At 41.1% G+C, this 576716-nt stretch overlaps 16 protein-coding genes and 1 pseudogene across 36 annotated transcripts; 8 read left to right on the top strand and 9 right to left on the bottom strand.

Annotated features, from left to right (window-relative positions):
- The first annotated feature begins 53173 nt into the window (after positions 1-53173).
- On the top strand, positions 53174-67336 carry serpinh2 (serine (or cysteine) peptidase inhibitor, clade H, member 2). The gene is made up of 5 exons (XM_026353457.1): positions 53174-53264; positions 53928-54580; positions 58892-58984; positions 59405-59637; positions 66704-67336. The coding sequence occupies exons 2-5, from the start codon at positions 53935-53937 to the stop codon at positions 67001-67003; spliced, it is 1272 nt and encodes a 423-aa protein (XP_026209242.1). The 5' UTR covers positions 53174-53264; positions 53928-53934; the 3' UTR covers positions 67004-67336.
- A 125035-nt stretch (positions 67337-192371) lies between these two features.
- Positions 192372-255347, top strand: dnah2 (dynein, axonemal, heavy chain 2). Of its 3 annotated transcripts, none has more exons than XM_026353379.1 (88): positions 192372-192461; positions 192886-192974; positions 193100-193264; positions 193454-193688; positions 194744-194854; positions 195284-195522; positions 195736-195927; positions 197143-197300; positions 197500-197587; positions 198675-198880; positions 198957-199086; positions 199951-200133; positions 200259-200473; positions 200668-200814; positions 201316-201472; positions 201752-201861; positions 202099-202228; positions 202447-202635; positions 203466-203610; positions 204532-204724; positions 205132-205332; positions 206172-206328; positions 206667-206841; positions 207810-207973; positions 208444-208605; positions 208917-209020; positions 209877-210033; positions 210620-210702; positions 210861-211041; positions 211436-211574; positions 212016-212233; positions 214046-214138; positions 214292-214417; positions 216299-216409; positions 216635-216823; positions 217359-217462; positions 217883-218072; positions 218390-218570; positions 218746-218873; positions 219884-220036; positions 221651-221776; positions 222195-222413; positions 223621-223738; positions 223968-224104; positions 225607-225744; positions 225874-226032; positions 226183-226335; positions 226866-226957; positions 227142-227337; positions 228477-228701; positions 228878-228982; positions 229162-229350; positions 229555-229640; positions 230112-230242; positions 230405-230554; positions 231252-231419; positions 231665-231825; positions 232266-232405; positions 233748-233880; positions 234893-235032; positions 235370-235580; positions 235784-235900; positions 236123-236264; positions 236667-236836; positions 237054-237170; positions 237332-237496; positions 237809-237931; positions 238145-238293; positions 238443-238509; positions 239961-240111; positions 240351-240499; positions 240620-240753; positions 241158-241302; positions 241461-241660; positions 242188-242314; positions 242561-242747; positions 243203-243351; positions 244587-244770; positions 245103-245293; positions 245479-245670; positions 246109-246293; positions 246909-247143; positions 248592-248743; positions 249773-249887; positions 252932-253108; positions 253347-253421; positions 254750-254900; positions 255028-255182. In XM_026353379.1, exons 2-88 carry the CDS (start codon positions 192942-192944, stop codon positions 255180-255182), a joined length of 13323 nt encoding a protein of 4440 aa, XP_026209164.1. In that variant the 5' UTR covers positions 192372-192461; positions 192886-192941. The 3 variants fall into 3 exon arrangements, with proteins under 3 accessions (XP_026209164.1, XP_026209163.1, XP_026209165.1); XM_026353378.1 differs by having other exon boundaries at positions 192378-192543; positions 255028-255347; XM_026353380.1 differs by having other exon boundaries at positions 192378-192461; positions 192895-192974.
- Positions 255348-257941: 2594 nt separating this feature from the next.
- Positions 257942-346285, top strand: kdm6ba (lysine (K)-specific demethylase 6B, a). Of its 8 annotated transcripts, XM_026352557.1 has the most exons (27): positions 257942-258454; positions 260167-260371; positions 260556-260596; positions 317635-317689; positions 332572-332658; positions 333936-333981; positions 334315-334436; positions 334801-334924; positions 335093-335188; positions 335336-335618; positions 335731-335808; positions 336017-336190; positions 336311-336487; positions 336791-337360; positions 337569-341104; positions 341259-341385; positions 341645-341750; positions 341948-342153; positions 342343-342449; positions 342543-342611; positions 342762-342910; positions 343004-343118; positions 343219-343406; positions 343492-343633; positions 344058-344184; positions 344409-344579; positions 344719-346285. In XM_026352557.1, exons 8-27 carry the CDS (start codon positions 334806-334808, stop codon positions 344737-344739), a joined length of 6561 nt encoding a protein of 2186 aa, XP_026208342.1. In that variant the 5' UTR covers positions 257942-258454; positions 260167-260371; positions 260556-260596; positions 317635-317689; positions 332572-332658; positions 333936-333981; positions 334315-334436; positions 334801-334805; the 3' UTR covers positions 344740-346285. The 8 variants fall into 8 exon arrangements, with proteins under 8 accessions (XP_026208342.1, XP_026208340.1, XP_026208344.1 ...); XM_026352555.1 differs by lacking the exon at positions 333936-333981; XM_026352559.1 differs by lacking the exons at positions 332572-332658; positions 333936-333981.
- Positions 346286-350788: 4503 nt separating this feature from the next.
- tmem88b (transmembrane protein 88 b) lies at positions 350789-356980 on the top strand. Its single transcript, XM_026352348.1, has 3 exons — positions 350789-351273; positions 353542-353937; positions 356150-356980. Exons 2-3 carry the CDS (start codon positions 353548-353550, stop codon positions 356432-356434), a joined length of 675 nt encoding a protein of 224 aa, XP_026208133.1. The 5' UTR covers positions 350789-351273; positions 353542-353547; the 3' UTR covers positions 356435-356980.
- A 1567-nt stretch (positions 356981-358547) lies between these two features.
- On the bottom strand, positions 358548-358678 carry LOC113157932 (annotated as a pseudogene).
- Positions 358679-360261: 1583 nt separating this feature from the next.
- On the top strand, positions 360262-362394 carry si:cabz01076231.1 (calcium-binding protein 2). Its single transcript, XM_026353239.1, has 7 exons — positions 360262-360323; positions 360477-360624; positions 361325-361355; positions 361587-361730; positions 361828-361937; positions 362066-362213; positions 362366-362394. The coding sequence occupies exons 1-7, from the start codon at positions 360262-360264 to the stop codon at positions 362392-362394; spliced, it is 672 nt and encodes a 223-aa protein (XP_026209024.1).
- A 431-nt stretch (positions 362395-362825) lies between these two features.
- Positions 362826-379579, bottom strand: tdrd7b (tudor domain containing 7 b). Its single transcript, XM_026353591.1, has 20 exons — positions 379491-379579; positions 377701-377907; positions 377080-377224; positions 373771-373972; positions 372097-372179; positions 371143-371351; positions 370555-370923; positions 370148-370452; positions 369335-369527; positions 368963-369074; positions 368603-368805; positions 368393-368527; positions 367479-367562; positions 367084-367218; positions 366809-366919; positions 366302-366450; positions 365954-366186; positions 365613-365796; positions 365229-365389; positions 362826-364391 (listed from the first exon to the last, which is right to left on the bottom strand). The coding sequence occupies exons 2-20, from the start codon at positions 377905-377907 to the stop codon at positions 364171-364173; spliced, it is 3441 nt and encodes a 1146-aa protein (XP_026209376.1). The 5' UTR covers positions 379491-379579; the 3' UTR covers positions 362826-364170.
- Positions 379580-381250: 1671 nt separating this feature from the next.
- LOC113157384 (dynactin subunit 1-like) lies at positions 381251-394302 on the top strand. Of its 5 annotated transcripts, XM_026352869.1 has the most exons (32): positions 381251-381390; positions 383999-384064; positions 384188-384382; positions 384637-384718; positions 384813-384844; positions 385202-385222; positions 385830-385853; positions 386389-386472; positions 386844-386996; positions 387287-387310; positions 387747-387944; positions 388096-388300; positions 388412-388490; positions 388671-388830; positions 389060-389164; positions 389309-389500; positions 389584-389700; positions 389797-389949; positions 390052-390212; positions 390373-390541; positions 390861-390929; positions 391024-391236; positions 391340-391501; positions 391697-391828; positions 391932-392057; positions 392165-392307; positions 392389-392555; positions 392797-392918; positions 393127-393322; positions 393415-393488; positions 393576-393665; positions 393780-394302. In XM_026352869.1, exons 2-32 carry the CDS (start codon positions 384023-384025, stop codon positions 393915-393917), a joined length of 3828 nt encoding a protein of 1275 aa, XP_026208654.1. In that variant the 5' UTR covers positions 381251-381390; positions 383999-384022; the 3' UTR covers positions 393918-394302. The 5 variants fall into 5 exon arrangements, with proteins under 5 accessions (XP_026208654.1, XP_026208650.1, XP_026208651.1 ...); XM_026352865.1 differs by lacking the exons at positions 385830-385853; positions 386389-386472; XM_026352866.1 differs by lacking the exons at positions 385202-385222; positions 385830-385853; positions 386389-386472.
- A 340-nt stretch (positions 394303-394642) lies between these two features.
- On the bottom strand, positions 394643-400169 carry LOC113157603 (PC-esterase domain-containing protein 1A-like). 2 transcript variants are annotated; one of them, XM_026353181.1, is made up of 10 exons: positions 399912-400169; positions 398487-398568; positions 398170-398249; positions 397702-397934; positions 397312-397462; positions 396351-396597; positions 396164-396223; positions 395843-395911; positions 395292-395483; positions 394643-395140 (listed from the first exon to the last, which is right to left on the bottom strand). In XM_026353181.1, the coding sequence occupies exons 1-10, from the start codon at positions 399912-399914 to the stop codon at positions 394947-394949; spliced, it is 1311 nt and encodes a 436-aa protein (XP_026208966.1). In that variant the 5' UTR covers positions 399915-400169; the 3' UTR covers positions 394643-394946. The 2 variants fall into 2 exon arrangements, with proteins under 2 accessions (XP_026208966.1, XP_026208967.1); XM_026353182.1 differs by having other exon boundaries at positions 394643-395104.
- A 1282-nt stretch (positions 400170-401451) lies between these two features.
- On the bottom strand, positions 401452-411216 carry rpgrip1 (RPGR interacting protein 1). The gene is made up of 30 exons (XM_026353394.1): positions 411044-411216; positions 409503-409556; positions 409292-409412; positions 408950-409155; positions 408755-408857; positions 408377-408517; positions 408094-408199; positions 407926-407949; positions 407688-407834; positions 407508-407581; positions 407148-407368; positions 406945-407051; positions 406771-406821; positions 406493-406672; positions 406292-406409; positions 405899-406062; positions 405463-405808; positions 405194-405351; positions 404724-404956; positions 404455-404570; positions 404089-404303; positions 403863-403919; positions 403576-403772; positions 403268-403346; positions 403055-403121; positions 402806-402900; positions 402482-402671; positions 402307-402391; positions 402096-402223; positions 401452-401818 (listed from the first exon to the last, which is right to left on the bottom strand). The coding sequence occupies exons 1-30, from the start codon at positions 411129-411131 to the stop codon at positions 401598-401600; spliced, it is 4092 nt and encodes a 1363-aa protein (XP_026209179.1). The 5' UTR covers positions 411132-411216; the 3' UTR covers positions 401452-401597.
- Positions 411217-411933: 717 nt separating this feature from the next.
- Positions 411934-415445, bottom strand: LOC113157770 (E3 ubiquitin-protein ligase TRIM39-like). 2 transcript variants are annotated; one of them, XM_026353395.1, is made up of 9 exons: positions 415263-415445; positions 414858-415030; positions 414191-414766; positions 413997-414092; positions 413553-413786; positions 413156-413303; positions 413036-413062; positions 412790-412935; positions 411934-412684 (listed from the first exon to the last, which is right to left on the bottom strand). In XM_026353395.1, the coding sequence occupies exons 2-9, from the start codon at positions 414957-414959 to the stop codon at positions 412253-412255; spliced, it is 1761 nt and encodes a 586-aa protein (XP_026209180.1). In that variant the 5' UTR covers positions 414960-415030; positions 415263-415445; the 3' UTR covers positions 411934-412252. The 2 variants fall into 2 exon arrangements, with proteins under 2 accessions (XP_026209180.1, XP_026209181.1); XM_026353396.1 differs by lacking the exon at positions 414858-415030.
- Positions 415446-416519: 1074 nt separating this feature from the next.
- On the bottom strand, positions 416520-439319 carry LOC113157498 (tenascin-like). 6 transcript variants are annotated; one of them, XM_026353037.1, is made up of 36 exons: positions 439238-439317; positions 439028-439070; positions 438068-438238; positions 434544-434771; positions 434220-434322; positions 433691-433926; positions 433184-433441; positions 432268-432525; positions 431786-432046; positions 431189-431446; positions 430664-430921; positions 430146-430403; positions 429553-429810; positions 429024-429281; positions 428429-428686; positions 427836-428093; positions 427311-427568; positions 426711-426968; positions 426193-426450; positions 425592-425849; positions 425067-425324; positions 424467-424724; positions 423942-424199; positions 423342-423599; positions 422741-422998; positions 422141-422398; positions 421623-421880; positions 421022-421279; positions 420497-420754; positions 419897-420154; positions 419372-419629; positions 418771-419028; positions 418246-418503; positions 417659-417670; positions 417297-417376; positions 416520-417185 (listed from the first exon to the last, which is right to left on the bottom strand). In XM_026353037.1, the coding sequence occupies exons 2-36, from the start codon at positions 439059-439061 to the stop codon at positions 417126-417128; spliced, it is 7893 nt and encodes a 2630-aa protein (XP_026208822.1). In that variant the 5' UTR covers positions 439062-439070; positions 439238-439317; the 3' UTR covers positions 416520-417125. The 6 variants fall into 6 exon arrangements, with proteins under 6 accessions (XP_026208822.1, XP_026208823.1, XP_026208826.1 ...); XM_026353038.1 differs by having other exon boundaries at positions 438068-438235; XM_026353041.1 differs by lacking the exon at positions 418771-419028 and having other exon boundaries at positions 439238-439319.
- Positions 439320-442160: 2841 nt separating this feature from the next.
- Positions 442161-459057, top strand: si:dkey-183c6.8 (protein O-GlcNAcase). Its single transcript, XM_026353043.1, has 17 exons — positions 442161-442315; positions 444367-444418; positions 446830-446927; positions 448089-448219; positions 448320-448491; positions 448610-448708; positions 450256-450525; positions 451602-451688; positions 451965-452434; positions 452546-452720; positions 453225-453281; positions 453660-453745; positions 453904-454008; positions 454388-454479; positions 454553-454730; positions 455794-455953; positions 456411-459057. Exons 1-17 carry the CDS (start codon positions 442276-442278, stop codon positions 456545-456547), a joined length of 2409 nt encoding a protein of 802 aa, XP_026208828.1. The 5' UTR covers positions 442161-442275; the 3' UTR covers positions 456548-459057.
- A 439-nt stretch (positions 459058-459496) lies between these two features.
- On the bottom strand, positions 459497-472981 carry si:dkey-183c6.7 (urea transporter 1). The gene is made up of 8 exons (XM_026353432.1): positions 472852-472981; positions 472418-472607; positions 471757-471885; positions 471170-471359; positions 467801-467948; positions 461685-461819; positions 460664-460713; positions 459497-460112 (listed from the first exon to the last, which is right to left on the bottom strand). The coding sequence occupies exons 1-8, from the start codon at positions 472979-472981 to the stop codon at positions 459930-459932; spliced, it is 1155 nt and encodes a 384-aa protein (XP_026209217.1). The 3' UTR covers positions 459497-459929.
- Positions 472982-494210: 21229 nt separating this feature from the next.
- On the bottom strand, positions 494211-502294 carry syt4 (synaptotagmin IV). The gene is made up of 5 exons (XM_026353152.1): positions 502049-502294; positions 499040-499653; positions 498629-498952; positions 495957-496077; positions 494211-495539 (listed from the first exon to the last, which is right to left on the bottom strand). Exons 1-5 carry the CDS (start codon positions 502080-502082, stop codon positions 495220-495222), a joined length of 1413 nt encoding a protein of 470 aa, XP_026208937.1. The 5' UTR covers positions 502083-502294; the 3' UTR covers positions 494211-495219.
- A 21139-nt stretch (positions 502295-523433) lies between these two features.
- On the top strand, positions 523434-528801 carry LOC113157488 (carbohydrate sulfotransferase 12-like). The gene is made up of 6 exons (XM_026353010.1): positions 523434-525139; positions 525418-525525; positions 525909-526081; positions 526268-526411; positions 526542-526846; positions 526921-528801. Exons 2-6 carry the CDS (start codon positions 525438-525440, stop codon positions 527159-527161), a joined length of 951 nt encoding a protein of 316 aa, XP_026208795.1. The 5' UTR covers positions 523434-525139; positions 525418-525437; the 3' UTR covers positions 527162-528801.
- Positions 528802-528898: 97 nt separating this feature from the next.
- sema4f (sema domain, immunoglobulin domain (Ig), transmembrane domain (TM) and short cytoplasmic domain, (semaphorin) 4F) lies at positions 528899-573976 on the bottom strand. Its single transcript, XM_026353008.1, has 15 exons — positions 573148-573976; positions 538200-538339; positions 537786-537845; positions 534360-534458; positions 533719-533830; positions 533430-533549; positions 533165-533319; positions 532899-533080; positions 532643-532784; positions 532308-532521; positions 532024-532133; positions 531791-531942; positions 531476-531531; positions 531098-531288; positions 528899-530584 (listed from the first exon to the last, which is right to left on the bottom strand). The coding sequence occupies exons 1-15, from the start codon at positions 573260-573262 to the stop codon at positions 529895-529897; spliced, it is 2538 nt and encodes an 845-aa protein (XP_026208793.1). The 5' UTR covers positions 573263-573976; the 3' UTR covers positions 528899-529894.
- Between the last annotated feature and the right edge of the window lie 2740 nt (positions 573977-576716).

Here is a 576716-nt window from a genome sequence, read left to right as displayed (position 1 = left end):
AGTGAAACAATCTCCTCCGAACATTAGATGACCTTTAGAGCCTGACATTTTTGTGGTGAGAAATCAAAAAGGAAAAACATGTTTATTAAAGTTGCTCTCTGTCTCCTGTGGTATTTATTTTTTTATGCTTGTCTACTTGTTGATGCAGTGTTGTTAGCGGTGATCTATGCTGCCTTCAGCGGAGTCTGTGATTTACTATAAGCTCTGAATCTGACATGGGCCTGGGAGGGGAGGGGTGGGTCACGTTTAATAGCTGTCTGACCACCATCCATCTTTCCAACTAATCAATGACGCCATTCAGGCAGATTTCGTCCAATCAAGGCCGGCGTGTGTGCGTCATGTTGGGATGTGAATGATGTTGAAAGCCTGGTTTGAATAGGCAAGTCCAAACTTCTTAACAAACTGGTTAGATGCAAGTTTTAAGACCATCTGGACAACACGTACAGTAGTGTGCAACAGTGCAATAATCAGTAATTCAAAACATGCAGAACTCTGAAGCAACTCCAAGACAATGACATACACCTGGATACTGTATCGCTGCAGTCCACATTTGTTGTTTAACTGTTATTTACATCATTTTCTCCAATGAATTCCTTTCTAAAGCTCTTTTAAGACATGCCATAACATTGGTGTCTGGTAAGGTGATTACTTTTTAATGCTGGCACTGGTGTTTTAAGTCTTTCTGCTCTTGTATTAATCCTTGTGATGTTGCAACATGCCTATTAATGTGAGTTCATGTCAGTTTACTATTTCCAACCCCTCAACTGTGCCATTATGAGTCTTACATGTTTATTCAGACACAAGACCAACACAGATCTTAAATTCTCTTATACTGGGTGAAAGCCATTAGTGAATGACTTTTGAGACAGGCTGCATTGCATGAGCAACTGTTATGCTGCTGTGATGAATATAGACACATGGGTTTAGAGGGACTTTGGAAAATCACTGCCACTTAACACAGTCTGCTACTGTATCCAGAAATGCACCCTGAAACTCTATTAATGATATTAATATTCAATTATATTCTAATAATAATAATTATTAGAATATAATGGAATTTAATATAGGCCAGGAGATAGCCATACATCGATTCTGTGCAGAAACACAGCCGAGTTCTGTCAGTCGACAAGTCAACATTTCTTGTTTCTGTGCCAAAGATAGAAGACCACCCAGAGCATTATCATTGGGATTAGTAAGTTTCACATATGTGAAGGCTCCATCAAAACAGAGATACTTGTCTCTCATTATAAAGGAGAGACAGACAGTCTGTATAGCAGGCATCAAACTTTAAATTAGCTAATATCTACAAAATATAATTAGTTAAGCTAAACACTGAACACTAAAAGTATTTTCTTTATATTTCTGTCAGAAAAATAAAGATAAAAGTGAAATAACAAATCACATAGTTTTTTTTTTTTTTTTTTTTGCATTTAAGAAAAATCTAAACTTGCCAAACATTGTTTCCCTGAATGCACTAACAGGGAAGAGGTATAAAGCAAACCTGCTCACTGTAGCATTAGTAGAGAGGTGGGGAAATCAATCTTCAGACTGAGATTGTGCATTGGAAAATGGTCAGCACTGAAGTTAAATATATGTGATTTGTGCTTAATGGACTGAAATGTGCAAAACTGCCAGTACGGTCTTTTAAGCTAATAACCCCGCTGAGAGGCATCCTTGTCAATCTCAAGCCCATAATCCATCTGTGTGCTCTGAATGGCTTCTATATTATTCATGGAAAAGTTTCCCTGCTCCTTTAATGTAATTTATTTTTGTCATTTGCTGTGAGTTTCTGCATGGGTTTGTTTCAGTGGCTTCAGTGGAAAGAACTTGTGTCAACATTGTTTTTGGATGCTTTTAGATCCAGTCTAACAACTTGTGCTTCTTTCAAGTGATTCTGAGGAAGAAATGTTTTTGGTTTGAAGGCATATTGAAAATAATCATTTAAAAAGCGACAAATATCAAGTTCAAGAAAAACATTTTCCGACCACATCCAAGTAACGTGCTTCATATTACTTCACTATTATTTTGAGCCATATATGTTGACTATTTGTCAAAGCAACTAGTAATAAAGATTAAATGGCACTTTCTCCATCACGGTTTGCACTCCACAACGACTTCTAACATTTGCTAAGTCACACCCAGGCTTGCTGCCCAGTGCCCTTGCATCAGAAAGTAATCCTTCCCTTCAAAGTCAAGCATTTACCAGAGCACATGGTCAGAATTGTAAATAAATCATCAAGTTGGGCCCAGACGTCCCACTTGGAGGAAGCCACACACATCTAGCAGTAAATGATTGGTGTGTGTCTAAGTCGGGCTCCTAAAGAGGATGTAAGCAGGCTACTGATGAATGAGAGTCTGTGGTGTAATGAACTGTGTTTATTACTGGATGATCATTGGTTAACAGACACACCTCCCCTGGCAATAGACTAAGAGCACATTACCACAGACAGACAGACAGACGGAAAAGGTGGTGGAGGGAGAGAGGGAGGGAGGAAAAATGTAACTGCAGATAAGGTGAAAAAAATGTCAAAGAATAAAATGTAAAAAGAGGAAGAAAGCAAAGTAGAGATATAATTATCCTGTTTCGGCTGCACACACACACACGCACACACACACACACATAAATTTGTGTATAATTTTTGTGGTTTTCTGCATTAATTTGTCATAAAACAATCTTCAAGAGTATTACCAAATGCGATGTGCCAGTAAATAAGTAATAACACAAAAAAATTCGGATCTTTCATGTCTTTTTTGAGGCCATAAAAACCTCACAGTGTGAGTGGAAAAAGTATGTGAACCCTTTAAATAATGACCTCAAAAACTCTAATTGGAGTCAGGTGTCAGCATAAGGTAAGAAAATGAGTTTAAATATTTATATTATATATTTGAATGACCCCAAGAGCGCAATGAACGCTCATCAATGAGGTAAAAAAACAACTCAGAGAAAAAGGCAAAGATTTGAGAGCATCATTGAAACTGGCTAACATCATGAGCCTATAGTAGGTAAAACACTGAATAAGCAGGATGTCTATGGCAGGACGAAGCTGCTGCTTACTAGAAAGAACATTGCTGGACGTCTGAAGTTTGTTCATTATATTTGTTAATACTCGTGTTTTATGACAAATTAAGAAAACCACGAAATTCCAATATATATATAATAATATATATATATATATATATATATATATATATATATATATATATATATATATATATATATATATATTGTATATAAATGTCTAAAATGCAGCAGTAATATTGAAAGTTTTCATGTCACTGCAGTAATATGAAGTATTGCAATGCTCAGAATATAATATAACTTAGTAATACATCTTGCCCGACATTACACACTTGCAAATACACACATAAACACGCTCTGTCAGCTCGTCACTTTTAGTTTTCATTGTTGGTTTATGTACAAGCAGTTCTGGGAGTTCCTCTCAAGGTCATCTTAATAGACTTTTGCTTTCTCACACATACTCACTCACACAACCATATATTACCCCCAGTACCATAAATCATGATCACACACATGCACATCCATCACTGTGAGCGAGTCAGAATGACAAATAATACCTCCAACAATAGGTCCTATTCATCAATATGGCCATATGTTTTTCCAACTGTGAAAAATGCTGAAATAATGGAGCAAAACGTATTCAAAACAAATATGCATGACAAATGTTTGAAAAACTTCATCACAGCCCTAATTGAGGCTGAATGTTTCTGGCAGGGGGAAACCATAAAATGTGTATTTCATATAGCTACAATATGTTCAGTGATATATACAAACAAATACAAGAGATCTGCATTGGGAGTTGCAGGACGTTATGTAAGATGCAGAGAGCTGCTTCACATCAGTGCTCCTCTAAAGTGAATGCAGGGTTTGTGGAGGACATGCTTTGTGGAGGATAGTTTATTGCAAAAAGGATTTCAGTTTTGTAGTTTTTATCGTCCTTCCCAATTAAGATAATAGCCTTGGTCTTCATTGCTGAAATCTGGACAGGCAGCCACATTTCTATAAAGATCATTGAGATAAAAAATAAGATAACTTGCTGTTCTGGGACAGAATTTAAAAATATCTATACATATGTGAACCTGAAACCAAATATTCCTTAAGTCGTTACCACTGATGTGGTCTGAGCACATTCAAGAAAAGTCATACAATAAGCAAACGTCACAAATACGCCTAAACATGACACCGTCTGTCCTTAAGCTTGCAACAAACCAAGCCGCCTGTCAGCTAATGTCTATCTTCCCTTTTTTTTGTGGCTACGGCACCAAATGATGTGACAACAGTAAGCAAACGCTGCTTTGTTTGTGGTTTGCAAATCACTTTCACTTACTGAACCACGAATACCAACTCCTGACACCAGCTGGTACGGAGGGTTGTTTCCTGTCACGCAGGATCAGAAGTCGTCCTTTGTCTCTCTGAGTTTTTCTGATGTCAGCTTGGTGTGTCTCTGTCCTTAGACTCTCAAGTCAGTTTGTATGGAGGGGTGGGGGACAGAAAAAGAGAGGGAGAGGATTGTTCATGCAGAATTGACACTTTGATTTCAACTGATACTACTGTGCGGTCTATACATAAAGTGCTAGACACATATGACCATAGTAAGATTACTTATTTTCATTGATTTCTACTTCCAGTCATGATTGCTATGATTAATCAAAATCTTTTCAATCTCAATTTTCTTTTAAACATGTATTGTCACAGGGACGTGGTGATGGAGATGGTTTTGGTATCCCTTGACCAACCATGTGACCTCCTGTTCGACTCTATTTGAATACTGTGAAGCAGGAATTCATGAGGCCAAATAAAGGCTAGATTGGGGCTCTGATGAGGTCCATAGTGTTAAGGCCACCTCGACATCCAGCCCTGTTAACAATCTGCATTCAAGCACAATGCTGACTGATTACTAATCAGAGACTGAGGAAACAGCCAGCTGCTCAGCCTATCACAGCTCTCTGCAGATACACTCACGCACACACGAGTGGAGCAGAATACATACAGAGAGGCAAAAGACTGTGATTACATCGAGGTAAGGAAGCAAGTGTAACGCACGCCGCATGCGTTGCATATGATATGCGTCACACGTGCACACACAAAAGACATCGGCACACATATTCCTTACTTTGTGTGCTTCTCACACACACTTAGAAACACAGGCACACACACACACACACCACACACACTCTAACACAGACCTCTGACAGCCTCCAATCAGCAGCAGTGCCATGCAGAGATGAGAGGACCACACCACATTCTGAAAACAACCGAAATCAGTTTAAGAACACGTATTGCCACAGTGCTCCCCGTTTGCCTCCCTCCTCTTCCTCACCCCTTCTCCCCATTTCTTCCCCTCTCTCATTCACTCTCTCTCTCTCTCTCTCTATCTCTCTCTAAGTCCTGCTTTTTATTTTTCATCATGTACCACCTGAGCTCTTCAAGGTTGCCGCCACAATTTGGGTCATTCGGCTCGGCCCCATTTCAGCCATCCCGCTCAGACACACACATACACACAGTCGCACACGCACACACACACACACACACACACACACACACACACACACACACACAGTCGCACACCTCCCCCCTCTGTGTATTACCTGACACTGCCAGGTGGGAGAGACTCCATTACCGAGTTGAACTCTGACCCTGCTTCGACTGCCTGGCCAGAGAACAGAGATGTGTGGTGTGTATGTGTGAGGTGAGTGGGAGAGAGAGAGAGAGAGAGAGAGAGAGACAGAGGATGACGAGAGAACGAGGCGAGCAGCTGAAATGAGGCCAGCCTAAATGTTTGTGTGTGAATCAGCATACATATTTGTTTGTGAGTGTGTGTAGGCATGAGCAGAGGGTTGGAGGGTTGTGTGTGTCTCAAATGACACCTCTGGCCATTATTAAGTCCACTTTATTCTCAGGTCTGTGGCATGTTTTCCACTCTCCATATGTTCACATTTTCCTCCTGAACCCACTTCCATAACAATGCTCAATGAGTTTGCACACACACCAACACATTATTAATATTCAAGAAATCCAAGTAGTGTCTAACTTTGGGAGTTGTCTCACGTACGGATCAGGTTTTGCTCACAGCAGCGTGGAAAGGCCTTTATTTTGATCGTGTAAAACCACAGTATATCAGGTTGGTTGCTGAAACTGGTTCATACTTCTCCCTCATCTATTTATTTTGTTGTGATAAGCGCTGTATCAAGCATGCAGACATACAGACAGCTAGGCAGTTGAAAAATATAATTTCACATTTTAATACTAGCCATGCCAAGTTAGGCAGGTTGTTTTCTGTTAACTGTCCAAATTTTGAGCTCAGTCTCTGAAATGCCTGCATCATCCAAATGCAACAAAGGTGAATCAATTTTTCTCAAACGGTCCCAGTAAAAAACATTTTTTATGGATTATACAGAGTGATAGGAGCGCCGTGTGAACACGTTGAATGTTAGTTTCTTAATGCCAAAATGCAATTGTTGTTTTTAGAACAGTATTTGTATGTAAGGATCACCTGCCGACTCAATCAACAGCCTCTTTAGGGTTCTTCAAGCTTCGTACCATGTAGCAGCACTCAAATTGGGATAAACATGAAAAGCAGCAGAACAGCAAAGAAGCAAAGAAACGTCCTCTACAGAAACTCCGCGAACAAAAACTCGAGGGGAAAAACACATGGCAGCAGCCTGCTGCCAACACAGTTTGACTGATGGATAGGAAATCTAGCACCAAATCGAACTGTTTGTTTCAGTGGCAAAGAGAGAGAAAATGGTAAAACAGCAACAACAAAAACAATCACATAAAAAATACATAAACAGACATATCATGTATTACCAATCTAATCAGGACAGGAGCTGCTAGCCAAAGAGTTGGGCCCTTCTTTGCATCACAGCGCTCCTCAGCTCTGTTTACAATAGAAACTCTCTAAGCAGCACACTGTGATAGGAAAGAGAGAAGAAGAGGAATTCTGGCTAATGTGTACTGAGGAGTGTGGGAGAGTTTCTGCTCCTCTTTCATCCTGCCTTTTGCACTGAAGCTGCAGGCGCCTCCTGGTGTGAGCTTACCATCGAAGCAGAGCAACAGCCCCCCTTCTGTTTTCTAAGTGTGGCCTCATGCCTCTCTCTATGGCATGCTAAGGCTGCTGTGGTGGGCGGCAAGAGGGAGAAGGGTTTCCTCTCTGTGAGTGTGTGTCTGCCAGGAAGAGAGAAATAAGGAGATATCTGCTGCATAGGGGTGTATCTTTGCATGTGTTTCATTATGCGAGCAGCATCTCTGGGTGTGTGTGTGTATGTATGTGTGTGTTTCAAGTCGGGGGAGGCGGCTGTGTGACAGAGCGCATTTGATAGAGGCAGGCAAAATGGTAGTCAGATCAGTCGCCGTGGTAATTGGGAGCTCTTGACGTTGTCATTTGCTGCGCCTAGAGCTGCCATTAGAGCGCATGTGTTTGTCACTCTGCATCTGTGTGTGTGTGTGCTATATGTCTTGACTGACACTTCACATTAGGCATGTCCCATAACTCATATATGACTTCTGTGTGTAGCTTAACGTATGGTGTGTGTGTGTGTGTGTGTGTGTACATTTCCATGCACGTTTATGCAGATGTGTTAAATAGTGTAGATAACGAAACACATCCAACCATGAATATTTAATGATGACATGTGTCCCATATGGAGCACCCGCACACCCCGCTGCACACACTTACATGTCCTCCTACTTCATATAATCATGGCACAAATCCCATGTCTGCCTTTAAAACCTTAGTGAAGTTTTTTTTTTTGGCTACACCCTACATACAGTCTATATTTCTGGTGAATTGCGTGTTTGACTCACATCCATTACATTTTTTTTTTCCTGCATTGATCCTTACCTCCAGATCCTTTTCCTTCCTTATGCGTGATGACTGCTCTGCTGTTTGGGCCTCACAGTACACACAGTACTGTCACAGCGACCTGTACGTTCCCTAACATTAGCATATGTGCTCGCATACAAACTCAGACGCACAGGCTTTTCTCATTCCCCACCTCTCTGGCTCTCACTTCTCTCTCCTACCTCCCTCTATCTGTGCGTTTCATAATGTGTGTGTTGAGTTGACATTTTACTGTTCTCTCAGTGCCGGCCGGCATCTCCCGCTCTGCACCCCTCAGTAATTTCCCCACTGACTGTCTGCTATCTGCCTGTCTGTGCCTTCCCCCGCTCTCTCCTTCTATCTCGGTTCTCCTATATGAGATGGTATGCCTCAATCTCCTCCATTCTGTCACCCTGACCTCAATATAGTTTGTCCACCACCCATATTTCTGCCATCTGTACCTCTGCTGGTCTTCCTGTTTATACAGTAATGCCTGTCTCTCACTTTGGCAGGCTGTCTTCTCTTTCGGCCTCTAATAATGAGCCCTGATCAATTCAATACTTATACTGACCTTTACAGACACAGACTGTTAGTCTGGCGTCACTGCATGAAAAAGAATCAATAGTTCTCCATTAATGACTGACTATAAAATAAAATGGAGAGCAGGGTTCAACTGCTGTCTTTAATAGCCAATACCGACACAGCCAACAGCTGATATTTCCTATATTCACGACTTTAAATCCAGTCATTATTCAATGTTTCCCTCGCAAATGGTAGTAGAATAGAAATGCCTCTGAAGCAGGATTAGACATGGTCCACTGAAACCTCCTGCACCGGTACGGAGGATGATAATCATAATGATATTAAATTCTTTCACACTCAAGAATACCTGATTAAAATGTTATGTTACATCTCAATTGAAGGAATAAGGTCATCGCTTTAAATTTCCTCTCTAGAGCTTTATGTTTAAGTTTTTTTTCATCTTAAACTGACATTTTACCTGGATTTGTTTAACATTGTACACTATTTAGACCTATGTCAACCTGAATCATTCCCACCCATCCTGGGTTAAGCATGGGAATAAAACTTTAGCCATAATTTAATAACCTCCCTTAAGGGAGAGATTTAGTAGTATTTACTTCTTATATAATATGACAATTCTTCTGACAGTAGTACAGTTACATGCACAGCACTGTACAGTACAGTATCGCATTATAAACTGGGTCTGTTGATCATTAATATGTATGATGGTGCACAGGGTTGGACTGCAGGAAAGACCCTCACAAATAAAGCAGAGATGCAATATGCTCTGTATACTTTTCCCTTCTTCTGTTGAATAATATTGAGAAGTAAATGGAATAAAAATATCCAGACTGGAGCCTGAATTTGAACAAAGAGTTACCTCTGACAGCGGCCTCATGCAGCACAAAGGGGTCAAACACTCTTTCAGTAGACCTGCGTCATACTGCTGTATGAAAGAGCCTTCAAAGGGCTTGAGCCACATCTGTAAAGTCCATCAAAACACTGAATGAGCTGTACGGCTATGGAAATAATCCTAACTTAACAATGTTGTTCTCTTCAATAAAAATGCGTAATCAATTATTCAAATATGTATTTAATCTAACCGCGCCAGCCTTCGACAAAGATGTCACCGAAGGACTGACTCACACATCAGCAAACCAATAATCAGTCTGACCTTATTAGAGAGGGAAGTTGTTTGTGATGCTGGCTGCTCCTGTTACTGTTTCTGTGTTGGTTTTCCGATCAGCTCCTGTTGCAGGATTTTGTGATTTATAATAAGTTTCTTTAGTTTCAATCTAGTTTAGCTGCCCTCTGTTTGTCTTCATCTGTTTGCATTCTGACAATCTTACTCTCTGTTTATTGACCTTTGCTTTCTGTCTGCTCATCTGTCTTCCATGTTGTCCTCTTCCCTCTCCTCCTGTGTGTCTGAGTCCAATTTACTTTCTGTATCTGTACCACCCAATCACACGCCATCACATTCACACACACCTTCCTTAAACCTACACCTAGTCTCCGAAGGGGGTGAACCAACACACAGGCCTTCTGCAATGATTTGAAGGTGTGTAGATGCATAGGTGTCTGTCAGTGAGTGTAGCCATTGTTAATTAACCCCCTTCACCCCAACCAAACCCCCTTAGGAGTCGCTTTGTTCTGAGCTGGCTCCCTCAGTCCCAGCGTGCTAATCCACATCTGAGTCTCCCCCACACACACATACACAACCAGACACAATGACACTCACATAGATCGCATAGTGAATGATTTAAGGTGTGAAAAATATGTAGCTTGTATAAATCTGTCCTTGTGTGAGAACACAAAAGTATATCAGTACTGCAGCACCTGTGTAACAGTGTTTTTGTGTGTATCTGTGTGTGATATCACACAGTCTGAGCTGGAACACATTATACACACCTGGGAGGATTCAGACTCATATAGTAGTTAAGCCACATTGGTGCACATCGAATCACATGAAAAGCACACACACACACCACAACTATGCAGACACACACATACATACTCAGATAGTCCCGGCCAGGCGCACATCTCCAGGGCCTAAGCGCTAGTTGTCTGGCTGTCATTGTGGTATGCTGTGCCAGAGAAGGAGGAAAGCAAGGCTGAAGCGTGCTGTTACGCAACACACTAAGGACGACAACTGTGTCTCTTGATGACACACACACACATTCACGAACCCACAAACTCACCAAGGGCTGGGTCTGGATTACAGCTCTCTGCCTCTTTGTGTGGATACCAGACACAAGTGCCCTACTGCCAATGCAAATGCCAACCCAGATGCCAACCAATGTGTGTGTGTGTGTGTGTGTGTGTGTGTGTGTGTGTGTGTGTGTGTGTGTGTGTGTGTGTGTGCGCGTGTGTGTTTTGGGCAGGAGAAGAGTGACGGCTACAATGCACACACAAGTGGCGTGTGTTTGATTAGTGACCAAACAAGTAGACTGGCATGCATACATACAGCCGGCTGCAATGCATGCACAGTCCTACACACACACACACACACACACACACACACAGTTTGGCACATGTATGCACACTTACACAAACTGCCACATAGGCACACAAGCACACATATTCCATCGTGACTTTATATGCAAGAGCTAATTGTCTCTCTGGTGCTTTTTGTTTTGCCATTATGTGCTTTCTCCCTCCACTCCCCTGTTTAAATGGAGATACCGTCCAACTGTGTGTGTGTGTGTGTTTCTGTGTGTGTGGGTGTGTGAGCGTGAATGCGAGCGTGTGTGCCATTTCAATCCCCTCACTTGGACGCCCACAAAAACGCTTGTCCTGAAAGAGTCCTGCTGTTGATGTGATTGTTGTATGGCTGTTTCCATATTTGGGCAGATTCAATATTCTATTCTACTGTCTGGCTTGCCAGCAGCTTTGACCACACTATTTGCCTTTCCCTGTCATTCAGGAATGCTCAGGCCCATTCAAACCTAAACACAGCTTGTGTTTATACCACCGGCCTCGTGAAACACTGGGCCTGTTAATACACTTGAGAATTATCCTAAAACAAATAACTTTCAATCGTCAAGGTCAGGGTGCTATGAAAATATGTGATCCCTGCGTTCCTCGCTCCTCCCGGTGGTGACATCGAACGTTATGAGCTGGGCTGGCACTGGGGCATTTTATGGAGCCCATATTAGGGTTGGACGGTGATCAGGATGTTATTGAATGTGTTGGCCGGCTAAATCCGTTGACTGGATGACAGAGCCAACACCATCAGAGAGGGCTAAACACTGCTCAAAAGTAGATCTTGCTGAGCTATAGCTCTCTCTACACTCAATTTCACTTCATTTTAGAGCCGCGCCAGCAGCAAGTGAAAAGTCACTGTCAAGCGGGAATAAAGGAGTGTATTTTCGCGGCCAATCACAGTCCAGTGAGGTGTCCAAAACTGCCTAGTTTTTATGAGCACGGTCTCTGGGAAACTATCCTCTGTTGAACCTGCACTGACCAGGCGCAGGTGGCCAGGATTTAATGAAGGGGCTGTGAATGTGGTGGCCAGAAAAATACAGAAAAGTAGTGTGCAGAGAGAGTGTCTTTCAAAATCATAAAATACAACAGAAGAGCTCCAGGATTTGTCCGTACACGAACAACAGCACAAAACTCCAGCAGTGACAGAAAACAGTCCACCAGCTGTTTGCTGCGGCAATTCCTGAATTGCCATTATCTTTTTCGAAGCTGCTTTTCTTTACTTACTTTGATTTTTCTTTCTAAACAAGCAGTGCGCAGGATGAAGTGTATTAGGAAGCACTTAGCAGTAATAGCCGCGCCACTCTAGAGCTGGTCTTTACCATATTTACAGAATATTGGACAATGCATTACAGAGAAGGAGCTGCTGTCATGCAAGCAGCTGTGACTGTTAGACGCAAGTAGGTTTTCTTCAAAATGGCAGCAGCTTGTCTTCAGTGTCTGCAAATAGTGTGTGGACTTTCTCTTTTCTTACACATGCACGTTCATACTTCTCTATTTGTGCAACTGCAATATCTGCGATCGCGAGCACATGTGTTTTCCTCTCATGCTAAATGCAGGTTAGCTTTTCTTTTTTTCGTGATGACCTCCTCCATCCACCTATGGAAGTGCTGTCAGCCCTATAGTGTGACCCTGTCATTACATACGTGTGTGACTCTGACTTGTGGGTTAACATAATAACTGCTATGATAATGAAGCAGCAATTTCCCCCAGACCTCATGCTGCTCTCAGGTAATTGGGGTGTTTACAGACAGAAATGTTATGATGTGTGCTTGTGAGGGGGACGCGGTTGCATCTGTCTCGGTGGGAGTATGTGTGCAGGTTTTGGGTGTGTGTATGAATGTGTGTGAGCGTCTGGACAGGTGGGCGGCTGTGTTTGGACAGTTGACAGTTGAGTGTGACAGATGACGTCTCTATCCTACCATTATAGAGAGATGAGAGCGAAGGACGAATGTGTGTTTGTCCATGTGATTCACTGGAGGTGGGAGTGTGGCTTTTAACCAGCACACACACACACACACACACATTTTAGCCGGGGTGTGCTTGGGGGAGGGGGGTGCCTGTGCACACGCTGGCATACATGTGCATTTTGGTGTTGTTGTTGAGAAGCAAGGGGCGTAAGCTGACAACCATGACAGATGATGTCTTCATCCAGCTGTTTCAGAAGACTTTGTGCTCATTGTGTGTATGTGTGTGTGCATATGTGTAAGTTTCAGGGTCATAGCTGCCTCCAGGCATTTTGGACTTCATTCTATTAGGGCGGGATAAAAGGGAGCGGTTGTAACAATTCACACCCCAGGAATGTCTGTACTCCTGTCTCCTCTTGTGGGAATTTCCTCTCCTCTTTTTCTCCCTTTCTCTCGCACTCACTCACTCATTCCTTCATCCCTGAGGTGATAGGTAGAGGGAGGAGGGAACAGCAGATGCACACCTGGTTTACTCTTGTGAAGAGAGAGAGAGAGAGAGGGGGAAACAGAGACAGGACGATAGACAAAGGCGAGAGAGAGAGAGAGAAAGAGATAGTCCTTGAGTTAGTCCTCTGCTTCACTGGTTTATTCATTCAGGATCTGCTGCATTAATGTGTGTTAGTGAGTGTGTGTGCGCTCTTTGGCGTCCTTGTTGGTTTGTGCATCACTGCACTTACTTATGTGTCCTCTATCTTGCATGCATACACAGCATATGCATAATATGCTATTTGGCGGGGCCCTTCCTTCCAAAGTGCTTTGCAGCAGTGTGAGCGCATACAATTTCACAACAATTTAAGCGGAAGGTTGATAGCGGCGCTTTAAAGCAATACAGTGCACATTTAAGTTTTGCTGGATTGGATTGGATCAATTTGCTCTGAAATGATGAGAACACTGTCTTTGTTTATTTCAAAGCACTAGTGCAGTAATATTAGGCTATTATCATCAGCTAAAAGGGGTGGCTGTGATGCTCATTCAGCCAAATATGTGGAAAGGTTTTATTCATTTGTAAAAAGACTAGTTACTGTTAGTTACTCCTCACTCTCTTTGGGCTGCCCACAGCTATAAAGGGGCTTTCAAATAATTTATTTCCCCCTTGTGGGGAAACTCCAATCAGAGCTTACAGGTGGGCAGCGTTGTTCAGTAAGGCATTGCTAGTACAGTGATATTATCTCTTTTCTCTATAACTAGGGAAGTTAAGTTGATGTTATTTGCAGTTGCAGTTCAGCTGTATTGAAATGTAATTTTAAGGAGACATGGATGACAGCTGACTTCTAATCAGGTTACATTAAAAGGGGTTTGGATGTTGACTGCATCAACATATCCACTTTGGAGTGCAACAAGGTTGACGTGCTACTGGTTGACATGGATAATGTTCATTCCCCCTATGAACAGCTTGGCAAAATCATAGCTACTCTGTCAGTCAGTTTATTTTTCATAAAGCTGCTGTAAAAAGGTCTGCAAATGTAAAGAGGAGACATGAAACAACCAGTAACCAGACATTTTATATAGGCAATTTAGAATCTGCTTTTTTATTATTATTACTCGTGCTGAAATTATGTGACGGTGAGCTGCTTCCTATTTTATTATGTACTCTTATTGAAGGGATTGGAAAGGGGAACATTCTTTGGAGACTACCCACTTATAGCTCTCATTGGATAATTGATAACGACCAAGCCTTCGTGTGCACACGACGCTATGCTTTCAACACGTTTTCAATATCATCCTAATGAAGTTGGTGAATCAAGCATTCTTCCATGTTCAAGTGTTTTTTCATTTCTGTATTAATACCACTTGAGCACCTTGTGGACTGATGAAGTAGGAAGTAGGAACAATCACTCCTTTTATAAATGCAAAAGTATGTGAACCTTTTCGAATGTCATGGTTTTCTGCATGAATTTTTTATAAACTGCGATCTGATCTTCATCTAAGATAACGTATTAACAAATATAATGGTCCTTAAATAATAGCACAAAAAAAATCGGATCTTTCACGTCTTCATTAAAAATAACCAAAAAATCAGTGCTAGTGAAAAAAATATGTGAACCCTTCAAATTAATAACTGATTAACTGATTTTGTTGTATTATGTATAAGTTTTTTGTTGTTGTTGTTACTTTAGGGACATTATATTTGTTATTGCTGTTGACTTAGATGAAGATCACAATGCATGTTATGACATACTAATGCAGAAAACTATGAAATTCCTAAAGGTTCACATACTTTTTCTTGTATATAGTTGAAATTTATGTGTCTGTACCATTTATTATAATCTATAATTCATGTAATCTTAAACAGTCACTTTCTATTTAAACTATAGAATGACAGTGGACAGCTATTTCAAATATCTGGACTCTAGCCAGGTACTGAGGGATCATGTTATTGTATGATTTACATTTGTCCATGTGGAAGTACAGCTTCAGTGTGAAATGTGTTGCTTCCAGCATACTGACTAAATAGTCAGCCATGACTAATGTGACCCACCAAACTAGTTAACATTTCTACAGGACTTCTACACTCAGGGTTAATGTGCTCTTTTTTTTCATTTTACAATCCTCCAGCATACTGGTGAATATATTACAATATACAATGCTTCTGCCAGAAAATATGGAAAAGAGGAGAGCAGCGAAGGTCCCCAGTCAGTTTCAGCTAGCTCCAGTCCTATATTAGATTGTATTAATCATGAATACCAGCTTTAATCGCTTTCCTGTGTCCATATTCTGCCACCCTGTCTCTGTTTTCTGTTGGCAGTCGAACAGCCAAACAAAGCTGGAATTTAAACAAACTCATCGACTCTACGCAGAGATGTTATATTACGGCAGCAACCTGGGTGACTGCAGTCAAAGCCAATCTATTTTAAAATATCTAACCAAATAAGTCAGCTTCCAATTTGCGGTGGCAATCAATTCCCTGCTTCCTTTAAATGGTTTGTTGAACATTTTAACCACCGCTTAACGCATATCTGTCAACAGAGCTGCAGTGGAAAGCAGGCTGATGTAAAACCTATAGGAATTAGTGTAACCTGTGATCAGACGACTCTCGGCTCTGCTGCAAAACACTTTTGAGGTCAGCTGTGTCATGCCTGAAACGCAGCAGACAATGGAAATTACCCCGCAACACTGATTCCCACTCTGGGTTCCACCTCTCTTGAGAACACTAAAGCCAGGAACCTTGCTCCATCACTGAACCAGGATCATGACATATATATTGTTTTCTATTAAGTTTGGTAGCATGATGATCCAGAGCACAGCCCTGAGATGTCAGCTGAGACGCAGACAGGGAGTTTCATAGGTAAAAACAGAGCTGACATGTATGTTAACAGATGGGGAATGCTTTGTAGAGTACTGAGTCTGTCTTTGTATGTACTGTACAGAGGAAGCTGCTGCTACTGGACTCGCATGCAAAAGTAGAACAAGGGATAGATGTTCATTTGGGGGAAAGGTGCAGGTGTACTTCGGGCTTTCCTGTTTGCCCTGTGTGAGCAGTCTGCATCCGATAAACAGTGTTACCACAAGATCAGCCTTCTTGCTTTCCACCAGGCTGCTATATTGCAACAACTTATGCTAAAGTGGCTCAGGTAGCACAGGAGCTAATGATTTACTGGTGACACAGAAATGAGTTTTCTCTTTATGTATTCATCTCTTAATAGAGTAGCTGACCTTGAGGAAATCTGAAAAATATATATTCATACATCAGGTTCGACTGTGCCACATGATGTGCATTGTGAACATATTTGTAGCAGAGCGCCTCACATTTGAACACGTCTGGCTGCATTGATGTGGAGTGGCTGAGAAGAGTCCCTGTGTTTTCTTTGTGCTGATAAGTGGCCAGGCCTTGGGCACTTGTATTTTAATTAGCATCAGGTTGTATGAACTCGAAATGCATGAAACGACGGTGTAAGATCTGTCCTTTTGCTGAAAGCCTCATGAAGAGGTTTTGTCAGAGACGGCAAAATGGCCAGGGCAGCTGAAAGAGAAAGCGCTTTGAGCAGGAGAAAACAACCTGAAATGGTAGCGGCTGCTGGGTTCATGGCCAGAGCAGGAGCGTGTGTGTGTTTAGCGAGAGAGATACAGAGAAAGAATAGTCGGAGGGGGGGGACTAAACACGAGGCTGCAGAAAAATACAACCTGACAAACACAAGTATTGATTTGAATGTCCTCCCTCTGTGTCTCTTTCTTCTCTCTTCCCTCTCTTCCTTTTCTCTCCTTTGCCCTCACATCCCCTCAGCTTTTATTTCCTTTTCTCTCTCCCTCTCTCCGCTTTTTTTTTTTTTTTTTCCATCTAGAGAGCAATTGGAGGACTTTATTTTATATCCATCTTGAAGTACTATAAGGATGGATGGAGGACAGGATGGGGGAGGTGGAGAAGAGGACGAGGCTTAAAGAGGAAGACAAAAATGGATCGGAGAAGAAAAGTGGAGATGGAGAGACGGCGAGCAAGAGGGGAGAGAAATGGGGCCGGTAGTTGTTGAAATGAGTGCAACCGGTGCAGCTGAAATGGAAAGAGATGGTTAAAGTGGAGTAGCTGGAAAAAAAAAGAGGAGAATAAGAAATAAGGGGAGTATGAGACGGACTAGGGAAGAAAGAGGAGGAGAAAGGGGGCATGAGACGGGGTCTAAAGCAAAGGAGGAAGAGGAGACAGCAGCAAAGGATGCTGGGAGAGGTAAAGTGGTGCAAAGGGGGTTTCTGGTCTCGCCTGCTCCCCCCTCGACACCCCCTCGTTATCTCTATTAGCACCTGCTGGGCTAACGAGGGCCTTGCTCCCCGTTGCCAAGGCAACGCCTCGCCAACCTTTGCTCATTCTTTCTTCCCTTCCCTTCTCTCCTCAACCGCCCCCCCCCCACCCCCAACCAAACACACACACACACCTCTAACTTCAGCAACCACTAACTACCTTCAATCTCAACCCCTTCCTCCTTCCTCCTCCTCCTCTCCGCCGCTTCCTCTCCAGGTAATGAAAGGAAGATATGAAGCAGAGGGAGGGGGGGGGGGGGGGGGGGGGGGGAGGCAGAGGGAGGGGGGGGGGATGCTAAAAGGGAAAGAAAGAAGATTTGAAGTGTACATGCATTATACCCTGTTTCCCTTCCTTCTGCCACATAATCTGCTGGATCCTGTTGACTGTGCAGTGAGGTGATGCCCTCACTAATGTAGTGTTTGGATGTAGAGTGGACAAAGGTCTGCTGCAGGAAACTGATCAGAGGAACCCAGGAACACAGACACGGAGCTAATAGAGTGCCACATCTTTCTGTCCTCTCAGTACTCATCTGTAGACCTTTTACTACATATCACAAATTTGGTTCAGCCGTTATTGTTATTAATCACATACATACATACAGAGAGCTACATCGCGAGCACAAGGCATCTTCTTTAGTTTAAGTGTTACATTGGTTGCAACTAACAATTGGCCTTTTTCCATGAAAGACATGCTGACATGTCACGGTAGGAAAAGCACAGTTACAAATAAGAAAATGAATCATGGCCAAGTTTAATGTAGCTGCACTGGGCTTCTACTGTGCATGCTGGCTCACTGTTAGGGTTTACCGAGACCCTTGAAAAGAACAGAGGTTTGTTAATGTTGGTAGTGATGGATGTGCCCTTTCTACGATGCCAAAATGTGTGCTGTGGAAAAAACCTATTACTTTCATTATCTATTATCCTGCTGAATTTTTTGGGGATTAATTATTTAGTCTGGAAACACAGGAGTGTAAAATGCTTTTAACAGGTTTTCAGAGCCCATCTTGTTGTGTTTTTTTGTGTATTTTGTCAGATTAATGGTCTAAAACTCAAAAGATCAATGATTAAAAAGATAAAATGTAGAAAAGCATCACATTATCACATTTGAGAAGATGTGCTCTTTTTTATTTTTGCTAAATGACATAAATAATTAATTTATTAATAATTAATAAATAATTCTATTTATAATGTTATTGAATAACATTGAATAACAGCTAAATGTTTTAGCATTTGGTAAAATACTACTTTTATCAGCCAAATGTACTTAATGATCCTATTGGTGTTAAACTACTAAGTTGTGAAATAATTGTATTGACATTTACAAATTATCTGAATACAACAGTTCTTTGTAGGCTAATGAAACTGGTGAAGGGGCGCTCATTTTTATAAACTGAGAATGGCACTAAATCACAGTTCATTTCATATGTTCATTATGGTATTTATTTATGGTTTCAAAGACATTTTGGTTTAGAAAGTAAGATGAGCAGATCCATGACATCGCCATGTTTGTAGAGTAAAGACTGGAAAGCGATGGAACAACTAACCCGACATTGTCCTTGGTTAAACTTGTTACATCTTTTTTGGGTGTCGCGTCCAATCCATGGGTTGGCTTGGTGTCATCGTCTGTGGTTTTTGCATGTTCTCCACGTTGGTTTCTCCAGGTACTCCAGCTTCCTCCCACAGTACAAAGGCATACAGCTACAGTAGGTGACTGCATGTGACTGGTGAATCTTAATTGCTAATAGGTGTTAATGTGAGTGTGAATGGTCTGTCTCTGTATGTCCACCCTGTGATAGACTGGCAACCTGTTCAGGATTTACCCCGCCTCTCACCCAGTGACAGCTGGGACATGCTGCAACACTCCTGCAACCCTTAAAAGGACGAGCAGTTAGGATAGTGGCTGAATGGATGGATGGATGGATATCTCCTTTGTTTAGTTCATGACTCCTAGAAATTAGTTTCAGTCTTAATGCTTATCTAACTGGCCTTTGGCTACAATTTAATTTTGACCTTACTGAATGGTTTGTCTGCTCTTAAGACTCTTGGAAAGAAATACAACAAAGTTATCCAGTTTATCTATCTATCATGCTGTCAATTATTTACTATCACCAGTATAAAATTGTAGTTAATCAAATGTGTCACTTCACAATATCAATGACATAGTCATATGACAATGTATGGTGCATTTGTGCTCCCTAGCATGCAGAACAACGACATAAACCAAACGTCACTCTCTGTTCCCTAACTACTCAGAAATGTCCTATCTCTGAGTAACCTGGGGGGGAGGAAAAAGTAGTCAAAGCACACAACTCACTGAAAGAGAAGGATGGAAAAAGCCCTGCATTTTGTTTGCACTAACAAATGCTGATGCCTGCAATCATCAATAATATGTTAATTTGTTTTTATAGCTTCACAAATATCATTATTGCAAGTTTCCATGAAATACTGTGATATAACTGTGGGGCTATACTGCCCACCCCTACATGTGATGTTTTTACAGAGCATGTACCTAAAAATAAAACTTAGGACTAAATCCATGTTATGCATTATTTTTGGATTACTGTTTATATTCTGGGACTAAATCAGTTTGGGATGGTTCACATTTCGGCCTTTATACAGTACCTTTTCAATCTCGGTCTGAAACATCTGTCTTATTAAGGCCCTTAGCACCATCCTGTTTTTCATACGCCACTTAAACAAATTGTCACATTAAACTTTCACGTAGTTTTACTCATTTATCATTTGAAATGTCAAGTTTGGACGTAGAAATAGATGTTTGAGACTTAATCTGATCTGGAATATGACCATAAACAAAACAAACAGTAGCATTTTTCAGTTTGGTAAATCCTGTAATTATAACAGCAAATGTTTTGTTTTAACTTATAATTTGAGCATTTAAGACCAAAAGTCCTTATTATATTTCATAGGCTATGAAACATTAGTTGTGTTGAGCTATTTTAATAGCAATTGTTTTATTTGTTCATTGCAAACAGTTGAAAGTTTGTCAATGGGGCCAATGCACCTAACCTGCATTGGGTGTTTAATCATTTTCAGTAATTGTACGAAGGGTAACGTTATGTCACTGTTGACAGATATAATCAACCTGTCTCATCTATGTCGCTTTTGTATGCAAACAAATAACAGCTTAGCGTGACTGTTATTATATATTTAGTACACCTAACATCCTAACAGTGAAATTAGAGTACAACCGAAAATACAGAAAGGCATAATGATCACTTTAAGTAAAGCACCTACAGTAAATATACTAGTTTTTACTGTGCATCATCTCTTTGCATCTTTCTAGTTTAAATGTTGAATTAAAAAGAAATTTGATATGGAAAAATATATTTTCTGCGCTCATGTTGACACTGGTCTTCAAAAACTGCAATAGTAGCAAAATCAACACATGGAGGCCTAGCGTCTCAATTGCTCACAAAACACCATTTAGCTTTTTGTTCATCTCTTCCTCTTTTCATTCTCTCAGTCCTCCTTTATTCTTCAAAATGTTCTCAAGCTTTCAGAGAGATGTCTCAGCAGCCAATGTCATTAATTCATGAATTTACTGCCGGTGAAAGGGCACACTAACTGTTGTAGAAGACTGCAGGGATACATAAGGTGAACACAGGCATACTGTAGTACATATCATCATAGGAACACAAAATAAGCAGGGTTAGGACAAAAATTCAGTTAAAGGGGGTTACAAGTTTAAAAATAGTGCCTTCATTCAGTAGTTTTCTCATTTACCTAAGTTGTTCCTTGTCTAGACAGTGGATTTTCAAGGCATAGACATGTACGCTCTCAAGTGCACTTACACACAGACACCCACACTCAGGAGGAAGTGGTTGTGAATTCACCACGTGTCCAGTAAGTGCTGATAATGAAGCTGTCTGTGGTGATCAATAGAGATCAACTCTCGTCAGTTCTCGTTGCAGTGGCCTTCTCTGCTTTCCTCAGCACTCTTATCTCAGTCCTCCCTCTCCATTCCCCTCTGCACCTCCTCACTCCTTCACTGATTTGTGTTTGCTCCATCATTGCTCACCCTCTTCCATCTTCACCAGCACTGTCAGCTTAGAAATTTTTAGGCTGAAAAGTAAAAATCCTGTCTGAAGGGTATTGGTTTTTGGTGCTGCCCACAATTGGCCAATATGAGTGAAATACCAAAAAGGTTTTAAGATGATTTCAGCAATGCTTTAATAATGACAGTATTTCTGATAAATTTAGATTTGGACTGACACTATTAGGGTTACAATAACAAAAATAAAAAACAGGTGGTGTAAATTTATTACTGCTCTAATCAACATTTTTATATCAACACGTGAAATGAGGCATTTTCGGTGACTAAAACCCACTATAGTAGCAAAGTCTAATAATTAGCTACTGAGGTGTTTGTACTTGGACTAACCTGGCTGACACGTTTTTCTTACTGTGATATTGTTTGTTCCATCAATTTCCAACACATGAGAAGACAGTTTTTCTTGCTTTGATGACAAGGTAATTTATTGTTTCCATGAAGTCTGGTTCCTTAATCTTCCAATGAAGTTAATCATAAATTAAACAAGCAAACAATGTACAATTCACAGCTTGGCACTAGTACGGTGAAAACACGTCCAGGTCAAACCCCCTGATGACCCTGGTGTGCAGGTTACCTTACCTTACCTTAGACCTTAAATACAAGGTCTATTTAATTAACACAGCCTAAAACCCAACAATCTAATCAGTCCATTTGGCTCCTGCACCCACAGAAAATCATTCCCCCCGGCTCTACAACATGTTTAGTGTCTGTCAACAGCCTTGTTTCTAGGCACAGCAGGCAGATATTTTTCACTGTCAACATCTGATAAATCACTACCTGCACAACACCAAAGTGCACAATGGAGCATTTAGCAAATGATCTTTGTGTGATCTGGTGGAGACCAAAGCTGAGCTACAACATCTATGAATACTGGGCTTGGAATCATGATTCCAAATAAAGGGGAACATTGTGCCCACCTTTAATGTTAAATCAGCAAACAGAGAATCTGCTGTTAACTGTGAATATTGCTATTTCAGGAATGTTGCAGATTAACAGTGTTATCAAACTTACAGTGAGTGTGACCTGTAAATGTGAAATAAGATTCAATCAAATCACTGCTGATGCCTTCAGTACCCAGAAAGTCCAGTCAATTCTCGCCTTAAATGCCAAGCAGCTGCACTCTTCCATCTGTTTCCTTAATCTTCCTCCCTCTCTCCTCCTCCTCCTCTTTATGCTCTCTGCACCCTCCCTCTCTGGGCTCACTGAAGATCTTGGTTGATTGCTGGTGTTTGATGGCTGTGTGGAGAGAAGGAAAGAGGCGAGATGGAGAGGGAAGATGAGCGGGTGCAGCAGAGAAATGATGGGGTGCTGTTTGCCCCCTTGTACAAATTTTGGATTTAGGGTTTTCAGATGTTCACACCATCACAGCTGCAAAATGGATGAGAGAGAAAGATTTGGGAGAGAAATGAAGGAGCAGAATGGAAAGTGAGAAAACAAAAATAACAAAGTGACATAAAGAGCAGAGTGACAGCAAAAATAAGAACTGTTGCAGCAGACACTGCAATTGTTGGAGGTGGTGGTGAAGGTTGGAGATGGTTTTCTTGCTGCGGTTGTTTCTGTGGTTGTAGTTGTGTGTTATTTTTTTGTCTGTATTTTCCTGCTAGCATTTCTATTGTGTAGATGGTTGTTATTGTTGATGTCTTAGGAGAAGGTTTAGTTGTCACAGCAGGTGTGATTCTTCCTCTTGTTGGATGCTTTTATTGCTGTGATTTGCCAGCCTTGATGTTGCATGCATCTATTGGTGGACTTTGCTTTTTTGCAGATGTCTTGGTTGTTTATATTTGTCATTTCTTTCTTTCTTTCTTTCTCTTTTTTTTTTTTTTTTTTTTTTGGAGCAACTGTTGTCATAGCTGTTACTGCGCTGGTTGTTGTTCCTTCTCTGGCTACTATTTTTCATCCATGTTGATCCAGCCAGCTGGCTGCTCATTCAGTGGCCCTGTGTCAACAGATAGGCCTGAGATGGATGCCCACTGGTCTTTTGTTGCTGTTTGAGACCCCCATCAACGCCTCCCCAGCCTTTAACATTTTCAGTTTCTCTCTTTTTCACCATCTCCCTCTGTCCATTCAGTCTTTCTGCTGCTGTGATTTGTGGCAGCAGGCAGCGACAGGGGAGGAGGTGTAACTGCAGGGTAGGCTTGTATTAAAAGAGAGGAAGAAAAAGACAGGATGGAAAGAGGTGGAGGGACACAGGGCACAACACTGGGTAAATAAAGGGATGTGAGGTGGGTGGTAGCAGTTTGTCAGGCAGACACACTGTGCTAACGTTTGTGTGTGTTTGTGTGTGTATGCTTGTGCCTCTGTATGGATGTGTACATGTGCACAAATGTGGGCTAAGTCAATCTGCATGATGTGTGTTTGTGTGCAAGACTTCTGTGAATCTTCTCACAGATGGACTGCAGCAAACACACAGCAGACCTCATTCATATTAATGAGCCAAATCTATATAATGAAAATTTAATGCCAGCTATTTCTGACTGGGTGCTCAATGTATATCAATAGGCACAATTAGTAGCGTATGTGCAGGTGGGTGACATATTTAAGGCACATTCAACATTAAATAAAAAAAAAATCTTAGTAAGGTGTTCAGTTCAGCTTCAGTGTGGAGCTGGAATGAAGAACTATATGTTTTTCTAAAGATATTCTCACATTCGCAGAGGGGACTGTCAAAGTCATGCCAAAATCTCCAGTGTGTTGAGTTGGCTTGAGATGTAGTGGATGAATCATAGCATATGATTAACATATGCCACAAACAGCCTCTCTATTTTGCAGGTAAGGATTTCAGATACAGTATATTTTGTATAAACTTAAAAATCAAATGTGAAGGATACTACTCTTTTACTTTTAATACTTTAGGTATATTTTGCTCAAGACAATTGATACTTTTGTTCTTATACATACGCAGAATATTTTCTCTTATTTTATTTGTTATTTATTCATTAGTATGCTTTCTTGTAACATTGGATTTTTCAGAGTGACGATGCAAAGTCAATACTCAATAAGTCAACAAAAGTCAATAGTAGTTCTGTGCTTACTTTTAAAAAGTACTCCGCCACTGAAGTTTGCTCTAGCTCAAGTTAAACGTACACACTCTACATCCAATGTAAGAAGTACTCTATTAAGATAATAGACTGTTTTCTAAACAGTATCCAGCTTGATGCCATGAATACATGAATGTACAAGCCAGTCCACATTTGTTCCACATGTGCTTTATAAATAAGGTTTCTGCAGAACTCCAAAATCTCCAGGCCTTGTTGAGTTTAAATCATGTACAGATTCAAGCAGAGCATCACAAAAACCTTATTTCTGGGAATTTCATTTAAAATCTTTCAACATAAATTCAATTTCTTCTATTCAGAATTGGACCCTTTAGTTAGATAAAACAACAATACTGGAGGCTACACAGCCAGTGAAACTAAACTCATTTCACATTTGTGCTGTAAAAAAAAAAAAAAAATCCAAGGTGGAAAAGTGGAGCTGACTTTAACTACTTCATGTACTGACAGGTGGCTGATCCATAATAATAAGTCAATTGCAATCATATTTTGTAATGAGAAGGTGAATCTGCAAAGTAACTAGTAACTAAACACAAATACATGTGCAGTAGTGAGTAAAAGCAAAAGGCATAAACGTGACATACTGTATAGCATCAGTACTCCAGTAACAGACCTGAATTGTCATCAGTGGCATAAACTGTTCATGGTCAGGAGGCAAAATACAATCAACTGTCTATCGTGTTAAAGTCCAGTACATTCAAAACGAATTAAACTCATCTTTAAACAAATACAACGGATCACTGCAGCGTGAGTCTCGGTTTCAAAACCGTTCTACCCCTAATGTTCAGTCCAGTTTTTCCAAAATAGCAAAGCTGTTTTCACCGATTTATTGTAAGCAATGAATAGCCGTGCAGTCGGGCACTTTACCATTTAAAATAGTCTCCCATTATGTTAAGACCTTCAAAATAAACTGTGCTATAGTTACCTTGAGAAATAATTACTCAGGACAGAACTGGAGCAGCAACAAAAATGTCACAGGATCATGTGGAAATGGGAAGGCATAAAAAAACAACACAGGCATTTCACTTTTGTCGTAATAGATGCTGGTAATGGAATTTGTGGAAAGTGGGCTACCACTATGTCGTAAGAAAGTGTTTCTTAGACATAGTTTATATATGTGACTCATTAAAATTGCCTAAAGTTCCCGTCCTCAACATATATCCTCAACATTCTTTATTTCTAAAGTCTACATAACCATGACTTTCTGGCTTTCGTTAGTTTGTTCAGGGCCAGTTGGAAAGTGTTAAATGATATATACTCACGATTTGAAAATGCTGACGTCAAGCAGCCCTAGTGTGTGTTTGTTTGTAGGTTGTGCATCTATCTCAAGTGTGTGTGTGTCTATGGGAATATGTGGGATTTTATTACATTTTCCCATTCTTTCCCTTAAAGCTCCAGCCACAGTATGTGTCACTGAATCACCATCTTTCTCCCCTTCTCTGTGCAACAATATCACCCAAAATAAACTGTCAAGAGTTGCTCAGATGAAGAAATATGAACTGAAAATATTGTGCATGAGAGTCTGCATGTATTTATGTGTGTGTGTGTGTGTGAGAGAGAGAGAGAGAGAGAGAGAGAGAGAGAGGGTGAGTGTGTAAGCATCCCACCTGCGTTTGTTCTTACCGATGTGTCACACCACGGTACTCTTATGCAGTTATTTGGCAGTGATGGTCGCTCCCATGTCAAAACACACTCGCACGCACATGCGCGCACGCACACATGCACACACGTGCACACACACGCGTGCACACATATACATACCTGATTCCCAGTCCAATATCAGTGTAAATGAGACAGGAGGACCACTCTTGCACAGGGTGCACACAGCACTCAGTGTCACTGTCACAGGAATAGAGAGGGTGAGGAAGCACAGTCAACAATATAGAAAAAGGGGGGAAAAGGAAAGGAGAGACAGGAAGGGGAGGGCAGACGAGTGGTGGATACTGCTCATTGCCATTGTTATTCCCCCCCGCAGAAAATGGCTACCTCCATTAAGTCACTAATGATCCCTGCACTGTGCCATGGCAGCGTTGGAAAAGGGACCGAAAGGTCTGAGCAAAAGAGAGCCAGGAAGTGATTCACAGCAGAGGTAAAATTACGGTGTGAGTGATGGAGAAGAGAAAGAAAGAGGGAAAGACAGAGGAAGGGGAAAGAGAAAAGAGAGGGAAAAGGAGGAAGGAGTGGGAAAGTAAGTGACAAAAGAGTAGGGGGAGAATAAAGGAAAGAAGCAGTGCGGTAAAGTGAAGGATGGCTCTGCAGGGAGACTGGGCGAACATGGATGTGACGTGCGTCCTCCATACAGCGCGGCTTCCTAATCTGGCTTCTTTTCCAGCATCTGATCCGTCATGTCACACACTCCCTGCCACTGGAGCACGACATTAACAGACATGCACGGTACTGAGTCTTTTCACACATCCAGTCAGAACCACCGAGGCGCTGGAGACATGCAAATGCATTTTTTCAGACAGAGCACAGACAGATGATTGCTCACATGTTTTTTGCACATGACACACGGAGTAGGATCACATGCATCTTGATCTTGGGAGACCCATACTCTAGAAACACAGGAGACACAAATTTTAAGGTTGACTTACTTGAACTTAGCCAAGTTTCGTGCACACGCAGACTCACCTGAGTGTGTCTGCAACCCCCCACCCCCAAAATATCCTCAAATTAATCTCTTGCCTCCATGCCTCAATGAACACTGTAGTCACGCAGCCCTGTCCTTCAGCCAATCACTGGAAATATCTGCTTATTGAAGAGCGGGCGAATGCCACGGCTAGTTGTTTGATTTGAATTAGAATTTTAAAACATCTTCCTCATTACATTTTCCATTATTTAATCAATTATTCATGAAATCCACAATCGAGCAAGGGTGCTTCGATGCTGAGCAAACACTTGGACAGCCTCGAACTTGATTCACTGTTTCTCCTTCATAACCTCCAAGTATATGAGCCCCTGCCCCGTCCACAAGTGTCTCCTAAGGACACTCAGAGGGACCCGGGAAGGAGGGAGGAGAGAGGGATGTCTCATAAGAGAGAGAGAACTGCTGTAGACAAAGAGAGAGAGTTAGTTAGGGATGGAAGCAGGAGCAGAAGGAGGTGCAGAGAGGGGTGGCAGATGGAGAAAGACGAGGAGTGGGGCGCTTGGGAAAGGCAGAAGGATGAAGGGGAGAAGAAATGGAGAGGACGGGAGACGCAGACACAATGAGGAAGCAAGGCAGAAGGCAAGACAGAGGGCAAGCTGAGTTAAAGCAACCAAGGCAACGAGCAGCATCTGTGATCAATAATATGTGTCCAATGTGTGATAGGCAGAGCCGAGCACCAGCCGGGCCCAGGCCTCGGATGTGTTACATCACTGCCGCCCACAGCAACAGTGTACGCCTGCTGGAACAGGATATTGTGCTTAAATAATAAAAGAAATCACTTATTTTCCCTTCATTTCGCATCACTCTCTGTCTTTTTTGTCTCCTCGTCCCTCTGTCTGTGTCTATGTGCTGGCAAGATAAATAAAGAGATGTAATGAGAAATCTTACAACCTTGTGAGAAGCAGCCATTGTGTTCTTATATTACAAGTCGTGAATGGTAAAAGGCCCTCGCTGTCTCGCTGTAGTCAAGACACAATTCGGGCAAAGACAAATAGGCACTAGGATAAAATAAAAGGTAGGACAGGGGGGCTTGAGGATATTGAAAAAGCAACAAATGACCTTCTCCAAGTTTCATCTCTTCCCCCTGTCTTTCTCACTCTGTGTGTTTCATTCTCCTGCCCTTGCCATCTCCCTCTTTCCCACTCACTCACCCGCTAATGGTTATTTACCTTGTTGGAAAGGGCTTCGCTTTCTCACCGGAGAGATCGACAACAGGACGTGAGCAAAAGCCCGGGCAGCCTCGCAAAAAAGAAAGAGCACGGACGGGAGAGTAGGAGCGGGCAGAAACGGAAGAAAGGAACAAAAAAATATATCATTCACGTCGGTCTCCCCGGTGACACCGACTCTCCCTCCCACTCTCCCTCACAGCTGTAATGCAAGTGAAGGTTTGGACACAGACAGAGAGGGGAGAGGAAAAAAAAAATTACATGTCAATATTTGTTCCCACTGGCTGCCTTGGTAGAAACAGATACATTACATTCTCTTTGTGTTTTACCCCCAAAGCCAGTTCAAGAGCTATACCTTTGTGTGGGATCGGGAGGGGTCGCCTGGGAGAACACAGACATGCTGAGATAGTGAACGAGAGGACCCAGGGAAGGTATGAGTGGAGGGGAGAGGGCGCGAGAGGATGACTAATGCTGACAAACAAGGATTTTAAGGCCACAGAATGAGAAGGAGCAGAGAGTGGACATTTCCCATAGCAAGTCTTTGGAATACAAACACTGAGTCAAATATTGTCCACGGTGGCCACAGCTCCATCTCACTGACTACAGGCTGTATCACCGGTACGAGCAGCTATTGCTCTTGAGCCACGAGCCACACCTTACTTGGAATTTGCATTAGCTACACTAATAAATATTTCTTCCATTGTGTTCGGTGTGGAAAGTCCCCAGAAGAGAAGTGTTTGCTGTTAGAGTACAGTGGCAAGAAAAAGCATGTGAACGTTTCTGGTTTTCTGTATTAATTTGTGATGAAATGTGATCTGATCTTCATCTAAGTTGAAGCTGTTAAAAAACACAATGTGCCTAAAGTAATAACACTTTTGTGATCTTTCATGTCTTTATTGAGAACAACCATAAAAACCTGATGGCGCGAGTTGAAAAAGTATGTGAACCCTTTCAATAATGACCTCGAAAAAGCTAATTGGTGTCAGGTATTAGCATAAGTTAGGAAAATAAGTTTGGAGGTGTGGACTAATGTGCTTTGGGGAATAAACTGTGAAGATGATCTCACTCCTACAGTTTGCTGTCTGCTTGCCAAACCGCAGTAGGAAAGTTTGCTTTGTTTGTCGACAATACCTCATTATCAGTAAGCCTGCTTGAAAACAGACGTTGAACACCTCTGCCTTTTTTTTTTAAAACCATTATTCATTGCTTTCAACCAACGCACCACCAAACCCACAGACTGTTGTCCTTTGCTAAGGAACAGCAAGAAGCCCTTTCTTCCAGTAAAGGACAGGTGGGTATCTTCTTTATTGGACAGCTTTACTGCTGTCATCCTAATAAATCACTTCTGTTGACGGCCTTTCCTCTGCTTGTTGCCAAAGTGTTCTTATTTGGCAGTGATACAGGTATGAAAACATAAATGAACAGCTTGATAAGAGTTCACAGACAGGCTAGTAGCGTTGCAAGGCAAACACATTCAGTGCTTTGAGGCAAACGTTAAGGTCAGCATGCAACAATGGCAATGCATGCTGATGTTAGTGTTCACAACTATATGATATCTGACTCAGAGCCCCCAGAACTAGTGTGTTACAAAAATTTACATTTGAATTGGTTGAAATAGATAAATAAACTCTGCACACAGATTTTCAAACTCAGTGCACAGACTGACCAATAATATTTGAGTTAAGGCTGCCCACCCAGAATTGTATGTCCCCTGCAGGAGTACAGTGTGATTTTAGAGAGGTACAGTACCTGATCACGCGTCTTCATCAGCTAAAGCCACACAGACTGTGTTTTTTGAGCTCATTCGACACGCTCTAACTTTATTTCTGGCGATCTCTTAATCAAATGGTTTTATCAGTGCATGTTCAACTGTGGAATAATAGAAATGTTGAAATAATAGAGAATGAATTACTCTGCACCCACCGTCAGTTCTGCCAAATAATGCATTCGGCCCTCAGCAAAGTAGCAATGCATTTTTTCATATTTAAACCTCATATTGGTGTGTGTCCAAATGCTATGCATAAAAACACACTAATGTAGAACACTAAAGACCTGCTTTCAGAGAAATTGAGATATTAATCAAGAGAACCTTTGAGAATTCAGACCAATCTAATCAAGGAAATGCTACTTTTAAAACATTGATGACTCTAACTGTTCATATACTGTAGATTTCAGATCATTTATCATCACTAATGAACGCAACAAAGAAAATTTGGAAATCATTACAATGTCTAGTAGTTTGTGCTTTAGCCGTGCATGCTCCTGCAGGGGGCATTTTCTGTGCACCGAGGGGCCCAAAAAACGCATGGGCACAAATAAATGGAAGCAAAGCAATAAACTCAATTGCTTTAGGCTTGTTGAATCCCAAAGTGTCATGCATACCAGATCGCCTACCACAAAGGATGCATGTAGGCTACAGCTGGCTAATGCCCCTCTGTGAGCAACAAATTGATAGCCTCGCTGTGTTACATTCAGTCTCTCATTAGTTAATATTACATGGGGCCCTCGAGTTTGTTAGCCAGCTTGTGTGTTACGACTGATGACATGTGTGACACCAACTAATTAATTGGCCAGAGGCAGTGAGCCGTTCGTAAGTGATTTCTGTGCTTACAAACAGCATTTAGAAATCGATTCAGCGCTATCTAACAGTGCTTGCAGCCCCTGGACTATTGAGTGACATATGTTGTTGAGGTCATCCAAAGTTGTACAGCGGCAGCATCGCCATCGCCTGTTTTAAACGTGTGTCCCTCTCACACCCAGCAATAGGGAAAGAGGTACGAGTTATCTTAATCAAAACAAACAAGTAATAAAACCCGCAGAAGTTCTTTTACTACACGTCAAATTTAGTCAGTTATTAACCTCATTACCGTCTTTCAGTCATCATTTCATTTCCAAACAGTCTTCTAACCTTTTCATCATTCAGACGTTTCCTCAAAGTCAAGTCTTTAGATCTAAATCAGACCACATGAAACAATGATGTTGATTGTTGCAAAGGCAACCATTTTCTTGCAGCACCAGAGGCGTTTGATTGTGAGATTAGAGTTGCAGTCATTTAGCACAACCTGAATAACAGTTAATTATGGCCGTAGATAAAAAAATAGCATGGCATTCCAACTAATTTGTTTGGAATACGTCGCCTGTTTAGCATCATGATAACATGTTTTTTGCACAGGATTAGTTTCACCACAGGTCATCGTGGGATTTGTAATAATTGAACAAGTTGTCTGGGTTCTTAATCCTGGGTGAATCTGCCATGTCCCAAATCTGTAAAAGTCCATCATGAATTATCATATTTTGCAATCTGACAATTTGAACAATGTGAATCTGCATTCATTTAAGGACATTGCATTTTACATTTTACAATTTCTAATGGATGAAAGCTTGACCTTCTCAGCACAAAGACCTGTTATGTTTCTGTCCTCTACCAGAGATAATCCCCGGGATTGAATTAGAGTGAAACACTGATTTAATATGAAAACTAGACATAGATGACATTCCTAAATCATATCTCCTAGTTCACAAGTGCAAATGAGGCAACATAATAAAATAATCAGATTATGCTGCAGATGTGAACTTATTTTAAGACCAGTTTATATGGTAAACTAGTGAAAATATGAGAGAAACTAATTTCTCTAATGAGATAAATTGCCCACTGTATGCTAATGAGCTCATTTTTGTCATAAAATCAAGAGTCTGTGAAAGGTTCCTGGTAGCTCCAGTGGCATCCAAACAGCATGTTATAGTCAGACTGGAGGCACTTTTTTGTTTCTTACATTTGCATTTCACATTTTGAGGAATCTGTTGACTTCTAATGAGTCGAAAATGTGCGGTGAATTAGTTGCTGATATTAAAATGTAAAGGTCAACACCAAAGTGTACCTGTGGAAGGGCATCCTGAAACAACACCTGCAGGTTGAGCCAGAGCCGCCAGTTGTGGTCTTGCACTTTGGTTAAATGCGGAGGTACTGTACAGAATGTGACATGTAGCCCTAAAAGCCCTTCATTCAGGGACAGAGTGCCCTTTTTAAATAATGTAACCTTCCGAATGTGAGAGATGACTGCTTGTGCTATTCACTGTACTCATTTTAAACGCTCACTTCAAAACACGGCCCCAGGGGCCTCATTTGAGTAGGGACAGTGCTTCACAGGCAACATTTGACCTTTGAAGCCCCAAATGGTTTTTTCCTCAGTTATTTCACTGTTGCATATGCACATTTTCCCAAAGGATATGGATTGCAGATGGCAAATAGCTTTTTGGATTGTTTTCATTTAGATTTCCCTCAGTGCTCTCAGTCCAGTTCAAGACTAGATTTGTAACCTATGTTTTTGAAAATAAGGCAAATCGAAAACAGACTTTTCTAACTTCAAAAAAACAGAAATGGCTTCAGATCTTGTTTTCATTGTCTGTGACATGGCCATACATTTGCTGCTTCCCACACACTATATGCCACTTGCATATTGTCTTATCTTGTCTGCTCATGTTCATTTCTGTGTTTCTTTCCTCTAATGTTGTCGCATCTGGACGAGATAATGAAGCAACAGCCAGTGCCCCAAACATACACAAGTGCTAGAAATTGCCACATTTAAAATGTGCGCTTTTGTAAAGGATTGAAACTGTAATGTCTTTCTGAGAAGTCAGAGATAATCACTTTTCTCTGTTAGAGCAGCAGATTGACCTCTTCAACCCTCGTTGGCATTTGGAGGAAATAACATTTTTGGCTTATCACCTCTGCCCTAAAGAGATTTGCAAGCCAGTGGGTCCATGCCACCATATGATTTCAGTCTTACTTGATACACTGATAAGTATCATCCCCCAACAAAAAAAAAACACATTGCACTTAATATTGCAGCATGCTGTACCAATCATATAATACTCAAAGATGTATTTCCCACACTGGGGAAAAAGCAATCATCACAAGGGAAAAAAACTAGTTCTCATAAGCAAAGAAGGTGCTTATTACAGATCTGCAAGGAGAAAAATGGATTTACAACAGCCGCGACTGAATTTGTATGCTAATTTGTCTCCGAGCCTTAGCGTGAGGCAATCCCTCAGATTCTATGAGACAAACATCCACCGCCTCCTGATGGCCTTGATGCGCACCTCATACTTTACACTACAAAAATAGCAACCCTTCACACCCCAGCAAGAGTTCACAAGACGGATACATGGAGATCACATGGAGAAAATAAAAAAATGCAGAGATGAATACATTGTCACAGAGACTTACACTGACAAGGTGAAATCCCTCCCTCTGATTAAAATGTGTTTATGTTTGGTAGAAGCTACCGTAAGGTGCCTTCATACTACATAGCCATGTTGTGAGCCTGTGGAAGAAGGTGTTAGAAGGCAGTGTTTAGCTTATGGTTTAAATAGTCATTTCATGTAAACCACACTTTAAAATAACTTGTTTGCTGGTTGTTTTTAGGTTTTGCAGATATACAGTATATATATCTCAAACAAGTCTGACTTTAATACAAAAGAGGTGAAAAAAACTTCATTCATGGTGTTCACAGAAACGAAATTTGACAAGAGCAACTTTCTTTCCAAATGTAGTGTCTGGTTTACTCTGGACAATCTAGAGACAATTTCACCATTTCACCATTCATTGAATAAACAGACCCTGTGAAACTGTTGACAGGTTGGTCTGTGGATTATGCTACTGAGACAATATTTCTGGAGAAACATTTTAAAATGTCTTTTTCTTTCCCAGTGCTGTGAGCGATACAATCAGGATGCACTCTTATGGTGTTGAAATGGTGACAGAAACGTCAGAGACGGAGCAAATAAAGCTAAAGTGATCAGCGCGGCTCAATAACACTTGAGGTAAGAGAAACAAAAGTGTTCTGTTTTTGTTTTTTTGTAATTTGGGTGAATCGACCCTTTAACCACAGGTCATTGGCTTTCCATTGCCAAATGCATTGAATGTCAGCATTATTATAACGCTCAGGTGCCACATGACAAATGGCTGATTCTACCCGTCTGATAAAGAAGCAGAGTTATTGAAATGTGTTGCCTATAGAACAACACTGATTGGCAGAGTTATTAAGAAGCTCAGGTGCGTGGTGCTCGGGGTCCTAATGAATGGGCCCGAGTGGTGTCAGATGCCCATCAGGGTACAATAGAGGGGGGTTACAGGGCTGGGCTGTCCCATCAGTCACAGTGAGGTGGGGGGTCAGAGGTGACCCTGGCACCCCATCTGGTTCAGAACACACTGACAGGAGAGAGGGGGGCTGGGTGTTGAAAGGAAACTGGTGATTCTAGTGGCTGGGGGTCGGGCACACACACAGACGCACGGGAACACACGCTACATCTGTAGTGTGTAACTAGAGAAACTCTCTCACACACATACACACACACACACATATTCTCTCCCAGAGGGGTGGGATCAGGGGTGATCTGTCACACAACGCACCTCGATTGTAACAGATGGACACACACATCCACTCTCTCACACACTTCCACACACACACAGTCTTGTGTCACTATGAGGCTGGCAGGGCCCTGACCTGTGTGACCAGGCTTGCAGACCAGGCACACATATGGGCCAGGATCCTGGGGGCAGTGAGATAGACTAAAAGCTGATTGGCACTGTTAGAGGATAAACACACATAGTTTACCCAGCTTTTAAGTCCGGAAATTTAGTTTACACACCTTATTTTTCTCCAGCAAATTGTTTTTACGATTAGTTCTTTGCAATTCCTATCAGCCTTGTGTTTGCTGTATGCAATTATTGCTGTCTTTAAAAGAGAAAGTCAAGCACACAATGATGCTGATATGAAAGTGTTTTTGTTTGCTCAGGCAGGAGCTGGGAGGAAGCAGGTGCTGGTGGTAGTTTGCATTGCAAGCTTGGACGAGGGGGGACATACATGGCTAGGCATGACTAGGTTCAAATTAACATGGATTGGCTCACCTGCTGCAAACTGTGTAATTTATATCCCACATCACTGAGTCTAATTACGTCGTACTTATTTCATGTACAGTCATTTGATTTTACTGTGGGGCTGTGAACGTAGCAGGTGGCTAAAAACAATTCGTGCTTCTTTCTCCGTTTGTGTGTCTCACTTGAAGATGAATATGGACACACATGCAGCAGTACAAGGGCAGTTACAACCATGTCAGTGCTACACGAAACGTCATAGTAATGTAACCTGTCCTTCAAAGAGCAGCTCTGTAGTGCAATTCTAACTTTACAGTCGAGTCTTGACATTTTAAAGGCATGTGCCCTATTGTAGAGTTTGTTTTATCAGGTTTCATTAGTTAGTTGCATTTCCAAGTGTCTCCTGCCTAATTTGTTTTTTAGGAAACCGAGCTGGTCGGTATTCTATTGATCAATTCTACATCAGCAACCTTCACCTGTGATCTTTCTTCTTTTATCAATAGAGATTAGCCTTCTCCTCCCATTTACCATCTATCAATCCATCTATTTTCTGCTGCTCTTACACACAAACACATGCAAAGAGACTCACCTATCACTACATGTGATATACACACAGTCGATCGGCTTGATTCGAAATCTCTTCACTCCCCATTTACCCCCGAATGAGTGTGTACACATGCATGCATGCAGACACACATAGTCTGTCTCACTCGCACAAACACCTACGAGATGCGCAAAGGAACAAATCACCAGATGCCAGCTGTAAATGATGATATAACCACTCCTGGCTGCTGTGTACCTTTAACAGTGCCACTTAATCCTACCATAGGATCTAATGTGGATGGACGTTCAGTGATGGAGAAAGACAAGCACCAACAAACAGATCCACTCTAGCTAACGGTGATTGACACAAGCCTGCACAAAACTCACTTTGTCTTTTGCAAAGAGCCAACTATGGCAAATGGTTAAAAAGACACATTGTTAACTGCTACCAAATGTTTTACCCTGGTGTACATTTTGCCCAGATTCCAAGTTCATAATTTACCTCAATTTTTGGGTCTAAAATCAATGTGATAAGTGTGTGACTTGTGTAAAATCAAAGCAACTTTGTTATCACAGCTTTTCTTCAGTTCCATCTGGTGAATGTACTGTAGTAGTAGTAATATCATAAATCTAAGTCATTATGTATGGATGGCTTAGGGGTAAGTTAATAACTTTAACGTTGTGCCTTAAGGATCTTAAATGTTCTAAAATAGGGACCTCTAACACATTAGTAAATATTTATTCTCACAAATGTAATGTAGCAATCCAGTAGATTTGACTTGAGAAGATAAAACACTGCTGATGAAACTATAAGAAAATACACATCAACAAAATCAATAAGTCAGTAATTTATCCCCTGGAGACCACGACTGCACAGAAATGTAGTCAATCCAATCCAATAGTTGGTGTTATATATTACTCAGGGCCAAAGTGTTTTACTGTCAGACATCCCTAAAGCCACGCCGCTACAATGTCCCCTCGCTCTCCCTCTCTCCCTGCCTCCCTCTCTCCCCCCCTCTGTCAGTCTCCTTTGTTCCTGTCCTCCCTCTGTCAGGGTCTGTCACCGTTGCCTCCGTCTGCAGAGAGCAGTGATCATTGTTAATGACAGGCGGGCTCTAATTAGCCCACAGTAAACAATTAACACAACAGGAAAAAAAAAAGCATTTCAATGCAAATCACATCCTCCGATGATAAAGTGCTGCAACAATATCAATGAATACATTTGCTTGTAATTAGGAATACCTTCCAGGTTATTTCTGTGTGAATATGTGTGTGTGTACTCATGCAAATGACTGCATATGTGTGTTGTCTTAATAAATTCATTTAAAACAGCTTTTCTTTCCACTTTGGTGGCCTTTTGTGTGACTTGCTCATTAATGCTCATAGAATTGCTATTTCAGTAATGGATGTCTGAAAGTAAAGCCATAGAAACCACAATCAAATGAGGCTGAATGTGCTGCAGATGAATAGAGAAACAGGATACACTGAAATAGCTTTCTCTGTATGTCTCCCTCGCTGTACTTGACAAGTTTTTAACACATCATGTTTATTATTTCCAATGTAAAGAAGATCAGAATCAGCGCTGAATCAACTCGACTTGAAAGCTGCGCGACAGAGAGCATGGAATAGAAATGTGGCAGATTGCCAAAAATAGCACACAATGACACCAGTTGCATTGTTTATGAAAATACATCCCTCCTTGAATCGCAATTACATCGTTAAGAACAGGACAAAGAATTACAAGGGGAAGGAATTAAGTCGTATTAGTCCATCTGTCATTTATGGGTTGTCAGACTCTAGAGAATATCTTCTTTCTGTTGGCGATTTGGTATGGTGAGCCTCTCCATATGCATCACACTCCCCATATCCCTCAGTCACGGATGAAATACTGGACGCCTGCATCCCAACAGCGTTATATGATGCCTGGCTAACAAATTAAAGACAGACAAATGGCATCGATCCTTGAAGGCACTAGCTTTGTGTTAATTGCCACAGAGTAAGTAGTGGGTCTTGGCTAAATCTCTGCTAAAGGCTGTTTGCACGTAAATGATCAAAGTCCCCTCTTGGAATGAAACTGTCTTTAGTGGCATTTTTCACTTTCACTCTTGATTTTGTACAATGGCAGGCAGGGGAAACGGCGCTGGCGACACACAAAATAATTTGTCATCTTCGAGCAGTGATAGTGTGCGTTTTACTGAGAGTAAATTGAAATACTTTCTCTGTTGTAACAATATACCAGCTGATAGGCCTGTTATAAACCAGTCAAACAGCAGAAATGTCATTTCCAGCAAACGCTTCTGTACTTATCTGGGTCGATCACTAGCGTATATGTCACCTTTCTCTGACCTGCAATTGTAGATCCTCCCTGTGGGCCAGTCACTGCAATATAAAAAACAGCACGGGCCAGATGTATAAGTGATGTATCTGGACAAAAGAAAAACACTTTTCCACACAGGCTATTATTTACTGTTAAAATGTGCATACCTTCACGCATGCTTCACACCATGTGTGACACTTCATTTGAAATGTAACTTTTCATGACATCATAGCTTTCAACAGCCGTTTCAATAACATTTATAGCTGTGTGAATAAATATCTCTTTCTATGAGCTTGAAATGCAGCCAGTGTGTGTAAATTATGTTACATTGTCCCCTATCCAAATTATGAAGTACCCAGAGAATAAGGAAAACCATACTGTAAATTTGACCTACTTATGTATCATTATTCTTATTAGTAGGCTGTTATGGTTCACAGTACACTGTATACTGATACATGCGCCAGTGTGCAACCCCATCAACACCGCCAGCGTCAGATCAGGAATGGAATGAGGCTGGGTTATGTTCAAACAAGATTAAACATAGGAGTGTTGACATACACTTATGAATAATTTTGGAAACGGGTGTTCGGCTTGCACACATGCAAGCACTTTCACTATGACTCAGACGAATCCGCTGTGGACATTTGTGCATATGCAGATGTTCAGTCATTTATCTGTGTAGCATGTTAAGCACCTGACCCCAGAAGAAACAGCAGTGGGGTGCGTAACTTTACAAAAGCTCAACTCTTGATTGTGATACAGAAAAATAAATATGTAGATGAAGTCTGAAAAATGAAGCTCATTTTTAATACGAGGAGCCAAACCTGTGTTGTTTCCATCTGGATCCCTGAGCCTCCAAATGGATTTTGCATTGTCAAAATTACCACTTTGATTTTAGCCCACATTGACTTCATCAGTTTAAGGGCTTACTCTCCCCTTCTCTCTCTCTCTCTCTCTCTCCATCTTTTTATTCCATGCTTTTCATGGCATCTCCATTTTGGCCCTGTATTCCCATTTTATTTCCCCCTCTCTCTCCTCATTCTCCCTTTCTCCATTCTCTGGAGTAATTGCATTGATAGTGAACAGTGCTGCTAATTAATTATGCAACAGCCGAAAATTGAGGTGAGAGCGAGGGATGAGAGGAGGAGAGATGAGGTTTGTGCCAAATGGTCTACTGTAGAGAGAGAGGAGAGAGAGAAAGCGAGAGGGGTAGACAGAGTGTATGAAGTACTTTGAGTAAAAAAAAAAGCCAGATGGGAAGCAGAACAAAGGAAAAGCACAAGAAAATGAAGAAAGGAGGAAGATGAGAGAAGAAGAATGTATCAACTCAGAGGTTATGTCTGTATGAAGATCTGTCAAAATGTGGAGATCAACTGCGCAGAGGCAAATCAGGGCTCTCCTGCATAGGAAGATCAGACGGGTGGCTGCAAACAGTGGTGGAAAAGTCATAGGGAAAAATCAGCACTTCTTGCCATTACCTGGCACAGATGCGTTTTTCTTACTTAACACATGTCGCTGCACTCCACAGAGAAACTCCCGTGAGACCACCAGATCTGATAGGCTTGGAGGGTCAGATTCAAAAGTACTAATGCTGATTAAAAATCTGAGAGAGGATTGTCTTTTATGAAAATATGTTTCTATTCCCCGTTGGGAGGATTTGCAGAGTTGCTTGTAGTTTAGCTGCAATTTCCTGTAGCATGCAGTGGTTTATTATTAATTATTAATTTACACAGACCCAGGAGCAGAAATAGACTTTTGTATTAATTTACTTTTAATACAACTCACACAAGAAAAGGCACCCATGTCAGGACTGCTCAGCTGGTCTGTTCAGTATGGGCATAAAAGCTGCAGGTTCCTGACTTGAGGAAAGGTCCATCAAAATATGAAGTGTGAGTTTACACAGCACACAAGATTAATAAAATAAAGTGTCGGCCAACTTTGCACCAGCAGAAGGAGAGCTGCAGCTGCTCTCTACTTTCAGAGCTGCCACTTGCTGATCGGTTCAGTTGCTGCTGGTTTTACATAGGAAACAATTTAACATAGAATTAGCAAATTCAGTTCAAAATTTTTGTTCTATATGCACAACAAGTACTGCCTTCTTTTAAAAGCACGCATTGCCCAATCAATAAACGAGAATGAATGAATATGCAACAGAGGAATGAATATGCAGAAGCAGATTAGACACTATAATTGGAAAAATGCTGGATGAAGGTGATAAGGCTGTTTGCTGACTTGCACTAACGTTAACTTGTCACTCAAGCGGGGCCAACAGAGATACCGAGCGGGAGCAGAACAATGCTAAATCTACAACTTCTTTTAAAATAGTGTACATGTGAGGCTTTTATTAAAGAATTGAATGTTAGTTTGAATTTGCGACGAATCATAGAATAGATTGAATAGCATAGGTAGAAAGCTTACTGACTCACGCTGTTCCAAATAGTTAACGAAACAAGTTTAAGCTTAAGGTTACTTTAAAGGTTTCCATAAAATTGCTGTACCATGATATCATATTTTGCATAAATTTGGGTTGACATTGAACCGAGACACATCTTCCACACACCCCCATCCAGTAATTGCCTGCTGAGTATTACTGAAAAAGATTGCAATCTTTCATAAGTCAATGTCAACTATTTTAAAATGGAGTTGAAGCTCACATTACTTTAGTAAATCAATTTTGGCTTAGACTGACGTGTTTTGTGTCAGATCAAGTCGACTCCCGCCCGACCTATTTTCCCTTTTTCTGCCTCCTACATCACTCATTCTGTTGAATATTATAAAAAGTACTATTCAACATTGTCTATATTATATTCATATTCCAGTAGGGTTTAGTCTTTTACGTTCTCTCACTTCACGGCTCACCTCGGTCCTCTGCGCAGACGCTTCCTCTTCCACTTGCCTTCAAATCTCCCACCCTCCCCTCCTCAAACCCCCCCCCCCCCCCCCCCCCACTCCCCCACCCCCACCCCCTTCTCTCTAACTGTCTTCTCCATCTCTGCCGCCCTCTCCAGCTGAAGTGCTGGCTCGACTAATTAAAAGCCTTAATCAGGATTCATAATTAGGTCTAATCAGTGCCTTGTACATCATTCCCTTGCATTCTTCCTTCGCTGGTGGTGAAGGCCGAGATGCTTATGAAATAATTTAGGCAACTTAATGTGTCCAAATGCAGAGCTGGGAGCAGGGCTTCAGTGAAAAGGAAAGAGAGAAGAACATGATTAGGAACAGGCGGCTGATTGCTTCCCCTTCCTCCCTCCCTCGCCCTCTGGTTCTCTACTTCACACTTTCAGATTTGTTCTCTCACTTTTCCTTTTCCCTTTCTGTTTCTCTGCTCTTTTTTTCCACATGTGTGTGTGTGTGTGTGTGTGAGTGTGTTGCCCTCATGGCAAGACAGTGGTGTAATAAAGCAGACAGCCTTCCAGATTACAGCTCCCTCCTGTACCTCCGCTGCATGCACCTGCTTCATTACAGCTGAGGCCACAGCACACTAAACCCTGCAACAGTCTCTCTGCTCTTTACCGCCTTCTGTCCACCTGAGCTCTCATCTGTTCGGATTAACACCCAACCCAATACAGAGCGGGCGCCGACAATAATTATTCATTATGCAAAAGGCCTCAGCATACTTAAGACTACAGCCTCCTGGTTTATTGCCATGTCTCCGTGCTGCTCTCATCACTCCCACAAAGCAGGAATATGATCCCACTGGAAAGGAGACATTCCTTTTGAATTTCACTAGTCTGCATTGTATCACCGCAGCTCAGTCCTGGCCACACAGAACGTTTCTCTTGTGCCTCTGTGTCAGCCTCCTGCTGTCTGAATAAGAAATTGTTAAAGAAAAAAAGAATTAAAGAGCCTTCAAAAAGAAAACAGCAAACAGTAGGAGTCTGCAGAGAACAGATTTCAGTATGGTGCTTATTCTGCGCCCTTTGTCAGTGCTGTCAGAGCCAGACAATTTACAAAATATATACCAGGTGCCCAGGTACGCGCTCATGCTGTGGTACACACATGTAACGGCAATTAAGATGACAATGATTTTCCAGCAAGCCGTACAAAAATTTGTCAAAATTGTGACATGCATTGTTCTGTGTGAGCTATTAGGCTTATAATGGAGTGGTTACCTTGACGACCGTAAATCAAGCCAGGGAGTGCAACAGGATGAGGGTTATTGAGGGCAAAGAAAAACTAGAAGTGGTGTCATTTTCTGAAAAGGTAGCTTTTATATCAGAGGGCGTCATGCAATGCCCTGCAAGGTGGTCTCAGGCTCTGCATACATCTTTAAAACCATACTTCTCTACAGTAAAGAAAGAAATCACAGTTGCCAAAAAGCACTTTCGACAAGCGAGCAGTGTAATTTTACATAACCCGTGACGAAAATGCATTTTATCTTACTGTTAGTTTGTTATAAAGTCAGCCATAACCCAAGAAGTTTGCTTTTCATTCAACCATACTTTGGAGCTTTTGTGCATCCATTTCAAAATAAATACATTTTAACAAAAGCTTGACATGTCTTCAAGTCACAGGAAGCTCGTCTACCATCGGCTAACCATGCTAAAGAAAGAGAGGACAGGAAAGAAGCAGTTGCATATCACATCATTTGTCAAAGCAATAGGAGACACTGCTGCGGGGACACGAGGGAACCTGGAGCTAATGAACAACTGAAACGGATAACATCAGTTGTCTGTTCCCCGGTTGGAAATTGGTCACAGAATTGAGTGGGAGACAGTCAAGGTCATCAACCCGGAGACTGTGTGTGTCTGTGGAAAGATCAAAGAGGTTGAGACCGTTCTTGAACCAAGATAAGGGGTACCATCAGCCGGGCTCTCTACGGCCACCTTTTATCATGTGACCACATGAAAGGGCAGGTTCTTGCTTTTATCATTCCCCCCCTGTCCATGCTGGCCATTAAAAAAAAAAAACCCTGGTTAATGTAAAGTCAGTTAGTGTTGGACTGTATCCTTGCATGAAACCAGGCTGTGAACTTTCAGCATTGGACTCATTAACAGCAAACTAAAGCTGTTCAGTGCACATACGAGGGGTTAATGACATAACGTAGTATGAGTATTTCTTAAGATGTCCTTTAATATCATACGATGAAGCGTGAGCGTCATGATGCTAAATCAAGGAAGTAGACATTTGATGTCAGGTTTTGTTTTTTGCATGCTTTACTTATAGTACCTTTAACTACTAGTTGGTCCAGGCTACCTACTTATTTGTACTGTATGAAACTCACTGTCTCGTAGCTCGTTGTAGCTTTGAGAGTGTAAAATAAAGGTATAGCTCCACCTTGGCTACCTATCATTAAAATGCAGCTCATCTTTTACACTTTAATGAACTGATAATTTAATGTCTTAAAAGTGGCCATTCTTCAAATGGAGTACTTGTTATACTAAATGAAATTATTTTGCTAATACATCAATCATTTTACTAAAGTAAAATTTAAAATGCATGACTTGCACTTTGAGTATTTTTGCATTGTCGTATTACTTTTACTTACAGGACTTGAATATTTCTTTCCCACCGCTGTTCTCTCCTCTACTTTTATTAATAAAATGAAAAACAGAACTTGTGAAATTAGATCTGGACGGCGCACAATGCAAGGCCACTTCAGACAAAATAAATGAACCAGACCCAATCAGATACTCTTCTTGACATCTGTTATAGCTTGCTTGAAAAATGTCATCCAGAAACTCTAAAATATACTTTCTTAAAAACAACGTTGTACAGATTTTAAAAGCTGCTTTGTGTAGAATTCTTAATCAATGACCTTAATCAATTTATCCAAAAACGAATCCAGCATTTTAGCATAAATACTGGAAACTGCGACGATAGAAGAGGTAGGAATACGGTACCAACCTTATTGCGTAAGTATTTTTAGCACATGTCCTTGTAGACTATGTATTGTGCAGCACAGAGGCCATTAAAGGTTTCCGTTATACGCGGCTAAGGTCTTCTTTCATTTATTGTAATTATTTATATGTCTAAATTAATGCAACGCTGAATAATTGATGTTTAAATGTTCCACGAGGCACCAATAACCTTGCAACATTGGTCTCACCAGTACTGTTAAGTACTGCTTTGACCACAGTATATACAGTAAGGTTTGCTCTTAAACTCGCCCTGCTGGAATTCTCAACAATGTGGATGTGGTGGACAGTGCCCCTGTTTTAAAATTAAGTGTGTGAGTCGTTTATTGCTGCAGGAGGGTAGCCGCATGAACTGAATCGGCAGATCGGCACAATGCAATTCACCAGTTTAAAAATTCAAATGTGCTTTTAATAAATGCATGAGGGCTGCACCTGTGGCCACTTTGGAATTACAGCGAAGCAATATTTACAAGCCTCTCGGTGTACATCTTTTGACTTCACACTGGGTAAGGCTGAAACTAATGTAATTTTGATGAATGCAAACTGAATTAATGCATGCCCGCATTTTCCCCGAGCACATCCCACACTTTGACTAAATGCCATTAAATGCCTTTTTTTTGTTTTTTTTTTGCTGTGTTTTCAGTGCTTTAGAGAAAATAAAGTGCAAACGTGGGACTGTGAACTTAAAGTCAGGACTGTACAAAGGCTGCAAATAGTCAGAAGTGTCTGTTTGTTTGTGTGTCTGTGTGCGCAGCTGTATGTTTGTCCCTGGATGTGGATTCCACAGACAAAGTCGTTTTATTGAGTTTGAATTCAGCTTACAATTTGAAAGAGCATTAGCCATGTGACAGACTGCAAGGTGGTCGCACAGCCTCATGATGTGACACGCACACACACCACGCTGCTGTCTGAGCAGTCATTTCCTGGGGAATTAGAGGCCTTAGAACACGGTGGGCCATTAACAGCAGAATAATATCACAAGTTGACCCTTAACATTCATAGCAGCTTATATCTCATTGCTGATAGATGCAGGCTCTGCATATAGCACGTGCTGGAAATGAACTGACACGGAGGGAGAAGAGGGTAAAATCCCTCCATCTTAAGCCTCACTGGAGAAAATAGCAGAGCGGCTTATAGGGGAGGTGGGGGGGGGGGCGAGCGAGAGAGAGACAGAGAAGCTTTGATGCAAACCGGAGAGAGAGGGAGAGATGATGGGATAATGAGAAAGGAGAGACCAGATTTTTTCCTCTCTTTTACGAGGTTGCAGTTACACCCTCTCTCCCATCTTAACTCTGTCGCCCTAAACCCAGCGTGACAGTGTTGAATTTAACCATATGACATCACCTGTTGATTTGGCAGCAGAGCCGTGGTGATATATTACATCTCTCTCTCTCTCTCTCTCTCTCTCTCTCTCTCTCTCTCTCTTTATTTAATTATTTATTTTTATCTGTGTCTTTCATTGTGTCATTGGCACTGGAATGCAGCATTACTCATCTGCTTCATCTTGCTATTGCTTGTTGCTTACCAGAATTTCCCTGTTTTAATATGTGTCTTTACAGTATGTGTGCTAACATACCCCCCCACCTTTTATGAGTCTTTAACAAATCAGTGACTATTCATTTGCATGTTCCAGTTACAGTTCAAATCTCATCCTGTGGACCTTATTTTGACCTGTAACCCTTTCCTCTTCTGCCTTGCTACCCATTCCTCCATGATCTCAGTTCCTTCCCTGCATCAGTGTACCCTTTAGTGACGCTGGATCCAGTTTCCCACGAGGCTGAGTGGCAGCGTGAGTGACAGTCTGCCTCTACCTAACTTCATCTCCTCTTCCTGCCCCCAAATTTTCCACCTATCCCCATCTCTTCACCTCCCAGGACCAGCAGATGACTCAGTGCCCACCTGCCCTGCAGCCATCATCTATCAGTCAATGTGAATCAGACACGCACACGCAGACAATGGATCTCTTTGTGTGCTCCATGGGATACACGCGTACAGTAACCGCTGTGAAAGACTAAAATGACAGCTTCGGCCCTCAGGGTTAGGCTGAACTTCTGTGTGTGGGTGTGTGTGTGTGCACGCTCAGGGGGTGTCCATGTACATGTAAATGCAGTTATCTCTATAAATATGTATGGTAATGCACGGAGAAAGGTTGTGAATAAAACATGGGACCAGGTGATGGTAGCTCTACAAATACTCTTTATGGATGTTAATCTCCGAGGCCGTTACCTGGCTGTGATTGTGAGGACTTCACAATATCCTGTTTAAATGTCACCACATTCTGCAGGTGAAAGGGAATATGTGTTACATGACTGTTCTTTATGTTGGGGATTAGATTACAATCACAATGACTTTTGAATAGATGCACTTCTGTCTGTATAAAGGAGAAAGTTCTGCAATATAATTAAAAAAGTTCTTTTTCATCTGAAGTTTTACTAGAATAAAAGGGCAACCATAAGTTTTAATGAAACTTTAAAACCCAGCTATTTATGGATATCGTAAGTCATTTTGATGGACAAGTTGTTTTTTTATTTTGTATTATTTTTTTTAAAGAGGGGGGGAGTTGATGCCTGTAAACATCATAACCTGCTTTTAATCACCCAAATCAACTCCTTTTCTACTTATGAAAAATCTAATTAACATATCTTGGTATATATCTTCAATAGTGAGGTAAATATGGATATACTTCATGACATTTTCTGGTAACATTTAGAGTGTCTTTCCTTATTTAGTGGTGGGCTCATGGATATTTGCACAAAGAAAATGAAGGTAAAAGTCTGCCCCTAATAAGACCTGAAACTGAGCGTGACAGTAGGTCCAATAGCAACTTCTCCTGATTCCTTTCATCGGTTTGTTTCACTCTATAAAATAATATAATCTGAAGACTTAAGACACATAAATAAAAAACAAATATTCCAAAGATTTGACATACGCACAGTGGAGCTCAGCCAGTTGTGAATGCTTCAGAATTTTCTCTATTAATGCATAAAAATGAGTTAATTCAATATATATAGAACTCAGTTAGAAAGTGAGACAAAAAATAGTATTAAAAGACTATTTGTGTAGGACAGCAACTTTTGAGACCTTTAGTTCTCTATATGTTACCCAGGGGTTCTCGTGCCTATCGCCCTGCCGTGTGTGGTCTTTGTTGGTTGATCACTCCATTCGTACACAGGCTGCCTGACAGTCGACTGATAGAGTCCAAACTCTTTCGAAATTCTTTTGTAACCTTTTCCAGCCTGACCAGCATCAACAACTCTCCTTCTTCTGAGCTTTTCAGAAATCTCCTTTGTTCCAGCCACGGCACACTTCAACAAGTGTGTCATGACAACAGCATGTGTTGTCAAGGTCAGACTTTGATAGTCTTCTTTGTAAGAAACTCCCAGAATCGCGCCTGATGTTTAATCATTTTCTACAAGAACTAAATAATAAAGTGGATTGTTTTTTGTCTCATTTGGATTTCCATTGGTAAATTTAAAGATTTGCTTGATGATCATATGACATCGTAGGTCATATTCATGTAGAAATAGAAACAGTTCACAAATCTTCATGCACACTGTAAGCGCAGCCTCGCAGAGGCGTGAGCATGGCTGCAAACTCAAACTCTTGGTTTGTTTTCTTTTCTTTTCTTCTGTGAACTATTACAATACCAATAATCTCTAGTTCTGGATAAAATAAGAACAAAATTTAACCAAATTGGACCCGATTTCCCTGGAGAGAAGCAGTTACATTTTGGCTGTTTGACCTTCGTTACTTAAACACTGCACATTATATGTTTTTCTCACTGCACTGCGTAGGAGTGTTTTCACTTTATTTATGAGACTCTGTGCATCATTCCCCATGACATCTGTCTCCATGACTTAATGATGTACGGGGCATTTCTTTTTGACTTTCTAAAGAAAGCCAAACTAATAGCACATGTTGCTAGGCACTTTTATACCACCATTAATTTGTACACTTACCTAAAGACCCTACAGATGTCGTTAGGTTTGAAGTTTTGCTAAATAAGTCCAGGGTCTCTTTAAAACTTGCAGTATAACTCAAATATAGCACTTTGGAATGCGAGTGTTTCAAGGATTATTTATCTTCAGAGGCAATTGGGTTTTAAGAAGACCGTGACCTTTATGATCTTTGATCTGTGCTTCCTTTACTTCTCACAAACAACAAATTCACATTTTCACATTACCAACCAACAATGTCTGGGCTGGAGGCAAATTCAGACACTACAAAATGCTGGAATAATAACCCTGCTTTGTCTTAAGCTTTCCTGTGTTTTTGAAGTCTGAGCTTATTTTTTTGAAAGCCAGAAATCACATCACCGAATCGCTGCTGAGTGATTCGTCTTGCTCAACGATATTTTAATTATGGTTGTTTTGTCTTGCAGGGCAGCAAAAATCGGACTTCTTTCCCTTTTATTAAAAACAACATTGTTTACACATAATTAGATGAACTAATACAAAAATGTGATCCTTCGCTGATACAAAGTGTCAACGCACATTCATCACTGTCATCATCATGTTTAGTTTACTCAAATGTTACAAAGGTCTTTAAAATTGAAAACAGGAGTTCAATTAGGAAAAGAAAAGAGCCGAAGACAAACAAAAACGTCCTGGAGTTGAGAGGACCGGGATGCAGGATGGAGGAAAACTCCCTATGGACTGACATGAGACAATATAATGAGTTGCCAGGGTTTGAAACAGTTTTCCCAATCGGTAACACGCTCATCCAGACAGACAGGGGTCTTACTAATGCATTCTGCTGTAGACCCTTTTCCCAGCTTGCCTCCCTCCTTCCTCTTTCCCTCTCCCGGCCTCATCTCCGTCTCTGTCTCTGTTCCAGCCTATCAGACATGACAGTACCAGCTGGCTGCTGGCAAACTCACAGCCAGAGGATATAAGCTGTGCGTGTTTGTGAGTGTGTGTGTGTGTGTGTGTGTGTGTGTGTGGCCGGGTGGGGGTGGATGAGGGTGTCGACATATCTCTCTTTTCAATCTGTGTGCCCTATTCCCAACCGTCTTAGGTGTGCAGGTGGTTGTATGTGAGGCACACTCTAAATGAGATTGTGTTCGTTCTGTGCGACACGTCAAAACGCGGACATGTTGATTTAATGTCATGTAGTCAGAGCCAGAGAGATCTGAGTCATAGGTGCGGCGGTTACTTGGGGTGGAGTTAGGAGCAATATTTAATTCCTATAAAGATAGCTGTCAACACTTGCTTGAAGCAGCTGTGTACTCTCGTGGGTGCTTGGCATTTGCTTTTCTGTCTGACTCACTGAGCACATTAAAAGCCACTTATTTGCCTTTCTTGTTGCGCCTGTGGAGATGTGTACCCCTGCTTTTGTCACTTCTGTGCATTTCATTGAAGTTTGGGTAATTTATAGATACATCTAATGAAAAAAAAAGGTGAGAGACCACCTATTTCCTCAACACACACACTCACACACAAAGCAAATCAAACACCAAGCCCCCGTCTTTCTTGGCAGCTCTGTACACTTTCCCAGGACTGCAGGAAACATTTAAAGCTCATTGGAAACGTTCGAGATGAACAGCAGATGTGTCTGTGATTTTGGCACTGTTCAACATGTTCACCCCGACCCCGACCACCACTGCCCCTCATCACCTTTCCCCCGCTGCCCCCTCTCTCTTTCCCTCCATCGATTAAATACACATATTCCCGTCTTTTCCATCTGTCCATCTATACCTTCTGCTGCCTTGTAAAGTTTTGCCCTAGATTCAAAGTGGGGAAAAAAACATCCCAGTTAGGGGACATGCTCTTCTCCAAATCCCCAAACCCCATCTAAAAAGTGTATTTTTAGACCTAAACATCACTTTTAGCTGTTGTCTTCTGATTCAATTCTTGAGAAAACCTTGCTTTATATGTGTCCATAGACATGGCTTTATTTTTTTATAAAAAATCTTTTTTTAAATCCCCATGACTAAGAATACTACTGCTAACAAAAACTTATAAAGGTCAAGGTTCTGGTGAACCTTAAATAATCCTGATGGAAGAATGTGTGTTTCCCTAATATTTATGTCTAAGGTCTGGCATAGGATGACCAGCCAGGATAAAGTTGGGGTTGTTGTTACAGTGGTTGCAGTATAGCAGCTCTACCAGACATTAAGTAAGAGCTTTAATTTGAAAGGGACACAATGGAACCTGATAGAAACCAACAGGACCCCGAGGACCTGTCCAGACAGGGTCTAAACCAGCTCTTTACTGGTTGAAATGGACCAGAGCTGATGACAGACAGGCAGAGCAGAACTGATGAGAACAGGGGCTCACATGTTACACACTGTTTGTTCTGTAAAGACTCCAAAAACGGAGACACGGAGGGACGAGGAGAGATTTACATGGCACTGGAAAAGGAGGGAAAGCAGTGGAGATGGGAAAAGAGTTGGAGTTGGGGCAAAGGAATGAGAGGAGGTGTAAGGTGGAGAGGAAATGGGTTGACTGTGAGTAAGAGGAGGTGGGACATGTTGCAGAGACGTGGACATTTTCACATATTCATTAGTTTTTGTTTCGGGTTCATTTTCTAGTAGAGAGGCTCTGTCTGTTCTACATCCTGCCTTAAGTGTCACTTTTCAAATAGGAAATGAAAGGTGTGTGTAGCTACTCAAACGCACCACAAGGAAAAAGAAAACAAAGTTACAGTAACATTACAGAGTAAAAAGTAATCTAAAGAAGTTAAGCTACTGTAGTATGAAGGAAAACTTTTTATTCTGGAAAGAGCAAAGGGGAAGAGGAGGATAGCGTAAAATAAACGCTCCAACACATGTGAACCAGTGAAATGTGTCTTGAAGAGAAACAGAAAGAGGATGAGATCGAGAGCAGGGCATGGGGTGGGTGGATGTAGCGTTGCCCTAGGGCAGATGACCGTAATGGCTTTCGTTGCAAGGTTTTGATTCTGTTGCCAGGCTCTTGAGCCACAGGAGTTTAACCTCGACAACAGTCGAGAACGATGGCTAAGAGTAAAATAACGGATAACAAGTGAGGTGAAATCCAACTTTTACTGCCTAAGACAATGACACCAGAAACTGAATCAGGTCCAGAGGTGAGAGCAAGCAAGGCAGGGTGCAAGTGAGCCCCCTCAGGGTTGTGGTAAATTGTAGGATGTGGAGGTGCATTGTGGGTAAAGTGCATCCTTTTACAAATCCCCAGATGCACAATCTGCTGACTGAGGAGCTTCATGGGTTCCCAAGCAGTTCCTCTGGGACTCGTTTAACTGCGGCACGAGCCCAGCTTTTTCCTGAATCACCTGCACTGTACGACGTGTCACTGCTCATTAGCCGTGGTACTGACTGTGATGTGGTGCCGGGAGTCCCAGGAACTGCCGCTGACTGATTTGGTGAGGGTTACGACCTTTGAGGTTGCACACATCGGCTCCTCGCCACCATCCTCAGCCAGTCGCCATAGCTTCAGCATCATTAACAGACATATAGTGTACGTGTGCCCGTGTGTGTGTGTGTGTGTTTATGCCTGTGTGTCCGTGATGTGATTTCATTTTCGCCGTAGTTTAACATATTCTGGTTTCATGTTTCTCTTTTCTGTGTCGACGTCCAATAATTAAGTAATGCGTGTCTTATTTACAAGAAGGTCTGCGAGGGAAGCGTGCGCGTGTGCATGTGTGAGTTTGCAAAAGAGACAGAGAGCGAGAGTGGCAGAGAGCTCAGTGTGTGTTTGCGCTTTCTGCTGTGAATGTGTTCCAGATAGTGCTGCTGATGGCTATCTTTCAGAGAGAGCTCTATTGATTTGGCTGGGGTAAATAATTGGTTGGGTCTACAAGCTGTTATGTTCGGCCTGATTGCTGAGCATTGGTGGTCTCGAGCAGTTATCTTCCTCCATATCCCTCTCTGATCCTTCTCTAGCTTCCTTAGTCTATCTCTACATTTATTGATTGGGACCCTATATGACCATTCTCCATGCTTCAATTTGGCCAATAATCCCTGTCCCGAAGCCGTGTGTTACAAGTTATCAGCTCTCAGCTCCGTGTTGTGCTGTAGGGAGAGAGCCGGTACAGTTTAGGCAGGTGAAGAACAAAGAAATGGGGAGAATACAGAATGAGGACATTTGGAGGGGTCACACATAACACAGACATCCACCGTCTGTCCTACTTTTCCTTGACAGGTCTGCATGTCTGCATTACCGCAGCTACTGCAAAGGGAGGTGAGTGTTAGGTGGGCTGGAAATGGCTCGGTGGTCTCCTGTGCAATTTAACAAACTAGAACTAAAAACATTAAAAGACTATAACAGAGGCCATTTTGAACATAAATGTTAGGGAAGGAGCAGCAATGCAGGCAGCTTTTATACTAAATCATAACTAAAAGAGGATAAAAACAGACGCACCAATCCGCACACTGGCTCTGTGGTCTGGATCCAAACCGCTGGGAGCGCTGGGTGTCAGGTTTGGGAGGCCCTGGCCCACATGCAGCAGCCTTTCACAGGGTCACTGAGCTGAGGCGATGAGAAGACCATCAGCGACCCCGCTTGAATGGCTTTGGGAACTACAACCCCCACTGAGCCGGGAACAAGAGGGGTTCTCATCCAGGCAAAGCCACAAGGCTTTCTTTTAATGTATGGAGAAACGCCTCATTTACTGCAACCGGTGGGTTTTTGTTACCCTAAACCAGGAGCAACATTACATCTATTTAATCCCTGCCAAACACCCAGGGAACAGACATAATATAGCCCTACGGGGACTCAGTGATTTGTAATTATGTGTTTTTTTATGCGTAAATTCTATCTACACAAACCGGTTGGATACAGTTGTAAAGCGATCTAAGGGTTTTTTATTTTCTCCCGTGGCAAATACATACAGTAAATACACCATCTATTTAGCTGTCATAACTACAGTAAAAGTGGATTACATCTAAACCTTTTTTTTTTAATTTCTTGTACCGTAGCTACGCGTCACTCTGCTTATACGGTTATTTAGCGGGGATGATATGTATTTTAATTTCATCTGATCACTTTGAATCAGCCTTTTTCTCATACACACTTCCCACTGAAGCCTGGAAGCTTCAGGAAAACAAAAAACGCAAAGCAGAGCTTTCTGTCCGGGGGATGAAGTTGAGGGGAGACGGTGAACTTCCTCTGCGCGCTGCCACGTCTGCGTCCAGTCCCGGCGCCACTTCCTCTGGAGCGCGCACAGCTGAGGGGACAGCAGCGGAGCACGGGAAGAAACTTGAATAAACTCACGGTAAAATTGAACAAACATGCCTTTTCCTTCTTTGCTTTTTTTTTTGTTTGTTTGTTTTGTCTTGTGACATGCGAACAGAGTAGGCTGAGCCAGACAGCAGATGTTTCCAGTCACTCCTGTCACCGGCTCCCGCAAAATCAATGAGTCAGGGTGTGAGTAAGACAGGATAGGACAAATAAAAAAAAAAAAAGAAAAAGTGCGTATTGTATTTGCTTCTTTTCATCCTCTTGTTCAGTCCTCGACTAAAAGCTTCCTTTGAAACTCCATCAAAGTTAATTGTCACACTCTGCTTTTTGCGCAGCGGGTGAGATAATAACCATATTGGCAAGTGGGGAAGAATTTAGAAAATCTAGTTTACTGCTGTGGCACTGCTGGAGAAGGGGGGAGTGGGGGGGGGGTTATTTGCAGGAGGAGTTTTACAGCAAAGGAAACCCTGTATTATCTTATCTCAAATAGGAACGGTGCAATAACAACATGAGTAGCTGGTCCATTTAAAAAACAAAACAAAACAAGTCATTTCATAAAAGTGGCTGTAATGAATATAGTGCTTTAAGATAAAGATGAATGGTCGGGCTGTTTAAGATGGATGCTTTCTCTTACGCAAATAGTTTATCTTGTGCAAGCAAACCCGTTAACTGGCTCTCCTCCTGTGTCTTTCTGCAGATCCACCATGCTTCCCAGGCTTTCTGTGTGTCTGCACGTTTTTTTGCCAGTTCTCCTGGTGCAGGGCAGCAAAACCACTTCGCCCAAGAAGGTCCCTGCTGCCCCAGCCAGCCCTCCACCTCGCCCACCTCCTCCTCTAGGTGACCTGACCTGGGCTCTGGGTCTGCGTCTGTACAAGGCTGTCCGATCTGAGTCGACCCCGGTCAACACCCTGTTCTCCCCTCTCCTTGTGGCCTCCTCACTCGGAGCGATGGGTGGTGGTTCTGCTGGCACCACTGCCAGCCAGGTTGAAGACCTCCTCAAGACACCATCCTCCTCCTCCTCTTCCAAGGCCGGAGCCCAGGTTAGGGAGCTCCTGTCTGGGGCGTTGAAGAGCTTCACTCAAGCCAACGGGACCACCTTTCACCTGCACACATCCTCAGCTGTGTTTTCCAAGCAAGCGCCTTCAGTGAGCCAGACATTTGTGAAGGACAGCCAAGCCAAGTTCAAGCTGCAACACAAACCACTGGGCAAAGGAGACTCTAAGGCTGACCTGAAGCTGCTCCGTGGCTGGGTTAAAGCTGGGCTTGGTGGGCTGGAAGGAGCTCCTCTGGAGACAGAAATCCAGGCCAGGTCTGGAGCCCTAATACTGGCCAATGCCCTGCGCTTTAAAGGTGAGCAGAAACGGTGCACAGTAAACACAAGTCTTTAACGTTTGGTTGGCTTCTGTGAGGTTATGTTAATGATCGGTCAATGAGAAAACCTAAAAAGACTAGAGGAACACATCATGACTTGTCATAAACAGTTATATTAGTAAAAATGAAGAGCTGACTAAATATTCATTCAGGTGATGATTAGCGTAGCTGGTTGAATATTAGACACATAATGTAACAGAGTGAGTGCAGCTGAACTACAGTGGTGTAGACTATGTGGAGCCTCTGAATATTAATTTGAATGAACGTGACTCTCACATGCACCATTTTCACTGTTCAGACAGCACACAGAGCTTATACGCCAGTTTGCCCACCACACTGAGAGTGCCAGCATGCCCACCTGTGTGCTGTGTGCTGTGTATGTGTGTGTGTGTGTGTGTGTGTGTGTGTGTGTGTGTGTGTGTGTGTGTGTGTGTGTGTGTGTTTTGGTGTGCGTGCATGCGGCGGACTCCAGCTGGTGGACACAGCAGATAAAGGATGATTCTGGGGTCTATCACTGAGAGCTTATTCATCTTCCATTGGTGGGTGATGTGTCATCTTAAATAATTGAGTAACAAGTGTCCAGACTCTCTCCCTCGGTGTCGTGCCTAACATCTGTGCTCGGTGGGCTCCAAGTCTGCGGCAGCACAGCTTGGCTCAGATCAGTTCTTTGTGATGGGATGCAGGAGTGGAAACTAGTGAGTGTTTTGATACAGGTTCAGTCCGTTAGAAGCCCAATCTGTGATTTAGCAGGTACATCCAAAGGAGCACATCTATCTAATTCAAGGAGAAGTTGATAACTGTCAAAGGTGTAGATGAATTTCGCTTCTAGAAACGAACGGCAGTGTTTGCACAGCTGGATTTTAGTTTATCATGAGTCACAGAACTGACAAATAGCTTATTATTCAACCACAGTTCACATAAGGAATAAGGAATGTAATCTACTGTCCGCCTCCTTCTTGCCTGCTGACGTAGATCCTCGTTTTGTTTGCGGCCTCCATCAGCGATGATGATGTGTTAAATGGATGTTCCTATTGTGGCCTTTGTCTGTTTTTGTGCTTTTGTCATTGTTTATCGCTTGTCTAATCTACCTCTGTCTCCTCTGTTCCCCTGTCCCGTATGTCTCCCGTTCACATCCTTATCTGCGCCTATCTGCCTCCACTCCCTCTGCTTCGTCCTGCAGGCTTTTTATTAGGTGCAAAGAAGGCAAGGCTGCTGTGGTGAAAACAGGTTGCTAACAGATAGACAGCGCTCTGAAAATAACATTCCCTGACAGACTATACATTGATAAGCAATTTAATTAATTCTCTTTGTTTGATGTTTTGACTTCATTACGAAATGAGTTTTTTTCTGTGAACCAACCCTCATTGGCCGGTTCATTAATTTTGTGCAGGAAATATACAAATTAGATTACGCAGCAGATTGCAGCACACAAATTAGATTACAGAAAATTGGATTCCTTTAGTTTTGATTCATAATTTAAAAGTGGTCGATAGTTTTCTTTTTTTGCTCTTTCTAGCCACCAGTGATTTGTTGTAAGTTTTTTAAAATTTGATTTAAGGGACCCGAATCACTTCATATTGTCTGATAATGTAGTGGTTTCAGAGACGGTGCCGGAATTTCTTTTGGCACAGAGGAGGCCTCTGCATCCGTGCCCGTTTTGTTTGTTTCACTTTCATTCCCTTTAGTTAATTATTGAAGGCCAGAATTAAAAAGCTCTTTGCTGTCCCTCCTTCCCTGGGCTGAACACAGCATCCACAAAAAGGGAAGGTCAGGGCCAATTAGCAGTGGAGCATGTTTATAGTCAAGACATGGTAAAAGCAAAGAGAACGGAAAGAGGACTGCAGAGAAGGAACAGTGTATGAAGAGATTTCTGGGTGGGAAGGGGACAAAGAGACGCTGAGTAAAAGAGATGGGAGAAAAGTGAAGAGCGAAAACTGCGAAAAGTAAAGACAGAGAGGGTGGCCTGCTGAGAGAGCCAAAGAGATTGACAGACGTAGTGAAGGGATGTAAAGAGGTCTACCTTGGGAGTTCCAGTCCACACCAGTTAATTAATTCAGGCTTTCTTCCTAGTTTAGACAAACACTGGAGACGGAAGAAGAAAAATAACATTATTAGGACAAAAACAGAAGAGAGAAACTTATACAAGAGATAACGCAGCAATATAGAGAAGCAGGAGAGGAGGTGGTGGTCGGGGGGAACAACAACTCCCAACATATTTAACCTCAAATAATAGTTTCTGAAATAGCAGAAACGGCTTGTAATTAAACGTTGATGAGGGAGTAGAGGGAGCCGGTCCGTCTCATTGATTCTCCTCCGGTTTTTGTCTGAAGTTTACAGTATGAGTATGTTCTGTGAGTCTGTGAGTGATTGGATTTCTTAGCTGTGCCATTGTCCCATTGTTTATTGTCGATGTATATTAACGGACTCCGGTTTCAAGTGATCTCTCTGCCGCAGCGGGGGAAAAAAAAAAAAAAAAGATTCAGTGCAAACCCCTGAAGCGGGCCCGCTCGTCTAGACGAGAGCCCACAAAGCCACACACGGAGATCAACGAAGTCTGCGCTGCAGGCCGGTGAGGTCATTAATTTAATCCCTGCTCGATATGACTGTGTACTATTTGGACATACTGTGGAGAAATTGTTCATCATTATGACATCATTTAAACAACACGCCTGCCACTTCAGGTAGCTCTCAGCCAGTTGTTTTTGAATTCCAGCGCGATCACATTTCCCCCCTCTCTGATGTTACAGGAAGCGGAGCGAATGCCTGTGACTTGTGCGAGCACGCCTGGCAGGAAGATTCATATGTCGTTTTGCCGTGACTTTTGATTGGCTGGGCTCCAACTGGGCCTGTGTGCTTTTTTTTTGGGAATGCCTCTTTTCTAATATATTTGTCATCCCCAGGTCAAAACTGTAATTTATCCAGTACAAATTAGGTTTATTGGATTAATGGGAGAGAAAAAAACACAATACATCACCGTGTGCAGTGGGGACAGAGATAGTCTCTGTATGGGAACTGCTGAAAATAATAGAAACGGAGAGAGTGACCATCCTCATCCCATAGTGCTAATTAAAAAGTGTTAGCAGATGCTGACACGCTGAACTAACACGTTGAACGCGGTAAACCTTATACCTGCTTAGCATTAACGTGTTTTGACAAGTATTGTTATTGTGGAGCATGTGAGCGTGCTGATGTTAGCATTTAACTAAAAGCACCCGCTGTGTCTAAGTACAGCCTCACTCGTTTTTATCTCTCCAACAAGGCTCTCCTAAGAACCACCATGGAAATAAGCTTTTAGCTTTATTGTGTTTTTATCCTCGACAATTTAATTGTACGGCAGGACGGGGTAAATGTAGTCCTGTATTCAGTTTTATTGTTGTCAAATAAATGTATCTATCTATCTAATCTCGAGTTCTTTTTAAAGTCATTTCATCAAGGAAGAATGCCAAACATTCGCTGTCAAATGTGACAATTTGCTTCTTTACACTGTCTTTTATCATTGGAAATCGAGTTTTAGACGGTTGTTCAGACAATAGGAGCAATTTGAAGATGTCACCTTGGGTTCTGGCAGCTTGACATGGGGGATTTTTTTGCTATTTTCTGACACATTGATAATCAAAAATAAAAAAAAATGTCATGATAAAACCGAGAAGTTGGTCTCTGAACTTTCATTAGAGCAAATGAGCCATTAAATTTTATTTTTTTATTATTTTAGCCTGCTGGCACCTCAGCATTGTGGAGTGAATGATCTTTTCAAACGATTAATCAATAATGAAACCGCCATTAATCAGACCCTTGCCAGCCCCAGGTGTCATTCACAAAGCGTGACATAAGTTATAATCTGTCAGCCTCCTCGCTCCAGCCACTGTCCTTTGCTCTATTGAATGGACCGCTGGCTTTGGGAATGTGTTGTGAGGTTATTACAACAGTAATTCCACTTCTCTTATCCCCTCCTAAGTTGACAGCTGTCAGGGGGTTAGCGAGGCCAAGTGGGATGTGGTGAAGGCTGAATGGGATGCTGTGGCCTTAAGGACCTCATAAATGCCTCAGTGTTGTACTCAGACTCCATAGCTTTGAGGAGAGGGGCCGTTTTTTTAATGAGCAAGATACCAGTGATTCTTGGGGAGTGTCATCCAGTTTATGAGGCCTATCTGTATTTTATGAACCTATTGACTACCCTGTCACCTCTTTCAATCATTCAGTATTTCCTTACATCTTTTCTATAGTATGTCAAGTGCTCTGGATTCAAATGGCTCTGCCCTTTGTCTTTGTTTGGCTGTTTGTTTTTTTCAGGCTTGTGGAAGAAACAGTTCAGCGTGAAGAGCACAGATCGTCGTACCTTCTTGGGGAAGAAATACACCAAAGTGGAAATGATGCACAGGGCAGGTAAAAAAAAAAAAAAGAACAGAAAGGAAGGCAGTCTGTCGCTGCTGTACTCCTGCCAGCAAATAAGTGCAGTGAAAAGCAATCGAGCTCTAAAATGCCTTGAACATCTGTAAGCTCCAATCTGCTTCCCTCCTATTTATCACTGTGTACCTTATGATTAATTTAACACACTTTTCATATTTTATGTATTGTCATAAAACAACAACAAAGCAGAGTGGATTTCTGCTATGACAGCAGTAAAAGATGTTGCAGATATACACTGGATTCTGTTTAATCTTATATCACAATGCCGTTTCCTATTCATGAAAAAGATGATTTCACTAATCCTTAGTCATGCTGTCTAAGGCTGCTTTCACGTTATGTTTGAACGCAGCTGCTATGTAGGATTTTCTCCCTCTGTTTAAAACTCCTCTCCCTCAGGTTTGTACCGTTTCCACGAAGACATGGAAAACATGGTGCAGGTTCTGGAGGCGCCGCTGTCGGAAGGCAAGGCCAGTCTGGTGCTCCTGCTGCCCTTCCACGTCGAGAACCTGGACAGGCTGGAGAAGCTGCTGACCCTGGAGCTGCTGTCCAAGTGGTTGGAGAAGACCAGTGCTATGAGTGTGGCCCTCTCGCTGCCCAGGGCGAACATCAGCAGTACACTGAGCCTGCAGGTTAGTACAGCATTACACATGCAGCCACTTTTCGCAATGACCTGTTAGCCTGGTTCAATTTTAGTTCATATCTCTTTTTAGTTTATATGAGCCTCCTTTCCCACCTAATGTAACTCTCTCGAATTACTCTTATTTGTACTCAGATGAGCTATCCCAGCACTGGGGTTTGCAGTGCCTAGGGGAGATCTACAGGTGTCTCTGGGAGCGTAACGCTGGCTGATTCTTTTTAGTTCGCCTTTTGATGTTTGTTCCCTGTGCTCATCACAGAGGGCCGAGGTGATTTTCTTATGCAGTACCATAAATGTGCAGCCGAGAGGCGGTTGCACGGCTTTTTAATTCTGCACTGGAATTTGACAGAGAAGATCCACTGCGTGCAGCCACTATTGTACGTTCTTTGTTTAGTTTCTATCTTCCATTCATTTCCTGTATCCACACACGGCATCATTTTTCACTTTACCTGATACGGTTCTCATATCTGCGTGAAATGCTGTTGTCACACTCGTCTTTTCTTTGTTTTCTTCATCCTCCTCTTTGGTTTTTCCATGTCACGTCGTCTTTGTTCCGTGCTTCAGCATCGGCTACCTCCTGTTCCAGATTGCACTCTGCTTATCTTGGTTTTCTTTTTCTTTCTCTTCAGAAATATTTCATTCTCTATTCATGTCTTTCCTCTTCTTCCTCACTTGGCTGTTGCCTCCTCTCTGTGTACTTGCCGCTGTGCCTCCATGTTGTGCTGTGTTTCTCACTTGTCATTTCTTCCTCTTTCTTTTCCTTCCTCCATATATTATTCACCTGTGACCTTTCTTTCCTGACTACATATCTGTCTTCTTCTTCCTGTGCTTTTGTAGTGCTTTTAGTAACTGAAGCAGTGGCCTGGGTTGACCCTTCCAGCTCAGTGCAGACTCTGACTCAGTTGAGGTCAAATGTCACTCCTTCCCACTGTTCTCCTCTCTCTCTTGGAGGTTGATAGGCATCCAGCTGCACACACAGCATCAGGCTGTAACAGCATTCAGCTGCGACTCAGACCCTGGCTGCTAGAAGGCTAAGAGGGGCCTATGGACCTGTAGCTCCTCAGAGGAATTCTGATGTCTCCCACAGACCTCCTTTTTCAGTAGCACAAAAGTCATGCCACTGCCCAGCTGGTAGTTTAGATCTCTGCTTCTGTTACACTCAGAGCCAGCAAATAGCAGGCTTGAGTCAGGACAGGAGAAACTACACGGAGCACCAGGCAGACAGGCAGGCTGCAGCTCGGCGGCCGCTGCAGCTAATGTGCGTGCAGGGGGTTGTTAAGATTCATACAGGCCAAACTGAAAGCTGTGTCGAGCTGCTGACTGGGAGGTTAGAGAGTTGTCAGGCTGGTGGAAGAGCACATTTTAGAGCAGGCCACAGGGTCCATAGCAGGGGCAAGGGCACAGACAGGTTGCAAGGATCACACACTTTTGAGAATATCCCGCAGATGTAGGTCATGGTGGGAGGACAGGTTCAAGCTAATTGTACAGACATTAGTTTCTCTCATAGTTCTACACATTTTTCATTTTAAATAATGTAGTCACATAGAAAACAACTGAGTTTAATTGTATTCTGTAGTTAATGTGAATTAGCAATATCTGATGTGACCTTCAAAGGTGATGTTTGCTGTTTAAACTGACAAACATTAGAGAGCAGGTTCACCTGGCTGTCATATGGTAAAGTAGGCTGAGGAGGATAAAACACAGTAAAGTGGATTGCCGGGATGTGGCTCTGGTCATCTGTAGTCCATGAAATGTGATGGAACTCCAGATTCTCCATTTTTACCTCAGTTTTCATCTTTTCTCTGTGTGATTAAGTAAAACATTAAACCTCAGCACAGTATTTTTGGTTTTAGTCATAACATTTACAACTTGTATGAATTAATCTAGTTCTTGCTGAATTAGAGAGGAATTGGCACCTGCCCGTATTTAACTTCTCACATTTCTCACTGTATGTGTTCTGCAATCAGTTTGAACACACTATTGCACTGTGGCAGAATCAAGAAATGACACAGTAGTTGATAGTGCAATAGTTGTAGATGAGGAAGAAAATATAAAGATACAGAGGGCATGCCAGTAAAACCCATTTCCCTTGGGCAGGGTACACTGACTGGGACCTATAACCATGTCTACTTCAGATGTGCATTGTAACCTCATCATGGGCTGATGAAATCCACTTTGCCCTTTGTATAGTTTTACAAACATCTCTGTAGAGTCGTGCTGCCATGTTATTCTGCTAGCCATGCCCTGAAGAACAAGCTTTTGACATTAACATTGCCACGACACCCTGGGGAGGAGGCTGCTATCTAGAACTTAAGCTTGATGTGACTTCTTCTGACACGACTATGACTTTGTCTGAGAAAGAGTGGAAAACCTACTGTTGATCGAATCCTCTTTTGTCTCTACGACAGAATTTGCCAGACAGAAGACAGAAAAAAAAAAACATTTACTATTGTAAATAACTAAAATGTGCCTTACAGCGCTCTCATTATGCAGCCTAATTATGGTTAAGCACTTGAATGTTCTGGAGTCTGTCAGAGTTTCTCTGACTCGTCATGAGTTGTCTCCCTCTCTTTGCATTTGAAGAATCATTATGGAAGGGCTAAAGCTCTGAACAAAGCTTCATCCCACTCCAATCTCATGTTGTCTGTCTGTCCAAACCCACTGGCCAGCGACAGCGTGCCATGTCTCCTCTTACGATCATTTTTCCAATTGGGTCGGGCAGATAATTGCTCATCATCGTGCATTAAGACTGTTTACCACACTATCTGTCAGAGCTCAGGACGACCATGGACTCCTGTTAGGGAAGCATCTGAACAAACACAAGATCATAGTAGTGTGTGGGTATGTCAGTCGTTCCGTTCGTGTTCGTTGTGTGACTCATTTTGCACAGATTCTCCACATCCAAATGCACCCTCACCTCTGTCCTTTCTGCCGTATCCTTCCTGGGGATCTAATTCCTTTTTGTAGCTCTCACATTTGCCACCACTCTATAGCCACACCTTGGCTCTGCTGACCTGAATAGGAGTGACATTCAAGAGGCCTGTGAGCAGAAGAGGTGGAGGAGGACGAGAAGGGTCAATGATTGCTTGGGGACAAGGTAGAAAGCATCACGGAAACCTATCAATAGCTGCAGATCTCTGCCTTTTTTCTTTCCGTCTGTCTCCCTATTTGTGGTGAAGGGCAGACTGTGTCGGACCCTGTAGCCGGAGATGGAGAACCCTCTTAACAAGCCTGGCCCAGAGGTCACTGACTAAACCAGCCTCATTGCTCTCTCCCTCTGTCTCTGATCTACTGCTGACCAGGCCACACACACATACACACTAATGGCTGTGATTGAGCTCCATTCTGGCTGTATCTCCAGTCAGTGACTAAGACATATGAGTGTGCACTGGAGAGCTTACTCAATCATGGCTAATGAGGTCAAAAGGCCATCAAATATTTACAAGAGCACACTTCGCAGTATACAGTGTTGAGGGGCAGCTGTTTTACCACAGTTACCTTAGGTCTGCATCATATGAATTAATCAGATGTGTTTCATGGCCATCATTAAAAGCTAAGGTTTCTTTTTTCTTTTCCATTTGTGGTGAAATGGCCTTGTGGGATATAACGCAGTTCATGTGTATGTGAGTGAAAGAGGTGCAGAAAGTGTATTGACCACGCAACAGAAAAAAGCCCATGTAAATAAGATACCAATAGGAGGACTGCTGATGAGATTCAATAAAGAGATTGAGAGGCTTTGAAGCCTCAAGAGAGCTGGTGGCGAGAGAGAAATTGAGTTGTTGTTGTTTTGTTTTTTTGAAACCCTGAATCAAATGTGTCCGTGAAATGGAGCTGTGATGATGCCAGTGCCACGTAGTGCATACTCGAAACCACACACACACGATGGTAATGGCCGTATTGAACTGGGCTGAACACGTCTGCAGCCTGTAGTGGCGTCAGCTTACAGGAATAACAAATAGAGATGAAATCTTACGGTACGTGGCGTTTAAATGTATCCTGTGGACTTCTTCACTGTTCACTATGACTCACCAAAATACTAACAAATGCATGAAGAAGATGCCCTTCCTCATAAAACACTATTTTCAGTGTTCTAGTATAAATAAAACAGTATTTGACAATTTTAAAAAGTGTTTTTGTTTAAATCAGTATTTGCTTGTTAATAGTTTTTTTTCTTTATCTGTTTATCTGTGTCTCTTGGTGCACCACTGCCACCAATTATCAAACTGTAGAACAGCATTAGAGCACTGGCACTGACCCTAAATCTCCAGTTTTTAACCTTTTTAGGACTTTATTTAATTGGTTAATTGAGGAATGAGGATATGTTGACAATCACAGCTTTGCTGAAGTTCATTTTCGTTCCGACCTCCAGCTCACTGTGGCTGGTCGGGGCTATTGGGACTTAAGAGTCCTTCAGTTTCCATCCACCATCTGAAATGTAGTGTTTCTTTTCAGTTTTCTTCTGTGGAGTTTGCTTTTGGTATAATTTCAGCTCTTGTGGGATAGAAGAGAAAAGAACATATTTGATTGTACCATACCCTTGAGAAAATTGGTCTTGGCTCCACAGCAGTTCCTAAAACAATACATGCAAGACAAAGTTACAATACATGAAATGTCAAGAATGGACAATAAAAATGATAGTTTTCTGTAACAAAGTATTATCCTATTATCACAGGGTTTGGGGGTGAATGTCCGCTTGTTTTGCTCTTTACTCAGTTGTTCAGCATGTGCTCCTTCTTGACTGTCAGACCATCTCTGCATAAGCGATGTGTGTGTAGTCTTTCCTAGGCTTTAATAAGGGCAGTTTAAATTGCATAGTTTGCAAGCAGCAGGTGAACGAGTAAAGAGAACTGCTTAACAACGTTCCCTCTGCTTAATCTCTGATTTTCTTCATTTACCTTCGTTTCTCATTGTCTTTTAACATCAGCTGCAGTGAGTCCTCACAGATAGAGCTGTGACATGCCCTGCCTGCCACACCTATCCCCTTAAAACCCCCACAGGTACATCCAACAAGCTACTTAGTGGGCTCAACCGTTAAGGCTGAAATAATGTGATGTGGAGTGCTGCTCGCCTGAGGGTTGATGCCATGCTACCTCAGGCCTGGTTAGACTGCATCGCTGTAGGCCAAGTAAGCCCTGCATACACACACACACACACACACACACACAAAAAAAAGGAAACCACCAGCTGACAATGCCTGTGGCTCTCACTCGCAGACAAATAGCTCGTTGATGTGGTGCAGGAGGCATCAGCAGTCCACGCAGTGCTGTTCCATCTAAGATTCATGTAGTGCTTCAGTGAGAAAGGGCAGCCAAAGAGCACCTCCCAAAGGTTTCTCTCCCTATATAATGCAGCACCACATCTCTGCAGTGCACTGGGACTCCATGGTCTCCTCTGACACTGCTGGCCTCTTTCCCAACATGCTGCCATGGGGTGCCTTAATTTTTAAAGACTTTATAGCTTCAGAAAAATTAACCATGTGTTTATCCTTGACAAGCACAATAAGAGAGTCAGAAAGGAAGGCTAGGTCACGTTGGGGTTGTTTGGAACTATTTATATCTTTAAGGTGGAGCAACACTGTAGGCCAAGGGAACTGGGTCACCACAGAATACTTGTGATCCGAATGCAGAATGATGGAGGTGAGTGGCACAGACAGAGACAGAAACAGCTGCTTTTCCTCACACTGGCATTTGTCTGCAGCAGTTTGAGGACTCCTGCAGCCTAAGTCTGTCTGTTTCCTTGTTAGATAAGGAGCGAAAAATGAATGAAATGATCGCCGATAGAGATCTAGGAGTTGAGAGTGCGATGTACACTGAGGCGAGCTGGCCTGTCAAAGGAAGAGAAGGATGAGGCGGGAAGGAAGTTAGGAGCTGAGAGAGAGAGAGAGAGACAGAGTGGAATAAAATAGAGGTACACAGGGCAGATGAGAGATGGGGATGCCAGGCGAGGTAGAGCAGCAGAGGAAGCTAATGATATAGTGGCAGCGGGTGGAAGAAGAGAGGAAGAGTGGAGGAATAATAGATGAGGACAATAGAAGTGCATTAGAGCAGGGGGTCATGTGTGTGACTGTGAGGAGGGAGAGTGTTGCCTGAAACGCCAGCATGGAGGTGACATGTGCCTTAAGCTAGATTCCTTCGACTTGATTTCATGTTTAGGCATGTGCTGACATGAACTTCCTCTTCCGTGCACATCTCAGCTTTCAAGCAGAAAACCAGATATTCTACATGGATTATTACAATTGTCCATTAGCAGGTGGCTTTGCTATTAAAATGTGGCTCTGAAAAGAGAGCCAAAGTCAGCGAGGCGGCACCCACAGAGCATTTACATTTACCCAGACAACCCATCCAAATGATCTAGTGTTTTTGTCTGCCTGTGAGATGTTTCCAATACAAAGTTTAATCAGCTAAAGTTTAAACAATGCTACAGTAAACAATGTTGCCTCCCACTCATCTTTCTGTGCAACTTTTCTTTTAGCTGTGGCCTTCCACACATCCGCACACTCACACCCACACATGCTCTCATCTGGCCCCAGGAGAAGCCTGTCACTGTGAGTGGCCCTCTGCCATGAGAGGATAAACTACCTGTCATGACGACGACTTTCTGTGGAATTCATATCAGAGGCAAAACAAAGGAGGTGCTGAGGTCACGGGGCATCACTCTTAAATTATTCATCCTCTGCTTCCTCCTTCCGTCTCCTCTCTGCCTGTCGCCCACTTTGTTCTGCCAGCTCACAACAAGGGCAACTGTCAGCCTCCCTTCCCATCTCAAATTTTTGGGACGGAAAGTAAATAAACATGGCGACAAACTCCCCCAGAAAAGTTAATGATTGACTGTTTAGGAGTGTGTGTTTACGTTAATCATGTGGAGCTTTGGGAAGGGCAGCGCATGTCTCCCACTTCTGAATGTCACAGCATCATGAAAATTTTAAACTGTTCCATTCCCTCCCACTTGTTTGGTGTCTCTGTGTGCATAATTGATCAGTGTCCTAGCAGCTGATTGTTCACATGCAATTTCCTTCAAGACACTCCATAAATGCCATGACTCTCGTTTTTCGATTCCAGAAGCCGCTGTCCGCTCTGGGCCTGACCGATGCCTGGGACCAGAAGGTGGCTGATTTTTCTGGCGTGTCGGAGAAGAGTAAAGGGAAGCTTCATCTGGGCGGTGTCCTCCACTGGGCTTCCATGGAGCTGGACGCTCAAGCCGGGAAAGAAGATGTGGAGGAGGAGATGCTGGATAAGCCCAAGTTGTTTTACGCAGATCACCCCTTTATTATCTTCGTTAGAGACAATGCTACGGGAGCCCTGCTGCTGATGGGTGCTCTGGACCATGCAGAGGGAGAGCCCCTCCACGATGAACTCTAGCACCCTCCGACATCCATATTGTTTTTTTTTTTTTGTCTGTTTCGTACACACTTCCCTCTCAAAGACTACACACTGGTTTCTCAGTCGAAACATTGTCATTCAATGTGGCACACTATCACATCAGACTATGGCTGGCTGTCATACATTGACACCGCATAGTCTCACGCTGACTGACACTCACGCTGCCATACCCGACACTTACACACGTCTCACACACAGACACACACACACACACACAGACACACACAGACATAGCAACACCTACATGGCATACATAAATCAAAATAATGTACAAGACAATATTAAAGTTGACGTCTACAGCAGAAACACTAACTTTGAGCGACTCCTTGCTTTTTCCCTCTCCTACGCATGTGCATCCAGACACACACACACATTCAAGGCCTTAGTGATCAAGTCACAAAAGAAGATGACAAGAGTGCAGTGACAAACACTAGCATGCTTGACAGGCAGAAGCGGCTACACTGACCCAACATTTACAACAGAATCAACAGAGAACTTTAACCACCAGATGCTCGCGGTGTCACTTGAATCCTGCCTGTCAGGCAAATAGGACAGGTGACCGACAGATGAAGAGTGGCCGCGCGGCCTCTCCCAGAGCTGACGGGGACCTATTGCGTGGTCCCCTGGGATACATCTGAGGAAGACTGATTGATGAGCCAACTGCTCATTGATGAGCCAGCTTAATGCTAATGGCCATAATGAGTCACAACGCTTGTCAGCAACACGGACAGGACGGGGGAACCTTTTAATCTCTTAATACCATCAGGGATCAATTACACCGGTATGCTGTTGGAAACAAACATGACTGACGTTGCTTGACATAAACCGATTTAGGATCATTACAGCAATTCACAGAGGTGATTGTCATTTGTGTATTTGTTTCTCTTATTTAGCGTAACTGAGTTAAGTGGAATGCATTTTTAATAAGGTGCATTTTGTTAATTTTCACTTTACCTATGTTTCTATCTGATTTTGATAGAAACCAGTCAATCAAACGGGCACTATTAATAATACATATAATGGACCACAGCTCCATCTTTCTTGACTACAACAGCAGGCTTTTATGTATCTTTTTTTTGTTTTGTTACTTTAATACTGAATTAAATCAGTAGACAGTGAGCTTCAAGCATGTGTGGAAGCAGATATGGTCCTCTTAAAACAACCATTTAGGCATTTCCAATGTAAATACTTGAACATTTCAGTCCCAGTACATGAAATGATTTTGTGTCCTCAGGTCTGCAAAAACAAACAAACAAACAAACAAACAAACAAAACATCTATATGCCTACTTGTATGACGGCTGCTGTGAAGGTCTGGTCTCAAACAGACAAAAAGATGTTAAGATTGAATGTCAATGTTTGCTCCATGTGTCCTGTTATGGTAAGCTACAGTAGGTAACAGCGTCTAGACACACAGCTGGTCTGTCTGATGCACAGCATTCAACGAATCTGTTCCAGTAACACCCCAGTAGTGCAGCGGTGTTCCCAATTTAGCCCTCTGCACAGGTCTGCTCAGCAACAGTGTGTGTCGTGCATGCGTGCGTGTGTGTGCGAGTGAGTTTGTGTGTCCGCGTCCATGGACTGTTCACGAGTGCATTCATGGATGAATAAAGCTACTACAATGACCTCTCTGCAGTGGCCTCCTGCACAGCAGAGACTTGTAAAGGGCGGTATACTGCAGGTATACTCCACACTGAATAAGCCCAGGAGCTCAATTTAGACAAGCCGATGATGGATCCGAGGCCGTCTGCTGTGAGCACATCAATCCATCCTGCTCGTTCCAACACCAGCTCCCCGCTGACTCACCTTCACATTTTATTCAGTTCAGAACACTGACAAACACATGCATGTCCACATCTGCTCAGAGGTAGTCCGATACATTCTGACTTACAAGGAAAAGGTTAGAAAACCACCCTTGAGTGATCTCAGCAGCTACATGTACAGTGTTTGTGTAATTGTAATAGAGTATTAATCATAAAATTGAAGAGTCATCAATGTTTATGCTGTTCTCTTTTAAAGGTTGCACCCTTCAATTTGTCTTCTCACCATGCATAGAATATAGAAACTATGTTTCCAGAAGGAAATAAAGTTGTACATTTTTAGCCCCCTCTTTTAAATTTATAGGCTGTTTGTGTGTTTTTCCTGTCGTCAGCACAGTCTGGGAGCACTCTCTGGCGATAGCAAGCAGTAACATTTTGGACAGGTAATTGAGGTGAAATGCATTACAAGCTCTCTGTGATGAGTTGACACTATCACCAACAGTAGAGCTTCTCGTCTGGCTTTCACATGGAAAAGGGTTTTGAAGGCAGTTTAATGTTTAATCTCTGTTTTTAAATAAAACATGATGTAAAAGTGGGACCGTGAACTTCCTGTCTTCTCTGCTGCCTTGCTTGATGGGTTCAACTCTTGGACAATCTGAGCGGCAGAAAGTAAAAAAAAAAAGGGTGAGACAGCGAAAGAGCACTCAGAGCGGAGTCATCACAGTTACAGTACAGTACTTACCCTTTAGAGGTAATCGTAGAAGTGGCTCTGCTCAACTGTGGGTCAACCGGCTGATAGAGATGCTACAGGGGCCCCTCCATTTTCACCTTCATCTTGTTAAAAGCTTGCGATAGGTCAAAAGTAAAAGGCAGGCATGTGATAAATGGAAAACAGCGGTGTTTCATACTTGTGTTCGACCGCAGGGACAGCTAACTGACATTTTGAAAAACCACACAAATACCCAACAGCTTCATGCCATTTTCATTGGGTTGTGGGTTTTAAACCTACAAGGGGGATGTGGCAATAGGAGAGATGCCGCATTTGACTTTGCTTTAATGAAGATAACTCTTTTAAGTTAATATTGGACTGTCTCAAAGGCTGAGAGATGCCTCCCTGGAAATGCTGACGACTCATGGTAATATTTGCATGAATTAGTGTAATTTTACTAAAACATGTATTAATGAGCAAATGAAAATATAACAAAGGAGAACCAATGTTGAGTGAGACAGAAACGCAAAAACTACAGCGTTTACTGATTAAACAGAGACAGAGCTGAAAATATGCTCTGATAGGGCACTGTAAAAGTTCTGATGTTTAAATAAATACGATGTTCAAGCTATTTACCTGAGTCCTGCTCTGTAATCCTGCTCTTTCTGACGAGTACAGGTGCCTATCTGAAGAGAGAAACACCACTTAAAGACCTTGTACCACGTTCAGTTTTGTCTTCCCTTCAGGTAAAAATGTGTTTCTCAGTATCTGTTATAGTTCCACTCCAACGTGTAGCTAATGTTACTGACTGCATTGTGTTGCATGTTAATTTGGTGGGAAACCACAATGCTGCCATTGAATCCGCACCTGCCAATCAAGGTTTTCCACAAACAATTGAACTACACAGTTTTAAACCCACAATTGATAAGTGGGATCACTCTTGGTAAGCCACACGCCTACAAAACCTTTGAAGGCTAAACATCTTCTCTTTGTGTCACTATTGTCTGCTTTGTCTTCTTCAGAAGCAGATGCAGTAGTTAATCTGCCTGAAACAGACTGTCTAGCTGCAGCAGCCCATATTAATGTTATTGATCATTGTCAACTTCTGTGCTTCCTTCAACCTCAGATCACACTGTAGTGTGAGGTTTCTGGGCTTTTTCTCCTTCCAGTATAGGTTTTGTTTTTCATTAGTCCCTTTCTCTGTTCTTCTCTCCAATAAGTTGTCTCCTTTATTGCTCACAGTCTTTGGAAAGTGACAACTTGGGAAACTGAATCAAAGTTTCAATAAAGGCTGGACTGCTGTGGGCTTTGACAAGTGAGGTAGCTGAAGTGGAACAGTACAGCGAGAGACTGAAGGACATATCGGTTCCAGAAAGATAAATAGTTCATGAAGCTGTTGACTTCACCATTTTATTACTTTTGTCTCAGAATTTTCCGCCTGCCTGCAGCTCTTTCTGCCCACAAATTATTCATCATGCTCCCCAAAGGCCCCAGCTATCAATCCCAAGACTTGGAGTTGGTAGAGAAGATGGGAGTTGTTTGTCATGGGCACAGGTGCTTCCTAGTTGCCAGTACCATGATGAAACTACTAAGATTATATGATAGCATACGCTATAATCATTTCAGCTTAGAAATAAACAGATGTGTGGCAAGACTACTTCCTACTTCCTTTTAACCTTTTCTGCTTCTTTCTACTCGTTTCTGTTTCCCAGATGGTCGGGATAATGTGTGCTACAGCATTACTGACAGTGACCAGTGGTCCAGAAAGCCCAACTTGAAAGCTACTCTCGGGCTCATACAGTACATACTCAGTGTGTGCAAACATGACAGGTATCTTTTATGTAGATCCAGAGGATTATTTGTGTGTAAATATTACACTTTGGTGATATATTTTATTTGCAGTGATTCATGTAATGGTTTTCATTAAATAACTGGGAGCATGTGATGTGATTTGATATAAGTACATGAGAAGTTTGATTGTATGATCGTGTAAATACAAGTCGAAATCCATGTATTTCCTTCACTTCTTCGCTTCTTCTCTATTTGAAGCAGTGAATGTTTTTTTCTTTTGATGTGGTGTCCAGCACATCTTTAAAATGACAAGGCATCACGTAATTATCCCGTATCGTTATCCTCAAATACATCATTATGCAATTATGTGATTACCTCTGGGAGGAAGAAATTGTGTGATTTTTTTCTTCCCTCAGGATTTTGGATTTTCCTATGTTCATTTATACAATAGTAAGTCTCAGCACAATTACATCAACCCTGAAGTCCAGACTGCTGTCCAAAGTAATAACGGTGTTCAAAATAACAAAAGGGAGAATAGTAAGGCTAGATTATTCTGACAATTTGAACCACATGTAATTATGAAAATCGGTGTCCTTCAGTATATTTCTGCATTTGAACGATCTTTAAAATGCTCTGTGTGTATGTCACTGCTTATACCGCACTATATGTCAATGTGTACTATCTGTGCTCACTTACTGTAAACCACAAACCCAGCGAGTGAAGCTTTGGTGGACCAAGAAATGTCAGACTCTTTCTATGCACCAGTGACCTGGTAAAGCCATCAACTTGTTAATGGAAACATTGTCAGCAGTGAAGAATCGATGGTCATGGTCTCCCAACCACCCACAGCGGCACTCTGCAGGGTTACTACATTATCTACTTTGCAGATGGACATCGAACTGGAATATGCCTCAATTCAAGACATATGTTATTCTTGAATTCCATAATCCTGTTTTCAGTTCTGTAATATTCCTGCTGAACCAGAACCAGAACGATATTCTTTTAAAGAAAATCATTCCCACCCTCTAACACAATTCCTTCCTATGTTTTTCCAATTGATTTTCACATGTATTGAACACTACACCACTTAACACTACCACGTTCCACTTCACAGACTAAAAACTTTCCCTGTTCTCTCACTGTCATCGAACAATTCAGCACTATAAACTCAACTATTCTGTTGGAGCACAACAATGTGTTTGGTTCTTGACACTAAGCTTATTCCTCCATTAGCGATTCATTTTGGATCTCTCCCCCGGTTGTGTGTGTACATTGTACATTATATAACTGTATACATTGTTTTCCACTATAGCTGTATTCGTTCTTTTTTTTAGTGGCCAATTAGGTTTCTGTTCCAGCTGTGCTAACTGGGTTTCCCTTAACCTTTATCCCATGAAGAAAAATACACATGGCATCTTAGAAATTGGGTGGCATCTGAAAGCCAAAATAAATCTAATGACTGAAGAATGTGTAAATGCAGTGTTGTCAGACAATGTAGACATCAGAATCCATCATTTTCCTCTCACCTCCCCTAACTTCCTTTATCCATCTACATATGTATTTACAGCCTACATGTATTTTAAACTTTTTTTTAACTCGCAGTAGGCATCAATTGTACAAACAACCTTCACTGCAGAAAAATGCAGATAGCAGTGTATGGGGATTGTTAGTGTGTGATCAGTGAACCTGCACAGTCACTGTCTTTCTCATCAGTTGAATTAATGGAATTAATTACCACTCTCTGCCTGGGAACACGCTGCTGGCATTTACATGTGGTGACCCGTACTCCATTCTCTGCAGTGTTTATGCATGCGTTTGTGTGCATGTTGTGTGTGTCTACACGCAGCTTCCCCTTGAAAGTAACATCTGCTGAGTGTGGGCAGTGATCTCAACACGCACGAACACACGCTCTCACATCATGCACATTTTTCTGTACCTGCCTGTTAGAATTATTCGACAAGACAGCTCCCTGTATAATCTGCATAGCGATGTCAGTCGGCTAATATTGGGGGAAGCTCAAGCACCACCTGCTTGTGTGTATAAGCAATGGGGCCAGGTGGGTTGGAGAGCATGGGGACTTCATCGAGTTAGAACACAGCCTTCTCCAATTATGATATACATCGTTATAATTGGGAGATACATGTCATCGGGTGTAATTGCACACATTTTTATTGCCATTGCTCTGGGGTGTGTACAGTTCAGTGGTGACATCATCACACTGAATACCCTTCTTTCTCTGGACCCATTGTCCAGCAGAGTTTCACTGTATAATTCCTGGTGTAAGAAAAGACTTGTGAATGATGAAGTAGCTATGTAATTCCACTGAGGACACACCACCGAGTCCACCTCCATGACCTCGCAGGTATAGTCAACAACATCCTTCCCTCCCCCTTCAGCCAAATGGAGTTGCAGTGGAGAGCCGTACAGCACTAACAGATAACAACTGAATCCCACTGAGACATGTGTTATGGAGCCCTTAATGAAAGAGTTGTGCCCCATTGAGCCCTATAATGAATCTTCTGACATTGAAAGTCCTGGGGGGGGCGCTTAATTCCTATGAGTAGGTTCAAGTAGCATTTCGATAGAGGAACTAGTCAGTGGATGTAGTGATGGATGAGTTGATGTTTAGCTTTTTTTAATTGGCCAAGTGTAGTTAGTTTGTACCTTCATGGCCCCGTCAAAGAACGGCATTCAAAAGTCTTTGTTCACACTCTTTGTGCAGCCTCGTCCAGCTTTTGATACCTGTTTAGCTTTCATCCTGACTAATGGAAATGTCAAAAACACTGTAGAAACGCTGGACTGCCCATTCTCCTCAGAAGCCAAAAGATGTGAAGCAGAGATTGCTGCCAAGCCTTGTCAGAGACACACACAGACGCACACAGACACACACACACACCTCTACAAACAGGCGTAGTGCAATGCAAGTATTATAACTGATAAGAGCTTTTGTAGATTTTGGTAATGATGTCCCTGAATACCAAGTGAGCTGCGTCTAAAGAGACCCACAGGAATTAATAAAAATGTCTCCCGTTTCATGGCCGCAGTGGTTTCCTGCTTTCGAGAGATCACAAAAGAGAACCACTGAATGCCACGGTTTAATTATGTATTTCAGGATGTCTCCACATATACTGCGCCTTTTGGAATTTTTGCATCCCCATTATAGTCCTTCTTTTTGTCTTTTCTGTCTCCCTTTCTGCTTCGCTCTTTTATTTCACCCCAGCTTTCTCCTTTTCTCAGCACTCGTTTCTGTCCCTTTTCTCATTTCCAGTTCCTCTCTTTTTTTTTTTTTCTCTGTCCTTTCTGTCTTGTCTGTGATTCTTTAACCCCGCCCTTTCCTTTTATCCCCATGTTCTCTTTTATATCTCTTGCTCTCCTCTCCACCACTCTGATTAATTTCTCCTCTGCTTCACTCTTTTACATGGACAGGTGGCAGAGCAGCTGGTGCGCTACGTCCATGTGTCAGAGACAGTAATCACAGAGGAGACGTTTGATGCGGCCGTGCAGCTTGGCACCGTGAGCGCTGTCCCCACCCAAAGCTGTGCAGGATGACCTGTTTGCATGCCCCCTTGGTTGCCCTCAACACCTACTGGGAACAGAGCATCAAGGACAACTACACCACCAACATGTACTATTACTACGCCGGCCTCACAGGTGGGTAGAGAAAGAGACAGTTCACTGTCAAATGACGCTGCACAAGGCAGGAGGATGTTTTTATGGCCTCATGTGTACAACATTAACAAGCCTTGGATGCTCTTCTCTTCCGTTAACACGGGTTCACCTCTTCTAAAAGTTCATTCTGATCCACTAGAAGCTGTTCTGCACTAAAGCTCCTTAAGAATTAATGTTTCATGCACCAAGCTTTTGCTCTTCAAGCGAGTGCATCACAATAACGGTTATGATGCTATGCTCTCTGACAAAATATCAGTTTGACAGCCAACCATTGATCTGCTTCATGTGGCGCGACAAACAACTACATTTGGACTCATTCTTTCATGTTGCAGCCAAAGAGATGCTCTCTGTTGTTCACAAAGCCAGAGAGGTAAAAGCCTACGGACTATATGAATTGAAAGACATACAGGGGTGAGCGTACAGCATACTGGGGCGTTGTGATGGTTCAATTCTCATGCTAATTATGTCAATCAGTGTACAAAACGCCACTGCTTTTTCAAAGAAGCAACACACACTCGTTCTCAGGCACACCTACGCACGTGCACACGCCCACGCTGTAAGTAAACAGAAACTACACACCCGCAATTACAACCTCTCCGCCTGACACAGCTTCATGTTTCCTGGATAATCAGACAAAGATTGGATAATCCTGACAGAAATCCTTTTCATTCCCTCAGCCCCCTGCAAATTCTCATTTTGCAGTATCATTTTCAGTCCATACACCAACAATCAAATGCATTTCAAGGATTTAAAATTCCTGACTGTCAAGTCTGGCTGAGAAGAAAACGTGTCCACCAGTTGGAAAACTAACACATAGTATACTCTCAAACACAGATTTCCGCTATGCGCTCCACTGTTTTGCTCAGCTTGTGTACTCTGAGTTGGCTCGTGTCCTCGTCTTGTGTAGTTCTTCTGTTGAAAGGCTAATAGAGGGCTACGTGTTGCTGCCATTATAGAAGTGTGTTCCGATGATGCACACACTCTGTCTTCATTAGAAAGCTGTAGTCTCACCAATAAATTGGCATTCAAAAGTCCCTCATTATTCATTGTGACCTTGCATGGTGGCCCCTCTGTTTTCCGTTGTGTACTTATTCTTCTTTTATGACTAACAGTTTAATTCATTTTACCATATGATGTTACATTTCACCTTGTACACTTTCATTCCCAAGTGGTACATACTGCATGTGCAGAGTGCTTTGGAGTAGAAGAAGGTTTTTTTTATGTTTTTTTTTTTCTTGGCTTTCTCTTGTCCATCGCCGGATTTGAAGTTGTTTTCCCTTACTGAGGGTTTCAGATTGAAATCCATTTGAACTCAGTGCAAAGAGCGTATTGCATTTTTCATTCCATGTATCTTAACAGCTGCTTTCCTTGTGTTTTGCAGACAGAGAACAAACCCAAAAGAGTGCCACTGTCTTGACAGCCTCTTCTCTTTTAGGCTGTGATGACATGTCACATGTCTGTGTAATGCAGTGAAATACTTGGTGCGACTGTGTGACGTGTAATCGTTTAAATTACATCATTTTGGAGTATATGTATAACGACAAAGTCCATCCCAAAGGAAGGCCTATAGCGCAGCCCTGAGGAGGCCAGCAAGGACAAGAAGCCACTGCAGAGACTGGCGAGTAAGCCTAAGGGGCTCTGTGTATGTGTGTTTGTGTGGGTGCCTTTGTCTCTCCATTTGTCTCTCTAGGGATGCTGTCTGAAAGGTCACACAGACTTTATCTTTTGATCTGCGATTCTCTGTTCAAAACGCCATTGAAGCTGCAGCATCTGCTTCCTGAATCTTTAGAGTTTTTATTTAATGAGGCACTGGGCTCGCCACCTCTCAACTTCACCTTTTCCACATTCTTCATCATTTTTTTTTGTCTTCACCTCTTTGTACCTCCATCATCTCTCCCCTTCCATTTCTAAACAATCTCTTGCAGGCCATGCTTTTATTTCAGCCTTTCATTGTGCCCTGCTCCCAACACCATTTCACTCTCCCACTCTTCTTGGCTGCCTTTTTTTCTACTGTACCTTGATTTCTTTCCATCTTTATCTTCACTTTTCTTCATCACTTCAGACCATAGAGGCAGTGTTCAGCAAATGATGAGAATGAGGGATAGCTGTCATCCCCTTCAAGGAATGGCTTTCTGGAAGAGCCGCTGTGCCAATCATTTGGGCACATCAGCCAGCACCTGCAAAAGGGAAAGTTCATATGGAAGCTAGAGGTCAAACTAAATGAAAGTCTGATTCAGATACTACATTATTATGGAGATATATTTTGTTTCGGTGTGGAAGGTGAACGGTTATTTCCTGTAGCTGGTGCCGTCTGCATTGGGCTGCTTTCTTTAAAGCAGAAAAGTGTGGCTCGTAGCATTATGCAGTTTAACAGAGTTTGTAGCTTAGTCCAGCACAGCATATTGGCTGGAATAAAGACACCATAGAGGCACAGTGTGATGAATTATGGGCAAACAGCGAATATTGAGGCTTTACAGCTCTGTGTTGGCTTAACCAGCTAAATAATCCATTTAACACTGTGAGGCCAATTCTGCCCAACAGCACCTGCTTGGATGTGGTATTTGGGCACTCTATGACTGAAGCAAGTGGCTAGTGCTAACCTTTACTATGCTGTATACGAGTGCATGAAACCTTCCCATGAGCTTTGATGTATTTAGATAGCAAACTGTAAAGGCAAGGCTTCAGTATTTGAAGAGAAAGAAGGAAACACAGGCTGTGGGGTGCAAGCACAGCACAGTCTATCAGTGTTTCTCTTTTATGTGAAGTGCGGAGCAGAGCTTGACGTTTGCCATTTATCACCTGAGATACTGCTCAAAATATTTGTGGATTACTATACACACTCCATGAGAAAGAGAGAACTCAAAGGGAAGATGAATAGACATGGATAAATCACCAGCGATTTGGCCCACACTCTAATTTTAACGCTCTTCTTGGTGCATATTTGTTGGCCAGCATTGCCTTCTGCAGGTGCACACTCAGTCCATCAGTCCACACCGAAGGAGCCCTGTAAAGACTGAGTCCTGCACAGGCGCAGCCAAGCTGCTCCTAAGCTGTTAGTGAGAGGCTCACAGATCTCCCCCATCTCTCTAACGCCGAAGTTGGTGCTCACGCACTACATACAGACAGCCTCGTCCAACAACCTCGCTGTAATATTTCAGGCATGTCTCTGTCGATTAATAGATGTGCTAGAACAAGGTCATTTACACAAGCAATCATGTATTCTATGGATAAGTCTGTGGAGCAACATTACAGATAACCTTCCTCTGTCAGACTGTCTTTCCACTAGTTGATCAGCTCTCCAGTTGAATTAGTTTTTTGTCTTCTTCTGATAAGGCATCATCACCACTGAAGCCCACTCCTACTCAACCAGGGTGCCCAGACATCAGTTACAATACCCTGAGACTGAACACGCTGAATAAAAGGCCCCATCACCGTTTTCATTACCCCAACTCCTTTCATTTAAACTGACAGCTCCATAGACCAAGGGAAAAATGTTTAACCTAAAATAATTATGTTCGGAACCCTCATTGTTATGATCATTTGCCGCCTCGTTGCATGACTTTTCTTTCTCCCCTTTCTTTTATGTGTGCCTCCATTTCGACATCTTCCTCATCTTCTTCCTCTCTGCTCTCTCTCTCTCTGATTCCTTTGATAATTCATCAAGGCATGCTTGCTCAAACAAAACATTTGGTGTAATTATTTTGTGTGTGTGTGTGTGTGTGTGTGTGTGTGTGTGTGTGTGTGTGTGTGTGTGTGTGTGTGTGTGATCTGACACCCCAAGCACTGTTAGGATAAGGCTTTGGAAACCTAAATGTCTACTTTTAAATAATCAATCAGCAATTAGATCAACAATTATCAATTTAGGAAACAAAAGCTGATTTGTTGTTTGTTCTCTTTCATTTTCATTTTGCAATCACTGTTAGTGGCTCCAAGTGAAGTGTGTGCCATCATTTAAAGCTTGTGCTGCGCAGTATTCATATGTCTGCCACAATCAGTTAATTCAAACCGGAGTCCACGGAGTCTGTGACCATGGCGCTTATCTCTGCTTTGAAATTTCTTCCAGGACCACTTGTCTCTATGTCCAACTTGATGCTGGGACAGTGACTTAGATTCTCGTTTAGTTTGCAGGACTTGTTGGACTGTGTGCATATGCAGATGATTATCCTTCTGACAGCTTTGAAATGATTTTTCTGCTATGCGGTGCTGTTGCCGTGTGTTTGCCACCACTGACTTTGTAGCTGTGACTCTGAGTTAAGTGATGCCATGTGCCGGCTTTGTAACCTTCATCATAGCCTCAGGCTGGTGTTCTTTTACTCATTTATTATTTCACATACCTGAGCTGAGGGAAAGCCATTACAAAGCCAATGTGGCACTTTGCCCATTGTGCTCTCAGGTACAGTAAAGTCATCTGGCCTGTGCTGAGGAGGCCAGCAGTCTGCAGGCCCCACTGCTGACCGCTGGCCTGGTCAGACTGTGTAGTGTTCATGTCTATTTACGTATATTATTTGACTGTATGTATGTATGTATGTGTGTGTTTGTGCAAAACAGAAAAACAGATGTGTATGTGTGTCTTAGTGTGTCTTTTTTCCCAGCCTGTACTCTCTGCAGTGCTGCACGTTGTCATCGGTCATGGAAGTACTCAGAAACCTGTGGCTCACTATGCTTAGATGGCCACGGCCTCTCCTGCGGCACTGCGCACTTTTTGTTGCCATCTTTTCTCATGGTTGGGAGGCTTCCTTCCCCCTCTCGCTGTAGAAAATAATAGAGATGGAAAATCTCTTGTTTATTTTCTGCTGAAAAAGTATTCCATCAGGCAGCACGGCCTTTTCCTTCTTTCTGGAGCAGAACCAGATCACTGATGTGGTTTCCATTTGTGTCTGATGTTTTTTGGCTAATACTTTCTAATCAAGCTCCATTTATGTCATGGTAGCTGCCTCTTTTTATGTGTGTGTGATGTATAATGCATGCACTTAGTGTGTCCCGTTGTGTGTTCGGTGACTGTGTGAGTCTGCCTTGCCTTCCAAGTTTGTGTGTGTGTGTGTGTGTGTGTGTGACTTGTCACTGCCCCCTTTCTTTCCTGTAGGGCCTCAACCATTTTCTTCATTTGTTGCAGCTTTGTGTTTCTCTTTCTTTTTTTTCCCCTCGTCTTTTCTTTTTGCACTGGGGAACACAATGTCTGGTTTAATATCATTTTCCAATCATTGCCGGCTGCAGGGCAAGGACTTTTGACTGGGTTGTTTCGTTCCAGCTTATACCAAAGAGAAGGGAGAGAAAATAATAATCCTAGTGGTTGATAATAGCTGCAGTGATAATTCTGCAGTCATTTGCCTCTGGTGCTCTCTGTAGCTTCAGTTGATGTTGTCTTTGTTTTGTTACTTCCCACTACACAGAGCTACACCACTATTACAAGCTGTCCGACACCCTTCGTCTCCTCCATGTCCATCTGAGATATATTCTAAACCATCTGTTTGCTTTTACAGCGGGGGGAAAACACAAAGTGGAGAGATGTGTAGTTAAAAGAGAGGCGAGAACAAAAATCCAGCCGATATGTACTTAAAATCAAGACTGGCCTGTTGAAATGCAAGTCTTTTTGAAGAAGTCCAGATTGTGAGGAAGCTGATTATACAAGAGCTTAAGGGGAAATCTCTGGATAGTTAAGATTCAGGGACATATATTGTCTTCATCATCATCCTTCTCTCTCTCTCTCACCCGCTTCTCCCATCCTTTTTCTCTGGCATAGAGGGAGGGAGAGAGGGAGTTAGAGGGGAGGAAAAAATCATTATTAACTCATAAGCTGGTTAATGCTGTAGCACTCTCAACCTTCAGCTCAAATGAGAATTTCCGTCATTTACATATCAATTTAATTTCCTGTGTTTCCCTCTCCTCTCTCCCCCTCCTTCATTAAAAGCAGCATTTGCTTGCCACTGCAGTCAGCCTGTACAACACATTTTCCTGGGCGGTGAGCACTTACACACACTTGCACACACTGGTTGTCACGTGCGCATACACAGACATAAACAAAAACACACACAACGACATTCAGTGACATTCTGACACAAGCAAATGCAGAGATGGGCACACCTGCACAGAGCTTGTGTCGTCCGGTCCTACTTGCACAGACAGATGTGCACGTACATACACACACAAACAGACAGACGGAGTGTGTTGGAGCGCAGGCAGGCAGACAGAGCAGCTCCGTGGCCCGCTGTAGCTCTGTCAGGATTAAACCAGTGATCAGAGAAATGAAAGGGAAGCTGTCATTCCACATAGGCCTCTATACACATCATCCTCAATAATTACACCCTCTCCTTCCTTCGCCTCACTTGCTCCTCTTACAACCTCCTACCTCTGTCTCTGTGTGTGTGTGTGTGTGTGTGTGTGTGTGTCACGGGTGGCATGCTTGACTGACACCCAGCACATCAAATAGAGGCTTTTATGAAATGTGTGCCCGCTTGAATTACACTCGCTTTAAGCCTTTTTTTCCACTGTGGTATTAAGTCGCACCTGTGTACGTGTGTGTAGGATTTGTGTATTTATATGTCGTGAATGTGCGTGTGTGCCCACATGAGCACGCATCTGCGAGCGTCCGTTTTTTGAACTGATACAGATGTGCCTAGCCTTGCTCAGCCCACATCTGGCAGGCAGGCTGAACCTGCAGGGAATATATGCAACTAACTGCTTCAATCTGGGGCTTTAAGTTTATGAATGTGATCAAATATTCAGTTCAAGCAAAGTGTTACACAGCAAGGCCTCAAGTGTAAAGTAAGTTTAAGGTCTGCCAATTTAAGTCAATGCCATATGTGACCTTTGATGTGAAAGTCAAGAGGTACCAGATTCAAGCTGTCATAGAGTGATCCTTTTCATATTTTATGACTGTTTTTTATGGAAATTCCATTTTCACTGGACTTAACAGAGAATGCGCTTTGGCCAAAGGTCGAAGTCGACCTGTAACACTTCAGATCTGCTAAACTCGGTAAATGATTTCATTTAGATGTTTGTTCCATTTTAACTTTATGGTTTAAGGGATGTTTTCAGTAGTTGATAATTAGATCTAAGTGTTCCAGTATCAAACTCTAACAACTGTGGTACATTGCGATTTAATGTTTCTTTGTTAATTTATATATATTTTTGCTTTGCTTCCTTCATGTAGGTTGTACACTCCTTTTTTTTTCTCCTAATTTTAGCAAACTCTAATTACTTTATTAAGCTGAGTCTCTCAGTGAACCTTACCAGACCCAAACCCAGAAGTCACACTAAACCAGTCCACTTCAACCAGTGTAACACTTCTGTCTGTTCAGCTGAGCGTTATAAAAACCAAAGCGTGTCCTCTGAAGCGAGTAATGAATAAGCTAATACCTTGGTTTTGCTTGCTGTTTGTCCCCTTTTTGTAGCTAATGACTTTGTACTGTAAGACTTCTTCATATCCAGGGTTTTGTATAACAGTGACTTGTTATTATAGCTCAGCACTTGAGCGTGTAATAAATGTAAATCTCAGTGTCTGTAACTTGGTCCCCCGAAGCTCATTATTTGTGACAAGTGTGTGAGACAGTGTTTGTTTTCTGCTGTGTTGCAGATGAGTAATGAGATCATTCGCCTGTGCCTCCAAAGCATCTCTCTGGACAAGATCTGTAAGGGCTATGTGATTTCCAGCAAGCAAAAACCCATCGTAGACGCAGGAACATTTACCTGTGCAGCTCACAGATTTACCACGAGCGAGAAAAAAGTCACATTTAGAATCATATACAGTAGAGCATTACTGAATAAATGCAGTAATTAGATGTTTTACATTATCACAGTGTCGTGTGGATTTATCTTTAATTCAATTACATTTTCACATAACTGTCAAATTAAATAGATATTTGGAGAATAGTTGGGAAATGTGCAAAATATAAACCCTGTGTAAATCGCTGGGTTTAGCCGTCCGCTTTCTCATCCTTTGTTAGGCTGGAAATGGGACAAAAGGCTTTTAAAATACTAATCAACTATGAACATCACAATTAATGGCTGACCTTTTGCAAATTCCAGTCATAGACAAACTAGATAACTACACAGTCACATTCAAATAGTCCATTTGAAGCTTTTTAAAATCTGCAACTTTTGTGATATTAGCAAGTACAGTAGTAAGTGTGAGGACTCAGATTCATCTGACACCCACTCATCATCATCAGCAGCAGTAGCAGTACTATTTCCACAGTGGATACATGTCAGGATTACAGTATACGGTAGTAAAGTAATCCAGAATACACTAAGTAAACTACAGCAGCTATTCAATCATGTACAAGAATTAATAAGATGATGAGTTGATGATGAATTGTTATACTTGTACAACTGAAAGTGTATGTGGTCACGAGACAGACAGGGCTTCAGAACAAAAACAGCGTGAGTGGGGGAGTTTGACCTTGAGCCTTATTTGGAAGGCAAGAGATCTTCACTTGAATCTTCAATCAGAGTTAATGTGGGCTGACTGTCCTTGGCCCCATTTTGTGCAGACCGCTACAGACTATATAATCTAGAAAATCATAACAGCCGAATTGGGGTTACAGTGGGATTTTAAATAGTTTAGTGTGTTCCCAGCTGCTCTACATTTTCACTTGATCATGTTAACTTTAACATGCACATCTAATCCACAAGGTCAGGTTTGAAATCAGTTCAGACAAGGTAACCTGCTTTGTGCTGTTGATTTATGTTTTCGACACAATCCTCAGTTCTTTTTATTCATGAGTAATATAATAATGCTCGGCTTTTTTGTAGTGTTTCGATGAACATTTGGAATCAATCCGATCATCCATGAGATCAGTTTACCATCAGTACACAAGGTGCCACGGGGAGTAAACTTGTGTCGCATTAGCCAGCTTCAACTCATTGTGTAGAACAAATTCTAATTTAATTTGCTTCATAAAACACAGCCATGCTTCCCTTATTAGTAGAGCGGAATATTTCCCTGCATGTAGAAAATGCAAGGCAAAGTGTTAAGTGGTAGTTTTGATAATAGGAACCCAATTTACAGCAGATAAAAGTACTACTTATTGCAGTAGATGAGGGAAAGCAAAGCTGCGAGCAACACGCAGTGTTTGGATAGAGTGGAGACCTAAGTGGTGTTAATTTAACACACACTTTTATGAATTTGGTCTTTGTTCTGCACTAATAAATACTGTCACCACAATAATTGATTGAAACATTTTTCTCATCTGAGTTCAATCCAGAAGCAGTTGTGTTTACTCAGCTTGTTTGCAGTTACCTTCTTAAATGCATCACCTGTGTGGAAAAAGCTCGAGGTGGCAGCTATCACAGCACTGCTCTGATGCTGTTGCTAACAATGACACATTCTTGTCACTTGATGATAGCATAGTCGAACAGTTGGTAATAATAACAAAACAAAGCCTGCTGACTTCCAGCTGACATCAAATGCTTTTTCTTCCACAGTATCTTCTACTTTGCTCATTTTGTCAGACAGACATGTAGTCCCAGGCTATTCTAGTAATGAAGTATGCAACCTGTGAACGCAGATTTAACCATTATCATAGTTATTGCCATTAAAAGGTGAAGAAATGTATAACGCAGAAAACACAGTGTGGGGTCAGTGCCAGGGACGATGGAGAAACTCTGCTTCCAGCTGTTTCCTTCACTTGTCAGTTAATCAGTGGGTCAATGGTTTTCTGAAGTGCAGATTTTCACTTCATTACTATGATTGTCCTAAGAGAGAGTCTAAAGGGCTCCCAGTGTTTTCACTGGCTGACACACACACACACACACACACACACACACACACACACACACACACACACACACACACACACACACACACACACACACACACACATTCCAGACTGTCCAATACCCCTTCGGGCCTCTCGCTGTCTGCACAGGCATTCGACCTCATCCAACCAATTAAAGACAGCGCTTAGTTCCTGATCGATGGCTGAGGTTGGAGTGGGGCGGGATGAGGACAGCAGGAGTGGAGGAGAGCTATTCAGAGAGGTCCGCTTTGTGACCCAATGAGAGTTTTTATTTGGTGTCTCTATCTAAAGCTCTTCATCCTAACATCACACTCGGTGTGCCAAATCCACCGATGATGCTCACTCGTGTAATTCACTTGTAGTGAGAATGAGAAGTTCTTGTCGGTGAACCAACATGCTGTATTACAGTTCATAATGATGCATCATTACGTTATCACAAGGTGTCTGACTCACTGAATTCTGCAGATGTTTTTAGCAGCATTACTGAGCCCAACATTTATTTTGTACTAGCTCAAGCAGAAGAATGCAGAGTATGTCACGTGTGAGAAATGCTGCTAGATAGAGTTTGTAATAGTAAAGTGGGAGAGAGGCATATGTTTTAAAGAGGGAGAGCGCGTCATAACTTAAACCAACAATCACAATCAAATCCTTTCCTCAGTAAACTCCTCAGTTTCCTTTATTTATGGAATTTCCAGGAAACCTTGAACTCAAAAAGCCTCTTGTAGAAAGATAGCCACCTTCTGAAAAATAAATGATGCATCCTGTGCTATCACCAGTCAGTCCCTCCTTCATCAGTGACTGGTGAAGGAGGGAGGGTGTTAAGTAAAGAGACACTGATCTGTTTTTCTCCCCCTCAGATATCACACCAGTGAGCCTGTCACCCACACAGCCAATATCACAGTCAGTCCACACACTGGGTTCAGTCACAGGGCAGGGAGAGAAAGCAAAAAGGGGAGGGGGGGGCGAAATGAGAAGTAAGATGAAGGGACAAGTCAACAAGGCTAAAATGTATGACTGTGGCTCTGTCCTGGTGGCTCAGACGAATAGGCTACATGGCATGGCGGACATAAGTGCTGCTTTCCCAGATTTCCCAGCTTTCCCGCCTCTCGCATTTATACGACGCGGTAAATAAATGCAAAGCAATAGACGAGGAGCTCACACCACATTTCTGACACAGAGGAGAAACGAGTTAGGAAATGAGACGTGCTAAATAGGAGAAGAGTGAATAAGAGGGGGGGGGGGGGCGAAATGGAGCACAAGAGGTGTGGAGTAGTGCTGCATAGGCCATAGAAGATGGCATCAAATGGGATGCAGCATGAATAAGCAAAAGAGGACTTTTACATCAGAATGCTCCTCACTTGGTCTGACACGGCTGAACCCGTACATATTTGCTAGCTGTGAAAAAGCACGATCCAGGGAAATTGGTGAAGTGCTGTGAGATGCAGTGTCAACACAACAATACTGACAGCTTGGAAACCCATTTATTAGTCCCCCAAGGATTCCACCATCTCTGAATTTGTCACAGAATTAGGTATCAGCCAGGGAACGCAGGCTCCTCTGTGGCAAATGGAATAAGCAGTGGAATATAGTCATAAATTGAAAGTCTACTGGCAAATTGTCACCGGTACCACAGTAGCCAGCCTGTAACATTTGCGTCCTTCTCACCCTCCTGCTCTTAAAGCACAGCTCAGACTCATGCACACCTCATTTTTCACATGTTTCAGCGGCGATAAATTGGTCACTCCCACGCAGTATTAAGTGCAATAAAGTGATTCCAGGGCACATTAACAGCGCAGAACAGGCTGTAATTGCAGTTAAGTAACTGATTTTGCTGTACTGTGTGAATGCCCATTTCTTAAAAACTGACATTTTAACTCTCTTTAGTCTACAAATCCTACTGCGTGATCACGGATAGAATATTAGATTACTGTGTGGAAATTGGTGCTAATGTGCGGGTAATTTCTTCCAACTATTATAAACCATCTAGGACGGGGACACTCAGGAGCTGTGTTGATGTTTTCCTCTCCAGCCATGTTCCTGTTACACAGGCTGTCAGAGCTGCAGAGACAGCAGCTTTCAGCCTCATCACGCAACACCTCGCCTTCATAAGGTAATAAACCAGGTGCTGAGCCCTCCATCTGGCTCCAGCTATTTCTTCCCTTCATTTCCTCACTTGGCCTCCCTTCTTGTCCCTCTTTTCCTTTGTGTCTTTCTTTGCCTTCTCCACCTTCTTTCCCCTCTCTCCTCGTCTCCGCCACCTTCCTCTCCGCGCGCCGCTGCTCTCTGTCCCTCACTCAGCAGCCAATTTAACAACGAGAGTTTAAAATGCATTCGCAGATCAATCTGAGTTGACTTCGCCATGAGCGCAGCCATGAATCACAGTTTCTCCGCTCCTCCTTTACTCTTTGAACGTGAATCATATGTTTATGTCAGGCTTTACGGTATTTGCATGGAGACACACACTGAGCAGTTTGTTTAGTTGATATGACCCTGGAGGGTGTTAGATGATACGGTTCGTCACTGTGCCCTGAATGTGTGTGTGTGTGTGTGTGTGTGTGATACTAGATTTATCTTGTATTTGAATTCAAGTGTTGTGTGAGCATGGCGTGGAGACACATGATGAATGTGAGGTTGGCCGCAGTCTGCCCTCCCTCCTCTCTGTCCTCCTGGTGGCCCCCGTTGCTGTTTCTCTTTATCTCCTCCTCCCTCTGTTGTTCTCTCTGTCACTCTCTCGCATTTTTCATCACCCTTCTCTTTTCTTGTGTCTTTGAGACCACTTCAAGCACTCACTGTGTTCTTCACATGTGCATCCATGCAAGACACACACACACACACACACACCTCTGTCTTTATTTAATCTCTGGCTCTATTACAGGGAATATTTTCCCAGACAATGCCTCTGAAGGCGGTGAGCCAGGCAGGCCAAAAGAGAGAGGGGGCGATCTCTCCATCCCTCATCACATAGAAGCCACGGTTCTGGCACTCCCACTGACTGAGATGAATGAATTTAATATATCTCCGTTTTGAAGCACAGATGACCTCCCGATATGGCTTTCTGTCTCTCAGTGGCAGGAGGTCTTTATTTTTTTTGCTCTGCCTGTGAAATCTGGAAATGCACAGGAAGACATCTGAAGGGATTCTGACAGAGACTAATTTGTTTTGTGGCCTGACGTGTATATCTTTGTCAATATGGAAGCAGCCACATTTTTTGCTCGCTCCTTTTTATGATCAGGAGATACCGCTTATCATGGGAGTTTATGTTTGTGTGCGAGACCATTGCCTGTTTATAAAAGAAGCAACAAGCTGAGCTATTATGCCTATGAGAAATATTTCATCAAAAGTCAGTTTAATAGGCCCTGTAGTTTATGATGTGATAATACAGAGTGATATAAAAATAAGGAGGATCGTCTGTTTCTTAATGTTAACAGATATTATTTTTTTTTTCATTTTTTAACTTTTTTATGGGCTTTTTAAAAGTATTTTGTTTTCACCCTCCACTCGACCAAGTCAGCCAGCTGCTGTGATGCATGTTGAGCGGGGCAAAAATTACCTGCGCCTTTGATTCACGCTGAGATCTGGCAAAATTTTTTCTTTCTTTAGCTGTAGCGCACAGTGTCACACAGTGTCTATCTCTGTGCTGGAGCATATGCATGCTTACCGTGCCTGCGCACGTGTGTGCGTGTTTGTGTGTCCTGATGACGTGCTTCCATGCCAATATAAACCACAGTGGCCTCGTCTTATTTCCATCCTTATTGGATCTAGTGTTCTCCTGAGATAGCAGAGACACTGATGCCTCTGGTCATTTTTCTGTCCTTATAACCAGCTATCCCAGTGTGCTGTGTAAGTCCCACTTAATTAGGCTCCAAATTGGATGGATTTACGCTTATCCAGACGGCAAAATGTCTTTTATTGGATATTTATCCCAGGAGGTTGGGGCCACACTGATCAAATTACAAATTATGCCTATTCAGACTTCTCCATAGCTAAGTAACTACCCTGCATACAACTGTGTGTTCTATATGCAGGGGCATTAAAAGTGCACTCACAGTACCACACATAAATACTGAAACCCCTACAAGACGGGCTGCTGTTTTATTTGGAGATGACCAGCTGTATTAAAAATGGTTTGATTTAAAGTAGCATAAACATGATACAGTGATATATTCTGTCAGTGTAGCTGGCAGAGAAAAAAGGTCAATTATGATGGTTTATGATGGATTAATGCAATTAAAAACAAGCAGATACCCCAGATTACAGTAGTCCACCCTCTGAGCAAACACAAGTCAGCATTTCCATCTTTTTGATGGAAACTCATGCAGGCAGCTATTGTCTTTTACCATTAATGAACAAGCATTTCCCCATCTACTGTTTCGCCTGCGGGACACTTGACAGTCTGTTACTATGAAAAGTTACGTAAATTATCTATTTGGTTGTTCTGGTTAAATTTCCGTGTTGTGATCAAGGTGTTGTTATGTCTTTCCTCCTTGTACAAATCAGTCGCTACTCAAACCTGTTTCTCCCTCTGTGGTTCAGCTTCCAAACTCTCTCTGTAGCATATTGCTGGTGGTGTATGGTATTAGTCCTTTCTTTTATATAGCTCCTTGATTTTTTTTTATTTTTTATTTGTCTGTTGTATCTTATTGTGTTGTGTGCATAATGAGCTGCTTCAAACAAATTGCCCTAGTGGGTTTAATAAACCTGTTTGCTATGTATTGTGTTGTATTAAAGAAAGATGCTTTATTGTAAAAAATAATCTACCCAACAGTGTATACAAGCAAAACCTTAAAAATATACTGTCTCCCTCCGTTTAGAGCAGTCTAATCATCCAGCAATGTAATAAATAGTTCAAATGAGAGTGGGTGTTAAAGAGTCACATTTTTCACAAGCATCATCTGCCATTTAAATTATAATCAACCTGGTAAATCAATGAGTCATCATAATGTTTTAATAGGATATTTTAAGAGTCTCCAACTCCTCAGGTTAATGAGTCAGATGAGTAAAGAGGCCTCCGGAAAAAAAATGCACCTTCATCTTATGTCGCAGCGTTTGAAAAAGAGTGGAAGACAAATGAGGGCTTTACATACCCAAATAACCTGCTTCTAATTGGGCCTGAGCAAAAGTGGGCATGCTTATTTGTGTGCGTGGATATGTGAGTTAGAGAGCAGGTTTTGCACAAACACACACTCACGCACACACACACGCACACACACACAGGGCACCGGAGTGCTGTTAATTTCTGCCTGAGCAGAGGAGCGACCACTAAGAGTATCATTGAATTGATGAATGTGCTGCTCGGCATGGGCATTAGTGGTTAATCTGAGTCATTGGAGAAATAGCATCACATCAAACTTCAAACTGTTTTCTTTCATCTGCAGTCAGAGAGGGACACATGTGGACACCCTCTCCTTCTCTCATTTCACTTGTTCCTGCACATTTTCTGTTACCACATGTACTGTATATCGTCTAATGGGTGGGACTCAATGGTTTTATCCAATGATATGCTTATCATGTGTTGATAAACTACTTCAGTAGAAACATTTGTCTTACGTTGATCTAAAGTTGTTGTACAGACAAGCCCATTGAGGCAAATTGATGATTGTTTGTTTGAGTGGATGAAGTACTGAATATCATTTATTATTCCTTTAATTTGTATACAGTGTGTATATACAAATACGTAATTTGTTCTCAGGTCTCACTTACAAAATAAATCTTGATCTCAGTGAGATTTTCTCATTAAATAAATAACCAATTATACAGTCCGATTACACACAGCAACTCCAACACTACTTGTATTACATCGTTCTGAAGTCATGTTCTGTGTATGTTAGGTGTGCTGACATCTGATTACAACATAGACTCCAATGCAATTATGTGTATTGCATGTTTTTTTTCTTTACACTGGATCACATATATTTTGTATATGAGTTAGGATGAAGCACTAGAATCATCCGATACGGGGACCTGGGGCAAAAAATAGCTATTTGGGCCAAAGTCCTTCCTTGCTCTGTAAACAGTATATGTATCCTGCCTCCTCTGAATACCAAGTACTGTGAACATAGTGAGCACATATGGAAAATTAAATGTTGCCCAGAGACGCAAAGACAAATCTGACCCCACTGCTGTCTGCTCTGAGAATCTGCTGCATAAATATATGCATAAGAATGAAGGAACAGATTTTGATTTCTATCTACACTACATCAGAGCTATTTGTTTGTTTGTGAGTGCTAGGAATGTTTTAATTAATGTATTTATTTTTGTATCAAGGTCAAAGAGAGAAAACAAATTAGTCATATACATACAGCAGCAATTGCTTATTTTATATAAATCTAAATCATATGATTAAAGACGTCTATCACAAGCAGAGGCATGAGCTGTGGTCGAACAGGGGTCAGGACTACAGCCAGAGGAGCGCGGCCGTCCATCACAGAGCTGGATAATAAGAAATAAATGACAACAATAATGATTCAAATGGTCATAACCAAACAACAGTCACGGTCTGAGGTGTGTGTCCCATGATCACAGCAGCTAGAGAGGTGAGACTGTGACGATAATGTACAGTGTGACCAGAATAGCCGTTGATTGCTGGTTAATGGCTAATGGGATCCTGAGGAGACACCAATAGTATAGAGTATTAGTTCTGTGTAGCTGAGATTTCTTGACACATGCCTTATCAACCCTGTAATTGCCTTACACATCATTTATCAGTGAGCAGACCACTTAATTTTATTAAATCGGGGCATGTATTTAGTCTTTATCGTTCATTTCTGGTATTTAATTTCCTTTTTCTTTTCTTTGTTTTACATATCCGCATCCCATGATTCCCTATTGTTCTTTCCTTTCTGAAGGAAACAATCCCGCATTGTTGATACAGTATTTAGCAATAGAACGTCCCCAGTAATCTGACATGCTGTGTTATAATATGAGCTCGAGTAATGTGGGTCTTCAAAGTAGATCTGTACGCCTGGCTTCTTCAGTTAATGTGGTGCTCCACTCATGTATGACCCCAAACATATACTGTATACTCTATGATTAATAAAATCATCACAAATGAACTAAGTCTTCTAGAGCCCTGCAGGGCAGGGGCACGTTCCTGCCTTAGCAGTTTGGCAAATCCAGCCTTGCTGGTAAATCCAGTGTGTGCTGTGCCTGTGAGTTTTATACATGCTGACACTGGGGACTACTGTATGTGTGATGGAACAGCCAGGATACAACATATCCTTGTGTCAGCTGTAAAATGTAATGTTTCTCTAAGTGTGTGTGGAACACAAGCTGTTTAGTTCACAGACAGTTTGAGCTGTCACATTAATTAGAAGTTCCTGTATCTTGCACAGTGACAGAGTATAGCGATTACCCACTTTCTTGCATGCCAGGATCCTTTCTTTTCTTGGATATGCTGTCTTGCTACAAAGCTGGTTCAACCCTGTGCTCAAGTCCCTCCAGGTTAAACAGCACACACTCTAGTGAGTCTTCACACACACACACACACACTCTTGATTTGTAAAGAAAGCCTGTTGGGGCCAAATGGGAGAACATGGGTTGCAGTTACATTATATAATCATGTAGATTGGCTGCATGAGCGACTGTTAGCACAGTAAAGGAATATAGTTATAATAAAACTATATTTCAGAAGTGCTTTGCAAATGATGAGTTACATGTAGTTTTTCACTTTTTATTCTGAAGTCAGACACCATTCCAGTTCACCTGGGGTCACCTTGGCCTCACCTGAAGTCCATTTCTCCCTCTTTCTGCTTCCTATTTCCACTGTGAGCAGCAACTCTAAACTTTTTTTTATATATGTCCTGAGGATTACCTTTCCATCAAGAGAAGAATGAAGTGTGACAAGCAATCTGAGAAATGCCAGGCCACTGATACACAACTTCAGCGGATGCAATTATGCCAATGACAGATATTTTCTGACCTTTATCCCTCAGCCTGTATGGATGGCGGTTTGCCACTGTGACAGACGCGTTTTGTTTTCCTGCACTTTACAATTTGGTGACAGCTGCAGGCCCGGCTCTAAAATGCTGAGGTGCTCATCTGTTTGAAAGACAGTCTGACTTTTCCTGCTGCTCTTTCTCGAGAACTTCACTCTTTATTTACTTTTGTTGCGTTTGTCTCTGTCAGTGGAACATTCTCATTATTTATCGGCCTCTCTGCTCCCGCTTGTGTTCTCAGTTCTTCTCTGTATCTCTTGTTTTGTCTCTCTCTTTCTATTATCTGTATTTCTAGCAGGTATTTTCCAGAGAGTGGGCCGTGGACTAAACCAGCATTTTTTGTTCTGGTTGATGCCTTTGTTCAAGGGTTCAGAGACCTGCTTGAGGTGAATTGTCCTCTCACACAAACAGAGCTATAAACACACACAGACACACACCTGCACACAGCACTGTGGCATTCTCAACTCTACACGCTCACGCGGTTGAAATAGGTGTCAGACGCGTTCAGTGCCATCCACTTCTCATGTTTTCATGCTGCTTCTGCCACTTGTGTCATACAGCTGAATGTATCTGAAACACTGTCTGAATGCTTGATTTTTCTCCTTTTATCTCCTTCGCAGCTCGCTCCTGTCCATACTTTTTCATCATATAAACTGTGGGTGTCTGCCGCTTCTCTCATATTGTATTTGTCCTTCTGCTCTCCTTTTGTTAGCCATCACATTGCTGTGACGCTGTCTCCTTCTGCTCTGAAATGGCTAACCTGCAGGCATTCACTGCACCAGCTCCTACAAAAAAACTACGCTATCTCTTCATCTCTTCATTTGGACATCAGACTGTGAATGTTATACATCAAACATGGCATTTTAACAAGTAAAAGCTTGCATATAATTTGAAATGAGATACAATATCACACTACTGTTTGCCTCGAGCAAAAAAAAGAAAAAAGAAAAACTCTTGATTTAATTGATTGCAGGGTTATGATGCAGCTCCATTCACCACCGCCTTCACAAATTGGCATGTCTGTGACCTTTTAGCTTTCGTGACCTTAGTTTCAGCTTAACCTTTGGTTGCTTATTCTTATTTTATTTTCCCATTCTATTCATTTATTGCACATATCTTCTCTATCCCAGCTATTGTTGACTAAGGCTCTCTGTATACTCTGACTGAAGATATCCTTGAATGCAGATATCCTCCTTTAGAAATCCTTGGGGTGTGACCTTGAATAAATTTAGGCCTCAGACCTTACGGTATTTTCTCAGTTCTTATCACACACATACATAAAACATGCATATACGTACTCCCTTCTGTTCTACTCGGCCTTTTCTTCATCACAGAGATGAAGTAGGAAGCTGTTTTACATAGATTATACTACATTATGCAATGCAGTGCTAGTGTTGCTACTTTAAATCTTATTCATACTTGTCCTTATCTTAACCCGTCTCCATAACAGCTTTGTCATGGCCGACATCACTTTTTTCTTGGCCACGTGGCTGCCAGTAGCTGCTTGCCCATTGGGAGGTGGGTCAGCAGAGGGCCCTGCTGTGCTTCGACGTGTGCCAGGGGCCTGAGGTCATCCACTACAGGCTGGAGATACAGAGAAAGCTCTACCTCTGCCTACAGATTCTGCACTTTGTTGGCACAGGCATCCTGGGTGTCAAAACACCACCTGGCACAATGATCACAACAGGTAGCGCTGCTTATCTTTAAAGGACAATGACACTTTTTGTTCTGTTTTGTGTTTCTTCCTTGTTTCTCCACATATGGGCTCCAGTGACCTCCGTGGCCCTGTTCGTGTCAGTATTATTATTAGACTGGTAGGAGTTGTCAAAGCTCATATAGAAGTTTCCTGAGTCTTAACAATGGTGTTGCTACAATACTGATAATATAATCAGAGTTAACGCTGAGCTAAGTTGACTGAAACTGTGTGTCTGCAGAATGTAGGTGTGCGAGTGTGAAACTTAAGGTTTATGAAGCATACAGTATGTGCTTAGTTTCCATAGTGTATATACTTCTCAAAGTACCTTGCAGCAGTAAGCTCACTTTGCTATGCTACCAAACATCATTATAGGAAGACAGTGGCCTTAAGCATGACTTCTTATTAAAGCAGGACAGATGGAAAAGCCTTCTGCGGGGCCAACTTAAAGTGTTAAACAAGACCATGAGTTCTCAGTAGGCCGATGGCAACGTGTAATTAGCTGAAAAATGAAACGCAATGGTTAGAACTGAGCTGCAGCGATGAGGTGCACAAACAGACGTGAACAGGTTTGTTGGAAGAAACCACAATTAATGTGTGAAATAACTCGAAACGGACCAAAAAAAAACTAAGAAAGAGAAAACAATCTCACAGCCTCACAGCTCGGAGAGCCTGGGCTGGCCAGGTGTCCTTCTGTGTGGAGTTTCCATGTTCTCCTGTGTCTGTGTGGCTTTTCTGCAGGTTCTCCAGCTTTCCCTTACAGTCAAAGACATGTTGGTTAGGTTAGCTGGAGTCTCTAAATTGTCGATACATGGGATTTTGTTTCTTCTGTTTTTGTGGAAGGGTACCAACAAAGTTTGACCGCGTCTGTACAGTGGCCATAAAAAACGTCCCCCCCTTTTATTTCTTTATTTTTTTCAACATAAACATATTCTTTCACATCAAAGTCAAAGCTGATATCTACCCGTAAATAGTCGAAATGAATTAAAACTACAGAACAATACGAAATTATTGGCTGCATATGTATTCAAATATTTGGCAGAGATTCCAGCGTCGAGCCCGTGTGGCCAGGTCTGAGTCAGCGTTCCCCATTGTTCTCTACAAAACTGTTCAAGTTCTGTCAGGTTGCGTACGGATCATGAGCGAACAACCCTTTTCAAGTCCGGCCGCAAATTCTCAGCTGGTTTGAGGTCTGGGCTCTGACCGAAAAATCTACATTTTTAAATCAGTTGTGTGCAACGAGTCAGGAGACTCAAATGTTCATCAGGAGAAATAGGGACGCCTCGTCTGCAGTTTCTAAAGTGCAGGTTTCTCCTACTTTTAGTTTATCCTGTCATGAGCAAGAAGAGCGCGATACATTTGATATGAAAGGGTCATACTGATAACTGGTATAAAATCCCTGGGCTGTCATCAGAATTTAGATGCTTGGTGTTGCTAGAAGTAATGGAGATAAATGCGCTGTGGCTGAAAATCTATCTTGTTTCTTCCCTGTGAGTCAGTGCCGTGCCCCGTAAGCCACGATAAAACATCTTGTCTGTTATGCTAGTTCACACACACACACACACACACACACACACACACACACATTCAGAGAAGGCTGTTTTTTTTTTGTTTTGTTTTTTTTTTTTTTTTTGGGGGGGGGGGTCATTTTTCAAGTAATAATGGTTTGACAGACAGGACAAGAATCAGTTTCCTTCCGTGTCACACAGTCATAAGTAGGCAAAACATTACAGTCTGTTTGTTTTTTGTCTGTTGTTTTCATAAATATACTTTCACCTTTATCTGACAGTCTATTGCAATCCAGGAAACAAACCATAAATGTTTTGGTTGCATGGTATGCACATTAAACATTACACCACCGGACAATAAAGATTAAATAAATGAAGCACCAATAGGTATAGTGGGCTGTAGTATTATTGCTTCAGATTTGCAATAATTTGCAAATCTGAAGCGAATAAAAGTAACACATGCACATTCTTATGTACTATGTATTCTTATATACATCCTTGCACAAGTTGAAGAATAAAAAAAAAACAACAACAAAGAAATAGTAAAAGCAATTTAATTATTAAGGGTAATTAATAGGTTTAGCAGTGCGCATTATGCACTAATGGGTGCTGCATCAAATTAGTATTGTGTCTAGACAGCTTGTCCACATGGATAAGTGTGTCCATAAAATTGACATTAAATGCATCGTATGTGTCTTTCAGATAAATGATCTTGCACTTAAACGTGTTTTGTGTGTGTGTGTGTGTGTGCACATGTGTAATTTATCTGTGTCATCTGAGCCTTTAGTTTCCTGCTGGAGCATGATGTGAAGACGCACTCCTTCATTCTCATTCAGAGCTGCCTTGACAGCAGGTCACTTGACTTCTGATCTGAATTACATGATCAAAGATGGATGAGTTGCCTGTGTGACATTCATGTGTGTTTGTGCATGTGTATGTACATATCTGCATAGGCCTATTTGTGTGTGTGTGTGTGTGTGTGATCTGAACCTCCAGAGACTTGCTCACCCTTCCACTCATCTGATATATCACTAAAGGTTTTGCGAAAGCAGTATGTGTACGTACATGTGTGTGTTTTGTGTGTGCACGTGTGTGTATGCAATGTGGATGATGGATTGGGGTCGTTGGTTGGTTGGGGGGGGGGGGGTTTGCAGGGTTGCAATGTGGTTGCCAAGACAAACAGCTGCGCTTGTGTCTGGGGCAGGTGTTTCATAGCGACTCAGCACATTGAAATTAGTCAAATCAATACACCCTTTCTGCTTGTCTGATTATTTGTGTGTGTGAGTATGTATGTATTCCTGCTGTAGATGTGTGCTTTTGATCTATTTAATCATGTCCTCTATTCAGCTAGTCTTTATGTATCTGTATTTTCATCATGTGAATCATAGCTTTTGTGCATTAGTAATGTCCAGACTCCTGAGTTTCACATTTTCATACCTTATACCACCTCTCTCCCTCCTATTAGATTTACAATTACCTGCCTATAAATTGTAAAATGCCTGTTGTCTCTGTAGTTTGCTATGGCCAAACCAAAGTCCATTTTCCTCCCCTAAATGGACCATCGAGATCTGCCCATTCTATCACTTTAATACACAGAGAGCAAAGGCACTTTTCCCACAATAGTCTTGGTGTGTAGATTATCCACCCTTCGTTGATTTCTGAGCTTTCTGAGAGCCCTGAGGTCTGTCTCAGCTTCCCAGTGTGTGCAGCATTCACTGTGAGCCTCTTTCTCACGCTCAACCAACTTTATGTATTCACCCATAGATATAAACACCACTCTCCTGAGTAAAGACTCTCTTTCCATTGTCTTGTCTTTTTTTTTTTCCTCTGTATTTTCCTCCCTAACACTCATGCTCTCTCATTCTCTATTTTGTTTGCCATTTCACGTTTTACCTGCTCTATCTCATGTCTTTCCTACACAGTAAACTGTTTTTTGACCTTTTCTATTTACGTCTTCATTCGTGCCAACATCACAGCGGTAGAGTCCTAACACCTCTGCTCGTGTCCTCACTGGTTCAGTGGTCGACCAAACCAACCAAAGGACTAAGATTTTAGTATTCTGAGACTGTGGAGCAATTCATTTTGTCTGCCAATCTAACAACATCAGGAAACAACAAGAATACTGTGTATCAGTGAGAATATTCGTAGAGAATATTGACTATAATAAAAAACACATCAAGCTATCATGGAAAGTAGAAAGAGGGTGAACTGATGTACTCCGTATTAGCATCACGTTTGAAGAAAATGAAGTACATTTATGATAGAAGGAGAATCAGAAGGTCATCGGAACAGAAGTTAATCAATACATGAACTTTTTATATCACTTTTCATTTATATGGAAAAAGCTAAAGTTCATTATAAATTGTGGATTATTTTGATTAAAATGAGATGTCGTCACGTTTCCTCTAAAGCAGAGGAAACTGCACATGCTCAGACATGTGGTTCTTATCACCTTACTTTCCTAGCTCATTTGCCTGTTGCTGTAGCTAAACTGGACTTTGACAAACGCGTGGGACGCGGGGCGACATGCTCAGTGAAATGAAATCAGCATAGTTCACACTGACTTTGTGTCATATGTGCGGGGATGTTTCTATTAGATACTGATAAAATCAGAACCATGTGAATAACCTCAGTGTTAACAAATCCACATAATTGAGGTTGCCATGGCAACATTTAAACTACATGGTGTAGAGTTTTTCACAGCCATAAGAAGCCATGTGTACTGTTACATACCGTGTTTCTATATGCGTTGTGGCTTATATGAATCATTTAAACAGTTTATGTCTAGTCTAGTTTTTTAACTTTAAAGTTGATTCATAGTTGAACCATAAACGGCGACAAAAAGCACAGTACAGAACAATTCAAAAACTGCTGAAAACCCAGTCATACAACAGGTGAAGTAATAGCCTGTAGTTACAAATAAAAAGTTTTTGGTAAAAATTGTATTCAACAACAACAACAGAGAACTTAAACTGACACAGTTGCACTGCGAACTGCACTTGATCCAAAACTAAACATTGTTGTGATGAACTCGCGTCCAACTTTGAAAACTATTGGATGCACATGTTTCTCACCCTCTCCTTCCTTCTGTTCTCCTTTTCTGTCTCTCACGTTTTCTTGCTGCACACACTTTTGCTTATAAACTGAATAAACAGTGAGAGACGGGTCAGTGTAAGAAAGCGTCCTTCCATGCCAGCAGACAATAAGACTCTTGAACGTGAACTTTTAACTTGAAAAGTAGATTAAAACCACACCACTGTACTTAGAAACAGAGAACATGCCTTTACTGACACAACGTAGCTGAATGTGGTTTCTCTTTAGACATTATGCTGCGAATGGAATGATGGTCTGTTGTAAGTCCGGCTCTTGCTCTGGCTCTTTGTGTGCCAGGTCAGCACCAAGACCATCACAGAGCTGTTGGTTTTTGTTTTTGGGTTCAAACCTTGTATCCACCCAAACTAAACCAGACTAACCGAGGCCAGAACAAACCCCCCCTCCCGATCCTCTTGCAGGCTTTAGTCCAGCTGTGGCCTTGGCGGCTTGGTCACTATTAAACACAGCTGTTGTTGCCTTGCCTCTGGTAACTCCCTCACACACACGAACAAAAACAGTAAGAGCTCAAACTCAATTCAACATTATCTCCATCCGGATGCACAACAAAAATTAACAACAGCAGGGGAGCTTGAATTGTTCACAGATACGATTGTATTAACCTTCATTTTACTCATATTCCCTTTGGAATAACAGACACTTGTGTTAAAGTTGAAGGGTGAGACAGGACTGCAGTTCAGGCCGAGCACCAATCTCTTCTGATTCATTGATTCAGATAATAAACGCATCCTGTTGAGTTCTCAGATTGTACTTCTGCAGTGAATTAACAAATGAGTTAAATATTATATTATCTGAAGGAATAACAGTGAAACACACTTCAGTAGAGTGACGTGTTTGTAACGTGATATGATAACACGTCTGTGAACAAGTGACTTGATAACAAACGATTAGTGTGTACACAGCAGCTAACATTTCGATCAACGAGCATGAGTTGTCATTTGCGTTGAACCTTACCGTCAATTATTTCCTCCACAATACAGTCAAAATATAGTGCGTTCTTTCCCTATTATCAAAATTAAGACACATTTAAATTTCACTGTCAGTGCTGACAGAACATTCCCTTTCATGAGGATAAAATAAATTCTCCTGCTACGGTTTTTACTTTACTTGAGCTGCATATATTTAGCTCCATGCTTGTTAACCCGCAGCCAACTGCACACTGCTAAATGTCATACGCAGGGCTGATAAGGCCAAGGAGACAGATTCATGATGGTCTTGGTTTGTTTTTTATGCTCCCATTTAGAGGGAAAAAATAACAGGAATTCCAACTAGATCAAGCCTGAGGCATTTAAACCACGTGGCTGCGCCCCTGGCATTGGGTTAGTGTCATTCAGGTGTTGGCCACAAATCAAAGCTCTAGTGTGTCATTCTAAAACAAGCAACCTAAAAGCACAGGGCGCTGAAAAAAACGAAGCCAGGCTCCAATGTTTGTTCTGAAGCACCTGCTTTTGATTGACTTTGCGGCTTCTTCATATTTATTTTATTGTAATTGACAGTGGTTTGGTGAAATCCCAATCCTCTAAACATGCTTTGTTTCCAGAGCTAGAATAGTTACCGTTCAGGATCTTAAAGCAACAGTATGCAAAACATCCTTTTACTCCACATTTCTTTTAAGTTAATAAATATTACACGCTCCAAACCATATCTTAATGGGCTGTCAAAGACTTGTGTGACCCAGCATGAGCATCTCTGCCTCAGAGATATGCCCTCCTAAGGTTTATGAGCCGGCCTCACCCTTCCAGCCAATAACTGAGGACCGGGGTGAAAGGTCAAGGCTGTCAATCAGAAATAGGAAGACGCTTCAGGGCTACTGCTGTTTCAAGTCTTTAAGATAGTACTAAAAGCTGGAAAATATTGGAACGGTATGGATGACTCGCCAGCTAGCATGATCACACACACACACACACGCACACGCTGTATATATAAACAGTTTTTATTTGTGATTTAGATAAATAGCTTCAGTAGCAGGTGTTTTTTATATCTATAAGTAGTGTCAGAACATTAGCTGCTGTATATGTTGAACTACATTTATCTTTATATCACTTGACTTATATATATTAGTTGAATATTTCTTACTTTGTCAACTCCTGGTGGAGGCATCCGCAGGAATCTTCAGACTTGATTTTTCACTAACACCCTCATCATTTGAAGATAATAGTGTCGTCTGACAGCACAATGCAAGTGACAGCAGTGCACTCACTCTGTATGTGTACAATGCTGGGACATTTCAGTCCATGTGTGTCTCCGTCTGAGTGAGTCAGCGCAAATCTAGCAGCCATGCATGGCGTGAATGTTCATAACCCAAGAGGAACCACAGTCTGAGGTCAAGTGGATGCACCAACCTGGCTGATCTCAAACTCTACAGGCTAGTGGAAATGTATCACAGTCGTCCTCGTAGGTATAGCAAAACACAGCTGTCTCTGCAGCAATGCCTGCATGGGCTTGTGCTCAATAAACAAGCGTCACAACTTGATTAAATCTGGTTTATTGTGAAGGCGTGGGCCTAATGAGGGATATTGGTTTCAATACGCTAAACAAAAACAATGGCATCATAATAAAAGGGGAGCCAAGAGTTAGATTCAAGGTAAGCTCATTTGAAGACTATCACAATGAATTATACATTAAGCATATTGCATTAAGCATTTATCATCTTAGCTGTCAAGTTGGGACTGCAGGTAGTGTAAAAATGCCCAGATACAAAACACACTCAACCCCAGTAGACTGCAAAGCAGAAAATATATGAGAGCTGATGAATATAGTTGAAGTCATCATGCATTTAACTGTATGTGTTTTATGGATTCATCAAGCAATATCCTCTCTGACCACGCTGTGCTGTGTTTCTCAGCACAGCTGGGGACATGAGTACCCATTACTCGATTTCACATAATATTTCTCTCTTCCCCACCTGTATTTATATTCTTGTTCTGCGGTCTCCTCTCCGCTTCTTCTTCCTTAATTATCTCTTTCATTCAGGTGCTCGTTCACCCACACTCTCCCGTGTTTTTCTGGCTGCTTAGTTGCCATCATTCTGTCATCTGCATTTTTGGGCCTGTGTCGGAAATAATTGCTGCAGAGCAGCAGTGGAGGCAGGCTGGCTGCCGTCCAAGCTGTGATGCATAGGCTGTTTGAGGGGAATCTGGTGTCAGACCCCACACAGGTCATAAAATGCAAAGATGAATGCAATTCCGACTTAGCACAACAGTCAGTTGTGACCAGAGGGAAAAGTGTGTGCGTAGTACGTGTGTGTGTGTGTCAGTTCAAGCCTGTGTTCTCAATTGTTAAGCATGTGAATATGTTTGTCTTTTCATCTGTCCTCATTTTACGGTTCATGAGGGAGCAATAGACATGAACTGTTAGAAGGGCATTTGATTGAAGATGACAGACACACAAACACATGTAGATACAGTACATGCGTGCACACACGCCTGCAGAGCTTCCGTACATGGGTTGCTGTTGGCCTGCAGTTCAAAAACAATAATAAAAGCCTTGGGATGAGTTGCCAGGGGGCAACTGGAGCCACGGCAGGTTGAGCATGCCTAATGAAAATTTAATGCTCATTGGCAGGGATCGTCGTTGCACTCCTCTCCAAGGATTTAAGATCAGGCCGACATCAAGCCAATGTCAAGATCTGTGGAACCCAAAGTCAAAAGCTTGGCAGTGTTTCTTTGCATTTCTAGGTACACAGACAGAGAGCGTGAGAGAGACTGAAAATCTGCAAAAGAGATCTAAACTGGCTCGGAATAGTCACCCTCCTTCCCCACCAGTGAAATTCCTCTCGGAGGCTTATTGTGCGCACCGTGCCTTATCCTCATGAAAGCCATAAAACCCAGAGATTGGCGCTTGGATCTGGAATTCTGAGTGAGAGCAAAATTACTCTCCTTAGGAATTAGGTCCAGCAGAGCAGAGAGCAAGTGAGAGAGAGAGAGAGAGAGAGAGAGAGAGGGGAGTGATACATGTACTGTATAGAGAATTTGTACAGGAAGAGTTGGGGAGAGGAGGCAGCAGCACGTTGAGTCGCGGTGGGAACGTGCTCCCCGCTCCCACAGTTTGAATAGGAAAGTGTTGGATGTGTGTTGGTCTGATGCTGTCTGGATAAGGCCTGTCTGCACTAATTCAAACCAGAGAGTAAGACAGAAGATATGAGGTTCTCTTGTTGTATTTCAGATGCTAGAGTCATGATATCCCCGTGTAATGAGCTCCCCTCTGATCTGCAGAATGGCAAAATAGACGTGGGGGGTTGGAGGAGTGAGAGACAGAGAAGTAGATGGATGTTGGAAAGGGACTGGGAGGGAGGCCTGTGAAGGGTGGAAGATAAGATGCAGCAGTGTTGAAGTCTGTGGAATTCTTTTGTGATTCCCCCAATCCTCTCCTTTCCTCGCGACCTCATATAACTCACGCATGAGGATCATTTGCATTATTTTTCTGCTTGTCGTTCGATGGATAATAAGATAGGGTTGAGTTATTTACTGACATACAATGTTCGTCTAACTACAACAACAGCGTAGTGTGCTTGTGTCGATTTTACAGTTCACTGTATATTGTTACTTAATTTCTAAAATGATTTAATGAGACACATTCTTTGGACCCAAGAGCAGGATAATTCATTCTGTTTCCCCCTTTTCTGGCTGCTGTTTATGTCTAGTCATATATATTTTATGTAACTTTTTTAGCATTAAAGTTGATTCATGGTTGCACCGTAAATGGCTGCAAAAAGCACAGTACAGTGAACTAAGTGTGACAGATAAGATATTAAAGCATTATTACTAATCAGTGTGGTTTTCTGGTTTTCTTTCGCCCTCTTTCCGTTGCCTTGTTGTGGGAGTGCTGTAGATGCCTAACAAGCTGACAGACCTTTTATTGGTGTGGATTGATGCTGGTATTAGTTACAGATCTGCTCTAAGTGAGCTGTCTCTCGATTTAGAAAATTAGTCAGAGACAATGCATGCTCCACTTCACACTCACTTTAGTTGCACGAAGCGGTTTCATTAGTTTATTACATCTTGAGCGTTTTGTCTGTTCTCATTCGTGAGGGTTTGGAGCTTGAGGACGACCAGAAGGCTCGCCAGCATAACTGCCTCCAAACGGTTCACTCAGCGGAGTTGTTCTAGCTGTGAAACTCCTTCTTGCTCCACTGTCTGCAGAACTTTTACGACAAACACTTTGTGTGCGCGCCTGTGTGTATTCTGGATATAATGGTCACACTCCACTGAACAATCTGACTGTTTTGAGAAATGACACGTTAGAGCAGTGCCACAAATGTATGCCAAGAACGAGGGTGCTACCAGCTGTTTGGAGTGCGGTCCAAAAGAAATGAGGCTAATGCCGATAATACATTTTGCTAGTGTTATTAAGAATTGTGGGTCTTTTCTGTGCCACTCCAAGAGGACTGTAAGAGGTTTAGCCAACTAAGTCTGTAGCTGCATCTAATGAGTTGGCTTTCTGCGCTTTCTCTTAGTGTGTGTTTAATCTGCAGAAGTGTCACACTGAGAAAGAGGACTGCATGTCCACAGGGTTGTAGTGGAACTGTACCAGCGACACTGTTTGTTCCACCAAGGTCAGGAGATCATCAAGCTCTATACATTTGTGCTGTATTAATGTGCAGGTGCTGTATATCACATGTGTTGTTTACATAACACAGTATGTGCTGCTAAGCAGGCTTAACAGAAATTTAAAAGCACACAGTGTGTTTCATAGTCACATAGTCTCTATTTTTACTATTTCTAGTTTAAATAATTGTTTTGTTGTGTTCAGCAATCATTTGTCTACCCATCATGCAATATTGCATCTTCTACCTTTTTCTTATTTAGACTAACTCATTTTCCAAAGCAGCAGTTTCCCATCAAACTGTTGCATCACTGTATTAACTTTGCTGAAAGCAATGTAAGATTTGGAAATACAGCAGAGTGTGTGTGGACTTGATGTAAAACTTGGCTAATAAGCCGAACCCTCTATTGATTCTGGAACAGTTAAGATAAGCAGAGTTACTGTGAACCTTGGTGTCCTAGAGTTAGTGTACAGCTTAATTAGCTTTGACACATGGCCTTGTCTTTGAGAGGAAATTATATGAGTCACATTTAACACATAATTGGATGTTATTTCCACCCCAAAAAAGGCCATGATTTAAAGAGACATCTCATACTATCCAGGAGACGTGAAAAGGAGATGAAAGAGGAAGTGTTCGTGCATCTGACCATCTGTCCTCTAGGAGGGGTTTGAGTCCTGGAAAATATTAAACCGCTTGGCTCCAGATTCCTAAGATAATTGTACAGACAGATGTGATAACACACATAGATAAGCTTACACAACATACACAGTGCTGTATTATGGAGAGGAAATATGATGCCAGACATGCTGACACATTATCATACACATATACTCCCCGCAGCAGGAATGTTTTGCATAAGGAATGCAAAATAACAATAGGCAATAAAGTCATGTGGAGAGATCTTTATTTATCTTGCTCTGACATTTACTTCAGACGGGGGAGTTCTACCAATATTAGTCTTTCTCAGACACAAACACGCACACGTATACAAAGGGGAAGAAATTCATATTTCGGAGCCGAACAAAGTCATCCATCTTCGCTGTGTTGATGCCCCAGCTTTGTTCTAGTTCCGAGGTCTGAGTCACATTGAGAATCCCATGCAGACAGGACAACACCTTGTATACAGCATGCTAGGATAGGAGAATAACCATTTGTCCTTGTCAAATAGCTCAAAACACGCACGGATAAAAATGCGCACACAATAGTTTTATCCGTATGAAAAATATCTTGTAAGGTAAAACATGTAAACAGGGCCCCTCACTCACACAGTAATACTTTACAAAGTCAGAGAGTACAGCGAGAGCCCTTCTGTCTAGGCTGCTGCTGTGGGTATAAATCAGGACTGACACGTGAGCCGTACCGTATGCATTCTGGTTGACTGTAACCTGTATTGAAGAGACAAGCTATAGCACAGATCACAACGTCTTAACTCGGCTTGGTGTTCAGTGTTCTAGACAGGCCAGTCCTAAAAGAACAGCATCAGCTCAGAGGAGAAGGGACCTGATGAATCTTTATGTCACAAAAATCGATGATGTCAGAAACAGGAGCTGGAGTTTGAAATTTGCTTTGTTTTGTTCCCCGTGTATGAAACAGGAACAGGAGACTTGTAGGAGTAAGTCTGCCTCAGGGCTGCCAACATGGATTCCATTGAGGTTAATGTTAATGTCAATGGGGCAAATGGTTGCCTGCAGTGGAAGAAATCAGTATGGATGTTGGTGTGTGTCCACAGGTCCTGTTACTCCTGACATGCCAGAAGCTACTAACACCATCGCACACTGAATCACATCCAAATATCAACTTACGTCAAAGTTTTGGGAGCCTGAATCCAGAAAGCAGATATACTGTAGTTCTACGTATTATCATCACATTAAGAATGTTATTTTTATTTATTTTATTTTTTTTCCTCTACTAAACACTCAAATTTACTCTGGTGTTAAAAGCAAACTCGCCATAATCAAACCTTCTCTGCCTTTACTAGCTTTCATATGGTAATGTGGAAGGTGTGTATTGAAACAAGACGTCGCTCTGATCTGTCAGCACCAGTTTTCCCTGATTCACTTGGGGATCTTTTAGGACTTTTATACACCTTCAAATAGAATACAAACAGGGAAATATCTGTTTGTTATCCAATCTAAGTGCCTTCACATTACCATTTCCACCACATGTTTTATCTTGAATGAGATTTTAATGATATATCACATGACAACTTGAGGCAAAGAAACAACAAAAGATATATAAAAAAACAAAACCAAAGGAAAATCTGATTAAAGCCAACTGGATTCAGCATTATCAGTAGATTTGCAACACATATCTGACCAATCATCCATTTACAGTGGTCACTACAGTATTTCTCTTTTCTACTTTAGTGCTCCCTAGTTTGCTCAGACCTCTGCATGTTTTATTTCTTTCCATATCATCCTGTTTTTCATTTCTGTTTGTAGAACAGATCCTATGATTAAACATTCCTATTTAACCATATCGCCACCTATTGCACGTAATGTGTTTTACTACTGTAAAAGTTGTGATTCTGTTGGATTAGATGATGAGTATCTGTATTTGTTTCACTGCTACCTCTGTCCTTGACAATAAAAATGCACTAAACAATCGGGCCTGCTCTGGTTTGACTGCGTTTACTGTGCAATAAGCACACTGAAATCAAACAACTATTTTCTGTTGCTCGCGAACAGCATTAGAGGTTAAATCAGGTTTTTTTTTTTTTTTTATGTTTTATCAAACCTGACAGAAATTTTTTAAGAGAGCAAGCAAATGTTCCAGACATAAAACTGTCAAAGTTAAAATCAGGTTGCAGTACAAAAGTGTGAAAATATAGTTGGAAAGATTCATGAGGCAGGATCCAGGCAATCTCATCTTCAGTCACTTCTCCCCTCCTTTCAATCCAAAATATTCACTCCGTGACCTCTGTAACCCCAGCCAGACAGTTTTTCCTTCCACTGATCCTCACCTTTTTATCCCCTTCACCTCCAGCCTGAGCATTACCCCCCCTTCCTCACGACACTCGTTCTTTATCTCTCCTCGCATTTCTCATTTGTCCATCCACATATCCCTGTAAACCAAGGCAGCAGATGTGTCGGAGTGTGAGAGAGTAGATACATATATAATCATGCTGCGTGCTGTATGTCTGACAGGCAGCGGGGGCTCCCGGCTCCCACTGCTCGGCCTTAATGAAAGTGCAGGGAAATGTTTGAGCTGCGCAAAAAGGAGTGGTATATACCGCATATAGAGCGCTGTTCAGACAGGCTTGATCACATTTTTGTTGTTATATGAATAATTTAACTTTTATTCTTATTATTTTTGTTTTTATCTTTTTGTAGTTGCAGTGTACAGTATATTTCCTGGCTCATTACAGTATTACCATGACATTTCTTTTCAACAGACATGCACATAATAAAAATTATATTTATATTCTCTTTGCATGTTTCCAGCTGTTTGTCTTTCCGTGCTTCCACTTTGTTATCTTTTGTTCCCGTTTTCACCGTGATCCTCTTTAATCCATCAGAGCACAATGAGAAGATAAAAGACTGCAGTGGCCACAGGGATGACAGCTTGTGCTGGACGCCTGCTTGTATAATAAAGACCTTAAGCGTGAGCGAGGAGAATTCCTGGAAGATCAACAGGTCCTCTTGGTACTGGACCTTTCCTCTCTTCCACTGCTGCAAAGTCAGGTTGTGTTTTTTGTGATTAGGTCTTAAGATTTGATTACATTGCGTGGTATAGGTAAGATAAGTAAACACAGCTCGTGTTGTAAACTCAGGTATCATGTGTCTCACCAACATTAACGTCCTAATTATAAACGTGATTAACTCGATAAGCGTCTTAAACGGAGCACATTGTTCATTTTGGTCCCTGTGAGGTTAGATGGTCTAATTTAGGGAGGGCGAGCATGCTTGCAGCTTGGTTTCCAGTCCTCTGAAGGGCACTCCATTGTGGGCCATTTCAGAGCACATTGACCCTAAAATGGGACACAGACGTACAGCACAGTGGCTCAGAAAGCCAAACTAATATATTTACTTAAAATAATGAAAGTAGCTGGGTGGTAGGAACCCAGGTGGTCAGAATACTAAATACTAAAATGCTATAAACATACAAAATATCCCATCACATTTTAACTGTTCAGTTTGAATATTTATTATTGATTATATATGATAATTGTGCAAAAATATAGATTTGAGGTAGGAAAAGTAATTTCCCAGCATTCCCTGTGATTCATTCTGAGTGGTAAACACCTGCAGTGTGAGTTTAGAAACAAATTCAAATAAAAGAAGACCACGGTCACTGTTTGGATGCAGAGCAAATTGTGGAAAGCAGCTGAGCAGCCAACGTGAATGCAGAAGTGGATTTGTGAAGATTGGAAGGAAACAGTACTTGTGATCACTTTACACTCCGACTGCATTCACACATACATAAACACGTAATTGGCGAGTCTCAAGTACAGTCAATTGGTGTGCTGTGAATCTCAGGATATACATTTCAGGAAATTACACAGGTTTTTCTACAGCTCTGTAGGTCTGCCATCACAGAAATACTGTTTGAAGCACGTAGTAGCCTTAATGATTCAGAGAGGAGAGAAAGTGAGAGTCAGTGATAAAAAGTCAAGACAAAATGATGAGTCTGGCAGCAGCTAAAGCAAACAGCGCTGTCCTTGTGACCTCAGCTGAATCTATACACTCAAGTCACACTAGCTCTGCAAACATTACACTGAGCACAACGCTCACACAGTCACACACACACACACACCTATGCATACTGTACGTCCACAGTGCAGACGCATTATTGCCTTATGGATCTGTAGAAGACATTGGTATGTAAATCAGCGCTGCGCTGTCTGTGTACACTCCGTGGTCTGTCTCAGCACTTTGGGTTTCACATCCATGTCAATAACACTCCTCCATCGATAAAACTAATTTGATTTCTCCCGTTGCACAAATGAAATTTGCACTGTATTGCTCCGTGTTGTGTTTTGTTGTATTGATACCATTCTTTATTATTGGACGATAGCACAGGCAGTTGTGTTTATTGCTTTGTTCTTTTTTAAATTTTCCATCAACAATCAACAGACTTACGCAGTAGGTGAATGTTTTTTTGATGAAGAGCGTGTGCACAAACTGATGTTTGTCCAATCAGCTACGTAACTACATTTGTTGTGCACTGCTCCAAGTCTCTGTCTTGCTACTGAAAAGGTCACAACATCTGAAGTCCGGGTCTTAAAAATGCCTTAAGAGAGCTTTAATTAGATTTTAGTTCCAGATGTAAAAGGCTTGTTGGTCTGTTTGGTTTTGTTGCATGATTTTACAGTTGAATAGAGGCATTCCTTTGGCTCTCTGACCTAGATACAGTGGAACGAGAGGTCTGTTCTTGCTGTATTCCTATCAGCTGTGTTGTCGTACTACTGTATATACTCTCTTAACAGTTTGAAAGCTTTGGGTAGATTACATGAATTCATGTTTTGTTTGCAATAATCAGGGATTCGATAAGCTATGGTTTATAATGAGACAGTGACACAGTAGTTGGCATCCTGTTTGTTTAAACTGAAAGGACTCCAACAAAAGAAGCCAACATGCAACATGAGAAGCCAGCCCTTTTCTGGACATATCTAAAACAATCAAACTGAAGACAAAAATGGAGAGTGTCACTGTCTCTGGGCCATGGTACATGTTAAAAGATCAGTTCTCAGATGCAGGCGGGCAAGCCACTCCGTGCTAGCTCAGTCAGTAGCGTGAGCCACCCCTCCAGACACTAGTGGAGCTCGGTGAGAGCCTGAAGCTCTTGGAGACTGTCCAGAGAGATTTGGCTTAGACACAGGCTCAAATTCCTCTTATCCATGAACAGTTTGCCATTCTGCATAAATATGACTTTGTGCCTTTTTCTAAGTTTGAAGCAGCTAAATGGTAAAAAAATACAAACATATGCAGTGTAAACAGCAAAAAGTATACAGGTAGTAGTGTGTATGGATATGAGACTGCTGAATTGTACTGAATGTTGACATCTTCTGTGAACATCATCATATATTATGTCATATGTCTTTGAAACGTTTCACAGTCAGCGGGAGAAGACAGCTTCCATCACTACGTTAGATTACTTACTGAGTGCAAATTAAAATGCTTGTCATTCTTTGTGCGGCTGATCATAATAACTGTGCAGGGATGCACGGAGGTAATTTGCTCATTTGCTCTTTGATAAAGAAGAAAGATGTGACCCAAACATTTGTTGTGTAAACATAGCATCATTTCACCTTCACAGCAATCACGGATGACTTTTTGCCTCCTCTGAAGTGAAATAATGAAATCTATTTGTACTCTAGCATCACTGAAACACCCACATCATGGATGCTGTTGTTATATATTAACATAGGCACTCATAGAAACTCTGTGGTCAGGATTTCAATCCTACAGCGTGTTTCCCAGGCAGCAACAGGACCACAGGGGTGACTCCAGCAGGTGTGGACTGACAGCCACATCATGCCAGGCAACACAAGAAGTTCAAGAACAACTTCAGATCACAGGTTACACGCTGTAACTATGTCTTCTTCTCCGTTCCTCAGGCACACACATCTTTAGTTCATCACCTGTCTGCGTATTATCTCTACGTGTTTTTAGACTGGAGTCTTTTCTGATTGCTCGATATATGCACTGATATATTTTGCCTTTGTGTGTGTGTGTGTGAGGGATTTTTTTTTTTTGTATTTGTATTAATTTAACTAGGGTGGTGGTCTGCATCATTAATCAACATTAATGTGCACAGGTAAAATTAGCTAAGATTGACTCATTTTCACCCTGTGGTTCTTTACTGAATGTTCAATCAGCGCTACCTGCAGGGATGAGACAAACTTTAAGTAGCGCTGTCCTGAGTTGATCCTCATGTTCGGGGCCTATCGATGCATATTTAAAAGAATAGTATCAGCTTGAATAAAGCTAATACAATGTGATACTTTCTTGTTGTACTCTCATGTGTTTTGTTGTTTGTAACCTGCTTGTGTTGTAGCTCTTCACAACCTGGGCTCTAAAGTGCAGCATTCAGCTGATTCGAAGAGAGAAAAATGAACGGTGAGTGACTTTGAACCCAGAGACACTGATTTTTGGATAAGTGTATGTTTTGTGTCTGTCCATCTGTCCCATCTCTCAACCAGATGACTTAGCTGAGTGTCTGTGTGAGTATCTGACATAACACACACGTTACAAGGCCTCAGTCTTGACTGGCCCAGCAGGTAGTCACGTCCCTGTATGACAGCGCAGCAGACTGAGGCATTTCTCTCCACCTCCAACCCTCCTTTCTTCCTTTATCTCTTCTCTTGTCCCTCTGTTTTACAGTGTCTGTATTATATTGTGAAGTGGATTACGATGGAAAGGGGGCGCTACATATTACACATCTCACTACCGCACATGGAAGTGGACGTTCTAGAAACTTCTTTTTGCCATATAGTGAGATTTCCACTGTGAATCTACGTCAGTGGCACCACACTGCCGCTCTGACTGGTTCCCCTGCTCTCTTTTCCTCTATCCCTACTGAGCCATTACTGATCTATACGAGGCTTCATCAGAACCAATAGTCTGTATCTAATCTGTTCCTTCTCCTGATGATTTCTCACTACACGGCTGCTCCCCCTGCACAGTATAAGTGACGTCTCTGACTGGAAGACACACCGTGACTGATCCTCAGTCCCGCCATCGTTCCTCACTTCCTCTCTTTCTTTACCTTACTGCTGCCACCATTCGTCCGCTTTTCCTCACCTCCTGCAAGCTCCTTTTTCTTCTCCACACTGCTCATCTCAGCTCCCCCTGTGTTGTCTGCCTCTGCCTTCCCCATCCTCATATCCAGCTTGTTTTGCGAACAGCTGAATGTTTACTTCATGTCGGCCTCATCATCCATTCCGACTGGGCCTCTGCTGTGAGGATTTGCTCTTCTCTTTCGCATTTTATTTGTTCCCCCATTCGCTGTTTCCATTAAAGATGAAATTGAAATCTCCTGTGCTAAGACACACACACACACACACACACACACACTGCACACTGCCACATGTGTTGACTAACAAAACAACGACGTGCAGCGCCAAGGCATATGAAAGCTCACAAACCTCTCGTCCTAGTTTCGCTTTACCTTCTTCTCATCCGTTCGCTCCACTTCCTCACTCTCTCAGCTCGCCTCCACCTCCTCTCCTCCATCTTTAGTTGTTGTAAAGTGCGACGGGAGACAGTGTGATCCATGTTTTGTTTCTGTGTTGTATTTTGTTTTATTTTGTTTTCTCCTTCATCACAAAAGAACTCACTTTCCCCCTTTTTCTCCATCTGCCACTTTTCAACATATTTAAAACCTCCTCACAACAGTTTTTCCCCACATATTCAACATCTTTAACTTTCTAACACTTGCTTTTTAAACAAAATTTCGCACTAAGCAGTCAAACTGCTCGACTTTTCCCCCAATTTTCTATTTCCAATGCCTTCTATGTTGCTGCTCCTCTTCTTTTTTAAGACTGCCTCCTTTCCATCCACGGTGTGACTTGTGGAAACCCCTTCGGGCAAAATGGAGGGAGTGTTTGGAGCTTTGCTGAGGAAAACAAAGACAGTCTTGGGCAGGTTAATGAGGCCAGGAGGCAGCTTTGTGCTGTGCTTCGACAGTATTCAACAAAGGCCCCCATCTCTTGCTCGCCCAGTAATATCCCAGTCATCCGGGTCAGCTACATCCATGTGCCTCTGTGAAGGATGCACACACAAATAGAACAGAAGAAGAGAGATTCACTTTGACAGTTTAATAGAAATAGAGTCTCATCTCCTGATTCTCTCTAGTCATTAACCATGTCTCCCCAAAGTCTCTCTTTGTCTTTCTCTAATTTTTCTCACTCTATCCATCTCTTTCACCTCGACCCTACCCTCTCTCTTTGACACATACAGCTCCTCCAATTAAGATAAAGTGGCTAATCATATATGAATTACATTAACTTCTCTAATAGCTACTGTAATCTATTGGTTCCTCATTAGGACTCCACTCACTCCTGTGTAGACCAGCTTCCAATAACGGAAAGAACCATAAGGAGCCAAACTTAAAGAAGATATGAGCAGCAGGTGTGTGTGTGTGTGTGTGTGTGTGTGTGTGTGTGTGTGTGTGTGTGTGTGTGTGTGTGTGTGTGTGTGTCACCAGGTCTGGGACATTGCCACCAATGCAAGGACTCTAGTTAAAGACTGTCAGTAGATGGCAAGATCAAATATTCCATAAATCAAAGCTGTCGCACAAGTGAGCAGTGCTGCAGGGGTCCACACTGTGTGTGGAGCAAAGGCCCTGGAGAAGACCTGGGCCCCACGCCAAGGCCTACTGTCCTGGCCTGTCTCTCTTCTCCCCTTGCCACTCCTTTTATTTTCCCTACATCTCCTCTTGTGTTTTGACCCCTGACCTTCTCTCCTTCTGTCTCTCTGCTTCGCCACCATTCCTCCTGTATCCTCACCACTCCCATTTTTGTCAATTGTCCCTTTTCCCTTTTTGTTTCCTCTTCTCCTTCGGCTCCTTTCCACTCCCCCCACACGCGACTGCCGTTTAAACTAAACATCACATAGATAACCATCTCCACTCACAATGTTTTCCGCCTCCAACTCTGTCTAATTACGTCGTAGTTCTCACTAAGCACGTTGTCACAGAGGTCTTAAATTAGCAGCTTGGCTTATTGTCCCAATGTGTCAGATCTGTTGAGTTTGTCTGTGTGTGTGTGTGTGTGTGTGTGTGTGTGTGTGTGTGTGTGTGTGTGTGTGTGTGTGTGGATGAAGTAGGGGTGTTACTTTATTAAGATGAGTCATAATATAAGTTATTTATTCACTGTCTCTACCCTCTCAGTGAGGATTTTATTATTTAAATAGACACATGCTAAACTACGTGTTATTCTTGCTGACTGTATTAGTTATTTTAACACCACATCTGTGTTTGTTGATGTGTCTGCATGTGTGCGCACCTGGTTACATGTGGTGCATGTGCATGTTCATGAGCATGCTGAGCAGCCTCAGATAGTGCGCCTCGTTAGAGAACTAGATTCTCTGAAACAGGAGGAGAGTGCTTCCTCTATAGCCTGGTCTTCTTCCAGATCGGACTGCTCCTCTTCCAAACCAACGCATATGCTGGAGAAGCTCTGGTTCACCATCACTCTCATGGCCTTAATGTAATTTGTCGTTGTAGTTGTTCTTGTGGGTTTGACCTGGCCTCATTCACACTCAGACCTCCAACTGAACAAGCCGTTAAACAGCTGATGAAACTGTCACAAATGTCTGACCGAGATGACAGCAAGTGAAGCATTCTTTTAATTATATTTTCCCTGTGTGTTCTGCCTTCGATTTGCCAGGTTTCAACTTTGACTGCAGGTATAATTATTGTCTGTGAACAGATGTCATCCACCGTGAGCAGACAGTGCGACTGTTTGCTTATTAAAGCCTCATCCTGCCCATTACACTATGTTCCCATCAGTTCTTTGCGTCACAACACAAAACAACTTTTATGATATCAGTCATCAAAGTTTTAGCACTGTGGAGATCAGGATGTCAAGCAAACACTGACATGGCTTTCTTTTACAAGCCTGACCCATGTATATGTAGTGTAAAAAAGATGGTTTCTGTCATGATTCCAGCCTCGTTGCTGCTGGTGTTTCCCCCCCGTGCTTTTATTTTGGCAACTTCCTGTTTCCTCTTCCCAGTCTACTCACACACTCACCTAATTGACTACACCTGGTTTCCCCCACACTATAAATACCGGCCTGCTCACCTGTCTCCTCTGCCAGGTAGTCTGTTCTTTTTGGACTCTGCCTGCGCTGGACCCCGTCTCTTGCCTGATCCCCTGGTGCTGTGAGTTCTGTTTATTCCCTGTTATTCCCCGTTATTCCCCCTGCTCACAGTACCAGACCTGGACCTGTATCTCCCTGATTCGCCCTCCTGGACCTGCACCCCTTTGGACCTGTTTGTGTGATTCCTCTCACCAGACCAGAACCTGCCTTTGTGTGAGTGCTTTTCCCTAATCTGTTCCCCTCCTCGTTGTTCCTACCATGTCTCTACTCTGTGTGGACCTCCTAATGTTTTCAACCTGGACTGTCTGTTCTGTTGTGGATTTTGCCTTCCGGACTTGTCCCTGAACTGACTGTGTATGACCTGGTTTACCCCTGACCTCCGAGTTTGGCCTTGTGGGTTTACTGTTTGGACTGCCTTGTTCATCACCTTAGACTGTTTTCCTACACTGTGTTTTGGACATTTGGACTCTGTCACATTCTGTGACTTTGTCATTGTGCTTCTGTGATACTCTGTGATACTCTGTGATGCTCTGATACTGGTTACACTCCTGGACACTCCCCACCGTTTCAGTCGCCACCATTCACCATCTCCATTATCCTCCATTTTGTTCCATGTGCTCCCCGTTGGTCGGCCATCTTGGTTGTGATGTGACTTCCGGTTTCCACCCAGACTTCCACACTCACCCTACACTAATAAATTGCCTACAAGAACTCATCTGACTGATTCCCCTGTACCTTTGTTATTAATAAAAGCCCTGAAAACCTTCTCCTGTACCTTGTGTTGTCTCTGGCCATGGAGCCCTTCATCCAGCTCGTGACAGTTTCTAAAAGCTGTGCAGGGTCGGCCATTTATTAGTAGTCCTGTCCTGATCATGATTCCTTATTACTTGGGATCAGTCACATACCTGCAGATTATTCCACCTACAGTGTGGCAGTCACTGTTCTTTGACTGTGATTACTGTATTGGACACAAGGTTTGCAGTCTCAAAGGGAACTTGATTAGAAATATTTTCAGTTGGAGACCCACAGACTCAACCTCTGTCACAGCTCAAACATTTTCAACATGTCCAAACATTTGGTAGTAACATTACAAAATGCACAGTTGCCACAAAATAAACACCTCAGCAGTTCTGACAGAAATATTACCGAATAGTGAAGAGCTGACCTTTCGGGTCCCTGGCATGGAGCACAGTGGATTTCTTCAAGAGCAAGACCAGCCAGTTGAAGATCAACTTTTGCAGCCATGAGACACAGGTGTTGATCTGTTTAACTGTCATGATGATCAGTATTAGTCCAGGTAATTTACTCTGCCTTGCATTTGACTGTCTTTGTGGTGATGGAACAACTGAAAAACTTGTTTTAATGTTCTCCATTTAAGGGTGGGGGTGTATATGTCTACACAGATCTACATCATAACTGCAGGCAAGTCTATTAAGGGATAATAACAATCAGGCAAACGACCAAACTTCAAAGAATGAGTCTGTCTGCTCTGCCAAACTTCACTCTGCTTTCTGTTTTCCGGCGTTTACCTTATCAGTGTCTGTAGAGCATTATTCCCAGAGGGCCATGCACACATTTGCTGGACTGTGTCCTCACTCTGGAAAAAGTAGCATCACATTGGAATGCATACACACTGCATCTAAACCCCCACCACCACTACCACCCCAGCTTTTTATTTTATTTTATTTTTTTTGTATCAGCATCCCTGTCCTGAGTCATCCAGTCTATTTTGACGGAATTGGCACCGACATTGCTGAAAATACGGTTTGGTCTGACTCAGCACAACTTGTTTTATCAAAAAGCCAAAGGCAAAAACATAGGAACAGTAGATGCCAATGGGTCTTATCTTCAGTGATGTAACTTCCTGAAAGAGCCTTTATTGGCTCACTATACTTGGGGAATAAATAAAAATAAACAGAGGATTAGAGGTTACACCACAAAACAGCAAGAGAAGGGAAATACATAGTCCTTTGCTCGGTATGTTCCCTGGTTGCTATAGTAGTTAGTGGGGGTAATGGAAAAGAAAGAAACACACTGAGGAAGATGGCAAGGAGTCTTGTCTGCATTAAACATGGGTGTATTCGCCTTGTGGTTAATGTCAAGTGTGGCTAAGGTACCTGGGTCTCCAAGGGGTTGCAGAGTGAGAGCACTGTTGCTGTGATTAAAACGGAGGAGAACAGCCAGAGGGTGATAGTTGGCACAGATTCTTCTCGGTCTCCTCCCCCTCTATTTCACCCTCCATTCCTCTCCTCTCAGTGCCAGCTGTCAGTTACTGTATGTCAGTCAGTGTGCTAATGATGCACCCTCACAGAGCTCGGAGAACAGCGATACATCTGTCATGCCCAAATATCGCTTTATTCATATGTAAGCTGTCCGCAAATGGTCTACTTTTGTAGCATTTCGTTTTCACACGAGATAAGCAATTCATGATCCATAAGCATTCCAATTTAAGTACATTACTGCTGCCTCTGTGTCTTGCTGTGGTCAGTAATGCCACCTCCATGCAGACGCCATCTCTGACGCAGGATAATGAACCCGTAGTCACCCACATTTGACCCATTTCCTGTCAGGCTGCTGACACAGATGAATCCTCGACTGTCACTGTCCAAATCAGAGCCAGACATGCTATTTTAGTTCCAAATCCAGCTCTAGTAGAGAGTGTATATTTACCGTGTTGCTGCGCTCAGTTCATTAACACTGGTTTCTGCAACACTTACACTTATGATACAACACGTCTGTCACCTTTTCACCTGTTTACTATTTTTTTCTTTATTTGGATGCTGTCAAACCTGTCAAATGTGTAAAAAACGCATGTTCACAGTCGTGTTCAGAGTCTAATGAACACAAAGCAGGTCAAAGTGCTAAAATCATAAACATCACACCTCAACAGCAAGTTTTCACACAAATCCTTGGTCAGCTTTCATATCATCTTTTTGTATGAAATTTAAACTGTTACTTCCAGCACTTACTGTTTTTTCTAGATAATTAGTCTCTTAATATTTGAAGTATTATTCAAATTGTCATGACTCATACATAGAACTGTTACTGTAAACTGCTCTGTAAGTGGAAAATGCACGTGTTCATGTTGCGTGTTTATCATTAATCTGGGAGTTGCTAACAGCATTTCAGACAGCAGAGGTCCAGTCTCTGCCCAGTACTCCACACTGTGTGGGCTTCGTCTTGCTTCTCTTGCTTCCATTCCTTATGATACTGACTTTTCTTCTGAGAGACATTCATGGAAAGCGCTGCTATAATGCAGACATGTAAATGACATATAATGCACAAAATGTGCAGCTTCTATTTTTGTATTTTGCTTGCTGCAGTCTGAAGCTTGTGTTTTCCCACAGGCTCTCAGATTTACTCACCTTTCCACTCATATATTTTCTCCTTTATTCTTTTCCCATTTGTCTTCATCCCACTCCTCACCCCTCTCGAAAGGTCACCAGTATTAGTATTTGAATTCTCCATGGCTAAGTTATTCATTTGACCTTGCCATCTGTCAGTACAGTGCGTCCTCCTGGGTCAGCCACATGAGGCACTTGTTATGATTCCAGGGGTCAAAGTTCAAAATGGATATTCTTTCAAATTGTATTTATCCCACAACCCTGAATTTTGTTTGCATATATGTGTATGTGAGCCCTGTACCTTTTGCATATCAGGGTATCAAAGGCTACAGTGCTGCTGGGAATGATGAATGACTGCCAGGTGCCGAGGTCCATGTGGTAATCACCTCAGGTAAGGGTTTTTGGCCCTGTTGGCAGAGGAACAGAAAGGGTTAAGTAGCTGTGGCGGCTCATAGTTGTAGCCTCATAGATTTCCATAGCCTCTGGCACCGACTCATCAGCTTATTCCCCAACATCTCCCAGAGCCCATGTGGATGAGGTCTAGAGCTCAGCCAGGCAAGCGGTCGAGGAAATAGAGACAAGGCTTAATTTCCTCCAGACCAGAAGTGGGACTGGGGAGATGAGGGGGAATGCACTGGCAGGCTCTTTAGTTCCCTTCCTCTTTGCCTCCAGACTGGTCCTAAACAGCCCTGTCTGCCTGTCAACCTGTGTCAACATCAGCGCTGCCCTTTGCCCTTTTCCACTTCCCTGCCATGCAACTCAGCACTTACAGAGGTTACAGGAGTGTCGATTTAGTGTAGGAATAACTGTGGCCTGGAGACGTGTCAAAGGTGTCTTAATTCAGACCTCCCAGTAACCCCCACTCTCTCTCTTCTAGGCCTTGCCACAGTTCACTGACAAGTCATGTTGTGCAGAGGGAGGAAAGATGGGAAGAGACAAACGAACACATAAAAGAGACGCCGCTACATGCTGTCACCATCAGGGCTGTTTCGAGAAAGCTTTTCAGTCTCTGATGTACACAAGCTGCAGCGCTCAGTAGTTGGTAAGATCAATTGTTTAATGCCTCTAGTGCTGCCTCATATCACCATAAAAAGTTGCTGTTGGTCTCGTGAAAACAAAAGACAAATCTCTGTCACTTCTTTTGCCTTTTCTCTGTGGAAACGGTTTGCACTGGAGATGTTTTTTGTCTGTTCAAATTAACATTTTGCCTGTGATTTTAAAACATGGATATTATCATGACAGGACAGGAAACGCTGTTGGGCTTTGCACCGTACAGAAATTAGGGCCACCACGGGCTGAGGTGAGAAGAAAGCCTCGAAGGCATGACTGGATGGAGGGTCAGGGGGCGTCAGAGGTCAATCAGCTTTAAAGCTCAAGTTCCCTGATAGAGGAGGTCAGTGTTTGAAAGAATGTGTTGAAAATCAGGTGATTGGTTTTATGTTAATCTACTCTCTCTGGGATTCTGTGAAAATATTTATCAGTGTGCTGATTGGAAAGTTATTCACAGTAATTATCCCCTTCAAGTTTTTTCTTAAAATTAGTAATCTATAAATATTTGAAAAACACTGGGGTTTTGCCAGAATTGGCCTTGATAAAAATCAGGCAGTACAAAGCTTCTACATCTACTGTATTCAGACTGACACAGCATCTATAAATAGTCATGCAAACACAAAGTCTCTCATTCTCCCTCCCTTATTTATTTATTTAATTTTTTTTTTGCTCTGTTTTTCTCTCACTCTATCTCCTCCTTCCTCTTGTGACCAGACATGGGCTTGGTTCCCACAAAATTCAATTTACAATCTAATTCCATGTCACAAACACGGGCAAAGCTCTGTGTTTGTTCAGGGTGACACAAACAAAGCAAGGACACAGTCTCAGCGTGGCTCCTCCTGCAACCTCATTACAGCTGTGCCCTCAGGTAACAGATACATGTCCTTAATTGGTGAGCTGCCCTAATTGACGTTAGCTAATTTATGGATTTGATTATTTTTACCCAGTTTCCTACAGTAATTGAACTACTACTTTCTCGCGTTTCCCTGGCTGACTGGGTCGTGGGTAATTGGTACTGAGTGCTTTGAGTTTTGTGCGACTGTGGAAGCTGGTCACATTCACTTATGCGCAGCATCCATACAGAAAATGAATCCAACAAGTGCAATGTGGAGCGAAACCCAGGAGCAATACCTGTGCAGGCGTAAATAGCAGGACATTTCTCAAGCTAATGGAGTGTAGCGTCTTGGGTTGCTAGTCCATCTATTGGTTCTTTGGAGTGTTTCTGTTGGTGCCACTGCAGATCTCACTGGCTCTGATGTAGTCCTGGTAAAGGAAACAGAACACAAGAGACAGTATTTACCTCTCTCTGATAGTTAACTGTGTCAACAGAGCGCTTCTTTGGGTTACGTGCTGATTGTCTGCACAGACCTTCCCCTTCTGTGGTAATGACACAATAACTGAGGTTTGACAATAGCACTATTAAAGAATGTGCTGCCTCTAGACACATGTGAGATGCAGAAATATCATCACAAAACTTCTTCAACATTATGTTCAACACTGCAATATGACCAACTCTCATGGTTGGGAGGAATCATCACAGTATGCGATATGATATCTCACAGCCCTAGTTTGACGTAATGATGAATGTTGGGGCATAGAAAATTCTTTGTAAGTGATATTCGTCGGAGACGTTGCTGTATCCTGTCACCTGCTTCAGCGTATGCTCTACGTGCATGCTTTTTTTTGGCGTGTGCGCGGGTGTGTGAGCATTACAGCATACAGCATGTGTGTGTGCGGGTGTGTCAGACAACGTGTGTCTAAAAGTTCATGACGGTGACGAGAGGAGGTTGAGACATGTCAGGGATGAAAGTGGTGCATCTCTCCTTGGGACTGTCAGCCTGTTACCAGGTGACACTTCAACTCCTCTCACCCACCTGCTTTTCAGCCTCCACCAGGCCGCTACCACACACACACACACACACACACACACACACATACACATACACACACGAAAGCTGGAAACAAGAGCGTGATGAGTATAAAGAAAAAAGCTGGGCAAGAAAGTAGGAGAGATTTACAGTAGGGCCAGAGAGGAGAATGATTGTATCGTAATTTCTCCATGAAATGTTGGTTCTTCAATTACAGCTCAATACCTGTGCACACTTCACCAGTATGAGATGCCTTCACGCCAGACTATGAGTTTCCCTCCGTGACAAAAATAATCTCCTCTCACTGAAATTAATTTCATTCCGTCATGTGTTCTCATACACATAAGCTGCTGTAATTCCAACTCAACACTTCCTGCTGGCGTTTTACAATGTAGTCTCATGATCATCTTCCCTGAATGCATAAGGTCAGAGTTCTCTAAACTACTAAAAGTATCGTCATTCGAAACAGATGGAGGAAGTGCTGAATTTGCATTAAAAGCAAACTGCAGGGACAATCAATTTAACAGTGCAAACATGGTCAAAACCACTATCGGGGAGGCTTCTTACATAAACATGATCAGATTTGCAGGAATTAGGAATAAAACCCTGTCTGTAATAAATAGCCTGTGTGCCTGTTCTGTCGAGGTGGAGAATTGTCTCAGTCTCCGGCTGGATTGACAATAGGCTGCTCCTCTGTGGATGTGCCTGCTGCTATTGCAGAATAATCTTTTCTGCTCAATTTAGGTCTGTTCATAGTTCAGGCAGCTGATTTTGAGGTGCAGCAAGCAGCAACATCAGTTAGCTAACATCCAAACAGATGTTAAGGTTTAGGTTACCCTGAAAATATACAGTGTATGTTTGCATGGTCTAGGGAACTAATTTATAATAGTATGCTAGAATTGATAGGCGCCAACACTATTATACACAATCAGCAGTGTGCTTGATAGAACTATCAAAGGTCTCTCTGCATGTCAGTCGATTTCTATTTATAGAGGTTTACCAGTGTGCTCCTCAGCTTGGTGCCCTCTCTCGTCTCTCATTGTCTCTTTCTAACCATCTCTCAAGGATTCTGTTCACTGTCTCTCTCATGCTGTCTCTCCTAAATCTGTATCCTTGTTAACACAAGGGGTTTTGCGTAGGAGGAGAGAGATTCCGTCCATCAGGTTGCCTCTCTCTTCCTCCTCCTCTCCCGAACTGACTCACAAACAAGTAAGCACCGACAACAGGAACAATTTTCCTACAGTCTCGCGTCTCAGTTGTTCTATCGACAAAAAGAAGCAGACAGAAATAGACAATAAGAGAAAGCGCAAGAGAAGGAAAGAGACACCTCTTGCAGCTATTTGCAGAATTATAGAGCCTCAGATGCTGACAGTCCTTTATGATTAGCTTTCATTCTTCTGTCTTGCCAAAGGAGCATTTTATATTTTGAGCCAGGCTCCGCGTGGGGGGGACTAAATCAATTCCAAATTATTGCACCTCTCAATAACTGATGACCATGTCTAGGCGGAGGAGAAATGATTAATGATGATACTATGGACAATGTGAGTAAGACACATACTGAGACATTATCACTGCATGCCAACAGACACACACAGACCCAGGATATAAGTGTGTGTGCGTGCGTAGTAACTGGTGGTGATTACCAAGGGGAAAGAGACTTCACTGCTCATTTCTGTGCTGAGGAGCAGAGGCTGCACTGCATGTGTATCTGGGAGCACAAAATGGAATCAGCAGACAAGTGTGGAAATCACAGGTTAGCTCACAGTACAATACTATCAAGATGGGATGTGTACCCCACGGTAACTACGCCATCACAGAACAGGTAATTGAGTGCCACTCAAAACACCAGATCTAACATGTGTAACCTGAGAGCAAAACATCTCTCTAATATTGCAGCAATCCATTGTAGTCCATATTTTAGAGAAAGTATTTCGGTGTAGTAGTTATTATGTTCATCATGTTCCACATCTTGCTAATTAGCACTGCAGCTGTATTTCACAAGTTATTACTTATATGCGTGTTTGACCTGATCGTGGCAATAGATGAACATTTTTATGTTTTTTTTTTTTTTTTTTCATAATTTGGCTTCTGGGAAATATAAATGTCTGTGCCAAATTTCATGGCAGTCCATCCAATAGTTGTTGAGACAGTTTATGCTTCTGAGACAGTTTATGCTTCATTCACATTTCAGAGCTAAACATCTGTTTCTCTTAAAGTATACAGTATACTGTATGTGGCTTTGTTTGAAGCACCCAGAAGGTCATTTACCAACATTTGTTATGAAGGTTTTTCCAAAATCCTCAGGCTCTTCTAATCAGCTGGATGAAAAATTATTGAAAACGTTTTATAACACATTTCTCAAGTTGCAACTGTTGCACGGGTGCATTTTTTCAGCAAAGTGAAGGCTGACCTGGGTTACGTCTTAGCCAGCGTGGTGGACCAACCTGACCAGTTGACACTAAAACCACCTGTAGCCCCGCCACTAATGACTTATATTGAATGATTATGATGGTTAATCGTGGTATCATGAAGTATATCCAGTTCCCTGACGTTAGTGTCCTGTACCTGCAGAACGCACAGACTTGAACTTGTTTGCCACTAATTTAGACTGGCCTGTGTTACATAAGACTGCGTTCAGTGCTAATATGCCCTTTGTTATTGGTCTCATCTTCAACATCTGTGCAGTGGCTCGGCAGAAAGAGCCCAACGCTGATGCGACCACAGGTTTTATTGATAAAATTGCATAATGGGTCACTGTGTTACTGTACTAATGGCAGACTGTAAATGCTGAATCTGTGGGCGGATTTCAGACAGGAGCTTGAGAAACAAGCTCTCACAATACATTGCAAGAGAATATGCTGCAGTGACTTGCTGTTCCAATTATTCATGTACTGGTTTTAGGCTTCAAACTGTGTCTGTCTATAATTAGCTACATTGAAACTGCATTGCCTCATTCTGTCTATAATAGGAGAAAGGCAGGATGCACTGCGCACAAACTAAATCACCTGCAATTACCACCCATAGTCTCAGCCATTTATCTCTGACGTGCAAACACACAGAACATCCATACAGATGCATCTAAATAACCACTTGTGCTCATACATTGGGGCAAAAATGTATAAACACACTTGCTTACAAATCTAAGATCTTTGTACAAAGAGCTACTGTTACACCCGCAGCCCAAATGGCTGTTTTGTGTTGTCAGTCATACACTCCCAAAACATACACTTACCCGCTCTGACAAAGAGTTCCATCTTTTATTATCTTGCCGCGCAACAAAGCCCAAATTCATGTGTGCTTTCTATCTTACTCATAATCTTCCTCACAGCACTCAGGCTGCACTCTGGGGAGCCATCTCAAAACAGTAAGCGCAGCCCCGCACAAGCATAAAGTGCGCTGTGTCTGCTCGTGCACACACGCAGACACACACACGCGCTGTGGCAAACACACACGCGCACTCCCCGATGCCTCGTCCCTGATGCACTTCATAGATGGTGATAGTAGCCATTGTGAGAAGCAATGTTCCCCATCTCTGTGTTGTGCTGTTATTACATTAGCAGCTTTGATTTTATCCGCTTCTCGCTTTCTTCATTTCTCCACCTCTGCCTTCTATCACTCTGTTTTTTCCTCTTTCTCTTCACCTCCCTCGGTTCCTTCCTGCTCTGTCTGTTGTGATTTAATGCTTACAGTGTTTACTCTCCAATGCAACTGCAGAAACCAGGGAAATTATAACTCTAACCCAGGCTGAGTCTCTCTCCAAATTATGGCCATTGATTTGTGTCTTTATTATGTCTTCAGTGGAACCTTGTTCACCAGCATCACCAGACCCCAGCGTTCAGTGCAGCTCAACACTGCCACCCAGTGATGGCGTGATCTACTGATGCGTCACAGAGAGAGTGAGGTTTTAGCTGTGGATTTGTAGATAGATGCCTGGTTATGCAGTTTATGTGACACATGAACGGTTGCACATGATAGTAGCACAGTTGTCTCTGTGCATGTCTGTTTCAATAGGAGGTTATATCAGAGGTCATGCTGTATATGAAGCTGCAATATCTCAGCTGTAGTCAACTCTTGAATGCAGCTGAGAGTTCACATAATAAGTATAGAGTTGGTCCATTTGTGTGGAAGCTCAAGGTGACTGAGTGAAGGGTCTCTCTCTTTCTGCCTCTCTTCCTCCCCCTTTCTCCGGGGTGGTTTACATTAACACTGGGCAGAGCAGAGTGGAGCAGAGTGGTGGCCCACGGCTGGTTGAATGTAGGAATGCCCCGGCCATCTGCTGCACATTAGAATTAGACCTCCAGCCCAATTCAATTAGCAGCCCAAGCCAGTGCCACTGATTGGGCAGAGGAGGGAAGACTACAGTCAGCAACGAGCCCACGGTAAACATGAGTGTGGAGGCGGAGAGGGTGAAAGTAAGAGAGGAAAGGGAGCTTTACTAAAGGAAGACTATGAAACTAATCAATCAATTCTAAAGTAAACTCTCATGAGGAATTCATGGAAAATATGTGAAAAGTAAATATAAACAATCAGTAAATGACTCGTCAGTGACTTGTAGTAGATACAGTACGCCTGAGGTCACATCGCATTTTGTTCCGAAATGCATCACCCTGTGGCTCAGCCCACCAGGGATCATGATTTTTTTTTTTTTCAAAAATAGTCCCACATTGTCTGGGATTTGGAAGCACATTGTCTCTTGCGCTTGCAAATTATGCCAACACAGATTTAACAACTGTGATGAAAGATGGAAAAAAGCCTCCCAAAACAAGACTTCTGCCAGCTTTTGAGCAAAACAAGCGAAATATACAAAGCTGATTGAATAAAGGGAAAAAGGCCCTAAAGATAGGCATCTTATTCGCCTTTGTATTATTCGAAGTAAGACATATGGAAACAAACCTGTCATCGTGCAAAAGCAAAACTTGAGGGGCGCAATTACTTTCCCAACTTTGATGAACAAATTAAACATCTGAAATGCTCTAATAGTTAGAACATGTGTCAGGATACGTCAGACTAAATAGGTAGTGCTTCCAAAACGCTGTTTTTAAAAAATGACTTCCTAATGGCTCAGATTCATCAGTAATCAGTTGATCATACTGTAAGTCAGCAGCGGGTTTAATCAAAAACAGCATCTTGGAAGCTCCAAAAAAGTCATTCAAGCAGATGTTTCTTTGTCTGACCTTACACAAATGAGTACAAGGGCATGTTGGCCAAAAAAGAGCATGTGCATGTGAGGAAGAGAGAGAGAGTGGGAGAGAGAGAGAGTGCGGATAATCTGCAGGGACAAACCTCTGTCTAAGTAGAAAACAGGCCCGGGGTTGTACACGATTTTCAGAGCACAGGGAGATGTTCATACACACCTACATGTGGTGATAACAGTTACTCGCCCCCAAAACACTGATATATAAAAACACAGCTGTACACAAACCTACCTGTGTAATCGGCCTAATCTCCAGAACACACGTGTACACATATTGACTTATTGGCAGCAGGATGCATACATCCAGTGGAACACACGTTCTCATATGTTCTTGATGCTGTCAAGTATGCTTGGAGCCCTTGGAGACATAATGCACAAAAACATTGGCTCATATAAACAGTGTGCTGTGGGGATATGTTCCCAATTATCTGCTGCATATTTCTGTGATTTTTAACTTAGGCCAGACTGGCATCTTTGCAAAAGAGAGTCTTTCAAACAATTGCGGGATTGTGTATTATGCTCTAGTGAATGTTCTGCACAGCTATATATATTTTTTCTTGTGCTAGAATAACATTTTTTAAATATATTTGCACTACCTTGTTTTCCCCCACATGCAGGGGTGTGTAGGTTTGTGTGCAGCAGGATGAGACTCTGTTCAGTGTGTGTGCATGTGCAAGGGGAGGGCTTGTCGACTCCCTCCTCTCATCTCTCACCTGTTCCTCACACCACAAAAACCCCACACTGGATCAGCACGCCATGCTGTGCAAACATGCCCTCAGGCAGGCGCCACACGCACAAATACAAACTCTCTCTCACACACACACACACACACACACACACACACAGACGCACAACAATATTTCAAAAGTAACAAATACACAAAGGGCAGGAAACCTCAAAAAAATATATATCATTACTCTTTAAGAAACCTAAAAGACCACTAAAAAAAAACAACAGAAGGGAAATGAAGCCAAAGGAATGCTGCAGACAAAGAAGCGTTTGCCTCGGTGATAGATACAAAGACGTTCTCATCAACGGGAGACGTTCACCACATAATGCTGCAATGCTAATGTGAAGCATTTCCGTGTGAAGGGAAATACACACACACCATGGGCTAAACACCATGGCTGTAATGACTCATCGGACATCTGTGTGTGTGTGTGTGTGTGTGTGTGTAATCTCCATTTCCTCTTCGCTCTGCCTCTTGGTGGAATTCAGCCACGAAACCTGTATCACTGGCCAACAGGCTAAACCTCGGCCGGCGTGCTTAAGTACCCAGATCGATAAGTGCATTACCAAACGTGGCACTTTGCGTGTGTGATTTTAAAGCGGGACAGACGAAGCTAACCTCATGTGCAGAGAAAGTTCTGGATCAATAGGTTTGTGGTTTCAGCGTCTCAAGCACTGCTGCTGTAATAATTGCTCCAGCTTTTGTGTTCTTGTGTTCTTTTGTAGTTCATTGTGCACCTGCTCATTAGGCCATGAGTGCATGTCAACCTTTAATAATAACTAGATGATCATACAGTGTAACTTTAGCGTTAATGTGGGTAGATGGATTGCATGCTCATAATGTGGGTCACAGCTCATCACCGCTGCTGCGTACAGTAGAAGCAGTGAGTCACTGCGTTGAGTCAGCATCTCATTACCACAAATCTGCTATCTGTGTGTGAGTGTCAAGCTGGGTTAGTGGTTATGTTTACAGAGCTACACCTAAGGTCGGAGCAAATGCTCCCAAAGGCTACAGAGTCAGAACATGCCGCGTGTAACAGCGTATAAGCATAATGTTGCTTCTGGTGCTCATTTCAGTTTTAACACAGGATAAAAAAAATGAAAGTGGGCACTCAGTAAAATGACAATAAACAAGCACGGGCGGTCAAACCACAAAGTCTGTGGTGATGAGTGTTTTAATTACAATTTGTCTTAATAATTAGGTTTGTTTTATGGCTTATTAAAAGTTTGAAAAGTTAAAAGTTTGACTTTGTCAACAGGAGACTGTGAGACTGTTTTCCTGTTAAATCCCGCTCACTGAATTGTGTGTACCAGCAGCAGAAAACAACCACCAGAGACATGTTGCAGGTAGTTTGCACCTAGTGGCTGCTGTAATTATGAAGTGATCATATAGTATTTAAAGGCACAGAGTTTCCTAGAGAGGAGGTCAGGGTGGACGCAGGACTTACACGCAGCAGGATGGATTTGGAGTCTATAGGGGGTCACTTGTGCTTCTGTCAGTGATAGTGGAGCATAGGGACAAACAACATACTGCATATGGTTGTTTGAGTTGGAGGACTTCCTTTCTGTTGTGCTTTTGTTTGCAGGCTGCATTATGTGTAGACAGCACACATGTACAAGTCTGTGTGGTGTTAACGTAGGTACTGTGAGAGACTGGGTGAACACAGGAAGGTCGAGCTAGAAAAAGATTTCCGTGTCCTCCAGTGTCCTTCCTTCATACCTAGCACACACCGGAGGTCAAGTACCACATTTCTCAACCTCCATCTCGCTCAAGTACCTTTCTTTTCTTCCCCTTGCTCTTTTTTCTTCCGTTTGCCTTTTTATGTCTTGCTCTCTATCAGCAGCAGACTGAAGGTGTTCACTAGCACAGCAAAGCTTGGCTACAAACAGTCCTCTGAGTCACTGACCACATCTTTTCCTTTAGTCTAACATTCATATAGTAGATATATACAGTATATATTCATATATAGTGCATGCAGAACTTTTTTTCTCTCACCCACAGAATTCACACACATTTTAGAGAACACAAAAGGGCGATAGCAGGCCATCACTCACCCTCAAACACATACACACTCCCCCAGCTGTAGCTCGGTGTCCTCTTTGCCCTGTCTGAAATGTATTGTTTAGGTAAATGAGTCTGTGCACCCAGTGGGGGAATCAGCATGAATAAGAACCTGAATGCATTACCCCATTACTCTTCCATCTCTCTCTCTCTTTCTCTTTCTCTCTCTTTCTCTCTGAGTGGCCTCTGCCTCTTTCAGCACCCACAGTCCTTGAGAGCTCAAATTGACATTGGAGACCTGGTTATTAATATGTGGGTAGTGGGTGTGTGTGTGTGTGTGTGTGTGTGTGTGTGTGTGTGTGTGTGTGTGTGTGTGTGTGTGTGTGCTTCTGTGAGTCTTTCTCAGTGTGTATGTGTGTGTGTGCGTGGAGAGTGATAGAGTGCACTTGTCATTTGTGCGCACTAGATGTTGTGTGACTTGTGTTGAGAAAAAGATGAAGATGTGTTTGGGAGTGTGTGTGTGTGTGTGTGTGTGTATGCATGGGTGTGTTCTCCCACACACACAGTGAGGCTCAGACAGGCTCCCTAATTAGATAGACAGAGTTGAACACTCAGACTGAGAACAGGAGAGGGATAAAAGAAAGGTTGCCTTCCTGTGTGTGTGTGTTTGTGTGTGTGTCCCACCGCCTGTTTGTACTCTCATGTACTTGCCCTTGTGTGCATCTCAGCAAGTATTTTTACCTATCTGTGTGTAGCTCACCTGCATGTTCTTCTTTGTTCCTTTTTGCCCTTTTTTTTTTTTTTTTTTTTTTTTTTGCTTGTGTTTATGTGTGTGTGTATCTTACTAGGCTCGTGAGGACATTTTGTGCAGTTCAAACTTGGTTTTGGGGTTAAGTTTGTAATTAGTTGATGTTGGGGTGTTTGGAAAGGACGTAGGTAATGCACTGTGTCAATAAGTGTCCTTAAAACTATCATAAGACTAGTGTGCATGTGTGTGCATGTGTGTGCATTCGTCAGGTGTCACCCAGCCTGTCTGATCCCCACCGAAAGCTGCCACCACTGTTGGCATGGTGACGGCTGCAGTAGCGTGAGCTACTGCTGCCATGGTTTCCAGGCACGCCGAGCAGGGGGGAGAGGACCTGTGCTACATCACTCTATTCCCTGTCCTTCCCTCCACTGTGTGTGTGTGTGTGTGTGTGTGTGTGTGTGTGTGAGGGCGCCCCCCCTCCCCTCCAGTTTTTAAAGCCCATATTCCCTCTCCCAGCATTTCACAGACCTCTTTGTTAGGATGTGCTCTTACAATGTGCAGAAAGAGGTGTTGTGTACGTTATGTGTTTGGGTGTAAGGAGGTATATATTTGAGGGATATATTTATATTGTCAGGCCTCTGTTGCAAAGCATACTGTATACTCTGTGTGTGTGTGTGTGTGTGTGTGTGTGTGTGTGTGTGTGTGTGTGTGTGTGTGTGTGTGTGTGTGTGTGTGTGTGTGTGTGTGTGTGTGTGTGTGCGTGTACTGTGTTTGCTCTTAGGCTTTATCTCGCCACCTAAAAATGGATCAGACAGCCATACTGTCTGTGAGTCTATGAGTTCTACTCAGGGCCATGGTAATGTTTATACAATGGATATTCCTCTGAAACCTCTATGTAGAAAGATGTTTTGAGTGTGGAGTGTAAGAGTGTGCAAGTGTGTGTGTGTTTAAGGCTGTATTTGCATATGCATATACATATTCTGTATTCCATCTGAAATATTTTTTAGAGTAGATTCTGCAGGGTATTCATTTTTAAATCATTTTTCTGCTGTTAACAGTCAGAAATACAGCACTCTGTTCATAATCAGTAACAGACCTAATGTTTTTAGACATCAAAGAGAAATATTGCTTTACAAATCACTCAGCTGAATGGCCTGTGTGTGGCTACACTGTATTACCTCTCTTTCACATTTGTTATTCTGTTGTTTACATCACTGTGATGTCCTGTTGACCCTTGTCCATCAACAAGCAGTAATGCTGATTCATCGTTCAGTCATGCTTTCCACCCTTGTTGGAAGTCGGTCTGAATATGAGCGTCACCCAATAACATTCACGTAAGATGGAAATGTAATGCTTATAACATTTACTATGTCTGTTCATTTTCTGTCTAAGAATTTAAGAATTAACAAGTGAAATGAGAATTTTCAACCAATTAGACACAGAAACGCGAGTGCCATGACATTCAGTGTGAACACTGGTGCCAAACTAGCGAGACGCCGCTTGTGCTCGTGGGGGTGCTGAGAGCCCCCGCCTGCAGCTATGGCAGCAGGCTCGAGGTCATCTGAGCAAGCCCACTATGATGGTGGCTGATGAATGTGTCTGTCTGTCACTCCCTCTGGTTTGCTACTCCCTGTTTGCACTACACACGATGCACTGCTGCTGCTACTGTTTGTTTGAGTTCAGGTTATACTCTATCACGTTACAGGCTCAGCAGTCACAAATGCGACACTCTTCTATTCTTACCCCTGTCGTTTCTACTAAAACTTTTTTTTTGTATAAACACCCGTATACTGTACCACATATACAGACCTTTTTCTAAAAAAAGTTGCGTGGTGTAAAAAATATAAATAATAATAATAATGATGATGTGAGACCTATATTTGATTTGCAAATAATGCAAAAACAACATATCAAATCTATGATCATTTGGAATTTGCATAATGTTTAAAAAAACAGGCAAACAGTATGTTTACCACTGTGTTGCATCACCTCTTCTTTTTTTAACTCTCTGTATACGTTTGGGAACTGAAGAGACCAATAAGTAAAATGTTCTCTTCCTGCTTAACACAGGTTTTCAGCTACTCAACAGTTTGGGGCCCCCTTTGTCATACAAAAGCACCAAATGTTTTCAGTGGGTGACACGTCCTGACTGCAGGAGGATCATTTTAGCATCTAGACTCATTTATGACAGAAACATGCTGTAATACAGCCCCGCTGTGTAAAATCTACATAAAAACAGAAAGCAGTAATCTTCAAATCTTATGAACCTGTATTTGATTCACAATGACACAAAGAAAACACAACAAATGTATCGTATTTTTAAAAAAGGTTGTTTTGAAATTGATGGAAGTAACACATCACAAAATTTGGGACAGAACCATTTTTACCATAGTGTAGCATCCCCTCTTCTTTTGACAGGATTATTACTGCCCACCAGTCGTCATTCTTCTATTTTCTAATTAGTGTTTAAAGATCCTCCAAATACTTTGAATTGATGAAAGGTCTGAACTGCAGGCAGTCCAGTTCAGCACCTGGACTCTTCTTCTATGAAACCATGCTGTTGTCATACAGTAAATGCCGTATGTGGCTCAGCATTCAGTCCTGATGAGTTCAAAGAAGACGTCTGGATATTTCAGCCCTTCCAGATGTGTAAGATGCCCAACTTATAGGTACTAATGAACCCCCACAACATCAGAGATGCAGGCTTTTGAACCAATGTAGCCCAGAGGACACGGTGCCCATGATTTCCAAAAAGAATGTCACATTTTGATTGATCCCTCCACAGAACATCCATCCATTTCGCAGCACAACAGTATTAAATGAGCTTTGTCCCAGAGAAGATGGCAGCATTTCTGGATCATGTTCATATGTGGCTTCCTTTTTGTATGACAGAGCTTCAACTTGCATTTTTGGATTTCACTTAAACTGTGTTCAGACAGGGATTCCTGGAAGTATTCCTGAGCCCATACAATGACATGTGAGGGCCAGGAGATCACAGGCAACTAATGTTGGGTTTCAGCCTTGTCCCTTGCTCACAGATTTTTCCAGATTCTCTGAATCTTTTGATGACATAATGTACTGTAGATGATGGTACATTTAAGTCTTTTCTTAATTTTACATTGAGGAATATTATTATTAAATTGTTTGACAATTTGTAGATGCAGCTTTTCATAAAGTGGTGAACCTCTGCCCATCTTTACTTCTGAGAGACTGTTTAAAACTCGACTCTGACATGTTGACCATAAACTAAATTTGTTGCAGAGTTTTCTTCCAGTTCTTATTGTTAGTACCATTTTTCCAGCTTTTTGTTGCTCCTAACTTTTGAGATACAAAGTGAGGTTTTTACCCCGGCTTGGTTCACAGGAGGATACAACAAGCTATGACTGGTTAAAAGAAACATTTTAAGAGGCTCAGGTTGAGATGAGGGAAACAGGAAGCAGAGGTTGGAGGGGTGAGTCTGGGCCAAAGTAGTTCCAGTACTAGAGGTTAGCAACTGGGGAACAGGGTAAAAAGAGTAACATTAACCAAGTCAAATGAATTTCCAACACAGAATAAGCAGGAGGGGGGGTGGAGAGGTAAAGAGCCCACTGGGCACAAGTAGGGTGACACTGAGACATATGGGGTCAGAGAGCTGAGGATTCTGGGAGCTGCTCCTGCATCCCACTGCAGGTGAGGGGAATCCACAGGAGGTGAACGCAGCCAAATACGGTCAAAGCAGGAAGTCAGGCAGCAGACTAACACATGTTGCTGACATGAATTTCAAAGTTACCTAATTATTTTTGTTCATTTATTTTGTCAGATATGATTTCTTTGTCCTGTTATGAATAAAATATGAGTTTATGAGATCAGCAAATTACTGTATTCTGTTTTTCTGTATATTTTACACAGTGTCCCAATTTTTTTGAAACCGGGGTTGCACGTTCAGAATGTGGTTAGTTAATTAAACGTGTGTTGATCGTACAACATTAATGGTGGAGTTTTTCCCATTTTATTTGTTATCTATTTTTTCCTTTTGAAAATGGTTGTACTGCAATATCTGTACTTTTTATTTGTCACCTGCAGGAACACATGCAGTATTTGCTGAGGCACTAGGGGACATTGTGCTGTATTTTGTTATTGTCGTGTGTATGTGTTCATTTATGAATCTGCAGAGGACAACAGAGTCTGACTTTCATTGTCAAGTTGATATTAAAAATGTATATTTAAACATTGCTCATTAATAACTGATTACATTTAGTCTGCAACTGATTACCTTCACCACTATCACATTTTAGCACAGTAATCCTGATGAGCACAAAGCCTTGGTGGGCATACTGTTCTAAGACTGTATTCATAACAAGGAAACAGTGTTTGTCTATTTATTAGTGTGAGGATTAGTGCGGGGATTGATTGAGGTAAGTGAAGTAATCAGTTATAAATTGTCACATTACCCAGCATTGCACAAAATATTTACACATATTACAAACAAGTTGACTGAGTTAATTCCCTGAGCATACGCGCAGCCCCTCTGTTTTCTGCCCAGCAGTGTCCTGAAGCACATTTCTTTCACTCCAGTTCAAACGTATAAACAGGACAATGGTTTTTCAGTAACTCCATGTGTGCCTGTCCTGTGAAACACCAGCACACACTGAACTCAGGTTTTCCAGCGTTATCTCTGTGACAGCCATCTGGTTTTAGTTCTCTTACCTCCATTTTCCTCCTGTCATCCTTTAATAATTTGCTTTTCCTTTTCTTTCTGTCATTATTTCCACTACCCTATCTCAATCTCTGTCTGTCATTTCGCCTCCTTTTCTTCTTCATCCTTCCAGAACATTATAGGAAAGGACGTCAGGGAGCAGCTGCTCTTATCACAAGATAAGACTTTGATAACATTACCTATGCTTGGAAAACCACCATGGCTCGACTCTTGTGAAGTCTACAGAAATCATACTTCATCCATTTTTTTAAAACACATAGGACATACACAGACTGATATTTAGTTCACTTTTAAACTGGATTTAAGACAAATTAAATGCTATCCCCTTGACATTTTATTACTCAGTTTAAGAAAAATCATCTTTTCATACTCAACCCTGCACTAAATGACTCTTTTTTTTTTACAGGGTTTAAAAATCTCATATGCCATGATTTATCTGATTTTCCACCTGAAGGCTACATTTATTGAGTGTGTCAGAGGAGCAGATCTGCTAGTGTAGCCCTATTTCAGCATTTTACATGATGATGAATCAGGTGTTCAGGATGAACTGGCTCGTGATACTAGATCAGCAGGAGGACTCCGACTATCCGTAAGTACATGACATTCACCTCATGGATGCTATTTATTAAGACATAATCAAGTATCTCGGAAAAAGGACCTTTGATGCACTGGCACGGACAGATTTGCAGAAGATCCTTTGGGCCAGATGTGACCCTTGTTTAACCCACATCCACCCACCTTCTGCTTATCAACAGTACACCTGAATGATAAACCTCAAGACATTAACACCTGCATACATTTTTTTAACCATCAGCCATCTGGTGATGGTTTTAAGATGTGTGGGATCATAAGGAGGAGACGGGGGTGGGATCAGTAAGTTAAGATCAACTGCCCTTAATCTGTTAGAAGCCTGAACTAAATGGGACAAAAGACAAAGATGCGAGTGAATGCATATGCATCGATGATAACACCGATAAGGGCAGTGTTAGGAAGACAGAGAGGGATCATGATGACACTGGGAGTAATGAAGACAGTTATGGTGGGAAATATCAGCACCATTTTATTTGGTGCTGCTTGTAGCTGACAGGACAAAAAGATGAACGAGTCACATGTTTGTTTATTTGTTTGTTTTTTATGCTTTTAATCTTTTGGACACTTTGACAACAGTCAGTGAAACTGATTCAGTGACATGCCTGTGTTTTAGTGTCATTGAAGGTCCACTGAGGTGCATTTTTAAAGCAACTGAAACCCATTCTGAAACAGCTATGAAAGTCGTTCTTCGTGTGTTTATGCTGCATGCTGAATCTGTAGCACAGGGAAGGCACGATGACGTCAATGCCTCTGAGTGAAGAAGAAGGTGGAAGTATATTGGGAAAATGTATGCAGTGAGGGAGCAAAATAAAAGAAATTAAAAGGCAAAACGTACAGAGACCAGGAGGAAAAAGGATGAACTGGAGAACCGATGCCTTAAATTGATACGTCTTTAGCTGAAAGTGGTTGTTAATGTTCATTTGGAGGTTTGTTCAGTGGGATGACAGCTATAGGCCATGCAGAGGAAACTAATCTTAAAACATCTCTGTGACTTTCCACTGCTGCTGTTTAATGAAATTTAAAAGCTCAAATCAATGGTGTGATGGAACAAGAGCGTGCAGATGAATCGCTTTTGGACATTCAACAGTTTGTGGCAGTGAAAGAAACACTTTAAAGGAATACGGAGCACTAACACTCTCTCTCTGATTCATATTTGTTCCCCATGTCATCAGCATTTCTCGCTCTCCACCAACACTCATTACATCGCTGGCCTGTATAATGGCAGCAACAGATGAGCCTGTGATTTGGGAAGAGGCCCAAAAAAACATGCAGTAAACATTTCTGTTTCCAACTTGTTTGTCCAACAGGATGGTGTGGAAGATTCTCAGACGGATGCAGTGCTCGAGACTAAAATGTTGCTGCCACTTTATATATTCAGTTCTTAAAGGGGCCATTTTCTGCTTTAGCTTATTCTTTTTTTTTTTTTTTTTGTGATTATGGGTTTTCAATAGTGAAAAGTTCTAGCATTCAAATGAGTGACAGACAGGAGAATGGTTATGGTTATGTCTGTCAACAGTCAAGTGGTGCTACCCTGTCAAATGGTGACGTTGTTGTTTCTCCGCTACCACATTTCACATCTGATTCCAGCTCTAACATGTATGACTGGATTCCAAAAGTTTACATTTGAATGATAAATGAGTAAAACTAAGTGAAACTAAGAGTCTCTGTTTCAGCTATAACACAGGCCACCAGTAGGGGCATGCTATGTCTCAGGTTAAATACTGATATAGAGAAATAATAAAATAGAAAAGCTGTGATGAGAGATTGTAGTTCCAAGGGGGAACTGCTAAAATTTTCATTTCTTCATAAAAATCTTTAGTGGAAAATCTGTAAAATGTTATAAAATTATTACAAAAGATATGTCGGTGAAGATTTTCAGTGAGCCGAGTAAAGTTACTGCAGTGAACATCCAACGTCTTTTATAATCTGGAAGTTAAGTCATGGCAACTAGATTATAAAAGAATGTTTGTGTTTAGAAAAGGTGAAAAAAAGCCAAATGCATCAAACTGAAGTGGAAATAACACACACTTCATAATGCATATGGCTCTAATTAACCGTGCCAATAGAAAACTCTGAACAGCTTGTCACTTCTCTATTTACTGAAGAAGTAGAACAACCAGCACATACAGACGTCAATGCATCAATTAATTTGTCACAAATCATTGAATTATTTCATTCACTTACTTTACCCAGTACAGTTTGCCAGGTGAATACATGGTGTCTGGGTTGCTTTCATGTCCAGTTGTGCATTTGGCTGTCGCTAATTTGGAGGATCAAGGACATTTCTGCACTGTGATTAGTATCATGTATAATTAACTATTTCATTTTGAGCAGAGAAAACCAATGTTGTTGGTGTGTCACCAGCGGTGCGAGCAAAGAATTACATGCGTTTAAGTAAATGTGTTGTTGCACTAGATACAGTTGGATACACAGTGTTTTTTATAAAACTGACTGTGTTCATACCTGTTCACAATGATGCAGTTGGGACAGGAAATCATTAATTTAGAACATAAATAATGATATAATGATTGTGAGAGGGTTTGAATGATATCAGTTTTAGTAATAAAAACCCAATTTTTCCATTTTCTGTATTTTTTACAGCAATTGTGCTACAGATTGCTGGATGAAGCTTCTGAACATAAACTGCTTTGCATTTATTTTAGAACAAGATGAAGATTAGTGAGCAGAGATTTGAAGATTCACCAAGATTCAACTGTGTATTCCAATGCGATGTATCACAAAGTTTTTGTCAAAGTTCCCTTATCAGTTATTAAGCTTAATGTAGGCTTTATATTTTACCATGGTGCACCACTGATACAAGATTATATGATTTTCAATTTTAAAATGTGCATATAACAGCTCCCTTGGCCTTGAGACTAAATTGGCTCATTTGAGCTGCTGTGTCTTTAACAAACAAACAAATAAACTTAATTATGTTTCTAAAAACTTTTCATCTAAAGCCGAAAAAACACTTTGTGCGAAACATACAGTGTGAATCTCTGCGAAACAGAACAGAAACCATGATATGATGCCTTTGATGCAGTTTAAAGTGCTGAATAATTTGAAAGGTTTGCCGCTGACTTGCGGTATAACCATGTGGTCAATGCTTTGCTTGAAACAACTGTTGTTCTATTATAAGTTGTTGGACAAACACGGATATGGTGCCATGATAATTGTGTGCAACAAAGCCCTGATTTGGCTTCTCATTCATTCTGCTGGCACGGTGCTCAGAGAGTATAGACTTGTTTAGCCAGGATTGGTCTGCTGGTTGTCGGCCAATGACAGAGTCATCATTTGTTCATAAACACAGAAAGATTGCATTACTCCATGTAACGTCTCTATAAGGAAACCTCACTTTGGCTACTGTATGTCTGTGTCACTTCTCAGTAACAAGGCCTTGCATGTATTCGTTTAATGAATTCTGTCTGGCTGCTATTTTTACCCCGTACACAGTTCTGAATACGCGCTGATTTCTAAAGTATATCTTGTTGAATTATCACAACCTTAATGAAATATTCCCGCTTCCTTTATGTGAAGAGCGCTGGCAATCAGCAGATGAGATTGAGTTCTTCCACACTGATAGAGATGCAATATCATCAAATCAATCTGATGGATTCAATTAGAAATACCATGCTTGCCTTTTTTATGTCAACTTGTGACTTGGAGACTCGTTTTTTTATAGTTCCACAGACTTTTAAAATAGATTTCTGACAGTGTTTTACCAGGCTCACACTTCTGCATTGTCATTTTCCCAACCCAAATCACTGTCATTAAAGTGATTCTGAGCAGTAAATGTGTCTCTGCAATATGTGGAATGGCTGGAGCCTCGGCTGGGCCCAGATCAGCAGCGGCTGTTGATCCTGCCTGTATTGCTACTGATTCTCAGCTGCTTTAAGGTGTAAGCACTGATCTCTAAACTGTGTCAGTGAGGTGGGGGTGCAGCCGTGTGTTTATGTGTATGTGTGCGTACATGTGATAATTACCACATCCACATGATTTTCTGGCACCTGAGCTGCAGCAGGATTCACCTGGAAGCTCTTGCTGCTCTGTGCGTGTGTGTGTGTGTGTGTGTGTGTGTGTGTGTGTGTGCACGTGTGTGTTTGTGTAGGTGAGAGAGAGAGCGCGCACTAGTTGACTTTATCTGCTTACTGCATAGCGATGAGAAGAGGTGATGCTAGTATGTGTACTTCCAAATCAGCATGTGTTAAATATCCTAATTCTGTCTCACACCTGAACATGAACACATCTTTTGCTCCCTGGAGACTTCAGCGAAATCCAACAATAACACACCAGCACACACTCAGCATTGTTTCTCCCCCAACTTTTGCAGAACTTTAGCGAAAGACCAGCCTCTCTGTTACTCACAGACGCAATCGCATGCACACACAGACACAGACGCAGAATACTTTAGGCTGAATGCTAGCATGGCACCGGTCTTGCCATGCTGCATCCTGTTGGGAGTTGTAATCATGTGCCAGATAGAGAATTAGGAGTGTTAACCAAGCAGCAGTGTAAACAACAACAGATTAAGACTGAAACAACAGAGCCACTCAATACCCGATGTTAGCTGAATGCTGTGGTGTGTGAGCTTGATTGTTTTATGGGCGCTTCCAAAAGGTCCCTCTGTCATAGGCCCAAATATTATTCCTTATAACTGCAACCTTAATTTTTTACCTAAAGCAAAGCTTTGTCCTAATTTTAACCTCAGCTTTAAACTCAAATTCATACTTAAAACATAAAAATGAATAAAACCTTTAAAAAATAAATGTAAAAATGCTGGTACTCCAGGGTGTAACCCACTAGGATTGGCTTACACTTATGCCCATTTTTAATCGACATCCACAACTTTGACTAGTTGCCAGCTGCCGGCAGGACCAGGACTTTACTCCTGTTGAGAAAAAAAATCCTACCTGTCACTGCAGGTGATGTTGGTCCCAGGACTGGCCTACTTCAGCGTGCGCTGGCCTGGTTTGGGAGTTCTCTGACTACTCTTTGAGCAGGAACAGAACGGAGGTGGATTTGCCTCCCACAAGCCCATCATCTGCGCTGCCTAGTATGACAGCCGTGTTGTGTATGTGTGCATCTGCGTTCATGTATTCTGTGTCTGTGCACATTGCGCTGTCTTATGAGCTGTGTGGGGAAGGTCTGATGAGAACAAACTGACATAGTAGCCCAGGAGTCGTGAATACTGATTGAAATATGTGTGAGAGAAAGTTTGTTTTTTTTCACCCTCACATGCTGCAGCTGCTCTGTTTCTTCACACTCGGGTAAAAACACAAATAAACTGTGTATACGAGCAAAGTATGTAAGGATAGCATAATGGCAAAGGAGTAGGTACAAAATATATATAACAGGACCATTAACTGTTAGTAGTGCTTTCCTAGATGTGGAACATAATGATGCATCTTAACCCAGTGTATTACTCCACTATGTGTGCCAGGAAAAGTATATTGTAAGTAGAGCATGTACATGCATCCCGAGCAAGTATCCACATCCTACATAAACACACTCACATGTCACACGCACATTAGACTCTTCATGGTGCAATGCAAGCTGGCAGTACGGCTGAAGGGATCAATGAGACCTGTCATTGAAGTCCACTGAGGCAGGGAATGGGAAGTGATGGATTCATGTTTTATGATATGCTTTACAGACACACTGCTCTCCTCAGTCACCCCAGCTCATCTTCGGTTTGCACTGCAAATTGTTGCCAAGGCCGACAAGCTCGTATAAATCACCCTTCTCTTTCTGTACTCCTTTTTTGTCGTTGGTTGTTTTTCTGCCTCTGATTTTATGGGCACTGTTTGTTTACTTCTTTATCTCTTGCCTTGTCTTGTCGGTATATGTCTTCTTTCCCTAACTTTCTCCCTTGTCTGTTTCTCTACTCCACAGCCCCTGGGTGTTCGCCCCTTTACTCCCTGGCAGTGTGGTAGCTGTCTAAACTGCACAGGGATAATGTTGGCCTGCATGCCCTGACCTCCTTGCTCAGCTATGCTGGAAGAAAACTGGGCTCTTTCCTCATTGCTCCTGATGAAGAGGTCATTCTCGAGGGGACAGCATGTTTGAACAGCTGTGGGCGCATTACAACATTTATCAGTGCACTTAAGGCTAACAAAGGTTGTTCAGAGAGAGAGAGAGACATTTAAAAATATATCAAATAAAACTCTTATCATATTTGACATGATGTAAAAATGATGGTCAGCCTTCGATAATCTGGGAATGCTGTTGTTGCCAGTATTAACAACTGTAAGTAATATTCCTACAATGTACAATTTGGACACTAAAGAACTAAATTGAGAGCCCTATATAGTCCTATAATAAGCTTTCCTGTATCCTCTAACCCTTAGTGTAAAGGCTTATCATTCACTGTGCTAAGAACGTGAAGAGTTGGGATTGATGCAGCCTCCCTTCATACAGTAACTGTCTTTTCCTGTCCGTGCCAGCAACAATGCTTCTTCCTCCACACACAATCACATTTTATTCATGTGGATAGGAGGAGCTATTCACAGGCAGGTTCATTGTGAATTTTGTGAGAAAGAGAGAGCGAGCAGGGCAAGGAGAGGATGAGTGAATCCATGCGGTGCACACAGCTCTGCAATGAAGTAAGACTTTAAATATTTAAATATTAAAAATATAAAATAAATCCAAGTTGATACTGTGGCTGGCCACCGCACGAGTCAATATATAGAAACACGGTATAACAAGGTATTTAAAGCCAAATTACACCATCTTGCTTTATGCATCACAAAAACAAGGCACAGTTGTGACTGGACTTTTGAGATGAACCATCTGTAGGGGGATGCAGATCCTGAACAGCACCAGAGTCTGTATTGATGAATGCACGCTGGTGAGACCATGAAGAATAATCCAGAAAATTCATCAATTGGAGTTGCATAAAATATATTAAGTAGATTAGGTACATATTTTATAAATCATAAGGTGAACTGAAGAAATACAGCAGTCACATTATATACTTATCTACCAGGAATTCATTTGACTGGCCAATCAAGTCTCTGGCCAGTTTCCTTTGTGTTGTGTTCCAGTCAAGCTGGGTTCAGCTTCTTTCTGGATGACCCTTCGATACCATTTATCCTCAGAAGGGTGATACAACAGGAGACGTGTCAGCTGTTGTGAAAGAGTGAACAGAAGTGCATCCTGTTCTACGACACCTCACTGTCACAGATGATGTCCCTCAAGTTTAAATCTAAAGCTGACAGTGTGGCTCATGCTAAAGGTTTTGGCTTGACCACTGAGGAATGGAACAACAGCATAATCAAGTTGGAGCAAGTCTTTGCATAGTTCAGACTTTCTGTGTTTGGGAATTTCTGTTGGTAATGTTTTAGCCTGAAGGGTATGTCCAGACATCCTGTACCGAAAACAAATTACAGCTGCTTTTAGCCATGATCTTATTCTTTTGGTTACTACCCAGATTTTGCTGCCAGATGTTAGAGACTGATAGATGGGGAGTTTGACATTGAGGCTCGGCTCCTCCTTCGCCAGAGCAGCGCAGCACAACATGTGCATGACTGCAGGTAATTCAAAAGACTGATCTCATGCTTTATCCATCTAATAAGTAAGCAAATCCTTGAGATTTGTAAAGTTAATTTCACGCACATCACATTGGTGGTCACAGCCTGACAAATCCAGCATCATGAGCTCGGGGCAGAGTTGCAGCACTGAGGTCACAGACTGGACACTACACAAAGAGAACTGGTGAACAGACACAGCCTTGCCAAAGCCCAGTAGCCATGGAGAATGAACTCGACCTACTGCAGAGGACACCGCTTTTCCTTCAGTTCAAGGACCAGGTGGCTTGGAGCACAGCTTTAGAACCTCTTATTTCCTCATCCACAAAGTGGCCGATCTCCATGTTGTTTCAAAGGTTGCCAGTCATTTTAAATACTGTGGGGGATGTATTTCCCCCCATAGAAGTTAGCTCGTGGTGCTGTAGCTGAGCAAATATGAAGGAAACATCTTCCAGGCTTACCAAAAACATAAAGAAGCATGAAGACGTGTCATCAGCTGTTGTTCATACCCACCTTTTAATTTGTCTCTAGGCTCAAGCTAACCCTGTTCTGTCATTCAGATTACATGCCACTATCTCACAGACAGAGGAAAGGTCTCACAAGCAATTGGCACCAACAGAATGCAGGGTACATCTCTCCTCACCTCTTACCTGACCTCAAATTCTCATCTCAGTCAGATGCTCTGGAACAGGATTACAGTCCTTGCTCTCCACTTCTGCTTGTCTCCCCGGCCCTGTTAGGAAAGTGGTCTGCCTCCACACACACACACACACACACACACACACACACACACACACACACACACACACACACACACACACACATATACTAACATACACACACATACAATTGTGTGCACTGACTCGTACTGGAAGTTGATAAGGCACTGACTGTAGATGAAGGCTTGACACCAGGAAAATGTGTGTCTACAGGGGATCTGGCTATGATCAAAAATGTATCAAAGAGGGGATAAAACTTGAAACAGCAAACTTGAAAAGATCTCCTCAATTTGTACCTGTTCACAAAGTCTTTACTTCAGGTCTTTTTGGGGGGGAGGGGGCAATTTCAGCCGATCATTCTAATAGCAGACACTGGTTGGCTCGATTATGACCCCAAAATATCACCATTGTTTAAAAGCCTATTAGCTTGCATTTCAAAGTAATAGTAGTCATGCAAGCTGCTGTCAGCTTTCTCTCTGTGGGGTTGCCCTGATGGCTGAGTGGTCTAAGACAAACTTGCATGGGAATAGCAGACAGTTGCTGTGAGTGCATTAGATGGAATGTGAACCCACGCTGTGCTGTCATCTCTTTTCTGGTGCCCTGTCTGTCTGCACTGCCAAATGCAAATATAGTTGAACCGGCAGCTTTACCAGAGGCTTCACTAACCAGTGTCCTGATCTTACAAATGAGTTGATTCAAACCGTGGAAAGACTAATGATGTTTGACCCTTTTTTTTTCTCTGCTGCTTACGAAAGGACATGACCATTGCCCAGCTGACCTACTGACTTGAACTGTTCAGTGAGATCACTCAGGATCTACTCCCTGCTGTTGAAACAACTGTTATAGACTATGGCAAAGTAAGTTGACCTAGGTCAGCATTCCTGCAGAGAACTAGTGTTTTGTTGTGCTCTGACAGCATGCCAGGGCTCTTTCCTCTTTGACTGCAGACTGTGGACTATTTTCTGAGTGGGGAAATAGTGGATGAAGCAATGTTCAGCTTTGTCCCCCAGAGGTTTCCTGAGACCTGTTGGCTCCTCTTGATGCTCATTGTAGCACTAAAACATAGATAAATATCTTATCTTATCTCGTGTCTGTAAATTTCACTGGGGTTATACAGTATTTAAACAGTACTGCTGTCGCTGTAACTTCTTTAACTTGCACGTCTGCATGGCCATATAAGCATGTGCTGAATGTGTTTATTGACATAGGTGATAACAGACAGATGAATGAATAGTTGTGCATTATCACATGCAGAGCACACACAAGCCAAATTATTTATGCAGCTGTGATATTGCTTTTTTTCATCTCTGCCTCGTTCCTCATCTCTCTGTGCAATGAAAAGCAGATGGCATATATTGAGGTGGCAGTCATGTGTGCAGAAGGATGGATAGATGGATGGGATAGTCTCTCAGTCCACACAGTTGTTGCCTTTCTCTCTCTCTCGCTCTCTCTTGCTCTCTCTCTCTGCAGGCATACATCACATTACTGCTGTGTATGCCTGCGCTCATGCACTCCTTGGAGTGTGTAATAGGACACTGATTTTTGTGCAGATGTATGCTTATGCACATCTTAGTGTATATGTTCCTATAACACGTGTGTGTGTGTGTCTGTCTGCATGCCTGTATGTAGATGCATCCCAGCCCAGACAAAGGCCCAGCCAGAGACCATTGGCTGGGCGGGAGCGCATGCAGCGTAGTAATGAGGGCGTCATTAGTTTGGCTGGGAGGCTCCTCCACTATTAGCTAATGGATTCTCAGCCATCTGCTCTGACAGGCTCCACTGGTTACTCATTTCCACCTCGATCAGAGTGTGCTACTGGAGACGTCTTTCTTCTCTCCATGTGGAGGCTCTGGGAGTGGCTGAACCCCTCCTGCAGTGTGGTTCAGCTCCTCCTGTCTGTTTGTCTGGCTCGCTGTCAGGCAGCTGCCTGTCCGTCGCTGTGGTTGCTTTTGTAGCTCAGTCAGCATCTGTACCATCTCTTTGTTCACTTTTTTTCAGTGTTTCTTTATCCCTTAATTGGTCTATTGTGTAAGTTCTTATTCGTGTAATTCTTCAGATTCAGATGTCTACATTATGTGTTGATCTGTCTTTAATGCATGTAGCTTCACTAAAGACACAATATATTAGTAGTATTATCATATTACTGCAACCAAAAAAATTAAAAAGCCTGGATTTCTGCTTTAGGGAAAAACAACAAGTTCAATGTGTGACCTATCTTGTCAGCATCACTGGGATCTGACCTCTTTCTTCCACTCAGGCTTGAACCAGAAATAGGTTGTGGGCCCATTGCTGATGGGTCTCCACAGGACAAAAGCTGTAATAGATTTTAAACAGACTGGCTCCCAGGGCTAGAGAATAAACTTACCACCTGGGATCCTTTTGGAAAGTGTGTATAAAAACCTGCTCTATTTACCTGCTGTGTGCCACTTTTTTATGTGTGTTATTTTACGTCATATTCTCCCTGTCTTGCTGCTTCAGTGCTTTCACTCAGTTGTCAAGTGGCTTTTATGCAACTTTTTGAAATGGATCAAAAAGCATGAAATGCCAACCAGGAGCATTTCCATCAGGGCAGTTAAACCGAATTAATCATGTTCCTAAAAAGGATGTCAAACTAAAATGAAAGTCAGCTTTTTTCTTTTTTAGCCATTGAAGCTCACAGATTTGTGACCACGGGAGAGCAGAAAAGGCCGGACTAGGGACTCCTATCATCGAATCAAAATCGTACGTGTAATCACTTTCTTACAAATGCAGCACAAACGGAGCGACACGGGCATCTCAGTGAGCTCATTTAAAGGTCTTACTGCATATGAAATGGAAGTTCAGTACTTTTAGTCCTGGTTTGGTTTGCCGTGGTTAGCTTCCTGTGGGAGCAGTGCAGTGATGGAGTAGTTAGCGCCTCACAACTTGAAGGTCAGAGGGTTCGAACTTGCAGGCTGCCTGTGGCTCTTCTGTGTTGAGTATGCATGTTCTCCCTGTGCCTGTGTGGGCTTCCTCCCACAGTCCAAAGATGCACAGACAGGTTAATTGCTGACTCTAAATTGTCTGTAGGTGTGAATGTGGGCGTGAATGGTCTGTCTGTCTTAGCCCTGAGAAAGACTGGAAAACTGGCAAGGGTGAACAGAAATAGTATTTACACGCTTTAATTGACAGAGACCAGGTTTTGATGCAATTTGTATTACTTGTCAAAACTATAGAACACAGCAAGGGAACATACACATTATGAAAGAGTTTGTGAAAATATGCTAGAGGGCTCTAAATGATTTCAATTTTTGTAAATACCATCCTTGCCTCAAGAAAAACTCCATCCCTGCAATTACCCTAATGCCTATTGTTATTCCACTGAATTCTTATCTTTATACCATGTCTGTATTTGGACCCAGTGCTTAACATGGATTCATGTTTAGTTCAGTGAAGTTTCTGAGGGCAGTCACATGAATGTGGGTGTTGGATATTTTGTGTAAAAATAGCTCGGTAATTATTGAAACAAGCTCAACACGATCCCATTCAAACAGTGGAACACTACATCAGATGATACACACCATAAAAACAATGTGCATATGGGTTGAATGTTTGATCTGCATGTGCTTTGCTACATGTCTGCAGATTGGCTGTAGATTACAACTTCCTGCTCCAAGTAAGTGTCTGTCTGTTTGATTAATAGTCTCTATTTGTTTTTATCTGCCTGTATTCCCAATTCCCCATCACCCTCTGTCTCTTTATTTCCCTCTCACACTGTCCGTCCATTTCTCATTTACTATGAATATCACAACATCCATCCCTGAGGGGCCCTTCCAAGAAATTACACATTATCACCCTTCGCTTTGACACAGACGTGTTGGAGCATTTATCACAACTATCAGGATGCGTCAACAACATATGATCGCATCCGCTGTCTCTGGAGGGCTGTAGCTCACCCGGCACACATATACACATACACACATCATACACAGGCTGCCAAACATCCAGATGTATCTGTCAGCTCTAATGCTCATCTCACGTACACACATCGACACCATCCGCACCCCATATCCTACAGACATTACAGATCTCCTCTCACTCATGATTTTCTCTTCCTACTGGTTTAGCATGGCTCCCTCGAGCACAGTAGAACCCTATCCTGTGTAATTGAGTGTATCTCATCATCTACAGTACAGTGGGCCTCCCCCCTCTAATCAGTTTTAAGAGCTCCTTTGCTTTCTACCACCCTTTACGCTTCAAGGGAGTCTCGCACTACGTATGTCTGAGTATTTGGGAGTGTTTTAAAGGGATCGGGTGTACTGAGCGAGGAGGATTAAAGCACCAGTGTGAATCATCTTGTTGACATGGAGTCTAAGAAAGTGAGCGAAACAAATGAGAAAGTGGCACACCCTGGCATACTGCGAGTGACTAAACGCACTCGAGTGTCATGACATACACCGTGTGGTGCTCAAGGTCTAAATGTATAGGCTTCACACTGTTTTAATGTTTATCGTTTTTACATCTTCGTCAAATGAACCCTGTATCATAGTCATTTAGGTCTCCAATTTACATATAAGGTGTAAACCTAAACCTAAACGATGTAATTATACCTGATATTTCCCCTGCAGGCATGTAGTTTCTTCATTTACTTGAAGATCCAGGACCCACAAAACAACAGCAGACACTTCTCTTGCAGGTTTGTGCCTCAGTAGCTTTAGCTCCTTTCTAGTTTTAGTGGTGGTTTAGGCTTCAATGTGGTCTACAGCAGGTAAAACACATGCTCAGTTAGACTGAGGTCACTGAGCAATATCTCACTGGACTAGAAACTTCTTCTTGAATGACTTCCCAGTGTGTTCAGGGCGACTGTCCTGCTCTTCTGTGCTAAATCTGACAGACTATAAAGGGGACTGTGTGTCCTTCACAAGCACATAACCACTGTTTAGTTTCTAATGAAACACTAATGCAGTACTTCCTGGCAGTTTCTGTTTCAGTCTTCCATGTCTTTTTTATCTTCCCCTCCTTGCCGTCATATTCTCATGCATTTTTATACCCTTTTGTGATCCAGCTTTATCTGGATGTTTTGTCTCCGTGGGCTCACAGACAATCAAGTCACACATAGATACACCCGGCTGGATGATGGTTACGCCTTGCAGTGCTTTAAATGCACCCCAGAGATATTGTATAGTTATACACTAGTCATATGCAAAGTCAGATACACACGGATAGACAAATAAACAGATAAACAAACGAGTGTAGTCGAAAAAAATCTTCCAGCCTGGGTCACTCAAAGGCACACACTGAATACTGCCATTTATTACTCCCACACACACACACACACACACAAACCGTCACGCTCGCGTGGACAGAGCAGAATCATCTCAGTGACAGTGAAGGCCGTGCTAATTGCAGCTGCTTACTTGCTTTTCAGGAACAGTATTTTTGTGACAGTGTGTCAGACTGCTGTTTGATATCACCCCAGCTGGCTGCTGGCACTAACTGATGTTTCTCTTAGGCACCGCACACACGGTGCTCTAACTCTCCCTCTCATACCTTCGTGTCCATCACTATCCCCTCCTCTTTTTCACTCTCTCTGTCACTCTTGTCTCCAACGCCAGATGCCGTTATAAATAGGGAATGGAGTTCACGACGAGGGTAGGTGGGGAGGAATAAGGAAAGGAGTGTGTGTGTGTGTGTGTTTGTATACATCTGGTATGCATACCAAGCTAAGTGCTCATCTCTCTAAGCATGTTGTGTTTCACCTTCTTAGCCTCTGCTTAGCCTTCTGTGTCTCTTCTCATTCCTTTCTCTTATCTTTCAACTTTTTATACGCACTCTTTTGCCCTTGCTTCCTCACTCCAGACTTGAGGAGTGCATCACTACATAACACATGCAAAGACATTAGGTGTGTGTGTGTGTGTGTGTGTGTGTGTGTGTGTGTGTGTGTGTGTGTGTGTGTGTGTGGCTCCCTGTGGTTCCTTCTGTAATTCTGTATGCTTTCAGCTTGTTCTAGGTTCCCAGTGTGACTCAACCTCACATGTCTATTTGTGTCTCTTTCTCCTTCTCTCTCCGTCTTTCTCACTCCCTTCATCTTGCTCTTAGTAACTCTTCCTTTCTTTCATTCCCTAACAATTTATTCCCATTTTCTCTCTCCCCCCTCTCACCTTCCTGCTTTATTTCCCACTCTTCATATCTCTTTTTTTTCCATTTCATTTCATGGTTTCTCCTCTTCCTTCTCTCTCTGTCTTTCCATCTTTCTTAGGCATCTTGCCTCCTCCTCTCACTTTCCTCCCGCTTTATTCTGTCTCTCCCCTCCTCATCCTCCTCTTCCTCCTCCTCCTCTTCTCCTCTTTCATTTTCTGACTCAACACCTTGCTCTTTGCATGTCTATTTCTGGTCTCTATCTTCCTCTCCCCATGCCAGCATCACCTCCCCCTGGTTCTCATTATCTGTCTCTCTCTCTTCCTCTCTCCTGCCTCTGTCTCTGCATAGATGCCTTCTATTCCCGAATCTGTCCCACCCACATGTGCATGCGTGCACACGTGCACCCACACAGAGATACACCTGCACACACACACACACACACACACACAGACAGAGATGCACTGTTTAAAAGGCACTGCATCCTCACAGCGGTCATTTTGTTCTGCATTTTCTTTTTACCTCTGGGAACATGAGATACATGCTAAAACTCCTTGTTAAAGGCATGTGTACCTGCAGGATCATAACAAGCCTTAAACCTCCCTTAAACCTTTTTCTAGGATTTGACTTAATAGAGCTGGAAATTATACACTGAGCATCAAAAGATGTTTTTTTCAACTTGCCTCGCCTTAGTGATTAGAGAAATTAAACTTGTAGCTTTTAATGTTTCCATTCTTTCACAGCAGTCACATCACTTGTCTGCTGTAGGTTTCACATCCTAGCTTACAATAGTATCTGCTGCAATAACCGCAGACATCAGAGAACCTTCTACAGGAGCAGACAGCAGCCTGTAAAACATCTGCTCCTGGAAAGTCTTTTTTTTTTTTTTAAACTTTGGTAGCAGACTGCCAAGCGAGTAATCAGCGATATGATCTGAAAAAGACAATGTGTTGTTGTAAATCTGGCTAAACCTTTAATAGTTTTTCTCTCTGTCTTGATGCTTTCCATTCTACCGCAACTTTTTTTAAAACCGTAAACCCATGTTTTGTCACTAATGAGCACCCCTCAGTGCAACTTCCAGACAAAGCAGAGCAGATGTTCCTCAGATAACTGCTGTTAAATTATAGCACATTATAGTTTTTGTCATTCAAACCCTGGTAGCTAACAAACAAGCCAGTTATCAGTGACATGATCAGATCATAACAAGCATTTGTGTAAATGTTGCAACACCTTTAACTTTTTCTTTTTTTTATTTTTTATTTTTTGCACTGCTTTTGTTTTGCTTATTGTGAGTGTGCCCTAATTTTTTTGTCACTTTTGTCAAGTGGAGGATGCACAACCCATGCCACCGTCTGATAAAATGGAGCAGATGTTCATTGAAAAGAATTATAATAATAAAACATGTTATTTTTTGTCATGCAAACCTTGATAGCTGATAAACAAGACATTTTGTTATATGATGTGTCGGTAATGAGCATTATGTCTACAATTAGAATTTCCTCGTCATCTGTTTCTAGACTATGGCAATTTTATATCTGCCCTCCTTCCTTTTCACACCGTTTCACCATGTATTGTTGTTTCCTCAGTAATATGCTTGCTAAGGTCCCCTGTGAGGCAATAGAAGGATTCTCTGAACTCCGGGAAAGTGCATCTTGGAATGGTGTATTAAATGGAGGAAAAGACTTCTTCATAAACCAGCCTGAGACAAGCGAGTGCCTTCTTCCCTCATGAGATCAGCCTGCTCAGGTACAGATACTAGAAACTTACTTCAGTGGCTGCACATATTTATATTTACAGACTAACTCACACTTCATTGCATAAAACAATGATTAGTTGTAGTTGTGGCAGTCACCTCGTGCTCACACACATTTATACATCTTTCATTGCACACATTAGCCACAGCCTTTCACTGTATAATCAGTGCATCACAAATGATCATCCGCAGCAGCTAATTTTCTTTGTTTGACTATACACACCAGCATGTCAGTTTGTTTTTTTTGGCAAATAAACTACTGCGCTTGCATTGCCATTCCCATTATCTTACTTTCAGAATCGGAGTAGAAAAGGTCCTAATGGAAATGTGGACTACTGGTTCAGTAGAATTTCTTTGTCAGGCTCGTAGGCTGTCTCAGTAAAGCTGCTGTGAAAACGGATTGATTTGATCCAGCACACAATATTGAAGCTCTAATGTGTTTTTTATACTGTGCACGATTAACATTGAATACTCACATTGCTGCACAAAAAAAACCTGAAATTTTATGCTTTCTTGTAGATGGCTCTACATCAGCTGAACAGGCTTAGAGATGATGGGATTTTCAATAGGTCTCTGCTGATGTGTGTAAGTGTGAAATGCCTGTGGTACAGCGGTAGCCCTTACAGGCCAGCTTAGAGCCCACTTGTGAAAAATTCAATAAACTGGTTCAGATATTTAAAAAAAAATAGTAAGGAATACAACCTCCATTATGAGCAGTTCACACAGAAATGAAAGCTCCCCACCTACATCACTGTTTTACAGTCAGCTGCATCAGGCAGTTTTCAGATCTGACTCACCGGGAGCAACTATCCTGTCCATGGACAGTTTGGCATGTGACAGGAGGAAGCTGGAATGATAAGGAGTCACATCTGGAAAAAAACATAAAGCTAGCATCAACTTAGCTCTAGTTTTTTCTGGTGCCCACTTTTTTCTAAAAAAAAAGTTTACACCTGCCACTTGCTTGATGGAACCCTCTACCTGAGAAATGGATGGACGCTGCAGTGGACATGAACACGCCGCGCTCTTTGTGTGTGTTGAAGATAACTACAGTACAAACGTCTTGACCCGAAGCTAAGAAGAAAGAGGTCACAGTGCCATTGTGTCGGAGAGAAACCAGACTTCAAATAGAGATGTGTTCATACTTGTTTATAGCGAATAATGCTGTAGGGAACATGGAGTGACATTTGAGAGAGAAACATCTAGGAACTCTTAGTGAAAGGTGGAAAGAGGCACAGAGAGGTAGATTGAGATAGAAGTGGCGTGTCGACTGAAATTGGAAGTGAAGTATCTGCAGTACTTTGGACACATACACACTGCCGCCATCAGACAATCATGTTGAGTGTGTGCGGTGGGGAGGCCTCTCTCGTAGCGCAATGTCCTGTTGCCCATCAGAGCTATCTACCCCCTCCTGCTCTCTTTCTCTCTAAAACCGTGTCTCTGTTTAGCCCTCACACATCATTACCTGGAAACCCCATTGCTTTCTCCTGAGTCTTTTCTTTCTTAACAGCCTCTCCTACAGCTCAAACTCATTCCTCCCCACTGGACAGAGAGCGGGAGAGTCACAGGAGGTTGGTGAGACAGAGGCAGGTGCCTGACATCCAGCCAGCCAGCCAAAGAAATTTTTCATCCACTACCTCCCGTGTTTCTTCCCCATCCACCCCTGCGTCTCTCTGCGGTCTGCTGAGGGCCAGTGCTGTTCACTGGAGATACCGGGACCCACAGAGGAGGGCCAAATCTCCCTTCTCACTTCGTCTTCTGCTCTTACTATCATTGTTGCCCTTGTTCACCACTTCTTTCTCCCCCCACTCTCATTCTCCATCACGCAGACACTCCTTTTATGCACTTAAACCCTTTTCTTTCATTTAGACCTCCCTCCCAGCCAGAGTTCCCCCTGCAGGCCCTTACCCAGGCTCCTCATCCAGCCCAAAGCTGGCACACAGTATTGTCCACTCCCAAACACATATTTTTCCATGACCAAATATTCACTCACACAGTCATGCGTTCATATACAGACGCACACCCACTCATGAATACGTGAGCCCACTGAGAATGAACAGTGTTTGTTTGTGTGCCCTGCTCTTGTTTCATGTGCCTTTGAGCAAACACAGTGAAAACACGCACATACATCAGAGTTGGAAAACACCATAAACAGCAGGAAAATACAAAGTGTGGGCTAGGGCAAAGCCAACTGATAGCAGCTCAAAGAATCTCCACCAAACACACCAAAACAAGAGAGAACAGAGAGACTGGAGCAGATTTCCCAAAGGTGAACTAGCAGGATGAATGCTTGATTTAAAAAAAAAAAAGAAAGAAAAGCACCACCTGTGTCGAATGTTATCATCCTATTACATGGCTGTTATCAGTAAGTCATCCTGACTGTAGATGTTTGTAGTTAAGTAGTAGCTGAACACCTTCTTATTGTCAGCTCAGTAGGTCCTTATCATGTGGCAGACATTTGTCGTCATGGTTGCAATAATCATAAACAGAACATATCAGGATTAGACACAAAAACAGCTTCAATAGGTGTAGACACAAAAAATACCTGCTTAGTTTTAGTTCAAATGTTTCTGCAAACGCACTATTTTTACATACTGTGCACAGTGTGTCCTTTGGATTACAGGTGTTATTATACTTAATCTATGGATATTCCTTTTTTTTTTTTTTTTTTGTACTCTTCTAGTAAGATTGGATATAAATGAGAAGAGTAAAGCTTTTTTTGAGATTTGGAAACTTTGGTCCAGTGTGGGCTCAACTCACTCCTTGGGGGAATAAAGGGTACTTCAATCAGATCATAGCCCTCCAGAAATGCTGCCAGACTCAAGACAATCATGTACTCTGCGCTATATGAGATAATGTAAGTGAAGACAATATTTGGCAATGATATGTTTTTCCTAAATTGGAATAACTAGTTTTCATGTGTGCTCTGATGTGTGTCACTGTGAATGTACTGTACTGAGTGGTGCTTGACAGTTATTATGTCTGCATGAATATGAGCTAAAACATGATCAGATTTTGGTCAGAGTTGGTGGAAGGACACGACTCTCAGATGGTTATGTCCTGTATTTTCTTTCCTTCTGACTCAGAGCTACACATAAGCATGAAAAGTGACTTGACTGATATGTTTATTCTCTCTGTACTCTTGAGGCTAACAATGATTGCCCCGATGACTGCCATTTCACACAAGTTCTTGGTTCCCTGGATCTCTACAATTAAGATAGTGACAGCACAATTAACACAAACTCTACAGTCACTATAACCACATTTCGGGAAAATACAGCAGGTTAATCAGTGGCGTCAGTGGATCTTCATTATTATTTGATCTCGACATCATAAGTTTGACATGCATGTAAGCCAGAAGCCTACTGCAGGATTAGTCTGTGGGCAGGTGAGACCAAACTAGAACCTTTTGGTTTAAATGAGAAGCATTTGCAATGAACAAACGCTGTGATCCAGCGTAAGATCAGTATGGCATCTGTGAAACACAGCGGAGACAGTATCATGATTTGAACCTGCTTTGCCGCTTCTGGACCAGGATGGCTTGCCATTAATAAATCTTTAACAATGAATAATTTACAATAAATACTCCACATTTACGTGTATTTCTTGTCTTTTATCTGCCTATCCAATCTGTACCTTCATGTGGGTGACTATTTCCACAATTGAATATGTAACACAGTGAGGTATCCTGTGCCTAGAGCAACGGGGACACTCAGCTCGTATTACAAATACTCCACCAGGACACTAACTCTATGGCTTTGAGCAGGCATAGACACATGCACATAAAGGCATTCATTTTCACTGCATCCATTCATCGTATTCATTCCCTTAACACCCCTTATTTCCTCCCTCCTTTCCTCTGTTCCATTTCCCCACCTCTAATTGCTCCGCCGCTTTCTCTTCCTTCAAATTCATTGCCTTTCATGCCTTCCACCTCTTATCACAGTGACTCGATATTTATCTCTGCACTGTTCTCGCTCTGATCACCTGTTCCCCTCTGCCTGCTCCCAGCTGTGTTTGTGCATTGCAGTCCACGCACTAGATGGAGATAAGATGTTTCTAACAGCTGAGACACAACCAGCAATCTATCTATAAATCAATCATGCTATCACCTGCTGGCACTTCTCTACGTATGCCTATGAGTGTGTGTGCACTGGTATTCACGGGCCTTTCATTTGCCTCAATTTTTTCTCAATCAGTTCAAACTCTGTTAGGGTTTGTGGAGTAGTTTGGTCTCCTTAGTGTACCATCTGCTTTGTTTTTGCGTCCGTCCTTGTGTGAACATGCGTGCAGGTGCACCAGCGGACACATGGGCGTGTGTGAATATATGCAAGCGGCTGCATGATTGTGTAAGCCTGCTCGAGCGCTTGACTGCTTCTCTGTTCAGCTCGACTTGTTTATCTCTTCCACCTACCTTTATTTGCCAAAAGGCTCAATCCCAGAAGGCTTGTGACAGTTTTACTTGTCAAGTGTGTGTTTGCGTTTCCTCCTCCTCTGTGTGTCTGCCTGCCTCTTCCTATTGTTGATTTGGTTCATTCACATTTGAAAGTTACTCTGACTCGTCTTTCTCGTTCTCGAAAAAGCTGGTGTGAGAGGACAAACAAGCAAGAAGAGGTCAAATAATGGACTCATGGATGAGGAGGGAAGTGTTGTTAATCTGACCATTATATGCTGCAGCAGGTTTCAGCCTAAATGCTAAAATGCAAGTTTGTTTACAGGGACTAAAATGTGTTCTGTTCAGGCAATCAACTAGAGGTTTACCATTGGAAACAAACTGTCACAGTTTTGGCTTCTGTCTTGTAAATCCAACGAGGCAAAAGCACAAAGACAGGGGAAGATTAATAGCTTAAAACTGAGAAGGAGCCGGAACATCCAAGTGGCTTGATCCATTTAGCTGACAGTCTCATTCACATCTGAAATGGAATGAAGTGACAGCCAACAAATCACCAGCGTGTTTGTGTGTTTTATATGATTAACTGAGGGAGGGAGTATTAAATCAAACTTAGCTCGCCTTACAAACTCGCTGGCATTAAGCCACTCTTTTCTCGATACAATAACAATTTATCCACGAGCGAGTGCTCTTTGTTTAAAACGTTAATCCATCCCGTGTTAACCACACATTACTAATATGTTTGTAGTTTCTGTGAAAGTGATCTCAGAGTCCTACCTGTGTTGTTGAACAGCTGCTCTCCTCCCATTGTGCAGATATGATATGGTGCTTGCTTGTTTGTGTGAGATAGACACTTATTTCTTTTGCTTACACGTGAGGCCAACTAGTGGGACTGCCAACAGTTCAAACATCAACCAGACTTACTTTCTCATAAACGGAAAACATTGGGAACCACTGAATTAAACTATAGTTGATATCAAGGGTGCATCTAACATCATTATTATAAAGTAGTTCTGTTTGCAGAATTTCAATTTCCTTGCATGTAAATCAATCACGACAGTCAACGTTCAAGTAATCTGATGAGTCAGTGAAATAAGAGTTCATGTGAGACAGTGGAGATGTCTGTGGAATACAACACCTTAATATACTTCTACTTTCTGTCTGTAGCATTTATTAATTCAGTGTTTGAGTCTCTTGAACCTACACGTCAGTGACCAGAATCACCTTGACTAACCACACATATATAAATGATCACACCACAACACAACACAGTAATCATGACGATGTGTGTTTGCTGTCAGTGTGTTTTCCTGGACAAGGCCACATAGCATGACTTCATAGACATAGAGTGTGTGTGCTTGATTAGTCTGCATGCACTGCAATCCAGATGCACCTTTTATTGAAAATGCATGGTGCACTGTGAAAAGAGGAAGCAGACAATGGCAACTATGGACTATTGAGCAGCTGAATTCTTGTATCCAGCATGAATAGGCAAATATTACACTTGTCAAACTGCAACAATATGATCTTCAGTTTCCAAGCAATTAAAAAATGTCTCAATAAAAGGAAAGGTGCAGTAACACTTAGAAAAGAGTGTGTTATAGGCATGAAAATGTTTGCTTTTGTTTATTAAATACAATTGATTTACGATTTCTGAATTGATTTATTGTTTATGTCTTTACTCTTTTGTCAGTTAAATACATTTTTAAAAAACAAATTAACAAATCACAGATTTTAGTTTTTATTGCATTTTTCGCAAATTTTTTTTTTTTGGAGTTTTATCTGAAAATACTGATCAAGTTATACATTATACATTTAGTATCCTTGCTCCCACTCTATCAGTTCATCTCTCATTTGACAAATATTCAGAAACTTGAACTTTAGTTTGAGCTCCCTCACTGAGCCTCTATGGTGTCGTCTCTGCCTGCTGCACAGATGACATTTCATGTAACTGAATCATGGACATAATGTGTTGACACTGACTCCCTCCAACTCAGTCCCACTAGTTTTGCATCATGGTGAATAAATTCCCCTTGTTCCTATCGGTGAAGTGCTGTAGATATAACCTGAACATCAAGTGTTTTAATCCAGCTCTTATGTGATTACTGTCACTCATACATCATCATCTCTGTACAAGTTGGAAACTTGGAGGGAACTCTTCTTCCCACATTTCACTGCTCTTTCTACATCAGGTGCTGCAACCTGATGATGCAACTGATTTTGCCGCAGGTAACAGATCACAAAAGGGAACGTGATGGCCAGACACAGCTGCCAAGTGTAACGTTGTCATCACAGGTATTGCCTTTATTACTGGGCCATCTGCTTATTTATAGGACTGGCTGCTATTCCTGCCAAGATGACGGTACGGTGTTGCTCCTATGCTGCACAAACATTAGTGGACTTAATTCCTCTGGATATTTGCAGTTGCCCTCCTTTAATTGGGAAGGTTGAAGTTACCTACTGCTGCAAAATCAGATAGCAGCTGTAAACACACCACAAGCTGAGAATAGTATAGAACTGTCTGTTTGGCTATTTGTCCAACAAACTTCAGTCAGGCACCAGCACTGTCTCAGCTTTTTACACATTGAACTCTTTCGTTGCGAGCTCGTTCAGCATATAGTTTTACCTGCTCTATGTGGACACTAAGAACACTTTTGAAGTTAAGCTGCCAAAGGACTGGTGCTGTGCTGCCAAGTGAGAAACCGTCTGGCCTTGTGTACCTGACCCCAGGTACGCGTATATGTGAGTTTCTGTTTTTGGGCACCTGACACTACAGTATATACAACCTTGCCAGACACCTGATGCCAGATTTGCTCACTAAACTTTCCTTCACAGTTTTACTTCTGTGAGTATGTATGTGTGTACTATATGTCAAACCACTTCCAAATACTGTTATAGTATCATTTCATCCACACTTTATTTTATCTACTATTTAATCTTTTTGACTTTTTGGGCATGTATTATTGTTCTGATGTCTGCTTTTTAAATAGCAGTGTTTTATCGGTGAGGTGAGATTGATTTGACTATCTTCCCTTGTTTAGGTATTTTCTGTCTGCCAGGGTTGTGCAGATTGTAATCCCCTGCTCTTGTCTTCCTACACTCTTTACCCCAGGTTTACTCATTTCTCTCTTATCTCCACATGCATCACTCTCCCCTCGCTCCTGTCTCTTCTCCCCGTTCCTTTTTTCTCACTCCACCTTTCCTCTCTCACTTCATCCTGTCATCCCTGCTACCCCCTCATCCTTTCATCTGCCTCTCTCTATTCTTACCCTTCATGCCTTATCTCTCCTGTCTTTCTGTCTGCTGTCATGCTTTCATCCCTCCCCTCTTATCCTCCCTGTCTCATCTCATCCCACTTTCCGCTCATCCTTTCATCCATTCCCCCCTCTGTCACTTTAGTTACTTTAGTGATGACTTATCAGAGACTGTTTTGCCTAAACAGTGTACAAAATGTCGCTTTCAAAAAGCTGCAAACAACAGTTGCTGCAGCACAGCCTCACTGAGTTTGCTAAATTGAAATGGATCATGTACATACAACATGATGACATCTAATCACTAATATCTACAGCGCATCTGTTTCTCTACATCCTCTGTTATTTTGTGGCCTGCTCTATTTAAAACAAACGTGCATAAACTGTAATCAATTAAACCACAGTGGACAACTTCCTGTCTTAAGCTAAGCTTATGAGACATTTTTAATAGTGGTCCCCATTTTGTTTGTGTGGTGCACACATGTACGCACACAGATGGCACGGCTCACGTCTTGTTATTGAGTTCATGTTATACCAATGATCAACTGTTGGTGGCAGTAGTTTGTCAAAAAAATGTCAATAAAGGCAGCGTAAAACACGTCCACTAGGACTAATGTAAAGGATGAAGGGTTCACAGAGTGATGACATTGTTTTTACATGTACCTAGTGGGGAAGATTAGTCCACAGATCGTCTAGAAGGAGTAAGATAGTGGTGATGATTGAGGTTAGGTGAGAGACCAGTATCGCTACAAGCCTGTGAAATATGTTTTATAATGTAGAAACTGTGTAGGACTCTATAGGGAGTGCTCTAGACCATAATGACATCATCAGGGTTATTTGGATAACGAGGTAGTTGTCACTATAAATATATAGCAGAGCACCAGTGTTACAACCTTGGGGAATGGGGTTTGAAAGACACTTACTGGCAAGAGCAAAATGATGCAACAAATTATTACATTGTGGGATTTTAACTACTGGGAATTTAATCATCCTTCAGACTAAATGTAAGTAAAGTCTTAGTGACTTTTGCTTCCGTTTCAACCATATTTCTTTAAATTGGCAACTTGGCAAAGTCCCCCAATTGTACTGTGTAGATGTTCAGTGCTGAATTATAGGAGTTAGAAGTTAGTCCAAACAGAGGACATAGCACAATAGCTGTTTTGATTTTTTGTGTAAATTGTTCAGTGTTAAATTGCTGGAGCAAACATTAAAGCTTATTTTGGTAAGTAGATAATTAATACTAGCATATAAATATCTACTAATATGTACACATCCCCCACACATTCAGAGGATACACGTGCCTGTCAGATGAATATGACTTTGGACAGACTTCCCTCACTCACAGCATGAGATGCAGCCATGCAAAGGTGGATGAATACAGATGTTGTGTGTGTGTGTGTGTGTGTGTGTGTGTTGTGAGTGTGTGAGTGTGTGTGTGTGTGTGTGTGTGTGTGTGTGTGTGTGTGTGTATCAGAGAGAGTGAGCATCTGCCTCCATGTGGCGGCTCTGAATAGCCTCCATCTCGGCTTCACTACAATTACAGTAAAAGTGACGCGTTGCTCCAAGGCGCCGCAATTAGGGCTGAGTCACGTCAGTGCTGGACAGCTCTGATGAAGGGCTATTAGAGAGCCAGGGATGATGGAGGCACTCATCACCCCCCCACACACCTTTACCACCATCACCACCATCACCATCCGTCACCACAACCCACACTGCATTGCCTCCCTCCCCAACTCCCCAGCCCCCACCTTCTCTCCCACATCAATCACCATTACCACCAAACTTTCCCAGGCAACTACTCGGAGAAAGAGTCATTCTACCCTGCCATTTTTCCCTCCTCTCTCTTCTGCATCTGTCTAATTTCCTGCCACTGGTTTATATATATTTCGGGATAAGTGCTCTCCATGAATCTTACACCTGCTTTCTCTCTCTCTCTCTCTCTCTTTGCCTTTTCCAACTTTCTATCCTACATCCACGTTCCTTCCTGCTGTTCATCTGCACATGTATTCATCTTCCTCCCTATAGTCTCTGTGAGCGCCTCACTCTCTCTCTCTTCCTTCAGTCTTTTTTTCCCGGAGTCATGCACCTCTTTTAATAGCTCAATTTCTCTTATTCTCCCCTTATCTTCTCCAATTTGATGCATTTCACCTGGCTTGAATCATTTTGCCTGTATCAATCCATCTCCTCTTCCCTCACTCTTTTACTCTCACACCCATTTTAATACCTCACTCCAAAGCCCCCATTTGTCTCTGTAAATGAATATTTCTGAGGAACTCTGACTCCCAGAGTCCCCGGGTATTATTTCAAATAGAGAATTTACAGACATAGTATGGTAGAAATTGCTTTCTTTCACAAAATTTGCCTTAAGTCCATGAAAAATATATTTACTATAGTACCGTATATATAGTTCTGGTCTACTGAAGTGAATTACTTTCAGCTGGTGACATTTAAGTGGAATTACACCATTTAATGTTTTGTGAACCAAACTTTCTTCAGATGTTATCTAGTTTCAATATTAACTACAGTGGCAAGAATAAGTATGTGAGTAGTCCAGAGTATTAACCAATATAATGTGCCTAAAATAATAACAACAAAAAAATCACAACTCACTTTTTCTGACTGATTAATGCAGAAAACCAAAAGGTTCACATAGTTTTTCTTGCCACTGTATGTGCTGCAGTTAGTATTGGTTTTAAATTGAGGATCTAGTGGAGAACTGGTAACTGAATTATTAGACATTTAGCGAGTTACAAACTTAATTACATGTTAAATGCAACACACACAGAACAGGAATGTTTATGTGTTATTCTTCAGTAGTAGTAACAAAGGGCATTCACAAAGTGGTTTTGTAAAGACATTTCTCCCTACAACCCACTTTTCCACACCCAGGTTTCCCAAAGGTTGGATACTAATCGGAATCCATGGGCAGGTACTCTGGTTTCCTTCCACCATTCACAGACATGCAGTTATGTTAATCGATGACTCTAAATTGCCACAGGGGTGAATGGTTGTCTGTCCTGTGACTTACAACCTGTCCAGGGTGTACTTCGTCTCTCACCCTATGAGAGCTGGGAGAGACTCAAGCATTGTGCGATTTGTAAGAGGACAAGCCGTTAGGGTTAGGATGATAGATGGTTATTACATCTTGCTTGCTTTGTGCCGGATGTAATGAAATTCCCTTTAAGTGTAGCTATTGTGCTCAGGTAAACTCTCAGGTATGGGTTCAGGGTCACACTAACCTTGACCTTTGACCACCAAAATCTAATCAGTTCATATGTGAGTGCCAAATCAGAAATTCCATTCATAAGAACCAGAAGGAAGGACAGCTTGGAAACATGATTCCTCTGGCCGTGGCTGTTCCCAGCGCAGCAGCGCAAACATTTTTTTCATACAGCCATTGAAAAAATGATGTCAGAGACCAAGTGAATACATAACTTTTTGATATCCTAGTACACCTAGTAATGGGTATGTATCCTGACCAGTTTCACTCTTTAACTCAGTGATGTATAAATCTTATCTTACTGTATCATGTTCATCATACTTAAAACTGTAAAACCTTGATTACACAGTGAGACTAACTGTCTCTATCTCTCTGAATCTCCCCATCTCTCTCTCCCTTTTATGTCTCCAGCACTGTCCAGACCAAATATAACAACGTCCAGGCCATCACGGAGAGCCGAACGGAGAAGAGAGGTAAAGATGTGTTTGTGCGAGCATGAAACACATGCACCGCTTCCTGGATGACCTCACTCGACCACTTTGGATCCTATCCAGTGCTGTCTGCAGCTACTGGACCACCAGAGACAGACCTTTCCTTTGTCAAAGTGACGAAGTATTTTAGTTAGGGGGCAAATGAGGTCTGTGTGTAGGTGGATGTATGCAGACTTACATCAAGACATTATCACTTTTTCTGCCTCCTTTGTGTCACCGCCATAATTACTGCTTAATTACATCCTAAATTGCTTTTTCTTTTCATTGTGTGGGACTAATTACATACAAAAGCTATAGGTTACGAAAGCTATTCATTTTCTTAGGTGCCTGTCAAAGATATAACAATTAGATTAACAATTGTAATCTTACGTATGTCCACATTTGCCTAAACATCATTGTTTGTTTCTGCTAATTTATCCAGTGTTAGGACACATTTCAGGAAGCATCCGTGGTGCCTGTGGCTACAACAAGGACACGTGAGTCCATTCAACTTTATCAGTAGTACTCTCTCAAATGAGTCCCCTCATTGCTGTGGTAACTCAACATACTCTATATTGCTAATGTTTGCACTTTGGCTATTTAACCACGTTCACCACTCCACTTTTTCCACATCATTGAATATAATATACAGTATATAATATTAATTATATCTTATTTTGTATATAAAGCTCTCACCTTGTGTTTGTTTTGTTTTTGTTTAGTGTTCAGTTGCACTGAGGAATGTTTTGACATATACAAACATGAACTTCGCTCCACACTTATGTTAAAGATATGATTTGAAATCCCCTTTGACTGTACACATTAACCAGAGCTTTTAGGTCTAATCAGAATGATGATCAGAATTATGATTATGATAAGTAGTAGTGGTATCTTAACAGCAGGCATACACACTTTTGTGAATATAATTGGGTAATAAGTGGGTTGTTCGTTTTTTAAAAAAGGTTTCAGACCTCTCTCTCTGCTCTAGCCCAACAAAGATCCCTAATATATTATTCCTTCATTATGTTGTCGTTCCTCTGTTGTGTCCAAAAAATGAACATTGTTCAGCACAACACACAGCACACACTGAGTAATTGGGACTGTCTGATTTAATTAAAAGAGGCTCATGTTCATTTTAGCGATCTCTTTATTTTCTGCACTCCTTCTCCCTATGTTACTCTCATGCACATACTGTATCACTGCCTCTGTGCATTTCACCATGGTTACTCCCAGTAATGTCCTTGTTCCTCCTCTCTGACATTTTATCCTCCTCCATCACCCTTTGCCATCCGCCTTTCCATCTCGCCACACTGGAATTACCCTGATTATGATTATGGCTGTGATGATAATGATAACCACTGCAAAATTGCACTCTCTCTCTCATATCCAACACCCAGGAGATTATGATTGACTGAAAGGCTGCCTGCAAATGTTTCCCCCATCTAATTTTTCTGCTCTCCTCAATCTCTCTCTCTCTTCTTTTTTTTTTTTTTTTGTTTTATTTTGCTTTTTCGTGCTTTCCTTGCTCTCTGCACTCATTGTTCACTCACTCTCCAGCTCACCTCTTGTCTCTTTTCAGTCTTTTTCAATTTTCTGCCAGTCTTTCATCTCCGTTGTTGTGCTCCTTTCAACCTTTTCTGGTGCATCTTACCTCCGCCACTTGTCCCCATTTCTCTCCTTTCTCATTCCTGGTTTTCAGCCCTTATTTCCTCTCTTCTCTGATTCTCTTTTCTCCTCTCCAGTCTGCTTATTCTGGTCTCGCAAAGAAACAAAATACATTAGATTTTTCGCCATATTGCATTCAGGAAGTAATTATGGACTTGCCTTCTTTCTTGAAGACTGTATCATGTGAGGTGGACATGGCTGTATCTTTTACAAGATGCACAAAACCTGAACGTCTTCTTCCCAAATCACAGTAGCACATGCACAGTAGCACAATCACCTAAATGCTGCATGGTATACTATTACAGCATAATGCTTCCAACTCACGCCAAGACACAATACTTCCTCAACCTCAGGAAACTGTAAGTACTGTCTATCTCAAAAGGATCGGTTTACTTGGATACACACATATTTTACACATACGTAGTCCATACAATACCTCAGATGTGTTTAAGAAATTGAAAATACATCTGGTTATAGTGATCTTGAAAGAAAAAATTCAATCCACTTTGTCCAAACAAAATCATCTGGATGTTTTTGCCATCCTGAACTTCAACAGAAATTGCTGGGAAATTATACCATTTCAGTAATCACAGTATTTTTCAAAATGATTTTTGAACTCAAGTCTGCCCTGGCTTGTAAATAACGTTCTTTCTTGCTTGGCTTAGGTCTTTTATTTTTAGGTTTGAACTTCTCAAACTGTTCACTCCTGCTGCAGAGTCAGGAAGCAACTGGCAATTTACCTCATTAAACTAAAAGTCACAAGACATGTCTCTGCTTTTAACTCTTCAAAATCCATGATTATGTCTTCTTATTCATCATGTTGTGTTGTTTTGCATAATTAGCTTATATTTCCTTTGTTAGTGTAAAAGGTCTTGAGGAGCTAAAAGCAGCAACATTTCATTTAATAACATCTGTTACATTGTAAGGCAAATAAGCAAGTGATTTCTTTAGGCTGTGTTAGCAGTGTATTGTTAACACAGGGACAGTATATTTACATGCAGCTGTAAGTCTAGTCAAAGCTGAGTCTCTCACACTACGCTACTACTACACATCATGTTTTACCTTTTAGTTCATTCCATATGGAGTAGCATGAAAAAGTAAGTGAATTCTGCATTTATGTATGGATTTGTCTTAAAATTATATCAGACTTACAATACAACGAACAAACACAACTTATTTGATCTAATAAACGCAAATGATTGCATTGCTCTGCTCGCCTAGTGCCATTTTTACCATGTTAAGTCTGACCCAGATGTTTCTATGCCTAATCCTAACCAAATGACTTTGCTTGCACACTTGTTGTTTGGCGTTATGGACCATTTAGGGCAAAACCATTTTAGCACCATTGTACAAGACATCAGCATCCATTTTAGCACTTGACGTCAAAATGGGTGCAAATTCAAAGAACGCTAATGAAGGCCTGTCTCCATATGTGGGCGCACTTTTACCAGCTTTGGTCATATGAGAGGGTTGTGAAAAATGACTTTTACGTGTGTTAACATTGGAGGACTCGTTGGTCAGTAAGTGGAGTCCATACATATGGTTTTATGACTACTCTGCCTAAAAGTGGTCACCAAGCAAAGATGACTTCAAAGGTACAACACATAAAGCTTGGGTGATGCAGTAGGACAATGACCCTGAACATCAAAGTGAAAAAAAACTTCAGCTTCAACTGAAGAAATTCTGCCTTTTGGAGTGCAGCAGACAGAGCCCAGACCTTCTCCCAGTAGAGATGTTGTGAAATGAACTCAAGTGTTCACGTCAGACTCTCTAAAAAAATATGTCTGAGGTGGTGCAGTTCTCTGAGGAAGAATGAGCTAAAATTCCTCCTAAATCCTCAACTGCAGCAAAGGCTCGTTGGAGGTCACAGCTGCCCAATGAAGTTTGACCAGTTATTAAATCCAAGGGTTCGTGTACTTTTTCCAACTGGACTCTACACAGAGTTTGTTCTGTTACAGTGTTATAATAATATAATAATAATAATAATCAATTCATCAATCAATACATTCCATCACCATACATTTCATTGCAGAGATTTCTGTCTTTCTTTACTGTGGTTATATGTAAAACAAAAACAAAAACAAAAACGAAATACTATATTATGCTAGAAAATAGACAACTCTTTCTGGGAATGTCAGGGTCTGCTGAAAGCTTATACAAACTTCCCTGATAGCAAAACCACCATCGCCAGACTGGCTCCAAGAGGACCTCAGGTAACCCGCTTCTCTCTCTCTGTCTCTCTCCTATGTCTCTATTAAGTTGTCCTACTCCTCTTTCCACTTGTCCCTCCAGATGTGATATTATCACTTAGATATTTGAATATCAACAATTGCAGCACTCCAGTCCCCTTTATCTTTTCATGTTATCTCCAATGTATTATCCACTCTTTAAGCACAGATTATAGCACTACAAGAACACGTAGCTGATACCAGCATGATGTTCATTGCAGGATCGTCATGTATAGCAGCTCTGCTGATCAATATGTAGAAAATACATAATACAACCTGCATTCCCATTTTTATGGAAAATCTTTCAGCTAAATCTAACTACGCAACTGAAATCCATCACAAAGTTATTACATTTTAATTAAAGCTTACACTTTCAAGACCAACTCAATGCTAATAAAGAGGCAGAGAATTGTATATATTGATATTGATCTGCTTCTTTTATTTATTTCTTTGCCCACCAATGAAAAAAAATGAAACATAAAGAGCATGTACACCATTAGATTCACTGAACATTAAGCAGACTTTAGCTCATGTTGCTCTAACCCTAGTGTCCAGCTGGATAATGTTGTATCTGGTGAGTGGTCATTTAAAAGTACTAAATATACTGTATATATTGTGTTTTATAATAGTGTTTTTGCTGCATTCAATTTAGAATTGAGTGTCATTCTCACAGAAACAGTACTTGTGAAAGTAGCATCTTGTTTACAGCTAGACAGATGCTAATCATCAGTCTTTGTAAATGTCAGATTGTTTTGAAGAGGAAATGTTTGAAATGTTTCCCTTCCATATGTGTGCTATTCTGGTTTATTAAGATCTCAAATCATCAAATGGTGAGTAAGTCAAATTAGTTGAGTTGTTTTTATGGATTCTCATGTTTTTGATTGTCATTTAAGTATGATTGTCTGTGATAGTAGCAATATCGCTTTTCATTTTATTGTTTGTCTTGTGAAATTGATCTAAGCTTCTTTTAATCTCAGCCCAATATTGACTGCAGGGATTTTTTTTATTATTACAATTAAGTGTTAATGTTGTGCAGATAAACTTCAAACTGCACTTGGCAGCATCTTTAATGAAAAAACAAGTCCACTTTATCAGCTTAAATCAGAAACAGGCTTGCAACAGGAAAGAACATCCCATTCTCCAATTGAAATGTCAAGTGTTCACCCTGATTGCCCAGATGACGTTCTGCTGTCCAGTAAAGATTTTTTACTGGTGTTGAAAGTAAAACACAAGATTTTATTTTAAACTGTTTAACTTAGTAGTAGCTGAGATATCACCATATTGTACCAATCTCAACATTAATTAAAAGCCTAAGCCCTCACTACTGTACAACATCACTAGGGATGTTAATCTTTGTTAGCATGTTAATGGGGAATTCCATTACGTATTAACATCAAGGCAGTAGGCTACTTTTTAGCACATCATGGGACGCCTTCATTGTTATTTGGCTAGAATGAGACACGTGTCATGCTGTTGTAGATATTTAAATGTGCTGTCAATTTTGATATGTTTGATTTATACATCTTTTCTTTTGTATGTTTCAGTTTTCCAATGTGCCAAACAGGACGCCCACATTCAGGAAAGGCAGAGTATGCAGAACAGCAAAGAGCATTAAAAAAAAAGATCCGATTTTTTTATAATCAACATGTCCTGCATTTCCTAGTTATTTTCATTTTTATTTTGGAAAAGTAAAAATAAATGTTGATAGTTTGATAGCTAATCATTTTATATGGGCTGATACCAACCACCCCTGGTTGTTGTATATATTTACCAGGATGATTCTTGTTTTTGTTGTTGACTTCAGGGTTTTTTAACACTGAGCTCTCTTACAACAGCCCCAACAGACGTGCCAATCTCTACATTTATTACTGAACACACAGCAGTGTTATGGTGTAAAGATAAGATGATGGATTACAGGATAGACTCTGATCGATTGTAATATCTTAACTGACAGATTGATGAATACGGAGAGAGGTGTGTGTGTGTGTGTGTGTGTGTGTGTGTGTGTGTGTGTGTGTGTGTGTGTGTGTGTGTGTGTGTGTGTGTGTGTGTGAGGTGATTTCCTGAGTGGCTCTCCTGCATATGAAGACTTATTGGAAATGAAATGAACTTCATGAAAACCCACCTGGAAGGACTGTGAGGACCTGAGACAATACCTGTGAGCCTGGTGTTTTTCAAGACATTATTGAGCCCAGTGCATCTGAGAACACATGCGCCTTTGTGCACATTCAAACAGACACACACTGCACACTGGTCCCCTGATACATCATCCCATAGCATCAACTCCACCCATCAATTTCTGTCCAGTCAATTCAGTACATTACCACAATCAATACAAGAGGTCCTCATCTGCTGCACTCTCATGTGTCTTTGCTGTGTTCACTGTTGGCCAGTTCTGTGATTCAGGCCCAGATTGAAACTCCTTTGAAAAACACAGCATGACGTGCAGCTAAAAGCTACCCTGTAGCTGAAAGACAGAAGGCCTGTCAGCAACAGGCTGTGTTCTCTGCACACTGCTGTCAATGTGCCACTTTACGACACGCCACTGCAAATCAATGGCAGTACATTACTATAGAAACAACATGGATCAACACTTCACTGATGCCTTTTGTGTACAGCACTTTGGTGTTGTCGTACATTTAACTTGCACATGGCTTTTGTGGGTTTGTGTAGGTGAGAATGGATTTCCATTACCCTCTTCTAAAAAATAAGAAACCCGAATGAAAACTCAATGACAATGCTAATCACAGCTGATTAGGGAGAAGTTAAGCGATTTGGCAGTTAATCAAAACTAAATGAGCACAATCTAGCGGATTCTTTTCACATGCCAAACGTTGATTTTTTAGCATCTATGACAATACTAAGTAATAGTAATAGTAACTTGTTTGCTGTGTTGTGCATGAACAAGAGTTATAAATAAGCTATGGTACTATTTATCCCCTAAACGCAGCATGTAATAAGAAGGGGACTCACTAACACACACACATTAAGTGTGTTTTCAGTGGCATTCTTGATGTTTCTTTGTCCAAGTTTGTTTATCAGTGTTTTGGAGCCTATCAGTGATGGCTTCCTCTATCTAAGTCTGCAGTATTACAGGTAGAAGTCAGCAAGTAGTACAATGTGCAGGAGTTCATAGTAGGTGAGATCACGTACATACTGTACACCACTACATCAGTGTTGCACAATATCTGATGCTTTCCACTGAGGAAATCACCCCATCCTCTATGAAATTAAAACAAGGAAAACTGAACCCAAAGGCGGAAATGAAACAAGATTAGATCAAACCACAGGCTCATATAGCTTCCATCAGTCTTCCTGCTGCAGGACCAGGAGCCTTTCACACACTCTTTGTGCTACTGTATTTACTGCAGTGGTTCTCTCAAAGACGAGTGAAGTTAGTGAAATCGCAGTACAGCAGAGGGATACAGACTGTTGTGTCTGCAGATTGTGGAAGTGAAGTTGGTTTTGCACATAATTGCAGCAAATTATGTCTCTGTGACTATCTGAACGTTAAATTTTAATTGTCTCAGGCTGCTGCCCTTATGTTGCTGATCTCCTCTAAATGGAACACTTTACACAGACACCATTTGTCACAGTTATTTGCTGTCATCTTGTACTTGGTCCCCTGCTAAAAGTAGCTCCCTCCTATCTGCATCTTTGTTTAAGACTTCAATATCAGCAAAGTGACATTTTGAATATGAAGGCAGAGGTAATTCTTATTTATTACTCTCTTTGAGGTAATCGACCTTTCTGTTTTCCTTCCGTTTCTATTTATCCAGGAACGGTTGAGTGAGCACGCTCCTTTCTGTGGACCAGCAAATGGCTAGACTTTCAAACTCTTCTTCAGCAGAGAACTACCTCTCACAACCAAACTCTTGTGCTATTGTCAGTGACAAGCTCTGCTAGAGCAGTTGGAGTATCTTAAGCAAAGCACTGTAGTAGTGTAGCATCAGTAAGAGAGTCTTATTCAGAGTTTCCCAGCTGATTCAAGGTGCAGGCCCCCAAAAAAGTTTTTTTTTCTCCAGTTTGAAAGATCCTTGAAAGACCTGCTCAATAGACAATGGACACAATCTGTACTGTAGTTAATGACTTCCTCAATGATTCAGTGATTTGAAAAACAGAATAAAGAAGTTTGGCTCCTGACTTAATGACCTTAATTACCATTTTGATGAATTACCTCTGCCTTTTGTACAGTTAGTTCCTCTCATCCTTCTCAGCCAGCTCATTTTTAAACCATTCCTTTAGGAGTCAAGAAGCAGTTTTGTCTTTTTTGTCTTCTTCATTACCATACTTACATAATCAATATTTACATACAACATAACAAAAGTGGATTTTTTTCTAAAAGTCACAAAGTTTTGTAAAGTTAATACTGTGTCCTCTAATTTTGACTTTTTCCATTTTTCCATTCAAATGATGTCATCTGGGTGCTCATATTGCACAGCTTGCAATCTTGGTTAATGTCATCGTGAAGCAATCTGGAGCAGCAGATCAACCTGCTGATGTCATCATCTGATGATGTCATCAGGAGGGATTTTTCCACTCAAAGACATTTTAACATTAGGAAGGTTTAGGGAAGTGCAATATCATTTATATACACATCATCTCCAAACTATATTTATTTATTTCTATTAAACTAGGCTCTTCTAGCCTTAAACTTAAATTCACGTGGCTCTGTATTGTTTATATTGATTTAGATCTACAGGTTCTTACCATGTGAATAAACAGAAATTGTTCATTCTTAAAGATTTAAAATCAGAATAGTGTGGTTGGCACTCGGCAGCAACAATATTATTATTGTGTTCACTTTCATGTTAGGATGAACAGAATAATTAAATCCAGGGAGTAAAACACACAAATACTGTAGAGGAATAACTAATTGCTATGAGTTGAGGCATTTTTCTTCAGACAGTCTGTCAAGATTGTGGAGGCTGCTGCTGTCCAAACTTTCATTTAGTTTTTTACAGCCTTCATTTAACAGTAAATGATTTCCCATCTTTAAATTAAGTGATAAAAATTAATAGTCAGACTCATCTTGATGTGGTGAGCTGGTGATTAGTGTAATAGTGTTATAGCTTAGTTTTATACACAGCAGGCACTGCATTTTTCTGCCGTTATCTCCATCAGTGCTAACTGGACTGATCAGTCTAATCGCTGGGATCAGTTTAACTTATTGGCTGACTGAAGCTAAGGAGGAGCTATTGTTGGAGAATACATGCCTTATTAATTCACACAGCGTGAACAGTTTTCTGTCTGCCTATAGGTATGCAGTGTTCTGTCAGATGTGCAGGGGGAGACATGGTGGTGGAGACTCCTGACACCTTGTTCAGCTACCTGATAGAGCGAGTCAGGAACAGCCTATATAGTGCTGTGTGTGATCCCAGTGGGAGAGCCCTTCAGGTACATTGTGACATTGTCTCTTGCAGCACACTGTGTCCCATATCAGCTGGTACACAATATTTTCCTAACTCCCTTTTTTTTCTGCTCTCTTCTCTTATCATCTCCTCCCTTTGACAATCCTGTTCTCTCTTGTTTCACACTGTTCTGACCTGTAGTCCTCAATGAGTACATTAACACAGATGAATAGCTCTGCTTGTGCAACCATAATTAGAGCAGAAAATTTCATCTGCTAATGTGTTTGGCTAGGTACTCACTGTGCACACACACCAACCTCTAAGCTGTCGATACAGAGGTTTGTGAAAAGGAGCACAGTATGAATCACACTGGCGCACAGGCTGGAGAGCCTCGGCTCTTAATGGCACTCTTCAGCTTCTCTCTAGCCTTAACAACAAGGGATTACATGCAGGTATTGTATATTTCGAATACACTTTTATAATCTCGTAAAAGAAAATCTGCTTAAAGCAAACAGGTTCCTTCCATTTTGCCCTTTGCACATGTTTAGGTATTTTCAGCACTTCTCTATTCACAGCACTGTTCCTTAATGTTTGTGATCTTGCTCTGCATTTCTTTCTCTGGGGTCAAGATAATAATGCCCCTTTAATGTGTTTTTAAAAATATTAAATTGAAATACATCCCTCACATACATGTAATTACTCTCTGCAGTGCCTCTCAGCAGCTCCTCAATATCACATGGAGGACAGTAGGTCGAGTTTCACCATGAATCAGCGTGTTAATGGCTGATTGACGCTTGGTGTTGAGCAAATGAGGTCTAGTAATCTGGGTGATACTGTAGCAAAGACCTGAGGCTCGCTGTAATTGGAAATGACAGGGTGGATGCTGCAGCAGAGAGGGTCAGCATGCATTTTTCATTCTTAATGCTCTGGCTTTCTGGTGCCACAATCACACACGTGCAGTACATATGCACGCATTCTTCCTCACAAAACACCTTTTTCCCTCTGTCCTCTTCTGATTCTTCTCACACACACACACACACACGCACACTGCTGAGTTGTAATTAGTGGCACAGGGTAGTGGTCACACATAATGCCACTAATTGGGCTGGCAGGCACCATTAGCCAGAGCTAATCACCATTCTCAGGGTGACGAGGCGTCCTGGCCCTCTAACCACTAGCTGCTAGCAGGATCCATATCACACTGCCAGTGCCAGAGAACAGTACTATACCAATTAACCAGCAAAACTCACCGACTCATGCTGTAGGTCTCAGGGAGCCTTATTTAGTGGTAGTGCTTTTGAATTGGGTCATACTGCACAAGAGCAGCCAAAGTTCTTACTTAGCTGTGACATCTGAAGAGCCGCAGCAGGGCTGACTGTCGGACTTTGAAAAGTACATTATCCTTGAATAAGACACTCGTCCCATTCCTGCCTATGCTGGGGATTGTTAGGTGTTAAATAACAGGAACCACCACCTCAAGGAGCCAGTGCTGGTCAACTGCATGTGAGTGGCTGACTTCCTGAGGTTTTAGTGGTTGGTATTTCCTGTGTCACTAAACTAGATTCTCCCCATCCTTTTCCTGACACAATGACACCTATGAAATCCCTATAAAATGCATCTGGCTCATCAGAGCCTCCAGGCTTGTGAGTGCAGCAGCCTTTGAATGAGACATAGATGAGAATTGCTAATGAACGCAGTAGCCTAAACCTGGCTGACCAGGAACAGGGAGCTTTTTTCAGTTTTCCACATCAGGGGGCTTTCATTTTCGTGCCCATTAAACATGACCTGGCTTTAATTGCATTTGCAAGCCTCTCGACCAGACCTCATTTTAAATTAGGGTTCTGTAGCCGTTTTCCACAATGCTTGATTTAGCTTTGGTGGTCAGAGAGCAGTAGCTCCCTAGTAACCATCAATGATAATACAATTTTAGTTGCAAAAAGGTTTATTCGTACAAACATGTTCGTAAAAAAAGGAATGTGCTGTGTAGTTTTTACTGTCCATTATATTTTTACTTATTATTATCAACCAAGTGATCGCTCAATGTCCCTCAGATACCAAGTTTCCTGGGTTGTTTACCTTTACCTTAGTATTTGTACAACCCTGATATATATTTTTATTTACATCATAATACTATTAGTGCACATGAGGCTGTAGAGAATAATGGTTTTATGTAGAATAAACCAGGCTAATTTATCTTTCTATTAAATGTGTTAAAAAGTATCCTGCAGCGAAGTTAAAGAAATGAACAAACTTAAAATGAATCATTGTTTTGTTTCAGTTTAGTATTTTTTATTTTTTACTTATTTATTTATTTTTTTTTTGGATGTGAATCATAAAAAGACCAAATTGTGATTTTCAAACAAACACGACATACCGTGTGCGTTAGAGATTTTATCGTGTGCGGGTAGACAGATTGAGTCAGCTGTGGACAGAACAAGGTCAGCTGTTTCTCCATGAAAAACCTTGTGCAAATGTACAGCTTTACATTTATTGTGCAGATATAAGTGTGGTCTCAATGTGCAAATTCTCAGCATGAGTGCAAAGAAGCATATCTCCCAAAGTGTTGAAATATTCCATTTAAAGTTTAAAGATCTATCCATCCATAGTCATCTGCTTTTCCATCAGGTCACGGTGGTAGCAGGTTCAGTAAGTTGACCTGGATGTCCCTCTCCCCTGGTACCTTCTCTAGTTCCTCCTGGGGGATTCCAAGGCGTTCCCAGACCAGATGAGATATATATATATATATATATGTCTCCAGTGTGTTCTGGCTCTGCCCCGGGGTCTCCTCCCAATCGGACTTGCTCAGAACACCTCCAGTAGATTTCACCCAGGTGGCATCTTGATTAAAGATTCTTATCATGATTTCATTTGAATTCAGCATGTGAGCATGTGATTACTGTGCTAAATAACATTTTCAACATTTATTCGTGCATTGGAGTGGTATATTAAGACAAACTCCTTGTGTTCATTAAAACACTCTAATCTTTTAATATGAGGTACAGTGAAATGCACTGCTTTCTGGAAACAACCACCAAATATAAGGCGATTTTGTTTAAATGAGCATCTTCTTTGAAGAACTTAGCCTTGTTCTGTGTTCATTTTGGCTTTTAGCTATATGAGACTAGCACCTAACCCCCACAGGCAAAAGCATGTAGATTAGCAATTGTGGAGTGGGTGTTAATCATCATTTGTAGATAATGGGATGACCTTTTGTCAAACTCTGGAGACTTTGAATAAAGAATGGTGACAAATCACAGAAAATCTCTTCGTAAAGTCTCTGCACCTTTAGCAGTTTAAATTCCCTCTCCAGTCACTTCACAGTTGCCACCTGACTGACTTCTAACTAATCTTACTCTGTGGATAAATGGCTCTGTCTAACTCTATTTAATTCACTAAACACCTGTCTCTGTTAAAATCACTCTGTCACTCATCTGGTTTTGGATGTGTGTGTGTTTGTGTATCTGTGTGTGTCTACAGAGAGTCCATTCAGGCTCCTGGCAGGAACATGCAATGAGTTAGGAATAAGTGAACAAGCGGCATTGCGGCTGATAAATGGGAGTGATACGTGAGAAAGGGTGGAGGTCAAGTCTGCAGAGGTGGAGGGAGCCAAGGGGGAAGTGGTAACGAGTACCAGAAGCAGATTTACGAATGCATGTCTGTCACCAGCAGAAGAAAGAGACTGACATGAAGGTGAGCTTTGGATAGTACTTACCACATTAGCTCCAACAGTAAATCTTTTTCATGTTGCATCTGAAACACATTTTTCTTCTCTGCCGCCTTTGGCAGCCCTACATTTTATTTAACCCATACTGGTAGACATTCAGTTTATCCTTTGACCTTTGTGGTCAAATAAAAAAGGCTTTTTATACAATATGATAGGGCTATACAGAGACATGTGCAGTTTGGTTTAGCCAGGGAAATTCAATATTCATGTTCTCCAGAGGATGAATGACTTGATGATCCCCTGACACACTAAATATTCATGTTCTCTTAGTATAAAAAACCATAACTTTCTTTAAATAAATCTAATCCTAGGGCTTGGTGGGAGCTGAAGTCAACCTTGACACTGGTAATGTCAAACATGTTGCAACACATTTTCCATACTTCACCCATTCTGATCATTTAAAGGGAATCATACTCACTTAAAATAAACAGTTCTAAAAATTCCCAACTCTGGATAAAAAGTAAATAATGAAATGTTTTTCTGCTTTGACAAAGAGTTTGACAGAGCAAGTCTGTATCTGTCATATCTTGAAGGAGAATCGTTTCAGCATTCAGAGAGATAAGTCTCACAGACATCATCATGAATGACAAAATAATTCCCCTGCAGTTGTTGTTTCTGACAAGTGGAAATAAAATCCAGAGGTCACAAAAGCAGAAATGTAAAGAATACCCTGCAAAAAAATGTTTGTTTGTCTTTAAATGCCTGGCTCTTCTTCTAGAAACTAAAATGTGTCTCAGCAACAATTACTGTATACACTGTCATCATCTATCTATCTATTTCTGACCTTTCTCATTTGCTCTGAAGTCTCTGAATAAAAAGAACATGACAGAGATCAAGTGCCATGGCTGTCCCCCAGCACTGCTGGAGACAGAAATGCAGGCCATCATGATCCTTCAGGGCAAAGAGCCCACCTGGGTGGAGGCCAAGAGCCAGCTGTGAGAGAGACAGCAGCAGCGCAGGATGAAGGGATGAATAAGGGAAGGAAATTGAAAGGAGGAATGCAGTGAGACAAAGCCATTTGGACATGACAGAGAGGAGATTGGGAGTGTGGCAAAGAAACACGGGGAAAATGGGAGAACTAAAGTGCCAGAAAAATGAGCAGAGTAAAACGTGACAAATCCAGATTGTGTACAGTCACACAGTGCATAGGGAGAATCAGTGAGGAAAGGTAGGACCATTTTCTTGCACGTCGGCAGTATTTACAAGCTGGATTTTATTTTGTGCCATCTTTATTTGCCTATGATGGCCAACTAGTCAAATTGATTCAATTATCTCTGTAGGATTAGAAAGAAAAATGGCAGCCGAATGATGGGCTAAAATTAGGTTTGAACTTCTCTTAACCCAAGCGAACGGCGATAAAAAGCAATTTGTTGGTAAACGGCAAGGTTTGAGAGTTGCAGGTCATGTTGAGCTGTGGAATAGTGGTGCGATTGTGTTGACTGCAAAATGTGCTTTGCATAGATTTATCAATGTGCTAATTTTCAGTAGAATACAAATCAATTAGCTAAGACAACAAATGTTGGTGCCTGTGCATTTTTTATGTGTAGATACATGTCCTGTGCATCTGTATTTGGCAGTTTTGAACCCTTTAATTTTTTCTTCTCCTTGATTGTGGATTGCAACTGCAATTGTGTATAATTTGTGAGATTTGTTTATTTAGTTTGTTACCTATTTATTTTACTCTCCAAAGAGGGCCACAGCAGGTGAAAATTCATTGTAAAGATGTTCAAAAAGTCAGACATTTACAACAATATCCTCTTAAAGTTCCTTTTTTGTTAATTAGATGCAGCTTACAAAAGAAGAAGACATGATTTGTGAAAAATAATTTTCTCAAGTGCTGTAAAGGATAATGAAGTTCGCTAGTGTACGAGTGCAACGACTCCCCTCTGACTCACAGAGATAAATTTTCCTCTGGATGATCACAATCCTTTAACAGTGGAACTGTTGGAAAAAGAAGAAATATATATATATATATATATAATGCGCAGCAATGCGGTGATTTGGGAAGATCACCAAGAAGGTCACAAAACGAGAAAAACATGTCTGTCCTCGTGAGATCGCCTCACAGTAATCAAACGGAGGGTTATAAAATAAAACTGTTTACTGCAACTGGCCCTCGGTCTCTGTCTGTTCTCTCTGCACGTTCATCAGCGTTCACCTTTGCAGCTTTCCTGCACATCCTCAACAGTCAACAGCGAGTCCATTACAAGCTGTTATTAAAGGTTTATTGACTGAGATTAACTGTAGCCCAGTATCCACAATAAGGCAAACACCATTTCAAATTAAACAAACACTGCTTTCACTGTTGTACACTGGGGAACTTTGATCCTCTTGCCTTTCTTCTCGACAATAAGAGTTAAGTGATGCCAAGCGGAGGAAGAACCTCACAGTCGTAAGCATCAGAGTCACTGAAAGATAATACGCATCAGCCTGAATGAGAAAGTAGGAGAAGCTAGCAGAACAGAGGAAGTGCACAAAATGTGTGACGCTTTTATTTTGAAGAAAGTTTAATTTAAACATGTCTTTTCTAAATGTGTGACTTCCAGAGTGCACAGATCATTCCCTGCTTTCTAATATGTTTGTTCTCTGATACAATATGTTTGCCTTTTTTGCAGTGGGATTGCTCTTGAATGAGTTTTCTTTTCATTTCTTGCTGTTGTGTATTAGAGTGCGTCGCTTTCTCCTCCTTCAGGATGACAGCTGATGGTGGACCCTCGAGGCCATGCTCTGAAGTGGATCAGAAATGCATAGATGAAAAGACCTGAATTAATATTCATTAGACCAGTCTAGACGTTATTATTGTTCTTTCTTCACTCTCTCACAGTTAGATTTGAGATTTTAGTTGCAGATATGGAATACAATGGAACTGTACCGGTGGTAGCCTATAGACAGCAGCTTGTTTCCATTGACTTACTGTATGTGGTTTCTGTCACCACACTTATTTGGCATTTTAGGGTGTAACTGAATGGCATTTTGGTATGTTACAACGTCAGAGTAGTGTTTTTTTTTTTTTTTTTCTTCTTCCTTCTGCATGTGGGGAGCAACAACGACAAAACCTGTAGCATTAGAGAGTTTTCACAGAGTGCCTTGAGCACGGAGCTGAAAGTGCTGGAGCTCCAATCCCTTCATGTAATATCTACCCGACGCCCATTTGCCTCTGGAGGCCTGGTTCCACTATGTCTCGTTAAAGCAATTTAGCCCTAAACATTAACAGTTTGAGGAATGTAATCGGTGTATTGAAAACATGTTGCCAAACATGAGATGCGAGCTCATGTGCAGGGCTTTATACTGTAATGGAAACCAGACGGTCGTGAACTGCTATCAAGCAGAGAAGTGCATTATGGTCGTATCTGAGGAAAGCTTTAGATTTTTGATGGGACTTCCTTTGACAGGCTATCAGATAAGACATCAGTAGTGGAAAGTCAGGCAAAGCTATAAAGCACATTTTCTGGAGTTAATATATCCTTCCTGTATTCTAAAACTACGGCTACTTCTGTTCCACTTTCTAAACGTAACTTTTTTCATGTGTGTATAAGGTTTGTCTGCCATTTTGTGTCCTCTCTTCTTATAGCAGTTTATTTTAGTAATGATGGAACGAGAGCTCAAGCTAAACTAAAGCTCATGTTGAAAATTGTGGTTTGTTTACAGATTGAATAACGGATGAAAATGTGTAACTTCCTGTTACACTTCATTATCCCTGAAGATATTATAGCTAGCGTTGCACAGCCTTAAAGCCTTGTGCAAAAGTAATTCTAAAAATCAACAGGATGTTTCGAAGATACAAACGACAATGTCATTTAAAGAAAGTGTTCATCACACCACCAAAATTAAAACTTTCTGTCACCAGAAAACTCAATCTAAATGAAACAGTTCAATGATTCATGTATTTAGTGATCCCCAACACACTCAGTCAAATTCAGATCGTCTGGGAGAGATGGCTGCAAAGATTTCCAGACTATCAAAAAGGGAATGTGAGGCCTTCAGACAAAGAACAATGAGAGGGTAAGTCACCTCGCCGTTCTCCCATCCCGATCTTTAGGTCACCGTTGTTCTCATCCTCCACAGGACCTCTCTTCTCTCTGCTTTCTTTTCTCTGGCCAATTTCGTCCCAGTGTGTGCCATTCAGACAGTTTCTTCCTATTTGGTCTTTCTGACCTTTCATTCTGTCTCTCCTTCTCTTTCTAGGTCTTTGCTCTGCTTCATTGCCCTCACTTCATTCAGCTGCCACTTCACAATGTAGCCACAGCGTGACATTTAGGGACAATTGAGTTGTGGCAGTTATAGATTGCGACTGCAGCGTTTCAGAGTGACGTATTTGTCTAATAGCCGAGTCGTCTGTCTCTCCTGACTTGCTCGTAATCAATAACCCTCTCTGTTTCTTTGTCCATCCATCCACATCTATTGTGGCATGTATTACTACTGTACACCCTTCATAAGATACAACAAAGTTCATTGAAAAAGCATGTTTACCCAAAACAAGCCAAACAGCCTGTGCACTTTGTTTTGTTTTTAACATAAATTAAATTTCAAATCCAATAAACTGAACTATTTCAGTATTCAAACTAAATCAAATAGTAGCAAATAGAAGTTTTCAAATTATTCTTTTTAACCGGTGTTGCAGAGAGGTGAGGCTCTGATGGTCTGAAGGAGGAGGAACAGGATGCAGAAGGAAAATGAGGAGTACAGAGAGGGTTGAGAGGATGGAGTGTGGGGAAGGAAAGAGCGCAGTGTAGAAAGAAAGCAGGGAGAGTTCATCAAAAATGTGTTTAGAAAGATGTTTAAGTGTAACCTGAGGGAAACCGTAGAGTATAGGGACTGAGACGATATTTTTTCTTCTTTAAAAAAGAATGGAAGCATGATTTCTCTGGACAATTAAGTGTTTTCTTTGTTGAGTTCATGTTAAGTGATAATTAGCTGCAAGGAGGATACAGCTCTGAAAGTACTCATTATATTTGTATTTTGAGTGGGACAGTGGACTTTGTGAAAGATGCCAGAAGTGACAAACCTACTGTACCCAAACTGTGCAGTTCCACTCAGCTACAAGATGCAGCGGTTTTGGAGTTGACTGATCCTAAAAAGGGGTAATTGACAGTAATGCTGTAGCATTAATGTAATATGAATTGTGAATTCTTAATATTAATTATCTTTATGTGACTCAAGGTAATGGTATATGGTGGTGGTTGAGGTGAGGATTTTGGCCAGTAGTAGGAGGAAAGCTAAATGTGATGGGGACAAAAGAGGAGCTGACAGAGAGATGGAGATGGAGATATATATTCCAAACTCCACTATAAAACTATCTATTATTTTACTTGTGAATCGTTAAACAGACAGAAAATGCATTAAAGCAGGAGAAAATAAAAGTCATATCAGAATCAGAAATGGTTTATTGTCAGGTACAATAAAGGACACTTTACAGTACTAGGAATGTGTCTTGATGTCAGGTGCACACAAAGATTCAAAGATATGAAGTCAAAGGGGGGTAGAGAGATAAAGACAACAAAAATGTGACACAATAACAAGGTTAAAACAAATACTGGTGTATGGTGCATGGTGTACAGTACAATATACTACCCAAGAATACAGAGCAAAGATTCAGCCTAGAATGACTGGTTAGTGCATTGTGGTGGTGGTGATGGAGAGTAGACAGGAGCAGAGACTAATGTCCACTGCAGCGATGCTGACAGATGGATTAAAGGAACCTTATTTTACCCTATAAATGTTTTATTTTAAGATCCTTCAGTCTATTAGCTGCTTTTCCTTTGTTCCTTTCCTCTGCTTCTCTACCTTTCTTTCCCTCCTCTCAGTCTACCCTGAGCTCTCTGCTGGGATCAAACTTCTACAGTAGCTCTGACTTTGTTCTAAGTCTGCTTGTTTGTAAAATTACAGCAAAGGCTTTGGCACACCACCAAGACAGCCTTGCACACACGTGATTGATGATGAACACCTGGGCAACACTAATAAACCACACTGCGTGAGCACCAACTGCACGAGGAAGATTTTATCTATACATGTCCAGTCAGTACCATCATTTCTGCTACAGTATGACAGTATGAAGATTTGGTTGATTAGTTTTGATTTGGTCATTTTAGGTTTGTTCAGTGCTGACAAATCTTTGGGAAAATAACATTAAAAATGTTCTGATGAAAAGAGTAGTCTGTGTTACCAATAATATAGTAATGTCTTTGTTGAAGATGTTTTACATCCTCTATTACATACTCACTCAGCCACAATCTTAAATCTACATGCTGTTTTTAATACTGTGGTCAACAGAGGTCAGTCTGGGAAAATGTAACACTGCAGCACGGAGCTGAAGTCAAGTTAAGAAATTACATTTGATCTTGGAGCTGTGGAACATACCTTTAATATAATGTGTCTCTACACTTACAGAACATGCAGTCTTTTTGGAGCGAAGATAAAATAAAAAGCATGATTCTGGTAGACGTGCGTGTCATTCAGGTTGAGCTGAAAATGAAGAAATGCCTACTTGTGCCTCCTCATTACTCGTTACTTATCCTGCATGTTAGTGAGCAGTGAGCAGTTCATCCAGAATTCAGGACGTTTGAATAATGTTTAGAGACTGTTTATAATGATTCTGGGGACTGTACTGCAGGTAGTTCTCTGTGAGTATTTTTCTTTTGCAGACACATGTGCCATGGTCTGTTTGTCCGCAAGCTGCTCCTCAGCTTCCAGACGCGTGCCAGCCCAACATAGACGAATCCAGTTTGTTCCTCTAAGGAGGACTTGTGAGAAAACACGGAGCACATACAAACAGTGTGTTTTCATTCTATTAGGTTTTATATAATCCAGGCGGACAGGTGTTTTTTTTAATTGTATTTTCAAAGGCTTGGAACACAGTTAATACCCCAAATGACCTTGTACTGTGATTTAAAACGTGAACGTGTGTAGAAACTATGTTTTCCCCCATCAAAGATGGCCCCTATGTTCACATCCTTTTCAGAGTAAGTCTGTTGTAGAAATTAGCTGCGACAACATCATCGAACTTTTCCACATGTTCTATATCCTCTTTCTATGACAGTACTGTACCCTGAGACAGACACCTCTGCTTTACCATCATGTTCGTATGTGCTGTTGGAGGTGTTTATTGTTTTAGTGCTGAAGTGAGACTATTCCTTCCACTACTAAGAAGAAAGTTGCGGTGTGAGTCTTGTTTGAAAAAGGCAGTGTTCATCATGCTTTTCCCAATCTATACAGAAGACTTTCAAGGTTTTTGCTTAAGCATGACACTGACAACTGAGAACAACTCTATGCTTTTTGTATTTGATTAAGAAAACAGTACCCTGCAGTGTGTATATACTATACCCCGGTGATGATGAACACGTCTTTTCCTCTGCTTTTTCTGACAACTGAGGATCTATTCATGGCTGTGCCAGTGAGGAGAGAAGAGAGTGTGTGGGTTTGTGGATATCTGTCACTCACTTCCATTGCTTTATTCCATCAGTGGGAATTAGATTTGACAAAGTTGAGCTCAATATTAATGTGATCACAGGAGGATTTTGCTGCTGCCAAGATTCTTTCTCCCCTCAGCTTGGAGCAGAGTGTAGTGTTTATTTAGCTCAGTTAATGATGTAGGGCCACGATACCTTCTTTATATTAGTGTATTCTCTGCACATTTGTTTCTTGTAAGCAGTTTCTCATGTGCCATGTTTTTCTTTACATTACCCCATGCATCCTTTTGTCATCTCTGCTCCCCCACCCCTGAGTTTCCTGTATTGTTTCGGCTGTACAGCAAAGACGGTTTGGGTGAGGAATGTCTTAAAAAAAGAAAGAAAGAAACCACTGGTGTACTGAGCAACATGCACAGAATGGGTCAGTCAAGCAAAACAATGAAAGCTTATAACAGAAGTATCATGAGAGCTGTGATGAAAGGCCTGAAAGTTTGGGAGAAGAAAGGATCTGCTAATGATCCAAACCATACGAGCTCATTCAAGAAGCAAGATGAAGGGTCATTGCTTGGGCGAGCATTTTTGCTTCTGGAACAGATTCATTAATCTTTAGTGATGCAACAGTTCATTGGGATAACAGCAGGGTGATTTCAGACGTTTACAGAAACATTTAATTTTTAGACAATCCTTTAAACAGGAAAAGCAGTTAGGATGGATGGATGGATGGATGGAGCTTCATCATGCAGTAAGATGTTGATCCACAACACACAGGAAACAGCAGAAGGTTTTAGACTGGCTAAGTCAATCACAGTATCTTAACCCTACTGAAAACACATTTTACCTGCTGGAGACAGAATTAAAGGGAGAAGATGTAAGAAGATCTTTAAAGATGATGTCAGTGAGTCACAGGTTTTATTATTATTAAGTTTGGGTCATCTGATACGAATGGTGCCATTCTCTATGTTGTTTTATGAATCATCAAATAAAAGCTGAAATCCTGAACTTTCATTTGCATCTTTTAACCTCAAATCTAACCATCTCCCGTGTACAACTACAACAAATGAATTAGCCTTCTTGCTCCAGTACTTTCAGAGGAGACTGTAGCTGAAGAGTGTTGCTGAATATGTTGCTGATCCTCTCTCTATGTCATCTCCTTGTGCATGACCTCCTTCTTGTTAACAACCTTGGCTTGCTTTGTGAAGCCGCCCGCTCTCTGCTACTCAACAATCTGTGAGTGTCAGCTGTTATCCCATCAGTCCCTGTTGCATCTTCTGTCTTGTTCTTCTTCCCTGTGCATGTAGCTGTCTATCTTTGCCTGTCTTTCTCTGTCGGGCTTTCTGGCTGAGCCCTCCCACCCACACACACTCCACCGTAAGCCTCTGTTTGATTGACTCTGATGGCTAAAATGGCCACAGGAGACTTAGGCAATGCCACAACGCTGTAATAATAATCTGTTGCTGAGATTAAGCTAAGAACTGTATCAGTGTTAAATTGCATAAATGTTTCATGCATCTCACTTGTGCAATTCTATGTGATTGTTTTGTTGGCTCACTGATTATCACCTTTTTCTCCTTCTTTGCTGACTCTTTCATCTCTTTTCACTTATCCTAAGTTGTGGAGGAATCCACCCTCAGGACCTCAGTGATCTTTGTCCTGTCTCTAGGGATGAACCTCACAGGTGCCCTGCTGTAGCTGACCTCTCTCTCTAGGTTAGACACTATCCTCCATCACCAAGCGTGTGATAGAGGAGGATGTGGAAATGGTGAAACACTATCTTTACTGTCTTCCTTCTTCCTCTTTTGTCTCTAATATGTTTGGCTGCTTTTTCCTACAAGTGTTTCTTTGAGACTCCAATGTCATTTGTGCTTGTCATAGTGCACAAAATACTGGATAAATATTTGATTGATTTGGTCTATTCAGATGAATCTTTCACTCCCCGTATCGACCTACTGTTTCCCTGCTCTCTCATGCTCATCAGCATGATTTGCAGCTATTTATTATACCAGTGGAGGCCTGACTGTCAGTTTCTCTGGTTTGTTGCTTTTCAGACACGCCTCTCTGTAACTACAGAAATGTCACCATTATACATCAAGTCATTTGTTTGTTTGTGAAAGTCGATTTTTATTGTATTTCCTTTGATTCATTTTCCGCTGTCTATTTCCTCCCTCTTCTTTGCCTTAGATGCATAACAGTCATAACTACCTTCAAGTACAAGTGGCATGCAACCTACTGCTGACTTCAGTCAATGTATTAATTGTCCATTTCCTTCTCTTAATGTACCCAGACAGAACCATAATACTAAAGAAAAGTGTTAATAATATAAACAAAAACAACATTGGGTCATACAACTAAAACCTAACCCACGTTATATCTCATTAGTTCATTCCTGTTTGTAAGGCAAACAGTCCATTGCATGTTTGATTGAATTATCAAGTCTTTCTATAGGTTTTGATAAAGTCAGTACCAACATCTACGTAAGTTAAAGCAGCTCATGACTCTCACGCAGGATCATGTGGCATGTGTCTCCAGAACGTCTGAACTGAACAAGTTGATGCATCAGCTACTGGAAAAGTGTAAAAGCTGTACTCAAATCTCAGACTCAACCGCAGTTCTGTGCCTGGGGACATCAAGTGTCTACATTATAGTTATATGTGTATAATCCCAAACACACAGTGGTGCTCAAAAGTTTGTGAACTGTTTAAAATTATTTCTATATCCACATAAATCTGTTCTAAAATGTTTGAAATTTAACAATGCTCCTTTAACCGTTCTTTGTTAGAACAACTTGGGAGTTGCTGTCTTGCTGCATTTTCCATTTTCTGTTTAGCTTCATTTCACAGATGAATAACTTGACGTTTTACTATAGAAACTTATTGTACAACTCAGAATTCATAGCTCCATCAATGATAGTGAGCTGTCCTCTCCTCTGTCGAGAGGCAGCAAAGGCCTGTGATACTGCCATCACCTTATTAGAGATGGGAAAAGGTTCTCATCTTAAATTTCCTGTATGTTACCCTGGGGTTCCTAGTTATCTCCCAGACTATTACTACACACCTTGCTCTTAGTAGGTTAACACTGGTGTTAAATGTACAACATCTGCCTGATAGACAGCTGGTGTCTTAACTCATTAGAACTTTGTTTGTAACCCATTTCCAGCCTGATGAGCATCAACAACTCTTCTTCTAAGGAGTTCAGAAATCACCTTTGTTCCAGCCATGATTAACTTCTACAATCCTGTATTGATGTGTAAAGTTTAGATTTTAAAGACCCAGATTTGTCTTTTTTCTAAGAGAGGCAGCTCCTCCCAGATTCACACCTGAGTGATTTTCCCATCAGTCATATTGATAATATTGGAGGTTCACATGATTTCATCACACACAAATATGTGAGATTGGAGAATTTTCTTTGTAAATGTTTGAACACGTTTAATTTTTTGTCTTATTTGTTTTGTTGGGTGCCCTTTATCTAGTTTTAGGACTTGACAATCAGCGTGAAAATCTGATCAGTTCCACTGTTCACCCATAGTGTTAACAATGTCCCCCCATTGCCCTTTGGTGTGAAAGCTGACAATGCATGACCTTTTCCCTGGGCGTTCTTTTCACAGCAGCCTGCTGGAAAGGAAGCCGTTTCTATAGCTGGACTGGAACATTGCCTATGGCTTTAATGATGCTGACTTTGAGGTCAGGATTTCATCTGATATTACAGGAAACTATTCAGCATTGACAGCTACTGGCATATCTTCCAACAGATTGACTGCCATGCTTCCACACTTTCCATCAGTCCATTGAAGATGTTGGTGAACACTACTAAATGGTGCAGTGACAATGATCTTGATGTGGTGGCGACTGATGTAAATTAATGCATGGCTGATATTTTCTTTGTCAGTAATCCGCTCTAAATCGCAAACATAGGCGTAAGTCAAGCAGGAAGGCCATTTATACCCTGTCAGAGTAAAGGCCAATTACACTAATGGATAATAATAATCTAATTCAAATGCATGTGACTGAACCCTACTAATGGTCTTTGGTATAATGTCCTTCACTTCATCCTGTGTTTACTGATTCTGCCTGCTTTCTGCAGAAGTATTATTTCACTTGCCCTCAGTGTGCTGTGTCAAGATTATGTTCTTGATGCCCCCATTGATGAGTCTGCCAGGTGTGGATCTGGATGAGATTTCCACAAATACAATACATTCATTGCAGTAAAGCATTTCACAGAAAATTAGGAGATATATGTTTTTTAATCATCATTTCTATAATGCTGCCATAAACCAGCCCTTTGTAAAATGTAGAACTGTGAAAAGATTTTTAAGTATGTGGGCATTGTGTAATTTGTATATTTATGTGATACTACAGTCCCTGTCTCTTCAAGACTTCAAATATGAGCACATATATAGAAATATATCCAGTAGTCACCTTAAAAACTATTCTGCAACATGAATACACAATATGAAGGTACTCTAAATGTACATTGCTTTACTTTAACTAAATTAAAGTACGTATTTGTGTCGAAATACATACACAATGTATTGAATGAGTTTTAAATGCAAAAACATAATTTATTTATTTATTGTTGAGGAAACGCACTGCGGCTGCACTCAGCTGATAGGCCACTTCAATTCCCTGCTGAAACTCATCATTGGTGCGGTGTGTCAGCACCACCACCTGGAGAATTAGGTTCCTGCAGCCTGGTAAATATAGACACAGTGGCACCCTGATGAACACTGACAGGAACACTTAGTCCTTGCTTTTTTTTCATGTAATCACTTACATGAATGCACACAGGCACCCGTGTCCACTCACTTCATTTCTAACCAGCCACTCTCAAAAGATTTGAGGCAGGGGCATGCTGGTGGTAGAGTAGATAAATGCTATTTCGTATTTACACAAAGCTGGATGAATAAGAGTCTTTGGGATTTTCTGTTGCCACTTTAACCAGCTGTCGTGGCACGATTAAGGTGTGTATATAAATAAATAAAAATACATAAATGATTGAGCAGCTAAGAAAATAAAAATACCTCATAACGCACAACGCAGTATTTGGATGCAACCATGGCAACTGATTGTTGTTAATTTTGCCTTACATGTCATTATTTTAAACATTTTCATTCTACTGCATTTTTACTGTGATAAAATAAATAATAAAAGGGAAGATTCTTAGTCACCCAGGCGAAAGAACAATAAAAAACAGACCAAGTACTACAAATTCATCGTTTAGCACATGTTTGCTGCTGACTTGCTCTATTCACCCAGGATAAGCTGTGTGCTGCAGGCACACAAACTCAGGCAGAGTTTGTGTGTTTGTTTGTTTTTTTTACCTGAAGAGTATAACATACACAGTACACAATTTTAGACAAACAGCTGCTCTTTTTAGCTGCAACAAGTGTGTGTCTCCAAATGACTGGATTGGTACGTGCATGATGCTCTGAGAGGGATTGTGACCATCTGTGTGTTATGCGTACTGAAGAGGCTGTGACTAATATTAAATTGCAATTGTATACTATATGTGGTATATTTGGTAAGTATACTAGTTATAGTGAAGGTTGTTGCCGGTTGTGTGTGTGGCACATGCTGAAAAGTGAGGTAAGAAACCTTAAAATTGACAAGACATTCAAAGACCTGCTTCCATAAATAGAAGTAAACAACATTAATAATCCAGGATATGTGGCGAAATGCCTCATATGTGAACAAGTTACCATAGTAATCTCATGGCCTGTTTGTTCTGCAACTTTCTGAATGAAATTGAATCAATATGTGTGTTACTGTAGTTTACTCCAGAGCCAGAGAAAGTGATCATGGGCCTAATTCCGATGTCATCCAGTTTGGACAGGGCCTTTTAAATGATACCCATAGAGATGCCACACACTCTCTCACTCACAGTGTTCTGGCTCTGGCAGCTTTCCAGCTGTAAAACTCTGGCTTCATTATCACTGGACCCCCTCTTTACAGTGGGAGGAGAACACAGGGTGCTGTCAGCCTGGGTCAAGAGGCCAGAAAAGATTCTAGTGTGCATGTGTGTGTGTGTGTGTGTGTGTGTGTGTGTGTGTGTGTGTGTGTGTGTGTGTGTGTGTGTGTGTGTGTGTGTGTGTGTGTGTGTGTGTGTGTGTGTGTCTGTATTCATCCACTGAGCAGGGGTCATTCAGGGCATTTCATGTTCATATTCAGCTGTCTGATTCTGTCCTTGTCATGGGCTGTGCATGCATGCTGATGAGTCTCAGTGTTTGTGTTTGTGCATGTTTATATTAGTGAGTGGTAGAGCATACCCCTTGGCCTCAGTGGCCGAGCAAAACCAGCATCTGTGGATTAATAGCAGTGTAATAAGCAGAGTAAACCATCCAAGCCTGCTCCACTTTCCTAAAAGGACCCTGAGCTCATTGTGCTGCAGCAAGCGGCTTATTATTGCTGGATGTACTGAATGTGCATTTGTGTGTGTGTGTGTGTGTGTGTGTGTATGTGTATACACTATCTATGTCCTTATATTGGAGTACTGGACAGCTATTAAGGCTGCTGTCTGCAGCTGAGCTTGTCCATTCTACTCACCCCTTGTAAATTACACTCCTCACTGTTTCTCTCTCTCTCTCACTTTCTCTCTCTCTCTTTCTTTATCTGTCCCTTCATATAATGCCCTCTTGTTTGGGGCTCTCAGCCATCCTTTCATCTTTTCTCATTTTACTAAGTGACGCTGTACAGTATATCTTCTGCCTCAACTGGTCCAAAGAGCAACAACAGCCCCTCATAGACTCTCTGTCCCGCTTATTTATCCCTCCATCCTTGCATCCTTCTCTTTTTTGCTCCTCCTCGGCATGGCAGCCTATCATTAGTTCTGAGCTCACAGAATCATTGCCTTAATTTTGGCCTGCCTGCTTTTCAATCTCAAGCTATTTTGTATCTGGTTTCTGCACAGGGCTTTGCTGTATATGTGCATGTTCAGAGTTTATACACATACATACCTAGAGATTTTAGGTACTCTTATTTATCTAGATCATGCTTGTTAGCACATCCTATACCTCTATTCTACTATCACCCCATCATTTTTTTTACCATGTGGCCGGCATCACTGACCAGGAAAACAGCTCACTCGCTTGGCAGGCAATTCACTGTTGATTGATGTGAACAAAAGTGATTCTTTCCTGGTAATTTTAAATATCTGAGCCACTGAGTAATGGTTTCATTTGCTGAAAATCACATCCACCCTTGATTTGACTCACTTGGATAGGAAGACACTTGAAGACACACACAGTGCAGCGAGACACACATCTTCAAACAATGCAGTTAATCAAGGCGAGGTAAATAATATTTCATGCTAATATGCATTATTCCCAAGCTGGAAAAGAGGACAGAAAAAGAGTGAGTGACTGAACGAGAAATGAACCTATTCAAACAAATGAATTATAATGAAGCTTCACAGACAAGTTGTTTGGAGTTTGTCATGGTTGTGAGAGAGAAGGCCCGGATTTCCCCAGTGGGACGGACTTAACCCAAACTGCTTGAAGGAAGGGAGAGAAAAACAAGAGAAGGACCCTGGAGAAAGTGAGCCTGGGGGTAAGAATGGTCCAGTAATGATAGAGGGGAACCAGAGAGGTGGGGCCTAAATTCAAGGTTGCATTGAGACTTAAATGATTTCCCAGGAACAGACTTCCTCGGGGTTAAAGAGGCCCTTTGTCAGACCCAGGTCTATGAGTGCATGTACGTGTGTCTACTGTATGTGTACACTGGTGGTCCTGAGTTGAGTGGGACATGGTAATGTGTACTCTTAGCAATACACCAAATTCAAATTGGCTTATTCTGGTTGCAACTACAATAACTTGGAATTTGAAATGAACAAAAATTTTAATGTGGTATAGAAACATTTTAGAAGTTTTTTTTAATATTAATATTAGCTTTCATTTCCAACAGAAAAGAATAGAGAAAAGTCTCAACAAAAAAACTCTTAGTAAGATTAGAATTATTTAACTTGTTCATAAAACCTAGATTTTTTTGCAGATGCGCAGAAGTAACAGAAGTGTTTTCTGTTATTTGTTTTCTGTTAACAGAAGTGTTTTCTGTTATTTCAGTGGAAAAATACAATAGAAATATGAATGATTCTAACTGAAGTTAAGCCAACCTGCAGTTTTCTAGTGGATGCCCTGACATCAGCCAAATAAATCTGTGTCTTGTGCTTTTATTTTTGAACCGATCCAAATTGACCACCATGCTCTGGCCCCAGACCCGACAAGATTTCCTTGAAGACAGCTTCACAGAACAGCTGTTGAATCTCAGTTACCACCTTCTTCACCCCTAAACTAAAGGGAGAAGCATTTGATGTCAAAGATCAAACATGTACATGCATGAGCAGAGCTGAAGAGTCGTCCAGAAGATGTAACAGAGTTTGCTTCAGCTGAATAAAAAGTGTATCATACGTTTCTGTGGTCTGTTGGCTTAGATTAGGGTGGACCAAATCTCTTTGTCTAATACTAAGAATATTGACATCGACCTGCAGCTGGAGGGAGATGTTAGACCAGCTACTTCTGTCTCTGCTCTCTGAGTTTGTGATAATGTAGCCTACATGATGGAGTGTTAGATTTCCAAAAGCTCTCATTGGGCTATAAATGAGCGAAATGTTAAATATTTAACATTTAACAGAACTGTTTTTTTCTTCACACTTTTGTCCCATCCTGTCCCTGTAGCACTTCAGTTGTTCAACCACTGGGTGGCGACTCAGGACAGATGTTGAGCTCATAAGAGGCGAGAGTAAAATGTATTTGTATATTCTTAACATGTTGGACGTTTGCTCTCTGCAGAACAAAATCTTTTAAAGCCTATTATGCAAAGCATCATGCAATCTTACACTGAACTGTGTCTAATGTTATATGATAGCAGTGGGCACATCTTTATTCATCTCTGTATCGACAGTGATACAGCTCGATCGTAGCTGGTAAATGGAGCTTGTTTGTTCAGGATCTAATTTGTCATCAGCTCACATTAACAAACAGCTTCACCACCTCTCCATCACTGATTCCTCAAGGGATGTGACGTGTCTGTCACGTATCAGGTCCCGCCCCTCCACTCCGGGGTTGCCCAGGCAACCAAACGTTTCCATGGAGATGCGTCCACTCGGCCGCAGCTTGTGCGAAGATTTGGTGCAGGAGTTTATCCAAATACATGAACTTCACCATCTCATGACAGGACTCCTCTGTGCTCCGAGTCGCACACAGTCGAGGTAACGTCAGCGGGAGTGTAAAGAGTAAAAAGAGATCGTTTTTAGGCTCATGAAGCCGTAACGGCCGGGAGCTGTTGCCCGAGTAAGTAACACTGAGTCAGCTGCTAGAAGTTTGCTAGTAAGTGCTCAGCTAACGTTAATGTTAGCTAACGGTTCATGTTTAACTAGTTAGTTAGTTACAAATAATAAGTAACAAATCTGAAAATAAGTCATAACTTGCGTCCTGTTTTAGCCTTCAGTAGCAAATATCAGACCACTGAGAGTTAGCCTTAATGCTAAAAACTACAGTAAATAGACAGTGTTGTCGTTAGCTCATTATGTATGCATGCTGTGCGTTTCATAGTGTTTGTCTGCAAGTGCCCTGTTAGCAACTGGTGTGACCGTATGTCACTGCATCACTGTTCATTGTGTGTGTTTGGATAAGCTACTTTAGTAAACCCAGGGAAAGAAGCAAGCTCTGTGGTGGAAGCTTTGAAAGAAATGGAAGAGGAATACTTAAAGACAATTCGTCTGGTAAAGCCACCTCATTGATAAAAATGATGCATATGCACATTCATCATCCAAGAAAATAATAGTCATACCTTCTCTCACTTTGCGTTCCCTTGACCTCTTTATTCTTCTCTTCATTCTCAATAAAGTTGTTTATCCGTTGTGCGGCTATTTCTGGAGAAACAGAAGAATTGTGGACAGAGGAAAATGAGAAGGCTGTGGATCAATTTATTGTTGATACATCTATCACAGTCATGGTGATCTACAAGGACACATGCAAGTGGCTGCGGGTGGAGTACTCCATGCCCTTATGGGTAAAATATATTTTTCCACTATTTATTTTTACCTTTAACTACTTTGTTAGAATTTAAGCAGCTTTGTCCACCTTGCCTGACAAGCAGGAGTGCTTCCTTTTTCCTTTCTTTGATTTTTAAAACTGTACTTACCCTGCATTATTTCTCTATCTCTCTTCACCATGGTTTTCACCAATGTTTCTTTTATAGGGACAGGTGGCAGAGCAGCTTTCCTATTTTAGCCGCCCGCCAGGAGCCATAATCACAGCAGAGACGTTTAATACTGTCATACAGTTTGGCACAGTGCGGGGCAATGCCACCCATAGACTGCTTCATGACATGACCTGTTTGCATGCCCCTCCACTTGCCCTCAGCACCTTCAGGGAGAAGAGCATCAAGGACAACTATATCAATAGCATGCACTGCTACCTTGCTGCCCTCACAGGTGGGTACCACGGGGAAAAAAAGAGAAAAAGTTGACAGTTGCAGACAGACAGCAATGGGTTAAAAATGTCTTGACTCCTATGAAGATGTTGTCTTTGCAGTGAATTACTCTGAGGCTCTTTGGAGACTCTATACAGTACACCATTAAATCATTGAAGGGCAGTCTACACTGGCAGTGTTTGCAAGGTGCCTTTGAGGCATTTTGATGTCCCTCATTATACCTCTCTCATAATTGAAATACTTTTATTTCTACAAATTGTCCAATGTTAAACAGTGAAAATTGAGGCAGTTACTATATTGCAAGTCAGTATAGGGCCGCCTATGTTGGTTTATATATTTTTTTCATGTTGTAGTGAAGTGCATTCCCTATAGACACCAATTGAAAGTAATACAAATCTCCCAAATGAACTTTGCTAACTTTGTCCAGTGTAGACTTTGACTTTGAGGTTTCCAGTGTCACTGTAAGCTGTTATAGCCTCTGCTGCCCAGTAGGCAGCAGAGATAAATAAATCCATAAATAAAAACAACAACAGGATTTCCCTTTTTAGGCTAGAAAATACCAATACCATCTGTGCTGCTGAGTGGGCAGATGGTTCTGAGGAAAGTGACTTTAAAATGTTGGACGTTTGCCCTCTGTGTAGAGTGAATGGGTGGATTTCTGGATGCTGGGTTCCTTTTTACTAGGTTAACTAAATTATGACAAAGATACAATATTCCTGACATTCTATAATACAATTTTAGCATATCAAAGACAGTTTAAAGATAAGGATAAGGTTCATACCCACACTCCCTTGTCACATAGCCAAAATATTTCATTCAGTAGCTGTGAAGCTCCTCTACGCAAATCATACAGTATACAGCACATGTATGTAAATCAAAGACAAATGTATTTTTAAAGGATTTATACTGTACAGTATGGTTTCAGAATGGTAGTGTTATATTGTATTCCAGAAAACACATTAATGAAGCAATCAATCAACCAGTTTGAAATATGTATATATCTCTCTCTCTACCAATATTTTATGGAGTATTATATACCATTTTATTTTTGAACAGATGACTTGTATAAGAAGGTGGGCAAAACAGTTCTTTACATCCCAATGGAAGGGCTACAATTCAGCCCTGAGGAGGCCAGCAGGGACAAGAAGTTGGTGCAGAGAATGGAGAGTAGGTCTGAGGAGCTCTGTCTGTTTGGGGGTGGGGTTGCCTTTCCTTTTCCATCTGTCTCTGTGGCGTCTGTGTCTAAAAGGTCCCACTCACAGACCTCTGTGGCGTCTGTGAGATAGTGTTTAAAACTATAACAATATTTTAGCACTGACCTTTTCACTTTTAGAGATATATTTTTTCAGGCAACCTTTTACCTGGATTAGTCTGACTTTATTGTTTTTTGCTTTCTGTTGTTATTTCACCAAACACTTTTTTTGTCCTTTCCCTCACAACTCCTTTCTCTTCTCAAACCATTGTTTTTACATTCTTTTTATTCATTTCTTTAGTCATCAATTTGTCCATTGCTTTTCATTGCTCCTGTAATTTTTATTTCTCCCTACAGTATGTCAGTTTACTTTTTCTTCTACTCATTATTCTTCTCTTTTGTAGCTGTTGTCATTAACTGGACAGATCAGATCAAGGAGCTACTGAATGCACAAGAAATAATGAACTTGATGGACAACTGTGGTCCACTGGAGGAGATAGCCTTCTGGAAAAGACGCTCTACCAAACTGTTGAATATCAGCCAGCAGCTGCAAAACCCAGGGGTTAGGCACATCCAGAAGATTCTGCAGTTGTCCAAGTCTCTGTATGAACAGCGTTTCAGCAGACAGTCCAAGGATATACAGGTACAGGAAGTCTACATGTCTCAAGTGTGAAATAATGTCATTAAGTAAAATCATTGCATCTGTGCTAACCAGTAGTTATCTATAAAGGTGGAACACAGTGACACAAAATATTATGTTAACATAACTGAAGCTAAGTAATGATGATAATAATAGCAATAATAATAATAATAATAATGAGAGATGTCATATTTCCTTTCTGTGTGTGTTCCTCAGGATTGCTCTCTGGAAGCCCAGTCAAACCTGCAATTCCTGTCTATACTGAAGGAACCTTGTGAAGAGCTTGCCCGGCTCAAACCTAACCAAGTTGCTCCTAAACTACAACACATTGTCAGTCTCATTCGTATCATCTGGGTCAACTCAAGCTACTACAACACTAGTGAGAGGATCACTGGTCTTTTCCGCAAGGTATGCATTTAGATACAAAAGAGAAATGCAAGCCATACAGTTAGGAATGAGCCTTTCAGATGACAGGTGAAATGTCTTCAAGAACTTAAAGCAGGTCCAGTTGCACCTTAGGGATATCCATGACTTGGACAACTGACAATGTTCACAGATGTTCACTAGTAGTCGGCAACCATTCATCAATGGTGATCAGATATCAGAGTTACACACACCGTGAGATGAAATGCACTGAATAATAGACTGCATAATTGTTTTCATAAACCTATCATTTCAACTGACAACAGCAGAGACAAGGGTATCCTAATATAATTATGTTCTGACCTACCACAGTTTGCATTACTTTTTCATACCCCTATATGCTTTCCTTCATTTTGTTATTTTCCTCATTTTATTCTCCCTTTTTCTCTCCCTCACACACACACACACACACACACACACACACACACTCACCCCTGTATTATGTATTTATATTATATAAAACATTACTGACTCAGACAAAACATTGGGGTTGAATTATTTTGTGTTTGTGCATATGGCTGCTGTGATCTGACAGCACAAGCCCAGTGTTCCCACTCAGACTCAGACTTCAAATCTGTGTGGTACTGGATCTGATGCTGGACCTTTAACCCACCTTATAGTTCAATATAGAGAACTGGGGAGCACAGTGCCCTTCTATCATCTTTTAATATCATTTTGCAATCACTGAAGGCTGCAGGGTAAAAACCTTTGACTGAGATGCTCTAGCTAATACCTTAGAGAATGTAAAGAGAGAAAATAATAACCTTTATGGGTGAGAATAACTATAGTAACCATAGTCTAGTCAGTTGTCTGTGTGATATTCTTAGATGCCTCTAATGTTTTTTTCTTGTTGATTTTACAACCACAGTATTACAATAAGCCAAATAGTGTGCCTCCTCTAAATATGTTGAAGATAAATGTAACTTTGTCTGGTTGTGTCAAGAATGAGTGGAAAAAATATCAAGTATCTATGTAGCTACCTACAGAGCTATATCTTTCTTATTATTATTATACACACAGATGACACATTCAGTGTGAACATATTTGAAAGCTGCTGAAAGGGAATTAAGAAGCTAATCAAAGTGCAGACTCGATAGAACCGATATTTTCAATGAATTTGTGTTGGTATTGTGTTAACATGATTGTACCTCGTCAATGTAAATGTCTATAACTCTCTACCTTTATTCTTCTGTGTTGCAGATGAGTAATGAGGTTATTCATCTGTGCCTTCAAAGCTTCTCTCTGGACAGAATCTTTGGGGGATATGTGTTGTCCAGCAAGAAAATCCTCAACGACTGTATCCAATGTTGCCTGTTATGGAAAAAAATATACCAACATGCATCACAGATTCACCACAAGTAGGCAAAATCCCACCTTTGTAGGGACACATCACAGCTTGTTAAGTCCTTTGGGGACTTGACAAAGGACTCTTGTACTCTTTAAAACATCAAAAGTCAGCATGTTTTAGTTTAATTATCAGCATTCATAGCTTAAATATTAATATATTGCTGACTCTATATACCCTCTTCCCTTTCTCATCTTCGCTTCTGTTTTCAGGTATTCTTCAAAAGGCTGGGTGCTGGATGAAACCAGCTTTTTTGTGGTGGTTGATTCTAACATTCAGAGGTTCCGAGACCTGCTTGAGGTGAGGATGTTTCCCTCACTCACACATTTAGAGACATAAACACTTAGAGAAACACACCACCATACTACAACTCTGTGAATTCATGCTGTTGAATCTCATGTCAGGTAAAATATTGTTCAATATTGATACAAGTTTATTGGGCTAATTTGGTTTTGCTCTGCTGTGGAATTCATTTGAATTTCAAGATGTATATTACTCTAATTAACTTTGAAATAATAATTTTTAATAATCTCTGCAACCAACATTGTATAATATTTGTATTTGTTAGGCTCATGTATAACTCCATTGCAGTATTTGTGGTAGTGTAAATTGGCTCCTCTACCTTTCCCCTGCATTCTGCATAAAGCTGAGGCAGCACTGTTTCTGAAAAATGTTTGTGTCATGGGACTTTTTAGCTGCAGTCAACCACTTTCATTTGCTTTCTATGAATATTAAATTGCTCTCACTGTGAATCTACTTCTTTTTGAGATCTTATACTGGGCAATAATTGAAAAGGCTGATGGGGGTGCTGATGGACTCAGGAGGGTTGTTTGCCAGCCTGGGTTGTAGTTCTGGAGGTATGGAATGCAGATGCATTTCAGTTTCATTGCATCGCATTCTATAAAAACAAGGTTAACGTCAGGTCACTGTAAGTTTGACATTTGCCAGTTAAAGCCACTTCAATGATGCTTCAGTCACTGTTTTTTTAATTGAACAACTCCTTTACAGCATCTTTCCACAAATGCTGAGTCATGTTAAAAGCTGTGTTGAACTACGTAAAAATATAGTTTTTCAGGCAATTTATTTCTATGTGAATAACTGGGTTTGTGTTTTCATAGATCACACTCCAAAACAGTGAAAGGGCTAGCTTCGGTTGTTTTGTTTTTTTTCCACTCCATGTATTCATATGTACATGTATTCCCCATCCCCTTTTTCTCTTGACCAAGTCTCTTTGTAAATATTATCCAGTATAGATCTGTGGGTATAATCTCAAATAGATTTAATTAATTACTGCAAATCAATTATTGCACAACCAATTGTTTAGTAATTTTCTTTGTTTTATGTGAAGACAACGCATATTAAATGATTTGCTTTGGCCTTTTCTCAGGTATGTGACTGTCAGCAGCAGTTTGCCCGTTGGGAAGATGGTCAGCAGAGGGCCCTGCCATGCTTCACTGGTTGCCAGGGACCAGAGTTCACCCGGTCCCTCCTGGAGATAGAGGCAAACTTTCACCATGGCCTTAAAAATCTGCACTCTGTTGGCAAGGCCATCCTTGATGTCAAGACCACCACATGGAGCAATGAATTTAACAAGTACGTCTATTCTTTTTTGATAGTTATTTGGTGAGTGTGTATGTATGTTTATGTTCCTGTTTGTGTGGATACACAGGTTCCAAGCATTGGTAAAGGATCTGGAAATGATGATGCAAAACCTGATCCATTCTGTGTTTAAGACAGTGAACACAGTGGAGGAAGGAGTTCGGCTTCTGGATGATTTTAGGCCTATGTCTACTCGAGAGGTGTCAGTTTCACAAGCACAAACACAAACACAAATACAGTAAATTTAAGTTAGGGATGGACATGATTGCCAAAAACTCTTTTTTCCAGTGTCATGGATGATTTATGGTTTAATATTTTATTCTGTCTACATGTGAAGGAAAACAAACATTCAAAAGCAGTTTAGTCATTATAGCTATACATTTACCAGTGTAGGGCCATATGTTCAGTATCAACAAAAAAGGCATCACTAGCAAGGCTGTTTTTCTCTGATATACTGTAAACATTGTACGTAAATTGTAAACCCAGAGGTAGCTGCACAGCAAAAAGAAAAAGTACTGACTCAAAACATGGTTGACCCACACTCTGCATTACCCTTCCAGTCTACCCAGAGCACTGTAAGTGATTGGGCCAGTTAAAGAGGAGAACAATTTCGAGGATAGTGCATATTATTTGTGGCAGTCAAAATGTAGAAGAATCCTTGAAGTTTTGTGAGAGGTGTAATGTCTGCCATTTCTATGTCACATTATACATCATTATTTCACTATTCAGCAGCTGTAGCCACCATTACTCAAGCTTGCTCACTGGCAAAACTCACACATGAAGGTATCCCCAATGAGACAGCTTAAAATACTCTCATAACTTCAGAGAATTGCTGGTGCTGGAATCAGAAAAAGCTCTAATGTTGATATTGTGACAGTTTTTCTTTTCCACATTTTTTCAATGGCTCAAATGAATTCAATATATTGCCTAGCTAATCAAGTCACGACAAGACATTATATTTTTGCTACTTAACATTGTCTGTCACCACTGCATTTTTTTCCTCCCTTACCACCGTACAACTTATCAACAACTCATTCCTTTCCATTACATTTTCTAAATCTCAGGCCATTAAACGCACCACAGAAAAGAAAATGGATGAAGTGTACAACATCTTTAACAGGGAGCTCAAAATGGTCAACAAGGAACTGAATAAGAGGGCAAGATATTCTCCTGACCATATGCCCCGTATAGCAGGACAGGCCCACTGGGCAAGGGCTCTCAGACATCGCTTAGACAAACCCATGGAGGTAAATTCAATAGATTTTACAATTACTTACATGTATCTCCTTTATTAAACACTAGAAATACTACTAGTGTGCAGAACCCCCCGCCCCCCCTCTTTCTTGACTATTTTCTCTTGTCTCATGTCCAGGTGCTTCAGAGGGCCTACTTCATGCCTGAGTCATACAGTTGCAAGCAGGTAGTTTTCACCTATAACCAGCTTGTTCAGGTTTTGGATGAGATAGTAAGGAACAGCTTTAGCATGTGGAGCCAGAACCTGGACGGACAGTACCTCAAGAGACTAGAGCAGCCTCTCATGGTGCGCTGCAAGGACAAGACAGCCAAGCTGAACATTAACTTTGACAAGTGGGTCACAAAAACACAACTTACACTTTACAAGCCTTCACATTTAACTAAACAATCACAAACCCATTGTTTATGTTTTCATTAGGCATCCGTGGTCACACTGGAGAGACTCGCATTTGACATTTGTTCTATACAAAGATACAGCATGTTGCTAACAAAGTATATGAGTGTTTTTTTGTTGTTTTTCCATGCAGCAACCTGTTGAACCTGTGCACTGAGATCCACTATTGGGATCGACTAAAGTTTGAGATCCCCCAGGCTGTGTCTGACATTTATCAGGACAGAGAAGACCTCAGGGGCCTGAGAGAGAGAGTACTGCTGCTGATAAGGCACTATAACAGGTCTGACATATATGGGGGAGAGCAAACATGCATATGACATTCAACGTGTTTGGAAGGTGCTGTGATTTAACTTCCTTATGTACTCATAATAACATGGTTGTGTGAGCTACAGTTACAGTAAGTTGGTCTGTGGGTGTCTGTGAACATTACGGCACTTCATTGTAATGACAGGTGGTAATAAATATCACTTGTGCATTTCCCTACATAACTTTATGGTATGGAGTGTTTGTAGAGAGCTCTTATTTTCCACTAGCTGCTTTTGCCATTTAATCCATGTAGCCCTTTTTGCAGCGTTGTAACTGACTGAACAGCTTGGACTGTTTTATTACGAAGCCAAGTCTATAAAACATTTTTCAATCCTGCGTTAAAATGTTTGCTTCCCTTAGTTTTCAATATAAGAGAGGTAATTTAAAAGCATGCATGTATACATACAGTAGAGTCATTAAATGAATCACAGTAATCTTTATTAAATGCTTTTCTGATGTGTGCGTGTGTATTCAGGATCATTGGAATGCTGTCTCCCAGTGAGTTGGGTCTGTTTCGGGAGCGAATTCGTTTGATTGATAAGAAGATTCAGCCAGGGCTGAACAAGCTCCTGTGGTTGACTAAAGGAGCTTCTAATGTCTTCATACGTGACTGTCTTCAGCATGTTGACAAGGTTATAACAAACACTTCATCACTAACCTATGTGGACATTTATACAGTTTTATTATAACTGAGTAACATTTTTTCTTACGGATTTTTGTGATTTAGACAGCCTGGTGACTTGTTGTGTGAATTGAAAGTTGTAAGAGCAAAATCTTTTGACTGGCTGAATATGGCAAAAGTTATTTTCAGTTCACTTTAGAACATGGAAGTAATTTTGATTTAGTTCAAAAGCCAGTATGTTCTAGACAACTGAGTGCTGAACATCCCTCTCCTCCATTTCATTCTCCAGGTGCAGTTGATTGTTGATAGCTACAAAGTATCCAATTTATCAATCTCCAGCCTCTGTCGCCAGATCAGTGAAACGTTGCTGGTTAGATTGGATGGAAAGACTGTATACAGGTAATGCATGATATGTGATGAATGAATAAGCCACTTCTTATGTCGTAATACATAAAGAACCATGAAGTATGTGTGTGAAGTAGGTTTTAATTTCATTTAAACCACCACACACCACTTCTTGACCTTGTCTGCAAGTAAACAGATCAGTTGTGTTTTAATTCCACTATGTATCCAAGTCGATTCTAATTAGTTTTGTTGGTTGCACTGTGGACATGATTTTTTGGTTGTTATTTTCAGAAATCTGGAGTTTGAGAATGACCAGGAGGCTCACCAGCAGAACCAACTCCGAATACTACGATCAGCACACCAGGATATTGTTGATACGATGAACCACATTTATAGCACCTTTGCTGATGATGGACATGAGGTCTGTTCTGTTTTTTTGTCATTTATTTAGTAATGGCAGCACTTCATCAGAAATATTCCTTTACTTTTGCAATTGTATTCTGGAACATGTGTAAAATTATAATTTTAGAAAACAGGAGAGAAATGAGATTCTTGACTCACAACTGTTGAACTACTGATCACACTTCCTAGTCTTCCTTAGTGCTTTGTCACGTGTGCATTTTTATACTGGTGTGTAAGGTTCAGGAGCACTGGGTGACCTACACAAAGAAGGTGGACCACATGATAGAGGAAGCTTTTAGGAGCAACATCAAATGCTCCATGAAGAAGCTATCCAGGGCCATCAATGGGGACAGTAAGACATCGCCCAATCCCTTATTCAAAGTCCTCATAGCACTACGCCAGACAACTCCTCAAGCCACACCAAAGGTATCTGAAAACCCTCATAGGTAAATTAGATCATGTGATAATGACTTATTTGCATTATGGCTGGATAAGTACACTGTGGTATTTTGGTTACCTACATACAAGACAAAATAGCATCTTGTTAACTACAAGATGCTAATACACATCATTCGAAATATTATACTAGTCTTACTATAACAATTGCCTGTTAAAGTAACTGCTGTTCTTTCATATACACACATATACACAGTCACCACACAATCCACTGCATACCCACCCAATCTAACCTATGCATACACAAGAGAACAGCTTTTGAATAGCTCTCCATTGTAGTGACCACTGTGAATGAAAGGGTAAACACAAAAAAAGAGAATATTACTCATTATGAATAAAAGTCTCACCCGACATCTGTACTCTAAAAGACTCATGTTAGATAAGACCTGCCCGCTTAACACTGAACAACCAATGAGCAGGACAAATTACAACTTTTGTCCATGCACTGAAAGTGCACCTGCTGTACTCTGAAGCATGGTGCTATGCAGTAATCACAATGTGTAGACTGTTTTGCCAACAGATGGGGTGTGAAGTTGAATAGTTGCCATTTCTTTTTTATTTTTATGTATTTTTGGCAGTAAAGGTGCTAAATGACTGGTAAGACTTGTTGTGCTCACATCCTTGAACACACTCACCCACGTGCAGGTACTCTATGTAAATTGCCCTAGCAGCAGCTCAGTTCAATACACAATTGATCGCCTGGCAATTTGTTATTATTAGATAAAAGTTAATGCCTATGTTGTTGTGTGCTTGTTAATGTGTCGTGACCTGTTTTTTTGTTTGTGGTTCTGCTATTACAGGTGGAGTTCTCCCCAACACTCAGTAAACTTGCTGAGATGGTGAACATTATGCCTCAGATTATCAAAACCATCTCAGAATTTAAGCGACTTCCTGAACTTCTTGCCTGCAAACAGTCAGAGGACAATCCCATACACATCAACATAGGTTAGAACTATTTAAAATAATGTTGTTTCATATTATTAATTTTTAAGGATTTACAATTTTCTGAGAAAGAAAACCTGTCAGCAGTATTAAAATCAGATCACGATCACAATTGTGTCTGGAAGCAAATGTAGACCTGCTGCTTTAATTATACAATAAAACCTGACTTACAGTAACTGTGCTCAGTCTTACGTCTAGTTAAAAAGGCAATTAATAGACTCTTTTGAAATTGTGGTCTATCTGAATGTTAAAAAACAGATCTTGAAATACTGTATGTCCTCAGTTCATCAAAAGTGAGCACTTAGTTATTCAAATTGCATGAGCAAGTATCTAAAAGTACTTGTGAACACCACAGTTTTGTCATTTATAACGTATGTTTGTAATTAAAATATTTTGAAAACAAGTCACAAGCAGAATTCTATGCTGATCCAGTTTGCAGACCTGTACCCACTTTTGATCAGCATACACTCCCAGTCTATAGCAAAACTTTCTTTTACCAATACTTTTGGAGGGAAGTGTAGCTCAACATCTGACCTAATCTGTTACCTATAATTATCTCAAATTAATCTTGGACATGACTTGATCCATTAATACAATATTGTATTGCTGTCCAGCTCCAGCTGCTGGGCAGCGAAGGATAAAGCTTAGGGCACAGGATATTGTCAGGATGCTCAATAGCAAGAATTATGAATTATAAAAAAAATAAATTATTAAAAAGAAAATGTGATAATGAATGCAGATTCAAAAAACTTTATTAATCCCAGGGGGAAATTGTTTTCCCTCCTTATAGTTGATCTTTGTAAGTTACAGAGATTTCTAAGCAGTTGTATATAGTGTATTAAAGTACACTATATTGGAGTTAGACTTACTGTGCTTCTACTTTTGTCTCCATCATCATCGTCATTGTGTTCTTTAATGCTTTAGGGCAAGATGAGGAGATAAGGAAGATTCAGGCTGCAGTTGCCACAGGGATGACAGCCAATGCCAGCCAACTGCAGGCCTATCTGAAGAGTTGGGACAAATACAGGGACATCTGGCATATTGACAAGGACTCCTTCATACAACGCTACCAGAGATTAAACCCACCAGTCGCTTCATTTGATGCAGATATACACAGGTACTGCAAAATAAACACTTTCTTAACATTGTTCTTCACTAAATCTATGTGTCTCTGAACCTTTGGATATGACTTTTTTGCTGCTAAAGCATTGGCGTGTGTAGTAAGTGGCTGAAATTAAAGTTCATTATAGCTGCTGTTCTCTTTAAAGGAGGAAACTAGCATTTCTCACATCATGTTTAAAATTACAAAATGTCACCCTTTGACTGAAGTCTGTTTAAAAATGCCCTTTCAAATAAACCTGAGTTTTAATTGTATTTGTTTTATACTTACTTACTTATATTTGACTTCCCTCATTTTATTATAAAACATTCTTTAAAGGTCAACCATAAGGAAGCCTGCAGCTGCATTAGTGTCCCTCTTCTGCATTTCTCATGTGTCTTGTGCATTCTTTTGTTCACCTGCAGATATACAGAAAAAGCCAACAGTGTTCAACAAGAAGAGACGGTATTAAACATCCAGTTTGTCATGCTGGACTGTTCACCACTCAAGTCGTCCTTGGTGCAGCACTGCAGTGAGTGGCAAACCAAGTTCACTCAGCTGCTCAGCCACATGGCCAGCACTCGCCTGAAAGAACTTCATGCCTCACTGCAAGATAATGCTAAAAGGTGAATCAGTCTAGAGGACTTTGTTTTTACGGTTTGTTTATTACAGACGCTAGAGACCATATGCATTGAGAAAGAAAGAGTTTTAACTTGGGGACATTACTGTTTTAGTCATCTAAGATGAGTGATCGGATCACCCACATAACATCCACACAGCATCCTAGATTTGAGTCCAGCTCGGAGCTTTCCCGCATGTCATACTTCTTGTTGTTTATCTACCTATTCTTCTAGAGTTTGTCAAATAAAACCAAAAAAGCCCCAAAACAAAATGTTAAAAAAGAATGAAGGAAAGAATGGAAAAAAATACTTCACAAAGTAAAAAGGCATCAATTATGAACATTTAATATACAGTATTACATATAATAATAATTTGGTGTGAGTCTTTGTGACATGCTATGTTTAATGAACTGTGGGCCATCCAGCCCACACCTTAGCTTAAATTAATGTGATTGTCAGTGCTGCTCACAGCCCATGCCAACAACATCTGCTGCAGATGTAAGACTAGAGGACATGTCAAACACGCTGCCTTCACACAGACTATACACAGTAGTTTGGGCTCCTGCTCTTTCCATGAAACTAAAAAGTGAATTCAGTAGAAAAATATAATAGATTTAACCTATTAATTCCAGATCTGTCCATTTAGTGAAAAGAAGAGATGAGAAAAGAAAGGGCAAAACTTTTAACCCAGTAAACATTTGAGACACTAGTATGGTAGTACAGTATAACAATATATTTAAATATGTGTGAATATTGTCAGTCATTCATGTCCTTGTTATACACTGTATGTTTTGGGTTAAGGATGGTATACTTTGTATTACTTTTTCTTTTATGTGAAAATTTAGGCTGACTCATCCGCCCCAGACACTGGTTGAGCTTGGTGATAGCCTGAAGCTGTTGGAGACTCTGCAGGTCAATTTGGCCAAGACAGAAGCTCAGATTCCTCTCATCCACGAACAGTTTGCAATTCTTGACAAATATGAAGTCCCAGTGGAACAGGCTGTAAGTACCTCCAACAATAGCATGCAAACACATAAACATATACAGCAAACACAATACACAAAACACTATACGACACTAGACGTTCTCTATGAATTTATATATTATATATATATTATATATTTTTGTTGTTCTTTGTTGTAAAATGTCTTGTTCTGCAAGTATTCAAATAGAACATTTCAATTACATTTTTACTTAATATATATTTTTTAATTGTACATTGTTAGGGTTTCAACAAAATAAAGTACTGTCAAAACTTGAATTTACCTGTTAATCAAACGAGCTGTTTAACTACACACAACCATCTTCATCAAAAAATAAAATCCTGCAACTTGATTCAGGAGCAGGACATGCGGGAGGTGTTGAACGGCCAGTGGGTGTGGTTCCAGCAGGTGTTGATTGACAGTGACATCATGCTACAGATGCACAAGGAGAAGTTTAAGAACGGCTTCATCCTCTCATCTGAGGAGTTCAAGAAGAAGACCCAGGCCACTGTGCAGGAGTTCAGCAGCACAGGTTACACATTTTGGGCCCTGTTTTCCTGCAAGCGCAATGCCAGCATTTGTGCAAATGCAGCTCTCACCTAATTTTCTAATTGGTTGGTTTTTTAGGCTGTGCCAGCTTTTTTGGCATTGGGAATATTTGATTTCTATTAGTACGGGAAAAGAGGCACGCTTTGGGCTTTTTATGTACATTAGGTGGAGTAATGCAAATTTAAAAATTTCTGTTATTGGAGACACAGTACAATTATGGTGCCTGCTGCAGAAATATAAATCAAGTTCTTGTTAATATTATTTTTGTCAACATTTGTATGGCAATTTATATCAATTGTTGTAACGTTGTGTATTTCTGTTGATTTTGCTACTTCATAGAATTGACCACAGCCTCTCTCCCTCACTTGCTAGGCCATTAATGATTCACATCCACCTACTCATAGCATTTCTGTCATTAATAATGTATTCCACCTGTCCTCCACATTGCACCTGGATGCACCTGGTTGTGCCCTGAAATACCAATGTCGGAGGCCATGGAAATTGTGAAAAGATTGCTGAACAAACCCACAATGCCTTTGCCTTTTATTCCTGTTGAACCTTTTCTAATTTGTACAAAATCTCTCTAGTCAGTAGCCTGCATTGAATTTTTTTCTGCCCCTGATTTTTTTTTTTTACTGAAGGAGTGCTCTCCCCCACAGCACAAGTCTGATCCTGGAAGACACATCATGAACGATTTACTGTCCCATCATTACCCTTCACTCCCCCTCCTAGTGTCTTCCTTTTAATCTCTGTCAGAGTTGTCAGTTTATAATTAATACAAATCTATGTGTATTCTTTCTGGCCAGTAAGATACACTAACATATTATGTGCCAGTTGTTTGCCTGTTCCTTTGTGTGTGTTTGTTGGTTAATATGAATGTAATGTAATTATATGATTTGTTTTGTGAAAGTACCTGTATAACTCTTCACATATTTACATCTGCATATCCAGGTCCATTTGACAGTGCACTGAGCACTGAGTTGGCTTTAAAACAAATAGCAGAGCATCGCAACCAGTTGGAGACTCTGAAACAGGAAGAGAGCACGATCCTTCATGGGCTGGGCTTTTTCAAATTAGATCAACCCCCCTCCAAAAGCATCCGGGCACTGGAGAAGGTCTGACGAGCACAAGGCTCACTGTCCTAATATACTTTCATAACATTATACAGTCCAGTATTTAAAGCAGTTAATTCTAAGAAAGTCAATAAAGAAATAACTGTATAATCTAGATATGTTCTTTGTTTTGATGAACTGGCTCATCATGTGTGAAGGAAGTTTTTAATTATTTGAGGAGGGGTCGAAAGGTCCCAGGCTGAATTCCAACCCAGAATGTATCAATGTAATGAAAAGAATAGCTTTTTGTTTTTTGAATAGCTTTTGTTGTAAATACTAGCCTTGTAATAGTAAAGTCTGGCTGTGACCTACCTCCGGAAGGGGTCCTTAGGAAAGTCCTATTTATGCTTACCCTGCCTTTGTCTTGATAAAAGCGTCAAGCAAATGACTAAATGTCAATATAAATGTAAAGCATAAGATGTAGTGACTGAGCTTTTGTTGTATTGATGTTTGTGTCTGTATGCTTTATACAGGACATAGACCATCTGCAGGAAGTTTGGGAGATCACACAAGAGTGGAATGCCAAGTGGAACAAATGGAAGACTGGTCAGTTTGCAACATTGCAGACAGAGAATATGGAAAGCATAGCACAAGACATGTTCAAAAAACTTCACAAGCTCCAGAGAGAACTAAAGGTCTGTTCTGCCACAGTCAATTTTCGCTTCCTGATATGGTGTAATATTCATGGTTTAGCTAAATGATTTTATATTACCTGTTTACTTCAGTTACGGTGTCTGTAGAAATTTATACCATGTGTGCATTTATAATGGATATAGAGTCAGCAAACTCCTAAGGAACTCAGTATTTACTGCATTCACAGTGACAGCTAAATTGAGAGCTTTTCCCAGGATGCTCATGCTTCCTGATCTTGTTGATAATATCAAAAAATGTGAAGGTCTCACTTCTACAATACAAAGTAGTAAGGACTTGATCTCTCTGATTGCAGGACAAGGAGTGGGACATAGTAGATTTCTCTAAAAACAAGATTGACCAGTTCAAGCGGATCATTCCTCTCATTGCTGATATGAGGAATCCAGCCATGAGAGACAGGTACTGACTGAAACTAAAGAATCCATTTATATTTGAGATATCCTTAATAGATCCTAACGATTGGCATCAGGGACGATCCAGGCATATTTTCACGAAATGGTATCTTTAAAATAAAGCAGATCAAACCCTTCTTCTATACTTTTTTTAAAGAAACCTTCTATTTTATTGCTACCCTCTAGAGTGCCCCCTTCCCTGCCCTCTGTATAGAGCAGAGCCCTCAGTAATGATCAAAATGGCAGCAGGCTACCCAAGTTTCAAATAGGAGCACAGTTACAACAGTATAACCAGAAAATGTTTCTGTCTGTCCTCCCCCTCTGTTTCACCCTTCATTCCACTCCTGTCAATACCAGCTGTCAGTTATGTCTGTCCAAATGCTCATCCTGCTCCTGTACAGGTGTCAGAGTACAGTGATGCATCTGTCATGCCCAGTTAAGCATTCTACATATATGTTTAGTTTTGATATTTTAGTTATGCAGAAAAGCACATACTACACTGTTATTGCTATGGACATTAAGAGAGATATGTCATTCAATCCTTCAGTTGGTTAAATTGTTAAAGTTGTTTTTGTCTAAATGTATTAGCATGTCTTAAACCTCCGGGTAGTTGGTGGTCATGGCCACGCCTCCAAATCAGATAACCAATTTAAGATGCCGCACCAGCAAAAAGAAGCCTAGCTCACAAGTTAAAACTATTCAAAAAGAGTTAACTATATCCTTGACTTCAAATGGTTAATTATGTTATTACCCATGTTTGCTAATGATTAACAGTTGGAAGTTTACTTGTACTGATTTGGTAATAGTGCCCAGTGCCCGTAAGACTAGGACTAGCTATACTCTCAATGTCAATTTCCTTACAGGCACTGGAAGCAGATCTGCAAAGACCTGCAGTGCTCTTTTGACCACACCAGTGCTGAATTCACCCTAGAGAAGATGATATCCCTGGGCCTTGACAGGTTTGCTGACAAGATCTGTGACATCTCTGGAGCTGCCAGCAAGGAACTCTCCATAGAGCAGGTTCAGTCTTTTTGCCACACTATGTGGACCTTTTTTATACCCCATGTTGCTATACATACTTCATACTTACCATTATTTCAAAAAGTAGGAAGGGTTAAGATATACTGGCTCTCTTCCAGTGTGTTTTTAAGGCCAGGTCAGAGTGCAGCTGTGTTTGCTTCCCAACATCAGTCCTACCTCTGGCCCCATCACAAATTATCAGTGCTCCAACATTAGTGCAATTTGTTGACCATATTTATGTAAATTCAATCCTTTAATCTAGTTTGCACTTGCAACGCAGATGTAATCAGCTCCAAATTTACTAAAACAGCAGAGTGGGACTACGTTCCAGATGCATTTTATAAGTAAAATAAGTAAACTGAAATTTATAGGAACAAATTGGAATGCTCCACAGGTTTCACAAAATGACTTCTCTTCAGAGTTGTCTAGCCATGCCTTTGAAGAATTACAAAATAACAAAGTATACTGCAAGTAGACAGTAGAATACAGTACTAGAGATTCATGGTGAAGATTCATGGTTTTGGACCCTCAGTGGTGTCATCTGTCTGTTAACATTTCCCTTTGTGTTTTTATTTTTATTTTTAAGGGTTTAGAGAGCATTACCAAAACGTGGGAGGAAACATTCCTTGACATTGCACCTTACAAAGATCAAGGCCATTACCGGTTGAGGTGAAAAAGCAAGCTTTGATGACGGGGTTGGGAGGAAGGTTTAAGTAGTTATAATTTACATCCAGACTAAAACAAATGAAAACTGCAATCAGTAATTTATCAATTTGTTTTTTAAGCAATCATCAACATGTTTAATTCTCCTTTTGTCTCTCTTTTAGAGGTACAGAGGATGTTTTCCAGGCCCTGGAGGACAACCAGGTTATTCTGTCCACAATGAAGGCCTCTCGGTTTGTGAAAGCCTTTGAGCAGGAGGTGGACTGCTGGGAACGCCGTCTGTCCCAGGTGCTAGAGGTCATTGAAATGATCCTCACCGTGCAGCGCCAATGGATTTATCTGGAGGTTTGTATTTATTATTTTTATCTTATTTTTCTATGGTCATACTTAATCAGAGAACATATGATGATTTTTGGAGCATATTTAGCACACGATAAATGTTGCTGCTATTCATAATCAACAAACTTGGCTGCAGTATTGTCAGCAGTAAGCATTGTAAAGACGACCTTCAGACTGAAAAGACCACACAGTGATTACAGTATTGTTTCATTTGAAAGCAGACCAGCTGATGTTTTTTTCTTCATCTTCACAGCTCTCTGGTTTTGGTTTTGGGTTTCTCTTGTTTCAAATTCATTGTATCATTACTTAATTTGTTCGGTCTATAAAATTGATCTCTTTCCTCAACTGTACCCTGGTCTGTCCCTGCCACTCCATGTGCTTTGGTGTTTATCCCCTCTAGAACATTTTCCAAGGAAAAGACATCAGGGAGCAGCTGCCTCAGGAGTGCAAAGAGTTTGAAGATATTAGTTCAAGTTGGAAAATCATCATGGGTCGACTTCATAAAGATAACAATGCCTTGCATGGAACACACCACCCTGGTATGACCTCATTCCCCATTGTTTTCTAAAATGAGAGGAGTCACATGCCAGTTTTTCTGTACTCTTAAGGTGTACAAATAAAAAGATTAACTAAAAGCCCATACATAATTTAACATAGGCACCAATAGGTAGCTGGTTGGGGGCTTTGACTGTTTCTATGGGGTATTAATTACACTAGCTGTTTATTTGAAGATTATTTCTCATCTGGCAACATGTTATTTAACCCTTACTTACATGTTACTTAACTGATGCAGTCAGTCAAAATAAACCTGCCCTTTCAGAGAAAATGAATATTAATAATAATGTTGTGGTTCTAATACCTAGTTGTGCTTTTCCACGTCTTGAGAAGGTTTTGTCCCAGTCATGATTAAATGATCACACCTGTGGTAAAAGTAAAAGACTATTTTCCCTTCCCTCTTCCCTTTCTTATCACACAAAAAGGCTTGCCAGAGAAGTTGTCAGAGATGAGTGCCAAGCTGGAGGAGATCCAGAAGGCCTTGGATATGTATCTAGAAACCAAGAGGCAGCTATTCCCAAGATTCTACTTCCTGTCCAATGATGATGTGCTGGAGATTCTGGGGCAGTCACAGAACCCAGAAGCTCTGCAACCACACCTGAAGAAGTGTTTTGACAACATCAAGAGCCTGCGCATTGAAAAGGCACAGAAATTACATAATCACCAGCATACATACACTTTGTTCTTCTGAGGAAGAGGAATTTAAGGCCATTTTATTTACAACTAGATGTACACACCTGACATGTACATTGGTTGGATTGGTTTAATTACAATAGGCAGTACTTTAGTGTTATATACAGTGGCAAGAAAAAGTATGGGCACCCTTTGGGATTACGTGGAGTTTTGCATGAATTGGTCATAAAGTGTGCTCCGATCTTCATCTAACTCACAACAATACAAAAACACAGTCTGCTTAAAATAATAGTACACAAACATTATATGTTTTCATGTTTTTATTGAACATAACATGTAAAGATTCACGGTGCAGGGTGGAAAAAGTATGTGAACCTATGGACTTAATAACTGGTTGACCCTTCTTTGGCAGCAATAACCTCAACCAAACGTTTCCTGTAGTTGCAGATCAGACCAGCACAACGATCTGGAGTAATTTTGGACCACTCCTCTTCATAAAACTCTTTCAGTGCAGCAATATTCTTGGGATGTCTGGTGTGAATGGCTCTCATAAGGTCATGCCACAGCATTTCAATCAGGTTGAGGTCAAGACTCTGACTGGGCCACTCCAGAAGGTTTATTGTGTTGTGTTTTAAGCTATTCTTTTGTTGAATTACTTTGGGTCATTGTCCTGTTGCATCACCCATCCTCTGCGGAGCTTCAGTTGGGGACAGATGGTCTTACGTTTTCCTGCAAAATGTCTCGATGAACTTTGGAATTCATTTTTCCATCAATGACAACAATCCCTCTAGGCCCTGACACAGCAAAGCAGCCCCAAACCATGATGCTCCCTCCGCCATGTTTTACAGTGGGGATGAGGTTTTGATGTTGGTGTGCTGTGCCTTTTTTTCTCCACACGTAGTGTTGTGTGTTTTTTCCAAACAACTCCATTTTGGTTTCATCTGTCACAGAATATTTAGCCAGTAGCGCTGAGGAACATCCAGGTGCTCTTTTGCAAACTTCAAATGGCTCCTCCGTGGTGTCCTCCCATGTACTCCATTCTTCTTTAATGTTTTCCTTATTGTAGGTGTGTCAACAAAAATGTTAGCATGTGCCAGAGATGTCTTTAGCTGACACTCTAGGATGCTGCTTTACCTCATTCAGCATTCTGTGCTGTGCTCTTGCAGTCATCTTTATAGGACGACCACGCCTAGGGAGTGTAGCAACAGTGCTGAACTTACCGTGGACACGTCAACATCAAGGCTTTTGGAGATACTTTTGTAACCATTTCCAGCTTAATGCAAGTCAACAGTTCTTGATCGTAGGTCGTCTGAGAGCTCTTTTCTGTGAGGCATGGTTCACATCAGGCGGTGCTTCTTGAGACCAGTAAACCCAAGACTGGTGTGTGTTTTTAAAGGGCAGGACAGCTTTCAGCAACACATCCAATATCATCACACTGATTAGACTCAAGGTTGGCTCCCTCTTGGCTTCAATTAGCTCTTGGAGAAGTCAGGGGTTCACATACTTTTTTCCACCCTGCACTGTGAAGGTTTACATGTTATGTTCAATAAAAACATGAAAGAATGTGTTTTTGTATTGTTGTGAGTTAGATGATGATCGGAGCACATTTTATGACCAGTTCATGCAAAACTCCACACAATCCCAAAGGGTGCCCATACTTTTTCTTGCCACTGTAACTGCTCTGTGGATGTGGAGACACTTTTTTAGAGTGAACCCTGTGCTGAGTAAAAACTGTTTATTGTGTACACATATTTGAATGAAGCTGTGCATATAACACACTTATAGAAAACTGCTTTGTGCTTGTGTATGTTTATATACATAGGTCGGAAATAAAACAGATGCTGTCGGGATGTCTTCTGCTGATGGAGAGTATGTTGAGTTCATCCAGTCAGTGCAAGTGGACAGACCTGTGGAGGTACAGCACTAATGATGATGGTGATGATGATGACCATGGTGACAATGGGTGTTAAGTCTTGAAGTCATAATAATGTTGGTGATAATACATACAGTAAAGGGAGCAATGGTGGAGAATGAAGGAATGTGATCATTTTGTTTTGTGTTCTACTAGGTTTGGTTGTGTGATGTTGAGAAGATCATGCGTATTACACTGAAGGATTGTCTGAGCAGCTGCCTTGTAGCTCTGAAGAAGATGACAGGACAGAGAGAAAAATGGGTCAAAGACTGGCAGGGACAGGTACGTTTTTCATTCGCTTTTCTGTCTTTAGTTGCCTTCATTGCTTTTTTTTGTGTTGACTGACATTGATGCAAAAATAAACTAAATTTAGAGCCATGCAAATAGATTTATCTTTCATAGTGATATCGTACATCCTTTTGCTCTTCTCTTCCTGTAAGCCTAATGTGTTGTACTTACTAATTGTACCCATTTTAATTTACCCAATTTGTAAATATAAAATTCAGGTGATCTCAAAATTACCCCACCTTCTTGTCTAGGGTTTTTATTCATGGACTGTGGTTATACAGTGAGGGAAAAAATTATTTGAACCCCAGCTGATTTTGCAAGTTTGCCCACTAACAAAGAAATGATCAGTCTATAATTTCAATGGTAGGTGTATTTGAACAGTGAGACACAACAATGACAAAAAAAATCCAGAAAAATGCGTTTCAAAAAGAGTTATAAATTAATTTGCATTTCCACAAAGGAAATAAGTATTTGATCCCTTCGAAAAACGTGCTTTAGTACTTGGTGGCAAAACCTTTGTTGGCAATCACAGAGGTCAGCCGTTTCTTGTAGTTGGCCACAAGGTTTGCACACATCTCAGGGGGGATTTTGGCCCACTCCTCTTTGCAGATCCTCTCCAATGTTTGGCAACTCGAACCTTCAGCTCCCTCCACAGATTTTCTATGGGATTAAGGTCTGGAGACTGACTAGGCCACTCCATGACCTTAATATGCTTCTTCTTGAGCCAGTGATTTGTTGCCTTAGCCGTGTGTTTTGGATCATTGTCATGCTGGAGTACCCAACCACGACCCTTTTCAATGCCCTGACTGAGGGAAGGAGGTTCTCACCCAACATTTGACGGTACATGGCCCCATCCATCCTCCCTTTGATGCGGTGCAATTGTCCTGTCCCCTTGGCAGAAAAACACCCCCAAAGCATAATGTTTCCACCTCCATATTTGACAGTGGGATGGTGTTTTTGGAGTCATAGGCAGCCTTCCTCCTCCTCCAAACACAGCGAGTTGAGTTGATGCCAAAGAGCTCGATTTTGGTCTTATCTGACCACAACACTTTCACCCAGTCTTCCTCTGAATCAGTCAGATGTGCAGTGGCAAACTTCAAACGGGCCTGTAGATGGGCTTTCTTGAGCAGGGGGACCTCGCGGGCACAGCAGGATTTCAGTCCTTCACGGCGTAGTGTGTTACCAACTGTTTTTTTGGTGACTATGGTCCCAGCTGCCTTGAGATCATTGACAAGTTCCTCCCGAGTGGTTCTTGGCTGATTCCTCACCGTTCTCATTATCATTGAAACTCCACGAGGTGAGATCTTGCATCCAGACCAAGGGAGATTGGCAGTTAATTTATGTTTCTTCCATTTGCGAATAATTGCACCAACTGTTGTCACCTTCTCACCCAGCTGCTTGGCGATGGTCTTGTAGCCCATTCCAGCCTTATGTAGGTCCACAATCTTGTCCCTGACATCCTTGGAAAGCTCTTTGGTCTTGGCCATGGTGAAGAGTTTGGAATCTGGATTGATTGATTGCTTCTGTGGACAGGTCTCTTTTATACAGGTAACGAGCTGAGAGGGCTGCCAATGTCAGCTCGTTACCTGTATAAGATCCACCTGGGAGCTAGAGATCTTGCTGACGGATAGGGGATCAAATACTTATTTCCTTTGTGGAAATGCAAATAAATTTATAACTCTTTTTGAAACGCATTTTTCTGGATTTTTTTTGTCATTGTTGTACCTCATTGTTCAAATAAACCTACCATTGAAATTATAGCCTGATCATTTCTTTGTTAGTGGGCAAACTTACAAAATCAGCTGGGGTTCAAATAATTTTTTCCCTCACTGTATATATAAATAAGATGTACAATCTGTATACTTTCTGTTTTAGATGCTGATCACAGCCAGTCAGATCCAGTGGACCACTGATGTCACTAAAGCTCTCATTATCAGCAAGGAGAGAGGTGACAAGTCTGCCCTTAAGTCCATGAAAAAGAAACAGGTTTGACTGAGTGTTTTCCATTCAGTATGATCTTTTCATTCATGTAAATGATACCCGTTGTTTCATGTATGTATGATATAACATACATATATGTATATTATATGTTTAAATCAGTGAATGAGCCTTTTTATCAACATGAATAGCTGGAATAATGATGTTAAGAATTAACGCTCCTGACTCCTAATGAAATCTTGACCATTTGCCTTAATAACCTCTGTTTATCAGGTCTCCATGCTTCAATGCTATTCTGACATTATCCGCGGTAACCTTCCCAAAGTTCTACGTCTAAAGATTGTAGCACTGGTCACAGTGGAGGTTCATGCCCGGGATGTTATTGACAAGCTGGCCAAGGCAGGCTGCCATGATGTCAATGCCTTTGAGTGGCTCTGCCAGTTACGACTATACTGGGAGAAGGTATGCTCTGAGAGAGGCAAATAAGACACAACATAGCATTGAGGAAAAGGGAGAGAGAGTATAGAAAAAAGGACACATTGATTAACTTTTATCAAGAAGTAAGTTCAGCAAAGGTTTAGTGGCTGTTCTTCATAGATTTGCATATAGTTTGGATAATAAGGACCAGGATACCTGTAGAGAAACCTTTCCTAATTACATATTGTTCTGTGTTTGAGAGTTTTTCTATCATGGATATTTAATGAAACTGAATATGAAGAGACAACTGACTGCGGTCTATGGCAGTTATAGAAACACTTTAAAAGATCCCTGCATTTCATACACATCCTTTTCGTTTTACACTTACTCGATTTTTTAAACACGTAACTGACAAGTGCTATAAAAATTAGGTTTAATATTATTATTATTAATAAATTATGAGTATTCCACTCAGTTTTACTGACTTGTTTAATGGCATTAAGTGATCAATTGTGCTGACTTGAGGTGACCTAGAAAACATTTACTTAACATGTTAGTTTTCTTCTTCTTCTCTCAACAGGATGTGAATGATTGCATAATCCGACAGACCAACACATGGTTCAACTATGGCTATGAGTACTTGGGTAACTCTGGACGACTCGTCATTACTCCACTTACTGACAGGTTAAAATGATGTCTTAGTCCATCAGTGCACCAATTAACAAATGCATGAGTCATCAGTATGACATCAGTCTGTTAATCACCCACATTATTTTTATTTTAATCTATCTTTCTAATTTTATTTTTTTTCTATTTTTTTTTACTTTGAATGGAGATTTACACTGTCATTAGTATTTTGCACAACTAAATGTGAAGTGACATTAAAGCAAACAGAAGCTGTCTTTAGCCCTTTATTATTTCTGTATTTTAAGCATTAGTAGACATTCATTGAAATAGTTTATAGTTAGTTTAATATCATGACATTTTGATATGATTATCATGTATATTATGAATAAAACTGATGACCCATAAACTTTATGACTACAGTCATTTGATAATTTAGCTGGGATTCATTTTCTTCACTGACACTGTATGACTGTGCAGGTGTTACATGACCCTGACCACAGCACTACATCTCCATCGAGGAGGCTCTCCTAAAGGCCCAGCTGGCACTGGGAAAACAGAGACAGTAAAGGACTTAGGCAAAGCCTTAGGAATGTACGTCATTGTAGTCAACTGCTCTGAAGGTCTGGACTACAAATCCATGGGACGCATGTACTCTGGTCTGGCACAGGTATGGAAGGTGGGGTTATGATAACATGAATGACAAGGGTGATGATAAAAATGACTATAGTTTAAATTGTATGAATCATAATGACAATTTTAAAAAAAAAAGTCAATTTCCCCACTGTGAGACGAATAATAACACCATTAGTTCACCTAGTTTTGAGTGGTTGAATGTGTTTTTCCATTATGTCCAGACACAGGTCTGGGTACCAACCAGTTAATAAAACACTGTCACTCAAGTAGAGGTTATAAACATTAACTTTTTATTAAAATATTTGTTCTGAGATGACAGGTATGTTTTTTTCTTGCATCTACCCTGAACAGACAGGAGCTTGGGGGTGCTTTGATGAGTTCAACCGTATCAACATTGAGGTGTTGTCAGTAGTCGCCCAGCAGATTCTCTCCATCCTGTCTGCGCTCTCAGCTGGACAGTCCAAGTTTCATTTTGATGGGCAGCACATACGTCTGGTTTGGTCATGTGGCATCTTTATCACCATGAATCCTGGTACGTCAAAAATTATATTGTATATAATTATATATACTTAAAATAACTTCATATAGTGCATTTCATTTAGGTGTATCTTTAATCTTATATATGTTAAATATCCGTGGATCTCCTGTGTTTCAGAACCGGTTTTGTCTGTCTTTTAATGTTTCTCTCCATATGCATTATTCCCTAGGTTACGCTGGTCGTACTGAGCTTCCAGACAACCTGAAGTCCATGTTCAGACCAATCTCCATGGTGGTTCCAGACTCTACACTAATTGCTGAGATCATACTGTTTGGAGAGGGCTTCAACAACTGTAAGGTACTACTAGTCAAAAGAAATTCTTATACCAATAGTGTGCTGAATAAAAGAGGGCATAAGCATATTTTTTCTAAATGTGCATTCGTAGACATTTTCTGATACAGGTAATAAATAATTATCCCGTTGAAAACAGGATGCTGCCATGGTTTTTGTTTGGTGCACTGGGATCTGCACTTTATGTAAAATTTGAGGATGATGATGTGCTCTGTTTATTTGTACAACAGGAGTTATATTGTTGTTATTTTACTATGGTGCCATGGTTGTTATGTTTAATACAACCTGGAGTAACCAGGTATATATTCTGTTATTGTTATTGATATTCTATTGCCAGAACTGGTCTGCTGGTTGCTGAGTTGCAATTAATATAAGAAACTGGTCATGCATTACTCTCTGTAACTACTATATAAGGAAACTTCACTTTAGCTCTGTCACTTCTCAGTAACAAGGCTTCATATAGTAGTAATATCAGTTTCATGAATTCTGTTTCTACACAGTCCTGAACACAGTGAAGACTATTGTGATAATTGTGCTCATCCTTGATGAAACATCTTTCAGTTAAAGAGCTCAAGCAGTCAGCAGGGATAGAGTAATGGATTGAGGAGTTCTGAATCAAATACATTTTATATTGTCTTTTAAACATTTTATAACAAAATAAAAACAACATTTTAAAAATATTTTCTGATCATTCTTTTGTTAACTAGGTGTCTATGCAGGAGGATGACTACAAACCAGACAGATAGGTTTAAAATGAAGGGTGGGTTAGTTCATTTAGGTTTAGGATTGAAGCTGGCTGTAACATTGAACATATGGTTTGAGATGTGTCCACTAAGGCAGAAAATTAGAAGTGGGGAAAATATGTTCTATGCATTACTGGCCACACATTGCCATCCTATGAGTTGCTTAATCCATTTTAAGCTGACATTTGCCCTTCTCTTGTGCTCTCCTCCTTTCCTCGTTTTCTGTTCTCACTTTATGGTAATTTTCCTCTGTCTCTGTCTTTGTTTTATTAGCTCCTGGCTAAGAAGGTGTTCACCTTGTATTCCCTGGCAGTACAGCAGCTGTCTAAACAGGACCACTATGATTTTGGCCTCCGTGCTCTCACATCCTTGCTTCGCTATGCTGGAAAAAAGCGCCGCTCTTGCCCCAATGTTGCTGATGAAGAAGTAAGTATTTCTCTTCCTGTCTATTTCTTTCTCTCTCTCACACAGTAGTCAAGGGTTTGAAGACCTGCTTAGTTAAGTATAGTAATGTCTTATCAAACCCCATTAGTGGGAAATACAGGTACCGCAGCAGTGGAATAGAGGTTACATCAAAAATCTAATCAGAACAGGATAAATCTATAGGACAAAAATACAAAAAAGAGCTTTTTCCTCAGTGAGCTTATTAGTGGCTCATGGCCTGCACATTTATTTGGCAGTTTAAAAAAAAAAAACACGATTCTCTTTCTGATGCACCCCTAGACAACGTGGGGGTTCAGTGTTTTGTCCAGGGACACTTCAACTAACTGGCAACTACTCTATGAACTGATCCATTGCCACCCCCAAAATGCAAAACAGAGCAATATTAGTGAATATTGATACCTAATTACAGAGGTTTGATACAGTAAATAACAAAGAGTGTTCTCTGTGAGAGACAGCAGCAAAACCAGACTGGCTGGGAAGTCCTGCAATCAGGTAAATCAGCCTGTAGTCATTTGATTCACTTGAGTTTGCTTTGTCACAGCAAACACTAAGGACCTGTGGCAGTGGTCCATTACACACCATAGGTGAAACAGCTTTGTTTTCTGTTGGACCTCACCAGCTGGAAAACATCTAAGTTAGCTGGGATTGAGTTTATTCAGCCATGTCCTGTTCTGGTCCATTTATCATCATCACTCTAATTCTGCACCTCTGCCTCTTCAGCTTCTCATGGATTTCATATTTCATGTCCCCCGGTAAACTTCAGGTCTCCATCCTTGGAGCATTCTTTTTTGCAGGGTTAATATCAGGCTAGCTGTTGCCATGTGTAAAATGGTAACTTGTGCCTCCCAATCATACACAGTCCTCACACGAATGAACACAGGGATCAGAATGGTCCCAGTATGTCCACATTCTGTCACCTCATGAAAACGCAGAGTGAGTTGGCAAAACTTACCAAAACCTACAAACATAGTGTCCTTACATTTTCTAGTGTCTCGACATTTTCTTTTATCTGTTGGTTTCACTCTATTGGAAGCAGCTATTCAACCAAGTACAGTCAATCAACAAGCAAGAACCAATAGATACAAACACTAGTATCAAGTATTTTATATTGACTGTGTCTGTTTTCTCTGTGTCATGTGTTACTGTGCTGCTACACAAATAATTGCCCCCCAGGGACAATAAAGGTGCTTTTGATCAATTAATTGATTGATTGACACCCACAATACCCAAACATTATTCAAGTCAGTCAACAAGAAAAATATATATAACTTTTATAAAAGGATAGGATTATATTTTTTCAAGTATGTAGTGAGGCATCGCTGTTAACACTAAATCAGCTTTACTTACTGTAATCACTCATATCGTATCAATCGTTCATACTAGCAAAGGCCTTCTTTTTAACTTATGTAATATTCATATTTTATATATACGGAGTTACACATCTGCTGTTCACTGGTCTAATAAAGCCCGCACCATTGAGAACTAAAACCTATAGTTGTTTACTCACCTAACAATGGTTCCTATATTAAGTAAGATTCAAGATCTACACTAATCTACAAGTAGTGCTCTGGCTGATTCTTGTCTCTCCATCCTCAGATCCTGTTAATGGCTATGAAGGACATGAACATTGCTAAACTGACCTCTAGTGATCTACCACTGTTCAATGGCATCACTCAGGACTTGTTCCCTGCTGTGGAAACACCTAATATAGACTATGGCAAGGTAAGTTGAACTAGGTTAACAGTCACACATTCGGGCAGAAAACAAGTGTTTTTGCTCTCACTGCATGACAGTGTACCTATTCTATTCTACCTGTCTGACAAATGCCAATAAGGTCAGTCTTGTTTGAACAAGTAGATGCAATAATAAGTACAGACAGGGTGAAGAAATAGAGCCACCTGCAATCAGAATAAAACAACTATACAGACTTTTTCACACCTATGTGAGTTTGTGCTGTCTCAGTGTTTTCTGTCATATAATATAATCCCAGACTGACATCAGGGCTCAGTTGCACTAAATACATTGTCATGACACTAACTGTAAGTGTATCAGAAAGTGCCTAAATCCTTTACTCAGTACTGTATGTATTCAACTAGTCCTGACTCGTGGTCATTTTCATGATCTTTTCTGTTTTGTGCAGTTGAAAGAAGCCATAGAGGTGCAGCTTCAGCAGAGTGGTTTGCAGGTGACGCCTTTTATTATGACTAAAGTCATCCAACTTTATGAGACCAAAAATTCTCGACACTCTTCAATGCTGGTAGGAAAGACAGGCAGCGCTAAGAGTGTTACTTGGAGGACCCTGCAGAGTGCTCTCACTGCCCTGCACCATAAGGGGGTGCCTGGCTTTCAGCTGGTTCAGGTGGGTATGGATAGAAAATAGTTTATTTAATTAGCTAATGCTGCTGCTTCAATCAAATAGAACATTCAGTGCCTCAAAGTGCTTTTGAGGTGTGTATTCCAGATATTCCAATTTACACAAACTGACTAATAACACACCTCTAAAATAAGTTTTCAATTATTCACATTATCTTTATATTAGCAGTTCTTTTTTTTATTCTTCTCTGTTAATAATTATTTTTTTATGTCAGGAAATGAGCTATATTGATATGTGTACAGTGCAGACAGTTTTCATGTGGCACTTTTTGAGAGTAACACCACCAGTAAAACAGCCAGTATATATATATATATATATATTTTTTTTTTTTTATTTTTTTTTTTTTATTCGTACGGCTCTGGTTGTCTTTTCTTTTTTATTTTTCATCTCGCAAAATTCTTTATACTTTGTCTCTATTTTTACCTCTTGCTCACTCTTCTTCCTTTGCACTCTTTGCATTTCTATTTCTGGTGTCTCTCTTTATGTCAGCCTCACCACTGCCAGATTGTCATTATCTGTCTCTGTGTTCTTCTCTATTGACTGTCTTTAATCATGAGATAGGAGATACTCATGTACCTGTTATTTTTTGTTGGGTTTTTTTTTGTCCTACCCTTTTTGTGCCCATTCATTAACATGGGACATGAAAAACATTTATAAACATGTATAAACTACTTGAGAGGAAAGATTACATCTCCTTCCTCTTTAAAACCCATTTTCAGGATTTCATTAGATAGCACTGGAAACTGTCTGTACTGTGCTTTTATAAATTTGAATGATAGAGATACATAAAAATTTCACTTATGTTCAAGGAAAACAAACCTTTTGACTCTTTGTCAATTTTCTTAATATCACTAACAGATTTTAGACATAAAATACAGATTTTTATTAGGTAATTCTGCTTGTAATAGTTCCTATTCCACCAGTTATGATGTCACAGTGAAAACTACTAACAACATTAAAAGGTAACAACAATATATAACCTGTTAACCAAAACTATTATTAAATGTGTTATTGTTTTAAGGACAATAAAAGAAAATGAAAAAGCATATCAGCAACAAAGAAGTTACCTGCACTGTTCTCATCATTTTAATTTGTGCAAATTTTCAACCTTCAGCAGCTATGATTTTCCATTATAATGCACTCTGTGTCATCTTTCTATTATGTTCTCTTTCATGTTCTGGTGGTATAACAGGAGTATCCTCTGAACCCCAAGGCAATGAGTCTGGGAGAGCTGTATGGAGAAAATGATCTCTCCACCAATGAGTGGAGTGATGGAGTGCTATCTTGCCTCATGAGATTAGCATGTGCAGGTGCTGACACTACATTACATGGCTTTCCACACATTCCTTATAGATCATTTATCTAGCACTGTAGTTTCAAATATTAGTGTTATATTAATACACTGGCACACGATTAATACAGCACAGTGTCTCACTCAGGCTGTATTAATTATTAACTAAAACCATTTCAGTCTAACCATCCTCTATATTTATATCACTTAAATGTTTCTGTCACACCCTGCATCTCCTCATTCTGTAGATGAGAAACCAGATGAGAAGTGGATTGTGTTTGATGGGCCTGTTGACACACTGTGGATAGAGAGTATGAACTCTGTTATGGATGACAACAAGGTGCTCACTCTCATCAATGGAGAGAGAATCTCCATGCCTGAACAGGTGAGAACAGAACTGCAGACATGGAATGGAACCAATTGACAGGCAACAAATTACTTTCATATTTGTGTGCTTTACACAATTAAACATGAAGTAGTTTTAATCAAAATGTACCGTACAAACTAATGAGTTTAAAAACACAACCATCGTATTTAGACATAACTATCAAACATTTTTGAAAAATCAAAAAGTCATTGTTTTACGTTAATTAACCTTACTTTGTCTTTAAAATGAATGTCCACATTCTTTAGGCCCTGTTCTCCTGAAATCAGACATAGTCAAAACACAAGCCTAAATTCTCTAGGCAGAGGTGTTATGGGCATGTCCAAAGATCTTTTTGCAGTTTTCATTATCACAGTTATTTGCATTACATCCTGTAAACCAGGTGCAATTTAGAAGACAGACAAGACACGAGTACTTTATGAGCAGGTATAGTCCGTTCAATCACATCATTTCCTCTCATCCACTTCAGAAATAGAGAGGGAGAGACTCAGGAAAGTTCATCTTGAAAAGCATGAAAAAACTTTCAAGAGTTTCAAAGTTAACAAAACTACCACAGCCTCACAAATATGAATATAAAAAGAATACGATTAGCAGGCAGGTGATACAATACTGGTGCAGCTGGAATATTTGCAGGCTGGCAGTGCACTTAGTTAGGTTACAGGAAAATTAATTTTCACTCATCTGCTCCCCTGCATATGTGAAAACAGCCGTTTGTGTCTCTAAATCACAATAAACAGATGAGTGTAACTGAGTCAGACATGGCCTGTGCCAGCAGTGCATTAATCAGCAGGACCATGAGTTGATTCTGACTGGAAGGAAAAACAAAAGAACTTTATCCGCTGAAATTATTCATTTGTTTCTGCCTCTGCACTACCAGCCTATATTTGTTTCTTTTTTCCTGATTTATTACCTCATGCACATTCTGACAGTATCCCCTGCTCTGAGCTTTATCGTTTACTGCCCCACAAATGGCCTGACAAGTCACTCTGGGCAGCTCAGTCACCACATAGAAAGGCTGTAATACAGTTTCTGCAGAACTCCAGCCCATAGGACCAAATTCATAACTGTGATATTGTTGGTAGTTTTTTTATGTTTGTTTGTAAGTATTTTTATACTTATATTGATTAAAAGTTGAGGAAAAGTGCAGAAAATTGTAACTGCAAGGTCTCTGTATGTGCATGGCAGTGACAAGTAAAGACACTAAAATTGCACCACGTCTGCATCTTTTTGGTCCAAAAAGAGAACCAAAATTTCTCTACACCACCCAATCTCCAAAATCACAGCCTGCTGGCATTGCATCTGCAGAGAAATTGGGCCCTTTATGTCTAAAGTAAAGAATATAGCAACATGTTCAATTTACAGTAGCAATATTGCAGAAGAATACAATATTTTTGTGGCGCCAGATACATACAATGATTCAAAAAAATCATGAAACTGCTTATGAAAGCAACCATGTACAGTAAGATGATCAGCAAAACTACATGTAAAACATTTTGGCATAGGTGTCCCTGCTGTTCGAAGTAGAGAACCTAGCAATGGCCTCTCCAGCTACAGTGTCTCGCTGTGGGATGGTCTACAACGATTACTCTGATCTGGGATGGAAACCTTTCATTCAGTCTTGGCTGGACCGGCGACACAAGGTACAGTGCACATTTTTTAGAGGAACATAAACATTTATGAACGATGACCATTTTATCTTCCCTTTTTTCTGGTGCCTTTTCTCCTCCCTTTTGCTATGTTGTTCTCTTAATTATTCAATTTTTTCACAGGCTGAAGTGGACCATTTAAAGTGTTTGTTTGACAAATATATAGAAAGCACACTAAACTTTAAGAAAAACAACTGTAAGGAACTAATCCCCATCACTGAGCTTAATGGAGTAACATCTCTCTGCCGCCTATATGACTCTCTGGCCACCTCCAGCAATGGGGTATGAGAAATACAGTGCTTCTCTGAAAGTGTAATTTGTGTTGGTTAAACTGTAGTAATGCTTGTGACTTAATAAGCTTTAAATTATAAATTTCATTAGTGAGTTAATTTCAAAGCAAATATTGACATGCTTCTTTTTGCCTTTTTCCAGATAAATACCTCAGACACAGAAAACTTGGGAAGGATGGTGGCGCTCTGGTTCGTCTTCAGCCTTATCTGGTCTATTTGTGCCTCCGTTGATGAGGATGGACGCAAGAAGATGGACAACTTCCTAAGAGAGATGGAGGGCACCTTCCCTATCAAGGTCCTCAGTGAAATATAGGTTTTGTGTACACACTTATGAGCAAGTCTGTCAAACAGGGCTCTCTCTTCACTTGCTTTCTTGACCACTGTTGAATGTACCATACCGTATGTTGCAACTGCTGTAGCTAAACAATGTCCGGAAAAAAGTACTGTACTGTAGTTCTTCCAGAGCAGTTTATGCGTGAATAGCTTTGGCAAAATAAAAGCCTATTATGATAGTAAAAGATGTTTTTAATTATTATATATGACTACACAATTAGAGATACAGAAATTTAGCTTGAAAACATGATAGTAATTGTATCATGATTACTATTCCCATTTTTGCAAAATGATATCCTAAGACAAACACAGTAACATTTTTAGTACAATTATTACACGTCATTATGATCTGTACATTGATGTAGAATTTAAAGCCTTGGTAAGCAATTTAAATAGACCCCAGAATTAAAACTACTGTATATAGCCCTATTTTCCATCAGCAAACTAAATTAATCTGTTCATTCTCTGAATGTTTGACATACACTCTTTCAGGACACAGTTTATGAGTACTTTGTGGACACTAAAAACAGAAATTGGGCTTCTTTTGAAGACAAGCTGCAAAAGGGCTGGCGCTACAATGCCAGGTAAAAAACCACCTGCTCTCGCTCTAAGTGCAGACAGTTAACTATTGTAAATATTTGAGTGTGAATATGTGAATGTTTTATCCATTTCCCTCTTTGCCAATTCAGTTCACTTTTCTTGTAAAGCTAAATTAGTATAGTGCTAAGTGATAAGATCTGTCTCTGTCTCTGCCACTACCCTCTGCAGTGCTCCATTCTATAAGATTATGGTTCCTACTGTGGACACAGTTCGATACAACTTCCTGGTCAAGGCTCTGGTGCTGAGTCAGTACCCAGTGCTTCTCACAGGGCCTGTGGGAACTGGTAAAACCTCGGTGGCCCAGAATGTCCTACAGGGCTTGGACAGCAAATGGACTGCCCTCACCATTAACATGTCTTCGCAGGTTGGTGACTTTGCATGGTCTCTATGTGTCCATTTCCTTGTTTTGCCATCTTTGCAATAATCACTTTGAATGAAAGCATTATGTTATTAATAGGTAATTTTCTTTCTTGGTTTTATCAAAGTTTCAATTTATGACTTATTGTAAGAGTTGAAGTTTATTATTACATTTAATCAGTAATGTTGTTAATATAGTTAAAATATACAGCAGTAAGTAAATGTGTGTATTTTGTAACAGGGAAACTATAGCTGATTTAATTGGGTCTTTAATCTTTTATTTGTGTTTCATGTTTTGCCCATGTCTCTGCTGCCTTGTGTTTCCTCAGTGCTTAAGATTATAATTGTAAAGTAGACATCCTAGCCTTTGGATTTCTCATTTAACAGAAAGACTGCATGCACACTAGGCTTCACACACAACTGTCACACAGTATGACTGTACAAAATTTACCCAGATATGCACAGACTAACACACACATTCTACCTATATAACTTTTATATGACGACTGACCCTTATAGCATAAGATGTAGTCACATAGAAGAGCAGGTAGGACAGGTGTGTGTGTGTGTGTGTGTGTGCGTGTGTGTGTTTGTGTGAGAGAGAGAGAGAGAGCAAGACATCTGCCTCCATCCAACCATGTTGTCGCACTTAATGGTCTCCATCTCGACTTCAATTAGTGTAAAAATGATGCGTTACTCCAAGACAGTGCAATTAGGCTGAGTTACGTTAGTGCTGGGCAGCTCTGATGAGAGCGGGGAATGACTCATCACTCTCCTCCCACACCTAGTCCTCCACATCCATCAACATTATCGCCAAACTTTCCCAGGCAGCTACTCTGAGCAACTAAAATCTCTTTCTGCCAAATATGTTAGTGTTTTAAAGTATGTTGAACAGATATGTACAGTGGCTGTAACTTTTTCAAATGAACATGCCACAGTACAGTCTATTTTGGTCGATAAGATGTAGCCACGTTTTTAATACACACATTCACTCAACTTTTAAATATATTTTTATCAGTATTATTTTCAATGTGATACTTTATTGCTCATATTGTTTCAGATTGCATCTGCATCTGAAGGTACACAGTGAAATAAATGCTTTGGTTTTAAAGTTGTTGTTTTTCCCCTGTTTCCACCACTGTCCAGACCACCTCTAATAACATCCAGGCCATCGTGGAGAGCCGATTAGAAAAGAGAACCAAAGGTGTGTTTGTGCCAGCAGGTGGGAAGCGCCTGCTGTGCTTCCTGGATGACCTCAACATGCCGGCCCATGACCTTTTTGGCTCGCAGCCACCACTGGAGTTGCTGCGCCTCTGGATCGACTACAGCTTCTGGTATGACCGCCAGAAACAGACCCTAAAATTTGTTAAGGTGAGAAGGGCATTTGAACAAGAGTGGGGCTGAGGGTAAGGTGTTATGATTTGTCTGCTTCTTAATGTCTGCCTCTTAGTTGTCTCTTACCTAAATCTTCCTTTTAAATATGTGGGATAAGTACATACATAATTAGTTTTCGCTTAGTTTGTGTTCACTTGTGTCTTCCTTATTAGGATATGTTCTTGCTTGGATCCATGGGTCCCCCTGGTGGAGGGAGGACTCACATCTCTGGCCGCTTACAAAGTAGATTCAACCTCATCAATGTGACCTTTCCCAATGTAAGTCACCTTATTTCCTTTGTCCTTAGATGGCCTATCCTTGTTTGTTATATTTACGCCATATTTTGACAGTTTACACCTTGCTGTTTCCGCATTGTTCACTCCCTCTCTAGATCACTTCTCTATTTGACAGTTCTTAGCATTAATTTGTTGTTTATCCCTTTACTCATCTCTTGCAGGAGTCCCAGATCAGACAGATCTACAGTACAATGATTGACCAAAAACTACAAGGATTTAAGGAAGAGGTGAAGCCAATTGGACAGATTCTGTCTCAAGCCACTTTAGAACTCTATTTTGCAGTTGCAGCTCGTTTTCTTCCCACTCCTGCCAAGATACACTACCTCTTCAACCTCAGAGATATCTCCAAGGTACAAAAGAACACATGTGCTGGACATCAGTCAGAAATCCATATCGCGCAGCATTTGTACATATACAGTAACTTTGATATGTTAACAGTTAGTTACGTTTTATTTTAATTACCATAGTAATTACTTATTAATTAGGTAATTAAATTTGAGATGACACTAAAATTTAGATTTTACTGTTTCTGGCCTTTCCTCCATTCCTTGTAGGTTTTTCAGGGTCTGCTAAGGGCTCACCCAGACTTCCACGACAGCAAAAGCAACATTACTAGGCTGTGGATTCATGAGTGCTTTAGGTAAACACAGGTTTCCACTAAATCCTAAATATAACAGTCCTTAAAACCTTATAACAGTCATGTAGTGGGATGGAGGTAGTATCATCATCAATCATGGGATTAGTGGTTTGATTCCCAGCTCCTCCTGTCACATGCGGAAGTGTTCTTGGGTAAGATACTAAACTCCAAGTTGCCCCTGGTGAGTCATGTCAGCTGCATGGCAGCTCTGCCATCGGTGTATGCTTAAGTGTGCAAAGGGGTGAATGAGAAGCAGTATAAAAGCGCTTTGAGTACCATTAAGGTGGAAAAGTGCTATAAAAGTGCAAACCATTTACCATTTTAGTATATTTAATATCACTCTAGCCTCATTTTAACATTTTAACATTTTAACTCACTATCCCTTATCTAATATTAATACATACAAATGTAAAAAGATTTTGCTGTGTATACTCTGGGTAATATTTGTTGTTTATGTTTTGTTGTCAATTTTAGGGTTTTCTCAGACCGGCTTGTACATCACAGTGATAAGGAGGCCTTTGTTACTTTGTTGGGGGAGAAACTGGGCTCCCTTTTTGACCTCACATTCCACAGCATCTGCCCTAACAAACAACCGCCAATATTTGGTATATTCATTGTTGTGCACACATACACAAGCATCTATGTTAGTTTCACCTTAAAGAATGTAAAAAAATATTCTCACAGATAAGATTGATGTGGATTGATAACGGTCAGTAACCACTCAAGAAGATACAAATGGTGTTTGTTTCACTGTGTGTGTTTGTCAGGTGATTTCCTGAGTGAGTCTCGAGTGTATGAGGACCTACTGGACATAAAGGTTCTCAAGAAGTTTATGGAGACCCATCTGGAAGACTACAACCTGACACCGGGTGTAGTGCCCATGAGCCTTGTGCTTTTTCGAGATGCCATTGAACACAGTGGGTCTGAGAACATACACATCCAAACACACCCTTACACATGTTTGAATGGGCACACATTTCAAACTATTTCTCTGACACATCATCCTTTAGTTCCACTCACCACTTTCTGTCCAGTCAATTCAGTCCATTGCCACAGTCAATATAAAAGGCCATCATCGGCTGCACTTCAATGTGTCTTTGCTATGTTCACTGTTGACCAGTTCTACAATTTACAATTTACAATTGAAACTCCTTTGAAAAACACAGCATGAGGTGTAGCTAAAAGCTTCCCTGTAGCAGAAAGTGAGAAAGGCTGTGAGTACCAGGCTGTTCTTTCTGCACATTGCTTTCAGTGTGCCACTTTACCACACACCATTGCAAATGTATAGCAGTGCATTAGTGCAGAAACACCATGGATCAGGTTTGATCCATTGTTGGATAATTTGTGTTGTTAGTCTGTGTGCAGAGCTTTTCAGGCACACAGAAGCTCCATTAATCTGTTTGTCAGTATTAGAACTTATTGCACTGTGTTATAAACTGCACACTGTAGATTTTGTGACAAGCAGAATATAAATGTTTTAGCAGCATATGCTGATATAAAATATCTGAATATACAGTATGTAAGAAGGCTGTCATTTGTAAAAACTACAAGGGAAAATAAAGGTTTTCAGATTAAGTTTCTGATATGGATAATATTTGTATCTTCTTTTCACAGTAACCCGGGTAGTACGTGTCATCAGTCAACTTAGGGGCAACATGTTGCTAGTTGGCGTTGGGGGCTCTGGTAGACAGAGCTTGTGCAAAATGGCTGCCTCCATCTGTGAGTATCAGGTGTTCCAGGTGGAAGTGACTAAGCAGTACCGCAAACAGGAATTTAGAGAAGGTGAGGTCAAACACACAACTATTACACTAACATGACATTCCAACTGCATCTAAATCCTTACTCTCTGAAAGACATTAAAACAAGGAAAGTTAAACCAATGATGGAAAGTTTACCATATGTTCTTAATACTTAATGTAAAGCATGATAAAGTTTAGTGTTTGGTGAATTGACCTGAAGTTAGTTTGTCACATTCCTTCTTCTATCAGGTAAATTAAAATTTGTCTTTTTTCTTTCCTTGCTTGTAGACATCAAGAAGCTGTATCGTTTGACTGGTGTGGACAACAAGCCCACAGTCTTCTTGTTCAATGACACTCAGATCACAGACAAATCGTTCCTAGAGGACATCAATAACATCCTGAGCTCTGGAGAGGTGCCTAACCTCTACAAGCAGGATGAGTTTGTTGAGGTCTGTGTGATTCTCACTTTGTTTGTTTGTTTTTTCCCATCTATTTTCATGTCGGTTTACATACTTACACCAAGGAAAACACAGGTGGTTTATGAGAACTCACTTTCAACCTTAAAGTAATGAGGTAAATAATGCACAGTTTAACTCAGGAACTATATAGTTTTTGTGTAAACCTCTTGGGCAGCATTGATTCCATTAAAACGCCAGTATAACTGTTCTCTATACTGTGTTTCAATATTTAAGCTGTGAATATGAATTGTGTGTAAAGATTGATTTAATCATTTCAACACGTTTTGCTACTTGTGAAAATGTCTAAATGCTAACTCTGTTTTCAGTTGCTCAAATTCTGAATATAGCATTTTACGTATTATCCTTACTACAACATGTGATGTTCTAGTAAGATGTTCTGTGTGTATTCTACCTCTCTCTTTCTACCATAGATATGCAATGCTCTGTCAGAGTCTGCCAGGAAGGACAAGGTCGTGGAGACTCCTGACTCCTTGTTCAGTTACCTGATAGAGCGTGTCAGGAACAACCTCCACATAGTACTCTGCATGAGCCCAGTGGGAGAGCCCTTCAGGTACAATCTGATAGTGTTTTCTGCACAACACAGTGTTCCATAATATATCCAGGTTCCCTGTATGTGAATCCTATTTGCTCTGGTTTTGGACACAGTTGTTTAGGTAAATTAGTACAGTAAAAGTTACATATGTAATTTAGGGTGAAGAGGCCCTGCACTTTTTTGTATGTGCATTGTTGACTTGTTGTTGTTGTTCACTGCATCTCACCGCCAGTATTGCATCATCAACTTTCACTTCACTTACTTAGCTGTTGCCTTCTCCTCATTAATCTCCACATTGTCACTTTAGATACTTTCACGATTACATTGTACCTACCAGCGTGACATGCAAAACTGTACTAGGGCTTAATTCATATACCTCATACTTCTTTATTTCGAGGACATACTCAATTAAAATGTCATGGTAAGGTAAAATACCTAGAAGCCACATGTTACATAAGTTGCCTTGTTAAGAGACAAGGCAACTTATGTAACATTGTCTCTAAAATCTCAATGTACACCTCTGTATTGATGGTACCTTCTGGAAATGTGGCTTTTAAACACTGGCCTTCACAGTAGTGTAAATACAATTTACACATACTGGTGGTCCACTACAGGGCAACAGTGCCCTACAGTATTTCTCAGCAGCTCATCAAAGTTACACTGGGGACATTGAGTCATGCCTCACCATGAGACAGTTTGTTAATTTCAAATTGACACTTGGTCTTGAGAAAATAAGGTCAACTATCTTGGGAGATTCGGAAGCAAGGACCTGAGACTTGGTGTAATTAACTGTGTGAGACACAGAGGACCAGCTGTCACACATACAGATGCAGTACTGTGCACACAGATTTCTGGTATTCATTCTCCTTGTCATTTCTTCTCACAAAAACATGTTTTCAAGCCCTGATGGCCTGGTTGCAATATGTGGCACAGGGTATTGGTCACACATAGTATCGCTAATTGGGCTGGCATCACCCAGAGCTAATCACCGTTCTCTGTGTGATGAGGCCTTCTGGCCCTCTAACCACTAGCTGCTGTCTCATAGTGAGGCAGGATCCATATCACATTGCCAGAGCTTGGCAAGCCTTACACTTCACCAATTAACAAAATAAATTCACTGATTCTAACTGTCTTGGGCATATACTACTATACCGTATAGTAGAAGGTTCTTTCAGAATAGGTCTATTAATAACTTTTGTGTGATACAGGATACTACTAGCCAGTGGTATTTACACATCCATTTTAATGTTTGTATTGGCAAAAACAACATTAATTTGAATGAGTAAGTTTAAAGTCTGTAAACTAGGGAGTAAAATGAAGCTCATTTTAATAGAATTCATAAATAGCTTTTTACCAACAGGAACCGCATCCTCCAATACCCAGCACTTGTCAACTGTACTACCATTGATTGGTTCTGTGATTGGCCCAAAGATGCTCTGCTGGAGGTAGCTGAGAGGTACTTAGATGGACTGGAGCTGGGATCCCTGGAGGGGGTGAGGCACACACACACAAACTTTATTGTGTGCCTAAAGTAATAACAGAAAAATTCTGATCTTTCATGTCTTTATTGAGAACAACCAAAAAAAAGCAGGCCCAAATCATGATATTTCCTCCACCATACTGGCTGCCCACTTCTTGTTAGAGAAGCCACAGTCCCAGTGTCTTCATTTTTAGATAGTTTGCCTAACTGTAGACTGGTGAATTTCTATAGTCTTTAACATCACTTTGTAACACAATTCTTGATGGTAGACCCTCTGAAAGCTCCTTTTGGCGAGACATGGCTCACATAAGCGTATTCTTCTTGAGTGGAGAAAACTCAAAAAGTTTTGTCAGTCGAAGTAGATCTAGTCCACACCTCCAAACACCTGACTCCATTATTCAAAGAGTTCACATAGTTTTTCTACTCGCACTGTGAGGTTTTTATGGTTGTTCTAAATAAAGACATGAAAGATCAGAATTCTTTTTGTGCTATTACTTTAGGCACATTGTATTTGTATCTTGACTTAGATGAAGATCAGATCATATTTTAAAACCATGAAATTCCAAAAGGTTCACATACTTTTTCTTGCCACTGTATATATACACATATGTTTACTGTTCATACAATAATCATTGTAATAGAACACACCTGGACAACAAACCCAGCTGTCAGTCACATTTTCCTCATTTTGCTCACATAAAAAGTGGGTGAGTTCAAACAAAAGGCGCTATCTTCTAAGTTGTGTATCAGATCCAACAAAAACATCTTGAATAAAAACCTAAAATGTTGAAATTTTTCCTCATATTCATCTTTTGATGTCCAACCCAAATGTTTTTAGTCTACAGCAAAAATGAAAGAAATTGACTTTACTGTTCTCCAATACTTTTGGAGGGGAGCGTACACCTATCCTATCACATGTCAATCCCCACATCAGTAAATAAATTGTAAATACTTTTGTTTCTCAAGTTGCAACCTATTGCTTGAATGGCAGAGCAACAATTTTAAGTATGCTACATAATTTGCAGATCCAGACAAAAGTTGCAAGTATCTTTGTGACCACTCACCAGTCCGTAGAAGAGGTATCCCAAAGGATGAAGTTGGAGCTGAAGAGACATAATTATGTGACACCCACAAACTACCTGGAACTTGTGTCTGGATACAAGAAGTAGGCACATTAAAACTTACGGCCTGTTCATTATGGCTTCTCTTCTCTCTTTTCACACCACCCTTCAATGCTTCCTGTGTGTTTGATTGTTGTCAGTAAAAATTCACTAAGCTGTACTTATACATGAAGACTTTACATGCATTGGGTGTGGGTTCTACTGGTGTTGTTGTGTATGTATCATCTTAGAGCCAAACGAAAACAAGCAGGAGTGCTGTCTGACAAACCCATCCTCTTCTGTGGATAAATAAACTAATCAGTTCTCTAAATACCTGTTTCTGTTAGAACCTCATCAGTCATCAGATTGCGTTTACGTTTGTGTCTATGGTTTCTCATCCAGGCTCATAGCAGAGAAACGCAGTGAGTTGGGGGAGCAGGTGAGCAAGCTGCGAAATGGCCTTTTCAAGATCAGTGACACACGAGAGAAGGTGGAGGCCATGTCTGTAGAGCTTGAGGAGGCTAAGAAGCAGGTAGCTGAGTTCCAGAAGCAGTGTGATGAGTACCTGACTGTCATTGTGCAGCAGAAGATAGAGGCTGACAAGCAGCAGAAGGTGACTACCACAAACATGCACGCAAAGGACTATATTGATTGAGTTTAGGTTGAGTTATAGCTGAGAGAAATTTGACTCTATCATCCTGTTGTCTCAGAAAAGTGTGAAATTAGTGGTTTATTATTTAATATGAGTGTGTTAGTTGGCTAATAGGAAGTAGGCAGATAATAGTGGGTAACACATTGACTTATGTTTGTGTTCAGGCGGTGAGTGCTAACAGTGAGAAAATTGGGGCTGAAGAGTTGCAGTGTAAAGCCATGGCTGACAATGCACAGAGAGACCTGGATGAGGCCCTGCCAGCCTTGGAAGAGGCCATGAAGGTAGATCTCTGTCTTGTTGGCTTTATTAATGCAGCCATTTTCTATGTTGATTGTAAATGAATGTGGTCACTGTGTTTACTATTATGTAAGGTTAATTAATTTTCTCATTTGATTCATGGGTGTTATGTTAGCATGTTGTTATTTGAGTGTCTGTGTAAATTTGAATTTCATTTCAGGAGGACATTTATACATTCTTAAATTCTCCCTTTTTTTTCCACTTAGGCTCTGGAGTCTCTGAATAAGAAAGACATGACAGAGATTAAGTCATATGGCCGTCCCCCAGCACTGGTGGAGACAGTAATGCAGGCTGTCATGACCCTTCAGGGCAAAGAGCCTACATGGGCAGAGGCCAAGAGACAGCTGGGTGAGAGAACAAACGCTGCAGATGGATTAGACATTCACTTCCAATTTTGCTGTAGACAAAATTTACTCTCCTCTCGTGGTGAATCTCATCTCTTTTTACAGACTGGGTTCTAGATTTATAGAATAGTCTTCATTTTATGATCTGCAATCCTCCACGAAACATTTGAAACATACTGCCAAATAGAATACATAAAACAAAAACCAAGTTTGAGTTTTACAAACTGTAGTAACAGGTCTTGAATATAACTTGTCACACAGGTAACTGCAGTACATGTCTATTCTAAGCAGTCAGTTGATCGTTTTTGGCACACTTTATTTCATTGTTTCATCCCAGTTTCTCTGCACCCAGAGAAACTGGGCAAGATTTCTTCAGACCTATGTAACCTTGAAATGTTTTTAACAGGTGAGGCCAACTTTATCAAAACATTAGTCAACTTTGACAAGGACAATATATCAGACCGAGTGTTGAAGAAGATTGGTCAGTACTGCAAACAAGCAGATTTCCATCCAGAGATTATTGGCAAAGTGTCACTGGCTGCCAAGTCCCTCTGCATGTGGGTCAGAGCCATGGAGGTAAGGAAGTTTCAAGATCACAGAAGCACACACACACAATATCACAGACATGTCACTGTAAACCCAGAAGTGCATGTACTAGTACTAGTAATAGTCAAATTTGCACATGCATTACTACATCTCAGCAGTAGAAATCAGGTACCCAAAAAAGCACAGCAAAAGAGCAATCAAGCAGGAAAAAACACTAAATCTATGGACATGTACACTGTTCCTTCAGGTTTATGGACGTATCTACAGAGTGGTGGAGCCAAAGCGAGCCCAACTGAACACTGCTATGGCCCAGCTAACAGAGAAACAAGCTGCACTGGCTGAGGCCCAGAACAAATTACGAGAGGTAAGAAGGCCGGTATTTGTAGCAGCCAGCCTGGTTGATGTTTAGACACTAGCTTATGTTATGTCAAGTTTCTATATACATTTAACTGAAGTATTTTGTCAAATGTACACATGATCAATATAATCGATATCATTTTTGTTCATGTATTTGTGTGTGAGCAGGTGGCAGAGAAGCTAGATGAGCTGAAAAAGCAGCATGCTGAGAAGCTGGCCATGAAAGAGAGTTTGAGGAAGAAATCAGACGAGATGGAGGTGAAACTGGACCGAGCGGACAAACTGGTGACGGGACTTGCTGGAGAGAGGATCCGCTGGGAGGAGAGAGTCGCTGTAGGCCAAATACTCGCGCACACACATACTAAAAATAATACGCCTTTCTCGTGTCCCTATGCTCACATTGTTTTTAATCTCTTCTAAGTGTACCATCATTTTTGTTCAGGCCAGTTTCATTCGTTTGTTTGTTTTTTTAATTCTATAGAGCCACAACTCACTTTCATGAGTACATTTTTGATTTGTTTTCTTTTATTTATTACTTCCAAGTTTATTTCAGTGAACTTTATGGGTTTTTCTTTCTTTAATGTAAGGGTACCAACAATTTTGTCCACGTCTGTATGTTGTATATATGTATGTATGTATGTTCAGGGTCTTGAAGAGAACATGGGATACCTTGTAGGAGACTGTTTGCTAGCTGCATCCTTCCTGTCCTACATGGGGCCTTTCCTTTCCAACTATAGAGATGAGCTGCTTGCAGTTTGGATGAAGGAGGTGAGACAGACACCCACATAACACTTCTACAGTATATCTTGATTTAGTAAAGGGCTTGACCTGTACTTTTACCTCCTGTACCGTTACTAGCTAATTATGATCTTTTAAACTTTAACTTTTTAAACTGAATCAACTTCTGGTTGTAACAAACCCCACCCATTTTTTCTCTTTCTTCTTTGTCTTTTTCTTTTTTCCTGTTTGCCCTGTACCCAGGTAAGGGACTTACAGATCCCATGCACACCAGGGTTCAGTTTTGCAATTTTTCTGTCCAAACCTACTGCAGTAAGGGAGTGGAACATTCAGGGCCTGCCTTCTGATGCATTCTCTACTGAGAATGGTGTTATCGTCACTCGTGGAAACCGGTCAGTACATGTAGTCAAATTGTCAATAGAGGGTTCTAGCAACAATGAATAGCTGTAATCCCACAATATGAATGCTTTTGGACTTGTTTTTGTGAGATTTTACTTTAATGAAAGTTTACTTTAATGAAAATGTTTTTGCCTCTTTTAAGATGGCCACTGATGGTGGATCCTCAAGGCCAAGCTCTGAAGTGGATCAAGAATATGGAGATGGAAAGTGTAAGTTTTTACTATTTGAGAGATTTCTAGAGCAATAGTTGGTATCTGAGTGTCCCTCCATAGGCAGCACTGACTTTTAAGACAGTTGATAATGTCATACATTTCTGTACATTTAGTTGTAAATGCAATGCTTTTTCAACAGCAGCTACAGATAAGATTAGATACATTATGGGGTAATTTACTACATTAACATAAATATTTGTATTAATGTTTATCCAGTATTATGTTAAAAAAAAAAACAAGTTAAACAACATGCGTAAGACATCCAGGAAGAATTATTTAGCAGGATTTTCAGTGGATGATGTAAAACTGCATCTTGGAATCAATTGAATTCATAATCAGTTCATATTTGTACAGTCTTGTACAGCATTTCAATGTTTCACTGCCTAAAACTACAAAGCTTCGCTGTCAGAAAAAAACTAACACACATCACTCTACTTTTTGGGGTGTTGCAGTCACATCACATGCTTTCTTACAAGTAACCCTACTCCTCACTGAAAATAAGAGTAGACAACTTCATAAATAACCTTTACTGTATGTCCTACTCTGAAGTAGGTGTATTTTTAGTCAACTCTGAGCATAATACCCAGGAGAGATTCCTGAGACACTTGATAAATACAGGCTCCACTTATTATTAGTGAGTGCTTTTCGGTCTCTCTGTCCTTTCACTTTCTTTTTTCGTTCAGATTTGTTACCCCCCAATTTTTAGCTGACTATTTAAGTAACCACAGTGTGCCAGTTATGGATAATTGGACTAAAGCTGTAAATTATTAGATTGCAACTTCATTGGTTTTGATTGGTAATGTTTTTGCATTGAAGTTGAATCCTTAAAGTCAAAATAAGTGTCATATTTTTAAAATGATGTTTAAAATGGTAATGTGCTTGACTATTGAGAAATCCTGTTTTTCATGCTCCTCATTCCACCTGAAAACATCTTGATTCAGTTTACCACTCTAACCTATTCCATTACAGGAGATAAATATCATTGTCATTATCATACATAAAAAGTTGGCTGGTACTATTGTACTAATAGCACTGAGAAGAGAACTACACTCTTGTTTATAAATGTCTCCTGCTATAGCTTTCTGAGATTTTCGAGAACTACTGTTCCACAGACTAGACTCCAACTGTAGATTAACCATGACTACATGCTGGACTTCAGACTGAGTTTGTACATTAAAAATAAATGAAGGAAGACAATGAATGAAACAAATTTTAAATGCCACTGACAATTTGATTTCTCATGTGATTGAATTAACTTTCATTGTGAGCATTTTTAGAGATGACAGGCTGTGTTTTGTTTTGTGTCTTATCTATGTTCTGTCCACCATTGTGATGCACCAAAGATCTTTATTGACTAGCTACATGTACATGTTTTTGTTGAAACAAATGTTTGCATTTCTCTCACTATCTCTGTCCTGTGTGTGTATGTGTGTGTTCTACATGAGCAGGGTCTGAAAGTAATAGATTTTCAAATGCCAGACTATCTGCGGGTGCTGGAGAATGCCATTCAGTTTGGGAGTCCTGTTTTGCTGCAGAACGTGCAGGAGGAGTTGGATCCCTCTCTCAACCCAGTTCTCAACAAGTCCTTGACACGGATAGGTGAGACACGCAAATTTAAGCTTTACATTTAACTTAAACCAGAATCACCTGTATTTTAAGTAGCTGCTGAAAATTATGGTATGTCATATTAGGTAGGATTTATGTTTAAATGTAGGATCAGACTCTGTATTTGGAGATACCTAATATTAAATGAGTGGCATCTGATTGGTTCATTGGTTCGAATATTTCTTAAGTAAATCTGCAGCTACTTTTTATACTTTTATATGTGCATTTTTCAGGCGGCAGGCTGCTGTTGAAGTTGGGTGATAAGGAGGTGGAGTATAATCCAGAATTCCGTTTCTATATCACCACCAAGCTGTCTAACCCCCACTACACTCCAGAGATTTCTACAAAGACCACCATAGTCAACTTTGCTGTCAAGGAACAGGTTTGACTGTTTGTGTGTGTTCGTGCGTGCGTGTGTGTGTCTTCTTTTTGTTTTCGTTTCGAATAATGAGAAAGCATGTTGCCTCAAATTGTTTATGTATGGGCTTTTGTGTGCATGCAGGGACTGGAAGCCCAACTACTAGGAATTGTGGTTCGTAAAGAGCGTCCAGAACTAGAAGAACAGAAGGACTCCCTGGTTATCAGTATTGCTTCTGGCAAGAAAAGTCTGCAGGAGCTGGAGGATGAGATTCTCAGGTTGTTTAGCTGATTGTATTCGACACTGTTCACTTATAATTTATTTCCTCCTAAAATAATAAATTGGTATTTTAATTATTTTCAACTTCCTTTAAGTCTAACTCAAAGCAGTGTACCGAGCCATTCCAATATGAATAGGTACTAGGTAGCTAGAGTAGCTAGAGAGGTAGCTACAAAAGTACATCATGTTTGGTAAAATAACAATGTTTAATATCACATATGCAACTTTAAACTTTAAACCACTGGCTAAGGTATTTTCCAAAACACATTATATTTATTATTATTGACTACTTCAAGAATTATTATTTCTAAAACTTGCTGTTTTATACTTTATACTATAAGGCAGTGGCAGTATTTTGTTGGATCTATATGTAAAGATATTGTATGTTGTGTTTACTCTACAGGCTGCTGAATGAAGCGACTGGATCACTGCTGGATGATGTGCAACTGGTGAACACTCTGCAAACATCCAAAGAGACAGCCACTAAGGTTTCAGAGCAGCTGGAGAGCAGTGAACAGACCGAGAGGAAAATCGACTCTGCTAGAGAGGTCAGGCGTATGGATCAAACGATATGGCCGATGGAGATTTGCTTCTTGTTGCTGGGATCATGTGACAAATTGCAGCCTTAATTTTTATATACTACCCTCAATTTGTGCATGTGTATGTGTATAATGTTAATAATAATAAATTTGCCTTCTCTCAACAGGCCTACCGCCCGTGTGCCCAGCGAGCCTCTATTCTCTTTTTCATCCTAAACGACATGGGTCGCATTGACCCCATGTATCAGTTTTCACTGGATGCCTACATTAACTTGTTCAATCTCAGCATTGAGAAGAGTAAGCGCAGCCAAAAGCTGGAGGAAAGGATTACCAACCTCAATGACTACCACACCTATGCAGTATATAGGTAAGCAGAGGTGCATCAAGAAAGACCCTTTTCATCCTTTGGTGCCCCTGAGGGATCTGAGTTGTTTATTAGAATATTTAACCACAGTTAAAAAAATAATAATAATTAGACAAGATTCTGTCTTATGTGAATTCCTCAACATCATTTGTCAGCTAATATCTTTAGATTCATACGTATTCATGTTTTCAGCATACAATTTAATTCATGTGTTTTTGATATCAAATTATATTTTGATTTTATTTTCTTTACCTAATTTTCAGTGCACACTTTAGGCTTTTATCAAGAGAGAGCATGTCATTGTTAACTGTTTGTAGCAGGTGCAAAACAACTGTTATGTTAAGTTATGTACAGTGTTATACTGAGATTTAAAATGTAAGGTCTAAAAGTGACTGTGAACTGAGAAATGTGTTGCAACTGTGTCTTAAATTAAAAACATTAATTTATAGTCATAACTTTTTACTTGAGAGTGAGAAACAAACGCTGTCTATGTAGTTACTCTTGCTAACTCAGTGTGTTTCCCTTTGCAGGTACACATGTCGTGGCCTGTTTGAGGTACACAAGCTGCTGTTTAGTTTTCAGATGTGTGCTAAAATCCTGGAAGTGGCTGGCAAACTCAACATGGATGAGTACAGCTTCTTCCTCCGAGGAGGGCTTGTAAGAAAATGCAGGACACACACAAACATCTTGTTTTTGCTTTATCAGGTTTAACATAATATAACTGGGCAAACATTTTATTTTTAAAGGATTGAAAGCCTTTACATTTAAAATGTGTTATTCCAAGATTATTGTGGTTTTTAATAACTACTTTTCTTCAACAATGAATTTCCTAATATTAAAATTGATTTGATACTTTGATGGAAAGTTAGTTTGCATACTGATTGATAGATGGTGTGTTTTTAGGTACTTGATAAAGAGGACCAGATGGACAACCCCTGTTCGAGTTGGCTGGTAGACTCTAGCTGGGACAACATCACAGAGCTGGACAAGCTGCCAAACTTCCATGGCATCATGGCCTCCTTTGAACAGTACCCTCGAGACTGGCACCTTTGGTTCACCAGCGCCGAGCCAGAGCGTGCCACACTACCAGGTCTGCATGTGTTAGTGAAGGCACTTTGTTACTGAATAAAAAGTCTTCCTGCCAGGAATAATGAAGTGTTCTACTGAGATGATGGGTGTGTTGGTGTTGAGAAAGGGAGCTTGTTTGTGATGTTCAGCAGTGACACATTATCACTTTTAGCTGAAGTATGACACTAGTACCTTTAAGCACTGTGTCTTTTTGATTAAGACGACAGTCTTTGCTGCGTTTAAATACAGCACAGCATGTTATACCCCACTGCTTTTTCTGACAGCTGATCTATTAATTGTTAATTCAGTGAAGGGAGCACAAGAGTGTGTATGTTTGTCTGTGTGTGTTTCTGCATATTTCCTGTGGTTCATTTCATTAGTAAGACAAGATTTGGCTTAGTATGAAAATGATTTACTAATCTCTCTTATTTCACATCTTGTTATTCACCACTGTGTCTCCTTCCTCTTTTTTTATAGGTGATTGGGAAAACAACTGTAATGAGCTACAGAAGATGTTGATAGTGCGCTCTCTGCGTCAGGACCGCGTTTCCTTCTGTGTCACTTCCTTCATAGTTAACAACCTCGGCTCTTGCTTTGTGGAGCCACCTGTTCTCGATATGAAGGCTGTGAGTGTCATCTTTTATCCATTTAATTCCTGTTGCTTCTTCAATTCAATTCAATTCAATTCAATTCAATTTTATTTGTATAGCGCCAATTTACAACAGAAGTTATCTCAAGGCACTTTACAGTGTAAGGTTTAAGACCTTACAGAAAATATTTATACAAAAAAGTATAGAGAAAACCCAACAATCCCATTTGAGCAAGCTTTAGGCAACAGTGGAGAGGAAAAACTCCCTTTAGAGGAAGAAACCTCCAGCAGAACCAGGCTCATAGTGGGCGGCCATCTGCCTCGACCGGTTGGGGTGAGTGTAAAGAGAAGAGAGAAAAGAACAGCAGGCAATAAAGACAACAACAAGCATCAAGAACATTGGGCAGATGAACTGGATTCTGGAGATGTACAGCTCCAGGCCGAGGATACCTGCAGAAAAGTACAGAGAGAGGGAGACAGAGAGGAGGAAACACAACTAAAAGAGAGAGAAGACACAAAGTTAATGACATGCAATGGTGGCATTTGCATTGATACAGGAGAAAGGAGAGAGGAGAGGAGCTCAGTTTATCAGTAGAGGTCCCCCAGCAGAATAACCTATATCAGCATAACTAAGAGATGGTTCAGAGTCACCTGATCCATCTCTAACTATAAGCTTTATAAAAAGGAAAGTTTTAAGTCTAGTCTTAAATGTAGAGACGGTGTCTGCCTCCCGAACCTGAACTGGGAGCTGGTTCCACAGGAGAGGGGCTTGGTAGCTAAAGGCTCTGCCTCCCATTCTACATTTGGAAACTCTAGGAACCACAAGTAAACCTGCAGTCTGAGAACGGAGAGTTCTGCTTGGAAGATAAGGAACTATGAGGTCTTTAAGATAAGATGGAGCCTGATTATTAAGGGATTTATAAGTTAGGAGAAGAATTTTAAATTCAATTCTGGATTTAACAGGGAGCCAATGGAGAGAAGCTAACGTTGGAGAAATATGATCTCTCTTGCTAATTCCAGTCAGAACTCTGGCTGCAGCATTTTGGATTAACTGGAGGCTCTTTAATGAGTTATTGGGACATCCTATTAATAATGAATTACAATAGTCCAGCCTTCTGTGTTGCGTATTAGCTTTGACACTTTGAATTTGAATAAAACAAGTGTTTCATACATCTCATTTATGTAATTCCTGCTAACCTTGTTGCCTTATCCAGTCTCACTTTCTCTTCCCCTCTTCTTTCTGACTGTGCTGTCTCTGTCATTTCTCTCTAGGTTGTGGAGGAATCCACCTGCAGGACTCCACTGATCTTTGTTCTGTCTCCTGGGGTGGACCCAACTGGAGCCCTGCTGCAACTGGCTGAGGCCTCTGGCATGAGCAAGAACTTCAATGCTCTTTCTCTGGGGCAGGGACAAGCCCCCATTGCCAAGAGCATGATTGAAGAGGGTGTCAAAAATGGTACAACACCAACCATATTTCTTTGTGTTCTTCTCGTCTCACATTATTAATGTTGCTCCGCACTGTTGTCCTTTCTCACCTAAATGCTTTGTGTAGGTATCTTAGGCTAGGGATAAAGAATTATATCACTTTCATTTGGAACCAGCACATTTGTGATGCCATTGCCTGACAACCACTGAGGAGCAAAACTATAGATCAAAATGCTGCATTATTTAACATGCATTCTGGATTTCCACAGGGATACACACAATACAATTGAAATCATACCGAACAAACAAATACAGCTGATATAAGGTAAATCAGCTTTATCTCAAACACATTTTCCTTAACAGGTCACTGGGTGTTCCTGGCCAACTGCCACCTCTCTCTGTCCTGGATGCCAGACCTGGACAAGCTGGTGGAGCAGCTCCAGGTGCAGAAGCCCCACTCAAACTTCAGACTGTGGCTTAGCTCCTCACCACACCCTGAATTTCCCATTACAATCCTGCAGGCTGGCATCAAGATGACCACTGAACCACCAAAGGTGCATCTGCTCACACACACAGATTTGCAGATTATATTGCTCTGCAGACTAGAATCTAGAAATCTAGACAAATGTTCTCTGTGTATTACCTTTTATTTGTCTGTATATATTTTATAGTAAGATAAGATGCACATCCTACCTTCAAAAGCCTTTACAATATTAACGCTGCCTCCTGTTCTCCTCAGGGTGTGAAAGCCAACATGAAACGTCTATACCAGCTGGTCACTGAAGCTCAGTTCAACCGCTGCTCAAAACCCATCTTCTACAGGAAGTTGCTCTTCTCTCTCTGCTTTTTTCACAGCATCCTGCTTGAAAGGAAGAAGTTTCTACAGCTGGGTTGGAACATTGTGTATGGCTTCAACGATTCTGACTTTGAGGTCAGGATCTCATCTGACACCAAAACAGTGACAGCTAATGGCAATAGCAGCTCAAAAAATCTAATATTCAGTGAAGTGAAGATGTGGGTGGTGAAAACTGCTGAATGATGCCATGAAGATTTGGTTGTAATTACGGTGATTGAGTGAAATTAATGAATGTCTGATATTGTCTTTGTCAGTAATCTGCACCATACAGTAAGCATAGGCTTAAGTGGAACGGAATAGGGCTATTTTATACGTAGATTAAATACCAATTACACTAATGGGTAATGATAATCTAGTTTGAATGCATGGAAGCTTACCTATTGCCTTTGTTAAATGTCTTTCTAACCATTGTCTTTTTAGTATTTCTGCTCTGTAGAAGAACCATTTAAAATATCCTGGTGTTTTCCTCTTCAACGTTATTCTGATCAGACCATCTTCTTGATGCTCCCACAGGTGAGTGAGAATCTGTTGAGTCTGTACCTGGAGGAGTATGAGGAGATTCCCTGGGATGCACTGAAGTACCTTATAGCTGGGGTCAACTATGGAGGTCATGTGACCGATGACTGGGACAGGCGTCTTTTAACTACATACATCAATGACTACTTCTGTGATGCTGCCATCAGCCAGCCATTCTTCAAGTAAGACTTGACATTGCACACACACATACACACATAAAATATTTAATCGGCTACATGTTATTGCAATAAAATACAAATACACCAGTATAAGCACTATAGATTAAAATACATGCTGCAAAAATGTATTACATTTTTAAAAAATGTATGTATTGTAAATCCTCATGTACTGAGACAAGGCAGATTATAGCTTCACTAAGGAGACAGAGACCTTCACTTCACTTCACTAGTTCACTGTTGAAGATTCCTGCAGGTCATAGAGTGCCAGCACCACCATGTGGACGTTCTGATTAATATAACCTCTGAGAGAAATGTAACTATAAAAGGAAAGATTTACCATTACATACACATGCTACATCTTTGTAGCAATGCTAATGAAACAAGTTTTACAGCATCATAGCTTTGATGCTACAACATTGTGTATTCCTGATGTAGGATATAGAGATGGGAGATCATTCATCTCTATATGTGTGGTAATCTTCATAAATATTGTCAAGTATTCAAACTGTGTGGTTTAGTTAATCTGATAAAGTCCAGAGCATGCAGATGATTTTCTTCTTTGTTGTATGCTTGTTCATAAATTACTGACTTGTGTTTTATTACCTCTTTCTCTGTCAGGTTGTCCCCCTTATCCTTTTACTATATTCCTCGTGATGGTCCTAAGTCCTCATACAAGGACTATATCAGCACGCTTCCACCAACAGAGCACCCTGAGGTGTTTGGCCAGCACCCTAATGCTGACATTGCTAGTCAGATAGCTGAGACCAGAACGCTGTTCGATACCCTGCTCTCCTTGCAGCCCCAGGTCACCAGCACCGCTGCTGTGGGGGCAAGGCCTAGTAGAGAAGAAAAGGTGAGGGCAAAGATAAAGATGAATGAAAACACACAACTTATATACACAACTGGCAAAACATGTAAGATACACTTAGTAAGTATCATGTTCTTTAAATAGAATGTGGAGTATATTATTACACATTTCTTCAACATACTGTAACTGCTCACAGCTGTGGTTTAAAATTAACCAAATGTTTTCATGTTTAGTCATGAAGCCCAGCGTATCTTTCAGATATACACATAGTGTACTCAATTAGAAAATCTATTGGCTAAAATAAACAGGGTTTAAATCTTAACTGCAGATGTACTTCTCACATCCCTCTCCCTAGTAGCTTGGTTGTCCTCCTCTATCTTGGGGGTGGGCTTGTGTGACTCAGACATTTACTTGCTCTGCAGCTTGCACATATGCTGATCTCTCTTTTCAACCACTGCAACCACTGCATATACAGTAATGTGCCACAGATATATTTGGCACTGCTTTAGACGTAGCTGTAGCGTAGTGACTGTTGTTTCAGTTCCAAGCTTTAGTGCTTCACAACAATTCATAGTTATTAGGCTTGAAAAATCTCTGTTCATGAAGCAGTTTCCATATTTGACAGATGTTTCCAAGCGGTGCTTAGACATAGTTATGGTTACATAACAGTGGCAGACCAAGTAATAAGCAACAGATCTAGGAATCTATGCTTTTTTTAAATTTAAGACGGGCCTCAAGGACTACCTTTGGATACTCCAAAACTGAATCTTGCAGACACAGTACTCTTATGATTTCATCCTGTGCTATCAGTTCAGGTCTGAACCCAACTTTATATACCATAAAATTTAATTAAAATGGTATGCTATAATACTATAAATAGCCTTAACCTGTAATATATATTAAGTCCTCCAGTTTATACAGGTTGATGAGTCTACTATACATAAAAAACTAACATGTGTGATAGGTTAGTTCAAGTGCTAACAAAATCCCTGACTCAAAAAAAGCTGACATTAGGTTTTTCATGTCTAAAAAGGTCCAAAAAAGAACAAACTGTTATAAGTGAAAGGTGCAAATGCACCCATGTGTGATCGCCTGGAGGTGGCAAGGGTTGCAAGTTGTTAAAGGTGGAACTTTAGACCGACATATGCTGCTATCATGCAAAGTCTTTTCCCAGGAAATCAGTGGATGTTTTAGCTTCACTGATGCCTGCCTGTTTTCTGTTAAAAATAAATGGCTCATCATGAAGAGGAAAATCAAACAGTGGCAACCATGGACTGTTGAGTAGCTAAAGTCTGACATCAAAACAATCAAACAAAACACTGTAAGTCTTTTCTTCAGATAAATAAAGGGTCAAGTAAATAAACAAATCACAAATGTTGGTTTTATTGTATTTTAGAAAAAGCTCATCATTTCTGGAAATAGGGTTTGTACTTCGAAGCAATGACTTTTTAAGTTAACACATCTCTTCATCTGCATTCTGTCTTTGCTTCCAGGTATTAGAGCTGTTGGCAGATGTTCGCGGAAAGATTCCAGCTCTAGTTGATTACGAGCAGACCAGGTCCCTCCTCCAGGAAAACCCTTCACCTCTTAATGTGGTCCTACTACAAGAAATCCACAGATATAACTCTCTGCTGGACACCATCATGTATGAACTTTATATGTTGCAATCAGTCATTTGTAGTCAAATAGGAATGGTACAAAGAAAGAGATTTCTACAGTGTTTTATGACTGAAGGGCAATTAATTCAATTCAATTAAATTTTATTCGTACCCAGTTGGGGTGAGTGGAAAGAGGAGAGCGAAAAGAACAGCAGGCAACAAAAGACAACAACAACAAGCAGCAAAAACACTGGGCAGGTTGGTAGGGCCAGCAACTACACTCTGGAGATATATAGCTCCAGGGCAGAGGATACCTGCAACATAGATAACATAAATAAAAGTAAAGAAAATTAATAATAATGTAGAATACAGGGAGGAACACAGAGTCAAGTGGAACCAGACCCATTGGGCATGGTTTATAAGCTAAATTTCTTAATTTTTTTCTTCAGAAAATATGAATCAAAACATTTGCAATTATTCATCATTGAATAATTTCTTACACGAAGTAGCTCTTTCTCAAGTGTGTATACCAGTCTAAATAGTGAACATAGAGACAGAGCAGGAAAAAAGTAAAAAATGTGGACTGCATGTACAGTGTATACCATTTTGGTGTATCAGTATTGGGTAGGAACCTAAAATTAGTTGTTGTTATCCGTTTCCTGGGAAAATTAAAAGGTGTCAATTCATATATAACAAGGTTTAACAATGACTCAAAACAGTCTGGTTAAACCGAGCTAAATTACAAATACTGTTTTCTGTGCTAATAGGGTTGTCAGATTGGGATTTTTAAACCAATGTTTTTAAACCATACAAAGGGAAGGGATTTTCCTTTGGGATTTCCAAAAGAAAACCTGCGACACAAAGAGGCACTAGCATCAAAAATACAAATTAGCAACAAGCGGTGCAACAACAGCTAGTTGAGAAGATTTTACTTTATACAAATGTCCTGACGTCCGCTGTATGTACGCTAGAAAACTGAGACTACTACTGAACATCTACAATAAAAGTGAGGTGAAAGGAGAAATTTGTTGCTGTAACAGTGTTTCCTATTTGTCATATTTTATTTTGTGTGTTAGTTCGTCCCTGGTGGAGCTGGAGAAAGGGATCAAAGGCTTAGTGGTGATGTCATCCAATCTGGAGGAGACCTTCAACTGCATCTATGACGCCCGGGTACCACCCTTGTGGGAGAAGGTGCCAGACACACACACATAACAACGCATGCACTTGGAAATTCCCCTTCACATGCTCTTTTAATGTTGCGTACAATATATTAACACAAATATGCTTCATTGCATTACCTTGATTACCTTCTCTCCTGCTGGAGTCCTTCTTAGTTATGGCTTTAACAATATGCAGTAGATGATGTTCACACTCTGTGGGTGATGCACATTCTCATACTGCTATAAATACTCACATATTTGGTTCGAAAGGTGAAGAATTCTGAGGAGAGAAATAAGACTACATTTTACCTTAATAAAGTGTGCAGACACAATTTAGAATGAAGGGTAGCTGCTAGGATCAATAAGATTAGGACAACCTCTCTTCAGAGAAGTACAGAGTCTTAAATACCAAGACTATGCTGGTTCTAAAAAGAATGATTTTAAAAATAGTAGCAAAGTATGACAACATTTAAGCTAAAAATAGCTGTTACTGGTTTTACTTAACTTAATTGTATGGTTAAGTATTGACAATGTGAAGGTCACAGACAATGTTTCATTACCGACAGCTTTGTTTATTTTTCCAGTGGTTGTTCCGATTTCATCTGCAGTAAAGGCCTTCTGTCTATAACTAGAACAACAGGAGTCTATGATTCCATTTAATAGTAACCATTCAGATTTCCAACCTGGACTCTTGTGCAATGATCTGTAATCTCATTTGTGATCTGACACTATTCTGCTAACTTCAGCCAGTCAAACAGCTGCAGGCCTGTCTGTAGTGACTCACTGGTCTGTTATTAAAGGTGTATTTATCCATCACTCTGCCTGGCTGCACAGACTGCGTGGACACACACTTATTGTTCTCCTCTGTCCAACCACAGACACAAGCACACATGCCCAGACTTACACACACTCACAGCGTTGGATCTCTGGCAGTATTCCAGCTGTAATTCAGTCTGAACACTCCATTCTGGCTTCATTATCACTGGACCCCTCTTTACGGTGGGCAGAGAACACAGGGTGCTGTCAGCCTGGGTCAAGAGGCTAGAAAAGATTCTGTGTGTGTGAGAGTGTGTGTGTGTAGTATATGAGTCAGTGGAATGTGTGTGTGTGTGTGTCCAGAGGTCATTTGGGGCATTTCATGTTTATCTTCAAGAGTTCTCATTATAAGCTGCGCATGAAAGCACGTATGCAGATGCGTGTGTATAATTGTGTGTGTATTTGTGTACATATGCACTCATGAGTGACTGTTGGAGCATACCTTGGCCCGTGTTGGCCGAACAAAACCAGCATCTGTGGATTAATCTTAGTGTATTAAGCAAAGTAAACCATCCAAGGCCTGATCTACTTTCCTAAAAAGATCCTGAGCTCATTGTGCTGTAGCCAGCGGCTTATTACTGCTGGATGTACTAAAGGTGCATCTGTGTGTGTGTGTGTGTCTGTGTGTGTATCTCTTTCCTTTTATAGGAGTATTGGACAGCTATTAGGGCTGCTGCCTCCAGTTGAGCTTCTTTATTCCACTGACCACTTGTGAACTACACAACTCTGTTATTCTCTTTCTTTTTTTTTTTTTTCTATTTCTGGCTCTTAACCACCTCTTTTCTCATTTGCTGTATCTTGTTCTGTTTCTCTTCTGTGTACCTTGGTTTACCCGCTGTCTGTGTTGCTCTCCTTTTTCTGCCTTGTATAGAGCTCCCATGTACTGTTCTCTCCATTCTGCTCTCTTTTTTTCTCTCTATCTCTCTGTGTCTAATCTGATCTCATGTTGTCCAAGCAGCAACAACAGCCCCTCACAGACTCCCTGTCCTTCTCATTTTATCCCTCCATCACTGCATCCCTCTCTTCTCCACCCCTCCTTGGCATGGCAGCCTGTCATTAGTTCTCATGGTTTTAATTTTGGCCTGCCTGCCCCTCCGTCTCTCTCCATTTTGTCTGCTTTCTTCACAAGAGTGTGTGTGTTTTCATGTAAGTAAGTTTTGTGTTTTTGCTTAGGGCTTTTACAGCATATGTGCATGGATTTCAGTTACATAGGCTTTAAATGTGTTCTTATGTGTCAGTCTTTCTTCGTGTTAAAATTTTATGTCGATGACTCTCTTAGCTCAGGCTGTGCATCAGTTTAAATTTTACCTATTTAAAGGGGTTAAACAGATTATGGAAACAACCAAAAGTCTAATATATGTACAGAAAATTAGACATAAAATTGAGGAAGGTGTCACAAAAAAGGTAAATGTAAAAAGTAATAAAAAGAAAATAAAACACTCTGTCTGCCAGATCCTGTCTGTGCACAGACAAGACATGAGACCCAAACAGCAAAGGTGTACTCACCTAAACCTTTATAACTGTGCTTAATCACCTCCCATGGACTAGCTCAGAGAGGGTCAAAAGTTCAGACAGAAAGATAGATACCAGGTCAAAATGACCTGAAGAAAGTTAACAGTAACATCTTCAGTGTGCCAGAGCAAAAGTGCTTAAATGGCAATGACATAAGCTGAGTTGTTCTTTTAATTGGTTTATAAAAGCTCAGTCTTACAGTTTAAGGTCTGTTCCCTTTTTTCAAATGGCAAGACTCTGGTGATAGCCAGCAAGATGTGATAAAACCAAGGTACGGAAAATAAAATATAACACACATAAACTTTATTTATCACAGTTTATCAATACAAAGTTAAATAGAAAAAAATATAACACTGATTTGACAACAACCTGCTCTCCACACTGACATATTTATTGTCATATCTTTTTATTTTTCTGCATTACCACTAATTGTTAGAGTCATGATTACACTGTGGTAAATTATTTGTAAATGTCTATGGATCGCATGTAGTTCTCTCCATAGAATGTTTGTTCCTAAGAAATATCACATCAGTCGAAGGAAGTAGTAGATTTGTGTTTACATGAGAGTTCTCCCTCATCACTCCTGCATCCTTTTGTGTGTTATGTGAGTTACATGGCACTGAACTTCTACTGCTACTGAACTTCCTCCTCATTATGTGCCAACAGCTGGAAGCATGAAATTACAGTAGATTTGCCATGCCCCCCCCTCCTTCTCTTTCTCTCTCTGCCACTCTCTCTGTCTACAAGGCGTACCCCTCACTAAAGCCACTGGCAGCGTGGACCAGGGATCTTTGCCAGCGAGTTGATCAGTTTGCACGCTGGGCAGAGACGGCCCAGCCCCCCATCTTGTTCTGGCTCTCTGGCTTCACCTTTCCCAACGGCTTCCTCACCGCGGTGCTGCAGTCCTCTGCTCGACAGCACAACGTGAGTGTTCATACAGTGACTGTATGTTTTTGAATTTTATTCAGTAGCTTTTTGAAAGGATTTATAAGCCAAACCCAGCTTGCTATGTCATTCTAGACCTGTAAGTCAATTGTTCTCACTTTAATTTATGTTGTTTAATTTTTAAAAATGCAGTGAATGGAAACATCCTTGATGGACTTTTGAATAGTATCAGTGTTGTCCAGCCTAGAGTTAACATTGTGTGAAACTGTTCTTGTAGATCTCAGTGGATACGCTGTCCTGGGAGTTCATAGTGTCCACTGTAGATGACAGCAACCTTCTTTACCCCCCCAAGGTGACTGGTTCACACACATTTTCATTTCCATGAAGAGCCCCACAAATCTGCCATCACCACCACCATTACCTCTTAGATGTTATCACCAGTTTCCATCATATTTTTCACTTCTTCTCAAACACTGGATTCGTCCTGTAAAACGTAGCAGCACCATTTGTGCCTCCTTCCACAGTCTTCTTTCACACTTTTGCAGTTCACATTTTGACAGTTCCAATTCTTTGTTATTGTCACTCCCTCTCCAGAATATCTTTCTCTGCCTCCTTGTACTTCATTTTAGCTCGCTATGGTACTGTGAAACCGAAGCACACTTTCAGCTCCTCTTGTCTTTTGTGCTACTGTTTAAGCTCTAAATCTATTATTTTCTGTCAAAACTTGTACAGTGCTGTGAAAAAATGTCACCTCCTCCAGATCTCTTTTTATTTGCATCTCATATGAAACTGTAAACTGTGTTTATCAAACAAAATCTAACATAAAACGAAGTGAACCAAAGACATAAAGGCTGTCCTGTAGCTAATCACCAATGTGAAGTCATCACTATTTGAACTAGCTCAACTAACAGACCACTCCAAGCTCAAAACGCTATGTCTGATTTTAGTTATTTTAAGTCTTTATTTATTTTTACTTTTATTTTTGTGAGTTTCAAGCATTTTTAGTGACTTTTGTGGGTTTTTCTTTCTTTAACAGAAGGATACCAACAATTTTGTCCACATCTGTACATGTAGTAACTAAGGGGGTAAATACTTAAGTACTTTTTTCCAAAGGCATAGTTGGTATTATTATTTGAAACCTGTTTTAAACCTGTTACTTCATGTTGCCTTTGCTTTATGTTAGATTTGGGTTGAACATTTGCCACCGTTTGCGATGAGATGTACGTAAAAGAGAAGAAGTCAGGAGGGGGTGAAATCTTTTTTCACACGTCTGTATTTCTTTTCTTGATTCTCTCCTTCTCTGCCATGCTCTTTCATCCTTCCCTCTTATCCCTCTAGCTATCTTTTCCTCCTAAAAGGTTATGTTCCTTCTATTTCCTTACTCTCTCCTTCCTTTCTTATGGCCTCCCATTCCCCATTCTGTGCCACTCCTGTTTTTCATTTCCCCTTTCTTATGGCACTTGTTTTTTCTGTCCTCCTCTTTGCCCTGTCCCTATCTTCTCCCTCCTTTTTTCCTCTGCAGTTCATTACTTAATCACCAAAGCTATTAGAAACACTTATTCAAAGCGGTGTATCACTAATAAGTGTTTATGTCTCTTGCCCTACCTTGACCTCACTGCCCCTTTTTCTTTCCATGTTGCTCTGTTCATCATTTGCACTCTGTACCTCTCCTTCCTCAAGGATGGAGTATTTGTCCGAGGTCTGTACCTGGAGGGGGCTGGTTGGGACAAGAAGAACTCCTGCCTGATAGAAGCTGAACCCATGCAAATGGTCTGTCCCATCCCCACCATCCACTTCAGACCTGTGGAAAACCGCAAGAAGATGGCCAAAAGTAGGTTGTCGGAGAGTTTCTTTCAGGAATTCCCTTCCTGTCCCCTCTTCACTGTACAAATGTATTCTCCTTGTTCTGTACACTTTCTGATTTTCTTATATTCTTTTTGATTCTTCTGTGTGTGTAGGTATGTACCTGTGTCCGTGTTACTACTTCCCGGTGCGTTCCGGCAAGGGAGACCGAGCGTCTTTTGTAGTCGGTGTAGAACTCAAATCTGGAGCTGTGACTCCAGACCACTGGATCAAGAGAGGGACTGCTCTTCTTCTGAGCCTGGACAACTGAAGGCCTTCAATCACACACACTCACACATTCTGACACTTTGTTCCTACTGATGTTTATGTTTTAGCTGTTTGTTACTTTATTTTTTTTATTTGTTAATTTAAGGACTATGGTATGGTACCTCTCTAACATTTATAGTCAATAAAGCCGGATTTTACATCTGAGGTTTACCAGTAACTGGACTGAGTTATTATTTAAGGCCTCTGGACTCCTCTCTTTTCTCTTCTTCCATCTTCTCTGCTGTCAGCTGACTGATTATTCGCTCATCTTCACAAACCTGAATCAGTCTTGCTGACCCTTTTTTAACACACCTACTCACCTATGTCCACACACACAAAGGTAATATGTCTTGTACTATAAAATAGTATATTTTACTAGAACCATTCATCTTTCTAACATCTGGATGAATTGGGCTGGTCATGTATACATACTGAATTTGTGGTAATCCGTGATGAATTGGCATTGAATTTAGTTTTAACATAACACAATGGACAAAACATTTGGTGAAGACACCCTTAGGCTGTGGAACATTAGTTACATTGATCGACATTGGAAATGAACGCATTGTTTTTACACATGCCATAATACATTACTTCCTAGTTCTATGCACTGAACATACAGTCTGGGAAAAACAGATGAGCTTTATTTTAATTACTCGTTGTTAAACCTCGTTAAAAACAAAGAATATTTTAATTTTGTAAAAAAAAGAGGACATGTTGTGCTTGGTTCTCTCAGGTACATGGATACTTTCACACAGCAAGAACACACACGGAGGCACATATGCAAACAACGCAATTAATCAAGGTGAGGTAAAGGATATTTTTATGCTAATACGCCTTTCCCCCGAGCTGAAAAAGAGGGCAGAAAGAGGGAGCAACTGAAGGAGAAATGAACCTATTCAAACAAATGAATTCAAATGAAGCTTCACAGACAAGACGTTTGGAGTCGCTCAGAGTTGTGAAAGAGAAGGCCCGGATTTCCCCACTGGAAAAGACTCAGCCCAAACTCCTGAAAAGGGAGGGAGAGAAAAACAAGAGAAGGACCCTGGAGAAAGTGAGCCGGGGGGGAAGAATGGTCCAGTAATGAGAGAGGGGAACCAGAGGGGGGGGGACCTGTGTTCAAGGTTGTATTCAGACTTAGGGATTGTCCCCCTGAAAGACCGAACACAGACTTCCTCAGGGTTTAAGAGCCTCTTTATCAGACCCAGGTCTGTGTGTGTGTGTGTGTGTGTGTCTGTGTGTCTGTGTGTACACTGGTGGTCTCTAGTTGGGTGGGAGATGGAGGGGCGCGCTCATAGCAACACATGGAATTCAAATTCAGATCGGCTTATTGTAACAAAGATATCAGAACAGGGAGGTGTTTTTATAGGTAAAAGCTTTGTCTCATATGAACTAGAATGTAAACGTGGTATGAAAACACATGTATGGATTTCCTCACGTATGTTGTGTAGTCATCATTCACTGGATTTCTATACTCTTGCCCCATCTTCTTTTTTTTTCCACTGCCATGCTGTGATATAAATGTTCATGTTCAACTATTATGTAAGAGGTGCTGCTTCTGTGTTCAAACACCACATATCTTATTAGTGAAGCCAAGGTTCTCGAGGGCTCGGTCCACTGAGAAATTCATTTCTTGAGGGTACTGGAAACCAGCTCCCTCCATCTGTTTCTCCACTCACATACAGCCGCTTCTAAAATCCCTGTGTTCTGAAGAAACGCGTGTGATGAGGAAATCCATACTTTGTCATGTGAAGATTTTCTGTAGTGCCCCTGTTGCAGGTTGGCACCCTGTGACACCACCTCAGATACCCCTGGGGGACCAACTGAATCTGTTTTGGAGCCATATTGGCCCCCGATGGGTTTGCTTTGTGTTTTAAATTGATTTCCCAGTGTGCTCATGTCCTACTTTTAAGTTCCTTGGCAAGGACCTGACAAGATTAGCAGACATCTCCAGCAACTTTTGATTCCTCAAGTGGCTCTTGGCCCCTTTTGTACAGTGTCTATACTCACCACTGAGAGCCTGACTCTACAATCCAATAGTTATATGGGGGGGGGGTCCAGTTGTTCTCCATTGAATAGTAGTTAATAATGGAATTTGGGCAAGTTGTACAGTATGTTTGCCAGTGACTGTGGAGGCGGGGCAGTTAATGTCCAAGAGTCTTCCACCGAAAATAAACCTGCGTGAGGGAAGAGAGAAGGAGAGAGAGAGGAGGGAGGAGGAGGAAGGGAAAGAGGTTTTCAGCGGGGACAGAAGGACACAGTCTCCGTTTCAATGGAATAGAAACTGCGCAATTTCTTGAAGGATCGCCGTGGAGCCTCCGGCTCAGTGAAACCGAGAGTAGTTGCTGTTTTTGGGGGGAGTGATTAGGAATCTGTGCCCAATGCAACGCTCGCTTCCCTGGATCCCAGAGAAGCTGGCGATTTTTTAGCAGATGGTCTTCAGGGGAGGAAAGAAGAAAAAAAAAACAGAGAGAGAGGAGCTGAGCAGTCCTTTAGTAAGGCGATATGACTGTGCAGAGATGCAGGAGCAGGGATGAGTGTATCCGTCATGCCTTGCCCATGGGCGAAACACAGCCACATTTTGTGATCGTCCTGCGTGGACGGAGCTCCCCGAGTCGACGTCTGCACCTCCAGCCGTCACGGACCTTCAATGGGCTGCTCGTTTTGTGGTTTCTTGTTTTTTTTTTGTTTTTTTGCTTTTTTTGGAGGGGGTGTGTGTGTGTGTGTGGGGGGGGGGGGGCTGTTAGTGGGCTGCGTCATTCCTTGCTGGGAACAGAGATGGGCTGCCTGTGCAGATCCTCTCTACTAGTCCACTGCTTCATCGCGGCACCTCCCCAGCAGATTTTGGGATCGCACAGGGGAAAAAGGTAAACACGATGCAGACTCGGTCAGGTGATGCAGGTGATGTGTGCGGACATGTGAAGCTGTGCGTTGCCTCACTGTAGCACGGGAACCAGCGAGACTCCATTGAAAACAACCTGAACTAGTGGGGCTCTCATGCTGTAACGAGGACACGGGCAGCAGCACAGCAGACCCGGGCTGCAAGCTGGATCATCGCGGTGGTCGGACGCACCTTCACGACCACTCGAGGCCACCTGAGTGTGAGGTGATGTTATGTAAGGACTGCTGCAGTGTCACCGACTGGAACTTTGCACGGATCAGCTCGAGAAGTTTCCATCCAGCTGCAGTTTCATCCAGCTGCCCCCACCACCAGCACCACCAGCAGCACCAGCACCACCACCAGCAGCAGCAGCAGCAGCTCGTGTTCAAACTCAGGTCAGTGATGTCATGTTTTCTGACGGTAAGGAGCGAAGAGTTTACGGGAAGGTAGAGTTTACTGATGTCGCAATCGCCTCTCCTCCAACTCAGCCCCACGTTTAGAAAGGCGCAAAGCCCGCCGCGGCTCGTGTCCGCGGGCCGCACACGCCACGCGTGACCGTCACATTTGTGCTTAGAGTGGGTTAAATAGCGGCTATTTGAATGAAATCGGGTGTCCTGCCAAAAAGTGACTCTCCGCCAGAAAGTGATTGCCGTCCGCGGGAGCGCGCACAGACGGATCGCCCAGTGCTTATTTCAGTATCGAACCGTCACAAAGTGGGAAAACTGTGTGAAATGTGACATTTTGATTAAAGAGCCACAGTCAAAAGAAGCCGCGTTCACGTAAAATGCTGCAAAGACTCCGAGTGGTCTTATTTTATATGAAGTCCACAGCAGCACAGTAGTTTCAGGCACACAGGCAGAAAATAAAGAGTCCAATATATGTGTAAATACACATACACATACATGACATCGGCCTCTTAAGACTGTTATCACCGTGATGTGGTCAAAATGTCCTCAAAGTTTTGCAGAGACATTAACATTATTATAATCACAGGAACACATGTGGTGTACCGTGTTTGCACTTTCCGACAGTTTGACACTGAAATAATACTAAATGAACACTAAATAATCAGCTGGAGTCGCAGACGAACTGGGGGGATACGTCTTTAACTGGCTGCGCGCGCTCCCGCGTAACCCCTTTCTGGCTGGAGAGCCACTTTTTGGCAGCACACCTCGCTCGCTGCTGTGTCGCATTTCCCTTCTGACATGTCATGTGGTGAAGTTGTGGCGGGTTCTCCTCTATTTCCAGGAAGAGCGTTTGAATTTGCTTCCTCGCATTTTGTCGGACTCCACCCCTCTCCTCCTGCTGGAGCACTTCCGGGGTTTCGCCACTAGGTGGCGACACAGGACCGACAGTGCCCGGGGGCCGCTTCAGGTTCCTTTAGGGTTCTGTGGGTCTGAGCACGGTTCTCCTGCCGCAGTCCGGGGTTCTCTGTGTAGCTGGGTCCACCCAGAGAAGTATGAGTGCTGCAGAGGCTCAGCACCAAATAGCTGCTGTCTTTGTTTGTTGAGATGTTTGAATTCAGTTCACAAACCAACACACAAATCACACAAACAACATGTAAACAACCCGCATTGTGCACTTCCTGATATCCCACAATGCACCACACCACAAGGTCATGCCCACAGACACAGCTGAAAATAATAAAATAAAAAATAAAATAATAAGACTGAACGTTGACTGTTCTGTTTCAAGAAAACCAAATCAAAACGACACCTTTCTAGTTTAATGTATAGCTTACTGAACAAACCTCACCGATTTAATGAAGTTTACCACCTCTTTCAGCTCCACTCTTAGCTGGGAAAGTGGCTTGCTTACATACAGTACATTAGCTGTGTGTAAGAGTGTGTTTTCTCCTCTAGATGGTGACACGTGTGCGATCGAGCCGTGCTCTGCTGATATTTCTCACAGTACAGTGCTGAAAGGCACATTGTGCTCTCTGATTATATTGTTAAATTGTTAACTTTGCACTAGATAAAACCACCAGATTCAGCACTATTGTGGTTATTCCCTAAATGGCCACTGACATACCGTGAGCACTCCCTACTTGATTACTGTTTCCTGTGTTTTGTTTTTTTAAGTTTAATTCATACTTTCTCATTCACAGAGGTGCCGTGAGGAACATGGCTGAGTGTTGCTGTGTCGTCTTTGAGGAACCTCCAGCACCTGACTGAATCCACTAATGAAAACGCCGGACTTGGCGTCTGACCTGTTGTAGGCAGAACTGGCAAATCTAAACTCACCAGCACAGCCTGTCGAGATGGAGCGCACAGTCTGGGAATGGAGAATCCTGTTGGCAGTCCTCAGTTATGGTAAGGTGGACACAGACCATCGGACAGGCCAGTGTGCCACCTGTCCCACCACGGTGGTTTATTTTTTATATCTATTCTAAGATTTATTTTAATTAGATATAAACCATTTCACATAGTAACTACAGTACAACAAATAGTTGGACTTATTCATATTAAACCTACTGTTTACACATTTTTCTTGCAGGTGAGCTTTGTGCATGTGGCTACCATCATCTATCTGCTCAGGTAAGACCTTTGACCTTTGACCCAGACTTTAACATGCCTGCACCTGGCCTGCAGGGACACATGGTGCAGTGACTTGACTGTTTAGTCTTCCTGGTATTCTCTGTCATCCCTGTTTTGTCTGTCCTGTAGAAAACAATGAAGTGTTTACTTGCACCAATGTGTTGAACTATTAAAGTGGTACAATATGTTCACATGTACATCGTGGTATCATCAGTAAAGATCGGTGAGCCTGTTTCAGAAGCAGAAATGCTAGCCCAAGCCATGGCGATACTGCCTTGTGTATGGTTTGGATCATGGGCAGATCATTTCTTCTTCCACACTTTGGCCTTTCCATCACCTTAGTAGAAGTTTATCTTGGTCTCATGGTTCATAAAACTGTTCATCTCTGCACTTTTTGCTAATTGAAACCTGGCTTTCTGATTCTGAGTGCTGATGAGAGGTTTGCATATTGTGGTATGGCCCTTGAATTGCTGCTGAGGAAGTGTTCTTTGAATGGTGGATTGTAACACCTTCGTGACTGTTGTTTCTGGGGTTTCTTCTTCACAACTCTCACAGTACCGTCATTGGCTGTTTATTATTATTATGTTTGTTGTGGCCAACCCATTCTGTGTATGTTGCTCAGTACACTAGTGGTTTTCTTCAACATAAATTGTTGTATTTTCTCTTCTCTTTCTCTTGTTTTTCTCTCCATCTGTTTTTTAATCATGCTGATCTGGGATCGATTCACTGTAGAAAGTCCTTTTATTCTGTTTCCATCTTAACCTTTCTTACTGTTTTCAGAAAAGAAAACATACTTGGAGGATTATTGTCCTTAGTCTGCTTTAATTGCAACCGCTAGAAAGGAAATTCCAATAATTTTGCAACGTATTACACTAGTGTTTCACCCACTCTGGGATATAGGCTGCTAGTTTGACTTGGTTGCATTGATCTCTGTGACACAGTGCTCTATTTTGAACCAGAGTCACTGTGTGAATGATGCTTGTTTATGCATACAACTCATTTTGGTAATCTCCCTTCTTCTAAAGCCCCTGTAGTGTTGGGTGACACGTATCACTTCTAAATGGTAGGGTTTTGACCCTTGATTATTCCAAATGTACCTCAGCCTCTTATAGATGAGTTTTGTTCTGATTTTTGTAGATGTCGTCTCTGCAGCTACTACATTGATACATTGATTGAGTAGGTCCAGAGTCAAGAACAGACACACACACATACATGTGCACTTCACTTGAGTTTCACACATCAAATAACCTTACTTAGGCATACACACACCTACCATAACACCAACTCTCTCTCATTTCCACACCCACAGTCCTCAAACACTCTGTGACACACATCTCAAAACACCTTCAACCCTCTCTGCACTGGTTTCGTCTCCCTCTTGGGGACAAAGACACACTTACTTTTATTGTGACTTATATTGAGCTGCATACGATGAGCCACTCTGACTCACCTGAAGACTGGCACAGTCACAGTTAAATCACTAGTGGCCTGACTGTGGTAACAGGTTTGTTTGCTAAAGACAGTGCTACAGTACATTTTCTGGTGCGAGTGCTGGCACCAGTCGGCACGACAGCATCAGTCTGTCTCTGTCTTTGACATTCACAAGTGTGGACACTCACCTTTTAGACTTAGTGCCTTGCACCCTATTCCCTTTGGATTTAGAGCTCCATAGACTACTGTTATTTGTAAATGGTAGATGAGTGGTATACGTATGTATATTAGATGCATAAGTTTGCTTCGTAGAGGTGTAGGAGAACACAGTAAAGCCCCAGTCCTGCAAAGACAAATGGGAGAATAGAGCTCAGATATGTACAAAAAAAGTAGTTTAAAAGTGGCGTGACGTTACTATTTTTCTAATACCTAAAGTGAACATTCCAGTAAATTAACTTTCAAATGAGCCTTGCTTTTCTGGCCCCAGAATTGGCAGTGATTTGATGTATTTTCATCTGGTTTTCTGTAAACAGGTGGCATCCGTGTGAGTGTTCAGCACAGGGTGTAGGACAGGACATTAAGAATTGGCATGTGTTTTTCCCATCTGCTTTCCTTTCTTCTAAACTCCACTCCATTTGCCATCCACATGTGACACACTCTGTGGAGGCAGCACAGAAAATGATTTTGCTGTCAGAATATTGAGTGGAGTTTTATCCGTTCTAAAAACCTCTAACTTATTTAATGTTAACTTAAGTGAAGCATCCACACTTCTTCATTACTCCTGTGGCAGAGTTATCATAACAATAATTATCTTCTAGTCTCCTCCAGAAGATAATTATTATATTATGTGTTGCTGTTACCTTAATATAAAAAAACTAAGACCATGTATTTGCACTTGTGTAAAACCATCTCATACCCTGGCAGTCAAAGAAAGCAAGGAAGTAACTAGGACAAAATGCCTTTGGTTTAAGTAAGAACAGATTTGAAGGAAGGATGTAGAAGGAGAGACAGGAAGAGAGGTGGTTAGAACTGAGTCAGGATGCCCAGGGGGGAGGATGGCAGGAAGCAGTGGGTGAGGAGGAGGACAGGAAAGAGACGAGGGGGAGAGAATCTTCATCGTCCTCCTCTGTCATCATCAGTGGTGTCATTGAGGGAGGAGTGGTGTAGGGAGGCAACGAGGAGAGGTGGAGCTGACATCATCCACCTCCTGGAGGTCTGTGAGAGTGTATTACCACATTGTCCATATTAAAGCTTTGAACAGTGATGCAGTTTGTCATCAAAGGGCATTTAAAGCTTTTCATAAAAGAGATAGTAGAAAAGAAGTAACGCTGACTCCGTCTAAAGAAAACTGTATGTGACTACAAGTGAACAGAGGGAAATGCAGCAATGAAATAAAATTTAAAAAAAAAACAAGCTGAAGATAGAGAAGAGGAATGGAGATGAAAAAAGAGGTGTGCAAAAAGAGAGCTCCTCTGCCTATCTGGTTATATAACTTGCCTGTAAAAGAGGGCATCGGGTTTGTGTGTGTGCGTACTTGTTCTCCTGTGAGCTCTCTTTGTAGGATCTGTGTGTTTGTGTTTGTGTGTAGAGGTGACAGAGTTTGCAAAGAGGAAGATGTCCAACATGCCTCCTGTCCTCTGCTGTGCTTGTTGTTTGGCCTGCATTACCCAACTGTCACAGGCCTTTGTTGGTATGCTGTGTATTTGTGTGTATGTGAAGGGTGGGTGTGTATTGGCACATCCACCTGTGTGTGCATAACTATGTGCTTAATACTGCAGCTATGTGTGTACTTCTACTCCCATTACTGCAAAGTATTTCACTGTTGACATGTGCACCTGTGTCTGAGTGGTTTTGAGGCCGTTGAGGAAGGTAAGATGGTGCAAGATTAGTGTGAGATTGTGGTAATTTAAGCAAGTGGAAAGAGTGTGTGTGTCTGTGTTTGTTGGGTAGGGGGTGTATGACTTAAAAAAAAAAAAAAAAAAAGAGAGGTTAGGCTAGGTTTGCTTTTTTCACTTAGCTTTTTATTGTTTTGGGAATTCTTCAACAGATCCAATATAAAAAGATAAATAGTTCATTGCCACTTCTATTTAAGCTGTAATGTTGTTCATTTGACACATTTCTTTCTTCTCAGGTGGATTTCTTTAACTGTCCATCTCCACTGAACCACAGTTCAGGACTTAACTTTCACACATTTACATCTTATTGCTCTTTTTCCAGCTACTATAACATATTTCGGCATCTTTCAGTCGAATGGTGCCATTTCCAAAATAACAGAAATAAAGCAGTAGGATCATTACGAACAACATGTAACATTATATCCCAGGATTTTGTCATTACTTTACATAATCAATTCCCAGAATTGAATTATTTTTGGGCATCTCCAAATTTATATCCATAATTATAATATAATAATAAATTCCCTTACATGCCTGTGAACTTGTAGGTTGATGTTACTTAAATATATTTTTCCAGGCCCTGTTAAATATTGCTGTGTTAAGTTCCTTCTCATTTCATTTCTAAACAGAATTAAGCTGTATTCACATATGTAATCCAGTGACCATGAGTGAGCGTGTCCTTTAGTCAATCTGCTCAGCACAACACCAGAAAGCATAGGAGATAAATACCATGCTTTCTGTTAGTATTGTGTTTCTCTCCTTCAGGAATCATCATCAGCATCATTTCTAATCATGTAGCTGGTGCTTCGATGTGCGTTTAAACAAAACTGTGATTTACATATAATGTAAAAGGGGCTACTAAGTGTTCCTTAAACAATCAAATGTAGGAGGTTTCCTACAGTTTTGGGGACCAGATTTACACCTGTTTGCTGAGTAATAGAGATCCTGTTGTCTTCTCTTTAGCCTTTCACCGGCTATAATAAACCAAACACATACAAACATTTGCTGAGTGTGCTCTCAGGATGACTTCCACATAGTGGAACCAAACCATCTACATGTTCATCTGAGTTGAGGATACTGCTGTGGCCTTTAGTGTTTTTGTGTGATCCTTTTTTTTGTATTGCTGCAGAAATACCTGAGGTCACCACTCATAGAACAGGTTTCACCTGTTAACAGAAAGGAGGTACTGAGAGTTGTATCCAAAATCATTTGGCCAACACATTTGGAACCAATGAACCCCATTCACTGTGAGAGATGTTGAAACACTCATGTGAACACATATCCTAAAAACAGAGATGAGGCTAAAAGGCTTAAACGGGCTGTGGTAGATAGTGGATGTGCATTTCTGTAAAAGAAAAAGTATAAATCTCATCAAGTCCTAGCTTCTTCTAGCTCATCCAAATCAAATCCCTTTCTTGAACAATTCTTCTGCCAACCTCACTTCAAAGTGGAGACAAAAAAATCACTTCAGCTCTAAGCTGTCTTGTGTTGTGCTCCCTCACCCTCGGACCCTCCCTTCCCACCAATTCTCCTCATCTTTCTCCCAGCTCCTGTTTTGCCTTTCTGCCTCTCAGGTTTCTCCCCACCCCCCAATCCTCTAGACCCACATGGACCCCCCTTTTGACCCCCTGTTACCCCCCATCCACCCCCTTACCCTTGCTCCCTCTGCAGCTCCCAGCCCTTTGTGCCTTCCTTCCCCTCCTTCATCCTCCACCACCTCTACCTCCCCCTTCCTTTGTGTGTGAGAGGCCAGCAAAGGGAGAGAGGAGAAGGAGGCTGCAGACAAGTTAGTGAGAGACAGGAGCTGGAAAAGAGGGATCCTATAGATCAGATATGAAACCATAGCTTGAACCCTTTCATTTTTATTTGTCTTGTTTGACTGTATTTGCACATCAAGTCAAAGCTGAAGTGTTGGGAATGTCCCTTTGTTCCTGTTACATAAACATTTGATCAGTAATGACATGAACAATAATGTGTTGTGTAGTGATGAACATAGGTGTTTGTCACTTTATAGTTTCTTTACTTACTGACCACACATCCAGCGTGAGATGCAATATGTGACTGTGTGAAATCCTCATGCAAGGACAGAACAAACCAGATAAGATGCAAAAATCCTCACAGTCTGTAGTATAGTACATGGTTTTCAACATTTCTCACCCTATAATATTGTGTTTACCTGTGTGTGCTATGGCAGTTTTATAGAAAAGGGGGTAAAGTTTTAAACTAGCAACAGAAAAAGTTTTCATTGACTTGCATGTGGAGTTTCTGTTGGGATGGTATAGTAATCGATGACAGCAGAATACTTAAATTAAATTGAGGCAGAATTTGCAGTTGGTGTTTACACACTGTTTTAACCCATCGCATATTTTTACTTGATCATTTAGAAACAAACAACACGTGCACAGAAGAAAGGTTGTTAGTCATACACTGTGCAGAGTGGGATTGGCCATAATGAAACTATAGACAAGCTGTAATAAAGATTAAAGATTCAGTGTATTTAGGTGTGTGTACAGTATGTCCAAGAGGGACTCAACAGAGCGTCTTGCAGATCACTACAGACTATCATACAGTGTAAATAACATGCAGTATATAATTTTGGGCACTTATAAGTGTGTTAATATGTGATAAAGATCCACATTTACAAGCAAACACATTTGCTCATATAACCCTTTTTTATTTATTTATTTAGCAGCAGAAATATTTTACATAAAACCTTATCCAAAATCACACTGAGGTCACTGAGTACAAACCCGCTAAGAGGGCTTTAAGATTAACCAAACAAGGTGATTAGACACTGAACGTGTCACTTACCTACCTACTGACCTACCTAAATGTCTCACAGAGCTGCTAGCAGTTAAATAATATACACTAATGTGACAAGAGAGTGACGTGCAAGTGCATTAGTGACAGAAACTGATTATGCCTATCAGTGTATAAGAGAGGAAATGAGTGAGGCTGGCATGTGAATCTACAGATGAATGTGTTGATAAGATGGTCTCAGAATGTGTACATACATTATGTATTTACTGTCCAAAGACCAATACCAGCTCCACCCATGCATTTTTAAAATCCAAAGCAAAGTTGGTCATGTGCATTTACGTGTATACGTACATGTATATCTGAGTCTGTGTTTGTGTGTGTGTGTGTATGTGTGAAATCCATTTCCAGCAGAGACAGCATGCTCAGGAGGAGAGTATATTCCTGGAAAGCCAGCTGCCACCCCTGTTATCGCAGCTAACTCGATTAGAGGAGCTTCTGCTGCTGAGCCCTCTGCTCTGAGAGCTGCAACATGGGTGTACACACAGTGGAAAAACTCTACTCTAAATTTAATTGAAGCTACCAATATAAAGTACATCAAATTTCCAACAAATGTAATGTTGTAACCATTGCACCACTGAGATCTCTGCACTGGCTTCCTGTAGCCACCCGCATCAGGTTCAAAGCCCTGACTGTTGCCTACAAAGTGGTCAACTCAACTGCACCAGCTTACCTGACCTCCATCATCCAGGTCTACACTCCCTCTTGCTCACTGCGCTCTGCAAGTGAATGACGTCTTGTGGTCCCCTCACCTCACCTCAAAAGATCCCAGGCAAACGTGGAACGACCTTAGCTCCTTGGCTTAGATGTTTTCTTACTTTGTACCTCACTTGTAAGTTGCTTTGGATAAAAGCTTCTGACAAATAACTAAATGTAAATGTGAATGCACTCACAGCTTGTGCCCATAAAGCTCTACCAGTAACATGTATACCTTCCAGTCATAATATAAAAGCTGCCTGAGACAAATTCATAAAAGCCAACCCAGCAGTACTCAGATTGATTTAGTTAAAAGAATCAAGTTCAGGTTGCCAAATTGGTCATAAAACATGGGTTGACTGTTTACATTTTAGAAACATTAAACTATAAAAATATGACCAAGTCTTTAGGAATGTCTGCTGCGTATGCTTTAAAATTCATTGTTCTACAGTGGAGCCCTGAGGATGGCATCCTAATATGTACTTTTGCAAACCGTTAATAGAAAACAGCACTTTGCTACTGTTCTACCAATTAACCGCAGCAAAATGTCAGTTAGGCAGCCAGCCTTTTATCTGAGGTGCTGACCTTTCCCAGTGATCATGCTAATCATTGATCACTTAGATAAACACAGACTACCATAAGAGCCCATTATTGTCCCTCCCAAATCCTTCCTATGGACAGCAGTTATAATTAGGCCCCAGGGTAATTGGTCGACTAATTGCTGTTGGTGGGATACATACATAGTCGACAGTCAGACCCAAAGGGAAGCTCTGCTATTACTTTTAATTACCTGCTGTTAAGTTTGACAGCTGACCCCGGGCGCTGTTTCTGGAGCTGATGGTTGTATTCCGTCTTGTGGCGGGTTAGGCGTACTGGATATCCACCTCCTCTCGGTGTGGTCACAATGGCCCAGATGGATTGCTTCTGTAGTTACGCTGGGTGGGGTGAACAGACACACTTCTTGTTGTCCTCTGTGTGCTGGCTTTTTACGCAGCAGACCCATTCATCATGTGTCTGTCTGTAGAGGAGCTGCTATTCATTGTCTCTCCTCCTGCTTATTCTCCAGGAGCCAGCCTGTCTCATGCTCCTTCTCTCTACTTCACTACTTCTCTCTTTTCTTCCTGCCCCCTCCATCTCTCGTCTCCTGTCTTTATATCTTTTATTCCCTCCCTCTCTCACACACCCTTTATATGTCTCACCTCACTAAGAGAACAAAGAGGACGTAGCCAGTTACTGTGTGTGTGTGTGTGTGTGTGTGTGTGTGTGTGTGTGTGTGTGTGTGTGTGTGTGTGTGTGTGTGTGTGAGTGTGTGTGAGTGTGTGACATTAAGGAGTCATCTCACAAAGCTAGTTTTTCCAGTGACACAGAAATTATTTGAACAATTATTAAGGTTTTATGGATAGTGGAGATGTAAGACGCCAGACAACATCTGTGTAGTCTGCTCTAACCATTCAGTCAGCTATTATAAGAACAATGAAAAATAATTTTAGAGAAGTTGAGCACAAATCAGATAAACTGATACATCCTAGGGTTAAACTGTAATTTTGTAGGAGAATGTATTAAATGTTAACTGAAAATGTCTTTTCACCATGCAACTTATAAGATTAGCATCAATCTATCCATTAAAAAAGGAGGAATACTCTTGACAGTTAAATCTAAAGCTGCAATATTAAACTAACACTAAAATAGTGCTACCATGAGCTTCGAAACTGCTCCCTTCTGCTCTGCCCATCCCTCTGTCCTTCTGCAGTTTTCTTCTTTTTGACTAAATATTTGATAATTGTTAAATAAATAATTGCACCGTGAAAAAAGTTATGTTGTTGTATTTATCCAATGTGATTAGATTCATTTTTGTTTTAATTAAGAGAGTGTGCTAACTTTTGACACTTTTGCACGACAGTATTAGTCATGCATTATAATAACATTAATTATAATAAATCTGAAGCTGTAAAACTTTCTAATCAAGTAGAAAATTGGTGAAATGTTCTGGTTTAAAGTCCAAGCCTTCCTCAAAACCTGTAGAAGTGGGCAGACGTCAGACCAGACTTCATAGGAGTCTTCAACAGCACAGTGAGATAAGTTTTGGATCATATTTCTACTAATAATCATTGAATCTAATTAATTATTTGATTAATGGTAGCTACAAATGTTTTACTTAACCCCTAAATGTCTAAAGCTTTTGCTTTCCACTGAGTCTTATTGATCAAAAGGGGCACGTAAATAATTTACGCAAGAAAGAGTTTTGAAATTGCATAGTTGGTCTTTACATAGTTAAGCCTTTCATTGCATGCACAAAACCATATAACTTAGTATGACTTACTTCATTTAGTATAGTGTTTGATTATTTACGTGCTTCCTATGTTTATGGGATGGGAATTGCCCACTGACTGCTTTCAAACAGGCCTTAAGATTTGGCGTATACACAGCAAAGTGTGAGAATTTTATTCCGACACACACGTTTCGGCTGTAGGCTCACAATGAGGCACAAAAGAAAGTCTCATATGCTTCAGCTAGCACTTGAAAGGGACTTGACACAAAAATGCACAACTCAGCTGAAGAAGAAGGTTCCTAGGATGTTGTGTAACCACACATAATTCCTGCAGCTCACATAAAAGTAAGCCATATGTTAATGCACTTTATGATCTTCTAATGATTTGCACACAGACAGTGAGAGAGGATATGTATAGCCTTTATTTGTGTGTGCCCCCTGCGGTTAACTTATGCCCCCTGGATGTGATTTGCCAGTTCAGCTGTGGCCGAGTGATTCACATACTGGAATCCAGATCTTTGTGCAGAGAAACAACTCTTCTTCTAAGATCTTCACATCTCCTTTGTTTGTTTGTCAAGATCACACGTTGATAATGAAGACTTAAATAAGCCGGGGCTTCCCTTTATCTAGTTTTAGGACTTACAACAAACTTTAAAGCTCCACTGAACGTCTATTGTTGTCCTGTGCTGAACGTGAAAATGACACCATAGGTATGTATGGTGGGGGCCATTAACCTCAAGGTCAAGTTAAAAATCTAACTCTATCACCACTCAGTAAAACTTCCCATAGGTCATTTTTTATTTTTACAGTGTAGGAAGTATGGCATGGCAGAAGTTTAAACGATATTTAAAGATGTCTGATGCCAGCAGGTGGACCCATGTATGCTCCCACAAATAAGGGGGGGCAGTCAGACAAATACAGAGACAGACAGATACAGAGCAAAACAGAGGAAAAATAAAAGAAATTCTAAAATAAATTGACACCTTTGTATCACACATCTCGGTAGGATTTACAACACATCACAATCATCTTTTTAGCTGCTGTTGCTGATTCAATACACATGTTTAAAGTGGTGTAACAAATCATTCAGTAACATGACTGGCCCAGTTGCTGGCACTGACCGCAACACCAAATCTGACGGTCGGGGCACATCATCCCAGAAGAGCACAACTGGTGGACAGTCCTACAGCATATGAAGGAAAGGTCCAGGAGACCTTAGAGTAGAGAAACTGCTTAAGGGAGAGTTTATCAGGTTCTTATTGTAAAGTCTGTCAAGTGTTAAATGTGTTCAGTGTATGACATTGAAATCAATCAGCTGATGGTCAGGGTTGCCCGAAAACCTAGTTTGTTAGCCCAAACATTGTTCCAGTGAAATTCTGGATCCAGAGTAGGATAGTCTCCACGCTCTGTCCACTTGTAAGTCAGAATAGGAGGACTGTATGATACACTTACATAGTGTGAATAACAAACCTTTTGTTTTGTCTTTGTTTAGCAATCAATCCATAAATGGGGCAAGTGGTTAAGTTTTGTTGCCAAGGAACACCATATGCTGTAAGGGCTGATCTGATCTGTAAATAAAAGGAGGAGGAACTGGGAGGATTGGATTTTTACTAAATGCATTTGAGATTTTCCCATGAAATTACATGCTGTTTTTTTGTTTTTTAAATGTCACCAGGCTCCACGAAGGCCAACTGATGGAGCAACCTTAAGAGACAAACTGGAAGCTCTTTGCAAACGTGACAGTAACCTATATCATTGCACCTCCAGATTATATGTAAATGTGTGAAAGAAGCTTTAGGTTCCCACTTCCCCTTCCAACCTTGACAGTGAATGTGAGAGGACTGTGAGGATGGCTTAGTTTAACGTGAGTACGCAGACTGACTGACAGATGGAGAAACGCAGAATGTGATGGTGTGTTTCTTCTGCTCATTAGGAGTGCCAGTGGGTACGGATCAAAGTATTTTCCTGCGCTGTGTTGGATGAACTCCTGTTCCAGCTCTCGTGCGTGCTTCACTATTTGTAACAGTTAGACCCATTCAATTACACAGATGTGGAAACAGCAGATTTAGCAAAGTTAGCTCATCAGGGGTTGGTCAACTTTGTTATGTGTCTAGTGTGTTTGTGTACACTACAGAGGCCACATTCAGGGCCAAGAACGGGGTTGTGTTGCCATGGTGAAAATGAAATCCAAAATGCAGAGTTGCAAGGAAACCCCTGATTGGCTGAGGACCCATGCATGGGATTGTGATGCATGCTGTCAGCTGGCCAATGGGACACAGGCTGAGCCAGAGCTGTTGCTAAGGAAGGTAGCTCAGAACGGAGTCAGCTGGGTTTTCTCTCGCTCTCTCTCCTCTCTCTGCGTCTCCCAGTCAGTTTCTGCCTCACTCTTTCCTTCTCTCCTGCTGCTCGCTCTGCCTTTGCCCTCATTGACTCCGTCTCCCCCTCCTTCCTGTCTCCCCATCTCTCTCCCCTACATTTTTTTTTTTTGCACTTCTACACGTGCGAAAGGGGAAAGAGCACATGTTGAAAAAATTCACTGAATATTTCATGCAGCTTGTTGTGCGAGGCCGGGGCTGTATCCAGAGAAGCACTGCACAGAAGTGGTGTGTGTGTGTGTGTGTGCGTGTGTGTGTGTGTGTGTGTTTGTCTGTATGCATTGATGTTTGCATGTTTGTCTATTTATTTCATGTGTCATTTCTGGGTATGTGCAGTGACTTTATTCAGGGCTTTTGCTTGGTGTAATTGTATCTGTAAATATTATCTGTATATGTTTTCTTGAATTTCTTTGTTCCTTGTTTCGTTGTTTTGTTGTTCAGCGTGTAATTAAGTTGTGCAGTGTTTGTATTTTTCCGGTCTTTTAGGTGTGTAAAGGGTTAATATGTTTGTGTGTGTTTAATGTCTGTGTGTTCATGTGGGGGAGCTCTCCAGGGATTTGGGGCTCTCCAGCTGAAGTGGGGTGTGTTTGAACATGAGCCAGGTAGTGTTGGGTACGCGTCTAGCATCACGTATGGCTGAACTCCCTTCACCACCGCCCCTTCGCCCACTCAGTACCCTAAACCCAACTGCTGGTTGTTAACACTATTCATTTCACACTCTAGCTTTACTCGACTGGACCCCGCTGCTGTATGCAATTGACCTCAGCTAAGTGTTAACTTGAGTCAACGTGCACCAAGATGGAGTGACAATTGAATAAATTGTAACTGTATTATGAGAAAGTACGACACCAAACAGAATAAAAACAAATATAAACATATATAAGTGTGGCTCCCAGGATGTGTAAGAGTCTTTAATCTGTAGTACAATAATAGCTTGTCTCAAACCCATGTTGCTGCTGATTTCCATTATGTATGTCTCTATATGCTGTAGTGGTTGCCATACCAACTGTTGAACAAACAAGGTGTAAGATAATTGTCTTTGTTAAATTCTTAGGTTTTATATTTTCATGGAGCAAGGACAGCAGCGTAACTTATATACTGTACATAAAGAGTACATAAGCTCAGGCCTGTTCCAGTACTGCTTTCTAAGTTAATGACACATACTGTGCATAGAAGTAAGCTGAGGTATTGAATGTGCATCCACTCATGCCCTTTGGATTAGCATCAGTCACATAGTCATCATCAATTATTTAATGATGACAGAGTTTCTGGAGGAGTTGTGGATTATTTGTGCATCATCTGATTGTGGTCGTTGGTCTCCTGGCAGAGGTTAATATGAAGATCAAGCTGAATTAAGACAGAGAGCTGAGGTATTGTACTGAGTCATGTTATACTGCTATAGTCAATGATCAAACCCAAGAATGACCTTTTTGTTTTTCAAAGATAGGAATGTTGTACGTCAGCACACCAGTGGACAGAAGCAGAGACAAAGCGTCCGTTCTCTGTGCACATTTTTCATAATTTTTCTGTTTACCCCCACCCCTGTTTCCTTCCTCCTCTCATTTCCGCTTCCACACTTCCTGTTTCCAGGCTCTCCACCTCTCTTTGTTCAGCCTTTTCTCTCGCAAGACTTTTTTTTTCTTTCCACTGTCATTTCTTGGATTTTTTTTCTTTTGTATATGTAATGGATCTATTGTGCCGATGGCTGCCAGGGGAATCACTGTGAGACTTCCTACTGTATGAATGAAACTCTAATAGAGCATGGCTGCCTTTTGAGATGACATAACACACACAGACCATAGCTATTCCATAGCCCCAATGACCCATTCATAATACCTCACAATACCCTCACAATCACTTATGTAGAATGAGAGATGTAGGGGGAAGAGGGATGAAACTGGTAAAACATACTGGAGCGGGAGGGAAGGAGTGGCACTCACTTCAAGTGAAAACAAAGCAATTACAGGCATTATTGGCCATGTTAGAGGTGTGTGTGCGTGCATGTGTGTGTGCATGTGTGTGTGTGCACGCGCACACTCAACATGAGATCAAAAGCAGGAGCCTCAGCTGGCTCTCAGCTCCCCCACTGGTTTCATTTGGGTTATCACCATGGTACTCTTATTGATACTGTGTGAGTGCTTGTGTGTGGTTATAAGCTTTACAGTTGCATCAGAAAGTATTCAGAACCGGTCACCTTTGGCACAGCTTTTTTGTCTTATTTATTTGAATTGGATAAAAATTTTCAGTCAGTCCTTTTGCAACCTGAAAGACTGACAAAGTGAAAAGATGCAACTTGTTCTGAAGTCTCTCCAGCGTTCTTTTGAAGAAGTGTCTCCAGCATAATGCTGCCCCCACTGTGCTTCACTGCAGGGATGAGCAGTGCCCAGTGTATATGACTTGGTTTTTGTCCTGACACACAGTGTGAATTGTGGGACCTTCTAGATATAAGTCTTTTTTAAGCGATGTCCAATCAGTTCCACAGGGAAACTTCAGTCAAGTTTTACTAATTTCAAAACAGAAATAAGGCAAACATGATGATCCAGCTTGCAGTTTTGAATTTCATTTTGCAAACCATACCCTTCAAACGAGTTACTGTGCTCCCAATCATGCCTTGACATCAATATTATTTTCACTTTAAAATGTGCACTTTCAGACCAGTGACGTGCAGAGTTCCACAGATGTGCAGATTTGACTTTTATGCAGTTGCTGCAGCTAATAAAAGTGATTATATCTCCTACTAACAGCTTTAATTCCTCATGTTTACTCTTGTCTCTTTCTGTCTATGACAGACATAATGAAATACACAAATCCTTCACTCTGTCTGCACCTGTCAATCACACAGTTCTTTTTAGTAGATCACCTAAAATACAGCTACAAATGAAATGCACAATTTTAAGATTGCGCACTCAATTTAGTACTCAGTATTGGGGATCTTAGTAAATCAGCACCAATGTGTGCAAAGGTGTTTGTGTGTCTGTGTAAAAAGCATTTGTATTGCCTTAACAAGTTGAAGCTATCAAAAGTAAAGACAAGCTCTAGTATTTTGAAGAACATAAACATGTAAATGTCTACCTCTAACAATGGAAAACATTATACACACAAACACAAAGTTTCCTAGTGTGCACTTGCTCAGTCAGTGGAACTTTTTGGAAGACAAGCGAAGCAGTCAGCCATTGTTGAAGATTAAGATTAGAAATAACACGCATACATTTATACACACATGGCTTGCAGCTCAGCTACAGAGAAGTGAAAAAACATTTCAGTGGTCTAACCCAGTCTCAACTGTTCTTATCTGACTCTTTGCTTCTCTGTTTGTGCCTGCTGTGCAGTCTGCCTCAGACAAAAAACAGCTAAGGAGGATGATGAGATAGGAGCAAGAATGTCTGACTGTGAGCAAGAAAAAGGGAGAAGTGTTAAATGAATGTGAGCATCTGTCCATCAGTGGGATTTACACGTACTAAGGGTGCACGTTTGAGTCGGGCATATGTATCTAAGTTAGTTAATCAGCATGTTACTAAGAAAACTTTCAAGTCTGCGTATATTCATATGTCTGTAGATAGAAATGTTGATACTTCAGATGATGGGACTTTGGTTATCTCTCTTTCTGTCACAGAATAATATTTAGATGGATACAGAAAAAATGAAATGCTAGAAACTAGAGAGAAAGAGAGTAAGTGTGTGGAGGTGGAGCAGGTGTCATGGTGAATAATAAAACACACGGTTGCTAATATTTATCTGTTTACAGTGAGACGTTTCCTTCACTACTCCTGTTTGCGCGTGTTTTCCATGCAGCACAGTAGTATTTATTGTCCCTGTGATCACTGCTGGCTGCCCCTCCACACACAGAAAGAGTGAGAGGTGGAGGATTGATGAAGAAGAAATGTGATGTCAGAGACGATAAGAGAGATTGGGGGAGGCGAAAGATGAAAGCGAAGGGGAGAGAGAGAGAAGAGATGATTATGCAGTTTAAGATAATGCTGGCTTTGAAGAGAGAAGAGAGCTGCAGTGAGATAAAGGAAAGAAGGAAAGGAACAAAGATAAATATTTCTCTCTCTAGTTCTTCACCTGCCCTCTCTCTCTCTGTCTCACTCTTCTTTACCTTGCTCTCCAGCTGTGTCTCTTTGTTATGGAGTTATTTTTATCCATGACTTTCTGTCTGAATGTGGAGCTACGTTTCTTTTTTTTTCTTTTTTTTTTTTGTCAATAAGGATGTAGATGGCAATTCTTCTCTCTCTGCCAAACGAGTCACACTAAAGGGAAATTGAAGTGCAGGCAAATTAAACTGGATGAAATGCTCGGGCTGACTGGCTCACTGCCTTTGATGTGCTGCTGAAAATATTACAAGTTGAACTGCACGTGGAAGAGATTGCAAGTACAAGAAGTACACAGCTCTGGAGCTAGAGGCATTTCTGTGACATCTGAGTTGCTGAGAAGTGATGGTTAGTGTATCAAAAGCAACACTGTGCCCTATTCACACACCTGACCACATTTAGTTTTCACACTGTACAGATGGAAAGAGTAGTCAGCTTAGTCTTACAACAACAAAACAGTAAAACAGCAGAAGAGAGATTATCTAAGCTGAAGTATGAATGTATTAAATAATAATTTGGGAAATATTTTATCTGTGGTTAAGGTAATACATTTGTGAATTAACAACAGCATGTGTGCTTTTTGCAGTAAAAGTTAAATCATGAGGTTTGAATTGGATTTTTACACTTATAAAATAAATAGTCTAATAAACAGTCTCACCACAAGATCTAATGGCTTTTTATCACATCATATCTGAGATAAAAGATTTTCTGAATCTGGTCTAAAGTTCCATTAAAAACACCCTGAACCCTGTTGTGATTTTTTTCTTAAGCACAAAAACATCACTTGCTCACAATTTCTCTCTTTTCCAAGGCAATAAGTCTTTTTAAAAGGCAGGCTCATTAAATTAAGTTTCCATCCCTAGTGGAGACAGTTGGTTACAGGCGCCTGCTCTGTCTGACCACTGTTTTGTCTTAGGTGGGAGGAGGATTGTTAGGGAGGGCCGGTTTGTGTTAATCAGTTAAAATGCACTTCTGATGTTGGCTTGACCGCTGTGTTGGTCTGAGCACTATGACTGTGAAGCTACACAAAGCCTGCTATTTTTACTTTTAGCAAACATTTTGTTGCTCTAGCTTCACACTCCAAACGTGTTCTATTCAAGTCTTGGACATTCACAGCCAGGTCACTCTTTTTTCTTCTTTAAAAACTTGGGATTTTCTTTAGTCACCTTTTCATTCAGAATTTGACTTGCATTCATCAGCCCATCTATAAATGTCATATCCACACCAAACATGCTTGGACCCTATGTGAGCCAAACAAATACACTTTACTTTGAGCTTTTCATCCTACACCTCCACACAAGTGTTTCAGGTTACATTCAGTAGTGTCGTGGTGCTCCTGTACCTTCTCCAGTGTGTTTGAAGTATCGCAGCCTGGTTTCTTCTTGTTTAGACCAAACTGATAAAGCTCTGGTTTTTGCAATTAGCATCAATTAGAAATCATGGATCTACGCACTTTTGATGCGAAGCAGTTACATTTGGTAGAGCCACATTTTTCATGTAGTCTATTTAACCTGTTTTTACTTATACATTATATTTAATAAACCATACTTGAACGTACTTATTATACTTTAACAGTTGTAAAGTAGTACAATATTTATTAAATTTTTTGTGCACTTATTACTTTGACAAAAGCTGTTTCTGCAGACCTCTTTCCCTCTTCTCCCCTAATACTCCACCTTTTCAGTCACTGGGATTTGACCTCGTGGCCAGTGATCTCATTAATAAAGGGCACATTTGGGGGATGGGTGGGGTCAGGGGTATGTGTTTGTGTGTATTTGTGTGTGCATGACCCCAGTTGGGCCTGGCATAGTTTGAGTGGGGGCTGGAATGGAACGGGGTTGGGCTGTAAGGATTTGTATGGCCCCCTATCTTGCAGCATCTTAGGTTTCGGCCTATAGACTGCTGTGGTTTTCCCATATCTGATGCCTCCTCATGTGTGCAGTGTCTGGATCTCCTGTCAATTCTCCTTTCTTGCAGGTGGACAACACAGTCACAAAGTCTCATCTCTCTTTCTGCCTCTATATACATTTCTGCCTGTCTGTGTGTGTCTGCCATCCCTGTCCCCCACTCAGCTTCTTCCCCCCCCTCCAATCTTATCCTTTTATTCCATCCTACACTCCCTGCCTTCCTGTCTTCCTCCCATTCTCCGGTCAGGTGAGAGGGAGGTGAGGGAAAAAGAGGAGTATTAGCCTCACTGTCTGGAGCCAGTTGTAACCTTATAGCTCGACAGCCAGAGGAAGGGTTGGTAGTAACTTGAGCTTTAGTGATTGTACATTCAACCCAGAGGTCATTTTTGTAGACACTGGATATGAGTCCATACACACAAATCCACACAGTCTCCAGCCCTGTGTCGAAACGTTAAGATACATCATCAAACACATATTTGAAAAGAATGTTTACTTCCCCGAATCAGTGATGTAATCCCAATGCAATATCGTCCTAGTGACTGTCCTCTCCCATCCTTCGCAAGCAGAGGCTCATGGCTGATTGGCTTGTCCAGGCAGCTGGAAAATGGAGTTTAGTCAGTTCTGTGCCCTCAGGCTGCTACATGTTCTAACACATACACAAGCACACGCGCGCACACACACATACATTTCATATATGAGTTGTAGGAAGGGTGAGAGAAATAGAAAAAGATGGAGAAATGGAATAATTAGTGGTTGAATTATGCAAAGCAGTAGATATGTGCATGTCAACATGCTTAGAAGAAATTCAAAGCAGCAAGCATCAATGTCCAGTGCTCATAAATACTGTATATCTGTATCTGGTTCACACATTGTCAGGTCCATAGTGATTTATAAAGCACGTTTGCATGAATTCACGCTGACAGTTTATATTTGTTGGCATATGACATTTGTGTCCTTTGTGTGTACACACATTCTTTGTTTGGATTCTATTTGCATTTTTCTAAATGAGGCCCCTGGTCTTTTGAGCTGGTTTGACTTGAATCTATTGAAAGTAAAAGCCAAATTCTATGACCTAGGAAACATTTAGAACTAAGTTGATCAAATTACTTTGCAGCTATTCAATATCCATGTACTGAACACCTACAATTCAATCAGAGCAGGTAAATTATTTTGCAATGATACACTGTAACGTAAAACACACACCTAATGTGCTCACAGCTGACTGCATAAAGGATTGGCTTCTTCTTCAGTGCTAGTAAGGCACACACGTGGAAAACAGCTATTATGCATTACAAGCACAATAAATCATTAGTGTTTCAAGTGACATGTTTTATTATGCTTAGCTGCTCATGCTATTACCATTGGGCTGATCTCAAAATAACGACTTGTTGCAGCCCTTGTACACTGTGCAGACTCTGACCAATGGTGGCACCATGAAGCAATGTTTTGATAAACAGTTCAGTTTTGTGTGTGTGTTGCATCACCTGCACACATCTGATGCAATTCCCATTTTACATATTTCAGTGTCAGTGGGCGATGGTAACATGTCAGTAATAGTACCAGAGAAGAGGTGAACCATGAAAAACTGCAAGCAGACATGACAGTGTTAGATGGTATGTTCACTGAAGTTTATTTAACTTAGCCCAGGAATCACTCATATTTCAAAGACTTCAAAGATATTTTTCTGTAGGTTATTTTTGTCCCAGTATTTGCTCTTGTGTCTGTATAGTCACCCTCAGGCCACAACCCCGCTCAGGTTTGACACCAGACAGGTTTGTAGCCTCACGGCACAGTACTGGTCAACAATTCCTCACCGGGCTGAAGGGACCAGATGTGTGAAGTAGCAAAGCTGGAGGGCATAGTGGGCCTGTTGAAGGGCCTTGGGGAGGTCTTTGGATCCCTCTCCCATCCCACCCCCAACTCTCTGTCCCTGTCAGGCCAGGGCTTTTCCTGGGCAGCGTGGCACAGTGTGTGGCCTGGCACTGGGCCAGGGCAGCCAGCCTGCTTGCCTCTGCCAGCCTCACTCCCCTGAGACCAAAGACAAAGCTGGGACACAGCCAGACACCCCACACTCTTTGTTTATCTCACCATCGTCTCCCTCCTTCACCTGTACACTCGTTCTTTTTCTTTTCACTCATTAGCGGTCAATGTGTGCCTCCTTTGTTTCTTTTTCTTTGACATAACTATATATTCTCTGTGTATGTGCAATCTTTGTTTTTCTTTTTTGTTCTACTCTTCATGATATGTCAGCTTTCACCCTTAAATAACGTCACTCTCATCTGCACATCTTTTAATCTCTTGTCAGTGTTTAAGGATTCCATTTCTCTTTCTTTCACACACACAAACACACACACACACATTCAGGGTGTTTACGTGCACTCAACTAGATTACAGCCGACTCTCTCGAGTAAGCTGATTTCTTAACTGTCACGCAAATGGGAAACCTGGTTACTGTAATCGGGGTAGGGGATTGGAGAAACCTGATTTCCCTAGGTAGATTTCTCCCAGAGAACTCAGATTACTCTATCATGTATACACATAACCATTTCTAATCAGCTGACAGGCTGACGACAGGTCACCACTTCTTTAATTCAGTTTGCACTGTGAAAAGAAGCTTAATTGTCTCTCTCACAAACCGCTGTCAGTCAGCTCCCCCAACACACCTATTAAAAAAGGTCATCAGGAAGCAGTCTTGTCTCTATACAGTTAAAATATGTGAACCATGCTTCCAAAATCAGCCCCAGGTAGAGGAGAAATCAGATTACTAATTTGCTTTATGTCGGTGAAGATTCTCAGTCATCCAGGTGAAGTTATCTAGAAGGATAGTTGGTTAGACCACAACTATCTTCAGACTGAAGAAGCTACTTTGATGGGAAGTAAAACGTTTCGACCTAGTAAGAAGGAAGTCCAGTTGCCATCACTCAACTTCCAGATAATTTGCTTCATGTATACCCAGCTTTTCCAATAACCAGGTTACCTAAGTGCATGTAAACCTTCACTGAGTAACCTGGCTAATTGAGTGCATGCAAATGTAGTCCAGGTATAAGGATAAGGCATCCAGCTATAAACACACTCACACATTCTCCTATACAAATCCAACCCACATTACATTCACACAAGGCTTTTCTCAAGACTGTTGCAGGGTTCACATATACATAAACATAAACAGATCCCTCTCCCACATGCACACAGTGGGTGTGTTATAGCGTGTCTGTCCTGTCGATGTGTGTGGGCTCCACATCAAACTACCTGCCTAACCAATAAAGGCTATCGCTAGCCACCGGGCTCAGACCAGCTAGCATGCATCACTCATTGAGGGTGTGTGTGTGTGTGTGTGTGTAAGTGTGAGTGAGAGAGAGAGAGTGCTCCATCCTCCACAGCCACCCACGATGCTGCTGCTAACAGCTCTGGTTGACTCTAACACTATGGGGAGATGAGTGGTGCTTTCTTAACTCTGTCTTTTTCTGTCACTGTCCCTTTAATTTACCCTAATTTAATATTTTAATTTAACTATTTGACTTTCTCCCTCTCCTTCTTTCCTCAACACCTATTTTTCATCTTCTTTTTAGTTGCTCTTTGATTTTCATTACTTATTTTTCTCCCACACAACTTTCTAATTGCCTCTGTCTGTCACTCTTCTTGTCTCGTAATGATTCTGAGGTTCACACCTTGCATAAAAGAACAATATGCACATACGAGCTGGTAAACATATTGTATATTCATGTTCTCTAGGCCTAGCATGGGCTGAGCAATATGGGAAATGTTAAATTGGGGAAACAAATAAATAATAATTATTATATATTATCAGGTAAGGGGTAGGGGTGTAATGGTTCAGAAACCAACAACACAAATGCCCATGGTCTGAACTCCCCTCGTCATCACCATCAACACCACCACCACCACCAACATCCTACCTCCCACATAGTAATAGCGGCTTCCTGACACAACAGTATCCTGGAAATCTGATATTTCTTGTCATCAATTGCTTTGTCTGTTGACTCCACATTAGAAATCTAAGATGTGTCTATATAGAAGGCCTAGCATGGGCTATCATAGTTAAATGGGTCAAAATGCACAGACATTGTACATAGTCACATAGACACTCACTCAGGTACAAAACACAAAAACAGCATCACAGCTGTTGTTAAGACCACACAGCTTAGAAAAATGCAATACATCAAAGTTGTATCAGGGAATTGGTCTATAAACAGTGATGGATGTTCACAGACAGTTTAGAAACATCACATTTGCCACATTTTTCCACTCCAAATAAGTTTAGTTAACATGGGGATGTGTTTAATTCTTGATCGTCTGACAGCTGTGTTTGTTGTGCAGCTGGGCATCTTCATAGCAACATCAGTGTTTTCCCTAATGTCACCGCTGGACTTAACGAGTGCAATTTCAATATTACAGAGAGTAAACACCACGCAGAATGTGACTAATAGGAGAATCGAAATGTAAGGTTATTGTTTGAAAAGAACACAGGAAATTGAAAGCAGTGTTTGAAAACATTTGACTTTAATAAAAACTGAAGTTGTTTGCTGGTGATAGTTCCACATGAACAAGTAATTGTAAGTGAACCTATAGTCATTTTGTTGCATATGTCAAAATAATATAGCACAATTAACAGCCGCCATGCTGAATTTAATCTCTTACATTGCTACTGTACTTGATACAATTTACAAAATATCTTCCTACTAAAACAACAATGTAAATAACAATTTAACACACAGCCTCACATCGTTGTGCTGTACTTCTGTAAAATTACATTATAGTTAAAAAGAATTGAATTTTCTGGTTCTGTACCACAGGCGTCAGTTGGATCCTGTTGAGGCTAATGTAGCGTGTCATATTACATTATTCTGACATCGTCAGACTTACTTGAGATCCTTTTCTCTACCTTTACGTCCGTTTTTCTTTAGAAACCAAACTAAGGCCCTTGGGATACATTTTTGAAATGTTGTCATTATTGTTGCTTTTCTTTCTCTGTTTTTGTTTGTTTGTTTTCTGTTCCTCACTCAGGGCATACTGACCTGTTGTGAACTGATAGTTGCTCTGTACTGTATGTGTGCGTATGAGATAATCTGAACACAGGGAAAGTAATCTATGCAGTGTTTGACGTTTTCCCTTGGTCAGCACCAAAACTTAATATCAAATGCTCAAGTCACTCACCCTTGTTTTATCTCTCGTCACGTCCCGTCCCCTTTCACTCGTCTTGATCTGGTGAGACTGTACAGCAGATTAATTGGGTAAGTAAGATTATACACCATGACTCCCTCCACACATGCACACATGAGAGACATCAGAGAGACCACAGGCAAGTAATTTTAGCTTAGACAATAACTTTTTGGAGATGTTTGCATCCAAAACTGTTTCGTCATTACTCTAACCATGTTTGACACACAGGGCTATTTTTACCTCACAGTCAGACCACCACCAAATGAGTCACTACGAGCCGAACACACTTGGTCACACAGTCACACAACCTGAGGATTTCCACTAAGATGGATGTGGTGGTGAAAAAGTCTCACATACTTGTCCAGTGCCCAAGTTACTATGTTACATGTTTGTTTGTGTGTATGGACTGCTGTGTGTGTGGGTGTGTGTCACGTGCCTCTCCGGCAGATGCTGAACAGCTGCATGTGGTTTACATTTGTGTATCTGACAGCGACTGGCCCTTCTCTTTCTCCTGTTTGGAGTCATGGGTAAACCTCCTCCTCATTTGCCAGCTATCAAAGCACTGACCAAGTCTTACACACACGCACACACACACACACAAGCACGCACGCACGCTCCCACATTCACTACACACACTGCTTCTTTTGTTTCTTGGTCTAAGAGGAGCCAGATGCACACGTGTGCGTGTGTCCTTATGTCTTGGATTTAATGCGATGTGTGCTTGCCTGCTCCTTTTTGTTGGCAACTTTCCTTTGTTCCTGGGTGTTGCTATAATTGTATGCACGTTTCTGAACTTGTAGATGTACAGTATGTCAACATATTGTACATGATCATGAGTAAAGATTATAGTGAGTGTGTGTGCTTTGTCCCCTGGTTACGGGGCTTGTTGTTTTGTCTAAACCTTTTCACTTTAGGCATGCTGACTCAGCTGATCTGAGCAGTTACTGGTGTGTGTGTCGCAGATCTAGCCACATTTGAGAAGTTCTACGATGATTCACATAGTATAGTGTATTACAATTTATAATATATAAGTCATTACACTATATGTGCCGCAAGACATACAGTATACTAGAAAAATGTTTATGTGGTCATTCTGTAGGTGGTTTGTTTGTGTGCACATGCTTGTACATGTGTGCAATAATGACCTTGTCTCTCACTGCCAGTTCCCACAAGGTTGATGCATAAATAAAGGTGTGATGCCTTGTCAGTATAAGCCTGTGTCTGATGCTATCAAGACAGAATGACACCACATACACATCACTCTATCTCTCACTCTCTTTGCAAATCTGTACCCACAGAGTGGAATTATGTTGGCTTTCCCTTATACACTAACCCAGAATTGTACCTTTTCTGTGCCCCTGCATTCATGTGCATTACTAGGTGTGTGTGTGTGTGTGTGTGTGTGTGTGTGTGTGTGTGTGTGTGTGTGTGTGTGTGTGTGTGTGTGTGTGTGTGTGTGTGTGTGTGTGTGTGTGTGTGTGTGTGTGTGTGTGTAAAAGTGGGCAACTATCCAGGTGCCTGCCCTTTCCCAGTGCCCCTTTTGTGTTTCATAGCCTACCTGGTTGTATCAAACTACATTCAAGACTCCTGGTGCAGACTTAATTTCAGAGCTCAGTCTACTTATATATACTGTATATTTGTATACATATCAGTTTACAGCAATACCAACAACAAGTGGTCTCTCTGCACAAGTGTTGCTCCTGACTTTGTAAGCCTTTACTGGCATTCAGTCCTGGTTCAACACAGACACACTGTGTTTTACAGTTTTGACTGTTGTTAAAACTTAACGTAGGCTGGTTATGGTCGCTGTTAAGTTTAGCCTTTAAACAGCTAATTAGCATTAACTACATTTTCATGATGTATTACCATATAAACAAATCTAATGGTCTCAATAATCATACCTCAGGATCCTCTGGTAAAACCCCTACCTCTGGTTGGTAACTTAGACTGCCTAACGGTCAACAATATGTTTGAGAGTGGCATAACATACAAAAGTGAATCAGATCATTCCAGCTGTTTTTACTGTGCACTCTTTTACCACCAAGACAATTTCAAATACTGCTTCAATACAGATTTTATTTAAGCTCCTTTATATTGGAGAGAATTTTGTGCATGAACTGATGTAAACTCGAGTTTTAGTTAGCAACATCTGGCATAAAATATGGACAGAGGCCCAGTGTGTATGAATGTTGTTCTGTGGTTGTGTGCAGATGTCTCTGTGACGCTTTCACTGCCAACTCAGCAAAAACACACTTGTATCAAAGCTTTACCATCCATAAAAATGACTTTAATGCAAAAGCTGTAGATCAAATTGGAAGCACACACGGTGTCCCACATACCCCCTGTGTGTGCATGCATACATACCAGTGAAATGGGAGTGGTTACTAAGATGTAGTGCCAGACTACCACTAAGGTCATTAGGGTTAGAGCTATGTAAGGTCAAGGGTCAGGCCAGACAGTCAAGCCTTTGCACAGGCACAAAGCAGGTGTCCTAGCAACCCGGCCGGGCAGAGGGAGAGGAGGCTTAAATTTAGAAGCACTATGCAACACATCCTTTAACAAATTTAACACAGTTGTGGGTTTTTCCTTGCTTTGTTTTTGTTATTTTGCTTCATTCGGTTGTTTCCACCCACTGAATTTCATTTCATGTTACCCTTAGAACAAGAAAAAGCTTCAGCCACTGTATAGTCATCCACTCACATGACAATTCATGATGTCAACTATGGCAACAGTTACAAAAGTAACTTTTAGGCACTGAAACATGCATTTATTTACCATTTGTTTCTTTGTAGAATCCAAGTTTGTGTTACAGTGTTTTTATTTAGGCAGTGTAAAGTTGTATCTTTTGTGTGAAGGTTGTCTGTTTCAGAGAGACTCTGTGTCTATGTCTGATTTACTCTTCTTGGGCTCTATCTGTATCTTAATTTATGTCTGGTCATGTTTTGATTTCTTGCCTTTCTTTATTTCCTTTTTCTGGTCTGTTTCACTGTTACTGTCTGAGCAATGAGTAAGGACAACCATACAGCCATCAGTAGGTCTATGTAACTCATAATAATGGCTGTCATGAACCTAGGTGAGCTGAGGCCTTATTAAGAGTCATAAATCACATGGTGGTTGGTGTGTTTATAGCATCTATATATCTTCATATTCCACACTTAAATTACTTATTAAATTACTTTATAAAACAACATAGACATTTACAATTTCAAAGTAAGACTTTTTACATTTAGTATGAAAATACACCGTCTGTCCAAAACAGGCAAAAGGTAAGAGCCTCCCATTAGATAACTGGGTGATTATTTTACAGCTGGCAACAAGTTATTTAACCCTAACTGATCAGTGGAAGAAGGTCATGTGGTCTGATGAGTCCAGATTTACCCTGTTCCAGAGTGATGGTGCATTAGGGTAAGAAGAGAGGCGGGTGAAGTGATGCTTAGTGTCTACCGTACAAGCCTGTGGGGGCAGTGCTATGATCTGGGGTTGAATGAGGTCAGCTGATGACCTGAATATACTGAATGACCAGGTTATTTTATCAGGGGATTTTTTTCTTTCCTAATGTCACGGGCATATTCCAAAATGACAATGCCAGGATTCCTCAGGCATGAGTAGTTCATCGAGCAGGACACATCACTTTTACACATGGATTGGTTACTGACAGAGTCCAGACCTTAACCCCATTGAGAATCTTTGGGATGTGCTGGAGAGGACTTTGTGCAGCGTTCGACTCTCCCATTATTAATACAAGATCTTGGTAAAAACCAAAGCTAAAGGCGATCCAACGAAATATTAGTGTGTGACTTTTTTTGGACCGGCAGTGTATGTTTTAATTTGGATCTCTTGTAATTATGCTCAGCATTTAAAGTGTTGACGTTGCTACCATTCAGGTGTACCTTAATGTTTATACATTTCATTTCCTCATTTGTTTGAGGATCTTACACATGGCATTCATATAGATGCATTTGTGTTTTCTGGTTAAATAGAAAGGTTCATGTAGTACTTAAGTGTGCAACTTTCATGTGCACTTACAGGTTAATGGCATAACCCTTTTGAGGTCTGGATTGCACACAACCAAGTCAGTAGCCACTTTCACACATGTACTTGTCTCCTTATATGTGCTGAGCATTTAACATGTTCACATCTTGTTTGACTAACTTTTATGCAAAAGTCACTGTGGCAGTCTGCTGCAGAGGACCTGATATTATTTCCATAACACAGCTCCCAAGATAAGGTCAGAACATTTAAGCATCACGTCACTTTCTGTACAGACCAGAGTCTACATTTCTTAAATTACACAGCGAGCATGTGTATACTTATTGTGTCTGTCTCTCCTACCTTTTTGTCAATTACTATTTGTTAAGCAGTCCAGCATGAGAATAGTCACACTTCCTCATGTTAAGCACAGTCTATCTACACACCACACCTAGCCAGTCACACCTTTATGTTTGACCTGTGTGTTTTATACACTGGTTTGTCAATGTTTTTTCAAATGGTAAGTGTAGATGAGTAGTTGAAGAGTAAAGCTGTAGAGACAAATCCACGTTGGTTCGACATCATTACAAACAGGGACAAAAGAGATGGAACAGATCGGAAAAGAGACAGAGAAAGTGATAGAGATGAGAGCATATGGATGGAGGAGGAAGAGAGAGAACTAATTAAAGAGTTTTAGTTGGGTGTTGATTCCACGAGGACTAATGGTCCCAGGTGTGTGAGATGAGGGGAAACAGGGGTGATGAGGGAAGGGGAAGGAAACTAGGTCCCCATGTGCCATATGTTCTGTATTTCTCTCTTTCTTCTTACTATTTTTCCATCCTCTTTCATTTCAGGCTTCGCAGTGACTCACTGAGACGAACTGATTTTGGATAGCTTTGCTTTTCTTTGTCCATCTTCTGCACCATCCTGTATTTGTCATAGCATGTTTAGCAGCTATTGCAGTGTACAGCAGATTAGGTAAGGTGACAGTGAGCGTAAGTGGGCGGTGGTTTAGAGACAGAGCATTTATGTACATTTTTGAAAGCTTCAATAGTTTCCACAACTTGTCTTCACAATTCGAGGTGTAGCTGCTGTTCTCCACAAAGATATAGATGTCAGTATTTGCCTTGCACAATCTTTTTTTATTGTTTAACTTGTTTAACTTGCTTATTGTTTGATTCAGGATGTCATTGTGTGTATAAAGTAAGACTGCCTTTGGTAAAGTTCAGCAAAGGTAGATTGTGAATACAGTCCACAGATCTTTACTAGCGTTTCATTCCACAGTACAGGAACTGACCACAAGTTTAAAATGACATGTTATCTAAAAATAGCTGCTAAACTCACTCACCCTTCCCTCAACACAGCCCCACTCTGGCTGTATAACCCCCCCCCCCCCCCCATCACAGATCTCTCCACCCTGTCGTGAAATGCAAGCTGCTCCCACTGTACATTCCACTCAGAGGAATGAGCCAACTCCTCTGTAAATTAGAGAGCGGGGGGCTAGTCATTGTTTTAAGCCAAACAAAGGCAGTTAGCAAACAGGAGTGGAGCAGCTTCCAACTGGTGGTTAGCTGGGCTTACCGACTGAGGGGCCCGAGGGAAGCTGGCACTGCTTTGTCACCAGGCTGGAGTGCCTCAAGGCTCGGTCCCGGGGCTCCTCTTTGCTCTCTGTCTTCTTTTCTCTTTCAATTGTGACTGTGTGCATGTGCAGCTGTATATGTGCCCATGTGTGGACCCTCAGGCTGTTGTCAGGCAGATCAGGGGAGCTGTTGTGAGTTAGCCCTGCTGTCTGTCTACCTACAGACCTCTGCTCCTAAAAGAAGGGTGAAGGAAAGGAGGGATACGGGATGGGAGGAGGGAGGTTACAACTGAGAACTAGAATGAGTGCATTCCTCGACATGCACAAAACATGTCTGCGGGGGAACTGCAAACTTAGCAAGATTCACAGACTCCCCTCCTCTTCCCCTGACCTTTCTTGTATTCTTCCTCCCCCTCTCCTTCGCCCTGGAGTGGTTCAAGCAAAGGGATAATCTAGGGAGGAATTCCATAAGGGAAGAAATTCAGGAATTATCAAAGAAGGAAAATTATAAATGAAATGTTTAGAAATATTGGGTGAAATATTAGGGCTTCTGTGAAATAGTTGCGCTTCATTTTGAAATGGTGACATTTGACAGCATGGCCGATTTCAGTTCATAAATAAGGTGAAAAGATAACAATAAAATGAGATGCTCTGCCATTATTAAATCTCCAGCTTTCATTTTCAACTGTTTGGAATAAAATAAATCAGCATTTAATCAGTATTAAGTATCAGTCTTTTAACCTTCATTTGGAAAATGTGTGTTCTAAAACAAATAGTTTTCTTTTGAATATTGAGTACAGTATATTCTATGGTAAAACTACACAAATGACTAAGGATAAGGTAGCTCTTACTTAACCTAGAATTAGTGCTTTTGGGAAAGATGTTCTGTGTAGAACAGCTATTAAATATAAACAATGTCTGATCAATAATTTATTGATGAATTAAAAATAGAATTGAGGGAAATAGAGGAATAGAAAAAAATATGTTTAATTGTTTTGAAATTAGAATAGTGTGTATATTACCTGCTTCATATGAAATTTTGTGTTTGCATAGAAGTTTACTTACAAGTTTATTGTGTCCCATGTTTGAATAAGAAATATGGTGAATAAATAAATAAATAAATAACTGTGTCCTCCTCAAGTTGTTCTCAAATACTTCTCACAGAGCTTGGAGCTGTGCTTTGACTCATTGTCCCATTGAAATTAGCTCCTATAAAGTGCTGTCTACAACATATGGTATGTTCAGAATGGAGCGATGGTCTTCCTTCTTCAAGTTCCCTTTTAATTTAAGTTAAGTAGTTAAGTTTTAAAGAAATTGTCTCCCCTTCTTGGTTGGTATAAAATATCAGCTGCTCTGCAGTTGAGGACTCTCTCAGTACTAAGCCGTGTTGTTGTAATATGTTTAGAATGTGGTTTGGCACGATTCGTCAGCTCACAGGACAGTTTTCCGATTGCATTTTTGGATGAACCATTGCTGTTCAGTGTTGGTTTTCGGTCCCTGGCATATGGAAGATCAGATTTCCTGAATCTTTTAATGATGTTATGTACTGCATATGATGAAATCACCATCACCCTATGATTCTCTGTTTTTATATCCAGATTATACCCAGTGATGCTGACCTGTTGACAGTTAACCAAGTTTTGTGATGTTCTGCCTGCGGTTTTTAGTAGTTTTTACTTTTCTAGTGTTTCTTTTGCTCCTGTTCTATTTTTTTAAACCAAATACATGTTTTTGAATAATTTTCAAATTACTGCATTCTGTGTTATTAGCATTTAATCAATGTCTGTTTAGCTGCTTTCTGCTACATTTCCACCATCCTTCTGTACTACATATGACCTCTGTGTGTCCAAAAACCTGGTGAATTCCTGTATGTGGATGCAGGATGTTGTTTAAAATACTCTTACACTATGTGTGTATGATTGTTATTGTAAACAAGCTGCATCTTTGATGCTTAGCTCCTCCTGTCCTACTTAACTGGCCGATAAATAAGCTTTAGCTTTAATTATGGTGATGTCTGATGTTGCGCCTTCTTACATCATGCTAGTGTCTTATTTATGTATTTTTGTCTGGTTGTGTTATTTTCTTGTATGCCTGTGTGTGTGCATGCACGCGCACTGGGTTCCGTTCTCTTTAGTATCATTGACTTGGTGTGTGTTTGTCCTTATTTTCATATGTAAAGGCAGAATTACATCAGATCTCATGTATTTTTGAATTACCTCTTCATATCTTCTGCTACATTGTCTTTTTTGTCTTTGTAGTTTATTAATATTTTGGCTGTGTCTTACTTTCTTTCTAAGTTTGTACGATATGTAAACAGGCTAAATGCAAATGAAATTTTATTTTACATCAATATCACTCCTTAGAAAAAAGACTGTCTTGTTTCCTTCAGTACTAAAATATTTGTACTATTAATATTTGTCATATTGCATGTTTGGGGCCTTGATGTTATTTAAAGGTTTAAACACAAGTAAACAGAGTGGCTCAGATTTTGATATTTCTGTTATGGTGCCTAAACCACTTTGCTTTGACCTAATTTATTGTATGTCCGTCGTCCAGGTGAAGGTATCTGGAAGTTGAGTCATGACAACTGGACTTCATTCTTGTTGGGTTGAAACGTTTCACTACTCATCAAAGCTTCTTCAGTTTAAAGTTAGTTGGTTAGAGACCATAAATTTATGCTCCAGGTTTGTTTTTACTTCACCCCTGGTCTGAACAGGCTCGTTAGGTGGAACAATGGAAGGGGAGGTTGTGAAGGAAGTAATAGTCATACTTCTGCCAACCCTTGTTGGCTATTATCTTGTTTATATATCAAATTCTGTATCAGATATTTGATAAGGATGACTTCTCTGGCTATCTCAGAGCCCTGTCCTCAACTCCATCCAAGACCTTTGAAATGAAACTGAACACTGATGGGGAGAAAGGCATTATTGCTCAATTATACTACTAAACCTCAAAGTTAGGAGCAGATCACTGTAGCCAGGCTCCATTAGACCAGCAGATTCATGCCCATTTTGGAATAAAAAGCTCAGTAATTACATATGGAATTCATTTTCAGTCTCTACACACGTCTTGTGATGTACCTGCAAGTTGGCACAAGGAAATTAATACAGTCGACAAAACGGACTATTCAAGCATATATATTTTCTCCAGTAGCACAGATAAATGTGTGTGTATCATTGCTTATATCTGTGATGTGTTTTTCAGGTAAAAGCAATATCTGATTCACCCAATTACACAGTGTGTGCTCAGCAATGGCAAGTAAGAGGAACGGGTGTATGGGTGTGTGTGCGTGTGTGTGGCACTGTTTCTTCTCTAATAGATTATCGATGCACTGCTGAGTTGGTTGGCTACAGCAGACAGTGGAAATGGGCCTGGACTCCCTGAGGAAACAAGATACCTCTAACTCACACAAATACACTCACTACACAGCTAACACACACACACACACACACACACACACATCCAGTAACTACCAAGACGAGCAAAATGCGACATGGTAGGGGAAAAAAAGCTCTCGTGCAGACTTTAAAGCACATTTTGCACACTCACACACATACTTATGTACAATTAGACACACCACACACCTGGTGGGTCTTCAGTGGAGGCTCAGCTTCATTCTGCCTGGATCTGAAGATAATAGCAGGAGGAGAGGAGAGACAAGCAGGAGGGAGAGGAGGAGGGATTAGAGGAAAGGACAAAGAGAAGATGTAGGAGGAGAGAGAGAGGCGGGCATAGAGGTAGAAGACAAAGAAAGTGAAGAGTGAGTGAAGATGAAGAAGAGGAGCACAGAGGAAGAGTGATAGCTAACTCTGTACACTCCCAGCTCTCCTCCCTTCTTCCCTCACACAGTCCTTTGTGAACAGATGGGTGAAGGTATCAGATTTTAATGAAAGCCAAAATGGGGTATAATGGGACAGACAGAAACATACGTACAGTACATACACACCAACAGTCAGGTCTGCCCCCACACTTTCAATACACCAGACAGATGGAGTCCTGTTTATTCCCTGTGTGTCTCAGTCTCCTCACTCCACATCATGCTTGTATTTACATATAACATAATGGTATCTGTCTGGTTTGTATTTAGTAATCAAGAGTTTGTCAGGTCAGATTCTGTAGTCTCATTCCTGTAGTGAAGGCACTGTTCCCCCACGCTGTGCAAAATATCTGGACTGAGACCAGTGATGATGACGCGGTCCTAGAAGGAGACACAGTAAGAGAGAATTGGGGGGGCTTTGGGTTTCAGGTAGATGGAACCAGATTAACTAAGTGAAGAAAGAGATAAGATAAGATGACAGACAGGGAAAGGAGAAGGATCAAACTTTGTGGATCTTTGCTAACAGCAGAAGCAGGGCACATGGAGGCCTGGTGGAGAATTCAAATGCGCTGGTGTCGTTGAGTTCACCAGCAATCTATGCTGAATCTATCACACAAGATCATACACCTCACTAGGTGATGCAAAAAAAGTGTGAGATTTTAGAACCCAACTACCTTGTAGGAATCACATATATGAAATCACAAAACCTGATTGCTTATATCTGCAGATAACAGCAAGGCTCAGATGTATAGTTTGACAAAGATCCTTGAACATTTGTAGATGAAAAACCCTCACGCTGCTGCTGTCCAGGCAAATTCAACTTAAGTAAGCACTGCTTTGTCCTGCATTGTTGTTTGAAGTAGGATGGTTGGTGAAATAAGCGAAGACCTACCACGAGTAGGGTGGTTCTGTGGTCACTAAGTCTACACACTGTCAACCTGGCATTTGCAGTAGTCAAATGTACTGCCAGTAAGGATTTCCAGTTCCTAGTAAAACAAATTGAGTATAAGTTTTTTTTCCTGTCCAGACCACCCTCTCTTTCTCTCATCTCTCCCCATTTTTGCATCCAGCTGTCAAGTGAATTTTATGCAAACTTTTAAAATGTTTCAAAAAAATAAATGCAAATATGGTGTTTTCCATTAGTCCTTTTTTGCTATGAATAAATAGATTGTCAAAACACAACTAGACAACTGGAAGAGTCCAATCAGTTAATACTGAGACATTAATGCCAAAACCACTGGAAAAGTTGACATTTGGGGTAATGTGCTCTTTTCTTTTCATGTTTGTTAAGAATTACATAACAAGATTAATACTCTCTCATATCTGTCCAGTAAATGTAAAGCTATTGTCAGCAGCTGATTAGTTTTGTTTACCATGAAGCCTGTAAACAGTGGAAAGACATCCTGATATCCTGACATCACTGTGGCTTTTCCAGGAAACCAGTAGAGGCTGTAGGTTTTTCCAGTTCCAGGTGCAGAAATAGTGTGGTGCATGTAAAATATCAACTTGTCATTTTCTGCAGATCAAACCTTTTGCAGGATCCCTCTACAAATGGGAAACCAGTCAAAGTGCCTAGGGAGGGCCGTTAGAGACAGGGTGGCAGGTTTCCAGTCTAGCCATGACTTGATGTTTAGAAATCCTCTTTTTTTGCATAGAATGACTTGATGCCAGATTTCCCACTCTCACAGTGCTACTTGGAAAACAATGTGTACTTCTGTGGATAAAATCCTTTTGAAGTAACTAGTTAACACGTTCAATGCCACAAACATTTCTGACCTTGATATACAGCAGAATACAAAATAAGGCCAACTTTCTGTCAGGAGAGAAGTTCATTATGCAGAAGAAACAACTGATTAACATTACATTTTAGATGCAGATGTCTTCGAGCAGCACATTCACTTCTGTGCAGGCCAGATGTTTCAGCCTTCTTCTGACACATGTGCATTCAGACACACTGTATTTATTGGACTTAAAATGTCAGCATTTAAAGGGTTTTTCCAATCACTGATCAAATGTTGTTGTCTTCACTCAGCTGCACGGGGGTCAGCAGATCCTACTGCTGGAGTTCTTCTCTCCACCTCTCTTAAGACCTGCTGCAGTGAGGTATTCACAGCAGAAGGGGAAGGAGAGGGTATATTTGATGAGGAGAGAGGGAGAGAGGGAGAGGAAGAGGGAGAGAGGGAGAGGAAGAGGGGAAGAGAGGGAGAGGAAGAGAGGGAGAGAGGAAGAGAGGGAGAGGAAGAGAGGGAGAGGAAGAGAGGGAGAGGAAGAGGGGGAGAGGAAGAGAGGGAGAGGAAGAGGGGGAGAGGAAGAGAGGGAGAGGAAGAGAGGGAGAGGAAGGAAGAGAGGGAGAGAGGAAGAGAGGGAGAGGAAGAGAGGGAGAGGAAGAGGGGAGAGGAAGAGAGGGAGAGGAAGAGAGGGAGAGGAAGAGAGGGAGAGAGGAGAGGAAGAGAGGAGAGGAGAGAGAGAGAGAGGGAGAGGAAGAGAGGGAGAGGAAGAGAGAGAGAGAGAGAGAGGGAGAGGAAGAGGGGGAGAGGAAGAGAGGGAGAGAGGAAGAGAGGGAGAGGAAGAGAGGGAGAGGAAGAGAGGGAGAGAGGAAGAGAGGGAGAGAGGAAGAGAGGGAGAGAGGGAGAGGAAGAGAGGGAGAGGAAGAGAGGGAGAGGAAGAGAGGGAGAGGAAGAGAGGGAGAGGAAGAGAGAGAGAGGAAGAGGGAGAGAGGGAGAGAGAGAGGAAGAGAGGGAGAGGAAGAGAGGGAGAGGAAGAGAGGGAGAGGGGGAGAGAGGGAGAGAGGGAGAGGGAGAGAGGGAGAGGGAGAGGGGGAGAGAGAGAGGGAGAGAGGGAGAGGAAGAGAGGGAGAGGAAGAGAGGGAGAGGAAGAGAGAGAGAGGAAGAGGGAGAGAGGGAGAGAGAGAGGGGCGCCTAAACCAGCGTTAATTGAACACAGCTGTACCTCGTTAAACATTAATTGGCAATTAATCAGCTCTCACCCCCAGTTGAAGAAATCTTGAAGACATCTTTTAAGGGAGAGGGAGAGAGTGTGGGGAATAAAGTAAATTATTCACAGCAGCACAAGGAAAGCCTGTTCTAGCCTAGCGTCCTGCTTTCACTCTACTTTTTCTCTGCTCCTTCTTCTCACTGCTCCTCTCCCTCTCTGCGCGCCATTCAGCCCATTAATCTAGTTTTCTGCCTTTATCTCCGCTTCCTTCCCCTCATCTGTCTGTAGTTCATCCAGAGATGGAGAGAAGGGCTGAAAGAGAGATGTCACAACAAGAAGGAAGTGCCAGAGGGGATAGGAGGGATGAGGGGTTGAGGATGATGATGGACGACAGGTATTAGTGAACCAATGTGACTGTGGCTACACTTAGTTGGCTAAGTTGAGGTAGAGATTGTTTTTGTCTTTTTTTAATTAATTCCTCCTCCTTCAGGAGTTTTAGTTGCATAAACCGCAGCTCTCTCCCGCTCTGCTCTCCCCGATCAACTATACAGTATTTAATATAACTGAGCCTACAATTAAGGCATTCGCATTTACATATTTTTGTTTCTATTATTAGACAACTCACGTAACACTAAACAATGATCTAATTGCAGGTCAGAAATACAAACTATCCAGGCAACATCTAGCTCCAGTGCAAATAAACATAAGTACAATAAACATAAACAACATAAATTCACAAGAATGTCAACACTCCTGTATATTATGTAATTGCCTGTTGTGGCCTTCCTAACATTGGATTGCACAGAGAGCTGGGATTTGAACTTTACTGCCACACACTGTCAGACGTAGCCACTTAGTAGACACAGTTTCAGTTTTTGACTGGGTGGATAAAGAGCAAAAGCTGAGAGAAAAGTGTATTTTTAAATGTAGCCCGCTAGTGTCAATGTACTCTCAGAGAAACCTGTGAATGCTGCTGAAGTTTATATCCAGCAGATGTGACCACAGGCACTTTCTGTTCCCACTGTAAGGTGTTTGAACACATACGGTTTGCGTGTACGCTGTGTGCAGTTAGCCCAGTTTGTACTGCACATCCAGTGTATCAGGTTGTTCTACCCAGTACTGCTGGCTCTTCCAGTGCTGATTACAGCAACACTGGTAACCTGTAGTGCACTCTGTGACACGCATCCTCTCCTGTTCTCTATTGATCTGTCACTCATCTCCTCATCCCACCTCACACTTGTTTCCTTACCCCTAAATCTCGACTGTTTTAATCTCACTTAATTAGGCACTCTCTGGAGCGCTTTGTTTTCCTCCATCTCTTTTCATTCCCCTCGCTGCTGCTTCTCTCTCTCGATGCTCTTTTTTCTTTATCTCTGTCACTTTGGCAGCGTCCCCAAATTTTCTGCTGTCCACTTCTACTTTTTTTCCCCTCTTATTTTCTCTATCTTTTCTATCAGTCGCGTTTATCTGCCCTCTCCACCTCTCTTTCTCTCCTCTTGTTCTGGGCTTCAGCTCAAATATTACAAATGCTACTGTGTGCTGGCTGGGGGCCAAATCAGCAAGGTGATAAATCAATACAGTGAGGGAATTATGTAATGTGCCACCATATTGACTCGTTTTCTTTCCTCCTCCCCAGGTGGTTTCTTCCTGCGCTCCATACTCTGTCATCGACTCACCTTGTGTAACTTCCATTTGTTGGCCACTTACTTCCATTTAACCAGATAAATTGTCAGTCGCACTTACAGCTCTGTCCTGAGGCTTATATTTGGAGTGAAAGTATTTTGTATAAACTGACATGCGGGTTGATACAGAGTACATCAAACTATTATCATCTGTTTGAAGTTATAATGACAAGCATGTCAGCATAAATGTGATCAAATGTAAGGGGTGTTGAACCAGACAGCAGATTTGAATCAGTAAATGGATCAGTCATTTTAAGCCAAAGTTTGACTGAACTTTGAGAAATAGTTTGAAGGGAAGCAGTCTTGGTTTTGCATCTAGTGTGTTGTAGGTGTACATTCCCTGGATTATTTGTTCTTACGCCATGTTTAATTACAGCACACCCATATCCCCAGGCAGTACACTAGTACACAGTATGTGGATATGCTCTACTGGTCCCGTCAGTCCATGTATTTGTTAATTTACAAGTTAAGTAGTGAGTGCAAGCCTAACCTAGAGCAAATGAGTTGTTGTCCACTGCCCCAATCGTGACTTTGACCTTTCTAATATGAAGTTTGAGTTCCCATTGTTGTTGCTGACACACACTTTTGCAGAAGCATTCACTTCAGACAGGAGCTGGTCCCAGTAGGTGGAGCGCTCGCTGCCTGCCCACTGCTCCCAGCAATAGTTTGAATTAAAAGCTGAGTTCCTGCTTCCATAACAATAATATCAAGCGGTTTGCTGATTTTCAGACTGATATGCTCAGATATGACGTCTGCTTCTGTGAGACGGTTAACATGACTGTTTTGTGCAAATTCTCACATAGGTGTCAGCAGCATTTTTTGAAAGCATTTTGGATATTTGCCTTCATCAGGATCATTGCAGGCCATGCACTCATGTTGCTGGAGTTTTGAGTATTCAGGCTTTTTCTCTTCTGTCACTGTTACTTACTACTTAATATTTCTGCTACTGTTACTTTACCTGTTTGTTTCATTGTTTGTTCTTACTCGATCCTGCTGATATTGAATATCCTTTCTGCAGAATGCAGATGTGCAAACACAGTGTAGTTTTTGTATGTCTGAGCTCTTTTGTGAGTCTCTGGGAGCTAGTTACTCAGAGCTCTACTCTGCATCCTTAAATCTAACATTTTACATCTAGTAATTCTTCAAAGAGCGTGTATTGGCCATAGATGTCGTGCAGGAAGGTAGGACGAAAAACCCTGAGTTACTTATATAATAATATTAATAATAAATACTCCATTTACACAGAGCACCTAAAATGCAAAGAGTATTATTGAGACTAAGCTAAATCACCTAAATCACGGGAGGTAAATACTTCACAGACACAGTATGAATATATTTGTGTTGATTCAACTGTGCAGAAGATCAAATTTAAGTTGGTTATCAGAAGTATGAATGTTTTATCATTTTCCATTGCACCTGTTCTTTAAGGATATATTTTTACTTTGAACTGCGTTTATGCATGGCATTCTCGATACATGTGTTGAATGCAACGTCTGTGTCTAAGCACTGTAACAGTGATGCTTCAGGAGCTGGAATAAAATGAACCTCTTTCAGACAGCAGATATATTCAGCCACTGCTGCTGATCTTTCAATGTCTCAATATTTTTGTTAGCTTTCCATTCTGGACATGCAGTCTAGAGCTGTGGCTCCTGGTGCCCAGGCTCCTTTACAGAGAGATAGGGAGGGAGAGGGGGGAGCACTCTATAGGAGTCATTGAGTGCAGTAATAGTGCCTATATTTCCTCCAGCCTATGCCCTGGTCAGAGAGTGCAGTGGCTCCATGCTGTATTTTCCATATCGTCACCCTCTACCCGCCCTCTCACACGCTCTCTCTTTTAGCTTTTCAACTGTACTTTTCTCCACTGTGGAATTTCATCTTCCTGCACGTGGCTGGCACTTGAGGGCATGTCGTGTGCGTGTGTGTGTAAACATGAGCTATAGGAAATATCCACTTCTGAAGGTAAAGGAAACGTGTGTGTGTGTGTGTGTGTGTGTGTGTGTGTGTGTGTGTGTGTGTGTGTGCCAAGAAGACAACAAGTGGGTGCTACTCGTTTTGCTGTCCCATCCTGAAAGTGCCAAGGATCCCAGACATACTGTCTGTGCCCACAGTTAATACAGGACTCATGTATCTGAAGAAATCATTAGTTTGCAAATATACATTTGATGTTTTTGACTTTGTTTCATTGTCAGACTTCTTGTTTCACACCAAGTAATATTGACCAACAAGGTTTTGTTCCACGAAAAAATCACACAGACAGTGAAGGGAAAGAAACAATGCAATGCAGAAAGAACTAATATGTGAATGATGGACAACACTATGAAATTCAGACCTAAGATGTACTTAACTGGAATGATACTTAAGGGTTAAAAATTGACAAAGCACACATAACTGAAGTTACAAAAGCAATCAGACATAAAGCAATCATCTCTTCATATATAAAGAAATGACATCTAGTAAGTCCAATCAAAGCAGTGAATGTATACTGACAGGAGCTGCAAGAAGAGTCTGTGGAGTGGTCATGTCGCAGCAGATTTAAACCTTGTAATGGGAAGCCATTGTTCTCCGCGCACCACATGTTAGCCAGTTTTTTATGCTAAAGCCTTATCACCAGCTTCACACGTCTCCTGGTGCGAAGATCTTGGTGTAATAAATTCACATCAGTGCAGCAACACACTGCAGTTTTCTAATTTCGATCAAAGGTTATCTGCATCAAATAGTAGTAGCAGTTTTTTGTTGTTGTTTTTATTTTATTTTATTTTTTATTATCAGTGTGTGGCCTTTGGGTCAAAGCACACCTCCATCTACCTTACATCACACTAATGAAGAAGAGAAATCGAGGTAGAGAGTGAATACAGAGGCTCCTTCTGCTCTCCAATCCCATCTGTTTGACACGCAGCGAGAGGGAGGGGAAGGATGGAGAGAGAGAGAGAGGGAGGGGGGGAGGAGAGAGGGAGGGATGGTAGACGAATGAGAACGAGGCCAGATCAGGGTGAGGGAGGGCTGGGGGGTGGCAAGGGGGGAGGTGCTGTTTAGAGAAAGGCAGGGAGAGAAAAAAAATCAGAGGGAGGCAGGCTGGGGGGTTGGGCTCCGAGTCTGTGCATGTGTATGTGAGAGAGAGGGAGAGAACGCAGCAAGCAAGTGTGCGTTGTGTATGTCTGTGTGTGGCTGTGCGCGTGTGTGCGCGCCTGCTCTGTTCCTTTCCTTTCTTTGTTTGACTACTGAGTGGGTAAAAAAAGCGAGACAGAATATAGAGAGATAGAGAGAAGGAGAAGGTGAGGAAGAGAAAGACAGTGGAGAAGAAGAGGATCTAAAGCAAGTGTCACTTTTTTTTTTAAAAGAGGGAGAGAAGGAGGAAGACAAAGAGGATTTCTGTTTTGGTCTATTTATTTTTCTTTTTTTTTTATCTTGCAGGCTGTAGAATACAAAAAAAATACATAAACAGAAACAACAACAGCGCTGCATGCTTTTGACAACAGTGTCATATTCAGGAGCCGTGTGTGTTTTGTGTGCTGGCTCAGTGTGTGTGTGTGTGTGTGTGTGTGTGTGTGTGTGTGTGTGTGCGTCTGTGTGCAGAGGAGGTGGGGGGAGGCAGCCTGTTCAATTTAAAGGGAAAATACAAGGCACATACAAAGCTGGGAGCGCAGGCAGGAAGGCAAGGCAGCAGGAAAGGCAAGGCAAGGCGAGGAGAGTGGAGGAAAGGCAGTGGGAATCTGCTGAGCTAGCTGACGCTTCACCCAGCAATCCTTTTTTGGATTTTACTCCACCAAGCCGACCCTGCGTCTCTCACTCTCTCTCTCTGTGCTCAACCTGATCCTGGCCACGGTAAGACAAGCTTCCTATCCACAACCTCTCAGCTGTTTCACTGCAACTGCTCTGCAGACAAAAGCAGGAGAAAGTTGCTGTGTGTGTGTGTGTGTGTGTGTATATGTGTGTGTATGTGTGCAGATGGAGAGGAGCTAAGCTAAAAGCTGAAGCTAAGGCTAAAAGGCGTGAGGAATGCAGCACAAAGGGAGCTTGTGTGCTCCAGCTGGGGCTGTATGTGTATATGTGTGTGTGTCTTTGTGGACGGACTAGAATGTTTGTCACAGGGCTTCCCAAACTTTTGCATTTGAAGGATCTCCCAAAATAGACAGGCACCAGACTACAGACCCCCTTTTTGGAAAAAAAAAAAAGATTTGTCTCGTTTTGGCCGTATGTGTAGTGATAGTGGAGAAAGTCATAGTCATTGTATTGTGACTCCCGGTGCTTTCAATGAACTCAAATATTCTGAAACTGAACTAATTGATACTGGGAAAACAAAAGAAAACCCGGTGAAGAGAACACAAGTTTAAAAACCAGTGGTTCATGTCAGAGCAGGGTGATTTAAATGCCCTTGACGGCTCTGCAGCCAGCTGGCTCACTGACGTAGAAAACTAAACACCAAACTAGTTAATTTTTACTTTTTTTTTTTAAATCTCTTTCACTACTTCACCTCTTTTCTCTCTTCTCTCACCTTCATTCTCCATTTCTTTCTTTCTGCTTGTATCCCTCCTCTGTCTTTATCTCTCTTTCATGAAACAGGCAGGTGACTATTGAACGTGGGTCTTGTGACTTTGCTGCTGAAGCATCATTCAGTGAGAGTCTATCTCTTCTGGAAACACACACAACCGAGCTCTCATTAACTTCATACACATTGTACACACAATACAATATAAAAGTGCGTGTTGTGGGGGTTTTCAGCTTGTTCTTGTCAGCTGTCTGGTCCAGACCCGACAGCATTTGTGTGTGTGTTACGAGCCGGCATTCTGTGTGTGCATGCTCCTCCCTGTTTGAGTGCGTGAGAAACATAACACTTGTGACGGTTTCTCCCTGGAGCTAATATTGGTGTCAGTGTGTGACTGCGCATCCATGCGCGTGTGCTTATGTGCGGGGCGGCGGGGGGTGTAAATGTGTCGGTCTCTGTCCTAATTAAGCTTGTGCCCCCTGTGTTCAAACCAATACAGACATTCCTAGAATAAAAGCCTCCCTAGAAAGCCATCGCACACGTACAACTGTAACCTGATCTGTACAGTACTGATCCGCGCACACACGTGAGCGCTGGGTTTGCACATGCACAGGCACACATACAAGGCAAAGTCTGTGTTACTATTCCATTTGCCGCCCCCGACCTTCCTGTTCCCCTTGGGGAATTTCCTTCTTCCTCTCTATTCTTTAGTTCATTACCAGCGGAAGTAGAGCATCTTCTCCCTGACATTTCTTTCCCTTTTTAAAATTCCTTCACCACTTCCTGTCCAGCTGCAATTATCCAATGGTGGTGTGCCAGGCGCGGTTCAGCTAGGGTCGCCTGCTGTGGACTGGAATACATCATATCTGCGTGCTCGTCATCTGACATAGCCTTGCCCGATTAGGAAATACTGTACACAGGACACAGCCTGCACTAACACTGCGCTAATCTGTTTATACTGTGCTGCTGGTTCCCATACTGAAAACAGAGCATGCTGTATAACAGGAGAATATGATATGGCATTACATTACATTACGGTATGGCAGAATTGATCATTCGTGCATGGATTAGTTTTTAATAAGTCTGATCACATCTTGTATAACATTTACATTACAGTTAAAAACATACTGGAAAAGGGCAACATGGTGTCAGTTGACAGAAGTTGATGAAATGAGAGGACTCTTACCTCCATTTCCATGTAATGACAAACTGTCTGTTCAAGCTCCAACTAAGAGACTGGAGTACAGTACAGGTCCACTCATGGTCACTCAATGGCCCACTCAATTAAATCAGATTAACACAGTTGAAACAAATCTAGTTTCTCTTACCTCAGTGCTATTACTGATCATAAGCTGCTGTATTTTTACAGTCTTTGGCTTTGAAGCTTTCAACCACGTTTTCATTATCAAATGTATTTATTGTTGTTTTGAACAGTAGTTTTCTCTTATGCTGTGTTCCTCTCTGTGGGCTTTTAAACAAAGCACCCAGTATAGGCGTAATCGAATGCGTCTCTGCCACACTTCCTGTGTAGATATGGCATAAAGCTTATAGAAGGCATTAGTGTGTGTTGTGTGTTTGACATTGAGCTGCCTGCTAAACTAGCTTTTAAAGACAGACAGACAGGTGTGCTGTGACTAGGGTTGAGGAGGTATACTAATAAGACTAATAATGTTTCTTGATAATGAATAGTAATCTTTAGTTTATATTACTGCCATCAAACAAATTAGTGGCGTAAATTTAGAAAGTAGATGAAATGAACATTTTGACATTGTGTGGCTACCCTTTTGTCTTAAATAACATTCAGTCCAAGCTAAAGTTGTGGAGCAAAGGCAACACGACATCTTGGCTCTAAGCAGAAGAGGTGTCGGCTCCAGTGCAGACCAGCTGGTATTCTCACATCTTGTTATGTTCACTTTATGGGTTCACCCCAAATGCAACCATGAGATGAACCATGAGAAACATTACTTCCTTCGCCCGTATATGTATTTTTAAAGATATGTTACATATACTTTTCCTAAAAATGCTTATTTGTAGATGTTGCAAATGTGTACCCACTAGCTGGGGAAACAACTGTGTCAGGTTTTGTGCCTTTCTTGACAACAAAATGTTGTGTGAGTCAGTGATGTGTGAAACAACATTTTACACATCAGCATAAAACAAAATGGTTTTATTTTTGGTTATACACAAACTAACTTTACCATCTATAATGTGGTGGGACAGATTCCATTACTCCCCATCATAGCTGTTGTTTATCTGTAGGCTAGAGTTTTGCATAGTCATTAGTTGGGGGAGGGGGAAACCCCGCCCAGCTCTAAGCAAACGCGTATGTTTTGCTGATGCAGTTAAAATATGGAGATGTGGCTGTGATGACAGTTGATTCTGGAGCTGTCTGTGTAGCAGCAAGACATTTGCTGCACTTAGCCATTAGGACAACACCCAAACCTCCCACCCCCATCTTTCACCCACCGTGTCCTTGTGTTCTTCTGCAGATGTGCATATACACACAGACACACATGCAGAGGAGTTGGGGGAGAGCAGGGAGTGCTTTTGTGATTGAATTTGTGTGTGTCGCTTTCCTCTTTACCCCTCCTCAGCCTGGGGGTAGTCACCCCACGGGTGAAGGGGGAGATTGTGCATTCATTGGAATGGAGGCTGAGATGGCAGGGGGGGGGGGTGATTGAGTGTGCTGCCTGGAGAAGAAAAAGGTAGACAGAAAGAAGAGAGAGAAGAGGAGAGGGGGAGGGGGTTGCCTTGTGTTTGAATAGGGGGAGGAGAAGGAGAGGAGCAGACAGGCAGGAGAGGAGGTTCAGGGGTGGAGGTGAGGGGAGCCTGGCTGCCTGGCTGGCGCCGTGGCTGGGTTGTGTCTGTGGAGAGCGGGGCTGCAGCTGGGCTAATAACAGCTCGTGTTAAAGTAATAATTTGAGACTCTTTCATGTAAATAAATGTCTGTTTGTTTCTCTGATTGGACGTTATGTTAAGTCCACAAAAGCTAGTTAATGAAAGTTTCGACATGTAGTTGTACACTCTCTGGTTTGAGACAGACATAATCTCACAGGGTTTGGTGTGCTGCCTTTTCAAAAAACTAGGTGTTTAAAGAACGTTTGGGTTCGTTCTCAGCTTGTTCTCTTATGTCCCAGCTTTTAAAAAGTTTAAACTTATATAAAAAACAACACAGAGTTCTTAATGTTGGCACCAACCTTCGTTAAGTGGTGGTCGGACTTGAATGTTTTTTGTTCCACTTTGGTAAGTAACACTGCAGTGTAATTTTCATCAGGCTGCCTCCTCTTTGTTCAGTATTTATCAGAGAAAGAAACAATTATATATTTTTGTTCAGATTTGCAAATTCCCACATCAGAGGGTTTAAAGAAAATGTTGGCTAGAATTTGCATGAGAGTCTGCATTGATGCGTTTTGGATGTGTGTTAGACAGAGGTGATGGTTTGCGTTAAAGCAATATTACACCATCTCCAATATTTATTTAGTTTGGAATGATACAAGCATTACTGCACTGTGTACACACCATATGTAGTGGGTGGAACCAGCTGGCTTTATACTGTCTCCAAAGCATTTCCAGGGTGCAGTGGAGTATTACATACTTCATGTACAATGGTGCAATATCTAATCGTTTTCTCCTTGCACAACAGCGAGTTGTTCAGAGAGCATAATTTTGAGAATTTGTGCTAATTCCTTTTGGTCCCAGGTGATAGGCTCTGTTGTTAAAATCAGTACATAGATAGGAATACAGTACAGGAATACAGTAGCTGTATTTGATTTTGTAGCAAAGTGCTGTGGTCTGATGCTTTATCTATGAATATAACACAGTACCGCTTGTTACAGCACAGAAGGATAAGACTTAGGTGATTAATTCTACTATGCAGGGTCAAAGGGCTCATGCAGATTAGTTTTGGCCTTGGAGTTAATATCCACCATAGAAACTAGAAGTAGCTGCATATGACAAGGGGAGCAACAGAGACACGATAACAGACAGAAAGTCAAGACAGTCTGGAAGGTCAGATCCATGTACTGCAGCCTAAGTTATTTATTTAGGTTGGTCTAGATCTGAGCTATATTTAGAGACACCCAAGAATTAGAGAGAGGAAAGAAACAGAACTGGATGTGAAGAGATATCTGGGGGAGCAAAGGGGAAAAAAAGCCATGCTGAGACATTTTGAATGCACCCACATACTAAAACACACACCACACTTGCACAGAGCCACAGAGCCCACTGGCAGAGGTTGTATGCTGAGTCTGCACACGGCGTCTTTGTGTAATGGAGATAGACTAGGATTTGTTTATTTAAGGTAATGGCTTCCAGTTGTCTCAGTTTGGAGGGGGCTGTGTCACTACTACCGGGGATAGACGGGGCAGCCTGAGCGAAGGTGAAATCCATAACACACACACACACACACGTTCACCTCAACACGCAGATATTGTGTGACTGGCCTCTGTACAATGGAGCTTGTGACCGAGTGACACAGGTGTCCTTATTGCTTGGCTGATTTTATCACTGTTTGGAAAGGGTGTGTGGAACTGTATGTTTATAGCATCTGTTGCATAACGTGTGTAAAGGGTTGTAGACTGTTAAAGTGTGTTAGCTCAGTAATGAAGGCCATAGTGTTCTTTATAGCTCGTGATGAAAGGAGAAGTAGTAAAGAGAGAAGATAAAGGTTGAGGTGTCAGCTATTTAAATGTACCAGACTACTGGACAATTCTGTCTCTACTTCTATTGCAGCTCAAAACACATTTATTTCTATAAATAAATAAATACATGAATGTATGTTCCTTCCTCTGATGTTTTACTTGTATTCATTATTAGCTGCCTAGCCGTTAGTGACATTTGCACAGAAGCTTATCCTACTGATGCACCGGATAGTAGCAGCTGCTAAATGTCTACAATGTAAACCACAAAAAAGAGTGTGTAATACACAGAAGGTCACAGCAACCAATTCACATAAACACACACTAACACGACGGTTAGCCCTCTGTCTCTACTGCACTCTGTCATTGCTTGTAACAAATGTTAAGTCTCTTTGAAGCTGTGCCTTTCGTTTCATCGGTGTCTGTTTACTTCATGAGACTTCATCAAATCATGTGCGAGCTCGTTTCTACACTTGCATTTGCACTGTGCAAAGTTGAGTGGATGTGTTGGAGACCACTCTCAAAAGGAGACACAGGTGACGGGTGAAGCGTTTTACACTTGAGTGCACACACCTTGGATTCTTTGTGAATGGAAAGGTGTGTCTCTTTCAGGAGCTCTGTCGGGGAGCTGGTTTTAGCTGTAACAAGTATGTCTTCGGTTTCACTGTTAACGAAGCCCAACGGTTGATTCCTGGCTAGTATTACTGCTTTTACTCACCTAACAAGACTTCCACAACATCTAATCTAATAGTTATTTTTAGGATCATATGCGTTGCAGTTGATTTTACAAATGTCTGTGTTCTCTCAGTGGTAAACAGTTTATAATACTGTATCAACTGCTACCAGGCTACATATTTAGTAGGAAAACTCATAACAATCCAGTTGGACTTGGAGCATTAAGGCTTGACTTAGTCCATCAGTTATTATACAGATTATCAGTGGCCCCTTTGAGATTACATATCATCACAATATTGTGTCAATCTTCACAGTACAAAGCTAAATCATAGCAGACAGGCAGACACATCTACATGTTGTACAGTATGTTAAGAGTCCTAGTATCTGTACATGCTGATTTAAAGCTACAGTCTGGTGAGTGAACCCTGAGCAAAGGTTAAACTGTAGCTCTAAATCCAGTACACATCTCCAAAAACAAACATGCACACTGTAGCACACGTTGACCATGATATGTGAGTGACCCCACAGTGACCTTGGTCAATCCATCTGATTGACTTACAGTGCATGACCCTAATTATTTTTCTAAGGAGATGGTTAGAAAGAGAAGAACAGGAGTGAGATGAAGATTTGTGTGTGTGTGTGTCGGGAGGGTTTACAGTTGTAATTAACTGATGAGAACACAGAAAATAGTCCTTTGTAGATTATTTGATTTGTGGTCTCTCTCACTTCTTCACTTCCTATCATCCTCTTCCATTCTGTCTTTCCTGTCTTCTCTCTTCCTCTTTACCTTTCCCTTGTTCATTTCTACTGCATGGACACTGCCCCTGTGATTTCCTCCTGTTTTCTTCACTTTCTTCTCTCTGTTTCTAGCTCTTCCTTTCTCCCAGTGTCTTACATCACCTGTCTCTTTAACCCAGTTCCACACTGAACCCTGACCCCTATTAGTTGTATAACTTCAATAAAAACTGTCCTTTTGTGTGTTTGTGTGTCTCCCACAATGTCTCTCGCTCCAATTCTCTTCAATATGAGTCACAAATCATAGCTTAGAAACCCGAAAGCCATCCTTCTGGTAAGATCCCGTTGAAGCTTTCAGATTTGCATTGGTATTTTTATCATATCACGTCTGCTGTAATTTCCTCTTGCCATTGCATTTTAGAAAATGTATTTATTTGTCTCAGACTTTTGTAATTTGCTTTGTTGCACATTTGTACAAATGACAGGTGTGTATTTAGTGTGTACAGCAAACAGAGGTGGAGAAATCAAAGCAGTGTCTGTCTTGGACTGTTTACAAAGATATCTGTGTCTCGGTGGGAGTGTGTCTGGAGGGCAGTGGGTACACAGTGACCTTTATGGGTCTGAATGTGTAAGTGTGTGTTTGCCTCCAGACCAGTAACATGATCTGTCTTGAGGAGTCAAGCCCTCCATCCCTCCTTGTTCTGTCTGCACTCTCCCTCTCCTTCCATCTCTCCTATATCTTCCCCTGTCTATTTGCATCCTTCTCTCCTTCCTGTCTCCCCCTTTCCTGTCTTTCATCCTCTTTCCTCATTTTGTTTCTTTTTCTCCTCTTAACCCCAAACTTTAAATCTTTAATAAAACCTTGATATACATTTGTCCGAACCTGTATCCTTCACTCTATCAGGCACAGATGTTGTGTGTGTGTGATCAGTGTTAATGTTGTCATTGTTCCCTTTTGTTTGACCAGTGTTGGATGTCTGGAACCACTCTGGAATCTGTCTTTAATGTACTACTATACTACTGTGTGTGTGTGTGTTGGGTGGGGCAGGGTAATGGAGGTCATGAGACATGCTGACTCTCTCCCACAGGATTTCTCTCACCAATATATAGAATTACAAGAGTCACAGACAGTCAACTGTGCATATTTCTTTCTCTCCCCTCTGTGTTCATTCTGCACAAACACAGATAATCTGCAAAAAAAGAGAACGTATGATGCTACATATATTCCTGATCCATGAAGAAAACAAGTTCATGGGTTTAGTAGTTAAGAGATAGGTAAGACAGGTACATTAAAAACTACGTTCATCAACAATGTGTAGGTGGATTTAGTATATTGGAGCAGTGTTGGGCTTTTAACTAATGTTACCCAAACCCTCCACCCATCCACTGCTTCAAACTATTCTTTCAGAAATCATATTTCACATTCAGGCTCAGACCAAATCTTTTACTTAAAGTTGGTAATCAAATTGTAGCTTTACATACAGTTGAGTGAGCACTGTGTGGTGTTTCCAGGGTCTGTGTGTGTGTGTGTGTGTGTGTGTGTGTGTGTGTGTGTGTGTCCATGTCCATGTCCATCCTGTACTGTGTGTGCCATATGGCAGCAGTATTAGCCCACAGTGTAAACACAGCTGGCTGCCTCCTGTGGCTGCATGGGTGAACAGCAGTCTGCCTGCAGATACAAAAAGCCCTAACAGGAGGATCACATTTTCTGCTAGGACATTAATATGGCTTTTAGCCATACTGGGATTCATGGTGTGATGTTTGTATGGAAAATTAGTGTCAGAGTTGCAGCCTGAAATCTTAACATGACACTTCACAATGGATTTATTTCATTTAAAATGTATAATGTATACAAGTCACTCTGTCTACTTTCACTCAGGGTGTTTTTTTTTTTTGTGTGTGTGTGTATTTTAACACAGAACATGTGCATACACCACAGTGTGTTGCCGTTCATGTGGTGGTGATATGGTTGTTTTTTATTGAAGAGTAATAGTTACTTGGTCATCTGAAATAGATCTACATAAAGTCAGATAAAGCAGAGAGGAGAGGGCAGGTACTGAACACTGCACATCATAAATAAAATAGAAACAGTGGTGCTCAGGGTAGCGTGAAATCTGCACTCACCCCCTCCCTTCTTAGCTACCCTTCCTATGACGCTTCCTTGCTCTTTGTGTGTGTGTGTGTGTGTGTGTAGGGTAATTGAGGTGTGTGACCTTGCTGTAGGCCTAGCAGGTGTCAAGGGAGGCATGGAGGGAGACTGCATGAGATGAATTGGTGGATAGTGATGGGATGGATAGATGGAGGGCTCTGCTGTTACAGTATATGACTGCTAGTATGCCTACATGTATGATACTGTTTACCATTGTGTAATGAAAAGAAAGTGATTGTGTAGGTGGAAGCACATTCTTCTGCTGAAAGTGCATGTGACTTGGAAATTAGATGATGTGTGTAGGTGTCTCGAGCAGACGAGACGGCTGTTGTCACCCCTTGGGTGAGTATTTCTTCACTCTGTCTGTTCCTGGTATTGTTCTGTTCATTCTTAAGATGATACAAATTGAAATATTTCATTTCATCCTTTTAAACAAAAGTACAGAAATGAAAATGATACATGTCAGCAAAATAAGATAAGAATGAAATTGATAACAAAAAGGCAGATAAGCTTGTTAGTAGGTTCTTTTACAAGGGCTTTAAAGAAGCAAGCATCATATTCTTAGACCAGAGGCGTCCAGTCCCTGATAAACTCCAACAGAGACAAAGGATGCAAGTGGTACTGTTCATACAAATTTATATCAAATACCATCTGCATGAATGGGCATTTTCCTCACTTGTGCAGTCTGATCCTGTAGTCTGTAAACATGAGCACCGCCTTACAGATGTTTGCAGCTGCTCAGATGCTGAAATAATCACTTTGGCTTCTGTCATCAGCTGAATTTAGAAGAAACCTCTCCTGAAGGTTTAGCTTTTAGGAGACCAACACTTTCAGCACTTTCAACAAAAAAAAATCTAAATCTAATCTAAAATAGAAAAAGGCTAGATGATGCAAGAACAGAGCTGTTTAAACCGTAGCCACCTTTTGTACAAGCACTAATTATTGTCTATTATAAGAAATCAATGTTACATGTAGTTCCTTTAACTTGAAAAGACTCATGTCCACACTGTGCCTCCCATCATCTTCTCTACAGCATGGTGTGGAAACACAGCAGAAAGGCAGCCACACACCCATCCCCCTACTCTTCTTCTCCTGTCTCACTCTATACCCTCCACCACTACCCTTCTGCTCTGCACAGTAGCATGGTGCATCTGTGTCATGTCACTGGGTTCTGGCGTCCTAAAGTAACCCCTCCCCTCCCATACCGGTGCAATCTCTCTCTCACTCTCCCTCTCTGTCCTTGTGTGGCTCAGACTGTCATCCCCGATCTCTTCATCTTCTCTCTCTTCACTTCATCCCTCACTTTTTTCTGCTTTCTCAGTCAGTCTTTTAATATGTATCCCTCTCTCTCTCTTACCCCATCATGCAGAACAAATACACATGATTGCTTTCTCTCTCTCTCTGCTTCCCCCTCTTCCTTCCATGAAGCATACACAAACATAAAACTGTCTTGGAATATACATTAATAGATTCAAGCGATTCAAGCTCCTCCGCTCACTGCTGCATGCATAATCAATCTGCACATACACAATGTGAACAGGGCTCTAATGAAACTGTGTGTGTGCATGTCTAGGCTCCTCCCTCCAGAGAGTCAGACAGGTGTGGACCAGATTGAGTTCCGCCTCATTTCCTCTGCCCTGTGCAGCTGGTCAAGGACACACATTTTAACAAACACATCGGCACGTGGTTATGCACCCATGCACACATACATGAAAGCACACAGACTTCTAATACAAAGACAGAGACATGCTGCACACACCGCATATAAAGATACAACAAGAGATGTAGAAGAATCAAATGCAGCATTAGTGTATATGTGTTAGCTAGACTGTCTGCACTTGAATTCCTATGGAAGAGGATTACTGCAAAGATTACAGCACCATTGGCAGAGTATTGCCATGGTGACGCTGACAGATTTGCGAAAGGGGGCCCTGTATCAAGTTGTTCCAATACATTCCACTACACATTGTATTCATACTGTATGTAACACGCATGCAACACCACATTTTACATTGCAGTATATGGCTGTCGGTTAATATTTATATTTGACATGACAGCACTTACATTGACTGTTCATTTATACCAGTGTCAAATGTATTAACAGTAGAGGAACATCATCATCATAACACACATTCATTGCTGACTTCAGCAGCTCTTGTGGTGTAAAGGCTCAATTTTATAAGACTCAGGAGAGTCTTACAGGAGAAAATTCCACCACTCTAAGCATTTTTTATTTCAGGCATTTGGCTGATTTATTTAAGAGTTACATTAGCGTAAGATTAAATTCTTACACCCCCAATATTTCTGACAAACCGCCAACAGTAAGAAGTGCAAAGTATTCACAGAAATATAAATATGTTGCTTTGTTTCCACCAAGGCATCCAATAGTCTGCAGAACTTCTCTCCGTTGTTTTCACATATGAACCCTGAAATGTCTGGAGAATCAGATCTTGACTTATATATTTATAAACAGCATGCACACAAACCCACAATGAGTGTGGGGGTCACAGTGTCTTGAGGGGAGCTAGGGAGCCTCCCTCACCTTTAAATATCCAAGCAGCGATAATACTGTATAAGAAGGCAGCTTGTATGTAGAGATTTACATACAGAAACAGGGGAGGAGAAGGAGCAGGAGAGGGGTGGCATGTATGCATTATTTACCAGTCAAAGTGATCAGTGCTCGTCATATTGTGCGACTATGTAGTGTGTGAGTCTTTGCGCGTGTGTGGTCCTGTGAAGATGGTATGAGCCACCATGTGGGGATCACATGTGCCACAGTTAGATAAAGAAGTCTTTGTCTGCAGATGAAGAAGATGCAGCTCAAGACTCACGCATCCGCATGCACACACTCATACACCATGTACATACACACTATGACCTACAGAAACACACACTATTGGTCTTTCTTCATTCCACACCCTCATAGGTAAACTCTTCCAGTGGGATTGCAAATAAGAAATGTCTTTTGTATTTAACTTTGAACATTGTGGTTTGGAGCAAACACACACAGCAGTATGATTATAAAGACCTGAGTCAGTCTTTTTCGTGACGGTTAACTTAACTGGTATTGTGCAACTGGATAGTACAGTTTAGCACCTCTGGACAGGTATGTGGGCTAGGCAGGGCTTGTCTGGCCAGTCTCCAGACAGCAAACAGACGCACAGCCTTAGAAACAGTAGAGTACATCCTGGGGTAATCCCTCCAACCTTAAGCATACCTTCCTCATGAACACCTCTCACTCTTCATGTTTATGCACTCTCACACAGACTTGTTTTAGAAGTGAGGAAGGTTCTGTTGTTGTGACTCATCAGAGTCACCACTTATCACCTTCAAAAAGAAGTTCACTTTCTTTTCTTCTTTTTCCAAGGTGTTTATTTCGCTGAGTTGCCTTCGGGCCACTTTTTCTCAGACTGCATGTGTTTGTGTGTGAAGCGGGTTTAGGCATGCCTGTTGCCTGCTGTGCTTCATTCTAATGTTGTTTTTGTTTTTGACCTGACAGGAGTGTGTCAGCATACACAGTCTATAGTGCTCAGAGATTTGAGTTGTTTTGCTGATGATGGTGCAGTTTAGCATATTACAAGGCTTGAGTGATCAGTGTTTCTTCAGAATGCATGTGGTCAGCTCATTACTGTTGGTATTGCAAACTTATTCTTGCATTCTGCAGCCTGTTTGCAGTGCTTATTAATATCCTGTACTGCAACATATGTATTTTCATGTGTTCATGTAGTAGTCATTTTAATTCAAATAGTAATATAATGATGAAATTTTGAAACAAACTGAAGCTGTGATAAGACGTCTAATGACTCCTTTGTAATGTGTAAAACTGCAAACGTTTCCCTGATGGTGGTGCTAGAGAACAAAGTAGTCCAGTATCTCACTGGTATGTTCATCTCAAGTGCACGCGTTTGTGTTCTGCTGAGTTCTTCTTCACTAAGGTACATTAGATGCTGTTTTTAGTGATGAAGTAGACAAGACACAGTTTCAGAGGAGAACAACAAAGCCATGTTTTATTTTGAAGGGCTGACGTCACAAGACGTTGCTGGCGTGGACTGCAGTGGCTCTGACTGCCGTCTACAGCTGTGAGAGACGCACGCAATTCAGCTGCTGTGGTGTGGTTTGTGTGTGAAAGTGTGTGTATGCGTCACAAAAAGAGAAGGGACAGTGAGGGTAAAAACGGCACATGACAAGTGTAGAAGGATTATTTTTATCAAACACTTATTTACATGTGCTTGCTCAGACCTCTCTCTCACAACACACACACAATTCTGTTCACAGGTCTTGGTTTTGGCAGCGGCCACAGCCGGGCTGTATTCATTAGAGTCTGTCTAGACACGATTTATCGCCAACTGTTCATTCTTCTGTCTTTCTGTCTCTCTTTCTTCCTATTTGTGTGGTTGTAGGCTCTTGGTGGCTGGATTTTGAGACAGTCCCGGGTTGTATGTGGTGTGACTCTAGTCTGTCACCCCCCTCCTCCTCTATGTGGGTGTCATTTTCCTGCTTGTCCCCACAGAGGAAGTTAGTCTGTCTGTCTTTTCTGCCACTTCATCTCTACTAGCGCGTGTGGGAGAGTAGGAGTGGGTGTGATGGTTTGCAAGCCAGGCTTGGTTGTGACCATGACCTTTACTGAAGCCATGTGGCATAAGTTCACTGAGCCAAACAGCCACGACCACAGTGAGCCTGACACTCCTCCTCAGTGTGTGTAGCTCCGCCAGCTCTGGCCACACAAACACATGCATGTTTACAGACAAACGAGGCACAAAACAGACCTGCTGCCACACTAAGGCATGCACACAAAATAATACATCCCCTATCCAGTTTATATGTACGTTTTTTGGCTCATCTGAAGGGTTGAAAGGCTTTTCTTCCAAATGTTCTTATCTTCCCCCATCCTGGTATTTTACATAAGTTCCAGATGTTGTGTGACAAGATCTGAAGCAGTTCGCCCAACCAAGTGTCCTACTTTCTTGAAGTGTGCATCTCATGCTAAAGGGTCATTTAAGGATTTGACCTGTCCTAAGCCTTTACATAAACAGCAGAAAGCACAGCAGGCAAATTGTCGTGGTACAGTGAGACACACAGGCAGACGGCGAATGGAGCCCGAAAGACACTGAGGAAAAAAATACTGTCATTAACCACCATTCCTGTAGCAGCCTGCTATTTAATGTTTGTCTGCATGCATTTGCGAGTGTATGTGCAGGTATGATGCCTGTTGCCCAAACATGAAGAGACCTACTGAATCACCTGTGACTAAGGACTGGAGTAGCTCAAGCATGGCTATTCTGCTCACGCCATGCAGGCTCACACATGCTGAGGAGGTGTGTGTGTGTGTGTGTGTGTGTGTGTGTGTGTGTGTGTGTGGTGAATGTGTTTGCTTTTGCTGTACACTTGGTCAGTAGAAACTCAGGTGTCAGATTGCACACTCACAAAAGAGGTGTGTATACCTAATTGCGTATGTACAACATATTAATGTGTCCATAGCTCTGTGTGTTTGCACATTGTATGTGTTTTGGGGTTGGATGGATGTGTATCCTTTATTAGGCAAGTTAGTTTTTACACAAAGGCATGATTTTCACAGCTGTAAGGCTGTATTCTAAACTACATGTAAGATATGGTCCATTGTTTATGACAAATCTACCATGTCTTGGAAGAAACAATTTGCAGGGACAAACAAATTAAACCTTGATCAACATTTGCTGCAATGCAATGAGGCATCATCCAGCAACTCACACTGTCAAATACGTGCAAGCGTCCATTACTTAGTAACATAAACTATATGTTTGTACTGTAAACCATGCTGCTGTCATGTGGGTGTTTCCATGACAACTTTCTGCTCTGTATTAATGAGGGTAAAGATGAAAAAATGGATGTTAGTTTAAAGGCTAAACTGTAGTGTTTTTGTCATGCGACAAGCCTTTATTCCCATCAGCTACTCAGGGTCATACTAGAGCTTCTCAGTGAGCTCCACCCCTCTTCCTCTCTGTCTGTGCTGGTTAATGTCAAAGGGAGATGCTCCTACTGGTTAACCTTTACAGAAAAGATAAACACCACTTTCTATATCTTCACCTTCAATTATTTCTCGCCTGTTCTCTCTCCTTGTGCTCTTTCTTTGTTTATCATTATCTGTTTCAATACAACTGGAAATGAATATTTGATTACCCTTTTCTGTAATTTTGTCTTTCTCGTACACCCTTTGTCATATTCGCTCGTTTGCTCACTCTTTCACTTTGTCGTTATCTTGCTCACAGTCCTCCTTCTCGCCACAGTTCTGATATTGATCAAGGTCAAATGATTATGTCAAAGCTTGTGACATTTCATCATGTGTCACAAAAGAATATATTTTACCCTTGCAACAATTCATCCTCCTAATCAAATATATCCACATTTTCACACACTGCAGCTCTGCCTTTACAGTGTGGCCAGCTGTGCCCCTTTAGGGGGAGAGACCTTTGACCTTGAGTGCAAAGGTTGCGGGCTTTAACCACAAGGCTGCGAGATCAGTGAAGGCTGAGCCAGCTATATTTGCCTTGTATTGATACAACTGTCACACACACATGCATAACCTGCCTCAGGGAAGGTATACTGCATTGGTTCTGTGTGTGCGTGCTCAGCTAAAAAACATATGGAAGGCGCCAAGTGTGGGTGTGTTTTATGTTGCAGCCCTGTAGGTAGAATATCAGAACAGGTGAAAGAAAGACACAAGAGTTAGACGCCAGAAGAATGAGAAAGGAGATATGAGATGAATAAAGGAGCAAGGTTCGGCTTGTGGGTTCACAGACATGGTGAGTTTAGCACTGCAGTCTTTACCAAAGCAAAATGAGCCAAGTGTTTTATGCCTGTATGTTGCAGGTCATATAGCTGTTGCACAATGAAATAGTGAGGAGTAAATAGGCTAAGAAGTTAGAAGTGAGGGGGCAGGAGAGGTGAAGAGGCGCTGACATTTAGGTTTCAAAAGGTGTCAACCACAACCGTTTATTGAAAGGGCATATTCTGTGTATATGTACATGACAGAAATAAAGTACATGTGTGTACCTTTGCCTTCCTATTTTCCTCTCTTTCCCTGTTTCTGTGGTATGTGTGGTACATTTGTGTGTAACCAAGCCTGCTTTAGTGTTTAAGTACTTCACATGTGTTGTATGCTGGGTGGAGGGGTGTTTTTGCTGCTGTTTGTATAGGAGGTGGAGAGGTATACCAGAGTACCACCTGTTCTCAGTCATGTGACCCAGCACTGACACTGTGAATCACTGAACAGGCGGCACATGAGGAACACGCACAAAAAGTTGGCCACAGTGCTGGTTCAGGCCCTGCTGTGCATTTTGGCTGACACACAGACACTGCGGTTTCATACCCCCACACCAAATGACATAGAGTGCATCATGACTGCAGAACAGTCAGCAAACATCACACATGCATGATGAAACAAGTAGAGAGAATAACAGACCACCTATGGTTCACGTGTGTGTTCTGATCCATTAACCCTTTACTAGAGTGCTGATTGTTGGTCACTGCTTCCACTCACACTGGAATGTCAGCTGTGTTTGACCCCGTCCTCATCATCCCCAACACACATTGCTGTAGTTCAATTTTAGGCTGATTATTGCTAAACTGAATTTTGATGGACTGAATGTTGACCTCAGCCCATTATGACAGATTTGATTGTATTCATAGTGATCAAGTGGCAAAGTTTAACTGACCTTTTGTTTTTCTATATTGTGGTTTCAGGACGTGTCATGATAGCCTGCTGAAAGAGACGGACTACGCTATCCATGATCACCAGGTAAGGCTCTCTTTTACCTTTTTAGTTTATACAGTTGAATTGCTTCTGCTTCTTACACTGTTTCTTAGTGACAGGGCGCTGTCCTGCACTTTCTCAAGTTTTTCTCTGTTCTTTCGTCCACCTTCTTTATGTGAATACCGATGTTCATTAACAGGCAAGTACTGCCAAGTTAATGTTTCACAATTCATGCACACGCTCACACACATGAGCAGCATTGCACAGTATTGAGGTTACACAGGTAGAGGAGCAGGGCGAAATGTGTCAAAAGAGAGTGTGTAAGATGAGAGTAGGAGTAAAAAAATACAAGTACAATATGTGCATACACACAAACAACATAGTTAAGAAGGTTGTGGGTTGTGAAATCATGAGTGTGAATAGACTGCTGCTCCTTTTTTGAAATCTTTCACACATAAAATCAACAGTTCTTTTTAATAGTGTGTGTCTGTATAGTCTTGTAAAGTCTTCAAAGAGCTGTGTACTTTAAAGTTATCTGAGTCATGTTTTAAACTTTCAGCTCTGTGCTCTTCAAAGCTACATGAGAGTATAAAAAGATGCTTTGCTTGCTCTTTCTGTTGAACCAGTGTTCAAGCAATGCACCAAGTGTGTGTCATGAATGGTACATTTCCCCATAAACTTCCTAAAGTAATAAACGCCAGAATCATTTTTTTCCTGCACTGACTGAAGTTAATCAGCAACAACTGAGATAATTCTTTATGACATTTTACAAAAAGGCCAAAAATTCAGTGGTTTAAGTTTCTCACATATGGATTATTGTCACTGTTCTCCCATTGGTAGGATCCTTAAGCAACACTTTAGCTCACCCTAGAGAAATTGTGAGTACAGTTCACATTTGTCTGACATGTTACAGATAAAGCAATCAAGAAAATTTTCTCCAGATAAATCAAACAAGCATTAGTCACATTCCTAATTATAATATGAACAGACACAAACACATTAATCTAATTCATTAATGCAGGTTTATTTTTCAACACTCAAAACAGCCTGTGCACAAGACTTCCACCAATGCTTACATTTACTGTGCTACTATTTGGATATTTGGATTGAATTTTGATGGATTTTACGAGGGAGGCTGACATTGAATAACAATTGCAACACAGCTAATGTGCGCAGGTTATTAGAGTACAATCCTACAACAGCAGTTACAATTCTCTAATGTAGTTCAAAGGAGTATTTCACACGTTATTTTCAATTTGACCATGTTATTCTTGATGAACCTCAGTTTAAATTTAGAGCTGTTAAAAAAAATTTCCTGCTACTGAGTATTTACTGTTTGTTTAACCACAGACTCAACACAGCATAAAAAATTGTTAGCATGTGGCACCAAAGCTTATATTATACCCACTAAGGACACATCTTGGTGTCTATATTCTCTTTTTTTAAGAGGAAACTGACCAATTAGACATCTGAGCATTTTAAGCTCCTTGAAGTTGGGTTTACTTTTTAATATGTATAACTTTAGGATGGTGAGGATATTAAGCAGGACTGGAGTCCTTATCTTATCATACAGCTACAGTTGGGATTAGCTGGTTGTTTGAGTAACTAGAGTGAAAGCTGGGCTCCCTGTCGGCCCCTCTCTCCTTGAATAAGAGCCTTAATTATCTGGGCTGTAGAGCTCCATTCAGCTGGTTACATGGCTGCTATATGTGGGTGTGCTAAGCCATACTGTCTGTCTCCTTCCAGTGTGACTGTGTGTGAGTATGTGTGTGGAGGTGATTATTATCACGTCTGTCGGTCTCTCAGTGTACCCAAAAGGCTGACTCATGGTGTGCCACATGTACACACACACACACACACACACACAGTCCCACTCACGATCCTACATATCAGAGGAGAAGCACCATCTGTACCAGGGACACAGTTTCCTCCAATTGCAGAGCACAGATACAGCAGCTCACAAACTTACTTTCTTGTACTGTTCCTCTGTCTGGGCCTCATCAGTATTACATTGTGTGTGTGTGTGTGTGTGTGTGTGTGTGTGTGTGTGTGTGTGTGTGTGTGTGTGTGTATATATATGTAAGTGGACTGTGAGAACTGTCGTCCTTGTCCCAAATCACTTTATTTACACCCACAGTTCCCCCCACTTCCCTTGTTGTGGGAGAGGATGTAGGGGATTTAAACTCAGACATACATTTGATATTCTCTGACTCTACCAGAGGAAGCTGTGTGTGGCTGTGTGTCTTTGGGGGGACAGTGTATATGAGGTACACAAGAGTCCCACCCGTACCCACATCAGTCAACAATCCTCTTCCTGTTTACAGTGCAGGATTAATAATGGTCTCCCACCATACTATACAGTGCAATTACACTCACATTGCTGCACATAAAGCAGTAAAACTCATACAGTGTAATTTCACACAGGGAGCAATAGGACAATATGGCTTTGTATGATCTTGGTAGAATAGCTAACTGAAATGACTTTCATCATGAGCAGCATTTGCACAAATGGTACTGTCAGTGTGTTTTACTTCAGGAAAGACCAGTGCACAAATAGAACATTGACAACATACACCAAAGTGAAGAGCTGATAATAGCCTACATACTCTATGCACTCATGCTGGATAATTAAGGACTGTAGCAGTTCATGGTGCAATAGCTTCCAGATGATGATATAAAAAAGTCTTTCAGCTGATTTTATGTGTTATATACACGCCCAGATTATTTTAACGTTAGAGGTGCTTGACTTCAGAGTATGTCATTACATCATCTGGAGTTTAATTACCATAAAGAAAAAAGTTTAACAGCTTACATCAATTTAGAGAGCAATGCTGTGGCTTTATCGCCTGCTCATTAACTTCCTATTTTTGCTCTTTTGCTTTTTTGCAGGCAAACTAGCAGCTGGAAATGTTTCCATTTCATTTTTGCATTTGTTGCAGTTTCATACACATTATACAACTGTAACAACTGTATTCTTCGTAGTATGCAGCTGATTTCTCCACAAACCCCTAACAAACAAACAACAAAACATCCATATACAAACACACTGCCTCCCACTGTCAAACCCCCGCTGTGCCTCGACCCTCCTTTTTCACAACACACCACACATTATTGAACATTCTTTGTCTCTTGACAATAGACTCTAGATCCACCATGGTGGTACATACCGCACATGCCATGCACTTACTCCACCAGGGGTTTGTATATAGACCACACAAACCCCTGCTGTCACTCTTCTCTACATACTCAAGAAGCAGAAATGCCTTCAGTTGTTGAAAATGTGAGTAGTCTGTTGTGAAATGAGACGGACAAGACAGCAGGACTGATCAATTTCAGAATGTTCTTTTTACCTTATTTAGTTATTTAGATTTATTGTGACCATAAATAAACTGTCTGTCGTGTGTGTATCCTTATGTCACGGCCTCAGCATAATTCGTGACACACTCACGTCTTCCCTGTGGTAGCTAATTTTGCCTCCTGTTCTCCTGCTGTGGCTGTGCTTTCTAAATATAACCCCTCTGTGTATGTGTGACACATACAGTTGGTTGTACCAACGTGGCTCTTTGGCACTGTTACAGAGTACAGGATGGTTACTTTGGCGAGGAAAAGCTGGAACAAATGTTTCCGGCCTTAGAGACCAATTTGTGTGTCTTAAAGCCGTGTTTACCTCACACAGGATTATCTGACTGCTTGGTGTTTTTGACTGCATGTGCAGTATCCCTTTCTGTTCTTTTCTACAATAGTGAACAGATCAAAGCTATGAAGAAAACATTTGCTTTGTATGCATTGTTGATTTGTATGCATTTGCTTCTCAGCTCTGCATGCTTGAGGCATTCTCTCAACCAACTTCATGAAGTAGTCGCCTCATATGTTTTTCCCATACTCCTGAAGGAGTTCCTACCTATGCTGAGCACTGGTTGGCTGCTTTTCACTCTGTGCTGTACTCATCCTACACCTTCTCGGCTGGGTTTATGTGGGGTGTTTATGGAGGAAGGGCAACGCAGCTCTCACCTAATGACAGCTGGGATAGGTTGCAGCACTCCTACAACCCTCTACAGGATAGCTAATGAGTAAAAGCATGAATGGATTGTGGAGACATCGAGCAGCACTCCATCAATCTCCTCAGCATAGACCCACAATTTAGTAAATAATAGAAACTAGAAAAGAAAAGGAAAAAAGGTGCAGTATTAGCTTTTATTTATTAGCTGCAGAGCTTGTAAGTGCACCCCACAGCTTTAACATCATAGCATATATAGATGTTGTCTAATCAAGATCAAAATCTAAAATTAAGTTACACAACTAATCTTATCATATTTATATATGAGGATGAGGATGAACATACTGTAGGTACCTCATTTCATAATATACCTTTTAATAAATAGTTGTGGATGAGTTGTAACTTCTAGTTTAATTAGGGACCATTAGAGTCCTTTTCTAAAGCTTTGCAGGTCACTTATAATCTATTTGACACCTGCTCTGAACTTAAATGTACAAACCCTTTACGTTTCAGTAGAACATCTTTGTATTTATAATCCATATATAAAATACAGTAGCATCGAATTAAACGTATCTTACAGTGTGCGTGTTAACTCTTGTTGTCTACAGCTGATTATAACCTTACATAAAGTCATTTTAGAATATCGATTATCTGGATCCCTGTATCGCTCACTGGATCTAACCATGGCACCGACGCCTCGCTGTGCAGCATGGCGTCAGGACGGAACACTCTTCCTCCTCCCAAAATAGACGCTCACACGGAAACCTCACCGAGTCGAACAGTCGGTCACGAGTCCGTCGAAAAAAGCCTGGAGTGAGGTAAAAATACGAAGGTACGGATGAATTAATAACCCTCCCTGGAGGAGCAGGTCCGGTCTGAGCTGTCAGGGAATTCCGGGGCCGCAGGTGACGTCGCGTGCGTGCGTGCGTCTGTCTGTCCCTTTAAAAACGGAGCCGAGCGCAACACGAGCCCTGCTGTCTGCTGTGGGAGCTCTGCGCGCACACACGGACCCGAGCGAGCCGGACTCAAACACTCGGTCTGAGAACAGGGAGCCTGTGGCGGACACCTGAGAGGAGCTCGGGCCGTCAGGCGGATCGAGTTTCACCGCTGGTTCTTCAGGAAGCGACGGAGACTCACGGGGATTACAGGGCTGGAGCTGCCCTCCACCCAGCCCGGCTGCTCGGGAATTTGTCCGCAGACTCGGAGCTCGAACAGCGGATAAAAGCGAGCGATCGAGAAGGAGAGTGGAGCTAAAGGCACCACGTTACACACTGGGAATAATTCATCATCATCCTCATCCTCATCTGAAACAGCTGAATGAACGGTGAGTGCCGTGGGGAGCGGCAGCATTTAAAAGTCCAGTCTCGGACTTTGTTTTGGTTGTAATCGGGGAAGTCAGGAGTAGACACACTGCTCTAGTAAGTTGGACTGTGTTCAACCTGAATGCACCGGCACCGTTAGATGTTTTCTTCTGTGTATCATGTGCCATTGATTATTCTCCAGTGTTGTTTACTACTTACCATTCAGGACGATACTGAGCGAATTATCGTCATTGATTAAAGCCGAACCTCTGATCGCCTGTGATCGATGAGGTGGGGGATTTTCGCTGTGTTTTTTCTCGGCAGGTGACTCGCAAAACCAAAAACCCACGCGTGTATCTCAATTCGGCGAATTGTTTTCATCAGATCCACGATTGATCTTCACGAGCATGTTTAATCAGTCAGTGCACGTGGATCAGGGTATTTGCTGGAACATGGCTTTGATGGAGGTTTGGGGTTTATGGGGGTTTTGTGGCAAATGTTACCAAAACATCCCCCAACTTTCAAGGGCATTTCCATGTAGGCTGTGCTCTGTCGTAGTGCAGGGCTGATAATGGCACCGTCTACAGATGACAGTTGATCTGGCACATTGTTGCCGTGAAAACTCATGATCATCCCATGGCTAGAAAAGGGAAGGAGAACTAGAGGACATGGAGAGAAAATTGCCTGTGTAAGGAGACCTCACCCCATTGTGAGTGAGTGGGGGTGGACAGGATCACTGAGGTCGGCAGCCGTATAAAGTGAATGGGTAGGTGCCTCCCCCATCACCCCCAGTCAGTCCTTACACACAAAGAGCAGGATTGAAAGGAAGTGATTTGCATCACCTCTCTTCTTGGGGGGGGAGGGGCGCTGTTTTGGTGCTGTAAGGTCTGGGTTTCACGGTTGGTCAGTGCACCAAGTCCGAGCACATAGTAGCTGATCTGTTACCATATAATAAGAATCATATAGGGGGGGGGGCATCGATGCAGGACGTCCCAGTGACTCTGTCGCTGTTCTCCCCCTGATCTCTACGATGATGCCCCCCCCCTCCTCCCTGCAGTCAGCTGGGTTTAGTCTCCACACCTCAGCTGACGACAGGTCTTTGTTTCTGACCCGCGACTCTCTGGACTTTGGACAGGTTGACCCGGACTGATGGAGCGTCATTAGTAAAACAGCAGCGGCTTGATGGAGTGGGTTCTCTAAGGACAGTGCAGCGTGTTGTCGCCTCGCCGCTCACAGGCGTCAAACATTACCCGGTGCTCTTCATCGGTCCTGCAGCTGATGGGAACTTGCAGCAGGCCGAGGGGCTTATTTGCCTCTTTTATTGCCCGCAATAACCGAGGCCAGGTCAGGAAGAGCGAGGTGTGCAGGCATGGGGTCGCAGAGAGCCTTTGAAGGTGACTTCCGATCAATCAGATCGATTGACATGGAAACCAGCCGCGCGTTTTGTTTCCCCGTTTGATGTCGGAGGTTGTAAAAAGTTAAAGCTCCACACCGGAGCGGCTGAGTGCTGCCTCAGCTCTCCCCGCCCACGTTTGTCCCGTGATCTCAATAGGAGCATGCGTGCGTGTGTGTGAATGAACAATCGCCGCCCATTTTACTATGACTGATGACGAACATGGAGGCATATTAAAGTGACACACACACACACACACACACACACACACACACCAGCAGGGAGTGAGGGAGGTGACGGTGGAAATAAGAGTGCTAGCTCAACAATAGTAGTGAGTCACATAACTTGAGTAAGCAGAAGAGGAGTGTGTGTGTGTGTGTGTGTGTGTGTGTGTGTGTGTGTGTGTGTGTGTGTGTGTGTGTGTGTGGATAGTTTCTCAATCCTATCCCCACTCACCATATGTAGCTTGATGGGGGTGCAATAGGCAAATACAGGATTACTGTGATCCAATTAAGAGTTTTAATTTGTGTTTAGCTCGCATAGGAAACGGGTCAGTAGGCTGGTTTAAAGTGCTTACTCATCTATTTCGACAGTTAACGGTGATGAAACAAGAGCTCTGTGGTGTGTGTGTGTGTGTGTGTGTGTGTGTGTGTGTGTGTGTGTGTGTGTGTGTGTGTGTGTGTGTCTTATGTGAGAGTCCAGAGTTCTATTTCTTTACTGCTTTTGTTGTCTTTGACTGAAAAGAAATAGAAAAAGGGAAGCAGAAGGGAGGCAAGTAGTTAGATGTGATGATGAAACATTTATATGACGCCACCGGTTGCAGGCTTTCCAGTAAAAGGTGTCATTTCTCCTTCAGAGAGCAACACAAAACGAGAGAGTGTGAGAGAACAAGGGAGGCGAAGGGCAACATCTGCTGGGCTGACAGTTTCTCAAACACTCCCCACACACCCCAACAGGCCAGGCGTTAAAACACGAGTTATGCTGCATACTGTTGTTTGGAGAGCAGTTAGGGAATTTCCCGTCAAGTCATGTTGGAAGAGATGCTAAATATTTAAAGGGACATAAACGTCACTATTTCAATTCCTACTGTGTAGTATTTATAGTAAAGTACCTAGCTTTATTGCTTTGCAGCTGGGCTTTGTGCTGATTGGCCGTCTTCAGTTTATTTAGTCTCCTGTGGTGAGTGCAAACATTTCAGTACACCTGGTTCGTCCAGACTGCAGGATCAAAGTTTTAGTCTGGTTGCAGATAAGGGTCAAAAACTCAATCAACCAAGTGTGGAATTCCACCATGCAGTGTGACACTGGTTGGTGTGGGTTATCGTCTCCTGAAGTGGGGGCCAGGGCCCACAAAACAGGACACAGGCTGACGTATGGGGGTGCCATATATAATAAAAGATGATTATATGAACATTTTAATAATTAGTAAATAATAGGTGTGTCATGGCAACAGAAATAACATTCAAATGGAGTTACCTTACAAAATAAAAGAGTTATAACAAACGAGAGATTACAGTGCTAATACCACTTTGTACACATTAATAAGCTTTTAGTCCAGAACTCTGGAAATGCAGTTTGCATTATATTAATCGCTCAAATCTATGGATGAAGTCATGCTCCCTATTATTTATTTCTCTGTAGTTTCCTATGGGCCATATACTGCCATCCAACCCCAGGCTTAGACATCCATAACTATAAATATCAGTCATACATGCAGCTGCGGTCTGTTTTGGACCAGAGAACAGAAAAGCACAACTGAATAATTCAGTCCTGAGGCAGAGGAGTGAGCTCACCGAGAGCTTTCACGGGAGCAGGCAACTATTCAAATGTAGCCAAAAGCCAAGTAAATGAGCTAACATAAAACATGGCAGCATTTTAAACGGAGAATCAACAGCGATATTGGAGAAAGGAGGGTGGTCATCTTAATCCTTTGAGCAAATGGAGCTGTGCTATGAAGTAAGGGGGTGGTTCTGAAGTATGTTTTTCCCCCTGAGTTCAGTTCCCCTTTATTATCCCTGGTTGTTTGCCAGTGATGACGATGCCACAGTGAAGGGGGGTGTATGAACCTACACCTACACTGTGCGTGTGACTCACACACAAAATTACACAAACTTTCTCACACTCTGGAAAGAATTCTCTTCCTTCCTTTTTACCTCCCCTAACCTCCAGCGACTACTGTCACCCACCTCCACCACACTGGCAAAATAAGTGATAACTCGGCTAGGAAGAGATTAATAGAGGAAGAAAGAGGCTCAAAGATCAACATCACTGGTATTTGAGGAATTTTAAACAGGCCTTGAAAGTTCTCTGGGCTAAACGAACGAACTTCACCGTCATAACAAAGCAGCTCAGCTTGCGTCACATTTGTTCTGAAAAGTCAAAATGATCGGTGCGTAATAACACCCACTGTAAGAACAACAGTGCACCGTCCATCTGCACACATGCTGCCAATAACTGAGAGGCATTCATGTTCATGTTGTTTTTTGTTATTCACACACACACACACACACAGGCTTTCTGATGAGACATAATGTTGTGAGTTCAGAGAGGAAGAGGATGGTGTATGAGGTCAGCTCGTCCTGTAAACATGTTGGTCAGTAAAGACCTCTCATCAAACCTATTATGAATTCCTCTCTGTGTCTATCTCTGCCTCTCTAGCTTAGTTTAATAACTGTTAGTGAAGACGCAGCCGGTTCCCCTGGCAACTGTTACCAAGGGAGCAGAGTCTGTCGTCTTGTTTAGTGCATTTCTGCGCTAGTCAGTGTGTGTGTGTGTGTGTGTGTGTGTGTGTGTGTGTGTGTGTGTTGGCCCTGGATGTGGAATAGAAGCACCTGGAGCGAGACGGCAGTGTGAGGGAGGGGGATTTTGCACTTCTGATTTTTGAGACAGTTTTTCCTCTGAAAGGAGGCAGCAACGTTCCCTTTTGTCCTGATTTGTTATCGAAAACAATCACCAAGAGAAGCAGAAATAAAAGTTTGGGGGCTTTTAAGGTTGCTGAAGTGTGGAAATCGAGAGTGACGGCGATTAAGCCATTGTCGGTTGTAAATGAAACACCCACATACTCCGATATCTGGTTTGTTGGGATTTATATGCAGTTTTTTTTTCTTTAGAGTTACAAGCCAAGAACTGAGTCATTGTCTTTTTCTATCTCTGTCTCTCTCTCTCACACAGACACACTCACACACACACCTCGGCCCAGTAAGGGGCACAAAAGCACATTTGAGAAAATCTGACGAGAAATCTGAACTGATGTTTCCTCTATAATACAGTTTCTGTGAAAATGAGGCAGGCGTACAAGTATTAGTTATTCAGTACACACACACACACACACACACACACACACATTCATTCTGTCATCATGTGTTTGTCACTCACTTTTACCAGAAGCTAAAAAGAAAACAAGCAAGGCTTTTTACCTAGCACCCAAAAAAAAGTCAAATCAGTTGACTCTGTTGTTTTCGTGATGAGGCACGTGTGAGTCATGCGTTGGACACACGTGCCACTCACACAAGAAGACTGAAGTATATTTTAGGAACCATGAGTGAAACAGGTTTTTGAATTGGCTCTTCTTGTTTCACATCTGTGGACTTATTAGTCACATCAGTTCACTTAATCTACACTGCTCAGAAAAATTAACGGAACACTTCTAAAACAATCAGATTTAAGTTGGGTAAAAAAAAATCATCTTGGGTATTTATAATGATATGGACTGGGTGATGTGTTAGGAACGAAAGGATGCCACATCGTTTGATGGAAATTAAAATAGTCAACGTACAGAGGGTTGAATTCAAAGACATGTTGCAGCAACTCAAAATGGTTTTAAGTACTTTGTACTTGCTCCTTGCACAAAGGAGCTGATACCAGTCCTGTTGGTGGGTTAAGAACCTTCTACAACCCTCCTAGAGTACCTGCCAGTCTCCTGTAATCATCTCTGTGCACTTGAGACTGTGCTGGGAGACACAGCAAACCTTCTTATAAGGGCACGTATTGATGTGCCATCCTGAAGGGCTGGACTGCCTGTTCAACCTCTGTAGGATCCAGGTGTCGCCTCATGCTACCAGTAGTGACACTGACCATAGCCAAATGCAAGAAAAGACGAGGAGAGAAAAAATGTCAGTGGCCTCCAGCTGTAAAACCATTCCTGATTTGGGGTTTGTCTTATTGTTGCCTCTGTAGTTCACCAGTTGTTAACTTCATTAACACCAAAGCAGCTGAAACTGACTAACAACCTTGTCTGCTACTTAACTGACCAGAAGTTTAACTAACCTGATGCTAAACTCTGACTAAAAGTGTTCCTTTCAATTTTTTGTACATTGTACTTTTTTGCAGACACTTAAAGACATACAGTTTATATCTGTTCAACAGGAAGCCTCAGCCTTAAAACCCCTCCCCAAGCGCCCCCCACCCCTCATACCCCCACCACCCACACGCGCACGCTCACCTCAGGGAGGCCTACTTCCTGTGGTTGTGACGTCAGCTTCCTCTCCTCTCTGAGCTCTGTTCCCCTTCTATTTAACGTCATAAACACTAACCCACACACTAACCCAGTTGTGCCTCGTCAGTCACAGCCCAGATGTCAGCCTGGTGAGTGCAGGAGGCAAAGGGGGCCTTGTGTTTTGATCATTTTTCTACCAGCCCCCCTTCTGCTCCTTTGTGTTCTGTTTCTTTTTTCACAAATGTGAAAATTTAGAATGGTTTCTCATCATGGTGGTACTGAGCGTCCAGAAATAAACGTATTCATGCCCTAATTGTTGCACAGCCAATGCAGTTCTGAAGAGTCAAACGAGACAGTGGTTAAAGGTGGTGGCAGGTTGACCACCAACAGCCAGACAAGACAGCCTCTTACTGGTGGTTGCTGCTAAACTGAAGCTTCTTACTCTGCATTTATCAGATGTGAGTGAGAAAAATAAATAAGCCAGCAAGAGACTAGGTAAGACAAACAGCAGCCAGCTTGCATGCTGCTGCTGAGTCCTGGGTGTACCTGGGGTTAGGTCAGTTCTCTGTCATCTGGATGCACGGTGGTGGTGTTAAAATGGAGATAAAGGTCCGATGTTTCTGTGTTTCTGTGTTCAGAAACAGTGTTGGCTCGCTGTGTCCTAAGCTGACCTACACTGACCTGACGCTGAGTGAGTGCTGGCATGAATAGAGCCTTGTGATTTTGAGAGTGTGTGTGTGTGTGTGTGTGTGTGTGTGTGTGTGTGTGTAAGAATGTGGACATAATGAAGTTGGCCTGCATCACTGTTTTGGAACAGTATGCGCTGATGTTTGCACAAGCACAAACAAATAAACATGGGTGTGTACAAACACACGCGCGCACACACATTTTTGAATGGCAGTCAGTGTGAGGACACTCATTGACATAATTCATTCCCTAAGACTGTACTGTCGCTAAGACCATGTTAATCTGCTGTTTCAATATTTTAATTTATTACATGTACTGCCTTACCCTAACCCTAACTATCACAACTAACTGCCTCACCCTAAACTTCACCCTAACCCTAACCAAAACTTAATTTTAACCCTAAAACCTTGTTTTAACCCTGAAATTGATCTTTAAACACTCTTCTCATTGTGAGGACCAGCTAAAATGTCCTCAGTCCAACACAGTTAAAATTCATGCAGGTCCTCACCACAATATAATGATAATAAGCCATACACACACAGAGCCTGGAAACAAGGTGCGGGTAGATGCAGAGGATGGCTGTGTGTGTGTGTGTGTGTGTGTGAGAGGGAGAGAAAAGCATAGTGTTTCCTTCTGAACATGATCTCTATCTAGACTGATTATGTAATGTCCAAATAGAGAAGAGAGGGTGACGGAGGACAGAATGAGCGAGAGAGACAGACCATGCATGGCTGTTCCGTCACTCTTGGGCAGAAATTCACTTCTACCAGAGCCTTTCCCTCACTCTATTTTCTGTTATCTGCCACTTGTCCCAGACTTATCTGGTCATTTCTTATCAGATAGGCTCTGCGGTGACTGAACTAGCAAAGTAACACACTCCAGCTGCCTGCCATTACCCCCTCAAGCTCTTTATTTTCAGTGGCCTCATCCAGCACTCTGTAAATGGTCTTCTTATTCATCTGTCTTTTGCTCTTTCCACAGACAATATTGATTAACATTACAAACCTTAACTGTATTGAATATTAGTTAATCTTAAAATAAAGAAATTTGCCATCAGGATGAGAGATGCAGTGTGTGCTCAGTGCTTCCACTCCTTGACTGTCTATTTCCCCCTCATGGCCTCAGTGTGGCTATCTGGCTGGGGACTAGCACAGGCCAGTGCTTGGCAGGACAGGGTGAGGGCAAATAAATAAGGGCTACTGCACCGAGACACCTCTTAATTTCAACCATTCGTTTCCCTCGGCTCATGTCAGTGACTGAGCTAACCGCCTTGTGCACAGCCACAAGCCTGTAACTTTGGTTTGTGTGTCACATGGGATTAGGCTGAATGTACTTGTTTTAGTGTTTGTGTTTATATATACACCACAGAGAATTTGAGGATTTCTCTAGCTTTTTGGTTCGGGTGGTTGGTACAGATTTTCTGCTTGCCAAAACTTCCTGCTTTACTCCGCCTCCCAGCCGATATCTAACGTGCGTAATGACAAAGAGTCTGTTGACAGGAACAGTTCTTTGATGTCTGCTGTCAACACGGAGGGGGAATAAGATGACCTGGTATGACGTGACAATGAATTCTGTTGTCTATAATTGATAAATTTATCATTAGTGTAGTACAGTAACATGAAGGTGACAAAAGTCCTTTAACTAACTGAAAGCGACTTAACGTATTCAGCTGTACAGAAACACAGCGGCTGGTTGTGGTTTAAATTAGTTAAAGGTGAAAGTAAAAAGTAAGCACTGGTAGTGTTCAGGGCTACTGAAGCTCAACATTTAAATTGTATGTATATCCTTGTTTGGTAAAGACTTATCAACACAACTACCTGAGTTTTGCGTCAGTTATCAGTTGACTGAGCTTTCTACAGTTTGCCTCAGCAGTTCTCTTGAATTTGTTGTCGATTCCCCTTCAGCACATCGTCGCATCCTGTTTGTCTAAACACACATGCACACGCACACTTAACCAATGCAACTGCAAAGGAAGCACAAATGACATCACAAAGTCCAAGAAATTCCCACTGTCACATCTGCAATGGTGCAGATACACGCCCCCGGTCACTTAACAGTAAGCGGTGTCCCAGGAGGGTGGAGTTTTAGGTTGAGCAGTTCTGGGTAAGCCCTCTCCTAGGGTGCTGAGTCATCGGGGGATCCCCGAAAAATTAAATACGTAATGCTTGTTGCAGATGCGCACCTCACTGTTTACTAGCGTTCATATACTGAAGGCTAACACGTAGCAGGTATGACCGCATTTCATCACTTTGGTATCGTGTGATGAACCCGAGCTGGTATGTAACACTGTCTGTTATCAGATGTCAGAATACTGAGTTTCTCACACTGAAGTGACTGTGAGCAATGTGATAGCCCGGATAGCAACTGGAATAGACGCCTGTTTGGTCACTGCAGACATAAACACACACGCTCTATAAAAGTTGTAATTACAACCACATCACTGTGTCCCTGTTTGCACTTACAGGTCATAACTGGGTCTCTGGCTTGATTTCTCTTGATATATCTCTCTCCCAATTTAAACCTCTCATTCAGTTACATTTTCTCTTCCCCCTCCCTTCACCACAATGCTGTTTGTTTTATTATTTTACAGTTTCCCTAGTGTTACACTTTCACATGAGATAGTTGACTTAGCCTGCTCATCTCTTCCTGTTAGAGTGAGATCACTCCTGTTTGTGTGTCTGCTCGCCTGTTAAGCTGCACAGTCACTCTCACCATTGTGTCTGTGTGTGAGATGAGAAAGAGAGTGAGTGAACAATAGCCCCCCTTGCTCCCATTGTATTGACCTCCCTGCTGATTTACCCCTGAGCCCCTGGGCCCCCGTCAGGTTTTCCACACTGCTCAGAAAGCAGACATCATCTCAGAAGTCAGGAAACCAGTAGGGGCGAGGGTAGTGACAATTTCTGGTTTGAAAGTCAGAAAAGAGAAGCAGCAAAACAGAAAGGTTTTTGGTTAATACTGAAAGCAGAGTAATGCTCACTCGAGAATTATATTGTGTGGGTTGATGCTTCAGGTTGATGACAGTTATGACCGAAACGCTATTTATCTGTTTGGCATGGCTTCGTGTTGCTTAGAATGACAGCTTGACATGAATGCTTTTGTCTTGTCTGTCTTTCAGGGTTGAGGAGACCCCAGAGAGATGATTGGCAGCCGAAGCTGAGACTTAACACAACTGTGAATCAATAAGTTGGTGCTACACTAAAAGGTATGCTCAGCATGAGAGTGTGTTTCTATCAGTTTGTCTTACAGCATGTTGAGTGCCGTCCTGACAGTTAACACCAGCCTATCTGCACACAGCAACACTGGCTGGTGCATGATGACTCCTGTGAGGCAGAGATAGAGAGGATGGTGTGTGTGTCACTGTATAGCACCCCTCCTGATGAGCTAAAAGTGTACAGCCATTGGAATATTCGTACTGGACTTTAAATAGAGGTGGAGAGATTCAGAGTTGGTGGGAGGAAGAAAGGAAGAGAAGAGGAACTGGTGGGTGGAAAGACTGCGTATGACCAGAGCTAATTTAGGAAAACTGGTGGAAGAGTGCTGTGCTGAGCAATAGAAATGAATCATAACCTGTGTGTGAACTACTCTCATAATGCATTTCACATTAATTACTACATTAAGCTGTATCATTATGTTTCTTGTACATTTGGAGATGTGACCCCTCAAACATGTTTAATATAGAGATATGTATAGATGCCTGTCATCTTTAAATAAATGACTTTAAAGATTCAAATTGCTAATGGGGAACAGTGGAAACAAGATGTCTCAGATATAACAGGGATAACATGATGTGTTACATCTTTAGTATACATGATGTTTGTTATACTGTTATGAACAGCAGACTTGTTAGTTAATGTGTAGGAGTAAACACACCCCTCTTTTCGTCAGGTGTCTCCTTTGTTGACGTTTTTTAAGGTACTTTGAAACACAGACTTCCTTGTATCTTGACTCCCCTTCTGTCTTTTGTGGTGTGTGTGTGTCCGGTGTTTTAGAAAGCAGGGAGGGGAGGGAATTGTCTCTGCTTCTTTTATGTGTCTTCCCCTAAACTGTTTTCCTTTATGCCATCTCTTGTGTGTGTGGGCGTTTTCGTGGCACAGTTCCTACTCTCCACTCCATCTCCCTCCATCCCTTCCCTTGTCTCCATCTTTTCTCCTTAATCTACCCTTCCATCCTGTTCAGACCGTCTGTCGCTGCTGCCCCCCTCTGCCTCTCCCTCACGCCTGCTGTAATGAGATTAAACAGTGTATCCACCAGGCATGCACACACACTTTATACACACACACCCTCTAGAGCGCAGTAGCACACACATAATCATCCACTTAAAAAAAGAGCACACTATTCTCTCTCGCATGCACTAAACTAGCTCAAGGCTTACATGACCGTGCAGCTTGCACACTTGGCACTGCTTCCAGCACCACACACACACAATTGGCAAGTGACCAAGGTGTCTCACTCTTCTTTGCCTCTGTGTCTTGTTATCAGGAGGCCCATGGTAGGGATTACAGTAACCCCAGGTCTCTCCTCATAGGTGAGCTCCCCACTGAGCCATCTGGGCCTTGGTAATAATCCTGTACTTTACTGTTTTACTGGCTCCTCCTAGAGGCTGACTGACGCATAGCAGTCAGCTACAGACAAAGAGGTTATCAACGCAGACTTGATGTGTTTTAATGCATTTTTGTGTTTCTTGGGGAAATGTCATAGGTAAAACAAACAGTAGTTTTAAATATGACAATCAAATAAACATTAAGCAATACTAACTACCCTATATAATTGAGAGTTCACTGGCATTATTGACTTTTCAGTGTGTGTCATTCTCATAGTGGCTCTCCTGTTCTCTCTCTCTCTCCCTCTCTCTCTGCAGCCAATAGGCTTTTGGGTTCTTGGTGCTGAAAACAGAGGAGTTGGACAGTACAGATACTCTCAGTGTTGGAGTGAGGCCCTCTCTGTGCTGCAGTGGAGGGCTTCACAGACACAGCTAGTCTGGTAAGTACCACAATTAACCACAATGCAGTCAGGCATGGCAGTCTACAAGTAATTACATTAGCAAGTCTGGTTAAACCATTGGCTATAACTGTAATTGGCTGCCTAGTAATTCTGGTCAAGTAGATTTATAAAGTGGTACTAACCATTACAGTTTTTCTGCATAATGAGAGCTCTGCTACAATATTACAGCACACCTTGTATCGTGTATTTGTAAAGATATTTCACCATAATCTTCAGCTGTTTTTCAAAACAAGTGATATTTGATGAAGTAACTTTTAAGTATGCTTACAGTCCAAGTGTTTTTCTGCATGTTTGAGGATGCATCTATGCATGAATGATATTCCTTTATTACTAACATCCACAGGCTGGATGCATCACGGAGTAGAGCAGTTTGGCGGGCGTGGCACACGGGATTCCTTCCCTCTGGACGGACTCAACCGGGGGCCATGGCCTCCCGTGGGCAGCCGCGCCTGGCAGCCACCTGTCAGGTCTGTAGCTATGACAACACATACACTTGTACAAACCTCTTTGATAACTTACGTCCATCATGTTCTGCCTATTTGATGTTTAAAGAATGGAAGTTCTACTTCAAATGCACTTAACTTAGTTAAACCAAGTATCATCTGACCGTGTGTGTGTGGTGTGTTTCTTATCAGGTGTCCGCCTGGAATCAACCAACACCAGCTCCTTCCTCATCTACCTCCAGGTCCTATAGGTGGACTGAACCATTCCAGCAAATTCTTCAGTAATGGGTAAGTCACGCACAAAACCTTTTGAAATAAAGGAAGAACAAGGTTTTTGCATCATAATAGATTGTTAGTGTATTATTATTATTATTATTATTATTTTGTTTTTGAAATGATAAAGTTTCTTGCCTTCTATACTTTAATTCCCACCAGGGCTATGAGAGGAGGCGAAAAGCTTGAGCCCCCACAGTCAATGTTACCAGGCTTGCAGAGGGAGCAAAGACCTCCTCATCATCACCCTTATCCGCCACCTCCCCACAGAGCATGGGAGCAACTAGGGCAGTTGTATGAATCCCACCTCCCTCCTCAAGGACATCCTGGTGTGCCTCTTGCCAATGAGCACTCACTCCGTCTACATAATGGAGGTTATGCAGGCAGTGGTGGACCACCCCCAAACTCACATCTTTCCCACAGCAGGTCCAACCAACTGCTCAAGGTGAAGAAAAATGTTATAGATGACATCATGGCAAACTTGTGCACTAACAGTTAAACTCACATGAAAATCACTCTGTTCACACTGTCTGTGGTGTCTTTGCTTATGGCTTTAGTTTGGAGGTGCTCAGGAGCAACATGTTCCCCGGGGTCCACCATTGCTGGGAGATGAAATGTGGGCACAGGTGCACCAGGTAGGGTCTCTCTAATTGGCTTTGGTCATGTTTCATCATCCATATATACCCTATTCTCATTGGTATTTTAGCTGCAACCAGGTGAAAGATATACACCAGTCACTGACATTGCCATTGAATTATGGTTGAAAGCTGAACTGACATAGCGGCATTTGCTCTTGTCTCCTCTACCTGCTCCAACACTAATCTTTTCTTTTTCTATTTACAGCAGAGGGGGTACCCAGGGAAGATGTTGGGAGGTCAGCTAAAGAGACCAGGCCCGCCACTAGGAGAACACTCTGTTATCCAGCACACTCCTCCACAATCCCTGCACTCGTCGTCCCGACCTCCCACTACTGAGGACTGTCCCAGTCCCAGTAAGAGGAAAAAGAGCTCGGATCAGGTATCTGATTGAAACAAAGGCTTTTTTTTCTGTTAATACTAAAACAGCCAGTTAATCTCAATTTGTCTCCACAACTTTGCTATTGGTCAGAATAGTGAATACTATGTTTCACTTGTGCAGGTATCCCATCCTGGGCTTCAGCGTTACTCTGGGCAAACTATGTTGTCTCAGCAGCAATCACCAGTTCACCACCTCCCTCCAAAATCTGCATTCTGGAACCCGCTTCACAAGGAAAGCAACCCTCCCTGGCAGCCCCACACCTCTGAACGTAAAAACCCACAGGCACAGGAGTTCCAGGTCCGAACAGTAGAAAAAGATCCTTTTTATTAGATAGACGGTATTTTAACTAGGAGTTAAAGGTTTTATTGATCAGTCAATAAGAAAACCTATCACTGGAGTGAGTGTAAGCATAAAGACACTTTGGATGTTTGAACCTCAGACAGTATGATATTTACTGTGCGTTATAAGTAATAATAATAAAAAATAACATCCAGCCCAAAACGATTTCCTTCTGAAAAAGTTTTCCTTGTTTTAGCAATGATCAGGTCCTATGTTAGTGTGATGTCACTCTAATCACCCTATATTTTTCTGGTTTAACAGGAACCCAACAGACAAAGAATGGCCAACTACAGCCAAAAATCCTCTCCTGCATCCTCCTCCCCTTCAAACCTCTCTCCTCCGTCAAACTCATCTGCAGGGAGCTATAAACGTGATTGTGCTCCAAAGCTCAAGAAAGACCCGTTCAAACCTCAGGCTGTAAATCATCAGTCCCCTCACTCCTCTTACCCCAGCCCCAGCTCTAAACTGGGATTAGCTCCACCCTGCCAGTCCATGGAGCCTCATGGTTCTCAGAACCAGAGAGGCCATCTCATTGGGGGCCAAGGTGGCAGCCAAGCTACCTCCCACACAGCATCTACCCTAACCAGAGGTGACAAAAATCAACACCTACATGCCCAGTCATCACCAGCAAACCCTCCAGCAACCAGCAGCAGCAACAACAGCAGCAGTGTGCCTTATAGCCACTTCCAGCCTCACCCGGGGCTGGGGCACCAGGGTCCCTCTAATCCTCCACCCCCTGCTGCCAACAGCAGAATCTCAGTACCTCAGCAACAGCAAAGTGGGCCCCATGGGGCCTGGCGATACCAGAGCAAACCCAGCAGTCACTCCCGGGTAAGTACTAATCAGTCATGCAGCAGCTCATTAATACCAAGTTTTGAGTTTATTATTTTGCAGTTGTTAGTGTCATTTGACACAAACAGCAGGTGTCTTTATTTTGAAGTCAAGCTGACATGCTGTTATACATCACATATCAACATCTACATTACAAAATTAATTGAATAAGCATTGACATTCTTTGTTACTGCGTCTGTTTACTTAGGAGTCGGACATCTACAGGCCTCCAGGACTGCTACCTCAGCGACAGCAGAGCCACAATCAGGTTGTTGACAGTCGGGTTCCCTCCCAGCATCACCATCGTGTCAGTCCTCCTCTTCCTCAAACTAACTCCACCCGAACACCTGTCATTACCCCCAATGTTCCTACATCCCAGACCTCCTGTCCGATCAGCCCCTACAACAGCAGCAGCAGCAGCACCTCTGGTGGTGTAACCACAGCAACCGCAACACCCCCTGTTGGTTGCTCTGAGAACAGCCTTAAGAACAACTGGCAAAAAGATCAAGATTCAGTATGCCAAACCTCCACTAGTGCTATCACTAGGCCTACTGCACATCTGGATGCTCTGCTGCAGCTGGATACTCGAAGAGGCCATGCCCCTATGGCAAGCAAACATCACAAACAGAGGTCACCCCAACCACAGCAAGAGGAACCTACCAAGTCCCAACACACAAAGGAGAAGAAGTCATACTATACCCATTCTGAACTGGAGCAACATCCTCCATTTTCCTCATCATCTTTGTTCTCCTCAGGTCTCCAGAGGGCAGGTGACAGAATTTCAAATCCACTTGCTAACCCTGTTCCACCTTCCACTGTCAACTCTGCCCCTCAGCCATACAGTCCAACCCTCTCCTCTAGACTGGATCATCAGCCAGACTCTGCCTCAACACAGGTGTATTCTCAGTCGCAGCTCCGTCCACCAGCTCCCACCTCTGTACCCCAGTCCATTGAAGAGGCTCTAGACAAGCTTGATGCTGAGCTAGAGGGACACATGCAAGCTGAGGAAAGGAGGAAGAGGGATAAAGAGGAGCTAGAGAGAAGAATCAGAGAAGAAGAGAGACTAAAGAAAGAATGGGACATGAGACAAAAGCGGGAAGAGGAGAGGAAGAGGAAAGAGCTTGAAAAAGAGGAGGAGAGGAAAAAGAGAGAACTTGAGAGACAGGAGGAGGAGAGAAGAAGAAGAGAATGGGAGAGGCGGGAGCAAGAGAGAAAGAGAAGAGAAGCAGAGAGGCTGGAGGAGGAGAGGAAAAACAGAGAATGGGAAAAGAAGAAGAAAGAGCAGGAGAAGCATGAAGAGGAGAGGAAGAAGAGAGAAGCAGAGAGGCAGGAGAGAAATAAAAGAGAACTAGAGAGGCTGGAAGAAGAAAAGAAAAAGAGAGAGCTGGAGAGGAGGCGAGAAGAAGAAGAGAAAAAGAGAACGGAGTGGAAGAGGGAGGAGGAATTGTACAATGCAATAGGCAAAGAACAGCCAGCTACTGAAAATCTGGAAAAACTACTCTCTGACAACGCCTCCTCAACACACCCACCCCCTCGCCTCTCTTCCGCTACTCCTTCAGGTCCATTACCCCCGGTTTCCCAGGTTTCACCCCCCTACCCCTGGCTAAGCCGTGGTGGCGTAGTCCCCTGTCCACCGGGCCAGACATCTGCCACCAACACTCCTGTAGAAAGGCTGCGGCCACCTCCTCTTACACCTCAGACTGATTATGCCAGAGAAAAGCAGAGGCAGAGGGAGATGTGGAGCAACAATGGCGGAACGACATTCAGCCCCTCATCAACACACAATACCTCAGGCATGAACCAGCCGGTATACCCCCCCAAGCCTCCGGCAATGCAAGCTGCACCCAGTCAATCCAAAGACTCAGCCAAGGAAAGAGAGAGCAGCCAACTCTCTCTCCCCACATTGACACTTAGAGAACCCCCCAAACTGTATCAGGCTTTCCCCAGAGAAAATCCTCCACCACCTTTATCCTCCACCTCCACAGGGAGAATTCCTAACAGGCAGGTGACAGGAAGTGGTTTGGAAAATGCTACCAGCAGGTGCAGCACCAATTTTGACAGTGCACAGTTTGAGGAGGAGCCCTCTGAGTTGTCAACACTGCTTCCTGATGGCCTGGCTAACATTATGGCCATGCTGGATGAGTCTATCAAAAAAGAAGAGGAGATGTGTAACAGTGAGAAGTCTGGGTCCACAGGTCTTCTTGGCAAGTTTTCTCCTAGTGCTCCACCTGTCAAAAACTACCTGTGTGCACCAGACCTCATTCCAGCAATGAAACAACAACCTAACCAGGAAGAGTTTGGATCAAACCCCCATGCTAGCCCTCCTGTGCTAAGTCGCCAAGGCTCTCTGGCATCCCCTTGCAGCCGGACGTCATCTGTTAACGAGGAGGATGAGGACTACCTGAAACCGTTCCCTAATGTCTCTAAACAGTCAATTGATATGGATATGGGAGTAGCCAACACCAATTACCGCCACAGTGACCTGGCTAAACTTTATGGCCTCCCTGAGCAGACTAAAAGTGAGGCTGATGAAGATGACGATGAAGAGGATTCTGAGACCCCATCATGTTCTCCACCACCCCAAAGACCCCACCTCCACCAAACAGGGGTAAACAGCATGTTCAAGTCCCTGGCGACAGTTTTGGAGAGCCAGAAGTATGCTTACAGAGGTGGGCCTTTTGGGCGACCCCCTCCATCAGCTCTGGTTGGGGTCAAATATTCCTCTTCACTATCACTGGGCCCTGGTATCTGCCCCCAGCAGCAAGGCTGTTCTCCTACGTCAGATTCAACCAATCCACCGTTCAGTCCAGCTGCCCCACCTTTAAAGTCCTCTCCTCTGTTGGAAGATGAAAAACTCAAAATAGAGGATGAAGATGACTGGAGAGATGATGGAGAAGCAACAGAAGATTTGATCAACTCCATCAAAAAGGAGAGTACTCCTACCATAAAGCCCATTAAGGTGGTCAAAGAAGAGCAAAGGTTGATGACCATCTCAGAGTCTTCTCTGGCAGAATTGGGCAAGAGTTGTGAGGTCATCCTTAGTCGACAGTCACTTCCTAACAAGAAGTCCCACGATAAACCCAACAGTCATAGGAAACTGGAGGAAAGGCACAAACATGAGAAAGGAAAAGAACACAGAGATAAAGACAGACACAGGGACAGAGAGAGGGAGAAAGAGAAAAAGAGAAAGCACAGTCACAGCAGCAGCAAGAAGCATGAAGACAGGAGAGAAAAGAAGCATAGAGATAAGAGAGAGGATATGGCCTTCTCCTCTTCATCCTCGTCCTCCTCCTCTTCCTCCCATTCCAGCTCCAGCCACAAGCGGCACAAGGATGGCAAGACCCATAAGAAAGATCGCAGAATTCTAGGTGATCTCAACCTTCAGAGCAAAGATGGGTCTGAGAAGAGTATGAGCGAATGTGACACAGATAAAAAGAAACGCAAGGAAGCATTTGGTGCCAGCTCCACCAGTGAAGGTGAGCATGCAGAGTGGACGTCAAAGTGTTCTGGAGAAAGATCTGAGCACAAAAAAGGCTCGGAATCGGGTTCTTCGTTAGGTTCCACCGACTTCATGAAATTGAAGGCACTGTCAGATGGGCCACCCAAAGAGCTAAAGATTCGCCTGATTAAAGTGGAGAGCGGGGACAGGGAGACATTCATTGCCTCCGAGGTGGAGGAAAAAAGAATCCCACTGGAAGAAATCAGCATCAAAAACACTGCCAGTGAAATCATCAGGTCCTGCAAGTAAGTGATCTGAGCAAATGTGTGTGTGCAAATCAGAATCAAACTGTACATTTGCACAAATAGATAACTCGCCAAGTAACTCATAGGCACAGTAGATGTTTAAATGAGTGTGTTGCACCTCAACATTTGCAATATGTTCTTTTTTCCATTTCAGGGCAGCCAGAGTCAAAGGAAAGTTCAAAGAGTCTTTCTTGCTCCCAGCCTTCTCCGTGAAGCCCATCATGACTTCTGAGGAACCCATTCCTAGGGAGAAGCTCAATCCTCCTACACCCAGTATCTATGTACGTCACTATGTGCACCACATTTCTTTCCACCTCTTAACTCATTATGCATGGTGATAAAGCCAAAATAGATTTACCATACAGTTATCCAACAGTGGAAATTTGCACGAATCAGGAATAACTTTAGTGTGATTTTAAGTGTAAATGAGTCTTAAAAGCAACAGATAAAGCATTCATACATTCATACATGCTGCCCTCTAGTGGTGGATGTTTGAACGAAGACAAGAACTGTTACTTAAATGAGTGCTCTTCTCTACAGTTGGAGAGTAAGAGGGACGCCTTCTCCCCTGTGCTGCTACAGTTCTGCACAGACCCCAAGAATCCTGTTACTGTCATCAGAGGCCTGGCAGGATCTCTACGACTCAGTAAGTTCATACTTCCAGAGATCTGGTTGGCACGTTACATTCGTGTACTTGGAAAACTTTCCTGATACTTGTGGATTAAGCAATCAAACCAGTGTTTTTGATTCATATTTTAGACTATTAAACTAGTCCAGTATTTTAGCTCACACAGATGTCGCTCCCTTTAAAAGCATTTTTGTAACGGTCACTTTTGTTTTTAGACCTTGGACTGTTTTCTACAAAGTCACTGGTGGAAGCCAATGCAGATCAGGCAGTGGAGGTGAGGACTCAAGTACAGCAGCCTGCTGATGAGAACTGGGACCCCAGTGGGACGGGTCAGACCTGGCCCTGTGAGAGCAGCCGTTCCCACACCACCATTGCCAAGTACGCCCAGTACCAGGCCTCCAGTTTCCAGGAGAGTCTGCAGGTACAGAACACTACATATTACTGCCAACAATAACTGACACATTACTCGTACTCACATGAATATGAACTACCAGCATTTCTCCACCCAGTTCATGAAGGCAGCATATACGATGTATTTCAGTGTAAGGGTTTGTGTATTTCAGCCATTATGTGCCTGCATTGTGTGATATGATCTGTGTTGTGTCTTCAGGAGGAGAAGGGCAGCGAGGATGAGGATGATGAAGATGATGAGAAGGAGAAGAAGCCATCCATCAGTTGTGATACTCTCAGCAAGGACAGTTTTAAAGAAAGTAGCAGGTAAATACAGTTTTTGAAACCTAACAAGAAGCTCACTAAACCACTCTATTGTTTTTATTGGTAGTAACGTATTTAACATTTTGCATTTCTTAGCGGTGAGCAGAAACCAGTTGGGAAGATCATTAAATTTGGCACCAACATCGACCTATCCGATCCTAAGAGGTGAGCAACTTCAAAATATCACTGCGATAGACGGTAGTGCTCCATAAAGCAAAGCTTGGTGGTCATTTCCCACTCCTACTCAAATGATCATAACAAATCTACAAATCGGTGAAGATTAAAGCTTAGATCTAACCTGCTGTCTGTGCACAGGTGGAAGGCCCAGCTGCAAGAATTGCAGAAGCTGCCAGCTTTTATGCGTGTATCATCCAGTGGAAACATGCTAAGTCATGTTGGACATACAATTTTAGGCATGAACTCTGTTCAGCTCTACATGAAAGTTCCAGGGAGCCGGACACCAGGTAGGGGACACTGCTACTTTTCTATTTCTGTAAAGTGTGGACAACAATAAAAATGAAATATCACATATGACTGTGTTCTCTGTTATTTTACAGGTCACCAGGAGAACAATAACTTTTGCTCAGTGAACATTAACATTGGTCCTGGAGACTGTGAGTGGTTCTGTGTCCATGAGGACTATTGGCAGGCCATCAATGACTTTTGTGAAAAGTGAGTAGATGGACGACTATGAGAATGCAAGTTGACACACACACACACACACTCCCTGTGTGTATAATGTTTACACAACATTTTCATCTTATGTGTCCAGACACGGAGTGGACTATCTGACAGGGTCCTGGTGGCCTGTGCTGGAAGACCTCTACAACGCCAACATTCCCGTGTATCGCTTCATCCAGCGACCTGGAGACTTAGTATGGATCAATGCTGGAACTGTTCACTGGGTCCAAGCTGTGGGCTGGTGCAACAACATTGCCTGGAATGTGGGACCCCTGAATGGTATGGAGTGCATCATCTACCGAGCAAGCACACAATATCTTTTACGACCGTTCTATTCAGCAGCGTGTTTCCTGTGTATCTGCAGGTTACCAGTACCAGGTGGCCCTGGAAAGGTTTGAATATAATGAAGTAAAGAAGGTTAAGTCCATCGTCCCCATGATTCACGTGTCCTGGAACGTGGCCCGCACTGTCAAAATCACCGACCCAAACACTTACAAGATGATCAAGTGAGTACACTGTTAGCCAGTTTATGGTGTCTAGCTCAAACTAATCAAATGTTCTGCAGTTACCTTCATGTAGCTTACAGTGTCTTTACAGTCAGGGATTTATTCAAATTAATTCACCTTTTAAATAATTTATTGGCATTAATGTGAGGTATAAAAAATAATAAACATCTCAATTGTAACACAAAACGCTTCCTAAAATATACATACATATTACAGATTCATCTTCATAGAAGCATGTGCTGCAAGGCTAACACTGAGGGAGAAAACTCAGCGTTTGGACAAACTCATAGCTTCCAGACTGTTTTGCAAAGCATTAAAAGCAATCCTTATGTTTATTGAATTACCTTTATTCAATTGTTTTATGAGCTCTCTAGAACATAATATTATCATTTATATTAATCTTGTTCTTTACAATTCCTGACAGACACTGCTTGCTCCAGTCCATGAAGCACATCCAGATCCTGCGAGACCAACTTGTGGCTGGCGGCAAGAAGATTTCCTACCAGAGTCGGGTCAAGGACGAGCCTGCCTACTACTGCAACGAGTGTGACGTAAGAAACTATCACTGTTCCATCATCTGTCCTCAGTATGTAGAACATATGAAAGAATGAAATGTTTTGTATGTTAGGGTATGTAAAACTTTTCCACTATAACACTGGCTGGAGTGAGAGACTAATGAAAACAGACTTTCAGTGAGAACACCTGACGAACCTTAGGACATGCACATATGCTAAAACGTGAATGATTCTTTAAAGCCGTTTCATCTCTGTCACAGGTGGAGGTGTTCAATTTGTTGTTTGTGACAAGTGAGAACAGCAGCAGGAAGACATATGTGGTTCACTGTGAGGACTGCGCACGTCAGCGGAGCCCCAACCTGACCAACGTAGTGGTGCTAGAGCAGTACCGCATAGAAGAGCTCATGAACACTTATGACTCCTTCAGCCTGGTAAGCATAGCCGTACCTCTATGCTCGGTTCCGGTTGACCCACCTGTCTCCTTTTTAAACCTGAAACATAAACAATGAACAATGACAATGAAAAACACTTTTTTCTCTTTACGTGTCTTTGTTGTTTTTATCTTACCAGGCCTCATCTTCCTCCCGGTGACAGAGGTCCCCTCCTTCATCTCCTCAGCCACAACCAAAACTCCTGCAAGCCAGGACAAACGACAGTTTCATTTGGTTTTCAGCTTCACATTTCATTATTTAAAATACTTTTGCTACTACTACTGCTAATACTTGCTGATCAGCCAGTTGAATAAGTTTACTCATCATTACTGTTTACAAAAAAAATACCAAGCCGCCAATAAAATACCAGTTTACTCCCAGATGGTGCTTTCAATCGGAGACCCTGGCAACAAGAAAGTTGAAAACCAGGGCACAGTTGGTGCTGCCATTGAACACACTGTGGAGGGTGGATAATGGCTTCAATGGCGTTTCTGTCAGTACCAGAACAAACCTTTTCTGTTGTCTTGAATACTGAAATTTGTACATGCTGTTTGAAACTTTTGTGGGGTGCTGTCTTTTTTAAGATAATTTATTGTTTTTTTCTAAACTAGATCATCCTAGATATATACCACATTGGCCTTGTATTTAGAAAAAGAACACGAAAAATACTAATAATAGAGATATGAACATTTTTCTAAAGCATTAAGAATAAAAAAATTACAATTGTTTGGAATGCTTCAAAACATACGGGTTTTTACAACTTTGGTTGTTTTGGGGGGGGTTTTGTTTGTTTTTCAGATTCTTGTATGTGTTGTAAATCTTGTGTTTTTATGAATTATTCTTTTATTTCCTCTGGAGATTAATTTTGAGTTGTCACACAGTTTGTTGTATCATTTCTTCCATCTCTTTATGAACTCTTTAAGAAAGAAAATCCTTGTTATCTGGTGTTTGTGTAATGTACCTCTGATTGTTTTGTTCTAATATGCAGATACGTACTTCCTGGATTTTTTTTTTCTTTTTGCATTGTACATTAATTTAAAATGTTTCCTCTATTTATTGGATATAAATGTTCTCCCCTTTTTTTGAATAGGGTTGTACAAGTTTGCGATTATTTTTTCCTTTGTCATGGTGACTGATTGCTCTGTAAGAAGTGAAATGTGGGGCTTGTGTGTTGGCAGGAGTGGAGGCGGTTTCTCTGGTGCTTCGTGCCTCGCGACTCCTGCCTTTTTTCCCTGATATATATTAAATATCTTTATCTTGAATATAACGCCACCTTTCCTGTAGATGATAGCCACACTGCTCATGTAGAGAAGATGACTAATGGAATGCTGTGTTTGTATGCTTACTAAGGAAAAACTTTTCCAAAGGGATTTGAGAAATGGTAATTTTTTTTAATCACGTAGGGGGCTTTTAGATAAGATTTTATATTATCTGTTGATTACGATAACGGGATAGATGGTGCTAAATGTTCTCTTTGAACAACCTTTTTTCTGTTTGTCTTCTTAAAATGAAAATTCTATTTTTCCTGTTGCAATATTACCTTACCCTTTTTCCTTCTCTTTGTGGTCATTTATTTATAACTGCACTGTTTAGAGAATTCACACGGACATATTTGCAGACACACAGACACACCAAACTGAGCCAGACATGTCTTAAACACTTGTGAATTTGTGTGACATTACTATTAATAAAAGCTTTTTGATAAATCCTGTAGTGAGTAAGATCTGCCTGAATTCATTTTTTTAAATTATTTTCTTGGTGTCATCTGCCACTAACATTAATAATTAAGGTGCCTTCTTAAACTCCATGGCAGCATCCCTTGTAGACTACCCAGGTAATGTTAGATATGTCTGTTGTCTAATTTATAACACCTTACATTATTTAGGCACTAACCCGCTCGTCTCGAGCATTTCATACTGCTGGTTTAAAATAACATTTTCTAAACAAACTATCAGACTGAAATAAGCGACATACAACTCTTTATGAACACTAAACTGTCAAACAGGGAGTCGTAGGGGTCATTCTCTCTCACAGCACTTGTCCACCTTTAGTAGGGTGACATCAGGGTCAGACACACCTACCTTACTTGTACTACGAGTCCAACAACAACTCGCTGCCCTCAGATCGTCACATCCCATCTTACATATATTCATACTGCACTCCTACAATAATAACTCATTCATTGGCACAGCTTTCTGATTCACGTCCTGAACCTGAGCTTGCTATTGTTAGACAAGTGTGGGAGTGTAAGACCGGAGTCGATAGAAAAGTTTCCATTTACGCATCAACATCCAGGGTAAACTGAGGAAGGAGATTGTTCAAGCTGCAAAACTTCACAGATAGCAGAGCAGGAAATAGCAGGGAGCAGAAATAAGACTTCCCAGACTTTAGTTTCCTTACAGATAATTCATCAGGTAGTCTAAAAAACCTCATACACAGAAAGTAGAGAGCCGATGTTTGCTTTGCCATCAAATCCACTTCACATTCATTTTCACATTTATGGCTAGCTGTTAGGTGCCAGAGAGCAACATATGTTGGGTCCTTTTTAATCACATACTCTGTATCTGTGTTTCTATGTCACATGGACATGGAAACATCTTCACATATGTCTGTGTGCGGACACGTGTTTAGAAACAAACAGCACAGGAAAAATAAGAATTAAAAAACTAATTCATGTGAGACATTGTTCATTTGAAATTTGTCAAATAAAGGCACCGCCAGCAGTAGGGACACAGATTAGGATGGCGTCATGGCTTGAGAATGCTGAAACGCATTGGACTAAACACACACATTGTACAGTACACTGTTTTAACTCAAAGTGAGTACAGTGGTTGAGTTTGTAAACTTAAAGATTTAACCTATTGGTTCAATTTCTTTTCACATTGAGAAAAATCCAAGTTTATTACAAACGTCTGACCATTTAGCAAAGGCAGTTTGAATCAAGTCCATAAAGTGGGAAACATGCAGACTGGTATATAAAAGGTCCCAATTCACAAGTTTCTCTTGAAAATGGAAATGTGGATACTTAGATGAGCATTCAGGCATCAGAGAGTTCTAGAGGGGGTAAAACAAATGAAATGGACAATATGCGAACTGCGGATTTTCCTGAGTAACATATGTACTGCAGATGATCACATTCAAGGCATTATTGTGTAACCGACAACTGTTCTTTGGAAGTCTTTTGAACAATACTGTGAGAATGAATCACACAGCATGTTTTTAGTGGACAAACAAAAGAAGTGAAAATGTACAAACTACCCTCAAATCATGCGATTGATAGCGTTTGGTCCCTTTTGCATCTGTGCGTGTTCTCAACAGGAGGACCGCACCAGAGTTTGCTAGATGATGACCACCACGAATCAAGACCACCTCTTATTAAGAGACAAAACAAAGTTGAGTTCGATTTAAACAAACTAAAGCCTGTAGGTGTGTGTGACAGTGTGACATCACCTGCTGTACTCTTTAATGTTTTCTCAATCATTTCATGCGGAATATGTGAGCCCTTTTTGCTTTAGACAGAGGATTTTTAGCATCTAATGTCATGCACCCTGAACAGCCAACAACGGACCAAAGAGCCATTTTAGGGAAGCAGTTTATCCTAATGATGACATCTCAGGAGCAGGTGGTCTTCAGTCTGTAACAAGTAACTTATGATGTCATCATAAGTCATATCATGGAGTAAGCTTTTAATACCTTTATCCTACAATTACCAATGCAAGCTCAGGAAATGCAAATGCAGTTTTTCATATATTTTTACATTACTGTCAACCATGCTGGAACATTTATTCCTGCCTTCCTATTGCCAGAAGCTGACTGTATTAAAAAATACAAATAAAAAACAACCCTCAGTGTTCTCAGACAGAGGAAAAGAGAGCATTAGCAGGTCAGAGTGTGCTTAGGTCAAGTTAGAGGCCACAAGGCCAGTGGAGGGACAGAGCAGTACTTGACAGACTGAAGGAAATCCTGCTTTATACAGCACAGGAAGTCCACCTCAGTCCCTCTGTCTGTCCACCCTGCTGCAGTCAGGTGATGATGAGGGCCTGAAAACAAAACACCAACAGTACAATCACCACGATAATGAAATCATGATGGACAAAACTTTGAAGTTTGTTTACGCTGCTCTTGTAGGATTTAACATGGAAAAACGATATAGGGACTATTGATAACAAGTTTCCCAAAAGAAAAAGAAAGTCCATGTGCACACAATGAGCACTGACGTAACACGAAGAGACTGAGACTGATGTAGTGCCAACATGAGATGATTTATCTCCAATATGTTAGTGGGTTCTTCCCCTTTTACTGTACATCTTGATGCTGCACGTAGATATAGTTATGTACTATAGCTTGTTGTAGTATGATGAAACTAACGTCAATTAGCCCTATGCATGTAAAATCTGCAAGAAAGCATCTTGCATGGGGGCCTACAAAGAGCAGGGCTAGAGTAAATAAACATTTGAAGCTCAAAGCAGAGGAAAAGGGGTAGAAAATCAGGATTAGACAAGACTAATTGGTGAGCTTATGCTCTGATCCTTTATCGTTTAACTAATTACAGTCCTCCTCCAACTCTTTGTTCTTCTAACTTCATCCTCCTTTTCTAACCCTGTATAGCAGCAGATCTAAGCTTTTATCTCAACCATATATCTCACGACAGTGCACGCATGTTCCATCCCTGATCGTAAACTGTGCAGTGTGTCATGCTTGGTTTCACATCTTCTATCTTAGTATTTGCCCCCTTCCTGATATAGGGTGTGCAGTCCATTAGAGCTGGTATTAAAAAAATACTTATTCCACACATGCCTGCATAGGTTTGGACAGCTTTATATTGCATGAAATCTAAATTTTAAAACAGCATTCTGTATCTACTCAGGTTATTTTTGTGTAATATTAAACGTTGTTTAACAATCTGAATCATTTAAGTGTCAAGATTATGCAAAACTAATTAAAATCAGTAAGGTCATACTTGTCTCAGCACTGTCTCATGTATCAGCTGTTAAAGCACTTACAAAAGTCATTGCTCACATCATTGCTCTCAAAACCCGTCTAAAAAAGTCATATCTTCACCTCCACAGATTGTTTCCAAACCAAGTTTTAAAATTGATGAAGCACGTTTCTAGCAAACCTAAAACAACAATACAGTATATAAACTAGAACTAGCATGAGAAGTGAATCCATTCTCAAGTATTAGTATTATAAGAATCTACAGAGCAAACAGAAGTCATTGAAATTCTCTGACTAGATGGATAAGCCTCGTTTATACACTTTAGGAAAGGTCACTGCTGCCAGGCTGTTCAACAGGTCTGGGTCACAGAAGCCTTTGACAGCACCTCTCCACATTAAAATGAGATGTTGAGCTTATTTCTACTACTACATTAGAGTAAAGTTACATACTGTGGCTAACAACCCTTTGCCAATAATGGATGCCAATATAATATAAGATTATCAGGTTACTTTGAGGGATACAACAGGAAGAGGGCATAGTTTCCAAGTTTCTACAAGATGGTGAAAGTAAAATCATGATTTTATTACTCCCCTTCTCTACAAACAGAGCAACCTCTGTGTGTGAAACAAAGCACTATGTAACGTCAGAGGAATGAAGAAGTGGCTAGTTGTGCCATCATATCAATGTATATAACATGGACACTGCATAACATGCACAAACAACACTCTCACAATGTTTATGAACTATAGTGAAATGCAGCCTGAAGCAGAATATCATCTAAGGCTACCAGCTGGTAAAGAAATAAAAGAGAAATAAACGTCATGAACACTTAAATAAAAACAGGATGAGTGTGAGTCAACTGCATTACAAAGTGGAACTCCATTTTAGACGACTTCTATACTAATGAGACATTACTATACTAGTGCAGCACTGTTGGACCTGAATAAAGGCTCCAGCATCATGGTCCCTCTTCACTACTATTCTTAAACGCCACAGCTGCCTCTGCTGCCCTACTCCATTTTCTACTCTCCTGAACCTCAACTTAATCACCCAAAGGGTCTCACTCTGACCCCACAACACGCCACACCCAGCCCCCACTGCAACGGGGACAGAGTGAGTGAAAGGGGGCAAACATGTCCTGGATATGAGAGGTGGAATGCATGTGCTGAGAGGAGTTGTTGGAGAAAGGCAGGGGGCTGATAAGCCTGTGGGTGGAGAGAAAGTGGGATGGATGCAGGGAGTGAAGGAGGGGGGAGGAAAGCAGAGAAGGCTCTGCGGGCATGAGGGGGGGCAGACAGAAGTTTGACATACATAAGACAAAGACCACAGCAATTCTGAGTCGAGTAGTTCTGCACAGACGAGAAAGGAGTGTCTCTGTCCAAAGACTGCTTAACATCATAACAGAAGTTTCATGTGGTAAGTAGAAAAACTCTGGGACTTAACCAGCTTCTCTGGACAGTGGAGAAGGAGCAGCAGGAGAGCAGACTGCAGGAAGCCCACATACCAACATACCAGCACTAAGCAGATAAGGCTTTAGGAGGCAACCCCAAAAAAAAGCAAGGAAACGGGAAAGTAACCCTGTTTCTAGAGGGAAGCGGTAAAGGACAGAAAGAAAAGCAGACCTTGCTGAAGTGAGAGTGGAGAACGTGTGCCTGGAGGACTGACTGAACACAACTGGTCTTGAGAAGAAGCGAGAGAAGCAGCAACAATCTGAAGGACGAGCTACAAGAGGTCCACCGGGCCCCACAGCACAATGTGAGTACCAGTGCAGCTGCATCACCCAGAAGACAAGATGACATTATATCATGGTGTAACCACTCATTTATACAAGTGACTGCAAAGAAAGCTACACATATCCAGAATATCCTATTTAGTTCGATGCAAAGCAACAACATGAACATTTAAGAAACACAGAAACAATTACATTTAGTCATTTGGCAGATGCTTCAATCCAAAGCAATTTACAAGTGAGGTACAAAAGGATGGAAGTAATCTAAGAAGACATTTGAAGCAAAGTGAGAAGAAAATGTCTCTTAAGTTGCGTCAAATGTCTTCTTAGATTTGTGAAATAAAGTTATTATTCCAGATGCTTTGCTTCACACACTAGAACAATTAGACATGTGCCAGTAGTATCCAAACATGATAATGCTGCAAAAACTACAGCGGCACTGTGTATATTCATGGTGGCATACGTACTATGATAAAGCAGTTTAAAAATCAATCATGAATCATCCTGGGTGACTTCATACCACCATGTGGCAGCTACATTAACTTGACTGCACAATATTCCCCGATTTAGAGTTCCTCAAGTTGGGTCAAACAATGACATGAGCTGTTATTCAAAGAAATGTTTTTCAAACAATGACAAGAACTGTGAGTAAAATGGGTGGAGCGAGCATCTAGATGTATTTTCAGTAAGGGCACAATGACTCATCTCATACGCATGCGTGTGCGCGTACACTTTCCTGCCAGTCCTTCCTGTGTGACCTTCTAGCCTTACAACAACACTAGGGACAACAATAGGAGACACATGTGAACAAACACTAGAGCACCCAGGACAACGTCTTCCACCGTCCCCGCTGATTACCAGCGAGTGTTTGTGTCCGTAGTTGAAGTTACATTTCAGCTACAAGTAAACATCTATCTAAAAGGAGTATTTCTGAGGTTAGCTTCAAAAATAATAATTATATAATAACCAAAACACTGAGCAACTCTCAGAATGGTTGCTGAACTGGCTATAGGAAGCAGCTTTAAATAAATGCCTCAACCATTTCAAGAACAGTGCCGACACTTATTCACACAAGTTACACCTTAACATTTTATTAGGGTATGAAATTGACCCTTAGGCTTCAGTGACAGATTACTGCACATCAGAGCATCCTGATACAATATATTCTCCATAGCTAAGCAGTAATGATACTAGGTATCGAGCAATAAATATGGTTTAAGACATTTACCACCATTCTAACACCACAGACTTATTCATGCACGACTCAGTAGTAGAATAGGTTCTTATTTATATTTAGTACATTTTGTGACAGTGCCTCAAACGTTCAGCTGTGTTGGCTAAAAGTCAAAGACTAGCCATTTTCACACATGAACTGTTCAGGTATGGACATTGTCCAGGGTAACTGTTTAACACATGCAGCACACAACAGGTAATGCCTGTGCCAGACATGTTCTCGCATGGGGAAATAATCGTGGGTAGAACTTGCAGGAGGCATGATGTGACACAAAGAGTAAACAGCTCCTCTGTAATATCTAGAGAGGTTCAGGGTTCCAATATGTGTCCAAATACAGCTTTTGACACATTTAATAGGTCTACCTTAGTCGTATTTCCTCTCTTTGGCAACTGCCAGGTGCCTCTCGCTGAGAGATGTCCCCTGCCTGGTTGGGGCATCATCGTCTCCTGACCTTTGAGATGTGACATATCCTGTACTAAACACAGCTGCATACCACCTAACAGAATGAATTCAGAATGAAGGTGCTCGAATCAACTATGAATTGTGAAACAGTTTGAAAACACAAGCACAAAAAGTTCACTTTTAAGACAAACATGCTGTTAGTGTTGTACCAGTGTCATTATGTGAAACGAAAAGTTTGTATTGGCCAATTTAAATAATTAAATAATATGCAACCAGGCACAACAACACGTGAAAACATAAGCACATGTGCCGACTACGCCTACTTGCAGACTGTCTTTATCGCTTGTGCCTCTTCACTTGTGGCCAATCAGCTCCCTGATAACCATCACCACACAACCACATCATCCCCTGCCAAATTCCTGACAGATAAAACATCCAGCTTCTTAGTGAACTCGACATCACTAAGCCTTTAAAAGCAAAAGGTTGAAAAGTGTGGAGCAACCACCACAACCAACCTACTGTGCTAATCAATTCTCTTTAGATGAGTTTTCCACAAACTGAGTCAATAAACATGCTGCTGTGTTTCAACATGGAGCTGATATGATCCTGATAAAAGTTCCCATCTTAAATCCCTGATGGACTTGTTTTCTTCCCACAGTTCACTATGAGTATGGCTGGTACTCTAGAGAAGGGTGCCCACCACCAGGCCTTGGACCTGTCTGAGGAGCTGGCGCCTCATCACCATCTTCACACCAACTACCAACAGCATCTGCACCATTCCAACTCTCTGGCCTCCACCACTGCTGTCGGTGGAGGCAGAGAAACACCTTCACGTGTTGTCATACCTCCTCCTTATTCTGCAGCTGAGAGCGGAGGCAGTGAAGCTCCTCTGGAGCTGAGGGGGACCCTGGACTGTTGGGCCTGCTCCGTGCTGGTGACTGCACAGAACCTGGTGATTGCTGCGATCAACGCCTGCCTTGCTGGACTGGTGTTCGGGACAATCCTTACACCGGCCATTGTCATGGTGGTGTTTGGCTTCCTCTGTCACTCAACGGTAAGAAGGGGGGAGGATGGGCACTGGATGCATGCATTAAATCATTCACCATTTGACACCAAGTCAAATGCACTTTAAACCCTGTGTTATTTGGCTTATATTTGATTCGTAGTGAAGGTATTACATATCACCATCCAGTATATGTTCACAACTACTCTGGGTGGGTTCATGATGGTGAGAGAAAAAATGTGTTTTTTTAATGTTAGTAAAAATGTTTACTCACAAATCTGCTACATCGCTATATAGAAATAAATAAAGAGATAGTTACATCAATTCCATTATGACAGACCTGAAAGTCCCAATCTCATAACTTTGATCCATAACTTAAACAGTCCTGCCTGGGGATGAGGGTGGGGTTTGGCTCCATCAGAGCTGAGGGGTTTATAATCAGATAAATCTGAATTTCTCTCAGATGTTTAGGAGATGGTGATCTGGAAAGGGAGCAAGAGGTCCACACTGTCCGACGTCAAAGCACAAAACTTAAAAGGCTGATTGTACGGTTAGAGATGAAAGAACGCTTAGAAACAGACGTAGTATGAAGATGAAGAAATGTGCATGATGAAAACAAGGAGAGAATAAATCTGACTTATGAGTTAATAAGCACTATCCTGGAAGTTCAAAGATTTGAATACATACCAACAGCATTTCTGTAGGTGACCGGTGACCCCGCTAATGACCAGAGAGAGGTGGATTCTCTCTGTTCTCCTGCTCTCTCATAATTAGACGTCATGTGACAGCAGCTTAAAGAGGGATTAACCAGGACCTGAAAGGATTGATAAATCAAAAGAAAAAAGAGGTGAGAAGAAAAGTAGAGAAAGAATGGTGGCTTAAGGTTTTAAGCTGGGGTGTCCAGTCCTGGTCCTCGAGGGCCGCCGCCCTGCTTGTTTTCTAACCACCCCTGCACTTACAGCTTCTGATTGGCTGAAGCAGCTAATCAGCAGTGAGGAAGCGTAAGGATAGTAGCTCCACACCTTTAGAAGGGATCCTCAAAATTAAGCAAGAAACTTAGAGCACACTTACTCAAGATATGTGAGGGAATCGTGTTTGTAACAGAACATAGAGGAACACACCCAACAAATACTTGACAGGCAAAAACAAGCAAAAGAAGCCTGGCTAAGATCTGGAGCCATACGCGAGGCCTCACCACGTAAAAACAAACACGGGCATACTTGAGTGTTATCTGTTAAAATACTACCCCTAAACTCCCCTGCGCCCTCCTCTTTAAAGCACATACTGTGGTGTTAACCACGTCTCTCCTCAGTGTTTTGTTTTCCCTCTACAGCTGTAAGTATTTCTTTCTGGCCGGCTGCACCTACACATCTATCAGGACAGTGTCACTATGTTTCTGTAGTCATGTGCAACAATAATGCAACTAAGAAGACCTAACACTCAGTCTACTGTAGTAAATAATCCACCATCAGAGTCTTGCAAATGTTTTTACTCCATGCATTTTCCTTATGTACTTCAAGGTCCAGTTCATCCTTCATGTGGTGATAAGGATGATTCAGGCCCACGCTCAAACCCTGACCCATTTCACCTTATTGCCCACTCCCTACTCTTACTGCTCAGCAACAAGTGCATGTTTCACAACTGTGGAATGTTTCTTAATGTTTGGGGCCTTTTTGTCTTGGTAAGAGGGGGTTATAGATTTCGTGTGTGTGGTAAATTTCAGAATACCAACTAGTATCTGTCATCGCCTCAAACGCATACCACATAGAGCACATCATCTTCAGTCCTTATCTGTTGTTCTCTGAACTTCAAACATTTAAATCACAGGCGTTTTAACATTTTAAATAACTAACTGTAAAAATATCTGTCTAACGTGATATGAACGTGAAATCTAATATAGAGTAGAAAACACAACCTTTTACCAGTTGCAGGAACAGTTACACCAAACCTGACCTTGACATTTGACCTCCAACTAAACCAAGATTACACAACAATAACAATAAGATTGTGACTTAGCGTTTGGTACCAGCAGAACAAAGCTGGTTGGGTGGAGAGTGGTCAGCAGGTCTCACTGGGCTTTTATTGGGCAACTTGAAGGTGTGGATGTGTACAACTGTGAGAATGTGGAAAATATTCCTGAAGTTGTATTACTATCAGTAAAGAGACACGGTAAAAAAAATGTTGACAAGTTGAAGGACAACTTATCTATATCACTTCCTGTTTCCACATCCAAACTGCTATCTCTCCCCTCTTGTTGCCCCAGGTCCGCCCTCATGGGACAACTCCCTACTGCTCAGACCTGCTGACTGATGGAGGCTGTGTGGCTCTGCTGGTGGTGGGCTTCCTCTTGGTCACCCCTCTGCTGGTCCTGGCGCTGGCTGCGTACTGTCGCCTGGCCGGACACCTCCAGCTGGGCCTGTGCTTCATCCCGTACAGCCGCGCCGTGTACAAGAACCTGCCAGCCACCCAGCACCGTGGCCTGGGCACTGGCTGCTGCAGTGGACGAGACGGAGCCGATGGCAGCAGGAAGGGAAAAGTCTGGGTGTGAGCAACAATAGCAGAGAATGAAGGAAGTTGTAAATAGCCATTATTACAACAACCAGCATCCTCAAAGACAAATTACATTGTTAATAGTGACTAATAACTTACTTCATGCCTTAACATCACATCGATTGTTCAGAAAAGACAAAAAAAAAGAAGAGATAGTACAGAAGAATTTAGTTTACTGGAATTATTCCAGTGGACACTGTGGCTTTTAGTGATGTTTCAATTATTTTGTAACTTTCAAGTCAAATTACAGCAATTAAATTAAAAGAGTCGCACAGCGTGGTTTACAGAAAGGATTGTCTCTACTTAAATTGTCATTATAAAACAATCACATTTCTTATCTGACCTGCGTATGAACTTAACTTTCCTGTCCCGAACACAGGAAAAAGGAAAACTGAAAATAGTACACCTCACAAAAGGCTGTATGAACACTGTGCATGGAGCATGTTATGAAAAACATTTGTCTATTGTAGCTTGTTGAGTAAACTGTGACTGCAATTTCTTGCAATATTTCCTTTTTTATAAATAAAGTTCTGGATTCAGCTTTTGGATTTGTGTGTGTGTCCAGTAGTAGCATGGGATGGGTTGAGTCTACTACTAGGAAAAGGAAAGAGTTGTGAAATATTGTTCACAGGTAAAGACGGAAAACTAACCTGAGCACCAGGCAACACAAATCTAAATGTGCACACAATACAAAAGCACATCCAAGCGACACCAAAGCTGAACACTGTGAACACTGTCACTGCTGTTATATGACCCTGGAGAGGTCAGATCTGATCAGTCCTAGTGAAGGACTGATGTCCCTGTATTACATACATTCAAGCCACTGTACTAACTTTCTGGATACCTTATACAGCAGTAAATGGCAAACTCCAAACTCCATAGGGTTGTTTTTACGACACTCATCTAAATTCTGAACGTATTAACCAAATCATCAGACTCTTATAGATGACTGGATTCCCAAATAACACGGTTTAGTCCAAGAAAAGGATGAGTGATGAGTGAAAAAATGATTATTAGTCTTCTCTGCAAAAACAAAAATGGGAAGAGGAAATTACATTGTCTTAGTTGCTTAGTTGACAGTCAGACATTATTATTTATTTTTAACGTCTCTTTAAAGGACATGTGAATGTGACCATGAGCCAGAAGTACTTTAAATGCTACATAATGTAAAGACTTATCTAAATGATAAATATTTTCCTTCTTTCAGTGATAATGTCGCTTCCTGTCACCACCCGTCTCTTTTTGTGGAGAACTTATCCCTCAGCAAAGGATTCAGATTATATTTATCCTTGTCAGAACCACAGCGTTCGACTGACCGTCTAAAGGAGTCGATAAGAATTTGTAGGATACCTTCAGAACTTGTCTGAATGTTGTAAAAGTAACCGTACAGAGTTAGAGTCAGCATGTAATGGTTTACAGGGGTCCACCACATTAAAAACCATGATGGGTGTTAATGTTGAAGTTAATCAGTGTATAAAACGTATAACGGTAGCTGTGGTTCAGAAGGTAGAGCAGTCGTCCACCAGTTGTGTCGATAGCAGACTTCAACATATGCTCCTCTTGTCTCGTGTTGAGGTGTCCTTGCAGGACAGCTTCGCCATCAGTGTGTGTGTGTGTATGTGTGTGTGTGTGTGTGTGAATGGTCAGCTCTGTCTTTGACAGTGTGTGGTTAATGTCCCCTCCAAGTGGTCAAAGAGCAGAATGACAGATGAGGCTACAAAGCTAAAAACAGATTAAGGTGAACAAAATGTTGTGCACACAAATATTGTTCTCTTTTCTTATCCAATATTATATTAATATTGAGAGCCGCTATCAACATTATCATCATCCCTCACTAACACAAACATTACACACTCACCTAGTGACTACAAGTCATTTGGCACACTCCATATATATATACATATATATATACATATATATATATATATATATATATATATATATATATATATATATATATATATATATATATATATATATATATATATATATATATATATCCAAAGTGACTATAAGATAGATACAAGCTACAAGGTGAAGGCAGGGAGACAGTAGGGAGGTCTCCCACACAGAGGGCGCTGATGATACCGACTCCATTTGTTCTTTAACATGTGAATGATGCAGTCGAGATTCCCACATTTGGGGAATTCGCAGGGGTCAGCACAGCCGGAGTGCAGTGGTTGAGCCTCGCCCTGGGTGAACCACCTTCATGATCATGGTGTCTCCCCTACCAGGTAAGTATGAGTGGTTCAGAGTGAGCTGAGGGAGCTCATTCAGACACACACGCGTTAAGTAGAAATAATCAAAGATAACAATTATATGTTACACACAATGCTCACACATGTCTATACGTGTGCACCAGTTCTGTAGCACAATGTTGTGAATTTAAACAGTAAATGCGAAAAGTTAATGCTGTGAGAGGTTACACTGCTATAACAAGATGAATATATAAAATAAAAAGACTGAAAGTTCCCCCATGAAATACACTGGATGGTTTTATAATTACTATTCTTCTACTTTGCCACAGTGAACACTAGTTGATTCAAGACCTGAGATTTGTCGCCATCTGGTGGAGAACCAAATGTATCAGGAGATTATTTAGAGACAGACGTGTGGTCTGCAGGCTGTTGGTGCAAAGAAGTTTAATAATTCAACCTGCTGCAACCAGTGCAAGAAACTGGTTTCAGAAAATTGAGTAATGGTGCAGAAAAATATTAAAGTAAGAGCCTGTTTCCTTTGCCCTTCATGTTCCAGTGGGGCTGTTATAAGAAGAGTCAGCGTATTGGCACTAAACAAAACAAAATAAACGACCTTTACTGAACGTGTTGTTGTTTGGTCTGTGTTTTAATCTCTTACGCAAAATGTAAAAAATGCCATTTAGGCACTACAAACGACGAGACGACGGTGTTAAATATTATTTCAATTAAAATGATCAATTAACAACAAAAGTCGCATTATCTTCGCTTTCCACTGAAACTATACAAACAACAACACTAAAGACAGAAGTTTTCAAACCACTCACCTGGAGGTTCAGTGTACGCATGCGCATCAGCAGCGCTGAGTCCAGACGTCAGCTCAAAGTCAAAATATCTGGAAGAAATAACAGAAAGAAAGAATCAAATGACGAGACACATGGGGTGTGTTTTATTATATTTCACAACTTATTTAGACATCAAAGGTGAAATACCTTCCTTACAAATCTGTGTCAGATTTAAACCATCCCCACTGGCCTCCACTGTGATCATCACAGCTGAATGAAGATAATACCTTGATATGACATGTATTTACATTTTAGTTCAAATCAGCCCGTCTTTCTGCCCAGAAACTGTCTCACTGTTAATGACCAACGTCTAAATGTTACAACAACGAGAGGCTCTTTTCCATTTCCAATAGCAAAACAAATAAACAAATCAATTAAAGGCCCATGAGGCCTGCGGGACTGTGACTTCTTAAAGGTCAGGTCGGACACACTGCCGCTCCACGTTTTGCTTTCTAATCGTTGGCTGGGCATGTTTAGCCAAGTAATTAGCCGTTAAGCCTCTCAGTTTGAAGGAGGTCAAGAGCAGGAGCAGAAACAGAACAGGCAGGATAGTGTGCAGCCATTCACAACACAAACACACCGCTGACGAGGACGAGGAGGGCTGTGTTCGTTTCTCATCGTTTCAGAGAGGGAATTCAGGTGAGCAAGGTGCAGTGAGGGAGCAGAAACAGCTGACAGATCAAGACTTTGACAGTGGTTATAAATACATCATCATACATTTTATCATTACTTCATTTAGTAAGTATTTTTATTAATATTATTATTATACTCTGTTCACCCACAGCATGTCCAAGGCAGGAGAGAGGACACCCTCTACGACTTCTGTTGAGTCAGCCTCAACAGATGGGTAAGTTAACGTGCATGTACACTTCTCACAGTATATGTGTAGTTCTGACAGACGCTCCACTCAGCATTTATCTTAGTGTCTTTTATGATTACAGGGTCTCTCTGGTCTGCAGCTATTTGTTGCCATTTATCGCCTACTTTTTCTGTGTTTCAGCAAAGGTGGTGCCCCAAAATCAGCCATGGCTAAGGGCTCCCCATCAGGATCAGTCTCTGAAACACCCAAAGAATCAAAGAAGTCTAAGAAAAACACTGAGAGTTTGAACAAGGTCTACAACTCTGTGCTCAACAGTGTATTTGGAGCAGTAAGTAGCTGACAGCCACATTTTTATCATTTAAACATGTTGTGACCTCTGCTGTGGCCATGTGATGTTTGACCTGCATTGTACAGTCCTGTTTATGAGATGAAACTGTAGTAACTTTCCTATATATAGAAAAACAATAAATCAATTAACAACAATAACAACAACAATAAATAATATTATTATTTAATATTATTATTGTTATTTATTATCTATTGTTTATAGATCACTTTTTTTCCACAGTTCACAGTGTGTCCTAATAGAAGATATAGAAATTACTATTACTACTAAATTACTACTAGAATCAAAATAAAGAAACTTTGATCTGCATAGTAATGCAAATACTCATTAATACTTCTAATACTGTGCAAACTAGGACAATGTCAGAAATGAAAACATCAGTCAGAAGTGAGGTGGAGGCCAGGCAGGGCACATGTTCCTGATCTGCGTCCGCTGTCACTAAGCCTAGTGTGTCTGCAGTATTAGTGGCTCATTAGCTGGAGCTTAATGTCACATTTAATTAGAGCTACCCAAGTAAAGAGCACTCGCTTGATTCAACTTGAAAACGTTGACTATTTCCATTCTGTGTGTCTGTCTGGCAATAGGTATCACAAGTATCATTAAAATTTGATGTCAAGATATGTTATATTCTTTGTTTGTGTATATTCAGTTGTAACTGGTTTAATCGCTGTTGTTGTTGCAGGACAGAGAATTGGCTCAGGCTGAGTTAGATGGTAAGTACTAATACCTCATAGCCAGGAAGCTTCCCTTATCACATCTCAAACCCTCTATCATCTTTTCAGTACAATAATGTAACTTTAAAGACAGGTGTAAACAGTGTCACCGTGTCTCATTCATACTTGAGTTTTAATTGACTTTGGTTTCATCTTTCCGGTCTCTTCTCATCCATTTTCCCCTGATAAGCCTAATGCCATTTCTTTGTGATCCTCTAAATTGTCCTGTAGAATTACAAGAAGCCTTCAAAGAGTTTGACTACGACCAAGACGGCTACCTGAACTACAAGGATGTGGCTGAATGCATGAGGACCATGGGATACATGCCCACTGAAATGGAGCTGCTGGAGATAGTGCAGCAGATAAAGATGAGAAGTGAGCTCACAAGATTCCCTTAAAACTGGCAACATCATTCACCTATAAAACAGTTGTTGGCTCTTTACCTGGACTCTGACCTCTCTCCTCTCCACAGTGGGTGGTTTAATGGACTTTGATGATTTTATTGAACTAATGGGACCCAGGATGATGGGAGAGACCGCTGACATGCTGGGACTCAAAGAGCTCCAGTCTGCCTTTGTACAGGTGAATCAGTAACAACAGTGACATAAATTGATGTAGTTATTAAATTAGAACAAGGCGAGAGAAATAAGAAGCCAGGTGAATTTTACTGTGAGAGTAGAGTAGATTTTAATCACATTCTCTTTTCAAAGTTTGACCTGGACGGCGATGGAAAGATCAACCAGGATGAGATGAAGGAGGCGGTGAAGACGCTGCTGGGAGAGAAGCTGAAGAAAGGAGAACTGGAGGAGATTTTAAAGGAGCTGGACATTAACGCAGACGGGAACATTGACTTCGAAGGTAAGAACAAAAGTGTTGGTCATATTGTTGTCTGAAGGCTATAGTTACATTTGAGGAATGTGTTGTTTTACAAGATGCACTAAACGTCAGTGACATTATGCAGCTTCAACAGTAAACGTGCTCTGCTTTGTCTTCTCTCTCCTCTTCTTCAGAGTTTGTGATGATGCTCTCCATTCGCTAGCTGACCAAGACAAAATAACCTGACTCCTAATTTCTTGCATGGCTGTTGAATAAAACTACATATAACTCTGTATTTACAATATAGTGTGTTTGTAATCTAAGTAAAGGCTTCACATGATGTGGTATTAACTGTAATAACTCTATGAATGATGAATAGCTGAAGGAGTGGGGATGAAGCTGTACAACTGCAGGGGCCGACGTCAAATATGGAGCATGCCGTCAACTGAATGTTATTTTAGTAGATACATTAACTTTACATACATCATGTAAATAAGAGTGAAATATTTTGCTATTTTAATAAAGAAATCATAAAACAGTCTTGGCTTTAACTGCAACAACACGACAACTCCTTACAAAACAGTGTAAGAAGTAATTCAGTCACATTTAAACCTCTCAAACCGACTTTATTCCAAAAACATATCTTTTATTTTCTTCAGATCGTTGTTAAACACAATGGTTATGATAAAGTAATTATCATCTAGAGAATATAAGTTAAATATAAATTAAATTAAAGTCATTTGTCTGTTACAACAATGCAGCTTTGGGCTTTGTCCCGTCATCTGTCTTTAGAATTAGAGAAGCACTTGCACATCAGAACCAGGGTTGAGGTGCTTCTGAAAAACATGAATGATATTCTATATCAGGCTAACATTTGTTGGTGGCACTGGACCCAACCTTATACAGGAGGTCAAATGATCTCATATTTGAAAATCCTACAGGTTTAACACTACAGGTAACTTAATCTGTTTATTTTTATAACATGTGCACACAACTGGAAAACATCTGCAACATGCAGCACATATAATCTGCTGAATTTAAGGTCTTGTCAGACAAGTAATGCATTAATTAAGGAGAGATACTTAACCCTCAAAAAACATAAGGTCACACTAGCATCAGTGTTGCACGAGTAGACAAGAGATGGATGAGGCACTGACGTCATAGGAGTCACCTGCGCTTCAACTCTTGCATTGTCACTCATATCTTAGTGTTTTTTTTCCCCTAAACAATGCATTTAAAGAAGCTGTCTGCAAAAACAAAAACAGTTTTCATGTCATTTAAAACACTTTCCACCTTAACATTGCACTCTTTAAGTTAGTTTAGTCTTGGACTAAATGTCCTACAGCTTCCTTTACATTTCATCTCTCGTATCTCACTGACTCATCCATGTCTTCTCCTCCTAATCTTTGCAGACCTTATGATCAGAAATGCCATTCAAAAAGCAGATTTTGTAAACAAATGCATATGTTTTTCTCAGTTAATTTGTCCATTTTGTGCCTTTTGCATGGTGCTCACATTGGCAGGGTTGAGGGTATTCAGGCGTCCTCAGTTTGACACTAAAACAGGATGCACTCACAATTTAGGATGCTGCTTTGGATTAAAGCCCATATTAGATAGTATAAGAAAGCATGTTGTAACATGTTCACAGCCATGTGAGACTACTATGAATAGATCTATATGTTCTGTGTACTGCAAGTGTATTTGTAGCAAGTTTGGCTTTAGTCACAATGGTCACACTGTAGTCATTCAAAATCACATCACAACATCCTTCACCATAGAGTCGATAACACAACAAGCAAGTGGCTACCATGTCTACGCCTCTTATCTCTCTGTCACCTCCAGTCTCTACGTCCTATCAATCTTCTTAGTTTCCCTTCTTGTAACTTCTCTGACACCTTTTTCATTCCTTTCATTCTCCTTCTTTCAGCCACCTTAAATGATAGATAAAGATGGATACACTTTTTCTATTTCATTTAGTTGAAGATGATCTTAGTTTTGTCTACAGCTCGTTGGTCAGCTCATCAGAAAACTCAGACATGATGTCATGCACCCAGATGTCCCTTTCTTCCTGTGAAGTGTCGACCAGGAAGACCGTCAGCTTCCTGTCCCACGGGTTAGTGGCTTCGTGTACGGCATCCAGCTGGGCCACTAGAGGTTTTTTCTCCACATGGTTTCTGAAAACGATGGAGGCCTCTTCAGACCACTGGCGCGGCTTCACTCCTGTGGGCAGAGGCAGAAAGGAGCCGATCAATTATTGAAGAATTACATAAAAAAATACAACTAGACACACTAGCATTTTATTTATCAAAATCAAAAAACAGGAAGTACAGTAGGAGTGAGGATATGCTTCTGAGAAAACTTCTTTGGACATATTATACTTATCACTTTTAGTTTGCATTTATTGGGACTCAATAGACCGGTTAGTTAGGTTTAGATTAGATTCACAATTTATTTTAAGTTTACACGTTTAAATGAATCCTGCGGGACTTTTAAAACATGCATCTTCGTGGTCATGTCTGTGCATTAACAGCTGGTTTGGAAAACCTATGTTAAAATTTAAGGTTACAATTTTCACTGTGGTTAAGATGGTTGGGAAATTCTCTGAAGATCCACAAACGTTGCCTACAGGTTTTATTTGAGCAGCCAATAGGATCTTATTTGACTCTACTCATGAGTATGTAAGGATGAACTCAGAAAAGGAGGTACAGAGTGTCTATGCACACATTTGTTCCTTTCCCCAGACACCTACGCTGTATCTGTGAGGTCGGTGACGTGTGTTGAATGTGTGTGTGAATAGTTTCTGATTAACTTTGGTCAAAGTTTATACATGTTTTATTATTCGTTAGAACAATTTTATCAATAAAAGTGATGATTGTATGTTTGTGCAGCAGTTTCTCTTGAACTTATTTATACATGTAACCTTGTTTTATTTCTAATCTCTAACACTGTGATTCACGGGCAGTGCCTTTTTTTTTTGCATCCCAAGGCCATGATTTGCAAGACAATTCATAATTTTTAAGACTAAGATTGCAATATTGTACTGTCCACTCTACTCACCAGCCAATTGAGCAGTGATTCCTTGGAACGGCAGCTGTCTGAACTCCTTGATAAGAGGCCTGAGCTGGGTGCAACTGACCAGCTCATGTTTACCATAGTCCAACTCATAGACAGACACCAACCCATTGGTCAGAACTCCCTTTACTAACACACGATGCCAGCTGATAGAAGATGAGAAGGAGTAGGTACATTTAGGGAGAGCACTTTGATTTGGCCTGTTACTGAATTTCCACTAAACACATAAACAGAACCAAAGGTACCACAGTAAATTGTGCTATAATGTATTTTCTAGCTTTCATAGAATTACATACTTTTTTCTCATTGTCAAATTGTCACCCTCTGTATTTCTAAAATAAAATAAAATAACATCATTGTTTAACTCACTTGTTTTCCACTTTAGCAGCATATATTTGATTCTTCTCTATGCTGACTGGTTTTTCCTCACTTTTATTGTAATACAGAATCATCTCTCCCATCAGCACCACCAGCTTGTACATATCTCTCCATGGCTGCAGCACAAAGTGGCCTGGATGGCATGCCACTGATACATATATGTCTATATTGTTTCCTAAGAAGAAATAGAAGGTAATTAAACCTCTTGATTTAAATGCAAGGCACAGTAAGGCCAAATTCTGCACTGAAGAGCATGACTGCACACAGTTCAAGGTTTGAAATATTCTGTCTAACATTTTTGTAACTAAGACTAAGACCACTCTCTCCATTACCAACTGGCGGCAGCTCCAGGAGTGGTGGCAGCTGGAGACAAGATGAAGGAAATGATGGTGTTTGTGGTGGACTGGTGGTGGGTGCATTTCCTACTCCACCCACTCTGGGACCTGACAGAGCCCTTCTGAGATGAGGCTTTGGTGCAACAGAAGTTGATGTAGGACTGCTATTAGTGGAGTCACTGGTGCTGGAAGTCTTAGAAGATAAAGTGGGTGTGGAGATCTTAGCAGGGCTGTAAAACGAAATTAACAAAGATCAAATTTAGTATAGTATAAGGCAGGGCATAACTTTGAACATTAGCCAGCTAGTGAGAGGATAATACAGGTGAGCATGAAAGCAGAAGAAACCTGTGGCTTGTCAGAAAAACATCTGGCTGCTGTTTGAATAGATCAGACTGGGCCATCTGATGATTGAGGCTGCGGGCTGGGTCATGGAAGTTCTTGTCAGTGAAGAGGTGGACGTAGACACAGCGCTTGGTTTCGTCCACCTTAGCGACCTTGGCGCAAATGAATGTGGAAAAATACACAATGAGAGAAAGACTAGATATAGAATATCTACACTAATTGTGACTGACCATAACTTAGCATATTTTTTTAAAAAGTAAAGCAAGATAGGAAAAAAAATAGGCCTCAAGTCAGTTTACTTTAAAGCTGTTCATATAAGTGAAAACCTTTCACATTTTATTTAATATTATCCAAATAAGTTGTTAACATTGTTGCATACCAAATACAGTGTAGCTCACAGACACACTGTATTCTCTGAACCTTGCTACTCAAACAGCACTCACGAGTGACATATTTGAGATTGCATTGCTGTGCGTTTACATATTTTCAGAAAGGCTGACAGACAGCTACCTTCATGCTACAGTCAGTGGTGCCAAGCACTTTGTCTCGAAGCCACTGAACAGCATCTGGAGTCCAGGATCCAACAATGACAGCCAGGTCGGCAAGACAGCACTTCACAGCCTAAACATAGGTTGTTGGTAGTCATTTTAGCAAAAAGCATGTGGGACTGAATGAGGAAGCTGTCATAACTACAAAAAACAACAAACAGTTCCTTTCAGCATGCAGCGTGCCTGCTCTTGATTGCAGTTTTTGCAAACAGCACGAAAGATTGCGTAGACACTGACCTGTGGTGGAATAGCCATGAGGTCACGGAGAAATGGTGGTGGGATCTCTCTCAGTTCATACACTTCTACAGAGGCCTGGACACCTATATCAGTGAATAGGATGTCCAGCACTCTGCTGCCGTGCAGGTTGGTAATCTGTAGACAGAAACCAAGATAATAGACTATTTACATTGCTGGTTTTCTCAACAGATTCTACAGTAAAAACAGATTCTCTTACATGAGAATAATGTTTTTTTCATGGTAAAACTTTACTTTAATGAGGCAGCTACTGGACTTGTACGTGCCTCTTTTGTACTGTTGTGACCTGATTGCATTTGTGAGGTCGTCATCAACATATGTGGACATATTTAATAATTCAGTCTCACAGTGCTGCAGGGAACACCTGCATGTCTTACCTCTACACGAGACCATTTGCCTTTGTAGCGAGCCAGACATCCTTTCCCACAAAATGGTCTGGATACCAGAAACTCAGATGTTACCTGGGACAACATATACACCTCATCATCATTAAGAAACCAGTGCTGTCACCAAGCAGACAGAGTTCAGTGTATGTGTAACAGCTGCTTTATGATCACAATAAAAGAATATCGCACCAGCTCACATAAATAGGTCCACCTAGTTTTCTGTGAGTTTATACTGTAATGGCATCAAAGATTTGGACTTTAGATCTGTGATTATTTGAAATGGAAAAGCATTGTTGATGCAATCAAATCGATTAAAATAACACGTGATGGTGTTATGAATAGTCAATCTAAATCCTAAATGAATTCTGTTATTATCTTACTAATACATTTATTAGAGTTAGGGTTGACTGATGGCTCCAAAGATACTAACACTAGCACAGGTACTTACCCTGTTACTCACGTTAACTACTGCAATAAACAATCTGATAGCTGTTAAAGTTGTTTTCTGAACTTTCTTCTGACTAGAAGAACAAATCCAGCCCACCTAGCTTATCACAGGTTGTGAAAATATTGTGAAGGCCGATCTAGACCAGCTCCACTGTGCTGCCAACAGATTAAGTGGTTTGGCAGTTATCCCCAGATTATCAACCTAATCTCAATCTGTCCACAGCTCCAACTAAGAGAAGAAACATACATTCACAAAAGGCTTATATGTGATGTGTGCATCTTCTCCATTCACTCACCAACTAAATATGCTATGATGCAGTTTTTCTTTCATTTGAAGTGGGACGTAAAATGTCTTAGGGAATATTTTCTGCTGTGGTTTAGCGTTAACTAATGAAACAAAAAATCTCTTTAATACGTTTGAAAGATTTTTGGCAAACAATGGACATTAAATATAGCACCTGCGCGTGGAAGTATGTCTCAATATTATCCAGTATCTCATTCAGCTTGACAAGGCCTCTGGAGGGTAGCTGACAGTAGATGGTCCCATCTGAGCAGACACTGCTGACTATCACGTTCATATAGGCGCTGTTCACCTGAGGAGAGTGGCTGACATAAGATTAGTGTGCTGTAAACTCACACATGCATAGACACAAATGTGTCTTCACTACCTGTAATGGGCTTGCTAGTGTTTTGTCCTGCAAAGCTTTCATGCAAGCAGCATTGATGTTGACATCATCATCCTGTGAGGTGTCATACAGGACGACAAGAGGGGTCTGTCCTCTCTCTAGGATCTCAGCCAATAGGATCCTTCCACTTGCCATTATCTCAAACTTTTTCAGCACTGCAGACTCCTGACAGAATGGCTCCAGACCTGGACAGACAGACACATATTTGAGATTCCTATTTCAGATTCACATATTTGAAGTAGAAACCAAAGATTCAAATCCCCTGTTTCTGTTCGAAATTAACAATTCCCTTTTGAAGCTGGATATTTTTCATGTCCTGATGATGTATTGGTTCAGACTCACCCGCCAGTTTACACTTGGTTGCCTGGAAAGGCAGTTTGAAAAACCTCTCGTGCAGCTCGAACACTTTGGTTTTGCTAATCACCTCTGAGAAACCGTGATCCACATAGTAGACCTACATAGACAAAGGCAAACGGCAGAGAGGTCATTATTATTTCTACTTATCCACAAATCTTATTTTTCCCTGAAATATATCATTTTGACAGAAGGGGGTCACAAAGTAGAAGGAAGTGGGATGATGGAAACCCAAGTTAATAAAAGAAATGCAGATGGCATTGCATCCTTATCATATCAGTTAGAATCTACGTAATTCTAACTTTGAAATTCATTGTTTCATTTTCAAGATCGCTCAGCTAAACAAGCTTGACGTCTCACCTTGACTTTGTCAGCCACGACCTCACAGACTTGTGCCCTCAGAATCTCCTCTTCTTCTTCGGCTCTGACAGCAACAAGTTGACCAGAGGCTGGAGACGACAAAGGAGCTGGACTGCTTTGGTCCAGACCATAAAACTCCCTCATTTCATCCTCCATGCGCTCCTGGGCCTTGGAGTACCCTTCACCAATGTACCTGAGAGAGGACATAAGATAGACAGTAAGAGATACAGTGCATTCACACAGTATTCAGAGCCTCTTCACTTGTTTCCTTTCGGTATGTGGTTAACTGATACTACAGTCGTTCACATAATTTTTTTCTTTATTGATCTACACTCAGTATCCCATAATGAAAAAGTGAAAACAGAGTTTTAGTTTTAGTTTTAGCTGTTGTTTACATATGCATGAAATAGGAAAAACTGAAGTATCACATTGGCCTAAGTAATCAGATAGTTTGCAATCACATTATAGCAGAAAACTCCTCCAGTATATGTGTGCAAAGTTCATTGCGTCATACCCAAAATGACGGGAGGTCAAAGGTTCTTCAAGTATTAAGTATTAAGTAATAGGTTTGAATGCTATTACATGTGATATTTTTGTTTTTTAATAAATTTACAGACATTTCTAAAATTCTGTTTTCCCTCTGTCATTATGGGGAACTGACTGTAGATTAATGAGGAAAAAAAACAAAGTGTAGTATCAGACTGCAACATAACAAAATTCAAAAATTGTGAAGGAGGTCTGAATTTTTTCTGAATGCACTGTTTATGACCTGTTGAACTGTTCATCACATTCACACATACAGTTCTCTCATACCTGAGTATAACTCCATTGGTGTTGGTGGCCTCCACCACAAGCACAGAGGGGTATTCCTCTTTAGGGATCTGCAGAGAAGGCACAGCCTGGTTACTGAGCCTCCTCCCCAGCTCTTGCCTCACCCTCAGCTCCTCCTCAGTGGTCATAGAGTTCCTCCTATTACAGTTCTCATCCTGTCCTCCTCCACCAGTGCTGCTCCTCCTGTACAGGATGGCTCTTTTCGGGTTGTCAGGCATCGGATAGTCAATGGTGCAGATGTCAGAAACAAGGTCAAGATTTTCCAGGACATGTCCAGGCAGTTTGGCCTAATAAATATAACATATAAATTTTTAACTATGAAGTGCACACAGCTCACAAATTAGGTCATCATGTACGAAACAATGGCAGTGTTTCAAAGTGATACTGACTTTATAGGTGTCCTGGAAAAGTTTGGGCAGAGCATGGGCCCATAGGCCATTAGAATACTTCACCAGCAGCTCCTCCAGTTTCTGCTTCAGGTCAGGGCTCAGAGTGGCAGGGGAGGAAGGAGGACAGGGTGAGGATGAGGACGACAGCGGAGACTGAGGTGAGCGAGATCCAGTGCGGCTCAAATTGGTGTTGGGGGGTCTCTGTTGAGCAGGGGAATTCAAGGGTTTGTCTGTGGGAGTGTTGGCAGTCAAGACAGGTGCAGAGGTGGAGTTCGAGTTTAGGATGGATGTGGGGGACGATGTGGTGGTCTGTTCCTTGGCGGGATAGAGAAGTAGCTCTGATGGGTTGCTGCTACAGGTTTTCTCTACCTGATAGAACAAATCAGAAACCATTTTGTAGACAAAACAGACTGGACATACAGAATACAAAGGAACACAATATGAGCTATTGCAGAACATTGCAAAGTCCTAGAAAAGGGATTCCTTCAATTAGCATCATTGTTTTGTTATTTTCTAACAAAACTTAGTTGTGGTGTTTTGTATAATAGTAACACATATATAATAAACCACCAAAACAGTAGTTCATACAGTGCATATGTGTGTCCAGGTCTCCAGGTCTTTGATGGCCTCAGTGGGCAGGTCCTGTTTGTACAGCTCTCTGTATATCTGAGGCAACTTTGACACCCAGAACCCATTACTGTACTTCCCCAGGATCTCCCTGATGCGACCTTGGACTTGCTGAGGGTTGTAGGGCTTTCCTTTTCCTGAGCCAAGGGTCTCATTCAGATTTAAGGGTACTGGAAGATCAGAGAAAAAGAGAGAGATTACACAAACACGCAGGTGATTACAGCTTTTAAAAGTTTGATCTTCTTGCCTCTGAAACTGCTGGTCTGCATTTGAGGTAAGGCATTTGAGATGTTGAGTTGAAACATAAGGGTGATTTGAATTGAAAAGGTCTTCTCTATGAAGTGAGCTTAATAAGAAGTGCGAGGCATAACAGCATTTTCAAACACATCAACTTCCTCTTCACTTAGTGATGTCTCCACAGGAATCACGGGCTCTTAAAAAAGGCAGTAAGAAATGGCTGGACACTCTGAAATGGCTGCCTTAAAACTAAGCAGTTTATTACGTACAAGTGTTTTCCACTAGGCTATAGAGACCATAGCTTCAGAAAGGCAATATGACAACACACACATCTTTAGTTTATGTAAAAGCTTGTGTGAAAGGAGTTAATAGGATGAGCTATCTAACAGACAATGTATATATAGACACTTAAAGCTGATATACTGTAACTATAATAAAAGTAAATAAAGAAGAATCTTAAAAGACAGATGGAGAGGATTTAATATTTCACACTACAGCAGCACAACTCAACCCTTGAAAACTGTCTTTTTTGTAAATGTTAATACCCTGTTGTGATACTCAGAATGGCAGCTGTTCAACTGTATTGAACTTTGGGCATGTTGTATGTACTAACATTTTTGCTCCTTTAAAGGACAAAAAGTATTTTTAGCATAATAAGAGGGAACCTGCCCTACTTACAGCTGCTCTGTTGGGGGTTTCTGGAAAGGTGAGCGTGCACCTCCTTCTGAAACCGTGATGGGAGGCTCATTCTCTTGTCAGACCTGGACACAAGAGAACACAACAGGAAGGAGGATTACTTTTTACTTTGTATTTTTTTCTAAGCTTTTAGACCCTCCAACCAATCTCTGAGTCAAATTAAAAACTACATTTAGGTTTAAGGCCCGGCTATGTCTGACTGTGTTGATGAAAACACAGACTTTAGTGTAAACAACTTTGTTGGATTATGGCTTAAACAGTGTGGAGGAGAACCAGCATCCAGGCACAAATATCCTCCACTCATTTACTGTCATTTTAATAAAAGATTGTTTAGGTTAGTGTTGGCTGTCTCATGTGATGAATTTACCACTTTCACTGCCAGGCATCCTACCATGCTCCTTTGGGCACGGGTACACACACATACACACACACATACACACACATACACACAAATGATAGTGCCAGCATAGTGTCCAATGGAAGATCTAAAGCGACACAGAGAGATGTGCTGATTCACTCGGTGTCGGTTTAGAAGCGTTAATCTACCAGAGAATAGAGCGGGATTAGAAAGGGATCACATCCCCCTGCTTTGGGTTTGCGTCCCCTCCCAATACACCAGGCTTCACACCTTGTTGCCCAATTGTGCTGCAGAGGGGCAGCAGCACACTGGACATCCATAGTGACACAGACAGAGGACTGATGTCAGTTGTTTTCACAGTGGATAGATAAACAGAGCCAGGGATGGATAGAAGAGGGAGAGCCAGTCAATGCGTTTAATTAATCTTGGATCACTGTTTAAACAATGGGAATAAATTATATCTTGCACTGTTAGTCAACATCTATAACAACAATAAATCAGGTGTTGTGGCAAATAACAATACCATGATGAAGACAAAAGCTATTGCAAATAATATCAAACAACATTTATATTTTAGAAAAATATACTATTTGTGCCACTGACAAGCAAAACATAGAGCTAGAACAGGATTGAAGGGAGGAGAGATGCAGACAGAAAGGGAACCAGAATAATCCAGCGAGTACATCATCAGCCCAATGCTGAATAAGCAGCAGCAGGGAGGCGGTCAGAAACCAACCCGAGTTCAACCAGGCTCCCATTCAGCAGCAGCCTATTCTCATTCAGCTCAGACCAAACAGGTGGGAGGAGAGGAGGGGTGACAGAAAGAGACAGCACTGTCAGGGAGACAGAGGAAGAGAGAGAGAGAGAGAGAGAAAAAACATTCACCAATCTAAAATATCTTAAAATAACCCCCAAAGAAATGTTTCTGATTTCTCTATTTGTCATTCCTATGTCTATTGCCCTGTGCATGCTTTTCTGAGTACCTTGGTCATTTGCACTTTCCTCTACTTGGTCTTGCTAATTAGCGTGGAAGTCTGGTTGCTCACTTCCACATGTAATTGTGCTATAAAATCCCACAAATACGTGGAGGCACAGACTTTTCAAATTAAGAGCATGTAGAAAATCTTACTTTCATATTTTCTTTATTTTATATTCCTCAATGCCAAAACAGATGGGTCATTAATCTTTATTTTCTACCAAACACCATATAATTCCTAAACTGTATCCTGTCTGTATCCAGCTACTTATTCCTTCTAAACCTTTTACTCTACTTCTTCTAAACCTGCTACCGTACTCACTTCTCGGCAAGTGGGTTCCCTTTCCTGTTGATTGGGTTCTGATTGGACATCTTGTTTGAATGTGCTCCACACTTGCCCTCTGACTGGCCATCCCTCATGTCCCTGGCCTGTCGGAAGTCTCCATGTCCAGCCCCTCGGCCTCCTCCTCTACCTCCGCCTCTCCCACGGTGGTTTGGCTGCCTCAGAGAGGTTTGAGGTTTGGCTGCAGAGAGAGAGAGTGAAAGCAAACAAAAGAAGTATACGATGGACTTGAAATACACACACTGCTCGATTCAGCTAAACTTGATCCAGATGGCAGGTCAGCACGTCTGTCTAGAGGGCACAGTGTTATAGACTGTTCAATACCGGCAGACAGAGTGAATGTGATAAATAACATCATGGCTCCAATATCCGATATCACGAGGAAAGAAATCATCATGTTGAGAGAACTACTTCTCCTGTGCCTATGCTCTTGGATTTGTTGGTTTGATTGCCTAATTGGAGTGTGCAAATATACACAATGGGCGTGGAAGGCAAATGAAATTCACCTATTTATGGTCCCGCAAATAATGTGAAAATTTACATCATTCTCATGTTAGGAGTTAGAGCAAGGAATCAATTATCGAAGCTGAACATGAAGACTGGAGTGGAACCAGAAATAAACAGCTACCCTTGCTGTCCATAAAGTTCAAATATACACCTTCCACCACCTGCTTAACTCTGTAGTTAGCATGGTGGGGAAGAGAAGGTTAACCTGCACCCTGAGGCTGGTGGTTATTAGATTACTGTCTATATACAGCAAGATATAAAGATAATCCACAACATTAAACCACCAGGAGTTGTGATGCACATACTTATTATAGCCAGAGACCCCTGTCCACCACAGCAGTAACACCACCAGGGAAGCGGCTACACTACCTGTTTCCAAAATGTTGAAGTACATTTGTTTTATATAACAGTGATGTAACAGTGATGAAATATACAACTAGTCCAACCCCTTTCACTTAGATTGACTTATAGGGATATTGCATCATTCAAGTACAGAATGACCAGCATGACATCACATTTCTGCTATATGACATCACCACTATATGGTTTTTGTGCATAGCCCTTGGTAATATCTACTCCCACACTCTTTTTCTAGTTCTTCCTCCTACTTCTACTCCACTTCTTTCATCTTCACTCTTTTCTTCATCTCTCTTTTTCTCAGTGAGATCTAGAACTTTCTCCTGCCTTTCTTGCTGAATCTCGTGAAACCTTTCCACTCACAAAACATAACAACCACTATTCCACCTCCTTAAAAGTCATCCACAGGCAATTTCCACTTCTAAATGTTTTTGTTTTTCCGTGAGTGGACGTGCTGGTCATATCTTATGAGCTACTGGCAATCAATCAATTAATAAATCAGCCAACTGATTAGTCAATAAATCTTCCAGACACACACACATCAGACAAACTCAGCAGTAAAAGACACACATGCGGCCACAAGCTTGAACCACACACAAATAAAGGCAAGGAGAAGCACTCACACACTCTCACACAGTCAGAGCCGGCGCTGCGTCACCACACCGGCATGGACACACAGTCCCTGGTCTGTCTCAGCATGAATATCAATATTCCGTGCGGTGCAGGAAAAGAATGAGAGTGCGAGAGATGGAGAGAGAGAGGCTGAATTGTGAATCAGCTGCCCTTCGCTTGCAGCTGAGTCTCAGCTGCTATAGGCTGTATTAGGTTTAAACCTCAACACCCCCACTGCACTCTCCTTCCTCCTCTGTCATCTGTCCACCCCCTCCCTCCTTCTCATTTCAGCATCCCTGTGTGCTTCTTTTTGCTGCGACTCCTCCTCTCCTTTCTCTCTCTCTCTCTCCTAACGGCACTTCTTCCTCTGGCTCTCTGAGAATATTCTGCAGCAGTACAGTTTAGTGGAGGTGTATGTTATACAAAGCAAAAAGAAAAAAAAAAAGTCTGTACATGTTTCAGCATGTGTGGTGGTGTTTGCGTGATTGCATGTGGACACTTTGTATGTGCATGTTGTAGTAGTGTCTTTCTACATGTGTTAGCCTAAACGCTGTGCAGTACGTATTTCTCTCTGATTACGAGTGTATGTGTGGAGAGAGCGATATTATTAGCACCAAAAGAACCGCAGGTCTCCACAGGTCAGTCACTCATGCACAACCTGTTGGGGTGCACCGCAGACAGGAAGCATTTTGGTAATGTTGCGTTGTCATATTACTGGTGATAAGATAAGAGGATTCTGAAAAAGGTTTATAAAAATACAAGACACTGAATGGTTGTTCCGGATGCCAGAGATGCTGCAGCATGGACTAAATATGCTTCTAGGCCAAAGCTACATGGACTGAAATTTATTCAACCAGTCTGTATGACAAAATACTGTAAAAGAGTAATCCAAATAATTACTCAAAAGAATTAGGACACAGTCTACACACAGACTGTTCTGTCATGACCACTATAAACAGACAGGAGGGATGTTATACAGCAAATTTAGTCATTTGGAATAAGCTATAAGAATAGTTTGTTATTGTAGTTGTTTGACCCCTTCTGTTCGTCCAATTTTCTTAAGAGGAGGAAGAAGTAAGAGGACTCACTCACTAGGTAGTTTGTTTCATACACTGTGCAAATCAGTATTGACACTCATCCAAAGAAGGCTGGTACTTATGTTCTCCCTGTTATGTTGTCAAACGTGTTTTCAGTAGTGCAGATAATTAAGTCCTTCATTTACATTTGAACAACATTCAAGTCTTTTATTCATGTATTTTATTTCTGTGTTAGGATAAACACAATGGTCTGACGCAGACAAGCCACTCTACACCAGTTCTTTGTGCAGAACAGCTAACGTCCTGCAGTGCTAACCACTAAGCCACACAGCTCCCAGACTCTTCATAATTCTATACACTACTATACATTAATTCTCTTTAAATAAAATGCATTGATTACTAATTAAGTCTACTTCACATTAGAATTAAATTTGCTTTAAATGTCACTGTTGTTTGCCCCTTACATTTTAGCTGAAACTGTAATGCCATTTAATTTAATAACTACTTAAATCTGAGTTGGAAACATCTATAAATAGAGGAATGCAGAAGTGATTAGTAGTAGTGCAGTCACAAAAGGCTAATTTGAAGCTCTGTTTGATCACAAGTGGTATGTTATTTACTGTAACAGTAAAGCATAAAAATTAGCTCATTGTCAAACTTACGGTGCACTAATTGTGAAATCCCAACTTGATGGGTGGGATTAATAGTTGTATTGATTCGAATTAAAACAACTAAATAGTAACAGGTATTAGGAATTGATAACTGATACTCTTACCATTGAGGACAAGTGGTGCTGCTGGTTTTACTCTCATCTGAGTGTTTACCAGGTGGGGTCGGCCCATCTTCTTCGAGGTGCGCTGGCGGGCCACCACCTTGGCTATATGGGCTGTCTCATTGGCACCTGAGGCAAAATATACCATCTGAAAAGAGAGAGCATATGCAAACAAATAATGCTGAGAGCAAGAAAGGAGGTTTCCAACTCATCCAGCAGTTTAACTACAGCTATGAGTTAACTACCACGATGTGTTTGCCCATGTGATGAACACAGCGTTCCAGTATATTTCGTTACCCTCATTTCGAGTGTGACACTTGTGTATCCTTTGCCCACAGTATATTTCTGTGCATTGCTGTTCTGAATTCTCCAACATAAAAGTTATTCTCGTAATGACAGTATCTCAACTGTTTATAATAGTTTCTTCACTAATACCCTTCTGACAAGTAAACAGTCTCTGATTGAAATCTAAACAGAACGCTGTTAGATGATTTTTTTTATCTGAAACATTAGACTAGATACCATCTGAAAAGAGAAAGTGTTATTAATTTTAGACGGATAATAACATCTTTGTATGTACCCATCAGTCTTTCAAATAAACCATCCTTCCCCAGCCAAACACACCTCTCCAGAGCGGTTGCGCTCCATGCGGACTACAGAGGGCATGCTGGCGAGAAGTGCATCCAGGTTGTTATGTCCCATCTGTTTGTGCGGTATCTGCTCCCCGGTCAGCTCTTTGTACTCTGACTGCAGACGTGACAGTGACAGTCCGCCCTTATTGGCCTGGAGGATGGCCGGCAGCATCTTCTTCACCAGATCCATGTCAGCCATCTGAAATAGAAGCAATTCCATAAAGAAATGAGCAAATAAGCAAAACCGCTACATATAACTGAATAAGCCAAAAGTGAAAATGGAGACACTTTAACATCTGCCTTCCAGCAACAACTAATAATGTCAAATTTGCAATATGATGCACTTAGATTACGTCCATCCTGTGAGCCCAAGGCTGACTTGTTTTTATTGAGTGATGATCGAACCTTGTATTTCAGACTGTATTTTAGGCTAAAAACCTGTTACAGACTTCATGGCAATTCGATATGTTGCTTGTAGAGTTGCATTTCTCTTTTGTGTATTTACTGTCTGGGACCAAAGGTTCCTTAAAGAAAAAGAAACTCAATACAATCACCCTTCATCTGACCTGTCTAATAGGTAGGGTTATATTTATGATTGAATGCATCCATGTTTTAAAAGTCTTAAAGTTTAAGTTTTGTAAATTGGAGACTAAGTTTCTGATTCCCATTCCCTCTGCCAGAGGAAAATACTTTGTTTTTATTCCGAAATGAGTCAGAACGCCTTCAAGATGAACCACCAATAAGTCCGAATCTGATTCATTATCATCTTAGGGTAAAATATGATAAAGGCTATGTCCAAAGATTTTCAGTATGAGCTTGTGAGACCAGAGACACACCCTCAACAAGCCGCTTCAACTTTAGTGCAAAACTATTTTAGAAAACAAGTGGTTAGTAGGTTATAGGGGCCAAAAGTGGGGCTGTCTTTCTATAATCATCTTTTTATCTTTTATTTGTGCTCAGATCAAAAACACATTGCCACTACGTTACTGTCATGTTCGGACAGTCGCTCATGAGTTCAGTGCATGTTCGTATAGTATCGAGGCTTTTTCTTTTCTTAAGTCTGAGCATCATTAAGAGACTTCAGAAACATAGATGGAGGATGTTATGTATATGGAAGTGATAAAGGAAAACAATGAAAATGTAAAATAGATAAATAAATAAATAAACTGGCGTGTCTGATGTGGCCGGCTAGTTGGACAGCTCTTGTTTCAGTCTTATCTGAGTTTGGGCCACTTGTTGATCGCTCTCTACTTTCTGCAGCGCAGACACTGAAACTATGAATGACGTAACGCGTCACACTTCAACTCCACACCCTGCACCGGGACAAACTATGTGTGTGAAGACGTTCCCCTGTCTTATTTTGTTTTCTAAATAAAGAATGGTTCTGGTAGATAAGATGACACCGTCGCAAAGTACGGGGCGCGGTATAAAGACAGCTCAGGTAACATAATTGCGTGCTTCATCGACTTAAATCCTCTTGCCACCGCCGGGACGGCGGCTCGTCAAGCTCGCGAACGCCACCTGCGCACCGGAAGCACACAGAGCCTGCCTTCACAATAAAACAGCAGAGAAGCCAAAACTTTGAGGAGCATTTTAGTTGTGCAAGCAAGCATTTTGAAAGTCACTATCGGAAACGCGGCTGTGTGTACTAGCCACCTTGACAAGTTATCGAGCCATCAGAGCTGGGAGAGTAAAAGAAGAAGGCAAATTAGGCAAAGCTGCGCCTGGAATGAGTGAGTTCAAGTCTAAGAAAGTCCCGAAAAAGGCAACGACATATTCTACCTTGCTCTAAACACAGAGTGTGGTGAAGCCAGGACCCGGTCCAGTTGCTGTCACTGCCGTCGCCGCCGCAGGGCTGAGCCGCGACCGGATCTCCGTCCCCGGTGCCTCTGGCAGCCGGTCCAGGGCCAGCCTCTCCTCCGCCAGCTGATTGGTCGGCTGTGCAGGGGCCTCTGGCTAATTACACGTCAATGCACAACGAGTGGCCACTTCATGAGGTGCATCTGAACTGTGTCATTGCGATCCAGCACAGCAGCTGTGCCACGAGTTCTGCTTTTGATGAAACTGTCGGGAGGCGATAATGATACTGTATATTTATTCTGTTATTACTGAGGCCAAATCATAAGAAACACCTGATGCACTCCAGTATGACACCACCACCCAACATGACCTCACTGGTAAATATGTAGTAGGATGATCATCTTCACCTTGAGGAGAAATTACAACCAAGAAAGGTTGAATTCATAGTAGAGACGCTGTATTGAATTGTACTAGATGGTATTTAGTAAAGTGGCCAGTGAAAGTATATGCAGGGTCTCCAGCACACAAACATTTGTTTACTTTGTTTTAATGACTTAAACCAACAATTTATTCATAGTTAATTATATTTTTGTTTTGGTCAATCGACTGCTACTCGATATGTTAAATTGTTACAGCAGTATAAATAGATCGGAAAATGTCTAATATATTTCTAATATATAGAAATTTAATTTGATATGTAGTAATAATATTTGTCATGGTGAATATTCTGTTATTCATTTATTCTACTCATCAGCATGTAGTGTATTGTCATACTTTGGAGTAGAAATGTCATTTACATTTTAAACAAGTCCAGAATTGCTATTTCAGACATACAACAGAGTGTAGGTTAGACAAATTCTCACTTCGGAAATAGTTGGCTTTGGTGAGGGGTGAGCAGAGCACGCATAATGCATGACATGACACAAAAAGTGCACCGCAGGAATGAATTGAATTTTGTTTACAGTCACATAATTAGAAATTCTGCATTATGAATGTAAGGAGAGAAGCACTTTACATATGCTCAAGGTGAACCCTCCAGACAATTACCTGCTTACACAGGAGCTTGCAGCATCAAGTAATCTGTCATTGCGAACTGTCCCTCTATTTATCCATTACTACAGTTTTCCATTCATCAAACCATCCCTTTCTCCTCTCTCCTATACTTTTAAGATTCAAGACATTTTAGAGGGCGTATTGATTCATAATAGGCTTTTTCAAGATATGCAAGTTCTGCTTAGAATTCAATTGATCGCTGGTGACGGGTGCACAGTGCATCCCAGTTAGTTTTCTGTCTGACTTAGTTTGGTAGTTTCACTATAAAGACAGATTTTTTTTTACAGGATAAATGTTATAAGGCTGAATACATTCAACTTTTAGTACAGATCACTTACTACTGGACTAGTCTATATAATAAACACTAATGATTTTATTCTCAAAGTGGGCTATTAAGTGACAGATTTGTTTCATTCAGGATTACTTTAATAAAATCTGCACCGCTGTTTCAGCCCTGATGATCTTGATATCTCACAGGGCAATAATGGAAATATATGCCTTGTGTTTTTGTCTCTACCTATGTATTTTGGCTGTACGATGATTCCATGAAGACCTTGTAAAGAGAAGGTAAATGCACGAAGCCTTAAGAAGAGAGGTAACCAATCCCTGCAGCGAGGTCCTGTTTTCGTTGCAGCCACCAGGGGCGCTAACTCCCCCTCTCCGTGGTACGTTGGGTCTGGCTGGGCGCCGGAAGTGACCTGTCAAAAGTGGACCAGGCTGCCGGATTTCAAGCTAGGCTGCCAGAAAAATAACAACAGAGGATTATTGTTTGTTTGGATGATCACCACAAGGCGTTACATTTAAAGAGTGGAATTGTTGTGTATGTCAGGTAAGCTAATGAATCGAAAACAGCAACTCCATGTTAGCGTCTCAACAGCAGTGTTGTTTGACTTTGGTTTTCTGGCTTCTTGTTGTATGCCGAGTTGGCTGGTTTTAACGTTAGCTAGCTCTAGCTCTAAAGCTAATCCACCCTAGGTGTTGGCTGAATCTAATGTGTCCCTAAAACAAAGGGCAGACACAAGCCTAATAAAATCAGGTTGTATATTTCTGTCAGGATTAGTTTGACTGTAGCGTTAGCTTAGTTCAGACTAATGCAGCCACGTCACAACAGAATAACGTTAAGCTAGCTTGACTTTTATTTAATGATTAAGGTACATTTCTCCCCCTAGTACCTTGTCCTTCCTTCTCTGTTTGAATTAGCTAACAAATACTGCTGTGTCCTATAGCTTATTTAGTTTATGATAGAATAAAAGCAAAAATGTAAGTAACTAATTTAGCAAGGCTAAATAGTAGTAGCTAACGTTACCAAGCGTTAGTTAGTTAACATTAATTTGATGGTTCGCTATTGTGATATGTAATTTGTGAAATTTAAGAATTTAATGTATCTAAGAGAGTCAAATTATAACACATTACCACTAAGCAATTAAATCTTTTTTTTAAATGAATCTATAAATATATCTAATAATATAACAGTGGCAATGTGATCTGATCTTCATGTCAGTCAAGAGTATTAACAAATATGTGTCTAAAATAATAAAAAGAACAACCATAAAAACCTCATAGTGCTAGTGGAAAAAGATACAGGTCCTGATGCAGCAAAGCAGGCCCAAATCATGATGTTTCCTCCACCATACTTTAGTGGAGGAAACATCCTTCATGTATTTGGATGATGTTTTCATGATGATAAGCAGTGACCTTTTTAAACCCGATGTACTGCTGTGTGTTCTTTTCACATAGTTCAATATAGTTTCATCAGTCCACAAAACATTTTGCCAATACTGCTGTGGAGTGTCAATGTGCTCTTTGGCAAATTTCTGTTGTGCAGCAATGCTCTTTTTAGGAAGCAGCAGCTTCCTCATGATGTCCTGCCACAGACACCCTGCTAGTTTTTTATCAGTTGCAGTAGCTCTAGTCCACACCTGTAAACTAAGTTTTCTGAACTTGTGCTAACACCTGACTCCAGTTAGGTTTCTTGAAGTCATTAGAATTCACATACTTTTTCCACTAGCACAATGAGGTTTTTATGGTAATTCTCAATAAAGATGTTAAAGATCGGAATTTGTTTGTGTTATTATTTTAGGCGCATTATATTTGGTAATACTCTTGAGTTAGATGAAGATCAGATCACATTTTATGACAAATAAAAGCAGAAAACCATGAAATTCCATAAAGTTTACATACTCTTTCTTGCTACTGTATAACTGTAGGGAAGTCAATTGCTTACGCTGTCTCATCATCTCTGCTTAGCTGTATACAAAGCTAACATACATGTGCAGGTTTTGTGATAAACACAGCAGCTAGATACAGCCCTCCTTATTGCAGATCAAAATAAGTTGTGACGTTTCATGATGCAGCACTGGGATCCCTCCCACTCTTACTGTCCTCTCTGCTCTCTGGAAAAGACGAAGGCATGTGAAAATAGAAAATTTAAATGTAAAATTAGCACTTCAACTGTATTAGTTCTGCGTCTAAATTTTAATTATGGCTTTAAACAGACGGCATTCTTATACTCCCAGGGTAAGTACATGAACCTAAATTAAGTTTTGTTTTATTTAATACAGCAATGCTAGATTCGAGCTGTGAATTTTAGCAGTAGATTTTCTGACGTTACGCTAATAACCTACAAAAATGTTTGATACTCACCATACAGCGGATGCTGGATTCACCATGTTTCATACTTCATAAGATAAGACATAAAGAAAATATAACTTGGATAAGTCTTGATTGTCTTGGAGAAGATATTTCTTTATGGTTATTGTAGGAAAGCTTCAATCTCATTAATTCTAAGTATTATTTATTTAATAGGATTCTGCAAAACTGCCTTTCTGCTGATCTGCAGTATCCTATTTTAAAGCTTCTGTCATAGAGCAGCAATGAACCTTTTAGATCCAGTTTTCTGCCTTGTGGTTCAAAACTATGAGAAAGTGTGAATTCACATGTTCCTCTAGCTCCATAAAAGGATTCAACCCTGCCACAGTTCTAGTTTGTCTTGAATGAGCATCTTTGTGTGATAAGGGCTTGTTTATTAGGAAACCTATTGTGGTCCAGGGCATATGACTGTATGCCTGAGTATTTTTTTTGTACTTTTCAACCTTATGACTCTTTCCGTGCAACTAAACACTTAAGACTGCTTTTAATAGCTGGAGGAGGGTAACTTACAGGACATACATGTAAAACAGTGCTGTTGCTGATGATTTTTATCATATTTGCATAAGATACAGTATGTTTATGTGACAAAGATTCAATATAAAAGGTGCTATGTATTTTTAATTATGAAAAGTAAACAGTATATTATCTGGTATATAATGATCTCACCTTTGTCTCTCACTTTGTCCCACCCTGCCCCATTTTCCCATTGGTAACCACCCTTCTTTACCTTCCCTTACATCCCTTTTTATACCCACATCTCTCTGTCTTTATTATCCCAAATCCTTTAGCTGACCAGCCCACTGATCAGCAAAATGAGCAGTGCAGGAACAGCGGAGAGTGGCAAACCTCCAAAGGTTGGTAGTTACTGAATTTAGTAAAAAGAAAGGGATAAATAGATACTAAGTCATTTGTTACTATCAACCAATATATAATGACTCAAGTCTGTTATCCTCTTGTATCTGCCTTTCCTCTTCCAGATTGGCTCTATAGTAGAGGTGACTGGTAAAGGCCAGCGTGGCACTGTTGCCTACATTGGCGCCACCCTCTTTGCCTCTGGAAAATGGGTTGGTGTCATACTTGATGAGCCCAAAGGCAAGAACGACGGAACTGTCCAGGGGAAACGCTACTTTACCTGTGAGGAAAACCATGGGATATTTGTCAGACAGTCTCAGGTTAGTCACATGTGTTTTTGCTGCAGTGGCCAATTGCTGCAATGTTGTGCACATGAGGTTCAGCACATGGCTTTCTTGTTTTGCTTGGGTTCAATTGTATCAAACTCTGACAAAACGTACGCCTGTATTATGAATTAAATCTTTGTTTTCTAGGATGATACTGTATGTTGTATGGAACTTTCTATTTCAGTATTTACTTTTTGTACATCTTGCCCTGAACAAACCCTTGTGTGTGTCTGACACTCTCTGTGTAGATCCAAGTGGTGGAAGACAGCTCCACTGCCTCCTCGCCAGATGCTCCTGAGTCTGGCTCTGCCAAAATGACCAAAATGAAAGGTGAGCATGTGCATTTGAAATGTACACTTTACAAATGCAACCCCTCAAAGTAAATTGTATAAACAATAAAACAATTTTATTTTGTTCCTGCCAGATATTCCAGAGACTCCCAAAGCATCCAGACAGGTGGGAAACTATTATTTGCACACTACTGCTTTTTTCATCCTCTAGTTATTATTATAATCTTGTTTGTTTGATGGTTGGATTCTGACAGAACTGTGACTTTGGTTTTAAGAAATAGAACTGTTCCCTCTATATAAGTTAACTGGCACCGACACTTCAGTACATGCCTCATCTCCTGTCATTGATTAATTGAACCAGGAAAACAACTTCACAGACTGGTGATTGGACCCTTGAGATTATCTGTCTAATTCATTTCATTTTTATTCTCTTCTGTACAACATGGGATGGACCAGGTTTCTATTAAGCCTATCAGCCTTTGTGTTGACTTCTCATTTGTGTTGTTCTGAATACCTTTTGCAGACACCTGTGAACGTTAAGAAGGTAGAAATATTTTAATTCAACACATTTGCTTTTGCTCGGATGTTGTTAATCACACTAAAGTGGCCACTCATCTATTTACATTACCGTCTCTAATGTGTTCATGGTTGCACGGGACATAAAGACATGACTTTTCATTGACTGATGTCATTTTCAATTTAAGTCTATATGTTTTTTGGTGTTTTTTTGTTTTTGTACACCAGCCATTTTTTATTCTCTTGCTTTATTTTTTTTACTACATGTTTGTTGTGGTAAAGGCATCCAGTGTACACATTCAGAGACCACCAATTGATTACATTTAGAAGGTCATTGTGAAGATGTCTTTTTCATTTCTCAATGCTGCCTTGTTTTAAAATTGTTGCATGAATTCACACTTTAATGCTTTGATTTATCAGAAATGATGATTTAACATTATAATCTTTTAAATGGTGTTAATCAGTGCATGCAGCCAAAACTATGATCACTAGATATAAACTAACATGCTTCTAGGTATGCTTCTTATATGCTTCTAATTTCTTCTCTTGCTTCAACATTGGATGTACGTGTGTGTACACATGTGTTGGTTTGTTTCCCCTTCCTTCTCTCTGCAATTCACCTCCTCCTTCTCCAGTCCTCTACCCGCCGCTCCGCTAAGGTGAGCTCGTCTACTGCAGACTGTAGAGGTCAAACGCCACTGTAACAGAACTGTTTTGAACAGCTGTAAATTCTGAACGCTATGTTATTTAAATTATATTTTAATCTTTTTAGAGCAAATTGTGTCAGAGCCACTTTTAAATGTTCATTTTTGTGTAGTGTGATAAGAAGTACATGTTTGTCCTCAAACTGTAGGAGAGAAGACATTTATAATTCTCTATATGTAGATTCAGCAGTAAGCAACTATTTACATTTTTGCCTAAAATTGGGGCAGTTTTTATTAGGGTCATTTTGGCTTTGAGGCAATCAGATACAGTTGATATTTTCTATTTTTAACTTTGACACTTGATTTGAAGTGCATTTGTACATATTTAAGATATAGTATGAGCAGAATTAAACAGGATGGTAAAACTGACTCAGAAATTGATGCATATGAATAAGCTAATGGTACCACAGGTTTTTATTTTTGTAATAATATCAGGTTTACTTTGCAGCTGAGTTTTTTTCTAACATAATCTATATGATCACACTGGCAGTGGGGTACTCCACGTCTCATGCCTGCCACCTCCCTGCCTTCCCTCTTGGTGCGCCCACCAGGCCGCTCCAGCCTATCGCTCATGGTACAGTCTGCCATGTTAGACTACTTTACCTGTGTCTCACAGGGAGGGTGAAATGTTAAACCTTTGGCCACTGACGGGTGAATTTGTAGTCCATCATGGCACATATTCATGCCAGTACTAGCTTTACCACATTTTTGTGGGGTACGGTGAAGGTAGGGAGATGTATTTTATCATATAAACTGGCTCTGTATGTTCACTATTCTACTGAAGTCATTATATTTGTCTTAAGGGGAGAAGCACCGGTTCTGTCACCTGGATTGTGTAATAATATTTACTTACCTAACACCTGGCTTAACTCACTTCTTCACCCACTTTTTCCTCTCGTTTATCTGTTATTTCTTTCATCTCACCCTACCATTCTTTGTTGTCAGGCCTCTCGTGAGAACCTGTCGTCTTCTCTGTCTGGTGATGTCAGTGAGGCGAGCCTGTCCTCCCACCAGGCTACATTGGGAGCACCTGTCGTGCCTCAGCCCAGCGGATCGCCTGCAGCAGTGGCAGCCTCTGGCTTAGCTACTCCAAGCAAAGTGGGTCACTGACAGAATGGCTTATTTTATTATTTCTATTAACAGAAAGTTGATAGAAAAATAAAAAAATATCATAATATATATAATATAAAAAATATCAACGAGTGTTAACTGTTCAGACCAGTCACTAATGCCACAGTTAATTCTGTGCTCCTGTAAACAATATGATTCCTTCTCAGGACTTTCAGCTTTGCCACTATGTCACATCTCCATCATTTTATTTCAGTTTTTCCATCATATGTTTTATTTTAATGGGCTTTTTACGTTTCATCCGTGTTGTCATCGAACAGGTGGAACCTGCCATTTCCAAGCAGGTAGAGTTTTCTAATGACTACATGCATGGTCATGATATCTGGCATGAGTGTACTAACAAGCTCATAACATCAGAGGGGAAAATGACCCTCAGCACATCTTTTCAGTTCTCAAATATTGTTTTGTAATCTCCCCTGAGTGAATTTTATGATGATGCTTGTTTTACCTTTCTGTGACACTGAATGAATAACTTAATTCACTGGTTGTGGAACTATTTATTTACTTTATTACTCATTTCCTACAGGAAAATCTACCTTAATCATCTTGTTTTGAGTTTGAGGTGGTGGGATTTGATCAGTGATTCCTTTACTGTCTCAAAGTAAAATCCTGGGAATTAAATAAGTCCATGTAATTCTTTTGTCAATGGGCCTTTTTATTACTGAACTGTTTCTCTTTCTTACCTTCTAAACCTTTGTTCCACTCATTTGTCTTTCTCAGGAAGAGGAATCGCTGCGAGCTCAAGTCAAGGACCTGGAGGAGAAGCTGGAGACGCTGAAGATGAAGCGGACAGAGGACAAGGCCAAGCTGAAGGAGCTTGAAAAACACAAGATCCAGCTGGAGCAGCTCCAGGAGTGGAAGACCAAAATGCAGGAACAACAGGCGGAGCTGCAGAAACAACTCAAAGAAGCCAAAAGGGTACAAAGCAAAATGAAATATCTTATTTTTAAGAGGATGAAAATTACACCTTTATCATAGTGTTAACAATATATTATTAGTATGGATAGGTAAAAGAAGCAGCTCCACCCTCATCATGCATGCACCTTTATTTTCTACCTCCTCCACCCAGGAAGCTCGTGAGGCACAGGAGGCCAAGGACCGCTACATGGAGGAGATGGCAGACACAGCAGATGCCATCGAGATGGCCACACTGGACAAAGAGATGGCTGAAGAGCGGGCAGAGTCACTGCAAGTGGAAGTGGACACACTAAAGGAGAAAGTGGAGGAGCTCTCCATGGACCTGGAGATCCTTAGGCATGAGATTTCCGAGAAAGGCTTGTACTCTACTTACTAATTCCACAAAGTGTCTTTGTCTCCTATATCTTTAATGTGTCTTGTTTTTTCACTGTTCTCCTTGTAATGTTGTGACTCTTCACCTTGTGCAGGCACAGATGGAGCTGCATCAAGTTACCATGTCAAACAGCTGGAGGAGCAGAATAGCAGACTAAAGGAGGCGCTGGTCAGGTCAGTCTGAAAAAAACATATTTTGATTCAAGTATAAATTTAAAAATTAGTACATATTAACCACAGCTATGATGATGGTAAGAATAGATTGTACAGTGGAAAGAAACACATGTATAGAAGATGTATAAATCTCATAGAAAAAATGGAACTAATCTTTTTCTTAACTTCATATCTCCTCAGGATGCGTGACCTGTCTGCTTCAGAGAAACAAGAGCATGTGAAGCTGCAGAAGCAGATGGAGAAGAAGAACACAGAGCTGGAGGCTCTGAGAACTCAGAAGGAAAAACTACAGGAAGAAGTGAAGCAGGCAGAGGCTACTATTGATGAGTTGAAGGAACAGGTACAGTCTGTGAGAAGAGAGGGTGAATGGCTGTTTGGAGTAGTTTACACCATACTGACACTAAAACATATGTGAAGTAAAGTTGTTTTCAGCAAAGGTTCAGGCTCTGGTATGTCCTCCTTAGAATAAATAACTATAGCAAAAATTCACATCAGCTGTTGTTAGTTTGTCATGTCTTTAACAAAGATTTAACTGCACATAAATGCTTGTGTATTGGCACGTGGACCAGGTGGATGCTGCTCTTGGGTCAGAGGAGATGGTGGAAACGCTGACAGAGAGGAACCTTGACCTGGAGGAGAAAGTCAGAGAGCTGAGAGAAACTGTGACTGATCTGGTTAGTACAGTTTTTGTTTTCACTTTGTGCAAAAATATATAAAATAATAAAAAAATAATAATCACAAGCATTATGGTGTAGGGTAACCAAGAAGGATTACAATCACAGGAAAAATCCTTTATTAATTCTATTGCCCACCAATAGGAGGCCATCAACGAGATGAACGATGAACTACAGGAGAATTCCAGGGAGACAGAGATGGAGCTGCGGGAGCAGTTGGACCTGAGTGCTGCAAAGGTCAGAGAGGCAGAAAAAAGGGTGGAGGCTGCCCAGGAGACTGTAGCTGATTACCAGCAGACCATCAACAAGTACAGAGAGCTCACTGCCAGGCTACAGGTGGGTGGAGACCAGACATAATACTCAAGTGTAAGTGCAGGTGGATGTCCTGACACAGTCTGTGCTTGTTTCCTGTACAACAGGACGCCAACAGAGACCTGATCAGCCAACAGAATGCCAATGTTGAACAAGTCCAGCAACCACCTGCAGAGCTGTTTGACTTCAAGATCAAGTTTGCAGAGACCAAGGCCTATGCCAAGGTAGGGGACAGGCGTTAAGATTAAGGTTTTATATCTTCAAGTCCAGTGTGCTTATTGTCCTCTATTGTTTAACTTAATAATAACTTGTATCTCCAGGCGATTGAGATGGAACTGAGGAAGATGGAAGTGGCTCAGTCAAACAGACAGGTGTCCCTCCTCACCTCTTTCATGCCAGACTCCTTCCTCCGTCACGGTGGAGATCACGACTGTATTCTGGTGCTCTTACTAATCCCCAGGCTCATCTGCAAGGTGTGACGCTGTGTGATTCTTCATTTGAATCCCCTATTGTCGTGCTTCAACTGTTTCTATAACTAAGGTTTCTCTATGCATTAATATACTTTTACCTTATAGGCTGAACTAATCAGTAAACAGGCTCAGGAGAAGTTTGACTTGAATGGGAACCTGGTCCCAGGCATGGGGCTCAGAGGGCCTGCAGGAGAACAGCGTAGCTTTGCCTCAGGATTGGTCTACTCCCTCAGCCTGCTGCAGGCCACCCTGCACAAATATGAACAGTAAGCACTGCAGCTTCATCGGTTGTGTGGAATACATGAAGAAAAGCAGAATTATTGTTCCTCAAATCTGGAATAATTATAATCTGTTACTGTGATACTGTGAAACTAATTCGTTACCTTGTTGGGTCTGCTATTCTTCCCCTCTCTGCTGTGGTTGTAGGGCTCTGAATTCCTGCAGTGTGGAAGTGTTTAAGCGCATGGGTACACTCTACTCGGAAATGAGCTTCCATGAGCGCTCTCTGGATTATTTCATCGACTTGCTGCATAAAGACCAGCTAGACGAGACTGTCCAGGTGGAACCTCTGACTAAGGCCATCAAGTACTATCAGGTAACAAAGACATGTCTGTTAATGTTAAAATAATCCCAGTACACTCTCATTTGAGTCTACAATTTTCCATCTTTTTTATACATGGACAGTTATTGTAAAAAGTAATCATAGTTGTGGGAAGAGTTTTTCAGGTCTAATATCTTAACCAACATTTTTCTACCATGTTGTCTTTTTGATCAGTCTCTCTGCCTGTCTGACTTTTGTTTTCTTTCATTGCTCTCACTCATAAACAGTAGCATTTACATTCACATGTATGTGGGATCAAAACTTCATCCCCAGTGTTACAGAAGACTAACTACTTCTTGGTTTTGTCTTCAAGCAACTGTACAGTGTCCATTTGGCAGATCACATCGAGGAATGCACTGTGCAACTGGCTGACCACATTAAGGTACCTTAAGCTTCTTTAGTTGACTGTTTTTTATTTGATTTACATGAGAATTTAGCAATAACTAATTTCACCACCCCCACCTTCTCACCTCCAGTTTAGCCAGAGTGCCCTGGACTGTATGGGAGTGGAGGTTGCACGTCTGCGGGCGTTCCTGGCAGCCGGACAGGAGAGCTCTGTGTTCTCTGTGGTCCTGAAGGACCTGGACACTTCCTGCTCTGATATAAGACAGTTCTGTAAGAAGATACGCCGTCGCATGCCTGGAACAGATGTGGTTGGAGTACCTGCTGCTATTAGTTTTGGACCACAGGTGTGGGATACAGAAACAAACAGCACAAACGAGGAAGTTGGGGCCTTCGAATGATTTATGATGCAGTATGTGTTTAACTGACACGTCTTGTCGTTTCTGGCAGGTGTCAGAGACGCTGACAGAGTGCAGACGTCAGCTGACTCGAGTGGTGGCCGTACTGCAGGAGGTGGCTGCAGCTGGAGCTCAGATGGTTGCTCCGCTGGCAGAACAGGAGGGCCTCAATGCTCTCAAACTAGAGGATATCATTGGGAAGGCTGTGGAGCAGGTTGTGTTATGTTTAGCATCCTCTTGACACATAGAGTTCGAACAATTACAGACTGAGCATTGGTAGTCAGAAGTGTCCCCACCAAACACTGGCCAAATCTTTCTTAACATAACAATTAGAAATTCTAATAACAAAGTAGCACGAGGAATTATTCCACCAAGAGAGTTGAACTAAGTCTGCACTCTAATCTTTAAGGTATATGGCTCCCATGGTTTGAACGGCCCTGAGTGTCTGCGTCAGTCCTGCAGCTCAGTCATTGCCACCATGAATAAGATGGCTACAGCCATGCAGGAAGGAGAGTACGATGCTGACAAAGCTCAGAGCAAGGTACTTGTCTTAGCTTTTACACACAGATTTATCCCAACATTGAAATCAGAGCATATTTCTGCTCCATTTATTCTCTCCTCATAACTTTCCCACACATCCTCAGACTCCTCCTGTGGAGGTAAGAGCGGCCACTGTCAGAGCCGAGATGACTGATGCTGAGGGTCTTGGAGTTAAACTAGAAGACAGAGAGACTGTTATCAAGGAGGTCAAGAAGTCTCTCAAGATCAAGGTAACACAAAAAAAACACACGGCAGAGACTGACTCCTGTTTCATCTGAGAAGTTAGCAGTTCTAATTCTGCCAGTGGAACTGATGTGGCTGAACCCCTCTCTTCCAGGGTGAGGAGCTAAGCGAGGCCAACGTTCGTCTGAGTCTTCTGGAGAAGAAGCTGGACACGTCCACTAAAGATGCAGATGAACGAGTTGAGAAGATCCAGACCAAACTGGATGAGAACCTTGCCCTGCTGAAGAAAAAAGAAAAGTAAGTTATATGTTGACATGTTGTCTTCTCTCACCTGTCCTTTTTTCCACCTCGCCCACCTTCCTTTATCTTCATCTTCAGGGACTTTGAGGAGACGATGGACGCTCTGCAGGCTGATATTGATCAACTCGAGGCAGAGAAGGCAGAATTGAAACAACGCCTCAACAACCAATCGAAGATGACTATTGAAGGCCTGAGAGGCACACCTACCTCTGGAATTGCTTCAATCGTTCAGGGATCTGCAGGAGGTAATTGTGCACTTACTTGTAAGCAAATAGTAAGCTTGTTGTTTTATGTTTTAAAATGTGATGAATGCAAGCTCATGAAAATCGTTTGTGCTGCTGCAGGAGCAGGGAATGTGTAACTTCTATCACACATATTTTCAGTTTCAGTTCAGGTTTTAATCAGATTAAATTTTTGAAATGACCTCCAAATTTTGAAATGAAATACAAGGGAGAGTGCCGTGATGTTTGTCCTCTCCCTCTGCAGCAGGACTTCCTCCATCAATGGCAGGATCAGTGCAGGTTGTGGACTCCCCTCTCCTAAGACAGCAAGTTGAGGCCCAGAGGCTGGGTATTAAACATCTCAAGAATGAAAACAACAGGCTCAAGGTACACCAGCTTTAAGTAGGCCTTCACGAATTGGTAAAAAAGTCATGTTGCAGTTATTAAGGACACTAGTGCATTATGCTATTTTGATATAAGCTGTATCACTACTACTTGCTTAGTTATAAAATAAAATGCACACATAATTTCATTTTCATCATTTTAAAATGTAAAACATATTTATATAATAACCTAATGTGAATATTGTTAACAGGCGGAGAAGATGAGAGCTCAGCTGGCCTCCCTGCCTCCACTCTGTCCTCCCAAACTGCCACAAGTAGCCAAAGACAGCTCCATGCCTCCACAGGGACTAAACACAGGCATCTATCGCAGGACAGACCAACTGCTGGCAACCCTGCTTAAGCTGAGTGCAGAGGTTAAAGTGGTGGACATCACTGGGAAGACTGCAGGTGAGTGTCAGTTTCACACTTCAGCGTGTGCTCTCTTTGCTGCTCCCTCACCTCAGTAAACCGCTTCATTTCCCGTCTTATTTTTCTTCCAGTTAGTGCCAGTTCCCAGCTGATGGAGCAGACGGCTAGACTGAAGAACCTCTCTGATGCTCTGGACAAACTCAAGGTGATGGAGTCAGAAATGTATCTGTCCTTTCCCTATGTTGATAAGCCAACAGCCACGCAAAACTAAAAACCCTTTTGTTGTTTTCAGGGAGAAGTAGCTGAACATGTAGTCTCATACCAGCCTGGGGCAAAGGCTTCCTCAGACTTTGCCACCTTCCCAGTCTCCTCCTTTGTTAAGGTAAATCCAGCGTACTGCCACACAGCACCAGTTCCAATACTTGGTTTTATGGATTCTGTCTGGAACGCCTCAGCAAATAATATATCACATGTTTACATTTGCATTGCTTTTCAGGCCAAGGGAGAGAAGCAGGGAGGAACAGTGTTTGTAGGTCGCGTTTCCATTCCATGCACCCGTGGACAGGAACAAGTCCATCGCCTTGTCCTGTCCCAGCAGCAGCTGCAGCAAGTGCACCACCTATTAATGGCATAAGGCAGCTCGTTGTTGGTTCAGAGCTGCACTAAACAGCACATTTCTTTATTCTCATTCTAACTTTTGATGTTCTTGTCCATTTACCACTTTTGCTTTTCACTATTCTCAGGAAATGCTCTCAAATATCTGCAAAGTTAAAGCACTAATAAAATGACACAGCAGTGTCACAATGTTGAGAAAACTAAAGCTTAATTTAATTCTGAATGAAGTCGGGATTGTGGTGACATTGATGTCATGTTTATTACACAAACCATTGCACCAGTTTTCCCCAACTAAACAGCAACAAGTCATTTTTACTGTACTTGCACCTCTTTAGTTTTTTCCTCTTGTATCTTTTGTACTTGTAAGAATTCAAACAATAAAATCTGTTCACTTCAGCACAAAACCGTTCGAGTGTTGGTCTGAATTTTGACTTAAGTTACACTTACTGCTGCTATGCTAACAGAATTAGACTTAGCTTCTTCAAGGTTTAGTCTAATACTGAAGATTTCACTAGTTCAAATGTGTGCATTAGGAGTTGTTCTCTTTGTTTCTGTGGACACTGACAGGTATAGGTGAAGCATGAACATGAACAGTACATTATCAACATGTTGCAGAATTACTGTATTGTTACTGGCTTTGATCCAAAGCGGTTTTTCAAGCCAGACATCATAAAGATCATTCATTTAGAACTTGGAGAATTGATTAATATTCAAATAACCCAAAACAGTTGTCCTTAAGTCTTAAAGTCCACTTTAATAGAACACAGCACCTTACACATTTCAAGTGCATAATAAAAACTGCTTTAAAGAAGAAAAATACAATTAGAGACTGTTTGATTTCAGTGAAGATTAAAATTCAAACAATACTATCTTTAAAAGGGACCAGTATGTTTCAGAACATTCACTGAATTTAAAGAAAGTGAGAATCAGCTGTTTGAGGAGTTGTGCTTTCACTGAGCAAAATAACAAGCCTACAGTAGGAGAACGAAACTAGTTAACACGTTAAGTGGAATATGACGAAGTCTGACTTTTGCAAAACACATCTGTCTCAGTAGTAGTGGCCATGACGGTTGTATTGACTGGGTCTGTGACGAGTGTATGGAGCATAGTGGTATCTGGTGTGTTTGCTTCTCATCACGTACTGATGCTGCTGCTGCTGCTGCTTGTTGTAAAGCTTAAAGTGATGAGGAGGATTGTAGACAGAACCTGCAAAACAGGAGACAAATGGGCTCTGGAGCGAACCTATCAGCACAAAAACACCAGTCCTGGTTCAAGATCAGAGAACTCATAACAAATGCAATTTGAAAAGCCAATGAAATATCGCCAGTGCATTGTTGACTGTAAATTGATCTGGTTTCTCTAGTCAACAAGTTATCAACCAATAAACACTTACCATTTCTATCCTGTCCATGTTTATACTGGTGTCTGTGGCCAGGTAAGTGAGGCTGTGATGGGAGGGTGCCATCATGGTGATATGTCTGGGGCTGCGGGTTGTTGTCCTCAAAGTTCAAGTAGCCAAAAGATGGAGAATCATTGAAGAACTCCTCCAGGTAGCCATCGTAATTTCCATGTGTTCGGTGCCTCTCTGTGAAATAGAATGAGAGAATGGATGGTGAAGAGGTAGAGATGATAAAAAATAAATCCAAAGTGGTGAACACAAAATGTTGTGCAGAGTATAAATAAACTGTAATAGTGACAGTGACAACTCTGTTGCTGCAACGTGATCCTCTCTTCTGAAAACATGTCCACTGCTTAAGACATTTCCAATGATTTGGATTCAACCACACTGCATTAAAATTAAACTTGAACATTTTAATGCTACATTTTGTGTAGAATTGAACAAACCAGCCTAAAAATAAACAAGTCCTGAAGTATTGTAGGCAGATTAATAACAATAAATACACATGAAGCAGCAAAAAACAATGCACAGGTTTGAAACCTCACCCTTGTTGGAGAAATAGTTGGAAGAGGGAGGGCAGTAGTACTTCGGAGCACCTGCTACTCGACACACTCCTGAAAAAGCAGCAAAACACATCAGAGGACTGCGGATTTCAGAAATGAATGTATTTTCATGTTGACTGCATTTCAAACAATTTATGGGGAAAAAAATCACAGATGCCAACAAACAGGCTGGCAGTTTTACAAAAATAAAGCATTCATTTCTTGTGTCATCTGTGAAGTTCTCCTGGTGATTGAGATGCAGCATCCACTTTACTCTGTCCTATAATAAATCTATATAATGAATTCTTTTATGAACATCATTACCTGTGGTCTTAACAGCAGGTTTAATAGCATTTCCATACACTGGCCGCTGATAAGGATACTCTAAAAAAAACAAAAAACAAAACATGTAATATGTTAATAATATAATCCTTTTTTTTTTTTTTACAAAAAGAAGTCCCATTCTACAGTGGGAGTATATAATTCTATGAGTGCATGAACTCCTCCTCACCAACAGGAGTCAGTGGAGAGGACATGGTGATGCCCCATGCCTGTGCAATGTGCTGTAACAGTAGGGTGGTTATATTGCGATGAGCAAGGGCATTCCAGTGGGCCCCATCATTTGTACGATGGTGCAGGCAGAAACGAAAGTGAAAGTGGAGGTCCAACACATCCATCCCATAGGCATCAGCCAGAGTCGCGCTGTAGAAATTGGCTTCAATCACATCATAACGCAGGTGGGAAGACTTGTGCTCAATCTGAGGTGAAGGAGAAAGGACAATGCCAGTATTAACTCTCAGTGAATGTTATAAAACTACAATATAAACATGGTTCTTTTACCGTCTTTCTGGACAGACTACTACATTTAGAAGAAAGAAACGCCTTTATTTGTCATTTGTCACATTTACATGTTACAGATGAAATTGGTCCTCTGCATTTAACCCATCCCCCTGGGGTGGGAACAGTGGGCAGCTACATACAGCGCCCGGGGAGCTAGCGTGGAGTGTCTTACTCAAGGACAAGACACTCTGTATCTCAGGCCAATGATCTACTCATTGAGCCACCAGGCTGCTTTTAAGGCATCAAGCATTTGACGCTAAATGTAAAATAAAACAAATACAGTATAAAAATAATAAAAGGACTCACCGTTATATAAATTCTTCTGATGAAGTCTGATATTTTTTTGTTGCTTGACTTACTGTTACTCATCTTTGTGAAGACAGTTTGTCCACCTGCTGCCCTATTAGCGCATTAGATCATTAGATGATGTGCTGCTAACAGGACAGCTGATTCAGAGGACAGTGTGTATTAAATTATTGTATAGCTCAGTAATGAGTATGCTGTCCTGTCAGCACCACGGTGTCGCATATCTGAGGTGAATTACCAATAAGAGTATAAAAGGGGATATTTGACCCAACAAGAGCACAAGCTTGTCAGTCTGCTTATAATGCAGATGGTTCTTGATGCCATACCTCAGGCACCAGGAAACCACCTCGGATCCTTTCTCCTAAGGGCATCGTGAGGCTCCAGATGACCAGGCTTTCCTTTGGCAGAGTCCCATTCAGATCATCAAAGAACCTATGCAGGTGCTTCTTGTAGTCATCAATCCAAATGGAGCTGTATCTACAAACCCAAACACAGATACAAATCCGTAAAAAACTCATTCACTATGCTCAATAACCCATTATAGACTAAATGCGGTAACGTCAGTAGGTACAGTGAATCTATGGAAAATAAGCTGTTTGGAAAATTTTGTAATAAACAAAAAGCAAAAAGTTATTTGGATATAAGAATATCAAATAAATTGCAAGGTAATAAGTACTGCCAGTGCTATTATTGGTGACTTTTTTGCAACATCCCACCTTGAAATATCCCAAATGCAAGAGTTGACAATAACTACATCTGGTTTCAAGCCGTTGCGGAAGTCTTCTAAGATACTCTGCATGTAGCGGGAGTAGATGCGCGTCACAAAGTAGAAGCGGACCAAGTGGTGGGCAGACTGAAACTGCCGAACCTCTCTGTACTCAGTTCCATTGTGCATTTCACCAAGACACCCTCCTTCCACTAGGCAGTCTTGCTCAAAGCTCATCTCACCCTGTTGAAATGAAGATGTGGCAGTGAAGACACCAGGACCAAACAGAGACAGAGATATAAACAGAGACACGCACTGAATATCTCAGGAAAGATTAGGAAAGCACAACCTTTAAGCATCATGTTTGTCCTGAAACAAGAGGCAGATATTTTTATCCAAATAGACATAGTAATTCTTTTGTCTTTTGCCTACTCTTCCTCTGCCTCTTCAGTAAACCCGGGCAAATGTTAGTCCTTGCCTTGCTCTTGAGTTGACTTAAAGTGAGATATTTCTCCTTCTGTAGCAGCAGAACAAGGTCTTTGTATACGGACCGCTGAACTGAGGGGGAAAAACGCACAGGGCATCAAAAGTGGCAGTGACAAGATTCATACTCAAAACCCAGTAACCCAATACAGGGCACCTGCATATAATATATAACATCACTAGACTATTAACAGTAAAAGCGAATGTACAAGTTATCCTATGAGCAACAGGAAGCATTTTATAATAATATGGAAATCACACAACCTGCTGAAACATTATCTGAATGAGGAGGCTGGTGTAAACACTACTCACTGGAGTCTCCCAGCACCACGATGAACTTATTATGGAGCAGCTGACTGGCCCGCTGGTGACTCACAGCCTGAAGTGTCTCCTTCTGTTAATTACGAACATTTGTTCTAATTAGAACGGCGCAAAAAGTTACTGCGGTCAAGTCAGCCGCTCTTCAAATTCTCTTGCGCATTTTGTCTGCGACCAATACAGGTAACACAGTAAAGGAAATGTCATCAGGTTTCATGTGCTTAATGAAACTGTATCATTTTGCGTATAATTAAAATGACTTAAAAATCGTCTTTTGAAAATAATGACACCTGAAATGGTCTTGTAATTGTGTAATTGAATGAAATGACTGAAATATATCACCAATGTAACTAACCAATATAACCAATGTAAAATACACTCATATACACATATGTATATATACATACATACACTGTAAATTTGGTTTTGAAAGGCATGGGTAAACATTGTAATACAGTGAATATAAAAAATAAATAAAATAAAAGATTGTCTTCCCCTGACATTGTAGGAAAACTAACAATTTGACGTATTGAAGATTGTTAAGAAAGGTAAAAGCAAAATCACATGACAATAAATAACAAAAACCTGATATTCTCGATGCAGTTTTGTTTGGGGTGATGGATAATATGACAATGCCAAATTTGAAGTACTTTTACTGCACAATATTGGAAAAAATTCTGTTCCTTTAAAGTTTACCTATTATTTGAAACTTCTTATCAGAAGTTCTTCTTATCTCATATTCCATCCATCTATTTTCTTTCTAGCAGAACATTTAAAATTTACAAATAAATGTTTATTCTAACATTATTGGAGCTGGGTTTAGTTTTTGAATGCAAATGAAATTAAATGAGCATTATCAAAAAGTAATAGAAATAATAATAATAATAATAATAATAATAATAATAAGAAGAAGAAGAAGAAGAAGAAGAAGAAGAACTTGGCATTTTCACCAAAATTATAACAATTTTGGGATTGTAAGAATTTCATTCTCAAAAACTATGAAGTAAAAATACTGATAATTGTCTAAAGTAGTGTTTTCCTTCTGAACAAGACTGGACTAAAAGTTTCAGCTAAACTCTTGATTTGAATGATTTATATTTTTAAAGGAAAACATTTAAAGCTGTTCAAACATGAGGACATTGTTGTCATTTTTTTAATCTGTGTGATTTGATTTTCTCCAAAGGTGTGCAGTAGAAGTACTTTCATTTTCCTCGTATCCAGGTTCATCGCTAGGTGAAGCCTGGTGGCGTGTCCATTAGCATTAGCATTAGCTACACGGGGTACGTTTCACACGCCCTTCCACTTAGATAAGTCTACATTACATTAGGCTGCCAAGTTCAGGGTTGTATTGCTCAGTTATCAGTGACACATTGGCTAACTTAGTTAAATGTAGTCAGTGAGATATAAAACTCTACTTACCATAGCTGACTGTTAGCACTTAGCGTCTTTTAAAAACCTGGCTAACGTTACTTAGCTAGCTAATGTTAAACTTCTTCTTCTGTCTAGCGTGAGTTACTTCCAGTGGCTTCACAATAAGTCTTGTTGCTCTGCTCGTTAAAAGGTTGTTGGACAACTTGAACAGGTTAAAAGTGACTAATTTCTTTACTTTGTAGACTCATCAGATCAACTCGTCTGTTTTTCCACCGTTATTCCCGGTGTCGCTCATCTCATGTGGCCTTCAATTACTGTCGGACATGGAAGATTCTTCGTGAGCGCTTTGAAACGTACACATTAAAATTAATTCAGATAAATTCACAAACTTACTACTAAAATCACTCTGTGTTTAATAATACATTTATAAATAAAACAGTTAAAGTGAACATTTGGTAAACTGAGCGTTACAAATGAACTGTAAAACACAGATTTAAATGGAAAATAAATGTGCCTGTTAATTAATTAAATTGTACAGTATGTCTTAATAGATGAATTCTTCAATTGATTGTTTTATTCCTATGTTGAAATAAAAGTCAGCTCATATCAGCCACTGATTATTGTACTGTTCTCAGTTGAACTATAGCTCTGCTAGTATTTGAACAAAGGATAAACTGGGGAAGGTGAGAGAAGGAATAAAGACAATAGAGAGGAGGGAGGAGGAGTGGAGCAGGTCCAGGTTAAGTTTTGGACCACAGAAACTTAGATTTTCCACTTATGAACGTGCTTTAGAGCCTTTGTCTTCTTCTCCTCTATGTTCTTCCTTTTTATCACTTTTTAAAAGTGAGAATAACAACTTACAACATGATGTCTGAAGTCAAAGCTCATCTAATGTGTTGTATTGTTACCTTCAGAGGGGTGGAAATCAGGTTGACATCCTGGATGTCAGGTTTAAAAGTTTCAGAGACGTCTGAGTGGAGTTTGGACACCTAAGCGATGAATGTCAGGGTACTGTCTTCAGACAAGGCTGTGAAGCTGGCTTACTGTTGGATTTCTGCAGCCACATAGTACTGACACACCTTTGAGATTTCCCACATTGGCATCCTCACTGTCTGGTGTAAAGACTGACATCAGAGTCAGGGTTGGACACCTAAGAAGAATATGTCCTAATACTGATCTCAGATATGGCTAAGGAGGTGCAGTAGTTGACCTCTCCGTCCTCTTTGTCCCAGGGGTGCTCAGTAGACATTTTATGTAAAGCACAACAATTTTCGAGGTTTGAATGCACTTTCTGTTCTGTACAACCAACATCTTCCTCTGCTTCCCAGAGGTGGAGAAGCGGCATCCACTTGTTGGGATGTGAAGCAGCGTGTTTGAACAGCTCTGAGACCAGGATGTGGGCGATGTGGTTTCCTTTATCTGTCTCAATTGGAGTTTTGTACCAGTGGAGGAAAACAAGAGTAGGCAGTGAATTAAACGCTATACTGAAGTTAAAGTCTAAGCTGTATAGTGCAGCAGTGTCAGCAGTACTCATTACAATTTAGAGAAATACTACGAGTGTTTTCCTCAATATTTATTTTGTAGAGTTTTGAGGACATATACAATGTGTGTATGCATAGAAAGAAAGCAGGGAGAAGTATATTGTCAGTTACATAGGATGAACCGGATAAAATGTCTACAAACAGCTCCTTCATTTGTGCTTTGAACAGAACTCGAGTTCACAGTTCATCTCGTTCAGTAGAAGTCACTGTCATCATAATCAATCACTTGTATCTGATCTTTCTTCTTCTCTTCTTCTTGCTCTTCTTCTTTCTCCTCCTCTTCTTCTGTCTCATCTTCTTTCTTGGTCTCCTCTTTCTGGTGAAACTCCTTGTATATGCCAGTCAACGCTTTTGCTGCTTCCAGAGACAATTTCAGATTTCCTATCACCTCCTTGTCTTCATCCACACTCAGGACTGAGGAAAACAGAAACACAGAGGCAGAACAACATTAAGAAAACACATTATCCAAGCACTAGTATCTAAAATCACCACCACTGCCAGAACCTGGAGAAGAGCAATGGGAAATGTGGCCAACCCTGAACAAAACGTAACATGGTATGAGGAACACTGTCTTTTTATTGAGTATTTATATAGTTTTGAATGTAGCCTGTTTTTTAGCTTTGCCTCAGAATAACTCAAAGCTATCACAGCCACGTTTTCTCTAAAAGAATCACACAATGACAACACCTACTGTCAATTTGTTGTTCGATCACATCATTTCCTGTGAGCAGCAGTTCCTTTAGGTCCAGAAAAGCGTGCCCCACGTCGACACACTCCTCGTCATCGTCCATCGGCTCACTGACTACTGTGAACTTCAACCTGCCATGACACACACACCGACAGAGAGTTACATTTTTTGTGGTTTTTACTATAGAGACATTCAAAATCACAAACAACACTACCTGCCGTGGTTGGGGTCAGTGCCCTCCAGCATGGTGTACAGATACTGCCTGAGTGGAGCTGACTGTGAACCATCGACATAGATCACTAACAAACACAAAGAGACAAGTTTGGATCTTTGAAATGAACGCTGTCGAGCAACAAACACATGAATCCACAAAGTTCACCACCTCTCACCTCGTGTGAAGTTGTAGTGAATCTCCTCCCCCTCTGTGGGTTTGCGGAGGGACATTGGCGTTTCAGTGGTTTCCATGGGAACACCCAGTAGGCGATATTCCACATAGACACGCTGCACTGACTCGTCCAGTGCCACGTGTGAGGACGGTTCAAATGTCAGGGACAGAATCTCAACTCTCACCTTGTCTCCCTGAAGCAGAAAACAAATTGTTCAGCTCATAAACATTGACTGAAATGCATGAAAGACACTCAGATAGGTCAAACCTATGCCTGCTCTCCCCTCTTTTCTCTTTCATTCTTACATTTTAGTTACTTAGTGTGTACCTTTCTCATTTTTCGTTTTGGAGAAACAACGATAATGTCACTTTGTGAGGAAGTGGACTCTGAAGACTCTGGGGCTTCACTGTCTTCTGCAGCAGCTGTGAAATAAACAAATCAATGTGAGAAGATTTAATTTGAAATTCAACGGACTGAGGTGAAAATTAAATCCTTATCATCACCTTGACAGCTGGTAAGTGTTCATAGTTTAAAAAAATGTTACATTAAAATAGATTTATGTGTATGAATAGTTACCACTCTCACTCTTCTCCTCTTCTTCCTCCTCTTCATCCATGGACACCTGATCAATAGAGGGAAGTTCCTGAAGAAAAAATTATATGTCATGTCCTCTTTTATTTGTAATCTCTTTGATTTTTTTCATGGCACAGCATTGTTCTGACAACTGACTGTATTAATTAATGTATATAGAGACTCCACCAGCTGCAGAGAGAGAAAATAAGCTTGTACCGAGGTCCCGACATTGCTAGCAGAGCTTCTCCTGGACATTGTGGCTGGAGATAGTCTGGAGGAGGTTCCCTCTGAAAACCTTAAATACGATTAAACACATTAGATTTGACATTTGTTTTGTTACTTATTTCAATTTCAAGAGTTGAAAGCAATCCATACTCGGAATACATTAAATCCTGTAATAATTTACTTTCAGCTTCATTTTGTTTTTTGTCTCAATGAAGATCCTATTTCTTTTTTTTTTTTTTTTTTTTTGTGCTTTAAGGACATTGAGCATGACAAAATATATTTTATTTAAAGCAACTCACTTGCTAATTGGTAAATGAGAGGGTGTGGTCAGTCGTGGCTCAGGTGTCAGATGGGGTGTCATTTGAAAAATGTCAGGTGACCTCTTGGTGGATCGCTTCCTTGTTCTGGACTGACGATTGGCTTGTGGTTTCGCAAAGATGGTTTGATCCTGCCAAACGTTCTGTGAGCCCTTCTGCTTGACAGGTGGAGGCCGAGGCTGTAAACAGAAAATAATTCCTGGTTGAGAAACTCGCTTTGATACAGGAAATATCAAGAAAACACACAGTTTCAGCTGTATAAACTTTACCCAAGCCTGAGTCTCTTTCTGCAACACTTTGGTTTCTCTTGGCTCAAATAGTTGAGTCTGGGATGAAAGCAAAAAAAAAAAAAAACCCAAAACAAAGCAGGCATTAAGCAAGCAAACAGGAGGAAATAAAAAGCAAAAATACAATTTTAGCACTTACAGAGAACATGTTTAACATCTGACTTCTCAGAAATACAATTATTTTAGAGAGGATTACAGTTGCACTTACTCTGGGCTTGGCTACGGGCCTCTGTGACACCTCAATCTCCTCTTTCTGCCTTTTCTCCTGCTCACTGTTTTCCATTGCGTTGCCCTTCATGTCTGCTTCCTTCCTCTGTTTGCCCAGCAGGGTATCCGCTGGTGCCTGGAAGGGGTACTTCCATTTTATCATAATCCTGACCATGCCCCGAGGCGCACCAGCTGGATCCCTCAGAACATAGTCACCTAGCAGGACAGAGAGAAAACGGGGCATGGGGGGAATAGGTAATTTAAGAGCAGACACTTTTCATTTGACTTCTAATTAATTAAAATAAGTGGGATGGAGGTTAATGCTGTAATCATTCACTGGTAAGTATTCACTATTTTTCTTGGTCACCTCTGATCTCTCTGCCTGTAGCCAAGGCTCGCAGTGGAATGGGGGTCTTAGCCAGGTATGGTGGTGGCATCTCGTCATCACTGTCATCAAACACATATATCCAAAGACTGCTAGACCTGGATAGAAGAGCAATTGAATCTTTTTGAAATAGTTTGATAAAGCAGGGATTATGTGGTATTAAAATAAATTAAAATAAGCAAAAACTTCTTATGAACCACTTTCTGATACTATTCATGAATTTAAGATGCTGCACATATTTCCAGCCATACCTCAAGTAGTGCAACACATCTGTTGTCACTGCCAGTGGGTAGCTGGTGGTATCACTGAACACTGGGTCAGCAGTGCACTGTACTGTCTGAGAGACGTGAGGTGGCAGATCATAGAACCTGTACGTCAGGTAGGCATCAGGAAGAAGTCCAGGCCAGCGAGCACTAAGGCCCACACAGCGCTCCAATGTAACCACCAACTCGTTTGGGATCCCTCCACCATAGTCATGTAACTCCTGCGGCAGTTAAGTAATTTAATAAGCACACATCCTGTATGTGTCTACAGTAGAGGCAGGACAAGGTAAGGTCAAAATAAAAAAGCATAATCAATTACTTTCCTCTAATTATATTAACATTCTGATTATAGATCATAAACACAATACAAGGCTAAATGTTTCCATTGTGGACCCACTATTTCAATAATATTTAACCAACACTGAACCAGTGGCAGTGATGGCGGTGTCTTACTGTACCTCATGACTGTCTTGCCAGTCATAAAAGGTCTGCATATGACGCCTCTGTGTCACTGTTCTCCTGTCAGCTGGTCTTTCTATCACAGTGTGTATGGGTTCAGCAGGAGGGAACAGGCGCACCCAGAAATCCACAACACCGACTATTTCACCTTCAGGTCCTTGAAGAGACACAGACACACCATTTGCGAGACAGCTGATGCCTGAGTTTTTCAATCCAGTAGGGAAAAGTACTTCTACATTGTGTGCAGGGGAAACATCAAATTCTGTACCTGTGATACTGACACATCCACCAATACGCTCCCCTCTCCTCTCCATGGCACCAATGAGAGGAATCTGCCCGTTTCCATGGGTCACAAACCTGACCCCTCCTAACGCCTGGTGGAACTCCACTCTGACCTTTGACCCCTGACCTCCCAGCCTGCACAGATCGTGGGCTGTTAGAGCGTAACGTGATGTGAAGCCATAGTTGGGCTGGCTGCCTGACACCAGAGGAGTAGAGTGTACTTCAAAGTCCAGGAAGCTGTAGGTGCAGAAGGTCACAATGTCATCACACATGTCCACTCCTGGATGGATGCTGCCCATAGTCCGGAGTCCTGCTGGAGTAAATGTGGCAGCCTGGAGGACAAACAGCACATATTTACAGTAAGCTGTCTGTGAGATTTGCTTTGAGTTTTTCAGGATGAAGCTCAGCAACTGAGTATTGACCTTAAGGTGAATCTCCAACATTGACTCTCCAGCCCTCAGCTGAGAAAAAGATATGTCGTCCTCAATGGGCTGTACCACCTCTTGATCCCCAGCCGGCCAGGTGTACTGTACTGGTATAGTACGTTTAAAGTTCCTGGGGCTGTATGCCAACTCTTTCAGCTGAGCTGTAGAGCAGGAAAATAAACAGAGTTAAGAATCTAGAGGTTGAGTATTTTCACTTGTGTGCTGCTTGTAACTACTTCCAATCAAACCAAATACACAGTACAAACTGTATTCCCTACATGTCAATCAGTCGGAGAACAATGACAAAAACAGGTTGTTACAACAATTCAACCTGAACTTTATTTTTAAGACACTGGGTTGTCCTGCCTCTGCACCCACTGTTGTCCTTACCTTGTAAAGTGTTGATCTGCAGTGCTCTTTTTGCTAAAAGTTTGTCTTTCTCTGCCGTCCTTCTCTTGCTCTCCTCTCGTTCACTCTCCATCTTCTGGCTGACTATGTTCAACTCTTCCTTGGGGTTAAATGAGGGACTCATTGTAATTATTACTTTAACTTTAATATATTTATCATGAAGTTATGTTCTTGTGTGCATACCTTCAGGTCTTTACTGATTCTGTGCTCCAGCAGTAGAAGGTTTCTGGTTTTCTGTAACTCCAGTACAGTCTCAGCATGCAATGCCTGGATGTTCATCAGCTCATGGGGTGAATCCTCCACCTTCCCTTCAGCTGAGAGAAAGCGCAGACCCTCCCTGCTCTCCTGCTGCATCCTAAACACCTGTAGGTGGAGGGAGAACATGACATGAGGTTTGGAGAGAAATGAGTTTAGTCTGTTTATTTAAGACAATACTAACAGAGGAACAAGAGAGTGCAGACCTTGATCTGCAAAAGAGTTTCACTGAGCTCCTCCACACTCATGTCAAACTCCTAGAAGAAAGAAGATGTTAATTCTATCAGGAGATGTGTCAGGGTACATGCAAAATAACACACAAAATATTGTTGTGTGAAACAGCAGTTCAGGAGTAAATTATTCAGGTTGTCATGTGTGACCTTGGTGACAGAGTCCAGTCTGTCCTGCAGAGCAGACACCTGCTGTCTGTACTGGAGAAGCTCCTGTTCAAGATGCTCTCGCTTGTCTCTCATCATCACTGAAAACTCTAAATAAAAAAGCACAAGACATAAGACACGCCTGGAAATCTTTTAATGCGTTGAAGAGTGCAAGACGTCTCCAGTGGTTGAACTGAGTCTCCTACCTCTTTCTCGCTCCCTCTGCTCCTGCAGCATCTCCTTCTCTTGTCTCAGTTTCTCCTTCTCCACCTCCAGCCTGCCTCTCTCCTCCCTCTCGACTTGCAACGTTTCCTCCAGTCTCTGGATATCGATCCTGCAGGCATTTCCTGCTACCTCCTCTCTCTCCTGTTCTACTTCTGTCTTTTTTTCCATTTGGCCATCATGGCTGCTTTGGACAGATAATGTACTATGCAACATAACAGGTGAATTTAAACATACAAGGAGAAACACAACATGTCAGTTCATATGTCACTGTCAAATGTCAAGTATAGAATTACAATATTTGCATCTCAGGGATTTTTTGCAAGGATTAAAAAAACTCCTACCTTTCTAAAAGAGTGTCATAATTTTCCTTGATCAGATCCCTCTCTCCCTCCAGGTCTGATATCCTCTCCTGTAGCTGAAAGAGAAAGAAGCTTTTTTTGTAATTAGCTCTATAGTCACATGGAACTTCTACCTCTTATCTGTTATCTTGTCTTTCAGTTTGGATTTCAACATTGTTATACTTTCTCCAAGGTCTGTAGAGACAGGTTGTTGGTGGTAAGTTGCCCTTCCAGTGCCAGCGCTCTCTGTCTCTCCTGCTTCAGCTGTTCACTCAGCTCCTCCACTTTCTCAAGCAGAGCTCCCTGGCTTTCCTTCAGTGACCTCTGACTCTGAGTTGGAAACATTTGTGTACTCAGTATCAATCTGACTGCGGTTTTGCAGTAAAATATAAATAGATTTTGTTTGTGCCAAGGCTTTTACCTCTTCTAATTGATTTTCGTATGCCTGGAAAGAAAGAAAGTAAAAATAGAACTAATGTAACAACAAACTAAGGAAATGCGTTTTCTTTTTTTGTATTTATTGAGCAGAAAATAATAACAAATTCATAAATCAAATATTTTAACAATAAAGGGCTAACGGCCATCTTACTTCTTGCAGGTCATTGAACTTCTCCTGGGTGACTCTCAGGGCTGTGCTCTTTTCTGAAAGCTGTTTTTGTAGACGGATCATATCTACATTCTCTCTAATAGTTATTCTATAATAATAGAAATACAAGATGACATTTTAAAATAACACAGCTATATTTAGATGTAGATGTTTTCAATAGTGTTTAAGGGAATGTTTAAAATTCTACTTGAGTAAACTACAGTGTTTGTCACAGTGGAAATGTCACTGTGAGTGATACTATTTGTAACATCTCTTCTGAATCTACCTGTGTCTGTCGGCCTGTTGCTTTCTCATTTCTCTCACGGTTCCCTCTATCGCTTTCTCTCTCTCTCTCAGTGTGTCTCTGAGCGCCTGGGCTGTAAGCTCCAGCTCTGCCACCCTCACCTGCTCCGGCACACTGGACCTGCTGGATAGGAGAAGCAGGGAGGTCAAAGTGTAGGTATTGAGGAAGTTTAGGAAACAGATGTTGCATGAGTAGTGGGAAGAAATGAAAATAATGAGATGATCAGAGGTTTGTAGGAGGGATAGAAAAGTCAAGGATGTACTTGAAGAATGAAGATTGCAAATATCATATTGAGAAATTTCAATAAAATACAGAAACTTGTGTTTTTGTTTTGGCTCACAGTACGGACTAGACACTTACAACCTCTCCATCTCTGCCCTGGTGTCTTCCAAAGTGGGGCCATAGCGAGGCGGAGCTGTCTGAGCTGCTCTCCTGACTCCAGCCTCCACTTCCATAGTTTTACCTGTCAAGAAAACAAGGAGGCAGATCGCAGAGAAGTCAAAAGTGCAGTCATGTGTTATGTGAGTTTTTTTGGGCATTTTTTGCAGCACACACCTTTGCTGTACTTGAATGGCATGCGCCCCCCCAGGTCCATAATGTGCTGCTTGGCCAGGCTGAGTTTGTTCTGTAGCACCCCTTTCTGGCTCTCCAACGTAGCCACACGGGCTTCCAGCTCCTGGATGGTGTCCTCCATGTCCCTCTCCTTCACCCCACCTGACCCAGGAGGGGCCTGTCGAAGACGCAGCAGCCTGGTAGACATCCTGATGCAAACCACAGGAGGTTAAATCAGCCATACATGGCTTCAACATGAATCGTTTGTGTGTGTATTCAATCATGCCCAAATTGGTATGGTCACATTAGGTATGTGTCAGTATTGTTTCTGTGTGTGTCGGATACCTGCGCAGCCTCTGCTCCTGTGTACGTGTGTGTTGTTTTAGTGTACTGTTCTCCTCCTGTAGTCGAAGACACAGGTCCTCAAGGTGCTCCCTGGGAAACCGAAACAAGTGCTGAGGATCTGCTGAAGAGAGACAGAGAAACAGAGACTTTCTTAGACAGTTCATTTTTGTTTTGAACTACTTTCTGGTCGTGTTTTGTAAAGTAGAGTTACCTTTGGACTTTATGACATGATGCCTCTTCCATGGCTTCACATCACGTAGAGTGTCTGAGGAAAACAACAGGAAGGTTATATTTAAAGATGGTGCATTTACAGACTCACAAATGTGAACAGATCACATAGCATAACACATAGGATGAGACCATTAATTGTCAAAAACTCCAAATATACATTATGTGACAGATTAATAATATACAATACTCAATACTCTAATCATTACAGAGCATATTAATACATACAGTGGCACGAAAAAGTATGTGAACCTTTTGTAATTTTATGGTTTTCTGCATTAACTTGTCATAAAATGTGATATGAGCTTCATCTAAGTCAAGAGTATTAACAAATAAAATGTGCCTAAAGTAATTGTAAAGTAAAGTAAAAGCAAAATTCTCATCTTTGATAAATTTATTGAAAACAACTTTTACAAAGTCATGTAAAAGACTTTAAAAATCCACCAGTTACCACTTAATCTACAGTTTGGCAAACTGTCTACAAATGGAGACACTTTAGGACTGTGGCTACTCTACCAAGAAGTGGGCGGTCAGTCAAAATGACCCCAAGAGCACAAGAAACACTTATTAATGAGGTAAAGATACAACCCAGGGAGACAGTCAGCGATTTGAAGGCATCATTGGAACTGGCTAACATCTGTTCATGAGTCTACAGTAGGTAAAACATTTAACAAGCAGGGTGTCTATGACAGGACACCATGAAGGAAGTTGTTACTTACTAAAAAGAACGTTGCTGCACACCTGAAGTTTGTCAAAGTGCACATTAACACTCCACAGCAGTATTGGTAAAATGTTTTGTGGATGAAACTATATTGAACAATTTGGAAACAATACACAGCTCTACATCTGGCATAAAAAGGTCACAGCAACCATCATGAAAACATCATTTTAACAGTAAAGTATTGATTTGGCCCTGCTTTGCTGCATCAGGGTTAGAGGTTACTGACTGGGGGGAAGATGAATTCCCAGGTGTATCAAAAAATCTTCAGGATAATGTGAGAATGTCTGTACGTCAGCTGAAACTCTGTAGAAGTTGGATGATGCAACAGGACAATGACCCAAGACATTCAAGAGAATAGCTTCAGAAAAATAAAATTTGCCTTTTGAAGTGGCCAAGTCAGACAGTCTGTGTCAACCAGTGATTAATTCCAAGGGTTCACATAGTTTTTCCACACACACTATGAGGTTTTATGGTTGTTGCTCAATAAAGACATGAAAGATCTGAATTTTTTGTGTGTTATTACTTTAGGCACATTATATTTGTTAATACTCTTAGACTTAGATGAAGCTCAGATCACATTTTATGAGAAATTCATGCAGAAAACCATTCTAAAAAGTTCACATAATTTTTCTTGCTACTGAAACAAAATAAACTGCTACACCATCAAATTATGGACATTTAAAATGCATACAATAAAAATGTGATTTTGAACAGCTAACGGCTAATAGTTGTCTGTTATAACTTAATAAATAATATTCACAAACACATAATACAGATCTTTGCACATGTCCATACACACAAACCTGGGACCGTTGCCATTAGTCCGCCTCTAAACAGTCCAACATCTCTGACTGGGAGATCCCCGGCTGTCTCGTCCACCACTGGTGACATCCCACCTCTCCACTCCGACTCAGTCCATAAATGAAAACTCAGGAACCTCTGGTGTTTCAGATTTCACACTCAGTAATCCTGTCACATTGAGGTTCACTGGCCTTTATTCAAGATGAGGTACAACTGCAATGTGGACAAAATATTGTATGAAAGCTTCTTCACGCATTGCATTGTATAGTTACAGAGCCTAAAATATAATACTTTTCCTACAAAGACAGGCAAAAATAAACCTTTAAGCCCTCATGTCAAGACAGCATAAACTCACAAGCTGAACGTTCTGTACACACTTTTTATAATCTGGTCAAACCTGAGCCAGTGGAAGTTAAATATTAAATTGGACATATTTTACTTACCTTTGCTTGCTGGGCATCTAAAGCAGTTCGGTGTTGTGTTCCTGCTTTAGCCGGTGTCCACTGTAATCCGTGGGCTGACTGTGTGTGAGTGTCTCTGCCCTGTGCTTGGATGATACTGGATTTAATCCCTCCTCATCCACTCCTCTTTTGGAGCCCCTTTCAGCTCAGTCTTTTTAAGCTGTGCTCCCTGGTTTAAATTATTAAAAAACTAATACCACTGTTAAATGATTAGATGCAGTGACTAAAAGTTTGCATACATAAGTAAAGTTCCACAACATATCTTTTATTTTAAAGTGTGCATGTGCTGTGTAATGTCAACCTCCAATCCTCTGTGCTCCATCTGCCTTGAGGCTAATCCTATCTCTTTGCTAATCTGATTAGCAGCCATGAGGCTATACAATCTAAGACATGGTCTGCAGTCAGTTTTGTACCTGTAGTGATTGAGTTATTACCAAAAGGAGCAGAGTCTGGTATTTTTTAAAGGGACATGGACAGCAAAAGGAGGAGAGGAAAGCAAGCAAGTTTGGATGGATACAGTGGTTTAAAGTTTATTAACAGAGATCAGATATATATGTACGGTCCACGTATAAAATTACATTTTAAATAAACACTGTACATCTGGATTAAAAGTTGGCAGAATAAATCTGATTATTTCTTGCTACTTAAGTCTCAAGTTGTGTTTGGTCAACAAAAAGTTGTGCTTTAAGATTTATGTTCTCACACCACAGTTTCAATGGTGTAAATAAAGCACCATGCTTACACATGACGTCATATTGTAATACTGTCCAAATCCTCGCCTGCTCTGACTTCACTGACAGGGCAAATGATGAGGGGTGATTTGTTGCTGCCGCTGTCACTCATTTCTGGGTTAAAAAAGGGAAACATGGCCTCAGTGAATTGAAACTGGGTAAAGGAATAGATGAGGGACTTGGCCTCAGTATCATAAAAAGACACTGTCCCGTCCTCATAATCCAAAAAAATCCCAACAACCTGTGGCCTTTGAGAGAGACACAGCAGCTCTGCGTGTCCCGCACATGCTCGGTATTCGTTTCCCTTCCTCAAACAAACAGCCCAGTAGCCTTCCTCTGGGCACAGTGTCACCACGCCTTTCCGCTTGACTGACTGTTGAGCTACACCCAAGTCCCACGCTGTCTTGTCTCCTACGTCCACCTCCCAGTAGTGCCTCCCTGTGGTGAAACCCTGCATTGCAAAAGAGCTTCAGGTGACTCTGACTCTTAATTTCATGGACAGAAAGAAATAACACTACTCCAGGCATGAAATCAGATGAACCACATATTTATTTACCCTGGTGGCAAAGACACATGGTGCCGTGTCAAAACGCTCTGGTGTATCCACCAGGTTATGTTCTACATCTCCATCCCAGACCTGTTTCCCGTCCTCTGATAAAACCAGCCAAGGGTTGGCTGTTCTGGGGTCCAGGCAAACATCAACTTGTGGACAGACACAGTTTATATAGAACCTTAACTTAATTTCAATTTTTCTTTTAAGATTTTCATTATACATTTTTTAACCATTTAAGTATAACTGTACCTGCATATGGATGGATCTTCTCATGCTCTGTAAATGATAAGATTAAATAATAAAAAATTTGACAAATATTCAGTTTAAACTGAAACTGTGAAGGAATAGGGCATCTTCTCAAAAGTTTACCTTGAGCTGAAAGCTTCTTTAAAGCCAGACGAAGCTGCTGTTCAAGTTTGGCCACCGCCCTCCTCACGATGCCCAAACTTGTGTCTGAATGCACGGTGATGTCAGAGCAGGCTTTGGCAGGTGGAGGAGAACTCAGAGCTGGAAACCTCTGAGGAAGCAAAGTGACATAACAAAGAAAAGGCTTTAAAACAGAAATGAGACTGGACAAGATGAGTCGAGAAGGAAGAGATAAAATTAAATGAGGAGGAATGAAATCAAGACCTTTTTCCTAACTACCTGACTTTACTTAAATCTTTCTACTTTCTTTATGCTCTCTGACATCAATTTGTGAAAACTATAGATTTTTTTCTCCCTGATTCCTGAAAAGTAAGAGAATAATGTCTAGTTAAATACTGACCTGCAGAAGATGGAGGTAGTCCTCAGTATAAGAAAGCTGCTCCAGCTCACTTCTCTTCCTCTCCAGCCCTGTGATTTCCTGCTGCAGCTCTGCGATCAGCCTCTCTGCCCTCTCCTCTGCTGCAGCCTGCTTCCTCTGGATCACCTCCACCAGCTCAGCCTGAGTTCGCTCCATGGAATGAAACAGAACAGTGAAGATCTTCATGCTTTCCTCAATGTCTCTCTGTGAGTTTTCCTGGATACATTAATAAGAAAAAACAAATGAATGACTAACGTCTTTGTACAGGCAGTAGTACAACTTAGAACAAGTAAACGTAAGACCATATGGAGTTTATATTTGGTTGCATGTGTTCAGCCTCTTTGATGGTAATACAGAGTAATACAGAGTTTAACTTCAGCTAAAATTACTTAAGTACGGTCATTATTTGATCTTATATCAACTCACTTTACTGATCTCTACAGACTGTTTGATCTCCTCCACTTTCATCAGTCTGTCCTGGATCATCTGCTGAACATCATCCTCAATCATCTTCATCTGAGCCTGAACATCAGAACAGGAAATCAAACCAAAACCACAATCAAAGTCCACTTGCTGCCAAAGTAAAATGAATATAATGAAGATATAATGAGGAACCTCGCCTTCTTCTCCTGACACTCTCGCTCCACTGGAACAATATTGTGACAGCGGTGGTCGGTCTCTGTGCACAGCACACACACGCACCTCTGGTCGCTCCTGCAAAACAGCTCCAGGAGCCTTTGGTGCCTTTTACACATTCTGTTCTCAAGCATGGCAACAGGTTCAATCAGTTTGTGAGTCTTCAAGGTAGCAACTCTCAGGTGAGGCTCCAGGTGACTGTCACAGTATGAGGTCAGACACATGAGGCAGGATTTCAGGGCCTTGGTTTGCTTACTAGTGCACACATCACAACATATGGACTTTCCTCCTGCCATTGAAATGATGCTGTTTTGCCTTTTCGCTCGAATCTGTTCTGACATTTCCTTGGCAAAAGAATTTTCACAAAGCTCTGGACGGCCCTCGAAGGTGGTCTGACATTTGGGACAGCTGATGGCAGCACTGTCGTCCCAGTGTGATGTGATGCAGGTGAAGCAGAAGCTGTGTCCGCAGGGGATGGAGACGGGCTCAGAGAAAACATCCTGACAGATGTAACATTGAAACTGCAACTCTGACAACAGCGCGCTGGGGGCAGCCATGACCTCCAGAATGAAGTAGGAAGATTAGTGTTAATTGACTATGAAAAAGAAATGAATCACCTACATGTTGAATCAGAGAGGAATCGGTAATCACCTCAAAATATTTAACAAATATACATCGTAGGCCACTGAATAGTTTAGGGCTTTTTGTCTTCTTCGTCTCTGTCAGCCAGACACACCGGGGATTCTTTATCATTAACTTTAAACTGGCCAAAGTCCAGCTGCACAGTCACGTGACTTGGCTTCTTGCTCAATCGCTAACTTTACCTTGAAACATGGACCAAATACACGGATTAAGAAATAAACATGCTTATTTCTACTTAGTCTAATTGGTGTAATTCATTATTCTGGCAGTGTTTTGACATACTAAACTCACGACAGCAGAGGATCAAGATAAAGGCTTCAACCTTTCCATAACAGACACGGTACAAAGACCATTTAAATTACTGCATTTGATCAATCTAATGAAACATAACATCTCCAAAAGTGTCTGTCTTACCTTGTTGATCAATGTGAAACTTGACCTCTGAGGTAGACAAATATTGGTAGTGCTGAGGGGAAGACAAAGTCCTCCCAATTTCACTGTGTCCACTCCCTCTGGGATTTTTTTCCCTTGAGAGCTTTTCAACCCACACACTGTTCCGTGGTGGGAGGAGTAATGTGCAGATTCTGTGTCACTTCTTTTTATTTTGTAGTATAGTATTGTATTGTATTTGTATTGCTTTGTATAGAATGGAACAAACACATACCACAATAATAATAATTTACTAATAATAATAATAAATAATAATAATAATAACAACATTTCCCACTTCCAAGACTCAAATAAATAAAAAGAAACACACATGAACATTCACACTCACACCATCATAATACTATAACAAACTGAAGACAAAACTTACAAACAAACAAGCAATCTTCTTCTCTTTCAGCTTTTCCCATCAGGGGTCGCCACAGCGAATCATCCTTTTCCACCTCACTCTATCATGAACATCTTCTACCCTAACACCAGTCAACCTCCTGTCCTCTGTTAAGACATCCATATATCTCCTCTTTGGTCGTCCTCTTGCCCTCCTGCCTGGCAGCTCCATCTCCAACATCTTTCTACCAATATATTCACTATCCCTCCTCTGAACATGTCCAAACCATCTCAGTCTGGCCTCTCTGACTTTGTCGCTAACACAGGCAACGTGAGCCGTCCCTCTGATGTACTCGTTCCTTATTATAACATTGCAACCCCTGTGGCTAGATTACAAACAAACAAGCAATAAACCTGTGAAATCTGTTTTACATTTACAGCTAAAACCAATTGCCAAGAGGAGATTTGCATTCAGTCATTTTGCAGACACTTTGATCCAAAGCGACTTGGGAGGCAAAGACAGAATAAGCATAAGGATATCTTGCCTAAGGACCTTGACTGGATGTAGACCACAGCCAGGAGTTGAACCTTGGACTCTGAGCTGTGAGGTCACCGTGACGCTCTCCAGCCAGAGATGGTTTAACTGTTACATAAAATCCTGTAGTTCTACTTGACTCCAAACCATAACGCCACAGCTGAACTCAGAACTACAACACAAGTTTTGATTATATTTGCGAAATAATTAATAAAATATTATATTAATATTAATATCAATGAAAAACTCCCCAAAAATTGAATTGGCCAGCCCCAATGAAACCCCTGCCAGAATCAGAAGGTGGTAGGTACTTGGCTTATGACAATTAATTTATTAAGAAATATGAGCACAGGAAGAACAGATTTGAGACTGAAATTTATTTCTTAAGTACATTTAAAATATTGAGACCAGAACTATGCAAGAGTCACAGCCAGACACATGCTGGTGAACCAGGTTGGATTTTACCTTTCCACAAATGAAGAAAACATTATTTATATTATTTATATTTTAAGTGCATTATAATGAAATAAATTATTACTAAAGAAGGTTTTTAAACTCACATCACACCTTTTAACTAATTTTCTTTATTCCAGATGTGCCATCCTGGTACCTTAGTCAGATCATTCTAATAGAGATTTTCTAGGCTGTTGAATTTCTCCCCTTGTTTTATTAATGTCTGTATGTCTTTATATATGTCAGCATAAACATGGATTTTTTTTGTTAATTTTTCTGTATTTTGGCTGTTAATAGTAAAAGCAAACATGTAAAGAAAAAAGCACTCTTACTATAACTTTGTACCAAATTTTGTACAAAAATAAATTTCAGTATAAATTTCAGATCTTTTTATATAAAAATCACATTAATTCATTAATCACAATGTCAACAATCTACTTTTTTTTTTTTTTTTTCATTTTTATATTTTAGATAAATTTGCTTCCATCTTATCTCATCTTCACCTGGTATCAGATTTACACAGCTTGGAAGTTCAGAGACAACAACTGTGGTGACAATCCTGACATCCTGATGAGCTAGGTTAAAAACAGTAGAGAATAAGGTTATAAGAAGGATTTTTTAGATTGTTACAGAATAGTAATGAATGACACTGGCAAAGAGTGAACAGAAACAGCTGCTAATCTCACCTGGGTCTTGATATTGTCTATGTCCGAAGGTGTCAGCTCAGAAGCTGACTTGATTCTGATGTTCAGTCCAACAATGTAACCTATTCACATAACAAACAAATATAAACGCTGTACTTATCAGACTACAATATTAGCTTTGAGTAAAAACAATTGTGTGTGAAACTCATTTTAAGTTTAATAACTGACATGTTTTTTCTGAATAAAATACTACCACAAGTTAAAAAAGGTATTATATGTTGTTTGTAATATGCTTATAATGATTTTATAAATCATGTTTACATTTGTATGTATACATGAAAATACATGTTTATCTAATGCAAATAAATATAAAACAATATGAAAAACAAAATATAAATACTTACGAAGAGGATGTGCTGTAAGGACCAGTGAGAGATGTTTAAGCAAGATAATGTTGGTTTACATAAAAGGGGGAAAAAAAAAAGTTAAAATCATTTGTAGTGTGTCCCAAATATCCATCAAAATAAATTATATTTATTATACTATTATAATATCACAAAAATTGGGCATATTGTTGAATGCTACTTTAAAAATGAGGAGCATGGAAACAAAAAGTAAAACTAATAGGTAATTTTTTTCACAAATGAGAAACTAGAAGGATAAAAAAAATGTATAATTGCTTTTCTTCCAGGTAAAACATCAAATTAACTAGAAGTTGTCCACATTTTAAGAAAAAACTGGTGAGCTGCAGCCCACAGTTGCTACAACTTAAATGTCTGCTACCATAACTAATACTGCTGACGATACCCTGAAGTAATAAGGTAGTCTACACAATTACACTGCAGAGAGTTGATTACTAATAAATGTTTAATAAACGTGTAAAACAAATTTATATCTTACTATGTAGTAAGCTCTGATGTGTACAAAATTATGACGTATGTTAATTCATTGATTTTGGGTAAGTATGCAATAATGAAGGCAAAAATCTTACCAGTAACTGCAGTAATGGTTACTCCACTGCTTCTGACGTTCTTCAACACAGAGAACAGAGTGAATGTATATTCAGTCCCCGCAGTGAGAGATGATACTGTTTGAGTTACTGGTCCACCTCCATCAGGTGCACTGATGTTTGTCTCAGTACCATTGAACAGGAGAACGAAGCTGACATTGTTGTTCACTGGATTCCACTGCAGAGAGATACTGGTCTCAGTTTGTCCTGTTGCCCTGAGGTTTCCTGCATTTGGTGGAGCTACAATAAAAGAAAAACATTCATGTAGTTATTAAAACATATGAATTCTGTACCATACACTTGACTTTTGAACTTTACATGATCTGTATTTGGACCATTTTGCATCCCACACCACAATACCTTCATCAGTTCAACTCACTTATTTGACTTCAATATTTGACTATGTCTTAGATCTTCTAGTATGTTGTTGTAGGACCACCGTTTATACACTCAACAGCATTAATCATGGTTTATAATTTATTTTAGTGACAATGAAAAGCATCTTACCAGTAACTGCAGTAATGGTTACTCCACTGCTTCTGACATTCTCAAACACAGAGAACAGAGTGAATGTATATTCAGTCCCCGCAGTGAGAGATGATACTGTTTGAGTTACTGGTCCACCTCCAACAGGTGCACTGATGTTTGTCTCAGTACCATTGAACTGGAGAACGAAGCTGACATTGTTGTTTACTGCATTCCACTGCAGAGAGATACTGGTCTCAGTTTGTCCTGTTGCTCTGAGGTTTCCTGCATTTGGTGGAGCTGAGACACAAACAAATGAGTATATGCGTCAATGAAAACATCTGTTTTTGTATGGATTAATTTTCGTCTTCATAGCTTTTGAGTTACATCAATATCTTCACCATTTTCAAGACATACTAAGTATTCAGACATACATGATGGTACATGTCGTCACTCTTTATTGACTTTAACTTGCCGGGTTGGAGATAGATTTTTTTTTTTTTTGCAAGATTCAATTACAGTCAAAAGTCATTTCTGATTGTTCTAACAGTGCAACTGAATTTTAAGCTTATTCCTGGTGTACTTAAATATATATTACAAATAAAGTTATTTCACTGGGCACTAATGAAATGAAGCATCTTACCAGTAACTGCAGTAATGGTTACTCCACTGCTTCTGACATTCTCAAACACAGAGAACAGAGTGAATGTATATTCAGTCCCCGCAGTGAGAGATGACACTGTTTGAGTTACTGGTCCACCTCCATCAGGTGCACTGATGTTTGTCTCAGTACCATTAAACTGGAGAACGAAGCTGACATTATTGTTCACTGGATTCCACTGCAGAGAGATACTGGTCTCAGTTTGTCCTGTTGCCCTGAGGTTTCCTGCATTTGGTGGAGCTACAATAAAAGAAAAACGTTCATGTAGTTATTAAAACATATGAATTCTGTACCATACACTTGACTTTTGAACTTTACATGATCTGTATTTGGACCATTTTGCATCCCACACCACAATACCTTCATCAGTTCAACTCACTTATTTGACTTCAATATTTGACTATGTCTTAGATCTTCTAGTATGTCGTTGTAGGACCACCGTTTATACACTCAACAGCATTAATCATGGTTTATAATTTATTTTAGTGACAATGAAAAGCATCTTACCAGTAACTGCAGTAATGGTTACTCCACTGCTTCTGACATTCTCAAACACAGAGAACAGAGTGAATGTATATTCAGTCCCCGCAGTGAGAGATGACACTGTTTGAGTTACTGGTCCACCTCCATCAGGTGCACTGATGTTTGTCTCAGTACCATTGAACTGGAGAACGAAGCTGACATTGTTGTTCACTGGATTCCACTGCAGAGAGATACTGGTCTCAGTTTGTCCTGTTGCGCTGAGGTTTCCTGCATTTGGTGGAGCTGAGACACAAACAAATGAGTATATGCGTCAATCAAAACATCTATTTTTGTATGGATTAATTTTCGTCTTCACAGCCTTTGAGTTACATCAATATCTTCACCATTTTCAAGACATACTAAGTATTGAGACATACATGATGGTACATGTCGTCACTCTTTATTGACTTTAACTTGCCTAGTTGGAGATAGATTTTTTTTTTTTTGCAAGATTCAATTATAGTGAAAAGTCATTTCTGATTGTTCTAACAGTGCAACTGAATTTTAAGCTTATTCCTGGTGTACTTAAATATATATTACAAATAAAGTTATTTCACTGGGCACTAATGAAATGAAGCATCTTACCAGTAACTGCAGTAATGGTTACTCCACTGCTTCTGACATTCTCAAACACAGAGAACAGAGTGAATGTATATTCAGTCCCCGCAGTAAGAGAAGATACTGTTTGAGTTACTGGTCCACCTCCATCAGGTGCACTGATGTTAGTCTCATTACCATTAAACTGGAGAATGAAGCTGACATTGTTGTTCACTGGATTCCACTGCAGAGAGATACTGGTCTCAGTTTGTCCTGTTGCTCTGAGGTTTCCTGCATTTGGTGGAGCTACAATAAAAGAAAAACATTCATGTAGTTATTAAAACATATGAATTCTGTACCATATACTTGACTTTTGAATTTTACATGATCTGTATTTGGACCATTTTGCATCCCACACCACAATACCTTCATCAGTTCAACTCACTTATTTGACTTCAATATTTGACTATGTCTTAGATCTTCTAGTATGTTGTTGTAGGACCACCGTTTATACACTCAACAGCATTAATCATGGTTTATAATTTATTATAGTGACAATGAAAAGCATCTTACCAGTAACTGCAGTAATGGTTACTCCACTGCTTCTGACATTCTCAAACACAGAGAACAGAGTGAATGTATATTCAGTCCCCACAGTGAGAGATGATACTGTTTGAGTTACTGGTCCACCTCCAACAGGTGCACTGATGTTTGTCTCAGTACCATTGAACAGGAGAACGAAGCTGACATTGTTGTTCACTGCATTCCACTGCAGAGAGATACTGGTCTCAGTTTGTCCTGTTGCGCTGAGGTTTCCTGCATTTGGTGGAGCTGAGACGCAAACAGATGAGTATATGCGTCAATCAAAACATCTGTTTTCGTATGGATTAATTTTCGTCTTCACAGCCTTTGAGTTACATCAATATCTTCACCATTTTCAAGACATACTAAGTATTGAGACATACATGATGGTACATGTCGTCACTCTTTATTGACTTTAACTTGCCTAGTTGGAGATAGATTTTTTTTTTTTTTGCAAGATTCAAATACAGTCAAAAGTCATTTCTGATTGTTCTAACAGTGCAACTGAATTGTAAGCTTATTCCTGGTGTACTTAAATATATATTACAAATAAAGTTATTTCACTGGGCACTAATGAAATGAAGCATCTTACCAGTAACTGCAGTAATGGTTACTCCACTGCTTCTGACATTCTCAAACACAGAGAACAGAGTGAATGTATATTCAGTCCCCGCAGTGAGAGATGACACTGTTTGAGTTACTGGTCCACCTCCATCAGGTGCACTGATGTTTGTCTCAGTACCATTGAACAGGAGAACGAAGCTGACATTGTTGTTCACTGGATTCCACTGCAGAGAGATACTGGTCTCAGTTTGTCCTGTTGCCCTGAGGTTTCCTGCATTTGGTGGAGCTACAATAAAAGAAAAACATTCATGTAGTTATTAAAACATATGAATTCTGTACCATATACTTGACTTTTGAACTTTACATGAGCTGTATTTGGACCATTTTGCATCCCACACCACAATACCTTCATCAGTTCAACTCACTTATATGACTTCAATATTTGACTATGTCTTAGATCTTCTAGTATGTTGTTGTAGGACCACCGTTTATACACTCAACAGCATTAATCATGGTTTATTTTAGTGTCAATGAAAAGCATCTTACCAGTAACTGCAGTAATGGTTACTCCACTGCTTCTGACATTCTCAAACACAGAGAACAGAGTGAATGTATATTCAGTCCCCGCAGTGAGAGATGACACTGTTTGAGTTACTGGTCCACCTCCATCAGGTGCACTGATGTTTGTCTCAGTACCATTGAACTGGAGAACGAAGCTGACATTGTTGTTCACTGCATTCCACTGCAGAGAGATACTGGTCTCAGTTTGTCCTGTTGCTCTGAGGTTTCCTGCATTTGGTGGAGCTGAGACACAAACAAATGAGTATATGTGTCAATCAAAACATCTGTTTTTGTATGGATTAATTTTCGTCTTCATAGCCTTTGAGTTACATCAATATCTTCACCATTTTCAAGACATACTAAGTATTCAGACATACATGATGGTACATGTCGTCACTCTTTATTGACTTTAACTTGCCTAGTTGGAGATAGATTTTTTTTTTTTTGCAAGATTCAATTACAGTCAAAAGTCATTTCTGATTGTTCTAACAGTGCAACTGAATTTTAAACTTATTCCTGGTGTACTTAAATATATATTACAAATAAAGTTATTTCACTGGGCACTAATGAAATGAAGCATCTTACCAGTAACTGCAGTAATGGTTACTCCACTGCTTCTGACATTCTCAAACACAGAGAACAGAGTGAATGTATATTCAGTCCCCGCAGTGAGAGATGACACTGTTTGAGTTACTGGTCCACCTCCATCAGGTGCACTGATGTTTGTGTCAGTACCATTAAACTGGAGAACGAAGCTGACATTGTTGTTCACTGGATTCCACTGCAGAGAGATACTGGTCTCAGTTTGTCCTGTTGCGCTGAGGTTTCCTGCATTTGGTGGAGCTGAGACACAAACAAATGAGTATATGTGTCAATCAAAACATCTGTTTTTGTATGGATTAATTTTCGTCTTCACAGCCTTTGAGTTACATCAATATCTTCACCATTTTCAAGACATACTAAGTATTGAGACATACATGATGGTACATGTCGTCACTCTTTATTGACTTTAACTTGCCTAGTTGGAGATAGATTTTTTTTTTTTTTGCAAGATTCAATTACAGTCAAAAGTCATTTCTGATTGTTCTAACAGTGCAACTGAATTGTAAGCTTATTCCTGGTGTACTTAAATATATATTACAAATAAAGTTATTTCACTGGGCACTAATGAAATGAAGCATCTTACCAGTAACTGCAGTAATGGTTACTCCACTGCTTCTGACATTCTCAAACACAGAGAACAGAGTGAATGTATATTCAGTCCCCGCAGTGAGAGATGACACTGTTTGAGTTACTGGTCCACCTCCATCAGGTGCACTGATGTTTGTGTCAGTACCATTGAACTGGAGAACGAAGCTGACATTGTTGTTCACTGGATTCCACTGCAGAGAGATACTGGTCTCAGTTTGTCCTGTTGCTCTGAGGTTTCCTGCATTTGGTGGAGCTGAGACACAAACAAATGAGTATATGTGTCAATCAAAACATCTGTTTTTGTATGGATTAATTTTCGTCTTCATAGCCTTTGAGTTACATCAATATCTTCACCATTTTCAAGACATACTAAGTATTCAGACATACATGATGGTACATGTCGTCACTCTTTATTGACTTTAACTTGCCTAGTTGGAGATAGATTTTTTTTTTTTTGCAAGATTCAATTACAGTCAAAAGTCATTTCTGATTGTTCTAACAGTGCAACTGAATTTTAAGCTTATTCCTGGTGTACTTAAATATATATTACAAATAAAGTTATTTCACTGGGCACTAATGAAATGAAGCATCTTACCAGTAACTGCAGTAATGGTTACTCCACTGCTTCTGACATTCTCAAACACAGAGAACAGGGTGAATGTATATTCAGTCCCCGCAGTGAGAGATGACACTGTTTGAGTTACTGGTCCACCTCCATCAGGTGCACTGATGTTTGTGTCAGTACCATTGAACTGGAGAACGAAGCTGACATTGTTGTTCACTGGATTCCACTGCAGAGAGATACTGGTCTCAGTTTGTCCTGTTGCCCTGAGGCTTCCTGCATTTGGTGGAGCTACAATAAAAGAAAAACATTCATGTAGTTATTAAAACATATGAATTCTGTACCATATACTTGACTTTTGAACTTTACATGAGCTGTATTTGGACCATTTTGCATCCCACACCACAATACCTTCATCAGTTCAACTCACTTATATGACTTCAATATTTGACTATGTCTTAGATCTTCTAGTATGTTGTTGTAGGACCACCGTTTATACACTCAACAGCATTAATCATGGTTTATAATTTATTTTAGTGACAATGAAAAGCATCTTACCAGTAACTGCAGTAATGGTTACTCCACTGCTTCTGACATTCTCAAACACAGAGAACAGAGTGAATGTATATTCAGTCCCCGCAGTGAGAGAAGATACTGTTTGAGTTACTGGTCCACCTCCAACAGGTGCACTGATGTTTGTCTCAGTACCATTGAACAGTAGTGTGAAGCTGACATTGTTGTTCACTGCATTCCACTGCAGAGAGATACTGGTCTCAGTTTGTCCTGTTGCTCTGAGGTTTCCTGCATTTGGTGGAGCTGAGACACAAACAAATGAGTATATGTGTCAATCAAAACATCTGTTTTTGTATGGATTAATTTTCGTCTTCATAGCCTTTGAGTTACATCAATATCTTCACCATTTTCAAGACATACTAAGTATTCAGACATACATGATGGTACATGTCGTCACTCTTTATTGACTTTAACTTGCCTAGTTGGAGATAGATTTTTTTTTTTTTGCAAGATTCAATTACAGTCAAAAGTCATTTCTGATTGTTCTAACAGTGCAACTGAATTTTAAGCTTATTCCTGGTGTACTTAAATATATATTACAAATAAAGTTATTTCACTGGGCACTAATGAAATGAAGCATCTTACCAGTAACTGCAGTAATGGTTACTCCACTGCTTCTGACATTCTCAAACACAGAGAACAGAGTGAATGTATATTCAGTCCCCGCAGTAAGAGAAGATACTGTTTGAGTTACTGGTCCACCTCCATCAGGTGCACTGATGTTTGTCTCAGTACCATTAAACTGGAGAATGAAGCTGACATTGTTGTTCACTGGATTCCACTGCAGAGAGATACTGGTCTCAGTTTGTCCTGTTGCCCTGAGGCTTCCTGCATTTGGTGGAGCTACAATAAAAGAAAAACATTCATGTAGTTATTAAAACATATGAATTCTGTACCATATACTTGACTTTTGAACTTTACATGAGCTGTATTTGGACCATTTTGCATCCCACACCACAATACCTTCATCAGTTCAACTCACTTATATGACTTCAATATTTGACTATGTCTTAGATCTTCTAGTATGTTGTTGTAGGACCACCGTTTATACACTCAACAGCATTAATCATGGTTTATAATTTATTTTAGTGACAATGAAAAGCATCTTACCAGTAACTGCAGTAATGGTTACTCCACTGCTTCTGACATTCTCAAACACAGAGAACAGAGTGAATGTATATTCAGTCCCCGCAGTGAGAGAAGATACTGTTTGAGTTACTGGTCCACCTCCATCAGGTGCACTGATGTTTGTGTCAGTACCATTGAACTGGAGAACGAAGCTGACATTGTTGTTCACTGCATTCCACTGCAGAGAGATACTGGTCTCAGTTTGTCCTGTTGCTCTGAGGTTTCCTGCATTTGGTGGAGCTGAGACACAAACAAATGAGTATATGCGTCAATCAAAACATCTGTTTTTGTATGGATTAATTTTCGTCTTCATAGCCTTTGAGTTACATCAATATCTTCACCATTTTCAAGACATACTAAGTATTGAGACATACATGATGGTACATGTCGTCACTCTTTATTGACTTTAACTTGCCTAGTTGGAGATAGATTTATTTTTTTTTTGCAAGATTCAATTACAGTCAAAAGTCATTTTTGATTGTTCTAACAGTGCAACTGAATTTTAAACTTATTCCTGGTGTACTTAAATATATATTACAAATAAAGTTATTTCACTGGGCACTAATGAAATGAAGCATCTTACCAGTAACTGCAGTAATGGTTACTCCACTGCTTCTGACATTCTCAAACACAGAGAACAGAGTGAATGTATATTCAGTCCCCGCAGTGAGAGAAGATACTGTTTGAGTTACTGGTCCACCTCCATCAGGTGCACTGATGTTTGTCTCAGTACCATTGAACAGGAGAACGAAGCTGACATTGTTGTTCACTGGATTCCACTGCAGAGAGATACTGGTCTCAGTTTGTCCTGTTGCCCTGAGGTTTCCTGCATTTGGTGGAGCTACAATAAAAGAAAAACATTCATGTAGTTATTAAAACATATGAATTCTGTACCATATACTTGACTTTTGAACTTTACATGAGCTGTATTTGGACCATTTTGCATCCCACACCACAATACCTTCATCAGTTCAACTCACTTATATGACTTCAATATTTGACTATGTCTTAGATCTTCTAGTATGTTGTTGTAGGACCACCGTTTATACACTCAACAGCATTAATCATGGTTTATTTTAGTGTCAATGAAAAGCATCTTACCAGTAACTGCAGTAATGGTTACTCCACTGCTTCTGACATTCTCAAACACAGAGAACAGAGTGAATGTATATTCAGTCCCCGCAGTGAGAGATGACACTGTTTGAGTTACTGGTCCACCTCCATCAGGTGCACTGATGTTTGTCTCAGTACCATTGAACTGGAGAACGAAGCTGACATTGTTGTTCACTGCATTCCACTGCAGAGAGATACTGGTCTCAGTTTGTCCTGTTGCTCTGAGGTTTCCTGCATTTGGTGGAGCTGAGACACAAACAAATGAGTATATGTGTCAATCAAAACATCTGTTTTTGTATGGATTAATTTTCGTCTTCATAGCCTTTGAGTTACATCAATATCTTCACCATTTTCAAGACATACTAAGTATTCAGACATACATGATGGTACATGTCGTCACTCTTTATTGACTTTAACTTGCCTAGTTGGAGATAGATTTTTTTTTTTTTGCAAGATTCAATTACAGTCAAAAGTCATTTCTGATTGTTCTAACAGTGCAACTGAATTTTAAACTTATTCCTGGTGTACTTAAATATATATTACAAATAAAGTTATTTCACTGGGCACTAATGAAATGAAGCATCTTACCAGTAACTGCAGTAATGGTTACTCCACTGCTTCTGACATTCTCAAACACAGAGAACAGAGTGAATGTATATTCAGTCCCCGCAGTGAGAGATGACACTGTTTGAGTTACTGGTCCACCTCCATAAGGTGCACTGATGTTTGTCTCAGTACCATTAAACTGGAGAATGAAGCTGACATTGTTGTTCACTGGATTCCACTGCAGAGAGATACTGGTCTCAGTTTGTCCTGTTGCCCTGAGGCTTCCTGCATTTGGTGGAGCTACAATAAAAGAAAAACATTCATGTAGTTATTAAAACATATGAATTCTGTACCATATACTTGACTTTTGAATTTTACATGATCTGTATTTGGACCATTTTGCATCCCACACCACAATACCTTCATCAGTTCAACTCACTTATTTGACTTCAATATTTGACTATGTCTTAGATCTTCTAGTATGTTGTTGTAGGACCACCGTTTATACACTCAACAGCATTAATCATGGTTTATAATTTATTTTAGTGACAATGAAAAGCATCTTACCAGTAACTGCAGTAATGGTTACTCCACTGCTTCTGACATTCTCAAACACAGAGAACAGAGTGAATGTATATTCAGTCCCCGCAGTGAGAGATGACACTGTTTGAGTTACTGGTCCACCTCCATCAGGTGCACTGATGTTTGTCTCAGTACCATTGAACTGGAGAACGAAGCTGACATTGTTGTTAACTGGATTCCACTGCAGAGAGATACTGGTCTCAGTTTGTCCTGTTGCTCTGAGGTTTCCTGCATTTGGTGGAGCTGAGACACAAACAAATGAGTATATGCGTCAATGAAAACATCTGTTTTTGTATGGATTAATTTTCGTCTTCATAGCCTTTGAGTTACATCAATATCTTCACCATTTTCAAGACATACTAAGTATTCAGACAAACACGATGGTACATGTCGTCACTCTTTATTGACTTTAACGTGCCTTGTTTGAGAGAGTTTATTTGCAAGATTCAATTACAGTAAAAAGTCATTTCTGATTGTTCTAACAGGGCAACTGAATTTTTTAATTATTCCTGGTGTACTTAAATATATATTACAAGGACAGTTATTTCACTGGACACTAATGAAATGAAGCATCTTACCAGTAACTGCAGTAATGGTTACTCCACTGCTTCTGACATTCTCAAACACAGAGAACAGAGTGAATGTATATTCAGTCCCCGCAGTGAGAGATGATACTGTTTGAGTTACTGGTCCACCTCCATCAGGTGCACTGATGTTTGTCTCAGTACCATTGAACAGGAGAACGAAGCTGACATTGTTGTTCACTGGATTCCACTGCAGAGAGATACTGGTCTCAGTTTGTCCTGTTGCGCTGAGGTTTCCTGCATTTGGTGGAGCTGAGACACAAACAAATGAGTATATGCGTCAATCAAAACATCTGTTTTTGTATGGATTCATTTTCGTCTTCACAGCCTTTGAATTACATCAATATCTTCACCATTTTCAAGACATACTAAGTATTCAGACATACACGATGGTACATGTCGTCTCTCTCTATTGACTTTAACTTGTCTTTTTTAAGATAGTTTTTCTATTTGCAAGATTCAATTGCAGTCAAAAGCCTTTTCTGATTGTTCTAACAGGGCAACTGCATTTTAAACTTATTCCTGGTGTACTTATATATATTACAAATAAAGTTATTTCACTGGGCACTAATGAAATGAAGCATCTTACCAGTAACTGCAGTAATGGTTACTCCACTGCTTCTGACATTCTCAAACACAGAGAACAGAGTGAATGTATATTCAGTCCCCGCAGTCAGAGATGACACTGTTTGAGTTACTGGTCCACCTCCATCAGGTGCACTGATGTTTGTGTCAGTACCATTAAACTGGAGAATGAAGCTGACATTGTTGTTCACTGGATTCCACTGCAGAGAGATACTGGTCTCAGTTTGTCCTGTTGCCCTGAGGTTTCCTGCATTTGGTGGAGCTAAGAAAAAAAAAAAGCTTTCATGTAGTTATTAAAACATATGAATTCTGTACCATATACTTGACTTTTGACCTTTACATGATCTGTATTTGGACCATTTTGCATCCCACACCACAATACCTTCAGCAATTCAACTCACTTATTTGACTTTAATATTTCACTATGTCTTTAATCTTCTAGTATGTTGTTGAAAGATGCTGTTTAGTTTATACACTCAACAGCATTAATCATGGTTTATAATTTATTTTAGTGACAATGAAAAGCATCTTACCAGTAACTGCAGTAATGGTTACTCCACTGCTTCTGACATTCTCAAACACAGAGAACAGAGTGAATGTATATTCAGTCCCCGCAGTGAGAGATGATACTGTTTGAGTTACTGGTCCACCTCCAACAGGTGCACTGATGTTTGTCTCAGTACCATTGAACTGGAGAACGAAGCTGACATTGTTGTTCACTGCATTCCACTGCAGAGAGATACTGGTCTCAGTTTGTCCTGTTGCGCTGAGGTTTCCTGCATTTGGTGGAGCTGAGACACAAACAAATGAGTATATGCGTCAATCAAAACATCTGTTTTTGTATGGATTCATTTCCGTCTTCATAACCTTTGAGTTACATCAATATCTTCACCATTTTCAAGACATACTAAGTATTCAGACAAACACGATGGTACATGTCGTTACTCTCTATTGACTTTAACGTGCCTTGTTTGAGAGAGTTTATTTGCAAGATTCAATTGCAGTCAAAAGTCATTTCTGATTGTTCTAACAGTGCAACTGAATTTTAAACTTATTCCTGGTGTACTTAAATATATATTACAAATAAAGTTATTTCACTGGGCACTAATGAAATGAAGCATCTTACCAGTAACTGCAGTAATGGTTACTCCACTGCTTCTGACATTCTCAAACACAGAGAACAGAGTGAATGTATATTCAGTCCCAGCAGTGAGAGATGACACTGTTTGAGTTACTGGTCCACCTCCATCAGGTGCACTGATGTTTGTCTCAGTACCATTGAACAGGAGAACGAAGCTGACATTATTGTTCACTGGATTCCACTGCAGAGAGATACTGGTCTCAGTTTGTCCTGTTGCCCTGAGGTTTCCTGCATTTGGTGGAGCTACAATAAAAGAAAAACATTCATGTAGTTATTAAAACATATGAATTCTGTACCATATACTTGACTTTTGAAGGTTACATGAGCTGTATTTGGACCATTTTGCATCCCACACCACAATACCTTCATCAGTTCAACTCACTTATTTGACTTCAATATTTGACTATGTCTTAGATCTTCTAGTATGTTGTTGTAGGACCACCGTTTATACACTCAACAGCATTAATCATGGTTTATTTTAGTGACAATGAAAAGCATCTTACCAGTAACTGCAGTAATGGTTACTCCACTGCTTCTGACATTCTCAAACACAGAGAACAGAGTGAATGTATATTCAGTCCCCGCAGTGAGAGATGACACTGTTTGAGTTACTGGTCCACCTCCATCAGGTGCACTGATGTTTGTCTCAGTACCATTGAACAGGAGAACGAAGCTGACATTGTTGTTCACTGGATTCCACTGCAGAGAGATACTGGTCTCAGTTTGTCCTGTTGCCCTGAGGTTTCCTGCATTTGGTGGAGCTACAATAAAAGAAAAACATTCATGTAGTTATTAAAACATATGAATTCTGTACCATATACTTGACTTTTGAACTTTACATGAGCTGTATTTGGACCATTTTGCATCCCACACCACAATACCTTCATCAGTTCAACTCACTTATTTGACTTCAATATTTGACTATGTCTTAGATCCTCTAGTATGTTGTTGTAGGACCACCGTTTATACACTCAACAGCATTAATCATGGTTTATAATTTATTTTAGTGACAATGAAAAGCATCTTACCAGTAACTGCAGTAATGGTTACTCCACTGCTTCTGACATTCTCAAACACAGAGAACAGAGTGAATGTATATTCAGTCCCCGCAGTGAGAGATGACACTGTTTGAGTTACTGGTCCACCTCCATCAGGTGCACTGATGTTTGTGTCAGTACCATTGAACTGGAGAACGAAGCTGACATTGTTGTTCACTGCATTCCACTGCAGAGAGATACTGGTCTCAGTTTGTCCTGTTGCTCTGAGGTTTCCTGCATTTGGTGGAGCTGAGACACAAACAGATGAGTATATGCGTCAATCAAAACATCTGTTTTTGTATGGATTCATTTTCGTCTTCACAGCCTTTGAATTACATCAATATCTTCACCATTTTCAAGACATACTAAGTATTCAGACATACATGATGGTACATGTCGTCTCTCTCTATTGACTTTAACTTGTCTTTTTTAAGATAGTTTTTCTATTTGCAAGATTCAATTGCAGTCAAAAGCCTTTTCTGATTGTTCTAACAGGGCAACTGAATTTTAAACTTATTCCTGGTGTACTTATATATATATTACAAATAAAGTTATTTCACTGGGCACTAATGAAATGAAGCATCTTACCAGTAACTGCAGTAATGGTTACTCCACTGCTTCTGACATTCTCAAACACAGAGAACAGAGTGAATGTATATTCAGTCCCCGCAGTGAGAGATGACACTGTTTGAGTTACTGGTCCACCTCCATCAGGTGCACTGATGTTTGTCTCAGTACCATTGAACAGGAGAACGAAGCTGACATTGTTGTTCACTGGATTCCACTGCAGAGAGATACTGGTCTCAGTTTGTCCTGTTGCTCTGAGGTTTCCTGCATTTGGTAAAGTTCCTATAAAAAAACAAGACATTCATGTAGTTATTAAAACATATGTATTCTGTACCATATACTTGACTTTTGACCTTTATATAATCTGTATTTGGACCATTCTGCATCCCTCACCACAACACCTTCAGCAATTGAACTCACTTATTTGACTTTAATATTTCACTATGTCTTTAATCTTCTAGTATGTTTATAATTTATTTTAGTGACAATGAAAATCATCTTACCAGTAACTGCAGTAATGGTTACTCCACTGCTTCTGACATTCTTAAACACAGAGAACAGAGTGAATGTATATTCAGTCCCCGCAGTGAGAGATGATACTGTTTGAGTTACTGGTCCACCTCCATCAGGTGCACTGATGTTTGTCTCAGTACCATTGAACTGGAGAACGAAGCTGACATTGTTGTTCACTGCATTCCACTGCAGAGAGATACTGGTCTCAGTTTGTCCTGTTGCGCTGAGGTTTCCTGCATTTGGTGGAGCTGAGACATAAAAAAATGAGTAAATGCGTCAATCAAAACAATTTTTGCATGGATGAATATTTGTCTTCATAGCCTTTGTACTTGGACTTTACACAATTAATTAGTGATGCTGCTTCCATCCAGTTGTGTCTTTGTACAAAGTGTATTGGAGTCGTAAGATTTGAAATATTCAAATAGTAGTGTTTGATTTCATGAGCAACGTTTTTGGTAGCTACACGCTGCAAAATCAGACGTCAATATCTTCACGATTTTCAAGACATAATAAGTATTCAGACATACATTATGGTACATGGCCTCACTCTGTATTCATTTTAACGTGCCTTGTTTAAGATTGTTTTTTTTTTATTTGTAAGATTCAAATTTTTGCAAGAGTCAAATTTTTGATCCTGTTGATAAATCAAGACAGAAAACAGCTAAAATAACATAAACAACCTGCTACTTCAGTTTAATCTCTGTACTTTTCCAGCAACCCTGGGAGCACTGCGCATATACTGAATTTTAAATTTATTTAAAAATAGTGTGCTGTAGCCCACTGTTTGTACAACTTAAATCTGGATGTGTACAAAATCACAATAATGATTGTTTTTTGATTCTGGTTAAAAATATATATTACAAATAAAGTTATTTTACTGGGCATTAATGAAATGAAGCATCTTACCAGTAACTGCAGTAATGGTTACTCCACTGCTTCTGACATTCTTCAACACAGAGAACAGAGTGAATGTATATTCAGTCCCCGCAGTGAGAGATGATACTGTTTGAGTTACTGGTCCACCTCCATCAGGTGCACTGATGTTTGTCTCAGTACCATTGAACTGGAGAACGAAGCTGACATTGTTGTTCACTGGATTCCACTGCAGAGAGATACTGGTCTCAGCTTGCGCTACTGATAAGAAGCTTCCTGCATTGGGAGGAACTTTGAAAAGATAACAACATATTATCTAATATATATATATATATATACACATATATATATATATAATGACAAATTACTTAAACACCTTAAATACAAAAATCAATTTGTATATTTTATTTTTGTATGATATACACTTCATTTCAAAACCTGTTTCTGCTTTTCTTTCATTTTAACTGACCTATCCATTGAAACTGGTTTACAAGGAAATAATCAACCTTTCTATGTCAAAGCAAAAATAAGCTGTATTACTTTCTGTGTAACAGATGAGTGGAAAACTGAGAGAGCAGTTATCCTCAAACCAGCGTCCTGAGTCATTGAACGATGTGGTGACACACTGTCCGCTGGAGGCTGGCTGTCCATTGGCCCAGTAAAGAAACAGAGATGTGCTTCCATCAGACCACAGCAGATCCCGGTGCAGACCAATCCACACAGTGACCCCATCTGCTAGGTTTGTGATGATACTGTTTTCTGTTTCATTTCGTATACTGACAGAGAAACAGTGGTATATTAACATTAGGTTTAAGTGTTTGGAAATGTAACATTATATAATATTGGTGAAACTCGGTGACCTTAATATCATACTAATAATACTGCTTGTAATCATCATCACCACCACGATTATACTACATAACTCCAAGGGTTTTAAAATGATAAAATTACACACTTATACAACACTTATAGGCAAAAAATTTAATAGATCTTAACTGGAAAATATTATAACTCGAGTATTTGGTCCAGTAGCATGTTAAGTCCTCCTCTTCAGTAGTGCACACTGTACCTGGCTAGATCAACATAATTCTCCCTGCAGTATCTCTGAGCTTCGGTCCAGTTCAAACTTATGTTGGTGACCTTCACAAAAGATGCTATGGCACTTATTGTACCTGGAAGTATATGGAGAAGTTGTAAACAATGTCACAACAAGTTCGGAAGGACACTCATTATGGATTACGCACAATGTATGCAGACATGTTATGGAAAAATAAAGTAGGATGTTCTAATAAGAAATGTGCTGAGTATAACTTGAAACAGGTTTCTTCAAATACTGTGTTGGATATTTATTTGTACTTTAGTTCATCCTTACTCTATAACCAAAAAACCTCACCGTTGTAGCATATAAATGGCAATTCAAGGCTGCACTCGACATCTGCCCATGCCCCAGGTAAAGGACTGTCAATCAGCTCCACACAGTACTGTTGTCCTCCTACGTTGTTGGGCTGACCAGGTACCCAGTTTCGAAACCCTGTCCCACCTTCACCATAGAAGCTGCTGTCGTTCAGGGACCACATCCAGCTGTTTACCAAATCATCATAGAGGCCGATCCAAGCCTGGCCTGTTTAAATTTCCCCAAGGGTATCAAAAAAGTATGTAATTATTATTAGAGTACACTTAATCACTGCATTGGCTAAAATGTTAACCATATTACAAAGAATATGCATCCTCTACTAAAGCTAAAGTCTGTAGCTCCATCCATCCATCCATCCATTTTCTTCCGCTTATCCGGGGCCGGGTCGCGGGGGGAGCAGCTTAAGCAGAGATGCCCAGACTTCCCTCTCCCTAGACACCTCCTCCAGCTCTTCCGGGGGGACACCGAGGCGTTCCCAGGCCAGCCGAGAGACATAGTCCCTCCAACGTGTCCTGGGTCTTCCCCGGGGCCTCCTCCCGGTGGGACAGGACCGAAAAACCTCCCCTACGAGGCGTCCCGGGGGCATCCGAAACAGATGCCCAAGCCACCTCAACTGGCCCCTCTCGATGCAGAGGAGCAGTGGCTCTACTCCGAGCTCCTCCCGGGTGACTGAGCTCCTCACCCTATCTCTAAGGGTGCGCCCAGCCACTCTGCGGAGGAAACTCATTTCGGCCGCTTGTATCCGCGACCTTGTCCTTTCGGTCATGACCCAAAGCTCATGACCATAGGTGAGGGTAGGGACGTAGACTGACCGGTAAATCGAGAGCTTTGCCTTTCGGCTCAGCTCCTTTTTCACCACGACGGACCGGTACACCGACCGCATTACTGCTGCCGATGCACCAATCCGTCTGTCAATCTCACGCTCCCTATTTCCCTCACTCGTGAACAAGACCCCAAGATACTTAAACTCCTCCACTTGAGGGAGGATCTCCCCCCCAACCTGGAGGGTGCAAGCCACCTTTTTCCGGTTGAGAACCATGGCCTCGGACTTGGAGGTGCTGATTCTCATCCCAGCCCCTTCACACTCGGCTGCAAACCGCCCCAGTGCCTGCTGGAGGTCCCGGTCTGATGAAGCCAACAGGACAACATCATCTGCAAAAAGCAGAGATGAAATCCTGTGATTCCCAAACCGGATTCCCTCCGACCCCTGGCTGCGCCTAGAAATCCTGTCCATAAAAGTAATGAACAGGATCGGTGACAAAGGGCAGCCCTGTCGGAGTCCAACATGCACCGGGAACAAGTCTGACTTACTACCGGCAATGCGAACCAAGCTCCTACTCCGGTCATACAAGGACCGAATGGCCCTTAACAAAGGGTCCCGAATCCCGTATTCCCGGAGTACCCCCCACAGGATGCCACGAGGGACACGGTCAAACGCCTTCTCCAAGTCTACAAAACACATGTAGACTGGATGGGCGAACTCCCATGAACCCTCGAGCACCCTAGCAAGAGTATGGAGCTGGTCCAGTGTTCCACGGCCAGGACGAAAACCGCATTGTTCCTCCTGGATCCGAGGTTCGACTAGCGGCCTAACTCTCCTCTCCAGCACTCTGGAATAGACTTTCCCAGGGAGGCTGAGGAGTGTGATCCCCCTATAGTTGGAACACACCCTCCGGTCCCCCTTTTTAAAAAGAGGAACCACCACCCCGGTCTGCCAGTCCAGAGGTACTGTCCCCGATCTCCACGCGATGCTGCAAAGGCGTGTCAACCAAGACAGCCCTACAACATCCAGAGACTTAAGGTACTCGGGGCGAATTTCATCCACCCCTGGTGCCTTGCCACCGAGGAGCTTACTGACTACCTCGGTGACTTCGACCAGGGAAATGGATGAATCAACCTCAGAGTCCCCAGCCTCTGCTTCCTCAACAGAAGGCGTGACGACGGGGTTGAGGAGATCCTCAAAGTATTCCTTCCACCGTCCTACAACGTCCCCAGTCGAAGTCAGCAACTCCCCACCTCCACTGTAAACAGTGTTGGCAGGAAACTGCTTTCCCCTTCTGAGGCGCCGGACGGTTTGCCAGAATTTCCTTGAGGCAGACCGATAGTCCTCCTCCATGGCCTCGCCGAACTTTTCCCAGGTCCGAGTTTTTGCCTCTGCGACCGCGCGGGCTGCGGCACGTTTGGCCTGCCGATACCCATCAGCTGCATCAGGAGTCCCACAGGCCAACCAGGCCTGATAAGACTCCTTCTTCAGCTTGACGGCTTCCCTTACTTCCGGTGTCCACCACCGGGTTCGGGGATTGCCGCCACGACAGGCACCAGAGACCCTACGGCCACAGCTCCGAACAGCCGCATTGACAATGGAGGTGGAAAACATGGTCCACTCGGACTCAATGTCTCCAGGCTCCCTCGGGACCTGATTGTAGCTCTCCCGGAGGTGGGAGTTGAAGACCTCTCTGACAGAGGGTTCCACCAGACGTTCCCAACAGACCCTCACAATACGTTTGGGTCTGCCAGGTCTATCCAGCTCCCTCCTCTGCCATCGGATCCAACTTACCACCAGGTGGTGATCAGTTGACAGCTCAGCCCCTCTCTTCACCCGAGTGTCCAAGACATATGGTCGGAGGTCAGATGACACAACCACAAAGTCGATCATAGACCTCCGACCTAGGGTGTCCTGGTGCCACGTGCACTGATGGACACCCTTATGCTTGAACATGGTGTTCGTTATGGACAAGCTGTGACTAGCACAGAAGTCCAATAACAAAACACCACTCGGGTTCAGATCAGGGAGGCCGTTCCTCCCAATCACGCCCCTCCAGGTATCACTGTCATTGCCCACGTGGGCGTTGAAATCCCCCAGTAGGACGACAGAGTCCCCAGTCGGAGCACCTTCCAGTACCCCTTCCAGAGACCCTATGAAAGCTGGGTACTCTACACCGCTATTTGGCCCGTAGGCACAAACAACGGTGAGAGACCTATCCCCTACCCGAAGGCGCAGGGAAACAACTCTCTCGTCCACCGGGGAAAACTCCAACACATGGCAGCTGAGCTGGGGGGCTATAAGCAAGCCCACCCCTGCCCGCCGCCTCTCACCATGGGCAACTCCAGAGTAGAAGAGAGTCCAACCTCTCTCAAGGAGTTGTGTTCCAGAGCCCAGACTGTGTGTGGAAGTGAGCCCGACTATCTCTAGCCGGTACCGCTCAACCTCCAGCACAAGTTCAGGCTCCTTTCCACCCAGTGAGGTGACATTCCATGTCCCAATTGCCAGATTATTAGAAATATCCTACAGATCTAAATGTGCAAAGGTGCTGCTGATGCCTCCTGTGACGTTAGACTCACAAAAAGTCTGGCAGTTTCTTATTTATTGTAATTTGATAATGACTAACACTTAAACTTTGCAAAGCAAGACAGAGCATAGCAGCAACAGAATGTATGCAGAAGGTTGCATTTTTCTAATAATACAATAATAACAATACATAATTCCAACCGTATAAACTTGCCAGTGTAGTTCGATGTGGTGCTAACAACGGCACTGACATCAGCTTCGTTTTTTATTGTGGCCAAGTCAGTGTAGAACTGTCTGCAGAAGCTCTGAGCATCAGTCCAATTCAGTGGCGTGTCCACAAAGTTGTACTGGAGAGTTTGGGCAGAAGCAACGTTGAACAGCGCTTCTGAAACAAAGGATAGATTTTTATTGCTTAATTGTTTCTTAAACATCTACACACCAAGCTTTTCCTCATTATGAAAAAAAGTACATTGGGTCAAGTGGGTTTAACTAAACCAGTTTCAGTCTTTACAAAGCTTCTCTCACATTCATTTGATTTTTTAGGAATAAACAGCCCTTTATGCTGAGTTGTAAATTTCTTTTTTTTTGTTTACTGATCACACACTACAAGAGCCACTGTGTTTCTCTCGTGTGTTCTTAAACATGCATATCGAAAAAATTCCTTCCCCTCTCTGTCATTTCGACACTGACTGGGTTGTGCTGTACTTTCACAGAAACAATTAATGCTCTGCTTAACCTGAACAAAACAGCTCTGCTCAACTTAATGTCCAATGCCTTAAGAATATATATATTTACAAGATGATACTAAATGCGCCTCAAACATGATAGTAACATTGGATTTACTTTCATATTAGACCCTCTTATGTCTTAGGATTCAAAATGGGTTTGGACATACACACAATCCCCACTCACTATGTATAGTAATTGAATTTCTTTGTGATTGTACCATAATCCAGTTTCCTAAACTAAATTCTTTGTTCCTTTAAATGCTTCCCAAAAACATTTAGCAGGAATGTATTATGTTATATAATAAAGTGATGTAATTTTTCTCATTGTATGCACCTTTTGGCCCAGATCCACCTGTTGCAGATCATAGAGTTAAGACTTTTAAGTATGTTAAAGTATTAAAAGCTTTATAAGAACAAACAACCAAAATAATCAATTCAGCACTAACCTGTGAGTACAAAGACGATCAGCCGATAATCCATGAGTTATACCTTTGAAAACAAGGATGCATTTGAAAAGATTTTAACCCATTCTTTCTAAAATGTGTAACCTTCTTCGCATGCATTGTATATTGGAAATGTCGAATATATTCCCCAGCAAACGGATATTCAACATTATCTCGATAACTGCCCTAAAATTCAAAACAGTTGCTACTCACTCAGTTACAATCAGCTTCTTGTACAAAAGCCTAGTTTGACGTTTGTCAGTGCTCAGCTTCTGTGAATATGTGATGGGACTAGACAAGGTTAAGGAAGGCACCAAGGTGTCAAGGTGGAATCAGGAAGTACAAGTTATATTTACTTTTTCCCCTATGTCCACTGATGGAAAGGTATGCCGATGTTGGCTGAAAGCCATCTCTTTGTCTTTCTCTTTTTCTCTCTCACGCCTAATATTTCTCGCACTATTTCTGGATTTGTTTAGTATATAACCATAAATATAACCACTTACAATAAACCTGGTTAATGTTATTGTCTGACTTTTATGTACATTTATACTGAACTTTAAAAATGAAACACATGTTATGTGTTCTTTTTCCTAAGTATGTTTTAATGAAAGATACTGCTTCACTACATGTTTCATCACATCTATTAGACATTTTACAAGCACAATCACATTGTAGCAATAGATTAACTAAGTTAGCAGTGTTTTGGTTATCTAAACTTTCTCCTCTATGCTTGGATTACATTTTTTTTTAAATTAATTTAATAAAGAACCTTTATTCTAATACATTGTTACCTAATGGTTGCAAAAGAAAAAAAATAAATAAAAAAACATAGTACATAGTCAATGTCATCCAGGTTAGAAATCAGATGCAGAGCTCATAGTTTGCTAAGTGTAAAATAATCTGCTTACCTAAATCAAAATTTTTCTGCCAAAAATATGTCAATGTACAGCCTTGGTAGAGGAAATGAGTTAACAATAAACCTGCTATTCCAGTATAGCGGGAGCAGCTGCTCATAGGCATGAAACAGTCACATATACTCTCACAGGTATTTGCGATAGTATGTTACCTTATATGAACAGCATTAACTGATACAGCCAATTGAATTTAACACCACATGTTGTGCAACAATCTTTTTCAGGCATTGTGCCTGGTCTCTGGTTTTAGTATTATCTGCTTCTGTCACTGTAACTTGGGGCGGACCCTCCCCGGGCGCTGTATGTAGCTGCCCACTGCTCCCCCCAGGGGGATGGGTTAAATGCAGAGGACCAATTTCGTCTGTAACATGCAAATGTGACAAATGACAAATAAAAGCGTTTCTTCTCTCTCTTCTTCTTCTCCTGTCTTACTAGTAATAAGAAGACTTGGACCTTTTTTTTTTTTTTTGGTGGATTTTTTTTTTATGAATTTGAAAAATTGGTACATTCCAGCTTTAAAACTCTTCTACTGTAAGAAAACACAGATATAGCATAACGGAGAGATTATGTGACCCTTCACATGATGCATTCATTGCTCATTGCTTCACTGCTCATCACAGGCACAGCTTTGACAACAGTTGCTCTGCCTGCCTGTGGCTGTGAATATGCAGTTAAGTATTACACATTAATATGTCACTGCCAACCCCACAGTCTGTCTCACTGACTGATCACAGGTCACTCACACTGTGATCACAGCAGGAGTGAGATCATTACAGGTCAGCCTTCCTTTATAGATCAGAGGAACTGCAAATGTACATGTGCAATGCAAAACACAATGAAAGGCATATGATCCAAAAGTAGTTAATAAAAACTACCCCCTTCACCCTAATGTGGCACCAGTGGTATGAAAAATAATTCAATGGCTGCTGAATAACCTATTTGTTTATAATGAAGCCTTCAGAAATATATGTCCCAGGTGAATAATTTGTAAATACCTTATTACTCTATGACCAATCAGTCCAGTCCACCCACACTTACAGCTTAAAGTGTGCCTGAATGATTCAAACAGGAAAATCAGCCTGCAATGTAATGACTATTATGTGGGATTGTCAAGATGCTCGCTCACTTACTTACACACACACACACACACACACACACACACACACACACACACACACACACACACACACACACACACACACACCTGACCATCTTGATGGCAGAGGGCCAGTGCGCTTGTGCGAACCGGAGCGGAGACAAGAGGTTGCCTTCACAGCCAACGGAAAAACCAGAACTACGGGAAAAAACATACGGAGTACGATTATACTGTGTGGGAACGAGCAGGTCTGCATTTTGGCAAAGTACACTGCAAAAAAAGGAGCCTTATATTTATATTTAACACGTGGCAAAGGACAAATTGCCACTGCTATGTTAATTATGAAGCTAATGATCTTCTTACGGCACTGCACGAGTGAAATGTTTGGATTTCTATTGATATATTAAAAAAGATGACTGCACTAAAATGAACCTCTAATAACCATAATTAGATTTAACTAATTGAATGCTAATGCTAAATTTTAACAGACAGCGCTACTAGCTAATATTGCCTTTGGTTCTTACTGTATCTGTGTTAGTTTGTATAACTTCCTGGGGGTATAAATTATTTAAAATGCATATAGCTAAGGAAGCTATTTCAGCTAGGCCAGAGAAAAGCAGACTTTGTGTCCAGAAACAGCGTTGGTGTGTATGTAAATGTTAACTTGAACTATGTGTGAATTTACTGTTATTTGAGGCCAAAATGAAATAATGAAGCCAAGGACCAAATAAGTTTTCTACCTTTAACCTAATTGTTTTTACTTTATTTGCTCAGTTTTATCTTTAGCCCTTGTAGCTACGTCTTATTTATACATAATACAGGTATTAGCTTTTTATGTGTATGTATTTATGTTAATGCTAACAAAATATGAAACCATCAAAATTATAAACCATAATTTGAAACAGCATATTCACTACAAATGACTTATTAAGTGTGTCAAACTTAACGCACAGTATTGGGGTTTGTGATTAGCACATACACACGCGATTGTACCGACATCACTAATGTGATGCTCCGAAGTCGTAGCTTCCGCTGAGCACCTGAACGCAGCACGGGAGCTCCGGCGGTGTAGACAGGAGAAGACTGGGAGGAGGCGGTGGAGGAGGCGGTGGAGGCAGATCGAGGAGAAGCATGAAGAATCTGCCCGGGATCTAACCTGACGTACGAGGAGAGCATCTCGTCTTCCCTCGTGTGTTAGGGCCCGATCGGACGCGGAGGGAGGCAGCGGGACCGACGACAGGATGGAGGAGAAGAAAGAGTTTCTTTGTGGGGTGGTGGAAGGTAAGAGCGGCCGACTTCATAACTGACCTCCTGTGAGATCATGTGATTCCTTTTTTTCATATCTGGGGGAGATGAATCTGAATAGACCACCGTTTGACCTATATTTACTACCAGACGTTTTGTCATCGAGTTTAATGGGAGTGGTGTGCAGCTGGTAAGGTGTGCATGAAGACTGACACAGGAAGGATGGAAAGATCATTATTAGGTGATGTGGTGTGGATCAGTCAGACCTGGAGATCAGTGGAGTGGAGAGCATTCAATAATGTCTGGTTCAAAGGCTGCAGCCCAGGGGAAAGAAATACTCTGAGTAATGGCTGGTGGTAGTGAACATGGTAATGGAAAAGGAGATTTTAATTAGACCGTGGAAAGAAACGGATGCTGACAATCATAATACTAAAGATAAAGATGCAGTGGTGATGTTGACACTGCTAATAACAGTGAAGTGGAAGATAATAATGTGGATTATTGGTAATGATGGCTCAAGTTTGCAGTGATTTTAGTTTGATCACAGTAAATAACAGTAATAATGGAGATGTTGTGACAGGGTGCGAAGAAGCCTGCTCTTATAAAGAGGAAATAATAAAAAAATTAAAAAAAATGAAGAAGATGACCTAATGACTGATATTGGAGCTGAAGATGGTGAAGGTGATGGGGACAATGACGACAAAGAAGAAGAAAGAAGACATCAACACTGGAAATCAGAGTAGTAATATGAATATCAACAATGACAAAGCAGCACATAGTAATCTCTGCAGAAAATGGGGAAGAAGTTGAAGATGATAATTGCTAGAGAAAGATGGTGGTAACTGTGACGCACCTGTCCTTTCATTCATTCGCCCTCTCACTACTGCCAAGAACACACTTTGTGCAACATATTTTGTTGAGTTAGGTTGTTCAAAATAGCAGTGGATGTGCATTTAATTAGGATTTAATTTTCTGTTTGTGCTACTGTGAGAACAGCTGACAAACCGGATCTGTTCTCATCATTTCCGTCGACGTGTAGAAGCCCCCTTTGTGTCGCTGCTTATCCTCCAAGTCATCAAAACACTGCACGATTATCACAAAATAGATTAATGCGTTTCTTTTTGCAAATAAGTGTAGAATATTTAGCACAGAAATGATTGTTGATATCTTACTAAAAAAAAGGAGGGGACATTTATATTAGTCATATTAATGTTTTTTTATTAACTGATTAAATTAGTCTACAAAATTATTATTATATTAGTTACAAGTTAATTATCTGGCAAGCAGCTCATAGACTAAATGCCTCTGCAATGGTTTCGTTGTCCACTGTCTCAACTTTCCAGCTCAGTGAATCTCATCTAATCTGGTTTCACAGCCCTTTGGGATGTTTTTTTTTGTTTTGTGGAAATTCATATTACAGTAATAAAAGTGTGACACATCATGCAGCTCTAGCTCTCTCTCTCTCTCTCACATACACACACACACACACTAAATTACCAAGTCTTTGTGCAACCCTTCAAAGCCGAATGTTTCACAGTCCCATGTGGTGGCATCCAGTCGAGTCAGTAATTGGGTCTGGCATAGTGGGAAACGCTGCACAGGACACACACATATGCATACAGGCAGACATGTCACACACATGCACACAAAGACACACACCCCTCATGGGCATGGTGGAGAATGCAGTCTGGATTGTTAGTGGATGTGATTTATTTCTCACTATGACCCACTTACTGTACACACATACAGACTTATTCAAAAACACAAAGGAGGAAGAGGGACACTGGAGATGCTCCCATTTCTAAAAATGGAAAATTTTGGTGGAGAGTGTAGCTGGAGATGAATTATGCTTCTGTCAGACACAGGGGGAGGATGACCAAGTAAGAACGGGTAGAGTTCAAGTGCCTATACATACAGTACTGTACCTTTAAGGTCAGTGATGGTAACTGTCCAGGCTGTGATTAACTGCTGAGGTGGAGACTAAAAAATAATACAGAGAACCATGTACTCGTTTGGTGTGGTTGCACACGTCTAAATAAGTGTGAATTAATGCAATCATCTAATTGTTACTGTATCCTGGTGTGCAGGTTTCTATGGGAGGCCTTGGTCTATGGATCAGAGGAAAGTTCTTTTCCAATGGTAAGTCTGCCAGCACTGAAAATTAAACCTGGTGTCTGTACGCCTGTATTTTCTGTGTCCATATGAGCACTGGTATCCATGAAGTTTCTCGTTTACTTTGTCAGAGGGGATGTTTTTGTTTTTGCTGTTTGTCCTTTTTCACATGAATGTTTTCAGGAACAACTGAGCTGATGCCGGTGGGCTAAATCCAGTTGCCCGCCTCTATTTTAGTGCCACACAGACCTGAGAGAACTCACTGACGCAGAATGACTCCATAGCAAAGGGCAGGCTTCATCCTCAGTCCTGCGGCTCAGCCATGGATGACAGGAGGCAGAGAGGGAGGGGGGCAGATGCTACACTGCGTTATAGTGAAGGGATACACATCCAGAGCATCACAGATGGGATGTTTGGTCATTTGTTTACATAGATATGGTTTTAGCAGTTTATGCTGGCAGTGTGGCTGTGGGAATCTGCCTCTTTGATTCAGACTGAAATATCTCACTAACTATCAGACGAAGTGAATTTAAATTTTCTGTGACACTCGTGCTCCCCAGGGGAGGAATTCTACTGACTTTGCTGATATTATGACTTTCCCTTTAGCATCACTGAAGTGACTTCACACTTTTCTTGGTAACTATTTCAGCACCTATTAAATGGATTAGCACAATTTTGTTTTGAACAGGCATCAATGGTTCCCAAAAAAATTGAATGTTGTAGATATTTTGATATTGTTTAAAGTAAAATCAGCTAAACCAGTGTTTCCACCACCAGTGTCTGAGCACTAAGCTCTTTATTTAGCAACATCCCTTTTCTGCACAGAGGCCTTCACACCAGGCAGCTGCTGTTGATCACACAGTCTGTAATCGGATCAATGTTGTGCAGGACTTATTTGCAGATGAGACCTTCAAGTCATGAGAACATAAAAATGTCCAAAAGCCTTTTTCAACGAAGATATGTGACGTTGACATCTAAGACAGTAATGCAATTTTAACCCTCCATGAGCCCTGTCTCACAGTAGAGTAGCTCCTTAGTGAGTCTGCCACAACAGTTGTCATTAACAGTTTCATCCACTTACAAAGAGAGACAAGCTCATTCTACACGAATCAGCTCACAGTGATTTCCATGACAGTGCACTACAGTAGATTAGTAGAGTCAACGTCAAAGTGCAATTTAAAACAGTATGAATGAGAATCCAAACACGAACACACAACAAATACATACTGTATGAATAGGTGCACTAATAAAGGACGGGAGATTCCCGTTTAATGTTTATTTATATAACCCCCTGTGTATATGCTGTAAGAAACCAATTAACTGATAATGACACACTGATCTTACTTGTATGTTAAATTACAAAAATCCCTGTTGGGACCTGTGACACAGTTTTGCAGCAAAAACCAGTAGTGACGGCTGTGTTCATCCCCGGAGATACGTTGTTCCTTCTGCTCTCTGCTTTCCTCTGCTCTTTCAGTAAATATATGTGGACTACATGTTTTTTTGTTCTAATTCATGTCATGATTTTATGATACATGTAATAAAACATTACTTCTACTGTCATATGTTCCCAAAACGTATATTAATATAATAAAAGATGCCTGTTTAGATGCAGCAGGCAACACTTTGCTGAACAGGCTATCGCTGCTTTATAAAAAGACTGCGAGAATGAATTTGACTTTGTCAGTGTAGTGGTAGATGAGTGTGTGGGTTCCAGGTTTAATTATAGAACAGCTTTTTTAATCTCAAGTGTGGGGTGCAGACAAAATTCATACAATGAATGTTGCATAAGTTTGGCAGAGTAAGGCTGTGCAGTGTGCTAGTGTGTGTGTGTGTGTGTGTGTGTGTTGGAGGAAGGTACAGTAGGCTGCAGCTTGGTGGAGGCGACTTACATACCATCTGTCCAGGAAATGAAGCACAGAGAGAGAGTGAGCGAGAACACAGTCCACCCACAATTGTCAAAAAAGATCATAGCTGGTCCGTGCCCAAAGGAGGAGAGTGAGGAAGAGCAGATTCATGTTTTTATATATGTGTTTGTACGAACACATAATGGTGCAGATATTGTTTCACTCCTAGTACTATACTCTATTTATAATTCAGGAGGTCATTTCCTGTAAATGAGGCGGCCATGGAGCCCCACGATCGATACAGTGGATCTCATTTCTTTCTATTTGTTGTTTTTCCATTTGTTTTCCTACCTTCTGTCCCCCGCCTCATTCATTCACTCTCAGCTTTGCTACATGGCCTCTAACTAACAATTGTGTAATTAATGCCATAAATTCAAATGAATAAATTACATTTACAAAGCTTTTATAGATATGATGATAGAATAATAAACATTTAAAGCAGATTCACAGATGTACTAGTATAATCATCAAAAGCTCTCACCAACTTGTTTTTTTCCTTATACCTCCCATGTGTTTGTTTTCCTCTGCCAGGATGCAGCATTGGGGGCTGAACACTTATCTGTATGGCCCGAAAGATGACCTAAAACACAGACTGTTGTGGAGAGAAGTGTATTCTCCGGAAGAGGAGGGTAAGAGCATTCTGTTTATTTTATCCATATTTTGATTTACTGTAAAAATATAATAAAAATCACTTAAAGGAGAACTCCAGAGATTCTACTTTAAAGTATGCTTAAATGTAACGGCTTTTGGCAGTGTTACTTCATTGTGGTTTAGTTTTGGCTAAAGCTTAAAATCGACCAAATCAGGATGTGAATTAGTGCATTATTTGGCAGACTCCTTTGATATAGACTGGGATAAATGGTAAACGATCACACACACACACACACACACACACACACACACACACAAACACACTTATGGCAAAGCTGTCATGCAGCTGACCTGACTAACTGGGGTAAACATGGGGTTCAGTATCTTGCCCAAGGACACCAACATGTGAGAGGAGGAGCCGGGCGTCAAACCACCAATCCCATGATTGGTAGATGGCTGCTCTTCCTCCTGAGCCTCTGATGCCCCTAAAAATGTTGATTCATTATATTGTAATATATTGCAATACTATAAGAAAGATGATAGATTGCGATTTATTTGTAGGAAACCTGTCATAGTATGAAGAACACTGCATCTAGTAGTCAAGGGTTTAAACCTAACACAAAATGAACCGCTCTCTGCCATAAATCTGTGTGGAAACTGAACATTTTCATAAAATTCAATGGTAATACATGTTTGTATTGATATTTATTTACTCCTCTAATGTTAATGTAAATGTGTTAATTCAGTTTTAAACTGTCCATCATGAAACTGACAACATTACAGGGGTGAAGGACAAATCAGTAGAGAACCCAGTTTGATTTTATGATTAAGTTCTATAATATGTGCTGCACTCTGACTGCACAACGGTGATAAATTTGTTTCAAAAATATGAAATAGGCTTCTTGACAGGAGCAGGAATAGATGTATTTTTATTACTGTCATAAAGGCTTGTGCAGTTTTTATGTTGTCCATTATAGTAATTTTTATTGTACCCTGGGACCCTGGATGGCATTAGTCTGGAAACTTCCGAGCCAAGAGAAAATTCCCGGCAGATGCTAAAAATTAAGATTACAGGGAAACTTAAAATGTTACATGGAGAGTCAGGCGATGTTTCCTGTTTGTTTGTTTGTTATATAATCTGTAATTTTGTCTCACTTACAATTTCAGATTTTAGAACATTTTTTCCTCTCTTCTTTCAGGTCAACTGCGTACTCTGATAGTAGAGGCTCAGTCGAGAGGCCTGAGGTTTGTTTATGCCCTCTCACCTGGTCAGGACATCGTCTTCTCTTCCTCCTGTGACCTGACACTACTCAAACGCAAGCTGAGACAGGTGCAGTAAAAAACACACAGTAAGACAATACATAATACGGAAGTAAACCTCTGTTTCATTTTTTCTCTCTCTGGATAACTTTGTGCTTCCATTTTTCTAGGTGTCAGACTTGGGTTGTCAGGCGTTTGCCATTCTGTTTGATGACATTGATCACTCCATGTGTCAGGCCGACAGCGAGGCCTTCTCTTCATTCGCCCATGCTCAGGTCACAGTAACCAATGAGATCTACAGGTTCTTGGGGGAACCACCCGTCTTCCTCTTTTGCCCCACAGGTAGGATTGGAAGTGGAAAAATGATTTGGCGAGATTTGATGTAACTGACACGGTATGTTTTTAACGTATGTCCATTAAACTTAATGACAAACAAATCTGTTTTTCTCTCTGTGTGCAGAGTACTGTGGTTCTCTGTGTTCTCCCAGCATATCCAAGTCTCCATATCTGCAGACTGTTGGGGAGGACCTTCTGCCCAACATCACAGTAATATGGACAGGTGAGACACATATCAAACCTGTCGATGTCTGTCTGGACTCATATTCTACTCGGTTCATCCATGAGTCCAGGTGGCAAGACTTTTGTTTTTGTTTGTTGGTCACTGTTTTTAACTTTACTAGTTACACTGACATTTCTTGTTATATAATTATATAATATAATTATAATAATAAAATGATAACGGTAAACATACAGAAAAAAAAACACATCATATTCAAATAAGAGTGGCACAGATAATCCATGGACCAGAAAAAGATTTAGGTCCACATCCACCCACATGCATATGGAACTGCAAGAGAAACACACACACACATACTGTACAAACCTTATCACCTGCTCTCTGTAGTTCATTTCTTCAGTATTATTGTTTTTATTTCTCAACCTCAGAAGCGTTTTTATGGTGGCCGTTTTAAGTCTATAACATTGAGGTGCAGTAAAATTACAGCATATTGTAAATGTGTTGGAAACTTTTAAACTGCTTTAGTATTGTTTGCTTGGACTGAAACCCTGGCGTAGTTTACTTTGTTGCATTTCTTCCTCATTCAGCCTTTTTGTGTCAGACTTTCCACCTTTCTCAAAACCTTTCACTGAAGTTAAGTCATGCTGGCAGTTAAGCAACACCGGCATTTGTTTGAATCAGGATAATAGCAGTCAGCCTTTCAACAGGTCTATTTAAACAAAGATAAGTCACTGACACATCTGCTTGTGACAAAGCTATTCAAGGAAAATATGTGACCATCAAGAGCAAATTTTTGCTGACAGCCATCAGTCTGTGTTGCCACATTCAGAAATACTCTGATGATGCTGGAATTATTGCATGTGTCAGGAATGGACAGGAAGAGAAGTATAGAGTATAGAAATCCTTCAGTGACTAGAGTAACAAAAACTGCCTCCTATTGAACACATTTAAAACCAGAAGATGGTAGTGGATTGTCAAAGGTCTAAATCCGCTCCTCATCCAGTCAGTATTTCTGGTGTAGACATTGAAGTGGTGCAGCCTATAAATATCTAGGTGTGCACCTGGACAGTAAGTTGGACTGTTCACACAGATGCACAGGTGCAATATATATACAGTATGAGACAGAGACGTATTTTTCTCCTAAGGCGGCTTAGGTCATTAGACAGCTGCAGAAAGATGCTACACATGTTTTATCAAACTACAGTGTATAGCAAGTGTGCTGTGATATGCTGCAGTCTGCCGGAGAGGCAGCATTAAATAGAAGGATGCAACGTGCTGGACAAACTAGTACAAAACGCCTGCAGAGTGACTGGAATGAGGTTGGACTAGAAGGCTGTGGTGGAAAATGATGAAAGATAGAGATCATTTTACAGTACACTAACCATCCCCCTACACATGTCTATCTACAAGATTTCCTGACAGCTGATGGTTATCAGGTGTTAACAACAGTTTCAGACCAACATTAATTATTGTTTGATAAAATTTGGAAACGACATTAAACTGGCTTGATAGTAATTAGGAAGTAACTCATATCAGTCAAAACCTGTTTTTCAAACCACTTAGCTTCAACCTTTACTTTTGTTCCACAGGTAGTAAGGTCATCTCTAGAAAACTGTCTGTAGACTGCCTCGCTGAGGTGGAGTCTGTCCTCCAGCGGCCCCCGCTCATCTGGGATAATCTGCACGCTAATGACTATGACTCCAGACGTCTCTTCCTTGGGCCCTTCAAGGGCCGAGATTCTCAGCTGAGGAGCCACCTTAGAGGCCTGTTACTCAACCCTAACTGCGAGTTTGAAGCCAACTACATCCCACTGCATACGCTGGGGAGCTGGTACAGAGCTGGAGAGGAGGGGAGAAAAGGTAAAGGAATCAGCTGAGGGTAGACAGGAGTAGAAATGATGAGACAGGACATGGTTTCTGCCATACCACAACCATGTACAGTTATTGCTTAATAATGTGTAGCTTGGTAACAAACGCGTTTTTATTTACAAGGAAGAAATGTTGCCTCATACCACTTAACAAACAAATTAACTTAACTAATAATTGAATCTGTTGTCTTGGATAAAGTCACTTAATAAGCTTTCTGTTACTGACGTGTACTTATTTCATCTAGTCCCACAGAAAAGTGTCTCTGTCATATCTTTATCTTAGCTTTATCATGGGTTTATGTTTGTGCTGTTACTCTGTTTCATACAAAGTACAGAAGTGTAGATTTTGCACCACCTTAATTTGACATTTGGTTCATATTTACTGCATTGTGATGGTAACATTTATGAGAATGCAACCAGAAAAAGAAGGAAGAAACAAGGGAATTGGATGGAAAACAGTAAGAGAGAGAACCACCGTAGCGTGAGATGTTGTTCCGAAGACTAAGCTGTGGGAGCGGTGGTGATGGGGGAGTACTTTAATTGTGTGGTGTGATGAAGGAAGAAATGAGAAGAGACGAAGGTCCCTCTGTGGACACCCAGAGCAGAAATAGACTTTTGGGGGAGGAGGGGTGGGGGTGAGAGAAGAGATGAAGGGCAGGCTGGGGCCTGTGATGTGGATGGAAATGGAAGAGGAATTTTAATGGCTGCATAAAAGGTAGGGGAATGAGGTATTGGTAGTAATTACTGGATTCAGATTTTTGGGTGTGATTTCATGTGCAGAGAGTGCAGAAAATTACAGAAATCATTGCAAATTTCATGTTTTTGGATTAGTTCAATAGAAATAAGGAGAAATTAGTCCAGCAAAGATGTCTTCCCTTCTTGCCATGACAATTATTGGAGATAAAACACATGAAAAAATGTATTTGTAATGTGTGTAGATCTGTTTGTCTTCAAACATCTCCCTATAATACAGTGAACATCCCAGACTGCAGTTTCTGTACTGTGTATACTGTGTATATAGTAAATATATTTAGGAGATCCTTTAACACTGTGTTGTGTATACTCTAGATGAGGAGTATGAGTACTGTCCTGACAGAGCTCTTTCTGCTGCACTACATGACTGGATGGAAGAACTCAACCAACCATTACAAGCAGGTGAACAATTACGACTTGTGCTTGTACAGACTGTGTGTTGACATTAGACTCTACTCAAACACTGCTGTTGCTCATTTAACTTCAAGATCTTAGGTTCCACCATTAAACAACATATTTAATTTAAATGAATTACAATGGCAAGAAAAGTAAGTGAACTGCAAAAAGTGGTCATAAAATGTGACCTGATGTTCTGACCACAGACAGAACATAGATCTCTACTGACCACAGCAATGTATTTGTTCTGTAAATGCGACCTATGAATTATAATGTTTGCAGGTCGGCAGAGCACACGAGCAGACCAGCGCTCCTCTGCTCCAGTGTCTCGTTGCAAAACTCTTGACACATCCGACAACACCCTCAGAGGGACCTGTGCTGTGGCCAGACTCCCTGTTTTCCCCCTGAACTCCAGTTCACCACCGCCGTCACCAACTAAGGTCAAAGGGGAGAGGGAGGGACAAGATGGAGAGAAGAAGAGGTCAAACCAGCCTAGTCAGCCCAATCACCAGCCTCCTGGATCCCGACCAGGAGCACCTTCAGGTGGAAGTCGGGGACAGAAGGCCCAGGGTCGAGGGCCCTGTAGTGGGAAGGGCCTGCTAAGTGAGTCGCAGGTGCGCCTGCTGGTTGGTCTTCATTATCTGCCCCACGAACACGGCCCATCTGCCCAGAAACTGTTACAGGATCTGACCTGGCTAAAAACAAACTGCCACCTGGTCAGCACTAACAACAAGAAGACACCAGCGCAGAAGGTTGGTGTTGGTGATGTGTGGATCTTTTGTTAACAAAACTAGTTTTTGTGAATTGTATGTATGTGAATGTTTCTATATGCTGTCTTACCCTGACTTTCTCCTGATCTTCAGGTTGACGAGTGGCGAGGCCGGGCCTCCAGGTTCCTGTCTCTGTGTGAAGACATAGCCCAGCTCCACTGTAGCGTGGTGGGTGGGGCCAACAGGGCTGTGCTCTATGACCTTTACCCTTATGTGTGGGACCTGAGGAACACGGCTCTAGTGGCAAAAGCATTCATATGTTGGCTGGGTAAGAACATAGCAGAAAGAATACAGGGCAATATAATGTTAGTTACAGTATAGTATTCTATACAGTTATAGACATTATGTATTACTAGTATTATTACAGGTATAGCATCACTGGGCTGTGTAGTACTGTTTTCTGATCTTCTCTAATGTATCCTATATTTAAATATACTCTGCCATGCTCTACTACAGTTTACTGTAGTGTAGTGTAGTTTGTTGCAGTATAGTGTGGTATAGTGCAGAAACATATAAATATTATATGCTATATATCTTTTTCAGTATGATCTTATATGAATATATTGGGTATATCTTAGCTGTACTTGTACTGGTATGGTTTGCTATAGTAATATGGTACCACAGTAGTTAAATATGCTATAATAACATATACTACACTTTGGTATAGTCTAGTATTACCAGTAGTATGATATTATATAGTATGATGTTCTGCCCTTTGCGGTAACGTACTAAACCATAAGAAACTCTTTTGTTACACCTCCCACTCAACCAGATGGACGAGTGTTGAGTGACAGCTCCGCCCTTGGCTCATGGAAGAATTGCTTCCACTGTGAGTAGGCATGACCTTTAAACTCTTCGACCCACTGTCTGTGCCTTTAAAAACCACTTCTACACATCATTCTTATCTTTAGCAAATTCCCACCGCACACGTGTAATAAGTCATCATTTCTAGCTAAGTGGAGCTAAGCACATAAACGGCACAGTGAGGAATGAAGCTCTACTTCAAATGTTGAAACATAAAATCTGAAAAAAGCATTTATTATCAACTAAGATTTGAGCTGTAGTGATGTAAAACATAGAACTTTTGTGCTTGCATTAATATTTAAAGCTATTTTAACCCACTGATGAATTTCATTGCATTTTGTTGGACTTAAGTACATGATGCCACCACACTGATATGTGGTTCCTGTCTCCTGCCTCCTGCCAGGGTGTGGGAAGACCACAGGGGCAGACCTACTGGGAGTGGAGTCAGAGCCATGGGTGTTTAAAGGGGGTGTGTCTGGGGAGGTGCAGGTACGGTGTTGATGTGCCATTTTATTCCCCTGGATCTGATGAATTACTCCTTTTTTATATGTATGTGGAGTTCAGATAGTTTTTACATTATTCGACTTGGTAGCTTTTTTTAACACACTGTGGAATGTGTGTGTGTGTGTGTGTGTACGTGTGTGTAGATGCTTCTCCCAATAGGCAGCAGCAGTGAGCTCTTCACTCATCCTCCTCCTCTCTTCCCTACCTCTCGTCTCTACAACATCAGGCCCTATCACAGCAAGGACAAGGTAGAAGCAGTCACACCCACATATATTACTACTTCACACTTAAAACCAGAATAATTCATGTTCCTCTGCATCACCTGCACATGTTCAGATAAAACAACCTGGAGGCAAACCAGGAGGGAGGAACATACAGTAGGAACATTTTTAGGTCATGCAGGCACTGACTCAGTGATGGAAAGTCATGGAAAATTTATGGAATTTTCAACTAGGCCCACATCGGGATCTTTATATGGAGAAAGGCTGTAAAATGAAAGTTTTTAAAGGAACTCTAGGTTTTTGGTTTGACATTTTCTGCACTGTGTTTGGGGAAACATGTGACCTAGTAGATAGACATGAAATCACAGTTGTTTTTTAAATTGAAATTTTGTGTGTGTGTGTGTAGGTAGAGTTGTATCGAATGGTCCGTCAGCTTCACCTGAGGACTCAGGGTGGCCAAGAGTCCAGTGCTGCTCACCCAGATGTCATAGGAGACAGGTGTGACATTATAAAAATTCATCATCATCCTTGAACACAATTCAAATATCTTATGTTATACTAATTTCCCTAGATGTCTCGGACCGTGCCTGGCGTTGTGTCCTGAGTACAGCTTCATCCTGGAAGATGAGCTGGGTGTGTGCGGCTGTGTGTTGGGAATCTTGGATGTTCGCTCCTTTGCCAAGCGTTGCCAGGCCAGCTGGATGCCAGCCATGAGGGACAAATATCCACCCAAAGGAGGGAATACACAGGTAAATAAGAGGAGTAGAAGAAGCAAGGAAGTCATTTAACAATCATTCTTACCTATTCTTGAGAGCTCAGGACACACATATCCAAAGTTATGCACACACATGTTCAGACATATCAGTACCTGCAGTCACACCATCTGGATCCCTCTGTGATGGTTTTATAGCCCGCTGAGCAGTAGGTGGCATACACAGCTAAACAAAGCAAATAAAGCACATACGCATTTACAGATTAAGACTCAGAGAATTTACTAATTAGGGATTAAACTGGAAATCTTTCATCTTTAAATTTATCTTTAAATAAATGTAAACTGTGTCCAATGTACGGCTAGAGAAATAGATTAATAGTGAAAAGTTATAGTTATTGTTAACAATCTACTGTAGTTATTTTCCCTGTGTCTGATGACAAGCTTTTGATAAATACAAACTTTACATTAAAGTACTGTATTTACTGTATCTGTTGAAAATGCGAGGATGTACCCTAAACACTATTACACTGTAGCTGTTTCCCATCATGACAAACACTTCAGTGATTTTAGACAAAGAGCCAGAACAGAATCAGTGGTGAGTAACAGAAACAGTCACTCCCTGGCATCTGTGGAGGATTTATCTGCCCACTCTGTGCGTCACTGCACACTCAGACAACCCCACTTTAAATTACTTTCATTCAAGCTGCAGACACAGGTGTCCACATTTTTCAGTTGAAGGATTCACTGTTCATGCAAAGTGAACCTGCCAAACGGAGTTGGTAAGCGTTTAAATGGCATCTGTTCTTCACTTCAAAACATAAAGAAGTATAAAAACAGTGTTTTGGGGAGATTTATGTTGATGACTATATTGTCTGTATAATTGCCATTGTTGATATTAGCTGAATAGCATCATGGTCTAACAATGGTTTGAGATGCAATCAGGTAAATCTGACTCATTAGTAACATCTAGTGGCAGCTGCTGCAAACTACAGTAACATCAACCTACATACAACACACAGTAGCTGCTCTGGACAAAATAACTTCCAGGATGTTACGTATCATAGCACACCATAACAGTGTCTCTGCTTTCCTCTGCCTAGGACTTGATCCAGCTGATGGAGGAGGACCAGGGTGAGTACCCAGACTCCCTGCTTTATCACTTCCCCTCTCAGCTGCGACTGGACGCCCTGCCTGAGCTGGTGGACATCAGCGTGAGCCGCACCCTGCTCACTGCCCTCCTCACTGCGCTCAAGGCCAACGGTAAGGGCAGAGTGCAGTGTGTGATAAGAAAAAGAAAACAGTATTGCATATTCAGTGAATTTTAATGGTGCAAACTGGATAATATTTGGATATGGCTTGAAAATGTTCCTGTACTTTGGAAGACTTCCTGTGGTTTTTAGAATTAACCTCAGTGCTCATTGTCTCGAGGCTGAAGAGAAAAGTTAGAGGGTGAGGGAAGAAACATATGGACGAGTTGAAGCGTCTTTATAATACCACCTTAGGTTAATGCGAGTGGGATTCAACCGTCACGCTGCCTGTCGATGTTTTACACCATTAAATTCAGCAGCAATAAAATATGTATTCACATTCACCTGCCTGCTGAAGACCCGATGGCAATCTCTGAATTTCAACATTCTGCTACTGTTAAAATCTTTCCTGACAAGCTACTTTAGGCTCACTGGTACAGTGTTCACCTAACATTTCTATGTGTCTATAGGTTCTCAGGGTGTGTTCTGCGAGGTGCAGCCAACAGACCGTCAGAGACTGGAGTTCTTGACAAAACTGGGCTTCTTGGAGATCCTCCGAGGAGAAGCCAGGAGCAGAGAGGGAGTGGTGCTGGGGAGGCTGCTCTGAACATACACACACACGCATGCAATACACACACACACACACACACACGGTCAGGCACACACAGACCTCCAAAAACAAGTAGGACCACACAATACAGCACTTATACACACAGAAAGATTTTAGGAACACATAGCATAGAGGCACCTCAGCTTTGCAAAGAAGCAGGATCTCTATTCTCTCCGTCACGAGGGAGAACCTTTCTTAAGAAACAATCCTGGATTCCTTTGAGTCTGCGTGGCAGTAATAGGGATGAACCCTTGGGGAATGGGGATTTAAAAAATATAAAATAAGCTTTGAATTTAAACCATCTGCAGAGCTATGCTAATCTTTCTCAGATTCTACCCCTGTCTGAGGATTATAAGATTTAGTTTCAAGGAAGTCAGCATCAGAGTGGATTGAGATGGGAGCAGAGTGTCAGATCACAGCAGCAATAAAGTTTCCCAAAGTCTTTTTTAAAGCAGCTATAATTAATATTTAACAATAGATCACATATCGACTGGTGAAATAGGGCCCACAGATATCTGTCAGCTCTCTTCAACTGTATGGAGCTTTTGAGCATTTTTCAGTTTTCTCGCCTGCAACTTTACAGTTGGTTTGTTGAGCTTTGTGTCCAGTGGCAGCAGGTGTCGTCAGAACCAACAGACTCAGAAAACAAACTTGGATAGGCAGACTTAACGTCAAGGCTCCGCCCTGCAATCTACAAGTGTCCTTGAACAAAGTACTACATCCTACAAGCCTCAGAGCTATTGCTCCCTGTCACACTTGACCTCTGACTTACTTGGAAAATCCTAAACTTAAAAAAAACAACATTATTCCAAAAATAATGTTATAATACTGTATTTTACAGTAGGCTGTGGGAACTACTGAACAGCCAGCAGAGACTGTTCCTTTAAGAGGACATCAGAGAATGTGTCCTCCTTTTCATGACCATGGTTGATCTGCTATGGTTGATCTTGTGCTCTGCTCCCTTTGCTTTGTTAATATTTGATTTTTTTACAGTTAGAGTAGGATCTGTTTTCTAACTCCTGCCCTGTTGGTTTAATACTGTCTGCCACCAGCAGACCAAACCCAGGCATGATGTCACTGTTTACACTTGTTTAGCTTAGATGAATGTTTACATGCATGAAGAACAAACTGTTGTGTGGCCGTTCGCAGAGTAGGATTACATACATGTACCGACATTATAACACAGACATACAATTATAAGTTCAGTGGAATGCTCTAAAGCAATGACATGAATGAAAATGTTTTATTGGGCTTTTCTCAGCCTCCATAGCTATAATGTCTTAGGTAGTAGTAATGATAAAAAAAAGGCAGGTGCATGCACGCTACGTTCATCAGAAACACAACAGAAACAATAACAATCACAGACATTTCAGTTTTCTAGGCATAAAAATAATCATGCAGGCAGCAGATACATAAAACACACACACTGTCTAAGGTTTACACCTGATTCAATTGGACATAATAGTAAAATACCTCTCACTTCATGTACACAGTTGTTGGATACTGTAAAAATCACAGTGTGGTGTATGTGTGAATACTTTGAATGTTAGTGTCCTAAGACATTCTGCATGATGAACCATGATGGACACAAACGTACGAGCAGACACATACACACACACACACACACACACACACACACACACACACACACACACACACACACACACACACACACACACACAAACACACACAAAACAGAGGCATGCTAAAAGAAGCACAACAGCACTCACAATCAAATTGAAAGTACGTAGAACCACGAATGTTCATTTTTTGTATTGCAGCATATTTATATTCCTAATTTATTTTTTTTTTTTTTCATTATTACGCTTGATAATCACAGACTGAAAGGCACTTTTGTACATTTCTCTTAGTGACTGACCTCATCACCATTGTCTGCGAGCTACGTCATGACAAAAGAGTCAAGTCCTAGAACTGACAATTATGTAGAAAACTCATATAGAAATGCATGATAACGAGGCATTTTTTAGAAATGATGTCATTGTTTTTTGCAGAAGGTTGTCAATTCACCTGTATGGTAGAAAGATAATGTTTTGCCACTACACACAAAAATGTGCGTGTCTGTTTGGGAATAGGGATGATATGGTAAATAAATATTTTTAAAAAATGTACACAGGCAACACAAAGCAATGTGAAACAGGAGTAATTAATAAACAAGTCTAGTAAAGAAATATACTCTGATAATAATAATAATAATAGTTGCCTTTAAATTTCAGGCTTAAGCATCTGACCACTCTGTCCATTTCAGAAACACATTAACTGTCGTCATCTCTGTATATTCATCCACTCACTGTTTGCCTGCATTAAGATAAACTGTACATACAGTTTCTTTTTACACCGAGTTCCAGTGGAGTTCTATGTAGTATGTCTATGCGGGTAATGAAGGGGGTACAAATAATTCAGTCTGTGTTTTTATTGATAAAAGTAATTTTAATGACAAATAATTTCATTGAACTGACTTGTTAATTTTATGCCAATTAAAAGATGATTTCTTTCCCTTTAACGTCTCTGTTCTCTTTTTTGTTTGTTTGGTTTGTACACTGGTACAATGAAAAAACCTGGAAATTAATGTGAAGCACATCGACATTTACTGCAGTTACACAGGTCACAAAACTTTAGACACAACCTGGCTGATGCGTTTAATAGAAATTGTTGGGCTTACGTGCAACATTTTAAGCATCTGCTGAGCACATATCGCCACCCTGTGGGTGAAATTTAGATTGAACTTGACCAGTGAAACATGAAAGGTAAAAACAACATGAGGTTTTAAGTCACCATGTGCCACCAGCACAGCTCAGATGATTCAGTCTCCGACCTCTTTTTCAAAAGATATTTCCACTTGTGTTTAATCAGCATGAGATATGGTGACTGCGAAGGCCAGCGCACATCATTCACATGAGTTTCTCATGTACCTACGGATGGGGGCATTGCCGTTTTGGAAGAGACCACTCCCATCAGCATAGAAAGGTGTCATCATAGCTCAGAGGTGATCACTCAGAACAACTTTGTGTAGATGTACTATTGAAGTCTCAAACGAGCGGTTTCTAATGAGCATAATATAAAATCCCTCTGTATGTTGTCGACTGACTGTTGAGTAATCTTTAAGTCTGTAACTGAAGCTCTCTTTGCCCCAACAATAAACCATTCAACTTCACTTTCCTCTTGCCATCTTGAACTTAAATCAGCATCAACTAGGCCTGCGTATTACTGGATGTAAACTTCACACACTGCTTTTGCTACAGTAAGTTTCTCCCCTCATTTATTCTGATTTCACCTTTAATTTGTCACCTATCTGTATAATAAACTCAGGTGTTTAAAGTAATGATACAGTACTCAATGTGTGTGTGCGTGTCTGATCTAGCTAGACATCAGTGCTCTCCCTCTCTGCGGTGTTCCCAGCTTCCCATTGGCTGCGAGAGCGCAGGTTGTCTTCCGGGGCCATAACTTGACTAACAGGGATGCGGTATGCTGCTAGACTACCAGTCAACAGCATCATCAGTGTGGTTGTGAGGGTTGCTGCCCAGCTGCATGCTGGGAGACCCACCTAGGGATAAGACAGAGAGAGACAGAAACGCATGTGTGACATAAATCACTAAGTAATGATGCTTTCATTCTAAGACAGCAAATTGTTTTCCACCCACAGACTGTAACAAAAAAAAAAGCGTTTTATCATGTCAAACTTTAGGTATGTTTTGGTTTTATGTGTTTCTGCAAAACACGTTATGTCTGGCTACTTTGACTAACCAGTCACAATTACACCTTTAACACCAAACTTGCTCAGACCTTGCTCAGAGCGCTCTAGTTAAAATTGTATTCTCTGATTAGGAAATTGAAGGAAATTTAGAGGGCACTGTTTTATGGCCTACTGCAGCAGTGACCCATGAAAAGCAGGAAAAAAATGATTCATTTGTTTTTTTCTGCTCTGGTCTGCAAAGGACTGCCATCTTGGATGGAGATAAGATAATATCCAGGTTCCCTCTGTTGTGGATGTACCAGCACAGTCGTGTCACAGAACAAAAAAAAAAAAATCCCCTTGAAAAAGGTTGAAGGCTTTCTTAGTGTCATACACACATGGTATAAAGTGTGTGTACTTACAGTTCCCAGCAGATTGCCCAGTGCGATGTCAGCATATGCAGAGAGGAAGGCTAGGGGGCAGAAGAAAAGAGAATTAGTCTAAATATATCCTGCTACACTCTCTCTGCTCTGTCTCTCCCCTGGTTGCTGACGTACACTGAATGCAGTCAGTCTTCATAGCAGGAACTCTAAAAGCTCCAATTACGACCAATTTACCTAATGTGAACAGATTAGCTGTCTGCCAAACTGCTCCACGCTAATGTCCACAGTGGCGCAGCTGCAATTTCAAATGTGTTGCGCGAATGTGTGTGTACATCATTTTGTCAATTCTTCTGCACTCGTGAGCGAACGCAAAGCTCGGAACACAGGAATGCCCCGTTTAAATAGATTACCCAAATCAACTCTGGAGTTGACAAAATGACTTATTTAAAGAATTATTACCCTGTTTTCTGCAATTACAGCCAATGAGCACAGAGAAATAAGAGGCTGTGAAGAAATGAGTGAAGATAAGTGGAAAACAGGAGGAAGGATGTGGAGTAAAAGGAGCAGGCTGAAGGGGCTGAATGTGGTATTTGCATACTAGGTATTTTTAGAAGCACAGCTGAGTTTATAAAAAAGAAGCCTTTCTCTCTTTAACTGTACTGCCGTTGATGATTTACTGAGAGGAGCATTGATGCTGGAGAAATTCAATACATTCAAAATGAGATGCTGTGATGACTGTATCCTCAGGTTTGACATTTCCGGAGAGGAAGAGGAAAAAGAGAAAACAGAAGCAATCAGACATATTGCATTTGAATGTTTCAGGACCACGACAGGGCAAACTAGAGGTCACCACCAACAGAATCAAAACCTGACTGTTCTGTTTGAATCTTATTGCACATTCTTAACTAATTTAGTACCATTTCAATGCCGAGTGAAAACATGGCCTTGAAACATGAGTTTATGTAGTGCAGAAAGGGAGAAGATATACATGTAGAGTGTCGATCATTAATGGTGTCATTATGCACTGTGGGTGAGTGTTGTGCGCGTGTTTTTGCATCACCGTTGGCAATAGCCAAGAGGTGAATCCTCCAGCTGAAGGTGAAGAAGAGTCCTCCAACAGCCATGCAGCCCAGAGATCCATTAAACCCAGACAGGCCTGAGTACAGAAAGTCAGGCTTCACAGCCATGGACAAACCTGCCAAACACACACACACACACACACACACACACACACACACACACACACACATAATTATCATGATTAAGTTCTGTTGGATCTGCAGTACTAGACTTTCCCATATGGTGGCGCTGGACACATACTGTTGTATGGTTGCCCTGAGTGCCATATTTAATTTGCGTGTAACCTAATAAGGAAATCTCTTTTTCCGCTGCCTGTGTTCTACATGTGGTGAATTGCTTTGTCACAATCTGCAGGATATTGATTCTCAAAGCATCATTTCAATACAAGTCTGAGAACAGCGATGAACAGTGTAACAGTATGTGGACAGGACATGATGCAATACTGAGAAAACCAAATTGTCTGCTTAATCTAATGTATGTAAGATCTTCCCAGTTTACAGTAGACCTTTTTGTGTTTAGCTAAAAACCATATGACATATTTTTCTGGACATTTCTCCAAAGGTTTTTCTATCTCCATCATCCATTCTCAGAGCAGTGTGTGATATCGGGGGATGAGTATTGATTCAGGAGGTCAATATCTCACCTCTGACTCATGTCCATGCTACGCAAACAGCACACTGTAGTGCTGAAGGTGGGGGAGACGGTACACGTTGACCCAGACACAGTTCAGCAAGGCCTGAAGCATCAACCATTTCACTGCCGGCCTTCAGCAGCAGCAGTCAAACCGCATCTTTAAACCCACACGTCAAGGAGAATAACAATAAAGTCAGAGGGACATCGAAAGGGCAGGTCTGCTGAGTGCAGCCGCAAACTCCAACAAGAGAGGTCAAAGCCATCACTAAGTGCGGCAGCGACAGCCACGCAAACAGCGAAGCAATATTACTAAATGTTACTGTGATAGGCAGGAAAAACGTTATTGTGGTGAAATTGTGGTGCTTTACGTATTGGACTAATTAAAGTATCACCAAAATGAGTACTGGTTGTTCTAAGGAGAAATTGATGTGTGTATCACATAAGACATTATACTCAAAACAAATGTGAACCGAATCAGCTAAATCAGTAGGATCTACACCTTCCTGAGGCAGACTCAGCTGAAGCTGCACACGATAAGCACAATGACCTCTTAATATTTAAACATAATGCACACCGAGACGCCCTGTGATACACCGGCAGCCCCACTCTCGCACAGAGGCAGCTGGGTCGCACCTCTTAAGAGGAAAGGAGGTTGGGATACTGGAAGGATGTCACACTGAGACAGGACCCTGCATCAATATGTGTGTGTGAGCAGTCCATCTGTCCGACTGCCCCACCCAAGCATGTCTGCTGCTCTTTACCTGTAGAAAGGAATGAGCTTTGAACCTTCTTAAGGACTTTATCCCTTGATGTATTGTATTTGGCACAGCCCTTGTGTTTTTGTGGGGACATGAGCTCTGCTGCACCTTTTAAAGCAGGAGTGATAACATTAAAAATGACTGAACACTGTCTGACTGTGCAGTAGTGATGCTCTAAACCTCCCTTTGCTCTGACTATGTATTATTTACACACACGTGCAGAAAGCTGATAGCGCTCTTGGGTGAAATTGTAATTGTCTATCGCTCTCTTGCATGTTTGTGTTGTCACATATGCACATTTTCACCTTGGTATCATCTTTTATTTATGTACTTTTCTTTTTTTTTTGTTGTAAAATTGATCGATCATCTCACAGAAGAAGTCATTTTACAGAGACAATTACTGCAGCTGCTCCACCCTGCACCTCCCATGTTTTAATGCTGCTCCAAGGAGCAGTGTCTGTGCATTTTGGAAGCTCTTCTGTAGATAAATGACTCTCAGGCTGTGCTGTGATTGATTTCCTAATTACCAGATAGTGTGGGCTGCAGTTTAGTGTCTGACCACACCCCACTACTGCCTCCTCACTCTGAGTCTGCTGGACTACTCTGCCATCCACTCCATTTTGCCACTATGTTTGTTTTCCTCCTTCACAGCTACCCTATCCCGCAGTCCGTCTTTAAACGCTCGAGCTCCCTCTCCAGTCTCTTCTTCCTTTATCCTCATTGCACACTCCATTATGCTCTCAATCTTCCTGTTCATTCTCACTATTTCCCTTTTGTTTGTCATTCATAGTCCTGCCCTTGTTCCTTTTCTTGCTTCCTTGCTCCCTTCATCACAAGCCGCTTTTCTCTTCATTCCCCTGCCACATGAGGGTGTCATTAAAGAGTAATGGTTCTGTGGGAGGGAGGCCCCAGAGGATTCAGATTTTTTTTATAGTTTTTCTACTATGTGTCTGAGTCTGTGTGAGTCACTCGGTATGATGTTCTCTATGCTAATACAATGAGTCAGATAGCTCTTATCATATTAAAACTAATATCTCCTCTCCTCTCCTGTCCTCTGGCTGCAGACTTAATGGAGGCCAGTGTAATAGGTTCGAAATACTGAACTGAAATGAACTGTACACAATCCCCTGTTTTCCAGAGTTGACAGGTATCGGTTAACTTTGCATTTGCGACTTTGTTTTTCATTTGTGTGGTGAATCCATCCCTGTGTCCTTTGAAACCTTGGAAGGGAAATCTGTTTGTGGATACAGCTTAATGGATTGCTCAGTATGTGGGCTCATTTGTTAACACAGTGCAGATATCAGCAGCATGGAGCTTTACAGAGAACTGTTTGTTGCCACCCATGCAGCATTTAAAATGTTCTAGTGCTTTGTGTGTGATAAACCTCTGTTTCTATCATTTTACTTGATTGCCCCCAGGTGGACATTTGTCTTGGGCACATGTTGTGCACACAGTTGCATATAGAATACACACACCCATACAGTACAAGTATATCACAAAACCCAATGCTCATAACTAGTACGGAGCAGGTAAACAATAATAAATACATAAAACAACAAGGGGGAAAAGGCACCATTCATCATTCACAGATAAGTAAGAAGATAAATGATCATGTTGTAGACTATTTGGAAGGGCATTCATTTGGCAGGTATTTATCATCATAAACCAAATTAATTCAAGTACAGCTCTCAACTAAGTGTTTAATAAAACTGTGAAACATCCTTCTGCCTCTTCCTTTCTGATACAGCATACAGGATGTATGTAGTGATACGTGATGCAGTATTATTATGTGGGGTTTTACATCCTAAATACAAGAGTTTACCAGAGAACCCCAGTTGACTTCACTGTCACTTTCTCTTACCCCTGATTCTGACCCCATGTTGAAGCACTTCTGCAATTATTCTCTGTCTCTGACCTATTTACAGCCCCTGATCTCCGGGTCTGGAAACCCCTTACGGGAGAAGTTTCCACCACGCTGCTTTGAGTGACAGCTCTAAATATGGCCTCACACTCCGCTTGCCACAGACGACCTTCATGTTTTTTTCCCCTCTCAGTCGGACCCACGCTGTCGTATCTGAGGTGATGAGGCTGATTACTCATGGACTGCTCCCGCTTGTGCTTAGGGGTCCAAATATGTCTAAGCATTTGCTGTCTGCCTACCTGCCTATGCTGTCTCCCACCACAGCTTTATCCTTGAAGAAAATAGATTAAACGCATGACGACAGCACCGAAGGTGAAGATGAATGAGAAGGTGACGACAGCAAAGACACTAAAGGCCGAAGCTTTTCTGGAGTTTCCTTCACTGAAAACAATAAATGAAACAGCTGAGAGGATGATATGAAACGGTGGTCAATGACAATTACATAATATAGAGCTTACCAAACAACAACGACGGAAATAATAAGAAGATTATGAATAAGGTCAGCATAGTGTAGGTGAAGAGAATAATATTGGCAGGAACACACATAGCTTGTGTCTTTACACTCGGCATTTTGTTGACAGTGATAGATAATCAAAAGCAGAGGTGCACTGGAGAAAACTGTCCAAGTGAAAAGACAGATGAGAGGAGTTTAATAAGATGGAAAAACGATTAAAGGAGGAAGAGAGATCCAGAATGTAGTAAGGGACAAGAAGAAAGACAGAGCCGGGGGCAGGTCTTGTCTGAAGTGTTGAAAAAGATGCTGCACTTTCAGATCTCTTGATCATTTGAGGCGCTCTCTTTTCTTCTCTGCTGCATTTAATAGCGTCTTCCTCTTTTGTTGCTTCGCTCTGTTGGGACTACTTTTTTGACGTTGACTAAATCTATGTTGCTTCTTTTTCCCCCTTCCTTATTCTTTATGTCTTTGCTAATCCTTCTTTTTCCCTGGGGAGGATTACGTTTGGAACATGACCTTGTTGCACTTGTTCAGACTCTCTCCCTCTCTTCACTGTGCATTGTGTTAATTTACAACTCCATGGTAAAGGATGGACAACAGTTGTTTATGATCAACAAAAGTATTGATTAACTTTTTCATTCTGTTCTTGCAAAAAAAAAAGTGCAAGCTTGAAGATGGCCACTGGTGCAGCCCTGATATACAAGCTGTATCCTGGAGGAAGAATATGTATTTAGTAGAGGGTGCAAATCACTTTGTGCTTAATACCTGAGTTGGAGAAACTCACTCAAGCATTGGAAAACAGGCCTGTACAAGGAAACAGAAAAAGTGAGAAGGAAAAGAGAGTACACAAATAGAAAAGAGACCTTATTCAGTATTTAGCCGATGTGCTCCAGCAGGCTGTTTCCTCTCGGCTCTGTTGCCTAGACACAATCCCATTACAGTCACATCTCTTTGATTACTTCCTTGTCACACAGTTGTTTTTATTGCAGCAGTGTGTGTGTGTGTGTGTGTGTGTGTGTGTGTGTGTGTACCTGCCACTGTTAGCATCTGTCCACGGGCTAGTACAAGTGTATATGTCTGTGTATGAGTTTACTTCCATCCCCCTGTTTTTTTTACAGTATGACTCATAGCCACAAACACACACACATACACACACATACACACTGAGTATTTTAGGACATTGTATTGTATTTATTGCAGCAGTCGGAAGCAGTGGGCTGAAATGTTTTAAACTTCCATCACTTCTCATTCTCTCTCTGTCTCCCTGAATAGAATCACAGTGAGTCAGATGTAAAAAGCATACGTAGCCACAGGCCTGTGTGTTTGTATACAAGCCAGTGGTAATCAGCACCCTGGCTAATTGCTGTTTGTCTTTTAGAGCCCCCAGGCTGCTGCTGCCTGTCTTACATTTCCATATTTATATAAGCTGCTGATATTGCGTCTTATTGCCACAGAGATTCATAACCTTGTTAAATCATACTGTAATTTAACATTTGCAGTGCAGGCTCCTATTCCTGCCGTTTATTTGAAGTCCTGACTGATGGTTTATTGAAAGCAAAGCTGATTCTGTCACATAAGACAAATGTTCATGCTACATCATGCTACAGGCACAAATGTGATGGCTTAGGATTAGGGGTGCCTCTGTGGCCCAGGGGTTAAGATGCTGCTAATAAATCTGAAGACTGCATCATCTCTGGTTGCAGTCTGCTGCTACAATTGGATACAGTTCAATCTTAAAAAGCGTGGGTTTCCTGCAGGTGCTCTGGTTTCCTCCTGCAGTCCTAACACATGCAGGTGGTTTGAAAGCAGTCCACCGTGGAAAGTGTTGTCTGCACTGGACTGGTCCTAATGATCCGAGTGCAGCTCAGGACAAACACACATCAACAAAGAGAGGACCAGAGGCACAGAGGGAAGGAGGAGCTTGGTATCCCTTTATGTTCAGCCTGGTAAATGGACTGTTACATTTTCATTTACTGTAGCAATAAATTCATATCTACATGTCCCATATGTACATATTTTGGTCCTTTCCTTTTCATCTACAGTGCCTCTACACTCCTCCTTTACTCTTTTCTCCTCTCTTTTTCACACATACCCATATATTCCAATAATAAATGCTTTCACATACACTTTTCTTCTACTACATCTGCACCAAGGCTCAGGTCCCTCTGCTAAGGATAAGCAGGTTTAGCTGAGCGATATCAAATCAGAGCTGCAATTATGTAAAACTAGGAAAATGTTCAAATGTAAAATGGTGCTGGCTTGTATCGCATGTATGACCTGCAAAAGAATAAAAAAACATTTCCACTCCTCCCACGCAGACTGAGACTCACCAGCCAGTGTTCCAACTGCTGATCCCAGCAGAGCATGCACAGCCAACAGGGGGGAGTAGAGCAGAACAGCTCCCAGAATGAGGAGACAGGGGCCCAGAGCTACACAAGCGTAGATCTGGCCCACACCGAGAGGGATGCCACGTATCACCTGGACGAGGGAGTAGAGGCAGAGGTTGGATTTTAATGATGAGCACTAAGTGTGTGGAATCTATTCAGGGGCTCTCTCATTTGTACATACATATGCTGCAAGTGATGAGTTTCCATGGCGACGTGACGGGTGCATCTACCCATCACCGATATTTACAAGTCTTTAATTACATTGCTATGGCACAATGCTTTGTATGTGTGTTTCTGTGTGTGTACATGTGCGTATGCTTGTATGCAGCAAGATTAAATATACTGTCACTGTAGTGCAGCCAGAGCTCCATTCTCAGAAGAGTAGAAGCTGAAGACATAAAGTATAAATAGGACCGACGTCATCGTCATCTCTGGAGAGAACCAGAGGAGAGCTAGAGAGGAGGAAATGGAGATGGGTAAAGGAAAAGGAAGAAGCGGAGCAAACCAGGAGAGAATGTGGATGAAAGGGGAACAAATAGAGAGGGAAGAGGAAAAGGGTTATAAAATGAGACTGGTGCACATAGATCAGACAGTAAAGATCTACGACTTTATAATAACGCCCTTGAAAAAGTCTAGATCTTGAGCTGCTTCTTGTAAACTTAACTGTGAGGAGGAGAGGAAGGACAAAAGGATTAAAAGAAAGTAAAGCGATGCAGAAAGTGGACGCTGTGAGAAATGGACGGCGACTGGCGAGAAGAGAGGCTGAAAGATAAAAAGGAGGATTTAGAGGGTTCAGATCTCACAAATAGGGAACCAAAGGGAATTTATGAAATGAAAAAAAGACATCATTTATAAAGCAAGAGACAGCCAGATGGAGGGAAGCAGGAGGACAGAAATGGGATGAAAGGAGAAAAGAAACAAAAAAGATTAAAAGAAAGAAAAAAGACTTTGAAAGAGGATAATAAAACACAGAGAGAGACCTCATCTGGAGTGGACGGGACATGATGCTTATTAACAGGATCCTGTGTAAATCTTGACTTTATATTCAGGACACCTTACGGTGCTGAGAGGGTTTAGTCAGCGTAGCTAATCTAGTTTAGACGACTTCACAGTTCGTAGATCACTGCGTGCAGAAATACACCGTTCTCCACTTGAATGGCTCTAATGGTTGATCTTAACACAAACATCATGTGCTGAATAAATCCAACATCTTCAGTTAGTGTCCTCGGACCCTTTGATAATAAGAGGAGTGACTCTCCTCCTGCCGAGTGACTCTGTCTTAACTTTCAAGTGAGTTTTTTCCTGGGAAACTCTAATATTGCTGGGTCATACTGGAAAGAGAAAAGTCTCTCAACAAATATGAGCGCTCGCTGATTCGTATGGGATTACGATCATAGACATGTAATGGAAAAATAAAATTGCACATTTGCCTATAACCTTTTGTAGCAGGGTACTAAAGAAATGAAAGGGAGTAGGTGTCCTTTAAAGGTCATTACACTGCACCATGAGGTTTGTAATAAGGTTTGCTCTGATTTCTTTTCTTTCTTTTTTTTTTTTTTTTTAGCCAGTTGGAGGAAAGTAGTGCACAGCACTGGCACATCTTATAAAGCAGATGTGGTGAATATGTTAGCTACAGAATTCCCATTTACACATCAAGTAGACACACAGAAATATTAGAATTGAAGTCCATGTGCTCCATTGAGTTGTGTATGTTTGTAATTGTATGTTATTGTATTGACGTCTACATTACAGTTGTCACGACGTACACACAGACACTAACAAGGAATCTTTATCTACAGTCATTATGCTGGGAAGAAGAAGCTTCTCTGATTCGCCTCACATAATCTGTTCTGCTTGTTTCCAAACAAAAATGGAGATGGAGATTAAAATTCAGTCGCTCTTTTGCGAAATGCCAGCTGGCTCGCAGAGATCAAAAGCTGGCTGCAGCAGGTGGTGAGAGTCTGGATTCATTTTCCCCAAGTCTTGTGAGAAGCTGCTTAAGGTGAGTGCGTTTGATTTGAGTTCACCAGTGGTGGAAAACTATTTTCTTTACAGTTTGCATTTTAATCAGCTGGACTTCTGCCTCGAAGATCTTATGGCTGTTTTCTCTCTGCTTTTACAAAGGTAACAGCTGCCTGTGAAATCTCCTGCACATTTCCTGGAGAATAAATTGACAGTCATGACAATAACATCAGCAGTTTTAAATCTTCTACACAATCTGAGTGCACAGGAACCAAACTAAATATTAATCAACATAATGCCTCGTGTTGAATGCAATAGCTTCACCTCCACTGTGGATTTCACTATTAATTTAAAAAGTTTAGGCTGATTAAAATTTCCTCCCTCTCTCCATAGCTCCACTGACTGTTGCTAAGTAACTGGTGAGTCATAGCTGCCTGATCTTATGCATATTGTGCTCCCATCAGTTTTGTGTTCACCCTGGAGACTGGGCTGCAACATAGCAGACGTACAGGATCAACCCTCACCTCAGTTCATCTTGTTTCTTGTCCTTTTGGAGACTGGTCCTCATCAAATCTTTTTCTTGTTCATGATAGTCGCTGTAAACTGCCTCTGATAAATATCGCACATGTTACTGGGACAGATACCCCCATAATGGTAGCTCATCTGTTCAAATTCTGATTTAACTGCTGTGACTTTTTTTTTAAACAATTTTATTCACTGTTAAACTGTGACGCACAGTGATGTCTAACTACACAGATAAGCGAGTGCAGTGCATCGACTCTTAAATTAAAACTGTACTGGCTAAATCCAGTTCTTAATTTTATTTATAGCATGTTATTTATAGCTGCAAAAGAGGTCATTGTGCATAAAAAGTGACATCATCTGGCCTTGCTAGCAAATTGTAGCTACCTAACATGTACACATGTGGCACCATCCAGGGCAGCACTAATAGTTTGCCCTCAGAAGAAGCAGCTCTCATCTCCAGTACATGTGCAGATTATACAACTTTTTCAGAAGGTGAGGGGAGATGACACGGTTGACTTTGATCTGTACCAGACTCCAATGAACTCCAAATCTCTCCAGAGGCACATTTAGTTAAAATTGTTATATTCTAAAGTCATCTGAGTCTGTGCTACTACCACATGACATATGTACTCTTATATATTCAGTTTATTAGTATTAAGTTGACTCATTTCAGTACTGGTATGTCTTTGAACTATGGAACATGTACAAAGTTACTGAATAATGTTTTTCAGTTGCTAGTAGTTCTTTTATGTTGTCCACACCATTTGACACAGCTCTGTTTTGTCCTCCATACATAACCTCAATCAATGCACTGTACCTACTCACCTCTACTGCAATGAGCTTGGTGTCATTGGGCCCCAAGGCCCCTGGCGGTATAGCTGGGAGATGTGGGAAATAGGGGTTATCAGAGCCCGTACAAAGGAGATAGAGGAGGATGATGGTGTTGAAGGGAAACACAGAGACGGGCAGGTCCCAGTGATGAAATACTGAGGAAAGACCACTGTACAGAAAGACACTGGGGAAAAGCAAAGGAGATCAAACATGTAGTTACAAACATGTACTATTAACACACTCAGAGGTCTTTTTTAAAATCACTTTGGTCGACTTTACACCCGTGGCAAGTGAAATTCAGACAAAAACATCAAGAAAGTGTTCTCATGTATTATTTTCTTTAGCTTTCAGTCCTAAACTGTGTGCAAAAAGTCTTATCATTTGTCGATTGCTATTGTTGTTGACATTAGCAGTAGTGCATTTTGTGGAGACAGGCGTGATTCCTGCTGGTGCACAAAACTAAGACTGGTTATATTTTGTGTTTTCAGGGCTGTGTTTAGGTATTTAGTTGGTAGTTGGTAAGTGGATGAGTACTGTGTTATGTTTGTGAATGTCCTCAGAAAGGTAGCTGTTTGTCTCACCACGTGGCCGACCCCAGGCAGGCAGGCAGCAGCAGCCACCAGTACCAATCTCCAGCTGAGCTAAACACTCCCATCAGCAGAGACACCAACATGCCATTAAAACCATGGTGACCTCCTGACACCTCAGCACTACACACACATAGACACACACATGAAGATGACACAAGTCACAATTGCACAGCATCATATACAGCGACGATCATAATAATGGTTTTAGTGTTTTAGCTTTTTTGGCCATCATGAAACAAAGAGCTGATTTTTGATGACTTTGAAATTCAACCATTAAAACATTGCTGCACATTAGGCCGTCATAATGTGTTTGACATAAATATTGAGACATCAACTAAAATAAGACTTTGTGAGCAGAGGGTGTTGCTGAGTGTAGGGCTGCCATTCATGGAGCTGTTAGTCTCATGAATTTTAAGCAGAGCCCTCAGTCAATTGTAGTCGCATGGGTTGAGTAAATTCTAGGCTCATTGTTTTAATGTTGACTTCCAAATAACAGACAAGTTTAACATGATGGTTTGTTTTTTTTTTAAAAAAGAGACATTTTTCTGTTAAAACACATAAGCTAGTACATATGAATGTATGCACTACATTAATAATATGTATATTCTTGAACTTATATACTCTTGGGGAGTAGTTGTTCATGTCCTTCCACCTGTCTTGTCCCATGATAACAGCGGTTATTGTGGAGGCCAGTACACCCACAGTTCCCAACAGGGCCTGCCAGCGGGACTCCCAGCACAGTGCGGCCATAATGAGAGCACCACTCAGCGGGTTGTTGGCTAGAATGACTCTGCTCACCCCTCTCAGTCCCCACAGCACCAGCTGCAGCACAAAAAACCTTCCTGAAGACACAGAAAGCAAACATAAAAATGAATCGAAATGGGAGTGCAATGATGTGCAATGATGTAAGAGTGAAACAGCAATCACTGTGGGAGTTGTGTGTGTAATTAGTTTGATTACTTTTGTCAGTTTATTTCATGACAACTCATTATGCATTTGTGAAGGTCGTAGCACCTATTATATATCATATACATGAATGAAGCTAGTGTTTGAGGCTGTAGCAATGTGGAGAGAGAGTTTTCTTACCTTGCATGTACTTATCCATGTGCTCCATGTCTCCTGTACACAACCTCAGACCGTTCAGCACACACTGAGCGGTGGTGGCACGACTCCTGCTGGTCTCCTCCTCCGTTTTTGAGTTGGTTTCCATCCACATCCCTGAAACTCTTGAACCACGCTACTGTAACTGTGATAAATATGTCCTTTTTGTCCTCTAGTTTCTCTGTAGCTGCTCTGCTGTTGCTTCTTTCCTTCTCATTCCTTCCCTTTTCTCTTTCTCCCTCTTTTGTCTCCAGTGAGGGTTAAGGGGATGACTTATAAACTGGTGGACTGGGTAATGTATTCACTGAGCGTTTGACTGGCCAACGAACAAAGTACAGCACCACATGTCGACTGGTCAAGGACAGGAACACCCAGTGACCTTGATTCTTCTCTGTCAATCCCACTTTAACATCACCCACTATTTGTCTATTTACACCACTCATCTCCATTTTATTCCAGCGTTTGTAAGGTCATTAAGAGGTTCAAGTGTCTCCAAGTGTTTCTGAGTGTTTCCAGCTCTCCTTGCTGCTCTGCTCTTTGAGATGCAGAACGTTTTAGAGGCGCTTGCTTTACTTTTGACTTTCTATTGTTTTTAACAAGCCTGCCCCATAGCTTCTGCTTTTAAAGGAGTTTTTTCCCATTTTGTTTACATTTTAAGAACAGTCGAGAGCACTCGGAGTTCAGCGAGTGTGTGTAGGTGTTTGCGTACCTGCGAATACGTCTCTCGTAGTCACACCTTTTCCCTGTATTAAAGTGACAACTGAATGACCCGGATAAAAGGAAAATGCTTTGATTTCACTACTTTCTTCTGAGAAACAAGAATTTGACATTTTGAGAAGTGCATGCCTAAGAAGTTGTGTGCATGTGCGTATATATTTACATCTGGTTTTTGGTGCACATCCATTAGCAGGCTCAGAGTGCAGCAAGTGAATGTAATAACAGCATGTCAGATAGCATCAAAGAGAGGCTGTTCACTCAGTCTAAGCCAGTGCAGCAGGGATTCAAAAGCCTTATTTTTGCAGGTGGACACTGTGGTGCCATTCAAGAAGCCCTGACAGCTCATCTCTCTTTTTCTCGTTTCCTTTACCTCCCCTCCTCTATCCATCTTTTATTTGCTGCATAAATACATCCGTCTCCCTCTGTCTGTCTATGCGCCTTGGTTCATTCCATCAATCAATGACTGTGAAGGGAAAAGATCTCCAGAGAGAAACACACACCAAAGGGGGCTGAAATAAGAGGAAGACATGCAGTTAAACGTCAGAAGATTACGTGTTAATCTGCATTTGTTAAGGAAGAACACACAGACACATGCAATCGAATATAAACAGCATATTAAGGCTATTCACCAAACTGTAGATGTTTTAATTGAGAATTTAGTTATTTCACCATATAAGGTTAATAATATTATTAAAGAGAGAGAGTGGAGAAACCACTGTTAAAATGTTGACTGTGAAGTGGAAATACAGGTAAAGTATTTTCCTGGGAAGTCATGGGATATTTGAAAAAGCATCAAACTCTAAATTAGCTCATATTTACAAAATACATCTATCCATCTTCTTAGGGTCGTGGGGGTGCCGGAGCCCATCCAAGCTATCATTGGGTGAGAGACAGCCAGGGTACACCCTGCACAGGTCACCAGTCCATCACAGGGCTAACATATAGAGACAAACAACCATACACACTTACATTTAAACACTATAGGTAATATAACATCATATAAACCATACATATATATCACAGACCTACAGTAGTTTAAATGTTAAGGTCTTTTGTACTTTTCAATACTTTCCTTCAAAACTTAATACTAACACTGCAAACTGCAAAATGCAAATGTTACATCACCAAGAGTTAAAATTCAAGTGTTTAGCTTTAACACGTGTGAGTGAGTTAACATCATCTGAAATCCACAATGGATGACAAGATGACTTAGTCAGTGTTCAAAGAGCACTCTGGCAACAAGGTAGCAATGTTTTGGTCAGGTTAACAGAGCACTCTCTCATGACATGACCAAAATCAAAACCTTTTACCAAATGTCAGGTGCTTTAAACCATTTGTGCAGCTTAAATGACCCAGTGTACACAGTCTGGGTTTCTGTTGAGAGTGAGGCAGGGACTGGGTCAATTTCTTCACAGCTGCCCTACGCTTTGCCAGCAGCCGCAAACACACTGAGTGAGTGAGTGAGTGACACTACAGTAACTGATGAGGCCTGGTGAAAGGTAATAAGTGAGGAACAGTTGAAGAAGCCTTGTTATGTCCTCCAGATGAAAACACTGAATTGTTTCGTCCTATCATATCTGCCTGTGCTCAAATATTGTTGAGTCCGCTACTGATGTGCGACATGGTCCTCTCACTCTCGGATTGATCATCTAGTTGGTGTAACCATCCAAATGTCATTGTGCTATCAATGTAAGCTTACAATAAGATTACACTTATCATTTAATGATAAGGGACTGTGTGGTATAAAAATGCCCATTACACCAGAATTAATACTCTTTACGTATATGTACAATACAGTAGGACCCAGAATGGACCCTTCTGGGATAACTACTGTACTAACTTCAACATTGATGATCCAGGGTATTAAGAATATAATTTAATGCACAGCTCTTGTTATCCTGTGGCTCTTTCTTAAGCCTGACTGCAGAGGACATCATACTATATGTTTTGTTGAGGGTTTACTAGGGACAGGACAATCAGATGGTCATTAGTAAAATCATAGTGATCACTACCTTTGTGTAACAGAATGCCCTGTGCAGCTTTGGGGATTTAGCCAGATAGAAATGACAGATAAAAAAAGTAGGGGTATGAACACAAGAGAAGTACAAAGTACACACCAACTCACTCACAGTTACATTGATATTATATTAGATTTGTCTTACAGTGGAAGACATTTTACCTGGTTCCAAACACATCAACCTACTAAACAGCATCAACGCCACATCAAAATCCACTGAGAACAGAGCAACACAGGAGCAAATGTTTTGAGGAACACAATATTATTTCCAAGTTTTATTATAGTCATAACCTCAAGCGAATTCTAAATAAAAACAGGATAACAATTAAAACTAATGTGAGTGTTTGGATCAGTTCACAGAAGCTCCCAAGGCCACTAACTTATCTCATTACTGAACTGGCTAAAAGAATCCAATCTCTAAAGCAAATGAAGCATGAGGCTCTGATAGCATCACAAATGAGGGGCTGAAATTACAGCCCATCTGGAGTTCAAGATGCAATTTTCACATCATTGTACTTAGCGTTCGAGTTTTCCCAGAAGTCAACAGTAGAGAGATAATCGCCTTATTATATTCAGGGCTTTTGCTGGGTAAACAGTGAAATACTGGAACTGCATAGGAGACAGCTGGACTGAGAGGGTGGTGCACACATGACACACACATACATAAAAAGCACGACATGAAATTACAACGCTGTCTTTAAGAGGTATTGGAGAGGAGAGAAGAGGAGAGGAGAGGAGAGGAGAGGAGAGGAGAGGAGAGGAGAGGAGAGGAGAGGAGAGAGGAGGAGAGGAGAGGAGGAGAAACGACTGAATTTCCAGCTGTTTCCATGGTAATGGATATTTCTCATTGTTCTTTTTCTACCTCACCTTCTCACATACGAAAGAGGAAAACTGTGACGCAAACACTCACACAGCCTTTTTTTATTTTGCAACTTAGGTCTACATGATACTTACTGAGGCTGATCACTTTGTAACCACTTTCTGGTGCTCGTGTGCACACGCTTCACACTTCACGTAACCTTAACTCTGACTCAGTCATGACCTCACAGGATTAAAATAAAAAAACAAGCTTTCAGCAAAAATGTTCAGCTTCAGAAGCTTTACAGATGTTTTTCATTTTGTTTTACCTCACGGAGAATAACTTCATAAACTTGGGAATTAATTTCCTCCTCCACAGTGTCAAGCTGTCCGAGTTCAAAGGCACCAAAAAACACCACGTACTGATGCTCCCTCCACTGTGCTTCACTGTTGGGATGATGTCTTGCTGTGTGTTCTTCCTGAACAATTCTACCTCTCTGTCCACAAGACATTTTCCCAGTAGTGTTGTGGAGCGTCCAGGTGGTCTTCTGCTAACATCAGTTGTGCTGCAATGCTTTTTGAAGAGCAATGGTTTACCGTTTAGTGCTGTGCCATGGATACAAGGATACAGTCATATCAGTCATGGTTGATTTATGAACAGAGATGTTAACCAGCTCCAGTAAATCATTTGAGTTATGAGCTGTTACTCTAGGTGTCTTTTTCAGCTAATTGAGTGTTCTGCATTGTGCATTTGGAGTGATCCTGACTGGGAGTAGCCACAGTACCAAATCATTTTCATTTATAGACAGCATGTCTAACTGTGGAGTGATGGAGTGATAGACCAGATGACATTTAAAGCAGCTATTGCTTTTGGATAAACAATTTTTTTTTCTGAACTATTTGCCCAAGGGCAACAGTTCAAACAGGTGATTGCCTGGAAGGGAGGACTCTCTGAGGATACTTTGTGCTTTTTTCAAACTATGAGAGCTGCACAGCTCTGGATGGCTTCCTTCTCCACCACTAAACCACTGGTACACCACACGCACACAGTAAGTCAACATGCTTTCATGTGTCAAGCAGTAAAACATCACCAGTATAGAGCCACATTTATGATCAGTGATTGGCTCCTTGATATCCAGTGTCCCATCTCATATAAGATAGGGGCTGATCAGATAAAATAGTTAATTAGATACTTATTAAGACGTTTGTTTTGCCTTTTATTATATCAATGAAGTTGATTTATTATGGGAAAGTGCTTTAATTTACAGTGTATTGTGCTCATGTGATACATATTTTAAATAAAGTTGTGTTGGGCTGAAATGATTGATTGATTGATCAGTTAGTTAATCAACACAAAACATTGAGTTTCAACACCCAATTAATGGTTTTCAGTCAATATTAAGAAAAATTTCAATGCTTGAGAAATTAATTAATCAGCAGATAAATCAAAAATGACAATAATTATTGTTCCAGGTTTTCTGTGTATTCATGTTTTTCTTTAACAAAAGAAAGCCCCAGGCTTGTAACAGTCCTCTGGGCAAATTGCTCCTGTTTGCCATGGCCGGGGCAATGAGAGCTCTGCCAACCTGATCCAAGAAGAGACATCGCCTGAAGCACTCGGTGTTGTTCCACCTGGGGTCCATAGACATGAATAGGCATTATAGGGTGAGATGTCTGTCTCGTGGTAGAGCAGGCACATGGTTCACCTCTGTGTCTGATGGCAGGAGAAGGTGCTACAAACCTGCAAAAGCAAAAGAAATGATCAGATGACATGAACAAATTTATACACATTCTTATTATTAAATTGACAAATATACAGAGCCAAATAAAAATAAATAGTCCATGGCTATTTTAGACAATAATACATAATGGGTAACAGTAAAGAAACTGACAAATAAATTGATGTAAGTGTGCTTACCTGTTGTCCACAGCCCCTTTGCTCTCAGATGAATCCTCCTCATGCTTCTCAGGAGACTGCAGCAAGAACCTCCTCTGGTTTCAGGCGTCTTCATGGCTGTCTTCTGGAGAAATGACCAGCCAGACAAGGCTGCAAACTATTTTTGCTGCATGTTTAGGCAGGTGCATGTTTGTGTTTTACATATCCAGTAGAGAGAGAGGAGGCTCCCTCTTGATCAGTGAGACAGACAATGCAATGTCTCAAACATTAACCTGCCAGTGGCAGAAGCGGACCATAACCGTTATTAATAAAGTCTTTTCATCTTCATTAAGAATAAGCATCAAGGAGTGAAAAGACAGACAGGTGTGAAAGAGATAATTGAGGATTGGAGCTTCATTCTCTTTACATATTTGCTTCTTTCTTATACCAAACACTTTTCTTCTATGTGGTGACTCACATGGTCACTTGACCTCAATGGTAGCTGCAGACAAGACAACCAAAGTCACAATACAGTGATAATGTCATAGCTGCTCAAAATCTGAGCTAAGACTGGGTTTTCAAACTAGCAGATTAAAAACAATTTAACTGATCTAGTACCTTTTGATATATTTTGCACTTGTAGCTAGTCATAACTTGTAGCTATAATTTCAAAGGTTTGATTGCAGTATACATTTTTAAATAAGTAGAATAAGAGTAAATGTGCTCATTCAAAATTTAAAGTTAGAGATTTAAATGATAATAAACTAAATTCATTTAGTTGTAAACATTGTCATAATTTCTATTTGATTAATTTTGACTGACTACATCAAAATTTGAAATTACTATCTCATAATTCTGGCTCATCTGGTGTCCTCAACAGGACAGGACACCACACACATACCTGATGGCCCAGGTATAACAGCTAACAAATTCAAGATTCAAGATTCAAAGTGTTTCATTGCACAGTGAGGAAACGAGTTTCCCTGTGCAATGAAATTCTGTCTTTGCCGTCCACAGTGAAAGCCAAGAGCTGAAAACAGTACAATACAATAGGGGTTAGAAATAAGAATAGAATACAAGTAAATAAATAGAATCAGGTAATGTTAATAAAATAAAATAAAGTATGTGCAAATAGTATGTGCAAAATAGTGCAGTACAAAATGTGCAAATAGTACAGCAGCAGTATCATTAATATGGTAACATATTGTATGTTGTGGAAGTTATGCATTTAAGAGTCTGATGGCTGAGGGAAAGAAGGAGTTGCTTAGTCTGGACGTCCTGCATTTCACACAGTACCTTCGTCCTGAGGGGAGAAGTGTGAACAGTCCATGTTGGGGATGTGTGGGGTCTTTGAGGATGGTAGCAGCTCTCCTGTGAACTCTACGATGGTAAATGGCCTGCAGAGAGGGTAGTGGAGTTCTGATGATCCTCTCAGCAGTCTTCACCACTCTCTGCAGACGTTTACGGTCTGCCATAGTAGTGTTGCCGTACCACACAGTAATGCAGCTAGTAAGGACGCTCTCCACAACACAGCTGTAGAAGCTGTGGAGGATCTTGGGAGACATACCGATGTTGACCCCCAGGTATTTAAAGCTGCTCACCCTTTCCACTTCAAGCTCTCGAATAAACAGTGGCTGGTGAGTTGAGCTCTTTTTCCTCAAGTCCACTATCATCTCCTTTGTCTTGACTGTGTTGAGGGTGAGATTGTTGTCCTCACACCATGCCACTAAACTGGCCACTTCCCTCCTGTAGGCTACTTCGTCCCCGCCAGTGATCTTTCCTATCAATGCATCTGTACTGCAGTGTTGCCCTTTAATGAAAGTTAATAGACTGTAATAGTGACTTTGCATCAAGTTGTAATTTGTTCTATCACAGTTTCATGATGAAACAAAACTATGTTTTTACTTTTGATAATAATGTTGAAGATCTCTATATTGTGTTTTTCCTCAAATTAAGGATTTTGGTATAGAACATCACAGTGACATTGATGGGAGGAGAGGTAAGCTTTAGATTCCTATCTTTCCATCGTTGCAATAGTGCCATATGTCTTTAGAAGCACAATAACATAATATATTCTGTAACACTGGCATTCTGTGACTAGGGTTTAGCAATGGATAATGTTAAACCTTCACATTAATCACCATGTTTATGAACGGCACATGTTACCTCCTAAGGCTTCAACAACAGAATCTCTGCACACCTAAATGATCGACCTTAGTCGAAACGTGAAAACATAATACTTCCTAAGGCTTGGCAGTAGCTCTGCCACCATTTGAAGGTAACAAACTAGTCAAATATTCATAGTGAAACATTAAACCTAAACCTAAACCTACCTTCGTCATGACAAGGTGATGAAAGCTCTTTATTTATCTGCCTCTTATGTACCATAAGAAGCATTTCACTTGAAATTTAAAAATGTATTTTTTATTACTCATATTCTATGTGCATACAAAGGTGTATTCACATTTGATCCCCATGTGTGGTATAGTCAGTTTGCATATTTTGCAGTAAGCCCAAAAACTCTGTCTGGCAGACAGTGACTGAGTTCACAGACACAGTGAATATAATCTGGTTTGGACACTATGAGGAGGGATTTTAAATATAGCCCTCTCTCGCTCTCTAATTCTCCATCCGCAAGTGTCTCTTCGTTTGGCTCGTGCAAAAATGAGGACATCTGAATCTAATCCAATTAAATTCATATACGACATTGGAGGAAAAGAGAGCAGACAACATGGAGGTGGTGAGTGACTGCGATGTGTGTGTGACTCACCACCTGAGACTACTGAGCTCTTCAGCACAATGTGATACACCAGCTGTGTGTTGTGCACATGACTGCATGGATTAACTGCCTGCTTTATCGAGGCATGAGCTTGTTTAGCCAGAGTGACATCAGGCCTGATGAAATGAAGACAGACTTGTATATATTATATTATAATATGTATATATATATATATATATATATATCCACTATCAACAGATACTTATTTGAAAATTAGTTTCCATACTCTCTGTATCTACAAATAACATTTGTGTTCTGGATGGATTTATGTTGCTGCTGTTGAGCTGCTGCCTAGAGAGATTATGCCTTAGGCCATCACTCCTGTTGAGAGCGGGTCATTGCCCCTTAGTATGATTGGTTTTCTTCACACCTTGTACCACTGCACTGCACTGCGGTTTTCAAAGGAGTGACCTTTCTGATGCAGATGGACTGCTGACTCTTCTTTGTTGTGCCATGCATGCTTTACATTCCACACAGCACGAATTATACTTCCTAAATCCTAAATCTTGAGGTTTCTGTCTTCTTCATTGTGTACTGCACAATCCAAGGCCAGACAATCCCCTGTAACATCCTGTCATTTGAACTTGATGTCCACAGCATTGACTTGTTTCTTAAAAGCTTCCTGAGTGGCGGAGTGTGATCCTACAGCTCCTCTTGACTATCAGGTAAATGTTCTATGCACATAATCAGTGCTGTTGTTCTGTGCCAAAATTGCTTCACATGGTTTCCATTCTTTGTGATGAGGTCAACTGAACTGCTAGTTATTAGCTATTTATTGGCATTATTGTACCATACAACATTTGATTTAAGTGAACTTTTCACCCAGTTTTCATTTCGGCTTCCAAATTCAACTCTTACATTTTTTACTTGACTTGTGTTTGTTCTGGTTCGATGTAGAGAAAAGAAATCCGTATTTTATCACTTTGTAACAACTGAAGTCTTGTTTCTTTGGCCTTAAAGGTTAGAAAGGGGAATCATCAGATCCGTGGCTTTATACAAAAACAAAGATAACCCTGGGAGAAATAATCATCTACAGTGTTTGACTTTATCTAGGGCTGAAATAGTTCCTGCAGCAACGTTTGAACAACTTAAGGCTCCAATGTCCTTCCTCAGATTAAAATCACAGCAGTCAAACTTCTTGAGCTGACATTTAACTCAACTCCAGCTCAAGAGGGCCGTGTGTTCTTTGTGTGTTTGTGGTCTCAGAGTTAAAGCGTACATGTGAATGAAAGTAAAATGAGTACCGTTTAGGGTATTTTCCTCCATTGACATTTAAAGAGTCATTCTGTCACAAGGGAATCCCAGAGTGGATTCAGTTTCCAGCTCTTGAAAGGTGCCCTTGAACGCAACACCAATCAATGTCCTTTGACCTCCCTTGTGAAAACCATTAATGTTTGATGCGCTGTCAAATTGACCCTACAGTGTAGTATTGTTTGTTTCTCTGTGCAGATACTTTACACTTTAAAACCTTTCCATTTCTGTGTTTTAGCGTTTAAGATTGTTAGGCTGTGCATTTTGTGTCAGATGCAGAGCATGTACAATGCTATGGATTTCAGTATGTTGGGTCTTAAATTAAGTGGTTTATGGGAAAATATATTTACACCGACAACCTTCAACTTTGAGCTGAGTGTTTACTTTTCAAATGACTTAATAAAACATGTGTGATCTGAGCCGTTAGGAATTTAGACTTTGCAGGGTTTAAACTGTATTAAAAATATCCAGCAATTTCATGTGCCCCACCAGAGCTGAGCTGAGAGCCTTGATACAACGTCCTTGATCTTAAAATAGTTTTTATTGAGCACTTTATGTCAGTTGTTTGATCTCAGGCTGTGAAAACAGCAGTTTTTCAGTGAAAGCTTGACAGGGAGTTTGCGATGCTTTCCCCCAAAAGGCCGCATGTTAGATCAGCATTTTATCTTCTTTTCTCTGAGCTGCCGCTGAAAATAAACGGAAATAAATAAATATTGTGGCGCCTTGCTGGAGAGGAAACTAACATCTCTTATTTTAGAATCTACTTGTTTCATTTCACTATCAATTTAAATGCTAGGAGGTGAAATAAGTGCAATGTTCATGACTGAGAGAAAACACTTTTATTTATTGCAAAAGTTGTCTGGGAAGTAAACAAGGAAAGGTAACCAGAGGAATTGTAAGGCACTTTTATTACTGTGATCTCCTGCTAGAATAAGATTGGACAACTTCCACAGTCTTCTTGCAAAGCAACAACCTACATTTAAAGTAGAAAATTGATTGACAAGATACAGTATCATATTAGTACATGGTAAACACAATTATAAGCCACATCTCACTCATATTCTTATTTCAAATTTCAGTTTATATTATCTGTTTATGTATTCCTTCACTTTTGAGACTCAAACCTTCAAACTAAAGTTACAATAACATAAAGATACAATATATATAGAAGAGCCTTTATATTGTGGCACAAATATGTATTAAGCACATCTTGAAATAAAACTTCCTTTTTAATTACACTCACGCTGATCTCGGATGATACGTCTGATTAACCTTAGCTTGTGTTTCTACCCACGTATCCTCAGTCAACTGCAAATGTCTCAAATTAAAAAAGCAGCATGCACTTAGAATTCATTTCATTTTCCTTGTGACCTGGTTTCATACCTTACAGTTTGTGCTGTTCTAAAAATATGATTTGTTCTCTTTGCAGATTTATAAACCCTGTACTGTAGATGCTTTCTGCATAACAATTTCTTGAAAATACTGTGAAGGGAGATTTTAATCTTGCAGCAGCCCAGCCCTTTGTGTCCTTTGAGAGTCATTTGATTGAAATGAGGGACACTGTTGTGTCGAGCTGGTCGATAACCTCCTTTCTTCCCTCCAGCTGCTGAGCAATTAACCAGCAGCAGCAGATGAAGACAAGGGATCGTTGTGGAGGCTAAGCCCTAACGATCAACTTTGCATATGTGTGTGTATGTGCATCCCTTTCCACATCAGTAAATGTGTAGGTTGTTCTGCCAACGTCTGAGAAAAATCGATAAACTCAGCTTTGCTCGTCTATCTTCATTCCTCTGATCTCATGTGCTCCTTATCTGCGCTCCCACTTTCTAGATAGGCTGCACAGTCTAGCTGGAAGTGTAGCAGAGGTTACATTTTAATTCTGAAGACCCATTGTGCTGCATTTCAATACAGCAGCAAAATGCAGATTTCAGATGCTTTTGACACCTCTGAGATGCAGCATCAGCACATTCTTGCACGCAGTCTGTCAGCCTGCCCATGAGTCTCTTTCCCCGCCCTGTCAGTGAGAACACGTGTGACCGCCAGTCTCATATGTGCACAAGACAAACCTGTGCTGACCCTCCACTAAGCCCACAGCAGCTACCTGTCTCTGGGGTTCTTGGCCCAGACTTACATCTTCAAATCCAGGTTGCTCCTGTTAAATCGGAAGAACAAGAAGTGTGGAGGAGTTTGGATTAGTTGGTGAGCGAGTGAATTTTACTGGGACCTCAAAACAAGTATGTTGGCACTATAATGTAGGCTCTGTTTCAATGCAGACAGAGAATTGTAGTTATGGGTAACGTTTGACTTGAAAATCTAAAGATGTCTGCCTTCACAGAGAAGGCAGACAGAAAGATCCTTTTATAGCTGAAGTGAAAAAATCATAAAGAAGCAAATGACTTTGTTCCCGGTACATTCTGACTCTAGCTCCTTATCTGATAGCTGTATTCTGTGATCCAAAGCCAACTTAATTCATGAATGACACAATGGAAAGATATGAGAATGAGGGAACCAAAGAATCATAAGAGTCATGTGATTGAGACCTAAAGAATGACACGAGAGTCATGTGCAGTATTCAGGTCATGTGAATTGTGGTGAATGGCTCCCTTGGCCCTTTTATTCCTTTGTTCACTAAACGTCTAGACGAAACCGAAAACGGCGGAAACTGATGACCTGCCAAGAAGGCATAAAATACCAGAGCCAAAAGAACAAATGTTTGAGTGAACTGATCCAAAAGAGTCAGGTACATGATGACTTTTACCGTCACTATTAGGCACCAAAATCTCACTGAGTGGAAACATTGTAATAACTCCACAGTCATTAAAGGCGACCATTAAAAACATGATTTATCAGTGAAGGTTTCCTAGTGATAGGATATCAGTGCAGCCACTAATGGACGACATCAAGTCATTACATTAACTATTCAGTATTCTGAAAGAGCACTTATGGCCATTTGATCGGTATCACAGTCAGAGTGAAGTGTTTCTCGTGTAGTTACTGTAGACACGTATCTGCACTCATAACAAATGACAGAGCGTCAGCAAAAGGTTAAGCAAGTGATTACACCGAGCTTAGTGTTAAACATGAGCAGAATCCAAAGTGTGAGGAGTGTGTGTGTGTGTCTGTGTGTGTCTGTGTGTGATAATAGAGATTATGTGCATACCTCTGTGTTGTCAGTTGTCTTGCAGTGCAGTGCCTTGGCAAGTGAGTCAAATTGTAGCGCTGGTATCAGTGACGTCGATACTTGACCCCATCCATTTATTTCTTTATTCATGTGGTTTTTCCTTCACTGAAAATAAAGGAAGATCATATTTTTTTATTGTATATTATAGTATGTATGGAAGTCAACTAGCCAAACACTAGGAAATGAGGAGGAGAAGTGAATGGCAATCGATGGCGGATATACGAGCTCTGTGGTTTTACAACATGACAGAAGACTGATATTGGTGAGAAAGAAGGATCAGAGATCAAGGGTGTGTGTGTGTGTGTGTGTGTGTGTGTGTGTGTGTGTGTGTGTGTGTGTGTGTGTGTGTGTGACTTGTGACTGATGGATCTCCGTGACAGGCTACTGGCCGCAGGGAATGCAGTGAGAGAACAGGGAGGCTGGTGTGTAACAAGAGCTGCATCTGAGCGATGATGCTGTGAGGAAGACGAGAGGATGCTCTGAAAATTGCACCGAGAATGGTTCAATGAGAGCAATAAAGAAAAAGTGGTAGAGAGATGGAGATGAATGAAAAGCAGAGAGAGGGGGAAGTGTGGGAGAGATCAAAAACATTTATCTCTGCCTTGATGTATCACCTTGGGGTGTAAAATGTCCGTGAACAAGGGCTGAAATTCGCACGTATCTCACAAGCTCACACAATTCTGTGCTCAGATTTGGTTGGTGTTTTGATCTCTATCTGCCTACATCTCTGCGGACCATTAGCCACCCCCTGCCTCTGTATCTACATGCTGCTGTGGAAATCCGAACTCAAAGAGACTGGAGACTCCAAGAAACAAAATCAGCTTTCCATTTTAAATGTCCAAGGAAAACTGTTTATGAATGATTCAGTGGCTACCTCTGCTGCTAACTCATTTCTCTGAACATTTAGATTTTTTACAGTGACCACTAGAGATCCAATCTTAAAAAATCAAAACCAGGGGGTCAGTGTTGCACCGTGTCTGCTGACAGTGCGAACAAAGCACGGTGCACTAAAACAGAGGTGGGTGACTTGTTTTACATTTGGTGGACTGGTCTTTCTTAACATTGGATTTCATAGTTCTTTAAATGTGATACAATGCAAAACAATACAATATCAATTTATATTTTAACTTACCACGAACCTTTTCCAATGTTTTGACTATTAAAAACTCAAGTCCAAATGCAGGCAATACTTTATTAAGACTTTCTTTATGGTTGTGGATGTGAAGAGACCCAGAACCATTGATTGGTATATTAAAACAAGCATGAAGAAATCACAACACCTAACTGTAGACTAACTAACAAATCAACAATTTAGCCTGGGGCTAACGTTCATTCAGTCCTGCAGGAAATCCCTGAACTGAGGAGTGCTGTTTGAAAATGATTTGTACTTGAGAGATGCTAAAGAAAAAAGAATAATATGGAATGATTATAAAAGACAGTGATGCAAATTCTGTCCTGCTTCAACTCTTCAATGTGGGCTGAAGACTAATGAGCTGTAGACAAACTCATTAAGCTGACTCACACACTTTAATGGCGTGTTCTTACTCAGGAAATTTACAGTCAATCACAGGAAAAGATTGCCTTTCACTGGCAGACAGTCTAAAACATGAACCTTACTTGTCACTCTCAAATAAGCACTAGCAATTTAGAGAAACACTGCACCATATGCGCACTCACACATGTGACTCAGTGTGTCAGATTATTGGTGTGTTTTCTCTTGGTCTCTCTTGTCTATGCCCTTTGGAAATAAAACAAGAAGTCTATTCTTAATAACATGACGAATAAATTAAAGTGGTTCATTTTTTTGTTTTGCAGTGTCATTACCTATATAAACATGTGTTTACAAATGTCCATTTACGCTCTGAGTTTAAGCTGTGTGATGACAATAAGAGGTGATTGGGACTTTATATCTCCTCCTGCTTTCTTTCTGTCTCCAGAGATTTGTTCCCTGCGGACAATGACAGACAAATGAAGTGAACCCAAGAGACAGTTCACTGTTAAGATTGACTGCTGTGTTGTTTAATCCCTCCATCTCTCTTTTTTCCATTTATTTTTCCTTCAAATTGACCTATCACTTTTTACAGCCTATGCCTCAGTTTTTTTTAAGTTATTTTAAACCCCAAACATAAAAACGTAGTTGTTCAATAACGCCCATCAGCACTGTGAACGTCACTGGAAGCAACAGCCATGCCACCTTTTTCCTTTCACTCCCATTATCTCACACTGTCTCTGTTCCACTTTTGTGTCCTCTCCAGGCCAACAGAGCGAGGCCGCTCAGGCTGGTCGAGTCACCCACCCCCCTGAGTCTCTCCTTTCCACCCCGTTTCCCTCCTCCATCAATCTCCTGCCTCCTTTCTGATGTCCCTCCTGCTTCTCCTCCAACTTCTCTTCCTCTGTTTGTTATCCTCTCCCTCGGCAGATCATGTTTTTCACTGCCCTCCTGCATCCGGGAACAGCTACAATGGTCTGTTGCCATGACAGCAATGGTAATGTTGAGGCGAGAGATCGGCAAACCTGCTTTTAACCTTTTGTTTCTGTGTACAAGCCTAAATCTGTCTTTTTCACTCTCACACACACACTCACTCACACACACTGTGCAGTCCCCAGGTGGCTGTGGCTTTACAGGCTCTGCCTTGTAAACCCATCCGGATCTTGCAGTCTATCTTGTTTGCTGCCTTTCTCAAGGATAGGCACCTGTGGCACTACCGTTACCATGGCAACCCATGTGGGTCCTTTACTCCTTTATATGTTGAAATGCCCTGTATTGTGTTGATTGGTTGGGACGTTGTAGGTGGAGGGCAAATTTTCTGAAAACCTGAACTTCTTTTTGTTTGATTTTCATCAGGACCATGGATGAAGGCAAACTATTGGTCAGGTTTCATTTATTTTTATTTGTTTTTAAAATTCTAACTACAAACGAATCATTTTCTCCTACACATATTTTAAAAACCCTGTCCGCATGATAAACCCCCATTTTATGTATTTTAGAAATCTACTTAAATTCAAGAAGAATGGCAATTAGAAAAATCCATCTTTGGAACTTACTCCAATGTTTGCCATATGGTTTCCCTCCAAATGAAAAAGTAAACTAATATTCTTGTTTATTCAACATCTCTATACTTCGAAGAACACCATAGCGTTTACAACAAAGTCATGTTGAGGTACCTCACAATGTAAGGTTTCCTTTGGTGGTTTCTTTCTATGCCTGGTGGGATACTTCAAGTACTACATTTTGCTGCCAAGCAGAGATAATAGATTTTACATATAGATAAAAGGTCGCTAGGATGTTACATTGGAGATTAGAGACAGCTATGTGAAGTAGACCACCTAGAACCTCTAGATTTTCAATTCAGGAAACACAAAAGCAGCTGATTAGTTGCTCCTTGTGGGGCTGTTAATCAGCGACGCTGCCTCCTGTTCGGAAGTAAAAGCTGCTGCCTAGTCTGACTTAATGGAACATTCATTGAAGCAGTGCACGTCACAGATCTACACAGTGACTAATTAAATGTAGCAAAAATATAAAAAATAAAGGAAGTAGCATTAAATTAAACATTGAAATGAAAAGTGACACTGCCTGCCACATGTTGTGAGCTCATCACTGTGACCCTGCAGACGTTAGTGCTCATTAACCAACCTTTTCCTCTCTAAAGGTTTTGAACCCTAACTAATCTATTTCTCTGAGCTCTCACAACCTGGCTAATGTGCAGCCTTTTAGTACCTGTTAGAAAGAGGCAATTAGTATGTGTGTGTGTGTGTGTGTGTGTGTGTGTGTGTGTGTTGACGTGTGCTATGATGTAAGCATCGTGACTGAGACCGATGGTTAACGTTACTGTCCCTTTAGACTCAGTGATCAGTGTCGTTTGAAACATGCACTAAGTCTGGATTATTTCCAAAATGGCTTATAATGCAATAGAAAGCCTAAAAGAATGAATTTCAATAATATTAAACAGCATCCAAGGTCTTTTTTTGCTAAAGGGCCATTACAAGAAGACTGTTGATCTGAAACAGTGGAGTCAGAATGAAGAATTTTATATTGGTGGAAAATCAGAAGTGGAAAAGTAAGAAAAAATCATCATCATCTATTACATGATATTCTTGTTGAGATTTTGCCATACCATCATTTGAATCCATATTTCAAACAATAGCATGTTTAAAACAGTGTGGAGCAATAAAATGTAATGTAAAATATTCTTTATAACATTATAATGGATTACCAAATCAAAGTTACAGCCTTTGTACAGTGATGTTTTTTTGCAGTTCATAATTTCAGCTCCTAAAAACTTTTTTTTTTTTTTAAAAAGATCAAATGAAAGGCAATACAGCCAGCACACTGGCTGAGTGGTTGATATTTTTGTTTCACAGAAAAATGCCCGTGTGAATTTCTTGCACTTCCTCCAGTGCTGCAGTTTCCTCCCACAGTCCCAATACCTGAACCTCAAGCACAGATCAAGTGATTCGATGGCTGCAATTGTCATCTGTGACAGTTCTGTGATTGATGTTGATGGGGTAAAGGCTGGTGCCCAACAAAACCAAAAGTCAGTAGAGACAGTGGATGTATGGAAATGCTGTGTCAATTAATAATTCATTGGGTCTTTGAAGTTTGGTCAACACACATACAGTTCGCCTTCTTCTCTCTGCTTCATCTTCCTCTCCCTCCACTGCTCACTCCTCGCTGTTTCCACCTCTCGTCCTCTCTCATATTTGTCTGCTACAGCATGCCTCAGGTAAAGATTGAGCATTGATAAGGTGTTATATAAGTATGCCCGTTCTCTACATTGTCAGTCGTGGATTCTGTTCTCCTCTTGTGCCTCCTCCTCCTCCTTGTGACAATGGTGCATCCTTGAAGTGATGTATTGCATAAAATTAAACCAGGCTTGCATAACTATCATGTTTTGTTGACTACAGTATATGTAACACACCTTACAGACACAATTTGATCACTTCTGCTAGAAGATAAAATGATGGACACATAAGGACGTTTGGCCGATTTGTCCTTCACCATTAAGAAGTCTCTTTCAGTCCGCTCTCTTGTATATTCTACTGAAGTCGTCAGGTGTTTCATTGTCACTGTCATTCAGTGCTTCAGTCTCTTTATTTCACAGTTACCTGTTTTTCATTATCAGTAAATGACCCTCAGATACCCACCTAGATGGCTGTCTGCAAACCCACGCGCATCAGCTATTCACCAACCAAACGAACACATTCCCAGCTCATCTATCTCGTATCAGTCCTCTCTCACTCCTCTTCTTCACATCTCAACATGGTGCTATGTCATCCCTCTCCACACCTCCCTCCATTCCTGTCAGGCTATCTGAATCTCGTCTCACCTCCTCCTCCCTCCAGCTATCTATCTACTTCCTCCTCCACTCCTGTAGTCTCACTTTGCAAACTTTCCTCTCCTCATTCCATCACTTCCTCCTGCAGATGAATCCTTTGTAGTTGTGCTTCAGAGGAGTATTGTGCATATTTAGTATGTAACTTTATGCTTTATGAAATAGAAACATTTCGTTTTACAGCACTTTGAATTGAATGTTTTTCTGCTTGGCTTAGATATGTTGGTTGCCTTGTACCTCACTTCTAAGTCACTTCGGATAGAAGCATCTGCGAAATGACTAAATATAAACGTAAACATAAAAAGAAAAGCTTAAGAAAGTTCAAACTAATAGAATCATACTGTACAGTATATGTACAGTATGTACAAGAGCTTCCAAGGGGATAAACAAAGTAGTTATTATTATTATTGTTGTTGTTGCTGTTGTTGTTGTTGTTGTTACTAAAATTATTAAAAGCAGAAATACCTTGTTATTACCAGGTGCAATAGTGCAGCTAACTAATATTAACAAATTAACAACAGCAGTATTCTTGCTCATTAGTGACCTGTATATGCAAACAGTATTTAATAATAATGCAAACTGATTAGAGCTTTGAATTATAATTTATAAATGAATAATTATTAATTAGGTAGGGTATGCTAGCAGCTCCAGGCTAAATGACTAAATGGTGTCAGGTAAGCACAAGTGTTAGCATCATTAAATATTTCAACTGCAATATAGACATATTCCATGTAATTTTTTTATATACTACATTCTACAAATGGTCAGTCTGCCCTACACTAAAGTCTTTTCTAAGATACTGTATTTATATGTTTTATTGGTGCAATCAAATACTAAGTATATTGGTCCAACGTAATCTGCATGAGACTTGAAATGAATTCACTCTGCTTTGGCCAGTCATCGCTTTCCCTGCTGTGCTATACTTCTACACATCCTGCCCAGCACTTCAGATAATTTGCCATTCTGAAATTATAGTAAATGAGAGTTCTGCAAAATAAGATCAAGCAGAAGTAAAAGCAGTTCTCTGACTGGTTGAAAGGATGAGCCTCACTTGAAAACTTTTACATTTTGTCATTTCCAAAGCATAGAAGGTACAAGGCAAAGACAGGATAGTATAATGAGATAAGGACCACTAGTGGAGATGGGTTACAAATTTTCCACATAGAGGGCAGCAATCATACCAGTAAACTATCCAACCTGAGTTAAACACAAATATCTTTGTACTGCTGTCAGTGCTGTTCATTCAGTCTGGATCATCCCTACTCATATAGACACTTCAAGAGCATTTAAAACCTATTCTTAAAAGTCATGGACTGAATCTTTAAGTAACAAGGAAAAAAAGTGATGACTTTATTTATATTTAATGTAATCTTCTCTCTCTGTCTGAAATTTCCAGCAATTAACAATGAAGTCTCTTTTTCTTTGACCGCTAAAAGCATTGAACTGCAGCAGCACAGAGAGGGGATGAATTAGATCAGAGCAAGAGGAATGTTGCTTAACAGTGGTGTGATGAGAGGCGTTAATAAGATCAGAGATATGGAATTTGGTTCATGTGGTCTTCCAGACGTTCTCTAATTAGGACAAATCACTTTGTTGCACACATCATATGCGTGCACACACACACTCACACCAACACTGCTAAGATAGGTTTTTCACTTATTAGGCTCTTGAGACTGATGTGAGTTACTGCACTGATAAGATAACTGTGAAATCGGAACGACTTGTGAATTAGCAGGTTGTGTGGCTACATGTTGAGGAGGTGGCTGACTTTTCACTGGTGAGTGTGACTCTTTAAGGCAAAGCAAAAAAAGAAAGCCAAATGAAAAGAATAATTAAAGCCTGCTTCACTGAATGGTCTAGAACAGCCATTGTTCTCAGCATGGTAAATATGTCATTTGCCATCAAAAGAAAACCTAAAAGCTTTGTGAAAAATTAATTAGATCTGTCATTATTTAATGTTTTCTTCCTTTCAAACCACCACCTTCATCCATCATGTTTTGTATTACTGTGGCATACATCTCTCAACATTGAAAGGGTATATACCATTAATTACAGGCTTGGTAAAAAGGGAAGGCATAAAAGAAGACTTTAGCACCAGTTTAAACAAATGATGAATTTCTTAAAACTACAGTAAAAAGAAGGAGTTGGGGAAAGGATTTTAGATGATGGGGTGTATTTCATTTGAGAAATCACAGTGTGATTTTACCTCTATGAACACATCCTTACCATCACTGCCATACACTTGACTTGACACCACCAGCAAACAATTACCTGCTTGAACATCAAGCAACATTAGGTATGTTTCTGTCATTATGTAAGTAAAATCCTTTATTCACTTCTCTTTCAATTTGGATTGAATTGCTGCTGCTAGAAGCTGTAGTACATCGATTAGAGCAGTAAAGGTAAAGTTAAAGTTTAAAAACCATCACAATCCACCGAAAGGAAAGAGTAAAACAAAAGTTATTTGACTCATTACTCATAAATGGTTTGATTAATGCAGTTTTAAATAAATATGGTCATTTCCTTTTTTCATTTATTCATGACTTTCCTAATCTTGGAGTATGGGGCTGTTGTTTAAATATGTTCAAAGTATATTTTTGCCTCCAGAGTTGAGAGATGTTTACCTTTCCAGTCTGCTCATTATAAAGTCTTGGACTGCAATCACTGACACAATTCTCAAAACACCCTTAAAATAAATTCAAGGTCCCTGTTCAGGAGAACTTAACTCTAATAGGTTAGCAAGAGGAGGGGATGAATAGGGGGATAGGAGAGATGGTGCATGTTGCTTGGATATATTTTATTGCTTCAAGGATGACAGCAGAGATTTAAAATAGAAACCAGCGTCAGAGAGTGACCTTGCAGCTCAGAGACACTGAGGAAGTACATAGTGACAGAATATCCTGCTTCTCCTGAGGCTCCACCAACAAGCACATGATGTAACCCAGTGTAAGACTGGAGACGGAAGAAAGGCTGGAAACAGCCAGGGTACATGCCGAAGTCAAACAAAGGTAATAAAAAGACTTTTTGGATTCATCTATATTTTAAGGAACAAAGAACAGAAGAAAAAGGGGGAGTACGCATGCTGAGCCAGCTGCCCTCCTTCACTGAACCACTTAGCTGATATTAAATTCAGACAAGATTACTTCATCCCTGAGCACTTAGCCACTCAGCAGCTATTACATCATCAGACTTGGAAAGAAGCCCAATGATGTCATCCCCAGAGTGGTGGAGGTGAGGATGTGTGCAAATCCATGCTCAGTTTATGTTCTGTAGTAGTAACAATTCAGATGATGTGTTGTTTAGAAAGTAAAATTGGGAATACAAAAACACTATCAGTGTTTTGCAGTGTGTAATGTGAAAGAAAGACTGCAAACTCTGTTTTGTTTCTCAGAACTTGCCATATTTTATAGTAAGGTACGTACATTTACATTTCAGCTGTCTTTGTGCTCACAGTAAAGGGGACAAAACACCTACGGTAAACATTATGTGGCTTGCTGAGCTAACATACACACCCACGCACTCACACATTCAAGTTACACAATCTCACATCAAAACACACACACACACACACACACACACACACACACACACACACACACACACACACACACACACACGTGCATCCACAGTTACTGTCCCCAATGCACTCAGTCTGTTCCAGTCTTTTCTCAAACCACCTAATTTAGGCTTTCTTGTACTTAAGTAATGATATATGAAATACCACTTATACTTACTGTACAAAACATGGTCAACAAATGAACCAAAAGAGTACAAAACAAAAGCAAATAAATAAAAACAATCTACATCTTTATGAAGAGAACATTGTCATTATAAAATAAACTTTAATAATCCACATTTTTACAGCATTGTCAGATGTGGTTCATTCTGGTTTTCGTATGATGGATTTGGTTACTATTTATAAGAGGAAGAGCTGAAGAAGAAGAAGATGCAGAAGAAGAAGAAGAAGAAGAAGAAGAAGAAGAAGAAGAAGAAGAAGAAGAAGAAGAAGCAGAGGAAGAGGAAGAAAAGAAGAGCGACATTTAAGACATTTCTGCACTGCACACGGTTACCGTGACAATTGGTTTTTGCCATGGAGATGATGTTGCATGTTACCAGGTGATTTTCTGTGACAGTCTTTGGGATTGTTTAAAGCTATGGGGTTTCCTTTGTCATGCCCCCTCCTCCCCACTGAACCCCAATAACTTCAAAGACAAGTGATTGAATGGCCGATTGAATGACATCACTTCAAATGACGCTCTCAACAAAAATTCCCCTTTGTTTCCCACCCGCCCTCACTGAAAGTTCAATGGGTAGTGGCCTGCCCATCCTCATTCCATCCCTCTCATGGTTGGACCAGATTGGATATGGACGTCAGAATCCACCAACACACCCCCCAGCGTTCTAATCCTCTGACAGGGCGTGCCACTTGGCGATCTGCCGACGCGGGTGGTCACATATCTCCCTCCAGTGCTCGCCGGGAGTGCCTGCTGCCGATGTACCCAGCACAAGGCGCCCGAGGACAGTGTTGGGACTGCGTGATTTGCCTGCTTCTGAGTCCAGCAGCAGCAGCTCCACGCTGGTGTCCCTCAGGCCCTCTTCGGAGGGCAGATCAAAGACAAAGAGCTCATTGAAGACTGGGTTGGGGGAGCATTTCTTCACATGGGTCTTCTTCTTGCACACGCGCTTCTTTCCATGGTACATGTTCACCTTGACATACGGATCTAGAGAAGAAGAAGATCAACAGTGGATGAAGAAACTAAGAAGACAAGAGAAGTGGCATCCCTGCAGGAGTTGGAAAGTGGCATGTTATTCCTACGTTAGATCAATACAGCGATCGATAGAGCAGAAATGATGGATGTTAGAGATGAGGACAAAAGAGGCTGGTTTTGTAACACTTCTGTGTGTGTGTGTGTGTGTGTGTGTGTGTGTGTGGTTGTCCCTAAAGTGCTCTCTATCACATCCTGATCAGATTACTTTAGAGCAGTGGTGGTGTCATTATAGCAACTATCAGAGCATCCAAAGTAATCGGGGCTGTGAGCACAATGATTTTGTTCTCATCTGTTCATGCTGTTCATGTGGAGGACGTGCAAGCACACATATATTTGTTGGCCTGCAAATGCAAAGGTTTGTTGATGTACCTGTAGGTCCATTGTTCTCAGTCTTGGGCAGGTGGCGAGCCTTGAGGACCACGACAGTCAAAGTGTTGGTGGTGGACTGGTAACAGAGGGAGAGCAGTAATTCACCTCGGCCTGAAGACTTCTGTAGAGAGACAGGAGAGGGGTTAAAGAGTGAGATGTGGTAGGAGCCGGAGCAAGAGTGGAAAAGGCGATGCAGAGGACGATGGCAGGCGTGAAGGGAGAATGAGAGAAAGACACTTTGGCTCATAGGCTGTATGGATGGAAAACCTCTGTTCTAATCTATTGTTGTCACGATGCTGTGATGAAAAATGAGAAATAGTTTATACCGTCATTGGTGTCAGTGCTAATGATCGAATTGCTGTCAACTCAGCAAACACCGCCTGCTTATAATGTGTGTTCTCACGTCTTAACTAACACAAATGTAGATTTGAGCAGCCTGCTAATGTGCTCTGCATTAGAGCCATCACCGTTCTACTGGTTTAAAACTTGCGGCACAAACACAAGCAAGAGGAGTCGACACGTCGGATGGTGTGATCACACCTAACAAAGATTTCATCCATGCTCCTGGTTGCTATGGTAATGGGATGTAGTGTTAAAATGTAGATGTGTGCCGCCCATATATTTTTATATTGCTCCCTTAGAGGATGTTTTAGGTTTGTTATGGTTCTATAAACTAAAAGGTGTCTACACAACAATATTCTACTTTATTTATCTCTTTTGTTTCCTTGTAGGGTAAAAACACACTGCTTGTGACACACCATATCGATTTCTTAAACTGCTATGTGCTCACACACACACACACATTTTCAGGCCTGCAGAAGAAAATACCTGCGATACAGACAAAGAGAGCCACCACCCTATTATCAAAGAGCTGCTTCTAACCAGAGAGAACAATGTATATAACTCATATGGAGAAAGTTAAGCCAAATCTCTTACACTTTCATAACGAAATAATAATAATAATAATAATAATAATAATAATAATAATAATAATAATAATAATAATAATAATAATAATAATAATAACTCACTGTTTTACTTTTCATTTTCCAACACCGATAAATAAAAAATATTCCAGAAAGCAGGAGTTCTTAATACAAATCATTACCATGGACTGGTAATTGTAATAGTACTTTAATTGCAGTAACAGGCTCATGCAGTCCTGACTATGTCCTTCAGCCGAGGTTTATGAGATTTGTCTCTCCTGGGACCCAAATAATAAATGGATCAAAAAAAATATAACTTGTGTTAGTGTGGAGAGAGCGAGCAGAACATAGTTTAAGAAATATTATCCTCTTGATGATAAAAATACAGAGGAAACGCTGCAGAGAGAGAGAGAAACCTTTTATATTTCTCAGAATATGAGCTGCATTTCCCAGCACTTCTCTGGAGTACTATATCATATCAGAGAACTTTAAAGACATTACAGATAGCTCACATTCCCCCTGGGAGGGTACAAATATGCCTGAATGTACCCACTCCCACCCGGTAGGCACAGAGCATCCACTTTAGCAGAGATCTGCAGAGTATAATATCAGCCCACAAATCTATAATTACACTGATATCATCTCACATTGCACCTGTAAATGGACAAATACCCATGTACAGCCTAACCATCTGGTACCACTTTATACAGAGCTGCTGAATACTAAACCACAGACCTATGATAGAGATGCAGACATCATCTCACACTTCATCTTTTGAATTCACAAATAAATCAAATGTAACGTAGTGAAACCTGCTGCCATTATCTAGTACACTATGTAAGCACATGACGAAACAGTGAGTGGTTGCCAGGAACAGCCTGTCTGGAGCTGAAGATTACTGACCCCCACATTATTTGACCACACAAAATCACCATAATTGTACAATATAATGACAAACATCAATTGCCTTGTAAGCCTTGTTGTTTGTTTCGTGTCACATGACTTAAATTCATTGATCCCTCAAACTACTGTAAATGAGTAAAAGAGGATAATTAACATGAGCTAAAACTGAGGAATCGACTAAGAAAAACCAAGAAAATAATAAGAAAAGCACCAAAGGATTTCATGTGCATGAAGCGCAACTTCAGGCCTCAGTATCAGATTGCAAATCTATAATGGTGCAACAGACCCAGTGTCTCAGCCTCCACAGAGGGATATTCTTCACTCCACTGCTTTCTTCACTGGTTTCATGTCACACTAACACCCATTCCTGCGACAGTGAATTTCTTCCATTAATTTGCATTAGTTTCAATAAATGTATTCTGATACATTTGCATTTAGATGAGTGAGAGAAAACTGTTTGATTATAACATTTTAAAAAGTAAATTACTGTCAGAATGAATGTGTACTGATTAATATTTAAATAGTGGAAGCACTTCAGTTTTCAGCCTGTTGCTTTGCTTTTAGGGACAAGCAGTGCAGCCACTGCTGTTCTAATGAGGGAAATGATGAGTCATTAGTGGAACAATTTTAGAATTTGAAATGATTTCCTGGTCCAGCTGGAGTTTTACTGGAATTGTTATGGTTAAGGTCTATTGGCTGCTGGAAAATCAGTGCCAATTAAGCATGCCTAAAAATGTAACCCTATGATTGAACAGAAGGGAAATGAGTGAGGGATGACACAACAAATGAGGACGATTGAACAAGAACAAGTGGAGCTGCAGGAGTAAATCAGACAGATTTTACCTTGATATTCCTTTTAATGATTTCCCGGCTCATCAGGACACGTCCTTCTGACAGGTCGATGCCAGACAGGGGGACGAGGGTCTCCCCAATGACCTCATCACGGGAGAACCTATCGAAGCTCAGCACCATGAAGTGAAGGGCCAACTCCGACACTCGGGAAAGCGGGATCCCATAGAAACTGAAGGTCTCGTCAAAGGTGGGGTCCAGAGTCTTCCTAAGGACTCTGGTCTTAACCCGGTGTTTTTTCTCCGGCAGCAGGGTCAGCTTGATGTAGGGGTCAGAGGTCAGCGACTGTTCATCAGTCGGGGTCAGACCATGGGCTTCCTGAATGAAAAAGACAAATCTATCAGTGAATCAGTCTGACTGTGAAACCTGAAAGTAAACATGCAAACACCTGAACACTCACTGTACCTTGATATGGACAATGAAAGCCTTCCTCTCTGGCTGGTACTCCAGGGAGAAGTGGAGAGTTCCCAGTCCACCCTCCCTATCTTCCCCGTGGGGCTTGTCCACAGCTGGGGTTGGCGCCTGGCTGGAGAGGGTGCTAGAAGGTGAAGGGAGGTCGCGGCGGTCCATCACCCCGGGTTGGGTGAATCCTGCATGGGGAGATGGCAGCTCTAGGTCTGGGGAGCTCCGCACCTTCTGGTGGTGGTGGTGAAATGGCTTGGTGGTGACATTGCCATTCAGATCCCGTTTCTCCAGATCCAGATGCAGAGATGCTCTGGAACCATTTGGACTTTCCGCCAGTTTACCGGTGCCAGTCGGACTCATCGGCGACGCAGTGTGACAGTTTCCATTAATGTCAGTTTTACTGGTCTCATTCGTTGCAGTGGTTGCAGCAAACTTCTTCTTGCCACTGAGGCTCTCTGGGTAGATGTCGACCCCTTTGAGCATGTGCACAAACTTGTAGGGGGGTGTCTTCTGGGTTTTTGTGTTTTTCCGCTGGCAACAGATCCACGCAAAGGCGGACACAGTGAAGACAAGGCCGAAGACGCTCACCACAGCTACACCTACTGGCACAGCCACTGTGGAGGAGGACATAGAGAGTGGAGTGGGGGTATTAGGGGAGAAATCGTTTTAATTAAACACGTCTGCGTACTTATCCCAACAAACAGTGTGGAACTAAGTAAATGTAACATAGTCAGACATAAATCATTTAGATTGAACAACCTCAGCTGGTTTTATTGTGGTACTGAGGCAACTGAATCCATTTTGTGTGCCTGACTGACTGACGCAGGCTGCAGTCCTGACTCAGACGGAGAAGAAAACAACGCAATCTGTCCAACCTTGATGAAGAATCATCATTACTGTGTTCATATGTCATACATATCAACAGGAAACAGCTGGTGCAAGTAATGAAGTGCTGGGAAAGCTACATAAGGTCATTATGTGGTTGATTTCTTGAAAGCAGATTTATAAAAATGAGAATGCAACTAAAGAGCAGAACACTGGCAAGTAGAAAAGACCTCGGCAACAGCACCAATAGAGAAACAAACGTTCTATAGTGTCAGGTCTACTCATATCATATCATATCGTAACATTTCATCTGATAATGACAAGGGGTATAGGAAGGATCGTTATCATGAACGGTCAGTGAGCTACAGCTACAGTGCAAACTGTTTGGAGAAGATTTTTTTATGATGATTACACGATTAAAAGGAAACAACAACAATCTGGTCGACATAAAGATCTATCATCAGCTTAGGTAAAATAGTTAAATAGTAATATATAGCTGATCAGTGGTAAATTAGTAAATTAGTGGTGGAAAGTAACTAAGTACTTACAGTAAGTGTTTCTAATAATTCCACTAATTAAACTAACATTTAGTTTGATACTAGTTACTTTATTGATCCCCGGAGTGAAATTCACAAGCCACGCAGCAGTATGTAAAGTAATTCAAAGTATAGTTATCAGATAGAAAACAGCAAATAATGTCGTAAAATTAAATAACATTAAAATGATACATATGATAATTATTCATGATCCAACAATATTATATTCATTCATATGAAATTAACTATTTTGCATAATAATAATTAAGATAGTACTAGTGTACTTTCACTTGAGTAACCAAATGAATGTATTTCTACACTGGAATGCTACTTTTACTCTGGTACTTGCACCTCTGTTGTAAATGATACTAGATTTATGGAAAGGAATAAAAAAAGCAGGTATGACATATTATGTGTGAAATGTAGAAATGTTTAATAATTCCTCTTAATTTTAATTATTTTCTTTAATTCCTCCTACAACAGGCGAGTAAAAAGTGTGGCTACATGTAGAAATTATACTTTTGTCTCCTATAGTATCACCAAAATGTTACTATGGAGACTACAGGGATATCTACCACTGAATACTTCAGTTTTAAATAAAATGTTGAACTGTGACTCAGAAGCATTAATGCTGCATCCTCATGTATTCAGAGCTAATAGGTCGATTTCAATGGAGGTAGCACAGACCACTTCATACAGTTAAGAGGGCAGCACAGTGGAAAAGCACTGAGGTTAACACCCATACAGAGAGGAAGAGACGGGTGGGGTTGAAGGGTAATCGCTCATGTGCTTGTCTTGTCTTTTTTTTTTCATTAAGTCAAATCTGCATTCGATCCTTGGATAATCAGCAACATTTATGATAATTCATTTGCACTTTTTTCCTGGGTGATTCAGATGCCTCTGACATGTTGACACACAGCAAATGATAAACAATATGTAGGCTACAGGACTTTAGAGGTAAATTGAGAAGCTTTTTTTAAATATATTTTGTGTTCCTTATATTATTCTAAATGTTTTTTAACACACACAATATATACATACATAACATATTACTTGTTCAAGCTGTGATAGCTGTAGGTGTAGCATCAGTAAAATCCTTAATAATCCTAAAATTTGTAATTAATCTGAAAGGACTTCACACAGTGATCTCATTTCAAAGTTAGTTTTACCATTTCCCTACTATTATGCTGTTTTTCTCTCATCAGTATTTCAGTGTAGAGTCCTGGGTGGAACAGTTTTCAAGGCGTCAACAACAGACAGATGGATGTGTCTACGGGAGGGCGGTGGAGGAGCAGCTGAACCGAGAGCCAACAACAAGAGAACAACAAACAGGTGCTTCTCTGCCCATCACCTGTGTTCTAGTAACACCTTCATGTACTCAACTTAAACAAGAGCATTCATTAAATGTGTTACTGTTCGTAATGGCCCCAGTCTGGTAGTGTTCATGATAATTAGCTGTCACTAAGCTGCAAAATGGAGGCTGGAAGTCGAACACGGTGTTAAATCCAGCAACACACTGGACACGCTCACATTCACTATTATTTTATACCACTCTAACAAAACTGAAGCCAAGTGAATATAGTATCAGTACATAGTTCAAATGAAAGGCAGTTAAAAAGCAAAGCACCGTGTGAGAGTGTGGACTCACCGAGCTGCGCTCCGTCCTCCACCAGCGGAGCCATGATCTCTGTCCGAGGTGCTGAAACGCTCTTCTCCTGCGTCGCTGTCCTGCTGTCGGGATGCAGTGTATCTCCGGTATGTCTCTGCTATGGTTATGTTAAATAATGTAAAGGGCTTTGTACGCCTTCAATTATTAAAAAAAAACACACACACAGCCTTGTTTTCCCAGAGAGGAGGATGGAGGGATGCTCTGCTCTCACCCTGCTGCTGGGACTCTGTGATGCGTGAGTGGGTCTCAGAGGCGGCAACACCCTGAATCCCCTCTCTCCCACACACTCTCTCTCTCCATCTCTCTCTCTCTCTCTCTCTCAATCATGTCTTCTCTATCTCTCTCACCCTCGCCTCATCAGCTCCTCCCCCCTCCCTACTGGTAACGCTGAGCTCATCGGTGCTGACGCAGGAGTGACGGAGGCTGACTGTGAAATCAGGACCCCCCGGTGTAACAGCACAACACGGCTGCCAATTTACTTGATTGATTGTTAGGGAATAAACGCTCTCTCTCTGTGTGTGTGTGTGTGTGTGTGTGTGTGTGTGTGTGTGTGTGTGTGTGTGTGTGTGTGTGTGTGTGTGTGTGTGTGTGTGTGTGTGTGTGTGTGTGTGTGGTGTCTTTGATAACACTGGTGAACGGATGTGTTATGTGGTCCTGTTATTCATTAAAGGAAGTGATAATTTGGCATTGTAGCTGCTGTGGGTTTGTGTGGAGTCTGTTCTTCTCATATATCTGTAGTGTACCAGGATCCTGTGTTTCATAGTAGGTATCTACTCACATGTACTCAAGTACTGTAGGCTACTTAATTACAGTTGTGAGGTACTTTTATGGTGTATTTCCATTTAATGTTAACGTTACTTTTACTCCACTAAATATGAAATTTTACTAATTACTTAATTAATTTCACCACTTTTATTAAACTGTCATGTGTTAAGGTTAACAGATGTTAATTCTTAATATAGGAACAGTGAACAAATGAAGGATTAATACAAAGTTAACACATAAAGTGGTTAAATCTGTATGATTTTTTGTACCAGTTTTGTTGCATGTACTCAGTGCTTTAACTTGACATCAGTTTCTTTTGTGGTCATGGTTACTGTAGCTACATTTTGTCCTGTCATACAGATGAACAGATGAAATACAGCACACAAATACACTCACTGACCACTTTATTAAGTACACCTTACTAGAACCTGGTTGGACCCCTTTTGCCTTCAGGACTGCCTTAATCCTTTGTAGCAAAGAATCAACAAGGTACTGGAAACATTCCTCAGAGATTTTGGTCCATATTGACATGATAGCATCACGCAGTTGCTGCAGATATGTCGGCTGCACATGCATGATGCGAATCTCCCGTTCCACCAAATCCTAAAGGTGCTCTATTGGATTGAGATCTGGTCACTGTGGAGGCCATTTGAGTACAGTGAACTCTTTGTCACGTTTAAGAAACCAGTCTGAGATGATTTGCGCTTTATGACATGGCACATTATCCTGCTGGAAGTAGCCATCAGAAGATGGGTACACTGTAGTCATAAAGGGATGGACATGGTCAGCAACAATACTCAGGTAGGCTGTGGGGTCGACATGATGCTCAATGGGCTAATGGGCCCAAAATGTGCCAAGAAAATATCCCCCACACCATTACACCACCACCACCAGCCTGAACAGTTGATACAAGGCAGAATGGATGATTGTTGACGCCAAATTCTGACCCAATCATCAATGTTGCAGCAGAAACCGAGACTCATCAGACCAGGCAGGTTTTTCCAATCTTCTATTGTCCAATTTTGGTGAGCCTGTGCGAATTGTAGCCTCAGTTTCCTGTTCTTAGCTGACAGAAGTGGCACTCGTGTGGTTTTCTGCTGCTGAAGCCCATCCACCTCAAGGTTCAACGTGTTGTGCATTCAGAGATGCTCTTCTGCACACCTCGGTTGTAACGAGTAGTTCTTTGAGTTACTGTTGTCTTTCTATCAGCTTGAACCAGTCTGGCCATTCCCCTCTGACGTTTGGCATCAACAAGGCATTTGCTCCCACAGAACTGCCGCTCACTATATGTTTTCTCTTTTTTGGACCACTCTCTGTAAACCCTAGAGATGAGTGTGCGTGAAAATCCCAGTAGATCAGCAGTTTCTGAAATACTCAGACCAGCCCATCTGGCACCAACAACCATGCCATGTTCAAAGTCACTTAAATCACCGAACTGCAGCAGATCCTCTTGACCATGTCTATATGCCTAAATGCATTGAGTTGCTGCCTTGTGATTGGCTGATTAGAAATTTGAGTTAACAAGCAGTTGGTCGGTTGTACCTAATGAAGTGGCCAGTGAGTGTAAGAGTACTGTGTGACCTTTAGAGGTGCTGAAGAGAGATTTTGTGTTTCACATAATGAAATACTGACCCCTTGTGTTCACAGTAAAGTGTGTGTTGCCCCTGAAAACAACATAAATAAGTGGTAATCTGATTAGAGCTACAGAACAAGAAGGTAATACCATCAAAGATGTTTTAAAAAGAAAAGGGAAATAAATAATCTGTTGTAAGAGATTAGAGGGCTCCAGTGCAGAATAGTAATATGAAAGATGACATTAGGCCAACGTAAGTTGCTGGTGGTTCAAAACTTCTTCCATTTGTGGATAAAGGAGGCCACTGTGCTCATTGGGACCTTTAACTGTAACAAAACGCATTAGATGAGCACAGGTTAAGAACTGTGAATACTGTAGATTTGTGTGTGTGTGTGTGTGTGTGTGTGTGTGTCTTTTATGAATTTCTAAGTAGAAAAACAAGATTGAGAGAACAGCTGGCATCAGCTCTGTGTAATTCACGTCTGCTACAGTTCAGGTAACAAACCAGTAGACCACACCAAGGATTTTGTTATGTGTGATCATTTATAACCTGTACAGCAGCTCTGCCCCTGTTTACATCACAGTTAAGATCACATACTATTACTCAGAGGACGGGGGTTTACTGTCAAACTATAAACAATATCTGACTGCAGTCGTTCATGTTTTGAATCTGGATTTGTTGCTAAACTTGGATAAATTGTATTAGTCCTGTAGAAGTAGTGTAGTAGAACATTTTCCTCTTCCTCTAAATATTGTTCAATCTTAGTAGACTTCAAGGAAGAACTCAGTGTGATGAACCATCTCAGTTTAATACGTACATGCCGGCATGGAGAAAACACCACAATCATGTAAATGTCTTCTGCTCTATCTCTCTCTAACCCTCATACCGATACTTCTCAGGGCCCCCTCTGCATAACATTCCTAAGGAACTAGGTATATGTGAACCATAAGGAAAACATAAATGTCTTCTACACATAGGCTGAATGTTTATACCATAAATTCCCACTACAAGTCTGTTTTTTCACTCCAGAACTCCCCCCCTACGCATGTCTTATCTATGAACCTTTGTCCTGTCTGGTATCTCCTATCTTCTTCCTACAGTAGCCTGTCAACATGTGGACTTTGCTCTGCTCCTGCCCACATTAGCAGCTTTCCAGCCTCATTATTGGCCTCTAGAATCTTTTTTAACCTGCCTCTGTCTAAACCCAGTCAACCTAAAAGTAAGTGCAATTCTGATTACTGACCCTGTCCGTCTCGTACACACTGTGCCTGCCTGGTTCTTGCCTCTGCATTTTCATCACTTGATGTTTATTGTATTTTTTTATTGTATATTTAATGGGTATTTTCAATAAAGACATGAAAGATCATACCTGTGTTTGTCAGCTTAGAAACAGTGTTTCAGAATTCATTCATTCACCAGGTGTACAGAAAACCTGAAATCACTTCACTTACATGATCTCTTTTTGCAACTGTATATTTGTTATTGTCTTAAATGGCATGTTGTTCCACGTGTCTAAATAAATCATCAGAGAACAGTGATGTGTGTTGAGAGTGTAGATCTTTATTTCTCATGAAGTGAATATTAACAGGGTTATGAGGAAACTCACAAACTCAAGTTTTGTGCCAACAAAACCAGTTTAACCACTAATCTTGACTCCTCGATAAATATTGTGTAATATACTTTAATTAGTTTTGGGTTGTCATCCAGGAGTTACACCTGTGTCTCATGCTGTTTACCTGAATAAGGAATGATAGTACATTGTGGTGAAGTGAAACTGATAAATACCATTTCTATAAAAGTGATACTTAAGACGTGCACAGTGCAGAGATGCTAAAAGACAACCTGCACACTCACCTACCAGGAACCATGAAGAGACACACAAACACAATCACACAGACCCACAGTGGGTCATAGCATGTCAACATTTTACATATCTATGAATAATCCAAATGATCATTCCATGAATTAATTTGAAGTGACAAGTTTATAAAAACATTTCATATAAAATCAAGAAACAACAGCCAATCTCAAAGACAGAAACTGACCTTCAATTTATAGTTCAGTTTGATACTCGACACTAGATTATGTTCTCGAAAACTGTCAAGAACCATTCACTTTGGAAGAAGGTTTGTTGTGTACTGTACTGTATAGTATTGGACTATACAGTTGTTGGTGGCACTGCAGTTTGAGTCTTTTGTTTTCAGTTTCAATTTTAGGATCAGAAACTATTCCTTAAAAGAGCACGGTTTACTGTCAAACTATAATCTGGCTGCAGTTTATCACGTTTTGAATCTGGATTTTTAAAGCTTAACATAGATATACTGTATTAGCCCTACAGTATATATGCAGCCTGTCAACATTTGGACTCTGCTCTGCTCCCGCACACATTAGCAGCTTTCCTCTGGAGGCTGCCATCGCTTCTTCTACCACTGGCTCCCATTTTGTCCAAACTTACCTTTGGCGTTCACCATCCAGCTTCACTCCTCCACCTTCACCTTTGCTGTTTCATTCTAGTTGTTTAGTTACTGTGTTCTCTAATACTACTGAGAGTCATACTTGACTTTCATTTGCATTTTCACTCCCCCTGTATCTCTTAATGGTTGAGAGGTCTGGAAGCCCCAATGTTAGCACACTACACTCCTCCCCTGTTTAAGTAATTTTCTTTGGCTTGCTTAACCAGATTTCTCCCCGGGTTCACTTTACTGTACTTGTTACAATATGCATCATATTAAGGCGGCTTTTACATCCATGTATACAAACACTTCTACATGTTGGTTATTATGATGTTTCATTTGCAGGGAAACTGAAGGAATATGCTACAAGACAATAACTAGAAGGTTGGTTAATCAGCCAATAATTAAAATTCTTTCAATCTTACATAGTCAAATCATGTGCACGTGTGTGTGTGTGTGTGTGTGTGTGTGTGTGTGTGTGTGTGTGTGTGTGTGTGTGTGTGTGTGTGTGCGTGTTGGTGGGTGTGGGATAAGGTACAATGAAATGGGATGTGTAATTCTTCATTTCTCATGAAGTGAAAAATAACAGGTTTATGAAGAAACTCACAAACTCACGCCTTGTGCCAATAAAACCAGTTTTACCACTAACCTGGACTCCTAGATACATATTGTGTAATATACTGATATCTGAGTCTCACAGTATGTACCTGCATTAAGCAATGATAGTACATTGTGGTGAAATGAAACAGATAAATACCATTTCTATAAAAGTGATACTTAAGACATGCACAGTGCAGAGATGCACTGGGGAGCTGGTGAGGGTGGGGCTCCATGGATATATAAAACAATGTGTGGTGTCTTCCTTCACATAATTGTGTCTAATCACTCACCTGTACGGCAGTTCTCCTTCTAGATACATCACAGGTAAGATGTCAAACTGTTACTCAGTGTTAGAGGGTTTACACTGTTCCTGTCACTGTCTTTTCAAATATTACTATCACATTATTAATTATATTATTATTACAGTTTACTCTAAGTGATTGACCACAACAGCATTACTGTATGTTTGATCTAGAACAGCGATGGCAGCAGCAGTAGCAGCTTCATCCAGGGGCAGAGGAGCATCTGGTGTCAAAGGCCCGTTCTTCATCTTCACTCTGCTGTGTCTGGTTTCCCTCTCAAATTCACAGTTTGACAAGGACCAAGTGGTAAATTAACTGTTGCCTTTCCTTTACCAAAGAAAACAATTAACACATTTGAAAGTACTGCTATTGTGAGTCATATATTTACTGTATAAATATACAGTATGTGTGTATTTTTTAGGTTTTGTATCTGTAAAAGCTGCTGTAATATCTCCCAGTGCAATGACTGCATGTTGATTCTCACTCTGGAATAACAGGAAAAGCTCTTGGAACAACATGGAAAAGTGCAACAAGAATTGGACAAACTGAAGATGAATTGGCCATTTTATATATATTTTATATGAAACATGAACTGCTTGTGTACATACAGTGTTAGAGTACCTCAATGTGAGATAGAGAGCTGTAGGTGTTCATCTTCATTTTTTCTGTGTCATGATGTGGTTTCATTTTTTCCCACTAGGCAGAGTACAAATCAGAAATGAACACCTTTTCAGAGGGGATGAATGAATATATGAGCTTCATGAACTTAATGACAGCATGGATGAAGAAACATGTGAGCACATTACCGGAGGATTTTCCTCCAATTGACAAATATCTGGAGAATATCAAGAGCTACATGGAGAAAGTTAACGCTAAAATGGTCAAACAGGATGAGGAGCTAACTGCAAAAATAGAGGACACTGAAAAGAAACTGAAAAATCAGAAGAAACAAATCCAGTTTCTCCAGGAGCTTCACAATGAATTGTAGTTCAAAGGTCACTCTATGATTGCATCTAGTTTTTGTTGTTACTTATGTGCAGTTACTATTTTGTAATGTTTTCTTATACAAACTAGTCTTGCTATCCTGATTTTTTTTTTATTTGCTTAACACACAATAGAGTTTTGATCAAATGTAAACTTATTGAATACAACTAGATTTGTTTTTGCTTTGCTATTTTATCAGAAAGTGCAACAAAAACTATAATATTCAACCTACATTTGTACATCTATTACTTTTTTTGCTACACTATCAAATATTGTGGAAAGATGCTTGAGTTGTGAAAATAAAATTCAGCAAATATGGGAAATTCAAATAAAGTGAATATATAACACTATTGTTGACTGACTTATTTATATACAGATACATATTTCTTTTGTAAACTATTAAGTTGTAATACAAATATTTCCTCGATGCCAGGCTGGTAAAGAAACTGTAATTGTCTTTTTCAATATTTTTAAACACAAGACAGTACTCTAGTACTTTCCTAAAACAATACTTCAAAAGAAAAAATACTCCACTAAGAAAACTAAGTACTGTATATTAAACATCAAATAGAAAGTCAACTTGTTCTTGTGCTTTACCAACTGTGCTTTTATATTTTCCTGCAAAAGAAAAATAAGTATGCAGGCATTTCTATTTAGGTAGAAGCAGCATCAACAGCAGGTTTAATACAGTGTATTTTATAACAACTATGAATTCAAAACGTCTTTTCTAGAGAAAAATGAGGGCAACGATTAATTTACCTCGTCAGTCAGTGAACTTGTGATAAAGACAAATGTGTGTTAGTGACTGACTGAGTGACAGCATTTGTGTGTCTCTGTCAGTTTATGGCTCTTTGTATCTAAATGTGTGCAGGGGCAGAATGACTTTTACCTGCCATTCACTCCAGTGTACCTGATTTCATTTACTACTATTGCCACTATCAGTTTCTTTTTACAAGAATTTACCAGCATACGTTGGGTGGTGTGTGACAGAAGACAAACTCCTAAATAACAACCCAAAACTATTTAAATAAAGTGAATATATAAAACTATGGTTGTCTGACTTATTTTTACATGTGTACATATTTTTAGTCAACTTATAAGTTCTAATACAAATATTTCCTCAATGCCTGGCTGGTGGTGAAACTGTAATTGTCTTTACTAAATTTAAATATTCAGAAAACACAGCCACTTTGTTTCTTCCACTGTTTTTCTATTGATCTCTTATACTCTAATGGTGCAAAGTTGCAATATTTTTAAATAAAATATATTAATGTAGTACTTTCCTAAAACAATACTTCAAAAGTACAAATACTCCACTAAGAAAACTAAGTATTAGTAAATTGAGATACACTCACTGGCCACTTTATTAGGTACACCTGTGCAATCTGATGCAATCCACAACAGCAGTTGTGCCCTAAATTCTACTTAAAGTTGAAAAACCTCTTAATATAAAGCACTACAGTATGACTCCACCATCCACTATGATCTTAATAATAAATATATGGGTGAATTATCACCTTTCTGACACTTTCAACAAAAACTGAGAAGGCATTCTTCAGATGTTTTGATTGCTATTTGCCTGAATTCACATGCGTCTATTTGCAAATACACAAAACACAGCCAAATATTAGATATATGACTCATGAAAATTTAAGGTTAAAACTATTTAAAATTTTACAGCTCATTTTCTCACACGGTTTCAGTAGCAACAACAGGCATGTGTCCATCACATGATCATGGACGACTGGAAACATTTCTGTTGTCATCTGCATGTGTGTCTCTATTTTCAGCATGCAGTGCTCTTCTGTGTTTTATGTGTTTTGTGTTTTTACTATATTTGCATCTTTTCCAAATGCTGTGCCTGTGTAGGTGAAGTTGTTTTTTTTTGCATTTTGTCTATTTGCATATGCTGTAGTGCATCAGACTCCCTCAGGGTCACCAAATCAGCCCCATTTGCCCTTTGTGTCTTTGATGCACATTGAGCTACTGTAAATGATAAATTGGTGGAGTAAACTTTAATAGTTAATATCACAAATCAATATGCATAAAACAAACAATTTATTGTACCTGCATAAAACAATGATGGTACTTTCTGGTGAAACTGATAAATACTATTTCTATGAAAGTGATACTTAAGACATGCACAGTGCAGGGATGCTAAAAGACAACCTGAGAGTTAAATATTATTTACAAATTACAAATATTCAAATATGTAAAAAAAAAAAACAAAAAAAAAAACTGAGAAAATCTACAGTAGGATCAAAAAATAAGGTCAAAGGTCATTAATGTTACTGTATAGACTGGGTATGAAACATAAACAGCAGTTCTTAAAAAGGCTGATCTGGTTTTAAGCACTCTCTGTACCGGCAGGTGCTTAATTCATTCTGCTTAATACTGATAAGACAGAAGTACTAGTCATAGGATCACATGCAGCTAGAAGCAAGATTTTAGATCACACTGTAACTCTAGATGGCCTTTCTGTTACATCTAGTGCAACAGTAAAAGACCTTGGTGTGATTCTAGATTCCAGTCTTTCATTTGAAGCTCATGTAGATAATATCACCAGCACAGCTTTCTTTCACCTCAGAAATATTGCCAAGATAAGGAATATTTTGTCTCTAAACGACGCAGAAAAATTGGTCCATGCTTTCATCACCTCTAGGTTGGACTACTGTAATGCAGTAACAAATGTAGTACTTACTGTATTTGCATCTTTCCCAAATGCTGTGCCTCTGTTGGTGAAGTTGTTTGTTTGTTTGTTTTTTTACATTTTTTTGCATTTTGTCTATTTGCATATGCTGTAGTGCATCAGACTCCCTCAGGGTCACCAAATCAGCCCCATTTGCCCTTTGTGTCTTTGATGCACATTGAGCTACTGTAAATGATAAATTGGTAAACTTTAAAAGACAAGCCAGCGTAAACCTGGTGTGTGCTGACAGTGTCAGTTAATATCACAAATCAATATGCATAAAACAAACAACAAAAGTCTTTGCTGTAAACATGCATTTACCTAAGTAATGGCTTAATAGCCTACTCATTTTATCTTATGATTGACAGCATCATTATAAATAAACCAGATTAGTGTTCTTTGTTTCAGTCAGCACAGTTTGCACCATTTTAAACTGACTGCCATTAAAAAGCTTCATGCAAGAAATTAGCCATATGGCTAATTTACTGTGCTTAGAAACAATATTAATCATCCCTTGACAATTTACCTTTGTTTCCCATGTTAAAGACTCAAGGACATTTTGATTTCATATAGCAACTTTGTGTACCGTTACAAAGAACCTATTTGTACTGGAAGTTAAAGAAAGAATACAGTCATCACATAACAATTGTTCCCAGTTGTTATTTTTAGTAACATTTGTATTTTAACATTTAAATGTAAATGTAAAGAAACGTAGCCTGTTTTCAGGAATGCAAAATTAAACATTATAGTTTGTACCAAAGGTTTTGTGAAAGTAACCTAGCACAAGAAAACAAAAACACGCTTTAGTTGTAAACATCCATAGTTTTGCCAAATAGAAATAACAGCTAAATATGTGTGTGGTGTATTGCATAAACATTTTAGTAAGTAAGTGTTAAATTCATGTAAACCTCAACCTTTTACACATTCCTGTCAATAACAAGCAATTCTCCAACATCCAACATGAAATAATCCAAATGATTATTTCATGAATTAATTTAAGTGACAAGTTTATAAAAACATTTAACATAAATTTAAGAAACAGCAGCCAATCTCAAAGACAGAAACTGACCTTGAAATTACAGTTCATGGAGTCATGTGGGCACATTACCAGATGATTTTTCTCCAACCGACACATCTCTGAGCTACATGGAGAAAGTTAAAGCTAAAATAGTTCAACAGAATGAGGAGATAGCTGCAAAAATAGAGGACAGTGAAAAGAAACTGGAAGATCTGAAGCTGAAACTAATTCAGGTTCTTCAGGAGCTTCACAGTGAATTGTAACTCCAAGGTCACTTACCCTTTCTATGATTAAAATAGCATCTATTTTTTGTTATTGCTAATGTGCAGTTTCTTTTTGTAACGTGTTTTACAAACTGGCCTTAAAATGCGTAATTCTTTGAATTTGCTTAATATACAATAAAATATTATTTTGCTTTGCTATTTTCTCATAAACTGCAACACAAATAATAATATTCAAGCTACATTCATACATCCATTACTTTTTATTGCTACATTATTGATTATGATGGAAAGATGATTGAGTTGTTAACAAATGGTGAAAACTAAATTCAGCATATATGGGAAATTCTATTATATTATATATAACTATTGAGTTCTAATACAAATTTTTCCTCAATGCCAGGCTGGTAAAGAAACTATAATCATCTTTACTTGTTGCAAAATTTAACAGTTCAGAACACGCAGCTGCTCTGTTTCTTTGCATTGATCTCTGTAGGTGGCTAATGTGTTAAAAGGTGTTTGCAGAAATGACCACTGGGGTAAGTGGATGTTCATGTGATGATTTGTATTTAGACAAAATATCATAAATCCACCTACAATCATGATCTCTGTGTTTGCTGTTTCTAAAGAATGCATTTGTTTAATGCCAGTAGTGCAGAGTTGCAGTACTTTTGAAGACAGTACTGTAGGCTTGTGTTTATTTAAGTAGAAGTACTTGTTTATAACAATACATCAGTAGGAGTAGCATTATAATGTAGTAAACTTGAGAAATTAAAACACAATATATAAATGCTTATAACATTTGCAAATAAATATTAGGTCACGTTGATCTATTTTTGTCTGACCAGCTTTAAGAGACACAAGACACAGAAGTGTGTGTTATGTTCTTGTGTGTTTATATTTCGTGTCTTCCTTGTGTTCTTTGCTAATGTCTTTTCCTTCATGCCCCGTACCCCGGCCTCTATCTTTGGTTCGCCTCGGTCTCATCAGTTACCCTGCAGGTATCATCTAGTGAGAGAGTTCAGGTTTCGTTTGTTTGTTAGATTCTGCTTTATGCAGTTTTTTCTGTTCTTAGCCTTCTCCCAACTTATAGAGTTTAGTATATACATATTTATTTTGTTCCTTAGTGACTTTGTTTTCCTTTCTTCCTGTTTACGTGGTCGTTTTCCTCCCTGACTTAGTTCAGCGATTTTCAATTTTAATTAGTTAGTGCTGTCCTGCATTGAGCGCTTTTGTGAGGCTAGATTTAAGTTGGCACTCATTGATTTGTATATTTTACATAACATACAGTTAAAGATAAATTGTCATACTTAATACTGTGTATATGTAGAGGATATGTGTGTGCCTCTGTTACCCATGTATGTCACAATTATAGTGCACATGTGAACTAAATCATTTCAAGTTTCATTGTTTAAGAACTTTATTTGTTAGATGTAAAGATTAAAATCAACAACATTAAATGAGTCGAAGCATACTCCTAATGTACTAAGAGAAAAACACTTAGGAAGAATAACAAGGACTAGTGAGTGAAGTTACAGTTCAGCTTGAGTGTCCTCCAGATTCATTAGCTGCCTCTCCAGGTTTTTCAGTTTCTGTTCATGGTTATTGATTTCTGCTTTCTCCTTCTTGAAACTCCTCTGTATATAAGGCTTGCTTGACTTCATGAAGGAGTGAAAACACTCCATGAAATCCAGCAGTGGTGGAAAGTCAGACACTGTTTCCTTGAGCATTGCAGTCACCTCATCCAATACGTTCACAACATCATCAATGAGTCTTGGAATAACGTCAGTGTCTAACTTGTTGTTTGCCTGAGAGGGAAATAAAACCACTTGTTGATTTCATTCTTATACTAGTCAATTGTAACTCTTAAGTCTGATGTGAAATAATTTTTGCTGCCTTTACAGTGTCCAAGCTACTGCAACAAGTAGAATGAGTGACTCACCTTGTTTATCTCAGCTTCATGTTGTAGTTTCTGTAAATCTTTTCTGAGCTTGTCCTGCAGAAGACATAAATGTATATTTGCCTTTGATATGATACAACTGCAGGAAAATATAGTTTAGAGGTACAGTTTCCTATTATTATTGTAAATGGGTGTGAATTGAAGTTGTTTCTATTGTTATTTCAAATGAAACCTAAAAATAACTTACCAGTTCTGTGTCAATCAGTGAACTTGCAAAGGAAACCAGACACAGTAGAGTGAAGACAAAGAGCAGACGTTTGGTGGTTCTGACACCAGCTGCTCCTCTGGACAAAGCTGCTGCTGCTGCTGCTGCTGCTGCTGCTGCTGCCATCACTGTAAGCTGGATTAGTGGTAAAATGTTGTGTCTTAATAATTTCAAATATTTTCTGGTCTTACCAGCTGAGCGCTTGTACAGGTGATGAATGAAAAGGTGATGGGTCGAAAACACACACTGCTTTATATTTTCTAGCTGTCACCACCCCCCATGACACACCTGTTTTCCTATCACTTACAGGAACAGTGGCTGAACAACGTTTTACAATAAGTTGTAAATATGAAACTGATGGATGCCTAAGAGAACAAGTGGATAATACTGTTGTTTTTATAATTCATTCTGTTTGGTTTCTGAATCCTGGAAACTGTCACCAGGCTGAACGGGATGGGTAATTTGATAGATGGGCTATTTCTGACACCAACATTACCTTTATTCAAGAATGGTCCGTCAAGCAAAGCTGAGCTAAGCTAACACCGTCCTTTTTTTGGCTTTAAATTGTTTTTTAATTTTAATTGTTATTACACACTGAGTATGACTAAATAAATTTGTGATTAATCAAATGAGCACAAATGAACTAATACACCCACTTCTTAGTTATACACTGAAGCCAGTCTTCAAACATCAGTGGTATAACTTTGCAAACCAAAGTCCCGTGCATGGGGCTAAACGCCAAATTCCATCAAAACATGTTGTCTTCAATTAATTTCAATACTTTTTGATATATATTTTAATCTTAATATCAGTGCCATATATCAGTTTACATAAGTATAGAATTTCTGGATCATCATGACTATAACCAGAGACACAGGAAGTTGATTCATTGAGTTGCTCACACTCTGAGCTTGTGATAAATTCAACCCTGTGTTAGCTATATTGCAGATGTTGTTAAAAAGTTTTTATGATGCTCCATGTCACAGCAGCAACTTATGGTGACATATTCCCATAAATACAAGACCCAAAGTTTTTCTGTGAAAACGAAAATGAAGCAGCAGTCTCAAGTAGTGGAGATACAAATGATTAGAGATGAAGTGAAACCTGTTCTGACAGGTACGCCCATTTTTACAAAGTGCATGCCGAGATGAACAAACAGTTCTGGGCAGGTGACCAGGTGTATATAAAGCATTTTGTGATGCGTTGGTCAGAATCTTTTTGTTTCTTATCTGTACAGCAACTCTCCGTCTCTCCATATAACAGGTAAGATCTGCCAAATATTACAATCACATTTTTACATTGTTTCTGTGTTACTATCGCAATAAATATTTAGTGCTAGAAAGTTCAAGAAATATTAAAGACTTGTGGCTTTGCAGTAAATTAGTACATCAGAAACAGGGGAACAGGGCTCACTATCATAACATGTAGAGTAACAAGTAAATATTATAGCTCATACATGGGTCAGTAGGAAATTATAAAATCAAGAAAGAGAAATCACACAATACAATACCTACAATATGCTGCAGATATCTGCAGCATATTGTAGTGATGAAATTCCCAAATACTAAGGAAGAGAGAAGAACTTTGAGGTATGGAGTTTAAAGATGTAAGTTTTTGTATTTATAGATTTTATTTTCATCTCTCGGTTGGGAAGTGGTTTGAGTGTGACCTCAATTGGTCAGACTTCATTTTTTGCCTGCTCTAATTCATCATATCCTTATCTATATGTTACGTTCTGTTATATTTTTTAACATCAGTTCACAGAACGTTTTCATTACAATAGTGATGGCAGCAGCAGCTTTTTCCTGGAGCAGGGGAGGTCTGTTCTTCGCCTTCACTCTGCTGAGTCTGCTGTGTCTCACAAGTTCACTCATCAACAAGGACCAACTGGTAAGTGAATGCTTGCACAGTAACCCTATTTTTTTCATTTACAACAATTACACATGTATTCAAATCATGTTGTCATTTACAGTTGTTTATATGCAGTGCTGCAGTGGCTGCTAAATTCAAATGCTAACACTTTGACTTTGCAGGAAAAAGTTAAAAAAGACCTTCGGGAGGCAGAAAGAGAAGCAGCGAGACAGCAAATCAACAAATCTGCAATTCTAATGGCTCTAGATCATGCAGATCAACAAATAAATGACTTCAAATGGAAAATGCTCCTGATGCAGACATCATTACCTGAGATTTCACCATTGGTGGAGCTTGTGGAGCGCATTATGAGGACTACAGAGACTTATTTACAAAAGAAAAGGGAACTTTTGATGCTTTCCAGTGGAGGACAGTAAACAGAAACTGTAGGAACTCTTACAGCCGCCATGTTAATCAGTGTCTCTGTGTAGTTTCATGTTAAGCCCATGAGTTCCTACAGCAGTTACATACACAACCTCTGCAAAAAAGATTTGGTGTTTTAGCATTTGGTGTTTACACTCTTCCTATCCTCTCTGAAATCTTTATATGAGCTTACAAATGATTTGCATGAGAATGTAGTTTTTAAGAGACAGGGGTGATTTAATAAAGATGCTTTCAGCGATTGAGTCTTCTCTGAACTCTTTCTTTGTTTTCAAAAGTTTCCTTTAGAATTTTCTTGTAAACATATTAAAGTATTATACATCCAGTATTACTTATCAGAACTCACTGTGTTTATCACTAACACTATCAAAGTGATGAATGCATTTTCCTCTCTCCAAAACAACCAGTTTTCTTGAATTGTTAACATCTATAAAACATAGATTATGTAAACATAAGTCATACTCATGCACTTAAAAAAAGAAAAGAGGACCTCTTTCTTTCATTATATTTAATTAATTTGCTGACTGAAATAGCTGCCAATGTCTCCTCACAATATCATTACAAGACTATACTACCAAACTGAGTTTAATATATAATAGAATCCATATAAAATAGAATATAAAATAAATCAAATAGGCTACTGAAGGAAATCTCCTGATAAAGTCCTTAGTATATCACCTAGTACAAGAAACAACAGCGACACCCGGTGGCTGCACTACACGTGGCAGATGAACCACGGTGACTCAGCACTAATTGGTAATACCTCGTTAACCAAATATATAAAATATATCAAACTAACTAAGTGAATTAAATAAATAATGTCAACCTACACCACTACCTTGAATCTAAGGCAGCCACAGCCCTCACTTACCAAAGTAGAGTTGTAACCTGCCAACCAGTAGGCAGCGCACTTATCCAGCTGACTGTGACACTAAAGTGCAACTCAGGGATCTAAACATAAGACAAATAGACTGTTTGTAAACTAGATGTTCATCAAGTCCAGTGAAACTGAACATGCTCCTGTGATATGTTGGACTTCAACTCAATCTACTAGCAAACAGTTTTCTATGTGACAGTCAAGTCCTGCGTGTTCTTTAGTGAAGGAATAGGAGAGGATGTTCGGTCTCAAGTTATCAGTTTATCACTAATTAATAAACTAAATGAACATTCAAAGCAAAATGAATAAAGCATACAGAGAACTGGGTCTATCCCTGACAAACAACAAGGTGTGTCCCCTGACCCAGTCCTTTGGTACAGAACTGAAATGTTTGAAGACATTTGAGCATCTTCATCCTGGTTGGTCCGCTGATCTGACTCCCTCATCCACTGTAGCGTTATCTAACTCTGTGACCTTCGCCACTTGCTGCTTTTCCATCCGGTTGTTATCAGACTCCATGTAGCTTTTCATCTGCAGCTTCTGTTCTTGTGATAATTTTTGTTTTCTGAAACAACCGAACAATAGACACCTTATACCTAGGCCCCTCGGGACCACGTCACCCTCATATGCTTTGTTAATTTTATTTCTAATATTCATTTACTTTATTAATTGGTTGTTAAATAAACAGATACTGTAACTTGAGACCGAAACATCTCCTCCTATTTCTTCATACACGAGCACGCAGGACTTGGCTCTCACATAGAAGAGAGTTTTGCTAGTTGATTGAATCACAGTCCAACATAATCTTTGTCATATAATTGTCAGCTGCTTTTCTAATGTGGTTACACCTGCACGTCTCTGTGTGCTGACACATCCTCAGTATTCTTCCACTATCTCTGCAGTACATAATATTTAACAGCAAATCATACTTCTTATGCATACTACTATTATCATTTAATGCATGTTATTCAACTACTAATGTTAATGAGCACAAATTAGCATTGTTTAAACATCAGACCTTGTCATATATTTACAGATACTATTTCCCATTTGTAATATGACTATAACATGTCTAACTGTAATCACTGTGGGAAACCTTCTGACATGTGATCAATTGCACTGTCCAGTCAAAGTGGGATCAACCTCATCCCCCATCATGCTTAATGACAAACACATTTATTTATTTTTCACAGTACTCATGAATCCAGGTTATGGTTATATCAGTTTGTAGAAATGTTGTATTATCTTATATTTGTTCTGTTTTCATGGTATTATTGTACAACATAAAACTACGGTGTCAGATCAGCGTGATCAGCTGCAGCCAATCACCAGCAGGTTTTCCAATAAAGGGGGTCCTGGGCTTGTCCTAGGCGAGGACACGGGGCTCTGGGACATCCTTCAAACTGGAGGCTCTGAAATCATAATACAAAAGACATCTTGTGTCTAGGCCTCTCCAGACCAAGTCACTCCCCTGTCTTGCAGCCTAATTGCAACTATCTTTCTCATAACATTTATCATATTATTGTCAGTGATTTTTCACACAACGGTCTTCTCTTCCCAACTCTCTGCATGTGATCTAAGTGTTTTTCCATTCCTCCACAGCATTTAATGGTTTAAAAGTAAGTTGCACCTATCCATATGATTCTTGTCCCTAGATGGTTATCGTATATAACACTCGTGCATTCCACTCTGGTCTCTAGGATTAATAGTAAATAACACTTGTGCATATGACCCTTGTCTTATATGGTCATAGTGAGTCACACTTGTGCATACCAGTCTGGTCTTCATGAAACATGTTATTCAACTATTAATTATGAGTACAAATTAAAGTATTAATCAACTACCACTGCTAAATGAGCACAAGCTAAAACATTGGTTAAGCATCACATCATATCACATATTTACACTGAGAAGCGTCTGAAATTCCCCACAGGTCGTGAACGTAGCATGGTTGTGGGGGGGGACTTCCAGTCCAGCAGGACTTGATAAATAACGGTGTGTGTGTGTGTGTGTGTGTGTGTGGATAGGAAGCTGCAGCTTGACTCCTCTGTACACCAGTATTCTGTCCAGGACCTACTCAGACTGTAAGTAAACGTTCTGTCTACTGTTTTCTACTTTTTGTCTATTTGTACAAAATGTGTGTGTGTGTATATACAGCAGTACTCCAATACAAGTAGAAGTACTATATATAAAACACAATAGACTGTACTAAGAAATGTTTGTTAGAGTAAATATGATTTACTGACTGATTTATGATTTTCTTATTACGAAGGCCAGAAAAAGGTCAGCAGTCTTAGTGTTGAACAGTTCTTGTTGCTATACCTATTGCCTATGCTTAAGCAAATTAATCAAGTGTCTTATCCTTATATGGAGTTCTTTTACTTGCAGTATAATCATCATGTATTCATTCTAACCATAGCATACGTTCAAATCCTGCAACTTCAGGGCGTGTCCCATTTTTCAATAAAAAGCTTGCACAAAGGGGAGACGGACGGAGTTGGCAGTTCCTGAGTGACCTCGGGCTGGCTCCCCTTGCAAGTAAAAAAGGCCGAACAGTGTCCTTGTTGTGCTTTATTGTCTTCGTCTCTCAGCATATGAAAAGTGTTGTGGCTACTTTAGACCCAACAATGTTGTATTAAGCAATATATATAAATATAAAGAATATATTAGGATGTTAAAGGAGAAAGATGGACAAGTTGGAAACAATGTAAAATAAATCACGTCTTAAGACACAGAAAAAAAAAAATGCTCCCAGCTACTTTAGGTTGAAAAAGTGTATAAAAGACACAGGAGATGTCCAATCTAGACAGACTGAATCTGGATTCTGGCTCAGTTCATTTGTCTGTGATAACAAAATCCTTGAATAAACCTTTCAGGGCCACCGACAGGATTCAGTCAAAGCAGTGGGTTATTTTCTTTTGCAAGTGAATATGCATACAGGAGCAAAATATCTAACAGAGGTACTCAAAGTACTTAACACAAACTGCTCTTTTTATAGAGTTTGTGTGGGAGGGAGATGTTTTTCTTGTAGTAAGCAAATGAGGTCAAATGCCTGAAATGAAAGAGAAAGAGCTCAGAACATTTTCTTTACTGTCAAAGTGATTTCAAAGTAAATTTTGAAAGATGCTTCTGTGACTTGGTGACTGATCCAAAGATCAATAGAATAAACATTTACCAAAAAGTCAAATTTGATGTTGTTGTAAATGAAAACCAAGTGCCAACAGACTCTTAAGAGTGAAAAATAGAAAGAAAAATAGGATCAGCAATAGTGATGGTGAATGAACAACATCGTCAGCTTGCAAGAAATCCCCATTAACCACAATCTGAGAATGGAAAATCAGAGAGGGAACTGCGTGCTAGGTTTGCTCCATCCAAAGTCATTTAAATACTTTGTAACCGTTTTAGGTGGGAGGGTGAGACGGGGGGTGGTTTACACGACAGACAGGGTGACACTGAGACTGAGAGATTTCCTGGCCCAGGTATGTTCACTCCATGAGGAGCTGGAAGACATTAATTTACTTTGTCCTCCTCCGCTCCACCCTCATCTCAGAAGGTCTCTTCCAGTTCCTGACTGACTGAACACACTTGATCCAGGTAATCAGCTGCATTTAAAATTCTCTATATTTAAGCCATTCAAACCTCTAAATATAATAGTTTAAAAGAAACAACGAAAAGCAGCTTCCTGCTGCTTCCTTGTCCGATTTTTATGAAGAACTGCTGCAACATTTTTGACTGAATTGACTGAATTGGTCCAAGAGATAAAAGCTGTGACACCACAAAACACTCCCTGTACTTTACACAGCGGAGGGTGACTGAGAGGGGCTCTGGAAATCCTCTTTACTGCAGCTGAACCTATATTCTACTGTACCTCCGAGTAAGAGTCAGGGAAGACTGAGGGGAAGACAGAAATCCACATTCAGTGACCACTGTCTCTGTGTCCTTACAGTTAAATTAGACCTCCAACCAGAGAAGGGATGGCAGCAGCAAACCTGACCAGAGGCCTGTTACTGACCTTCAGCCTGATGTGCCTGATTTACTTTGCAAACTCAGTGGGAGAGAAGGAACTACTGGTAACTACAGTATATTCTTAGTTAGCTGCCATAGGTGCACACTTGATTTATTTACAGGCTATACATGTGACAGGTCTTTAATGAGACCAGTTACTTCAGTTCAAGCTGTAGTGGACACGGGTGTTTGTTACAAATGGAATCATTCCTGTTGATCATTGCACAGATGAATGGGATGGACGGACTCCCAAATATTATGTGCATAAGGACGCTGTTTTTATGCTAAAAGACTGAAGTGTTTAAATTGTGGCTCTTAAATCACAGCAGGAGATGAAGAAGACTATTCAGACAATAGAGCAAACCATCGAATTGGGGAAGGTGAGTCATTTAATAACTGTTAAAACATCACTGATAAATAATTAAAAAGCATCACAACTTTTCTTCTGACTTCACACTAACCTTCGGTTCGACCACCTTTTTAATTTCCTACCCTACAGGCAAGACTTGAGTCAGAGCAGAAGAACATTTTAGAAATTATTCATGGAAATGTGGCCAGAATGAAGTGTATCAGAAAGCATTCACTCGCACCTATTTCAAAAATCGAAGCTTTGGAGGACTACACTGAGACAACCAACAAGCACGTGAAACAGACATTCGCAAATGTGGCTGCAACAGTGCAGGAATTAGAATCCAGACTGGAGGACATGAAAGCACAAGTAAAATATGTGGAGCATTTTACCACTGACACAGAATAACTGATGTTCTAGTTTGGGTGTTACAAATATAAGTATTAACCTATGGATCACATTTCCATATTTAGAGCTGAAGTCTTTCATCTAATAACCATTTTTATACTTTTATACTCTTTTTATAGACTTTGTGTGTTGGAAAGATGTTTTTCTGTTTGTAAGTAACAAATGACAGCTGTGAAAATTTGATTGCTGTTAGTTTCTAGGTGAAATGCCCTAAATGTCTGTTTTACTACTATTAAAATACCTTCAATTTTTAATGATGGATTTAATTGTACTGTGGGGATTAGTTTTCACTTTCACATCAAACTGTTTGTAAATGTTTTTCAAACAAGTAAATTAAACCAACCATTATTCAGTCCTGTATAGAAGGAGGCAAAAAAATCCAGCAGTTACCTGAAAGTTTTCTTTAAATGTCCAAAGTAAAAAATATATTAAAAATCCCACTGTCCCTTGCTGGCAGAAAGGGAAATACCAACAATACTACAGTACTGATTAAAAGTTAATGTATGGTCGTGAGCATTTGTTTTCTGTCAAAGTGATTTCAAAGGAAACTTCTTGACCAAAGATGCTTTTGTGACTTGGTGACTGATCAGATACAAAGATCAATAGCACATACGTTTACCAAAAATTAAAATTGTTTTAAATGAAAAACAAGTGCCAACAGACTCTCAGGAGTGAAAAGCTGAAAGAAAAATAAGACCAGCAATAGTGATGGTGAACGAACAACGACATTGTCAACTTGCAAAAAATCCCCATTAACCACAATATGAGAATGGAAAATCAGGGAACATTGATTTATTCCGTTGTTCACTCTAAAAGGGGAACTGCCCGCTAGGTTTGCTTTAATCAAATTTAAATACTTTGTAACGGTTGTGAGATGCTGTGGTTAAAGTGGGAGGGTGAGAGTGAGGGGGATTAACATAACAGACATGGTGACACGAGCCTGTGGTTAATCACTAGTTCACTGCAGGAAAGACAGGAGTTAAGATTTAGAGTTGGTTAGAGCAGGTGACACACACAACTGGCTTCACCACAGTCCAGCTTTAAATTGTCTCTTTGTTTGTTGATGACTTCATCAACCCCGTCTTCACCTCTTGGACACAACTTTTACAAAGATTTAGCCAACTTTATCCAGTGACTTCCAGAAAAGGTTCATTAAGGTTCATTATTGTTAAGGTTCTGCAATGAAAAGCAAGTCACGAGGAGTCAGTGCTTGTTTCATGAATCTATTCGTTAATGTCCCTACAGAGATAAAAATTAAACGTGGATTTTGCATAATGTGAGCTCTTTAAGCAAAATAGCTGAAAAGAACAAAGAGTGTGGTGTGAGGGGACTCTGCTGGCTGAGAGAGAGTGAGACACAAAGAGGACGGGCCCTCTGCAGGTGGATCATTTGCTAGTGATCAGGCGGATGTAATGGTCTCTCACAGGAAATGAGCACCACCTCATTCTTCTGCTTTCATTTCCCTTCACAACTGAAAAACGTAAATGAAATAAAATAAGCATAAACGAGACAATAGATGCAATGTACGATCTAGTGGGAGTTATCTATATTCCCCAAATAAATCAATATGACAGGCACAACCCCTTTTTTTAATGCGGGGAAGTGGTGTTGGAGCGTAAAGTCATTGAACACTCAACTTGTTTGTTTGTGTTGTGTCTAATCTAGGGGAACGAAGAGAAGCTTCAGCTTGCATATTGGAAATTAGGGCGTGCTTAATACAGATTCCTAACATCACAACACAGAAGTTACAGTTGCAAAAAACTTCTTCTTTGGCCACTTGGGGGCAGCAGAAACAAGAAGAGCTGAACAAAAGGAGCCGTATATTCAGGTTCCCCTTATCTTGTGTAGGGCGTATGTGAACAGTTAAAAAGTTAAAATTTAAAGGCCCAAATGCAGTTCTCAAACTTATATTTGCTCATGTGCTCCTGCCATCGCGTACTGCCCGGATCTCGATCCAGAAATTCCCACATGTACCTGGCATATGTTGTTTGAATAGGCAGTTACTGTGACAGGAACCAAACATTTATCCAATGACACATCTGGCTATTGTAGGAGAGTGAAAGGCACTCCACCCTTATTGCGACAGGCTCATAGTGACCTTATCTTATTGACTTTGACTAGTTTTATAACCTTTATCGTCCAAATAAAATGTGAACACATACAAAAGTCTGCAGGGACCAGGTGACACTAGAAGTAGTCTAACCAGTTAGTCTCCTGTTTGTATCCAAATATGCGGCAGAGTGAGTATTGAAAGCCTGTCCCAGAAATAGCTCAGTAGATTGAAAGCACTGTCAAGATATGCTGCTGTAGCGAGATTCAGTTTGTTCTCAAACTATCGCGTCTTCTTTCAGAGAACTTTACTGGCAAGGTGAGTAATGGACTTGATTGTATGTGATATAAGGTTTGGTACAGGAACTAAATAATTACTGCTGTTTCATTAGAAGAGTAGAGTTTGTTTAACACAGTACTTATATGTTTGGTTGACATGATTTCATTTGAAGAACACTGAAACAGAAGACTCTGACTTCAACTGCAATCTAAATGTGGAGTTTAATAATCACAGTTTTATTGAAAACTGCTTTTAAACGATTTACCAGTACAGTATCTAAATGGAAAACTAAACAAGACTTGTTTTACTTCTCACAGTGTACTTTCACTGGAAGCCCATGGCAGCATGCAGAAGACGCCTGCACACCCTTGGATTCCTGGGATTCACATTTCTCATATTGCTGTCCTTTCACCAGCAAAAGAGAGGTGCAGTGTGTGTGTGTGTGTGTGTGTGTGTGTGTGTGTGTGTGTGTGTGTGTGTGTGTGTGTGTGTGTGTGTGTGTGTGTGTGTGTGTGCATTTCTCTACATGTACTCCTTGTTAAGAACAGTTTTTTTCTGATTGCCTACTCTGATTGTCCCTGACACAATTCATTCCTTTAGCTGAGTGTAGGTTTACATTTACATTTAGTCATTTGACACTTTTATCCAATGCGACTTACAAGTGAGGAACAAGGCAAGCAAAACAAAATCCAAGGTTAAGGGGTGAAACTGAGAAATGTTTGGCTACTGTATATCAGTGTGGCTGTCATCTTTACATGGTTTCTTCTTAAGAGAAAAGTATTATTGCTTTCATTTCTCATCATTGCAGAAAAGGTGCTTCACATGCAAGAATTGAGAAAGCAGCACATACAAGAAATTTGTGACAGTGACAAGGAGGCATTTTTAGAGGGGAAGAACAGTTTAGAAGATATGAGTCGGAAGGAGTTCGACAACTTCATAGTGGATGACAATTATGGCATCATCTACTGTTACATTCCCAAGGTGGGATAGACATGAACACAGACAACACACAACACTCTGCAATATGGACATAATCATATCAACTTAGCATCATCCTGACACGCTGACATTAGCATTTAGTTTACAATGGGTCAGTGCATTGTGGTGCCTATAAATATAGTAATATGCCACCAGCATGTCTTAACATTGTCTCGGTTTTATCAACAGGTTGCATGTACCAATTGGAAAAGGGTAATGTTTGTCCTCAACCAGAAGAAGCTACATCTTGACCTCCTGTCTTTACCTAAAGACTTCATCCACGAAACGGACAAGATCACACTACTGAGCAGCTTCCCACGAGCAGAGATCAAGGTGAGTCTGTACAGTGACATTGATCAAATCGCACCTTCATGTAGACTAAGATAGTACAATTACACAGTACTTCAGCCAGAACAAGTTTAGTGTGACAGAGGTTTGATGTATACTTATTTGTTGACCACAGGCAAAGCTGAAGCACTACACCAAGTTCCTGTTTGTGCGGGACCCATTTGTCCGTCTCATCTCCGCCTACCGAGACAAGTTCCAGGGACACAATAAGTACTACTATGAAAACTTTGCCCGCAACATTCTGCGTGTGTATGGCAACGTGCCTAATCCACCGTGGTCAGTGGACGAGGCTTTTCTGTCAGATGTGCGTCCCTCATTTCACAACTTTATTCAGTACCTGCTGGATCCACAGACAGAGAAAAAGCCCTTTGAAGCCCACTGGAGGCAGATGCACCGCTTGTGCCGCCCCTGCCTCATACAGTAAGTTTGTGAAACCGTAAAGATCATGTTCATGTCCTACAACAGTATGGGAAACAAAATGTCTTTCTTCCCAGGTATGATTTTGTTGGGCATCAGGAGACTCTTCAGGAGGACGCTGAAGCGCTGCTAAGGCACCTAAAGCTGGAGAACGACATTAAGTTTCCTCCTTCCTATTATAACATGACTACAGTTGGCTCTCTGTTGAACTGGTTCAAAACAGTTCCACTTGAAGACAGGAGGAAGCTGTACAAACTCTATAAAGAGGACTTCAGGCTTTTTGGCTACAGAAAGCCAGTTGAAATTCTTGATGATTGAGCTGAAGTCATGATTTAGACGATTTCCTCTTCCATACAGGAACGGTACAGTGAGTTATGTTTACCTAATGCCTCTGTGTTTTTTCATTTGTCTACTAATGTATGACATGAATGAATGTTGGGAAGAGGTGGTGTCAAAGGCTTATTTGAAGCCTGCTCTCTGATCACCAGCCAGGCAGCAGTGCCGAGATATTATCACAAACTGTGTATTTAAACACTGTGTGGCATATAGTGGACTCAAATGCAAGCCACGGATACTGTGGAGTGTGGTCAACTAGGTTTTAATTGAAAATACACAGGCTGTGTTCTGAAGATGACCATGAGGCAAGCAGAATAAATAAAAATAGCCAGGCATCATACACACACTAAACTGAGTGCAATGGGGAGCCCAAATAACCAGGTTAAAATTTTAAAACCTAAGAAGGCAGACAGGTCGTCCTGAATAGGCTAGACAGTTCACAAACATTATGGTGAGATGTGAATGCTGACTTCAGTTTGTAGTGGAGCAGGTTGCACTGGATGAGCTGCAGGTGACTGGTAGGGAGAGCAGGAAAAGATAAGCAAATGGAGAATAACAGAACAAGGAGGTCGGGAGGGGCTGACTGTTTGAGAAACCAGAGCATAGCAAAGCACATAGAGACAAAAAACTGGGTCAAGTGATGTGGATCGATTCTTGAGTCTCTTTTTGCAGCTAACTTCATTCCCAAAAGTTGTATTTTGTGGTTTCAATGCTGTATCATTTATTACTTCAATTGAATATGTGAAATAAGTCTCATTCATAGTTGTTACGGTCTATAACATCACAGTTCCTTCTTATACCAGTATTAATTTATTACTTATTTAATATATGCAGAGTGCAACAGCTCAAATAGACTTAGTTCTTGCCAAAAGAGAGTCCATATCAGAGTTACTGTTGAAAAAAAATATTTGCATGATGTGTGTTATCTGTTCCAACTTGTTACCTTGATCATCAAAATAACTGTACAATTTCAACAATTCCGGCTTGACTAGTAAGTTTTAGAGCTTCTTAATGTCATTTGATCATGATGAATAAGAGCAGGAGAGGAACAGCTGGTAGGAGCAGTGGAATGATTCAGAGTCTCTAACTAAAGTTGCACATTGTACAGTAGCTTCAAACTACAAAGAAGGATAAAGGACAATAGAAGGTGCGGCTGATGATCAACTCTGAGAGAACTGTTGTTCTGTTGTTTTCATTTTTGAGCGACTGAGAGGACGGACGAGGACATACTGCCAGACCATCCACAGAGAGCGGGCGAAGCAACGAGTTTGTTTAGTTTTCCAAAGTATTAAAACTTATTATGGATACAAAATGTGCAACTGAATGACTAATCATTAAACAAAATACACAATTAATAAAAAATCGTTCCCATGAAAGCTCAGCACAAATACTGTGTGGTAATGGTTAAACAGCGATAATGTGTCAATTGTGAGCTTTAGAGGTGCGGATAGCACTCTGTACAGTAACTGGATGGCTGTTACTTTGTTTGCAGTACAGCTAAGTTAATCATCTGCTGGCTGTGGGGTCACAGAGTATTTACCATAGAGGCATGAGAGTTATATCTGTCTTTTGGTCTAATTCTTGGAAAGAAAGGGTATAAGTTCCTCTTTAAGACATGTTAATGCTAATTTGGTTATTCCTGTAAGTCGCACAGACACAACGTGCAGACTTGTACTTAGAGATTCAGTCCATCCAAAATAGTGAAACCTGCTAAACGGCAACTTTTTAAAGCTTTATTACAAAACAACGTGACACAAACAATACATTTTATGTTAAAATCCACACTCACAAAATAAGGTGATGGTGGCTTTGTGTCGGTCAAGGTCCATTCTGTGATGCTGAAATGAAGGATACAGTTCTTTAAAAATCCACCACCTTCTAACTCAGTGATGTGAACAGTGACAAGTATCAGTTTCTTGCATCTTCATTTTTCCACACTGACGCTAATTTGACAGGTGGCTTTGGACCTATCGTCCTCTTCAACACAGTGGCAGTGTAGGCAGGAACAGCCCTGTCACGGTCACTGTCGGCCTTCTGCACAGAGTCGAGGGTTATTTAGTCTCTGACAGTGACATCTCTCTGTTTGAAGCCCACGATCAGTGCAGTCTGACTGGGCAGTCTATGGCTCAGCAGTCCTTTGGTGCTTCTGGACCAATAAAGGTCTGGGATTTGAGAGGTGTGAGAGAGAGAGACAGTAACAGAGAGTGACAGATAGAGGTGTGTCGCTCGAGTGTGTTTTCTGCGGTGCCATTAGGAGAAGAGATTGAGAGAACGAACAGCAACAGAAGTTAGAGAGAACGACAGTATGGCTTTTCCGTGTCTACGCGTGTAGACTTTTCATCTTTGAGTCTTTGAATTACACCATATCACACTCACTTTACTCATGTCCACAGTAACATCTGGCTGCTTATTTTATATATTTACATTTTTTATTTACATCTGACACATTTGTTTAGCTGTGGCTCTCATCCTGAGTGACTCACAATAAATAGTCTATCCCAACACTGTAATGTGTCCCATGTCTTGCAGTTCTCTCCATACATCTCACACTTCACATGCTTAGACATAAACTTATATACTTCTCGTATAGCTCTGTAGCCTCTCTTCATGCCACAGCTCTCATTCAAAGGCATTTGACAGTGGCCATTTTACATTTTCCCAGTTTATGTGGAGAATGAAAAATGGTGCAATCAATAGTTAGTTCATCCTTCTTTTTCATATTGAACTTTCTTCACACCGAGCAAGTGGTGCTGCTGATTTCACCATGGGTAAGCTGGCAAACTCATCTTCTAGTCCTTTCATCCCTTCCCCTAACCCGTCCCTTAGCTCCTTATCCACTTCATCCCCTTCCCCCAACTCCCTCTCCCTCTCCCCCGTCCGTCCATTCAACATCTCTGGAGCTAAAATTTCAGCGAACTGCAGCCCGCTGCTACTTGTGTTGCAGTTGGCATACAAGGCGTTCCCATTGCCATTGCTTGGATTGCAGTGGATTAGGTTGCCGCTGTAACTGTTACCATGGTGACTGCCATTACCCTGGCTACTGAGTAGGGTTGTTGTCGTGTTAGTGGTCGCTGTCCCGTTTCGTTTTTCTGTCAGCCGGAATCCCTCGGACATCAAGCTGGCACTGCTCGGAGACTGTGGAGTGGCTGAGGAGCCCAGGCCTTTCTCAGACAGAGAATTATCTGGCAAGCGATGCCCCTTGCAACCACTGGTGTGCCGCCGTTTCATGAAGTACAAGAGGAAAGCACCTAATGCTGCACCGCCGCAGAAGAAGAAGATGTACAATGCCAGGACATGGCGATTTCCAGTCATCGCTGCGGTTTCTCCTGCTTCAGGATCTGTCAGTGTCAGATGATAGGCTGCTCTGCGGCAGGGGATCAGATCCCTGACACCTGGTTCCACCTCCTGGAATAGAGGAAAAAGAGAGTTCTTTGATGAGTCACCTTGTTCTACTGTTAAATCGCCAAAACATATTTCCTGTCTAATATGTCGGCAGCACGTTTGGATTTATATTTGACCTTCTTGTGAATATAGAGTGTTTAGCTTGTGTAGATAAATTGTGTGTAAAATATAGCTAGCATAACTGATACAAATAACAAAGTGCCTTGTTTATGTAGTGGTACAAAGAAGGGAAAGCTCGGAGTCAAGGTGACCTTAGATAAGGCACAAGCAGCTTGTTTTCCTAGGGGCAGCTGCTCACGATGTGGCTATGGAGTCACACACCCACTGACGCTGGAGACAGACTTATTTTTTGGTGACTCCACTCCTTTGAGAGATACTGAGTAGCAAGTGCCTTAGTTTTGTCTGTTTCTATGGGTAATGGGCTCAAATGCTATTTCCTGACTGGCATCATTACTTTATATTAAGCAGATCTATTTTCTTCCTCTCAAGCTTCTGCTTGTGCCTCTGCTTGTGTACCTGGCATGTGCAGATGTATTTTCCCAGGCTTTCCTCGGTCACGGTCACCCCCAGGTCAGAGTGGTGCTGCCTGGTGTGTCTGTGGGGAGGATACTCCCAGGTACAGGGCCTGGGAGACAGCTGGACGCATGGCAACAGGAGGCGCAGGCCGAGGTAAACTCTCAGCTCCCTGATGGATGGAGAGCAACGTGCTGTAGAAGAAAACAAGTCAGGAGACAGCAGAGAGTTAGATATTTAAAAGACATGCACCTCATAGAGTTATATATCTGTATGTATCAGTTTATTCTGTTTGCAGTAGTGTAACGGTCTGACATCGGAAGTTGTACATTTGAAATAAAATAAAATTTACATTATCAAGTATGCATATGGGGCACTTACCCTCCTGGATATTACATTTTCTCAAGGCATCATCTACTGTATCATCTGGACCAGGCCTGGAAACACACACACAAAATCAAGACAGAACTACTACTACTTCTGTCTTTTATTTTATTAGTCTGTACTAACTATATTTTCAAATGGTCCTTCAGTCATTGAGAGTTAAAGGAGTTTGCTGGTGGTTCTAATAAATTATAATACTTTCAAGGAACATGGTTACCAAAGACATTTCTTAGCCTAGTTCAGCTCTGATCTGCCTTTGGTTTTTCTTCCTGCAGATCGTCCCGTTCTGTGTGATATTCCAGTAGTACTCACTTTGCGTCTGTGTTCCTGCAGGCTTCTTCTTCTGTGTCCCACACACAGCCCAGTCCTCTGGCTCTGGCACACACCTCACAGTTTGGATACAGAGCGCAGCCTTCAGCCTGGACACGAGCCAGAGACAGAGGGCTGCCCACCAGAGCCTGGCCCTGGAAACACAAAGAACTATTAGAGAATCACCGAGCAATAAAACTGATGTGTGTGTGTGTGTAAAGATTCATATCCTTTACCTTGTGCAATAATATATTATTGATAGGCTCCTGTGGGCTGAACAGAGGAATCTCCTGCAGTAAGGTGGTGTTCTGGTTCACTACCTCCACCTGGTGGAGCTCACCACGATCTGCAACACACATAAACATATTTGGTGAACAATGCATTTCACGGCGTATGAAAAACTTCATGTTATTATTTGATTTACAACATTTAGTTCAGTTCATGTCATAGTAAACTAGGCCAACATAGTTCATTTCCTTCTACTCTCTCTCTTTATCTTATCTCCTCCTTATCACCTCACCTGTTCCAAGGTGCAGCACCACTCCTCTAGTCTCCTCTCCGCTGCCCCTCTGGTTCACAGCCAACTTGGTGTAGCTGATACCTTTACGGACCAGCAGGGGAGCTGCAGTAACACTGTTCTCCATCAGAGGGTGGTCTCGCACGAATGTCAACACCTTGTCTGGAAGTTTCAGGGATGACTCAAATCCCTCAGCCTTTAACGCAGTGTTCAAACACTAAAGCGTGGTGGAGGGGGGGAGGAGAAAAGTTACGTGTGATAATAGTGATATAGCAGCATGAGAAAAATTGTGTCCAGTACAGAGAGTAGAGCTGAAGAGGTAATACATGATGTAGTACCTGGCCAGGCCTTGGTGTGGGAACAGGTTCAGGATTGATCCAGTTCTCACAGTTTTTCTTCAGCTCTTTAAATGGACCGTCCAGCACTTTGCTGATGTCAGACAGACTGAAGACACACACTGCTGACAACTCCTCACGCTCCCTAAAAAAAAATAATGGTTCATATCAAGAAAAAGGGGGGAAAAGTCACATAACAAACAAGACATCATATGAAGGGTCTGATTTTCACTTCACCCCTGTTTGTTCCTCATCTTACCACTGGGACGTAAAGAGTCCATAGAAATGTGTGCTGCTGGGGTCGCCTTGTGTGTGCTGCATGGTGAAAACATCAGTCAGGATGTTGTAGCGCTGACCGCTGGGTTTGTCCTCACATACCAGCTGGGCCTTGAGGAAGGTAGTCCACCGTCGCTGCAGAGTCTTCATCCCCCCAACATCAGACTGAATCAACACAAGGACAAAGATAAGCCCAGTGGAACTCATAAGCAATGCAAATAAAGAATCAATCGCTCAGTCAAGGGTTACCTTGCAGACCCGTGCCACTCGGGGGACTTTGACTTTGGTGTAAAGGTCATACTCTTTTGCCACCTCAGTAAAGAAGAAGTAGATCTTGTCATCGTCTCCAGTTGGGTTGCTGTCTGCAGACTGCTCTATGAAGGCTGAGCTGACAAACTCTGGGTCTGAAAAACACACACAACTTTACTCATTACTGTGGGAAAGTGTTGGACTGTCAGCATGTGTGGATATGAGGGTTTCCCAGTGTGTTTAAATGCGTGCACGTATGGCTCACCACTGAGCCAGTTGATGGATCGTTCAGTTCGGATGCGCTCCTGCTCAGTGCCTGTTGCTCGGGAGATGTCAAAGAGTGTTCCCAGGAAGTTACTGGTGGCTGCTGTGTACAGGATCCCACCTAACACACGAAGAAGAAGCAGGAAAAGAAACAGAAAGGAGGAACCACGTGTTGTTAAATGAGTGTACATTGAAATACTATAACAAGCTACAAATAAGACCTCAGGTTATTGATTGACCTGCTGATCTGAAACAACCAATCAGTCAGCTAATGGTCCAGCGCTGCTTACCTGCCATAACAGCTGTGTAATGCTGACTGGGCTCAAATGGGCACTTGCCCTTCCCTGTCTCCATCCTCACGCCTCCATCTTCAGTTTTCTCCAGGGTGAAGGAGGAAAGCTCCTGCAGGATGGCAGGAAAATGAAAGCAGAGGTTAGAACCACAAAGGCAACAATAAATTGCTAAATGAATAACAGCAATTATGTTGATTATTCATCTTCCAAATGAATTACAGAGAAAAATATTGGTTTCAATTTGACATTTTGAATATTGTCTTTTGGTTAGTGCGTGCTTCTTAAAATGTCATTAGAAGTGACTCTAATTATGCTCTTTAGTGCACAAAGTACCTGCTGGAAAATGTCACAAGTCCTCTAAAAGCTTTTGTCGGGTGAACATTTTTCCAGTAATTACAGGAAACGTGTGTGACTGACGTTTGAATAAGACTACAAAGTTGTATGTGACTACAGTGGGAGGATAACATCATGTGTCTGAGTGTGTGTGTGTGTGTGTGTATTGTGGTTTGACAGATCATAATAGCCTCAGACAGGAAGTGGACAAATATAGGGACATACGCTAACAGGAGCATAAAGCTCTCTCTCTCTCATACACACACACACACACACACACACACACACATAAACAGTATACTAACCAGGAAGGCACACTGGGGGTCAAAAGCATAGGTTCCACACACGTAGATGCGTCCGTCTCCCAGAAACTCAAGGAGCCGGATGTAGTTGTGACAGTCCACCTGTAGGGGGACACAGACGCCCAGAAATAAAGATTAGCTTCAGCAGCTTTCACATCCAGGTTGAACTTTAGAAACTGAAATAAAGCGTTTTGTTGGTTTATGAAAAAGGATAACATTAAATGAATGCTTGTGCCAACATTGTTATAGATTAGTTTTAGATCCCAAATTTGCAAATGTCACATATCAGCTACACTGAAGTTCGGGACAAAGGTTGGGCTGGATTCAGAGAACAGTTGGCACTTCAGTTATTGTGATTGGAAATTGGAGACCCCGGCTGCTGGAAGAGAAACTTGAGACCTCCACAGCTACCAGCAGAGACCACCCTTATTAACCTGTAAGATGAGACCACTTTTGTCAGGCATGAATACTGCACAAAAACATATTTCTCTGCTCCTCTGTAAGTCTATATGTAAACGCACTAAACTGAAGATGACGTAATGGTTGAAGCCTACTTTCCATCAATACTCTTTATATATTTTTTGTGGACAGCTGTTACGGAAAAACGCCTCCATTATCCCTCCCCAGTTACCATGAAACCATGACGCAGTCAGTTCTTAGTAAGCAAAGTGTGTCTGGGAGTGCGCGCGCGTGTGAGTGTGTCTTTGCGTGTCTTCCTGGATGAGCTCCTTGAGTCACCTCCTCCCCCCCCCCGGGGACCTGATCGTCTCTGATGCCCAGATCATGTCAACCAAACCAGGCCTCACCGACACCACACACCACTCCTCATTGTGGTACTGCTCCACATGAGACGGACAGAGAGCCAGGGGGAGAGGAAGCGAGCTCAGGCTGCTAACAATGGGATCATCTTGGGATTAGCTACTTCATTGGCCCAAATGAACCTCATTCATCCTAATAGGCTTCATTCACAATATGGCATGGGGTGGACTGAATAGCTCTATTCTCTTTGATTCAATTCTATTCAATTATGTTCCTGATTCTAATCAAGTGTAATTATTTTTATGTTAAAAGCTTCAGTGGCTGGAGCGCTCACAGTGGAAATGAAAGACCACCAAACCATCTAAAAGCTTTCACGCTAACTGACACTTCCTAAGAGCTATTTTGTGATCATTATAGAGAAAGACAAATGTGTGCCTTTCTGCCAACTTTGCTTTGCACACCCTGACTTCTCCCACTGTATTTTGGGTTTAGACACGACGCCATAGGGATATTATTATAGTATATAAATAAAAGGAGTTCATTGTGTTTTGTTGATTTTTAAATTTCAGACAAAGGCTGTTGTATTTGTTTTTAAAGCTGCACCAATCTATATTTTCATATTAAAAGTGAATCGAATTAGAGTGTAATGTGAAAAATGAAGAGAGATTTGTCACCCAACTCTACAGCCCCTTCTGCTTAAAGTGTTGCACTGCTTGGTACTGTGTTCACTCCAGGTACCACCTTGTTCTGTAGCTTTAAGTTTGGAAACATTAAAAGTTAAAGCTTCAAGTTGTGGTTCATGTTCTGGATTTACGTTGAGCTATTACATCTATTATTAACGGGTTCTTTCAGTTTTACATACTGAATTCAAATTCAAATAAAAAACTGTGAGCACTATACGAGAGGACAGTTCACTCTGGTCAAGAAGAGCTGTGGGCACACGAATGAGCTTTGGGAAATTTAATCTAAGATTAATTGAAGGCTGTGATGAGGTGGATGGTTAATCCACCCGATGCTGGTAGTGTGGTGCTCAGCAACTATTCCAAGTCAAGTTTGGGCAGATACCTTGATGATATTTTGTTCCAGCTTTTGGTGAAGGCTATGACTGCACTAAGGTCAAGTGAAATATTTTATTATGACATCCCTGATTTCCTGTGTGTATAGCAGTCACTGTTTGTACAACCATGATAACTTGTCCTGATTTGTACTTCTGAATCTCTAGTTTTTTGCATGAGCCACATACACACACACACACACACACACCATGTCTCTCTGTGTCAGCTTCAAGGCACTTTCCTGTTGAGTCTGTTGTCTTGTCTCTAATCTTCATCCAGCTCTTCTCTCCTACACTCCCTCTCTCTCTCTCTATCTCGTAACAATCCTCCCTCGCTCACTCTGATTGTTCTCTCCTTTCCTGTTTCCTTCCCCCTCTCCCCTCCTTCTTTTTAATCCCTCTGACTCACACGTAATCTAATAATCAATGTTTTCTCAGGAAAAAAAAATATCTTTCCTGTTTTTATCCTTCTTTCACCTCGCTCCACCTCGCAGTGGAAAGAAGAAAACTGCCTTGAAGAAGATTGTATAAAATAGGTCAAAACTTAATGGTACTTCCCTTCATTTAAAACGCTGACCTTCCGTTTACTTTGTTTATCTTTTGACCTCATTTTTCTGGGCCAACGGCATTATTTCTGAATTGTTGAACACAGACCATTAGAGTAATACCAGACGCTGCATTTTGATGCTGAAGCTCTTTTTTTAAACTGGTTCTTTCCAGGAAACTGTCAAATCCAATGAATAAGTAAGACATTACTCAACAAATGTACTGCTAGTGCAGAGTTAGTTTACTGTAAGCAGTTTGGTTCATGTCCTATTGTGGTCACACATAATAAGATGCACAGCTTGAGTGTACAGTACGCTCTATTTAATCATCTTCCACCGAATGTTACTGGACATCTGTGACTTCACATACACCTTCTCTTACACTGTTTCTGTCTCTACATATACTACACACACACAGAAAGATGGAAAGACATGTACTCACACATATATATACACGCACACACACACACACACGTTTGATGATATCTTGGCATAAGTCCCAGAACTTCCTATCCATGCCTAGCAGCATGGGGTTGTGACACACACACACACACAAATGCACGCACATGCTGGAGAGCAAATATAGGCCCATAAACACATTTCCCATGTTTGATACCAGTTAAATCAAGTAAATTATACTTAAAATAAAGAATGAATATTACTATAATATGACTGGGATTTGGCAGATTTTAATCGCACCTGCATCCCTCCAGTCCCTTATCAGTGCTCTGTGGAAACATCCATGACTATCAGTGGAGCAACCCCATCCTGCAGGGACTGAGCATCATTTCAGTGGTTGTTGTGCTTTCCAAGATATTACTGAATGTTTCCATGCAGCATTATTAACAGGATTATTGGAAGAAAGAAGACTGTAAATAATGTGAGTTATTTTAAATGTCTACAGTCTGCATACAGGGATTCATTGGTGCTGGCTGTGGGTTCCTTACAGCTGTAGGAATTAAAGGAATTAATGAAGTACTTGATATTACAACTAATTTAATTTATAATTTGACATCCACGTGTTGAGTTGATACTACACATATACATGTATCGTATACAATCAGCTCTCACCTCTGTCTTTCCTTTTGCCACACAAGATGCTCTCTTATCCTCTGGCACATCCCAAATAATCTGGAGCAGAAGAAAACAGAAGGAGAAAGATGAATGATCTGGCCCAAAGCTGCTATGCGTTTGGGTTTTCAGTATATAAGTCAATAAGCCTTTTTAATAGAAACTAACATAAGTACTAACATAAAATTCACAGGCATTACTTATACGATCAACAATTAAGCCAAGAGTGAGTGATAATGAGCCGAAGCTATGTAAAAAATGTATCATAGCTCTGCAGGGGAATTTATCTAAAACCACACACATCAAATCAGTCAAATTCACAGTAACAACATCAATTTAATGTGATATGACACAGTATAGCTACAGCTTTTTATCTCTCTGTCACTGAAACACACACAAATACGGTCTTCCTACCTTACGTGGTGGTTTGTCCAGTTCATTGGTGTCCATGGACAATATGGCATCCCTGGCTCCCAGGAACAGCACGCCTGATGAACGCTCCAGTAAGAAGGTGCTGAAGTTGGACACGCCCTCGAACTTCTCTGGATCCAGAACTGTGGGGCGTAGAGGAGAGGAGAGAGCGGTAAGATCTTTACATGTTCAGAAAACAACAACAGGGCTGACGTCAATCACCAGGTTCAACACGAATTCTACAAAGATGCACTCGGAGAGCTGGAAGAAGCTGAAGTTGACAGGAAGCTGCAGCGACGAGATCCAAAAATGAAACCAGGTAGATTTGTTTAGTGCCTCCTTCCGCCATGTGACTGCGAGAACACATGTTTGAAGGAATACAATATATCAAACCCTAGATTCCCAGCGAGAGGTTTAAAGAGATAAAAAGATGAGGGATGGAGAGGAGGGAGGGAGATGAGAGCAACCTTTGCTTCACCCTGCCCTCTCACACAATCACAGTTACAGATTAAGTCTTTTAATCCTTCTGAGAATCATTTTTTCCTCATGCTCTCTTTACAACCATATACACGCCAAACATTTTTACTAGTTTTATGTCTCCTAGCATCCTTCTATATTCCTACGTGTCTCTATTTTAAATATTGTTTCCTTCATATTAAGTCAAAGCAGCCAGTGCTGAGGAGAAATACAATAAGCCAAATCATGTAAAATGATGATACATTAAATTGTGCCTCTGCATAATACATTATGTGTAATCTTAGCTATATTTAATCTGTTTAATCTCAGATCTATCACTTCAACTAAGTCCAAGTCTTTGAATTGTGTCCCAGCTTTTGATGCTCACTCAGTCACTGTACCTCTAACGGTCCGCCTGCTGTCATCTACTACAAGACAAAACATATGAGTGTGTGTGTGTGTGTGTGTGTGTGTTTGTGTTCATGCCCCAGCTGCTAGGAAAGAGCACACAGCTGTGTTCTGAACGCCTTTGAAGTGAGACACTGAGACAGTGTGTGTATGTGTTAGTGTGTACATATGCCACCTGTGTGTGTGTGTGTGTGTGTGTGTAAAAGATTTAGCGGTTTTACTGAAGTCCTACAACAATGACCTTTGTTAACCTTCATGAAAAAGGCCAGACATGTTCAGACGGAGAACAGAAAGTCCACAGAGACAGTCTCATTTTCAATGAAAGTGGAACCAGTAATTGGTTTCTGCGCTGCATCCCCATCACCATACTTGCAACGTCAGCGCAGACAACATAGAAGGGAACACGCTTTCTCACACATCACTCCTCAGGGGATGGATTAAATACTAATGCTAATAAGTAAAGCCTGCAATGGTAAATTACCTCGAACAAAACATTACATATGGCCCAGTAAACATTACTCACTGTACGATACTCACTGTACTTGCACAATAAAAAGAATTATGAGAAATGACTAAAGGCACTAACAAAGCCTTTACCCGTGTTCGTGCACACGCACTCACAATTTAATTTAAGATGCTGCATTTAATCATCGTATATATTTAATATTACTATTGAATCAAATAATGTGGCCGGTGATGGCACCAAAAGCATCAGTACGCTTACTTTACGTTTAACTGAGCAGGCAACTCTCTGCTTATTGTTAACATGCTGGCAATAAGCTCTTGACTTCATTTGCTTGTGTTTTGTCTAATTCGATGTGCACATACCAGACCAAGTAAGGCAGTAACAGCAAAATCCTTCAGCGTGTGAAAATGAACAAGGCTGTTTCAGTGGTTACACGCTTCTTATATTTTAATCTTTATCTCTTAAATAGACTTATCTTATTGCATCTCTAAAAACACACACATACATACATGCAGCTATGAAACATACCAATAACGCTCATAAGTATGCGACAAGCAAACAAACAGCATTCCTTCTCCATAATGGGCCTTATTCATTTACAGATAAATGGGAGATAATGAAGAGGGATAAAAGAGGGGAGAACAAAAGCACACACATGGACACACCCTGTATTATTCTGCACGCAGAGGAGAGGAGATGACAACAGGACATATTATTAAAGGAGTGTATTGAACAGGGAGCAGACGTTTGACGTAAGAAACAAGGTGAAAACAACACTTATTGTCTTTCTATGAGATAATTACAAAAAGGAAAACAGTTGACATATAATTACTGTTAGAACTTGATGCCTTCCACAAATTACTGTAAATGAATACATCTTTGGAGGGAAATCCTTTGAGGTCCACAAATGGAATTTGAAAGAACATGACCCCCAATTTGGCAGCTGTGAACTAAAAGATTTAAACTCGTACAATCATGCTCTGTTCCTGTTATGGAGGATGGGACTCAAAGTACCGTGTCAGGATATTCTGATGAATGACACTCTGCGCTGACATGGTTTTCCACTTAGAGCCTCACTGAGTCGTTCTGTGAAAAGGGGGTAAAAAAAAAGATCTCAACAAACTGACATCTGCCTGTAACTGAATCACAGCGTTTTCTCTCCCCCTGCCTCCATCCCGACTCCCTCATCCAGCCAGTCTGCGTCTGTTTCTCCTAACATTTCACATGAATGTCATTTCTCATTCACTAAGGAGCCATCTGCTCAGCTAAAAGCCTCCAGGCAGTCAAATAGTGAGCTGGCCTGCGATTTGCTTGCAGAGGGCTTCCACTTCCTGAAAATCAGCCAATGTGAAGAGGGGAAATGGCAGCATGTTAAAGCAGATGCAGACAGAAGTAGCCACACACACACACACACAGCTTCTTCCTCAATCTGTCCATCAAAACTGACTTCAAATGAAAGTTGAAAGAGATGAGAAGGGAAATTATAAAACATTAGAGACCCCTCAGTCTCATTCCCTCTGTCTTCTTGTCATACTTTTGTCCCTTTTGTGGATTCTGCTGTCACATCTGTCCTTTCATCACCCTGCAGCATCACTTCTTCAAACTCACTTTACAGCCTATTTCCTCTCACTGGACTGATACACACACACACACACATACAGGCAGCAAAGCAGACATAAGTGTTAGTGACACAGGCCAAAGGCAAGGTCTGAAGAGATGTCCTTGTAAACTGGTCCTTGTCGGCTGTGTAGGACGTGACAGCACACACACACACATATGTGCGCACGCAAACGCACACAGATCCACCACCTGCTGTGCACCCTAATGTAGAGAGATGATTCCTAGAGCTACACCATCTGCCCCCCTCGCACACACAGTTGCACATACACCTCTAACCCTACACATTCAGGCACATGTGTACTAAAAAACAGGCCTGTCGCATGGCTCAGGAAGAACTAGAACAGGCGATTTCTTGTTTTCTGTCTCATCTTTTTCTTCTATCTCTTTAATGACGTACGTAGCAAAAACATTTGAGTTGACACATGTCGCACGGGCAGAGAGGATGCTCTGCAGGTTGGGTAAAGGCGTTCTCTTTAACAGCAGGAGCCTGCAGCTCACCATGTATCAAATATCACCTCCTGCGTGCCCATTCACGCGCGCATGTGCAATGTATGATTGTATCATTACCAAAAGACACATGTTTGCAAGACGACTACGTGCTCCATGGAGCTGAGGGGTACTCGAGATTCTAGATTTTTGTTTTTACATTCAACACTATAAGCAACACCTTTCACATATCATAAACTGTTGTGATTTGATCAATTATTAATGTAAAAATATTGATTAGAGCAGTTTCAAGTATGGATGTGCAGCAGAGTGTTGCTGTATAAAAGGGCGTGCATCCCCTGCCGTCCTTGCATGTCCTCCCTGGATAAATAAATATTAAAAATATAGCAGTGGCAACTAAAGAAAGTGCTTTCTAAATGCTGTGACATAACATTGATGCAACTGGGGACATTGGAAAAGACAAGATTTACCAGGAAGCGAGGAATTGCACACTAAAAATAATCCCAATAATGTGTCTGGAAAACCTGGCGATCTTATAGATGCTGAAATAAAAATCACACCCAGGGTATAATTTTAGGAAGCGACTGGTGTGAGTATAAATGAATAAGTAGTCCTAAAATACAAAATCCGCTCTCCTGCCATGAATCATTCATTCATTATACATTAAACATGACTGAGAGGCAGCCAGGGAGAGAGAGAGAGCAACACAGTCTGTGTGTGTGGCTCTGTGTGTGTGGCATGTCCATTAAGGGTTTAATAAACTGGCTTTTGCTCCTGGGGGGACCAACTCTGGTCTCTGGCTGCAGGGCATTGTGGGATTGGACCAACCAGGAAGTGATAAATTATACACCTCCCTCCTTCATATGTCAATCAAAACTGATGGGATGGAGAGAAGAGATTCAGAGAGGTGCGCACATGCTCCTGCCCCCACAGTCTCTGAACACACACACACACACACACACACACACACACACACACACACACACCCTGTGGTAAGGCAGGACACAGCTGCACGAGCCACACGGTCCCACACTCTGCAGAAGCGCACATTCATAGCACACATGCACTCAATGCCATTTTCCAGCTGCAGTTTCCTCTGAATTGTTCAGCAGCAGTCGAGGGCAGACGCACTCCACAGGTTACAGGAATATACCAGCAGACAGCAGACCCATTAGCAGGCTCCCCTACCCTATGCTAACACTTTATTGAGTGCATTATGAAGAGTGGCATATTGAGACGACCCTCGAGCTGTAAAGATGAAATGTGCTTTTTAAAAACCACAAATTTTTCACCTGTGTTGTTAATTTCAGCTGTGTATTATCTTCATGACAAAACAACGTTCAATGCATACAGTTTTTATTTCCCTACTTTAATTATTTTTGCATACTTCCTTGCCTTGAGTGTACCTGGAAATGTTATATAGGGTTTCTAGGCAGCAAAACAGTGGTTGATCATCGTCAGACAACATCGGAACATCTATCTTAAGACTGCACAGTGTGAACATTGGAAAACACTGTGCGGGTGAAGGCAATAGCAATATTGTCAATGTTGAAGTCATGCCAGAAAAAGCATCAACAACATCATAAATTAGTTATAAACTCTTCCGCTTCTGTTGATATTGTATGTTAATTCCTAGTTTCAGTAAAAACAAGAATCTACGGTTTTATCACCCTATATAAAGACAATGGAAATGACCTCCACTGACAATATGCTCTTTATTTTGCATAGATATGAGGTTATCATGGACAGTAGCTTCATTTGAGTATAATTTACAGCAACAAAAATACAGTGTCTGTTCCAGCAGTGTTCTTATTGTTCCTAAGCGGTTCATTGTCTTTATTTTGATTGATGACTGAAGTCAGCTATTCAGGCATATCCTGTTTCAAGAGCTGTTTCTAGTGTGTTAAAGTCAGACAGAGGAGGGGAGACAATTTAACAAAGGGTGTTTCAGAGTAGGAACTGAAAATGCAACATTCAAAATGTGCAGTTATAGACATGAATATGTTGTGTAGACAAAATATCTTCCTCTGGCCTACATGTTGTTCTCTAATCTTGGATTCACAAAACATCAAAAAGCCTTATTTAATGCATGTGTGGATGCCTGTATGACACAGATGAAGAGAGAGCGAAGGAAAACAGAAAGACAGTCTTCATCTTGTAGTGGTCATGGTCAATTTCAGCTCCTTTTTTTCCCATTCAGTAAATAGGCCTTCAAGGCAACAAAGATGTGCACTTGTTAGCTCTACAGAGCGCCGTCACTTCGCTCCTGTATTGTCACACTTGAAGTCGAAAATGGTTCATTTCTCTCAAGTGTTTGCAGCTGCAGTTCATTTACTTATAATCATACGCGACACAAAGAGCAACTACAGACATGATTCACTGCATACCATGAAGTGTAAGACGTGTGCTTCTTAGACGCTGTACACGAATTCCTGAAATTCATTGCGTTGTCAGCGAGAGCAGCCATGTATCCATAGATGCCGTATATGACGATAACATTGTTTAGCAGCAATGTTTTCCTTTGAGTTAAATGTATTCAAGTCACACCAACCTCTGCCTGTGTTCCAGTGTGTCTGCAAATTACATCAAGGCAAATGTAATAGATTGTAAGAGCTTTTATGGCACACATTAAAAATATAAAACCAATTCTGACCCTGAAATCAACATCTAAATGAAACACCAGTTTGTCCTATCAGAGCAAATTGTCGGTGTGTGCTTGACCGCGCTGTTGTCACGCTGGAAAAAAACGGTAGGCTGGGAATCCATAAAATCTTTACAACCTTTAAAAGTGAATTAGGACATAAGGGTACCATTTAACAAGAGTGAAGGTGGTTTTTAATGAAGGTCACATTGCAGACAGTTTGGGACTGGATAAGGATGTGTGCACATACTGGATTTTAGTTAGTGTGAAAACAATACACTCTGAGACTTTGTCATTAATAAGGAGCTGTGTTCATTGTTCACGACATGTTAATGAACCATTAATAGGAGAAATGTTTGAATTACCAGTACTGTAAGTACCGCAATAAGTTGTCGTTATTAATGGTGTATAAGTGATCTGTAAAGCCTTAATAACTGAATTATTCAGGATCTCCTCCATACTGCTGCTGCTGCTGCACACAAGCTGTCTCAAGCTGATCAAAGCAAGTGGTGATAAGAAAACACAGGCTTTAGAGTAGAGGATGGCTTAGGCATTAATAAAGTCATTACAGTAGCTACAACTCATAAACCCGTTGTAAGGAGTTCTTTATTAGTGGTACCTGCCCCCTGTGTAGTGCATATCTGGCCATCCTCCTCTCCAGTCAGAGGTGAAGACATCAAAAATGCGAAATGACCCTGACACGCAACACAGGCCTCTCCTTTGGTTCTGCTTCACTGAGAGCAGCTACACACACACACAGAAAGTTAAAGTCCTGAGGGAACAGGAGGATTACCAAGCATAAAGAGAGGAGGAAAGGGGAAGACTGAAGAGGGTGTAGGAGGACGGAAAAGGAGCATCAGAAAGTAGATGATGCAGAGACAAGGAAAGAAAAAATGAAGAGAAAGAAGGCGGAAAAGGAGGAGGTCCAGGGTCACTCAAGCTCTGATTCATTTCTCCGTCAGTGCTTTTTATTTTTCATTTTAATTAATTTTATTTTATTAGGTTTCTTCTTTGGGTGTGTTGCTGTTTGCAGTCAGACTAAATAAAAAGCAACAATGACGACACTTAGTAACAAATGTCTCCGCGTGAATGCACTTTGCTGCACTTTCCATTCTCTCGCCCCCTTCTCCCAGTTTCCAACCTCCCACTATCTCTTTGCTCATCCCCAATTTCGCTCCCACCACCCCACCCCCCCTTCTATCTTTCTCTCTGGCACTGGGTGATAAGCAGTAGCACTACTAATCAGGCTTGCCCTAAATTCGCCTATGCCCTGCAGGATTAGCATGTGTGTGTGTGTGTGTGTGTGTGTGTGTGTGTGTGTGTGTGTGTGTGTGTGTGTGTGTGTGTGTGTGTGTGTGTTGGTTTAGAAGCTGGGTGCCTGCAGCACTCACCAGCCTTCACAGGGGGTGTGTGTACATAAAGCCCAGTGAGTGTGTGTGAGACACTCAATGTATGAATGAGTCATTGAGTCAACACAGTCCCGTTATTTTTACCCTACAGTCAGACTGTACTGCTAGATATAATACAGCCATCCAGTTTCATAATATAAACATATAATATCTTTGGGTCGTATCCAACTCAATTATGAATAATTTAATATAAAGGAATTTCAGGCATTTCAAAGTCTTTATTGCACGGAGTACATAAGGGAGGATTGGAGGTTCATAATCAATTCAGAATACTCACATACTGACCTCTAATGGCAAGTGTTCACTGACAATTAGTGTTGAAAACATTAGTTCAATAAGTAGAAATAGAGCGGCACGGTGCTATAGTGGCTAGCCGGGAGTCTTGCATGTTCTCCTCCTGGGTTCTCTCTGGGTACTTGTCACTGTAGGGTGTGAACATGTGTTTGTGTCTATATGTCGGTCCTTTGATAGACGGACCTGTGCAGGTTGTACCCTATACTACCCTCTCCCACTGGCAGCTGATATAAGCTCCATTACCCCTGCAACCCTTAAGAGGACAAGCATTTCGGTTAGGATAATGGATGGATGGAAGAAACTACAAATCTAACTTAACTGGAAACCTTTGTAACCGTATAGTACAGTCACAATTTTCTGACAATGGTCAATATGATCAATTAACCCAAGTCATTTCTCCTTCTTAAACAATTTAATCAGGAAATATACATACATCACTTTCAAACTATTGTATAGTTTTTATCTCTTATTTAATTGAAACATTTTATAACCATTGACCTTCATTTTGAGACTAGCCAAACAGGTTGAGCACGTCTGTAAAGATACAAACTACTGTAGCTACAAAAAGAAGGATGACATTACTTGTACCATTTCATATACCAAACTTTGCACCTCACAGCCGTTACAGGAAAGTACATTCAAATGTTTTGTATTTTTATATAAGACTCTTCTGCTTTTCCATTTCCTTTGATGTGATGAGGTCAGTGCCTATTTTGTAGTTAGTGGTGGTTAATAATAAATTCAAGTAATTCAGCTCGATGAGTTTCCTGCAGCATCTACTTTGCTGCAGTGCATGGTATCGCTGTCAGCTCAGTGGTCTCAGTTCTGTAGCTTAGCCTTAACCTTTGACTTCCCTATGGAGGAATACATTAAAAGAAAAACATGTATTAAGATATTAGAGTCAATGCTTGTGATAAGTTATTTCAATCTGCTCCAGAGAATTTATAGTCCTTTCTGTTTCAATGGGCATACATCCTGCGTAACGCCTTCACCTAATGATCTAAACCTGTTGCTACAGATGTTTTTCCAGAGTACAGAGTGGAAAAACAGAAAGAGAAGGAAGCAGAGTTAAACTGACCGAAACAGCACGAGAGAGAGAGAGTTAACTGGCTGGACAAAAACCGAATGGCATGAGATTAACTCTCTTGTGCACCACAGGGATTGACACACAAATGTACAAGCATCCACACATGCACATAAACATACACACAGATGTTTTTCTCGTGTTTTGCAAACGGCAGCTCTAAATTACAGGTTTCAGTTTGTGATCGCTATAGGATGCAGACAAGTACACACTACGGTACTTAAAGGAGCACATATTCATGCAATCACTCAGTGATATGGGCTGGTTTATTGCAAACTGTGTGTGCACGTATGTGCATGCTACCATACAGCATGCTACACATTATACCCATGTGTAATTGGATAATCTATGTAGCAGCTTTCATTGTGCAGATTTTGCCTTAAAACTCAACTGTCTTTATGTGCAGCAGTCACAACCACACAGAGACCCCACACATTTCTCATTAAACCAACAGAAACCACAGTCCTTGCATATGGTGGTGAACTCACATGCAAGGACTGTTTCCACATGCATGTCGCAAATAAACAGCCAGTAAGTGTCAGATTCGCGTCACTGATTACCGCAAATGTTACAGGCTAAAGGTTGAAGCTAAAAGAGTTTGTGTGCTGTTTGAGATTGAAGCATAGTAGGACATAAACCCATAGAAACCCAGTCATGGTTTCATGTACCATCAGTTATCCACAAAAAAAGATGAACCTGTTGTTTGTGAAAGAAAATTTCACAAACAATAAAAATAAATAGTTACTCTAATTGTAGCCGTAGGCTTTGAGAAACAAACCCATCACACTGTAAACACTGGACTGATGCTTATTGACTACTTCGATGCTGAAAAGTTACTGAATTATTTTCTTGACATAACTTTCCTAAGAACGACGCTGTGAGAACTATCTGATCTCTTTTTTTAAAATAATGTTGGTTGTACACCTGAAAAACCAAAGGGTCAGAGTAAAGGTTTTGTCATGTGAAACATTTCCAGTCATCGCATGGTGAAGAAGGTCAGTTTGTGTGTGTGTCACAGGAAATGAATGGGCACACAGTGGTTTAATAATTATAGAAGTCAGCGTAGTGTCTGTTGCAGATACACCTACATAAATCCACCACAATGCTTGCTTTGTGTTTTTACTACCTCCCTCCGTGGGTGATGCATACGCAAACATAGTGAGTAGAAACATAACACACACAGGAAAGAGAGAGTGAATAGATACTAAAAGATAGAAAGCAATGATAAAAATGGAAAATTGAGTTTAAAAGAAAGAACAGGGTTAAGCAGCACTATAGTAACTTGTTCATTAGTGGAGCCGATAGTAATAGAGGCTAATGGAGAAAGAAGACTGAACTGATCAATAATAGATGTGTCAATTAGACGCCTGCTGGCCTGGATTGTTGAGAGGAGAGGGGAGAGGGATTTGGGACACTGATTTTGCGGACAACACACTCGTAAAGCAAACTTCTAATCTCGCTAAACACAAACACTAAATCATCATCACTGTGCTTTTACTGCACAGGTTAAAGGTCGTGCCATAATCGCGACTTTATTGTGACTCAGACAGCCGCACAGAAGTGAAGACGAGAGAGAAAAGAACAAGGAGTGGAGGTGTCAAGAACAGTGAGAAGGAAGAGCCGCTTCAATATCTCCACTATTGACAAATGCTAATGTTTCTGACAGTTAACACACAGGGAGAGGAACGGAAATACGACAGAGAAAGTCATCTTCAAAATGAGAAATAAAAAGACAGGGGCACACACCAGCTCTGCACATGTCATTGCACATTAGAAGGAACCACAGAGGTTTACCTCCCATCTGGTTTAAAATTTTTTTCCATCCACACAAGCAGCTGTGAAGGCCACAGAAACAGAAACACACACATATTAGGTGACCCACACATCCGAGATACCACAACCCAACCCTGTAATTACACGACACACAGATAAATGTTCTCATGAACGTCTGCTCCCATTGACCACATTCGTTTCCATTCTTTTCATCACATGTCATCTTAGAAATCAGATACCAGAAAAATATATTGATAAACTCTGGATAAAGTTCACAACGTTTTTTTTTTCACCCAGACAAGACCTCCTGACTCTTACCCTGCCTTTGTCTTGTACCTTGTATCTCACTTGTATGTCGCTTTGTATGTCTGCTGAATGACTAAATGTAAATGGCTTCACCAGTATGGAATAATTTTAATAAGACAACATGACACTGAATGTGCAGAATGGTCCAGTATGAACATAATCCCTCAACATGTAAACATGGCAGCCAAGCTCTCTTTAAAACCTGACGTGTGATGAATGCCACATCTTGACTCGGTGCTCTCTCCAAAATGCCCACTGTGCTCATGATATCTGGGGTTTGGTCTGTTCTCAGCAGCAGCACAAAGTAGCAAGTGTGTTGAGCACAGAGACCACAGATCAAAGCACCCAACATTTAACCAGTGGCAACTAGCTAAGCCTGAGGGGATGTGCGTGCGTGCGTGCGTGCGTGCGTGCGTGCGTGCGTGCGTGCGTGCGTATTTGTGATGGGAGTTGTGTCTAAAAACGCTTAAGGCCTTTATTACTCCCATGTGAGCAAGTGTCCAACTCAGTGTTGTACTCTGGTTGAAATACAGATTGAACACCTCTCAAAGGTGTATAAAAGCTTTATTACTGCTTATTATCTAACAGTGCACGTAAATCCTTCTCCCATCCCTCCTCTCGTCGCTACCTGGCCCTGCTCCAGGTATAGTAGCTGGTACTCTTCACAGATCCACGGGGCTCTGCCGGCACTGCGTGTCCCAGAACAGCTCACCCCAAGTGGGTGAATCAGCTCTCAGCACCCCTCTCTTCTCCCTGGTTCTCTGCTGCTCTCCTTTCAGACTTACTCAGTGCAAAGAACAATGGATGTGTTGTTAGCAAGACACAAGTGACTCTCACATTACCAAAATAACTGGCTCTTCCTGGAATATATAGTCCAAGCTACAACCTCACTGGTGCATGTCACCCAGTTAAAATTGTACAAACACACACCTACCTCACCAAGAGGCTGTCAGAGCATTTTTATTACAGGTTCCTCTCCATTAATTCTCACCAGATACTGACACAAACATGACACCCTGCTTGATCTGTGACCCCTTTCTCCATGCACTCACACACTTTTAACGCCACAACAACTAATAGCACTCACAGTGCAATCAGTATCGTGTGTGTGTGTGTGTGTGTGTGTGTGTGGAGAGAGGACAATGACCTTGCAGCTGCAGAAATCAAATGCCCCAAACAACACGACAAAAATGTGGAGAGAGGCCAAAACAGAAAAGCAGAATGACAGACAATGAGAGGGAGAGAAGTATGGATGAAGTAGAAATACACAATTTCAGCACTTCCTTTTCCTTTTTGTTCTCTCTGTAGTTTTTCCTGCCTTCTCTCTTTCCCTCCATACTTGGCTGCTTTATCAAGGTCAGTTGGATCACAGTATGTTTTGATGCACCTTGAAATTGCATTTATTAGCAGTTCACTACCTCCTCAGTGTGTGTGTGTGTGTGCGTGCGTATGTGTATGTGTATGTGTGTGTGTCTCCAGTTTTAGAAGCTATTTAGCATCGCACCAAATCACACAAGAGAAACTCCACAGGGGGGAGAAACAGAGAGGAAGACGGAAAGAGAGGAACGGGCACTGGGGAATCTGAATAAATGGAGGTACTATAGAGAGTGAAAGGGAAAGGAGGCGTGAGGGAAAGTGAGAGCGAGAGAGAGAGAGAGAGAGAAGCAGGCAGGAAGTGGCGGACATGGAGAGACGAAGAGAGAGATAGCTGAGAGTCCAGGTAGTGAAGAGCAAACACAAAAAGCCATCTGCACTACCATTGAAAAAGTCTTTTGATTGCGCCTGGGCATTTTTGGTACCGTGTAATCCTGCAATAAACGTGTAGGTTTGTATATGTATGATTGGTGTACGCATGTCAGTGAACATTTATCATTATACCAGTAACATTTGTCATTATTCAGCCAACAGGTGATGTTTTATTTTTACAGTTTAATAAGGGAAAGTGCATGGTTTCGACTCCCTTCACTGTGTCCCTACAGTACCATGCAGGCTCCTAACACCAACAAGCAGCTGTCAGGCTGCTCTCAAGAAGCACAGACAGCAGGGACAGACAGTGTGCAGACTTTCCAGCTGAAAAGCTTCTGCTCTGTGCCGACACTCATTATTAAACTGGATGTCTGTTGCTCTATTTATTTGAAGCAACTAGTGTTGACAGTCTGTGTGAGTGTGGACTGTGGTGGTGGTCTCAACCTCCACATTATTCTAGCTAAAATATGTCAAATTGTGTTTTAAATTTTTTTATATATTTTGCATTAAAAAAACAAACTGATAAAAATCTTAGACTCGCTTAATCTACATACGTACAATGAACTACAATTGGGCTTTTCTGAGATTCTAAACGTCCACATTGATTGAGATGAAAGTCTGTTAGAAACCAATAAAGGCTTGATCAATTCCTGGTGTACTGCCGTGATAGCAATCCCAATCGCTCGTCTGTTTCTATCGACCAATATGATGTGAACTTGCTGACCCAAGAGGCAGAGGCAGAGAGAGGAGGAGAAAGTGCAAGGTGGACAGATACAGCGATGTTGTGAACCTACAGCCATTTTCTGAGCTCCATTTTATTGGCATGGTCGTGGTGGCTAATGTGTGTGTGTCTTGGGTGATATATAGCAATGGAGGTCGGCAGGTTAAGTGTTTTGCTCATCTGAAATGGGTGCTGTGTGTCTGCAGGGCTAATAGCTTTATCTGTCCTGCAGGCAACACTCGAGGCTCAACAAAACCAAAGTGAAAGTGCAGATGGAGGGTCATGCATCATACCATGCCTGTTCCAGCCGTGCATCTTGTGTATTCGGGTAGTTGACCAAAAAACTCAGGATCAGGAGTTGTGTGGGGAAATCATTAACGCTTGTTAAAATCAGATTTAATAACATACACCCTGATGGATGTAGCAGTCGACAGACATGATTTGGTTGTGGACAGTAAATGCTGAACAGGAAACATGTCGTGTAGCATGGATGAACATTTCCAAAACACAGCCTTTAATTTAGCTCCACATCCATGCTCTTTAGAAATTACATTTTTGCTCGATTTCCATGAGCCCGATCGTACAAAACCTCAATTTAAACTTGACAAAATGAGACAAAATATTCACAAGAGGGCAAGAGCGAGGGAGAGAAGGAAAACAAATATGCTTTCATGTCTAAGACAAATATTGCATGAGATATGATCTTTTTATATAAGTTCTGTTTCTCTGGCCCCAGATCTTTGTCCACCTGAGATTTAGTTGTTGTTGAGTTGAATGACTTCAGATGCACACCTCTTACACACAACAAATAGAGTGACACATGAATAAAACATATTTAAAAGACATCTGGGCGTGTGTGTGTGCGTGTGTGTGTGTGCGTGTGTGAGTGTGTGTGTGCGTGTGTGTGTATGTGATGTGATTATCTGTCACAAACAATAGATCAGTGCAGAGTCACAAGGGATGAACGCCCAAATGTGTCCATCACCTACAGTAGGCTTTGTCTATTCATTGTCTGCCGTGGTCAAAGGCTTCTTCATCAGTACTATAACATACAAACAAGGAGCTTCACTCCCTCACGAAACACTTTTTCTGATGTTATCACACCATCATTAGCTTAACCATGAAATGGAGAGCGGCATTCGTAGGTAGTGCCTAACAGTAAAGTGTAACTATAGAGGACAGTCTCTTAGCATCACATATCACACTGCCGCCTATGTGTGTGTGTGTGTGAATATGTTGCGTGTGTATCATAAAATGCTGAAGTGTAGGTTGTTGTGTGTGTATGCCCAAGTATAATCCCTATCATGAGATAACACACAGTCCCAGTTCATACATATATGTAGCTGTAAATGCTGTAAATACAGGCCTGCGTCTGGGTATTTGTACGTGACAGCAATGATTATTGTGGATAAGCCCGTGTCTACTACAGATAGTAATCTTAGACAGGTGAGAAAACCCCAATAAATTCTTACATATAACACACACACACACACACACACACACACATGCAAACACCAGACACAGTCCATGTAAATAAATGATGTATTTTATTTCTACATGGCTGAAGCTGCTGTGCTGATTCATTGCACTGTCAGTGAGCTGACGTACACACACACACACACACACATAAACACACACACACAGCAGAAATCTTAAACATATGGGTAAATTCTGCATGTACACACCATTAAGCTCTACTGAAAGATTAAACATGAAGCCTGATGTTTTCCTGACCGTGAGTCTCCTACGTTAAAAACAGTTCAAGCTGTATAACACACAGTGGGAGAGAGAGGGTAAGCTGAAGTCAGGGAAGACTCTTTGGATGGATGAATCATTTAAAGTGAGGCAGGATGAGGGGTGAGACGAAGTTCAGCAAGCTATTGCACTGTAGCTCTCAGGCCTGCTGAAGCTTCAGTATATGATCGGTGGCTGAAGGTCACTGCAGGTCACTGTTTTCTTTTTAATGAATTAAAAACCAAGAGTGATTCATTGGACATGTTGTCACTCCAGGGTCTTACACTCACAAATCACAGGAAACAAATGATGGGTTGAGTTACATGGACTGTTTTTGTGCTGGAGTTCATGGTTTGTATGTCCCCGCATAGAAACCAGCCTCTGACACTCAGCTAGTTTGACTCTCAACATACGCAGTCCTGTCATGGCAAAAAAACTTGCACCTTCTCCACACTCTGTCCGCTCCGCTCACTGTCACTCACCTTGATTAGATGCCAACCTGAAATTGCCTCCAGCCTGAGGCAGGAGACTAACATTCCTGAAGCCACTTGTGGTGCTGAGGTGGACGGTAACAATACTGTGTAAAAGCGACAAAAATGTAAGCTGCATACTCTGCCTGGATTGGTGTTGCTGCTGTATCACTAGCAACTCAAATAAAGGATGATATACAGTTAACCTCAAGCAATCAGCGCGCTTCTTTTCCCGCAAACTGCTGCAGCTGCTGAAATAGTCCGATTATTAAAGGGTCGCTTTAATTTCCAAGCTCAGGTTCCTTGGCATGGGAGTACAACACAGTTTGTGAAATGATGCCGTATAATGTTTTAGTGTCTCTGAAGCAGCTTTGTCACGTCAGGATCAGCCAAAGCTGCAGCGTTGCATTGTACCACATGTACAGAAGAAGCCACTCCTTTGGGACCTGCTTCAAATTAAGTGGGTGTAGCAGTTGTTTTTTTTTTTCATTTCCAGCTTCTAAAAATGCAGATCTACCACTTTTCTTTTCTTTTCTTTTCTTTGCTTTGCTTAGCTTTGCTTTGTTTTGGACTGTGGTTAAGAAATAAATAAGCAGTGGCAAATATCTTACAGCTGTTATTTACGCCCTAAGGCTGCAGCTGACACTGATGTTATTATTAAAAAAATGAACTTACAGTATGTGTCCAAAATGCAAGCATGCTATAACGCCCAGTAATCCCGTGAATCAATTAATAGAGATAATATCTTGTGCTATTCTTTCTCTTACGCATGGGATTGATGCCAGAAATCAATGCTCTCCATTCCCACGTGGGTAAATGACGCATATCAAGGCTTGGTGTGCACTGCTTCCATTCATGGATAAATGTTAAGAATCTGACAGTGAGACCCGGAAAATATCAAAGACACTTGTCTCTAATGCCCTTTAGGACATGTCTGCTTCAGCCTTGTGAGTCTCTTTTAGCCTTGTGAGCTACATGTTAAACTGTAATAGGCAATGCACTGTGCCTGCACACGTATATTAGAAATCCCACATTTACCTGCAGGGTCAAGATAATGTAAGGGTGACATTTAGAAAATACCAGCTGTTAAAAGGTGGTGAAGAAAAGAGAGAGAATAATAAGTAGATAGAGGCAAATGGCTATAAACACTACAGACACACAGGGAGATGTGTTAAATGGATGGCGAGTTTCCCCTCTGGTGTATCTCAAAAGACTGCAGACGACATCCTCTTAACTACAATTCCTATGAACAAGGGACATTTGAAATAAACACCTGTTCCTCAGTAAAGATCTGTTTCTGTCTTAAGATAAATAAAGGCCCTGGTCACTATTTGAGAATTTCACTCAAGAATGTAATCATACAGCAGGAGGGCTGCATACTGTTACTACGTTACTGCATTTCTCAAATGCTTGACACCTGACACAATTTACACAGTTCTCTATGACATGGGCACATTTTTGGTGGCAGTTGAAATCGTTATGCAGCTCTAAGAGATTCTGCCAATAAGTGTAGAATAGAACAAAATAAAGCCCTTTAAAAATGAACAATGTAATTTTGTAATGCTATGTTGATACTATACTATTCTGGTTACACACTAAAGTATGAACAATTGTGATCCACGGGGCTTGTAAATGTCGAAGACAACATTTGCAACCCACAGTACAGGATGCTCAGTTACTGAAGGAACACACACACACGCTGCTGACTGTGCACAGCTGCAGAGTTTATATTCATGGGCTTCGATTAAAGTTAACAGAATCCTGACACACACTGAGTGTAGCTAGCATCAACACAACAACACACACAAGCACACAACAATAAACAGTCGAACACACCGTCTAGTCATTAATCATGTCAGAAGGGCTCTCCATCCATTTACCTGTCCTATCACCCATTCTCCCTCTCTCTGTCACACACACACGCAGTGACGAATTGCTGACATGGGTAGAATATTCCCATGTCTGGTGATGAGATTCCCAATCCCATGAGTGCAGTCCCCTAACCTGATTTCTCCTTGCCATTTTCTGCCTCTCTCATGGCTCACACTCTTAAGTCTACACACTTTTCTATGCTTATGAGGATGCTTATTGCCACAATGCGTTTCCTGGCTCCTTACACTAATCTCAACCATCACAAATCCTAAATTTACCCCTAACCTAAACCTAATTCTACTTAACCCTAAAACCAAGTCTTAATGAGCGAACACGCGCCATGTGTTTATGTATCTTTCTGTATGTGTATCTTCATGTGCCCGAGGTCTAAAAGGTAATTTCCCACGATGCCCTGCACATTCAGGCTCCTCTGTGATGTCATCGCCACTCTGGGCGACAAGGGGAAATAAAAAGGCGGGGCTTTCCTTCCTGACCCCATCTCCAATACAATGGAGACACACACATACACCCACTATTTTGAGTAGTTGAGAAAACGCTCCTGCAGGGATTTATGCAAAGAGCGTGTGTATGTAAATATGTGTGTCCGTGCTTTATGAACCTATGCTGCTCCTGTTGTAAGGGAGAGTCATAAATACAAACAAAGAAACACACAAACTTTAGCAATTAAATCAGATTTACTTAAACTTTAAGGAAGTAGAATCTGAATCACAGGTTGTTTTGTGACTACAGAAACAGATCAGAAAGCAGACGTTGAAGGTTTTGGTGACGGTTTTGAAAGAACAAATACTCGTCCCAAAGAAAGGAAACTATTGTACTGACTCTGCTGTCAGACTGACACGTCACCTAAGACGACAGTAAGGTAAGACACATGGTGACATAAAAATAGTCTCCATTATTAATTTCACAGTCTTCTGATGTTCTGTAAATTAAAACCTCTCCTGTGCTTCTCTTTAACTCATTATCTTCCAGTAAACTTTCACTGCTCCCTGTCAATCACACCTACCTGTAGGACCTGCTCTGCAACTGTCCTGTGTGTGTTTGTGTGCGTGTCTGTGGAGTATGACAAAAATTGGATGAGCTCAGGATGGCCAGTCAGCTAAATCCTGCCTACTTGTTACTGTGCCAAGAAATGCGATGAGGAAGGCAAACAAAGTTTATAATTGCTGTGAGACGGCCGTACTGTAGTGTGAGGGAGCTAACTGCATTAGACTGAGTCTTTTCCTGGAATGCAACTTTTACAGTGGCAACATCCTCCATGTGCTTCCTCCTAACCTGCCATCCCTGTGACTAGTTGACATTCTGCAGCAGGGCACTGTGAACTCTGCTGACACCTTTAGGCTCAGCCAGAGAGTGATATCCATGTCCGCCATTCAGATTTTAGAATACGTAAGCCTGATCCAGAGCTGGATATTGCCGCACTGACCAGCATGCTGTTGTTGTCGACTGCTCATTAACCTTTGGTGACAGCTTTTTCCTGCTGTCGCCACGGTGCCACAGATCATTCTTTTCCTCCTGTGAATGGTCTGATGCGTGTACGGCTTAATTAGCACAAAGAAGCATGAGTCAGCAGAGTGCTATGTCACGGCACAAGTGATTTACGTTCCCTCCAGCTTCCTTCTGCAGCAAAACTACCCCCCCACCCTAACCCCGGATAAGTTAAAGAACCTCAGCTAAACTGCAGCTGGGTAAAGAAAAAAACACAAGACGCTGTAGGACTTTATAAAGTATTGAAGGGATGGGGCTCATTACATCGTCCCTTAGCCTGCGGAGACACTGTGCTGGAACAAAAAGCTCTGGAGAGCTGCTGTGTCACATTGCTGTTACGTAATCAGCAATAAAAATCAGTCATTCATGTGTGAGGACAGTGTGTGTCAGGGAGCAGAAACACACACACAAACAAGATGTGTAGTGACTTTACAACACAGATTCAGAGTGTGTCCTGAAAGTGCATGTCTCTCTCTCTCTTATACACACATAGAGCGCTGTAATGATATTGACCTGGACAGCACCGGCTTACACTGCACATCTAATTGATGTTGACCTTCCAAACAACGCTGGCACATCTCTCCGGTGCCTTTTATTTCCCTTCATTTCAAAGCAAATACAAAAATATTCCTTGCTTGTTTCCCTCTGTCCCTTTCATCTCCCACTGAGGCCAAAGGTAGTTCCTTAAAGTTAAACCTCTATGTCTCTTTATTCCTCCCTCCCCACAGTGTGACTTTCCTCTCAGCCACTGCTCTCTCTGTCAGGGCCGGCTCCATCCACTGTGCGAGCCAGCAGGGGTGGTGGCTCATCTAATAAGCCCCTGTCACACAGATTAATGCTCGCTGATGATAAATCCCCCCTCGCCCCCCTCGGATTGGGTCGAACCAACTGTCTGGTTGATTAAACCCAAAGGGAGAGACAGCGCAGGTCACACGGCGAGAGAGAGAGAGAGAGAGAGAGAGAGAGAGAGGTAGGGAGAGACAGAATTAAAAAAACTTCCTCCTCTCAGGCTGCCATCGGTCTACAGAACATGACAGTTCGTCTTGACTTCCCGCCCTTCATCCTCATCTATTTCTCCTGTTATCATCTTGTCCTTCTCTCTATTCCTTATATCTATGGACACATCTATGATTTCCAGAACTATACTACAAGAACTTAGCTCAGTAAAACTGCTGACATTGGTTTAAACCGTCTGATAACGCTGTGTTATATTAAACATATGTACACTGTGGTACTGATCACTTCTATTTTTCATATCGTGACTGTAATAGATGCTGCTGCTTGCTGTATATACTAATACAACTGTTTCTAAAGACTTCATGCATTAGAAAACAATAAGAAAATGTGTTGTGGTTAAAGGAAAAGGATCAGTTCTAACATTAAGAGGGAAACAACTATTTTAATCTTCCGTACCCTCTGCCCTTTATAATCACCAAAAGGCCTCAAATCCTCTTGTCCACAACACAGTAAAATCCCAGTCCACCACCCAAACAATCATCTGGCCGGTCTGGGTAGTTTTTCTCATGTGTTATTACATAACACATACAGATAAACAAATGCTCGCACATGCAAAGAATTATGGCGCAAAACAAAACCAGTGGGATTCCAACAATGCAGCAGCAGCAGCAGCAGCAGCACCCTGTCCAGGTCTGTTTATACCTAACAATGCGCGCGTGCACTCACACATGGCTACAGGTTGCTGCACCTTTTAGTGGAAACACACCTGGAGGGAGGAGCTTGACCTCAACCTCTCCCTTCACAAGAAAATAAACAGAACTGAAAGTGTGTCAATTTCCAAATGAAAAACAAGATGGCTGCTGGGTTGCCAGTGTGTGTATGGCTGAGGGTGCAAGGCTGTGGAGGCATTAACACTCAAGTTTGTGTGTGTGTGTGTGTGTGTGTGTGTGTGTGTGTGTGCGAGGGTGAATTTGGCCAGTTAGAACCAAGTAAAGCAAGATTAATGACCCTTAGCTCATTCCTGGCAAATGCCAAGATCCCTCCATGTGTGTGGGTGTGTGCTTGACCTAACAAGGAAAGCTTTGTCCACATAATGACTTAGAGCTGAACCTCACACAGCTGATCTGCTTCTGTATGTACAGTATGTGACTAGACATTCAAATTTTGAATTAGCATTTTTAAAGAGTGATTAAATCGAATGGGTACTTGTACTCCATACAAATATACAGATCTAACCAAGTGTTTAAATGTGATTTAGAGCCTATATCACAGTTTCCATCAAGTGCATCCAAAATAAATGGCAACGCAGTCTACCCAGTTATTTTTTCTTTATTAGCTGTGCATGTCCTGTGACATCTTTATCAGTTGCCGATAGCTGTGAGGCCAAATTTAACAACGCTGACGCTTTCGCAATGGTTACATTATGTGACAAGACATCAGCTAACCTCAACATGCATAGATAAGCAAAAGAAAAACAGAGATGAGACCAAGACTAAAACCCTGAGAAAAGCATGTGAACATGGTTTTAACACCTCACATCTCATGCATGAGCACAAACATCTCACAAGGGTCGATGTTAAATTCATAGTGTGGTGCTTCTGGATCATTCATGCTCATTCTAAATGGACTTCATACACTACGCAGCATACAAATATTCATCATATAGCATATGTGGCTCCCACACACACTCACACTCTTTAGCACACAATTCAAGCATGTCTGAAGCAGGCAGTAAAGAGGTTAGGAGTGAATAATTAACTAGTGAATTTGCTCACACTCTCTCTTCCCCAAGCATGTTTCAATCTACAGTTCATTCTATTTTTAGCTTGTAATGTGTTGCACATACAATCCTAATTGTTGTTAAAATAAAATTAGCTCATAAAAATATTCACATGCGCATGGTTAAGCTGTTGGACCGGCAGATTTACTGTGCCTGAACAAATAAGTTGGTTTAAACAGCGTCTCTGCAATATTCTGTTGGGATATTTTTATGTATTTGTTTAAGTTTTGCAAATGGTTGTTACAATGAATGACAAGATAAAAATGAGCATCCATCTGAAACAGCAGCAAAGCAAAAACAGAAAGAAAAAGAAACTGCTTAGAAAACAAAAAGAAAAATGCCAGAGCCACCTAGCCAGTCAGACTAATCCAACAACTACTGCTTACAAACTTGCTTGAATCGTTAATCCTTCCCTTCCTGTGAATATTTTTCTGCATTGTGGGATAATGTTCCAGCAGAAGCACGTTAAAGGTCGTGAATTGTTGTCCACATTTTCGTTAACTTTAACTCCCGCCTACCTGCACCGCCGGCACCTGTGTTTGAACTACAACAATGATGACATGCAAACTCGCTGCACATTCATAATGCAAACCAGTCAGGCTGTGTCAACCAAATAAACAGACCTACAGTATGGTGTTCATCTTTTTTATCTTAAAATACTGTATACTCACTGTCTCCCAGTACTTTTACTGAAAACAAATCGATCTCAGCACAGAGACAGCGACCTCGTACCACTGTAGATAATGTGTTCAGTGACATTTACATTTATTAATGCGACTGCGCCTTTAAAATTAAATGAGTGCCGTACCCTACTCTTCACCGTCACCACTGCAAGTACACCTATGCTGCGTGAGTGTGTCCCTTAGCATGTAAACAATCACTCATCTGCATGGTTAGAGTCAGAATATGGTGTGTTCAGGTACTCATATGCAGACATATTTTTTCCAATGTACTGGTACTAGCAGCAGGCGAGAAGAGAACTGGAGAAAATATTAAACAACAGCCTGTGTTCCAGCAGTCTCACACATTACCCTATTAAGACTTTCACAAGTTTAAGTGCAGAATTGTTCTTTGCTTTGAGTTCAAGTGTTATGAGAACAGAAAACTATTTTAAGGGCTGTAAATGATATGGCTTTTCCACAATATCCCTCAGTGAAGCTGCATTCAATATTTATTTTATATCTCTCATTATTTTGTTTGCATGCAAAAAAATTATCGACACTAAATGAAATCGCTTGCTAGTGTCTACAGTCCCTGCACCTGTTAAAATGTTGAAGTGTAGCATGTGTGAGACTGGCGCCGTGCTGGAAAGTGTGTGAAGTAGTGTGATGTTTTGGAGCTTTGAAAATCCTATTATACGGCACAGTACAGTACACAGAGTAGCTGATTATTTGGCGTTGAGAGGATTGTTTGCCCTGCTAGGTGCGTAACAGCTCCCTGGTCTCCATGAATAAGCCATTAATACTGTTAATCATTCATCAACACTGAAAACCCTTGAAGCAAATAACACCAGCAGCCTGATCATATCTGAGAGACTCCGCCAGCAACAGCTCTGTCTGTTCCTGTGCTTTCTGACATGTGTGTAACTGGGTCACCTGACTAAGACCCACTTCCTAGTCTCCCTCTCACAAGCTGACTTCTGTTGCTCATAAACACCTACACACACACACATGCCCACCGCAGATCTTGCCAAAGCTGTATGTGTGCAGGTGCTTGTGCGACATGGGCCAACTCACACACTCAGTACATTAGCACTGTGTTTTAATGTCGCCACCTGCCAAGTGCACAACATCGTCAACGTACACACATACACACACACAGCCTTGGAAAAACTCATTATCAAAGTAATTCACATTAGCTTCCAAACTATGAGCTCATTAGCGATTGTCACACCCTAAATTCCCTCTTAAGCACACGCGCACACGTGCACGCGCACGCTCAGTATGACCTAGACCATGTGTTTGGGTGGGATAAGTCCAAATCACGTCTTTGTGACTTAAATGCATTAAGTCTTTTCATTCAATTCCCTATTAGTCCATTAGCCACCCACACAGAGACACACAGACCCATTAACAGATTGTTATCCATTCAATTAGTTCGGTGGCTCAAGATATTCATGTACATTTAAATTGAAGTAGGCACTTGTTTAAGCTTCCATAGAGTTCCAGCTTTAAATACATGTACATGCAGATTAAGAGACAACTCTTTCACAGTGGATTGCAACTGTAACGTCTTTTAAGTAGTTCAAACTCATTCATTTAAATAATTCAACATTAATACTGAAGCAAATATTGTTCTTACCATCATTATATTAATGTTAACTTCAATTCACTTAAATTATGCAGGATCCATTGTCTGACTTATTTCAGGGTATTTGCCAGTACTTGTGTGTACATGTATGTATATTAGGGTTAGGGTTTGCCCAGTGTATCTGAACATGTGTGCATCAGTGTCCATCAGACAGCATGATATTAATCTAATGTGCACTGCTGAGATCTCATTTCCATTCTGCCCCATGTGGACAACAGGGCGGTTACATAAAAGCACTTAAGCTGATGAGATCGCTCAAGACTCAGGCCGCTATGATGTCATGATGTCATCCACGAGTCCACATGCTGTGGTACGAGCTCACATTGGAGCATTTTAATTATAACCTTTACTCATAATTAAAGATCTGTCCTGCACGTTTGTCCACTGTTTCATATTGTGAATGATTTTCCACGTTACAGAACGCTGGGTGAGTTTAATCTTTTTTACTGTACAGTAGCATGTACTCTGTTCCTTTTTAAATCAAAGGCCCATTTCATCAACATCCGAGTCATTTCTAAACGAGCGTGAGCATCAGAGCTTTTATCTGCTGCATCCAAAACAAAAGTTCAGCTAATGTTTTCTTAACTGTGATGCCACCGTCTCCATCTATGAAGTGCCTGTGTTGTGCACTGTAATGTCGACATGCTTTCTAGATCAGTGTGATAATGCTTTTAGGAGGCATTAGTGATACACACACAAACACACACACACACACACACACATACATTTTAGGGAGGCGGTTTTCCATTGTAATGCTAAGCTAAAAGATGAAAGTATGGTGTCTGTCTGGCTCTAAAGACCCTGTCTCTGTCTTTCTGTATTCCCCATGGACACACGTACTCTCTCTCACACACACACACACACGCACGCACAAAGTACACATACAGGCACAGCAGACACCTCAATTATGATAATGTGGATCAGCATTAATGTATCCTTACAGCACAGCTGGCTTTCAACAATGTGTGTGTATCTGAGTGAGTGTGCGTCCCAGACACTGGGAGAGGAGGGGCGGCTACTGTATCTCATATAACACAGGTTTCTCCCTCCAGGGAAGCAAAATGCTGAGGCCTCTAGCATTTCTCCCTTCATGCACACACATCCATAAAGACAAACACAAACACACACAGAGACACACACACACCAGTAAAATGAAAGTTGTGTGTACTGTATATGCAACAGTGAGAAGTATGGAAAAACACATAAGAAGATTTGAAAAAGACCCTAAATCCAGTGTGATCAAGACAAAAAAGAGAGAGGATGAGGAAAAGAAAATGAAATAAACAAAGGCGAAAAAAGGTTTAATGTGAGGAGTGTTTTATTTCAAATACACACAAGTTTGGAGGAGATGAACCTACTGTGTCTGTGTTTGTGTATTTCTCTGTCTGTATATTTGTCAGACAGTTTTAAAAGTTCAAATGGCCAAAGAATGGGCTGAAAAGACGTCACATAGCACAATTTACCAATGTAAACCGTGGAAACTGACCACCTGAATAACCAAACAATGTAAAACACGTACGGAATTAGGGCACTTTTCAAAAACCCACACACCTCCTTAAAAAAAAACCGAAACACAAACACTAGTGCTAATTCCCTTCACTTATGGAAAGTATGTAGTACTAGAAGCAGTATAAACAGTATCAGTGCAGTACAAGTACACAAGGATCATATGAGAAAGCATCTTTCAGTCATTTCTCAACAACTGCTCCTCCTGAAAAGCTCTTTCCCGTCTCTCATCTCTGCTGCAGCTCTTTCATCACAATCCTGCTGTTTCTTCCTCCTCCTCCTTCTCCTCGTCTTCCCTCCTTCTTCCTCACCCCCTCCCGCTTCCTTCCCCACCTTTCCCAGACTCCCTCCCTCCCTGTAATTACCACCTCAGACTCCAATTAAAAGAAACCACAATAAAGAGAGCAGGGGAGGGGAAGACCGGGGGCGGGGAGGGGAAGAGAAAGGGGACGGCGGCGAGAGAGACAGAGGGGGGAATTTAATGAGAGGTTTGTCCACACACACGTACAAATATACACACACTATAACAGTGGTAGCACATGAAGGTAATACAACATTACTAAAAATCTATGTGCATGTGTGTCTACGGTTCAGTGTGTATGGACATCTGTAAATGTCTACATACATCTGCATGAGTGTGTGTGTGTGTGTGTGTGAGTGAGGAGGGCTGCTGACAGTTGTTCCTTTGTGTTTGCCTCTGCCTGCTTCCTGCCGTTAAGGTTCCCAATGTTGCTCTGCTTTCCTTAACAGCACACACACTCACGCACACTAAAGTCAAAAGAACCGAACAGAGACAAAAGGTCAATACGGCAGAAGAGGATGACACAAAGCAAAAGAGGAGAACCAGAGAGCAACAAGTCATGGAGAACCAAAGTAAACAGAGAGACAATAACAGCGTGAAGATGGGCTTTTAAATCTGATCAATGCATAAACACACACTCTCTCTCACACACACACGCACACACACAAAATAAATTGTTATCAAAGCGGAAGACGCTCACAATCGATAAACACAAAGTAGGAGCAGCAGGATAACCCTTACTGTCAAGCTGTCTTTCTGTGTGTGTGTGTGTGTGTGTGTTAATGTGTGTGTAAGGAAGAAATGGGCCTCATGGTTGTGTGCCAACCTAGACTGCCAAAAGACACACACACACACACACACACACACACACACACACACACACACACACACAAGACACTCACAAGAAGAGTGAGAGAGAAGAAGGGCAGAGAGGTGTCTTTGATTTACTAGGCAGCCAAAGAGCCAACGAGAGCACAATACAACAAGAGGAAATAGATATGGTGTGTGTGTGTGTGTGTGTGTGTGTGTGTGTGTGTGTGTTTGTCTGTGTGTGTGTGTGTGTGTGTGTGTGTGTGTGTGTGTGTGTGTGTGTGTGTGTGTGTGTGTGTGCACCAACCGCAGACAACCTTATCACTGTAGGCCTTTTTTATTTAGAAGCCCCATTACTCAGCGTCTCTGTGCAGACAACGAGCATCGGTGCAGATTTACAGTATGTGTGTATCCGACTCTATGACCAGGTGCGTTCAATTGATCACAGCCGGAAATGTACGCTGCTCTGCATGACACACCAAACCACTTGTGGTGTATATGTGTGGGTTGGACACACACACACACACACATTCACAGCCTCCTTGAAATGTAAATTCACTACATACCGTGTATGGTGTGTTTGTATTTTCACGGAAACAGGCTGAACAAAAGGCTGCCATGTTTACGTGTGAACCAGTTTAACCTGCTAGTGGAGTTCTAGTGGAAGGTGATATTCTAGGACAGCTGACTGCACGTGCTTATCTGCGTGACCCATATATTTACCCTGTTATCACCTGGATATTACATGTACAGAGATATGGAAAGTGGAAGAAGCAGTAACACAGTAATCTGTAGTATAAATAAAGCTAATAGTACTGGCTTCAGAGAACCTTACACTGACCTTTAAGTGATCTGCTAGAGGGACAAGTGTTAGCTACTGAGCTCATGACATATTGTTGCTTCCCGTCTCTTTGCATCTGTACAGTTCTGCTATGCTGATTTCCCACCTCCATGTTTGATTTAAGCACAAAACTAAAATAAGTGAACTCTCTAACCTTGAGTCTAGAGGTACTGAGAAGGACACAGAAGAACAATTGCTATAGAGATCAGTCAAGTTCAACTGCTCCTGGTAATCCAGCTTTGAATTTAGACCACCATCAGGTAGTGCATTGTGGTTTTGCAGCACTGAGTTGAGACTAAACTCACTGCAGATGTTTTTTGTTTACATTGCAACATAGAACATCACCTGTACATAGCACCACCACAACACCAGATGGATGTATTACACATAATCAGGCTATATCCTGCTTTGATTGTATTTCCCATACTAACTGTGTTTACATTCTTCACTTTATGGTGTAAAACAATGGTGGGCTACACATAGTGGACTAGAGTTACAACCAGATAACTTCTATTTTGAGGCCACTGCCATGCAATCATGTTTGCCGTTTGCTGTCTGTTACTGAAATTTGCAGATTACTGAGCCTTTCTCCAACTTCCTTAATGGTGTATTCACTGTCAACAATCTCTGGAAATCTATGGGAGGAAGGAGCCCACACAAGCAGCCCGTACTGACCAATCGCAGTCTCTTCTGTGTCCATGCATCTGCCCCACAGCTGCAGCATAAATCCCAATTTCAGCTTATCTACAAAGTATGTGCAAGAATTTTAAATTAACTCTGAATGGTGATTTGGCACAACTGCAGAAATATTAGTGCTAGGAGAAACCAGTAAAGCTGGAATCTACAAGCCATTTCCTCGTCTTCAAACTCAGCAGTCTGCACACCGTGGCCTCTCTTGTCACTGGGAGTAAAAAATGGAATAAGCTGACTGCACGCTGCTGCCAGCTGATGTGGGGAGTTTCCCTGTAAAACGAGCTGTCCAAACTGTTCTGACACAAACACTGAGGCAAGAACACAAGGTTAACGTAGTTGATATTTGATGGTAGGCGCTGTGGGCAGAAACTTCACTGAAAAGTGGAAACCAATGACCAGGAAAAGCATGGGGAGGTTTGTGTTTGTCAGTGCGTCTCGGCAGGAAAAGGACCAAAGGAAGTGTAGTATTCTACTCACGAGAGGAGGGAGGAAGAAAAAGCACTGTGTGTGTGTGTATGTGTGTGTGTGTGTTTCCTTCCTTGCCCTTCCACACTCTTCCCTCTGCCATCCTGCTGACACAGGTCCTGTACAGAGATCAAAACACACACACCACACCACAACAGTCTCAACTGCTTCAATCGTGAATCACTTATCGATTAGAGCCATCATTTCTGTACGTGCTACATATGTAGTACCGCCAGTTTTAATGAGAGAACTAATACAAAAGGGTAAAACGGAGAGGTAAATCGATCGTCTTCACATTCCTGTCTCACACTCGCTGACCCGAAACACACACATACCTATACAAAGAAATGACGGACACACACACACACACACAGACACACACAGACATGCAGATTGATCACTTGTTGACTTTTGTTTATTCCACACATTCAATCAATCTACCCAAACAACCAGCAACTCTCTGAGGATCACTGCGGCTGCAGTCGTGTGTGTGTCTGACCTCTGGGATGCTAACAGGTTAAGTGGATGCTGTCAGTGCTTCAATATAAACAATCTGAACCTGTGTGACCTCTGACCTTGTCTTAAACCTGCGACGCCCATCACCTTGTGTCTGTGGTGTTAATTTGGTCCTGAGTGAGTTGGATCAATGGCACAGTGTTTGAGTTTCATGGCTGTTGGTTTCTGTCTACTAAAGCTTATCACATGTTGTTAAAGTTATCTTGTTTCCTTGTTTCCCTTTAAATTCACCCTCCTCTTTTCAACCTTCTCACAGCTCCTTCCTCTGGTCCTCACATTGCAATATATAAATTCTCTATGTCCTTTCCTGTTCTCCTTACTTCACCTTGAGCTAATATAATCAGTACTGATTAATATCATTGCTGCTGATCTCACACAACAGCCAGCGATATTGAACAACAGGAGCTTTGGGACAGGGAAAAGTCATCAAACTCATTCAACAAGTAAAACTTTAAATTCATATTGCCTCTGGGATTGGCCAGGTTCGATTAGAATAATAAAAACGTTTCACTTTAGCATGAAATTAAATAGAACAAGTGGTAGAAAAAATAAAACTCTATGGCTTAAGCAGACCCTGAGTGTCTAACTGCTGAAAACCGGGTCTCTGTGCATTATAATTGGTTTCAACTTGCTTTCTATCAGATGGGATTTTCATGCAACAGAGGGCTAAAGAGGATGGAGGTGAGAGCAAGAAGCAGGAGTGAATCCCAATGAGCTGGTGATATATGCTTGAGCTGTATGCTGCAATGATTTCTCCTAAAGTGCTCCGTAGGTAATGAACACTGCATGGTAGACACACGTACGCACACTAAGCCCTTCAAGACCTAAACTCCAGATAATTCAGCCAGTTTCAACATCACAACTCAGCACATTTTAATGAGAGAGGGAGGAAGAGGATGGTAAGAGATATGAATGAATGAATGAATGAATGAATGAATGAATGACCAAGGCCACATAAAGTTCAGCATATCGTTGACCTTCGAGTGTCTTGCATTTACACTGCTCACAGAGGTCAAACTAGGTGTTGAAACACGCCTCAGAACAAGAGATGCAGAATACAGGCAGGACTAAAAAGCCACCAAGAATCCCAATCTCAAAAACCTCCTGGGAATCTGCTTGCATCCACTGTGTGTGTGTGTGTGTGTGTGTGTGTGTGTGTGTGTGTGTGTGTGTGTGTGTGTGTGTGTGTGTGTGTGTGCGTGGCCCCTGACATCTGAGTCAGTTTGACCTTTACTCTGACAAGCTCCAGTCACAGGAGTGCCTGTGTGGGCTGACCATTCGCAAACAATGTGGGAGAATAGACGAACAACCATGTATATGTGAACCACTAATGTCATTCTGAGAATCAGAGGCGGGGTCGTGCTTTACAGAGCGCCCATTATGAGCTTAAAGCATATGAGAAGCTAATGAACTTTCCTGACGAACGTATGAAGGAGTGAGAGAATATTTTCTGTAGGTGGATGATGACAGCTGGGAATTTACTCCTTATTCTTTCATTCACTTTCTCTTCTGTCTTTCTTCAACTTGAACTCTTTTTGGTTTCAGTTCATTTAAATAACTTCCTTTGCTGGTAATGATTTCATTATTCTAAACTATTTAATTTCACACGTTTCTGCTAGTTCATTCTAAATAGCACCATTATGTTGGATGTACTTGACAAAAAGCTGCTGACACATGCAGCCTTCTTATTGTCCTTGTTAATGCATCATATTCTACACTGCAGACCCCGCAGCGATGGATCTTCAAAATGTTCCCCGACCCTGGGAAATATTCCTGCTTAGGACACCTGCCTTTAGCTTCTTCTCTGAGCTTAGAAACAGTAAATAGAGCATCTGGTGGATAGCATCGAAAACAACGGTTCAGACAAACACATACAAATAAAATGTATTTCTGATTAAGCTGTAGATATAGATAAGAAAGCGTGTTTTTGCAATGCCACTGCTTCCTGTGGTGCACTCAGCCTATAGCCAGCAAAGAGCTGGGGCTTTTCAGACAAAAGTGCAAGAAACACTAAAAGCATCGGCAGGCCGTGTCTCCTACTCTTAGAGAAAGAAGAGTGATGAGGGGCTAGGAAAGAAAGGGAGAGAAAAGGATGCAGGGATGAGGAAGAGCAAAAGCCGTTCTCTAGTCTTTGCATAACCACTTGATATTCCCTGGTGGGGGACAACAATGCAGCCTCAACCCAAACACATAATCTACTGTAGTCCACATATATTCTCACAGACAAAGACCGGTTGAGACAGCGCAGTGGTTACAGTCTTCCTGGCCTGGTCCCCAGGCGTTTCTCTGATATAAAAACACAGCAGTGAGGAGAATTTTAGTACATCATGAGCCAGTGACGTTAACAAACAGCTGAAGCCCCAGTTGAATCCCCATGCATCTCATCTCCAAATCAACCCCCTTACACCGTGTATAAAGAATTAATGCATTTTAATAAAATAAAAGTCAACTTGCATGAGAAAAGAGCAGAGGAATGATTTTACCCAGTAAATGTAATGAATGTGGGCACTGTTTAAGTCGTCATTTGATCATGAGACAACACGCTCCAGGTCTCAGCTGAACAGTCTGTCGAGAGAAACTCAAAACAACAAGGAGAAATAAAAGATTTCTTTTGAATCGAGTATTTCTCAATGCACCATTTATTGGCACACCTACAGGAACTGTGGAACCAGTAGAAACAAAGGAAATTCACTTCAACTGTGGAGTTCATGTAAGCTTGATGGCCAAAAACGTTGGCAGCACTTATTGCATTTCCACTCATCACTGATCATCGGGGTTGGATGCTTCCTTGTTTCTCTGCTAGTGTCAACTACTGTGAGGCAACAGCTTCACAAGGCAAGTGAAATTCACAAGAAGCACCAACTGGACCAGACCGTAAACACAAAGAGTCTCTGTCCCACCCATCACTTAACAGAAAGTAGTGAAATCTGGGTGTTAGCTGTACTTTCCAGCCTGCTTTGATTAGCCTTTGTTATAAGGGACTCCCTTCCACCCACACATTTACTGCACATAGTTCGCCGCTAGCCAAGTGCAAATGTTGGCACTGAAACACAAAATAATAAATGTGAGAGACACTGGAGTGAGAAATATTTGAATAGAGATTCTGTTAAGCTGCTGTTGACTGCAAACAAAGAAAAAGTACAGTTTTGGTGATCCAAGCAGGTGGTGCTGTGGATGGACACTGGGTGGCCTTAGGAGAGACATAATGCTTGTATACCTGCATATTGTCAGACTAAGCGAGCGGATCGAATTAGACATAAACTCCTCTCTCCCCGATCTTTGCGGTTGGTGCACCACCGGGAGCCGGGCCCTCCCTTGTGTGCCGACACCCTAATGAGTTTCATGTGAGGAGTTTTAAAGCGGCTGCTAGACTGGTGAAACTGACTGGAGGTGGCAGAGGGGCCACTTTCCGATCCAGTTAAAACAGACGCGCACATTATAGAGTGTGTAATTTCAGCCAAGTCATTTCATGACTTCTCCAACACTCATCCATAGAGTCGACACAACAGATACAGATGCACCATAACAGCAACACGACAGTGAGAAATTAATAGTATAGCTAATGCAATACAGATCATATGCACTAGATCGACTTTATAAAATGAAGGTATCTTGAAACTTTACACAGATGTTGTTACCAAAATCCAAACTTCTTTTTACTTCTGTACATTTATCTTAAAGCACAACACTGACTGAGAGAAACTTTGTATTCCGAGAGCTTAAGAGATGGAGATATCCCTCATCTAAACTGAAGTCTAACATTTAGCCTGTTGGTGGCACTAGCTGTAATGACAGGACATCAGCAATCTCCTCTACTCTGACCATCCGTTGATACACACAGGCTTTTAGCAGACCCGGATCTGATGGCGTTCTCTATTTGCTTTAACATCCAGCTGTGCAACAAGTCACTTAAATGTTACTGTACATGCAATCACTGGGTTTAACACAAACACACATCACCTGACTACTGTTACATAAAAGGATTTCTTAAGTTACCACAACATGCAGTGCAAACAGAGAAGCATGTGGAAAGGTGTGTACATATACACCCTGTTGAGGTTTGCAATTACTTTTACATTTATGCACGTTGGCATTTAAAAAAAACAATATTTTAATGACAGGAAAGTAATAATAGCTTTCTGAAAATAGGAAAATGCTCTATGGGGCCTAATGTCTGAATGTTTCCCTCTCCATCTCTCTCTCTCTCATTGCAGTTTGCTGGTACTCACTCCAACTGTAGTTGTTGTGGGGCCAGCGTGCCACAGGCCACAGTTGCATAATGAGACGGGGACAGGGAGCTAACTTGCAGATGATGCATTCCTTCAGCAAGCAGCAAGTGTCCAAAGTAATTTATATGTAGGTCAATCACAGATTGGAAATACAAAGAGTTAAAGCACAATAAGCGCTGCTGCAGAGTGCAGCATTGGAGCAAAGCCCATTAATACAGTCAGGTGACTGGAGTACAGGCTAACGGTCAATGGACACACAGTGACGCAACCTCTAAATCTTTTCCCCCTCACTGCATCTGGTGGTAAACACCATCACATGGGAGAGAGAGAGAGAGAGAGGGAGAAATGACCAGGAGCAAGTCATCAGACACAAAGTAATCAAAAATGAAGAGAAGCATGCAGAGATACAATAACATTCGGATCAAATGGAGAGAAGCACAGTTATTACCCTGAAGATAAAGAGAAAACATTTCAAAACAGGCACGAATGGGGAGAGACAGACGCAGGCACGCTGCAATCCAATCTCCAAAAGGTCGCACAATAGCTTTGTATGACTGTCGCACCATAAGCTCCTTATTATTTTGTTGGGATGGGTGTCTTCGCTCATTTGATGTTTTTCCATTTTAACTGTCTGTCAGTTTTCAGAAAACAGGAAGGCTGGTGAGTCTGTGCTGCTGACCCTGACAGCCACAGCACAAAGAGGGAGCTTGTTAAAGAGCCCAGCTTCTGTTCCTTTCACTCTGACTTGTACCCCTCCAAAGTCTGTGTCTGGTTCTCCTGCTCTCACTCACAACATTTTTGAGCATGTTTCAGAATATGTTGCACGCCAACACTTTGTAAGATAATTAGAGACGATGCTTGTGGTCATCATCATCCAAACCTATTGAAAATCCTCCATCCACTTTGTCACACTGTCCCTGGGCAAGATGCTGAATCACTACCAGCTCACAGAGCCGCTTATACCGTCCTCTGCCTTCTCTGGAGGATGAAAATGACAAATTCCTTCCATGCATCAATCCCTCCAGCGGGAAACGCGTTTTGATGGAACTGGCCCTTTAAATTTGAGAAGTGCTACGTGTCTGGATCAACCAACCAGCCCGGCGTTTCTGCCCAGTCTGTGCACTTGTTGTTGGCGTTGAGCAGGACAAGCCTGGCACCTGCTTGCTTCGCCAGCATCACCATTTATCAAGTCACAATAAAGGCAGAAGGAAGCCGCTTTGGCACCGCGCACTGAGCGCGTAAAACAGCAGCGCAGAGCAGAGGTTGACTACACTGACACCTCCTCGGTGTTAGGCTCACTGGTGATTCTGCTCTCAGCAGTCCCAAAAGCTTGTGCATCTTATTATTGTGCATAGAGAATCCATGCAAACTCCTGATGTGTAACATTACACCTGTTATCATCATCATCAGTGATGATTATATGGAGGATGAAGGCACATAATACAGACTTTCAGTTGTAAATGTACAAACACGCTGACAGAGTCATACCACAGTGTATCAAAACGGAAAAGTGACCCTACAAAAAGGGGAACTGGATTCAAATATGACTTCACCTCTGATCATCATCACTCACACCGAGTTGTTATTTACCTTTAGCCTGGTTGTGCACGTCTTCCAGTTCGCTCACAGTCGCTGCCCAGGAGACTCCGGAGAGCAGGAACAGCACCGGGAGGAGAATCAACAACATGGCACCGCCAGGAGTCATCCTGTCCTGGTCCAGAATGGAGGCGAAGGTCCGTCTGATGTGATTTCAACCCCAAAGTCCCGCACTAGTGGTTTCAGCTGCGGCGCATGTTGATCCCGACGTTTCAGCCGTTTGTCCGAGTTGAAAAAGGCGCACGGCTCGCTCCGAGACTGCGATCAATAAGTTAGAGGGTTTATTTCTAAATGAAACAAATGGTTTCTATAATATTTTACTCTGTCAGTCGGTTACAGCTCACTCCTTTCCACTAGCTCTACCGTGCACAAAGCGCACAGAAGTGCACACAGCCGTTCAAACACGAGCGTTGGATCCACTAAAGACAGGCGACGCGCTGAAAGCTGCGGGAGAAATGATTCTAGTGATATTTGCGACGTATTCCAGTCTCAAACTGTGTCAAAGTAATCCAAAAGTAACGTCCTCTGGTGCAGGAATAATGTCCGGTGCGCAGGTCTGTGATCAGCTGAAGCCTGCCTCCTATCCCCCCGCTCTGTGCCCCGGTGTTCTCCGAGACTGTCCCGGGTGATACCCACGTCCGCTCGCTCTCACTCTGGATTGGAACAAAGCCGAAGATCGCGTCCAGATCCAAGAAGGAACAAACCCCGAGCGCGCGCGGGCTCGTGGTGGTGTCGGAGAGAGACCTCGGGCGCAGGTCCGGGTGCGCAGTGCCGTCGAGGTTGGCGACCGAGCTCGAGGATGTGCCGACTGCGGAGCAAGAGCGCTGACTGTGGAGGGGAAGCGGAGGCTCGCGCCCCGCCCTCCGGAAAGAGCTCTGGAGGAGAGAACAGGTGAGTGGAGGATGAGACAGAGGCAGGTGCACAGCGCGCTCCTCAGGTTCAACACCACAGGGAGCAGAGGGCTCCTGCTCCTTCTTCTTCTTTTATTTCATGTGGACTGGCAGTGAGGTCACAGCCTAATCACAGGTTCCTGGGACCATTATGTCCTTTTGTAGAAGCGGCTGCCCGGTCAGACAATGACATTAAAGCCTTTAGTGGTCAAAGTGAAAACCTGTCATTACAATGGCCACACCTGAAACCTGGAGCGTTTTCTCTGAATTTGAATGTGGTTTGTGAAAGAAAAAAAAAAACACAAGCCACGTTATACACAAAAACGTTTACCAAATGTTAATTATCATTGACTTTATATAAGTGTCTGACACGTCCCTTTAGTTATAAATAGCAGCAGCCACTGAGGTTGATCAAATGGTTTCCTCAGATTGATCTGAACAAACCCTCTCTCTTTTTTTTTTTACTAAAACAATAATAATATCAGTCTAATCTATTTTCTTTTCAGTGACAATGAAGAACAAGTACAGTTGCTATAATAGAGCGTCCTTTTCAAGCGGTTTCTATTAAATATCCATAAGAATAGAGCCTCTCTGCTTCTTCTAGCTCTGCCTCTCTGTGGGGGGAGGGGGCGGGGCTTCCTAATTAAAGGTGATTAAACAGTGGATGTGAGGTCAGTGTTCTGCAGGCCTTAACAACACCAATAATCCACCAGGAGATTGTTTTCTGCCATGTGTTGTCCATTTGTCTTAACATTTATCTGAAGCAATGTGATTAAAGGAGGTGATGACTCACAGCTATTTGGAAAACTACAAACGAGAACCAGTTGACAAGCTGCTGAAGCTGAATGCTGACTTGTACGGCATCCATAACTACAGCACTGAAGACATCCACACTCTCCTTCTCTCAGGAGGAGGGCGCCACAACTAGCAGTGCTGACCAACTGATTTCACGGGGCGGGGGTGCAGACATGTACCCTTACTCCCGGACAAAAGGGAGGGGTCACAGAGGAGCCTGGATTAAAAGATTTTGTAGACGGGGCGGGGGAAGGAGGGGGAGGGAGGGCGAGGATAGGGGTCAGAGTTGAGGCAGTCATGATAAAGAAAAGCCAAATGGAGCTAAGAAGTGATCGGCGCCGTCCCTAATCGAGCCCGATTAAGCCCACACTGTGCACGCCTCATCTCCACACAGCCAGTGACTTTTGAATGAGTAAACATCACACTCATCACTCAGTATCACAGTGCAGGTCTTCATCAGTGACAGCTGCAGCAGCCCTCGGAGCTAAGGGGCATTTCAGTGAACCTCACCCTGGCTTCACCCGTGACTCCTGGGTGGTAAGTGTATTTATCACTGTCAGTGGGGAGGTCCTGATCCAAGCCTGGGTCAGTGACTGTTTAGAATAGCTGCAGTCCACTTGAGATTGAAGAAACAAATCAATTGACTAGGTTTCTTTGTGCTGTTGCCCCCATCTGGACAGGTAAAGCAACTACCAAAAATATTATTGTTAATTCTGCTGGATAAATGATCTATCCGTTTCTACTCCACAAACCAGGAAATAAGGCAGTAAGATAAGCAGAATAAGAGAATAAAGTGACACATGCAGATAGTTTGAAGCCTTCAAACCACTCTGCACACATTGGTTCAACTGGAAGCAAAAAAAAAAAAAAATGCATAAATGGGCTGTACAGATTGGCATAAATTAACCAGACGCACCAATCAGAGAGGAATACAGTCTAAAAAGGATTGTTACGGCTGCTTATCTATCCCCACACATTAATATTCAGACTGTGATGTAAGGATGTTGCAATCCGTGAGCCCGCACTCCTTTGGTTACCGTGTGTGTGTGTGTGTGTGTGTGTGTGTGTGTGTGTGTGTGTGTGTGTGTGTGTGTGTGTGTCAGTGTGCATGTCTGTTTATGCACTGTCACACATCTGTTAATGTGCATTTATAACTGTACAGTATGCATGTGCACGTATACTTCAAGCACTTCTGCAGATACGACCATGCACTGGGTCAGGATGAAGGTCTTGTATGTGTGTGTGTATGTGTGACTAATGTTTGAGGAGCACTGGTTGAAGCTGAAGGTTTTTTTTTTTTTTTTTAAAGAGGATGACAGACAAGAAAGCCAGACAGAAAGAAAAGATGAGGAGAGACAGACAGGACAGTTCGTCCAGCAAATCAAATTATGTCTCACACACACACACACACACACACTTGACATTGACCCCCTCATCTTTGGACATTCAAGGAAGCAGGAGAGTGAGGTTTTTTTCTAATGAAAATATTGCTTGTTGTGAAGTCTGTGCTTTTAATCTAGTAAATCTGTGACTGATCTATGTGCTGGGGAAGCAACACGCACTCACGCTTTTTCATTCTGTTCCAGTGCTTATGGTGTGCAGAGAGGGGGGGGGTCACGAATGGATAGGACTTCTGCCCTTAGGAGCAGATGGGCCACATGCACTCTCTCACACACAGAAACACTTACTTAGTTAACAGCTTTCATTTCCCTAATTAAACCCAAGATATAGCCCCACACCATTTTCTCTCTCCCTCTCTTTCTCTCTCTCTCTACACCCTCTAACCTCCCCGTGTCCATGTTTCACATCATGCTGTCCACCTCCCGCCTATGCACATTTTTCCACGTCCTCCCTCTGTCTGAGTTTATCAATCAAGCC

Source organism: Anabas testudineus, chromosome 18 (genome assembly GCF_900324465.2).
Source record: "Anabas testudineus chromosome 18, fAnaTes1.2, whole genome shotgun sequence".
Classification (NCBI taxonomy): domain Eukaryota; kingdom Metazoa; phylum Chordata; class Actinopteri; order Anabantiformes; family Anabantidae; genus Anabas; species Anabas testudineus.
Note: the sequence above shows the minus strand (reverse complement) of the source record. Positions and strands in the feature narration are given on the sequence as shown.

Excerpts from the sequence above, each read along its gene's own strand:
- kdm6ba (XM_026352559.1), top strand. The coding sequence starts at position 334,806 with ATGCATCACGGAGTAGAGCAGTTTGGCGGGCGTGGCACACGGGATTCC. Across the intron at positions 335,619-335,730 it reads GGTCCAACCAACTGCTCAAG|TTTGGAGGTGCTCAGGAGCA; the intron begins GTGAAGAAAAAT and ends TTATGGCTTTAG. Across the intron at positions 342,911-343,003 it reads TCCAGGGAGCCGGACACCAG|GTCACCAGGAGAACAATAAC; the intron begins GTAGGGGACACT and ends GTTATTTTACAG.
- rpgrip1 (XM_026353394.1), bottom strand. The coding sequence starts at position 411,131 with ATGTCACCAGTGGTGGACGAGACAGCCGGGGATCTCCCAGTCAGAGAT. Across the intron at positions 408,518-408,754 it reads AGGGCAGAGATGGAGAGGTT|CAGGTCCAGTGTGCCGGAGC; the intron begins GTAAGTGTCTAG and ends TCTCCTATCCAG. Across the intron at positions 407,582-407,687 it reads CTCTACAGACCTTGGAGAAA|CTACAGGAGAGGATATCAGA; the intron begins GTATAACAATGT and ends TTTCTCTTTCAG.
- si:dkey-183c6.7 (XM_026353432.1), bottom strand. The coding sequence starts at position 472,981 with ATGTGGATGGAAACCAACTCAAAAACGGAGGAGGAGACCAGCAGGAGT. Across the intron at positions 471,886-472,417 it reads GTTATCATGGGACAAGACAG|TGCTGAGGTGTCAGGAGGTC; the intron begins GTGGAAGGACAT and ends ATGTGTGTGTAG. Across the intron at positions 467,949-471,169 it reads CCAAGCTCATTGCAGTAGAG|GTGATACGTGGCATCCCTCT; the intron begins GTGAGTAGGTAC and ends TCCCTCGTCCAG.
- LOC113157603 (XM_026353181.1), bottom strand. Across the intron at positions 396,598-397,311 it reads GTGGTTTCCTGGTGCCTGAG|ATTGAGCACAAGTCTTCCCA; the intron begins GTATGGCATCAA and ends CCTTCACCTCAG. Across the intron at positions 395,141-395,291 it reads ACATGGACAGGATAGAAATG|GTTCGCTCCAGAGCCCATTT; the intron begins GTAAGTGTTTAT and ends TTGTGCTGATAG.
- dnah2 (XM_026353378.1), top strand. The coding sequence starts at position 192,942 with ATGGAAGAGGAATACTTAAAGACAATTCGTCTG. Across the intron at positions 218,874-219,883 it reads AGGGCTTCAACAACTGTAAG|CTCCTGGCTAAGAAGGTGTT; the intron begins GTACTACTAGTC and ends TTGTTTTATTAG. Across the intron at positions 254,901-255,027 it reads CCGCAAGAAGATGGCCAAAA|GTATGTACCTGTGTCCGTGT; the intron begins GTAGGTTGTCGG and ends CTGTGTGTGTAG.
- LOC113157488 (XM_026353010.1), top strand. The coding sequence starts at position 525,438 with ATGGCAGCATGCAGAAGACGCCTGCACACCCTTGGATTCCTGGGATTC. Across the intron at positions 525,526-525,908 it reads CTTTCACCAGCAAAAGAGAG|AAAAGGTGCTTCACATGCAA; the intron begins GTGCAGTGTGTG and ends TCATCATTGCAG. Across the intron at positions 526,412-526,541 it reads TCCCACGAGCAGAGATCAAG|GCAAAGCTGAAGCACTACAC; the intron begins GTGAGTCTGTAC and ends TGTTGACCACAG.
- LOC113157384 (XM_026352869.1), top strand. The coding sequence starts at position 384,023 with ATGAGCAGTGCAGGAACAGCGGAGAGTGGCAAACCTCCAAAG. Across the intron at positions 385,854-386,388 it reads CTACCCGCCGCTCCGCTAAG|TGGGGTACTCCACGTCTCAT; the intron begins GTGAGCTCGTCT and ends TCACACTGGCAG. Across the intron at positions 386,473-386,843 it reads GCTCCAGCCTATCGCTCATG|GCCTCTCGTGAGAACCTGTC; the intron begins GTACAGTCTGCC and ends CTTTGTTGTCAG.
- tdrd7b (XM_026353591.1), bottom strand. The coding sequence starts at position 377,907 with ATGGCTGACATGGATCTGGTGAAGAAGATGCTGCCGGCCATCCTCCAG. Across the intron at positions 366,187-366,301 it reads GTTTTTCTGACAAGCCACAG|CCCTGCTAAGATCTCCACAC; the intron begins GTTTCTTCTGCT and ends TTCGTTTTACAG. Across the intron at positions 364,392-365,228 it reads AATCACTGCTCAATTGGCTG|GAGTGAAGCCGCGCCAGTGG; the intron begins GTGAGTAGAGTG and ends CTCTGCCCACAG.
- LOC113157770 (XM_026353395.1), bottom strand. The coding sequence starts at position 414,959 with ATGATAAAGAATCCCCGGTGTGTCTGGCTGACAGAGACGAAGAAGACA. Across the intron at positions 414,767-414,857 it reads TATTTGTTAAATATTTTGAG|GTCATGGCTGCCCCCAGCGC; the intron begins GTGATTACCGAT and ends TTCATTCTGGAG. Across the intron at positions 413,787-413,996 it reads AGTCTGTAGAGATCAGTAAA|GAAAACTCACAGAGAGACAT; the intron begins GTGAGTTGATAT and ends TAATGTATCCAG.
- sema4f (XM_026353008.1), bottom strand. The coding sequence starts at position 573,262 with ATGACTCCTGGCGGTGCCATGTTGTTGATTCTCCTCCCGGTGCTGTTC. Across the intron at positions 534,459-537,785 it reads TGGCAAAAGGAAAGACAGAG|GTGGACTGTCACAACTACAT; the intron begins GTGAGAGCTGAT and ends GTCCCCCTACAG. Across the intron at positions 531,943-532,023 it reads ATAATATATTATTGCACAAG|GGCCAGGCTCTGGTGGGCAG; the intron begins GTAAAGGATATG and ends TTGTGTTTCCAG.
- tmem88b (XM_026352348.1), top strand. The coding sequence starts at position 353,548 with ATGAGTATGGCTGGTACTCTAGAGAAGGGTGCCCACCACCAGGCCTTG. Across the intron at positions 353,938-356,149 it reads GCTTCCTCTGTCACTCAACG|GTCCGCCCTCATGGGACAAC; the intron begins GTAAGAAGGGGG and ends TTGTTGCCCCAG.
- si:cabz01076231.1 (XM_026353239.1), top strand. The coding sequence starts at position 360,262 with ATGTCCAAGGCAGGAGAGAGGACACCCTCTACGACTTCTGTTGAGTCA. Across the intron at positions 360,625-361,324 it reads TCAACAGTGTATTTGGAGCA|GACAGAGAATTGGCTCAGGC; the intron begins GTAAGTAGCTGA and ends TTGTTGTTGCAG. Across the intron at positions 361,731-361,827 it reads GCAGCAGATAAAGATGAGAA|TGGGTGGTTTAATGGACTTT; the intron begins GTGAGCTCACAA and ends TCCTCTCCACAG.
- syt4 (XM_026353152.1), bottom strand. The coding sequence starts at position 502,082 with ATGGCTCCGCTGGTGGAGGACGGAGCGCAGCTCG. Across the intron at positions 496,078-498,628 it reads TCATTAAAAGGAATATCAAG|AAGTCTTCAGGCCGAGGTGA; the intron begins GTAAAATCTGTC and ends GTCTCTCTACAG. Across the intron at positions 495,540-495,956 it reads TGAGAACAATGGACCTACAG|ATCCGTATGTCAAGGTGAAC; the intron begins GTACATCAACAA and ends CTTCTTCTCTAG.
- LOC113157498 (XM_026353037.1), bottom strand. The coding sequence starts at position 439,061 with ATGGATTATCGGCTGATCGTCTTTGTACTCACAG. Across the intron at positions 427,569-427,835 it reads AACCATTACTGCAGTTACTG|CTCCACCAAATGCAGGAAGC; the intron begins GTAAGATGCTTT and ends CTTTTATTGTAG. Across the intron at positions 417,186-417,296 it reads TAGACAATATCAAGACCCAG|CTCATCAGGATGTCAGGATT; the intron begins GTGAGATTAGCA and ends TTTTTAACCTAG.
- si:dkey-183c6.8 (XM_026353043.1), top strand. The coding sequence starts at position 442,276 with ATGGAGGAGAAGAAAGAGTTTCTTTGTGGGGTGGTGGAAG. Across the intron at positions 446,928-448,088 it reads GTATTCTCCGGAAGAGGAGG|GTCAACTGCGTACTCTGATA; the intron begins GTAAGAGCATTC and ends CTCTTCTTTCAG. Across the intron at positions 448,492-448,609 it reads CTTCCTCTTTTGCCCCACAG|AGTACTGTGGTTCTCTGTGT; the intron begins GTAGGATTGGAA and ends CTCTGTGTGCAG.
- serpinh2 (XM_026353457.1), top strand. The coding sequence starts at position 53,935 with ATGCTTCCCAGGCTTTCTGTGTGTCTGCACGTTTTTTTGCCAGTTCTC. Across the intron at positions 54,581-58,891 it reads CAATGCCCTGCGCTTTAAAG|GCTTGTGGAAGAAACAGTTC; the intron begins GTGAGCAGAAAC and ends TGTTTTTTTCAG. Across the intron at positions 59,638-66,703 it reads GCAGTACACTGAGCCTGCAG|AAGCCGCTGTCCGCTCTGGG; the intron begins GTTAGTACAGCA and ends TTTCGATTCCAG.